The 576,716-nt window shown below is 43.8% G+C and overlaps 1 protein-coding gene and 1 pseudogene across 1 annotated transcript; both read left to right on the top strand.

Annotated features, from left to right (window-relative positions):
- Window positions 1-105,253: 105,253 nt before the first annotated feature.
- On the top strand, window positions 105,254-574,162 carry LOC126260540 (nascent polypeptide-associated complex subunit alpha, muscle-specific form-like). Its single transcript, XM_049957875.1, has 7 exons — window positions 105,254-105,557; window positions 494,019-497,233; window positions 505,852-507,870; window positions 526,359-526,481; window positions 535,362-535,488; window positions 547,231-547,418; window positions 571,628-574,162. Exons 1-7 carry the CDS (start codon window positions 105,254-105,256, stop codon window positions 571,805-571,807), a joined length of 6,156 nt encoding a protein of 2,051 aa, XP_049813832.1. The 3' UTR covers window positions 571,808-574,162.
- On the top strand, window positions 272,600-272,716 carry LOC126261358 (5S ribosomal RNA; annotated as a pseudogene).
- Window positions 574,163-576,716: the final 2,554 nt, after the last annotated feature.

Raw genomic sequence — 576,716 nt, 5'->3', positions numbered from 1 at the left:
AAAAAGAGTTTGGCGATGAAAAAGCATGAGTGATTCTAAATTCTGTCTGAACTCATAAACATCTGTGTCAGTATCTGCATACATAGTCTGCAAATCACTGTTCATGGAAGACAGTACTCGGCAGTTCAAAGTGGTTCAAATGGCTCCAAGCAATATGGGACTTAACATCTGATGTCATCAGTACCTTAGACTTAAAACTACTTAAACCTAACTAGCCTAAGGACATCACACACATCCATGCCCGAGGCAGGATTCGAACCTGCGACCGTAGCAGGAGCGCGGTTCCGGACTGAAGCGCCTAGAAGCGTTCGGCCACAGCGGCCGGCTACTCAACAGTGTATCATCTACATACATCTATACTCCGCAAGCCACGTTACTGCATGTGGTGGAGGATACGTTGTGTACCATTGTCACTTTCCCCTTTTCCTTTTCCAGTTGTGAATGGTGCATGGGAAGAACGATCGCTGGTAACCCTCCATGTGAGCTTGAATCTGATTTTACTTTCAAATCTTTTCGCGAGATATACATAGGTGGAAGCAATATATGGGTTCACTCTTCTAAGACAGGACAGCCAAGAATTTCGGATATGAGTAGTGTTCTTTCAAGCGTGTGTAGCTGTTTTGCCCAGTTGCACACTTTCCCCACCAACTTTCCACAGTGTCGGTGCTTGAGGAAGGGGAAGAGGGGGGGGGGGGGAAATTGCAGTCGCACTGCGTAAAACTTGATTTCGTGTTTATTAAGAACACATATCACAATCGAACAAATTTTCAGTATTATTTGATTATTTTTGGCACCCTGAAGACAATATAATTTTTATCTGGTACTAGCTGTCGGTATACCGATAGTCACAATTTCACAGATTTTTCGCATTAAGCTTTCCACGTAATCGTGACTTATTTAGTTTGATAACCAGAAAAAGCCTTTCACTCACATATTTTTGTCGAAATATTTTATCACGTTTGCAACCCCATTTTGGAGGCGTGGAAACGCTTCCTGGGGAAAGCAACTTGGACTTCCAGGACAGTTTTAACGTAATAGAATTTATATTGTAAACTGGAATCACATTGAAGGCCAAGCAGTTCCATCTGGACATGCAAAGTACCACTTTCAACTGAAATGGCGAACGGTCTCGAAAACAGCTCTAAAACAGTGTCCACAAAACATTTATCCTTGTAATTCTTTCAAGGCCACAATGAACTCTTCAAAACTCACGTTTTCTTTAAGTCCGGCGAGCTTAGGAAAATAGATGGCGTTTTTTTTGTCAGAATTTGTCCCTCGCCAAATTCGCTTTTCTTTTTAAATGTATCCCCATCAAACCAGAAAGAATATTTTCGTCGCCTTCCAAATGTACGAATATTCGTGTGGGCAGCGTGCAGTGGCGTCCAATCAAAATGTGAGATCCGCGATCCATTCTGGATGTTCTAATTTTGGTTCTTGATTTTCCTTCGTAAATTCAATAATAGCGGATTTTAAATCGAAAAATCGTTCCAGGCATGTCCCTTAATTTAAGCAACATACTTTGCAGCAATATATAGGTTTTCCATATTCTTCGTTCAGTTCGATCGAGAAGTGTTGTAACTGACAGTGGAATAACGCGTGAGACTTCACAACATTTGCTGTTCATGCCACCAGTTTGATCACGTGCTCCATGCTTCAAAATTTAGAACAAAGTGCTTCTTGATGTACAGAACAATGAATCCCGTCTGTCGATCATTGTTATTTTTTGCTCTTTCAGTGGAAACTATATCTTTAAGTTCTTTCTGCACGGTGTTGTAATGTCTTTTGATAGAAAATTTGTGGTACCTATCTTATATGACTGCATAATAGACACTGAGAATTCTCATTCTTCTCTTCTGGTCTTCCCATCCATTTTTAAAGGCGTGCGACGATAGATTGCTATTCTGCTCTTTTTCTGAAAACAGCCACTGGACCTGTGAAGTTTTTTTATGCCATGAACAAACAGCGAAGGTAAATTACGCTGGCACTACCATTCTACCGAAATTAATATCTTGCCGACCGAAAAACGCCGTACCACAATTCTAAATGAAATGTGGCGCTGTTACAATGTGCTTCTGAGAAGTACCGAGCAGAGCCGAAAGAGGCGAGTCTCGGTCCACACGCGTGCAGCTCATAGCGTTTGCATGGCAGTTTTGCACGACGTGGCCGGCCTTCTTCTAAGAACATCTGGTTTCGGAACTTCAACAGTAAATCATATCGTGATGCAGAACTACCCTCTTACGATACCTTGTAGCGCCCGCCGCTGGAGTTGGCTGAATATGTCTGACACTTTGGGGCTTACTACATGAACCTGTAACCAAAGATACTGCTCTCCTTTTAATCTTCTCTACTTCGTCTGTCAATACTGTCTGCTACGGATCACAGACTGATGAGCAGTATTCAAGTATTGGTCGAAAGTGCGTTTTGTAAGCTACGTCCTTTGTGGGTGCATTACATTTCTTTAGGATTCTTCCAATGGATGTCAGTCTGATATCTGCCTTACATGACATTAGTTTTATGTGGTCGTTCCACTTTTAAGTCGCTTTGTACGCAAATTCCTAGATATTTTATGGGTGTGACTGCTTCCTGTGACTGTTCTGCAATTGTGTGTAATTTTAGCTACAGTTTCCTAGCTTCATCTATAAAAAGCCACAGGGAACTTCAGACGTTAGTCACTAGCTCATTTATATAAAGAATCTTTTTTTTTTTTAAAAAAAAGGAGTTCAGAATATTTTGAGAGTTAGATGTAACCATTTAAAAAAGGGAAAAAAGGCAACAGCAAGAAAAGAGATTCTGAAAAAGAGAAATTTCTTAACGTCGAATACAAGGTATCGCTGGAGGAATTGTGAGTATTCAGGGGTATGACAGGAACGATCATTCGAAGCAAAAAAAGTCTATGTGCATGCCTTAAGAGTTCTGAGCACATACTCACTTCAGTACCGTGAAACACAGCTCTTCTGCTGCATGCTCTTTGCTTTCCATATTTTGGGAAAAGATAGTATGGACCAAAACAAGAAAAAAACTCTACTAAACATGAGCTCCAAAATGCCTAACTTAAGAGCCATAAGCACTTGTTCATTTTTGCTATTGTCACATTTCTTCAAACAAATGCCCATAGCTTTTAACGTATGCAATTTAGAGTCCATTTTTATTGGCCTTTTTTTATTGTTTTTGTCCATGCTACCTCCTCCCAAAATATGACAAGCAAATGGCTTAGTAATATACGAGGTGTGATTGGAAAGTTTTAGGAATGGATCCACTACTGCTTACTGGTTTGGCGGACAGGTATACAGAGGGTGGGGAGTGAGTCATTGCCTTGTCCTTGAACGCCCTCTGACTGGAAACTGCGTTTCCTTTATTCAGTTTGTTGTGGCAGCTCGCTGAGTGCGGGTCTATTAGGGCTTGTTGCCAGATTCTGTCTGTGTGAAAATGGACGATTTTGTGTGAAATTCTGTTTTAAAACCTGGAAATCAGCTTCTGGGATTTATGAACTATTAAAAACAGCTTTTGGAGATAATTGTATGAGCCAGTCAAATGTTTTTGTCTGGTTCAACAGGTTTAAAAATGGCCGCGAATCATTTGAAGATGAACAAGGTCCGGCCGTCCTTCCTCCTCAAAAACGAATGAAAATGTTGTGAAAGTTCGCGACTTAGAGCGCTCTGATTGTAGACTTACAATTTGGCAGATGGCTGATGAACTTAGTTTAAGTTTCTATGCAGTTCAGTCAATTTTAACTGAAGATCTGGATATGCGTCGAGTGTCCGCAAAATTCATTCGAAAAGTGTTGTCAAGTGATCAGAGACAATACTGACTTGAAGTGTGCCAAGAACTGATTAATTGGACTAAAACTGACCCAGATTTGTTAAATCGGGTAATTACAGGTGACGAATCGTGGGTCTATGGATGAGATTCTGAAATCAAAGTGCAGTTTTCGTAGTGGAGTACTCCAGGTTCACCACGATCGAAAAAATCACGGCAAAGTCGGTCGAAGGTGAAGACAAGGTTGGTGATTTTTTTCGATTCTACCGGTATTGTGCATTATGAGTTTAACCCCGGAGGACAGACAATTAACCAGGAATACTACAAATGTGTACTTGAGCGTTTGCGTCAAAAGATGCGGAAGAAAAGGCCTGCATTGTGGAAAGACAGGAGTTGGGTGCTACACCATGACAATGCTCCAGCTCATCGTGCCTTCTCTGTCGTTGAATTTTTGACCAAATTCAAAAATTCCTGTGCTTCCATAACCGCCATATTCCCCTGATTTGGCTCCTGCGGACTTCTAAGTAAAGTGCCCTCCGCCACACACTGTTGGGTGGCTTGCGGAGTATAAATGTAGATGTAGATGTACCTGTTTCCTAAACTGAAATTTGCACTGAAAGGGAAGCGATTTGACTTGATGGTGACATCCTTAACACACTTCAGGAAAAAAATTTCCAGGAATGTTTCCAAAAGTGGAGTCGGTGAGTTCAGTCAGAAGGGGACTATTTTGAAGGAGATGCATCACTGTAGCATGTAAGTACCACCATTCTACAATTACAAGATTGTGTGCTATAATCGTCCTAATATTTTCTCTGCAGTCACTATGGGAGCAATATGTAGGGGGCTGAAGGATGTGTCTAGGAAAAAAAAAGTACCGTTCGAACAGACCTTGGAGGCCCAACGGCACCGACCGGCCGCCGAGTCATCCTCAGCTGATAGGCGTCACTGAAGGCGGATATGGAGGGCCATGTTGACAGCACACCGCTCTCCCATACCTCTACTTCTCAGTGCGGTAGCTCTTCGATTGCCCTCACAAGGGCTGAGTACACCTTGCTTTCCAACAGCACTCGGCAGATACGGACAGTGACCCACCCAACTGATAGCCAAGGCCGAATTTGTCCAGGTTCCCCACTTTCACGGGATAACTGACGTGTGTCTTCAAGTGCCCACTATTTCAGGGTTTCCAGTATTTCCGTGACGCCCTCCCATGTGTCAGACAAACCTGCAATTATGGGTGTCCGCAGAAATTTATTCAAGAGGGGGAAATTTCCAAAGCTTCCCATTTTGATAAACTGATTAGTTCTTTGAGAATGTGCCGTTCTCCAAGAAATTTGACAGGAAGCACACAAAGCTTATGGTGCTTTAAACGTTTCATAGTTATCATGTCAATATTTTTTTTGAAGATAGATTACTGCTACGCCTTAAAAGTAAGCACATTGCCTTATATCCAGACTACATATTTTCTCATTATTGATACGAACGTGGATGTAGGACACCTTCGAAAGCAACCATCAAATTACTCTGTGGAACCAACTTTTAACAGTCTAGGCCTCAACCAAAATGATATTAGTCTCGCTGGTTTTGCAGGCTATTGTGTACACATGGCAACTAGACTACAATAGATGTAACTCTATGGCTGGATGTTGTGGAGCATTACACCAGATATTCGAGGGTTTCCCGGAAAGTAATGCTCCGCATTTTTTTTTCACAAACGAAAGCAATGTATGTATCATTTGAAGTCTCCTGAGTGATCGTGCCAAGTTTTCGTCACTTCCGACAGATAGTGTATCGACAGGACAGTTTCAAAATGGAGTCTGTAGGTGATGTACGTTAGAAGTAACGTGGCGTCATTGAATTTCTCACTGCAGAGAGAGAAACACTTGTGCAAAGTCTATGGATCATCTGCTGTCGACAGAAGTGCAGTTAGTTGCTGGGCACTGAGGGCGAGGGCATCAGAAGGCTGCTCGGCGGAGCTCCACAATTTGCAACGATCACGGAGACCATCCACGGCTGTCACACCTGACATGTTGCAGCGAGCTGATGATGTCACTCACGAGGAGAGATGCATTACGACTCGGCAGCTGCCGCTGCATCTGTTAATTAGCAAAGGCAGCGTGGATGCAGCTCTCCGCATTCTTGGATATTCGATTGGTACTGACAGGGCATACACACCCTTGTTTCACACTGATGGTAGGCCATAGAACGTGATGGAGATTCGTGGAAAAACAAGATGTGTAGATATAACACCATTCTTTTTTGTGTGTAATTCTCATTATGTTCAATAAAGATTTGTTGACGTAAAGATTTGTTGAAGAAAAAAAAAGCGGTTCATTATTTTCTGGGCAACCTTCGTAGTTTAAGGACCAACCTCCTTTTGCCTGGCATAGTGCAGCAGCTTGACGTGGCACCAACTCAACAAGTCATTGGAGTCCCCTGCGGAAATATTGAGCCATGCTGCCTCTTTAGCCATCCATCTTTGCGAAAGTGTTGCCAGTACAGGATTTTGTGCATGAACTCACCTCTCGATTACGTCCCATAAGTGGTCATTGGGATACATGTCGGGTAATCTGGGTGGCCAGACCATTAGACTAAATTGTCTGAGCCGGCCGCTGTGACCGAGCGGTTCTAGGCGCATCAGTCCGGAACCGCGCTACTGCTACGGTCGCAGATTCGAATCCTGCCTCGGGCATGGATGTGTGCGATGTCCTTAGATTAGTTAGGTTCAAGTAGTTCTAAGTTCTAGGCTACTGATGACCTCAGATGTTAAGTCCCATAGTGTTCATGGCCATTTGAACCATTTGAATTGTCTTTTCTTCAATCTGGTGACATGGCGCACAGTCATACATGAAAATTCTATCGTTGTTTGAACATGACGTCCATCAATGGCTGCAGATGGTCTCCATGTAGCCGAACACAACCATTTGTATTCAATGATCAGCTCAGTTGGACCAGCCCATTCCAAGTAAAATAGTCCAACCATTATGGAACCTGGAACCACCACCAGCTTGTGAAGTGCCTTGTTGACAGCTCGGGTCCATGACCATCAGCCCTTACCAATTGATATCGGGACTCACCTCACCAGGCCGCGGATTTCCAGTAGTCTAGGGTCCAATCGATTTGGTGACCAGTCCAGTAGAGGCGCAGCAGGCGATGTCGTCCTGTCAACAAAGACATTCGCGTCGGTCGTCTGCTGCCATAGCCCATTAACGCCAAATTTCGCCACACTGTCCTCACGGATACGTTCGTTGTACATCCCACATTGATTACCACGTTTATTTCGTACAGTGTTGCTTGTCTTTTGGCACTGACAATTCTGCACAAACACCGCTGCTCTCGGTCGTTAAGTGAATGCCGTCGGTCACTGTATTGTCCTTGGTGAGAGGCAGTGGCTGAAATTTGGTTTTCTCAGTACACTCTTGACATAGTGTATCTAGGAATATTGAATTCCCTAACCATTTCTGAAATGGAATGCCCCATGCGTCAAGCACCGCCTACCATTCCGCGTTCGAAGTCTGTTTATTCCCGCCGTGCGACCGTAATCACGTCGGAAACCTTTTCATATGAATCACTCGATTACAAATGACAGCTCTGCCAATGACTACTCTTTTATACTTTGTGTATGCGATACTACCGCTATCTGTATACTTGCATATCGCTATCCCATGACTTTTGTCAACTCAGCTAAGTCGCTTCTTTTGTAGACTGACTCTAGTTTCCCGGTGTCTTATCAACGAACCTGCCTTAACTGCGACTGAGCCTATGAGATCTTAGCATTTCATATGCCTACAAATTGTTACAACTAGGTATTTGTGTCAGCTGATTGATTCCAATTGCGGTTTACTGATGTTGTAATCATGGAATACACCCTCTCTCCGATTTGTGAAGAGCTTAATTTTTCAATTCCGGAAATTTGAAGCAAGCAGCCCATCTTTGCACCACGTTGAAATCTGTCAGGACCTGATGGCATGTTTATGCATATTTTGAGAACAGTACTTCATTATAGATAACTGTATCATCTAAAAAAAACCACTTGAGACTGATATTAATGTTGTCTGCTAGGTCATTAATATACATGGACAGCAAGGGTCGCACCACACTTGCTTGAAGTACTCTTACATGTGTTGCGAACTCTCCATCCAAAATAACAAGCTGTTTACTCCCACTGAAGAAGTCCTCATTACAGCCCCAAATTTCGCTTCATACCATATATGATTGTACTGTTATCGACCAGTAGGATCATATCGCAAAACCATCAGGTCAGTAAAGCGATTTAGTCGTTAGTCGTTCATTCGAGGCAAGTCGGTTGCAGACACTGACTATCTACACTGTGGGCTTATGAGGAGTGGTAGTCGAAGACAGCCTAATGACCTTGCCTACCGTATCTCGCCTGCCTGCTCAGAGCGCGAATGTGATTGGTCGTTTTAGTCAGCCAATGGTTTAGAACGCTAAATTAAGTATTTAATTAAGCTCTGAGGATGCGTTTAGAGTTGTTGAAAGTGTAATTAGAAAGCCGTAAATGTGAATAATGTCGTCAGTATAGCTGGTGGTGTGTATAAACATTTCAAGAGTAAATACACTGAAACGCCAAAGAAACTGGTATAGGCATGCGTATTCGAATAAAGACACACGTAAACAGGCAGGATACGGCACGGCGGCAGGCAACGACTATATAAGACTGCAAGTGTCTGGCGCAGTTGTTAGATCGGTTACTGCTGCCAGAATGGCAGGTTGTCAAGATTTAAGTAAGTTTGAACGTAGTGTTATAGTCGGCGCGCGAGCGATGGGAGGTAGCGATGAAGTGGTGATTTTCCTGTACGACCATTTCACTAGTGTACTTTGAATATCAGGAATCCGGTAAAACATCAAATCTCCGACATCGCTGCGACCGGTAAAAGATCCTGCAAGAACGGGACAAACGACGGTTGAAGAGAATGTTCAATGTGACAGAAGTGCAGCCCTTCCGAAAATTGCTACAGATTTCAGTTCTGGGCCATCATCAAGAGTCAGCGTGCGAACCATTCAACGAAACATCATCGATATGGGCTTTCGGAGCCAACGGCCCACTCGTGTACTCTTGATGACTGCACGACGAAAAGCATTACGCCTCGCCGTCAACACCGACATAGGACTGTTGATAACTGGAAACATGTTGTCTTGTCGGACGAGTCTCGTTTCAAATTGTATCGAGTGTATGGACGTGTACAGATATGGAGAGAACATCATGAATCCATGGACCGTGCATGTCAGCAGGGGACTGTTCATGCTGGTGGAGGCTCTGTAATGGTGTGGGGCGTGTGGGATTGGAGTGATATGGGATTCCTGATAAGTCTAGATACGACTCTGATAGGTGACAGGTACGTAAGCATCCTGTCTGATCACCTGCATCCATACATGTCCATTGTGCATGCCAACGGACAATTCCAGAAGGAGAATGCGACACCCCACATGTCCAGAATTGCTACAGAGTGGCACCAGGAACACTCTTCTGAGTTTAAACACTTCCGCGGGCCACCAAACTCCCGAGACATGAACATTGTTGAGCATATCTGGAGTTTCCTTGCAACTTGCTATTCAGAAGAGATCGTCGCCCCCTCGTACTCTTACGGACTTATGGACAGTGCTGCAGGATTCAAGGTGTCAATTCCCTGCCGCACTACTGCAGACATTAGCCGAGTCCATGCCACGTCGTGTTGCGCCACTTCTGCGTGCTCGCTGGGGTCCTACACGATATTAGACAGATGTACCAGTTTCTTTGGCTCTTCAGTGTATAAGTAATCAAAGTTATGCACCTGGCGCCAAGCCAAATAGGTGAATCATAGTTCGCTCTATACGCTCCAGTATGTTATTGCTTCTATTCACACCACGTTTCCTACGCTTCGTGACCATTTGCCACTTTGTGCGATATGTTATGTTTGCCTATCTTGACTGCTGGCTAACTTAATGCACGTGAGTTTTCATATATCGTATGATAAAATACAATAAAACCTAGGCTGAAATGCAAGAAGAACAAATAATTTATCGAACTAACTAAATGTTAAAAACTCCGACAAATTAGGAATAGGAAAAAATGTGAAACTTTAATGGCGACCACTCAAAACTTAGTTCTTCAAGTGGTCACTCTTATATACTCGTATGAAGGGCAGCTAAGAACTTGAGCTCATGAAACCCGCAAAACAAAGAAACGCCTTAGTGTCCTGTAACTACAATATCAGTGATTCAGAGTTGGGATGAGTTAACTCAGACAAGTAGCTGAGTGTAACAATTTATAGGGAAACGAAGTGGAATGATCACAGTGACTCACTAGTCATTGCTATAACAGGTGGTAGACTTCGGTTCATAGAATGCGAGGAAGATCCACTCAGTCTGCAAAGAAGGTTACCTACAAAATACTTGTGTAGTCCAGATTAGAATATTGGCCAAGTGTTTGGGATTAGTACGAATTAGTACGATGGCGGGTTAACAGAGAATACTGAACATATACGAGTACAAAGAAGAGCAGCATGAATGGTGACAGGTGTGCATGGCCCTCCGTAGAGAGTCATGGAGACACTCGAAGCTAGATGCTAACTACACCGTGAAAACCTTCTTACAAAGTTGTGTGAACCAGTATTAATTGAGGAATCTAAGAATATATTAAAACTCCCTGTGTATCGTCCCCAAAGACACCGCGAAAACAAAATTCGGATAATTACATCAAGCAATAAGGCGTCTAAATATCCCCCCCCCCCCCCCCCGCCCTCGTATGCGACGGGAACGAGAATGATTCATAATAACTGGTATGATGGAACGTACACTCTGCTATTTGCTTCACAGTGGTTTGATGAGCATAGTTCTAATTGCAGATTTAGAAGGTAGCTTGGGATCAGCCAGAATCACGCGTCTCAGCGGGGATTTCACAGTAAAATTTTCTTCGGATATGGCGATTGATTAGTACTTCGTGTTTGCATCGTTAATGCTTAGGGAGTATTGTCAATATCTTCCTACTATATTCAGATGATTCAGTGCGTGTCAGAGAGGTAATCCCCATCTCGTGAACTTAACAGGTAATGAAGATGGTTCTGTAATTCAGAAACCCGTGGACAAACACCCGTACTTATTCTATATGAAATAGAGGCGTGTTTTCACCTATTTGTATCCGCAGTGCACGTAATTTGGCAACACTACAGTAAAGCTAGGAAGCGTTATTGCTGTAGGATTCCGTGTTCCTTACAAAGGAACAAATGACCCATAGTGTCTCGATTTGAAAAGTGGTGTCCAAACAACTTTGTAGTGATACTTATTGGCTACTGAATAACATGTTACTGAAAATTAAACGAGATAATTTTACTGCATTGTTACGAGACAATTACGAAGCAGATTTAACTAAATACTTAGGGTTTATTGGTTGATTTGGGGAGGGGTTCAAACAGCGAGGACATCGGTCCTATTGGATTAGCGAAGGATGGGGAAGAAAGTCGGCCTTGCCCTTTCAAAGGAACCGTCCAGGCATTTGCCTGAAAGCGGTTTAGGGCAATAACGGAAAATTTAAATTAAGATGGCCGGACGCGCGTTTGAATCGTTGTCCTCCCGAATACGAGATAATATTACTGCATATTTAGGGATTACAGTTCCAAATAACTTAAGTTGGAACAATCACATAGATAATGTTGTGAGTAAAGCAAACCAAAGGCTACGATTTATTGGCAGAACATTGGCAAAAGCAACATGTCTACTACAATGCAGCAGGTCTACTACAGAGACTGCCTACACTATGCGTGTACGTCCTTTTCTGGAGTACTGCTGTGCCGTGTGGGATCCATTTCAGAGAGGTTGGACGGAGAACATCGAAAAAGTTCAAAGACGGTCAGCTCGTTTTGTACTATCGCGAAATAGGGGAGAGAGCGCCACGAATATGGTACCAGTAAGTGAACTGAGATGGTAATCATTAAAACAAAGGCGTTTTTCGTTGCGGCAGGAACTTCTAATGAAATTTCGATCACTAACATTTTCCTCAGAGTGTGAAAATATGTTGTTCGCGCCCACCTACATAGGGAGGAATGATCATTACAATAAGAGAAATCAGAGATTGCACAGGAATATTGAAGTGTTCGTTTTTCCCGCGCGCTGTTCGAGAGTGAAACGGTAGAGAAGCAGCTTGAAGGTGGTTCGATGAACCCTCTGTTAGGCACTTCATTGTTAATTGCAGAGTAATTATATAGATATAGATGAAATCATAGTATAGCATGGAAGTGATTGTGCATTGGATTACGGTGATGTCCAAAATACGAGGGCTATTCCGAAAGTAAGGTCCGATCGGTCACGAAATGGAAACGACGATGAATATCCGATAAAGCTTTGCACAGATGTGTTGGGTAGTGTCTCTAGTATAACCCCAGTTAGCATCACGTCGCTCTTCTCATTTCTGAGCTCGCAGTGAGTGCGTAAAGATGTCTAGAAAATAGTGTCTGCCGCCAAGTACGGGGGCCTGGTGAGAAATTTCCCCTGAAGCTATGCAGCTAACATTACATAACTGTCGTGCTGTTTCGTCTTCAAGACAATTCTCAGCCGCATTCTGCAGGGGCAATGAAGATGCTCCTGCATCGTTTTCAAATGGAAATGTGAGAGTACCCACAATACAGCCCGTAATTGTCTCCCTCTGAGTTTCAGCTCTGGTCACATGAACCGCTGGTTATGAAGACAACATTTCGGCACAAGACAACGAGCCGTAGGCGAGCGTAGAGAATTGGCGGAGAGCACTGGCGGCTGCCTTCTATAGCGAGGGTATGGGAAAGTTGGTACAACGCTACGATACACGTCTAAGTCGGGTCGGCGACTATGGAGATAAGTAGCTGCAAGGTGTATCTAACTGTTGCAAATAAAACATTTTTGATTTTTACCGTGGTTTCCATTTCGCGACCTATCGGACCTTACTTTCGGAATAGCCCTCGTATCTAAAAAAACAGCGATATCCTTATATAAAAAAAGACAGCTAACGTGGACACTGGCCGGAAATTAAAAAAGAAAGGATTATAATTCTTTGAGCTTTTTGACATGTCAGTCTTCGCTGTCTTTGGTACAGACAGGGCAGACGCAATTCAACAGCGAGAGTGTGCTGCCATCTGTCGGCACCCCTGCCGCTTACGCACAAGCACGTAGGCCCACACTCGCTTCCTCGGTTGCATCACTCCGTGCGTCAAAGGGACCAAGGGGAGAGGGCAGCTTCATTGGCCTGCTCGCGACACATTTATTCATCCTGCCGAACGGACAGCCAGTCTGACGCATTCTCTTATCGAAAGCCTGGTCGAAGCGGTGTCCAGGCGGGATTCACAGCGCCGACTCTCGCACGCTAACTACAACCGCAGTCACGTCTATGAGAACGAGACATTAAGGCCCGTTGTCATTCAGTAATTCGTCATATATGAGAAAGTCTTTAATTTGTTAGAAGTTTAAACGTATTTCCACTTATACTAACGATACTTTACAACTGTGATGTAATTCGTCCCTTCACCGGAACCGAAAGTTTATTTAAATATCACAAGTACTATTCGATGGCGCATACTGTTAACCTGTGCTGGATACTGACTCGGCACTTTCCGAAAAACAGTGTGTACTATTTTCTACTTTGAGAAAAGTTAATTCTGCGGACTGACAGGAATGCTTCCACATTGTATTGTGTTGTATAGAACTGGTGACCTAGATACGACGGAGAGGCTTCGTCCCCGCCGTAGCCCACAATGGTTTACAACCCCACTCACGCCACCGCCGCCCCACAACGAGCCCAGGGTTATTGTGCGGTTCGGCCCCCAGTGCCCCCCCCCCCCCCCCCCCCCCCGGAAACGTCACCAACCAGACGAGTGTAACCCCAATGTTTGCGTGGTAGAGTAATTATGGCGTACGTGTACGTAGAGAAAGTGTCTGCACAGCAATCGCCGCCATAGTATAACTGAGGCGGAATAAGGGGAACCAGCCTGCATTCGCCGAGGCAGATGGAAAACCGCCTTAAAAACCAGTGCTTCTAGGCGCTACAGTCTGGAACCGCGCGACCGCTACGGTCGCAGGTTCGAATCTTGTCTAGGGCATGTATGTGTGTGATGTCCTTAGATTAGATAGGTTTAAGTAGTTATAAATTCTAGGGGACTGATGCCCTCAGACGTTAAGTCCCATAGTGATCAGAGCCATTTGAACCATTTTTATCTTCTTGTCTAAACTATTTACCGTCCATGTTTCACTTCCATGCATGGCTACACTCCATACAAATACTTTCAGAAACGGCTTCCTGACACTTAAATCTATACTTGATGTTAACAAATTTCTCTTCGTTAGAAACGCTTTCCTTGCCATTGCCAGTCTACATTTTACATCCTCTCTACTTCGACCATCATCAGTTATTTTGCTCCCCAAATAGCAAAACTCATCTCCCACATTAAGTGTCTCATTTCATAATTTAATTCCCTCAGCATCGCCCGATTTAATTCGACTACATTCCTTTATCCTCGTTTTGCTTTTGTTGATGTTAATCTTATATCCTCCTTTCAAGACACTGTCCATTCCGTGCAACTGCTCTTCCAAGTCCTTTGCTGCCTGTGACAGAATTACAATGTCGTCGGCAAACCTCAAAGTTTTTATTTCTTCTCCATGGATTATAATTCCTACTCCAAATTTTTCTTTTGTTTCCTGTACTGCTTGCTCAATATACAGATTGAATAACATCGGGGAGAGGCTACAACCCTGTCTCACTCCCTTCCCGGCCACTGCTTCCCTTTCATACCCCTCGAGTCTTATAGCTGCCATCTGGTTTCTGTACAAATTATAAATAGCCTTTCGTTCCCTGTATTTTACCCCTGCCACCTTTAGAATCTGAAAGAGAGTATTCCAGACAACATTGTCAAAAGCTTTCTCTAAGTCTACAAATGCTAGAAACGTAGGTTTCCCTTTCCTTAATCTATTTTCTAGGATAAGTCGTAGGGTCAGTATTGCCTCACGTGTTCCAACATTTCTACGGAATCCAAACTGATCTTCCCCAAGGTCGGCTTCTACCGTGTTTCCATTCGTCTGTAAAGAATTCGTGTTAGTATTTTGCAGCCGTGACTTATTAAACTGATAGTTCGGTTATTTTCACATTTGTCAACACTTGCTTTCTTTGCGATTGGAATTATTATATTCTTCTTGATGTCTGAGGGTATTTCGCCTGTTTCATACATCTTGCTCACCAGGTGGTAGAGTTTTGTCAGGGCTGGCTCTCCCAAAATTATCAACAGTTCTAACAGAATGTTGTCTACTCCCGGGGCTTTGTTTCGACTTAGATCTTTCAGTTCCCTGCCAAACTCAACGTGCAGTATCATATCTCCCATTTCATCTTCATCTACGTCCTCTTCCATTTCCATAAAATTGTCCTCAAGAACATCGCCCTTGTATAGGCCCTCTATATACTGCTACCACCTTTCTGCTCTCCCTTCTTTGCTTGGAACTGGGTTGCCATCTGAGCTCCTGATATTTATGTAAGTGATTCTCTTTTCAGCAAAGGTCTCTTTAATTTTCCTGTAGGCAGTATCTATCTTACCTCTAGTGGTATATGCCTCTGCATCCTTACATTTGTCCTCTAGCCATCCTTGCTTAGCCATTTTGAACTTCCTGTCGATCTCATTTTCGAGACGTTTGTATTCCTTTTTGTCTGCTTCATTTAGTGCATTTTTATATTTTCTCATTTCGTCAATTAAATTCAATATATCTTCTGTTACCCAAGGATTTCTACTAGCCCTCGTCTTTTTACCTACTTGATCCTCTGCTGCCTTCACTATTTCATCTCTCAAAGCTACCCATTCTTCTTCTACTGTACTTCTTGCCCCCATTCTTGTCAATCGCTCCCTAATGCTCTCTCTGAAACTCTCTACAACCTCTAGTTCTGTCAGTTTATCCAGGTCCCATCTCCTTAAGTTCCCACCTTTTTGCAGTTTCTTCAGTTTTAATCTGCAGTTCATGACCAATAGATTGTGGTCAGAGTCCACATCTGCCCCTGGAAAGCTTCACAATTTAAAACCTGGTTCGTAAATCTCTGTCTTGCCATTATATATTCTATCTGAAACCTTTTAGTACCTCCAGGCCTCTTCCACGTATACATCCTTTCATGATTCTTGAACCAAGTGTTAGCTATGTTTAAGTTATGCTCTGTGCAAAATTCTACGAGGCGGCTTCCTCTTTCATTCCTTACCCCATTCCATATTTACCTACTACGTTTCCTTTTGTTCCTTTTCCTGCTACCGAATTCCAGTCACACACGACTATTAAATTTTCGTCTCCCTTCACTATCTGAGCCGGCCGGAGTGGCCGAGCGGTTCTAGGCGCTACAGTCTGGAACCGCGCGACCGCTACGGTGCAGGTTCGAATCCTGCCTCGGGCATGGATGTGTGTGATGTCCTTAGGTTAGTTAGGTTTAAGTAGTTCTAAGTTCTAGGGGACTGACGACCTCAGCAGTTAAGTCCCATAGTGCTCAGAGCCATTTGAACCATTTTTTTTCTCTATCTGAATAATTTCTTTTATCTCATCATACATTTCATCAATCTCTTCGTCATCTGCGGAGCTAGTTTGCATATAAACTTGTATTACTGTGGGAGGCGTGGGCGTCGTATCTATCTTGGCTACAATAATGCTGTCACTATGCTGTTTGCAGTAGTTGACACGCATTCCTATTTTTTTTATCCATTATTAAACTTAATCTCGCATTATCTCTATTTGATTTTGTATTTATAACCCTGTATTCACCTGACCAGAAGTCTTGTTCCTCCTGCCAGCGAACTTCACTAATTCCCACTATATCTAGCTTTAACCTATCCACTTCCCATTTTAAATTTTCTATCCTACCTGCCCGATTAAGGGATCTGACATTCCACGCTCCGATCCGTAGAACGCCAGTTTTCTTTCTCCTGATAACGACGTTCTACTGAGTAGTCCCCGCCCGGAGATCTGAATGGGGGACTATTTTACATTGCTTTCAGCCGTTCGCAGTACAAGCACAGCAAGGCAGTTTTGGTTAATGTTACAAGACCAGATCAGTCAATCATCCAGACTGTTGCCTCTGCAACTACTGAAAACGCTGCTGCCCATCTTCAGGAACCATACGTTTGTCTCTTAATAGATACCCCTCCCTTGTCGTTGCACCTACGGTACGGCTATGTGTATCGCCGAGGCACGCAAGCCTCCCCATCAACGGCAAGGTCCATGGTTCATGGGGGGAATACTGTACATACCTCGTATGTTCTTTGACAGTGTACAGTACAGGTAATGTATTCTTCATATCGAGTAACAACGCATTACGTCTAGTCTCAGACAGTTATCACAGCTAACTGCTCTTCTGCTGTACCATAAATACAGAACTTAGCTACAATGTTTTTTATGCCAATCACTTAATTACTCCAATGAAGCAAAACGACGCTTTTGAAATTGCTGGGTCCATTTACTGGCAGTTTCGTCTGAAACAACGCAGTGTCTAGGACTATCTCGTTAATTCTATATGAAACAGAGAGCAAAGGAACTGTGTGAATATATTGGACTGTGACTAATATAAATACATTAAAATATAATTTTATTTCTGTTCACCTGACTAGGTTCAGGGGGGAAAGACATGAATTTCGCCAGTTACGCAGGTCTTGAAGATTACTACTTTGAAATTTTCCTAATGAATGAAAGACTTCTTGAAAACCACAAAAACATCAGCTTGGTGTTATTAACATTATTGTTATTGTTACTGTGTTTATTTTTATGCCTCGTGTGGTACACATACGAACTGGTGCATATTCGCCATCCGTTTGTTTATTTATGTATACGGGTTTGAATCGTAGTGTACTACACTAGACTCTCGATAATCCGGCCCTCAGCAGTCCGGCCTCTCAGAAATCCGGAGCACATCAAAAAACCCGTGCACAACGAATTATCGTGTGTAACATTGCTTAGTTAAACAATGCTTTTATACTGTATTTGAAATTGTAGCTTTCTTTACAGTTCGGAATCATGTCTTCCAAAAGGAAACACGCTACGCTGGACCTCAAGCAGAAACTCGAAATTTTAGATAAGTTAAATCGAGGGTCTTCGCAGAAATCCATTGCTGATGAGTTCAGTGTTGGACGAGCAACTATTTATGACATCAAAAAGAAAGAAAATGTTATTCGACGGTACTCAACACAAATTGATAGTGAGTAGGGAAAACGGTAAGTTACGCGAAAGAGAGAGACTGAACAACTGGACGTAGCTGTTTATAGATGCTTCATACAACAACGCAGTAAAGGAGTTACAGTCAGTAGCCCGATTATATAGGAAAAAGTACCTGCATTTAACAAACAACTTGGCGGTAGTAACTTGTTTGCAGCGAGCGAAGGTTGGCTATCAAACTGGACAAAACGACATGGCATTTGGCAGCTGACAGTCACGGGGGAAAGTCACTCCGCTAACGATATGGATGGTGATGAGTTTGTAAGCAAGATACGCAAGATGTAACTTCTGATGCCTTATATAATGCTGATGAAACAGGACTCTTTTTCAAGATGCTTCCTTCAAAAACATTAGCCGCCAACAACGAGAAGGAAGTTCGTGGTTACAAGCAACAGAAAAAGCGCGTAACATTAATGGCGTATTGTAATGCAAATGGTAGTCATAAACTACCGCTTATGGTGATTGAAAAATCCCAGCATCCACGTTGTTTTCAACACACTGATATAAATACTCTACCAGTGCAGCAATACGCTCAGAAGAAAGCGTGGATGGACAGACAAATATTCTCTCGGTGGTTCCATGAAACGTTTGTACCAGCAGTGAGAAAAGAGCTAATGAAGAAAAAGCTTCCACTGAAAGCGATCCTTATAATTGACAATGCTCCCAGTTGTCCCTCAGATGTTTCTCTAAAGTCCGATGGTATATAAGCACCCTTTATCCCACCCAGTGAGGCAGCCCTTATTCATCCCATGGACCAGAGAATTTTGGAATCAATTAAACGTCATTATCGACGTTCACTTCTCGTCTCCTTGCTGAACGAAAGTGAAAACGACTCTATCGAGACTATGCCGAAGGCGTGGAAAGCAATTAACATACGTGATGTTGTTTCCCAAGCAGCCGAAGCATGGGATAACGTGGTGAGCGCTACCGTAATGAAGAGCTGGTGAAAATTGTGGCCATCCATTGACGCCGAGTTGGATCCAGTTGTGAGTGACACGATGAGCCAGTGAATTCGGAATTATCAGTTACTTTGTACACTGACATGTTCCACAACTTTCCAGGAGGAGAAGTGGCTGAATGAGGAAAACTGTGATACGGACCAAACTTTAACAGATGAAGAAGTAATCAAAAGTGTGCAAGAAATTAACGATGAAAGTGATGAAGAAGAGGACACAAGAGGAGAGAGCATGAAGATTTCTCACACTGCTGGTGCTGAAGCTGCCGCGGTCTTCCTGGAGTATACTATGAAACAACCAGATACATGTAGTACCGATGTAATGCTTGTAAAGCGATTGCGTGATAAAGCATGCCACAGTCGCGTACCATCATGGCGAAAGTTAAAAATTAGGGACATTCTAATGAATTCTCTGATTACTACTTTGTCTTGTGGTTTTGTTTCTGATGAAAGTCTTTGTGTGTGAATGCAGCTTGCCGCTAACTTGGTGTAATGTTTGTCTATACAGAAGTGTATCTGTCGTCTTTATCGTTCCTTCACTCTCACACCTGAATCAGTACAGTAAAGTCAGGGCTTCGTGTATTATGATTGGCTGATCCGTAAAAGGACAGACAAACAATTGTACTACTGGAGGATTCTAAGTAATTTCTAGAATTACATTCACTCTCTCTCTCTCTCTAATTTATCTGTGTACAATGCAAATATAAATTACTTGAGATCAGCCTGGTCGAATCTCTGGTAGAGCCCTTAGTCTTACTATTCAGCGGCTGTCTTGCTAGAAAAAATCTTTACATTTGTTATTATTATTAAGCGCTGCATTCAGTTGGGAAAATCGATCGTTTGAACCATTCGTTCAGTTTACGACAGATCTAATATTTCAGATGTGGACGAAGCCTTTTTGGACGATTTATAAAACTCATAGATTGCAGGTTCTCTTCGTCACAGCTGAAACTTCCCAATTAATTACAGGCCTAGACAATCATCAATGATTCATACAGAGAACTCATTCTTCATTCACTCTGTAATAAAATGGTCACAAACCTTATTTCTGATGAAAGAAGTATATTGAATCCTTGTTAATTACAGGTTCCGTTTCCGTGTATTTTAAGTCTCAGGAAATTTACCTTTTTACAGGTTTATCATTTCTTTATCTATCCCGCTATCGGCACAAATTTCCCTTGTTCGCTTTAGTGCGAAGAAGAGTGCCTAAACTTCTTTAGGAATCCAAAAATCCTCCCACCGATATTTCCGAAAACTGTTCCCTTCTCTCTCTCTCTCTCTATACTATAATCACCATGGAGCATACATATCTGTACCTCTGTTGTTCCAAAGAATAAACGTACTAGAAAAAATACCTTGGCGTCGACGAGCTGTCGGCGCATATCTTACTAGAAAATCTGATCAGATACTTTTCAAACGTAAATAAATGTGGATGATTTGATTGATCACTGTTAATTAGTGCGTGGTAGAGGGTAATTTTCCGTGGGGATATTACAACATGTTTCATAGTGAGTGATACCACTTTATAATTATGTACAGTATACACTCAGGGATTAAGTTTTCTTTGAAAATTAATGTATTTTTGGATTTTATAAAGTATATCCTCCACGTTTTAAAATTGGAACCCGCCAGGATAGCCGAGAGCGCTAACACGCTGCTTCCTGGACTCGGGTAGGCGCGCCGGCCCCGGGTCGAATCCACCCGGCGGATTAACGACAACGGCCGGTGTGCCGACCAGCCTGGATGTGGTTTTTAGGCGGTTTTTCACATCCCGCTAGGTGAATACCGGGCTGGTCCCCACGTCCCGCCTCAGTTACGCAACTCGCAGACATTTTAAACACATTCACACTATTTCACGATTTACACTAGACGCAGCCAGCTGGGGTACACTACTTGTGGCGGGCATCAGCGAGAAAACTTTTGAGAAGGATCGACATACGTATGGATGAATACAAGAAGGATAATTTGCACATCATGAGTAATCCTTCCTCTAGACATATATGCAGTTTCTAACTTTGCTATTTTACTTATTGTGTTAAATCTTTAACGTAAGCTTATATTTTCAGGAGATGGTGCCCTTCAGCTCTTATATATTCGAAAAATGTCATATTACCAGCTTGAGCTACTGGTAAAATACTTTATTTACATGACCCGTTTCAGTTGTCTGACCATCATCAGGTTCATAAAATTATTCACAGCGTCATGTTAGATGAAATATAAAATCGTTTCTGTGAGGTGATGAAACCATAAACAATACAATATTATCATATAGAAATATAAATTACGTCATCACTCTGTAAAAACTGGGCTAGGGAATGTACTCATTTATAGCAAAACTGTAATCGGCGTTAACGCTGCGAACAGATTCAGTCACCTCTGTGCGGCATCAATCTGTTCACAGCGTTAACGCAGATTACATTTTAACATGAATGAGTACATTCCCTAGTACAGTTTTTAGAGATTGACGACGTAATTTATATTACTATATGATGATATTGCATTATTTATGGTTTCATCACCCAACATGAGCGATTTTATGTTTCGTCTTACATGACGCTGTGAATAATTTTAATGAACCTGATGATGGTCAGAAAACTGAAACTTTTACCGGCAGGTCAAGGCGGTAATACATAAGATTATACCTCTTAATGAGCAGATCATGACAACATTTTAAATTTTTAAATTCGGTCAATAGTTGTGTGACTTATCGAAGATAAAATTTTTGTGGGCGCTGGAAGCCGTTATGTAAGCAATCTGCAACTGTCACCGGGTGATCTGTTTAGATGTGACCCCCCCCCCCCCCCTTCACAGTCTCGTGATCTCAATCCCAATACCCACAATTTTTTTAATACACAATCGTGTTTACCGTATTAGATGGACTTTATAAGATTTTACCAGGTTGGACTATTATGATCCATTATAAGACAAAGTTTTGTCTTCTCTATACTTTTACTTTTGATAATGACTCAGAGTTCACGCTTCCGTCGGCCGTCATAATTTAATTTATTATTTACTACAGAAATTGATTGGTAATAGTGATTGTTGCCGACTTACGTGGTGGGCGTTAGTCAAAATGATATTTATTTCAATTTTGATTTACAATTAAATGCTTTTGTGCAGTTGTCTATTTTACAGTATTAAACTTCAGTGGAAATTATTTGTTACGTTAATGACAAGAGTCACTGCATCTTAAAACATGAGCATATAAGTTGAACAATGGAATAAACTTTTCATATTAATTTCCTCGGCTAGTCAGTTCACTTTAAAGCAAAAAATCTTTAGTTATTAATTACAATTGCGGCCCACACACGCGCGAGAGTATTTTTTCTTACCTCCGTTAACCATTGCATTGTAGTCGGAGTCCTGGCTCTGGCTCTCGGCTGTTGTACTGAAAATAAGAATCTTAAAGCTACGTATTTTCTGCAACGTCGAGCGGCTGTGGAGAAAAATGTATCTTATGTTAATAGCGGGCAAGTTTATCGCTTCCGCTAATTTTTATAAGTTAATATCGCCACGTATTGGCGTCGTTGGCTGCATCGGCCGCTGCGATCGTTGCACTGTAAATTACTCGAATGCAGGTTAATTCAAGGAAGGTGGACATGAAATTGGGATCACCTCTTACAAATTACAAGTGAACAATAATATTAAATCAATATATTATCTGCTTGTTGTTGTTGTGGTCTTGAGTCCTGAGACTGGTTTGGAGCAGCTCTCCATTCTACTCTATCCTGTGCAAGCTTCTTCATCTCCCAGTACCTACTGCAACCTACATCCCTCTGAATCTGTTTAGTGTATTCATCTCTTGTTCTCCCTCTACGATTTTTACCCTCCACACTGCCCTCCAATACTAAATTCGTGATCCCTTGATGCCTCAGATCATGTCCTACCAACCGATCCCTTCTTCTAGTCAAGCTCTGCCACAAACTCCTCTTCTCCCCAATTCTATTCAATATCTCCTCATTAGTTATCTGATGTACCCATCTAACTTCAGCATTCTTCTGTAGCACCACATTTCGAAAGCTTCTATTCTCTTCTTGTCAAAACTATTTATCGTCCATGTTTCACTTCCATACAATGCTACACTCCATACAAATACACTCCTGGAAATTGAAATAAGAACACCGTGAATTCATTGTCCCAGGAAGGGGAAACTTTATTGACACATTCCTGGGGTCAGATACATCACATGATCACACTGACAGAACCACAGGCACATAGACACAGGCAACAGAGCATGCACAATGTCGGCACTAGTACAGTGTATATCCACCTTTCGCAGCAATGCAGGCTGCTATTCTCCCATGGAGACGATCGTAGAGATGCTGGATGTAGTCCTGTGGAACGGCTTGCCATGCCATTTCCACCTGGCGCCTCAGTTGGACCAGCGTTCGTGCTGGACGTGCAGACCGCGTGAGACGACGCTTCATCCAGTCCCAAACATGCTCAATGGGGGACAGATCCGGAGATCTTGCTAGCCAGGGTAGTTGACTTACACCTTCTAGAGCACGTTGGGTGGCACGGGATACATGCGGACGTGCCTTGTCCTGTTGGAACAGCAAGTTCCCTTGCCGGTCTAGGAATGGTAGAACGATGGGTTCGATGACGGTTTGGATGTACCGTGCACTATTCAGTGTCCCCTCGACGATCACCAGTGGTGTACGGCCAGTGTAGGAGATCGCTCCCCACACCATGATGCCGGGTGTTGGCCCTGTGTGCCTCGGTCGTATACAGTCCTGATTGTGGCGCTCACCTGCACGGCGCCAAACACGCATACGACCATCATTGGCACCAAGGCAGAAGCGACTCTCATCGCTGAAGACGACACGTCTCCATTCGTCCCTCCATTCACGCCTGTCGCGACACCACTGGAGGCGGGCTGCACGATGTTGGGGCGTGAGCGGAAGACGGCCTAACGGTGTGCGGGACCGTAGCCCAGCTTCATGGAGACGGTTGCGAATGGTCCTCGCCGATACCCCAGGAGCAACAGTGTCCCTAATTTGCTGGGAAGTGGCGGTGCGGTCCCCTACGGCACTGCGTAGGATCCTACGGTCTTGGCGTGCATCCGTGCGTCGCTGCGGTCCGGTCCCAGGTCGACGGGCACGTGCACCTTCCGCCGACCACTGGTGACAACATCGATGTACTGTGGAGACCTCACGCCCCACGTGTTGAGCAATTCGGCGGTACGTCCACCCGGCCTCCCGCATGCCCACTATACGCCCTCGCTCAAAGTCCGTCAACTGCACATACGGTTCACGTCCACGCTGTCGCGGCATGCTACCAGTGTTAAAGACTGCGATGGAGCTCCGTATGCCACGGCAAACTGGCTGACACTGACGGCGGCGGTGCACAAATGCTGCGCAGCTAGCGCCATTCGACGGCCAACACCGCGGTTCCTGGTGTGTTCGCTGTGCCGTGCGTGTGATCATTGCTTGTACAGCCCTCTCGCAGTGTCCGGAGCAAGTATGGTGGGTCTGACACACCGGTGTCAATGTGTTCTTTTTTCCATTTCCAGGAGTGTACTTTGAGGAACGACTTCTTGACACTCAAATCTATGCTCGATATTAACAAGTTTCTCTTCTTCAGAAACGCTTCCCTTGCCATTGCCAGTCTACATTTTGTATCGTCTCTACTTCGACCATCATCAGTTATTTTGCTCCCCAAATAGCAAGACTCCTTTACTACTTTAAGTGTCTCATTTCCTAATCTAATTCCCTCAGCATCACCCGACTTAATTCGAGTAAATTCCATTATCCTCGTTTTGCTTTTGTTGATGTTCATCTTATGTCCTTCTTGATCTGCTTAACTAGTACAAATATGCTTACATTTGCCAGCACTCGCAAGATGTCCGTCTACACGCAACCAAGACTATAGAAGAAGCGAAGACGACTAAAAAATTAATAAAAGAACGTATCTTGTCGTCTCTTTAGATCATTTTGTTATATTTCTTTGCCCTCGAAGCTTATAATACGGATACATGAGAAAAATACATGTTCGCCTGAGCGACTAGTGTCCGCTTATTATTCAATTTTTTAATGTCTCTTCTTTATAAATACTGTTTTTTAAGTCTTTTCTTAGTATTTCACTGGGGACGGTATAGAGTCTGTACCAGAAACTGCTATAAAGACCATATTTACATCCAGTGCGATTAAGGCAATTGTGAATTTAAAAATTCAAAATAATTCGTGTGGTATAATTGAAACTGCACTGGTTACCACACTGTTTAGAGCATATCATTATTAAATCCATATATCCACTGACAATGTCAAGTTTAATTACTATTGAATACAACTGGCACGATGTCGAACGAGATTTACGAGCGTTGGACTTCACAAACATTATTTTCTCCTGTATTTGTAAACGTTTCTGGGCAGAGAAGAGATCACAAGAAGCAGGGTTACAGAAAGCTTGTTCGTGTGGTGTAATTAAGGTCGATGGTTCCGTGCGGGCGTTGGGTGCTGCGAAGCAGCAGCACGCGCCAGAGGGCGTTCGATGTGCACGCTACCAAGGCGACGCGTCGACGCCGCCTGCTGAATTCGTCGATACCACGCGAATTTATTGACACGGTCGACTTACTGCGACATCGTCACTGTCCTACATAACTAACGATACGTATTTCGTTACGTACTGATGAGGCTAGGAGAGGTGGAAATATGCAAACACTGCATTCGAAGCCTACAGTTCTGGCACAGATCCAGGCGAAATATCTATTGGAAAATCTTCGGAAGCTCGATTCCTATGTTAAATCGACGAACGGATGCAATCTCGTGGATATGTCTAATGCTGGAACTAAAGACAGTACACAATATACTATTACCATCTCTACACATTAAGTGAAACCTAACGAAAAAGTTTCTGAAAACCTTACCCAAAGATGGAGAATCTTACAAATCTGTATTCGAGAAGTTTACTGATATATCAGAAACTATATTGAAATAAATAGTGTTTGTTGCACCCGACACTCCAAAAGTGATGCCTGATTCCAAGTTTGAATAAAAAGTAGCTGCGAGTGAGATACAGCAAAGGTTACCAATTACGAGGGTCGTTATTAAGTTCTTAGGTAACAAAAGGGGTCTACATCACATTTCTGTAGTAGCCAAAATTCTATAAAACTTCAAGAAGCTAGGCCGTTTGGAGGTCTTCAAATTTCAGTTTCTGAAAAGCCACCTGAAAATTTGGGAGGGGTCAGTGAAAGAGGGGGCGAGCGCTTTTGTTGAGAATTCAAAGCAATGCAGAGAAGGTATGAGGGCCACTGGATAACAATACGGTGGGATACAACTGGTGGTGACTTCACCGAGAATTACAAGAGGCAATTCGTTGGAGAAAAGACTACATTAATTGCTTTAATGAGGGGAGATAAAGAAAACAGAAGAAAGTGGACGCATGATTCCCACGTAGTAAAGAGAACGACGTGCAAAGTTGCTGGTGTCACGGAACGAAGAGTTTCCTCGATGCGGTGTTTGAGGTCCGCTTGCTGGTTGGATAGTGCATTGAGTTGTGCGTTCTGGGAAAGAGACATTCGTTTCAACAGCTCACGTAAACGAACATTGAGCCACAATAACATCCATCTGAACACAGCACATCATGTAAAGCATCTTGCATCCCGCACTGAAACTAACTAAGCCGCGCGGTATTAGCCGAGCGGTCTATGGCGCTGCAGTCATGGTCTGTGCGGTTGGTCCCGGCGGAGGTTCATGTCCTCCCTCGGGCATGCGTGTGTGTGTTTGTCCTTAGGATAATTTAGGGTTAAGTAATGTGTAAGCTTAGGGACTGTTGACCTTAGCAGTTAAGTCCCATAAGATTTCACACACAGTTGAACATTTGATTTGAAACTAACTTACATTGATACAAATTACATTTGAATTGATTTTTACGCATTGGTTTAAAAACATCAGCTAGATGATAGAAAGAACAATACTCCCTTTAAAAATTTTAATCTGTTGCTCTAACTCCCTGCAAAAATATGCAAACAATGTTCATAACTCCGCAGAAAGAGTACCGTTTCTTAAGTTTCGCCCTGGAATATCTTCGTCTGGAGGAGATTTGCCTTCAGTGATGAGTCTCGCTTCCAACTGAGCGACGATGACCAGCGGAGATGCTCCGCGGTATAGCCGCGTGGTTTTAGGCGCCTTGCACGGTTCGCGCCCTCCTCCCCCCCCCACCCCCTCCCACCCCGTCGAAGGTTCGAGTCCTCCCTCGGGCATGAGTGTGTGTGTTGTCCTTAGCGTAAGTTAGTTTGAGTTAGATCAAGTAGTGTGTAAGCCTAGGGACCGATGACCTTAGCAGTTTGGTCCCGTAGGCACTTACCACAAATTTCCAGTTTTACCAGCGAAGACGTGTCTGGAGAAGCACCGGAGGGCAGTGTGATACAGACCTGACTATCACTCGCCATACAGACTGACATCCAGGAGCCATGGACTGGGGTACCATTTCTTTTCATAGCTGGTCCCTTTTGGTTGTCAGCCGCGGCATCCTTAGAGCACAGCGGTTCGTCGTCGATATTCTGCGCCCCATTTTGTTGCCCATCATGACAAGTCATCGTGGGCTTACGTTTTAGCAAGGTAATGCCCACCTGCACACTGCAAGTTTCTCTTCGTGCTTGCCAAATCCTACCTTGACCAACAAGGTCGCCGGATCGCCCCTCAATTGCGAACTTTTGAAGCTTTATGGTCAGGGGCTTCCAACCACCACGGAATTGTGACCATCTGACGCACCAATTGGATAGGTTTTGGTACTCTGCCCCTGAGGAGGACATCCAATAACTCTATCAATGCCAAGCCGAATAACTGCATGCACAAGGGACAGAGGTGTACCAACGCGCCATCGACTTGCTCAATTTGTGAAGCTCTTTCTCGTGAGTAAATAATGCAATTTTTCTGAAATCATAGTCATTTGTTTGTCTGTATACGTACATCACATATATCGATTTCCGTCCCATTCTAATAATTCCTTTGCGGTGCGTCTTTTTCTTGTCTTACAAGGTGAGGCCACGACGTTTGGAACGCAGATTTACTGCAAACTTCGTACACTCGTAGTACTCCATAAGGACAACAAAATGTGTAAGCAGTAGCGCGTACTTATCAAGCGTTATTGAGAAAATCGCAAGATAATTTTGGTCGTCAAATATATACCTGCACGTGGCCACTTTTACCATGAAGCGGCGGCATCCGAGTGGTTGGCGTTCAAGCCCCGTAATCGCTGGATCGATGGATCAAGTCCTGTTCGTCAGTTTCTTTTTTTATTTTCAACACTGTCATTTTCTTTACTATTTATATTACAATTGATATAATGGGAAAACTACTTGTAATCGGCTGAACTTTTATAAAATTTACAATGTTATTTGGCTGCCTACAAATTTTTATTATCACAAATAATATAATATTCATAACTATCGACTAGTAAACGACCAAACGCATAAAGTGATACTGAAAAGTTTGAGAAATTCCTTATACCTGGAAGGAGCCCGAAACTACCTGTTACCTGCAAGTTTTGACCGGCACACACGGTTTTCGAAAGATGTACAATTAATCGTCGCTTTCGACATTACGAGTACAAGTTACAGGATGGTATTTTTCGTCAAAACATGGAAAACATAAAGTTATGAATATTATATTATTTGTGATAATAAAAATTTGTAGACTGCCAAATAACATTGTAAATTTAATAAAAGTTCATCCGATTACACGTAGTTTTCCCATTATATCAATTGTAATATAAATAGTAAAGAAAATGACAGTGTTGAAAATAAAGAAAGAAACTGACGAACAGGACTTGATCCATCGATCCAGCGATTACGGGGCTTGAACGCTAACCACTCGGCTGCCGCCGCTTCATGGTAAAAGTGGCCACGTGCAGGTATATATTTGACGACTAAAATTATCTTGCGATTTTCTCAATAACGCTTGAGAAGTACGCGCTACTGCTTACACATTTTGTTGTCCTCATGGAGTACTACGAGTGTATGAAGTTTGCAGTAAATCCGCTTCCAAACGTCGTGGCCTCCCCTTGTTAGAGTGTATTTCCAGATGAATACGGGAACACTTTATATTTAAATGAAATATTCAGCTACAATGTAAATGCATGTCGCAGAGGAACTTCATTACATGTGTTTTCGTTCAAGAAGACGTCAATATACGAGCACCCATCCATTTATTAGGTGCTGTAGGATACAGTGTGCAAGTCTATTTACATTGCACGAAACACACTTACAAGGAGTGATTCATTAATACAGACAGAACAGCTCCACGAGATTTAAGTGTTAAGGGGACCACACCCTGCCTATTTAACCCATGTTAATTTAGGCAAGTATTTGACCCATTTCTTATTTTTACTGTATGTTACATGATGCTAATAGAGTCAACTGTACTAAAATCAACTCTATCCATTTTATAGTTTTTAAGAAATACTTTTTTAAATTTATTAACAAAAAATATTAAGTTTTTTCTGCAGAAAATATTTTTTGTGAACTTCCTAATGGGGGAATATTAATGAATGTAGTAGCAGAGGTGGCTTTTTATGTTATGCAGAGTCTCTGAAAATTTCATTCATTTATCTATGATAGTTTCTGGTATAATGGGGCATGTGTACTGAAAATTTTAGTTTGCGGGAAATTGACTTTAAAGAAAAAACTTTTGAAATTTGTTACTTACAGTTAATTAAAACTGCCCTGCTGCATATGATGGCCCTTCTTTGGCTTCTAGCAGGTCTTCCAGCTTCTTTTTCACCTTTCTGGATGTTTGTTGTGCTTTCTTGGCCATATTAGATGCAGTCCTGTCTGCATCGGCTATCCTCATTTTATCGCGGTGTTGCAGCCCAGTGATCATATTTTCATGAGGATTAATTCCCAGCTTTTTCAGTACCCAACACTTTCCAATATTACCACAACTGAATGTAATAACAGCATCATGAACTCCTAGTTTCATTGTATGCATGTCTACAAATACAGTTCTAGGAAGGCGGTTCCAAATTATGCTGTTGATACTTTCATTTAGGTTCTGTGTCTGCCCATGCAGACATTTCCTTAGAAGGTCAGGATTAGCCAAGTCTCTGAAAATAGGTTAATTGCTGTAATAACAGCAGCAGGAAGAGAAAGCTGGTGAGAATAAGATTCTCTAGTTGCCTGAGCCCTATTATATTTGCACCACGAATTTTGTTCAAATGTGTGTGAAATCTTATGGGACTTAACTGCTGAGGTCATCAGTCCCTAAGCTTACACACTACTTAACCTAAATTATCCTAAAGACAAACACACACCCATGCCCGAGGGAGGACTCGAACCTCCGCCGGGACCACGAATTTTCTCCTGATGGACACAAGCTATCTAAACTTGTTTCCTCTAAATTGTCGTTTCTTGAAAATGCCTTTACGTTTCGTCATCTTCAATAAACATAACGCACGTAAACAAGCACTGCAAACGTAAGTATAACAACTACTCGCAATCACACTTGAACAAAACTAACCGCGTGTTTGAAAGCGTGTTGTTTACAAATAGCAGAAACAAAAGAATACCGACCATTGCATTCCAAGGATAGCCAACACACTCGGGAGTAAAACAAAAAATTCCAATGTAGGGGATATAAAGATCTAAAATATATGTAGAAAAGTAGGTGACAGAAAAATGGGCGTGGCACATAAACACACGTGGTAGGAAACTGCTCGAAAAATTTTTTTTCAGCAAAATCCTTTTCAGAGTACTTAAATAAAATCTTAATCTATCGAAATATGATGAAAATGGAAAATCGATTTTTTTCGATCTGAACCACGGTGTGGTCCCCTTAAGATAATGGGTTCAGTTTGTTTCGGTTTAGCTTTATGTTAGATCCTCCTTTCATTATTCTGTTGCTCCATGAGAAAGTACCTGGTCACGACAGGATGAAAAAAGTTAGTCATATCGCGTCGTTGTTCGTTTAAGGGGCACATTTCGTTTAAAGGGGAATGTTTCAGGGCGTTAAAACTGGGGTCGTAGTATCTTATGAAATCACAGGTTAAAGTTCAGTGTAGTGGAAATGTTTCACAACGTACAGAAGCTCACATTGCATAGTCACAGTAGTTACCAAACTGGACGTGGCATACAGATGGTTGTGGCATACAGATGGTTGTACATCACAAGCCAAGCATCATATAGAGAAGGGTCTGCTTGCAGAAGAAGGGATCTATGCGCCAAATGGCAGTACGCAATACGAGGACGAACGTGTAGCATTTGAGCTCGCTTCAGTGAAGGGAAGGAGCTTCGATTCAGTCAAGCAGCTGGCTTCACCAGATGCTGTCTCTTGTTCATCACTTCCAACCAATTCTTTTCCTAATGGTGCATGATCATGTGCCTCAGTACCAGAGCATTTGTTGATTGGGTCACTTAACATTGCGCAACAGCGTTTGCTGTGCAGGACTTCTTGGCTGTTTCAACTGACGATTCGTTGTCTCAAATTCATATCTGTTCTGGTATTTAACAGAATATCACCGCCTTACATGTATGTCCTGGGTGGTCTGGACCACTTTCTTTGTCGTGAACATGCGCAGGATGGCTTGAACCGTAAGCAAGGAGACGAAGGAAATAGGTAGTTCCCTGAAGTGGCCCTTCTTTGTCCTGGACGCATCTTCCGGGATCATTGCTTCGGGATCGCTAAGTAAGATTACATCTACATCTAAAATTACATTTATCCTTTGCAGACTACTGTGAAGTGCACGGCAAGTGTACTTCCCCTCGGACCACGGTACTTAAGTTCCTCTCGCGTATGGAACACGGCAACAATACTGGTAATTGCTTAAAAGCTTACGAGTACACTGGAATTAGTCTAATCTAATGGTAGTAATCCCTACGGGAGCGATACGTGGGGCACGTAGACTGTTCGTTTAACGCTGGACAACGATACTTTTTAAGTTGGTTTCCGCCAGCTGTTGGTATATATCTTCAGGCCTCCGCCAGTGCAGCTTTTTCAGCATTCTCGCGCCGCTCTGCCATGGGTCCAACAAACCTGGGACCATCTGCGCTGTCCATCTTTGTATACATGTAGTATCCCTTGTTACTTGTATTTAGCACGGGCTCCACACAGTTGAGATAATAATCTAGAATGGGTCGCAATAGGGTTTTGTAAACATTCCCTTTGAAGTCTGATTGCATTGTCTCTGTATTCTACCAATGAAACGAAGCCTATCATCTGTTTCATCTACGATTGAGCCTATATGATCGTTCCATTTCGTATCAGCACAAACTGTCACACTTGGTGTTTGTATGGGTTGACCCGTTAATATTGTAGTAACAGGATACCATTCGAAACTTCCTGGCAGATTAAAACTATGTGCCGGACCGAGACTCGAACTCGAGACTCCCGAGTTCGAGTCTCGGTCTGGCACACAGTTTTAATCTGCCAGGAAGTTTCATATCAGCGCACACTCCGCTGCAGAGTGAAAATCTCATTCAGGATATCATTTTTTTGCATTGTGTGAAGTGCACAATTTTATGTTTCTGAACATTCTTCACAGATCCTCTAACTACTACATTCGATGTGAAACTGTGGTGAGCGTGTAGCCAGTTTGGCTGACTACATACGCACCAACCAGCGATTTTCTGAGTGCTGATAACAAGAAGACATTCAGGAAGTATTCAGTACTGATATCCTACACTTTACTAATGTTGTGAAAATATAGTTAATGAGCAATATTTAGCCATCAAGAGGTTTGGTTCACTTTATAAATGACAATCGTCTACGTTCTGCATACCTGAAACTCATAAATAGAAGGAAAAGTTACATCCTGAAATGTTACTTTCTCTCCTTGATCTGCTGTCTTTACATTGATTTTATTTTGCAGTAGGACGTTATGGGGTCGTTCACTCTGCCTGCCACCCTCACGAACTTAAAAAAAAAAAACCTCTCCCAGTGATTTCACGCCTTCAAAACAATTAATGAGACCTCTACTCGTTGAATAATCATTCACACAAAATATAACAGTCAAATATTTGCACTGAAAAATCTTCATCGATGTCGGTGAGGGTACTGTGTTGCAAAGGATCATCAGGACAACGAAAACATAGACAAAAACAAAAAAAATTAACATATTTATAACATTTTCAATAATGAAAGATCGCCTGTTTCAGAGTAAGGAAGTCGAGCGAGGGAAGGTAAATGGACCACTTTTAATTAATCTAGTTTATTTCGTTGATGTAGAATATACAATATAATCTGGGGTCAATGGTACACATAAAAGTAGAATTTGTCGAAAGAATATTATAACAAGAAAAAGTTAGCTTGAAGGTAAAAGTCGGGGAACCTTAACTATCCACGAAATGATTGAAGAGTCATGAAATGGATGTGCAACACCTTTAAACTAATTATTAACGAAGACCCTTCACAAATTTATCTTCTTTGTTTGTTACCAAACCAGACAATTGAATGTGATTATTTGAATAACACAAATTATTATGGATAATACCCCACTTATTAAAACTGGTACAGCCCTACCTCAGGGAAGATCAGTTTGGATTCCGTAGAAATGTAGGAACACGCGAGACAATACTGACCCTACAACTTATCTTAGAAGCTAGGTTAAGGAAAAGCACCTGAGTTCATAGCATTTGTAGACTTCGAGAAAGCTTGTGACAACGTTAACTGAAATACTCTCTTCCAAATTCTGGAGATGGCAGGGGTAAAATATAGGGAGCGAAAGACTATTTACAATTTTCACAGGAACCAGAAGGCAGTTATAAGAGTCGAGGGGTAGGAAAGGGAAGCAATGGTTGAGACGGGAGAGAAACAGGGTTGTAGCCTATCCTCGATCTTATTCAATCTGTACATTGAACAAGCAGAAAGGAAACCAAAGAAAAATTTGGAGAAGGAATCAAAATCCAGAGAGAAGAAATAAAAACTTTGAGGTTTCCCGATTACATTGTAATTTTGTCAGAAACAGCAAAGGACTCAAGACAGTTGAACGGAATGGACAGTGTTTTCAAAGGAAGATATAAGATGAACATCAACAAAAGCAAAACGAGGATAATGGAATGTAGTCGAATTAAATCAGGCGATTCTGAGGGAATTAGATTAGGAAATGACACATTTAGAGCAGTAGATGAGTTTTGCTATTTGGGCAGAAAAATAACCGGAAATTGTCGAAATAGAGAGGATATAAAATGTGGACTGGTGATGGCAGGGAAAGCGTATCTGAAGAACAGAAGTTTGTTAACATCGAGTATAGATTTAAGTGTCAGGAAGTCTTTTCTCAAAGTATTTTTTTGGAGTGTAGCGATGTATGGATGTGAAACATGAACGATAAACAGTTTAGACAAGAGAAGCTTTTGAAATGTGGTGCTACAGAAGAATGCTGAAGAATGGATAGATCACGTAACTAATGAGGAGGTACTGAATAGAAATGAGGAGAAGTGGAATTTGTAGCACAACTTGATTATAAGTATGGATCGGTTGGTAGGACACGTTCTGAGGCATCAAGGGATCACCAATTTGGTACTGGAGGGAAGCGTGGAAGGTCAAAATCGTGGAGGGAGACCAAGAGATGAATACAGTAGGCAGATTCAGAAGGTTGTAGGTAGCAATAGTTACTCGGAGGTGAAGAGGCTTGCATAGGATAGAGCAGCTTGGAGAGCTGCATCAAACCAGTCTTTGGACTGAAGACCACAACAACAACAACCCCAATTATTTACGAGCAGTTGAAGCTAATAACAAGGAAGACTGTTAGTTCAAGTTCAGGTAGCGTTCCAATGGGTGGGCCTGAGCAGCTCACATGTGAAATTAAAGGAAACTGTTGAATACTAAATCCAACTCTGAATTAACAGAAATGCAACTCAAGTTGCGTTTTAATGAACACCCATGTGACACTTGCTCAAAAAGTAACCTATGCAAAGCTGCAGAACAGCATCTCGGCGATCTAAAATTGATCCTCACGGATCCACGCGCCGTTCTCCGCCCTCGCTAAAACTACAAACTCTCTCTCCAGAACACGTCCTTGAATGAAGAGTCTATCACGATTACATATGCCTGACAAACCAGGATTTCTCTTTCGAACACAAATGGCAGGTGAGAAACTGCTAAAATTCTTGAATAGCGCCCACTGTGTATTTCTTAGTAGTCTGAATGTTGGCGCACTGACTGCTACCTCGCTGTTCATTGGGTAAACCAACAATAGGAATGGGTGCTGCTGGAGATCCCAGAGTACGAAAAGTTCTTACGAAGTGGAAGCACGAAATGGCGGAGTCACGTACTTCAGTACCCTGCAGGGAGAGCAGCTTCGTCTCGCTTGCGAACACTTCCGAGACCCAGTGGAACTTCCTGATTTCAAAGGGCGCTCTCTGTGCTGCCGACAAACAAGAACGGTGAGTTCTTAGAATTTGACGGCCCTTGAGGAGCCTAGAGAAAGAGCCCTGTGTTCCCAAGTGACCAGCCCTCCCAGACACGACGCTGACTCGCCTGAGATGTTTCACTCAAGAGAAAACATTGTACTTGGCCCCAACAGTCACCACATGTGTCCATTCTCCCAGCACAGTTAAGAAAGCACACATATTTTTAGATAGAATAAAGATCGCGTAACTACACGCAACAGACCAGTTACGTTACAATCTGTGTCTGTGAGCAGACAGGAACTCCTAAGCACGTCGTATCGAGTGTAATCGATTTACATACATCATACATGGAGAGGTAGAGCTACTGAAAACTATTTGTGTTCATAACAAGTTTGGAAAAGGAGGATTATATGAGGTAATGACCACATAATCTGAAAAGGTGTCATAATGCAAACCGAAACTATATTTGGCAAGACAAGGTCCAGCCACAAGAAGAAACCAGGCTGTTCATTTTTGGAACACAACGTACGAGGAGCTTAGAGACAGAAGTGACGACTTTTTCTGCAGAACCTGACCATCATTTTGCAGGACAATGCTCAAGGACGTACAGTGCAAACTGTTTCTGATTCGTTCGACTGATGGGGCTGCTAAGTGCTATACCACATACTGCACTCACCTGACTTAAGCCCTCGTTAGTTCAACTCGATTTCTAAACATTTCATGGCATTCGCTTCAGAACTGCTACAAATTCGTCGGGCAATAGACCGCGCCGCTCGAACTGTCAACACAAATGGCACTGCTAAGGGTATCCTACGACTTCCACACATCTGGCAACGGGTTATACACAATGCTGGTGACTACTTTGAAGGCCAGTAAAACTTTGAAACACGTATCTTTTTTGTACGATCTGTAAATAAATAGTTGCCAGTATTAAAGTTCCAACCCTCGTATATAAAATCACAAATATTTGCTTGTATGCTTGCTGTTCAAGAACATAAAAGAATGATATTGTCTGTTTAGTTCCTCAGTATTAATCTGCTGTATTTATAAACAGCAGATAATAAGGGGAACATTGCACGTAAAAATATATCTGTCATTATTTTAAATTAGTACCGTATACAAGCTGTAATCAGTAAAGTGTAACAGGTGACATAATTTTCGCTGCTCTTATGGAGAACCTATTGCGCTTCACTCCAGGTCACCGCTCCCTAGGCGTTTCGGAAGTAAGTGCGAAATTTGAGAATGACGATGTCACATTCTGCAAACAGCCTATGAGAGCTGTGGGGAACGGAGACCCCTGATAGTGCCTCATGGTGGACACTGTGAGTGAACTAATACCAAGACGTTGTGCCCCACACAATGTGCAAGGTAACCATTGTAATGTACACTGATGAGCGAAAACATTATGACTTCCGCCAAACGCGAGGTTGGATGCAACCTGGTGGTTTTGCGGGCACGTGATGTAGTAACAAAAGTATTTAAGCGGAACAGACACGCACGGGGATCCCCCTGGCAGAGAATTGCTCTGCAAATGGGGAAATCCATTGAAATAAGCGAATTGTAGATAGGACAGATTATTATTACACAGAGCCTGTGAACGAGTATATCGAAAACGGCGAAGCTGTTCGAATGTTCACGTGCTACTGTCATGAGTATCATTGGAAAGAGATAGAACAGTGAAACTACCACTAGGCGCTAAATACACTCATGCTCATAAATTAAGGATAATGCTGATACATGGTGAAACAACGCCCTGGTGGGCGGTTTGCGGGTTTAAATCACCTTGGGGTATGACAATGCGATGCATTTGACCTGCGGTCGTCGCACGGTGGCGCTGGCAGAAGTACACATACCCGGAGGTGTTTTGGTGCATGTCAGAGTACGGTGCAGCGAGTAAGTGTGCGGACGTTTTCAGACGTGCTAATGGTGACTGTGTGTTGAAAATGGCTCAAAGAACACATATTTATGACGTCATGAGGGGTAGAATACTAGGGCGACTGGAGGCTGGTCAAACACAGCAGGTCGTAGCACGGGCCCTCCGTGTGCCGCAAAGTGCGATCTCAAGATAATGGCAACGATTCCAGCAGACAGGAAACGTGTCCAGGGCGCTACAGTACGGGACGTCCACTATGTACAACACCATAAGAAGACCGATATCTCACCATCAGTGCCCGCAGACCGCCACGGAGTACTGCAGGTAGCCTTGCTCGGGACCTTACCGCAGCCATTGGAACAGTTGTCTCCAGACACACAGTCTACAGGCGACTGAACAGACATGGTTTATTCGCCCAAGAACCTGCAAGGTGCATTCCACTAACCCCTGGTCAGAGGAGAGCCCGTAAAGCCTGGTGTCAAGAACACAGTACATGGTATTGGAACAGTGGGCCCAGGTTATGTTCACGGACGAGCCCAGATATAGTCTGAACAGCCATTCTCGACGGGTTTTCATCAGGCGTGAATCAGGAACCAAATACCAACCCCTGAATGTCCTTGAAAAGGACCTGTATTGAGGTCGTGGGGGGTCGGATTATGAATGGTGCACGTACACCACTGCATATCTTTCACAGAGAAACTGTAGCAGGTCAGGAGTATCGGGATGTCATTTTGCACCAGTATGTCCGCCTTTTCAGGGGTGCCGTGGGTCCCACCTTCCTCCTGATGGATGATAACGCACGGCCCCACCGAGCTGCCATCGTGGAGGTGTACCTTGAAACAGAAGATATCAGGCGAATGGAGTGGCCTGCCTCTTCTCCAGACCTAGCCCCATCGGTCGACGTATCGCTGCATGTCTTCAAACCCCTAAGACACTTCAGGAGCTCCGACAGGCACAGGTGCAAGAATGGGAGGTTATACCCCAGCAGCTGCTCGACCACCTGATCCAGAGTATGCCAACCCCTTTGTGCGGCCTGTGTACGTGAGCATGGTGATCATATCCCATATTGATGTCGGGGTCCATGTGCACGAAACATCGGCGTTTTGTTGCGCATGTGTTTCGGGACGGTTTTCTCAACTTACCACCAATGCCGTGGACTTACAGATCCGTGTCGTGTGTGTTCCCTATGTGACTATGCTATCAGCACCAGTTCTGTGTAGTGCCACGTTGTGTGGCACCACATTCTGCAATTATCCTTAATTTATGAGCATGAGTCATGAATGTAGTTTCAGTCCACGACACCTCTCGGAACGTGGGGTTGTCTTTTCTCTAAAAATAGATGGTGTACTGTGACATCTCTGCCGAAAGATCACAATGCTGGTACACGCACAAATTTTTCGGAGCACACAGTTCATAGTACATTGTTGAATATGGATCTCTGCAGTAGACCACCCCCACGTGATCACATGTTGACACAGCGACATCGACAATAACGATTGCAATGAGCACGGTACCTTCGGGATTCGACCGTCGATCAATGGAAATGTGTCAGCTCTTCTGGTGAATCACATTTTTTCTATACTTGGTCGATGGTCGTCTCTACAAACGCCGTCATCGAGGTGAACGACGCCTAGAAACGTGCAGCGTGCAAGACGCAGGCTGGTGGGAGCAGTACTCGTATTACGCTATGGGAGACAATCTCCTGCGCTTGCATGGGACCTGTGGTAGTAATCGGAGACACTCTGACAGCTGCGAACTGCCTGCGTCCCTTCCTGCTTGATGTCTTCCCCGGTGATGGCGATGTCATCTTTCAGCAGAATAATCGTCCGTGTCTCGGAGCCAGAACCGTGCTACAGTGGTTTGAGGAGCGTTATAGTGAACTCACGTTGATGTCTCGGCAGCCAAATTCGCCTGATGTAAATCGAATTGAACCCATCTGGGTCGCTATCGGGGGTAATAATGGCGTACGCAAATCAGCGACCAGTTATTTGCGCGAATTACATGACCTGTGCGTAGACATCTAACGCCACATAAATACACAAACCTGCCAACAAACTGTCGGATCCCTGATACGCAGAATCAGTGATGTATTTCGTTCTAAAGACGGACAAACAAGCTATTAAGCAAGTGGTCACAGTGTTTCGGCTCATCCGTGTATGTATGCCACTACAATGAAACACTAAAAAGCGATTATTGTGTAGAAAATAAGCGGTACATAATGATATGTTCAGCATCTGGCAACCTGCAGCGTGTGTCACCCAGAACCAGAGAACGAAAATTTACTCTGGTAAGACGGGGCTCACACCCAGATCAACTGATAGAATTAGGTTAATTTGAGACTTATAATTTAATCAGTTTTTATTGCTGGACTTCATTTCGCTATGTAATTAATGTAATTCCTTTTTCTCCTTTTCTCATAAATACAATTGTAGTAGCAGTTGTATGGTCTGCTTCCGTTTCTAGGTAGCAAACCAAAGATATGACAGCAAATAAATAAATTTAAAGATCTATATGTTTGCCATGTATTCTTTATTTTTTATCACTTTCGGTCATAACGAGCAACTTTACAGGAAGACGATATAAACCAAAACAAATTAACAGTGTGTACTTGGGCAAAACAAATAAGATGTCTAGCTGATCAAGATAAACATATGGAAGTACTTACAGAAACCGTACATTATATGGATATGCAATTCTACTTTCCATCGAACAAGTAGAAAACTATCAGTCGTAAAATGTTTCCATCGTTAAGGTAGTAAGACAAGGACTGACATCTGTTAGTATGAGTACCTCGAAGGACTTATGCGTATATGAGAAATCTAGGTACCCTGTCACGCAAATATTATCTTTTAGTAATCGATTTGTGTCATACGCAATGATATAATTATGTACCAACCTTCACTAAAATGAAGATTGTGAAGGTCTGTTAGCGAAAGAAGATAATATTTACTTTGAGTTTGCGTCGTTAACTGTATTACGACATACAGTAGCCATAAGTAATGTACATTGAAAAGTGTCTACGAAAGATCACCTCTTACATGTAATTATCTTATGTAGATACAAAAACAAGGGACCATCCAACTGCAGTCCAGAATGACATAGGTCATATGAACATTTCAAGTAACATTTACTGATATACAATTCCCTACAGAAAACTTCATGTGAAGAACTTCTTAACATGAAGCATTAAATTTGCTAATATAAAGCATCACAAATAATTGTCCTTTGTTGATATGACCACGTCGCAGTACTTATACATGGGAAAACTAAGTTATGCTGTATGTGGTTCTTTAAACATTTTATGACTCATGGTTTTCAACTTATCCAACGGAAAATTGAACCCCGTGCCCATCAAATTTACAGATTTTATAAGTACTTCCATATATTTACCTTTATCAATTTGACAGATTATTTGTTTTATCCTAGTGTACATTCTTCGTTTGTTTTGGTTGATATAGTGCTTCTGTGAAGATGGTCGATAAGACCGAAACCAGTATAAAATAAAGAATACATTTGTATGGCCGATAGCAAACATGTTATTCTTCAAATTCCTGACAGCTATATCGAGTGACCTCACACTCTTAAATAAATAAATGACTCACTGTCGCGCAACATTTACTCTGGCTGTTTGTAATTTACCCACTTTTCCATCTTGATGTACGATCTCTAATTCGCTTGTCACCACAAGCTGCCGCTTTCAAAAACGGGAGTGTTCAAAAAATCTCTCCACAGTGCCGTATGAATGTTCGCCTGCCTGGGTTACTTTCCTTCAAGTGGACTCTCCTAACATTCCATTGTTTCGTTTACCTCAGCCAGCGTCAGTAGTATCGTTGGTGTGTGTCGTTTCGTGTTGACGTGAACGTTTAAAGTTTAATTCCTTTGTTCGTTTGTTTCGTTTTTGTCACTGTCAAAATGCTAACCATTGAAGAACGTGTGTTTTTAGTCGAAGAAATGTTCAGAGCTGGCGGTAAATACACAGTTTCAGTTCGTCATACATTTAATTCAGTTTTCCCGGAGACAACATCCCCACATTGCGATACTGTGCGAGATTTGATTAACAAATTTCGAAGTACGGGTTCAGTGACAGATGCACCGAGAAGTGGTCGTCCTAGCGTTTTGTCTAAGGATAAACTACTCGATATTTCCGATAAAATGTCCATGAGTCCGAACAAGTCAGTAAGAAAACTCGCCCAAGAAATCGATGTTAGTGTCAGAACGCCCCACACAGCTGTAAGGAAAAAATTAGAACATTTCCCATTCAAAGTGACAGTCGTGTGAGAACTGAACAATACTGATCATGGCAAGAGACTGCATTATTGTCAATGGTTAAAAAATATCGTTCAACAAAATGGAAGGTATATTCTTAATGAAACGTTTTTCACTGATGAGGCGTGGTTTCATTTATCCGGATAAATGAACTCGCAAAATTCTCGTATGTGGAGCACTGCAAATCCATTGTGTATTCATGAGGAACCGCTTCATTGTGTGAAAACAGGAGTTTGGATTGTAATTTCTAGATTTCGACTTGTGGGTTCCATATTTTTCAACGAAACAACGCACAACGATAGTGCAGTAATATTCTGTACCCATTCATAGGAGAACTTGTGTTAAGTGAAATACCGAACGGTTATTTTCAACAAGACGGTGCAACCGCGCATACAGCTCGCGTTTCAGTGTCACTGCTTGCTGATGTTTTTGGTGATCGGATTATTTCACAGGGACTTTGGCCTCCACGATCGCCTGACCTAACACCACATTACTTTTTCTTCTGGGGTGCAGCGAAAGCAACTGTCTATAAAAACCGTCCAAAATCCACGATGAATAGAAAACTGCAATATCCACTTTCACTGCTTCTGTTACAGAAGAAACGTTACAGCTTGTGTTTGGAACCATGTTTGGACGAATTGAATTGTGTATTCAACAACAGGGGTGGGGGGCACTTTCAACATGTAATGTGAAAATTTGTAAGTATAAATGAATATTCAATAAATTAATAACTTGTATTTCACTGTGTTTCATTTCGGTACATTCATTGCGGCATACGGCACGCGCGGCTAACAACCATACGGCACTGCGGAGAAACTTTTTGAACACCCCGTATTTCCTGCATGTATTTTAGTCATGTGCATTAGCTCTTCAGTACCTTAGATGGCTTTGATTTTTATTAGCAAGTGGCTCATTTAAATGTAACCGTTTCGATATGTAATGAATGGTTTACACACAATGTACTGGCATGTATACATGTGAATTAGAACTTCCGCAGTACGGAAGATATCTGACCCGTGCCAACCCTTCCCTCCTCTTCTTACAACCACTTCCTACTGCATTTCTGTATATTTTCCGGGAAAGCAATTGTTACTCACTCTTGCACGTCTCCTTATGTAATTTAAACGTTGTGCTGCTTCCACGAATATATAGATCATTTAAAGATCAGCTGAACGTTAAAAATATTAAACAGCAACGTGTTACTTATAAACATATTTTCCCGCAAATGAATTGCCATTTTCCTCCAAGTGGGCAGTTACTTGACGCATTACCTTAAGTACAAGCACGATACTTCAACAACCAGTTGCACTTATACCGTTCAGTCATGTAGTATTTGAATTGTTCCTATTACTGGGTCCGATTCAGTAGCCCAAACAACTCAAAGTCGCTTGGAGATAAGTCGGATGTGGGAAGATGAAGTCTCGTGAGATTCACTCAATGTACTGCAGGATAAGCGTACTATGTGTGGCTCAAGGTCATGGAGAAGCAGAGTGTTATGAACTGATATTTAGAGTTGTTAATTGAGTAATAAATTTTCGTGTCGTCCAGCAGACTGCATTCGGCGTCATTTGTGGCCAGAAAACTAGCTATCAATCGAGTTTTGCTCCAATTCTGCGTTAGCTTCCTACTTCTGCTCCAATTAATGGTCATATACCAGTTATGGGACGTGTAGAGATGCGCCCAAGTCTCCCCTCAGGTCCGGAATGCCCTCTCCTGCTTTCCCAAAGTGTTTCACAAGCTGCCAACAATTAATTTATTGTCATTAAATTATATCTTATTAAGTATATACATTATTAACTACGCATTCGTGGACACCCGTATCACCAGCCTCTCCCAATGGAGTGAGAGTTAAAACTCTGTGTGTGTGTGTGTGTGTGTGTGTGTGTGTGTGAGAGAGAGAGAGAGAGAGAGAGAGAGAGAGAGAGAGAGTGGTGATATACACAATCTTAATCTTCAAAGTTCGGAGAAGTATTAAATTTTCCTTACTATTCAGTGAAATGTGCAATCTATCGAAAGCAGGCAACTATATCATGAAACGTCACAGGAGTTTCGATGGCGCCTCCGCTCCAAGGAACTTTTGCCTCAAAAAGAAACAACCAACATCAAGTGTCAGCATACGCCGGCCGCTGTGGCCGAGCAGTTCTAGGTGTTTAAGTCCGGAACCGCGCTTCTGCTACGGTCGCAGGTTTGAATCCTGCCTCAGGCATGGATGTGTGTGATGTCCTTAGGTTAGTTAGAGAGACGCCCGCTAAACCCGTAGGGCAGAACAGGTGATTAGGATTGTGGAAAGGGCCAAATAAGGTGGCGGTTAGTTTCTCTTCAAAATTGTAATTTATTGTAATTTAATAACACATTTAAACCAAAACGGCACATAGCCGAACCTTTACAACTACGAGTTTCAAAATCCAGTTCTTTCACAGCTGAAGGCCTCCAAACAAGAAATCTTAAAAATCAACAAGATAAATTTCAAGTGACTGAAGACACGCAGTTAAAATTGCTAATTATATATCATAGCTAGGCTGAAAGCCTCAAGGCAAAAGTGGATAGAACAAACATAAACAAGGTGCAATACAAATGGCTAAAGGCCACAATTAAATTTCAGAATTTTAAAGTGTATTACCATAATCTTTTAAGGCAGAAGGCTGCAATGTTTTCGCTTAAGGAGAAATTTTAAGAATAAGGCTTTAAGCGGCTGAAGGCCCACAATTGATTTTTCGAAAATTCAAAATACCTTAAACCTTTAAGTTATAAGTGGCTGACAGTGCACTAAATGAAAAGATAACACAACAACAGTAACTTTCAGCAAAATATACACTTGCCAGAATTCAAACTTACTTATAGGGGCTGAAGGCCCTTGATTTACGTAAAACACAATAAACAATTTTTTTAAAGCATTGGCTTTATAACCAACAGCAAAGGACAGTATAAATAACGGCACTCAGACGCCTCCAAGGGGAGGGGGGGGGGGGCTGCCCTCAAAACATTAACGTTCACTTAGGTGAGGCAGGTGGTGGGCCCAACTACACTTGATCCGTCGGTAACCCGACCAAGAGACAGTTACGGACCGACCGATCAAACGACTTGCTAGCCACCAATCGTTACATGGAAACTCAAAGACCAAACTGTTATGGACGTGATTATCCACAATGAAATATGTATTAAGCTGTCAAAACTACACACAGTGTTGGACAGCGACAACAGGTGAGGAAAGGACACTGCCTGAAATTACGTTAGTGGCTAGGGCTGGTAACCAGAACATTAAGGGCCACAAGGCAGAATATTGAATTGTAGTGAACGACCGACCGACGATCCACCAAGACTGTGGCCCGGCTCAAGTGATGCGTGGCAGCAGTGGTCGAGCGAGCCATGTCGACGCAGACCTCACAGCTCCAACCCGACTGCACTAGTGCCGCCTTGCAACTCCCTGACTGGCAGGTCCAGACTGCGCTCCAAACGCGTTCCAACTGACTGGCAGCCCGAACTCGCGACCCGAAATGCTTACGACAGACAACGACCGGCAAGTAATAGCAGTCGAGCAAAGATACTACGAGAGGGGATATATTGATACGCGCTGCTAGCGCTGCTCATGGTCAGGCAAAGCAGCAACTCAGTGACACCAATCATTTAAATTAACGTAGTGAGGTGGAAGTACGTCAAAAACAGGGTGTAAAATACATGATGGCGCGAACATGAGCCACGCACGGCCCAGTTAGGTTTAAGTATTTCTAAGTCTAGGTGACTGATGACCTCAGTTGTTAAGTCCCATAGTGCTTAGTGCCATTTGAACCATTTGATTTGTCAGCATACGCTGTATACACTGATAAGCCAAAACATTATGACCACTGCCCACCACGACGTTGGATGCCACCATGTGGCATTGTGGGCACGTGACCCGGTAAAAAAAAGTAAGTGAGCGGAGCAGATATGGACGGGGGATCGCCCCAGCAAAGCTAAGAAAATCGGAAAATCCTTTGGGATGAGAGACTTTGACAAAGGGCAGCTTACAATTTTGCAGAGCCTGTGAACGAGTATCTCGAAACGGCGAAACTAGTCGAATGTTCATGTGCTACTGTCATCAGCATCATCGGAAAGAGGAAGAAGGACAGTGAAATTACCACTGGGCGCTAAATAGTTGGAAATCCACGACCCTTCACAGAACGTGGGGTTCGGAGGTTGTCTGGTCTCTGAAGTAGGATAGATGGTGATCTGTGACGTCTCTGCCGAAAGATCACAATGCTGGTACACGCACAAATTTTTCGGAGCACACAGTTCATAGGACATTGTTGAATATGGATCTCTGCAGTAGACCACCCCCACGTGTTCACATGTTGACACAGCGACATTATCAATAACGATTGCAATGAGCACGGTACCTTCGGGATTCGATCGTCGATCTATGGAAATGTGTCGGCTCTTAGGGTGAATCACATTTTTGCTACACTAGGTCGATGGTCGTCTCTACAAACGTCGTTATCGAGTTGAACGGCGGCTCGAAACGTGCAGCGCACCATAGATGCAGGCTGGTGGTAGCAATATTATGCTACGGGAGACATTCTCCTGAGTTTTCATGGGACCTGTGGTAGTAATCGGAGATATGCTGATAGCTGCAAACTGCCTGCATACCTTCATGCTTGCTGTCTTTCAGCAGGAGCATTATAGTGAACTCACGTTGGTGTATCGGCGACCAAATTCGTCTGATGTGAATCCTATGGAACCCATGTGGGTCGCTATCAGGCGAACGCAAATCAACGATCCGTTATTTATGAGAATTACATGACTTGCGCGTAGACATCTAATGCCACACACTTGCACAAAGCTACCAACAAACTGTCGGATCCCTGATACTCAGAATGAGTTATGTATTTCGTTACAAAGACAGACAAACACGCTACACACATCAAAAAAAGTTTTGCGTCACCTTGGGTCCGAGAGTTCCGGAATCTGTATAGATAATTGGAATAGAGATCAACATAAACATCATTTCAGCTCTTTTTATTGCTAAAGAAAACCACACATTGCATGTTGTACCACCAAACAGCGGGACCTTCAGAGGTCGTGCTCCAGATTGCTTTACACATCGGTGCCTCTAACAGTAGCACGTTCTCTTGCATTGATGCATGTCTGTATTCGTCGTGGCATACTATCCACAAGTTCATCAAGTCACTAGTGGCTCAGATTGTCCCACCCCTCAACGGCGATTCGGCGTAGATCCCTCAGAGTGGTTGGTGGGTCACGTCGTCCATAAACAGCCCTTTTAAATGTATCCCAGGCATGTTCAATAGGATTCATATCTGGAGAACATGCTGGCCACTCTAGTCGTGCGATGTCGTCATCCTGAAGGAAGTCATTCACAAGATGTGCACGATGGGGGCGCGAAATGTCGTCTATGAAGACGAATGCCTCGCCTATATGCTGCCGATATGGTTGCACTATCGGTCGGAGGATGGCACTCACGTATTGTACATCCGTTACGGCGACTTCCATGACCACCAGCGGCGTACGTCGGCCCCACATAATGCCAACCCAAAACAGCAGGGAACCTCCACCTTGCTGCACTCGTTGGACAGTGTTTCTAAGGCGTTCATCCCGACCAGGTTGCCTCCAAACGCGTCTCCGGCGATCGTCTGGTAGAAGGCATATGCGACACTCAATCCTGATGCCAATCCTGAGCGGTGCTTTCGGCATGTTGTTGGGCCCATCTGTACCGCGCTGCATGGGGCTGTGGTTGCAAAGACAGACCTCGTCATGGACTCCGGGAGTAAAAATTGCACATCAAGCAGCCTATTGCACACAGTTTGAGTCGCAACACGGCGTCCTGAGGCTGCACGAAAAGCATTATTCAACATGGTGTCGTTGCTGTCAGGGTTCCTCCGAACCATGATCCGTAAGTAGCGGTCATCCACTGCAGTAGTAGCCCTTAGCGGCCTGAGTGAGGCATGTCATCGACAGTTCCTGTCTCTCTGTATCTCCTCCATGTCCGAACAACATCGCTTTGGTTTACTCCGAAACGCCTGGACACTTTCCATGTTGAGAGCCCTTCCTGGCACAAAGTAACAATGCGGACTCGATCGAACCTCGGTAATGATCGCCTAGGCATGGTTGAACTACAGACAACCATGAGCCGTGTACTTCCTTCCTGGTGGAATGACTGGAACGATCAGCTGTCGGGCCCCGTCCGTCTAATAGGCGCTGTTCATGCTTGGTTGTTTACATATTTGGGCGGGTTTAGTGACATGTCTGAGCAGTCAAATGGACTGTGTCTGTGATACATATCCACAGTCAACGTCTATCTTCACGAGTTCTGGGAACCGGGGTCATGCAAAAGGTTTTTTGATTTGTGTATTAAGTAGGTGCTCATAATGTTTGTGTATTAAGTAGGTGCTCATAATGTTTTGCCCTGTTTCAAAAACAGGGGACGTAATTTCGGATGTGTGTTCCTCTTGTTCTGACAGTAAAAAAAGTTCCTTACAGCAAGTATCCGGAAATGATTGGTTTCCAAGTTACGTCTTTACAAACGGTGATAGTCAACGTTATTCTTCCCGCAGGTAATTGATTTTACAGATGTTCAACATGTCACCTCCTGCTTGAATAGAGGCCTCACATCGATGTCTAATATCCTCGCGAAAATGGCACTAAATTCCAGGAGCACTGCGTATGTTTTCACAGCCTGCTACAATTCGATTCCGAAGTGATTCCGTGTCAAGCACCGGAGACGAATATAATTCTGATTTTAAGTGGCCTTACAAGTGGAAATCGATAGGGTTCAAATCAGGTGAATGTGGGCACCACGCAGTTGGGCCACCTTTACCCATTCATGAATCAGGGAACATTCGATTCAAGTAATCTGTTGGTAACACGGCCTGCACACGTTGCAAATGATAATTATATAACTGTTGCTCTCGCAACAGTCTCCAGATAGTTGTATGAGGAACATTCACTTGGAACGCTAACCTTCGTGTGCTGATAGGAACTGTGCGCACGGGATACAGAATCTCCTTCTCGACATCTGGAGTTGTCGAAATCAGGAGATTTAAAATGCACTTGAGTACACAGACGGCGATGGAGACGTTCATATGTCTTCCAATTCGGACGTCTTCGCTGTCGGTACATCTCACAAACGTCGTGCCAGCGCTGCATTGCCATCCGCCTAGCCGTACGTGAAGAGTGATGCTGCCAACTCCTGATTTGAGTATATGTCACGAATACCTTCGTCCCGGAATTAAATGTCCTGTTTAAATATCTTCTGTCACAGCAACTACCTGTTGGAAGTTAAACGTTCAAGCAAATATCACTGTCTTGGCCATAACTTGGAAACCAAGCATTGGCGTGGGTATTTTAAAATTTTTACATATGGCGAATAAGGGCCTAAAATTAGTTCCTCTCTTTTTGAAAAATTCTGTATGATTTTACACTTTTATTGAACAATTTAATTTTTTAAATCAAACGACTGTTGTTTTGGGGGGAGAAGCACCTCTGATCTATTCTCAGAATTTGATCTAATCTCAGATGCTTTGACGCCTTCTTTACTGGGGAATCGTGCCCAGTAGTTGCAGCAGTCTCTTATGTGGGTGTGGTGCTTCAGGCATGAGACCAGCAATCCCTGGTGGATGCAGACGTCGCTCCCAGACTCTTATTTTTAAAGCCCTTTCTGACTACGAGAAGGGGCCCAGAACCTTCACTCCTTATTTCCTTAAAAGTACGATTTTTGTTTAAATGAGTGTCATATACCCTGACGGAAAAAAATCGAAACACCAAGTACGAGTTGTGCGAATCAAACGGAAATCGATAGGCGTGTTTCTACATCTGGTAGGTAATATCTATTCAAATTTCGCGCCATCCGCGTAAGTGTGGCGCTAGTGGCGCCACTATGAAGATGCAAAATGGCTCTGATGGTTCAAATGGCTCTGAGCACTATGGGCATCAGTCCCCTAGACTTAGAACTACTTAAAACCTAACTAACCCAAGGACAGTGCACATATCCATGCCCGAGACAGGATTCTAACCTGCGACCGTAGCAGCAGTGCGGTTCCGGGCTGAAGCGTCTAGAACCGCTCGGCCATAACAGCCGGCTGTGAAGATGCAGATCAGGTTGTAACGGTTGTGAGCCCTATCTTTGAGATTGAACTTAGTGAGTTGATGGTAGTCAACAATGCCTTTGAGGCGACAAAAATGCCATTAACAACACCTCACTGAGTTTGAACGCGGTTGTACCGGGTGTTATAATTAAACTTTCCCTATTTAACACGTTAAACACGGAACTAACTACCGCACGAGCAGCAAACTTGGTAGCATTAATTTCAAGACCATGGGGAAGAGAAATAATGCAGTATCAATTCAACTGAAACACTTTTAATGTGCTGCTATGGTACATCATACCATTACATACCAGTAAAAAGAGGCTCAATATGGCACCCAGAAGAGTCTGAAAGAGCAGGATTGCATTCTGCATAGCACAACGAAGCATGTTCGTAGGTATGCTGCCTACCCCTCTTGATATGCTGCGCCTCAGATCAGCTCTTGTGTGAATGTTCCACTGGTAAACCCTGCCTTCAGGTAGCCCCACAGCCAGAAATCACAGGGAGTGAGATCAGGTGATTGTGCCGGCCAAGCATTTGGAAACGATTGGCTGATAATTCGATCGTTTCCAGATGTGTTTCGGAGCTGGTGAACTTCACGAGCGATGTGCGTTGGCGCCCCATCTTGCTGAAAACTGCTGACTTCAGTGCGTCTCTCTCCTGTAGACCAGTATGACATGCTGGTGAAGTATATCGCAGAAACGTTGGCCAGTAACACTGCACGTCTTTGGTCCTTGAGCACCAACCTGCTCAAAAAATAATAGGCCAATGGTGAACTTAGCCATGAAGCCACACCATACAATGACACGCTCACCGTACAGAGGAACTTCATGCACAGTGACTGGAGGTGAAGATCCCACACTCGACTATTCTGTGAGTTCACCTCACCCGTCAGAGAAAAACGAGCTTAATCTGTTCGTTGGATGGTCTAGGGCCAGCCCTTGTCAACTTCAATCCTTGCGGGAAAGAGGAGAGCGAAGTCAACACGTCGTTGTGCGACCTGTGGTGCAAGCTGCTGTACGATATGGATCGTGTACGGATACCATTTGAGAATGGTTCGAAGCACCTTCCATACAATGGACGACGGGATGTTCAACTGTCGTGACACAGCACGCTCACAGCCTGACGATCGGGAATTTCGCGCAGCGATTTTATGAACCACCTGTGGTGCAACCGGTCGTCGGCCTTTTCCCGGAGCGACACCCAGTTCTCCAGTTGATTCGAACTTCTTCATCATGCTCCGCACAGCAAGTGGGGAAAGAGGACCCTTCCGTAATCCTTTCGGCGGGCGATATCCCCATATTCTCGAAGTGCTGCTGTGGCATTACTGTTGTTTTGATAAAAGAGCTTCACCAGTAATGCCCTGCTTCTTTTGTCCAAGCACATGTTGACACATCAACAAGTGCGCTGCGATTGGTCAGCTGTGTGAGACTATGAATCACGACGGCTGATCACGTCAGCTGATGGCGCTGTGATGCATGGAAATAATGCACCCCTACTCTGGACATTAATGCTACTAAGTTTGGTACGCGTACGGTAATTAGTTTCCGTGTTATAACATGTTGAATAGGGAAAGTTTAACTTTAATCACCCGTATAATAGGGCTACGAGAAACTGGATGTTCCTTCTACGGTACTGCAGGAAGACTTGGCAGGATTGTGGCCACAGTACGTGATTGCTGGCAGCGGTGGTCACGAGAGCTCCGGATGGGCTCGTGGCAGTACCGAGAGGGAAGACCATCGCGTAGGGCTTATGGCTCCGGAGTATCGTACTGCATCTGCAGCAACAATCTGAGCAGCAGTTGGCACCACAGTGGCACAACAAATAGGTAGCATCACGGATAGCTCGGAGACAGACACCTTGTAGCGTGCATTCCACTGAGCCCAAACCACCGCTATTTGCGACTTCAGTAGTGTCAAGTGAGAGCTCAATGGAAGGCACGGTGGAGGCTGGTTCTGCCTCGGTGCCAGTGATGACCGTGCTATCGTTAGGGGGAGACCATTTGAGGGCTTGCGACCAACCTATCTGCGTGCTAGAAACAGTGGACCTACACCTGGAGTTATGGTCTGGGGTGCGATTTCGTATGGTAGCAGTAGCCTCTCGTGATTATCCCACGCACCCTAAAATTGTGCGTGAGTCTGGCGATTCGAGCCATTGTGTTGCCATTCATGAAGAGCATTTTTGTGGTGCTGGGTGTTTTCCAACAGGATAAAGCTCGCCCATATACCGCTGTTGTAACCCAACATGCTCTACAGAGTGTCGACAAGTTGCCTTGGCCTACTCGATTTCCATATCTGTCTCCAATCGAACACATATGGGATATCATCGGAGGGCAAGTCCAGCGTCATACACAACCTGCATTAATGGACGCTGTATTGATTGACCAAGTGCAACAGTCCATCCCACAACATGACATCCAGCACCTGCACAACGCAACGCATGCACGTTTGCATGCTTGCATTCAACTTTTTGGCGGCTACATAGGTTATTAATTTACCAGCATTTCATATTTACAACAATTTATCTTACCCTTGCATTAACCTGTGATCTTGCAATGTTAGTCACTTAAATATGTTACCTAGACAACTATATTGCCGAAATTTCAGTACTCTACATTAATTATTTTTTGGGTTTGCAACTTTTTCCGTCAGTGTATTTAAGTAATACGTTCTTGAATTATCTAGACAAGAACATTTGGGAAACGTAAGTCTTCCTTTGTCTGAAGCTTGATGGGTGTCTTATCGCCTCTCTAACTTTAGTTTGCTGAGCATATCCGTAACGCACTCGACCCGAGCAAATAAACCCAACACGCAAACAATCTTTGAACTTCTCGCTTTCGTCAATCATACAGACTGGACATAGAGCTAAGAAGGACAAGCAATGCTTGAGGGTCTGTCACACACAGCTATTCAGATAAAATACCACACTCAGGACTCGACTATCAGTCTTGTAACGAGATTCTTACTTTAAAATTCGTTCATTTGATGTTGTATTATATCAAGGTCACTTGTGAATACGTCTCAGAACAAATTTTCTGGCCCTAACGCTATGCCCGAACAGTTTCGGCTCTATTGAAGAAAGAAAAAAGAATAAAAAGGGAACGAAGGAAGGAAGATTATTGTGTAACGTCCCGTCGATACCAACATCATTATTGACGGAGCACAAGCTGAGTTTAAGGAATGATGGGGAAGGAAATCTACCGTGCCCTTCTAAAGGAACCATCCCGGCATTTGCCATAAGTGATGTAGAGAAATCACGGAAAACCTAAATTAGGTCGAGCAGACGGGGCATTTGAACCGCCGTCCTTCCGAATTCGAATTCAGTGTACAAGGGTTAAGAGGAAGGAAGATTAAGGTTAATAAAAACATAGATAAAGAAATCATTAGAAATAGTATACTACAAGGATAGGGAAAACAATCGACTGTAAGGCTGAAACTTTCTGGCAGACTAAAACTTTATGCTGGACCAGGACTAGAAACCGAGACCGTTGCATTTCGCATGCAAATACTCTACCAACGACTTGCCCGCTAAAAACAAAGCTCCCGGTCCGGCATGCAGTTTTAATCTGCCAGAAAGTTTGTCAGCGCATACTCCGCTGCGGAGTGAAAAATTCGTTCTGGACTATAACATTTTCAATCATCCTGAGACTCGCCTTCATAGATTTAGAGAAACTTCGGAAAATCTCTACCTGGATGGCGAGATGGGGATTTGAACTGCAACCTTTTATATCTATATCTACATTCGTACTTTGCAAACCACTATGAAGTAGGTGGTAGAGGATTCTTGGCATTGTGCCACATGTTGTGGTTTCTTCCTGTTCTAGTCGCGTACGGAGCGTGGAAAGAATGACTGTCCAAACGCCTTTGTGTGGACTGTAATTAATCTAATCTTGCCTTCACAGTCTCTACTGGATCAGGAGGCTGAAGTACGTTTCTAGATTCTACACTTCATACTGGTTCCAGAAATTTATAAGACTTTACGTGATAATCTGTGTCCATCTTGAAGCGTCTGGCAATGTAGATTTTTAAGCATTTACGTGGGGCTCTCCCGTGATTCAAACAAACCTGTGACCATTTGTTCTGCCTTTCTTTGTATGCATTCAGTATCCCCTGTTAGTCCTTTCCAGTATGAGTCCTACGCAGAAGAGCGTTCTGTAGAATCGCTGCCTTTTTCCAGTCTGCTGCCAATGAACCGAAATCTGCCATCTGCTTTACCTACGATTGAAAAAAAATGGTTCAAATGGCTCTGAGCACTATGGGACTCAACTGCTGAGGTCATTAGTCCCCTAGAACTTAGAACTAGTTAAACCTAACTAACCTAAGGACATCATCACAAACATCCATGCCCGAGGCAGGATTCGAACCTGCAACCGTAGCGGTCTTGCGGTTCCAGACTGCAGCGCCTTTAACCGCACGGCCACTTCGGCCGGCCCTACGATTGAGGCTATGGGATCTTTGCATTCCATTTCACTACAAAGTGTTACACTCCTGTAACTGTGTGGGATGACAGAATCCAGTTATGACTGTTACTGTAGTCACAGGATACTACGTTTTTTAATTTTTTGAAATGCATTATTTTACAGTTCTGAATGTTTAGGCAAGTTGCTTATCTCTGTACCACTCTGTAATTTTATAGAGATCTAACTGAATATTTCAAACAATGGACAATCCAGGATGGAATAATAACAACATTATGAAAAGGATAGATTACTACTCACCATATAGTGGAGATGACGAGTCGCAGACAGGCACAAAAGAAAGCCTCGGCAGCCAGAGACAGTCGTCATTTGCGTGTGAGTTGCGTTTGCGTGAATGTGTCTGTGTATATTGTCTAATTGAGAAAAAGATCTTTTGGCCGAAAGCTTACTTGTTCAGCAGTCGTTTTCGTTGTGCCTGTCTGCGACTCAACATATCCACTATATGGTGAGTAGTAATATTTCCTTTTCATAATATACATTAAAGGTATTCGCAATTGCGAATATGTATAACCATCAGTTGTATAATGGAATGATAACAGTGAAAATTTCGGCCGGACTCGGACTCGAATCTGGATTTCCCGCTTATCGCGAGCGGACGCCTTACCATTTTTTAAATATAATTTTGTTCGTTGTTGTTCGTGACATTTGTTCGGGACGGATGCCCCATGACTCGCGGGCAGGCCCAAACATCCATATGACGTGAACCAAGCATCTACAACATCTACTTGTACATCCATTATGTACATTTTACTTGAAAGTCTCTAGCCTGGTGTTGGCGGATAAATACGATATTCCAAGGAATATGTTATTCTGAATTACGACTGGAAGTAATTCGAAATAACACATGCATCGCAATATCGTATTGCTTTCATAATATTGCCGTAACTGAATATTTTTCCAGATTTTATCAGACCGTAATGCACTACAGATCACTCGATTCCTTACAAAAATTCTGAATGCATTGTTAATATTGTCTGCCACGTTATTAATATATATCATCAGCAGCAGTAGCCCCACATACTTCCCTGGGCACACCTGAAGTTACTTATACATCTGTCGATGGCTCTCCCTCCAAACTGACACGTTTCGTCCTCCCTGCCAAGAAATACTCAGTCCAGTCACATCTTCGTTGTACTGCCGGTGAAGCTGAAGTAATGCATCAAGATCACAAGTTGAGCAATATTAAGACACACATTTCAGTAATAAAACATATACTGAGCAAAGGATGCCTAAGTGACAACCGTTTTTAACTTACACTATGTGATCAAAAGTATCCGGACACCCCCAAAAACATACTTTTTTCATATTAGGTGCATTGTGCTGCCACCCACTGCTAGGTACTCCATTGCAGCGACCTCAGTAGTCGTTAGATATCGTAACAGTGCAGAATGGTGCGCTCCGCGGAACTCACTGACTTCGAACGTGGTCAGGTGATTGGGTGTCACTTGTGTCATACGTCTGTACGCGAGATTTCCACACTCCTAAACATCCCTGGGTCCACTGTTTCCGATGTGATAGTGAAGTGGAAACGTGAAGGGACACGTACAACACAAAAGCGTACAGGCTGACGTCGTCTGTTGACTGACAGAGACCGCCGGCAGTTGAAGAGGGTCGTAATGTGTAACACGCAGACATCTATCCAGACCATCACACAGGAATTCCAAACTGCATCATGATCCACTGCAAGTACTATAACAGTTAGGCGGCAGGTAAGTAAACTTGGATTTCATGGTCGAGCAAGCCACACATCACGCCGGTAAATGCCAAACGAGGCCTCACTTGGTGTATGAAGTGTAATCATTGGCCGATCGAACAATGGAAAAACGTTGTTTGGAGGACGAATCACGGTACACAGTCTGGCGATCCGATGGCAGGGTGTGGGTATAGCGAATGTACGGTGAACGTCATCTGCCAGCGTGTGTAGTGCCAACAGTAAAATTCGGAGGCGGTGGTGTTATGGTGCGATCATGTTTTGAAAGAGGGGGCTTGCACCCCTTGTTGTTTTGCGTGGCACTATCACAACATGTTTTAAGCGCCTTCTTGTCTCCCACTGTTGAAGAGCAGTTCGCGGATGGTGATTGCATCTTTCAACACGATCGAGCACCTGTTCATAATGCACAGCCTACGGCGGAGTGGTTACACGACAATAACATCCCTGTAATGGGCTGGCCTGCACAGAGTCCTGACCTGAATCCTATAGAACACCTTTGGGATGTTTTGGAACGCCGACTTCGTGCTAGGCCTCACCGACCGACACCGATACCTCTCCTCAGTGCAGCAGTCTGTGAAGAATGGAATGCCATTCTCCAAGAAACCTTCCAACACCTGACTGAACGTACGGCTGCGAGGGTGGGTGCTGTTATCAAGGCTAAAGGTGGGCCAACACCATATTGAATTCCAGCATTACTGATGGAGGGCGCCACGAACTTGTGAGTCTTTTCAGCCAGATGTCCGGATACTTTTTATCACATAAAAGCAGAATATGTACAATAGCAGAATATGTAAGTTGAAAGTGGTTTAGACAATTGATCAGGTATATGTATTTCAGGCCGCTGATGGTGCCTTAATAAACTGCAGCGAACACGTCCAGTGAAACAAAAATTTGGCTTTATTCAGTGGCGTATAGGCCGTCCCGGTCTGCATAAACATAAACTGATCTCGAGCGGTATCAGTTTCTGTTCAGGTTGAAAGATATTGTGGCAGAGTGGCCAGATTGGAGAGTAACTCCCGTTTGTCGTGCCCTGATACAAAAATTACAATTCAAAATTAAGTATTTGCGTGTTCCTTTTTCTCCCCGTGGTCATACCACTGCCTGACTAAGCTTCAAATATGTGTGTACCATGCCCCGACTGAGTTCCACATGTACCGTTTTTAGCCGGATCCTTAGTATTGCGTATGCTCTTCGGCTCTTATCTGTCCCTTCTCTCCTCTCCATGAACACGTATGCCACCGCTAGCTGTAGCTAGTTATCTGTGTACGATTCAGAGATGCTCTAGAATTTGTCTGGACGACTGATCTTCGGAAAATATGTCTCAGAGCCATAACTGATGGTTGTGTCTATCTCCTATGTCCCAAGTCTCACGCACAGTTATGTTGTTGACGCAATACAGAGATCCCCAGATACTTTCAGGAGCTCATCAGCCTGTCCCTGCCGTACTGTTATCCTGTTCTTCACAGGAGGGACGTGGCACGTTTGCGTTCCGGCTACAGTGGTCGCGGGCAAAAGACTGGACTTTGATATTTTATATCACGCAAAATAGCAGTCTAGATTCGACAGAGCCTGAGTAACTAACTTGTACATTATTCATTGGTGTCTAATCTACTGCTAAGTTTATACACATTGTGTAAATTTGTCTCGTGGCTGTATGTGCGAGATAATAAAATTTTAGGCACAGACTTTTATGTATTACACATTATTACACATGCATTACACATTATAAAGTTATCTGTTGAAAGACTCCCACTACAACAGATTTTAACCTGTCAATCGGTTTACATGTCCAAAGCATTCCTCTTTATATGAAACCTGATGCGTAAGTGAGTAAAGCTCAATCTGGCTAACCTAGTGGCATGGACTTCATCATAGCGCAACGGAATAATTGAAAGCGGATTTAACATAAGCTAAACTAAAGAAGTTATCCTTACAGCAAATCCCATGTAGCTATTCGCTATCTGCGTATGTGAATTACGCCTTATACGCATATTTCATTCAATGTAAATGTATAGCTACTCTCTATCCCTCAACACCAAGTAAACTGAAAAGATCTAAGCTATTGTGATAGCAAAATATCGAATTCTACATCACTGCAACCATGTGGCCTGGAGTTCTACTGCAACATGAACTTACATTGATAGCTGAAAATTTCGCCTCCAAATAATATGAAAGTAGCATCACTGATAGCCCGCCCGGTTAGGCGAGCGGTCTAATGCACGGCTTTCTGGAGCCTGAAGGAGCGCCTGGCCCCCGGCACGAATCTGCCCGGCGGTCTTGTGTCGAGGTAAGGTGAGCCGGACAGTCTGTGGATGGTTTTTAGGCGGTTTTCCATCTGCCTCGGCGAATGCGGGCTGGTTCCCCTTATTCTGCCTCAGTTACACTATGTCGGCGCTTGATGCGCAAACAAGTTATCCACGTACGCGTACACCACCATTACTCTACCACGCAAACATAGGGGTTACAATCGTCTGGTGTGAGACGTTCCGTAGGGGGGGGGGGGGGGGGGGAGGGATCCTCCACCGGGAGCCGTGCCGCACAGTAACCCTGGGTTCGGTGTGGAGCAGCAGCGGAAGGGTGAAGTGGACTGCGGTAGTCGTCGTGGGGTTGCGGACCACTGGGGCTGCGGCGGGGACAGAGCCTCCCCGTCGTTTCTAGGTCCCCGGTTAACATACAACATACAACAACCATCACTGATGAACGTAGTTTATTCTCTCTCTCTATGCTTTAAATGTAATGAAAACGAAACACAAAACTTTCGAAAAAGTAGTTCTTAACACGAGTGAGGATTTGAATAAACATCAGAAGAGTGAAAAAACACCATCGTAAAAATCCCGAATGATATGAATACCGAATATATATGTGTATTGTGCAGAAAATGAATACAAAATCTCATGTCTTACATACACAAGTTCTTCAACGGACCACGTGACTTTATGTTGTTGTCGTCTTCAGTCCAGAGACTGGTTTGATGCAGCTCCCCATGCTACTCTATCCTGTGCAAGCTTCTTAATTTCCGAGTAACTACTGTGACGTACATCCTTCTGAATCTCCTTAGTGTATTCATGCCTTGGTCTCCCTCTACGATTTTTACCCTCCGCGGTTCCCTCCGATACTAAATTGGTGATCCCTTGATGCCCCAGAACGTGTCCTACCAACGGATCCCTTCTTCTAGTCAAGTTGTGCCACAAACTTCTCTTCTCCCCAATTCTGTTCAGTACCTCCTCATTAATTACGTGATCTACCCATTTAATCTTCAGTATTCTTCTGTAGCACCACATTTCGAAAGCTTCTATTCTCTTCTAGTCTAAACTATTTATCATCCATGTTTTACTTCCATACATGGCTACACTCGACACAAATACTTCCTAACCCTTAAATCTATACTCGATGTTAAAAATTTCTCTTCTTCAGAAACACTTTCCTCGCTACTGCCAGTCTTCATTTTATATCCTCTCTATTTCCACAATCCTCAGTTATTTTGCTCTCCAAATAGCAAAACTCACATATTACTTTAAGTGCCTCATTTCCTAATCTAATTCCCTCAGCATCACCTGATTTAATTCGACTACATTCCACTATGCTCGTTTTACTTTTGTTGATATTCGTCTTAATCCTCCTTTCCAGACACTGTCCATTCCGTTCAACAGCTCTTCCAGGTCCTTTGCTGTGTCTGACAGAATTACAATGTCATCGGCGAACCTCAAAGCTTTTATTTCTTCTCCATGGATTTTAATTCCTACCAAATTTTTCTTTTGTTTCCTTTCCTGCTTGCTCAATATACAGATTGAAAAACGTCGGGGACAGGCTACAACACTGTCTCACTACCTTCTCAACCACTGCTTCCCTTTCGTGCCCCTCGACTCTTATAATTGCCCTTTGGTTTCTGTACAAATTGTAACTAGCCTTTTTCTCCCTGTGTTTTACCCCTGCCGATTTTAGAATTTGAAAGAGAGTATTCCAATCAACATCGTCAAAAGCTGTCTCTAAGTCTACAAATGCTAGAAACGTAGGTTTCCCTTTCGTTAATCTTTCTTCTAAGATAGGTCGTAGGGTCAGTATTGCCTCAGGTGTTCCAACAGTTCTGCGGAATCCAAACTCATCTTCCCCGAGGTCGGCTTCTACCAGTTTGTCCATCCGTCTGTAAAGAATACGTGTTAGTATTTTGCATCCATGACTTATTAAACTCATAGTTCAGTAATTTTAACACCTGACCCATGACTTATTAAACTAACAGTTCGGCAGTTTTAACACCTGTCAATACTTTCTTTCTTTGGGATTGGAATTATTATATACTTCTTGAAGTCTGAGGGTATTTCGCCTGTCTCATACATCTTGCTCAACAGATGGTAGAGTTTTGTCAGGCCTGTTTCTCCCAAGGCTATCAGTAGTTCTAATGGAATGTTGTCTACTCCCGGCGCCTTGTTTCGACTTAGATCTTTCAGTGCTCTTTCAAACTCTTCACGCAGTATTATATCTCCCATTTCATCTTCATCTACGTCCTATTCCATCTCCATAATGTTACCCTCAAGTACATCGCCCTTGCATAGACCCCCTATACGCTCCTTCCACTTTTCTGCCTTCTCTTGTTTGGTTAGAATTGGTTTTCCATCTGAGTTCTTGATATTCAACAAGTGGCTCTCTTTTCTCCAAAGGTCTATTTAACTTTCCTGTAGGCAGTATCTATCTTATCCCTAGTGATATATGCCTCTACATCCTTACATTTGTCCTGTAGCCATCCCTGCTTAGCCATTTTGCAAGTCCTGTCGATCTCATTTTTGAGACGTTTGTATTCCTTTTCGCCTGCTTCATTTGCTGCATTTTTACATTTTCCCCTTTCATCAATTAAATTCAATATCTCTTCTGTTAACCAAGGATTTCTACAAGCCCTCGTCTTTTAACCTACTTGAGCCTCTGCTGCCTTCACTATTTCATCTCCCAAAGCTACCCATTCCTCTACTACTGAATTTCCTTTCCACGTTCTTGTCAATCGTTTCCTAATGCTCTATCTGAAACTCTCTACAACCTCTGGTTCCTTCAGTTTATCCAGGTCCCACCTCCTTAAATTCCCACCTTTTCGCAGTTTCTTCGGCCAACGGCCTTACCGCAGAGTAACAAAGGTTTCTGTCAGATCACCGAAATTAAGCGCTGTCGGGCTGAGCTAGCACTTGGATGGATGCCCATCCGGTCTACTGAGCTCTGTTGGCAAGCGGGGTGCACTCAGCCTTTGTGAGGCAAACTGAGGAGCTACTTGATTAAGAAGTAGCTGCTCCGGACTCGGAAACTGACATATGACCGGGAGAGCGGTCTGCTGACCACATGCCCCTCCACATCCGCATTCGGTGACGCTGTGGGCTGATGATGACACGGCGGCTGGTTGGTGCCGCTGGGTCCGCCAGGGCCTGTGGAAGAAGTTTATGTTTATGCAGTTTTTTCAGTTGTAAACTACAGTTTATAACCAATAGATTGTGGTCAGAGTCTACATCGGCCCCTGGAAATGTCTTACAATTTAAAACCTGATTCCTAACTCTCTGTCTTACCATTATGTAATCCATCTGAAACCTTCCAGTGTCTCTAGGTCTATGCCACATATACTACCTTCTTTCATGATTCTTATACCAAGTGTTAGCTATCATTAAGTTATGCTCTGTGCAAAATTCTACCAGGCTGCTTCTAGTTTCATTCCTTACCCCCATTCCATATTCACTTAATACTTTTCCTTCTCTTCCTTTCCCTACTATCGAATTCCAGTCCCCATGGCTATTAAATTTTCGTCTCCCTCCACTATCTGAATATTTCTTCAATCTCTTCATCATCTGCGGATCTAGTTGGCATATAAACTTGTACAACTGTGGTAGGCGTGGGTTTCGTGTCTATCTTTGCTATAATAATGCGTTCACTATGCTGTTCGTAGTAGCTTAGCCGCACTCCTATTTTCCTATTCATTATTAAACCTACTACTGCATTACCCCTATTTGATTTTGTGTTTATAACCCTGTATTCACCTGACCAAAAGTCTTCTTCCTCTTGCCACCGAACTTCAGTAATTCCCACTATATTTAACTTGAACCTACCCATTTCCTTTTTAAATTTTCTTGCCTACCTGCGCGATTAAGGGATCTGACATTCCATGCTCCGATCCATAGAACGCCAGTTTTATTTCTCCTGCTAACGACGTTCTCCGGGGTAGTCCCCGCCCATAGATCCGAATGGGGGACTATTTTACCTCTGGAATACTTTCCCCAAGAGGACGCCATAATCATTTAACCACACAGTAAAGATGCATGCCCTCGGGAAAAATTACGGCTGTAGTTTTTGCTTGCTTGCAGCCTTCGCAGTACCAGCACAGCAAGGCTGTTTTGGTTAGTGTTCTAAGGCCAGATCAGTCAATCATCCAGACTGTTGCCCCTGCAGCTACTGAATATGCTGCTGCCCTTCTTCAGGAACCACACGTTTGTCTGGCCTCTCAACAGACACCCCTCCATTGTGGTTGCACCTACGGTACGGCTATCTGTATCGTTGAGGCACGCAAGCCTCCCTACCAACGGCAAGGTCTATGGTTCATGGGAGAAAGACGTGGTTTTATATGACCATACATTTACAAAAGGGAACGTAAGTAATCCAGTACTCATATCAAGCCCCGTAATGTTATCTAATGGAGCATTTCTCAAACTTTTTTCTTTGTGGCTCCTTCCGAAACAAAAATTATTTTAACTCCCTCCGCCCTATTTTGCCTTCCTTCCTCAGCACTTCTCATTCTTGGCACAAAACAGCCCACAATATCTATTTACTTTTAATTACCGTGACTATAATTTTTAATAATAATAATAATAATAATAATAATAATTAGGGAGTGTCATTCGAACAGAGGTAAACTTTCTTTAATTATCATATATTTGTGTTATACAAGGTGGTCAAGATGATAAATACAAGTAATTTATGAACAACGACGGCAATGAATACAGATACTGGAATTGAGCTAATATGTGTACTTCACTACATTTTCTTTTCTTAATTAAAATTTAACTGAATTTAACTGTTCCCATGTGCAGTGCTTTTAATTCATTAAAAACCTTTTAATATTTGAATGATCATGACGTACAAATAACGATAGAACAATATGCAACAGTTAAATGACAATTTAAAAATGTTATATTCAAACTGGTCATAAAAAAAAAAAAAAAAAAACAAGAGTAAAAATGCCCGTGCTTCAAAATACGGGAATTTTCTGACATTTGTACATTTAGTGTGCTGTGTGTGCTTCTTCATACGAAGAAAGAAGATCCAGTCCTTGAAACAGCTACTCAGATCGCGTTCCAGCTGCAGTCGGGACCGATGTTCGTCTTGATTAATGTCAGTAATGCGAAGAGTAGTAACACGTCCACTTCCTCTCTTGTTAAATTGGGATATTCATTCCAGTCTGCACCCGAAAATGTTCAAGGGGCTTAGATTTAAATTTATTTCGAAGTGTTCTATCAACTGAGAATTCTTATTATCTCCTTCTGTTCTACTGTTGACAATTCTCTGTTATGGTCGTATTGATCGGATTATGGATCCAGTCGGATTCAGGTGAAAGTTCTGGAAGTTTATACTCGAATTTTTGACGAAGGGTTTCGAGAAGTAATACGCCAACTCTATTACACCTACATTCAACTCATTTTCCTCCACGAAATCATTCAGACAAGAAAACATCTTGCAGTTATCCTTCTCCTTCTGTCCAAGTTATCTCGTAAACGCAAGCACTTTCTTGCTTAGAAATACGATATTACTGTTTAGTCTTTGAAATTATACGTTAAGATCGTTCACATTCTAAAAAACGTCGGTCAAGTAGTATAAAATTAGTAGTACAATATTAGAAGCAATTTTTGATCCAGAAACTAAACCACAACTCTGGGCCCGAAGGTCAGTTGCTGAAGACAAATTTCGTCCCTCAGCTCCACAACGCGACGAAAACAACCAATGTACCCCCAAGCACAATACAAGCGAATCATCAATAGAGCCCATCTCTTCGCAAAGAACTGAAAATAGCCTACTGTTTGAAGATCCTGCTTTCCGCAAGTTTACAGCACTGATTGCATCGTTCAGTATTTCATTGAATTACGGTTGCACTACTTTAGAAGTCAATGCCTTTCTGTGTATCCTGAAATGTGCGAATTTTGCAGAAGAACAAACAGCACACTCACATGCCGTAAACCACTTTTTAGTCCCAGTACGTGCTGCCATCTCTTCGGTATATACACTAATACAATTTGATCATGACAGATTTTTGCTAGCAAAAAAGGTATTGATAAGAAAGGGAATATCATCGCCTGTAGATCTCCTTCCAGAGACTTACAAAACAAAATGTCCTCTTGCATTTCATTCTCGTAACAGCAGCGTACAAAAACAAAAAACAAGAAACCCTCAGCTGCCGACAGGTGTTGTTGATATACCTCGATGTGGCTCAGATGGATAGAGCGTCTGCTATGTAAGCAGGAGATCCCGGGTTCGAGTCCCGGTCGGGGCACACATTTTCAGCTGTCCACATCGAGGTACATCAACAACACCTGTCGGCAGCTGAGGGTTTCAGTTAGTCATCATTTATTCCAGGGAAAAACTGCACGGTCAACAACAGTAATCTGTTCTTTCGAGAACAGTTACTGTCTTCATATATATAGTTAAAGGCTACCCAGTTATTGACCTTCGTCTGTGCGAATGCACACAGGTTGCCCAAACTCTTACGGGAATCGCCAAAGCGTGCTCGAGTAACGAGTGAATGGGCAAATGTCTATAAGGTACATTACATATGTAGAATTGTGGACAGTTGGGAAGGTGAGTCTCACGGGAAGCGTGCAAGGGATAAGTCCCTGCAGTCGCGCTATTCATGTGTGTCCTCGGTGGCTCAGATGGATAGAGCGTCTGCCATGTAAGCAGGAGATCCCAGGTTCGAGTCCCGGTCGGGGTACACATTTTCAGCTGTCCACATCGAAGTGTATCAACAACACCTGTCGGCAGCTGAGGGTTTCAGTTAGTCACCATTTAATGTACTGAAGTTAAAATTAAAAAAAATGTTTTATTTATTCATAAGGTAATAAACATATAATAGAACTACTACAGTACTTAGCCGGCCGCTGTGGCCGAGCGGTTCTAGGCGCTTCACTCCGGAACCACTAGGCTACTACGGTCGCAGGTTCGAATCCTGTCTCGGGCATGGATGTGTGTGCTGTCCTTAGGTTAGTTAGGTTTAATTAGTTCTAAGTCTAGGGGACTAATGACATTCGATGTTAAGTCCCATAGTGCTTAGAGCCATTTGAACTACAATACTTATTTACAATGAACACATTACTGAATTTAAATGGTGCAGAAGTTAGATTGTACTCACAAAATTAGTTGTCTCTACTGAGAAATTCATCAATGGCATAGAAGGAGTTTGCCACCAATAAATCCTTTACGCTTCTCTCAAACTGAATTTCATTGGTTGTTAAGCTTCTTATGGTTGCTGGTAAGTTATTGAAAATGTATGTTCCTGAATTATACACACATCTTTGTACAAGAGTAAGTGACTTTAAATCGTTATGAAGATTATTCTTATTTCTAGTAATGATTCCATGAATTGAGCTGTTGGTTTGAAAAAGTGATATATTTTTCATGACATATTTCATTAAGGAATAAATATTTTGGGAAGCAGTAGTTAGTATCACTAGTTCCCTAAACAGGGTTCTGCAGGATGTTCTTGAGTGCATAGCACATATAACTCTTATTGCACGTTTTTGTGCCCAGAAAACTTTAGCTTGGCTTGATGAGTTATCCCAATAAATAATCCTATATGACATCATGGAATGAAAGTAAGCCCAGTATGCCAGCTTTTTCATTTTTATGTCCCCTATGTCTGACGCAATTCGCATTGCAAATAGAGATTTGTTAAGATGCTTCAGCACTTCTGTGGTATGCTCCTCCTAGTTAAATTTATTATCAAGCTGTAATCCCAAGAATTTAACACCGTCCACTTCTTGTATCTGCTTGTCATTGTATGTTAGGCATATACTCGTGGGACAACCATTACAAGTTCTGAACTGCATGTAGTGTGTTTTTTTCAAAGTTTAGTGACAAAGAATTGGCTAGGAACCAGTGATAAATGTCCACAAATATTTTATTAGACGATCTTTCTCGGACTATACTTGATTTGTTATTTATTGCAATGTTTGGATCATCGGCAAACAAAACAAACTTGGCATCTGGCAATGTTGCTGATGAAATGTCCTAGATATACACAAGAAAAAGTACTGCCCCTAAGATGGAACCTTGTGAGACCCCACATGTAATTAGTTCCTAGTTGGATGATGTCTGGTAGCTTAATACATGTCTCTCTCCTAATAACACCATTTGTTTCCTGCAAGAGAAGTAAGATTTCGACCATTTTACAGCATTTCCTGTTACACCATAACATTCTAATTTACTTAAAAGGATTTTGCGATTTACACAGTCAAATGCCTTTGACAGATCACAAAATATACCAGTTGCCTGCAATTTTTTGTCTAACGAATTAAGTACATTTTCACTGCAACAGTAGATAGATTCTCTATATCAGAACCCTTTAGAGATCCGAACTGCAACTTTGACAGTATGTTATTTGTGATAAGATTTTTATGAAGTCTACTGTACATTACCTTTTCTAAAATTTTTGAGCATGCTGGCAAAAGTGAAATTAGATGCAAATTTGACACTATTTCTTTATCTCCCATCTTAAACAGTGGCTTAACTTCAGTATATTCCAACCATTCAGGAAATGTTCCACTGATAAACAACTGGTTACATATACGGCTTAATATCTTACTTAACTCATAATCGCATTCTTTAATTAACTTTGTTGATATTTCATCACACCCACTAGATGTTTTTAATTTTAATGATTTTATGATGGACGTTACTTCTGCTGGGGTAGTGAGGGTCAAATTCATATTATGGAAGTTACTTGACATGCCTGGTCTGAGGTATCCCAAGGCAGCATCTACAGAAACTGGCAACCCCATCTTTTCAGCAACAGTTATAAAATGTTTGTTAAAAAGTTCTGCAACAATGTGTCACCAATGTATCATTCACTCTCAATGCTATTTGCCCCTCTTCATGTCTGGTTCTACTGGTCTCCTACTTCACTATATCCCATATTGTCTTTATTTTGTTATCTGATATGACTGTCTTTTCCTTGAAATATATATGCTTTGATGTCTGTTTTACAGTCCTTAATATTTTGCAGTATTTCTTGTAATGTGCTATGGCATCAACATCAGAACTGTTTCGGTTTGAAAGATACAGTTTTCTTTCTCTTTTACAAGATACTCTATTCCTTGAGTAATCTATGGCTTCTTTATAGACTTTGCTCTAAACTTGGTTAGTTTTGTGGGGAAACAGTGTTGAAATAAGGTAAGCAGTTTATTAGCAAAAGTGTTATATTTTTCATTCATGCCTTGAGCACTGTAAACATCAGTCCAGTGAATGTCTCTGAGGAGTGTCCTAAAATAATCAATGTTTGAATTATTTTTTACTCTCTTGAGTTCAGAGTTAACGGATTTTTATATCCTGTTCAGTATTAACATTTAACAAAAGGAACTGTATGTCATGGTGTGAGAGGCCATTGACTATTGGTTTTGTAATATAATTTTGTTCATTGGACTTTTCTATAAAGATATTACCAATGGCTGTTAGTGAGCAATTGGCTACCTTAGTTGGGAACTTTACAGTGGAAATTAAGTTGAATGATAGTGTTACTAACTCAGATAAATTCTTATTCGGAGAGTCTTTAAGGAAATCTACATTGAAGTCACCAGCGACCGCTATTTCTTTGTTTTTGGTTGTTAAATGGTCCAGTACAGCTTCAGCTTCAAGGTGGTTTAGGTATGAAGGACTTTTTTTTTGAAATTCTACTTCTGTTGCACATGCTTCCATATGCTATTCTAGGCAAAATTTATGAATGTCTATCTTCTTAAATTTATGACAGTTCCAGATGAATGTGGCAACTCCTCCTTTGTCCATTTCTGCTCTATAAAAGTGAGATGCTAAACTAAATCCTTTAGCACTCAAAAGTTCTATGCCAGTGGTCACATGATGTTCAGAGAGGCAGATTATGTCAGCTGGATTTGAGGACTCTAATTCATCTATGCAGATAATTAATTCATTAATTTTATTTTTCAGTCCCCGAATATTTTGATGCAATAAAGATAGCTGACATTTCACACTGACTGAGTTAAAACTGGGTAGAGTTGAAACTTATGCTGATTGTTAAAAATTCTTAACCAACAGCTGTTTATGCTGATGTAATAAGCTAGAATTTTTTTTTCGGTCTGTTTCTCAAACTGAAGGTTTGTCTCAATCCTAGCCTCTCTTAAAACTTGGTTTCTTTCTTTCCTCCCTACCCTAAAAAAGGGTCTTTTCTGAACCCTATAACCAGTGGTATTTTGTCACTCATGACAGTGCCTCTCCTCTTTAACTTTCCTGCTATTTTTCCAGCCAGTTTACCCTTCCCTTTCCTGTTGAGATGAAGACATGCCTAGTATGATCCCACCTATTGACAGAATCATCAGGAACCACACCAATGTGTGACCCTGCACCCAACATAAGCAGCAGTTCCAACTCCAAATTAACTCTCCTGACAGAAGAGTTCAAATGAGGTCGGTCATGATGCCCAAGAACAGATACAAACTCAACACTAGTATGCTTCAATGTTGATGCAATCTTTGCCAGATGTCACTCTATACTGTACCCAGGATCTCTATCAATACTATTACCTGGCCCACCCACTATAACCACGGTGTCTACCTTAGTGAAATCTTTACAAAGTGATCCTAAATCCTCTGTCACCTGCTCCAGACCAGCACTAGGTTTAAAAAATTTAGTGACCTGGTGTTCTGAACCTAGTGCATCATGCAAAATTTTGCCAACACCTTTTCCATGGGAGCTACCTAACAACAACACTTTCTTTCTCTTTACTGATTTCCCTACATTCTTACTTTTAAATTTGCTGCTGTCTACACCGGCAACTGCTTGAGGCTCACCGGCTTCTAACTGAAGCAACAGTTTAAATCTATTTTCCACATTCACGACGAAGCTATCAGACGAAGTTATAGGCCTGTTCCTCCTGTTACCTGTTGCCTCTTCCCATCTCTCTTTACCCTTCTCCCTCCTCAACCTGTCAAGATCTCTCCTGGCCTTGTCTAACTCAGCCTGAAGGGTGGCAATCTTCCCCTCCTGTTCTAGCATCTGTCTATCTCTACTACATATCCTACAAAATCACTGATGAGTCTCATTTACTTCCCATACTCCCACGCCACTACAGTCATCCACGTGGAAAACACTGCAGCACCTGTCACACCAAAGCCGCGACCTAATAATTCTACGGCAAGTCAAGCACTTTTCACTCATGATAAACGTAATATTTTATTAAGAATAAGTCAGTTAAATTACAGATAAACACGAAAATATGATTCCACAAATTTGGCCTATACGCAACTGTGTGTAAACAAAAGCAACAGTGATAAATGGTTTTTGAGGAATCTGACATTTCCTTTTAGCTGTTGTTCGTGACCCTTAAAAAAGTTCAATGGGTTTGCTTACGTGGTCTGGATGCTTTGTCTGCATGTGTCTCTTAAGTTTTATAAGCTTCAAGCTATCGTTAGCTAAAACCTCCAAACAAAGAACACATAATCTTTCCTCATTATTTAAAAGAATGCTTCTAATCGCCAATGTCAGATAGTCAACTTGATATTTATCACTTTGGTTGTGCCTTTAGAACTAACTGTGCTGGTGGGAAGAGAGGAAGATGCGAAAGAAGAATGTATTTTAATCAAATTCGAATTTTTTTCCTTATTAGAACCTTATTCTTTCAGAGGAGAAGAGACATTCGATGAATCACTTCCACTGGATCCCTTCTTACCATGCGGGTCAGCCATTTATCCCTGGGAAGGAAGGAACTTTTATCACTTTAAATCCGGTTAACAACTTCCACTGAACACGCACGAGAATTCAACTTGTAGCTGTCTCACTATGTTTGAGCTGACTTCGGAAGTCTGGCTGCAATAGGGTGGACAGTCAAAATAGCTCTGAATAGTGACCTATTCTTATAGTCAGTATTGCAAGGAAGTGGTGGTCTCAATGTCAAGCGGCTTATTGTGATTTGTGGTCGCTAAATGTTTGATAAGTAGTTAACCTAGGGGGTGCTCGGTGTCAGGGGCTGTGTGGTGACTTTTCTCTCCATTCCTGCTGGCAGGATCTACCGATCAGTTCTTGTGAAATAATGCAGCAAATTAACGACAGGACAACTTCCTTACTTCTTTAATGGAAATGAGAATCTGACGCTTACAGTATCTGTTCATTGGACGTCTTTTTCTAAGATAATATGAAATATAAATATTTCATTGAAAGCCAGTGCCTCTCTCTATTAGTCTCTGCGGCTGATCTAATGAATACATTAAATGTATTCGCAGTTGCGAATATGGACAACCATCTGCTGTAAAATGAAAATTTGTTCGGGATCGGGACTCCAGCCCGGATTTCCCGCATATCGCGAGCGGTCGCCTTACCATTTGCATGCATGCATGTCCGAAGGATCATTGCATGGTAATTCTGAATAATACAGGCACTGCAATGTCGTATTTATCCGCCGACACCAGACAAGCGACATTCAAGAAAAGTGTCTCCTCTGTACGGAAATGTACGTAATGGATGTACGAGTACAAGTTGTAGACACATGGTTAACGACATGTAGAAGTTTGGGAATGTCCATGTGTCGGATAGCTAAAGGATAAGGCGACCGCTCGCGATAATCGGGCAATTTGGATTCGAGTCCCATTCCAGCACAAATTTTCATTATCGTCATTCCATTATACAGCTGCTGGTTGCCCTATTCGCAACTGCGAATATCTTTCATGTACTTCAGGACAGCTGTAGTCGCCTTATTGCTTCGTAATAACACAGGCACTGCAATATCGTATCGTAAGGGATTTACTGAATGGATAAACAATGCGATAAGCAACTTACAGACTCAGCTGGCTGAATAGAAATTGGATATTGGTTTCCAGATGTTCTAACGTAAACCTGGACTCCAACAAAAAAGCTGTGTCTAAGCCATGTCTCCTCAATATCTTTTCTTCCAGGAGTGCTAGTTCGAATGGTTCGAATGGCTCTGAGCACTATGGGACTTAACATCTGTGGTCATCAGTCCCCTAGAACTTAGAACTACTTAAACCTAACTAACCTAAGGACATCACACACATCCATGCCCGAGGCAGGTTTCGAACCTGCGACCGTAGCGGTCACGCGGTTCCAGACTGAAGCGCCTAGAACCGCACGGCCGCACCGGCCGGCACGAGTGCTAGTCCCACAAGGTATATAGGAGAGAGCTTCTGCGAAGTTTGTAAGATATGAGAAGAGGTACTGTCAGAAGTACATCTGTGACGGCATGTAGCGCATCATTTCTGGATAGCTCAGTCAGTAGAGCACTAGCCTGCGAAAGATAAAGGTCCCACTTTTGAGTCCCGGTCCGGCACACAGTTTTGATCTGCCAGGAAATTCAACTTTCACAACCTTTCGACTGGCTTAATGCTGTAATATTCGACCATTATTCTTGCCTATGTAAAATATTGCTAGTTAATTCTTTGGTGGGAGGAACTTTCGGCCTGTAGTGGGGACTTTTCATAGCTGTTAGTTTCTTATTGAACAAATATACTGCTTAACATTGTCCGACTGCCCCAGCGACCCATATTGAGTTTTAGCCCTAGTATCTGTCCCGTGGGAAAAACGCGCAACGGAAATGTAAGTACTAAACTTCAGATCGACGGATCAGAGTTTACACTTCACTGAATATTTCCTAGTAACCATCTCTTAAAGGGTTCGTGGGGTTGGAGATCACAGCAGCAGGCGAAGTGGACACATGATGTATACATAAATCGAATAGTGACCAATTAAGGAACAAGTTCAGTTCCATCTGAATCTCAGTAAATTGTTTAGCAGAAGTATCACTCGCGAGAATTCCGCTTGTGTTAACGTGCCACAGCAATGCCTCTGTGACGTGCATGGCGTCGTCGCTGGCGGCGTAGTGTACCAGCGTATCGCAGTTTGAAGGCGATTGATATTGACTTGGCTGGGCAGTTTAATAAACAGCAATTGATTGGAGGTCCAAATGTTTTTCGTGGACTGCATCTGAACTTCACTTGTGATGTTGAGGCTGTGTTTGGAGGTAGTACATGGCTCACACTGGCTGTTGTATGGGGCAACCAAGCAGATTATGGTGGCCTTGAAGCTTTTCCAGATGCTAACATTTTGGCTTGGAAGACGTGGAGTATTGCTGAGACTACAGGACTGTTGGCTAAACAGCCTTATGGTACGCTTGTTCCAAGCATGCCATTTGTTTTGACTACTAGAAGGAAGAAGAAGTTAAATGCTGATGAGTACCTGTTTATATGGGCGAAAGTTAATTAACCGTCGTAGAGAAACCTAGCTCAAAATTGAACTAACTCCCATTCACATTCACCGTTCAAGTGCTTACAGACACAGCACATCATACTTACTTGACTACAGAACTGCGAGTGACTAACCCTGTATAAAATCCAGCCTACCGCCCCTCGGCGTACAGACATCGAACAAACTTCGAAGGGCTGAATTGACCAATCACCGAGACGAATTTGCTAGTGGTAGTAGATATGTCGTCCAATAAGAAGGCAGGAGAGACAATGTTTCGCTCCTTCGTCTTAAAATTCTTCACTCTGTTCATGGTCCAAAATTGGAAGACGGCGTGCCTTTTGCACGTTGCCGCACGTTTGAAACACCTGGGGACGAGCGTGGTGACTCACTGGCGCCGCGGGACGGCTTCGATGATTATATTCAAACCGCCTGCCCCAGGCTTCTACTGCAAAGTTAGAGCAAGAGCTCCCACTTGAATTCACCTGGTCGTATGCACGTGTAATTACACACACACTCACTCAATCCAACTATCATCTACGTTTAGGGTAGGTGGTTACAGGTTCGAAGTGCGCTGAATATCAGACGTAAAAATAGGCATAAAATGCACTCAGTTTTGGTTCCTAGCGTGATCATCCTCCTGGCACGTAAATATGAGAAAACACAGATAGAGAAAAGATTCGCCGCCGACTTGGTCAAACCATATAATTATAAAACCACAAAATTGTATGAAAGGCAGAGTGATGGCCCTCTTTCAGCTGTCCTTTCCCTTTCTTGTGCTGCTGTTCTCACTTTTGTGTAGTCAATACACTCAATATTCTGTTTTTTCATGTTCTAATCATGGGGCAGCTTGTATTACTGTATGTGTCCTATCTGTTGCTCCTAGCACCAGATTAACTATTTCTGAATGCCTTTGCTGGGGTACCATTAAATTTTCCCTCCTTCTATGGAGAGTCTTCCATTCATTTCTGTCCTCATCTATTCTGCTCTGTACTACTTCATTTCTTTTCAGTATTGTTCGACAGCATCGTATTCCAAATTCTTCCAGTTTCTTCTTATTCGGATATCCAATTTTCCACGTTTCACTTCCACACAGTGCTATGTTCCAGACGTACACATATAGGATCACATGAAATGTATACGCAATTGCGAATAGTGACAACCATCAGCTGTTGAATGCAATGACGACTACGAAAATTTGTGTCGAAACTGGACGCGAACCAGAGTTTCCCGCTTATCGCGAGCGGTCGCTGTGCCATTTGGCTATCCGTGTACGACACAGGGCCATGCACAAACTTCCATATGTCGTCAACCATGCGTCTACGACCTGTATTCGTACATCCATTATGTATATTCCCGTACAGGGGAGACATTTAACATAAAAGTCGCTTGCCCGGTGTCGGCAGAGAAATACGATATTGCAATATCGTATATACATGATCGTCTTCCTCATTTGCATGCCGCTGCATGCTATGAATAGAGCTCTTCTACTGAAGAAAGTCTGCGCCATTCTACATCTGTTATCTTTCTTGTTAGTAATAGTCTGTGTAATTTTGCTTACTTGATAACGGAATTGTCCTTTCACTTCTTTCACCTCTGAATCATTCCCGATTTTGATTTTAAGCGATTCGTTTTCCCTCCTTTCTAGTACTCTTCATCAGCTTGGTCTTTGCTATGTTTATAATGACTCCAAAATCCGTTCTAAGTATGTTTGTTCTATTCAACAGGTCTAAGCTTTCACTCGGCCATTGGGCTACATCGTCTGCGTTAGCATCTATTCTAGTTTAACCTCTGTTCCTCTTAGTTAGTTTGTTAGTTATTTATTCCTCCACAGATCATTTACAAAATGATATCAGACATGTCATTCAGACATGTCATCTTAATTGAAAAAGGAAACAGCTTTTAAAAACGTAACTAAATCATGTATCTCTACAAATTAATAAATTAAAGTGTCCCCCCCCCCCCCACACACACACATTTTTCTGTCTGTATATTGAGGCTAATCTCAGGAAGTACTGTTGGGGTGTCTATACGGTTTTCACTAATAGACAGACTGATTCGCGAGGAAGATTTGTGTGTATAATTGTCACACCATTCAGGTCGTCCGGTCGTAGATATTTAGTACTATCCGCTAGTACAATAGTTATATTTGCTGTAGGTCTAGAGTAACATGTTTTGTTGTTCAATGTGAACACGCACCTCCCCTCCCCCCCCCTCCACACACACACACATATATACTCACATACGCACACACACATACATATTAAAAGATGCCCATTGTCCTTTCTACGAGGATTAGTCAAATGAAAACCTTAAATATTTTTTAAAATATTGTTTATTGTGCAGAAGTGGTACAAAGCTGTATCACTTTTCAACATAATCCCCCCCACGTGCAATGCAAGTCCTCCAGCGCTTACAAAGTGCATAACTTCCTTTAGAAAAAAATTCTTTTGGTAGTCCGCGCAACCACTCATGCACTGCGTGGCGTACCTCTTCATCACAACGGAACTTCTTTCCTCCCATCGCGTCTTTGAGTGGTCCAAGCATATGGAAATGACTTGGGACAAGCTTGAGAGGTGGCATGAGCCCCCTCTCATATTTCTATCTTACGATTCTCCTCTCTAGTTGCATGCGGTGGAGGGTTGCTTTTCCTTAACACGCGTACTTCCCACGCAGCGTCTCTCGTCACCCGGGTGGGCCGGTGACAGGCGGGCTCTGTGGAACTGGAGAGAGTTAAGCCGACGTGTGTGAGGCAGTCGAGTGAATGCTTTTCAGACGCCGACATTGTCAAGAGACACGCCCGCTGGGGTGTGAAGTAGCGGCTGGGCTAGAGGTTCCGTTACTTCAGAGAAACTTTGCGAAAACACTTTCTGGCGGGCTACCAGCGAGGCGTGGGAATGACTTGTGTACCCACGCAGTTGTGGCGGGAAAATTCCCGCACTTTCTGCAAAATCAGCACAGAAATTGGCGCCAAGAATCTCCATTGGTGGAATGGTAGTGCTCCGGCAATGGAGTGGAATTTCCGCCGGTTTTCGAGTTGCTGATTGGAACGTAACCACGGCCACTGTCGTGGGGGCGGGAATGTTCGGTGTTCGGCCTGTACGGGTGCTCTGGGTAGTCGGCGGTCGCCTTTCGGTCGAGGACGTCGGAGCAACCAGCCCTCGCCTGCGGTACGCCAGATCGTGTTCTGGGAGATAAGAAGACTGTTGGTAATGTACGTCCGCAGCACCGGCAGATAGGGATTTTCCTAGGTGATAATCAGAGCTCAGCAGAGCGCGCCTGTTCATCCTTTTCTAACTTTGTTCAGTTTCGAGTAGCAGCAATTACTATTGGGTTAGCTGTGTGTCTCTCTTGAGATTTGAGTGGAAAGGAATTGGCTCCACATACCACTTCGTCTTAAACCTCACGATCTAAGTTAGGGACAACTTCACCTTTACTGTGTTTGTATGAATCTCCAATTTTAGCCAATTTGATGTTTTATATTTCCTGTGTCTCTTTTACTATTCTGCGTTTAATCTTAATAAATCATATTGTTATTTTGGACAGAACTTTCTTTCTGTTAATCAATAGAGCAACCCTATCATTCCTCACTATGCTAATGAAACCTTTGTTTATTTAACTTATTTATCAAATTAAATTATTGCAGGTGCCAAACTCTCTTCTACTCCACTAGCAGGGTTGATTAGAGTCAGTTCGCGTATTTGTTTTATCCTTGTGCAACAGCAAAAGTCGGAGTTAGAATAGGGGGGGCTTAGAGCATGATTTACACATGTGGATTCTAGTAGAATTTAGTGATAAATACACTACTAGCCCCGGCACCTCGCATAATATGGCGACCCTGCCAGGATCTTTCCTGTGAATCTCTGATAAACAAACAGGATTCTTAGTAGGAACATTCAATTTTTTTTCTCTCTAATTTTTTTTAATGATTAATACCCAAGTTTTTTTTTTGGTAGTTCCGCGTTTAGTTTTAAGTAGCGGCGCATGACTACAGTTTTTGTTTTCAGTGTATATATTTTTTGTTCATTGTTTTTTTTGTGTTTCGCTGATGTGGTGTCTGTACCGCATCGCACTTTGTCGGATTTGTGTGCGGTTTCTGTACCACATCAAATTGTGTTTGTGATTACAGCGTTGGAACAGCGTTGTTGAAATTTTATGTTTATGTGTAAAAAATATATGGAGTAGATTAATTTTATTGTGCATTTTAGATGAATTTGTTTTTATGAATGATAACGAGAAGTAAGGCACGACTATTATCGGGCGAAGCTAAAACAAAAGAGGATAGCATAATGGATAAGGGGCAGTTTACTGACGGGAATAGGTTCGGAGATGAGATGGGCACATTTTTAGCAGGACAGGACGCCAGGGGCATTGATGAGGAAGGTGATTTGGACGCGATCTCAGAGCAGCGTTGCGGCCGTGATTATGATAGTGAAGTAGAGGATGAAACAGAGACAGGCACACAGGTCGAGACGGTAGCAGAAGTTTATAGTCAAACGAACGAGTGCAGACAGAGGCCAGCTCGGTCACGTCAGAGCTCTAGCGCCCAGGTGTCCAGAGTTACATCGCCCATGTTTGAAGAGGATCAAGAAGATGACGTAAACCCAATACTGAGCTTCCTACGATCAATGAAAGAAGAAGCTGACGAAAAGCGTAAGAAGCAGGAAGAAGCTGACGAACAGCGTAAGAGGGAGAAGGAAGAAGAGGAGAAACAACGTAAGAAGGAGAAGGAAGAAGCTGACGAACAGCGTAAGAAGGACACGGAGGCAATAATTTCGCATATAGGGGAAATTCGTGGGGAATTACTAACAATAAAGAAAGAATGTGGAGAAGCAAAACAATTGTCAATGGTAGCACAAAAAGTAGCAGGCCTAGCCCAAACGGCAGCAACAGGGGCAATGAAAATCGCAAAAGTAACTTCTCAACTTGTAGGTCGCTTGCGACGTGCGACACAAGCCCACTCAAAATCCCTAGCGTTCTTAAAAACCCAAGGTAATATTGCGGTTACCAACATCACGAAACGAATGAAAGAAGTAGAGAGTCGGATAGCGAAACTAGAGCGAAACGGGCACACGAGCACTGCGCGTTCGGATACCAATGATGGAGTACACAGAAGTGTGTCTCCGAGGAAAAGCCCGCCGTGCTCTAGCCCAGTGACAGAGGGCGGAACTAACAATGCACACGCAGAAACACCTAGTAATAGCTCCAATAATTGTAGCCCACTTAGGAGAGTGAATTCTGAGTGTCACCGCCACTGTGATACAGAGGTAGCACATCACAGTTATCAGCAAGATAGATCAGGACACTCAGCAGACGTGCAAGTATCGGAAACGAGTGACAACACCAGTGCGAGGATCGGACAGGATTTTGATCACAATCACTTCCTGTCGATACTAAAATTCCAAAAGTTCAGAGATAATGGAGGGTCGATGCATCCGAAGAGCTGGGTGACGCAGTTTACTAATTCATTACCGTCATCATGGCCAACCCACGCAAAATTAGAATTCATGTGTGGACACATCGAGGGCCAAGCCGCGGAAAAGATGCGGGGTGTGGCAGCGACGTGTCGGACCTATCAGGAATTTGTTGATGCATTCCTGCGGACCTACTGGTCAAAGGAAACGCAAGACAGGATTAAAGAGGAAATAATATTTTGTCCTGAACTGGAAGTGTCCGGGCATAAGAACGCAACCAAATTTTTTGATGATTTACTCAAGAAGAATCAGTTTTTAGATAGTCCATATAGCAACGGAGAAATCATTAAATTTTGCTTTTCCAAATTGCCTATTAGGTATCAACAGACACTTGTCGGGAAGTGTGGATCGGACATAGAAGCATTCAAGAGTCTATTGCGCGAACTCGAAGTAGTCTTCGATAAACAAGACGCAAAGGACAGGAAGAAGGCGCAAAATAACAAATACCACGGGCCAGCAAGGGAAGACGACAACAGATCGCAAAATCGCACTCGTCAGTTAGGAAACCAGGGTTACGGAAATCAAGGTTACGCTACTCAAGGTTATGGAAACCAGAGACACGGAAACCAGAACGTCAGGAAACAGGGTCAATCTAGACAAGGAATCTGGGACAGGAGAAATAACGTACGGCAAAGCGACCGTAATTGGAGAGAGCGAAATCAAGGACAACAGGAGAACCAGGAGATTGAAATTAGACCTGCAAATCCTAATGCACGTCAGAGGAGGGGGAGTCTAACAAGGGATTGGCGCTAGTCCATAGGATTCCACCACATCTCTCACACAAAGAAGTTCGTGGAATAATAGTAGTTTAAGTGGTGTACATAGTAGAATAAGCAAATATATGAACCTTTCTGTGGGGAACAATAATTGTTACATTAATAGATTAAGATTGCTAAAGTATTAACACGCTGCGTTGTCTTGCATAAGAATTTACTGCTGCTATCCTCTTTTTGTTTATGTTTGCGATCTCCAATGTCGATGGAGTAGGAGACACTACCTTTTCATGAGCAATGTTTTTGTCCTTTCCTATCTGGTGTCCATGTTAAGGGATAAGGATGAGTGACGAGACGTCGCACAAACGGGCGCATACAAGAACGTGCTCTTAGAAGCGTTCTGAGAGGTCGTGATACGCTCCATAGCGGCCACAACCAGTTCGTGAGACGTTCATACCAATGCTTGCAGGCACGCGTCAGTGCACTGCACGATTGTGGTATATTGCGCGATTTCGAGGGTGAATATGGGCAGTATAGTTTTTGCAGAGTTGCGCCGGTATCGTTGTCTTGCAAGTCGGGGTGAACCTGTGAGCATTTGACTCTAATGGTGCCCTAGACGAGAGAAATGAGGGCATAAAAGCCTACCATGCTAATGTGCTGGTTGGGGATTTAGCGTGCTGCTCGTTTTTGTCACAGATGAATCACCAAGGAATTGTACTTGGATATTCGTGACATACTGTGTAGCTGGCGTGTGTTGGGTGTCTGAATCCTCAACAGGAACCAGTCCTGGCTTGGTCATATTACATTGCTTCTGGAAAGGTGTACTTCGATCGCGAAAACCGCTTCACATAGAGAAGGAAGTTGCAACTATAAATTTATTGTCGTGTATAGCCATGGCTAACCCAGTCTCTGGAGTTTCAGTGAGGCGTAATGAAAACTCGGAGGTCATGTCGTACGGCGCGCACATCACTGTCGTCAATAGCGGCGAGCAGCAAGACATCTCAGCGTAACAGGAACTATGTAAGGGTATTGTATAAGGTAAATAAAAAAAAAATAAATAAATAAATAAATAAATAAATAAAATAAAATAAATAAATAAATAAATAAAAGGGAAAGTACGATACTAGGATAAGTTAAACTGTAGGATTTAACAATAACTAGATTAATATTGTGGGGGTTTTCTACCACAAGTGTGGCGCGCGCCTGTTGAGTTGCTATTTTTCAGGTCACCAAACCACAGACCCGAGATGGAGGGACGACGGGCGAGCGAAAGTAGCGTAGTTGCATGTTCTTTATAGCACAGTAAAACTTAGACCTGCATAACAACATAATTTAATTAAAAGACGTAGAATGTAGATCGTTGGGATATGGTAGTTAATTCTTGAAGCATGTCTACTGTCGATCTATATAATTAATAGTAATATTAGTGCGGGCCCGCACATTTAGTTGTTCATCCATTACAAAGCATCAGTTATCACACACCATGTACATACTGAGATCGGTCTCTACACATATATCAAAATAAATTATTTCCATGTCTAGATTAGATGTTATAATGATTGCCATAGATTAATAACTATAAAAGTAAAATAAGAGTGTCTGAAATGACAGACCATCAATGTTTCATTATGTAAATTTATTATAACATAGAAGGTCATGGGAAAAAGTTAGGCATAAGACTTTTGTAAGAATTGTACAGATGACGAGGAACGTGGCAATGCAGAGGCCAGCCAGCGCAAAAACAAGAGGTCTTCGGCTACCTGCTAGAGGGCGAGCGTCCCGTCCTACACGCTGACAGTCACCCGGCTGCCTACCTGAGGGATTACACGGGACCCTCGCCCCGCCACAAGCGAAAGTGGGGCTGGCCGTTGACCCTGACACGCGACAGCCTGCTAGCTCTCCGGACGCGGCAGCCGCTTGGAGGGATTCCCTGCGGCAGACCACGTTGTCGTGAGTACACGAAGAACATCACATATCGTGTCAGAACCTGCGCCTCATGTGCCTCAGGACAGAAAGGGACGCTCTATACTCACCTGTTTGGGTTTTTACAACTCACTAGCATTGGCCGATCTGCATACACAAAGCAGTATCATGCCACACTAACAAATGTATGGTCTCATGTCTTACTTCTCCTCTCTATTAGAGAGCAGTTTTTAACAATAGTCGCTCCTAGTTCGATCCTGTATGGATGACCTCACACACTTGTGGAGTCACTCCACGTGCCATCATCCCTCGTCGAACTGCAATATTGGGAAACATAAAGTTCTGTCCAGCGAGAGAAGAGACCTAGACTAGTGATGTATCCCAACGAGTAGACCTCAGAGACAATTAATCGACGTGAGGAGAGCCTATCACTGTGTCTTCCTACCATACGGCCGTGATCATATGCGTGGGTCTGACTACAATCTCAACAGCGTACTGCAGACACTCCAGAACTCCCTATTGCTGTTGCCACAACGTAGCAACTACAACCGACGTTTAGCCTTATGTGATGTCAGTACAGTGGAATCAGTGAAGTGCCACGGATATTTCTAACAATGTGATTTAGTGCCTCATTCTCAGCACAGTCGTGAACTTTGTGCAATGTGCACGCACAATTTGATGCCCCATGAACCTTGTTTTTTTTGTTTTTCTTAAATTTCTTTCTCTTATGTTGTTTCTGTAATGTATGTTATACCTTGTATGCGTTTGTGTTTTACACTGTAATTCTTATTACAGATTACTGTATTGTTCTCCACATCATGTTTTTTTTGTATTTTGTGTTTATTGTTGTGTGTATGCTAACAGTGTGCCTGAAGTCCCCATAAACTGAAGCAGATACCACCACTGTCATTGTGAATGGACCATCAGTTCAGGGAACATTTTGTAAAGGTTATTCTTGCTGCAGGGAGACAGAATGAATCGGAGGTTGTAACTAGATTCTGAAAACTCACAAAGAGATTGTTAACTTAAATATTATCATGTGTGAGTGAGGTCAGGTTAGTTTAATGATTAAAATTGTTGTAACATCTTGGGCATTTAATTGCGGAGCACTCCAACTCTGATTGTAAAGAATAAACTGCTCCATATTTGGCTCAGATGCCCGGGCCATGTTTAGAGCGTGAATGTCTGCGTGAATCGGTGTTTGGAAGGGGCTCCCTGGGTATGGATGTGTGATGTGAGTGTTAGTGTTCCATATTAAGAAGGTGAAGTTGGCTACATCATAAATAATCCTCCCTCTATGAGTTGCATTTTTCAGTTGCAATGATCTTTTTTATAGAGTGCGGTATGTGGAGTCACTTTGTAAGATTGTTCTTGGGCGATTGACTCACTACCTTGCTCCTAAGTGAGCCAACCGCTCACCAATTACAATCTAAAATGGCGTAGGGGCAATGAGAGGTGGCATGAGCCCCCTCTCATATTTCTATCTTACGATTCTCCTCTCTAGTTGCATGCGGTGGAGGGTTGCTTTTCCTTAACACGCGTACTTCCCACGCAGCGTCTCTCGTCACCCGGGTGGGCCGGTGACAGGCGGGCTCTGTGGAACTGGAGAGAGTTAAGCCGACGTGTGTGAGGCAGTCGAGTGAATGCTTTTCAGACGCCGACATTGTCAAGAGACACGCCCGCTGGGGTGTGAAGTAGCGGCTGGGCTAGAGGTTCCGTTACTTCAGAGAAACTTTGCGAAAACACTTTCTGGCGGGCTACCAGCGAGGCGTGGGAATGACTTGTGTACCCACGCAGTTGTGGCGGGAAAATTCCCGCACTTTCTGCAAAATCAGCACAGAAATTGGCGCCAAGAATCTCCATTGGTGGAATGGTAGTGCTCCGGCAATGGAGTGGAATTTCCGCCGGTTTTCGAGTTGCTGATTGGAACGTAACCACGGCCACTGTCGTGGGGGCGGGAATGTTCGGTGTTCGGCCTGTACGGGTGCTCTGGGTAGTCGGCGGTCGCCTTTCGGTCGAGGACGTCGGAGCAACCAGCCCTCGCCTGCGGTACGCCAGATCGTGTTCTGGGAGATAAGAAGACTGTTGGTAATGTACGTCCGCAGCACCGGCAGATAGGGATTTTCCTAGGTGATAATCAGAGCTCAGCAGAGCGCGCCTGTTCATCCTTTTCTAACTTTGTTCAGTTTCGAGTAGCAGCAATTACTATTGGGTTAGCTGTGTGTCTCTCTTGAGATTTGAGTGGAAAGGAATTGGCTCCACATACCACTTCGTCTTAAACCTCACGATCTAAGTTAGGGACAACTTCACCTTTACTGTGTTTGTATGAATCTCCAATTTTAGCCAATTTGATGTTTTATATTTCCTGTGTCTCTTTTACTATTCTGCGTTTAATCTTAATAAATCATATTGTTATTTTGGACAGAACTTTCTTTCTGTTAATCAATAGAGCAACCCTATCATTCCTCACTATGCTAATGAAACCTTTGTTTATTTAACTTATTTATCAAATTAAATTATTGCAGGTGCCAAACTCTCTTCTACTCCACTAGCAGGGTTGATTAGAGTCAGTTCGCGTATTTGTTTTATCCTTGTGCAACAGCAAAAGTCGGAGTTAGAATAGGGGGGGCTTAGAGCATGATTTACACATGTGGATTCTAGTAGAATTTAGTGATAAATACACTACTAGCCCCGGCACCTCGCAAGCTCTGGTGAGTATGGTGGATGAGGAAGACACTCAAAATGCAGGTTGGTGGAAGTGAACCCAGGTTTCGTCCCCAGTAACGATTCTTGCAGGGAAGCCATCACCTTCTCGTTCAAACCGCCGAAGAAGTTCTTCACAAGCATCCACACGTCGTTCTCTCATTTCAGGAGTCAGCTGCCGTGGCACCCATCTTGCAGACACTTTGTGGAACTGGAGCACATCGTGCACAATGTGGTGTGCTGATCCATGACTAATCTGTAAACATGCTGCAGTGTCATTCAGTGTCAGTCGGCGGTTTTCCTTCACTATAGCTTCAACTGCTGCAATGTTCTGTGGAGTCACAACTCGTTGTGCCTGACCTGGACGAGGAGCATCTTCCACCGAAGTGACACCATTTGCGAACTTGCTACTCCATTCGTAGACTTGCTGCTGTGACAAACATGCATCACCGTACTGAATCTTCATTCGTCGATGAATTTCAATAGGTTTCACACCTTCACTACGCAAAAACCGAATAACAGGACGCTGTTCTTACCTGGTGCAAGTCGCAAGTGGGGCGGCCATCTTTATACTGATACTGCGACGGTATGTGTGCATCTGCACTATGCTGCCACCTACAGGCCATTCTGCACTCTGTTTGTAGCACGCTTACAAGCTTACAGGATAACAGAGCGAAATTTCGATTTGTTATTACAAATTTTATGTTTTCATTTGACTCACCTTCGTGTAAGGGGCGATTAAAGTTTCTGTTTGAGGGCCTTGATACAGCGTATATGCTAAGCAGCATGACTCCGATGCTGGTAGGTAAGCACCGATTTGTAGGTAAGGGATTAATGTGGCATTCATGTCTATACGACGTTTGTGCGGTAAATGCGGAATCGTGATCTATGGCGACGGTATTACCAAAGTCGTCCAAACAGGACAAACAGGACAGTGTTGTTATGAAAAGAAAAATTTGGAGTATGTTTCAAAATCCTTGGAGAAGAAATAAAAACTTTGAGGTTCGCCGATGACATTGTGATTCTGTCAGAGACAGCAAGGGACTTGGAAGAGCAGTTGAACGGAATGGATAGTGTCTTGAAAGGAGGATATAAGATGAACATCAACAAAAGCAAAACGAGGATAATGGAATGTAGTCGAATTAAGTCGGGTGATGCTGAGGGAATCACATTAGGAAATGAGACACTTAAAGTAGTAAAGGAGTTTTGCTATTTGGGGAGCAAAATAACTGATGATGGTGAGAAGTACAGAGGATATAAAATGTAGACTGGCAATGGCAAGGAAAGCGTTTCTGAAGAAGAGAAATTTGTTAACATCGAGTATAGACGTAAGCGTCAGGAAGTCGTTTCTGAAAGTATTTGTATGGAGTGTAGCCATGTATGGAAGTGAAACATGGACGATAAATAGTTTGGACAAGAAGAGAATAGAAGCTTTTGAGATGTGGCGCTACAAAGAATGCTGAAGATTAGATGGGTAGATCACATAACTAATGAGGAGGTACTGAATAGGATTGGGGAGAGGAGAGTTTGTGGCACAACTTGACTAGAAGAAGGGGTCGGTTGGTAGGACATGTTCTGAGGCATAAAGGGATTACCAATTTAGTATTGGAGGGCAGCGCGGAGGGTAAAAATCGAAGAGTAGACCAAGAGATGAATACACCAAACAGATTTAGAAGGATGTAGGTTGCAGTAGGTACTGGGAGATGAAGAAGCTCGCACAGGATAGAGTAGCATGGAGAGCTGCATCAAACCAACCTCAGGACTGAAGACCACAACAACATGCTTTCCTTGGCTGCCGATGGACAAACACCGTGGAGATCCTTCGTAGAATGAAGAATATGCATGGTGCAGCTTGTCTGTAGGAAACCACCATTGTGGAATGGTGCGCCAAGTTCCGTGCTGGTCGCGGTTCGATGCAAGACGCCAGTCGATCTGGGAGACCAGCCTCATCCATTATGGACAAGCGGGAGACACTCGAGCACGCGCCCGCTAATCCTAATCTCTCCTCATGCGGTTATCATGTCTTCGGTTCCTTAAGCAAGGCTTTGAAGGGTCGACGGTTCTTGTCGGATGAGGATGTGTTGCAGGCTGTTAGGCACCTCTTAACGCCGCAGGAAACGGTGTTTTACCAAACGGGTATCTTCAACCTGGTGCATCGGTGGGAGGATTGCCTTAACGGTCTTGGTGATTTTGCCTGATTGGCATATCGATTCTGGACTGTACGACCTTCGAACGGAAACTTTCTGATCACCATTTACATAACGTTTACTTTACACATTGTTGCTATCTGTCGCCTGATTACTGCCTGATTCCGTATTTTGATCTTATTAGAATACGGGATACATCTTTCGTCGTATACCAAGGACTTTGTAATGAGCTTCTTATAATGCACAACCAATGCATTTCTATTTGCAAGTTCGACTAAGTGCAGTGTCATATGAAGTCATTTAGAGAATTTAATGAATTTGGCCCAATGATTTATCTGCAATGCGCAACGGAATCCTACCAAGCAACTTTGGCACGTTTGATCAGGAAATGAATTACATTCATCATTTAAAAATACATATCTGAAGCCGGACAGCTATTGTCAGTAATCACAGGAGGTGGAAAGGAGTGGCGGAATGCATGTAGGGGAAATCACTAACGAACTACATTCCATGAAAGAGGACGTTTACTATCAGCAAGGTGTTTTCTCCTCGATTTTAGCAATCCTTAAACAAAGCAAAGTTGTCTTTATAATATGATACCTTACGAGGGTCCGGGTTCTTAAGAAATTCTCTTGACATTGTTCTCTCAGCAAAGGATCGTGTTATCAAAAGGATGGGACACAGGTGCTCTTGTCAATACAATGGAAGTTAAACGCTTTTTACAGATGGGAAAGAAAATCACTAGAAGATAAGTTAACCGTATCAAAGGAAATTGAAATCTGTTGCTATCAAACCTGGTTTGAGACCATTGATTCTACTCAAGAAATTCTGGAGAAAATCTTAATGTGGATGGATAATGAAATCAAAGTCATACTTCCAAAAACTGAGTAGAAACCGATATACGCAAATATTAGTCACGTAACTCTCTTGGAAACTGGATTAAATTACTGTAGAGATCAGCTGTATTATGAGATAAAACGACAGACCGGAATTTCACCCAAAATGTTTTATACCTACTGCGTTTGAAAGCAGCACGAATTTCTCATTACACAATCAGACCCCGACTAACTAACTCAGAAAATTTCTAAAACTTCGCACATGCTGTGCTCTAGAGCAACATCCCTGCGTGTTAGAGGAGGACAGACAATCGTCAAGAAACACACCGCAGCGCCAGCCTCTTTGTCCGATCGGGTGGCTGCTCTAAGTGTAAGCGCCCATTGCTCAAGACTCCCGCCAGTTGACAATACAAAATTTGAACGAGAGTTCGGTGGAAGTTTCCACAGCTTCCGCTTTGGCCTACCTGACCAATTGCAAGATGTAGTTTTTTTAAAAAGAGCAGGACGAACAGTTGTCTGCGTCCCAGTCACGCCACAAGCGACCATTGAAAACTAAATTCAACGGACGTTCCGACGCCTCTACACTGAGAACCAAGGAAGCTATTCTATGATCGTATGCGCACTTCCAATCATCCACACATTATGTATCACTGAGCTGTATATGGTAACGATTATAGGTAAGAGGTATCATGGGATGATGATATGAAACAAAAAAGAAATAAAATCAATAAAAATGGTTTCCTGCACAACGCTTCTTCCAAGCATGACTATTATCTTAAGCAAGTAACAGAAAAACAATTTGCTGGTAGCAAAGTTAATCATTAAAAGGACTAATTTCATGAAAAATGGCAGATACAGACGCCTTTCAAATTACACACACACATACACAAATTACACACACACACATACACACACACACACACACACACACAGATGCACAGCTTCGGCTGGCGTCAGAATCTTGATGATATTTCTGCCATTCTATTGAATTCTTTGTGATGTCATCTTGACTTGTCTGAAAAATTTCAAATCACAGCTCAGCACAAATTTCCTTTAAATTTCTGTGTTGCTCCATCTATGTACAAGTCTAATAACAGCTGCAGCCCTAACTTACACACAATTTAACACGAATATGTTTTTATTGGCGTTTTATTATTACCATTTGGGTTTTGTAGAAATTGTAGAATATTCACCTGTTTCTGTACTTCTGTCTCTGTCTTTTAAGGATTATAAACATCCCACTTCACCTTACTTTGTCCAAGACTTACTCAGGGTCCACAAGTGACAGAAGATATTCTGATTTTTCTTCATTCTGCGTCCCATTTCCAAGCGCAATGTCAAAATTATATCACGAGTACTTTTGCCTTCCCGAAACTAACCTGATCTTCGTCCAGCATATAATAAATTTTTCTTCCTGTTCTTCTATCTGTTATCTATCTTCCTTGAACCTTATGAAGCAAAGTACGCATTGACAGTGGTGCTGCAAACGGCGCTGCTGCGATGTTGATGCCGATTCTAACCGCTAGTGGGCGAGAATGCTGCACGTGGCCTCAGCTGGTAACACATGGAAAGCCGGCTCCATAATTAGCGGCGTTCCCGTCAGCGGGATGGCCCTGGACGTGCGTCAGCACGAGACTGATGCTCCACTGACTAGGCCCTTATTTTAGGGAGTGTTCATTTCCCCTCGCGTTGCCATATCCGCCGCTGCTTGTCCTGAGATTAACATGGGTGTATCGACAGTAGTTTTCACTTATTTGTTTTATTTACTTTCCGATGGACTGTGACCGCGGTTTTCTCTTACTTATCTTACTTTTTTCGCAACAGAACTCTATTTCTATAGCACTTGACGCTAGAGTATGCCATAGCTTGACAAGAAAGCATCAGAAATATCAAATGAAGATAATAGTAGTGGTAAACTTTCATCACAGAAATTAAATTCACTTAACAAAGCTTTTTAATGACTAATAAATGAAGCATACTCGCCACTTCAATCGTCAAGTAATTATGAAAAAAGGTAGTGGGATTTGATTCGAAATAATGTAGACTAATTGCCCTGTTGCGAATATCTGAGCAGATATGAAGTGTTTTAACTTTCGATATTCTTCAACTTAGTTATACAGTACTCCCCAAAGACCTTTTTTAATTCGAGCGACATCGCTTCTTCACTTAGCGTTGAAGTTTCTTCAACCTAAAATACACAGTATGGTTGTATTGTATGGAACCAGGGACCTAGAAACGACGGTGAGGCTTCATCCCCACTGTAGCCCTCAGTGGTTCACAGCCCCACAACAGCTACAACAGTCCACTCACCTACCACCGCCCCACACAGAACCCAGGGTTATTGTGCGGTTCGGCCCCCAGTGCCCCCTCCCCCCCCCCCCCCTCCACCCCCCCTCAGGAACGTCTCACACCAGACGTGAGTAGCCCCAATGTTTGCGTGGTAGAATAATTATGGCGTACGCGTACGTGGAGAAAGTGTTTGCGCAGCAATCGCCGACATAGGGTAACTGAGGCGGAATAAGGGGAACCAACCGCTACGGTCGCAGGTTCGAATCCTGCCTCGGGCATGGATGTTTGTGATGTCCTTAGGTTAGTTAGGTTTAACTAGTTCTAAGTTCTAGGGGACTAATGACCTCAGCAGTTGAGTCCCATAGTGCTCAGAGCCATTAAGGGGAACCAGCACGCATTCGCCGAGGCAGATAACCGTCTTAAAAACCATCCACAGACTGGCCGGCACACCGGACCTCGACACCAATCCGGATCGCACGGCTAACCGGGCGCACCCACAGTATGGTTAGTTGAATAGATACCTTTGATTCATGATACCTTCCTATAACTCAAATAAAACGAGAAAAAGAGATGACCGAACAAACATATTTGAGTAGAAACAATTCTTTTATTAATATTTAGAAATATTTTTAGCAGGCCCCCAGTCATTTACTTCTAGCGTGTACTTCTTAAGAGGTTTCAGAAAACACCACTTTTGCCCTCTAAATGCAAAACATACACGTAACTGGTTGTGCACTAAATGTCTTAGATCTAGATTTCAACATAGTACTATACAGGCAGTGTAACTAGGCGCTTCTGTCGAGGGATGCTGGGAACCGAGAAATCGGTATATTCCCGTTTCATTCACTTCCAGCAGAAGCCAGCATGAAATATCAAGCTGCAATACACGTACAGTAATAATTTTTGTTTTTCGTATGGCAAATTGTTACGATCTAGTCATATTTTGTCGCTAAGCATCTAGGACGATAAGGTGCGATTTTGGCTAGTGTAAAGTGGGCTAGAAGGGGAGGCTAGAGACACATCAAAAGTGGCCCATCGAGTAAGTATCAGGTTACCAGTCTCGGCAAAGTCCAAGGCTCGATTTCCAGTTGGTTCTAGGATTTCGTCTTTCACGTGTGGAAATGATTTGCAAACATGAAAAAGTCAATGTTGCACTGTAGTTTGGAGTCCATGTTAAACTATAGGTCCCTTTTTAACTGCCCAGATAGGTCAGGTCAAAGGTCGAAAGAGAAAGACATACCGCCTCCAGTAGGACTATGCTAAGTGAAAACTTGTGGTGTTCACACAAATTTTCGAACTGGGTACGGTTTTGCTTTGCTAAGCTTTAAAATTCGGATGCACATGTCTCTAATTCAAGTTATGAGATTATGATTGGTTTTGGATGTTGAAGGACTGTAAGGAAGAGGGATCTGATGTCCTGGGTTAGTAACCAAACCTCATGACAGTGTCTGATGAGTTAAGAGCATATGCCACCGTTAACGGTGAATTGTCACTGAGATGGGAACGTTAATCTGAGCGGTTCCCTTGGTGCTATGTAAGCTGCACGCCAGTACTAGCTTTCGCCCACTCCTACCTCTCACGTCGTCAATAGCAACACTAATATGGCACTAAATCTCTACACGTAAGCACGGTCGGACGGACAGACGGGTACACTTAAGGCACAACACTTACACTTCACGAAGGGAAGGTGCCATTACTTGCGGAAAGGAAGTATGTCCCAGGTAAGCGATCGAACAACCCCTCGGTAATATCCCAGGCAACAGTGCACTCCGTATTTACTTTTTACCACACTGCCTAACAGAAAGACACTGAGACGATTGTTGCCTGTTGTTGTTGAGGTCTTCAGTTCAGAGGCTGGCCTGACGCAGCTCTCCAGGCTAGTGTTCCCGTGCAAGTTTCTTCAGTTTTACGTAACTGCTGCCACATACATCGATCTGAACCCTCTTCCTGTATTCAAGCCTTGATTTCCAGCTACAACTACCAAATGGAGAATTCCGTGATGCCTCAGGACGTGTACTATCAAACGATCCCTATCATTAACAAATTTGTGCCATATAAACTCTAAGACAAGGTAAAAGAGACAGAAAAAAGACGCACCACGAGGGAGTTATCCGAATGGGACGGAAATTGATAGATGTGATGCACATTTGCAGACAAACAGGCGATTACAATTTCAGAAAAACTGGATATTTATTCCAGAGAATAAAAAAACAAATGGAGCAAGTCAATAACGCATTTGTCCACCTCTGGCATTCATGTTATCAGTTATTCGGCTTGGCACTTACTGATAGAGTTGTTGGATATTCAACTGAGGGATATAGTGTCAAATTCTGTCCAAGTGGCGCGTTAGATCATCAAAATCTCTGCCCGAAATGTTCCAGATGTTGTCAATTGGGGAGAGATCCGGCGAACAAAGACACGCAGCAGAAACTCTACACGTGTGCGGGCGGGCACTATCTTGATGAAATGTAAGCCTAGGATGGCTTGCCACGAACGGCAACAAAACGGGGAGCAGTATATCGTCGACATACCCCTGTGCCGCGGATGACAACCAAAGGAGTGTCGCTAACAATAGAAATGACACCCGAAACCATCACTGCTGGCTGTCGCGCCATATGGCAAGCGACAGTCAGGTTGATATCCCACTGTTGTCTTGGGCTTCAACAGACACGCCAACGGCCTGGAAGCTTATTCGCTGGAGTAGAACCATCTTCAGTGAAGAGTCCCTCTTGGACTGGAGTCCTGATGACCAGTGAAGAGGTGTCGGGAAATGCCTCGGAACCTGACTGTCTCCCACCAAACGACCAGACAACCAGGTGTGACTGTCTGGGGTGCCATTTGTTTTCATAGCAGGACTTTGTTTCTCATCCGCGGCACCCTTACAGCACAGCGGTACGTAGACAATGTTCTACGCCCCGTTTTGTTGCCCTTCGTGGCAAGACATCATGGGCTTACATTTCAGGAAGATAGTGCCCGCCCGCACACGTGTAGAGTTTCTGTTGCATGTCTTCGTTCTTGTCTAATCCTACATTGAGCAGCAAGGTCGCCGGATCTCTCCCCATCCGCGGCACCCTTACAGCACAGCGGTACGTAGACAATGTTCTACGCCCCGTTTTGTTGCCCTTCGTGGCAAGACATCATGGGCTTACATTTCAGGAAGATAGTGCCCGCCCGCACACGTGTAGAGTTTCTGTTGCATGTCTTCGTTCTTGTCTAATCCTACATTGAGCAGCAAGGTCGCCGGATCTCTCCCCAGTTGAGGACGTTCGGAACATTATCGGCGGGGCTCTGCAACCAGCTCTGGATTGTTACTATATAACGCACCAATTAGACTAAATCTGGCACGATATCTCTAAGGAGGACATCAACAACTTTGTCAATCAATGCCAAGGCGAATAACTACTCGCATATGAGCCAGAGATGGAGCAATGTGCTTCTAACTTGCTCAATTTGTGAAGCTCTTTCTCTTGAGTAAATCACCCAATTCTTCTAAAACTGTAATCATATGTTTGTTTGTACAGGTACATCACAGCTATGGATTTCGTCTCATTCGGACAATTCCTTCGTGGAGCATCGTTTCTTTCTTTTTTTTTTTTTCTTAGGGTGTTTTTCTTTTCTCCCCTACTTGGTTCAGTACCTCCTCATTAGCTGTTCGATATGTTCACCTATTCTTCAACAGTATTCTGTAGCACAACGTTTGAAAAATTGCAGTCTAGCCAGATAACTTAATAAATTAATAAATTATTGCACCTTTCCACAAATGATTTTTTTGCTGTTACCAGTACAATTTTACACTGAAGCGCCAAAGAATCTGGTACATGCATGTGTATTCAAATACAGAGATTTGTAAACAGATAGAATACGGCGCTGCGGTCGGCAACGCCTATGCAAGACAACAAGTCTCTGGTACAGTTGTCAGATCGGTTACTGCTGCTACAATGGCGGGTTATCAAGATTTAAGTGAGTTTGAACGTGGTGTTACAGGTGGCGCACGAGCAATGGGCCACAGCGTGTCCGAGGAAGCGATGAAGTGGGGATTGTCCCGTACGACCACTTCACGAGTGTGCCGTGAATATCAGGAATCCGCTAAAACTTCAAATCTTCGACATCGCTGCTGCCGTAAAAATATTCTGCAAAAACGACTGAAGAGAATCGTTCAGCGTGACAGAAGTGCAACCCTTCCGCAAATTGCTGCAGATTTCAATGCTGGGCCGTCAACAAGTGTCAACGTGCGAACCATTCAACGAAAGATCATCTATATGGGCTTTCGGAGCCGAAGGCCCACTCGGGTACCCTTGATGACAACACGAAACAAAGCTTTACGCCTCGCGTGGGCGCGTCAAAACCGACACTGGACTGTTGATGACTGAAAACATCTGCCTGGTCGGATGAGTCTCGTTTCAAACTGTATGTCGGAAGAGGACTGCCGGCCGCTGTGCCCGATCGGTTCTAGGCGCTTCAGTCCGAAATCGCGCTGCTACTACGGTCGCATGTTCCAATCCTGCCTCGGGCTTGGGTGTGTGTGATGTCCTTAGGTTAGTTAGGTTTAAGTAGTTCTAAGTCTAGGGGACTGATGACTTCAGATGTTGTCCCACGGTGCTTACAGCCATATGAATCATCAAAAGAGGACTGCTAAAGCTGGTGGAGGCTCTGTAATGGTGTGGGACGTGTGCAGTTGGAGTTATATGGGACTCCTGATACGTCTAGATATGACTCTTACACGTACGTAAGCATCCTGTCTGATAACCTGCATCCATTCATGTCCATTGTGCATTCCGACGGACTTGTGCAATTTCAACAGGACAATGCGACACCCCAAAAGGCCAGAATTGCTACAGAGTGGCTCCAGGCACACTCATCTGAGTTTAAACACTTCCGCTGCCCACAAGACTCCCCAGACGTGAATATTATTGAGCATATGTGGGATGCCTTGCAACGTGCTGTTCAGAAGAAATCTCCATCCCCTCGTACTCTTACGGATTTATGGACAGCACTGTAGGATTCTTGTTGTCAGTTATATCCAGCACTACTTCAGACATTAGTCGAGTCCATACCGCGTACGGCAATTATGCGGGTTCACGGGGGCCCTATGCGAGATTACGCAGGTGTACTAGTTTCTTTAACACTTCAGTGTAACTACTGGCCATTGAAAGTGTTACACCACGAAGATGACGTGCTACAGACGCGAAATTTAACCGATAGGAAGAAGATGTTGTGATATGCAAATATGCAAATGATTAGCTTTTCAGAATATTCACACAAGGTTGGCGTCGGTGGCGACACTACAACGTGCTGACATGAGGAAAGTTTCCAACCGATTTCTCATACACAAACATCAGTTGACCGGCGTTGCCTGGTGAAACATTGTTGTGATGCCTCGTCTAAGGAGGACAAATGCGTACCATCATGTTTCCGACTTAGATAAAGGTCGGATTGTAGCCTATCGCGATTGCGGTTTATCGTATCGCGACATTGCTGCTCGTGTTGGTCGAGATCCAATGACTGTTAGCAGAATATGCAATCAGTGGGTTCAGGAAGGTAATATAGAACGCCGTGTTTGATCCCAACGGCCTCATATCACTAGCAGTCGAGATGACAGGCATCTTATCCGCACGGCTCTAACGGATCGTGCAGCCACGTCCCGATCCCTGAGTCAACAGATGGGGACGTTTCCAAGACAACAACCATCTGCACGAACAGTTCGACGACGTTGGCAGCAGCATGGACTATCAGCTCGGAGACCATGGCTGCGGCTACCCTTCACGCTGCATCACAGACAGGAGCGCCTGCGATGGCGTACTCAACGACGAACCTGGGTGCACGAATGGTAAAACGTTATTTTTTCGGATGAATCCAGGTTCTGTTTACAGCATCATGATGGTCGCATCCGCGTTTGGCAACATCGCGGTGAACGCACATTGAAAGCGTGTGTTTGTCATCGCCATACTGGAGTACCACCCGGCGTGATAGTATAGGGTGCCATTGGTTACACGTCTCGGTCACCTCTTGTTCGCATTGACGACCCTTTGAACAGTGGACGCTACATTTCAGATGTGTTACGACCCGTGGCTCTATCCTTCATTCGATCCCTGCGAAACCCTACATTTCAGCAGGATAATGCACGACTGCATGTTGCAGGTCCTGTACGGGCCTTTCTGGATACAGAAAATGTTCGACTGCGGCCCTGGCCAGCACATTCTCCAAATCTCTCACCAATTGAAAACGTCTGGTCAATGGAGACCGAGCAACTGGCTCGTCACAATACGCCAGTCACTATCCTTGATGAACTGTGGTATCGTGTTGAAGCTGCATGGGTAGCTGTACCTGTACATGCCATCCAAGCTCTGTTTGACTCAATGCCCAGGCGTATCAAGGCCGTTATTACGGCCAGAGGTGTTTGTTCTGGGTACTGATTTCTCAGGATCTATGCACCCAAATTGCGTGAAAATATGATCACATGTCAGTTCTAGTATATCATATTTGTCCAATGAATACCCGTTTATCATCTGTATTTCTTCTTGGTGTAGCAATTTTAATGACCAGTAGTTTATATCCTCTCTACTTCAGCCATTATCAGTTATTTTGGGCCCAAACAGGAAAACTCATATACCATTTTTAGTGCCTGATTTCCTAATCAGATTCCGTCAGCGTCTCCTGATTGAATTCGACTACATTCCATTACCCTTATTTTTCTTTGGTTGACGTTCATCTTATAACGTAATTCAAGAGATTATCAGTTTCGTCCAAAAGTCATTTGCTGTATCCAAGAGAACTACAATGTTATCGGCAAACGTTAGAGTTATAATTTCGGCTCCTTGAACTCTCTCTTCCTAAAGTTTCCTTGGTTTTCTTTACTTCTCGTTCCATGTACAGATTGAATAACACTGTGGACTGCCTACACCATGTCTCAATCCCTTCTCAACTGTTGAATCCTTTTCATGGTCTTCGACTCTTATAACTGCTGCCTAGTTTCTGTATAAGTTGTAGATAATCTTTCGCTCCCTCTGTTTTATCTCTGCTGTCTTAAGAATTTCAAAATGTGCAGTAGGGTTAACATCGTCAAATGTTTTAGCTAAATCTACAAGTTCTGTAAATGCAGGTTTGCCTTTTTTCAACCTATCTTCTAAGTAATGGAAAACAGATAGGGGAATGCTGGGCCGGCCAGTGTGGCCGAGCGGTTCTAGGCGCTACAGTCTGGAGGCGCGCGACCGCTACGGTCGCAGGTTCGAATCCTGCCTTGGGCATGGATGTTTGTGATATCCTTAGGTTAGTTAGGTTTAAGTAGTAAGTTCTAGGGGACTGATGACCTCAGAAGTTAAGTCCCATAGTGCTCACAGCCTTTTGAACCATTTAGGGGAATGCTGGCTAAAGTGCACACATTAAGGAAAATATTCTTTTTCTCTGGCACCAAGTCATAGATAAACATATGAGATGAATCTGTGTAGATGATATCCTTTCTGTAACTATGAAATAACTGCACTGTTATACAAATACGCCCTTTGTAGTACAAAAGTGAGCTTAGATTAAGTCTGCAAAATGACAATTTGCTCGGAAGAGAGGCCAAAGCGGACAGAGACAGAGGAAAGGACAAATATGACTCAGATGAAGTGGAATCTGGTTTTCTAATGCTTACGTTTGTATGTCTATTCCTAAACTGTGCCACCCAATCCTTGCTTATCATTTTCTTCTTTTTGTTGAGAGGATGTGGTAGATTATTCTGCTCAGCAACCTGATATGTCAAGTGATGTAAATCAGTTACTGCTACGCCGTAATACCTTCACTCCCTGTCAAAAATATAGCCAAAATTTCTTCCGCTTGCTCTTGGTTGAATATACATCTGAAGTTGCCAAGAATCTTCCAGTCTTAACATCATGGTTTTTTTTTAAGAACTCTTAAGTGCATTTCTTGAGACACTGAATACTTTAGCTGCTGTAACAAACGAAACTTTTTTCTTTTGTTACAGTAAACAATGCCTGTTGTAACGATTCTTTCAAAATTTGATGGTATCTTAACACACACCCGCAATAAGAGAACACAGCTTTTCACCAAGTTGTTAATACACTAATGCCTTAGTATATTTAATTTATGAAATAAGAAATACTTTTGGTTTATTATCAATTCCGTTGGCTTGAAATAAGGTAAATAAATCAGAAAATATATATTCGGCAAAGTGGCCGGGCGACTGGATGCTACGCCCAGCTGGACACTATTACGCTGAATGTTGTCTCAATACGAGGTTCCATAACCGAGATAATTAAAAAACAATTGGTTTCTAAGACTAAAATGCGACATTTTATCAGAATTTTAGGGATTAACTGTTGCAATATGTTGTGGTGTTATTGTTGTTATCTTCAGTCCAAAGACTGATTTGACGCAGCTCTCAACGCTACTCTAACCTGTGCAACCCCCTTCATCTCCAAATAACTACTGAAACTTACATTCTTCTGAATCTGCATACTGCGTTCATCTATTGGTCTCTGCCGGCCGGGGTGGCAGAGCGGTTCTAGGCGTTACAGTCTGGGACCGCGCGACCACTACAGTCGCAGGTTCGAATCCTACCTCGGGCATGGATGTGTGTGATGTCCTTCGGTTAGTTAGGTTTAAGTAGTTCTAAGTTCTAGGGGACTGATGACGTCAGATGTTAAGTTCCATAGTGCTCAGAGCCATTTGAACCATTTGAACTCCAGTTCATATCTTTGAGGAAAGTCCTACAAGAATCAGTTTTGGCTTACTGACTACCCTCTTGATTTTATATGAAATACATTTTATATCCTCTTCAGCACTAACATTTAACCAAAGGAAATGCAGGTCATGGTCTGAGAAGCCATTCACTATTGGTTTTATGTTTTGTTCATTAGACCTTTCTATAGAGATACTGTCAATGGCTGTTTGTGAGCAATATTAGCTACTCTAGCGGGGAAGTTTATAATAGGAATTAATTCGAATGAAGATGTTACTGACTATGATAAGTTATAACGGCGGGAGTTTTCAGAAAATCTACATTACAATCACCAGAATCTCTATGCATTTGTTTTTTGTTGTTAAATAGGTCACTAGATCTTCAGGGTGATTAATGAACGGATCAATGTGCTCGGTATACACCTACTATTATGAAAGATTTGTTATGAAATTCTGCTCTAGGCAAAATTTATGAATGTCTGTGATCTTCAGTTTATGACAGTTCCTGATGAAGGTGCCAACTCTCACTTTTCCATTTCTGCTCTACAGAAGGTGAGATGCTAAACTGCATCCTACAACACTCAGTACATCTATACCAGTGTTTACATTATGTTCAGAGAGGCAGATTATATCAACTGCTTATGATGATCGTCGGCCGCTGTGGTCTAGCGGTTCTAGGCGCTCAGTCCGGAGCCGCGCGACTGCTACGGTCGCAGGTTCGAATCCTGCCTCGGGCATGGATGTGTGTAATGTCCTTAGGTTGGTTAGGTTTAAGTAGTTCTAAGTTCTAGGGGACTGATGAGCATAGATGTTAAGTCCCATAGTGCTCAGAGCCATTTGAACCATTTTTGCTTATGATGATCCTAATTCATCAGTGGACATAGGTAGTTCATTAATGTCACTTGATAGTCCTCGAATATTTTCAAGCTGGCACTTCACTGACTGAGATAAAAATGAGTGGAAATAAAATTTCTGCTGATTGCTGAAAATTTTTAACCATCCTGTTAGAATTATAATGCTTGGTTTCTTCCACAAACTGAAGGTTTGTTTCAATCCTAACATCTCTTAAAACTTGCTTTCTTTCTGTCCTCCACACCCTAAAAAAGGTTCTGTTTCTGAACCATGTAACCGCTAATATTTCATCACTTATGAGAGTGCCTCCCAACACCTACCCTTACATTTCGTGCTGTTAGCCTAGCCAGCTTACCCTTCCCTTTCCCATTGAGATGAAGGCCATGCCTAGTAAACCCCATCTACTGACAGAATCAGCAGCACCTGACGCAAGCAGCTGTTCCAAGTCACCTGACAAAAGACTTCAAATGAGGTCGATCATGGCGTCTGAGAGCAGAGGCAAACTCAACATCAGTGTCCCAAAGGTGATGCAGTCTTTGTCAGGTCACACTCTACACTGTATCCAGTATCTCTGTGAGTACTATTACCTGGCCCACCCGCTATAACCATGGTGTCTTTCTTGGTGGAGTCTTTGCAAAATTATCCTAAATCCTGTATTACCTGCTCCAGACTAGCACTGGGTTTAAAGAATTGGTGATCTGGTAATCTGGTTCTAGTTCATTATCCTAAAGTTGGTCAACAGCTCTAGTATGAGAACTAATTAACAACAAAAGTTTCTTTCTCTTCACTGACTTCCCCACATTCTTACTTCTCAATTTATTGCTGAAAGTTTGTTGTGCTCTGTCTACCCCAGAGGGTCATCAGTTTCTAACTGAAGCAACAGGTGAAACCTGTTTATCAGATTCAACACAAGGCTGTTAGATGAAGTACTAAGCCTGTTTCTTTTATTGCCTGTTGCTACTTCGCACGCCTCTTTACCCTTCTCCCTCCTTAACCTCTCGTGATATTTCCTAGTCTTGTTTCATTCAACATGAAGGGCAGAAATTTTCGTCTCCCACTCCACTATTTTCCTATCTCTACTATATATTCTACAAAACCACTGAAGGGCCTCATTTACTTCCCCAATTTCCACACCTCTTCAGTCACTCCAGTTGGAAAAAAGTACTGCACCCACCACACGAAACTACGCAACTAACAATTTTGTGAAGTGTCAGGCACTTTACGCTTGTGATAAAAATAATACTTTAGTAAGAATAGGTCAAATTACCGATAAACAATGAAACAACTTCACAAAAATTAGGCCTATATGCAACTGAATGTAAACAAACAACTAGTGCAAAGTTTCGGATTCAAACAATTTAAAATTTAAGCTACATTTCGGAAACATGAATTAAGTAATGAAGGATACGCTCAATATAAATTGCTGGAAAGAAAAAAAAGGACAGATAAGATTATCTACGTTTACAATGTCTAACAAAAAGAAAAAAAAAAACCAGTTGTACGATCTTCTCGCGTTTTCTGGAATATTACATAAAGAAAAATGAAACCTTTAGTAGCAAGCTTGCATAGAGCTTCCAACTTCCTGTGAAGATTGAAGTCAGTAATGAAGGGTCACATAAACAGTCTGTTACCAATCCTACACCTTCTACAGGACTCCAAAGCATCTAATGTGCTCTTTTTTATAATAATATTTTGTAGGGTGAGCTTATGTAGGATTAGAAATGATAAACTAATCATCGCAGCATTGGTGTAGCAAATTGGCTACATTACACTGTGCAACCTAATTAAAGGATCACTTTTTCGAAACACCGTAGTTATTTCCTATTGCGACGTGTAAGTTTGAAATTCGACCTATCTCTGTAATGGGACAAAAGCACTGCGCCCTGCGATTTCAGCCTCGAGCGGTGCGACGAGATTACTGGGCGCCTGTAGGTAGGCAACACCTCAACGTTATGCCATGCCTACTAGCAGGCGGCCAGGACTTTCTCACGGGTTTTCCTTGTGCAGGTATATTTTGAAAGTGCTCAACAAACGTGACCAGGTGGAAGTGAGGATCTTGACGAACTGGGGGGAGGGGGGGAGGGTCTTAGAGAGACCATCTGCCGTTCTATTCAGGAATGGGCCAATGTCACACGCTTCCGTGATGGTGTCGTAGGAGGGTGCGAGACAGGAGGGCTGAAAAAGCATGAGCACCCTTTGCTGCTTCGGATGGCGTTCAAATTTCGTCGATTGGTTTTGAAAGGCCTCTTTTTGGTTCCATGCACTGTACATCAGAGCAAAAATTTCAGTCGCACTGCACCCCAAAGGGGTGGGATCACGGTCAATGAGGTGCCTAGCCATGTCTTTAGACAAGGTCTAAAGCGTCCGTGGGGTGTCAGAAGTGTCAAAAATTGTCAAGAACGTCGTCCTGTTGCTCATTGCAGCACGAATTCTCGTTTTCGATCGCAAAATGTGGGGGAATCAACGCCTCAAGGGAGGGAGTGGTCTCATTGACGCCATTTCTGCCACCTACTATGGTCTTTTCGTGTTTATTCTGAGCGGCGGTGTGTCTGAAACGTTTTTCTCGGCCACACTGTGTGATCTCAACGCTTGGCGTCGCGGTTATAGCCTCCATCATGTATTCATCAAAAAAAAAAAAGGTGAAATGTGGGTAAGAGGGGATGTGAAATGTCTACGGTGGCGTTCGGCAGAACTATGGTGAAATGGGATGCCAACGGACGTCATTAACCGACCTTACACCTGACACGAGCTTTTGAGCTCTGACGTTCTTTTCGCATGTGTCGACACGTTGCTGTCTGAAGCATCGCCGAGCCCGAGAGTGATGTCGCAGGGAGTCACGCTTTTGCATCATAACAGAGGAAGGCTGCAGGCACCTTTGAACCAAATCTGAAACTCACACAGTGCGATGGGAGACAGTTACGGGGTTACGAAAATGTTATCCTTTAATTTTGTTGCACAGTGTATTTACACTGAAATGAGTACACATGTAAAATGCACAACGTCGACTGTCGAATCATCAGGGCAGTTTGCCAAGTGAATGTGTAAAGCGCTATCATGACCACTGATCACGTTTTGGGAGGCGTTATCTGACCTCATGGTAGCCATATTTCCTACAAAACAGTGGGTAATGTATGGTAATTAGTTTATGACTATCAACTCTGTGTGTTTTGTCTTGTTTGCCTTATTAAAAATCATGTATCATCAATAGAACTAAATGTTTCGTAGCCCTTAAGATGAACAACCCAGCTTACATAACCTGCCTTAGGGATCAGATGATGTACGTTGGGTTGTTCATCTTAAGACCCATGCAACACTTTCCCTGCCCTGGGGTTCACATGATGTAAGTTGGGTTGTTCATCCTAGGGACCATGAAGCGTTTTCCCAGTCAGTTCTTATTTGCCCACAGTTTACATGTTCATAATGACATTGCTTCCCCCTACTTATACCTCCCGAGGAGATCAACCATCAATCAAAAAAAAGTAAGGAATAGATAAGGTAGACAGATCTTAGAGAGACGGGTATACACAGAAATGGATAAAATTAAACGTAGAACACCTTTCTCGACATTGTGTCCTTTGACGAGTAGAGCTAAAGTACAAACAGAGACGAGCAATCTCGAACTCATGCAAAAGCCGAGTGGGAGTGTTAAAAGTAGAAGACACGAAAGACAAAGTTTGTATTAAGGACAGCATAAGGAAGAGTTGTAGCTTGTCACTAGTGTCCTCTTCCAACATCGGTGTCGAAAGAGCAGCGACGAGTATCAACAGAAATATCGTAAGAGGAATAAAAGATCAATTGCAACAGATGTAAATACTAAGGTTCGCAGCGACATAGACATTCTCGCCAAAGTGGGGAACACTTAAAGCAAACCTGTTGAAGGAATGTACAGTATTCTTAGCAGAGAATATGGGTTGAGTACAAACGAAGCTGAAGCGAAGGTTATGATGAGTTAGATAAAAGGGAATAGCGACTTTCTTACCGTCAAAGCTGGGAATGACGCAGAAGTATAAAAACCAGGGTTGAGAAAAGCCCGGGTGTTTTCACAAAAAGCCCAACTCAGTCGGTTGAAGTGGTTCTTATGGGATTTATTGTTTTTTAGTTTTTTATCGACAATTAACTATTTTAGTGTCAAAAATCTAATGATTAATTTATTCAAAACACTAACCCATTCTTAAAACTAATCTATTCTAAATCGTAATAGAACTCTCTGAAGGAGTCCATGCTAACATTACAAAAATCTTGCATAATGTTGTAATTTAGAACGATACCACACGTCTTCTCCAACTACACACATCAAAAAAAGTTTTGCATTACCCCGGTTCCCAGAACTCCTGAAGATAGACGTTGGATATTGTATCACAGATACAGTCCCTTTCACTGTTCAGAGATGTCACTAAACCCGTCCAAAGATGTAAACAGCCATGCATGAGCAGCGCCTATTAGACGGAGGGTGTCCGACAGCCGATCAGTTCCAGTCATTCCGCCAGGAAGGACGTACACGGGTCGTGTTGTCTGTAGTTCAACTATGCCTACACGGTCAATACCGAGGTTTGATCGCGTCTGCATTGTTACTTTGTGCCAGGAAGGGCTCTCAACAAGGAAGTGTCCAGGCGTCTCCGAATGAACCAAAGCGATGTTGTTCGGAGGTGGAGGAGATACAGAGAGACGGGAACTGTCGATGACATGCCTCGCTCAGGCTGCCCAAGGGCCACTACTGTGGTGGATGACCGCTACCTACGGATTACGGCTCGGAGCAACCCCAACGGCAACGCCACCATGTTGAGTAATGCTTTTCGTGCAGCCACAGGACATCATGTTACGTCTCAAACTGTGCACAATAGGCTGCATGATGCGCAACTTCACTCCCGACGTCCATGGCGAGGTCCATCTTTACAACCACGACACCATGCTGCGCGGTACAGATGGGCCCAACGTGCCGAATGGTATCACGTTGTCTTCACCGCTGAGTGTCGCATATGCCTTCAACCAGACAATCGTTGGAGACGCGTTTGGAGGCAACCTGGTCAGGTTGAACGCCTTAGACACACTGTCCAGCGAGTGCAGAAAGGTGGAGGTTCCCTGCTGTTTTGGGTTGGCATTATGTGGGGCCGACGTACGCCGCTGGTGGTCATGGAAGTCGCCGTAACGGCTGTACAATACATGAATGCCATCCTCCGACCGATAGTGCAACCATATCGGCAGCATATTGGCGAGGCATTCGTCTTCATGGACGACAATCCGCGGCCCCATCCTGCACATCTTGTGAATGATTTCCTTCAGGATAACGACATCACACGACTAGAGTGGCCAGCATGTTCTCCAGACATGAACCCTATCGAACATGCCTGATATAGATTGAAAAGGGCTGTTTATGGAAGATGTGACCCACCAACGTTTCTGACGGAGCCACTCCGAATCGCCGCTGAGGAGTGGTACAATCTGGTCCAACAGCGCCTTGATGAACTTGTGGATAGTATGCCACGACGAATACAGGCATGCATCAGTGTAAGAGGACGTACTACTGGGTATTAGAGGTACCAATGTGTACAGCAATCTGGACCACCATCTTTGAAGGTCTAGCTGTATGGTGGTGCAACATGCAATGTGTGGTTTTCATGAGCAATAAAAAGGGCGGAAATGATGTTTAGGTTGACTTCTGTTCCAATTTTCTGTACAGGTTCCGGAATTCTCGGGACCGAGGCGATGGAAACTTTTTTTGATGTGTGTATTAGAATTTTATAGAGTCCTGGACTTTCAAGCAGACAACACAAATATTGCACAACCTGTCGCGCTATGGATCGATCTTTTAGGAAGTCCTGATACGGAGCCCAAGAAGAACGCAATAGAAAACGAAAGGAACAAACACTGTCTTGGTAATATGTTTCACTGCCTTGGTAATATGTTAGATCCAAGATTCAGACGAAGAAACTGTTGAACAAGAAGAAATGGCGGAAACTGGTTCATAGAGCTGTATCCAGAGTGTTCTGCAAGTGTCACGTCTTTCAGGACCGCTTATTATGTCTTCTCGTGAAATTGTAACACATTTCCATCCAAACAAATGACGGAAGCTAATAGCGCCTAAAATAGCAATAAAAAAATAAAAAAAGAGAGAATTTATTACTTTTGGGAAAAGCCTCATTTCTCTCTCTGCGAGCACTGGATCCACTGAAAGAATTTTGGCTTGTCTGATCTAAATTATGATATGGTTTAAGATAGAAAATAGCCGAAAAATTAGTGAAGATCTTTAAATTCCTGCACGCTTCCAAGAAGGACTAAATTGTACTTTACAGTCACTACATCAAGTTAAAGTTTTTTTCAGGAAGTTAAATGTTGTTTAACTGTGTTTCTTACGTTGTTAGAAAAGTTAAAACACAAAATAAATAAAATAAATTCTTGTGACAGTAAATAGTTGCCTTTAACAGATACTATAGCTCGTTTTAATCTCTGTAAGTTTAACTAGGTAATATTTTGGACGTTAATTAAATTTTAATCATTAAATTTAGTTGGGTTTTATTCGGTCTTTTGGCAATTTTTTAAATTTCTTAGCCCTTACGGTTTCTTTTGGTTTGGTTAAGTTACAAACTCCCTGATAAAAAGTGAAAGACGTATAGAAAATAAATTATGCAAGATGACTGCAAAAATGAAGATGTCTGAAGTACAATGGTTGAGGCAAATAAAGGTCTCTTCAGTAAAAGAGGGGTACTGGTATACAAAAGTGACTTGGTATTACCGAACAATTTTCTGAAAGTATACTGTAGTATAAGGAATGTGGAAGTGCAGTGTGAAGTATGAGAACTGAGGAGTAGAAAAGAGAGGAAGTATTTTAAAAGTGATCTTATCGAGGAATGTTAAAATAAAATTGAAACGTAAGAAACGAAATGAAGAGGTACTGGGAATAACACTCAAGGGAAGCAGTCTATGGGAACTCTTACCAGCAGAAAGGGAAACAATGTAGAGAAGTGTTAAAATAACGTTTTAAGAAGTCTAAATTTCAAGAACATCCCCTGCCCCACCAGAAGGTCGCTGTATCAGAACCTCTAATTTTGTAAACCAAGCACTATCGTTTAGCATTTTCGTCAAATTTTGTAAGCTGGTCAGATGCTTGATTACTAAGATTGCTATCACTGTAACTACAGTACAGAACTGTGATTAATGCAATAAAAAAAAAAAAGCAAAGTAAAACTGTACAGCCTATGTATAAACAAGTGTAAATATGAACTTCGAAATTAATGTAATAATTCAGGTATAAGCTGAAGGCATGGTATCTGCCATTTAGACTCTGAAAGTTTTTATTGTCGCTATTTTTTATTTATTTCATATACGACCTGCACCCTAGAAGGCATGTTTCACTGTAATTATTGTGATTGTTAATCATTGTTTGTACATTGTTTACTGCGTAGCTGCGAATCCTAAAACTAGAGAATAAGGCTGGATAAATTAAAAGATTCGTATGAAACGTAATGTTTAAAAGGCAACAGAAAGTAATGGGATTCAACCACAGAGTCCGATAAACAACTTCATAGCCACTGCGAGCAGCAAAAGAGTTCCAATTTACGGTCTCCAAATAATTAGAGGGTACCCGCTCTCCAGCTTAACGTTTTGGAGTTTCCGATTTGCGTTGCATTGTTTCGCCATGATTGGCGTCGATACTAGAGCGTCAGCAGCGCTCCGTGCGGCCGCCGGCGCGAACTACGGTGGCTCGCAGAGAGGGGGCGTGGCGGCAGCCGCGGTGGTGGGGAGTCAGCGGCGCGGAGCTCAGTCGGTGTGCAAACGGGCTACCAGCCGGCAGCGAGTGCGTGAGTGCGTGTGTGTCGTGCCGGGGCACCTAGTGAGACCAGGCTGGCGATGTGAACACGTCTCTTTACGGACAGTCGCCGGCAACGACATGGGCTGCGTTCAGTCCTACTTCAGAAAGGGTTCGTATGATGTCTACGAAGGTAGCGTATCAACTCTCAGGAAATTCAGGGTTTTGCGCAGTCCGGTCGCATCTCTTTTTTTCCCTGCATGCAGTGTATTTCTAGCCACTTATTTTTTTGTACAGTTTTTCTTTTTGTAGTGCCGACCTTGCTGCACGCACAAATACCGTTCACAACACTTTCGACAGTCCTCGGCTCGAGCTCTGTGTAGTCCACAGTCTCTAGAGCACGCGTGTGTTACTTGCGAAGAATAATGCCGCGCCTTACGGACTTGTTTGATGAAAAACCTATCACTGAATTGGGTCGCACGTGCCCTTGTAACAGTGCAGTTAACGTAACGGGGAACACTGACAGACAAAAATACTTATTGGCATTTGATAGTGTACGATTAGAAGGTATAGGCTCACAATAATACCTAAGGATCTCAAATCTACAGAGTTTAACAATGTCTTTACTTATCTATCGCGCAGCAGTTTCATATCGTGCTCTGTTGACAACGGTATTCAGGTTTAATTGTTTCAAACGCGATGAAGCAATCGTATATTAATGAGGCACGTTTATTATATTAGTTTATTTTCCGCACTGCTCGAACACAATAAATTTTACCACAGAAATTTTTGTACTGAGAAGTGCGCATCTAAATATTTGACGTGAACTGTGAATGAAATGAGAGAAATAGTTACAGGTACGTAGCGGCAAAGAGCCTGTGAATAATATGAAATTGTGCCATGCAAAGTACGAGCGTATGGAGGATCGACCGCTAAAGTAGAAATTGTTGTAGAACTTGACTCCACACGCAATCTGCTGATACGTGAGATGGGTACAGCTAGGTTAGAGGAAGGCGATTTGTTGGAAAATTGAAAGTACCTTTTCTAAAAAGAGCCGAGATCACATCGTTGCTCTGTTAGGAATGAGTAGTAATTCCTTAATTCCGAAGATATGGTTTAGAAGCTATAGCATGATAAATGTTACATTCGATGTTGTGACTGGTTTAGTCTTTTCTAAAGCACGATTTCTCATGTATCTGAAGTCGATTTGTTTATATAAGTAGCGTCATTACGCTAATAGCGTCTATATACGTTACTCGGTGACATTACTTGCTTGCCTAGCCACGTCTTTATCCCGAACGGAAGGAAACAGGTAGTCATAGAAATGCTGGCATAAGTTTTTGCTCCACCCCGGTATTTTTTTTTTTTACCCTGTGATTGGTCCACCTTTCCTACATTGTATACGGCATCTTTAAATTACCACTATGCCTCATTACTATGGGAAGATAAGGATAGAATCACTCCGTATTATAGCTCGTTTAATATATGTTATCTAGATAAACTTGGAAGTCGTGTTTCTTCTCCAGCTACAGCATAATGCGAAGTTATGACTTGGCTCCAAATTCTCTTTGCTTGTTAGGAGGAATCACTAGTTGTGTCTAGTGGCAAGTATACGAACAAGGAGGAAAATATGGTTAGGGAGATCTGGTTGGGTAACTATTAATACAGACTAGAATACAATGGTATTTTACATATTTCGGCGTTCACGTAAAAGAATGGAACTGTCCGAATGCAGAAATTGTATTAGAAACGCTGAAAAAGAGAGGCACATACTGTACGCTCTCAGCCACGGGGTCGGTGCCATGCGGTAACCTTTCGGGCAACTGAAATTATAGAATGTTTTCTTTCTGTTGCATATTGGAACATAAACCAAAATATGTATCACAGCCGGGGCATAATATGCTCCTGTTTAAAATAGTTTTCGGGAAGATTTTGGTGTAACATTGTTAAACTGTGACTACGTGAACTTAGAATGATTTCGAAAATACACATTAAAGGTAACTCGACATTATCGAGAGTGTATCCAGTAATAACACAGGATGGATCATAATTAATAGCGGAAACTGACACAGATGAAAGTATACGACAATAGAAGTAGAAACGTCCCAGTAAACATGGGTCCGAAAGCTAGCCATTTGCGAAATAACAACATATGTGTGGCTACTAGCCGCTTCTGACTTCAGTATTAAATCTTACGTTACTTTTTACAAACGTATTTAAAATGTAAACTTGTCTATTAAGTTTCCGCCGGCCGCGGTGGTCTCGCGGTTCTAGGCGCGCAGTCCGGAACCGTGCGACTGCTACGGTCGCAGGTTAGAATCCTGCCTCGGGCATGGATGTGTGTGATGTCCTTAGGTCAGTTAGGTTTAAGTAGTTCTAAGTTCTAGGGGACTGATGACCACAGCAGTTGAGTCCCATAGTGCTCAGAGCCATTTGAACCATTATTAAGTTTCCATATAATTGGGCTCAAATTCGACTCGTGATTGGAGAATATGGCAGATGCATGATGGGCCCCGGCAAGATGATGAGAGACGACTTCTATCGCGTCAATGTGGTCCAAGATGGATAGGTCGACCAGTACCTATACCGCGGCTTCCAAGATCATCTGACCTGATACAAGTGGGTTGTTCTATCTGAGATCATCTCAGAAGTGAAGTATACGAAACTCCCGTTGACGCAGTTGAAGGACTGGAGCAGTCTTATAAAGTACGTGGAAGAATTCGTAACTAACTGCAGAAGTGAGTGCAGTATTGTATCCAAGTGGAAAGACGACCGGTGGAACCCCTCCTTTTGTGTACAGAGGTAATATGTTGAATCGATGTTTCTTTTTAAGGCAGACCACCGGCGAAATTTGGTCACAATTAGAGGGGGCTCAATCGAAAAGTGGTTAACTGAAATAATTTACACTAACTAGGACAATGAGGTCGCAACCCACAATCTTGATTACATCGTGAAAGAATGTTTTGCAGACTCATATACACAGGAATGTTTTTGCTTTTACTATCGTATATTTTCACCTGTGGCAGTATTCACAATTAATCATGGTACACACTGAAAATCTAGTTCGAGACTTGGCACCTGAAATATTCCATTGGTAGAGTCAGTACGGAGTATTTCCAACGAAAGAGCTCTGCATAAATAGCACACATCTGTTTATTCTAGAAGGTGGGTAGCTTCAGTGACGAACACATGGTGTATATTCAGCAAAATTTGTACTGAAATTAGCTGCAGAATATATTCCAATCATGTTCCACAACCTTCCGCATAAAACCTATAAAGCGACATTAACGACTGTCATCTGATTGTAATTTGGGCTCTCAACAGCAGTACTGAAGGAAGAAAGATTGGGGTTTAACGTCGCACAGGTGACGAGATCATTACAGAGGGAGTACCGGCTAGGGGAAGGAAAACGGTCGCACCCTTTTCAAGGCAAGCATCTCGGCTTACATGTCTTACAAGTGACAGAGCTTTGAACTATAAAACTTGTAAATTTTGCAATACTAGCCTTTCACTCATAGATTCACCACATATGCGTTCAACACATATTGAACACACCTCCTCCTCCTACCCCCAGCCCCCCCTCTGAGCCACCTCTTCCCCCCTCTGTCTGTCCACCTCATCTTCCCACTTCTATCTGTCGATCTCCTCCTCCTCATTCTCTCTGTCTCTTCATCTCCTCCTCTCCCTCTTTTTGTACATTTCCCCCAACCCCTGTTTGTGATTATGTCTTCCTCCCCCTTCCCTCCAACCATATCTTCCTCCCTCCCTCTCTTTCCATCTATACCTACCCTCTCTTCCTTTTGCAGCTATCGACCAGCCCTCGACACCTTCCACCTGCCTCAGGCATCTCTCCCTCTCTTAGTCAATTCCCTTCTCCACCTCGTTATGTCTCTCTCCACCTCCATGCATCTCAACCTGTGCCCAGCCATGCTCATCAGCTCGTGTAGCGACTGCAGTACAGTTCAATAATGCAGGCCAATACTACACTCACAACATGCCTGTCACACAGGGCAGATTTCACATCACAGTCTTGAAAATCATTGATTTGCAACTGACTTACAGCCCAACATACAAAGCAGGTTGGTAAATCAGGCCGATACTAATTTAGCACAACATGCCTATCATATAGGGCTGACTGCATGTTGGAGCCCATCAAAAACCATTTCTTGCTCCTGATATACAGGCTGCCCTGCAGAGCAGGTTTATTTGACAGGCTGACACTGTTCCTGCACAACATACCTGTCATACAGGGCAACCTGTACTCCGGGGCCAGGAAAAAAAACGCACTTTTGCCCATATCTACGCTACTATTGGAATTTGCAGGTTATAGCCTCCACAATACTGATGTTTGTTAGGCCTTCTGTTTCTTTTCCAAATTTGATTAAAATCAGCCTAGGGGTTTGGGAGGAGAGGAGATCCCAGACATAACCTCTGCATTATATATATATATATATATATATATATATATATATATATATATATATATATATATATATATCAGCATACACCAAATATATTCACACATGTATGCTTGCAAGGTGCCACGTAACTTCCCTGTCACAAACAAATACAGTAATGTAGAAGTATGATAATCTACTTGATGAAGATGGCATGACCATCCAAATGCATAGTGGTATTAAAATAAGATAAACGTAGAAGTGACTGAAGCATTTTACCTATTGTAATTCTATGAATCTAATCAGTCACAAACTTTAACGAGAACTCTATTAGTGACAACGAGTTTGCATCTGGCAATGTTGCTTACATTAGAACCTTCATTCCAGTTCGTTACATGTCTCCACATAGCTAAGCAGAGATGCTGTGCCCGACCTACTTAAACCAGTTAACAAACTCAAAAAGAAATTTTAAGATTTAAATGCTAAGTACCGGTATTAGAAATTATATGTAGATGGCTGTGTGGGTAAATACTTAAAGGCCAATAAAGACATTAAAAAAATGACCTACAGGAGTCCGCCAAGTCTTGTCTGTGGTATACAGATGGAATTCGGAGGAGATTACAAATCTTATGATTTTTATAAACGTGTCTCCACTCTCAAGTGTCTATATATTTGATTCCAGTTCTTCAGTATGAATCTTTGTCATGAAGTGACCAGTTTGCTTTTCTTAAGAGTTGAATCTAAACTGCATTTAAATTACGTAGCTGCTCATGTAAAGTATGTAGCCTCCATTTGAGAAACGACATCTGGGTGTGTAATCTTTTGGGGATAAACTGCGAAACAAAATTATATGTGCATGACTGCAAACTTCCCGAGACTTAACAGTGTGATGGCTCTTGTTGTCGTTCATTTACGAAGTCAGAAGGGGAGCGTTCGAATTACGGTATACTACGTGAAGCTGCTCTGTCGACAGCGATCACAACAGAAACGACAAGTATAGTAACTGGAGGGTAACACTCAGTAGTGAGTCATAAACGGGCCTTCATTTCGGAGAGAAGAGACATCACCGAACTATTTCACGCTAGAGAAACCTTGAGAGAGGTAACATGTTCACTCGACTTCCGGCGCTTGACTCTTATGCTCTGCAATTCTATTTCACCGAGTAAGAAGCTTAACGGTTGAGACATTGGAGTTGCATTCCAGAGGATGGCTGTTACAATCCCAACCGGCCATTCAGGTGTAGGTTTTCTGTAGTTTTCCTAAATATCTTACAGCAAATGCCGTGACTGTTCCTTCGAAAAGAGCACGGCCAATTTTCTCTCCCATTCTTCAAGCTGTTTTATAAATTGACATCGAATGAGACACTAACCACCATTAAAACATAACGTAATTTTGAAATGAAATTAAAACTGATTTGAGACTGCTTGTTTAATAGAAAGCTTGTGAAATTCCTATAATAACAAGGAGAGGACCGCAGTGGTGGAGTCGACTTTTTGAAATCATCAATACAGTGATGTAGGTAAAGGTCCTAGGTATCACACCCAGCAGCTATTCAGCTTGGTGTGCTCTTGTTTGCGAGTAATCGACTAAATAAAATCAGAGTTTCGCGTGATGTTCCGCAGCTTTATAAAAGGGATGTTTAACAGACTGGTTGTGCAAGTGTAGCGGTAAAGGACAGGCCTCACATGCAAAATGTTGTGGGTTCGAATCTTGTTAGGTGCTTCAAAACTTTTAAATATTTATCGAAATGACTCTGAGCATTATTTTCATTCAATTAATTGGGTTAATTGTAATTTTTTGGTTGCTATTATTTTGTCACATCATTTAATCACCGTATTAACTTTTTCGTTTGCTCTCATTTTTTCTTTCTGTCATTCGTTGTCCACTTGCAATTTTTATGCATGTGAATTTAATTATTTTCATTTATGTGTCATAATACTTGGTTATAAAATGAAAGACGACATAATCTATTTATAATGACTGTGCCGTGGTGTCAAAAACATGTTTTTTGTTACAATATTTACATTTTTTTTGGATGGTAATCGTCGTACGAGCATTTAAAACATAAATCGCTATTGCACTGTGGACAAAGTAACGCGGATAGAAATTTAAATGAAAGAAGGAATTGTAAATAAAATGAAATTCTAGCAAAATGAGAAACTAGAATAATGAATGCAGTAACATGAACTAAAACAAGATGATAAAACGGAAGAAATTAAGTCGATGTTCATACATAAAAATAACTAAAATAACATGAACATCGATTCCAAGTGGAAAATGAATGGTAGGAAGAAAAATGAGAGCAGATGAAAAAGTTAATATGGTGATTAAAATGATGTGAGAAAGGAATAGAAATAAAAAAGTCCATTTAACCCAATTAATTGAATAAAAATAAAGACCATAATCATTTTGATGAAAAATTTAAAATAAAAAAATTCAAAGAGTCTATCAAGATTCAAACCCACAACATTCTGCTTGTGAGGCCTGTACCTTAACCACAATGCTGCACAACCATTTGTTACATATTCCTTTTGCAGTACTTTAGAGCAACACGTGACATTCCGAAATTTTTTTCGTCCATTACTCGCAAACGAGGGACCACCAGGTTGAATGGCTGCAACGTGTGATAGACGTTTTAACAAGTCAGTCTCACCACTGGAGACCTTTCCATGTGTGTTAATTTAGCGAAATATTAGCAGTGAGAGTTTCTTCTCTTTGTCCACTCTGTTAGGATTTTTAATACCCTTGATACTTATGTTTGTTATTTTAATGATTCTATACGGAGGTGATATCCTTAGTTTCCTCATTTAATTGAGGTTCCATAGAACTAGCAGCGCTTCTAGTGGGCGATTAGCCCTAGTTTAAGAATACCTCATTGCTGGACAAACGAGAACAATTATCAATTCAGAAATAATGTGATTAGTAATCACAGCTTGGAATGCGGTCTGTAACGGTATATACTGAGAAAATTTCTTATCTGTAACGCTGATACACCAACGTTAATCATGCCTTCCCGGCGTATCCATTAGTAATTGTGAAGCTATAGCATACGAGGGTAATTTTTTTTATTTTCGAGATCCGATCGATCGCGAAATGGAAACCATTAGGGTTTAACGACCTACTGCTCCAGTTGACTGGGTACCCATGGGTAGATTAGTCTCTTTAATCTTTTGAAAATCTAGAATTTGTTTATTTACACTTACTTTTCCTTCGTTGCATAAGCACATTTAATAAAAAATTGGCAGCTATGAGAAGATTTACCGCAGTTATCATGCGCCACAATCTCTAGTCTTGGCAATGCCCTAAATCCAGCGAGGACGGGAGTCCATAAGTTTCTTCAGATATTTCGTATCAGACTAGAGCCTGAGTCCCAGACACTTCCTAGGGGATGAAAATTGGATGATTTAGCATGCCAGTCAAGATTAGTGTTCTGTAAAGCAGTACAGTATGTGTGAAGCCCTGTGAATATGGCTGGTGTTATCTTTGCAGATTTAAGTGTCCAAACACAGTCACCATGAAGGTGTAGAAGAAAGAGCGACACTTGGTCACCAAGAATGTAGAAATAAACATACGGATTGATGGGCCCCAAGGGAGCCCATAAGTTTCTTGGGGCATTTCATATGAGATTAAAGCTTGAGTCCCACACATTTTCTATGGGATGAATATTGGGTGATTTAGCGTAACGGTCAAGGTTAGTGTTCTGTCAAAGCAGTACAGTATGTGTGAAGCCCTGTTAATACGGCTATTGTTATCTTGGAAGACTGAAGTGTCCAAACACAGGCATCATGAAGGTGTAGCAGAAAGAGCAACACTTGGTCGCCAAGAATGTACAAATAAACATAAGGATTGATAGTCCCGAAGTCTTGGTAGCCCCAGAATATCACAGAAGCATTCCGGCATCTACATCTACAAAGATACTCCGCAAGCCACCGTACGGTGCGTGGCGGAGGGTGCCCTCCTGCTGTTCCACTCGCAAATAAAGCGAGGGAAAAACGACTGTCTGTACGCCCTTTATCTTCCTGGTCCTTACGCGCGATGTATGTTGGTGGGAGCAGAATCGTTCGACAGTCAGCTTCAAGTGCCAGTTCTGTAGATTTTCTCAATAGTGTTTTCCGAAAAGAACGCCGCCTTCCTTCTAGGGATTCCCATTTCAGTTCCCGAAGGATCTCCGTAACACTCATGTGCTGTTCAAATCTGCCGGTAACAAATCTAGCCGCCCGCCTCTGAATTGCTCCGATGTCTTCCTTCAATCCTACCTGATGTTGTTGTTGTTGTGGTCTTCAGTCCTGAGGTTGGTCTGATGCAGCTCTCCATGCTACTCTATCCTGTGCAAGCTTCTTCATCTCCCAGTACTTACTGCAACCTACATCGTTCTGAATCTGCTTAGTGTATTCATCTCTTGGTCTCCCTCTACGATTTTTACCCTCCACGCTGCCCTCCAATGCTAAATTTGTGATTCCTTGATGCCTCAAAACATGTCCTACCAACTGATCCCTTCTTCTAGTCAAGTTGTGCCACAAACTTCTCTTCTCCCCAATCCTATTCAATACCTCCTCATTAGTTACGTGATCTACCCACCTTATCTTCAGCATTCTTCTGTAGCACCACATTTCGAAAGCTTCTATTCTCTTCTTGTCCAAACTATTTATCGTCCATGTTTCACTTCCATACATGGCTACACTCCATACAAATACATTCAGAAAGGACTTCCTGACACTTAAATCTATACTCGATGTTAACAAATTTCTCTTCTTCAGAAACGATTTCCTTGCCATTGGCAGTCTACATTTTATATCCTCTCTACTTCGACCATCATCAGTTATTTTACTCCCTAAATAGCAAAACTCCTTTACTACTTTAAGTGTCTCATTTCCTAATCTAATTCCCTCAGCATCACCCGATTTATTTTGACTGTATTCCATTATCCTCGTTTTGCTTTTGTTGATGTTAATCTTATACCCTCCTTTCAAGACACTGTCCATTCCGTTCAACTGTTCTTCCAAGTCCTTTGCTGTCTCTGACAGAATTACAATGTCATCGGCGAACCTCAAAGTTTTTACTTCTTCTCCATGAATTTTAATACCTACTCCGAATTTTTCTTTTGTTTCATCCTACCTGATAAGGATGCCAAACAGTTAAGCAGTACTCAGGAGTAGATCGCACCAGCGTCCTATATGTGGTCACCTTTACAAGTGACCCACTCGTTCCTAAGATTCTGCCAATAAATCGAAGTCGACTATTTGCCTTTCCTACCACAGTTTTCACTTGCTAGTTCCACCTAATATTGCTTTCCAGCGTTACGCCCAGAGATTAAACGACTTCACTGTTTCAAGCAGGACATTAGTAATACGGTATCCGAACATTACAGGCTTATTATTCCTACTCATTGACTTACATTTTTCCACATTTAGGGCTAGCTGCCATTCATCACACCAGCTGGAACTTTTGTTTAAGTCGTCTTGTATCTTCCTGCTGTCACTCAACTTCGACACCTTACCGTACACCACGGTATCATCCGCAAACAATCGCAGATTGCTTCCCATCCTGTCCGCCAAATCATTTATGTATATAAAGTACAAAACGGTCCTATTACACTTCCTTTGGGCAATCCAGACGATACGCTTATCTCTGATGAACGCTCGCCGTCGAGGACAACATGCTGGGTTCTATTATTCAAGAAGTCTTCGAGCCGCTCGTATATCTGAGAACTTATTCCACATGCTCGAGCTACTCCCTCCAGTCACTTTTCTACCCTACTTGGCATAGGCAGAACTCAGTTTATGATCACTCTCAGTGGCGGTGATGGAGAGACCAGAAACAAACAGGCGGTTCCTATGGTTGACAACGGCGGAATTAACGAAGTGAAAGGCTAGCCAGAAGCAAACTGCAGGGCATAGCTTAACTCATCGAAAGTCTGCGCAAACAGTCCAGGCAGCGATCTGAGTCGAATAAAGGTAAACGTTAGCAAGATCAATCACTCTGCTCCGTAAGGTACACATGTTGTGCAGGGGGGCGATTTGCATGGTTGGAAATGAACACTCTTCGTACGCCGCGATCACAGTACAGAAACTTTTATTGTTCCAATATGATTGGTTTCAACAGTGTTATGCTGCCTTCAGCTGATCTAAGGGGAAAACATGAAAATAATGAGGTGGGGGGGGGGGGGGGAGGTGTGAGACTACAATTAAATTCACCTTTTACATAAAATACGAAATTTCATGTATCTTATGGAACTTGTTATAAAAGTGCCATGTTTCAATACATGAAGTCAAGGCACAAAAGGCACCCCACAAGTATATCTTGATAAAAAAAACAGTTGATAAAATGCACACAGTTGATAACATCCTCGTACCATCCAAGCATATCGCCGTCGAACAATACACTTCCAAGCTTGCCACACAGCACTACGCTGCAAGCTGCTTGTTAACAAAGAGGCGGCAGGCTCACAACGAAGTTCTTTATCTGGCCTTTGGACACCGTATGAAGTAAAAGCTAAATGATCAGAAGCTGTGGTTAGAGGGAGTGAATACCGGTGCACCAGAAATAGAGGTGGGTTTTTAGAGTACCCAATATAACAATTAGGAATGCTATCTGACAATGCATTTAAAATTACTTTAGGTTTACGCTCCATATAAAATCTATAGTTAATACATACTATTTGCTTGTTGGAAAGTGAGGAAAGTACAGTAATAATCAACACTTCTTTAGAAGAAAATTGAAAGATAACCTATCTGTTTAATTACTAAAGCAACGTAGGGACTGATGACCTTAGCAGTTAAGTTCCATAAGATTTCACACACATTTTTGAACTAAAGCAGCGTGACGTAAACATAAAACCACACTAGTGCGAGCGCGAATGCCAAGTGAGACAGACGTGGATGGGTCCCGCGAAGTATCATTCATCAAAAGGGTTAGCGTAAGCAAAAACACGGGGGGCTGGACTTATTGCAAATGTCATTTAATTCACATGCAAGCCTTATTGAGTGCGAGATGTCTATCACAGAGTCATCGAAATTATGTATATTATAGAAAGTGATGTAGACAGCTACAATACATATGAATGGCCCCTAACAGTGCGTTCGTGAGTAGGTCATGACAGCGCGTGAAGGAGATTTGTAATCCTTTGTGTGTGTCAGAAACTACTATAAACGGGGGCATTTAAGCAAATAGCAATGACGAAAATCAAGTAGATGAGCTGAGTCCTAGGTCCATATTTAGTTTTACGGTTCACAGATAAGATGGGCTCTATTGTATCCGCGACCCCTCATGTTAATATGATGATAAAGCTTCAGACTGCTGCACTAACGATGACATAATTGGCTGTCGTATGAGATACCCTTTAAGTGCTGGACGCAAAGTATATCTTCGTTATACAATGAGACGTTTACGCGTGGGGTAGCATACCTATACGTTTTAGGGGTAATGACGTGATACACGTAGACCGTTCTGTTATAAGCGCCTACATGTCTGTATATACACCTTTACATATAAACTAACGAACTTAGTAACCTACAATCTCTTCCACTGGCTTACCTAAACTTACAATACACCATCAAAAATACTAAAAAAAAAATATGGTCAACTGACACTAACTAGTCATTAACAAGGTGATCTGGGTATCTTTTTTTATTTTTGTAAATCTGCATATTTTCTAGTACATTAAGCTTTTTACCAAACTATCTTGGGGGAATACGTCCGCGCATCTAAGCACAGTATCAAAATTCCACATAAAGCTCTCAAATTTAAAAAGCGTAGTATGTTCGAAAACATATAAATTTACAGAAATATAAAGAGCTATCGAGGCCACCTTCTTATCGGGCGATTAGAGACAGCTGACCACAATATTTTTACTATTTTTGATTATGTATTGTAAGTTTAGGTAAGGTAATGGAAAAGATTTCAGATTACTAAGTTCGTTGGTTTATATGTAAAATTGTATGTACAGACATACAGGCGCTTATAACAGAACAGCCTACGTGTATCATGTCATTACCTCTGAACTGTGTACGTATGCTATCAGACTTAACGTCTCATTGTATAACGAAAATATACTTTGCATCCGGCACTTAACGGGCATCTCATACGACAGCCAGTTACTATGTCACCGTTAGTGCAGCAGTCTGAAGCGTATCATCATATTAACATGATTATGTTTGGTTTTTGGGGCGCTCAACTGCGCGGTCGTCAGCGCCCGTACGAAGTTCCAATTTTTACGCAGTCCAATCTAGCCATTGTTACTAGTGATGATGATGATGATGACGACGAAATGATAAGGACAACACCAACACCCAGTCCCTGGGCAGAGAAAATCCTCAACCCAGTCAGGAACCGAACCCGGGACCCCGTGATCCAGAGGTAGCAACGCTGGTCACTAGACCTTCATAGTGCCATGAGGGATTGCGGATACAATAAAGTCCATCTTATCTCTGAATTATAGTACTAAATATGGACCTAGGACTCAGCTTCTTGATTTAAGTCATTGCTATTTGCTTAAATGCCCCCCTGACACACAGCAAGGGTTACATATCTCCTTCACGCGCTGTCATGACCTATTCACACACGCACTGTTACGACCCATTCATACCTTTAATTGAATTGTAGCTGTCTGCATCACTTTTTATAGTATACATCAGTTCGATGAATCTTTAATAGACACCTCGCTCTCAATAAGGCTTGCATCTGAATTAAATGGCTCTTGAAGTAAGTCTAGTCCTTCGTGCTTTTGCGTACGCTGACCCTTTTTTATGAGTGATACTTTGCGGGACCCCTCCTCGTCTGTCCGCCTTGGCATTCTCGTTCACGCCACTGGTTTTACGTTACGCTGCTTTATTAATTAAAGACATAGGTCATTTTTAAAAGGTTATTAAACAAATTTTTGATTTTTACTCTAATTTCCTCACTTTACAACAAGCAAAAAATACGTAATGACAATTGATTTTTCATGGACAATAAGCTATGGTAATATTAAATGCATGGTCAATTAGCATTTCGAATTGTTATTCGGGCGCTGTGAAAAATCTACCTTTATTTCTGGTGCACCGCTATTCACTGCCTTTATCCGTAGTTTGTGATCATTAAGCTTGTACTACATACGGTATACGAAGGCGAGATAAGAAACTTTGTAGCGTATCTGCCGCCTCTGTGTTAACACTCCGCCCGCAGCGTAGTGCTGTGTGGCAAGCTATGTACTGTTCGACAGCGATAGGCATGGATGCTACGAGGATATTATCAACTGCGTGCATTTTATCAACTGTGTGTTTTTTTATCAAGGTGTACATGTGGAATGCCTTTTGTGCTTTGGCTTCATAACATAACTAAACATGACATTTTTATAACAAATTCCATAAAGTACGTGAAATTTTGTATTTTGTGTTATGGATTAATTTAACTGTAGTCTGTCCCCCGCCCCTCTCCCTCATTTTTTTCATATTTTCCCCTTAGATCAGATGATGGCAGCATAAGAACGTTGAAACCGGTCAACATGGAACAATAAAAGCTTCCGTATTGCAATCGCGGCGTACCAAGTGTGTTCTTCGTTTTCAGTTACTCTAGAAGCGTACCACTGGCCTCAGAGAACAGCGCAAACTGCCGCAAAAATGCGTACCAGCGGTGCAGGGTGACAATTATTGAACTAGATGAAAAAAAAAGTAAATTAGCTACAAACTACTGCTTGCACACACTTTATTCAGTACCTAACGTCACTACAGATACTCAGATGTAGGTTGACATGTTCGATATGCCTGCTATATTAGCAGAATTCTGCATGACCCGCCGAAGTGTCGAATCATCGATGCTGTCGATGACCTCGAATGGTTCAAATGGCTCTGAGCACTATGGGACTTGGAGGTCATCAGTGCCCTAGAACTTAGAGCTAATTAAACCTAACTAACCTAAGGACATCACACACATCCATGCCCGAGGCAGGATTCGAACCAGCGACCGTAGCAGTCACGCGGTTCCGGACTGAAGCGCCTAGAACCGCTCGGCCACCGCGGCCGGCGATGACCTCCTGAATGGTTGTTTTCAGTTCAGCAATGGTTTTGGGGTTGTTGCTGTACACCTTGTCTTCAATATAGCCCCACAACAAGGAGTCGCATGTGTTCAGACACGGAGAATATGGCGGCCAACCGACGCCAATGCCAGTGGCTTCTGCGATCTCAGAGCCTGATTGCGGTCGCCAAAGTGCTTCTCCAGGACATCAAACAGTCTCCTGCTTCGATGGCGTCGAAGTCCGTCTTGTATGAACCACATCTGTCGCAATCAGGGCCACTTCGGACAATGGGGATCAAATCATCTTCCAAAACCTTCACGTACAGATCGGTAGTCACCGAGCCATCAAGGAACATCGCACCGATTATTCTGTGACTGGTTATTGCACACCACACAATCACCCGTTGATAGTGAAGAGACTTCTCGATCGTGAAATGCGGATTCTCTGTCCCCTAAATGCGCCAATTTTTCTTATTGACGAATACATCCAAATGAAAGAGGGCATTGTCACTAAACCAATGTGCATACTAATTCCCATCATGTCTCGCGGTCAACCGTGCAGTTTGAACGTCCTAACGCAAACCATTCAGAAGTTATGACGATTTTATTTCATATAATTTAATAATTGTCGCCTGTATTTACGGAAACCGTCGCGTCAGCAGTAGAGCCCACGACAAATGCCTATTGTGGGGCCTCTGCTGTAACACGCTTCAGCCGTGGTATGAAGCCCAAATATCCCTCACCTTTCCTCCACGACGATACGCGGGCTGGTTGGGTAATCCCAATCACTGTCGTATACGAACTGCCTCATTCGGCTGTCGGTGCACGAGACACATTGTATAATTTGAATAGAGTCATAATCGTCACTTGGATCACACTCCGCCTCCGGTCAACTGCTGGTCAGTTTCTGCCTTATTAGTGCCATTAATGTGCAGCTTTATGTGGCACTGTGAGCTTCGGCTTTTGTTCAAGTTCCAAATCCAGACGTCCACTGCGTGCCATTCCCTTCACAGGGTTTGCTTTCCAATTAGTTGAAATGGACCTGCAACCACTTACGGTGCATGGCACTTGTCCCTGATCTCTGACCGTTAGGATATTTTTACGGCCACTGTTGTTACGCTGTTTTACAATGATGCGAATGCTACGCCGTTCCTTGTGCACGTGTTGAGCCGCCCGCGTTGTTACAATTTCGATGACGCTGTTGTCAATGGACACACCCAAAACACGATAGTGCTTTACGCACACGCACACTCATCCACCCACCCATCCGCACACCCACACCCGCACACCCACCCATCCGCCCACCCACACCCGCCACGCGCGCGCGCGCACACACACACACACACACACACACACACACACACCACACACACACACACCAATACACTGCCATGTCTTGGGCAGATCACGTGCCCTCGTCGTACCAGTTATACACCATTTACAGTGCTCGAAAGTGACCACTGTGTTCTTTTAAAGAGATGTGTAATAATTTGTCCGGTGAGCTTGTCTTTGCTCCATAGTCGATCATATCATTTTCCAACCACCGTGTGTATCAAGAACTCTGCGAAGACAATTGTCCGTCCCGCTACGACCAATCTCGGCACATAGAGGCATAACAAAGAGATGACGGTGAAGGGAAAATGTACCAACTTGATGTAAAGAACCCTAATCCGTAACTGACCGACTCGAGAGGTATAAGCGAAAACCTACTCAGGTTCCGCTCTAACCTTGCGCAACGCTCAAACTAACCCTGGTCATGAAATACAGAATTCCGCTCAGTACTCCCCTATGCCCTCAGATAATTCCCCTTGTTGATGGGCCAGTAGCTGTGCAAGTAATTTGATAACATAGAGATCAAAAATCCTAAGACTACGGTGCAGTAACAATGAATTCAATTTTGCCGCAAAAATTTTACAACCTGCTATATTTACAGCAGTTATTCAAAATAGTCACCAAGCTTTAACGGCATCGTCGCACAAAGTTCTGTCACACCTGTTCTAGTATCTGGTGTCGCCTGAACAATGTCGCAGGCAGTAAAAACTCTTTGCAGCAGATCTTCTTCAGTTCGACATGCATCTCGTACAGAAGACTTTTCACATGGCCTCACAGAAGAAATCAAGCGAGGTGAGATCAGCTGAACGTGCTGGCCACAAAACAGGACCTCCTCTTCCTATCCAGTTTCCAAGGAACGTCTGTTACAGGTGTTCACAAATCCTCAGACCAAGTGATGTGGAGCTCCATCACGTTGAAACCACATACATTGACGAATAACAAGTGGGAATGTTCCGGCAAGAGTACAGGTATATGTATTCCACTCTCATAAGTATCGGAAGGATGTTCTCTTATATCTTTAGATTCGGTCGTTTTTGGACCAGGGTCGCTTACCTCAAATCATTCCTGAAACTTTGTAAGATCATCACGGAATCACCCTCTACGTATGTCTGTAGCAGACCAGCGAAAAATGGTCTGCTGCACGACAAACGGAACGATGAAAGGCTTGGACTATACGGGTAACACCATTCGGAGTAAGGATACATTCATTACCCCTCTTCATCTACATCTACATCTACATGATTACACCGCAATTCACATTTAAGTGCTTGGCAGAGGGTTCATCTAACCACAATTATACTATCTCTCTACCATTCCACTCCCGAACAGCGCGCGGGAAAAACGAACTCCTAGACCTTTCTGTTCGAGCTCTGATTTATTTTATTTTGATTATCATTCCTAACTATGTAGGTTGGGCTCAACAAAATATTTTCCCATTCAGAAGAGAAAGTTGGTGACTGAAATTTCGTAAATAGATCTCGCCGCGACGAAAGACGTCTATGCTTTAATCCCAACTCGCGTATCATATCTGCCATACTCTCTCCCCTATTACGTGATAATACAAAACGAGCTGCCCTTTTTTGCACCCTTTCGATGTCCTCCGTCAATCCCACCTGGTAAGGATCCCACACCGCGCAGCAATATTCTAACAGAGGACGAACGAGTGTAGTGTAAGCTGTCTCTTTAGTGGACTTGTTGCATCTTCTAAGTGTCCAGCCAATGAAACGCAACCTTTAGCTTGCCTTCCCCACAATATTATCTATGTGGTCTTTCCAACTGAAGTTGTTCGTAATTTTAACACCCAGGTACTTAGTTGAATTGACAGCCTTGAGAATTGTACTATTTATCGAGTAATCGAATTCCAACAGATTTCTTTTCAAACTCATGTGGATCACCTCACACTTTTCGTTATTTAGCGTCAACTGCTACCTGCCACACCATGCAGCAATCTTTTCTAAATCGCTTTGCAACTGATACTGGTCTTCGGATGACCTTACTAGACGGTAAATTACAGCATCATCTGCGAACAACCTAAGAGAACTGCTCAGATTGTCACACAGGTCATTTATATAGATCAGGAACAGCAGAGGTCCCAGGACGCTTCCCTGGGGAACATCTGATGTCACTTCAGTTTTACTCGATGATTTGCCGTCTATTACTACGAACTGCGACCTTCCTGACAGGAAATCACGAATCCAGTCGCACAACCTTGACGATACCCCAAAAGGCCCGCAGCTTGATTAGAAGTCGCTTGTGAGGAACGGTGTCAAAAGCTTTCCGGAAATGTAGAAATACGGAATCAACTTGAGATCCCCTGTCGATAGTGGCCATTACTTCGTGCGAATAAAGAGCTAGCTGCGTTGCACAAGAACGATGTTTTCTGAAACCATGCTGATTACGTATCAATAGATCGTTCCCTTCGAGGTGATTCATAATGTTTGAATACAGTATATGCTCCAAAACCCTACTGCAAACCGACGTCAATGATATAGGTCTGTAGTTCGATGGATTACTCCTACTACCCTCCTTAAACAGTGGTGCGACCTGCGCAATTTTCCAATCTGTAGGTACAGATCTATCGGTGAGCGAGCGGTTGTATATGATTGCTAAATAGGGAGCTATTGTATCAGCGTAATCTGAAAGGAACCTAATCGGTATACAATGTGGACCTGAAGACTTGCCCGTATCAAGCGATTTGAGTTGCTTCGCAACCCTTTTAAGGTATCTACTTCTAAGAAACTCATGCTTGCAGCTGTTCGTGTTTCAAATTCTGGAATATTCCATTCGTCTTCCCTGGTGAAGGAATTTCGAAAAACTGCGTTCAATAACTCCGCTTTAGCCCTCGTCGAGTCTACGAACGAGGAAGGAAATAGGTTGGCTAATACTGTTCCAAAGTACGCTCCGCCGTGCACTACATTGTGGCTTGCAGAATGTATACGGCGGATAGCGGCACGGAGGGCCGGTAGGGTTGCACGGAGATGTCGGCTGTGGGCCGGTTCGCGCGTCCGGAAATCAATGCGGTGCGTGAGTGCGTGTGCCCATTATCGATCACGCGGGCAGCAGTGCCGACCCGCCGGCATTTCGCCGCTGCCGCTGCCGCCGACGTTGGCCCGGACATCCATCAGCCCGCCGCGGCGACAGCGCTCCCCTGCCTGAGCTCATCTGTTTCAGAAGCTGCGGACACTGATTCCACCACACGTTCACACACTGGTGAGCAAAATATTACGACCACTGCACACCGTGAGATCGAATGCTGCCTGGTGGCGGGGCGGACACTTGTCACGGTGAGGAAAGTCCACAGGGTCTCTCAAACTTTCTGGGTCAGATTGAAACAGATGATAGTGGGTCCACAACAGAATATTTTGACATAGGGAACCACTGCTCGGAAATGCATTTTTGTTGTATTATGGACATATACAGCATACACTGCATAACAGCGTAGGTCGTACTAGTTGTTCAAAGCGACGACCAGTCTCATTGCATTTATCGCAACGGCGCGTGTCGTTCTGGCGCACTCTAACAAAGATTCCGTGTGTCTGTTGTGTTTGCATTGTTCACGGATGAGGCCTCATCCACCTCTGACGGTGTTTCCAACTGTCGCAACAGCCATGTCTGTCGTGAGAACAATCCACACACCACCTACATTCGTGGGCACCAGAAGAGATTCTCTGCCAACGCATGAGCGGTCATTGTCCAGGATAATCTAACGGGACCTTATTTGCTGCCTTCCCATTTGACCGGGCCACGTTACCTGGTGTTCCTGCGAGATTCACTGCCGCAATTTTTGGAGGCAGTACTCCCTGTTGTCTGCAAAGTGATGTGGCTTCAACACGACAATGCACCAGCCCACTTCGATGTTAATGTCAGCGAGCACGTGGACAACACATGCCCTCATCGTTGAACTAGTCCCAGTGTTCTATGGCCAGTCCGATCGCTGGATCTTACAGCTGTGGACCTTCGCCTCTGGGGTTCTGTCAACTCCCATAGAAATGGATGAAGACCTGCTAGCTAGGATCCAAGCTGTCTGTCTCCTGGTACAACAGAGATCAGGTATCTTTAAGAGAATTTCATGTGGTGTTGCCATGTGTACATTGAGACTGGTGGTCCTCATTTTGAACAATTGCTATGAGCTACGTTGTTGTTATGCGATGTATGCTGCGCATGTCCGTAACACAATAAATATGCATTTCCAACCATTGGTTCCCTGTCTCAATATAATCACTTGGGGACCCATTATCACCTGTTTCAGTACGACCCAAAAAGTTTGAGACACTTTGTATAAGTGGTTCAGAGACGAACGAGGCATTGTTTTGGAAAGGATACGGATCGCAAATGGAGAAATCCTTTGAGAAAAGGCAGATTGTTGTGACCCAAGGGACGAGCATCCCGAAAATGGTGAAGCTAGTCGTCTGTTCGCGCAGTACTTTTGTGACGTATTATGGAAAGTAACTGAAGGATGGTGAAGCCACGAGTAGGCAACTAGGTTTTGAACGTCGAAGCCTGTTCACTAAACTAGTAGGTCTGAGGGCTGCTCGCTCTGTAAAGAAGGATAGGCCGCGATCTGTAACAGATCTGACGGCAAAGTACAGTGCTAGTGGAAGAACAAGTGTTCTGGAGAAGAGTGTTCAGTACACACGGTGCTCCGCGGCAGACGACCCCTATGTCTTTCCATGTTGACCAAGGATATTGTCAGTTACGACTGCATTGTGAACGAGGTCTTCGAGATTGGACAAATAGACGGATGTTGTTGTTACACCATGTCAAAGATCGTGTCTGGATATGCTGTTATCCAGGCGAACGACTGCTCCATACCTGCACTGTACCACTGACGCCGACCACTGGTGGCGGTATTAGCCCATCTAAACAGGCCTTGAAGGTCAAACGGTACCGACCGACCGCCGTGTCATCCACAGACCACATGCATCATTGAATACAGATAACAAGGGGCATGCAGTCAGCACACCGCTATCCCAGCCGTTCCCATTTTGCGTGACTGAAGCCTCTACTTCTCAATCAAGCAGGTCCTCAACTGGCCTCACAAGGGTTGAGTAGACCTAGCTTGCCGACAACGGTCGGCAGATTCAGACATGCTAGCCAAATGCTAGTCAAGCCTGACAGCGCTTAACTTCGGTGATCTCACAGGAACCATTGTGACCACAGCACTAAGACAGTTGGCTAGCAGTATTACGCCAAGGGGAAAATTCACCTAGGCTTCCATGGAGCCTGTGGTAGTAATCGAAGGAACGACAGCCTCTGTTGATTACGTGAGCACTGTTGTGGACCACCTACATCCCTTCATAAATGATGTCTTCTCTGACAGTGAAGGCATATTCCAGCATGACAGTCAAATCACGTTTATCTCTTAGCCACTAAAATAGACTAGTCTGAACCCGACGGATTACGGCTGGGACGCTATCGGGCGCCAGGTCAACGTCCAGAACCACCGGCCCATAATTTATTGGGTCTGTGTGACAGGTGTGTAAACATCTGGTACCACGTACCGCAGGAAACTTTCCAAGGACTTGTCTAATCCACGTCAAACAAAATCGTCGCTGTTTTGCGCTCCAGACGCAGACGACATGGCATTAAGCCATAATTCTTTGAGTCGGCATTGTGTATCTAGGCGGAGTCTTTACAGATTGGGAGGGAGCGTGAGTCGCCACAGCGGTACAGCCTCTTCCCGGCAGATACTAAGGTGAGAGCTTGGTAATGAAAGGCAGACTTGAGAGAAATCGTGATACTTTTCCTAACTTGATTAATTGTACAAGGTGGTAGCCAGCCAAGGAAGATTTAGGGAGTTGGTCTAAAAGAATTGATTTGAAAGGCCTCAGTCAATTCTTACACGTTTTCTCCCGGAGTATCTTCGGCTGTGCATATGTGACACGAGCTGCCTGTCTTTCAGAACTGAAGCAGTTCTGTCCGTGTAAAGCTGCTGACAAGAGGTACCTTGAACCCTCTGCTGAAATCGCTAGCGAATTCACGCCATCGGTTTAGCCAATAGCTTGCGTTGGAGGCAGGTTAGGTGGGTAGACAATGGAGGGGTCTCCAGGGCAGAACACAGTCGCTTCTCTCTTGTGATCGATACCTCAAGTAGGACCGACATCTTTCTTGGAAGGCAGAGCCGCTTGGTCTGCGCCCCATGACCGGCCACCAGCAGAACTTAACATGAACCGCCTATCCTCCTGTTGCCCACTTTATTTAGGCTGTTCGACCTTCTGTCCTACATATAGTACCTTCCTACCCTAGGCGGGTCCGCGTATTCCGTACATTGAAATATATTCTCTTTATTTGACTTAATTTCCTATTCTGTCATTTAAAATCAGCTCTAGAAGCCCACCTGATAAGTCCTGACCGCTCGACCAACCTTTACGCTGTCGGCAGAAGAGGAACGCAACAACTTCCCTTTCCTCGCATTTCTACGTAACACTATTATTTGTTCCTGATTGGTAAATTGATTTGCATTGTCACATAGTCCCTTATGAATATACGCAAATAAATATACCTTAATTGTTCCCGTATGCCACCGTCTGTCACTGCTAACTCATATACCTCTCCTCCGGTTACAGCTCCCAAACTGCCAGCCCTCACTCACGCACTTCCTGGCACTCAACTACTTAGCAATAGATATTTTACTCTGCAGTGGGGTGCGTCTGCACTGGACAGTCGGTTAGAGCATGACTCGCAAAAGGCAATGTTGCATGTTCGAGTCCGAGTCTGGAACACAGTTAATCTGCCAAAAAATTTCAGAGTGGCGCACTCTCCACTGCAAACTAAAAGCTTAATTCTGGAAGTATTTCGGATCTGTTGCAACTTTTACAAGAACTACTGAATGATTCACTTGTGACCCGCCATTTTAGCCGAGAGCGCTAATGTGCTGCTTCCTGGACTCGGGTAGGCGCGCCGGCCCCGGATCGAATCCGCCTGGCTGCTTAACGACGGAGGTCGGTGTGCCGGCCAGCCTGGGTGTGGTTTATGGGCGGTTTTCCACATCCCACTAGATGAATAGCTGGCTAGTCCCCACGTCCCGCCTCAGTTACACGGCTCGCAGACATCTGAACGCATTCGCACTATTCCATGGATTCCTCTAGACGCAGACAGTTGGGGTACACTAATTCCGTTCCGGGGGGTACGGGGTGGCGGCAGGAAGGGCATCCAGCCACCCCTTCCATTACCATTGCCAAATCCGATTAACCATGTCGACCCTGCGTCAGTGCGAGAAAAAGACACAAGCAAAAGAAATAGAAGAAAAGACTAAATGATTCACTTGTCCCCTAGGGTGAGATTTTTGGATTAACAAAAATAAAATGGGATTGATTTTGTGAACAGCAGTTGGAAGTACAATTCTAAATATCGCGAAAAAATTGCAATCATTAAAAAGTATCATTAGTAGTCACTTATCCAATACGCTAAGGCGTTGTGCGTTGTGCCTTGTGAGCACGGTCTTCGTGTGTCTTTGGCGAATTCTTTATGAGATATTGGACAATATTTAGTTAGTCAATATTCTAGGATATGTTAGGAGCCCTCAGGAAACTGTCCGAAGTGAAACTGATGTAACGCGAACAATCGAAGGCTGAATGAAAAAACAATGGATTTCTCTTTGTACGTAATTGATTCCTAAACAAAAAACTGAAAAGACATGTCGATACCACAGAATTATCCTGCTCACTTCATCTCCGCACACTTTATTAAGGACGTTCTAGCTGCCATACAGGAAATTTGAAATTTGTGGTAAGTTCCTATGCCACCAAACTGTGAGATCATCGGTCCCTAGGCTTACACACTACTTACTCTAACTTAAACTAACTTACGCTAAGGACAACACACACACACCCATGCCCGAGGGAGGTCTCGAATTTCCGACGGGGGTAGTCGCGCGAACCGTGGCAAGGCGCCCTTAGACCACGCGACTACCACGCGCGGCATACAGGAAACTCAAGTAGTTTTTACAAGCTGATTCTTGCAAAGAAGTAAAACAGCTGCTAGCCATTGAGTAGTCCGCAGCTCGTGGTCGTGCGGTAGCGTTCTCGCTTCCCGCGCCCGGGTTCCCGGGTTCGAAACCCGGCGGGGTCAGGGATTTTCTCTGCCTCGTGCTGACTGGGTGATGTGTGATGTCCTTAGGTTAGTTAGGTTTAAGTAGTTCCAAGTTCTAGGAGACTGATGACCATAGATGTTAAGTCCCATAGTGCTCAGAGCCATTGAGTATAAAGTTATTTATTTTCACAAACAGCGGCGTTACGGCATTCGAACCAACAGATTCATTTTCCGACGACGCTTCACGTTTATATTACACTTTTTGATGTTTACATTACTTCCAGGCTGTTTTTCCAAAAAAAGTAATAAAAGCTTGAATAGCCGTCTGAAGATGAACCTCTCGGTTTCAAACCAGTAATAATGCAATTTACGTAAAGAAATACCATTTTAACAGCGGCTGGTTGCTCTATTCTTTTTTGCAATAATCACCTAGTATCTGGCATACAACCACGTTCTGAAAAATGCCAGATTTCGCCTAAACAACAGGAAGAAAGTTTTCGTTCCTGTTACCTTGAATCCCAAGTCACTCTGTTTTATTTGTGATAATACAAGTACAGAAATACAGCATTACGTTTTTAACTGGTAGAACTGTAATCAACAAAATACACTTCTTATCTCTTTTAAATTCTGGAACTCCTGAGGAAAGCGCAACTTGTCACAAAGACCAGACGCCAACTACTAAAACTTTGTTGAAGGAACTTCTCCATGGTTTTGCATCTGGATCAAGTCTAGGGACATGCAAAAGAGTACCTAGAACACAACAGTACTGAACATGCGCTTTCTTAAATGGTACTTAGAACGTATTCCAGTTCCACTACTCAAATTCAGTCATAGAATTACTGTGTAGTTACGAATTCTACAATGTGCTTCGCGAGGTAGCCTAACAACGTAGGCGAATCGGGTCGTAAGCGATTTCGGTCGGAGGTGTGTCGTTTGGTTCAAATGGCTCTGAGCACTATGGGACTTAATTTCTGAGGTCATCAGTCCCCTAGAACTTAGAAATACTTAAACCTAACTAACCTAAGGACAGCACATACACCCATTCTCGAGGCAGGATTCGAGCCTGCGACCGTAGCCGTCGCGCGGTTCCGGACTGTAGCGCCTAGAACCGCTCGGCCATCCCGGCCGGCTGTGTCGTTTGTATTAAAATAATATGACCCGTTGGTTATGTGGGTAAGAGTTAAACTACGATCGAGTAGGGTTCAATCCTCGGGTGGGCCTAGGATTTTTTCTGTCACATACTGCATTACGTACAAGTTATCCTAGATTCCGTGTGCTCATAAATTGTGGATCCCTCTGTAAATGGATGGAGAAGTAAGTTCTGTAGTCTGAGTACATCAAGATCATAACCATTCTAGCAGAACCATGCCTAGTATGGCACTAAGGTGTTGTAACCAACCGTAGAGCTGAGGACAGATTCTCCTAAGAAGGAAACCAGCCTTTGTGTAATTGAAATGTGATAGATATCGATAGATGACCGAATCCCTACAGCTTTAATGATATAGCTTCACAAAAGTTTCAAGTTCGTGATGTTTTTATCCGTGGAGATAGCGAAACAGTTATGGATTTTTTTAAGGGATAAACAGAAACACTTCTTTCATCGGCATTTAAAATCACAGGAACATGGATTAAAAAGCTTGTTAACACGTGCAGAGGGTTATTTTCATTTGCAAAAGAAAAGAAACCGGTCACAGACTACCAGAACAGCGTAGTTTCACCTCTATTGCAGCGTAAACACGGAATAATGATGCGGAAACTATGCACAGCAGTCGAGACAGTGCAGTATAACCACTATTCGGATGTGAACATTGCATAACAGATCTCATACTGCAGCATGGGGCTTCAGGCATATGCACCTTGATGCAAAATACTTTTATTTGGACTTTAAAGTGGCGTTTGTCACAAGTTTCTACTGTAATTCTACTGTTTTTTCTTGAAGTCTATCAAAGATTTGCCGCTAAAAGTGAAACAGTTTTGAAAGAAGTACCAGTTTCCAGATGACACATGTGCGACATTTGTGGAATTTTGTGTAAATAATTTAGGAAATATGTTAGTGAGTCGCATCAGCTCGTGCTTTATTGAGAACAGATTGTCGGTCGACTGAAACTAATAGATGTTTACAGTTTGTGACACAGAACTCTCGGTGAAGCGACATTTTGTTATCACAGGTTTATAAAATAACAAGTGAAGCCAAAAATTTGAAGTCACTGATATACCACAATTTGTTTACTTTGTTTATTTTGGCTTTATGGTCTTGTGGAATTACACATGGGGCAGAGCTGTCCACTCACAAAGACGGTATAGTCTTAGTGCTGAAAAAGTTGACCAGAAATGTTTTTTGGTGTGACTACGCGAACTTCGGGCAAAAAGTTGTTCACATTTTTCGTAGTTGTAACTCTGCTATTCCTGTAATCCTTTCTGTGGTGGAGTGGGGGCTGTTGATAATATGGGCTCGGTCATGCAATTTGAACTGTAGCATTTGCTTATTTAACACTAAAGCTGAAGGTCCTTTTTGCTATACCCTTCCAATGGAACGAAGAATTGCAAACAACGAGCCCCAGACTTTCAAATCCAATCGGAAAGGCTTCGTTGTGTCAATAAGTTACTGCAGTATTTTAGTCTTTCTCGCGGTGTTTTATTATTTTATATACATGGAGGAGCCATAAGTCACGAAGGGGTTATGACTGTGAATAATTTTTTTAATTTATCACTTATTATCCAATTATATTTCACAGTCTTAGAGAGGGAGACTGACCACCCTGTCAGAATCTGAAACAAAAGAAATGAGAAAAAGAATAAATAAGAAGTTATTCCCATTTACAACGCCTTCGTGCCTTTGGACCACCTTTTACCATCGTAAACGTCTTTTCTATGTTTTTTATCAGCTTCGCATGAACTACGAATGTAGTAACTTGCTACAAGATAGTTCCATGGACTCATACGTGTTTCGATCTAGTTTTATCGACGTTAGTGGATTACTTTTAAAAATGTATACACTAAATATATAGGGAAACTGTAGTGCTGCATGAATTATTTCATTATTGAGTGTATGCTGTGTGCTGAAATACGTCAGACCCTTTATTTTCTCACGTATTGCCTCATCTATCTTTTACCAACTGACAAGATTAATTATTGGTGGTACAAAAAGCCGTCTGCAATGAGACACTTCTTGTAACCAGGAATCGAAAGTATGGGGCTTTTTCAAGTGAAAGTTAAAGCAAAATAGTGTTTCCATTCCTTCATATTTTTTAATATTTGTCAGAAATAAAAACACTTAATTACAGAGTCAGTTGTTTTGTTTGACAAGGAGCGGTCAAGATAATATTTAAAATGATGTATGGATTTTCGCATACAGTCTACCTTTGCGGAAATATTCGCTAGTTACGTTAACTTCCTGTACCTAAGAGCCGTTAGTTTATACTGAAAAATTACGATACAACATTCTTGTTAAATTTTATTTGTTTTAGTACGCCGGCCGTTGTGGCCGAGCTGTTCTAGGCGCTTCAGTACGGAAACGCGCTGCTGCTAGGGTCGCAGGTTCGAATCCTGCCTCGAGCATGGATGTGTGTGATGTCCTTAGGTTAGTTAGGTTTCAGTAGTTCTAAGTCTAGGGGACTGATGACCTCAGATGTTAAGTCCCATAGTGCTTAGAGCTTTAGTAAATAAAAAGTTACCTAGTGTTAACTGGAGGTCGTAATTCGCGTTCCACTGCATAGTATCATTTATCGCAGCCCTTATTTCCATGCTATCAGTCTTTTGTAAAATACTCGAAACTCTGCTGTAAGTGGGTGTACACTGAGTGAGGCGTCTAATTTTTTCAGGTCAAATTACTTTCGACGCGCTGAAGACATTTGAAATGTGCTTCACATAGACGAATAGTGACCAAGGTCTCATGGAAACAAATAGTAATGCTAGCATCCAGTATGCTGCAGTAGCTGTGGGTCAGCAACTTCTGTTAATCAGGACAATGACAAACCAGTACAAAATGCCAGATTTCGATTTTTTAATTCAGTCGATGACTAGTTTCGGGCCGAGACCTATTTTGAAATCATCGTAACCATTTTTGACTATGTTACGATAATTTGAAAATGGGTCTTGGCCCGAAACTAGTCATCGAGTGATTAAAAAAAGAAAAATTTGAAACTTTCGACTGGTTCGTTGTTGTACCACATAGTAATACATTGTCATAACTTCATTAATAACTGAGTTACAGGCATAAACTTAAATAAAAAAATGAAGTATACCTTTTGACCTCAGAATGGCAGATCTAGCTGAGACAATTTCAGTGATGTAACTCTTTTGTGTATTTAAGAAAAATTTACGGAGTAAAAATATATTGAACTAACTGCGCCCCAGGGAGTTACCCACGGTTAAACAGTTATTTGTAAAGAAATGTTAATGCCGAAAGTCACTATCCACACTCATGCGCTATCCAGAAATTATCTCTTGGACGTACTGAGGCGCGAACCACTTGCGGCCAGCAAACCGCGCGACATCGAAAAAAAAACATCAAATCTTGAGGCGATGGCGAATACAAGTCACTCACAACTCACTCGTTTACTTAAGAGGAGGTTTAATTCATCGTCATACGGCTTTCATGCTTTCAATTAGAACATTATACAAAAATGCACCACTTATTCTGGTGCGTTTTTTTATAATGTTCTAATTGAAAGCATGAAAGCCGTCTGACGATGAACTGTAATGATTCGAAAACGGCAATGGTACCTTTTTAATAAAGGAACTTAAATTAAATTTTTGACTGATTGATGTCTCTACACCAATACAAGCAGTTTGTTTCTCCTCGGGAACTCCCAGTAGCGCAGTGCGACGTGTCACACAGCTCGCAATGTACGTGCGTGGTTCGAAGAGCTCCTGGCCGATTTTACCGTATTCCTCTGGCCACCAGACTCCCCGGATTCTGGATTTAAATCCAATCGAGAATCTCTGGAACCACCTCGATCGGCTGTTCGCGCCATGGATTCTCAACCGAGAAACTTAGCGCAGCTGACAACAGCCTGGAGTCGGCACGGTTCCACATCCCTGTTGGTACCTTCCAGAACCTCACTGACTCTTCCTGCAAGTCCCGCGCTGCAAAAGGTGGTTATTCAGGCTTCTGACTGGATGGTGTATGGTTTATTGGTTTTAGGTCACAATCCCTCGTTTCATTTATTTCATGTGTTATTGTAACGCACGATTTTTTACCGGCGTGCAAAATAATATAGCATAAATTATGAAAAATCGGAAGAAATGATTTGATTTTCTTGAAGCAAATTCAAATAATTCTGTCGCAAATCTTCATAATGTTATTTCGTTATTTGTTGAACATTGTGGATTGTAGAAATGTTAATTGTCTCATACACTGAAACTACAAAGAAACTGGCACTCGTGTTCAAATACAGAGATATGTAAACAGGCAGAACACGGCGCTGCGGTCAGCAGCGTCTATATAAGGCAAGTGCCTGGCGCAGTTGTTAGATCGGAGCCGGCCGCTGTGACCGAGCGGTTCTAGGCGCTTCAGTCCGGAAACGAGCTGCTGCTGCGGTCGCAGGTTCGAATCCTGCCTCGGGCATGGATGCGTGTGATGTCCTTAGGTTAGTTAGGTTTAAGTAGTTGTAAGTCTAGGGGACTGATGACCTCAGATGATAAGTCTCATAGTGCTTAGAGCCATTTGAACCATTTGTTAGACCGGTTACTGTTGCTACAATTACAGGTTATCAAGATTTAAGTGAGTTTGAACGTGGTGTTATAGTCGGCTCACGAGCGATGGGACACAGCATCTCCGATATAGCGATGAAGTGGGGATTGTTCCGTACGACCATTTCAAGATTCATCGTGTCAGTTCCCTCCAGCACTACTTCAGACTTTAGTCGAGTCCATGCCACGTCGTGTTGCGGCACTTCTGCGGGCTCGAGGGAGCCCTTCAAGATGTTAGGCAGGTGTAGCACTTTCTTTGGTTCATCAGTGTATTAGTACCAGCTGAATGACTTTCAGCGAAATAATGCTGTCTTTGATACGAATCATTTTTAAACCTTTGTCAAGCATAACGCACAAGCAAGTTGCCTAGGAGCGTGGCGTAAACTTTTGGATGGTGGACCATTCAATGGTCGCAAAAAGCACAAAAATCCCTATACTCAATGTATTTTTACTCCGTTATATCTTGTAAATTCAAATGGCTCTAAGCACTATGGGACAACATCTGAGGTCATCAGTCCCCTAGACTTAGAACTACTTAAACCTAACTAACCTAAGGACATCGCACACATCCATGATCGAGGCAGGATTCGAACCTGCGTCCGTATCAGCCGCGTGGTTCCGTACTGAAGCGCCTAGAACCGCTCGGCCACAACGGCTCGCTATATCTTGTAAGCTTTACAAAAATGTTATACCACTGAATTTGTCTTATCGAAACTGCTATTCTGTCGGAAAAAAAATAGCGTAGTTCCATTTAACGAAAACAAAGTTTGATATGTGTGTCTCGCTTATTAACGAAGCGGTGAGAATGCATTGCTGTTGTTTCATGTGTTCCTGCCGCGGTTCTTCAAGGTGAAAACAGATTACAAATATCTTCAACGGGTCAGAAACAGTTTTAGGTAAAAACGTTAGGCGCGCCACTCTGTACAGTACAGTTTATTTAGGGCTTCTTAGGTAGTTTACACAATGGAATTAAGAGATCTGCTCTCCAAAATACCTTGACTGAAGGAGGCTAGTGAAGCAAGTGAATAACGAATGCGCAGACGGCATGCAAAGCTCGTTTAAGCCAGTGCAACAGTGCTGTTTAGAAACGGTAACGGCTAACTGCCGTGGCGACGTAAGAGGCACCGTAGCAAAGGGGAAATTACGGCTCTTAAGCAACGCTCGGCGGTGTTAAGGCCCGCGATGCAATTCCGAGGAAGTGATTTATTTCCTACAGCTGCTGTCTGACCCTTGGCATCAGGCATTGTCTCGCCGAGTGGTCTACGGTCCTTGGACGGCACTTAGCGAATGTGGCATTCAGACACAATCTTAAATTTGGCTGCTACTGTATCTCAGTTTAAGAGTTCGCCGTGTGCCGCACCATTGTTTAAGGCTCTGCTCGGGCACTATACTTTTCTAAAGGCGCAGTTCTTTAGTTTGGCTCTCGTAGTTGTTGGGACAAGGGAGATGCACTAACAGCTGAAGCACAGTGACATTTCTTGCAATGTCTTATAACTTAGGTAATGGTTAAACTTGTATTTTGTTTGATTTCTTACCGCCACATAGCTTTGTACATGTACAACACTGAAGATACTTGCGCAACAGTGCGAACGTAACAGTATGTGCCGTGTGTGTTTGGAATCAAGCAAGTTCATTTCAATTGCCATAGACTCAGGTGACAGAAGTCATGAGATAACGATAAAACACATATATAGATGGCGGTACCAAGGCATAAATAAGGCAATAAAAGGGCAGTGCATTGGCAGAACTGTCATTTGTACTCAGGAGATTCATGTGAAAAGGTTTCCGATGTGATTATGGCTGCACTGTGGGAATTAAAAGACTTTGAACGCGGAAACGTAGCTGGACCTAGACACCTGGTGCGTTCCATTTTGGAAGTCGTTAGGCAGTTCATTATTCCGACATCCACAGTGTCAAGAGTGTGCCGAGAATACCGAATTTCAGGCATTATCTCTCACTCACCACGGAAAACGCAGTGCCGACGGCTTTCGCTTAACGACAGGGAGCAGCGGTGTTTGCGTAGAGATGTTAATGCTGATAGACAAGCAACGCTGCGTGAAATAACCGCAGAAATCAATGTGGGACGTACGAGGAACGTATCTGTGGGGACATTGCGCCAAAATTTGGCGTTAATGGGCTGGGGCAGCAGACGACCGATGCGAGTGCCTTTGCTAATACCACGACATGGCCTACGCCGTCTGCCCTGGTCTCGTGACCAAATCGGTTGGATTATAGACGACTGGGAAACCTTGGCCTGGTCAGATGAGACCCGATTCCAGTTGGAAAGAGATGATGGTAGGGTTCGAGTGTGGCGCAGACGTGAAGAAGCTATGCCCCTCCCCCCCCCCCCCACCCCCGTTATCAACAAACCATGGTGCAAGCTAGTAGTGGCTTTATCATTGACTGTAAATAGTCATGTTCGGCTACTTGGAGACCATTTGAAGCCATTCATGGACTTGATGTTCCCAAACAACGATCCAGTTTTTATGAATGACAATGCGCCATGTTCGCGATTGGTTTGAAGTACATTCAGGGCATTTCTAGCAGATGATTTGACCACCCAGATCGCTCGACACGAATACCATTGAGCATTTATGAGACATAATCGAGGGCTCAATTCGTGCACAAAATCCTGCACAGGCAACACTTTCACAATTGTGGACGGCTATAGAGGTGCAAGGCTCAATACTCCTGCAGTGGACTCACAGTGACTTGTTGGGTCCGTACCACGTCGAGTTGCTGGACTATGCCTGACAAAAGGAGCTCGACACGATATTAGGACATATGCCATGACTTCTGCAACTTCAGTGTACTTGCTGTTGAAAACGGTTACAGTCGATTTATGTTTCATCCTCCGTCTCCCATTCAGTACAGCTCGGTTCTGCCTCGGGTCTGTTTCTTTGGACGTTAAGAGTGATAAAGGTCAGTACGGATAACCATTATGAAGAGACAGTCAATTTGCAACTCATGTAGGGGATCACTGAATGCAATGAAAGAGGATTATTGTTTAATGTCCCATTGACAATGAGGTCATTAGGGCGGAGCGCAAGTTCTGAGTGAGAAGGGACGGCGAAGGAATTCTGCCGTGCCCTTTTCAAAGGAATGATCGCGGCATTTGCCTTAGATGATTTAGGGAAATTGCGGAAAAACGCAGTGCTCCCGAACACGAGCCCAGTGTGAACGCAGTCGAAGAGCGGTACATAGGCGCTATGCCGAGCTGTTCCCGCAGCGGCAAGAGCCACGTCACATTAGTTTTGCATCTGTCTGACGCTTGTTGCATCACTATGTTTTATGTTTTTTTTGTTTTGCTTGAAGACCCGCATTGACGCTCGCCGAGACACTGAAGAGCGTTTATCTGTCATCGGAGTATTCAGAACAAAATTCATTTGTTTAATATGAGTGGTGCAAATTACTGAATTGATCGGTAAATGAAATGTTAGTAGCTATGAACCAATGCCTTTATTTGACTTGTTCCGGGAGATACCAGCAATCATATGATCGTCTAGGTATTCAGATGCATGTAACTGATACAATGCTATACCGATGTAAAAGAAAGGATAGCTACGCCAGGGTAAAAAAAAAGCGGGAGATACCCGCAATCATAAGATCGTCTAGGTATTCAGATGCATGTAACTGATACAATGCTATACCGATGTAAAAAAAAAAAGGATAGCTACGCCAGGGTAAAAAAAAGCGAATGAAAAACAGAAACCGAAAAAACTGTCGTAATTTCCCAAAAGTGTACTGCAAGCAACTGTGCTTTTTTTTTTTTTTTTTTTTTTTTTTTAATGGCTCTGAGCACTATGGGACTTAACTTTCAAGGTCACGCTGGCCGGCGGGACTTAACATCTGAGGTCATCAGTCCCCTAGACTTAGAGGTATTTAAACCTAACCAACCAAAGACATCACAGACATCCAGGCCCGAGGCAAGATTCGAACCTGCGACCGCAGCAGTTGCGCGGTTCCAGACTGAAGCGCCTAGAACCGCTCGGCCCCAGGGACAGCATCTCCAATGTAGCTATGAAGTGGAGATTTCCTCGTACTTCCTTTTCACAAATGTACTGTTAATACCAGGAAATCCGGTAAAACATCAAATCTCCGATATCACTGCGGCCGGAAAAAGAACCTACAAGAACGGGACTAATGTCGACTGAAGAGAAGCGTTCAGCGTGACAGAAGTGCATGCCTGCCGAAAATTGATGCAGATTTCAATGCTGGGCCATCAACAAGTGTCAGCGTGCGAACGATTGAACGATACATCTTCGATATGGGCTTTCGGAACCGAAGGCCACTCGTGTACCCTTGATCATAGCACGACACAAATCTGTACGCCTCGCCCATACCTGTCAACACCGACATGAATGGAAACATGTTGCCTGGTCGGACGAGTCTCATTTCAAATTTTATCGAGCGGATGGACGTTTACGTGTATGGAGACAACCTCATGAATCCATGGACCCTGCATGTCAGCAGGGGACTGTTCAAGCTGGTGGAGGCTCTGTAATGATGTGGGGCGTGTGCAGTTGGAGTGATGTGCGACCCCTGATACGTCTAGATACGACTCTGATAGCTGACACGTACGTAAGCATCCTGTCTGATCACCTGCATCCATTCACGTCCAATGTGCATTTCGACGGACTTGGGCAATTCCAGCAGGACAACGATACTCTTGATCACATGTTAATAAAAGACTGAAGAGTGGCTGCATGGTAGTTACCGGCACCCTACGCACCCCCTCCCCCTCTCCCCCAATGAATGTTGTAAATTAGCCTAAAAAAAGGAATACATTCACAGGAGTAGGTAGCGTTTCCTAGAGCAGCGCTCAGAGTATGGCGTGATCCTCGGGAGGTTTTAGGCACTTAGAGGCGGCCGGTGGAGTGTGGCGTTTGGTCGGCGAGTCCAGTGGGAATATAAGGAGTGTGTGCGCGGGGCGCTCGCCGGCAGATATCGAGCGGTGACCCCGGCGGCGCTGACACGCCACGCCGCCTCCACACAGGACAACACAACACAACAGGTGTCGCCGCAACAGCGCGGCCGCGGGCACGCGCGCCCTCCCAAATGTAATTGGATGCGGCTGGCCTCGCCCTGAGCCCGTCTGCTGCACGGAATACACCGCCCACTCTGCCGTCGGTCGTTCCGTTTCCCTTCGCAAGTTACACTGGTTCCAAAATTATTCACGGTATAATCATACAAAATGTCAACAGATGTCCGTACAATGGTGTTCTGCGCGGAAAAAGGCATTCCAATTAACGGATAACCACGTCAACGATGAAGTCAGGGAACCTATCTACATCTACATGATTACTCCGCAATTCACATTTAAGTGCTTGGCAGAGGGTTCATCTAACCACAATCATACTATCTCTCTACCATTTCACTCCCGAACAGCGCGCGGGAAAAACGAACACCTAAACCTTTCTGTTCGAGCTCTGATTTCTCTTATTTTATTTTGATGTTCATTCCTACCTATGTAGGTTGGGCTGAACAAAATATTTTCGCATTCAGAAGAGAAAGTTGGTGACTGAAATTTCGTAAATAGATCTCGCCGCGACGAAAGACGTCTTTGCTTTAATCCCAACTCGCGTATCATATCTGCCATACTCTCTCCCCTATTACGTGATAATACAAAACGAGCTGCCCTTTTTTGCACCGTTTCGGTGTCCTTCGTCAATACCACCTGGTAAGGATCCCACACCGCGCAGCAATATTCTAACAGAGGACGAACGAGTGTAGTGTAAGCTATCTCTTTAGTGGACTTGTTGCATCTTCTAAGTGTCCTGCCAATGAAACGCAACCTTTGGTTCGCCTTCCCCACAATATTATCTATGTGGTCTTTCCAACTGAAGTTGTTCGTAATTTTAACACCCAGGTACTTAGTTGAATTGACAGCCTTGAGAATTGTACTATTTATCGAGTAATCGAATTCCGACAGATTTCTTTTCAAACTCTTGTGGATCACCTCACACTTTTCGTTATTTAGCGTCAACTGCCACCTGCCACACCATACAGCAATTTCTAAATCGCTTTGCAACTGATACTGGTCTTCGGATGACCTTACTAGACGGTAAATTACAGCATCATCTGCGAAAAACCTAAGAGAACTGCTCAGCTTGTCACACAGGTCATTTATATAGATCAGGAACAGCAGAGGTCCCAGGACGCTTCCCTGGGGAACACCTGATATCACTTCAGTTTTACTCGATGATTTGCCGTCTATTACTACGAACTGCGACCTTCCTGACAGGAAATCACGAATCCAGTCGCACAACTGTGACGATACCCCAAAAGGCCCGCAGCTTGATTAGAAGTCGCTTGTGAGGAACGGTGTCAAAAGCTTTCCGGAAATGTAGAAATACGGAATCAACTTGAGATCCCCTGTCGATAGTGGCCATTACTTCGTGCGAATAAAGAGCTAGCTGCGTTGCACAAGAACGATGTTTTCTGAAACCATGCCGATTACGTATCAATAGATCGTTCCCTTCGACGTGATTCATAATGTTTGAATACAGCATATGCTCCAAAACCCTACTGCAAACCGACGTCAATGATATAGGTCTATAGTTCGATGGATTACTCCTACTACCCTTCTTAAACTGTGGTGCGACCTGCGCTATTTTCCAATCTGTAGGTACAGATCTATCGGTGAGCGAGCGGTTGTATATGATTGCTAAGTATGGAGCTATTGTATCAGCATAATCTGAAAGGAACCTAATCGGTATCAAACGGGGTATTGTTTGCTGGGTAGTCCCACATCAACAATCGCTGTGTATATACTCACAGACGGTGCACTATGACACAAAGAAGACGCCTACCAGATTCTCTGCGGTGGAGGGCCGTAAGAAGAATGGAAGCAGTACAGTTCCTAACTGATGCGGTCCGATGGCTTAATGTGAATATCTCCGTTGTTTGTTGGATGTGGCGACAAAGAGTAGAGAGCGAAACGGTGTCCCGGAGACCAGGGCAGAGCCGCCTACGTGTGATATCGAAAAGAGAGGACTGTCATTTGGCCCTAAGGGCACGACGGAACCGACTTAGTACTGCATGGCAACTGGCATCTGACGTCGCGGTATCCACTGGACGTGTTGTATCGATACAATCGGTGTACATAAGGCTTTGACAGATTAGCCTTTATTGTCGGAGACCTTCTGTAAATGTACCTCTGATGCGTCTTCACAGAAGCGAACGACTAGAGTAGAGTCGTCAACACTCCACCTGGACCGTCGAACAGTGGGCCAATGTTCTTTTCGCAGATGAGTCCCGATTTGGTCTGGAGTGTGATTCGCGACGCATTCACATCTGGGGGGAACTTAGAACACGATTTCGGGATACGAACATAGTGGAAAGAGACCAACAACGAGGAGGATCCTGTACGGTTGAATGGGCCAACTGGTGTCAGGTATCGCGGCGAGTTCTTGGGACCTCATGTGCTGCTGTGGGCCCAGACTTCGTATTGGTGGACGGTAATGACAACGTTTTGGGGCAAAATAAACGCAACCTTGAAAAATTTCCGCTTGTTGCTTTAATTTTGAATACCAGTGTACATCGCGGCGAGGTTTCCAGCAAATGACAGTAATCTGGTGGGCAAGTAACTGTGTTGTAAGATAATACTCTTAACTTCCGTATCTACGTCTACATTAACATTCATACTCTGCAAACCACCGTGGAAAACATGGCAGAAGGTGCTTTCCACAGTAACGGCTTTTTCACTTTTCAGTCACGTATGGAGCCCGGGAAAAATGATTGCTCAGACGCCTCTGTACTCGCCGAAGTTAGTCTGATCATGTTTTCGCAATCTCTCCGGGGGAGATTGTGCTATATTCCTAGATTCATCATTTTAGATTGGTTCCAGAAACTTTCTAAGTAGATTTTAACAGGATAGATTGCGTCTACCTTCAAGCGTCTGTCAGTTCATTTCTTTCAGAATCTTCGTGGTGCTCTCTTATGGCTCCAGCAAACCTGTGATTATTCGTACAGAACTTTGCATACATACAACATCTCTTGTTAGAGCTATTTGGTGTGGGTCTCGCACATATGAGCAATATTCTAGGATGGATAGCACGAGTGTTTTGTAATCAATCTCCTTTATAGACTGACTGCATTTCCCTGTTATTCTACACTACTGGCCATTAAAATTGCTACACCAAGAAGAAATGCTGATGATGAACGGGTATTCATTGGACAAATATATTATACTAGAACTGACATGTGATTACATTTTCACGCAATTTGGGTGCATAGATCCTGAGAAATCAGTACCCAGAACAATTACCTCTGGCCGTAATAACGGCCTTGATACGTCTGGGCATTAAGTCAAACACAGCTTGGATAGCGTGCACAGGTACAGCTGCCCATGGAGCTTCACACGATACCACAGTTCATCAAGGGTAGTGACTGGCGTATTGTGACGAGCCAGTTGCTCGGCCACCATTGTCCAGACGTTTTCAATTGGTCAGGGATCTGGAGAATGTGCTGGTCAGGTCAGCAGTCGAACATTTTCTGTATCCAGAAAGGCCCGTACAGGACCTACAACATGCGGTCATGCATTATCCTGCTGAAATGTAGGGTTTCACAGGCATCGAATGAAGGGTAGAGCCACGGGTCGTAACACATCTGAAATGTAACGTCCACTGTTCAAAGTGCCGTCAATGCGAACAAGATGTGACCGAGAGGTGTAACCAATGGCACGCCATACCATCACGCTGGGTGATACCGGAGTATGGCGATGACGAACACAGGCTTCCAATGTGCGTTCACCGCGATGTCGCCAAACACGGATGCGACCATCATGATGCTGTAAACAGAACCTGGATTCATACGAAAAAATTATGTTTTGCAATTCGTGCACCCTGGTTTGTCGTTGAGTGCACCATCGCAGGCGCTCGTGTCTGTGGTGCAGCGTTAAGGGTAGCCGCAGCCATGGTCTCCGAGCTGATAGTCCATGCTGCTGCAAACGTCGTCGAACTGTTCGTGCAGATGGTTGTTGTCTTGCAAACGTCCCCATCTGTTGACTCAGGCATCGAGACGTGGCTGCACGATCCGTTACAGCCATGCGGATAAGATGCCTGTCATCTCGATTGCTAGATATACGAGGCCTTCGGGATCCAGGATGTCGTTCCGTATTACCCTCCTGTACCCACCGATTCCATATTCTGCTAACAGTCATTGGATCTCGACCAACGGGAGCAGCAATGTCGCGATAGGATAAACCGCAATCGCGATAGGCTACAATCCGACCTTCATCAAAATCGGAAACGTGATGGTACTCATGTCTCCTCCTTACACGAGGCATCACAACAACGTTTCACCAGGCAACGCCGTTCAACTGCTATTTGTGTATGAGAAATCGGTTGGAAACTTTCCTCATGTCAGCACGTTGTAGGTGTCGCCACCGACGCCAACCTTGTGTGAATGCTCTGAAAAGCTAATCATTTGCATATCACAACATCTTCTTCCTGTCGGTTAAATTTCGCGTCTGTAGCACGTCATCTTCGTGGTGTAGCAATTTTAAAGGCCAGTAGTGTATTTAAAATCTTCAATGGTACAGCGGTCAGCTTTAACAATTGCAAAAACATATATGTCATTTTAAATTTAAAAAAATCTGCTGTGTAAATGGCCTGGGTTAGGGTGCAGTGTCTGACGGGCGAGGGTACGAAATAAAAGCAAAGAAAAAAAGTGCGTGGAGGTCAATTCTCACACGAAAGTAATATTTAAATTTATGTTCTCACGGCGCTCAGGGCGACCCCAATAAACTGGCACGTAGACGTCATTGATGGACCCACTTAGCCAGTTAGCCGCTTAAAGTGATCTCAGCAGCCAATAAGGAGGGCGTCCTTTCATGGAGGCATGCTCGTGATACGGCCTGAAAGAAGAGGCCTGCGAGGCGGATGCCGCCACATGTGAGCGTGCGTCTGCGACTTAACGGGCTGGTCAGGGCCGAGAAGACCAGAACACACGTCCCTGCAATGCGAACCACAGGTGCTCTGCGCTACAAACGGCACGTGCGGAAAGCGGTACAATTCTCTAATGTCTTACTGACGACGGGAACGTGTGTTCGGTCTACAATGAAACCTATACACCCTGAGGTGACAGTAGTCATTGGTTAGCGATATGCACATATACAGATGGCGGTAGCATCGCGAATACAAGGTATAAAAGAGTAGTGCATTGGCGGAGCAGTCATTTGTACTCTGGTGCTTCATATGAGAAGGTTTCCGACCCGATCGATCGGGAAGCATCAGACTTTGAACGAGGAATGGTGGTTGGAGCTAGATGGATCGGACGTTTCTTTTCGGAAATCGTTACAGAATTCAAGTTAGAGTTGTCAGTGCTAACAGACAAGCAAATAACCACAGAATCAATGTGGGTCTTGAAATTTAATGCTAGTGGGCTATGGCAGCAGACGACCGACGCGAGTGCCTTTGCTACCAGCACCATATTGCCTGGCTCATGACTCTGTCAGTTAGATGCTGGACGCCTGGAAAACGGCGTCCTGGTCAGATGAGTCCCGATTTCAGATGGTAATAGCTGATGTTAGGTTCAAATGGCTCTGAACACTATGGGACTTAACATCTGAGGTCATCAGTCCCCTAGAACTTAGAACTACTTAAACCTAACTAACCTAAGGACGTCACACACATCCATGCCCGAGGCAGGATTCGAACCTGCGACTGTAGCGGTCGCGCAGCTGATGTTAGGGTTCGAGCGTGACGACACCGTGCGAAGCAATGGACCGTGCACTATGCAAGCTGGTTATGGCCCCATAATGGTGTGGGCTGTCTTTACGTGGAATGGACAGGGTCCTCTGGTCCAAATAAACCGATGATTGACTGGAAATGGTTATGTTCCGTTACTTGGAGACCATTTGCAGCCATTCATGGACTTCATGTTCCCAAACAACTATGGCGGGCCACAATTGTTCGCGATTGGTTTGAAGAACATTCTGGACAGTTCAAGAGAATAGTTTGGCCACCCAGGTCGCTCAACAGGAATCCTATCGAACATTTATAGGGCGCAATAGACAGCTCAGTTCGTGCACCAAATCCTGCACCGGCAATACTTTTACAATTATGGATGGCTGTAGAGGGAGCATGGCTCAATGTTTCTGCAGCGGACTTCCAACGACTTGTTGAGTCCACGTCACTTCGAGATGCTGTATTATGCCGCCAAAGGAGTTCCGGCACGATATTAGGTGGTATCCCATGACTTGTGTCACATCAGTGAAGTGAACTGTTCATCTGCTTCACTTATTGTTTGTTGTTTTATCGTTCCAGCATCGGAATATTTGTAGACAGCATCTCAGAGGACAATTATCCCCCCAAGATACACGTATCACTGTAACAAAGTCCATAACCATGCGCCTATGAGGCACGTGTTCTCTCAATCTGCTACTGTCACTCTTCAAATATAACTCAATCAATAAATGTACTATGAATCAAAGGGATCTTGAAATAAAACAGTTGTGAATATCACTGAGTTTATCCTGTCATGAGTTCATGAAAAAGATCCCTAGTTGGTTCAAAACCACTCAGCTTACATGAACACACAAGCGCGCGAGCGCGCGCGCACACACACACACACACACACACTGTGCACATTTTCACTTGATCTGGCCATTGGCCTTTTAATTATGTACGGTCGCCGTAAACAAAAATATACTATTCCATACCGCTCATAAATAATCGCAAAATAAATATTTAGTTCCCTTATTTGGGCGGCAGAGGCCGCGCCCCAACTCGTGGATAACGTCGGAAGTTCCGTGAGTTTTCCGCGGATAATGCTGTTGTACGCAGAGATGTCGCAATGCAAACCAAACTGAAGACTGTAATTTATTGACAGAATACTTACGAAATGTAATATGTCTACTAAAGAAACTGCTTACACTACGCTTGTCCGCCCTCTTCTGGAACATTTCATTGCGGTGTGGAATCCACATCAGGAGGACATCGAAAAACCTCGAAGAAGGACAGCTCGTTTTGTATCATCGCGGAATAGGGAGAGAGTGCGACGGATACGATACACAAACTCTGGTGGCAGTCGTTAAAACGAAGGCGTTTTTCGCTGCGGTGGGACATTCTCATGAAATTTCAATCACGAAAATATTTTGTTGACGCCCACCTACATAGGAAGAAATCATCATCGTTATAAAATAAGAGAAATGAATGTTTACACAGAAAGATTTAAACGTTATTTTTTTTCTCGCGCGCTGTTCGAGAGTGGAGCGGTGGAGAAATAGCTCGAAGGTAGCTCGATAAACTCCCTGGCAGGCACTTAATGTGGATTGCAGAATAATCATGTAGATGTATACGTAGATGTAGAAAATTGCTTCGAAACGCAGGAAGACCTGCAGAGTATCGACACATGGTGCAGTTATTGGCAGCTGACTTTCACCATAAACAAATGTAATGTATTACGCATAAAAAGATTGAAAGGTCATTATTGTGGGATTACATGACTGCAGAACACTCACTGGAAACATTTACATCTATAAAATACGGGCGTCTACGAATATGCCTACGTAGCCATTTCAAATGGAACTACCACGGAAAACTAATCGCAAGTAAAGAAGATGCCAGAGTCAGATTTATTGGAGGAATCCTCGGGAAAGGTGTCCACCTACAAAGGAGATAGCTTAAAAAGCCCTCGTTCGACCAAGAACTGAGTATTGCTCGTCAATCTGCGATCTTTACGTGATAGGATTAATAGAGAAAACGGAGAAGATCCAAAGAAGAGTAGTGACTTTCGTTAGTGGTGCATTTAGTAAGCGCGAAAGCGTCACGAAGTGCTCAGCCAACTATTGTCACAGACGCTGCAACAGACACTTTCTGCAGTACGGTGTGGTATACTTTTAAAGTTCCAGAAGAGTACGTTCCTAGAACGATGGTTCAAAAATGGTTCAAATGGCTCTGAGCACTATGGGACTCAACTGCTGAGGTCATTAGTCCCCTAGAACTTAGAACTAGTTAAACCTAACTAACCTAAGGACATCACACACATCCATGCCCGAGGCAGGATTCGAACCTGCGACCGTAGTGGTCTCGCGGTTCCAGACTGCAGCGCCAGAACCGCGCGGCCACTTCGGCCGGCCCTAGAACGATAAACCAATATTTTGCTTTCTCATACGTATATCTCGCCAAAATACCATGAATGTAAAATTAATGAGATTCGAGTTCACACGGACGCCTACTTGCAATAATTCTTCTCGCGAACCATTCGTGGTTGTAACAGGAAAAGGGCGAAGTGACAGAGGTACTCGAAGTACCCTCTGCCACACACCGTAAGGTGGCTCGAGGAGTATACACGGAAGAGCCAAAGAAACTGGTACACCTGCCTAATGTCTAGGGCCTTCGGGGGCGTGCAAAAGTGCCGCAACACGATCTGGAAGTAGTACTGGAGGGAACTGACACTATAAATCGTGCAGGGATGTACATAAATCCGTAAGAGTACGGGGGGGGGGGGGGGGGTGTTGTTTTGTTACTCGATACAACAATAGAAGAACAATACTACTCCACAAAAAAAGAGTGAGAAACGTGGTGAACAGTGTGAGGAAGGCCAGAACACAAAGTTGTGATTATATGGCAGTAATAAAAGTGACAGGGCGACCTCAAGACCAGACGTGAGGAAACGCAGATCAGCAAATCGTTAAGTAATTACTTTTTTACAAAAAAATATCGACGTGAACTCTTTAATAATCTAAAACTAACAAAACTGTATCGTTTTAGATCCCACTGATGATGCCTTAGAAAAGGAAAAATCTCGACGTGAACTCTTTAATAATCTAAAACTAACAAAACTGTATCGTTTTAGATCCCACTGATGATGCCTTAGAAAAGGAAAAGGCGAAACGCGTATGGGATAAATAAAGTAACTAGAAGCAGGAAAAGGCAGTTTTATTTACTAAACATCTTTTTACATTTCTCTTACACGCAACTCGGAGCGTAAATCTTCGCGAGCAGCTCATGAGTGAATTCCGAGTCGAATTTCAGCGACCGCACTAGACTGCTGGGGTGAGTAACGTTGTGGAATGAGGCCCTCTCTCCCCCACGCGTTGCTGGCAAGCGACCCTCTGAACTGGAAAGCTACGTCACCGACACGCGGCTGCCGAGTGAGTGCGAAAGCATTGTCATTAACACGCGGGTCGCTGAAGAGGATGCAAAATGACGAACTTGCTGTCAGCTGCCGCCTGTTATCTGTCCGTAACATGCTACGGGTTAGTTTACTGCGTCGTTACGCTGTACCTTTGTTTAATATCAGGCGCAGCTGGGGAGCCGCTCCAAAAGACATATTAAAGTATATTTTTCAGTAGTGAATTCCTGGATTCAAGTTTCCAGGACGCGTTTCCAGTATTTTCCAGATGAATTTAAATAACGACAGTCAAAGTTCATCATGTTGTTGTTGTTGTTGTTGTTGTTCAGTCCTGAGACTGGTTTGATGGAGCTCTCCATGCTACTCTATCCTGTGCAAGCTTCTTCATCTCCCAGTACCTACTGCAACCTACATCCTTCTGAATCTGCTTATTCATCTCTTGGTCTCCCTCTACGATTTTTACCCTCCACGCTGCCCTCCAATACTAAATTGGTGATCCCTTGATGCCTCAGAACATGTCTTACCAACCCTTCCTCTAGTCAAGTTGTGCCACAAACTTCTCTTCTCCCCAATCCTATTCAATACTTCCTCATTAGTTACGTGATCTACCCACCTAATCTTCAGCATTCTTCTGTAGCACCAAATTTCGAAAGCTTCTATTCTCTTCTTGTCCAAACTATTTATCGTCCATGTTTCACTTCCATACAAGGCTACACTCCATACAAATACTTTCAGAAACGACTTCCTGACACTAAATCTATACTCGATGTTAACAAATTTCTCTTCTTCAGAAACGCTTTCCTTGCCATTGCCAGTCTACATTTTATATCCTCTCTACTTCGACCATCATGAGTTATTTTGCTCCTCAAATAGCAAAACTTCTTTACTACTTTAAGTGTATCATTCCCTAACCTAATTCCCTCAGCATCACCCGACTTAATTCGACTACATTCCATTATCCCCGTTTTGCTTTTGTTGATGTTCATCTTATATCCTTCTTTCAAGAGACTGTCCATTCCGTTCAACCGCTCTTCCAGGTCCTTTGCTGTCTCTGACAGAATTACAATGTCATCGGCGAACCTCAAAGTTTTTATTTCTTCTCCATGGATTTTAATACCTACTCCGAATTTTTCTTTTGTTTCCTTCACTGCTTGCTCAATATACAGTTCATCATATTTATTGACATTGTCGACGTTCGACACGAGCGATCTGTCGAAATATTTTTATACGTTAAGGATTAAAAATCACCGAAGTCAAATGGCAGATGAATTTTATTGTGATTTATTAGTTTCAGCTACACATGAGTCGTCTTCAGGACTAAGGTACTGTAACGGTAAAGATCAGTAACTGACACATTTAATCACAAATACTGATTAAAGGTGTCAGGGACTGAGCTTCAGCGTTATAACCCTTTAGATCTGTTGATCGTTCGGAAGATGGTTCGTGTGTAGCTGAAACTAGTAATCACAATAATATTTTTTGCAATCTTGACTTGAAAGATTTTTAATCCTTAATATAAAGAATGAAATAAAAAACAAAGTTTTTGAAATTTTTGATTTGGAGCTATGATTTTCGAACAGTTTGTAGCTAGTCTTCAGGCTGCGCCTTGAAAGGCCTGATACCTCCATCTAACAGTGGTTTAGCGGCGTGGCTTCAACAGATACAGCTCTCATGTACCTCTCGAAATCGTTGTTCGTTCATCGTAAGTGCGTCCTATCAAGCACCATATGATTTTGACTTTCCAACACTTACAATGAAAAGGAGGCAACAGAGCGGCTGACCCTTAACTATCGAATCAGTGTCTGTATATATCTTTAATGCTTTGATGCATCATCAAGGAAAGCCTGCAGGAAAGGCACCCTAAGTTTGTAAATATTTCGCGGAAATTCACTAGAATACAGTGACATAATACAAGGGTTGCCCAGAAAATAAATGCACCGCAATTTTCTCTTCAACAATTCTTTATTGAACATAATGCGAATTACACACAGGAAAGAATCGTGTTTAACTGCACATCCTATTTTTCCACGTACTCTCCATCCCACTCTATGGCCTTCCTCCAGGGCGAAACAAAGGCGTGTATGCCCTGTCTGTACCAATCCCTGTCCTGAAGGCGGAGCCAGTGCTTCACAGTGTGAATCACTTCCCCATCGTCCTCAAAATGTCTGCCACTAATGGCATCCTTTAATGGCCCAAACAAGTGGAAGCCCGACGAGGCTAGGTCAGGGCTGTCAGGTGTGGCAGCCGTGGATGGTCTGCCCGACCGATGCAAATCGTGGAGCTCCGCCAAACCGCCTTCTGATGACCACAACCTGCGTGCCCAGAGACTAACTGTTCTTCTGTCGACAGCAGATAATCCATAGACTTTGCACAAGCGTTTGTTAATGTTCCCCACAGCTTTTTTCTCTGCAGTGAAAAATTCAATGACGGTACGTTGCTTGTAAGGTACGACGGAAACTTGGCGCGTTCACTCAGGTGACTTCCGATAATACATACGTGACGTTTCGCATTCGTAGCATTGTTTTCGGCTGAAGAAAAACAAAATGCGGTGGTTTACTTTCTGGGCAACCCTCGTAGTATCACCTAGCGAGAATATCGTAAGTGGTTAGACTAGCCGGAGGCAGTCAACCTCGACCCTACTGTCCAGTTTCCTGGAGGTCCTGCTTTCACGGTGGGCAGTTGGCATTTTAAGAACATTTTCATTAGGTTTTCAGAAAACTGACGTAAAGTATTTGGTAAATAATTACTGTTACAAGCTTTAACTTGTTGTAATTCTGTTTTATAAATGTCGTAAAGTAAAGTTACTTCCCTAGTTTTTAAATCACCATTACTGAGGGACCGGTGGGTGATTAGAAAATTTAACTAGTAACAGAGATATAAAAGTGGGCGGCAGCTAAAAAAGGTTGATTCTCCTGTTTTTGTGGTCTTCAGTCCTGCGACTGGTTTGATGCAGCTCTCCATGCTACTCTATCCTGTGCAAGCTTCTTCATCTCCCAGTACCTACTGCAACCTACATCCTTCTGAATCTGCTTAGTGTATTCATCTCTCGGTCTCCCTCCACGATTTTTACCCTCCACGCTGCCCTCCAATGCTAAATTTGTGATCCCTTGATGCCTCAAAACATGTCCTACCAACCGATCCCTTCTTCTAGTCAAGTTGTGCCACAAACTTCTCTTCTCCCCAATCCTATTCAATACCTCCTCATTAGTTACGTGATCTACCCACCTTATCTTCAGCATTCTTCTGTAGCACCACATTTCGAAAGCTTCTATTCTCTTCTTGTCCAAACTGGTTATCGTCCATGTTTCACTTCCATACATGGCTACACTCCATACAAATACTTTCAGAAACGACTTCCTGACACTTAAATCTATACTCGATGTTAACAAATTTCTCTTCTTCAGAAACGATTTCCTTGCCATTGCCAGTCTACATTTTATATCCTCTCTACTTCGACCATCATCAGTTATTTTACTCCCTAAATAGCAAAACTCCTTTACTACTTTAAGTGTCTCATTTCCTAATCTAATCCCCTCAGCATCACCCGATTTAATTTGACTACATTCCATTATCCTCGTTTTGCTTTTGTTGATGTTCATCTTATATCCTCCTTTCAAGACACTGTCCATTCCGTTCAACTGCTCTAACAAGTCCTTTGCTGTCTCTGACAGAATTACAATGTCATCGGCGAACCTCAAAGTTTTTACTTCTTCTCCATGAATTTTAATACCTACTCCGAATTTTTCTTTTGTTTCCTTTACTGCTTGCTCAATGTACAGATTGAATAACATCGGGGAGAGGCTACAACCCTGTCTCACTCCTTTCCCAACCACTGCTTCCCTTTCATGCCCCTCGACTCTTACAACTGCCATCTGGTTTCTGTACAAATTGTAAATAGCCTTTCGCTCCCTGTATTTTACCCCTGCCAAATTCAGAATTTGAAAGAGAGTATTCCAGTTAACGTTGTCAAAAGCTTTCTCTGAGTCTACAAATGCTAGAAACGTAGGTTTGCCTTTTCTTAATCTTTCTTCTAAGATAAATCGTAAGGTTAGTATTGCCTCACGTGTTCCAACATTTCTACGGAATCCAAACTGATCTTCCCCGAGGTCCGCTTCTACCAGTTTTTCCATTCGTCTGTAAACAATTCGCGTTAGTGTTTTGCAGCTGTGACTTATTAAACTGATAGTTCGGTAATTTTCACATCTGTCAACACCTGCTTTCTTTGGTATTGGAATTATTATATTCTTCTTGAAGTCTGTGGGTATTTCGCCTGTCTCATACATCTTGCTCACCAGATGGTAGAGTTTTGTCATGACTGGCTCTCCCAAGGCCATCAGTAGTTCTAATGGAATGTTGTCTACTCCCGGGGCCTTGTTTCGACTCAGGTCTTTCAGTGCTCTGTCAAACTCTCCACGCAGTATCTTATCTCCCATTTCATCTTCATCTACATCCTCTTCCATTTCCATAATACTGTCCTCAAGTACATCGCCCTTGTATAAACCCTCTATATACTCCTTCCACCTTTCTGCCTTCCCTTCTTTGCTTAGAACTGGGTTGCCATCTGAGCTCTTGATATTCATACAAGCGGTTCTCTTCTCTCCAAAGGTCTCTTTAATTTTCCTGTAGGCAGTATCTATCTTACCCCTAGTGAGACAAGCCTCTACATCCTTACATTTGTCCTCTAGCCATCCCTGCTTAGCCATTTTACACTTTCTGTCGATCTCATTTTTGAGACGTTTGTATTCCGTTTTGCCTGCGTCATTTACTGCATTTTTATATTTTCTCCTTTCATCAATTAAATTCAATATTTCTTCTGTTACCCAAGGATTTCTATTAGCCCTCGTGATTTTACCTACTTGATCCTCTGCTGCCTTCACTACTTCATCCCTCAGAGCTACCCATTCTTCTTCTACTGTATTTCTTTCCCCCATTCCTGTCAATTGTTCCCTTATGCTCTCCCTGAAACTCTCTACAACCTCTGGTTCTTTCAGTTTATCCAGGTCCCATCTCCTTAAATTCCCACCTTTTTGCAGTTTCTTCAGTTTCAATCTGCAGTTCATAACCAATAGATTGTGGTCAGAATCCACATCTGCCCCTGGAAATGTCTTACAATTTAAAACCTGGTTCCTAAATCTCTGTCTTACCATTATATAATCTATCTGATACCTTTTAGTATCTCCAGGATTCTTCCAGGTATACAACCTTCTTTTATGATTCTTGAACCAAGTGTTAGCTATGATTAAGTTATGCTCTGTGCAAAATTCTACAAGGCGGCTTCCTCTTTCATTTCTTCCCACCCCATGCATATTCACCTACTATGTTTCCTTCTCTCCCTTTTCCTACTGACGAATTCCAGTCACCCATGACTATTAAATTTTCGTCTCCCTTCACTACCTGAATAATTTCTTTTATCTCATCATACATTTCATCTATTTCTTCATCATCTGCAGAGCTAGTTGGCATATAAACTTGTACTACTGTAGTAGGCATGGGATTTGTATCTATCTTGGCCACAATAATGCGTTCACTATGCTGTTTGTAGTAGCTAACACGCACTCCTATTTTTTTTTATTCATTATTAAACCTACTCCTGCATTACCCCTATTTGATTTTGTATTTATAACCCTGTAATCACCTGACCAAAAGTCTTGTTCCTCCTGCCACCGAACTTCACTAATTCCCACTATATCTAACTTTAACCTATCCATTTCCCTTTTTAAATTTTCTAACCTACCTGCCCGATTAAGGGATCTGACATTCCACGCTCCGATCCGTAGAATGCCAGTTTTCTTTCTCCTGATAACGACGTCCTCTTGAGTAGTCCCCGCCCGGAGATCCGAATGGGGGACTATTTTACCTCCGGAATATTTTACCCAAGAGGACGCCATCATCATTTAATCATACAGTAAAGCTGCATGTCCTCGGGAAAAATTACGGCTGTAGTTTCCCCTTGCTTTCAGCCGTTCGCAGTACCAGCACAGCAAGGCCGTTTTAGTTAATGTTACAAGGCCAGATCAGTCAATCATCCAGACTGTTGCCCCTGCAACTACTGAAAAGGCTGCTGCCCCTCTTCAGGAACCACACGTTTGTCTGGCCTCTCAACAGATACCCCTCCGTTGTGGTTGCACCTACTGTACGGCCATCTGTATCGCTGAGGCACGCAAGCCTCCCCACCAACGGCAAGGTCCATGGTTCGTGGGGGAAGTGGATTAGACAAAATATGAGCGCGAAACATGTCCATTATCTTTAGTTACTACAAGTTACCTAGTTTGCTGACCACTTTTGCGGCGTAAAGTGTATTAAATCCAAGTTCATTCTTGTGAGTGAATTGTGTCCGAGTTTACATCAGTTTTATTTTCTCACGAATAACTATAGCAGGCTGCGAGTCTAAAAGCAACAAAATATGAATTCAGTGTGCAGTTATTTATGCAAAAATTAAGCACATGAGCTTCGAGTGAAAGTGAAGGAACATCGTTTCTCCCAAACGCGATCTAAACATCAATCAAGATCAAAAACAATGCAATCCCGTTAAAACTGTATACCCTTGCCTGGACCTAGCTCCCTGTATTTTACGCCTGCCACATTCAAGAAATGAAATGTTTTCTATAAACCTGCAAATGCCAGAAACATAAGAGTTTATTCAACCTATTTTCTACGATACGTCACAGGGTATGTATTGCCTCACATGTGCCTATATTTCTCTGGAATCCAAACTGAGCTTCATAAAGGTCGGCTTCTACCAATTTTTTCAATATTTTGTAAATAATTTCTGTCGGTATTTTGCAACCACAAACTTTTAAACAAATGGTTTTCCATATCAAGCTTTTATTTATACTACATTGTTTACTCACCTGGTCCTTACCTCATAAAATACTATGCATGTCATTGCGAAATTCTCACGCTACTCAAACTAATGATATTTTAAATTTAGCTAGCTGTTGACGGATGCATTTCTCCTCGTACATTTTTTATGGATACAGTTTTTTGTGCTACGTGCATGGCCGGAGCGTAGTGCAATACCCATTCACAGGGTGGAAATGAATTTACTAGGTGTGCTATAGTTGAGGCAGATTGAGAATTAGCTGTCCACTAAAGGGAGAGAACAATTGCAGGAGGCGATTTTCCTAGTGGTTGTTAACTGGTAAACACGCTGGACCTACGTTTGACCCCGTGAACATTTGACCTTTACGTTCAGGAAAGGGCAGAGTGCAATCGGTGACCCCGTGGGTGTTCAGCAGATTCAGAGATATTCTAACTCGTCGGCATCGTTGAGTATGCACTGATGAGTCAAAATAATATGACCACCTGGTTAATAGCTTGTTTGTCGGTCTTTGGAACGAAATACAGCACTGATTTTGCTTATTAGTAATCCGACAGTAAGTTGATAGGTTTGCGGAGGTATGTGGAATTAGATGTCTACCCACGGCTCGTGTAATTCGCGTAAATAACGGGCCGCTAATTTGCGTACGCGGTGATGGCGCCCGATAGCGACCCAAATGCGTTCCACGGGATTTACATGAAGCGAATTTGGTCACCTAATCATCAACTGTGATGCTCCTCGAGCCACTGCAGCACTGTTCTGGTTCCGAGAGCCGCGCCGGATTAGCCGAGCGGTCTCAGGCGCTGCAGTCGTGGACTGTGCGGCTGGTCCCGGCGGAGGTTCAAGCCCTCCCTCGGGCATGGGTGTGTGTGTTTGTTCTTAGGATAATTTAGGTTGTGTGTAAGCTTAGGGACTGACGACCTTAGCAGTTATGTCCCATAGGATTTCACCCACATTTGAACATTTGGTTCCAAGACACGGACAATCACACTGGTGAAACATGACATCGCCATCAGGCAAGACATGAAACGTAAAGGGGTGCAGGTGGCTCGCCGCAGTCAGCTTGCCTTCGATTACTACCGCAGGTCCCATGCAAGCGCAGGAGAATGTCTCCTGAAGTATAGCACTGCTCTCACCAGCCTGCGTCAGTGCCGCGCTGCACGCTTCGGGCTGCCGTTCACCTCTATGACGGCGTTTGTGAAGACGACCATCGACCTAGTGTAGCAAAAATGTGATTCACCCAACGACACGTTTCCGTTTATCGACGGTCGAATCTCGATAATCTGTAACACCCCACCCGTCACAAAAAATGGTTCAGATGGCTCTGAGAACTATGGGACTTAACTTCTGAGATCATCAGTCCCCTAGAACTTAGAACTACTTAAACCTAACTAACCTAAGGACATCACACACATCCATGCCGGAGGCAGGATTCGAACCTGCGACCGTAGCAGTCGCGCGGTTCCAGACTGTAGCGCCTAGAACCGCTCGGCCACCCCGGCCGGCCCCACCCGTCACTTATCTGGTTTTGGTGTGTGTTCACCCCAGGTAATTGACTAACAGATCAACAGAGAGTGCAAAACTGCCGCAATATCGGATAACGCAAAGAAAGTAATAAGGCCCTGTGACTCCTGATTCAACTGCGGTGGCAGTGTTGACATTAATTGATTCAGAATTGATTCCTTTTAATTAAAAAGGGGTGCACATTGATGTTATATTCAGCTATTGAACACCAGATACAAATGTTGAACATAAAATTAATTAAGAAAGTGACTTGGGATTTCAACTACTTGATTGAAAACAGATGCAGTCGATTAGCACAGATTTATTTTAACTCTCGATCTTCAATCATCACATTACATGACTCTCCTAACAGGCAGTGGTAATAAATTGCATTTGCGTGGAGTAAAGCGCGATAAACCAAATTAATTCCTATCGACTGACCCAGGCGTAATGCGGAGTGCGAGAAGAATTCTACAATACACGGCCCATGAAACCCTCATGGAAACTTTGCCGTCGTGATCCAACAAATTAATCAGTGGCCTGAGCGGGCGCAATATCACCGAATTCAGCGTGGCGGGGCGTCGTCGTTATCTAGATGTCGGCCGACCTCGTAGTGCTGCAAGGCTGCGCTCGTCTATTTACTGCTTGCTATCTTGCTCAGTACATAGCTGAACGAAAACTTTCTATCTCCAAGCTCAATCGTTCCGTTTGCTAGTCCTAAACTGCAGAGATGCTCACTCTCTCTCAGGCAAGCTGAGTAAAGAACGCCACGTCCGCGCTCTAGGGAAGCTGGGAACGGAAGACCACTACGGGGACTTCTCCCAGTCCGCTCTTCGCCTAGGTTTCCCCTCCAGCAAAATCACTTACGCCAATCAAGTCGCGTTAATTATGCGTCGCTTTCAAGCGCCGACCAATGCCTGCTCTGGGAAGTGAACAATTTCCCACAAAATTTCCCTTCCTCTCAACTTCTGCTATTTAGCTCCTCCCAGGCCACCAATGAAGGTTAGCGTCTGCACAAAACACCAATTTTTCCGAAATTCTGAATCCCAGGAGAGTACTTCAGATTCCTCGGTCCTTCGTTCCCATCAGAGGCCGGCGTATTTCATTCTGTCGCTCTTCACCTGATTTACTTCAGACTCTGCGGACCGTGAATTCAGTGTGAAGTTGCTATAGTCACGAACACGCATATTTTGGCCTCTGTTGACTGCTCCACCGTAGCTTTGCGCGACTTTCTCGCATGTTTAAGTGAAAACAGGACGACAGACATTTATCAACAGGCGTACATGTTCTCCGTCTCCTTCCCGGTACACCAGCATGGAGTCAACCACCCACTCACTCACACTCATCTTAAGGCAGGTGGAGGCCGCGCCCCATTACTGCTTCCTCAGAGCTTGAGCCGCCCTAGTGGTGGTGGTTAGTGTTTAACGTCCCGTCGACAACGAGGTCATTAGAGACGGAGCGCAAGCTCGGGTTAGGGAAGGATTGGGAAGGAAATCGGCCGTGCCCTTTCAAAGGAACCATCCCGGCATTTGCCTGAAACGATTTAGGGAAATCACGGAAAACCTAAATCAGGATGGCCGGAGACGGGATTGAACCGTCATCCTCCCGAATGCGAGTCCAGTGTGCTAACCACTGCGCCACCTCGCTCGGTGAGCCGCCCTAAGCTACCTATTGTCGCTTCCCTTCGCCGCTCCCAGCCGGCCTCGGTCAACTCTTGAACACTTCCCTGGGATAAACTAGCCTCCAGTAAATCGACACGTTTCCACAAAGTTTTCATTTCGTGTGAATTACTTCAAAACCATCACCCGACATTAATTATTCCTATACATCCATACTATACCCTCTACAATATGCATTGTGCCTTGTCAATCGTTTTTGTTCAGCCCTACTGTTCGCTCAACGTGAGTTAGGTGACCTTTCATTACTTCATCTAAGGGGCATAGTTCTTGCCATCTTACAAATCCTGTGCCCACTGCAATCGTCACTGACGGTGTCTTTGGGTCAAGATGTGAACACATGGGGGTGGTCTGGTGCGCAGCTCCATTTTCAACAATGTATGATGAATGGTGTGCTATGAAACATTTGTGCGTGCACCAGCATTGTACTCTGACGGTAGAGATGCCACAGACCACCCCCTGTACTGCATTGCAGAGCAGACAAACCTCCGAACCCCACTTTTGAGAAGAGTCGTGGTCGACCAGTCATTTAGCACCTAAGGGTAGTTTCACTGTCCTTCCGCCGCTTTCTGTAGATGCTCTCGACAGTAGCACGTGGACATTCGAACAGCTTCGCCGTTTCCGAGATACTCGTTCACAGGCTCTGCGCAATAAAAATCTGCCCTTCGTGAAAGTCGCTCATCTCTACCGATTTCCCCATTTGCAGCCTATATCTTCGCTAGGGCGATCCTCCGTCCGTGACTGCTCCGCTTAATACACTACTGGCCATAAAAATTGCTACACCAAGAAGAAATGCAGATGATAAACGGGTATTCATTGGACAAATATATTATACTAGAACTGACATGTGATTACATTTTCACGCAATTTGGGTACGTGGATCCTGAGAAATCAGTACCCAGAACAACCAGCACTGGCCGTAATAACGGCCTTGATACGCCTGGGCATTGAGTCAAACAGAGCTTGGATGGCGTGTACAGGTACAGCTTCCCATGCAGCTTCAACACGATACCACAGTTTATCAAGAGTAGTGACTGGCCTATTGTGACGAGCCAGTTGCTCGGCCACCATTGACCAGACGTTTTCAATTGGTGAGAGATCTGGAGAATGTGCTGGCACAGGGCAGCAGTCGAACATTTTCTGTATCCAGAAAGACCCGTATAGGACCTGCAACAGGCGGTCGTGCATTATCCAGCTGAAATGTAGGGTTTCGCAGGGATCAAATGAAGGGTAGAGCCACAGGTCGTAACACATATGAAATGTAACTTCCACTGTTCAAAGTGCCGTCAGTGCGAAGAAGAGGTGACCGAGACGTGTATCCAATGGCACCACATACCATCACGCCTGGCGATACGCCAGTATAGCTATGACGAATACACGCTTCCAATGTGCGGTCACCGCGATGTCGCCAAACACGGATGCGACCATCATGATGATGTAAACAGAACGTGGATTCATCCGAAAAAACGACGTTTTGCCATTCGTGCACCCAGGTTCGTCGTTGAGTACACCATCGCATGCGCTCCTGTCTGCCATGCATCGTCAAGGGTAACCGCAGCCATGGTCTCCGAGCTGATAGTCCTTGCTGCTGCAAACGTCGTCGAACTGTTCGTGCAGATGGTTGTTGTCTTGCAAACGTCCCCATCTGTTGACTCATGGATCGAGGCGTGGCTGCACGATCTGTTACAACCATGCGGATAAGATGCCTGTCATCTCGACTGCTAGTGATACGAGGCCGTCGGGATCCAGGATGTCGTTCCGTATTACCCTCCTGAATCCACCGATTCCATGTTCTGCTAACAGTCTTTGGATCTCGACCAACGGGAGCAGCAATGTCGCGATAGGATAAACCGCAATCGCGATAGACTACAATCCGACCTTTATCAAAGTCGGAAACGTGATGGTACGCATTTCTCCTCCTTACACGAGGCATCTTCAACGTTTCACCAGGCAACGCCGTTCAACTGCTATTTGTGTATGAGAAATCGGTTGGAAACTTTCCTCATGTCAGCACGTTGTAGGAGTCGCCACCGGCGCCAATCTTGTGTGAATGCTCTGAAAAGATAATCACTTGCATATCACAGCATCTTCTTCCTGTCGGTTAAATTTCGCGTCTGTAGCACGTCATCTTCGTGGTGCAGCAATTTTAATGGCCAGTACTTTTGTACTTTTGTTACGGCATCACGTGCCCGCAACGTACGAGTCGGCAACCAACGCCGCTGTGGGCAGTGGTCATAATGTTTTGGCTTGTCAGTGTAACTCAAAACGTGAGGGAGAGATAACAGAAATGGTCAAGAAGTGTGTCTGAAGCTGGAATCGGTGGAAAATTTACGTAGACGTAGATATTTCAGCGAATATTCTCTAGATATACTGAGCGCAGCTGATGCTTGTAAACTGTTAGGCTGAAACTCACAGTGTGACGTCCGTCTCGACCATCTAGCTGATCTCGTTGTCAGAGGTGATCCAGTCTAATACCGTCTCCTGTCCGCCTGATTAGCTGGGTGGTAACGTGGTTGCCTCCCACGCAAGCGGGCCCGGGTTCGATTCCCGGCCGGGTTGCAGATTTCCTCCGCCCGTGGACTGGGTGTTGTGTTGTACTCATCATCATTTCATCCTCATCATCGGCGTACAAGTCGCCCAATGTGGCGTCGAATGAAATAAGACTTGCACTTGGCGGCCGAACTTCCCCGAATGGGGCCTCCCGTCCAACGATGCCATGTGCTCATTTTCATTTTTTTTTTTACCGTCTCCTATCGTGTATTTCATTGTTAGGATTTCGGCCACCAACCCTAAGAACGGTTTCCAGCTTTTGACATTCCTGTCGCTTTCCAGAAGCTGCTTTCTTCATATTAGGTAGTTGCTTCAGTCCACATCAATAACGCCTTGTCTTATTTAGTCAGTTTAGGCCTACGACTAGGATCCTTCCATTCCGCTATCCCTTCAACTTCAGTTTTTACCAACAACACATGTCGTAATATATGCGTCATTCTATCTCCACGCAGTTTTAGAATTCAATGGCCGATATTGCCGGGCAGGCTCACAAAATCGACCAAACCGACTCCTGAATAGAGAGCACTTTATTTGACACATAACATTCGTGCAGACCATCTCCAAAATTCCATCTCAATTGCGGTCAATCTTTTCATTATCTGGGATTTAACTATCCACACTTCTGATCCAAATGTTATAATGCTTCTAATTTGTGTTCTGAAGAATCTTTTGTTTGCTTTCCTTTCTAATCTATTGGTGTGATAAAATTCCGTGTAATGTTCCAGTAGTGAACTTACGAGAATTTATTCGTGAGTTAATTTCCTTATCTTGTTTAACACCTTGTGTGATTTGTCCTCCTAGATATTTGTACTCTTCAATATGCTAGCCGGCCGGAGTGGCCATGCGGTTCTAGGCGCTACAGTCTGGAACCGCGTGACCGCTACGGTCGCAGGTTCGAATCCTGCCTCGGGCATGGATGTGTGTGATGTCCTTAGGTTAGTTAGGCTTAAGTAGTTCTAAGTTCTAGGGGACTGATGACCACAGCAGTTAAGTCCCATAGTGCTCAGAGCCAATATGCTTAGTCGTCCCTATATCCTCTTTCAGTGTCAAATCTTGACACCTATTATCTGCTGTTACCATGTGTTTTGTATTACTCATGATGACCTCTACTAATTTTCTGGTGATATACTGAATGTCTTCTTCATCTTGTGCCAAAAGCACACCAAACTGCTGAGTGTTGTGTACATAGTTCCGCGTAGTCAGCGCGTACACAACTTTCCCAATAGAGCGCGCCCCGCTAAGCACAACAGCGCAGACGCAGCGCTCATCCGCCTCCGCACTACGAGATGGCGCTGTCTTAGAGACGGACCAAATTCTGCTTCCGCCGATCCGCGTATTAATATGTCACTCAGCCAATGAGATTGCTGCTAACGTAGAACCTTTTCTCCTCGCGGATCACACTCGCGCAGTGATACCTGAACGCGCGAGGTATTATAACGAGTGTACAGACCTCCGATTAGTCAGTCTGCATTTGTCTGCACCTGTCTGTACCAGTCTGCATTAGTCTGTAGTCAAGTTTCAGTCTGCGCCTAATAAGATTATCATAGTCCTGTACATAGCCATGAAGAGAAATGTATAGACAGTTTGTCAAGTATCAGAGATATGTGAGAATAAGATTAACGTACCAAGACCAAATGAACTTCAGATTGTCAATTGTAAACAGCATCCAGAATCAAGTTACGTAATGTCTATATTTGTTATTATTTTAATAAATGTGTGTGAAAATTAATCAAGTTCTGTTTTGCAAGTGGCATTTCTGTCTGTCCTCTGACCTAACGGCAGAAGATAAACACGCCACGATAAGGCCACGAGACGTATTGCTGACTCTCGCCTACTTCGTTAGAGCGACAAGTCAAATAATCTTCGGTGTTGTGTGCTGTCCTTAGGTTAGTTAGGTTTAATTAGTTCGAAGTTCTAGGGGACTGATGACCATAGATGTTAAGTCCCATAGTGCTCAGAGCCATTTGAACCATTTTTTTTCAAATAATCTGATGGTGTGTGTACCGAAGGACTTACAGTTCGCACACCACACGGAGGTCATCGGTCCCTAATCTTACACACTATTTAATCTAATTTAAACTAACTTACGCTAATGACTACACCTCTGCCGGGGGGGGGGGGGGGAGGGGGGAGGGGGGAAGCCGCGCGGATCGTGACAAGACAAGACGCCTGAGACCGCGCGGCGGGGATAGTGGGGCATGAGGTTATTGTGCTGTTTTCTAGACGGTGGAGTCTATTTTAGTGACAAGTAGCTATGGAAGGGTAGGTGCGACAGTCATTTTGACTTGATTTACAGTGCGACTTGTTGGTTGGTTGGTTGATTCGGAGGGAGTGGACCAATCGGTCCCATTGGTTTAGGGAAGGCTGGGGAAGGAAGTCAGCAGTGCCCTTTCAAATGAACCATCCCGGCATTTATCTGAAGCGACTTAGGGAAATCACGGAAAATCTAAATCAGGATGGCCGGACGCGGGTCTGAACCGTCGTCCTTTCGAATGCGAGTTCAGTCTGCTAAAAATTTAAAAAATATGTTAACTACAGTACAGAACACAAGCTGTTGGCATAACTGAAGTCAATAGAAAGCAGACGATGAAGAATCTCAATGTCGTATCATTAGTCTATCAGATAGGAGATGGGTTACCACACAAATTTGACAAAGAAACATGTCTAGCTGTGCAGGATTGGGTTATAGGATTTACTACTAGGAATCCTATGCTGTCCGTTTGCAAGACAGAAAATACATCTGCTGCACGAACGATAGGTATTAAGCACTAAGCATTAAAAATGACTGCGCATTTTTCAAAATGGCATTTAAATATTTTCTTAACATTAACGATATTTTTGAACATTACATATTCCTCAGTGTACATTGTTTAAGTATTTGTTTTAAGATGATGTGTGTAATAATTTCAACGTTTATTCGTTAATTTCGCAAAAATTTCCTTGTCCCATTCTGCCCGTAGGTGGGACAAAAAGGGAAATACGCGTTTCTTTGAAAAAAAATTGTAAAAAATACGTAACGTACAGTATTAAGCTATTTGAAAGTAAGCTACGTTATTGGTTAAAAACAGTCTTGGTTGCAATTTTTAGTTTTTTATTTTTCAACGACGCGTTTCGCCTTATTTAGGCATCTTCAGGTTATCTTTGCAAGATGAACGCGGGAAGCATCAAGAGCTGCACAGCGCGTTCCCGTTCACAGGAGCGAGTAACAGAATTAGATGGGGGCTCAGGTAGGTAATACTGCGCAAGGTAATACTGCAAGGTGATTTTTTATATCTTTAAGAATTGTTTTCTTGCGCGAGTTCCTCCTATATGTCTACTACTACGTATAATTTACTGAGGTTCCCACGCTCTTACCACTGTGCTTCAATTGCAGACGACGCAGTCCAGTATGGTATCTTCTAAGTTTTACTTGTGGCGTAAATGTGATACTGAATCACTTTCATCAGAGGCCTCTCCATGAAGCAAAAATCTGACATGTATGATTTGGCCTTCGACGTTTGGGAACACTCTGGAAAGTGAAATTTCACGTTCGACGTCACAAACCTCGACCAGCTCCATGACCACGTTCGCTTTCACGCCCCGTGTGAGGACGGCTTTAACGGTACGAACGTGGTCCCGGGAGCCAGCCCGCCCTGGCGGCCACGGTGGGGAAAGCGGCTGTCTGGATGCAGCGCACGGCCGGCCGCCGGCGCGACGCTTACCTCACTGAGTCGCCCCTGCCCCCTCCCTCTCATACCGGCGCATTGTTTGTTATGGGCCGCGGCTGGCGCGCATACCGAACACGTGATTAGCGTGGATGCCGGACGCCGAGGCGCGCGCTTCCGACGCCTCGCTCGCATCTTTGAGGGCGTCTCGTCCCCGGACGAGATCGCGTCTGCAGCCACTCCGATTTTGCTCGGCCAACGTCAAGTACGGCTGTGAAGCCTCATTCCACTGGCAGCTGTAGAGTGCGGAACATAAATGGAATTTAACAACTGTAACGAATGATTGAGGAAGGTATTCGGAAGAGATCAATTTTTTTTTTAAATTTTGGGTGTTTAATTAGTAATTAATGCGACTTCATACGATAATCTTGCGGCAATTGAAAGGATTGAAACATAGACAAGCTATATCAGTGAGCTTCTGAGTGAGAAGCTTATGACCACCGCCCGGCGAGACATCGACTGCCGGCCGGTGAACTTATGGACAAGTGACGCGGTGAGGGAAGTACCGGGTGGCTATAATTAAACTTTCCATATTTAACACGCTATAGCGCGGAAACTAATTACCGTACGAGTACCAAACTTGGTACCATTAATGTGCAGAGAATGGGGTGCATGATTTCCATGCGTCATAGCGCCACCGCCCAGTTCCAACTATGGCCGTCAGGTGCCATGATTAGTTATGGTGATTCACAGTCTCACACACATGACCAGTCGCAGTGCACTTGTTGACGTGTCAACATGAACTTGGAAAAGAGGAATAGGGCATTATTGGTGAAGCTCTATTATTAAAACAACGGTAATGCTGCAGCTGCACTTCGAGAATATCGCCGGCTGATAGGATTACAGAAGGGTCCTCTTTCTCCACCTGCTGTACTGAGCATGATGAAGAAGTCCAAATCAACTGGAGAACAGGGCGTCGCTCCGGAAAGAGGCCGACGATCGGTTGCACCGCAGGTGGTTGACGAAATCGCTGTTGCTATGGCAACAACGCTGCACGCAATCCCGATTGACAGGCAGCGCGCATGCTTTGTCACGACAGTTGAACATTCCGTGGTCCATCATTGTATGGAAGGTGCTTGGAATCATTCTCAAATGGTGTCCGTACACGATCCATATCGTACAGCAGCTTGTACCACAGAACGCAAACGACGTGTTGACTTCGTTCTCCACTTTCTCGGAAGGATTGAAGCTGATGATGGCTGGCCGTGCACTATCGTATGGACTCTCTGACGGAGTGACGTGAACACACAGAATCGCCGAGTGTGGCGATCTTCACCTTCTGTCACTGTGCATGAAGTTCCTTTGCACGGTGACAGTGTCACCTTATGGTGTGGCTTCACTGTTACGTTCATTACTGACCCATTCTCTTTTGAACAGGTTGGCGCTTAAGTTACGTGCAGTGTGACTGGACAGTGTTACTTCTCAGCCATACAGGAGAGAGACGCATTGATAATTTTTCATGCAAGATGGGGCCTCAGCGCCTGGAAACGATAGTGGCGTGCCACAGGGGAATGTTATGGGACCATTGCTTTTCACAATATATATAAATGACCTAGTAGATAGTGTCGGAAGTTCCACGCGGCTTTTCGCGGATGATGCTGTAGTATACAGAGAAGTTGCAGCATTAGAAAATTGCAGCAAATGCAGGAAGATCTGCAGCGGATAGGCACTTGGTGCAGGGAGTGGCAAATGACCCTTAACATAGACAAATGTAATGTATTGCGAATACAGCGTTACGGAGATGTTTAGCAAACTCAAGTGGCAGACTGCAAGAGAGGCGCTCTACATCGCGGTGTAACTTGCTGTCCAGGTTTCGAGAGGGTGTGTTTCTGGATGGGGTATCGAATATATTGCTTCCCCCTACTTATACCTCTCGAGGAGATCACGAATGTAAAATTAGAGAGATTCGAGCGCGCACGGAGGCTTTCCGGCAGTCGTTGTTCCCGCGAACCATACGCGACTGGAACAGGAAAGGGAGGTAATGACAGTGGCACGTAAGATGCCCTCCGCCAAACACCGTTGGGTGGCTTGCGGAGTATAAATGTAGATGTAGATGTAGACCGTTTCCAAATGCTTGGCCTGCACGATCACTTTCTCTCGCTCTCGGTTATTTCTGATTGTGGGGCAATCTGAAGGAGAGATTTTACCAGGGGAACATTCCCACATGTGCTGGTCTGAAGCGTACGCTATGGATATGCTGCAGAACGCAATCGTGCGCTTTCAGACTCTTCTAGACACAGCTGGGCGCCATATTGAGCCCTTTTTGTAGCAGTAATGGTATCGATGTGTAATGGTATGATGTACCGTAACAGCACATGAAAAGTGTTTGAACTGAATTGAGTCTGCATTGACAAACAAGTGGCCACGAAAGCCTTAACAATTTTGTATGACTGCATTATTTCTCTTCCTCATGTCCTTGACATTAATGCTGCAAGTTTGGTATTCGTACGGTAATTAGTTTCTGTGTTATAACTTGTGAAATAGGGAAAGTTTAATTATAACCAACCGACATAAGGGGCGATTAAACAGTTTCCGTTTGAGGGCCTTGCTGCAGCGTGTATGAACCGTGGCGGGGTGTATAAGATCCGAATCGTAGACAAGATATTAGTGTGGCATTCGTGTCTTTCCGACATGCGTGCGGTAAACGCGGAAACGTGAACTATGGTGTCGTTATTACCGAGTACATCCAAACAGAATCAACGTGTTGTTCTTCTTCTCGTGGCTGCTGAAGTATAAATACCAGTAAACATGCATCGGATGGTGACAAATGTACACTGATGAGCCAAAACATTATGACCATCAGCTTAATAGCTTATTTGTATGCCTTTGGAATTAAATACTTCACTAGTTCTGCGTATCAACGATCTGACAATTTTTTCGTAGGTTTGTGAAGGTATGTGGGTTTGGATATGTACGCACAGGTCATGTAATTCGCGAAAATAACGGGCCGCTGATTTACGTACGCGGTACCCGAAACGATCCACATGCGTTCCATCAGGCGAATTTGGTCGCCGAGACATCAACATGAGTTCACTATAATGCTTCTCAAACCACTGTAGCACGGTTCTGGCACCGAGACACAGACGATTATTCTGCTGAAAGATGACATCGGGGACAATATCAAGCGTGAAGGATTTCAGGTGGTTCGCATCTCTCAGCGTGCCTTCGATTGCTACCACAGGTTCCATGGGAGAATGTCTCCCGTATTATGACACTGCTCCCACCAGCCTGCGTCCGTGGCACGCTGCACGTTCCGAGCCGTTCATCTCGATTAAGGCGTTTGTGAAGACGAACATCAACCTAGTGCAACGAAAATGTGATCCACCAGAAGAGCGGACACGTTTCCATCGATCGACGGTCGAATCCCGATGGTCCCGTGCCCAGTGCAATCGTAACTGACGATGTCCTTAGGTCAACATTTGAACACATAGGGGTGGTCTGCTGCGGAGCTCCATGTTCAACAATGTACCATGAACGGTGTGCTCTGAAACAGTCTTGCGTGCACCAGCATTATGCCCTTTCGGCAGATATGCCGAAGATCACCTTCTGTCTGAGCAGGCAAGCATTCCAAAGCAATGCTCTGTGAAGAGTAATGGACGTCCAACCATTTAGCGCTTATAGAAAGTTTCACTGCTCTTCTACCTCATTCCGTAGACGTTCACGACAGTAGCATGTGAACATTCGACCAGATTCGCCGTTTTCGAGGTACTCATTCACATGCTCTGCGTAATAACAATCTTCACTTTGTCAAAGTCGCTTATCTCGATGGATTTCCGCCATATGCAGCCCATATATTCGCTAGGGTGATCCCCTGTCCGTGTCTGCTCCGCTTTCATACTTTTATAACCGCTTCACGCGTGCGCAACGCCACGAGGAGGCATCCAACGTCGCGGTGGGCAGTGGTCGTACTGTTTTTGGTTTATCATTGTATATCAAGGAGCATGTTTGTCGAAAACCACCGTTGTGGAATGATGCGCCAAGTCCGCTCTAAAGTTGATTCAACATAAAACGACGATCTATCTGGTACGCCAGCTTCAGCCGTTATTGACTCCAGCGCGAGACGCTCGGTCACCTGCCCTATAGCCCTGATCTCTCCACATGCAATTATCACGCCATCGGTCCGTTAAAGGCCTTGAACAGTCGACGATTCCTGGCAGGCGAGGATGTGTAACAGGCAGTTACGGAATTTTTCACTGAGCAGCACTCAGTGTTTTACCAAACGGGCGTCTTCAACCTCAATGCTCACGGCAATTTTGCCTGAGTGACATACCGATTCTGGAGTGTATGACCTTAGAACGGAAACTTTATGACGTAGACGAAGGACAGACTATTGTGGCTCGGCGCCTGGGAACGAACATCTCAGAAATGACGAAGCTCGTCCTCTGTCCGTCTGCTACTTTCGTGAACATTTACGGAATGTGGTTGAGGGATGGCGAAACCTCGAGTATGGAAACAAAGAAAGTTAAGTTCCCGTCGACATTGATGTCATTGGGGACAGAGGATAAGCTGAGTAATAGGCAGCTACGGATTTTTTCACTTAGCAGCACACGGTGTTTTACCAAATGGGGAGGCTGCAGACAGAAACCGGCCGTGCTCATGCAAAGGAACCATCCAGGAATTTACCTGGATAGGTCTAGGAAAATTACGGGAAACCTAAATGTGGACGGTCGGACGCGGATTTGAACCACCGTGCTGCCAAGTGAGAGTCCACTGTGCTAACCAATGCGCCATCTAGCTCCGTAAACAACGAGTATGCTGTAAGATGTTGGACGTTTACGCCACGTCACAAAACGTGCAGGTCGAAGGCTTGCCCGCTCTGTAAAGCTGGATAGACAACGACCTTTGACAGCTGACGACGGAGTACACTGCTGTCGGAGACACAAGTGTTTTGAACACACCATTCAGCGCACGTTGTAGACCACGTGCTCCCGCAGCTGACGACCCCTAAGTGTTCCCATGTTGACGCAAGAGTGTCGTCAATTACGACTGCTATGGGCACGGGATCATCGCGATTCGACCGTCGATCAATCGCCTGATCGGACGATCACGTTCTTTGTTACACCAGGTCGATGGTCATGTTTGGATACGAGTACGCTGTCATCCAGGCGAGCGGCTGCTCGAAATATACAACGCACCTTGGACACAGGCTAGTGGGGGCGTATTACGCTATGGGGGACATTCACCTGGCTTTCCATGAGACCTGTGGCAGTAATCGAGGGCACCATGACAGCTGTGGACAACGTGAATATAATTGCGGACCATCTGCATCCCTCCATATTTGATGTGTTTCCCGACTGCGTTGTATCTTCCAGCCTGCGTCACACAGCCAGGAGCGCGCCATGTTGGTTTGAGGAGCATGAAATTGAAGTCAAGTTGATGTCTTGGGCACCAAATTGGCGTGATCTGAGCTTGATGAAGTAGACCTAGTACGCTATCGGCCGTCAGTCAAGGGCTCACGAATATCACCTGACCTGTGCATGGACATCTGATTTCTGATGCCTCCGGAAACCTACCAATGACATGTCGACTCCATGCCACGCAAAATCGCTACTGTATTGCGTTCTAAAGGTGGACCAACACGCTATTAAACTGGTCGTTGTAATGTTTTCATTCGTTCGCTGAAGTCCCTCCGCAGCCGCTTTAGATATATGCTCAACTACAGATTCATCCTCGCTGGACGTATAGAAAGAAACAAGGGTGTCACCTCCTGCTATTCAGCAGTTGTGTTGGTATCGGGACACGTTGGAGAGGAGAAGTGCTTACGCCATTCCTCCACTCCTCTGATCTGGCTCGTCTGAGCAATTTTACCCCATTTGAAAAATTTGGCTCATTTTGCTGCGTTTCGTTTCAACTCATGCTGATTCGGGCCACGCGTGTTCTGCGGATGTCATTTATCCCAGCACAGGATTGGACACTATTCCTTGACGTTCCAAAATGATAGAACCCGTCGTAGGTACTAAATCGGAAAGGTTTCCGATTCACAACGCTTGTACTCCGCTGGCCACACTCCGGTGTGTGCATGCCAGGCCTTGGCCGCCACGTTCGAATCCTCAGGAGATAATACTCTCGCTCGTTGCCAGTTCCGTTTCCCTCGTAATTTTGTCTGCGCAAGGTTTTGTTAAAGACTGATCGATGCTGTTTCCGACACTTGATTCAACTGCTGTGCGTGCGTATTTATTCTCCGATACTAAAGCAGTATTTATTATTGATGTCTGCTGTAATGTCTATAACTGTTAAATATTCTTCACGCAGGCACTTATTTAAGGAGTTCGGGATATTCACATCACCTTCACAATACATATATTCGCTTATGAAACTTATTATTATTAATAACCCAACCCAATTCAAAAATGATAGCGAAGTGCATAGCTAGAACACTAGAAGAAAGGATGATCTTCACTGATCTGGGTTAAATCTGACTTTGGCACAGAAAGTGGTGAAGTACGCTGCCACAAAAGTCTTTGGTCATTTACGAAATAGCATTATAAGTCACAGATAGCCAAACAAAATTTAAAAACAAATTAAAAGAATTACTGAACGAAACCCCTTGATGTAGATATGAAGCAGTAATTGTAAAAAAGAAAGAAAAAAATGATATATCTCGTGTAAAGAAACCTCTCTTTCAACTGATACGTTCGATATCATTACGAAATGTCGTATTCAAGACTTACGGAAAAAGTACAATATTAATGTAATGTAGGTAACTGTCCACGGTATTCTCTACACTTAACTGCAGCGTTTCCATCGCTAAACCCGTACGCGAATGCCATAGCGGCAAATTCATCATTTTTTATTCGTAAAAAAAAACACTCGATAAATAAACCCACAACAACTGGAGTACAAACATTCGAAATGAAAACTTGTCTCTGCGACCAGCTTTACCTCTGTAACCCATAAAAAATGTTATATGGGATGTTTTATTCGAACTAGACTGAACTCCTTCCCCCCAAAATATTTACCATCCATCCTGAAACACCGTTTACAGGCAGAAATTTTATGATCGCACACAAAAGGACTCATTTGAAACGCCATATAACGAAAACTACTCCTCAAAACGTAGCGACATTTTTCTCGGCGAGATGTACTGACACAACACAAGCAAAACGCCGTTGATTCCAGCGCCGCCCGTGTACCAGGCCGCGGTAGGCGCTCAGCCACTCGCTGTCGCGTCCTTGCCTTCACACTTCATAGCGCTCGCTTTCCCTACGTTTTGCCTGATTTCCAGCGGAGAAGGATTTGTTTCAGATTCAGGCATTACTCCGTCGTAGTTCCAGACAAGCCATGATGCCCCGCCTGAGAACATTATCACCATCCCTCGTAGTCTGCTTCCGCTAAACGGTTAGGTACAGCAGCAATTTGCACGTCGTATGTAGAGCGAAAGAACTATTCTTACAAACAGTGAAACCGAACACAACGAACGAAATTTCAGAGTTCAGTTACAGAGCAATACTGTAATTGTGATTTATTCTGTTTGTTATTCTAATTTCCTTTGTTTATCTGAAGCTACTACACAATAGTGAAGGAGCTTATAATATGGAACCACCGAAACGTACAACACAAAACACAGGTTTTAAAATGCTCTGACTTGGGCGCCGTTCCTGGTGGAAACAGCTCAGCATAGCGTCGGTTTACCGCTCTTCCACTGCATTCAGCGAATCCACACATGATGTGCATATCGGCCAAGTCTTCAGTAAGCCTGTTCATCAATTTTGACGGACAACTAACATTGCGGGAAAAACAAACCTGAGACAGAGACAAGCAGTTCTGAATGCAAGCTCAAGGACGAAGAGTAAAGCGGGCATTTAGCAACTAACCAACTTCGCACTGCCGTGATGATGAGCCGGCCGCTGTGGCCGAGCGGTTCTAGGCGCTTCAGTCCGGAACCGCGCTGCTGCTACGGTCGCAGGTTCGAATCCTGCCTCGGGCATGGATGTGTGTGATGTCGTTAGATTAGTTAGGTTTAAGTAGTTCTAAGTCTAGGGGACTGATGACCTCAGATGTTAAGTCCCTTAGTGCTTAGAGCCATTTGAACCATTTTTTTGTGATGATGATGGTTGGTTTTCTGGGGCGCTCAACTGCGCGGTCATCAGCACCCATACACATTCCCATTGTCTACACAGTCCAATCTAGCAACTCTCATGAATGATGATGGAATGATGAGGACAACACAAACACCCAGTTCCCGGGAAGAGGAAATCCCCAACCCGGCCGGGAATCGAACTCGGAACCCCGTGATCCAGAGGTAGCAACGCTAACCGCTAGACCACGAGCTACGGACTCGCACCGCTGTGTGGAAATTTTCAGAGCAATACAGCTACAAAGACAAATGGCGGTTACGCTCAAAAGATGGCGCTCAGCATTATGGGACTTAAACATCGGAGGTCATCAGTCCCCTAGAACTTAGAACTACTTAAACATAACTAACCTGAGGATATCACACACATCCGTGCCCGAGGCAGGATTCGAACCTGCGACCGTAGCGGTCGCGCGGTTCCAGAATGAAGCGCCTGGAACCGCTCGGTCACATCGGTCGACCGCTCAAAAGTAACAGAGTTACCACGTAACGAGTCACTGCAGACCGCAGGTCCCTTTATATCAAAAGAATACTGAAAAAGTGTTCTTAACAAAATGCGCAACTCTGGTAGATTTTAGGTTCATCCTGTAAGTTATTTCCTTTAATGCTGCCTGCTGCTGCAGGGAGCTTTCCCAATGTGAAAATTACAATGATAGCAAGTAGGGTAACACGTCTTAGACCATTTGCCTTTAATACCTGAAATACACTGATCAGCCAAAACATTACGATCACTGCTCTCCACGACGTTGGATGTCGCCTGGTGGCGTGACGGTAACAAAAGTATGTAAGCGGAACAGACATAAGGGCTGCAAATGGGGAAATCCATTGAGATAACCGATTTTGACAAAGGGCAGATTATTATTATTATCATCATTATTACGCAGAGATTGTGAACGAGCATCTCGAAAACTGCGTTGCTGGTCGAATGTTCATGTGCTATTGTCGTGAGCGTCTACGGAAAGAGGTAGAAAGACAGTGAAACTATCACAATTTGCTGAATGGTGTTCGGAGGCTTGTCTGCTTTGTAAAATGGGATAGATGGTAATCTGTGGCATCCCTGCCAAAAGAGCACAATTCTGGTGCAGACACAAGTATTTCGGAGCACACCGTTCGTTGTATGTTGTTGAACATGAAACTCCGCAGCAGACCACCACTACATGTTCACATGTTGACATTACGACATCGTCAATTACGACTGCAGTGGGCACGAGACCATCGGGATTCGACCTTCGACCAATGGAAACTTGTCTGCTCTTCTGGTGAATCATATTTTTGCTACATTAGGTCGATGGTCGTCTCCAAAAACGCCGTCACCGATGTTAACGGCCGTTCGAAACGTGCACCGCGCCACGGGCGAAGTGGAAGCAGTATTACATTACGGGACACATCCTCCTGCGCTTGCATGGGACCTGTGGTAGTAATCGATGACACGCTGACGGCTGCGAACCATCTGCATCCCTTCATGCTTGATATCTTCCCCGACGGCGTTCTCGTCTCCCAGCAGTATAACTGTCCGTGTCTCGGAGCCAGAACCGTGATAGAGTGGTTAGAGTGCTACAGTTAACTCACATTGATGACTCGGCGACCAAATTCTCCTCATGTAAATCTTACAGACCCATCTGGGTAGCTATCGGACGTCATCACCGCGTACGCAAGTCAGCGGTCAGTAATTTACGTGAATTACTTGACCTGAGCGTGGACATCTAATACCACATACCTCCACAAACCTAGAACAAACTGGGATTCCTTATACGCAGAATCAGTGATGTATTTCGTTCCAAAGACGGAGAAACAAGCTATTAAGCAGGTGGTCGTACTGTTTTGGTTCGTCAGTGTACGCCGGGAACTACCGAAGAAGAGCGTGATGTTCGTTAAAAGCCATAGAAAGATCATTTGTCTGCGATGTAGTAAAAATAAATAACTAAATAAATAAATAAATAGTTCCAGTTTCGAAGGTGATAAGAAAAAACGGGTTCCAGAATGTCGTGCACCATCTGGAAACACAGTACTTACCTCAATACTCAGATCATTGACACTTTTGATACGTCGCTGGTCTGAGGAGCAGAGGTGAGTTTGTAGGCAGCTCGGAACAAATGATAAACGTTGCTTTTGCTAATATGCTGTTGTCCGAGCTGTCCACGTTTAAATTTCAATCAGGGGCCGGCCGAAGTGGCCGTGCGGTTAAAGGCGCTGCAGTCTGGAACCGCAAGACCGCTACGGTCGCAGGTTCGAATCCTGCCTCGGGCATGGATGTTTGTGATGTCCTTAGGTTAGTTAGGTTTAACTAGTTCTAAGTTCTAGGGGACTAATGACCTCAGCAGTTGAGTCCCATAGTGCTCAGAGCCTTTTGAACCATTTTTTCAATCAGGGAGGAAACATATCTTCTCTACGAAGTGCCCGATCGATTGGCTCACTCAAAATTTTGCCACATAATGTGCCTGAAGTTAGCTGCGATTCATCCTGTGTTTAATTTATTATGGGGGAAAGCTTCCCGGATTTCCTTTTGAAAATTATTATTTTCGTTTCATGCTGTTTTACTATGTTATTTCTACGTTTCTTGTCTGCACTTCATGTCTCTGGATGGTTTAAGGAATATGGAGACCTCCTAAAAATAATCTTTTCACATTGTGTGACTGAAGTAAAGAGGGAAAAGAAACATTAACGTGAATAATTGTATTGAAAATTACCACCTTCAATCAGACAGGAGTAATCGCCTTTGCTTGAACACCATAACTAAACTACAAAGTATTTGCTTAGCATAAACGTAGATGCATTTACCAGGAGTAGAATAGTAAGCGACGTATTTTTAGTAACAGAAAAGCAGTAGTTAATAATAGAAAAACAGTAGTCTAATTGATGCAAGGCCCGTTGTATTAGAAATGGAAAGCTAGCCGTTGAAAACTAAGTAGTATGTAACTACACTTTACCAACCGTAGCGTATGTTAGAACTGGCATATTGAAAGTAGTAACGATGTAGGGTACTTTAGATACGTACTCGTAAAATAAAATCACGTAATTATGTACTTTACTCGTACTGTATCCAGAATTTTATAATGCTTATAGAATTGTTTAGTTCTGAATGTTAAGTGTCACAATATTTACACACTGAAATTTCTGAAAGGTGCTAGTATTATTTTTATGTTTATAGTAAATTTGTTTATTTCCACTTTCCAGAAGGTATCTTTTATTAGTTTTTAGTAAGGTTATAAATAAGATTACTGCATAAGAATTTATAGCTGTAGGGAAATACGTTGTATACAAGACCTTAACCTGTCTGGTAATCTGCTGCAGTAATGCAACGTACCGGAGCTGAACGACAAATACTGTCGTAGGAAGGAATGACATTGCATATAGCAGATACGCTTCCTTTTCTGTACAGTCTGATGGCGTAAATTCTAAAATTAAGTCATTTTCTAAATATAATTTAAGTTATATGTTTCATTTGAAGCGACATACCTTTTTTGGCAAACTGATGCAAGTGTTTCAGTAATTTAAAGGTGAGAATGAGACTCAAGGTAAGATACACAAAGGCTCCGTACACCACATGTCGAGAATTGGAAGATTTATGAAAACTAAGGAGTCTGGTTGATTTTACAAAACTGACAATAGTTTTAGTCAATTTCATGACAAGTAATAATAATCTTACACTTAATAGAGTGCAAAAGTTCTAAGAAACTAATCTATGTTATTCATTTAAAGATTATTTGCAAGAGTAAAATACGAACAATTTTCTGTTTATACTTGTGTTACAATATTTAATGTTCGACGAAATACCTGTAAATTCACTAACTGACAGAAGGAGTGAAACACTTAAGTAGAAATATAGCAGTAGCAAAATATTTGGTGTATGCATGATAAAAATTGAATGTTCTTAATGTCATAGCAGTTCACCACTGGTTTACGTGGTATAGAGTTCGCTGCTTGTAACACTAGCCTATTTAGAAGATGCAGGTAGTGCAGATCACATTAATAATGATATCGCGTACATTTGGGCTCCGTATTTGCCAGACCACTCGAAATTCCGGTATTCGAGAGGTGTTTACGGTAACCAGCACAAATTCATTTGAATGAGCATGCAGTAGTGTTTCATGTTGAAAATGGTGTGGTGGATAGTTCACTAAAACATAGGCTGGCAAAGTTCACCAATTTTGTGCTGTTGACGCATTGCACTTCGTGAAGACAGCCGTATTAGACTAGATGATGCAGCTGATGTTTCGTGACAGTCTAATAATGTCTGCGGTCGATGAAATCAGTAACACCTGTAGTAAAACAAATCAGTTGAGGAATTAAAACATGGAAACGTTTACATTTATTATTACATCATCAGTACAAATATGAATCTTAATGTTGATTACACTTGATTGAGTAATTCGGCATGAATTGGGGGGGGGGGGGGTCAGGATGAGTAGTCGTCTGAACACACAATGGAGTTAGTTTTGCATGAAGCCAATTGCAGCAGAAATGAGGTTGGTGCGATGCGTCAATCATCCCTCATTGTTTATGTGGCGGCAGGTTGACAGCCAGTAGGTATCATCTTCTACGTTCTTTGGCTTTGTGGCAACGCCGTGGGCTGTTTAATCGTTCCATCCTGGCTGGCTTAATCCCTCAGGCGCCGATACGGTATTCCTGGGCTTGTGCTTTCGATGACTATTGTCTGCAGCAATTGTCTCGCAGAAGATGCTTTAGTATAATATTTGGAGGCCGAGGTCACACAACGAAGTGCAATCGGATGCTTGAAGATCCAAATATCGGATCATAAGGAGGTCCATTCTACTCTGAATAGAAAATGAATATGTCACAAAAGAACAAAGACATCGCAATGAAAGCAGCAATCTGACTCAAACCCAGACTGAGTCGATAATAGGGCGGCATGTCTTCAGAAGGCAAACGGACTGTCTCTTCTGATTCCTCCGATTGCCTGCTCACCATCTTATCACTGTGAACTGACTTTCTCTTCTGCTCACATTGCTCACTGACTGACCGGTTGATCATCTGACTGACGGACTAGTCATCACGTGACTGATCCTTAGCTACTCTTTCCTCACAATTTTTATTACTAGTCTGCCTCATTCTGTCCTTCAGGAGGTTGAATTTTCCATCTCATCGTATCAGTCACTGGTTTACCCAATTTGCGATCCCACCAAATGACCAACTGGCACTGCGTAACTGTGCTTCCAAGTCTTTGTACAGGGTGAAAATTTTCGGGCTTGCAGTGGCTGGCATATAACACAAGAACTCTCGCCTCATTCTGTACATCATTGTGGCAGTTGCCATTGCTGGCTGCAATATCCTCAGTGAATTGTACATCGCTAAGTATTGCTCCAAGTGTTTGTCTGCATTCCTGGCCTGTCAAGAAAGCAGCCACCAAACAACAAACCCTCTTGTTTGGAGTAGGAACATTTGTGCTTTGCTCCAATGTCTCCAGGTGCTGGTGACTGGGGATATCCCTCCAGCAGTCTGTTAGACTTTACACAGAGCAACCCATCGCAAATGAGACAACACTTCAGTTAAGCCGTTACTGTCTAGAATTTGGTAAAGTTTCACATATCCATTACGTCTTCAGCGTCCCTCACATCGTCAGCGCCTGACAGGGAAACATTACACATCGTTATCGATAATTTAGGAATCATTGAAAGCTGAATGAACCTATGTTACAAGTTTGGTGTCCCTTGGCACTTCTATTTTGACTCAGTCTCTTTTTAAGTGTGGTGTCAACAGTCTAAGAAATTCAGCCCGCAATTCAGAAGGAAGAACAGAGATTAACCTGTTGTCGATTTTACTAGAGAGGGCAGCACAACTGCCATCACGCTGCACATTTAAATGAGTCATGCTCCGCACTAAATCATAACGAATGGCACAGCAGAACATTTTGTGGAACAAATCAGAATAAAATTCATGCCCTTGTCGAACAGTGACAACTGGGATTATTGTAGGCACACTTTAGTTATGGAACCACATGTTTGCGGTCAGTTCGTTTCACTGATACTCTAAACATTGTGAAATTTTGGCGCCTCTTTAGATTTCTCCGAAGTTTGCTATTGGAAATTTTACATCAAGATAATAGTCGACTCCAAATTGTAGTTGTGACTGGCAATTTTCAAAGTCCCAACACTTCACACTGAGTTGCGTGTGCACAGTACCTATCGCAGGGAGAACATGGTGGGAAAAACTGGTACGGCGGATGATTCTGCGGCCACGTCCGGCAAACTACATTGCTAGGTTTCGAGCGCAACTCCTCACGATGACACACTGCACGTCTAAGCCACAATGCATCTTACATTCCAGCTAGTGTGACTGCTAGGAGATTTAGCATTAGGATCTTTTCCTAGCTATGTCACTCTTTTTAGTTGTGTATTTTGTAAGGATTGCATGTATTCTAGAGGGTGATTCATTTCTTTTGTCCAATGTTGTGCATTGCAGATATTTTCTATAATTCAGCTCAAATTTGTAGAATGTTCAGCCCTTTATCCGAGGCGGCATTATATGTGATTACTGAAGCATAAAATTAATGTGTAATGTCACAGAACTGCTGTTTTATTTTCGAACGGAGGTTTGAAGTGGTAAATTTCGTTGCAAATTCTTTTTAGGCGAATACTGGTCTGTGTACGTGATCTGCGTTACAGACGAGGATTGCGAAAGATGTTCAGGACGTAGTTTTGTCATAGAGTCATTCCTGGATCAAGCTCTCCTGGTTTTCTCCCTGTATTAGGTTTGACTGAGAACTCAGAATGCGGTAAGCAACAAGGAAAAAAAACCGTAAAGTAATTTCTTTTCTCTAATGTGCAATAGATGGAGGAAATACCTGCTTAACTATTATTCACAGTTTCACCCGAAATGTGTCGGAACATATTTAGTATAGCTGCTAAAACTGTATATTCGTGTATTATCATACAGGTTTTCTTCGACAAGGATGTTTGCGATTAGCGGACTCATTAAATATTTTATCCATAGGTACGTCGATAGCTGTTTGCACGTTACATGCTGTTTTACAGAATGTAATTCACAGATCAATGAACTGATATTATATCGATATCAATTTTTAACAATTAAAAAATCAGAAGATCGCAGTAGAAAAATCATAATAGCATAAAATTTTGCTTTTTATTATGTCTTCAGATGATGATGAACTACATTTTAATGGGTTTGAATACAAACTGAAATATCAATGTCTAAATTTCAAGGTTCCCCTTATTCGGACCATGGTAAGATCATGTAGTTACTTATCTGTGAATATAGCGTTTTAGGAAACTGTCCGATACGTCAAGTCGAAAGGTTTGCGCCGTTAATTGTATCATTGCCCTGTATACCAACATTTGTAGAGATGAAATTACTGAAGAGTTTCTCTCCCCTCATATTCCCGCACGTGAATGCCTCGTTTGTTCTGTGGACATAGAAATGTTCCTTGTAACGTAGCGATGCTACAGTATTGTGTGGGGAATTTAAACTTGACGTCTCAGAACATCACTAATAATTTGCAGTGACATTCTGCCCCTTCGTAAGCTCCACTGTATCAGAAAGCATGGTCCAACAAGTTAGGGAAATTTATTAAGCCTTATGGAAAGATCAAATCCGATTCCATCTTTACGTTCGCAGTTTAATTACATTTTACTATTATTTATATTCATATTGTCATAAGGATGAAGGTCACATTACATTATGACCAGCGGTCTTTTCCCATCACTGGCAAAATTTTTCTGGTCATTTGATTTTACTGTAGTGCCCCTCCGTTGTCTTGCACCTGATATTATTTAATTGCGCATGGCCCATTGATTACTTCGACGGACTTTGCCTGTACGGCTGGAAATAATGCAATAAAATATAACCACGAGATTAAAGTCTCGTAGCGACTCTTCTAAAAGAGCGACCTCTCACGTTTATCGAAATATTGTACACAGAACTGCTGTGGATCAAAGGACAACCTTTCGATCCCAAAAACATAGCTGAACAGCAGTATTGTGATTTTGATAGTCACGGAGAGTTTACCATCATATTGCAGTGTGGTTACTAGGTTGTCCAAATGAGTTTTGTATTTGAGCAAATTTTTGCATACTACTTGTGGGAAACACAAATCATTGTAGATTCGTGTTATGAGAAGAACGTCAAAGTTACATATACACATGTTTAAAGCAGACCGTAATTTTCGCAAGAACACTCAAATGAATAAAAACACTTGTTGTCAACGACAAATAGCACGCTCTACTTACAGAGTAGCAGGCAAAAAGGAATAACAAACGTCTCAAAAATGAGATCGACAGGAAGTGCAAAATGGCTAAGCAGGCATGGCTAGAGGACAAATGTAAGGATGTAGAGGCTTGTCTCACTAGGGGTAAGATAGATACTGCCTACAGGAAAATTAAAGAGACCTTTGGAGAGAAGAGAACCACTTGTATGAATATCAAGAGCTCAGATGGCAACCCAGTTCTAAGCAAAGAAGGGAAAGCAGAAAGGTGGAAGGAGTATATAGAGGGTTTATACAAGGGCGATGTACTTGAGGACAATATTATGGAAATGGAAGAGGATGTAAATGAAGATGAAATGGGAGATAAGATACTGCGTGAAGAGTTTGACAGAGCACTGAAAGACCTGAGTCGAAACAAGGCCCCGGGAGTAGACAACATTCCATTAGAACTACTGATGGCCTTGGGAGAGCCAGTCTTGACAGATGCGAAAATTACCGAACTATCAGTTTAATAAGTCATGGCTGCAAAATACTAACGCGAATTCTTTACAGACGAATGGAAAAACTGGTAGAAGCGGACCTCGGGGAAGATCAGTTTGGATTCCGTAGAAATGTTGGAACACGTGAGGCAATACTAACCTTACGACTTATCTTAGAAGAAAGATTAAGAAAAGGCAAACCTACGTTTCTAGCATTTGTAGACTTAGAGAAAGCTTTTGACACCATTAACTGGAATACTCTCTTTCAAATTCTGAAGGTGGCAGGTGTAAAATACAGGGAGCGAAAGGCTATTTACAATTTGTACAGAAACCAGATGGCAGTTATAAGAGTCGAGGGGCATGAAAGGGAAGCAGTGGTTGGGAAAGGAGTGAGACAGGGTTGTAGCCTATCCCCGATGTTATTCAATCTGTATATTGAGCAAGCAGTAAAGGAAACAAAAGAAAAATTCGGAGTAGGTATTAAAATTCATGGAGAAGAAGTAAAAACTTTGAGGTTCGCCGATGACATTGTAATTCTGTCAGAGACAGCAAAAGACTTGGAAGAGCAGTTGAACGGAATGGATAGTGTCTTGAAAGGAGGATATAAGATGAACATCAACAAAAGCAAAACGAGGATAATGGAATGTAGTCAAATTAAATCGGGTGATGCTGAGGGGATTAGATTAGGAAATGAGACACTTAAAGTAGTAAAGGAGTTTTGCTATTTGGGGAGCAAAATAACTGATGATGGTCGAAGTAGAGAGGATATAAAATGTAGACTGGCAATGGCAAGGAAATCGTTTCTGAAGAAGAGAAATTTGTTAACATCGAGTATAGATTTAAGTGTCAGGAAGTCGTTTCTGAAAGTATTTGTATGGAGTGTAGCCACGTATGGATGTGAAACATGGACGATAACCAGTTTGGACAAGAAGAGAATAGAAACTTTCGAAATGTGGTGCTACAGAAGAATGCTGAAGATAAGGTGGGTAGATCACATAACTAATGAGGAGGTGTTGAATAGGATTGGGGAGAAGAGAAGTTTGTGGCACAACTTGACTAGAAGAAGGGATCGGTTGGTAGGACATGTTTTGAGGCATCAAGGGATCACAAATTTAGCATTGGAGGGCAGCGTGGAGGGTAAAAATCGTAGAGGGAGACCAAGAGATCAATACAGTAAGCAGATTCAGAAGGATGTAGGTAGCAGTAGGTACTGGGAGATGAAGAAGCTTGCACAGGATAGAGTAGCATGGAGAGCTGCATCAAACCAGTCTCAGGACTGAAGACCACTACAAGACTTACAGAGTACTTTCATAACGAGCGTACTGTGCGAAGAAAAGCGAAGCTGATAAAAACTTGTTAAAAATACATCTATCAGCTAAGTCTATTAATACTATATTTTCAAAACCCTGAAAATGTACATAAACTTCTGCCGGTATTTCACAGAAGGCAAACTGTAATGTACAGGGTGACAATTATATGAAAAAATATAAATGAGTTACAAACTGGGGTGTGAACGTCACTACAGGTACTCAGATTTAGATTGCCATGTTCGATATGCCTGCCATCATTGGCGATGATGTGGTGCACACGAATAGCCAAGTCCTGCATGGCCCACTCAAGTGTCGGAACGTCGATGCTGGCGAGGACCTCTTCAAAGGCTGTTTTAAGCTCAGCAATGGCCTTGGGGTTATTTCTGGGCACCTTGTCTTCAATGGAGCCCCACAAAAGGAGTCGCATGTATTCATATCCGGAGAATTTGGCGGAAAATTGAGGCCCATGCCAGTGGCCTCCGGATACCCCAGAGCCAGAAAGCGGTCCCCAAAGTGCTCCTCCAGGACATGAAACACTCTCGTGCTTCGATGGTGTCGAGCTTCGTCTTGCATGAAACAGATCTTATCGGAATGAGGGCCACTTCGGATAATGGGGATGAAATCATCTTGCAAAACTTTCATGTACCTTTTGGTAGTCACCGTGCCATCAAGGAATATCACACAGATTATTCTGTGATTGGACGTTGCATACCACACATTCACCCGTTGAGGGTGAAGAGACTTCTCGATCGCGAAATGCGGATTCTCAGTGCCCCAAATGGGTCAGTTTTGCTTATTGACGAACCCACCCAAATGGAAGTCGGCTTCGTCGCTAAACGAAACCATGCATGTGCATACTAATTCCCATCATGGCCTCGGCCAGGCGTACAGTTTGAAAGTCTAACGCAAACCGTTCAGAGGTTATGGCGATTTTATTTCATATAGTTCAATAATTGTCACCCTGCGCATTATTTAGGCTCACGTACAGACCAAAAGCCAAAATACGTAAGATGTTTGCATTGAGACATGTTCCTTTCCTTGTACCTCCGGTTTGTTGTACGAAAAAAAAACAGCCGGAAACGACGCATGTGCTGACCATTATCTCAAAACTCTAAAGGTAACGTAGTTATATCAGTTTATTCCCATTTATTACGACCGTTTTATCAGTAAATAAACAGCTATTCAGACTTCCTTTGCACTCGCCGCCATATTGCGATTCTAAAGTGCCGGCTTCAGCGGTAGCAGTGATACTGTGTACGGTACTGCCAGTCTGTGGTGGCGCAAGGACTCAGTAGCGGAAGCGGGGACTCATCCTTCACCGAGCCGGCCCCACGACACATCTCCTATCTAACACTGTCCTTCTACAAGTCCTCTTGTCCGATCTCGAAAACTGCTGGCTTTTCTTCGCTGGCTGGCCTCAGAGAACCTGCTGCGCTGTTTTTTCCCATGTTGCCAACCCAATTTGTCTTGTAAGCGCCTTCCTCCCTCAGGAACGACGGAAGATTTTTTTCTCTGTGGAGTTTCCTGATAAGGTCGATTTTCCACGAGGCCTGTGCCTGTCATTACCTTCGCTTCTTCGCAGTGTTTCAATGACTCGCACCCATTTCCTTCGCAAATGTCAGCCCTTTTCCGAAATTTCCCCACACGCAACCGAGGGCCACGAGTCGCAATCTGTTTGCCATGCATTTTCACCGTTTTCTCCCGCTCTCAACCCATTCACTGTTTTAAAACTGTGTGTCTAAAAAATTAACATTGTCTAGCTAGTACACGTCCAGCTGTGTGATAACGGATCAAAGTATTCGTGTCACTAGAGTCTAGCCGGCCGCTGTGGCCGAGCGGTTCCAGGCGCTTCAGTCCGGAACCGCGCGACCGCTACGGTCGCAGGTTCGAATCCTGCCTCGGGCATGGATGTGTGTGAGGTCCTTAGATTAGTTAGGTTTAAGTAGTTTAAGTTCTAGGGGACTTATGACCTCACAAGGAGACGGCACGACCGTGGGGTCGGAGATTTGTCTGAAATTTTGTGTGGTGAAAGAGGACACCTCACGTGGTTAAAGTATTAGGACGCACTACTCGGAAAATCCCGGGAAAAATCGATCCAAAGTTTCTTAGGTGCCATATGAGTAGAAAATGTTAGTGAATTGCCGAGCCGCCGGCTGTCCTAGATGTTTAGGGCTCGGACCATTAGGCCAGAGGTCTCGGGTTCCACTCCTCCTCTGGCACTTTTTTTCCTTCTGTTTCATTTTCTTTTGTTATTCCACCAATTATTCAGAAAGTTTCCCAAACCTACATTACCTTTAACAAATCAGTTACATTATTGAATAAAAATTATTTTCTTTATGTCCAACAACACAATTTATGGCGGTGGGTTTTCCATTTTTCATTGTAAAGTATATGAGGAAAAAACATTGGGTTTTCAATCAGAATAACAAAGTCGATTGTGAAACATTCATTTTTTATACATATAATAATAATAAACAAGAACTGCAGTGGTAATTCTCGTAAAAACAAAGAAAGCAATAATTTTTGCGGCATCTTGCGCAACATATAAAAGCGGATTTTTTACAATCACAGGGCGTTTGCAATAAATCTGTACAAAAACATACCCCATTAACATTTACGAAAATGTTTTGAGTTCCTGATAATTTTGAGGCAAACCAGGAATATTGAATCATGTCTCGGAATATTGGTGACAATAATCGATGGTGAATTATAGAATGAATTTTTATACAATCTTCCCGGGAATTAATTTCACGATTCTCCTGTAACAATGCGCTGCAATTTTGCAAGCAACAGAAGAAAAAAAAAGTGCGGGAGCAGGAATCGAACCCGAGACCTCTGGCGTAAGGGTCCGAGAGCTAACCCTGTAGACCAAACGGCGACTCGGGAAAGGACTAACATTTTATACTCATACGGCACCTAAAAAACTTTGGATCGATTTTTCTCGGGATTTTCCGCGTAGTGCGTCCTAATATTTTAACCACGTGAGGTGTTAGGGGTCCTCTTTCACCACACAAAATTTCGGACAAATCCCCGACCCCACGGTCGTGCCGTCTCCTTGTCAGATGTTAAGTCCCATAGTGCTCAGAGCCATTTGAACCATTTGAGCCACTAGAGTCTAATGCCCTCGTCATTGTTGGGGCCTTAAGCCCCAAGCTTCATTTCCACCTGCTGCTACCTGGAGACCCATTCGCAGTGCACGCAGTCCTTTGCAGCGGGAGGGAGACGCCCGTGCCTATAGCAGTCGCTTGCGCCATCCTACTGCCGCGGCCACAGGAGCGCGCGGTTAAAAATACACGCCACGCTGCGTCTCCCGCGCTACGCTTATTGGCAGCGCGATGGCTGCCGGTCGAAGCTCGAAAGCACTTGACGCAGGCTTCCTTCCCTTTCTGTTAGGCCACTTAGAAGTGCCTCTTGAGCCCTCACATTGTTGTCACCTCTTCCTACTTGTGACGTCCACACCACATAGCTCATTACCTAACATGCGTATCGTGCTTTGGAGCAATAGCACTTTATGCCTACTGAGAAGCTCTCTTTAGATATTTCGCCTTCAGACTTGCGGGTTAATGTTTGCTTCTAGACTTTCGTAGCTGGAGACAATTTCCATAGAATTCTTCTGGGTTTTAGACTGCGTCATTCTAAATAGAGTATGAGGAAAGACTTGCTCTTCTTCTAACATCAGCCTACCGTAATTTTATGGGGGAACGAAGCGTCCCTAGTGATTGGACAAAAGCGCAGGTTATTCCCGTTTTCGAGAGGGATCGTCCGAAAGATGTACAAAGCTGCTGGCCTTTATCGTTGATGTCAGTCTCTTGTAGAATTTTAGAAAACGTTTTTGCCCGGGCGTTAGGACCTTTCTGGAGATCAGAAATCTGCCCTGTAGGAATCCACACGGATTTATAAAACAACAATCATCTGAAATGTAGCCCGCTTTGTTCGTCCATGAATCGCAGTTGGTAGGAAATGCCTGCGCCCAGGTTGATTCCGTGTTTCTTGTCTCCCGGTAGGCGTTCAGTACTCTTACACTTTGTTACCTAACTAACAAATACGACCGTACGGAATATCAGACCAGTTTTCTGTTCGGATTGAAGAGTTTATAGAAACTAAAACAAAGCAAATTGTGCCTTACAGAGAAAAAACTTCAGACGTAAAAGTAACTTTTGACGATCCACCAGGGAAGCGTTATACTATCCTCACTTTTCACAGTATATGTAAATGACCTAGAGAATAGCGTCGGAAGTTCCATGAGGCTTTTCGCAGCTGATACAGAGTGGCCACTACGCTAGAAAATTATAACGAAATATAGAGAGACCCGCAGACAATCGACGCTTCGTGTAGGAATTGGCAGTTGATTCACAAGATAAACAAATGTGACGTATTTCGCGAGAATAGGGGGAAAGACCAATTATTGTAGGATTGCCCGATTGTCGAGAAAGGATTGAAAACAGTCACATCTATAAAATGTATGGGAGCATGCGTACGGAGCGATTTACATTTTCTTTCGCCCAAGAAGGCGGCAGCTTACAAAATACCCTCTTGACCGATACCTGAATATTGTTTGTCAGTCTGGGACTAGTACCAGGAAGACTTGATAAAGGAAATGCTGGAGATCCAAAGAAGAGCAACGCGTTTCGTCACAGGTTCGTTTAGTCACCTCGGAAGCGTCACGAGAATGCCCATCTAACTTCAGTAACAGAGAAGCGTTGCGCATCACGATTTGGTACAATAGTTCGTGAAACGACCACGAGTGTAAAATTAGTGAAAATCCAACTCCCATTTAGACTTACCAACAATCGTGCTACCTGCGTACCATAGTGGTCCAGAAAGTACTACCTGCCACACTCCATAAGATGACTTACCAAATGTAGATGTGGATGTAAATTTTATAAAATACACCAACGCTTATTACATTTGTTGCTGTTATTGTGGTCTTCAGTCCAGAGATTGGTTTGATGCAGCTCACCATGCTACTGTATCCTGTGCAACGTTCTTCATCTCCAAGTATCTACTGCAACCGACATCCTTCTGAATCTGCTTAGTGCATTCATCTCTTGGTCTCTCTCTAAGATTTTTACCCTCCAAGCTACCTTCCAGTGCTAAATTGGTAATCCCTTGATGCCTCAGAACATGTCCCTACCAACCGATCCCTTCTTATAGTCAAGTTGTGCCACAAATTTCTCTTCTCCCCAATTCTATTCACTACCTCCCCATTGGTTACATGATCAGCATTCTTCTGTAGCACCGCATTTCGGAACCCGGCAAGAGGTTAAAATTCACGCCGATCCCAAATGTCAGTCCTTTGTCGTAACCAATTCGAAATATCAAGAAAATCGGCGAGTTGTTTCCCCCTTATAACACGTGAAGCACGTCCAAGAAGTGCGCACTTGTCTCCTCTTTTGAGAAGGATATGCTACAGTTCATAGAATTTGTGGGAAAATGAATGTTACACCAAAAGTTTTACTGTACTGAGTTGTTGACAATACGATGCAGAGTAGCCACAAAACTAGTCATAGATAGCGACAGTACATTCAGAAATGAAATATTGACTGTTTGATTGTATAAAAACGCATCTGACTCATTAAAGAACTTTTTTGTCTCAATAGTAAAAAGGCAGACGCTATATTTTTTCGCGAAGAGACTCTTCTGCATCAGTGTTACCAACTCTCTCGTCAATAACTGCCATCTACTTTTTAATAATTGATAGCTTCGTTTAGTTTTTCGCCAGAGAAACGAAAGTTTCTCCACACAATGGAACGGCCAACTTAATTGATTTGCTTTAATACACTAGCATCTCGTTGAGAGAAACACGTATAATTTCACACGGAAAGGCATTAAAGGATTGTCACAAGCTGTTACAAATTACGTGTGTCGTCTAGTTCTCCTCTAAATAAGCTGAATGCCTCTTGGCGCACAGAATACCTACATTTGTCCTGCTGCTGATATAAGGACAAGAAACTATAGTCCGTTAGCGTTATCCCTCTCTAAACAGTGGCTTTCGAGAGACCGGCTATCACGAAGAGACGCGTTCCTTTGATGTTAGTACAATGATATGTCTCGGCAGACGACTACCTAGCATCCCCTACTGCTGTGTATGAAAGTTACGATTCCTTTTCGTCTGGTGTACCTGCCTGCTGCGTGAGAGTGGGTGTAAAACGAAATTCGCCTTGCGCCTTGTAAATAAGGGACCGTGTGTGATAGAGGAAGTAAAGCAAGTTTGCCTATTCTTGTTTTCCTTCTAAGAACGGTTCATATTTATCGAAGTTGAATTATTTCGATTCAGATGAGGATTGTAAGCACTCTAATATCAGCCGTCGCGTAAGAGTGGCTTTAGTTTAGTTTTATCGATTCTGGAAATGGGAAAGTCAAACGAGAAAGTATATACCATGTAGCATTGCAGGTATTGGACTGGATGTGTTCTCCATTGGAGTACATTCACAATTGTTTTGCAGTTCATGTAAAATTCCCAAAACAGCTGTTGTTTATCAAAAATACTTTTATTGATTTGTTTCATTTACTTGCGATCTACAAAGGGAATACATTTACTATGTAAGATTTGTGAAGAGTACGATTTCACAATTTCAGAAAAGAAGAAAAAAGTCAATGGCTTTTGAAGGAAATCATCCTGTACGGACAGAAGTTGTGATTAACAATAGAATAACAGAAAACGTCAAACGTTTTAACTGTTTAGGTTGCGACGTCTCAATGACTATGGCGAAGACTTTGAGAAGAAATGAGCAAAGTTTGGGAATATATGTGGAACAATAAACCGATGTCTAAAAATTAAAACAAGGAAAGGGACATGATTGAAATTTTGTAAGGCAATGCCAAATCCAATGCTTATTTATGGAAGTGAATTGTGGTTTGTACAGAAATTCGAGTACAAGTAGCAGAGATAAGATTTCTGAGAGCAGTAAATGGATGCTCAAGAGTTGACAAATTTCTAAATTCATAAATTGGGAAAGAAATGAATATATTTAATGTTCGCAATAAAATACAAGAAAATAGGAGAAACGGGAATGACAATTTTGAAAGAATGTCTGAAGCAAGATCACTTTTTCGGATAAGAATATTTACGCAAGTTGGAAGAAGAAGTTAAGGAAGGACGAGGAAGTGATGGGTACCGTAACAGGTAAAACAAAAAGACAGACCTAATGCTTGAACTGAAGTGACTGACTTGTTTGCTGCAAGAAATTTACGGCCTAATGTGGATGAAGCATATATCCTATTAGCGACCAACTTAGAATCGTAGTTGCAATAATCAAATCATTTACAATTACAGTATTTTATCATGATTTTTATATACAAGGGGATTAAAAGTACAATAATAATATGAAGAACAACGATTTTAGTTGTTGTCTGTGCAATTTGTTAGCTCTTAATCTAAAATATATAAACTATGTTGAAAACTGAAGTAGGTAGTAAGACAATAGAAAATTATATATAGTTTTCTTAAGCGTTAGACCTACGCCAGATATGGAAGCAGCACTGATTTTTTTCCTGTCATGTAATCAGTGATGTGTGTGTACCTGTTTCTGTTGGCGAACCTAAGGACACCTGACGATGGGGATATGAGATCCATACCCATAATATCAGCGCTAAAACTTCACCAGAATCAACAGCTTCTACAGCCCGTTGATGAGTACACGGGCCTCTTTAAACTAAATCGCGGGTGGTAACAATAACAGTTACTTTCCTCGAAATAAAGAACGAGAGAGGTGCCGTGGTGATTAAACTAGTTGACTCCCTTTTTAGAACCCAGGATACAAATGTCCGTCTGGCCATGCTGCGTTATAGACTTTTAATACGAAAATTGCTCCAAAAATTGCCATAAAATTTCCCCTGGTTAGACCCGTACCACGGGTCAGCCTAGGGGTTTAGACATCCGAAATACGAAACATCCTAGCACATGAAAATTGTGTGTCGGACCGGGACTCGAACTCGGGACCTTTGCCTTTCGTGGGCAAGTGCTCTACCATCTGAGCTACGCAAGCACGACTCACGACCCGTCCTCACAGATTTAATTCCGCCAATACCTCGTCTCCTACCTACCAAACTTCACAGAAGCTCTCCTGCGAGGCATGCAGAACTAGTACTCCTGAGATGGTAGAGCACTTGCCCGTAAAAGGCAAAGGTCCCGAGTTCGAGTCTCGGTCCGACAGACAGTTTTCATGTGCTAGGAAGTTTCATATCAGCGCACACTCTGCTGCAAAGTGAAAATTTCATCCTAAATACGGCCCTCCATACAGCTATAGACATCCGAAGACCGTGCTGGAACGCCTTCAGTGGGCTGCAGCTCTCGTAGCGGGCGCCTCTCGGCCTGCGTGTCACGGCGTGCCTGCGTTATCTGGTGCGTGGATGGGTGGGCGCCCGACCTCAGCCACGATCCCGTCACGCGTCCAGCTAGCGACCCTGGTCGATAGGTCACTGGGGCCGTCCACTGCCCCAAATATCAAGCCGCGCCTTGCGTGCAGCCGTGCACGCCTGCTGCGCCCACCGCACGCGTGCTGTGCCTCATCGACAATACTTGAAGTAGTGGAGTAAGAACGATATCAATGGATTTACTGACCTACTGTATCATCGTATTTCAATATAGAAGGAGCATCAAAAAGATTCATCCAATTCCACAACACTATCTACACTACTGCCCATTAAAATTGCTAAACCACGAAGTTGACGTGCTATAGACGCGAAATTTAACCGACAGGAAGGAGATGCTGTGATATGCAAATGATTAGCTTTTCAGAGCATTCACACAAGGTTGGCGGCGGTGGCGACACCTAAAACGTGCTAACATGAGGAAAGCTTACAACCGATTTCTCATACACAAACAGCAGTTGACCACCGTTGCCTGGTGAAACGTTGTTGTGATGCCTCGTGTAAGGAGGAGAAATGCGTATCATCGCGTTTCCGACTTTGATAAAGGTCGGATTGTAGCCTATCGCGATTGCGGTTTATCGTGTCGCGAAATTGCTGCTCGCGTTGGTCGAGATCCAATGACTGTTAGCAGAATATGAAATCAGTGCGTTCAGGAGGGTAATACGGAACGCCGTGCTGGGCCCCAACGGCCTCGTATCACTAGCAGTCGAGATGACAGGCATCTTATCCGCATGGCTGTAACGGATCGTGCAACTACGTCTCCATCCCTGAGTCAACAGATGGGGACGTTTGCAAGACAACAACCATCTGCACGAACAGTTCGACGACGTTTGCAAGACAACAACCATCTGCACGAACAGTTTGCAGCAGCATGGAATATCAGCAGCATGGAATATCAGCTCGGAGACCATGGCTGCGGTTACCCTTGACGCTGCATCACAGACAGGAGCGCCTGCGATGGTGTACTCAACGACGAACCTGGGTGCACGAATGGCAAAACGTCATTTTTTCGGATCAATCCAGGTTCTGTTTACAGCATCATGATGGTCGCATTCGTGTTTGGCGACATCGCGGTGAACGCACATTGCAAACGTGTATTCGTCATCGCCATACTGGCGGATCACCGGGCGTGAAGGTATGGTGTGCCATTGGCTACACGTCTCGGTCACCACTTGTTCGCACTGACGGCGCTTTGAACAGTGGACGTTACATTTCAGATGTGTTACGACCCGTGGCTCTACCCTTCATTCGATCCCTGCGACACCCTACATTTCAGCAGGATAACGCACGATCGCATGTTGTAGGTCCTGTACGGGCCTTTATGGATGCAGAAAATGTTCGACTGCTGCCCTGGCCAGCACATTCTCCAGATCCCTGACCAATTGAAAACATCTGGTCAATGGTGGCCGAGCAACTGGCTCGTCACAATACTCTTGATGAACTGCGGTATCGTGTTGAAGCTGCATGGGCAACTGTACCTGTACACGCTATCCAAGCTGTGTTTGACACAATGCCCAGGCGTGTCAAGGCTGTTATTATGGTCAGAGGTGATTGTTTTGGGTACTGATTTCTCAGGATCTATTTACCCAAATTGCGTGAAAATGTAATCACATATCAGTTCTAGTGTAATATATTTGTCCAATGAGTACCCGTTTATCATCTGAATTTCTTCTTGGTGTAGCAATTCTAATGGCCAGTAGTGTAAGATACCTGAGGGTGTGGCACGTTACTAAGCCTTCAACAGATTCAAAAACAGTAATTTCACTGATTTAATGTATATACAAAAAAAGGAAGGTGCCACCAGATGGTGGTTGCGCATATCGTCGTCCGCAGTACGGACGTCTCAGCGCGGTAACACAGCCAGAGATTCGTACCGAGTTCGGCGTGAAGCTGACATATAAGGGAAATTAACCACCACCGAAAATTTTTAAATGTTCGTAGGGCCAATGTTCGTAGGGCCAATGTACCACAACGTAGGGGTATCTGTTGGGAGGCCAGACAAACATGTGGTTCCTGAAGAGGGGCAGCAGCCTTTTCAGTAGTTGCAGGGGCAACAGTCTGGATGACTGACTGATCTGGCCTTGTAACATTAACCAAAACGGCCTTGCTGTGCTGGTACTGCGAACGGCTGAAAGCAAGGGGAAACTACAGCCGTAATTTTTCCCGAGGACATGCAGCTTTACTGTATGATTAAATGATGATGGCGTCCTCTTGGGTAAAATATTCCGGAGGTAAAATAGTCCCCCATTCGGATCTCCGGGCGGGGACTACACAAGAGGACGTCGTTATCAGGAGAAAGAAAACTGGCATTCTACGGATCGGAGCGTGGAATGTCAGATCCCTTAATCGGGCAGGTAGGTTAGAAAATTTAAAAAGGGAAATGGATAGGTTAAAGTTAGATATAGTGGGAATTAGTGAAGTTCGGTGGCAGGAGGAACAAGATTTTTGGTCAGGTGATTACAGGGTTATAAATACAAAATCAAATAGGGGTAATGCAGGAGTAGGTTTAATAATGAATAAAAAAATAGGAGTGCGGGTTAGCTACTACAAACAGCATAGTGAACGCATTATTGTGGCCAAGATAGACACAAAGCCCATGCCTACTACAGTAGTACAAGTTTATATGCCAACTAGCTCTGCAGATGATGAAGAAATTGATGAAATGTATGACGAGATAAAAGAAATTATTCAGGTAGTGAAGGGAGACGAAAATTTAATAGTCATGGGTGACTGGAATTCGTCACTAGGAAAAGGAAGAGAAGGAAACATAGTAGGTGAATATGGATTGGGGGGAAGAAATGAAAGAGGAAGCCGCCTTGTAGAATTTTGCACAGAGCATAACTTAATCATAGCTAACACTTGGTTCAAGAATCATAAAAGAAGGTTGTATACCTGGAAGAATCCTGGAGATACTAATAGGTATCAGATAGATTATATAATGGTAACACAGAGATTTAGGAACCAGGTTTTAAATTTCCAGGGGCAGATGTGGATTCTGACCACAATCTATTGGTTATGAACTGCAGATTGAAACTGAAGAAACTGCAAAAAGGTGGGAATTTAAGGAGATGGGACCTGGATAAACTGAAAGAACCAGAGGTTGTAGAGAGTTTCAGGGAGAGCATAAGGGAACAATTGACAGGAATGGGGGAAAGAAATACAGTAGAAGAAGAATGGGTAGCTCTGAGGGATGAAGTAGTGAAGGCAGCAGAGGATCAAGTAGGTAAAAAGACGAGGGCTAATAGAAATCCTTGGGTAACAGAAGAAATATTGAATTTAATTGATGAAAGGAGAAAATATAAAAATGCAGTAAATGATGCAGGCAAAAGGGAATACAAACGTCTCAAAAATGAGATCGACAGAAAGTGCAAAATGGCTAAGCAGGTATGGCTAGGGGACAAATGTAAGGATGTAGAGGCTTGTCTCACTAGGGGTAAGATAGATACTGCCTACAGGAAAATTAAAGAGACCTTTGGAGAGAAGAGAACCACTTGTATGAATATCAAGAGCTCAGATGGCAACCCAGTTCTAAGCAAAGAAGGGAAGGCAGAAAGGTGGAAGGAGTATATAGAGGGTTTATACAAGGACGACGTACTTGAGGACAGTATTATGGAAATGGAAGAGGATGTAAATGAAGATGAAATGGGAGATAAGATACTGCGTGAAGAGTTTGACAGAGCACTTAAAGACCTGAGTCGAAACAAGGCCCCGGGAGTAGACAACATTCCATTAGAACTACTGATGGCCTTGGGAGAGCCAGTCATGACAAAACTCTACCATCTGGTGAGCAAGATGTATGAGACAGGCGAAATACCCACAGACTTCAAGAAGAATATAATAATTCCAATACCAAAGAAAGCAGGTGTTGACAGATGTGAAAATTACCGAACTATCAGTTTAATAAGCCACAGCTGCAAAATACTAACACGAATTCTTTACAGACGAATGGAAAAACTGGTAGAAGCGGACCTCGGCGAAGATCAGTTTGGATTCCGTAGAAATGTTGGAACACGTGAGGCAATACTAACCTTACGACTTATCTTAGAAGAAAGATTAAGAAAAGGCAAACCTACGTTTCTAGCATTTGTAGACTTAGAGAAAGCTTTTGACTACGTTAACTGGAATACTCTCTTTCAAATTCTGAAGGTGGCAGGGGTAAAATACAGGGAGCGAAAGGCTATTTACAATTTGTACAGAAACCAGATGGCAGTTATAAGAGTCGAGGGGCATGAAAGGGAAGCAGTGGTTGGGAAAGGAGTGAGACAGGGTTGTAGCCTCTCCCCGATGTTATTCAATCTGTATATTGAGCAAGCAGTAAAGGAAACAAAAGAAAAATTCGGAGTAGGTATTAAAATTCATGGAGAAGAATTAAAAACTTTGAGGTTCGCCGATGACATTGTAATTCTGTCAGAGACAGCAAAGGACTTGGAACAGCAGTTGAACGGAATGGACAGTGTCTTGAAAGGAGGATATAAGATGAACATCAACAAAAGCAAAACGAGGATAATGGAATGTAGTCAAATTAAATCGGGTGATGCTGAGGGAATTAGATTAGGAAATGAGACACTTAAAGTAGTAAAGGAGTTTTGCTATTTAGGGAGTAAAATAACTGATGATGGTCGAAGTAGAGAGGATATAAAATGTAGACTGGCAATGGGAAGGAAAGCGTTTCTGAAGAAGAGAAATTTGTTAACATCGAGTATTGATTTAAGTGTCAGGAAGTCGTTTCTGAAAGTATTTGTATGGAGTGTAGCCATGTATGGAAGTGAAACATGGACGATAACCAGTTTGGACAAGAAGAGAATAGAAGCTTTCGAAAGGTGGTGCTACAGAAGAATGCTGAAGATAAGGTGGGCAGATCACGTAACTAATGAGGAGGTGTTGAATAGGATTGGGGAGAAGAGAAGTTTGTGGCACAACTTGACTAGAAGAAGGGATCGGTTGGTAGGACATGTTTTGAGGCATCAAGGGATCACAAATTTAGCATTGGAGGGCAGCGTGGAGGGTAAAAATCGTAGAGGGAGACCAAGAGATCAATACACTAAGCAGATTCAGAAGGATGTAGGTTGCAGTAGGTACTGGGAGATGAAGAAGCTTGCACAGGATAGAGTAGCATGGAGAGCTGCATCAAACCAGTCTCAGGACTGAAGACCACAACAACAACAGGGCCAATGTCCGAAGGGCCTAGGTCGCACAACGACGTCATTGTTAGCAGACGAATAACTGACTTATTCTCTGCATAGCTTGCGTGAAAATCCTGTAAGACACGTATAAAATGGCCGGTCCTAGTATCTCAGAGACATATAGTATAAGACGCAATGAAAAGTAATGGCTGAACACGAAAAGTGTTCGGTCATTAAAGTCCACTAACAATGTGCCATCGGAAAGCTGCTATCCTCTGAAAACACATAGTACAAATTAAAAATCATATAAAAGGGACATGGTTTTTGTTAGAAATAAAAGGCAGATCAACTTTAACCTCACACCACATTAAGAAAACCTAATTACCATTTACATAATAATCTTTACAATCGACACAGTATTTTACCACAGCGAGACAACGAAAGACAAAACTCATAAGAGATAACAAAACATGCGAAGTACAAAAATGTTAGACAAACTAAATTAGCCCAGCGATTAGATATGAGATTTTAGGAGTCGATACACTCACGTAAATGCGTAAATTTAAACTAAGAGCACAGGTGGATCGTTTACAGAGGTATTTCACAAACAGCTCAAACATGTAAAATAGGATGAAATAAAAAATAATAATCAGGAATTATGCTCCACTTAATGTCTGAGGAGTTTTGAAGCCGCCATTTTGGGTAGATTTTTTTAAAAATCTGGACTCATTTATTATCTGGGGCATTAGCTATCTGTAAAAATGTAACCATAATTGTATGTCTGAATTTTAAATGTGCTACAACTGCGGTTTTTCAGAACTGTTCATTTGGAACATAATGCCAAAATGTGGACTACTTATTTTGTATTTCAAAAATTGAATATATTTTCTCAGTAATTCAAAACGCAATGAAAAATTTATTTACAAAGAAGAGCAATGAACTCAGTTTAATGATATTAATTTCAGACTGTGGTAGAAAAATCAAATATTAATTTTCACAGATCGATTCACATTATTATAAATTTCAAGCTGTGGCAAACAAAGTTGGCTCAAATAAAATGTTCGTGGTCTTCTTTCGGCAAACCCACGCATTACTCTTGAACATAATTAGCACACACTGTGCACAGTTCCGTGTCCTTGACCTTATCTTCCGTACACACTGAGTGGTATCAACCAGTTTGGGTTCATAGTTTTTTTTTTCCTTTTAGCCTCTGGACCATGACGATTTTATTCCTTGCTGATATTGGTGAACTTGGTGTTGACCTGTGCAAACAACTGTTTCTTCAAGTGCATCTGACGTGACTTGATAACTGATTCGCAGTTTCTGTTTTTTTTCTTTTTTTTTCCACCTTCAAAGGTGTGGAGAAGAATTTAGTAAATGAACCTTGATCACACGACTTCCCTGGCGAATAATGTGTCAGTTGTAGAGACATCGTGGAAATATGTTCAGTAATGACATTGGTAGGTTCTACATCTAAAACATTGCTCTCAGACGAAATGTTGCAGCCACTTGGCCGGTGGGAGTGGCTGAGCGGTTTTAGGCGCTACAGTCTGGAACCGCGCGACCGCTACGATCGTTGGTTGGAATCCTGCCTCGGGCATGGAAGTGTGTGATGTCCTTAGGTTAGTTAGGTTTAAGTAGTTCTAAGTTTTAGGGTACTGATGACCTCAGAAGTTAAGTCCCATAGTGCTCAGAGACATTTGAACCATTTGCAGCCACTTATGGAGTCTGTTTAAGAGATTGAAACCGATCGACGACGTTTTGAACGCTTCTCGTTTGGAATCCGTTTGTGAGAAGTGCTTGAAGGAACTGAAACCCATGGTCGTGAGTTGCCAAAATCTAGGTTAATCTGAGGAGTTCCTTGGTCGTAAGGCCGCTCCGTTCGAAAACTGGGCGCATATATCTCTTCTGTGACGTCTGAGCCGGCCGCGGTGGCCTTGTGGTTCTAGGCGCTCCAGTCCGGAGCCGCGCTGATGCTACGGTCGCAGGTTCGAATCCTGCCTCGGGCATGGGTGTGTGTGATGTTCTTAGGTTAGTTAGGTTTAAGTAGTTCTAAGTTCTAGGGGACTAATGACCACAGCAGTTGAGTCCCATAGTGCTCAGAGCCATTTGAACCATTTGTGACGTCTGAAGGATTGAAGGCGTATATACCCGTTGCGCTGAAGCCACGCTTAATGTTTGCCGCTATTGAAAATCTGCAAGGCAGAAACCCTACTATTGCATTCGTTCTGAATTATTATTAATGCATTTGTGATGTGGTCCACCTGGCTGTAGCAATGTTGGTGAGATGACCTGCCAGGCAATGCATAGGCTGTATAAACATTCAGGGTATTTCTTATAAAAATCATCATAACGTCGTTGACATTTAATGTACACAAAAAATCACTCTCTTACTACATTCAACGTATTGAGTGATGAGATATCAACAATCAAACCAATGAAATATTGCTGTCAGGTAAGAAAATGGATGCTACGAACAGTGAAGAAAAATAACATCGCAGAATCTGGCTTCTTTTTCTCGAGCAAATGGCGGCTTCCAGCCTAGGCCACAACGTCCGCCACTCCACCGGTCGACCTAATTGACTCTTAGGATCTTCCTGCACTTCACTCGCATCTACCGGATGCTACGCTTACTAAGCTTACAATGAAAAATGTGCCATAATGCCAACTTACCATAACACCGTCAGGCACCTTACATGAATAAGAATAGACACTAGGGGCGGATTTCAGCTTAAGCGTCGAAACAAAATGGGGCAGTGTCATGGCGGCTGCAGTGTAACACGTGTTAAGTTCGGCTCGCGAAATTTAGTCGAATTCGAAGGTGTTCTCGCAGGTGGTGTTGTCTAGTACAAGTGGAAATCGTGTAAACAACAGTGTTCTGTGCAGTAGTGCTATTTTTTTTTCTGTGCTCCGCCAATATCTTCGAGAAAATGGTAAACAGAAGAGTGAACAACAGCGCGTCCAGCAGCGGGGAAGCAGCAGGTGCGGCGGGCCCGCTCTTGGCGGAAGGTGCGGCCGCGGCTCCCAGCATAGCGGAGCTGGTCCGCTCTGAGGTAAACGCTGCGCTTCGCGATAAAAACAATCTCGATCTGATAGCAGGCACTATATCAGACACTGTAACGGCAGCAGTATTGGCCAAAATGCGTGAAACTGTTGAGGCCAATACTGCCGAAATTACAGCACTAAAAAAGTCTGTGTCTGAATACGAGAAAAAGGCACGAGAGTTGGAAGTGAAACTGTCTGCCGCAACTGACGAACTAGAACAGTACCAAAGGCGAAATAGTCTACGACTGTTTGGAGTAGTAGAAAATAAAGAAGAAGACACGGACAACCTGCTTATACAGGTTGCGCGTGAAAAATTAGGCGTAGAAGTGACCAAGGCAGACATTGACAGGAGCCATCGGGTGGGACGAAAACTACCAGGTGCCACCAAACCTCGTCCAATAATAATTAAATTTATCTCGTACCGAAAAAGGGCAGAGATCTTTACCCAGAACAAGAAGTTAGCAAGGACAGGGCTTACAATAAGGGAAGATCTGACACACGAACGGCTAAAGCTTTTAAACAGTGCCATATCCCATTTCGGTATTCAGAATGTGTGGACTCAGGATGGCAGAGTAATCATTAAGACGGCAGCTGGAAAGAAGACAGTCACAAACATGACAGAACTGAATAGTATTAAGTGAAGCTACTCGAGCCAAAAGTGCAAACTTAACACCATTTGCAAATTGTAACAGCCCTATACTCAGATATAGTCTTGTAATTTTATTAATTTTTTAATTATACCCATATTTGTACCTTCAACTAATTGTTTTTGTAACTGTATTAACTTTTCACTATTTTTTTGTGTCTGTAGCTCTAACCATTACTTAATTTTAGTTACTGCTAATACTTTTTTCATTTTCTCAGTTTATTCTCTTCCGTTCTGAATTAGTTCTATTGCAATTATTAGTCTCTCCTTTAGTTCATTAATCACCCATCTCTTCGGTTTAAATTGTTCATAACAAAAATCACTATCAGTATCACTTTAGCAAATTTCAATCTAATTGTAGCTTCCTACGATAATCACTACCAGCATCACTTTAGTAAATTTCAATTTAATTCTAGCTTCCTACGATAATCTATTAATTATTAAGCTTACTTCTCTCTGCTGGCAGCATCGGCCTCTTAAATCACTCCCTTTTCCCTTATTTCCACCCTAAGCTGTTTCAAATACGCTAATTACATTTCTCCTCGTACGACAGAGGATACACAGTGACACACAGCCGTCACTGTTTTGGTCATATTCTCCTTGCACCGAATACCACTAATCCATTTTCTATACTCCCGCAACCTCAGGAAATCTCTAGCAGTCGCCTTTCTTTCGGCACTCGCGGTGTCACACACAGGGCGCGCAAAATCTCGGACACCCCTGTGTTATGTCACTTGGCGGAAGCAGCGGCCAGTGCCCCTCGCGGCAGGTAGTGCCTAACAAAGGGACAAACCAGTCTGCCACCCTACTTCAGGCTGCTCAGCGGAACGCGTCAGAGCTTTTAGCAGCTCACTGCAACATCCAGTCTTTACCTGCACATTACGAAGAACTTAGCCTCCTCTTCAACCAACTAAACTACCACGTAATCCTCTTATCCGAAACGTGGTTGAAACCACACATATCCTCTGCATCTATTCATCTCCCAGGGTACACATTTCTTAGGGCAGACAGATCAAAAAAGCGAGGTGGCGGCGTCGGCGCGTATATACGAACAGATCTCAAAGCGAAAGTCTTATGTACGTCAAATCCTGCTGAAGAAAAAGAGGCTGAATTCATGTTCATTGAAATAAATATACAAAGTCGGAAATTCTTGACTGGCGTCGTGTACAAGCCGCCAAAAATAAGCTCAATGAGTTCCTTCCAGTCGGAATTACATTCACTTCAGTGTCAATACGAACATGTCATCGTAATGGGTGACTTGAACATAGACCTGCTAAGAGACACTCCCTCCGCAATAAACCTAAGAAGACTGTTTAGTTGCAATAGCATGAACATTCTTCCATTACAACCTACACACCATACGGCGCACAGTCATACTCTTATAGACGTAATCGCAACGAAACAGACTGACAAAGTAAGAGATGTTGGTCAAACATCGGCCCCTGGCCTCTCAGCACATGATGTAATATTCCTGGCCTACTCTGTGCAGCCCCCAAGGATCAAATCGCGTTACATAACTTGTAGGAACATGAAACGTATTGACCTTGACGCTCTAACAGCCGATTGCTCAGAAATCTCATGGCATCAAATAACCAGAAAACCCACAATCGACGGCAAAATTAATGAACTTGGTGATAAACTCACTGCCCTCTATGACAAACATGCACCTGTGCGCACAATCCGTGTAAGAAAATCTCCTGCTCCATGGCTGACAGCTGAATTACGTCAAATGATGACTAATAGGGATGCTGCCCACAGGCGTTTCAAGGCAGATCCGAAACCCGAGCGTTTCGAAGAATATAGGAAGCTACGGAACAGAGTGAAACAATGCATTCGCAATGCTAAAATCAGGCACGCTCGCTCCCTTGTATGCAGCGATCTGACGCCCACGACTCTATGGAAGAATCTCCGTAGCTTGGGGGTCGGAAAGGCAAAATCGGAAACCACTTTTCATGTGTCAGCTAACGAATTAAATGAATTCTTCTCTGCACCTCTGAATACCAGCACAGCTGATAATTACCGTCCACAAGAATCCCTAAACAGGATAACTAACAACGATACCTTCCATCTAAAACATGTAACAACAAATACGGCAAGAAAAGCAATAATGAGAATCTCTTCTGATGCAATAGGCAACGACAGTATCGGTATAACCATGATTAAGAATGTTGCCGATATCTTAGTGCCTGTCTTAACTGACATATTTAATTTTTCCCTCGTGAACGGAATATATCCCACTGCATGGAAAAGAAGCCTAATTCGACCCATCCCTAAGATCGAAAACCCGCAACTGCCTAGTGATTACCGACCAATTAGCATACTGCCTGCTGTTTCCAAAGCACTTGAATATATTGTTCATGACCAAATCACTGAACACTTGCATGAATTCAGCCTATATGACAAATTTCAATCCGGTTTCCGTAAACATCACAGCACAAACACTGCTCTAATTAAAGTAACTGATGACCTGAAATATGCCATCGACAATCGAAAGGCAACAATATTGACGCTACTGGACTTCAGCAAAGCTTTTGACACTGTTAACTTTGACATAATGCTCAGAAAAATGCAACAGCTTAATTTCTCTGAAAGTGCAATGAGATGGTTTGAAAGCTACTTAAAAGACAGACAGCAATGTGTTGTCTGCGTAAATGAAAAATCTTCCTGGAAACATGTTTCCTCGGGAGTGCCACAAGGATCAGTCTTAGGACCACTTTTGTTTTCTTTATATGTCAACGATATTTCATCGGTTCTGTCCTCCTGTAAATATCATTTCTATGCCGACGACCTCCAGCTCTACCTAAGCGTCAGACCTGAAGATGTAAACACTGCAATCGCTCAGATGAACGATGATCTGTCTTTAGTAGTGACATGGGCGAAAAACCTGGGGCTTAAACTAAATGCAAAAAAGACGCAAGTAATCTTAATAGCCCATCAGAAATTAATAAGTTCAGATTTCCGCGAACGGCTACCTCCTATTCTGCTCGACGGTACTCCAATACCATATCAGAAAACAGTGAAGAACTTGGGTGTAACTTTGGATGAGCATCTCAACTGGGCGGAGAATACAGTCGCAGTGTGCCGAAAGACGTCTGCTTGTCTCTATGCTCTCAAAAAGTTTCGGAACATATTTCCACAGGACTTGAAACGCCAGCTCGTGCAAGCACTCGTTCTACCGAACCTCCACTATTGTGATGTGATTCAGCAAGGCATGAGCAGTGAAAACAAAAGACGGCTAGAGCTAACCATGAATGCCAGTGTGCGTTACACCTGCAACATTCGCCAATACGATCATGTTAGTGCTTCATACTCCCAGCTAGGGTGGCTGCGGCCGGACAAATTGCGCGACTACCACACTCTATGTCTACTCCACCGACTCCTCGAGGCGCAAACACCCCAGTACCTTGCTTCAGAGATTAAAAACCTGTCATGTCATCACAATCGAAACACGAGGTCACTCTTATTTGGTATCCTAACTGTGCCCACTCACAAAACAAAAACTTTTGCAAACTCCTTCTCAGTTGCCGCTGTCCGCCTCTGGAACAAACTGCCCCTTACCTTGCGCAAAATTCAATCTCCTGCTGCTTTTAAGAAGAAGTTGAAGCATTTCCTACTATCATCCTCATAAAGTTCTCCACAAAATTAATGTACAAGGACAATCCCCTCATCTGTCAAATAGCAAAGCTAGCGTCTCCTATGTTGCTCCTGAGATGCCTTCCTCTTCATCTATCTCTATTAGCCACGCAATATTCTTTTCCTTTATATTTCCTTAATTATGTTTCATCATGTCTCCCTATTCTTCTCCTCCCTTCACCATGAGTCTCCCTCATACTCCCTGCTGCCAGCACTCCTATCTCAAATCTGTCTGTTCAATAATGTCTAATTATAACAGTACTTGTGATCTAAGATTATAAACTCTATATGTATGTATTTTTCCAGGTGTACCTTTCAAATTGTTTATTTCACTTTTTGTACTAGATGTAGTTTAACATGCCTACTAAAACATATGAATGTAAAATAAGTATAATGCCTGGTTAGATGTAAGAGAGGGCCTGATGGCCCTAATCTTGCCAGGTTAAATAAATCAATAAATAAATAAAAATAAATAAATAAATATCTCGGCGCCATTTGTAAGTTGCCGCTACATGTGGTCTCGGGTAGGCTGTTTGCCTGGTGCTACTCGCTCATTCGAGTCGTGACGGCGGTAACATTGCGAAAAGGCATTCCGCGTTCTCCATTTCAATATGTGCAGTTCAGTTACAAGCTGTGTGGCCTGATTTTCCTCAAAAGTGTACTGAACCTCCCTACATCGGTACGGATATCGCCGTGCACCAATGGCTTCAAAGGTCGCCTAATGTCACGCTATGTGATTTTTTTTTCGATGGTTTTGTGAAACTGCAACAGCAGAGAACATTGGCTCACTCGCTCGTTCATTGTCTAATGCGAGTCGAATCGACTTAGAAATTGCGAGAACGTGCCGTAAATTTCTTGGTATTTCTTGGTATCTGCTTTGTTAAGAACGTTTACGACTGTATTACGTGTGCTGAAGATTGATATAGCAGTCATCAATTATTGTAGATGGTTTTGGTCTTAATAATGAAAATTTCTGGGAGCTTCGAGTAAACAGTGAATTTACAAATGATTCCCAGTACCAAAGCAGATAGTCAACTTAGAAAAAGTTGGTAGATATGCTAATGCGTTAATGCGGAACCCATTTACCCTGGAAAAGGAATTAGTTCCGTTTGTGGCCACCAGGTGCAAATCTGGTGCTGAGTACCGTTTGTATGAGAATATGTCATTTGTCGAGCCATAACGTGAGTGAACAGTATGGGTACTGAGAAGAGAGGCCATGCGCTGTTAGTTATTATTATTATTATTATTATTATTTATCGTATGGCAATACACATGCAATGTACAGCGATATTTATACATAACAAAAGGAATGTACAAGAGTTATGGTCACTAATTATATCACAAACTAATTTCGAAAGAGTCTATCCAATCCAGTGCTGTTGGCGAGGCGTTGATTATGTCGTTCCAGCCTCCACTGAAACATCTATTAGAACATTCCTCTACAATGTGTTCAACAGACTGTTATACAGCTGCATAGTTGCACAACGGTGAGTCTGAGAGTCCCAATATGTACATGAACGACTTAGTTCTTCCATATCCACATCGGATTTTGTTGAGCACATACCAGCTTCTTCTGGTAGTTGGAAGCCTGGTATGCATGCAGGGTTTTCGAGGCCACGGCGAAGTATGCTAGTGTCGTTTTTCCATGTCTCCTTACACGCATCTTCAGTCTTGAATGCTTCAGGTTCTCGAGCTGTCCAGAATGGTTTTCTTTATTTGAGACGCGTGTAGGGTGGATTGAGCAGTATTTCCTGTGCGGGTAGCCTTTTGGAAAGCTTTACGTTATTAATCTTTTCTCGTTCGCGGGCCGCTGCTTCTTGTCGTCTCAAATGGGGGTGGGGGGCGACGCTACTGAGAGCAGACAGTGAAGGTAGTGTAGTTGATCTCAGGGTGCCCGTTACAATTCTCATGGTGTCATTCAGCTGAACGTCAACCTTACCGGCATGCACGCTCCTGTACCAGACAGGTGCGCAATATTCAGCCACAGGATATACAAGGGATAAGGCCGCTGTACGGAGAGTGGCAGCTTGTACACCCCAGGAAGTTCCAGCTAGTTTCCGGTTAACGTTGCTCCTGGTCCTTAACTTTTCTGCTAGTGATGTGTGGTGAGTCCTGTAAGTAAGTGATCGGTCCAGTGTGATTACAAGATAATTAGGATGAGGTTTTTAACTGATTTGTTACGGAAGGTGACATTTCAAAAATGGTTCAAATGGCTCTGAGCACTATGGGACTCAACATCTGAGGTCATCAGTCCCTTGAACTTAGAACTACTTAAACCTAACTAACCTAAGGACATCACACACATCCATGCCCGAGGCAGGATTCGAACCTGCGACCGTAGCAGTCGCACGGTTCCGGACTGCGCGCCTAGAACCGCGAGACCACCGCGGCCGGCCTTAGGTTAGTTAGGTTTAAGTAGTTCTAAGTTCTAGGTGACTGATGACCTCAGATGTTGAGTCCCATGGTGCTCAGAGCCATTTGAACCATTTTGAACAGAGTCAGATCTGCACCTGCTGGCCAAAATCGGAACTAATGTTTTCCCAGCGCATTAGAATATCTAGCAAGTTTCAGCCCACACTGGACCTCTGAGCAGCTGCACTTTAATTATAACTACCCGGTACTTAACGAAGATTTTGTGTATGGGATACAGATGCAGCAGCTACACAACTTGAGAATATGCAGCAGTCTCAAAAAAACGTAGGCTTCTCCCCAAGTCCTTTTTCTCAACGAGTGACACTCTGTTGAGGCTAAGAAGGGCACCACAATAAATATTTGCAGAAGAAGTCCTCTATAAATACGTTTTTAGATAACCCACTTTCTCAGAGTAACGCAAAAGTTTATCCACTACGAGTCGAACTAAAATTAGAGAGGGAAGCTGAGACGGCGACGCAGAGTTTACTCTGGTCGACCCGCAGCGGCCCCATTTGCCCCAGCCTTCGCGAGTAATGGAGTGTCTCGGAGGGGCCATTCGTAACGTAGACAGAAGTGCAGCGTTTTATTGTCTGCGTCTTGGCGGCTGCGAGGTCACCTCGCGGCCACTCCGGCGGCTTTTACACAGCAGAACGGCGGGTAATGGGCGCGGGTTAGAAACGACCACGAGCCCTGCCACACCGATGAAGCCGCCCACGCTGGTGCGAGGCACACGAAAACGAAACGGGGAAAGGGGGTGTAGAGTTTAGCGAACTGTCAGCGCCGTCTGGGTATAACGTTTCGGTAAATCTTAGATTCTACAATTATTTACAGAATTGCAACAAGTGATTCTAACGATAGAACAGAAAAGTGTGCAATACACGACTATAACCTTATTCGGTAATCTTACTTATCAGGAAAAAATTACACACTAACGCACGCGTCTTCATGACAAACCAATGTCAGACTGCATACAGACAACAAAGCGCCAACGAAAGACCACCGAAAAACACTATAAACAGTAAACACACGCAACGTTTAAGAAAAGTACGGTGAACGTCAACTGCTTTGGTGTATGCAGGGCAACGAGCTATATTTCCAGAACCACACATATGAGATTCTGTTTTCAACAAAACGTAAATAGAATCAAATAGTAATACAGTCTTACGAAACTTACACTGCAAAAACTTATTTAGTACCTATCAGTAAGAGCATAAAGAATAAACTGTAATATAATAGGATATCTGGAAACATTGTGTAACATATTTATTATACACATACAACAATCATATATTAAACGTCGCTGAAGATGCTTAGTAAATAAAAGGATTCGAAACGCGTATGGCATAAAAACAAACAACCTTTTATTTCCAGAATGAGATTTCCACTCTGCAGCGGAGTGTGCGCTGATATGAAACTTCCTGGCAGATTAAAACTGTGTGCCGGACCGAGACTCGAACTCGGGACTGGCAGAAGTAGAGCTGTGAGGACGCGGCGTGAGTCATGCTTGGGTAGCTCAGTTGGTAGAGCACTTGCCCGCGAAAGGCAAAGGTCACGAGTTCGAGTCTCGGTCCGGCACACAGTTTTAATCTGCCAGGAAGTTTCAACCTTTTATTTATTTGCTTGTACGGGCCACAGCTCCAACAAGCTAATAATAATGATATAGAAGCAACTAAGGAACGACAAAAAACATAAAAATGGCGATAAACTATAGTGTATTGCAAAGAAAAAGGAGTGAACGATATAAACTGATATGCTGTAACTAGTACGTACATAAATTGTGTTGTGAAGATGATAATAACAATAATAATAATAATAATAATAATAATAATTATTATTATTATTATTGAATTTACAATACTAAACCAAACTCCGTCGAAACAGGTCTCGGAAGATCCAACGGTACTGACAGCGCTCATATGAGCGCTGTTGGCAGGCTAGGTGCACTCAGCCTTTATATACACTATATATATCTCCAGTAAACCATATATTACTGTGCAACTTTGAACATGGCTGACGTTTGCAGCAATCGTATACACAAATTTGAAAAATATGTAAAAATCTGCCAACCGGTTGCATAAGTTTTCTATATACCTTGACCAGGTTTCGTCACCTCTAAGGATGACTTCATCAGAAGGTAAGGTAATTACCTGTGTTTACGCTACGGTCGCAGGTTCGAATCCTGCCTCGGGCATGGATGTGAATGATGTCCTTAGGTTAGTTAGGTTTAAGTAGTTCTAAGTTCTAGGGGACTGATGACCTCAGAAGTTAAGTCCCATAGTGCTCAGAGCCATTTGAACCATTTTTTACCTGTGTTTAGGATCTTCTTTCTGATGTCTTTGTACTTTGAGACAGCCGTTGTTACATGGGCGGGTAAGAAGCGTACAACTTTGAACATGGCGCCATTTCGGCGACTTGCGTATCCCCAAACCAACCCAGTATCCACCGAGTACAGTTTAAGGTGGAGTCTGAATAACGAATGTTTCTGGCGACTCCCTACTTGACTGAGACATAAAGGCTAGTTTAAAACGCAAGAAGTGGAAAGAAAAGTGACAATTCTCGTCATGGGCGGGAGTCAAAAGAAAGTAAGCATCATAACATTCCCAACAGCAAGCAGTGATGCTTCATAAATCTTGCGCCCAGCCGGATAAACTTAATCTTCCCCACCAATGGGGCGGCGTCCCTATTTTTGGTGCCGATCATTTATTGGAACATTATGTGAGTCGTTGTAGTCATTTACCATCTTTCTTAGGACTCATAAACGTTACCCAGTCACATCTGGTGCCAACGGGAGTGGGCCAGCCGTCTTCCCAATGTGCAATATTGCGACATGCATAAACCGAGTAAATTATCGTCTTTAAATGTTCGGTCCCACGAGTCATCTCATTCCTGGGACACCCCAGCTGTCGGCCGGATTGTGAACTAAGTTTCCTAAATAGTTGGCGAATTAAGTTCTGTACTTCATATGACAACGCTTGAGCTCAAGTTGTTCTAGAAGTTATATCAAATCATCCATCACAGACAATACATTGTGGGGAAACATGTATTGCGTCGCATGTGCAGCCGTCCATCGACCGTATACTTATCATGTTTGGGAAAGAACATTGTGTCGTTAAAAAAGTGCATTCGATGTGATTTCTGTATCGGTGGTGCATCGAAGTGCCAATACTCTGTGCGTCAGCATCCAGACATCCCTCGCCGCGTCACACTCTATCTTCTTCCGTGTCCAACAAACCACATGTTATGCAAAGGCGAAAGTCGACCAAACGAATGGCGTAAAACCGGTCGCGTGTGACAATTCTACGGTCGATAGAGCTGCCGTCGACAGTACGAGTAGTGGCGTATGCACGGCATGTCAGATATGCTTCCAGTCTCTCGTTGAATGATTATTTTCCATGACTTTCAAATGGTTCCAATGTCTCTGAGCACTATGGGACTTAGCTGCTCAGGTCATCAGTCCCCTACAACTTAGAACTACTTAAACCTAACTAACCTAAGGTCGTCCCACACATCCATGCCTGAGGCAGGATTCGAACCTGCGACCGTAGCGGTCGCGCGGTTCCAGACTGTAGCGCCTAGAACCACTCGGCCTCCCCGGCCGGTCTCCATGACTTTGCGGCCGTAATGACTCATCAGGTAGCGATAAATCTCCAGAGTCGTGGGTGTTCTCATGGAAGATTCTTCCGGGCCAATAGAACTGCCCGTGCAAGTAAAGGCGAGATGTTGCCCAACGCTATGAGAGGTTCGAACGGCGGCGGAAGAAGTTCTTCTATCAGAGGTGACGTAGTGGTGTGTTTCCCAAAGCCTTTAAGATGATGTTGAGCCCACCGCTCCGGAATGGTAGGGTTAACGTCTCATACTTGATCTTAAATAACATCCCAGTGTGACTTAATATTCAAAGGCAGCCGTGTGACGGTCCGCGATACCCTTCGGTATTGTTAGGACCTGCGCTAAATGTGGCAGTCGTGATGCGAGGGGAAAGGTGGTGTACGCTACACGATGGACCACGTCGAGGGCTCTCAACGAATTGTTGCGTACAGACAATCGAACACTGTGAAGCAGCCGCCAATTACTCGCCGCCGCTGACCGCCTCGAAGAACGAGTAAATGTGATCCATAGGTACTGCAGTATTTCCACCGTCTGAAACGGTCCTGAGACGTCTTTCAGACCTCGTTCCATTGTGTAATATTCGCGGTACTACCTGCCGCTATACCACTGAGATGCCCTACAGCCTGACACATTTCACGTCCTGAGCCGGCGAGTAGTATCAAATCGTCCACACAGGCACGACAAATGTATGAGGTCTCATGTAGCGTTGTTCCAATGAGAGAGCGTCGCATAACGTGCATCAACGGATCGAGTGCTATCGCAGAAAAAACAGAGTTGAAAGCGGGCGCCCTTGTCGAACCGAGCTATTAATGTGAATTGAGCACGCTTCCTGACCATTTGCCATTGCCTTTGATGTAGCACGTCGGATCCGGCTCGTAACTATGGAGATGAAGATCGGTGGAAACAGTATTCGGATCATAACTGACGATAAAACGTCGGGTTTCACCCTGTCGAAGGCGCGATCATAGTCCACCGATATTAGAACTGCTCGATTTCGACTCGTTTCCGAAAGGGCTATGATGTCACTGTATTCACATACAGCCGAGTGGATGTTGCTTCGCACCCCTAAGCAAGCCTGATCAGGGAAGATAGTCCTCGATATCGCCAGTTTAGGACGAGACGCTAGTAGTCGTGCAAAGATTCTGTAGTCATTGTTTAGCATAGTAAGCGGCCGATATTGATTTGCGCTGTGATTCGCCTCCGATTTTGGAACGGGAAGAATAAAACCCGTCACGAAGTCCGGCGGCATGCCTGTCAGGGCGCATCAACTCATTGTACATGGGCACCCATTATGGCACCATCATTTCCGCGAATTCCCGATAAAATTCCGACGTTATCCCATCCGACTCTGGGGATTTATGTGCCACCCCCTTCTTGAGTGACCCCATTATCTCATCTTCTATGAGTGGTTCCGTCATTACAGCCCTATCTATCTCCGTCAGTATCGTTGGCAACTGTTGAAACATGTCTTCCTCCACCCGATGGCCTGTCGGTACACCGTCAAAGAGGCACCGGAAATGCTCCAAAGTTCCAGCCACAATGTCCTTTTGTGTCGTCAGTTGACGACCCTCTGTGTCAAGGAGACTGTGACCAATGGTTGACGGTAACATTTGTGTTCTCGCGACACATGATGCATAGAGGTGTGTTCCCTAGGGATGTTGTCTAGACACCTTGCCCGGATTGGAATGCCTATCAGTCGACGTCGCGTGATCGATAGGATGCGTGCTTCGACATGATGAACTTCTGCATGATAAGTCATGAAGCATTATGTAATAATAATAAAGAGTGTCCTTTATCCATTTCGTCTTATCTCGACCTTGTGATATAAGAGCGCTTCGTATCATCGGCGTAGCACATATTAATCACTAGTGAAGTATCGCTGGAATGAGGCGTTGAAATGTTGCCCATTCCTTCACGACTCGCTGACGACATTTGGGGTGTGCCAACAATGACGACTTGAGCTTCCATGTGCCGTGGCTTCTCCACACATTTTGTTGAGGGAGGGACATGTTACACAGATAAGCTAAATGGTCAGTAAAGGTAGGGGCCATCCTTCAGCATCGACCACGCTATCCCATAGGCCAGCATATCGAATAACTAGTAATAAAGGTGTTGTTTCCAGGGCTCTCCGATCACATATCAGTAATAAAGGTATATCCTTCGCGATTCCTATACACCCTGTGCCATGTGTTGGATAATTCCATTTCCAGGCATATCGCTTGTTGTTCACGACAGGTATTGTAAGGTGGAGTTTGATTCTTTGAGCTAATACACAGCTGAAGTCTCCACACACCAGTAAATGATCGGATCGAATCAGCCGGAAAATGAAGGCACAGTCTCTACTAAAAAATGTTGCGCACTTGTGCGTCTGTTTTCTTACCGGTTGGGGCGTAAGCGTTTATAGTGCAGATACCATGAAACGTCACCGCCAGCCTCGTGCCCATGGTATGCAAGACAGGTCGCGAACAGGGATCTCTCTCAGCCAAATATCGCAGATCCACTATCGTTGTCCAATTTCGGCGTGGTATATGGGATGGTTAACCATGTACTTTGTGGAACGCAGCAGTGCAGATCTCCTGCACCATCAGTAAATTCACATCTGACGCGTACAGTATGTCCCAGAAAAGCTGTTGTTTCGCAGGTGATGTAATAGTATTAACGCTCAATATCTCTATTTTGTGTCCCTGGACCCGAGTATTCGTCATCCTCACAGAATGGTGAACTGTCGAAAATCTACGAAGTTGGCTCATTACATGTCCTTAGAAGGTCGTCCATCCAACGTCTTCCTGCAGTATTAGTTGTCCTGAACTGTAGAACAGGGAAGCGAGTCTCCACGAAGGCGGGGAGCCACATCGGTGATTTCTCAGTTCTTCTCAGCCCAGTTTGTAGGAGTGATGGTCTCTACTACGCCGGTGGCTGTACTGGTATGTAGTGTTAGTAAATATTCCGTAGTATCATCCTCCGCTGCTGAAGGGTCGACAGGCGCCAGACAGGAAGCATCGTTGGAACGACACGACATCTTTTCACTATCCGAATGCACTTGTTCAGCGATATAAGGCAGTTGGTGTATAAGTAAGTCCTCACGTATCTCGGGATAAGGAAGGGGAGATTCTGCAGAGTCGAGGCGGCGCTTCTTGTGACCCTGACCTCGATCTCAGGTGCTGTCGGACCCTGTAGTTCCTGTTGCATCGCCACTGCCACCAGCATCCATTGCCCCTTCATTTCAGTTTCCGTGCCTTGTTTTGAGTGGTCGCCCTCATGATCCATCACCTGCAACGTTTGGGGCTTGGCTGGAGTAGGAGCCATCCCATCGTCATTGTCATCATCTGCGGTGTTGGTTCAAGAGTACGCTCTGGTCTCAGCGTCACCTCCCCGTGAATGTGGGGTGGTCTGAGGTCATCAGTCCCCTAGTTTCTGCAGGACAGTTACACTATTCTCTTCTTCATACACTCACATAGATGTTCTTAACCACTACTCGCAGTGCATGTACGGGATTGGCCATCATAAATGACAGTGGCTCTACAACTGCCTATATTTAAGTTTGAGGGCACATGTTTTGTAAGGACGAATCGCGCCTGTCGAGTACCGCTGAGCACTGGGTACATGTTAAAACTTGCTCAACGTTCGGTGTACGCCGTATGGCTGGAGTAACTCAGTTATCAAGGGTCAAATGCTTCGAAGGGCAGGTCGGAGATTCGAATGCTCAGACCCAAATGAGACCCTAACACGTCGCTAATATGACCATCAGAGTGTAATCCTCGTTTGGCGACTTCTGTAGTCCTGTCACATGCTGTGTCGTACACCGTCTTGACATAAACAGTGCTGTTCACGATTGATAAATGAATTCTATGAGATCCATGTAATTAATATACACCCCATCCCTTAAGAAATGTTCTATTTCCAATGCTCTAGGTCTTGCGTACTCGTTAGAGAGCGCGAACTGTAGCGTGCCATTGCTATTGATTCAACAAATAACAAACGCGGGTGCCGGTGGTGTCAACACAGAACAGCAGATCCGTTTACAGTGTTTACCGTCCACCTAAACCAAGAACTCCTGTACACGCCGTAGAAGGCATCTTGTAGGAGACTCGAGAGTAGCCCAAAGCAGGTACAACATTTCTCCATTGCAATGCCTAAGATTCCATAGCAGCTGTAGTGTCTGATAACGTTTCGTAGCTGCTCATTTCAACAGTAACTTGAAATATTCCACGTAGCTGAAGGAGAGGAAACAAATGAATACTTGATGTAATTTTGTCATATGATGACATAGTTGGAGACCGTGGCTGTTATTTGAAGACAAATGTTGATGGTGCTGAGACAGCAACCAGCCACAAATTTATTTTAAGTTCCTTTATTCAAAAGGTACTGTTACCGGTTTCGAATAATTACAATTCATCGTCAGACGGCTTTCATGCTTTCATTAGAACATGTGGTGCATTTTTCACTGATTAGTTGTCCTAAAATATAAATAATACATAATTAAAAGCACGTCACACAGATGGCTACGTTACAGATTTGCATTGGGATGTGACTCACGTGAAATGCCGGTTTGGTGTGCTTGTTTTCATAGTTTTCATCCAGTAGACGGTGTTCGTTATTTTCGCCACATTCCCATCATTGCACACATAAACTTGTATAATTGAGCGCTTCAGATTTGTCACTGAATACATTTCCACCACATTCCTACCGTTGCTCACGTATATTTGTATCATTGAGCACTTCATATTAGTCAAAGAAGAGGCTTCTAACATACATCGCATGTTTTGATAGATACAAAGTGTTTACAAACATGTGAGTGTCAAAGATGCTATGATATATCGTAACATTATAAATATGCCCCATGTTTGTAAAAATATCATATCTTCACTTACGTAACTGAAACGCCTTTTACACCAGTACAGAGAGACATTGATTTTGTGAATATTAGAGCGAATACTGCTACACTAATCATAAAGACGTCCCATGTCAAAGTATTTTTAAATTATACAGTGAGAGACTTTTTTTATCGCTGGTATATATATATATATATATATATATATATATATATATATATATATATATATATATATATATATATATAATTAAAAAAACTTTGACATGGAAAATTTGTATAGATGGAATCCACAAGCTTGCTATACCGATTTAATAGGTCGAATATCTCTGGTTTTAGGACACACTTCATCTCCGCAAGTTGACCCAGATAGCCATATTCTGTGAACCTTAGCAACTGCTTACTTCGAACTGATATATTTCCGTCCAGCGTCCAATCATTCATCATGTTCTTGATTTTCCGATAATTCATTTTTAGTCTAACATCAGAGCAGACTAATGCAAGTTCGCTAACCAATATTTGAAGTTCTTGCATACTATTTGCAAACGGAGCAATATTATCAGCAAACCTTGCGTTATTTAATCTCTTTCCCAGAACTTTGATTCCCCATTTTTTTCCAATTCAGTTTAGACTTTGCTTTTTCTAGGACAGCTGAAAAAATTTTGGAGGTGTAGAGTCACCTTCTATTACACCATTTTCAAAGGGAAATTCGTTAGTTTCATCAACAACATTCACTAACGTTGTGCGTTCTCGCTTCCCACGCCCGGGTTCCCGGTTCGATTCCCGGCGGGGTCAGAGATTTTCTCTGCCTCGTGATGACTGGGTGTTGTGTGCTGTCCTTAGGTTAGTTACGTTTAAGTAGTTCTAAGTTCTAGGGGACTAATGACCATAGATGTTAAGTCCCATAGTGCTCAGAGCCATTTGAAACATTTTTATCACTAACGTTGTGGCGTTTTTGTATATATCATATAAGACATTAGTGTAAATCTATTCTATTTAGGATATACTGGGTGTCTCAAATCTTTCGGGCCAAACTGAAACAGGCGATAGTGGGCCCACAACCGATTATACTGAGATAGGGAAACAATAGTCGGAAATGTGTATTTTTGGTATTATGGACATACACAGCGTACACCGCGTAACAACTACGTAGCTCACAGTAATAGTTCAAAGTGACGACTGCCAGTTTCAGTGTATGCATGACAACGGCACATGATGTTCGGCCGCACTCTCTTAAAGATACCTGGTGTCTGTTGTACCAGAAGACAGACAGCCTGGACCATAGCAAGCAGGTCTTCATCCGTTCCTACGGAGGTTTGATACAGCAACGTCTTGACGTAACCCCCAGAGGAAAAAGTTCGGAGGTGTGAGATCCGGCTGTCGCGCTGGCCATGGGACAGGATATCCCTTTCCAATCCATCGACGAGGGTATGTGTTGTTCAAGCGCTCACGGACATTACGAAGTGGGCTGGCACTCCATCATGTTGAAACCACATTCCTTCGTGGACAACCGGCCGGTGTGACCGAGCGGTTCTAGGCGCTTCAGTCTGGAACCGCGCTACCGCTACGGACGCAGATTCGAATCCTGCCTCGGGCATGGATGTGTGATGTCCTTAGGTTAGTTAGGTTTAATTAGTTCTAAGTTCTAGGGGACTGATGACCTTAGATGCTAAGTCCCATAGTGCTCAGAGCCATTTGAACCTTCGTGGACAACAAGGGGAACAGTCGCTAAGAACTGTTGCAGCACATCTCGCAGAAATACTAGATAACGTGGACCAGTCGAACGGAGAGGCAGAAAATAAGGTCGTATTATGTGATCTCGAACAGTGCTTACCCATACGTTGATAGAGACTCCTTGCTGTTTGCCACCGATATGGGTGGCGTGGCCATTGCTCTCGCTTCAGACATAGAAGATGCAGCTGTTGAAAACATCGTCAGGGGTGAAAGAAGCCACATCGTGAACAATAAAAACTAAACGAATTTCGGCATTACAGCACTGCAGTACATAGTCCATTGACAGAAGTGAATCCGGAGCTCAAAATCCGTTGGTCTCAGTGCTTGCACACGTTCTACATCTACTCATCTACATCTACATCCATACTCCGCAAGCCACCTGACGGTGTGTGGTGGAGGGTACCTTGAGTACCTCTATCGGTTCTCCCTTCTATTCCAGTCTCGTATTGTTCGTGGAAAGAAGGTTTGTCGGTATGCCTCTGTGTGGGCTCTAATCTCTCTGATTTTATCCTCATGGTCTCTTCGCGAGATATACGTAGGAGGGAGCAATATACTGCTTGACTCTTCGGTGAAGGTATGTTCTCGAAACTTCAACCAAAGCCCGTACCGAGCTGCTGAGCGTCTCTCCTGCAGAGTCTTCCACTGGAGTTTATCTATCATCTCCGTAACGCTTTCGCGAACCAAATGATCCTGTAACGAAGCGCGCTGCTCTCCGTTTGATCTTCTCTATCTCTTCTATCAACCCTATCTGTTACGTATCCCACACTGCTGAGCAGTATTCAAGCAGTGGGCGAACAAGCGTACTGTAACCTACTTTCTTTGTTTTCGGATTGCATTTCCTTAGGATTCTTCCACTTAATCTCAGTCTGGCATCTGCTTCACCGACGATCAACTTTAATGATCATTCCATTTTAAATCACTGCTAATGCGTACGCCCAGATAATTTATGGAATTAACTGCTTCCAGTTGCTGACCTGTTATATTGTAGCTAAATGATAAGGGATCTTTCTTTCTATGTATTCGCAGCACGTTACACTTGTCTACATTGAGATTCAATTGCCATTCCCTGCACCATGCGTCAATTCGCTGCAGATCCTCCTGCATTTCAGTACAATTTTCCATTGTTACAACCTCTCGATATACCACAGCATCATCCCCAAAAAGCCTCAGTGAACTTCCGATGTCATCCACAAGGTCATTTATGTATATTGTGAATAGCAACGGTCCTACGACACTCCCCTGTGGCGCACCTGAAATCACTCTTACTTCGGAAGACTTCTCTCCATTGAGAATGACATGCCGCGTTCTGTTATCTAGGAACTCTTGAATCCGATCACACAATTGGTCTGATAGTCCATATACTCTTACTTTGTTCATTAAACGACTGTGGGGAACTGTATCGAACGCCTTGCGGAAGTCAAGAAACACGGCATCTACCTGTGAACCCGTGTCTATGGCCCTCTGAGTCTCGTGGACGAATAGAGCGAGCTGGGTTTCACACGACCGTCTTTTTCGAAACCCATGCTGATTCCTACAGAGTAGATTTCTAGTCTCCAGAAAAGTCATTATACTCGAACATAATACGTGTTCCAAAATTCTACAACTGATCGACGTTAGAGATATAGGTCTATAGTTCTGCACATCTGTTCGACGTCCCTTCTTGAAAACTGGGATGACGTGTGCCCTTTTCCAATCCTTTGGAACGCTACGCTCTTCTAGAGACCTACGGTACACCGCTGCAAGAAGGGGGGGCAAGTTCCTTCGCGTACTCTGTGTAAAATCGAACTGGTATCCCATCAGGTCCAGCGGCCTTTCTTCTTTTGAGCGATTTTAATTGTTTCTCTATCCCTCTATTTCGATATTTTGTCATCTGTGCGACAATCTAGAGAAGGAACTACAGTGCAGTCTTCCTCTGTGAAACAGATTTGGAAAAAGACATTTAGTATTTCGGCCTTTAGTCTGTCATCCTCTGTTTCAGTACCATTTTGGTCACAGAGTGTCTGGACATTTTGTTTTGATCCACCTACCGCTTTGACATAAGACCAAAATTTCTTAGGATTTTCTGCCAAGTCAGTACATACAACTTTACTTTCGAACTTTCTACCAGTACTCAGCACACTGTGTCCTTCGAAGTGTGTGTTCCAAGGGCAAGTTGACGGGTGGTCGGCCACATGATGCACCTGTTATGTCGATTCCCTAAGGTCTCGACACAATGAGTGGCTAGGTGCACGCGAAACTAACGCAGACGGGCGTAAATTCTGAAACAGGAGACTGGATGAAAACTATAAAGAAAAGAAGAGAGATTTTAATATACTTAACTTTAATGTAGTCTTGTTCTTGTTGAAATACATCTCTTGCATAGTAGTAAGCAATTAGCAATGATACACATGGCGCCTTGCTAGGTAGTAGCGATGGACTAGCTGAAGGCTATTTAATCTGTCTCTCGGCAAATGAGAGGAATACTTGGTAGGTCTAGTCGCAAGCTATGTCGTCCGTACAACTGGGACGAGGTCATGTCCGTGTCTTGTGACTTGCCATGTGGTGGCGCTAGGTTTGCGATTACACAGTGGCGACACGCGGGTCCGACATGTACTACAGGACCGCGGCCGATTTAAGTTACCACCTAGCAAGTGTGGTGTCTAGCGGTGACACCACATTCCTCCCCCGCAAATCGGCGAACGGTCGTGAGATAAGGCTTCCGCCCGCCGTGGGGAGGACCCCATGTTGACGTATGCGAAGAGGTGGGGAGCCTAACAACAGGCGAGGCTGTGCCACCCGCACCCGGCCATTCGGTCCGAGGGGAGCTAGGAAACGCCTGCAAACCTAGTCCAGGGTGCACGTCAACCTGAGGTGTATGCGCACGTAAGGAGACAGAAGGGTCGACCTCCATGTGGTCGGAGCACCCGACGGGCGAAGACGACATCTGGTCCGGAGCGGGCAAGAGGTCCATGGCGGAGGACGGCTGGTCACGGGAAGCAAGCGGCGGCGCGTGACCCAGGGAGGCGCGAGGCGGCTGCAGCGAAGCGTCCGCTGCTGGCGGCGCCGGCGGCGGCTGCGGCGGCGCGACGCCATGAGGCAAAATGGAAGGCAGCGTCGGTAACACCTGGGGATGAGGCGAGCCAGTAGATGGGTCCCCAGGGCGCTGACCTGACGGCGCCGTCGCTGAAAGCAGACGGGGAGCGGCAGAACCCAGGCGACGACAGAGGCGCAGCTGATTGAGATGCCGACGCACCTCACCAGAGGCCCCCAATACCAAATACATCGCGCGGCCGAGGCAGCGAAGAATGCGCCCTGCGAGCCAACGCTGTGAACCGCGATAGTTGCGATAATAGACAACGTCGCCAGGAGCAAAAGCAGGAGACTGCCGCAGCACAGGAACCTGATGTGGCGGATGCAGCAAAGACATCAAAGTTCGATGAGAACGACCATGAAGCAACTCAGCCGGCGAGCGACCATCGCGAGGCTGAGAGCGATATGAAGACAAAAAGAGCAACAAAGCGTCCTCCCGAGAATGCGACTCTTTCAACTTCAACATCTGTGACTTGAAAGTCCGGACCAATCGTTCAGCGGCACCGTTTGACTGAGGCGAAAACGGCGCGGATGTCAGATGTTGAAGACCATTGGCCTTGCAGAACGACTGAAATTCTGCGGACAGGAATTGCGGGCCATTGTCGGAAACAAGAGTCTGCGGAAGACCTTCAATGCAAAAGATAGCAGACAAGGCTTGGATGGTGGCAGAAGACGTCGTGGAAGACATCCGGACAACAAAAGGAAAATTACTGAAAGCATCGACCACAACCAACCATCGAGCATTCCAGAATGGACCAGCAAAATCGATGTGCAAGCGTTGCCAAGGGGAAGTGGCTTTCGGCCATGCAAAGAATTTCCGCGGCGGTGCGGATTGTTGTTCTGCACACGCCACGCAAGAGGAGCACATATTCGTAATCGCAGCATCGATTCCGAACCAAGTACAGGGCTGTCGAGCAAGTTGTTTCGTTCGCACTATACCCCAATGTCCTTGGTGAAGAAGCCGTAAGACAGAGGACTGTAACGAACGTGGGACTACGACTCGGGATTGATCATTATCGGAACGCAACAACAAAACACCACGTCGGACAAAAAGTCTCTCCTTGTGAGCAAAAAAACGGCGAACCAAAGGATCCTCGATCCGTGACTTGGACAAGGGCCATTGCGTAGCAACAAAACGCAAAACGGGAGCAAGGACAGGGTCAGCAGCTGTGGCTGTAGCTACACGACGAAAATCAATCGGAAACGATTCGACCACGTCATCGGTTTCCGAATCAAGGAACATGCAAGCAAGTTCGGAAGAATCGAATGCTTTATCCTCAGCAACAGGCAAACGGGACAACGCATCAGCGTTTCCGTGCTTAGCAGTGGACCGATACAAGATATCGTAGCGGTACTGCGAGAGAAAAAGTGACCAGCGAATGAATTTCTGCGCTGTACGTGGAGGTACAGGCTTGTTCGGATGAAAAAGCGATGTCAAAGGTTTGTGGTCCGTGATGATTGTAAAGTGACGACCATACAAAAAGTCGTGAAACTTTGTTACACCAAACACAAGAGCCAAAGCTTCCTTCTCTATTTGTGAATAATTTCTTTGCGCAGAGGAGAGCAATTTGGACGCAAAGGCAATAGGGCGATCATGCGAGCCATCTTTGTGCGCAAGCACAACACCGATCCCGAAATCCGATGCATCTACCATCAACAAAAGGGGTTTTCGGGGATCGAATGGCGTAAGGCAAGTATTTGAAAGTAACGCCGATTTCAACTGGCGAAAGGCGCGTTCGCATTCCGTCGTCCAGACGAACGGAACACCTTTACTGCGTAAGCGATGAAGCGGAGCTGAAATGGAAGAAGCATTGCGCACAAACCTATGATAATAATTTACCTTACCCAGCACACTCTGTAGCTGTTTTAAGTTCTGCGGTGACGGCAAGTCCTGAATGGCACGAAGGTGCTCTGGACTCGGATGTATACCTTGGGCGTTAAGGACATGGCCCAGGTACGGTAAGTCACGAGCAAAAAACACACATTTGTCCTTCCTCAAGCGAAGACCATTCTGACGCAAGACCTGAAATAATGTCCGGAGATTCTGCAAATGTTCGGCTTCTGTCTTTCCTGCGAGCACAATATCGTCCAGATAGTTCGCAGCCGTAGGGACCGACGCACAAATAGTTTGTAAATATTGCTGAAATAAAGCAGGGGCGGATGCACACCCGAATGGCAGTCGTTTGAAGCGATACAGGCCAAGATGCGTGTTTACCACTAAGACGCGCTGGGATTCTTCGTCCACAGGTATTTGCAAGTACGCATCTGCTAGGTCCAATTTTGAAAAATATTTTCCCGGGCACAGTTTGTCAAAAAGATCTTCCGGGCGGGGCAAAGGAAAAGTAGCAGTCACAAGTTGTGGATTCACAGTTGCCTTGAAGTCCACGCAAAGTCTCAATTTTCCGGAAGGTTTGGGCAAAATTACTAAGGGTGAGGCCCAGAGAGAAGCCTGCACACGTTCAATTACACCTTGAGATTCTAAATCGGCCAATGTTCTTGCGACCTCATCACGCAATGCGTGGGGAACATTGCGCGCTCTGAAAAATTTCGGTTGCGCGTTGTCTTTCAGTTCCAAATGCGCTTCATAGTTCTTAGCGCAACCAAGGCCCGGTGCAAAAATGTCTGCAAATTCTTCACAAAGACTAGAAACACTGGCGGAAGGCACAGTCTGATTCACTGATAGGACCTGATTCACTATAGACAAATTAAACAATTGAAACAAATCTAAACCAAACAAGTTCACGGCACTAGAGGAACGAAGAACATAAAATGACACAAGTTTTGTCTGTCCCTTGTATGTGGCAATAAGGCTGCACTGTCCTAACACAGGTATATGCTGTCCTGAGTAACTAGTTAACGTAACATTTGCGGCACGCAATGGCGGGGCGCCCAGTTGTTTGTACGTGTCGTGATTGAGCAATGAAACTGCAGCTCCGGTATCGAGCTGGAATGGTATCACTTTTCCTGCAAAGTCTAAGTCCACAAAAAGTTTATTGTCTTGTTGACGACAAGAGCGACTGTCTCGTGCAATTTGAACTGATACAGGTCCAGAAGCACTTGCAACTTTACGGGATTTCCGGCGACGTCGACGCACACTTTGTGTGGGACGAACACAGTCACTGTTAGCTAAAGTGTCACTGGACGGGTGGGAATGTACTACATGGATGTCCATGGGCGAAGGTCCACGAGCCTGATTGTCCTGGGTTCGATTCCTGCGCGAAGCAAAGGGCCTGGAATTTGTGTTATTGTCTGATCTTAACTTTTTCTGGCAAACACTTTGTACATGTCCTTTCTTTTGACAGTAAAAGCAAATAGCTTGGCGTGACGGGCAATTTTCACGCGAATGTCTAGTCGCACACCGCGGGCAAGATTTCACTGCATTTGCTTGCTTACGCGGCGCACGTGGTTGCAAGCTAGGCTGCCGCTGCGAAGTCGGGCGCGAGGGCCGCTTAGCGTCCCGTGCAGCGGGCCGGGCGGGCCGATTAATGTGACACACTGCTGGCGAAGGTTCAAATGATTCCTGAGCAAAGTCAAGTGTGTCTTGCCTGTCCAAAATGTCTATCACTTGTTGCAGGGAGGGATTAACTAGTTTCAAAATCTGTTCCCGTATGCGAACATCAGAAACGTTCTGTGCAATTGCATCACGCACCATAGTATCTGAATATGGGAGGCCACATTCACAGGCAAACGCGCAGTCTCTAGTAAGTCCTTGCAAAGTTGCTACCCACTCCCTATTAGTCTGACCGGCCGTACGTTTTGTACGAAAAAACGTATACCGTTTTGCAACAACATTAACTGTTTCTTTGAAATAGGCATCTAAAGCCGACAAAATTTCCTCGTAGGTCAGAGTTGCTACGTCGCGTCGGGGAAACAATTTCACTATCACCCGGTAGGTAGACACACCGACACAAGAAAGCAAAAACGGCTGCCGCTCTTTACCTTGAATTCCATAAGCAGTGAGGTGGAAGTTGAACTGATCGGCCCACTCAGTCCAGCTTTCGGTTGTGGCCTCAAAGGGCCTAAATGGCGGTGCGACAGCGTTGTGTGGCTGCGGTAGCGAAGAAGCGGCTGCCGCCGCATCGGTTTGCAGCGCACGTTGACCCTGGACGAGCTGTCCAAGGGCTTCCAATAACGCCTGCGTCTGCTGATTCTGCAAGCGAAAAAATTCGGACAGTACATCTGGAGAATGCGGCGAAGCCATGACACAAGCAAATTAGAGCAAGTATAACACAAAGACTGCAACGTGGGCGCGGCATCCCATCCTCGTCGCCAAAATATTGTTATGTCGATTCCCTAAGGTCTCGACACAATGAGTGGCTAGGTGCACGCGAAACTAACGCAGACGGGCGTAAATTCTGAAACAGGAGACTGGATGAAAACTATAAAGAAAAGAAGAGAGATTTTAATATACTTAACTTTAATGTAGTCTTGTTCTTGTTGAAATACATCTCTTGCATAGTAGTAAGCAATTAGCAATGATACACATGGCGCCTTGCTAGGTAGTAGCGATGGACTAGCTGAAGGCTATTTAATCTGTCTCTCGGCAAATGAGAGGAATACTTGGTAGGTCTAGTCGCAAGCTATGTCGTCCGTACAACTGGGACGAGGTCATGTCCGTGTCTTGTGACTTGCCATGTGGTGGCGCTAGGTTTGCGATTACACAGTGGCGACACGCGGGTCCGACATGTACTACAGGACCGCGGCCGATTTAAGTTACCACCTAGCAAGTGTGGTGTCTAGCGGTGACACCACAGCACCATCTCCCCAGTAGTGTTCGGACTGACTTTGGCGGGAACCTTGGCCGGCTCTCTGTAGCGTGAACGACCGAGCCTCTTGTAAGTTGGCATCCACGGACATAAACTTCTCTCAGTTACAATGACGGCTGTTGGGAAAGCGCTCTCCGTACATTCGTGCTGCCTTACGGGCACTGCATCCGGTCGCACCGTACATTAAATGCTTGTCTGCCAACTCTCGTGACGAGTAACGTTGCATCTTTGACTAAGCATCATGCACTGTACACAGTAACATACCTCGCCATGGACACATCGAAAGTTGTCTGATGAAATTGACAGCTGACAACGGGGGTAGTGGTGTTTGTGCTGCACAGGTTAATGCGCTGGTACAATGCACAGGTTAATGCGCCGCGCAGGTTAATGCGTCTTTTTTTTCGATATAGTTCGTTGCGTTTAGTCAAGGCGGACGTCACGACATCTGTTCAAGTTGATCGTTGATTCCTTGGCTCAGTTTTTTTTATTACAGACAGCACGCAGCCCTCTGACCGAACACGCTGAGCTACCGTGCCAGCTTAACATTTTGTTCTTTATTAAATGATGACTGACTGTAAACCTCAGCTGCCGACAGGTGTTGTTGATATACCTCGATGTGGACAGCTGAAAATGTGTGCCCCGACCGGGACTCGAGCCCGGGATATCCTGCCTACATGGCAGACGCTCTATCCATCTGAGCCACCGAGGACACAGATGAATAGCGCAACTGCAGGGACGTATCCCTTGCACGCTTCCCGTAAGACTCACATTCCCAACTGTCCACAATTCTACATGTGTATTGTACCTTATAGACATTTGCCCACCCACTCATTACTCGCGCATGCTTTGGCGATTCCCGTAAGAGTTTAGGGAACCTGTGCGCATCCGCACAGACGAAGGTCAATGGCTGGGTAGCCTTTAACTATATATATATATATATATATATATATATATATATATATATATATATATATATATATATATATATACGAAGACAGTAACTTGTTCTCGAAAGAACAGTTACTGTTGATGACCGTGCAGCTTTCCCCTGGAATAAATGATGACTAACTGAAAACCTCAGCTGCCGACAGGTGTTGTTGATATGCCTCGATGTGGACAGCCTTGAAATGTGTGCCCCGACCGGGACTCGAACCCGGGATCTCCTGCTTACATGGCAGACGCTCTGCACGGTCATCAACAGTAACTGTTCTTTCGAGAACAAGTTACTGTCTTCGTATATATATATATATATATATATATATATATATATATATATATATATATATATATATATTGTTCGTGGAATTTGTTCAGGGCGGACGTCCGATGACACCCGTGCAGTTTGTTCTTTCATCCGTTCGCTCAGTTTTTTTATTATAAAGAGTAGCTAACGCTCTGACCGAACACGCTGAGCTACCGTGCCGGCGTGCGTCGGTCGCCACGTGGCACACATGCTATGAGGTAAGTTGTGTATAGTATGTCTATCTGTTGATCAGGGGTATACGCTGTGTATCACCATTTGCCTGTCCGCCCCCGGGAGCTGAGTGGTCAGCGCGACAGAATGTCAGTCCTAAGGGCCCGGGTTCGATTCCCGGCTGGGTCGGAGATTTTCTCCGCTCAGGGACTAGGTGTTGTCCTCATCATCATGATTTCATCCCCATCGATGCGCAAGTCGCCGAAGTGGTGTCAAATCGAAAGACTTGCACCCGGCGAACGGTCTACCCGACGGGAGGCCCTAGTCACACGACATTTACATTTATTTACCAGCTGCCTGTTCCAGTGTACAACAGACACCCGGGACCTTTGCGAGAGTGCGACAGAACGGCGTGCGCTCTTCCAATGCGTGCCCTGAGACTGGCGTTCGTCGTTTCGAACAGTTACTATGAGGTATGTTGCTGTTACGCGGTGTACGCTGTGTATGTCCATAACACAGTAAACATGCATTCCCGACCGATGGTTCCCACTCTCAGTAAAATCGGCTGTGGACCCACTAATACCTGTTTCAGTTTGAGCCAAAAGGCTTGAGACACGCCGTAGAAACATAAAGAGATGTTTAATCAGAATCTAAAAAAGAAAGAAACTTTCAATGGTTTCTTATTGCACTATCCTGAATATCGAGAAAAAGCGATCAAAAATTTGCCCGTGATATCGTCGTCAGTCATACTGACGCAATAGAGCTATACTTAACAATAATATAGAAACGCTCTCTCGAGGAAAGATCCGTACCGAAAGAATGGAAAGTTGCACAGGTCACACCAATATCCAAGAATGGCAACAGGAGTAATCCACTAAATTACAGGTCCACATGATTAACGTCTATTTGTAGCATGATTTTGGACAATATGTGGTGTTCGAACACTATGAATTACTTTGAAGAGAACGGTCTACTGACACGCCGTCAACACTGATTTAGAAAACACCGTTCTTGTGAAGCACAACTAGCTCTTTACTGACGCGAAGTGTTGAGTGTTATCGCCAAGGTATTTCAAATTGGTTCCGCATTTCTAGATTTCCAGAGGCTTTTCACGCCTTGTCTCACAAGCGGCTTGTAATCAAATTGAGTGCTTATGGAATATCGTCTTAGTTGTGCAACTGGATTCGTGATTTCTTGTCAGAGAGATGATTCAAATGGCTCTGAGCACTATGGGACTCAACTGCTGTGGTCATAAGTCCCCTAGAACTTAGAACTAATCAAACCCAACTAACCTAAGGACATCACACACATCCATGCCCGAGGCAGGATTCGAACCTGCGACCGTAGCGGTCGTGTGGTTCCAGACTGTAGCGCCTTTAACCGCTCGGCCACTCCGGCCGGCTCTTGTCAGAGAGGTCACAGTTCGTAGTAATTGACGGAAAGTCATCGAGTAAAACAGAAGTGATTTCTGGCGTTCCTCGAGGTAGTGTTATAGGAGCTCTGCTGTTCCTTATCTACATAAACGATTTAGGAGACAACCTGAGCAGCCATCTTAGGTTGTTTTCAGATGATGCTGTCTTTTATTCTCTTGTAATGTCTTCAGAAGATCAAAACAAATTGTAAAACAATTTAGGAAAGATATCTGTGTAGTGTGAAAATTGGGAATTGACTCCTAAATTTCGGTTACACTATAAATCAATCAAATCTAAACACCGTAAATTCAATTAAATACTTAGGAGTTACAATTACAAACAATTCAAATTGGAAAGAACACGTAGTTAGCGTTGTGGGGGACTGCGTTTCATTAACAGAACAGTCAGAAAATGTAACAGATCTACTGAAGGAAATGCCTACAGTACGCTTGCCCGTCCTCTTTTGGAGTACCGCTGCGCAATGTGGGGTCCTACCAGATAGGATTAACGAAGTACATCGAGAAAGTTTAAAGAAGGGCAGCACGTTTTGTGTTATCGCGAAATAATAGAGAGAGTGTCACGGACGTGATGCAGCATTTAGGGTACACATCATTAAAACAAGGACGTTCCTCGTTGCGGAGGGATCTCACGAAATTTCAGTCACCAACTTGCTCCTGCGAATGTGAAAATATTTTATTGACACCTACGTACATACGGAGAAACGATCATCAGAATAAAATAAGGGAAATCAGGGTCGGCACGGAAAGACACAAGTGTTCGTTTTTTCCGCGCGCCGTTCGACAGTGGAATAAGAGAGAATTATTGTGAATACGATATTGTTCAAAATGGCTCTGAGCACTATGGGACTCAACATCTTAGGTCATAAGTCCCCTAGAACTTAGAACTACTTAAACCTAACTAACCTAAGGACATCACACACACCCATGCCCGAGGCAGGATTCGAACATGCGATCGTAGCATACGATATTGTAGTGCCTGATTTGTTCTGAATTAAGAAGCAAAGTTCCTTCGGACACTCATGCATCGTAATTCAGAATAACACGGGCACTACAATATCGTATTTATCAACCGATACCGGGCAAGCGACTTTCAAGTAAAATGGTTCGGTATTGGTTGAAAACAGTCTTGGTTGCAGCTTTAGTTTTTTTATTTTTTAACTACGCGTTTCACTTTAATTAGGCAACTTGAGCCCCATCTTATTCTATTACTCGCTCCTGTGAGTGGGAACGCGTTATGCAGGCCTTGGAGTCACTCACGTCCATCTAGAAAGTTTTTACTGAGTTTAACGAAGGCGACGTTAGCCTGATGTTTTCGACGATGCCCTTTGGCTACACTACCTAAAGGATCGTTCTAAGAAATACCAAATTAAGATCAACCTGAAGATGCCTAAATAAGGTGAAACGCATAGTTGATAAATAAAAAACTAAAATTGCAACCGAGACTGTTTTCAACCAATACTGTTAAGCACTGGTTTGCTGTATGCCACAGATGGATTGGAAGACTTTCTAAAATGGTTCGCCTGTACAGGACTATACGTAATGGATGTACAAGTACAGGTTGTGTAGGCATTGTTGACGACATATGGAAATTTGGATCTGGCCGTGTTTGGTGCACGAAGAGCTAAATGGTAAGGTGAGAGCTCGCGATTTAGCGGGAAATCTGGGTTCGAGTCCCGGTCCGACACAAGTTTTCATTGTCGTCATTCCATTCTACAGCTGATGACCTCCATATTCGCTATTGCGAATACATTTATTACGTAAAATTATTGTGAAGGTGGTTCGATGAACCCTCTGCGATGTACTTAAGTGTGATGTGCAGAGTATCCAAGTAGATTGCAGATGTAGAAGTTAAGCGCCTTGTAATATTTCTGGCTTATTCAGCCATCATATTAGGCTCCAGGAAGCTATTCCCAGGGCAGTGGAGATGAAAGAAGCATAGAGATGACGCGATTTGGGATGAGGTACCGGTGACAGATGTTAGATTCGGTATCATTCCCGTGAGAAAGCCCGCCTGCATGAAGCTGCTGCTCTGTGATAGGCTGCTGTGTTCGGCGGTAGGGCGCCAAAACGTTAAACTTTAGTTGCTATTATTAATTAAACCTGTCATCCAAAGTACTTCATTTTTTTAAATAAACATCTCTCAACAGCCAGATATCAATCAGTCGTTTCAAAATTATTAAAATCAAAGTATTACTAAAACAAAAGACTGACGATATTACTGCCGATGCACTTCGGTGGCGTTCGGGTCACGCCTTGCTGGCTTGGCGCGCGAAGTGTCTCGGGCAGTCCGGCTCTCCAGTTCTGACCGTTCCTGTAGACAGACATGTTGTCTGTTATAGCAGTATTTGTTTCATGCAATTTTATCTACTACAGTTCCGACCGTCGCTAGGTACAGACATGTTGTCTGTAATAGTAGTATTTGATTCATGTAATGTTATTCTCCATTTCTGACGGTTGCAGTAGACAGACATGTTGTCTGTGGCAGGATGTATTTCATGTTATTTTAGCCAGATATAATGACTGTGGAAAGATATGTTCAATACGTTGTGATCAAGAATAGTTTCTCGTGTCTATACGAGGGCTATGCCGAAAGTTTTTAGCAGCCCGTAAACCGTAAGGCGGAGAACAATGGGGCTGTTTTCATTCGAAAGAGCGATGTTTTTCGACCTTGGGACGTGCGTGCGCAGCCCCTGGCTGGCGGTGGTCCCCCCACAGCATGGTAAGAAAGCACAGGCAGTGCAGAGTCAGAGACGGTGCAGGATGGAGCTGTCGCGCCACGACTTTCACACCACGATTTTTTACGATTATAATAAGGGTTTAAGTGCCGAAGAATGCCATTCTTCTTTGCTGCGTGTTTTTGTGAAGCTTCCCCTTCTAGGGCCACAGTTGGAAATTGGTTTCGTGAGTTTTCGAGGGGTCGGCGGTCCATTGAAGATGAACCTCGTCCCGGTCGGCCAGCAACAGCTGTGTCTCCTAAAAACATTGATGCTGTGAAGAAAATGATCAAAGAAGATCCACATCTTACTTTTTGCGACATTGAAGGGACCCTAAATATTGGATCAACAGCAGCACAGACCATCGTTCATAGTCACTTAGACCTTACTAAGAGATGTGCCCGTTGGGTACCACATTCCCTGACAGAAAGCCAAAAGGTGTCGAGAGTGGACTGGTGTCGTTTCACGCTCAAAAAATTCAATGGAGGGAAGTTCCAAGACACCTACGAATCGTCACAGGTGATGAAACATGGGTCTACCGTTATGACCCTGAAACGAAGAGACAGTCTTCTGTGTGGCGCTTTCAAGGGAGGAACCACCCACAAAAGTTCGACATAGTCGGAGCTCTCGAAAAAAGAGGGTGGCAACATTTTTCACAAAAATCGGGCATCTCACCTCTTTGATCTTGGACACACGCCGTACAGTCAATGCTGAATGGTAGGTGAACGATTGTCTTTCAAAAGTCATCGCCACATGGAAGTCACAAGTCCAAGAGTGGGCACCTTCTGCTGCATCATGACAATGCATCTGCGCACAGGGCTGCCAGAACGATGGACTTTCTGAAGAAGGAAAAAGTGCGAGTGTTACCCCATCCCCCCTATTCACCTGACCTGGCCCCCTGTGACTTCTTTCTGTTCCCTAAAACTAAGAAAAAAATTCGAGGGCAGCGGTTTTCATGATATGAAGAGGCCATTGCAACATACGAGAGTGCACTAAGTGTCATCCCAAAAGAAGCTTGGACTGACACATTTTCTAAGTGGTTTCAGAGAATGGAAAAATTTATACATGCTAATGGAGCGTATTTTGAAAAGTTGTAAACGTTTTCTTGCAAATAATTTTTTTCACATATTCTGCTAAAAACTTTCGGCATATCCCTCGTATCAATAAAAACGCGAGTGGCATCCCAAATGAGTTATAGTTCATTCGTAGCAGCAGTTCCTTGCGAAGTTAATTACAGCCCCAAGAAAAAGAATCCACGACCTGCGTGCTGTTTTCTGCGCAGGGGACATTATCATCATGAAGACAGCAGGTTAGTGAAGTGTACAAGAACTTACGTATTCCACACAGGGCAGTGGAAACAACTAGGCACCTCGCGTGTACTGCATGCACAGTACAAATGTGCTCAGTGACACGTCATCTGCAGAAATGCGGAGGAGGTAAAGAAGGATGAAAGTATTAACTCTATCTCAGTTTTATGCTTTTTTTCTTGCCGTAGCCTGTGAGTTGGCGGTGGCTGTATGTATGGGTGTGAAGGTGAGCTGAGCGTAATCGGCTTTGAGGTGCGTGACGTCCGCGTCCCTAGTCGGCGTTTACCTATAGGCAGGCGGCTGGCGGCGGGCGGCGCGTGCATTAGCCATGAGCCAGGCGGGCCCGCGAGCGCCAACAAGTGTCGCCCGCTCTGGAGCTGGAGCTGGAGCTGGAGCACCCTCGTGGGCGCGCTCTCCAGCCTCCGGCCTGCCCACTGGTGACCCCCAATTAACCGCCCCGCCGCTTTTCGTTACTCCCAAACGCCGCGAGCAAAAAAGCCAGTTCACTTAGTGAACCAACCTAATTGACTACTCTTCCTAAAATATTCATGCCCCTAACAGGATTTCCGCTGCCAGCGCGATAAACTCCTCCTCTCCCGGTAAAACGCGCGTCACAACTGTTTAAAAACGCTTACAGGTTACGTTATTTTGAGGAGGCGATGATTTAAAAGTTCTAGAAATTTTTCGGAAAATTGTGGTTTGCACAAAGCTGTATTGTCACACTGTTAAACAACCAGTTTCGATCAGAAGCGGACAGTCCTAAGGTATCTAAATACCACAAAAAAGAGAAAAATTAGGCACAGTGAGTAGTTACGAAAACAATCGTAATGTACTAATCACCGTTCATGAGTTATTGTGTTACTTACATTGTGACATCGTAATGGCTCAAATGGCTCTGAGCACTATGGGACTTAACTTCTGGGCCGGCCGGGGTGGCCGAGCGGTTCTAGGCGCTACAGTCTGGAACCGCGCGACCGCTATGGTCGCAGGTTTGAATCCTGCCTCGGGCATGGATGTGTGTGATGTCCTTAGGTTAGTTAGGTTTAAGTAGTTCTAAGTTCTAGGAGACTGATGACCTCAGAAGTTAAGTGGCATAGTGCTCAGAGCCATTTGAGCTATTTGATTTGTTTACTAGGAGGAAGGTTGATGGTGCATTGGGACATCGCGTCGTCATAGACCCTAGACGTTTCTCAGCTCAGTATGCCCATCTCGAAGGCACCTTTCACCAGACTGATTGTTCTGGAAGACAGATCAGACGTGCGTTGCACTATCAACAAGCCATGAATCGGGTGAGTGATTAAAATAACGAGGAGGCATCAAGCTCTACGCCCTTTTTGCCTTAGGCAGGTAGTGTTTCGAACAGCACTGGTCTTAACACCGTGTGAAATGTATTTTTCGATTAACATCTAAAATTAAGGCGTCTTTAGAGTCTGTAAAAGCTGATTTTGGTTCAGGTAAGGCGAGTGTCTACCGTATCCCTTGCTGTTGTGACGTGGTATGTGATCAGATCATCACAACCATGGAGGACCAGTGTATTCAGCAGACGTGTCAGACACATTTACAACAGTGGAGCAAATCTGCTATTGCAGAACATTGCCTTCGTGCGGTCATCCCATGGAATATAACAACACAGAGATCCTGGCGTCACTTCGAGCTGTTGGGATAGTGTAATTATGGAAGCAGTTGAGATTAAATTAACAAGTTACCTTATAAATAAAGGCAAAGGTTTGTGCATAAATTCTGCTTGGAACCCTGCTCTCTCCATGCTACTTGCTCACCCGTTGGTAATTAATATTCACTACCGGTAACTTCTGACTTTGGTTATCTTTACGATATTGCAGCGCCTGTGTTATTCAGATTACGAGGCAATGTTCGTTCAGACATGCAACATCGTATTTATACGCCGAAAGGAAAGGCAAACCTACGTTTCTAGCATTTGTAGACTTAGAGAAAGCTTTTGACAATGTTGACTGGAATACTCTCTTTCAAATTCTGAAGGTGTAAAGGGTAAAATACAGGGAACGAAAGACTATTTGCAATTTGTACAGAAACCAGTTGGCAGTTATAAGAGTCGAGGGGCATGAAAGGAAAGCAGTGGTTGGTAAGGGAGTGAGACAGGGCTGTAGCCTCTCCCCGATGTTATTCAATCTGTATATTGAGTAAGCAGTAAGGGAAACAAAAGAAAAATTCGGAGTAGGAATTAAAATCCATGGAGAAGAAATAAAAACTTTGAGGTTCGCCGATGACATTGTAATTCTGTCAGAGACAGCAAAGCACCTGGAAGAGCCGCTGAATGGAATGGACAGTGTCTTGAAAGGAGGATATAAGATGAACGTCAACAAAAGCAAAACGAGGATAATGGAATGTAGTCGAATTAAATCGGGTGATGTTGCGGGAATTAAATTAGGAAATGAGACACTTAAAGTAGTAAATGTGTTTTGCTATTTGGGGAGCAAAATAACTGATGATGGTCGAAGTAGAGAGGATATAAAATGTAGACTGGCAATGGCAAGGAAAGCGTTTCTGAAGAAGAGAAATTTGTTAACATCGAGTATAGATTTAAGTATTATGAAGTCGTTTCTGAAAGTATTTGTATGGAGTGTAGCCATGTATGGAAGTGAAACGTCAACCATAAATAGTTAAGACAATAAGAGAACAGAAGCTTTGAAACGTGGTGCTACAGTAGAATGCTGAAGATTAGATGGGTAGATCAAATAACTAATGAGGAGGTATTGAATAGAATTGGAGAGAAGAGAAATTTGCAGCACAACTTGACTCGAAGAAGGGATCGGTTGTTAGGGCATATTCTGAGGCATGAAGGGATCACTAATGTAGTATTGGAGGGCAGCGTGGAGGGTAAAAATCGTAGAGGGAGACCAAGAGATGAATACACTAAACAGATTCAGAAGGATGTAGGTTGCCGTAGGTACTGGGAGATGAAGAAGCTTGCACAGGATAGAGTAGCATGGAGAGCTGCATCATACCAGTCTCTGGACTGAAGACCACAACAACAACAACGCCGACACCAGACTAGCGACTTTCAACTAAAATGTCTCCCACGAACGGGAATATACATAATGAATGTACGAGTGTAGATCGTAGAGACATGGTTGACCACATACGAACGTTTGTGTCTGGCTGTGAGTCATGCTCGGATAGTAAGGCTACTGCTCGCGTTAAGTGGGAAGTCTGGGTTCGAGGCACTGTCGTCAGCTGACGGTTGGCCATAGCTGCGATTATATTTCATGTTAGTCATCTTTGGTCGAGTGAAGGTGGTGGGGTTTACTCTGTGTGTGTGTTTGAGGGTGAGTGGGTGGGTGGATTTAGGTGTCTGTCTGTGTCTAACGCGAAAATCACCGCGACAGATTCGAATTATAAAATGATTCTTTTGTCGACATTACATTACGTAAAATGGATCACAACGCGAAACTTTCGTACCTTTATTTCCTCGAAAACAGCCCATTATGGTAATATCAAGTTTCTTAGAGATCGGATATCGTTACAGATCGTTACGCACTGTCTTACACTCGTTGAGTATGGAGGTCGTCACGTTACGCGAGATCTGCGCGGAACAGCGCACGCACTGATAAACGACGCAATTAACCCAACTCCTTTACGCGGCGTGCCGTCGACAAATTAGTGCTGCCGCGAAATTGGCTGGCTTCAAATTGCCTCCGGCAGTGTACGGAGGTTGCCGTTATACGAATAACTACCCTCTCCTCCAACGTTCCGTTAAATTACGTCGAATAAAACAGGAGCCACCTGAGAAAACGGCCTCATTTAGTGGAGCAAAACTGTCACAAGAGAGAACGACGATCGCTCGGCACTTACTCCGCTGTGGGGGCAGTTTGTTGCCAATGTCGCAAAACTTCCTGACGACGTCGTCTACTGTTACTAAAAAGTACTCGAAAAGCGTCATTCCGGAACAAATACCTTGTTGTGTAAGAGTCGTGATTGCAAAGGTAGAGGTTATTCGTTTCTAGGAGAATGTGTATTTCTGGCGTTAGGGAATATGCTTTCAATTTCTGTATAGTTTAAGCTACGAAAGAAACCAGGAAAAATTTGGAAATGAAGTTAAAGTTCAAATGGTTCAAATGGCTCTGAGCACTATGGGACTTAACATCTATGGTCATCAGTCCCCTAGAACTTAGAACTACTTAAACCTAACTAACCTAAGGACAGCACACAACACCCAGCCATCACGAGGCAGAGAAAATCCCTGACCCCGCCGGGAATCGAACCCGGGAACCCGGGCGTGGGAAGCGAGAACGCTACCGCACGACCACGAGATGCGGGCTGTTAAAGTTCAGGGGGAAGAAATTAAAACTTTGAGGTTTTCGCCGATGACATTGTATCTTGTCAGAGACGTGAAAATCATTTGAACGGAATGGGGGCATCTTGAAAACAGGTTATAGAAAACAAAATATGTAAAACGAGGGCAATGGATTGTAGTGGAATCAAATCAGGGGATGCTGTGGGAATTAAATTAGGAATTGAGACACTAAAGGTAACGGAGACGTTAAGCTAATAAGGTATCAAAGTAAGTAACGATGGTTAAAGTAGAGAGAATATAAAATACTAAACAGCAGGAGCAGCATTTTCGAAAAAGAGCAAATTGTTAACAGTTATTATAAATTCAAATGTGAGGAAATCTTTTCCTGTGTATGTGTGTTTGTGTGTGTAGTGAAAGCTGTAGAGGGAGGTCAAGGCATGAATATAGTAAGGAGGTTCAAATTATCGCACTCCGGCTAGTACGGTGACACGACTAAAAATTCAATATTTGAGAAAAATTGACTTAAAGATTCTGTAAAACCGACACTGAAATAACATGATCTTTCTTTAATTTTTGGCAGGAAATTTCTTTGTATTCTATATAACAGTAATGTGGACATGTACTTCTGTTCTCATCAAATGTGAGGTGTATCATATAATTATCAATTAGTTCTTCGAGTTGTGTCACTTTTGTTGCTTTTTAAAAAAATGTTTCGTTTTCTTAAGAGCTTTCATGTAACACTTTTGCCTTTGTACTTAAAGTAATGTCGTAAGACATCCGAATATCCATCAGCCAAATTAGTACTTAAGTTAGAGAGAAAAAGAAAAACAAGGAAAAATTGTTTTATTAGAAAAATGAAAAATGCAAAATTATAATTTATGAACCTTGATATAATTTAATAAGGAACAGCAATTAGGTACAATTTAAGGAACACAAATTACGAAAACATAGAATCATATGTGGGCTTATGCAATGTAGGAATACATTTCACCGAGAAAAGGGATTCAATATGAACTTTCTTTATAGCAGAAATGTTCAGTTGTTTTCTCCTGGTACTGTTGACAGTGATCTACGCATATTCATATTGTTCGTATGTGGTTTTCATAAGAAGAATGCCTAACTCAATCTTCTGCATTTTGAGTATTTGTGTCACGTTGTGCACATCACTTACTCCATTTCTTTTTACTATCGTCATTTTGGTGCATCGAGGCATCTATATCATTGATTGTTACAATGCCTGTGTTTGTACAGTGTCTGTATCTTACATACAACGTCCTTCAGACATTCATACATGTGTGAAGGAACAATCACTGTTTTGGCGATTGCAACTGTTTTACATATTACGAAATTTCTTAATATTTACAACAGCTGTAATCGTCAAAACAGCGTCTCTTCCTTCAGACATGCATGAACATCTGAAGGACGTTGTAACCAGTGATATTAAAAATTACATTCAACTTATCTTATACGTCCTTCAGACATTCATACATGTGTGAAGGAACAATCACTGTTTTGGCGATTGCAACTGTTTTACATATTACGAAATTTCTTAATATTTACAACAGATGTAATCGTCAAAACAGCGTCTCTTCCTTCAGACATGCATGAACATCTGAAGGACGTTGTAACCAGTGATATTAAAAATTACATTCAACTTATCTTATACTTTAGACGTACGACAACTGAGAACATGCAGCTCTTCTTGAATGACCTATGTGCACCCGTCAGTAGTAATGCTGAGACGCCACTGTTCTTCCCGTGGGGAACCATGAGGTGGTCTACAAAAAAAGCTGACAACAACATTCAAGAGAACAAATTGCAAGATAGAAGTGTGATGTTCTTCGTGCACGTTGGGGCACTTCACACTATTTTGTAGTGAGACATTTGTCTTGCTGGTGCGCGATATGTAGGTTGAGGATTACAAGGATAGAGTAGCATGGAGAGCTGCATCAAACCGGTCTTCGGACTGAAGACTACACATGAAAAGGAGCCACATATAGTTTTATATTAGAGGTACGGAGAGGAACGGTATACAACTTGTTTGTAACTTCCCTTGCAAACTCATAGCAGATAGCAGACAGCAGACACACAGGATGCGGCATAGAGAATCGAACGAAATGTATACTATTTGCGAAAGCTGAAACACAATGTGTGATAATAAATATTACGTCTGTACGTTCCGCTTTTATTTTGGTACTGGTCATCGTTACCAGATTAGGTAGTTGTTTAGAAAATAGTCAAAATGTGTGTGAAACCTTATGAGACTTAACTGCTAAGGTCATCAGCCCATAAGCTTACACACTACTTAACCTGAATTATCCTAAGGACAAACACACACACCCATGCCCGAGGGAGGACTCGAACCTCCGCCGGGATCAGCATCACAGTCCTTGACTGCAGCGCCTTAGACCTACAAAATAGTCACTTTGACTTACTATGGCAGCACGGTATTTTGATACACCTTGTTTTAAGTGCTTTTTTATGTAACACAGCAACGGCCTGTCTCTAGACATGGGATCGTAGTCAAGTAGAGCTCTCTACGTACCCTACGGACGTGTATGGGGATGTTAGTTTGGACAGGACACAGTGAAAGTGAAGAGGGAACAGACGGCTGTGACCGACAGTTCGTCTGTCGTGTCAGGTTGTGTGCTGCGATTAAAATACGCAATATAGTTTTATGAATTTATGTTGTACTCGTCGTATGATGAAACGGACGCAGTAAAACCACCTTACACTGCTGGTCATCTTGCAGCTAACATTAACTGTTACTTGTCTCTTCCAAGTAGAGTTTTGTTATTGTTTTTAACCAAATATGTTTGCGCCAATTGTTTCAGACGTCTTCAGTGGTCTACAAAGAAAAGAAAAAGAAATTATTGTTTTCAGCGACATAGTGTTTTATTGCTGCACTTTCAGGCTAACTTAATATTCACGTTATGTAGACGGAGCCCTTACTTACATGTCTCCCATGTTGTATAAGAATTTCTGGATTCAAAGTTTCTTGACGAACATTCACTTAACTGCATGTCACAATCCTGCTGTTCACGACTCCTGTCCTTGCTCCTAGGTTAGTTGAGGGATCATCGAAACTCTAAAGGGCTGCAGTGGAGTAGGCTAACGTGATGGGGAGGGATGCATGGTGATATGGTAGCGGGAGCACTCGTTCGAGGCTAATTTTTGTGTGTATGTTGTGTTCCTTTCAGACAAATATTTTTATTTTACAATTTATTTTTTTCATTTTCTTGTAAGTTGTGAACCAGTAGAAATATTGTTGCTCCATACATTTTATATCATGTCTCCACATGAAATACTCTTCCTGGACAGCGATAATGCTTTTCATTCTGTTACTACGGCGTATGACTGCCAAATATGCTTTTATTCCTGTGTTACGACGCTTTTCTTGTGTTAAGTCCAAATTCAAATGGCTCTGAGCACTATGGGACTTAACTTCTGAGGTCTCAGTCCCCTAGAACTTAGAACTACTTAAACCTAACTAACTTAAGGACATCACACACATCCATGCCCGAGGCAGGATTCGAACCTGCGACCACAGCGGTCGCGTTGTTCCAGACTGTAGCGCCTAGAACCGCTCGGCCCTAGTGTTAAGTGTTACCCATACTTTGAATGGTTACACCCACTTGTCAGTGCTCTCATGTGTGCTTTGTACCTAATATTAAAACTTCTGCCAGTCATGCCAATACATTTGGAGCTGCAATTACACTTAAATTCATAGATCTAAGAACTGTTACATTTACCTTACTTATCTCTCGCTATTTTTGGCGTCTTTTGAGTCGTAATATTTTGGTTAACGAAATTAATTCGGAAATTTCGAATACGATTATACACCAGCTTTACAAATGATTAGTGACAGATGAAAATTTATGACGGACCGTGACTCGAACCTGGATTTCCTGTTTAACGCGAGCGATCGGCTCAGTCAGATCTGCTCTCAGTTCACGCCTCCTGAGCCAACCCAGACTTCCATATGGTCAATAGATCACACAGACACTGAACAATACAGACATTGCCAATTTGTTTTAAAGACTATTTTAACTATGTGTTTCTGAAAGATGTTGGTAATTCTGTGTGTGAATGTTGTCATGTTTATGGTCTGCGTCTTTCTGATCGTGTTGTGCGATAAGTTTTTGAATGTGAGGGTGTATTGTGTTTTTTTCTGTTGTCTGTTTGTATCTTCTTTTTAATGTTTCTGCGTCGCTTATGCTCTATTTTTCTGGTGCATCCATAGCTTTGCTTTGTTATTAGATCTTACTTTGTGTTCCTTGATAGGTACCTTTGAAGTTCTTCTAAATAGTCTGATATGTTTGATGGCTCCCAGCTTTTGAGAAAGTGGGTGGTTTGATATCTTGTGTATTACCATGTCTCTAGCTGCTTCTTTTTGTGAAGCTATAGAAACTGTGGCTTTTGTGATTTTGACGTCGAGGTAGTGTATTAATTCTTCTGTTCCCTTAGTGAATTGAAAAACGTTTGGTTAAAAACAGTAATGAAAATACCAGTGGACAAGACGAGAAATACATTGCTTGGTAAAAAAAGAAAAAATGAAGCACCGAGACGTGTGGGGGGAAACGAAACTTCACGGTTTGAGAGAGCGTGTGATGTTGTCTCAGTGATTGCAAAATCGAGCCACATTTTCAAAGAACTTGGCAAAATGAATCCACTTATCAATATGAGTTGCACCCCCTCTGGTCTATTCGCAGGCATTGATTCGTTTGTGAAGGATGTCATCAAGCCGTTGTAGCCTCTCCAGAAGCAAGTTGGCCCACAGCTGTTGTAAATGGTCCTTGATATCCTGGCACTGGGATTTTTAATCGATAACAGATCTGGACATCTTGCTAGCCGCTAAAGTACCTCCAACAACACGCTGACAGTCCATAGAGACACGAACCATGTGTAGACGAGACGAGAACTGTGTTGTTGAAAAATAGCACCACGAGAGTCAAACACATGAGGGCACAGGGCGTTCGTGAAGTATCAAATGGTTCAAATGGCTCTGAGCACTATGGGACTTAACTTCTGAGGTCATCAGTCCCCTACACTTAGAACTATTTAAACCTTACTAACCTAAGGACATCACACACATCCGTGCCCGAGGCAGGATTCGATCCTGCGACCGTAGCAGTCGCGCGGTTCCAGACTGTAGCGCCTAGAACCGCTCGACCACTCCGGCCGGCCGTGAAGTATCGCTGTACCGTCTGAGTGCCATTAATACCAGCCATGAACTGGAGTCATACCCAATGACACCCCAAACTGCGGCGCCAGGAATAGCACCGCCGTGCCTCTGCAGAATATTGGAGAATGGGACTTCTCTCCAAGTCGTCGCCATATTCGACCAACGATGGTAATCTGGAGTTGCACAAAATCGTGATTCGTTGCTGAACACAATACGAAGCTATTCATCAGCAGTCCACGCCTCGCAGTCACAGCATCACTCGAAGCAGGTGTTAACGGCAGCCTATGTGTGGGAAGTTAATTCCATAATTCGGGGTCTGCTAGTGAGCAACCAATGGGTCCTTTCCGTGTTCTCAGGTGGTGGAGGCGGGTGTGAAGGGGTTATGAAGTTGCGATGTACTTGGTTCACAATATGTCGACCATTCCTTGTTATGGTCGGGCATGTTCGTCAGGAACGTAGACAAGTATGCCTGCCCTGACGTTCCCAGGCATTGCAATATTCGGCCACTGTCACATCCCAATATCCGTCATATCTGGACATTGCACGATTCGACTAGCCGGCCAAATGGAGATTCACAATGAAGTCTCTTTCAAAGTTTGTCAGTTGCTGATAACGCTGTCTCATACGAGTACGCGGCATCTCTGTGTCCTTCACAATATTCACGCCTCTTCAGATGGTGTTCACGCCTCTTGTATACCATACTAGGCCTGGTAACAACAGTAAAATCGAACAACAATAATGGATTCTTGTGGCCGTTCTACCTGTCAAACTACTCGAAACAGGTATAGTTTGTAAAAGGAAGGGCTATGGTTACATCAAAAATGGAATTCGTACAAGATGAAAGAACGGCACTGATGTCGGTGGTAAATCTGCGAGGCTGCAAGGTAATGCTTACTGGACTGGGAGACAATGCTGGTAGTGAACGCTCGGCCAGTGAAGAAAAACTGTTATTAAATGACATTTACGCAAGGATGAAATAAAAAATTTAACTGAGGACGAGATACGGTCTGATGAAGGCACACAGCAGTAGAACGGAACACATTTTACCTCAATAGTTGCGTGGAGGCGTCGGTGGTCCGCCTGTGAAGACAATTACGAGTGGCCATCGTAATCTCAGGCGGTCATACTGTCGCAGCTGCCGTACATCAGTACCACGGATTTATTATCCGACTGACCGGTTGCATTACATTGATTCCTGGTGTCTGTACGACTCAGTTAGCTATCTCCACGTGCACCTAAACTGTAGGACTATGGGGTCTGGACTGATTGTAGTAACGAAAACACCTGTAGCCTGCAGATGTGTCCGAATGAGTGAGAGCTCTTGCTTGGGGGGGGGGGGGGGAGGGCTACTTAACACTTCGTATTTCGTCATAGTGTGCACGTGAACGAATTTAGGCTTAGCTACAAAGCAAGCAGCATTGTAGAAGCAAATGAAGAAGAATGTCTGCAAATATTAACAGTTCTGCGTCCGCTTGCTTAGCTGAGTGGACGGTTCAACGATTAACTCGGTGTCATTGGACGTCCGCCCCAAACAAATGCAACGAGTAACAACGAACAAAATGACAAAAAAGTGGTAACACGTTTGCCTACCAAGCAGCGGGCTCGGGTTCGGTTCCTGGTCGGGTTGGAGATTTTCTCCTCTAGTGGGGTGGGTGTTGTGTTGTTCTCGTCATCATTTCATCATCATTACCTAGACGCAAGTCGCCCAATGTGGTGCCGCCTGAAATAAAAGTTGAACGCGACGGCCGAACTCCCCCGGAAGGGGCCTGCCCGCCGTCAATGCCACACCATCATTTCATTTCATTTCAACAGTTCTGCGTCAGGTCCCTTCTCAGTAGAGTACAGATTACGCTTTTGTGAGCGGGTCCGGCTGAGGTGGGAAAACGCGCTCCCAGTACGCCGTGCTACGAGGCACGCAAATCACGCAGTGCGTTCTCCCGCAGAGGAAATCCTTCATTGGCCTCTCGCATGGGGAACGGGCACCGCGCTCGTGCAGCCTTCTGCGGCCAGAACGGGACACGCAAAACTCATTCCATTATATTCTCAGTTTTGATTTTCTGCCTGGACAGCTGGAGAAACGCGGTATGCGTGGAAGCCATATAAACAGACTTGTGCTTTTGATCCTCTTTGAGACAATTCTTTTTACTTCCTTGGATTCTGTTTTCAATTTCTTGGTTCGCGAGCAATAATCAGAGATTTTATGTTTTGGCTATTTTTTAACTTTCGTTTGGGGTACATGCTACGAACGCAGCAACTGAGTAAGGCCATGCAGAGAATATACTTTCTGATAACTGGCTACAAATACATTAATTTTAGATTATTGACGAGAAAAGCTGTAAAAATGCAAATGTCGTCTGAAATAAAATTACTGGCTAATCTTCTGGTTATAAATAACAGCATCTGGTCCCTCCTGTTTTGTAACAAAACATAACGTACTTGTACAACAGATCAGGGATTTCATACAATCATGACGCAAGACGAAAGCGTAGACTCCGCAACGGAATTCCTAAATATACAATTCTGCAGGCTTTCGTGGCCGTTGCCACTCTAGGTAAAATCTTCTGTGTTATTAGGCCACGTCATATTTCTACTAAAATGTTCGACGTTTCGACCCCTCTGCTGGGATCTTCCTCAGGATCTTCTGGTGTCTGGTGTTCTAGCAGTGTGGACACCAGAAGATCCTGAGGAAGATCCCAGGAGAGGGTGTCTTGTGTTCTAGCAGTGTGGACACCAGAAGATCCTGAGGAAGATCCCAGCAGAGGTGTCGAAACGTTGATCATTTTAGTAGAAATAAGACGCGGCCTAGTAACCGAGAAGGTTTTAACTACAGAATTCCGAAATTCGCTCAGTCATCCCGGTATGCCTTCGCGAAAAAGATTGTGAATAACGTTATACAAGCGGAAATATAACCCGGGAAAGAAAACGGCAAATCATTATTCATACCACAAGTTCCACTCATTTCAACTATCTTACGATACAGCTTTAAAAGGCTCAAATTTCTGGTAATATTAACGTACAGTATTAGTATCAGTAAAGCACAAGGGCAAGCTTTTCATTGTTGCACAGTGAATTCGAAAGAATCGTGTTTCTCGCATGGACAGCTATACACGAAGTATTCGCGTGTTGGACAACGATGAAACTTAATCATCTTTGTACCCGAAAGCAAAACATCAAATGTAGAAAGTAAGAATATAATTTGAATAAGTTAGCTGCTATTTAAATTGAGGGCCTGAGAGTAAAAGATACACAAGTGCTTACTTAAGCAAACTGAGTGAAGGACTGTCAAAGTTAAATGGCTGTTTATAACTTATGTGGGCTACTGTCGAAAATCAGAAGTTCTTTTCATAGTTGTAGGTATGGTTCGAGATTGTAGTGCTTCTGCATTATTTTTTATAATATGTTAAAAATGCCTATACTCCTTACATCTTAAAACTTATTAGGGTAAAACAGGTACAAGTGCAAAAACATTTTCTTTAGTGTGCTTTATTCTGAAGATTTTTTGGTACAACGCACATCATACTCGTATTATAATACGTGTTCGTTATAAGACAGGGGTAATTAATGCAGAACTAATATAACAAGCTGAAAAACAATAGGTAAATAGCAAATAAAATAAAAATACCAAAACAAAAACATATTGGTATGATTCCAGCACGCACAAATTAAATGAGTCACTTCCTATAATCGTCTCACAGTAAGTACCTCAATATAGAATCATAATCACTTCCTTGTGTGGTATCTGTTGAAGAACGTCCTTCCTGGGGCAGCACTCCTCATTCTCCACCTTTGTGTTGTGGATTTTTCAGCGTTCGTGTCCTCTGCTTTGACCACATCCTCTTCCTTCTCCACTCTCTCATCTTACACCCATGGTAATTGCTATCTGGGAATATATTTTCGTAGAACTCATGATAAGTTGAAAGGATGTAGTTCTGTATTTCGTGAAGATGTTTCCACTATTAAAATTTTATTTCGTACTCGTCTTGATGCAAAAGCTGCTGAAGAGGTGTTTATGTGCGACGAATATTGTGCCTCCTAAAATCTGCTTCAATTAATTCAAAATCAGGTTTTAGTGATTATTTGAACTGCATTGTTTGAGAGTTTCCTTTGCTGATTCTAATCCTATTAATATTCCTAAACTGTATTTTGTTTCCTTGAGTGACTTCAGCAACTTTGTCCTTTACTGTGGCATCCATGGCTTTAACTGCAAGAAAGTTACTGTTTTTTCTTATTTCCACTACGGAAACTTTAGGTTGACTTCCATCACTGCTTCCATTCTGTCTCTGGGAACAAATACATATTTCGAAGATTTCTTTGCATCAGCATGTTCCATGTACATATGGCCAGACTGATGGAACTTCTGATATTGTGTTAATATGCTGATTTTTGCCTCATTATATACATCCAGCATTTCAAAACAGGGCGTGTTTAAACATACGTCAAAAATTACTGTAACTAATCTTAAAAGCACTGAAGCAATAAACATCAACAAAAGCAAAACAAGATAATGGAATGTAGTCGAATTAAATCAGGTGATTCTGAGGGTATTAGATTAGGAAACAAGACACTTAAAGTAGTGGATGAGTTTTGTGATTTGGGCAGCAAAATAACTAACGATGACCAAAGAAGGGAGGATATAAAAGGTGAATATCGAATATAGATTTAAGTGTTACGAAGTCTTTTCTGAAGGTATTTGTCAGGAATGTATCCATGTATGGAAGCGAAACATGGACGATAAACTGTTTAGACAAAAAAAGAGTTAGAGCTTTCGAAATAAGAGCTGCAGAAGAATGCTGAAGATTATGTAGGTCGATTACGTAGCTGATGAGCAGGTACTGAATAGAACTGGGGAGATAAGAAATTTGAGGTACAACTTGACCAAAAGAAGGGATCGGCTGATAGGACACATCAACGGATCACCAGTTTAGTATTTGAAGGAAATGCGGGAGGGGGGGGGGGGGGGGTGGCTAAAAATCGTAGAGAGAGACCAAGAGATGAATACAGATTCAGAAGGATGTAGACTGCAGTAGTTACTCGGAGATGAAGAGGCTTGCACAGGATAGAGTAGCATGGAGAGATGCGTCAAACCAGTTTCGGACTGAAGACCGTCAACACGATCTTAAAAGCATAAACCTTGGGCTATTGCACTAATTTAAAAGAAAAAAAGTACCTGAAGCTTCATTAAAGATAGCAGCAATTCTCCTTCCGTGCGCCATTTCACTTGCCCTAGTTGTAATCTAAATACCGTCCAGGTATTGGCTTAGAGCATAAATTTTATCATCACAGAGTGCAGACGTATGCAATAAATCTCCTGCACTTCTTTTAGTCAGAAGAGATCATCACATTAGCTTGCCAAATGTGTGCTCAGATCATTTGCTTGTGTGAAGTGTCACTTGCACCACTTGTACTCTCAGCCCCTCTAATGTACTTTTTTTTTCAAATAAAAACCGAATGGAAAGAAGACAAAGACATGCATGTCCTTTTAAGCTAGAGTGAATTAAAAAATAAAACCAGTATCGCTCAATCTGAGGAATCAATTATGTCAGACAACACAAAATTACGGTTGCCTGCCTCCTCAAAACTATCGAGAACGGCGCAAATGCTAAAACAGAAGACAACTGTTGCAACGAGAGGCTTGGCTTTTAGAACACGACATGTTGTGGCATTATGTTAGAAATGGATGGTGGGCTACTATATGAGACTGTAGAGACACAACGGGGTGCCCTGAATATTGGTTCACAGCAAGTGAAAACGTTAACGTTCCGGGTAGACGCGTCTCCTCGGGCTGTATATAGAAACGCGCACACGTGAGCCTGAGGTAAGGAGCACCACACGCACACACACACACACACACACACACACACACACACACACACAGGAGGTGGCAGCCATAACAAACACTCCCTCCGGAATTAGACGCCCGCTGCCCTCTCGACACTCAGGCCTTGGTCTCGGATTCATACTGACGATGCTGTCGCGCGTTACAGCAAAGCAATAAGTACTGTCGACGACACGTGTCCTCCTCCGTACGTTGAGCGCAACAATATCACTCGGTTTGTTTCGTGTTGAAAGTTTCCTTATAGTCAGTCGTCCGGAGCTTTCGTAGCGTCTATAGTCGGTGAAATGAATGAATAGTACTGGCTGTTCACGCCCACCAGAGGCAATGTTGCCGAATGTTTTGTACGACCCCCGGGTGTCTACGATTTGCGTGTCCTAGCGGCAGAAAAAAAAAAACACCTAACAACATGCAGGTCGTAACTGTACACGCAAATTTATTTACAGTGACGATTGCTGATGTACGGATTCGAAGAACTCAAAAAACTTATTCAGTATCCAGTACGCTGAAAGATCTTGAAGTTATTTGCTACAACTTTAGTACAGAATTGCTAGTTACAAGGTGTGTGAAAAAGTAATGAGTCTGATAACACTACGCGTGATATGTCTGTGATGTTCGGTTTGAGTAGACCGGTTTGCTCATCCCTTCCAGATGCTCTGTCCGAGTTTCAGCTCTGTAGAAGCACTACATGATTTTTGAGAGCACCATCAGTGACGTTGTGTTTTTGTTGTGTGTTACGAAACTGGAACAGTGGAATTTAGAAGAACGTTATGCCATCAAGTTTTGTGTTAAGCTTGGGGAATCCGCGATTGTGACATTTGAAATACAGGCCTACGGGGAAATTCGTTATGAAGAACACAAGTTTTATACTGGCACAAATCTTGTTTGGAAGGCCGAGAACACGATGGAGACGAATCTCGCTCTGGGAGACCAACTTCAAAAGTCGACGAGAACGTTGAACGTTTACGTGCTCTTGTGAGATTGTTCCTTCAGGACAAGCTGCCAATTAAGTGTTTCTAAAGATGTCCTTGAGAGGCTTAGGGAAGCGGTGAATCGAGTGAGACCGGACATTGCAGGCAAGTGGATACCGCATCATGGCAACGCCCCATGCCACACGACCTCTTCGGTCACGGACGTTTTGAGCTCAAAAGGCATTCCTGTTTTTCCACAGCCCCCCTATGCACCTTATCTGAGTCCTTGTGACTTTGTTTTCTTTTGCTGGAATTGAAAAAAGTCTTCAAATGACATCGCTTTGGGGGTCTGCAGAACAATCAAAAGAATGTGACTGACATGTAGAAAATGCCACCAGTTGAAGCCTTCCAGCGCTGCTACCAAGACTGGGAACAAAGATTCCGCCGGTGTTCAGCTACCGAAGGGAACTGCCTTGAAAGAACAATATTGTTACCTGAAAAGAAAAAAAAAATCAGTCTCCTTACTTTTCTCACACACCTTGTATTTTGATATTATTGTAGTTTATTCGTAGTTTTTATTTTCATTGTAAAATATTTCCCTTATTGCCTACCTACGGGCAACAGAAGAATCTGTCAACATATTAACAGTTATAATGTGATAAAAGTGTGATGATCTGTCGATGACACTCTTTCAAATTCCTGACAGTGTTGCGTTTATGATAACGGAAAAAGCTCCATTCACGACGTTGTCAGCGTCTGATTCAGAATCATCTTCTTCTGCACTGTCCGAACTATCACAGCTCACTCTCTGCCTTTAAAAACACCGTCTTTTGCAGCAAGACGAATGGTTTAGATAGTGTCAGATATTCCTCTCTCTTACGGCAGTTATACACTGAAGAACCAGAGAAACTGGTACTACTGCTTAATACCCACGAGCACGCAGAAGTGCAGCAACACGATGTGGCGTGGACTCTGAAATAGTTCTGGAGGGAATTGACACCATGAATCCTGCAGTGCTGTTCATAAATCCGCAAGAGTACGAGGGGGTGCAGATATCTTCTGAACAGCACATTGCAAGGCATCACAGATATGCTCAATAATGATCATGTCCGGAAGTGGTTAAAGTCAGAAGAGTGTTCCTGGAGACACTCTGTTGCAATTCTGGACGTGTCGGGTGTGGCAGTGTCCTCTTGGAATTGCTCAAGTCTGTCGGAATGCACAATCTACACGAATCGATGCATGTGATCAGACAGGGTTCTTACGCACGTGTCACCTGTCAGAGTCGTATCTATACGTATCGTGGGTCCCGTATCACTCCAACTGCACACACCCCACACCTTTACAGAGCCTCCACCAGCTTGAACAGTCCCCTGGTGACACGCAAGGTCCATGGATTCGTCAGGTTGTCTCCATCCCCGTACACGTCCATCCACTCGATACAATTTGAAACTAGATTCGTCCGACCAGGCAACATGTTACCAGCCATCAATAGTCGAATATCGGTGCTGACGGGCCTAGCCAAGACGTAAATCATTATGTCGTGCAGTCGTCGAGGGTACACGAGTGGGCCTTCGGCTTCGAAAGCCCATATCGATTATGTTTCATTGAATGGTTCGCACGCTGACTCTTGTTGATGACCCAGCACTGAAATCTGCAGCAATTTGCGGAAGGGTTCCACTTCTGGCACGTTGATCGATTTTCTAATATTCACGGTACACTCGTGAAATGGTCGCACGGGAAAATCCCCACTTCATCGCTACCCCGGAGATGCTGCGTCCCACCGCTCGTGCGCCGACTATAACACCACGTTCAAAGCATTATTAAATCTTGATAACCTGCCATTGTAGCAACAGTAACCGATCTAACAACTGCGCAAGAGACTTGTTGTCTTATATAGACGATGCCGACCGCAGCGCCGTTTTCTACATGTTTACATATCTCAGTATTTGAATACGCATGCCTATACCAGTTTCTTTGGCATTTCATTGTATATAGTATATGTCGACGAATTGCGACCTCCTGGAAATTGTCTAAATCTGTCACATGTTTCTAACATTAGTTGTCCAGTCTCATCACAATATGCGTTAAACTTTAATTTCGTACTCGTTACACGTGTGTTTTTTGCTTGTTTCCAAACTTGTTACAGTCCCATTTACAAGCCGAACAAGAGGAAATAAGAGTTCACCGTCATTCTCCTTTCTTTCTTAAAGTAACTCCTCGCCGAACACACAAATTCGGAGGCCTATCTGCTTTTTTTCTCCGCTTTGCTTTATGTGTTGGACTGCCACATTTCGTTGCATTGGCACAGCTCTTTGCGCTGGACATGGTTTGAGAGAAAACGATACTGAATAAACAGTAAAAACATCAAAAATTTAACGAATTACAACCGATGTTTAAATTTAAAGAACGTCACGATTACCATGGAGAACTGCTCATAAAATTTCTTTTTTTTAACAACCAGTTTCTATCCACCGACCATCAGGTTTATAAAAGCATTTACAACAAATGGCTCTGAGCACTATGGGATTTAACATCTGTGGTCATCAGTCCCCTAGAACTTAGAACTACTTAAACCTAACTAACCTAAGGACATCACACACATCCATGCCCGAGGCAGGATTCGAACCCGCGACCGTAGCGGCCACGCGGTTCCAGACTGCAGCGCCTAGAACCGCACGGCCACACCGGCCGGCCATTTACAACATCATAAAACAATTGGCGTTGGATAATAAAATAAAATCCATGAATTCTTTAGTGTTGTCGCATAGTAATACTTTGTATAAATTACATCGTCAGTCATAAAATGTGTCAGCAACGCGTCAACAACCAGCATTAGAGCATTAGCTGTTAAACTGCGATCAGCTGTGAAGTCGACAGTATATAGAATGCCTCCATTTCTTGCGCTAATGCCGACTATTGGTATGTTACTGTCTGGCACAGTTTATGATTGAGAATGGAATTTATATTATTATGTGATTACAATGAAGAATTCATGGACTTTATTATCTGACGCCAATGGTTTTATAAGGCCTAACATGATGTTGTATATGCTTTTATGAACCTGTGGACTGAAACTGATTGTTAAAAAAAGAAATTTTATCAGCAGCTCTTGGCGAAATTGTGACGTTCTTTGGATATTTACGAGCTGTGCGGCACTTACTCCTGAAAATAACTTTAAGTTTAAACTAATTACATCCTATAAAATCACTGTTACTTTTACCGCTACTGAGGTGTCAGTACCAAGCATTAGTCTCCCAGACGGTAGCAAAGATACACTCGCGGTCGTTTCCAGAATGCACGCAGTGTTAGCGCCGTTCTGAAACTGCGAGTTGGCGCACAGTTGCAAGGGAGCAACCTCCAGATGCGTAAGTATTATCCAGAAAGTTCAAATAACATGCAGCATTCAAGCAATCTGATAAGATATGTGGTTCAGTACGGTAATCTCCAAGAACTCCTGCCCAAATATTGACGCAGAACCTCACCTGGTGACTTCCCTTACAGGTAGTGTGTGGATTTCCAAACAGCTTGTGGCAGCAGAACATTTATTTCACATTTATTGTTATACACCGAGGGCACAAAAATCACGGGATACGCCCTAATACCGTTCCGGACTCTACGTGGCACGGACTCTTAAGAGTCGTTGGAAGTCCGCTGCAGAAATATAGAGCCATGATGCATCTACAGCCGTCCATAATTGCGAAAGCATCGGTGGAGGATTTTGTGTACGTACTGACACCACGATTATGTGCCATAAATGTTCGATGGGATTTATATCACTGGAACTGTCCAGAATGTTCTTCAAACCAACCACGAAGAATTGTAGCCCGCTCACATAGCACAATGTCATCCTTTAACTTCCATCGTTATTTGGGTACATGAAGTCCACGAATGGCTGCAAATTGTGTCCGAATAGCCGAACATGATGAGGGCCCAGCCTATTCCACGTAAACACAGAACACGCAATTAAGGAGCCACACCAGGTTGCAGAATGCTTTATTGACAACTTGGGTCCATGGCTTCGTGGAGTCTGCGCTACACTAGAATCCTACGATCAGGTGCTACCAACTGAAGCTGGACCTCAACTGACCAGGCCACAGTATTCCAGTAGCCTAGGGTCTAACGGATATGTTCACTAGCCCAAGAGAGGCGCTGTAAGCGATGTCGTGCTGTTAGCAAAGGCACTCGCGTCGGCCGTCTGCTGCCATAGCCCATGAACGCCCCATTTCGCCGCGCTGTCCCTAACGGATGCGTTCGCCATACTTCCCACATTGATTTCTGAGGTTATTTCACGCAGTGTTGCTTGTCTGTTTGCACTGAAAACTCTTCGCAAACGCCGCTGCTCTCTGTCGTTAAGTGAAGGCCGCCGGCCACTGCGTCGTCCTTTGTTAGAGGTAATGGCAGAAATAAGGTATTCTCGGCGCACTCTTGACACTGCGAATCTTCCCTAACAATTTCGGAAACGGAGTGTCCCATGCGTCAAGCTCCAGCTCCCATTCCGCGATCGACGCCTATTAATTTCCGTCGTGCGGCCGTAATCACGTCGGAAACCTTTTCACATGAATCGTCTGAGTAGAAAAGACAGCTCCGCCAATGCACTTCCTTTCAATACCTTGTGTACACTGCACTGCCGCCATCTGTATACGTGCGTATTGCTACCTCTTGGCTTTTTGTCACTTCAGTGTAATATGGCTATGTTTTCAACTTGCAGCTCATAAAATGCAACTTTAGAAATATGATTATGTTTTGTTACGGCAACGATGGTTCACATTACTTACCTATGGCAGTGAAGGTATACCTTTACTAGCGGTAGTGCGCTATACCTAATGAATGCGTATTCTTTGGTAAAACTGGATTCAATAATCTACTTTCACTAAGGCGGTCAGTTATGGTTCAAATGGCTCTGAGCACTATGGGACTTAACTTCTGAGGTCATCAGTCCCCTAGAACTTAGAACTACTTAAACCTAACTAACCTAAGGACATCCCGCGGTTCCGGCCTGCAGCGCCTATAACCGCACAGCCACCGCGGCCGGCTGGGTCAGTTATGATGCATCATCACTCGTGATGATATACCTTCCCTGAAATTTCCACTATAACATGTGTACCAATGACACTTACAGTCTTATTTTCAGCGTCAGACTGGAAATAAAGACCCAATGGCCATTAAAATTGCTACACCAAGAAGAAATGCACATGATAAACGAGTATTCATTGGACAGATATATTATACTAGAACTGACGTGTGATTACATTTTCACGCCATTTGGGTGCATACATACTGAGAAATCAGTACCCAGAAAAACCACCTCTGGCCGTAATAACGGCCTTGATACGCCTGGGCATTGAGTCAAACAGAGCTTGGATGGCGTGTACAAGAACAACTGCCCATGCATCTTCAACACGATACCACAGTTCATCAAGAGTAGTGACTGGCGTATTGTGAAGAGTCAGTTGCTCGGCCACCATTGACCAGACGTTTTCAATTGGTGAGAGATCTGGAGAATGTGCTGGCCAGGGCAGCAGTCGAACATTTTCTGTATCCAGAAAGGCCCGTACAGGACCTACAACACTATCCTACTGAAATGTTGGGTTTCGCAGGGATCGAATGAAGGGTAGAGCCACGGGTCGTAACACATCTGAAATGTAACGTCCACTGTTCAAAGTGCCATCAACGCGAACAAGAGGTGACCGAGACGTGTAACCAATGGCACCCTATACCATCACGCCGGGTGATACGCCAGTATGGTGATGACGAATACACGCTTCCAATGTGCATTCACCGCGATGTCGCCAGACACGGGTGCGACCATCATGATGCTGTAAACAGAACCTGGATTCATCCGAAAAAATGAAGTTTTGCCATTCGTGCACCCAGGTTGGTCGTTGAGTACGCCATCGCAGGCGCTCCTGTCTGTGAAGCAGCGTCAAGGGTAACCGCAGCCACGGTCTCCGAGCTGATAGTCCATGCTGCTCCAAACGTCGTCGAACTGTTCGTGCAGATGGTTGTTGTCTTGCAAACGTCTCCATCTGTTGACTCAGGGATCGAGACGTGGCTGCACGGCGCGTTAGAGCCATGCGGATAAGTAGCCTGTCATCTCGACTGCTAGTGATACGAGGCCGTCGGGATCCAGCACGGCGTTCCGTATTACCCTCCTGAACGCACCGATTGCATATTCTGCTAACAGTCATTGGATCGACCAACGCGAGCAGCAATGTCGCGATACGATAAACCGCAATCGCGATAGGCTACAAACCGACCTTTATCTAAGTCGGAAACGTGATGGTATGCATTTTTCCTCCTTACACGAGGCATCACAACGTTTCACCAGGCAACGCCGGTCAACTGCTGTTTGTGTATGGGAAATCGGTTGGAAACTTTCCTCATGTCAGCACGTTGTAGGTGTCGCCACCGGCGCCAACCTTGTGTGAATGCTCTGAAAAGCTAATCATCTGCATATCACAGCATCTTCTTCCTGTCGGTTAAATTTCGCGTCTGTAGCACGTCATCTTCGTGGTGTAGCAGTTTTAATGGCCAGTAGTGTATTTCCGTTTGAGAAGCATCGCTGTTTTGTTACGAAGCGTACGTAAGAAACGCCGCACTCAGCTTCCTGCCAGCCCTGTGCTCCAAGATTTCTGCCCGTGATTACAGAGAGCGCAGCTGGCCGAGATGGGAACCCCAGCCCGCGTGGCCTTTGGCGCGCCACTGCTAGGTCGGCGCCTTTTCTTGTGCCGGCAGCTCTCTGGCAAATGAAGGCGGGGCCCGCGCCGGCGCGGCTGTGAGAACGAGCCGGCCCGCTGCCGGCTGCGCCCCCGCGGTGCCCCTACGTCTGCCCCTGCCTCTGCCCCTGCCCTGGGCGCGACACGAGGGCCCTCGAGCCGGCGCGAATTACAGGGGGAGCCGGCGGAACCGTCAGATGCGCAAACTGAGAGGCCGCCCCGCGCTCGTTATGGGCGCGATTCCGCCATTGGCCCTCTCACCAGCGGCCAAGCAGCGGTTCGCTCATTGCGACGCCTACCGCACGTACCCCTCCCTATAGCAGCCAACTGGAGAAGTAGTGAAATCCCACCAGTGTCCGTTGCGCGTCTCTTTTTCCTGCCGTTTTCGCCAACTAGCGACCACGTCACAATTTCAGTTCCTCCTCAGGGTCGCCTTTAAGCTCAGCCTGAAACCTAGGGGCCCACACCGGAAAGGAGCGCACAAAACAAAAATTTAAAATGATAATAAAAAATGTGTCATGTTATGTTCGCCAAACGTACTTGGCGTCAAGCGTAAGTAGGTGGCAGGAAGAGAACTCTTCTACCATCAGTAGTAGTTGCTGTTGTGAGAAGGCTAGCTTCCTCGCAGCAACTATGCAGCCTCGTCACAGGGCCAAAGAGTTTTAGGTAGAATACGGCAAAAATCATAGTTACACAGATTACCAACAACTGACAATTATTTATTAGAGGGTAAGACAGAAAGAACGCCCCTTTCCTTTACGACAACAGAACTGGCAAAGTTGTCTAACCCGGAAATTCATATAGTGATGATGAACTTTTACCGTATACAGTTAAATTATAAATCTTAGATGTTGCGTTATTGCCTTTGAATCCGAAAAGTTCTAAAAAATGTTATGTTTGCGAATTACTTATCCCAAAATTTCTGCTAGCGGGGTGCGCCCCCCAAGATCAGGTTAGGGGTACTCTTCTGTTTTCGTCCAATATTCTTCCACCTTTTCACCATGTCTCCGCTGTAACATATAAAAAAATAAAAACTTTAGAGTTACAGTATTTACACGCCATGAAATATTAATCTGTACAGCTCGTCGAGTGGGATGTGGGCAGGATGGAAGAGATAGTTGTCAGGGGCGACTGAAACTCATAAGTGCAATGAAAATAACGTATGCTTTATTGTAATTTCAAAGAAGGATGGAGCTATACTCCTGTCTCATCGGCGACCGAAATAGGTGGCACAAACTACAAGGCATTACAAAGTAACAGTCATATCTCCAGGGCGAGTGCAGAATAGTGGAGGGACATACGAAGATGCTATTTACAACGCACATCGGGGGTGGGAGGGGTTGCAATCCATCTGAGGCCGTCTGCCCTGTATGAGAATACAGGAGAGCGTGAGTCAGAAGCGTCTTTTTGCAGGAAGATGCGGGACGAGGAGGAGATTAGTGTTTAGCCTCCCGTCGACAACGATGTTATTAGAGACGGAGCACAAACTCGGATTAGGGAAAGATGGGGAAGGAAATCGGCCGTGCCCTTTCACAGGAACCATCCCGGCATTTGCCTGAAGCGATTTAGGGAAATCACGGAAACCTATATCAGGATGGCTGGACGCAGGTTTCAACCGTCGTCCTCCCGAATGCGAGTCCAGTGTGCGCCATCTCGCTCGGTGGCAGATGCGGAAGGCAGTCATACTACTTTTTTCCACACCTCCTGACTGGTTATTGAAACTATTACTAAACTTTTGCCCGCATCTCGTGGTCGTGCGGTAGCGTTCTCGCTTCCCACGCCCGGGTTCCCGGGTTCGATTCCCGGCGGGGTCAGAGATTTTCTCTGCCTCGTGATGGCTGGGTGTTGTGTACTGTCCTTAGGTTAGTTAGGTTTAAGTAGTTCTAAGTTCTAGGGGACTTATGACCACAGCAGTTGAGTCCCATAGTGCTCAGAGCCATTTGAACTAAACTTTTAAAGAACACACTGTAAGTAATTTTTAATAATTTGTTCGCTTCTATGCCTAGTACTTTGCCTTACCATAACTTCCAAGAACAACTGAAAAGCATTCGTCCTAAAATTTGTGAAATACACGTAGCTTGCAGCTTATCTGAGACTACGATAGCAACAAGCTCTCACGAGTTTGACAACACGACAATTTACACGATACAAAAACGTAGTGTGCACTCACCATTATCAATTTTCACTCAGATTAGGACTGTGAACAGGTGTCTCCAGACTACGGCTACACAAGCGTGTAAATGAGCGCAATTCTGCTTCGTTCAGTCGTATCTGCCTACTTTGGCAAAGTCAGTCCTTCCGTTATTCCCACTTGTTGCTGGAACTGCGCATCCACGCCAGGTATGTGAGTGGTGAGGAGTGGTTCCTTATAGAAACGAAGCCACCTGCCTGCAGGGCTGCCAGGAGGAAACAAGGGGATGTTTCAGCACGGCATCTGGCAAAGGTGGACGGCGCGGAGGGGAGGCTCCAACAAAGGGGATCACGTTGTCCTCCCTCTAGCAAGCCCAAAAGAGGAAGCCGGTGCTCCTGTTCCTCTGCTTTCAGTTTCGAGGGAAGCCGCCTCCGTAGCCGAGTTCGCCAACGAATGCTAGTACGTTGGTGCTCGACCGGCAGAAAGCACGTTAGAACCTTGAAGGTTGTTTGTGCAAGTAATTACCAACAGTAGGTCTTGGTAGACGAGCGAACGAGAAGCAGACAAGGTATATGAAAGAAAAAGGAGGTAAGCCATTTCGGCCCCTGTCTAGCGAAAAATTCCCAACCTCCCTTTCCGCATATTGACGTCACTTTGAGGACTGTCGTGACTGTGCATTCGGCGCACTATGAAAGTCTGGCGGAATATGGAAGTCCTGGTGTCCATTTAAAGAAAATAACTCATTTTGTGTCAATCATGAGCAAGGGTTACCCTAATTGCGCCATGGCACAACGCATTAATACTGTTCGAAAGACTACGTCATTTATCATGATTTGGAAAAGGGGAGCACTTGCAACGTGAATGGGTAATTCGATACGAACGCTCGGACAAAGTCAACGTGAATACCGCACATATGTGTTGAGTTCATTTTCGGCATGAAGATTATGAACGAGATTTCAGAACCGAACTTCTAGGGTTACCTTCCATAAAGAAGCTACTACCAACATCAATGTCCAGCATAAACATTCCAAACTGACATGGGGAAGAAATTACAGAAGGCAGCGACGCAAGCGAAAAAGTGAGAAGCCAGTACATAAATAACACTCAAAATAGTTATAACTCAGAAACTACCTTAAAATAAATTCATTCGCATAAATTTAATGCTTTGTTGCACGCGGTACTGGATTACTCTACGACACTGAATCATTCGCTATATTGCGAAGGAAATAAATAAATTATGTTGCTGAGGTTTATTAGATATAGCTCCTGGATGCTACACCTTCATTTCTCATTGAAATAGCCCTTATTCTTTTCGTATTCTCAAGATGCCTTAACTATTTCAGTGTAAGAATGTAGTACAACTTTCGAGCGAATTCTCATTAAAAAAAAATTCGCGTGAACTAGGATATTATAGTAGCTGTGTTAAGGATACTCGTTGTAGAGCGTAGTGGATAAAGCAGTTGCCTGACGAGCTGAGGATTGTGAGTTCGAATCGTATCGACTACCTGAGATTTTATTTTTAATCTTATCGAAATAAGCTATTGCAGCGAATTATGGGATTGAAATTTTATTTCTTTTGTCTGTTATTTAATAAAGAGAAATTAATGTAGTTGTATAGTACCTAGTAAGTAATGTAAGGAAAAATAAAAGTAGATTCATTCCTTAGAAGACTGGAAGTCGTGCATAACGCTGCAAAGCAAGAAGTTTGCAAAAACGAGCTTTGGCGGCTTTAGTAACCGTCACCGACAAAAAGGAAGTCCATCAGACCATAACGACAGATCCCGTTCATAAGCGCACTGAAACAGTGAACAAGGATTTAGAAGTAAGGGAACTGAGGGCCGAGGCTGAACTTCTAAGAAACTAAATGCACAGAAAGTGACAGCACAAGAAAATTTCATTTAGCCTTACGACGTAAAACAAATGCTTTTCGCCGTGTTCTTTCGTTAAATTGGGTAAGAAGGTCATCTGACGTGAAAGAAAAAAAGCAAACTACACAAAAATGTAAGAACTGCGTTATCAGAATATTTTACACCGGCGCAAATACGATGTCTGTTGAACGAAAAGGATAAAGTGGAATTCAGAGGACTTTGCCGTGCACTGACTTAAAAAAGATGGGTATTGCTAATAGTCCATGCTTATTTGCGAAAGCAAAACATGCCTTTGCCGTGAAGTACAACACTTCAGAAACAGGTGAAGGAATTTAAATGCAGGCTAGATATTCTCGAAGATCTGCTGTGTTAATCGAAGGCTAAGTTATACAATTTTTCAACCCATTACAGACTAGAAGTTTTGACATTTGACGAAGTGAATGTTGATGGTCGCATGTGTTACGACTAGTCGGAGCACACAGTAATCGATCCTCATTCCAGTTTTCAAATCTGCATGATCCGTGGGATGTGTAAGCAGTGGAAGCAACCACTTTATTATGGTTTCAACAATTGTGATTAGTATTTTGCTTCAGAACATCATTAAGGCAAATGAGGGATCAGGAATATATGTAGTAGCTGTGACATGTTAGATGGGTCGAAAAAAATATATAAAAGTTTATAAAAATTGTGTGTTTATACAGATAAAACGTATTTTGAACTCTTCAACGTCCCTAAGCTTCCTTACTAGTGAGCTCTGTGTAAATGATGTTTATGTATCACCAATACGAAAACTACCAGATGTTGTAAATGCTGAAGAGAAATTATTAACAGATTTGGTGCTCTGCGCTGTGGCCGAGCAGTTCTAGGCGCTTCAGTCCGGAACCGCGCGACTGCTACGGTCGCAGGTTCGAATCCTGCGTCGGGCATGGATGTGTGTGATGTCCTTAGGTTAGTTGGGTTTACTTAGTTCTAAGTCTAGGGGACTGATGACCTCGGATGTTAAGTCCCATAGAGCCTAGAGCCATTTGAACCATTTTTTTGCAAACGTACATTCTCAGAAATTTCTTCCTCAAATTAAGGCCTGTGTTTCTAGTAGACTTCTCTTGATCATGAATGCCCTTTTGGTCAGTGGTAGTCTGCCTTTTATGTCCTCCTTGCTCCGTCCATCGTGGGTCATTTGCTGTCTTGGTCTCATTCCGTTAAAATAGCTTTTCGGTATCAGTTATTCAAATTGATAAGCACATGTAAACTCTTTTCTCCCCTCCCCCTCCGCCCCCCTAGTCATTGTTCCCTCAGCTGTTTTTTACATGCGTAACAATACGGGACATTAGTCCGCTTGATTATTTCAGAAACGAAAGTCGGGACGGTCGCATTGTACGGTAAGCGAACAGTCACACCTACTTTAATCACGGTGTTGCAGCCCTCATATGAGTTTTTTATGATCTGAGCATACGTCTAGGCAATAAGTATAAAAAAATAAAAATTAGTTTCGGTTATTATTTCTTTAATTTATAAAGAAAATACCGTTTCACAAGATCTGCGTCGAGTTTCTCATTCAGAAATCTTAGCTGAATGCTAATTGTGTGTGAGACGATCTCGTTTATACTTATTATCAGAAGGAGAAGCTTCTACCAGCGCCGGTCGGAATTCGACAGCTGCATTAAAGAGGTTCAAGCTGACGTATGGCGCAGTAGGTAATCGGAGATGGAGAGACCATAAACTCAATAACATTCCACGGATGGGCGGAAGACGAGTTCTACCGTAGCTGTAAGCGGTCGTTAAGCAAGGACACGATACGGACATCAAGTGGCGTAGAAGCTGCTGCGTTTCGTGGAACCAAAGCGGCCCGCGCTGTTTGCAAATAACGCCGTCGCCCGCTTTCGGCAAGCGGCATTCCCCGGGCGTGGTGCGGTGTCGGTGGAAGGACGGGAGCCGCCCCGGCGAGGTGACGACAAAGACAGCAGGCGAGCCTTTCAAAGAAACCGAACGCACCGCTCCCCACACGCACCGCGCTTCGCTTCCGGCCCATTGAGTCGCGACAACAGCCAGCCTCTTCCCAGAAGCTGAGCCAACTGCCAGCTATGCCCGCTATGCAGCTCTGCTCTGCTGCTGCCGCCTATATTTGGAATACCAGGTTGCGTAAATATTACGCAGCATGTCAGTCCACTTTCTACATAAACTGTAGGCAGTTTCAGATGTTGGGTTTTTCCGTCTTAGGCTTACTGAAATTAAAATGGTATTTTTAACCAGACGCATTTCGCTTTTTATTTATAAAGCATCTTCTGTGGTCAACTGGAAGTATGAGTACATAACACGTCTCTGTATTTTGGTATTTATAGATGAAAAACAGTATTTCTGTACAATTTTATTCACAGCGTTTTTTTTTGCATCTTGTTTATGTTGTTGTTGTTGTGGTCTTCAGTCCTGCGACTGGTTTGATGCAGCTCTCCATGCTACTCTCTCCTGCACAAGCCTGTTCATCTCCCAGTACCTACTGCAGCCTACATCCTTCTGAATCTGCTTAGTGTATTCATCTCTTGGTCTCCCTCTACGATTTTTGCCTTCCACGCTGCCCTCCAATACTAAATTGGTGACCCCTTGATGCCTCAGAACATGCCTCAGAACATGTCTTCTAGTCAAGTTGTGCCACAAACTCCTCTTCTCCCAATCCTATTCAATACTTCCTCATTAGTTATGTGATCTACCCATCTAATCTTCAGCATTCTTCTGTAGCACCACATTTCGAAATCTTCTATTCTCTTCTTGTCCAAACTATTTATCGTCCATGTTTCACTTCCATACATGGCTACACTCCATACAAATACTTTCAGAAACGACTTCCTGACACTTAAATCAATACTCGATGTTAACAAATTTCTCTTCTTCAGAAACGCTTTCCCTGCCATTGCCAGTCTACATTTTATATCCTCTCTACTTCGACCATCATCAGTTATTTTGCTCCCCAAATAGCAAAACTCCTTTACTACTTTAAGTGTCTCATTTCCTAATCTAATTCCCGCAGCATCACCCGACTTAATACGACTACATTCCATTATCCTCGTTTTGATTTTGTTGATGTTCATCTTATACCCTCCTTTCAAGACAGTGTCCATTCCGTTCAACTGCTCTTCCAAGTCCTTTGCTGTCTCTGACAGAATTACAATGTCATCGGCGAACCTCAAAGTTTTTATTTCTTCTCCATGTATTTTAATACCTACTCCGAACCTTTCTTTCGTTTTCTTTACACCTTGTTTATATATTCTGCAAACCACGGCGTTTTCCTTCGTCCTTTACGTCGATTTCAGTGAAATGAAACTGGGCTGCTGATTCACTTTTGACAATTTTTCTTCTGTTTTGAACCCACTTCTTCTTACGCTACATTGGTATTTTTTGCACTTCACCTCACTTTTGTAAAACTTCGGAAGAGAAATAGCACTATAACATCGCTTGTTCCGTACTAAGCACAGTGTTCACGTTTAACCATTCGTTTTCTGCGTACGCTATGAGTGCTTCCAACCCTGAATGCAAGCTTTTTTCGTAATCATGTGAGTATGAGGGAGATTAGATTGCGGGTGTGTGTGTGTGTGTGTGGGTAAATTAGTGAAGATATGTTAACTGTTCAGCAGAGATGTGAGCAGAGGGGGATGCGGCGTCACGCCTCTTTTTAAATACGTTAGAACACTAGTATGTGCTATAATAACGGAAACTTTCGATCATATGTGGAAAGTACTAGATACTGACATGAACAGACTTCATTTCCAGAGGGGCGCCACAGCAAAAATTTGAATTAACTCAAAGAATTGTTTTGATTAGCTTTCTGCAAGTTCGGAGGTTGAGAGAGGTGAAGATTCAGTTTTGTGCGTCTGAGACATTCATAAATCTCCCTGGCTTTTCCCAAATTGCACCAACTGCCTAATATCTCTGCTGGCAACTCTCAGTATATCGTCGGCGCCTGACTAATTTTCATTGACCTTCTAAAATTCTCAATGAAATTCGGTGCTCAAATTAGTCATCATATGACAACGACGGAATGAAGTAAATTCGTTCAAATCTTTATCGTATTCCAACGCATCAATATTCTTGACTGGGAAACATGTCAACTTTTGAAGTTATCGATGTATATATTCAGATTAGAAGTCATACACTAACACAGATGTGTGTGAATTCCTAAGGGACCAAACTACTGAGGTCATCGGTCCCTACTCTTACAAACTACTTAACACAACCTAAACTAACTTACGCTAAGGACAACACACGCCAATACCCGAGGGAGGACTCGCACCTGCGACGGGAGGAGCCGCGCGAACCGTGGCAAGCCGCTTTACACCGTGCGGCTATCCACGCGGCACGTGTGTTACGTACACGACTGGTAATGCTCTTGTGCTTGTGCTACCTTTGCACATGGATTCTGAAGATGGAAGTAATTCCGAAACGTGTCATGCATACTTTGCAATCCATGAAACCATTCTTCGCCTACTGTATGACATTTTATGCAACACAGCCAGCTTAACAAGAGACTTACGCATATTTAATAGAAGGGTCGCTAGCCTCCTATTTGATTTTATGTCACTTTTTTTTTTTGTTTACAGCAGGGTTGTCCAAACCGCGGTCCGCATACAGCCCTAAGCGAATATCATTGCGGCCCAAGAAGTGAGCACTATTACGCGATTGGTAAAGGAAAAAAATCCGTAAATTCCGTTTACGTATGTAAAGTAATGATAAATTGAATATATTCAATTTGAAACTTCCTCCACACGATGCTATTCTATCATTGGTCCATCCTGTTCTTAACATTGCCGCCCGTGCGATACTTGAAACCCCAGAGTCTCTTTCTAATAACAGGTCAATCCGTCAGACGCGCTTGTCTGTTATCTTACGGCTACTGCAGTTGCAACTGTGAAACTACAGATTTAGAGACGTATAATGAAATTAACTTACGAAAATACAGGGATGTTCTGGGTTATTTTTGACACTTATGATAAAGAATCTGTTTTCCCGTGGTTCTGGTAACTACGAGTTTGTAAAAGCTAGAAATCTTCATGTGGCTTGCAATTACTACCAATGTTTGCTATCTGACAGAACCGTAATTCTGTAAGTACCGTAAGTCAAATTGCGAGGTGTCGGGGCTAGCAGTGTATTTACCACTAAATTCTTCGAGAATCTTCATATATAAATGATGCTCTAAGCCCCCCCTATCCTAACTCCGATTTTTGCTGTTGCACATGGATTAAAAAGAAACGCGAACCGACTGTAATCGACCCTGCAAGTGGAGTAGAAAGGAGTTTGGCACCTGCAATAATTTAGTTTGATAGACATTAATTAAATAAAGGAAAGTTTCAATAACGTAGTGAGAAATGAAAGGGTTGCTCTACCGATTAACAGAATGAAAGTTCTGTCCAAAATAACAATATGATTTATTATGACTAAACTCAAAATAATAAACAAAACACATGAAACATTTACAATACATCAAATTGGCTCAAATTGGATACTCAAATAAATGCTGTGAAGGTGAAGTTGTCCCTAAACTAGATTGTGACATTTATGACGAAGTGGTATGTGGAGCCAATTCCTTGCAACTCAAATCTTAAGAGAAAACACACAGCCAACCCAACATTGATTGCTGCTACCCAAGACAGAACAAAGTTAGAAAAAGACGAACAGGCGCGCTCTGCTGAGCTCTGATTATCACCTAGGAAAATCCCTATCCGCCAGTGCTGCGGACATACATTACCAAACTGTCTTCTTAACAGCCAGAACACGATCTGGCGTACCGGAGGCGATGGCTGGTTGCTTCGATGTCCCATCGTGGTGATGATAATGTCGCGAGTATAGCCCGAAACAAATTATCCTGGTTTGGTTGTTCCAGACTAAAGACTTCCTAGCAATACAAATGCGCCTCTGAGGGAGACGAAGAAGGCTCGCCACACAATCACTGACGGTACAGTGATTGATTTTAACAAGCGAAGTCACACTGTAACTCCGATACAGTCAACTTTAGCCAAAACTGCTCAAGACAGACAACATAGGCCGCTTGTACGCAGAACGCTCAATTGCCAACTGTACTCGGAAAGTTACGTTGAAGTCGAAACTTCAGCAACTTCGTCAAACAGTTACAATTAAATAAAAGTATATTAGATAGACAATGGAAGGCAGGCTGTCCAGAGCAGCGAGAGCTCAGTCTTGTAACCTACTCCGACCGAAAGGCAAGAGCTGACTCCTCAAGAGCACCCGTACAGGCCGAACACAGAACATTCCCGCCCCCACGACAGTGGCCGTGGTTAAACGTTCCAATCAGCAACTCGAAAACCGGCGTAAAATTCCACTCTATTGCCGGAGCACTACCATTCCACCAATGGAGATTCTTGGCTCCAATTTCTGCGCTGATTTTGCTACGTCACGGAGCTATGCCCTGAGCAAGCCAATCACAGTTACTATTTTGCAGAAAGCGCGGGAATTTTCGCGCCACAACTGCCTGGGTACACAAGCCATTCCCACGCCTCGCTGGTAGTCCGCCAGAAAGTGTTTTCGCTAAGTTTCTGCGAAGTAACGGGACCTCTAGCCCAGCCGCTACTTCAGGCCCTTGCTGGCGTGTCTTTTGACAATGTCGGCGTCTGGAAAGCATTCACTCGACTCCCTCACACCCGTCGGCTTAACCCTTTCAAGATCAGCAGTGCCCGCCTGTCACCAGACCACCCGGGTGACGAGAGACGCTGCGTGGGAAGTCCGTGTGTGAAGGAATAGCGACTTTTCACCGGATGCAATTAGAGAGGAAAATTGTAAGATAGAAATATGAGAGGGGGCTCATGCCACCTCTAAAAATGTCACATTAACTGTATGACTTGTAATTAGTTATGAATAAAATTGTTAATGAAATCTCATATATAACAAGTCAAATCAATTCCATCTTGCTTTTTCTAAGAATGTGGAATCATAAATTAATAAATTTTAAACTACTTAAATGCGTTAACTATATACCTCCGACCAACCCTTTTTTTCACTTCTTAGCGGGTATTGTTAGTGTTAAGTTTATGCGCTGCCCAGAAATACTCATCTTCCAAGGCAGTCCAGGTAAGGTAAAAAGTTGGACACCGCCGGTTTACAGGGAGCTGATGTCCAGTCACTGGGCACGTTTCAAGAAGACGATTTGTCCAACAGAGTTTGGACGTAAGTGGGCAATGCCTAACTAATTTACTTGTCACTCAAGCGTCTATGTTGTACATCCTATCTCCCCCTACAAAATATCTGAGAATTTTCGGAGATATTTCCTGAGTATTTTACACACATCAAAAAAAGTTTCGCATCACCTCGGCCCGAGAATTCCTGAACCTGTACAGCAAACTGGAATAGAGATCAACATAAACATAATTTCCGCCCTTTTTATTGCTCATGAAAACCACACATTGCATGTTGTACCACCACACAGCGACACCTTCAGATGTGGTGGTTCAGACTGCTAAAGACACTGGTACCTCTAACACCCAGCAGCATGTCCTCATTGATGCATGCCTATATTAGTCGTGGCATACTATCCACAAGATCATCAAGGCTCTGTTGGTCCAGATTGTCCCACTCCTCAATGGCGATTTGGCGTAGATCCCTCAGAGTGATTGGTGCGTCACATCGTCCATAAGCAGCCCTTTTCAATTTATCCCAGGCATGTTCGATAGGGTTAATGTCTGGAGAACATGCTGGCCAATCTAGTCGACCGATGTCGTCATCCTGAAGAAAGTCATTCACAAGATGTGGACGATGGGGGCGCAAATTGTAGTGCATAAAGACGAATGCATCGCCAATATGCTGCCGATATGGCTGCAGTATCGGTCGGAGGATGGCATTCACGTATCGTGCAGCAGTTACGGCGCCTTCTGTGACCACCAGCGGAGTACGTCGGCCCCGTATTATGCCACCCCAAAACAGTGGGGAACTTCCACCTTGCTGCACTCTCTGGACAGTGTTTCTAAGGCGTTCAGCCTGACCGGGCTGCCTGCAAACACGTCCCCGACGATTGTCTGCTTGGAGGCATATGCGACACTCATCGGTTAGGAGAACGTGATGCGGTCCATTCGGCATGTTGTTGGGCCCATTTGTACCGCGCTGCATGAAGTCGTGGTTGCAAAGATGGACCTCGCCATGGACATGGGGAGTGAAGTTGCGCATCATGCAGCCTATTGCGCACACTTTGAGTCGTAACACGACGTCCTGTGGCTGCACGAAAAGCATTATTCAACATGGTGGCGTTGCTGTCAGGGTGGCGTTGCTGTCAGGGTTCCTCTGAGCCATAATCCGTAGGTAGCGGTCATATACTGCAGTAATAACCCTTGGGTGGCCTGAGCGAGGCATGTCGTCGACAGTTCCTGTCTCTCTGTATCTCCTCCATGTCCGAATAACATCGCTTTGGTTCACTCCGAGACGCCTGAACACTTCCCTTGTTGAGAGCCCTTCCTGGCACAAAGTAACAATGAGGACGCGATCGAGCCGTGGTATTGACCGTCTAGACATGGATGAACTACAGACAACACAGGGATGTAGACACTTGTGAGAAGCGACACTTGTGAGAAACTGGAATGTGGCGACACTTGTGAGAAATCCGGGATGGTGAGGGACCGGTACAGGGTGTGTCGCAAATTCTGCACCACTACCTACTCGGCCACTACCTGCTGCCGCTTGGTGTGACTGAGCGCTCGGCTTGTGCCTGCCCGGGCAGCTGCCAATGGGCAATCACACTCCTCCAGTGCAGCCAGATTGCATTATTTCAGAATTTTTTTGGGCAAGTCAAATTAGAAATCGGAGCTGATTTTGCTCCCTCGATATATTGTTAACCATTAGTTGCAGCACATTATGCATAAGGCCTTTTTCATTGGAATTTTTGTTCTGATTAATCTGACATGGGGCATAATTTTCGCTCAACCTCATTCTAGAGAAACTATAGAAACAGAAAATGTTTTCCATCTTTCAACCCCTCACCCAAAATCTGATATGATAGGAGTGCAACCTTTTACCATATGTTAAGAGGAGCCAACTAAAGAATTTGGTTCTTGGTAGAAACTTTTTTCTTTAATTATTTCGAAATAAACCTCAATTTTCCCATACCACGCAGGGAAGTGTACTGAGGTCTAATGTGAGTCCTGCTAGCAATTAGCGTTAAGGAATGCAATTTATGTACTGAAACAAGATGTATTCATCGTCCACTCAAACAGACATTGTTTCTAACATTCTCTACACAAAAATGCTGATTGTGATTGTTAGAAAAGCTATGACTTTTCAGACTTGATTAGTGAATCTTTTACAATGTGCAAGAGACATTTAGCCGACTTTGTGTCGTTTCCAAGGAACACCACGAGAAGGTAGTCTCTCTTCGTCCTCCATTATATTTATTTACAATATTTACAGGATGATCATTTATTTACAATTTTTACAATAGGGCCATCGGCGTGAACTGAACCCCTTTTCAATATTTACAAGTGTTGCTGTAGGTTCAGCCATTTCCTTTTCATTGTAATTTCTGTGCATAAGCCACGCAAGTAAGAAATGATTTTATATTGCCGTCAACTTGGAGTCTTGTAATGGCCTTAAAAACTATCTCATCTGCCTTAATTGCGGACTTCTTTCTTCTTTTCCCAACTAGATTTAAAACTAGTCGGAGAACTGGTGCCCATGGTATTCTGCGTCCACTCTGAGAATTTTTACTAAGGAGTAAAAATTTGGATGAACCTTTGAAATTAATGTATTTATCCTCCGATTCCATCCTTCTGAAATATTGTTGGTGTGGTGACACCTTCCTGCGCAGTTCCATATATCCCTTGGTATGTCTTCATTATCCAGCCATTGTTCAACAAAATAGTCGTAAAAATCCTGCAGTTTCTCATTATGTGGCGTGCTCTCCTGAATGCATAGCCACCCATCATCTAACATGTCCAGAGGAATGTGAGCCAAAGGGGAACACAATCTTATGTGAAAACGAATTTCCTCGTCTTCCTTGTAGGCAGAAACAAGGCCGCAATTCTGCACTTGCCTCCACAAATACTGATTGAAGTGGTAGTTGCAGGCATTAAACTTTGCATCAGGAAACACATAATGATTGGATGATTGCAGCTTCAAAATCCATCATGATAGCTATAGGATTCCATCCAGGTACGTTGCTCTTGACAGCTGTAAGAAAGCGATCGTACGTTTCTCAATTTTTTTTGGATAGCAAGGCGTACACGGTTGGAACTGTGTTTGTTTCCTCCTCAGAACTAGAAATATCGGCATGATCAGTAAATAACTGTCCAAACTGCTTGCTGGAGCTTTTGAACGTTCCATCGACAAAGAACGAATTGCAGTCTGTTAAACAGGATTTTCCCCTTTCGCTGGCGAACACCAATATCATATCATTTGGTCCTGTTCGTCATCTGCAAGTAAAAATTTGCTCCAATCATTCATTAGCAAATGATGTTCTTGCAGAAATATTCCTGCAGCATCGGTCGGATCTTGTGTAGATCACATGCTTTTTTGCCTGATGCGTTGCAGCGATCGTTTTGCACTCCTGTGTGACGGCAGTGATTTGCGATGTTGTATCCTTGATTGAACAGCGGCCCTACTTCTTCGGTGTAAACAGAAGAAGTTGAAGCGTTCGTTTCTTTTGCACGTCTTTTGGCGTTTGCCACGTGTTTACAACAGTAGTACTGAACTGCGGTGAGCTACCTGTTTGGTGTCCATAGCAGTACTGAACTGCTGTTGTGTGTACTGAACTGCTGTTTGGTGTCCCTGTAGACCCGTTCGGCCGGGTCTCGTCACAAATGACGCTCCTCACTACTGTCGCTCCTCACAAGTGTCCCAAACCCACAACACGAGCTATGTACCTCCTTCCTGGTGGAATGACTGGAATTAATCGGCTGTCGGACCCTCCACTATCTAATAGGCGCTGCTCATGAATGATTGCTTACATCTTTGGGCGGGTTTAGTGACATCTCTGAACAGTGAAAGGGACTCTGTCTGTGATACAATATCCACAGCAACGTCTGTCTTCAGTAGTTCTGGGAACCAGGGTAATGCAAAACTTTTTTTGATGTATGCATTATAAGTAACTTGTTGTATCCAGCAGCTTGTTACAGAGTAATAACGTAATTATCATTTATTCGATTTCTTACCCCGATTACCATTTATTAAAACTTTTAACGCTCTTTATCGCACCAAAACAAAATAATTACAACTTCTTGATTACCGGTTTCGATTGACTGACAACCATTGTCAGATCTTGATTACTAAGGAATTAGTACCTAAATACAATGTTGTCCATATCATCTCTGAAAAGCATAACTCGTCTATAGTAAAAATTTCGCGCAAATGGCTGTTAAGGTATAAAACTATATTTGACGAGCTTGATTTTAACATACAGCATCGTAAGGATGGAGTGACAATCCACTACAGGGTCTGTTGAAACTTCTTTCCAATTTGATGAGGGAATACATCCAAGCTAGAGGCAAGCGACCATTCAGATTTGGCACAACTTTGAAATATAGAAAGGTCTTCATCGCAGTCTTTATTAAGCATTATGCGTTCCAAAATTTTATCATCAGGTTGAAGCTGTGGAATGAAGTATCCAAGAAAATTAGCGATGGGAAGTACAGTATGTACATAAGTAAGCGCCTATGTATTCCAGTATATAGAAATTTCAATTAGTATCGTTCTTACATTAAAATAAAACTTTAATAAAAAGCTCACGAAAGTGAGGACATAGACTGAATACAAAACAAATCTCAACTCATGTAATCACATTTGACAGTGCCGTTGTGTATTCGGATAGAACCAGTGCCAAACTGAGTGTGGCGATTAAGCTGTCAAAGAGGGAAGCGAAGGCCAGTAAGTTTGTTAAGGAAGAAAGCCGAATTATCATCATTCATGCCGATAGGGAGGACGGTTTTGTACCGAATGCCTACGCAAGTTTTAAACATAACCATAAAACAGGGGACTGTCCAACGAGATGGACTTCTCAAATTATAAAAATTTGCTCAAGTAGAGATTAATACCTCATCTACTGCCTCATACAGTCGACGTTGTAGGTAACGCCCCTTGTCACAATAAACAACTGACTCGTGCTCCAACATCAACTCCACGAGATGATGTCCTGGTTAACAGAAAAGGGAATTCCTTTCCACAAAGACATACTGAGATCCCAGTTGTACTCACTGGTCAAAATCTACAAACCATGTCGCATCACTTATAGAATAGACTATTTTAACCGAACATGATCATGCTGCGTTACGACTTCTTCCACACCACCCAGAATCGAAGCCTGTAGGGCTGATATGGGCAAGAGCCAAGAGCGGCGTTACTGAAGGTGATGTGATATTCAGAACGGACGCGTTATTAACGCTTATAGATGAAAAAGGTGCTTCCGTCAAGAAGTATACAGTAATTACAATTCCAAAAAAAGCAGGTGTGACATTTGTGAATATTACCGAACTATTAGTTTAATAAGTCATGGTTGCAAAATACTAACACAAATGTTTTATAAAAGGGCGGAAAAGCAGGTAGAAGCTGACCTCGGGCTAGATCTGTTTGGATTCTGGGGAGATGTAGGAACACCTGAGGCAATACTAACCCTATGACTTATCTTTGAACATAGGTTAAGGAAAACCAAACCTACGTTTACAGTATTTGTACACCTAGAGAAAACTTTTGACAATGCCGGCTGGAGTACTCTTTTTGAAATTCTGAAGGTAATAGATGTAAAACACAGGGAGAAGAATGGTACTTACAACTTGTACAGACACCAGACAGCAGTTATGAGAGTCGAGGGGCATGAAAAGGAAGCGGTGAATGGAAAGGGAGGAGTGGAGGGGTTGTACCCTATCGCCAGTGTTATTCAAATTGTACGTTGTGGAAGAATAAAGGAAACCGAAGCAAAATTTGGAGTAAGAATTAAAGTTTAAGAATAAGAATAAAAACTTTGATGTTTGCCGATGACATTGTAATTCTGTCACAGACAGCAAAAGACTTGAAGAGCAGCTGAACGGAATCGACAGTGTCTTCAAAGGAGGATACAAGATAAGCATGAACAAAAGCAAAACAAGGATAATGGAATGTAGTCGAATTAAATCATGCCATGCTGCAGAAATAATATTAGGAAATGAGACACTTAAAGTAGTAAAGGAGTTTTGCTATTTGGGGAGAAAAATAACTGATGATGGTCGAAGTAGAGAGGATATAAAATGTAGACTGGCAATGGCAAGGAAACCGTTTCTGAAGAAGAGAAATTTGTTAACATCGAGTATAGATTTAAGTGTCAGGAAGTCGTTTCTGAAAGTATTTGTATGGAGTGTGGCCATGTATGGAAGTGAAACATGGACGATAAACAGTCTGGACAAGAAGGGAATGGAAGCTTTTGAAATGTAGTGCTACAGAAGAATGCTGAGGGTTGGATGGGTAGATGACGTAAGTAATGAGGAGCTTCTGAATAAAACTGGGGACAAAATAAATTTCTGGCACAACCCGCATAGAAGAAGGGATAGGTTGGCAGGACACTTTCTGAGACATCAAGATATCACCATTTTAGTACTGGAGGGAAGTGTGGGGTGTAAGAATCGTAGAGGGAGACTAAGAAATGAATACAGTAAGAACATTCAGAAGGATGTAAGTTGCAGTAGTTATTCGGAGACGAAGAGGCTCGCTCAGGATAGAGTAACATGGAGAGCTGCATCAGACCACTCTTCGGATTGAAGACAAAAACAACACAAAACTGGAACAAACGCTATGAGCATGTAAATAAAATTGAAGAGTAGTATATTTCATGTTAAGGTTTTCTGGAGCAAGAGTTGGAGATTATAATAAATATTTGAAATGGTGCAGGCTCTAGTAGTGATAGTCTTAGTGATGGAAGCAGTACTGATTCCGAAAGTGGAGATAAAAGTGAATCAGTTGACACTGACAATGGAAGTGAAACGGACGCGGCTACTGAATACCAAGAAAAACGGGGTGGAGCATTTTCTAAATATGTTTTGCGTGTGGAAATAATGACAGTGAAATGTCCATAGCATTGTGTCAGACAATGAAGTGAATTGTTTGTAATGTGCTATTCTGTGGAATTATTCCAAAGATCTGTATAAGGCTTAAGTGTGAAGCCACTACTTATGACCAAATGTACGTTCCTCATGGCTATGCTTATACAATAAACCCGCTTATATTTTTTTGTGTATGCTCGTACCGCCTTCTAGCCCCTTTGCTCGTCCGCTGGTGTGCAATACCTCTTCCCCTCACCTCTGTTTGCATGAAGTGTACCGTTAGTGGATAGAACTTTGTTTGCAAACGAAATACACACAGCGCATAACGTAGGCATTTGCAATGATGTTCAGATATTTATACTAAGATGTTGGCGGGCAAGAAATTAAACGTAAAGCTGTTTCTCTGTGGCAACGGCCTTGCCGCAGTGGATACACCGGTTCCCGTGCGATCACCGAAGTTAAGCGCTGTCGGGCGTGGCCGGCACTTGGATGGGTGACCATCCAGCCGCCATGCGCTGTTGTCATTATTCGAGGTGCTCTCAGCCTCGTGATGCCAATTGAGGAGCTACTCGACCGAATAGTAGCGACTCCGGTCAAAGAAAACTATCATAACGCCCGGGAGAGCGGTGTGATGACCACACGCCCCTCCTATCCGCATCCTCAACTGAGGATGACACGGCGGTCGGATGGTCCCGATGGGCCACTTGTGGCCTGAAGACGGAGTGTCTGTTTCTCTGTAACGTGCCGTCAGGGACGACGAGTTTCTTATACCAAAATACTGGCGAACATATCTGAACAACCTCCGATATTTTGTCAGTGGAGTTCGGGATCACCTTGTGCGCAGGCAATATTGCAAATTTGTAGCGCTACAATAGTACAGCTTATATCTAATGACACACCCGTGCGCCAGTAACGTAGTGAAAAATTCCACGCAAGTGTGATGTCTCCGTAAAAGTTTCCAGCGTTATTAAGGGACTGACTGGCGCAGTGGACTGGGGCAAATTTGCCCAGGATAAACGCTCTCCGCCGTGATGGATGAGTCGCTGCCAGCAGCAGACTCTGACCCTCGGCTGCCCTCGTTAAGCACGCTGATCGTTCGGCGCTGGATCCGACATCACAATTCACATCGCGCGGCCGTGACCATCGGTTAAGAAGCACTTGCAATAACGAAACAAGTAAAACAGTTTGTTTCATTGCATATTTCTACTAGATGTGAAAATGCGGTACTACTTAACGATTGCACAACGAAACAGCAGTTCTGCTATGAAAACGCTGTCTACGTCGTAATGTCAGAATCTGCCGACATGTTCTCAGTGTGATGCATGGCAAAGACGAGCTTTAGACGCACATTATGTGCGCCGAAGCAGACACAACAGTCTGCTATACTGGACCACTTGATGTGTCACGCCGCGAAAGCCTCCCACACGGGTTGCGAGATCTCGTCTAGTACGTTGGCGAATAAAAGTTGTTCATATCGTTAGTATGGAAAACTTTCTCTTCTTGAGCGGCTTTCAAAGCATCAGTCCGATACATATCAGACTGGTAGAAGATCCTGTTACTTCGGTTCCTCTCAGCGGCATAATCAATAATAAAAGGACGCCTAGGGTCTCTGGGATGCACCAGCGAGCATTTTGTTACAAGTCCGCAGTTCGTGGTCTCGCGGTCGCGTTCTTGCTTCTTGAGCCGGGGTCCCGGGTTCGATTCCCGGCGGGGTCAGGGATTTTCATCTGCCTCGAGATGACTGGGTGTTTGCGTTGTCCTCATCATTTCATCCTCATTCATGAAAGTCGCGAGCTTGGACTGAGCGAAGGTTGGGAATTCGTAAAGTCGCTGATAACCGCGCAATTGAGCGCCCCACAAACCAAACGTCATCATCATTTTGTTACAGACGTTAGACACATTTCATTAGAGACAAAGTGTTTGCTGACGCTTCCCGGCGGCGCTAGGTATCTTTTATTATTAGTTATGGCCCGCACGACCGCTACGGTCGCAGGTTCGAATCCTGCCTCGGGCATGGATGTGTGTGATGTCCTTAGGTTAGTTAGGTTTAAGTAGTTCTAAGTTCTAGGGGACTTATGACCACAGCAGTTGAGTCCCATAGTGCTCAGAGCCATTTGAACCAGTTATGGCCCTGAGAGGCGGCAGGGCGTAGACACCCTGCGGTGTTTGTATGCAATCAATGTTGCCTATAATGGAATCCTGATCTACGTGTAAGGGGACAGGTCAAGAAAATTAAAGTTCCTCGGTCATTTCTAAAATAACTGTCTGTACTTAGAGATACTCATTCTTAAGGTTTTTCTTGTTCTCTTTCTCTCTCTCTCTCTCTCTCTCTCACACACACACACACACACACACACGGCGATCAGCCAAAACATTATGACCATTGGCCAACGCGGCGTTGGATGCCCCCAGATGGCGTTGCGGGCACATGGTGCGGTAACAAAAATATGCAAGTAGAGCAGACACGGACGGGGGATCACCCTAGCGAAGATACGTTCTTCAAACGAGGAAATCAATTGTGATAAGCGACTTTGACAAAGGGAAGGTTGTTATTATTATGGAGAGCCGGTGAACGAGTATCTCGAAAATGGCACAGCTGGTCGAATGTTCATTTGCTACTGTCGTGAGCATCTACGGAGAGAGGTAGGACGGTGAAACTACCATTAGGCGCTAAATGGTTGGACGTCCACGGCTCTTCAAAGAACGTGGGGTTCGGTAATCTGTGGCATCTCTCCCGAAAGAGCACAATCCTGCTGGACGTACAAGGGGGTTTTGGAGCACACTGTTCATCGTACATTACTGAACATTGAGCTCCGCTGCAGACCACTTCTACATGTTCACATGTTGGCCTAACGACGTCGTAAATAACGATGACATTGGGGACGGGACCCTCGGGATTCGACCGTCGATCAATTGAAACGTGTCGTCTCTTCGGGTGCATCATATGTTTGCTACACTAGGTCGATGGTCATCTCCGCAAACGCCGTCATCGAGGTGAATGGCGGCTCGAAACGTGCAGAGCGCCACGGACGCAGGCTGGTGGGAGCAGTATTATGCTGTGGGAGACTGCCTCCTGCGCTTGCACAGGAGCTTTGGTAGTAATCGAAGACACGCTGACAGCTGCGAGCCACCTGCATCCCTTCATGCTCGATGTCTTCCCCAACGGGGATGTCATCTGTCAGCAGTATAATTGTCAGTGTTTCGGAGCCAGAACCGTTGACATTGTAGTGAACACACGTTGATGTCTCGGCTACTAAATTCGCCTAATTACGGAACGCATGTGTGTCGCTATCGGGTGCCATCGCCACGTACGCAAATCAGCGACCCTTATTTACGCGAATTACCTGTGCGTAGACATCTGATGCCACATACCTCCACAAACCTACTAACAAACAGTCACATCTCCGATACACAGAATCGGTGATCTCCTAAAGATCGTCAGGCGCATTTTCTTTAGAGTTTCGGCTGATACCTGCAATTTCATTTTTCCACTGTCTGTCTGGAATCAGTCCAAATAATTACTGCTCATTATGTCCTTCATGCGATACCCATTGTCAACAGAAATCGCCGGTTTTTTCCCCATTACAGACAAAATGATTTTTAAATCGTAATTTTACTTTCCCGTTCGATAGAGCTTTCACAAAGTAGTCTAGTTCATCTAGTCTGATATTGGTACTATCGGTATTTATCGAGGAGGGATCCGCCAGGTTAGCCGAGAGCGCTAGTGTGAAAACGTTCGCACTATATCATGGCTTAAACTAGACGCAGTCAGCTGGGGTACGCTAATTCCATCCCGGGGGGTTCGGGGTGGCGACAGGAATGCCATCTGGCCACCCTCTGACACTAACATTGCCTCATCCATAGTAACAGGGCAGACCCCGCGTTGTGGTGGAACAAAGGCCCAAGGAAATGGTGATAATGGATGATATTTATTAAGCATTCGCTTACCCACACTTACTCGAATCGTTTCCCAAATTCAACAAATCCTGTACCTTCTCATTTACATAGAACATCTCCGTAAATCGTGTTGTTGTGGTCTTCAGTCCAGAGAATGATTTGATGCTGCTCTCCATGCTACTCCGTCCTGCGCAAGCCTCTTCATCTACGAGTAACTACTGAAACCTACAGCCTTCCGAATCTGCTTAGTGTATTCATCTCTTGGTCTCCCTCTACGATTTTTACCATCCACGCCTCCCTCCAGTAATAAATTGGTGATCGCTTGCTGACTCAGAACATGTCCTACCAACCGATCCCTTCTTCTAGTCAAGTTGTGCCACGAATTCCTCTTCTCCCTCTTTCTATTCAGTATTTCCTCATTAGTTACGTGATCTACCCATCTAATCTTCAGCATTCTTCAGCAGCACCACGTTTCGAAAGCTTCTATTCCCTTCTTGTCTAAACTATTTATCGTCCATATTTCACTTCGATACGAAGCTATACTCCATACAAATACTTTCAGACAGGGCTTTCTGAAAGATACATCTATACTCGATGTTAACAAATTTCTCTTTTTCAGAAACGCTTTCCTTGCCATAGCCAGTCTAAATCTTATATCCTCTCTACTTCGACATCATCAGTGATTTTGCTTCCCGGATAGCAAAACTACTTTAAGTAGTTTTATTTCGTTTGCATTCCATTATCCTCGTTTTGTTTTTGTAGATGTTCATCTTCTATCCCCCTTTCGACACACTCTTCATTCCGCTGAACTACTCTTTCAGGCCCTTTGCTGTCTCTGACAGAATTACAGTGTTGTCGGCAAATCTCGAAGTTTTTATTTCTTCTCCAAATTTTTCTTTTGTTTCCTTTACTGCTTGCTCAATATACAGATTGAATAACATCGGGGGTAGGCTACAACCCTGTTTCACTCCCTTTTCAATCACTGCTTCTCATTCGTATCCCTCGGCTCTTACAACTGCCATTTGGTTCCTGTACAAACTGTAAATAGCCTTTCGCTCTCTGTATTTTACCCCTTCCACCTTCAGAATTTGAAAGAGAGTGTTTCAGTCATACAAATGCTAGAAATATAGGTTTATCTTTCTGTAACATATCTTTTAAGATATATCGTATACATCGCGTAAACCTGACTTCAATAACCCTATAATATTACTGATTTCAGTGATTGGCACTCACTGTTAATTTCCAACGATGTCCACTGCTTAACAGTTGCTATGGAACAACTGACACTTGCTAAAGAACAATCGCCAATTGCTGTGGAACAAACAACAGTTACTACGCAATACCCGACAAATGACAGTAAAGGAAATTTAGAAGGCTGGACGTGTTAACTGCACCAAAGTCTGCGCACGAACGCTCTGTATGCGTTCGACAGTTCATGTACTACGGTGTTTGACGAAGCCTGCTGTGGAACCGATTAGTGCGACATTTCGATTGATACGGCAACATGTATACATTATTTGAGTGCCTACGATCGTGAACGAGCAATAGGACGGCTTGACGTCTGTTAAAGTGTCACTACTGTGGTCACAGTAATGGGTGTGTCCAAAAGTGTCATCTCCCGATTAGAAAAGGCCGCTGAAGGTGAAAATGCTATGCGAACACGTGCCAGTGGTCGTAGACCGGTCACCACTCAGAAAGAGAATCGATATGTAGCCCCAGTGACGAAAAGGAACAGGCATCTCACTCCTAGATAGAACTCTGCAGCCCTTACAACAGCTACGTGTACTAGAGTCTCTGTCGGAACCACTTTTCGGCGATGAAATCAGGCTGGTTTGTATGCCCATTTCAACCAGATCACCGTGGAGGAGGAATTCGTTGGCGTTAGGAGTATGTTGGTTGGGGTCAGGAACAGTGGTTCAGAGTGATGCTCTCCGACGAATTCCGCTTCACTGTGGCAAGTGAATGTCCACCGTTTAGCTTGGAGAGATATAGGGGAACACGTTACACACCACAGAATGTTCATGTACGTAATGGGTATGGCCTAGGCGTTGTGGTGTGGGCATGCATTGAGTTTTCAGGCAGATTATTTTGAATCACTTACGCCTGTTTATTGTTGCAGTAGATTCCAACTTCCTGTTTTTGAACGATAAAGCCTACTCACATAAGACCGCCGAGGTGTCGGGCACATTGGAAACTGAAGATATTGAACCTTTGGAGTATCCTGCGTACTCCCCGGACATAAACCCTATAGAGTATGCCTGGGATGCTCTTGGTAGACGTGTTTCTCAGCGAACACCCCCTTCCACAACCGTGCAAGAACTGAATACCGCCTGGAGAGAGGAAAGACAGAATATATCGCAAGGACTTCTCAACAGTTTGGTAGGCAGCAGGAAAAACAGGTGTAGAATGTGCATTAGTGCACGAGACGGGCATATTCCTTTCTGAGAGTCCGATATCAGCCTTTTGTAGGAAGTCTGACCTGTGTGAAGCATGAACATTATTTATGTTTGTTGTCTTGTTTTCCCACGTGGTGAAAACTGTACCATTTTTCGTTATGAATATACCATTCCATCTCTATCATGTACGTACTGCATTTCATGTTGCCGTCATTGAGAATCACTATTCGTATTCAATAATGTCTCTGTTCCTTAGCGACTGTCAGGCAGTGTATAAACTGAGAGTATCATAATTAATAGCGAAAACTGAAGCGCCTAAAATTATACCACGTTAAAAGTAAAAACTTTTTAGTAAACTTGTATCCACAAACGAGCTGTTTGTCTTACTTATTAGAAATGTATTAAATGTAAACTTTTCGATTATATCCCCGCCCATGACCTGTGGTTGGGGACTGTTATACATGCGTCACGAGCGCAACGGCACGTTTTGCTGCTGACGTAAAACGACATCTAATGCACCAATATGGTCCATGACGGATAGGTCGAAAACGTCCTGCGCCTTGGCATCCAGGACCACCCGACCTCAGTCCTCAAGAGTATCTTGTCTGGGCTGATCTTGAAAGAACTGTACAGTACTAACGTCGACACGGTTGGATTACTAGAACAGTGAATTGTACAGATTTAGGAGGAGAGGCAGGGCGTTTGCAAGAATGCTTAATTCACAGCACGGACGAGAGCAGCATTGCATCCAAATGCGAAGACGGCAAGCGCGACACGCCCTGTATCAAGTGCAAGTGAACGATAAATTGTAACTTGTAACATTTTTTCTTAAGCTAGACCATGGATGTAATTTGAGTCCAATTAAATGAGGATTTAATCGACAAGTTTATATTTCAGATACATTTGTTCTGACTAGTACAATACTCCATACTATTGTGAGCAAGTGACTCGGACCCACACATTCACAATCATCTTTCAAACAGCTCATCTGTGGGCTCACGTTTACTTTTTGCTTATTTCATCGTCAGTAAATTTTCGCTACTAACTGTGATATATACACTATATAGGGTGTCTCTACTAAGAGCTTTTGGGCACGTTTTCCCTAGTGTTTTGGCAGGTATTTGCAATTTCGTTTTGAATTGTGTAGCTGGAGCGAGCCCTAACAAATATTGCTCATTACGTTTTCCACGTGACGCCTAGTGTCGACGAAAATCGTCGGTTTCTTTCATGTTACAAACAAAATTATTTTTAAAGCGGAATTTTACAAGTCCATTCGATAGAATGATCCCAAATTACTCTAGTATTTCTTCCATATGTTTTAACAGGGACAATAAAACACGAAGAATAAAAAGTACTGCGGCAGCGAAAACACCGCCCTGGCCCGTGCAGACTGCTACCACAAAGCATGCACCGCTATTGAATCGCTGCTGGATTCCTGGTCGTGCTTCGTGTTTTACTGTTTGTTTGTGGTGGTAAGTCCGTATGGGACAATTGTTGAGGTCGCCGGTCCCTAGGCTTACACATTACTTAATCTAACTTAAAACTAACTTACGCTAAGGACAACACACACACACACACCCATGCCCGAGGGAGGATTGGAACATTCGACGGGGGGGAGCCGCGCGGGGTTCAAAGGGTCGGAGTGACGGAAGGAAATTGTGCGGAGTGGTTATCCATGCGACACTGGCGTAGTAGAGGATGGTAGGGATGAAAGTTTTGCAGTTTGGTTAGTTAGTAGGTCAGTTTATGGTCTAGGAACACTCCGAATAGAGTTTGCTTCCAGTTTGTACTTCTTTGCACTGCGAGCAACGGTAAGCACGTTCCTCTGGACGCACAGGCGAGGGTGAAAGCAATTTAAGCGGCGCTCCCCTCCTGTCGCGGTAGAACGTCCGGCGGCAGAAGCAGCAAGCAGTTGCCAGAGGAGACGTAAACACAATCCCGCGGCAGACACAGAAACAGCCGCGTCTTTGGCTCGCCCCGCGCCTGTTTACATTCTTCCGGGCGGGGATCCATCAGACGCTGTTTATCTGGCTCCTGACTACTGCTGCGTGTGCTTTCGACCTCCGAGACTGAACACAGTTAACTGCGGTGGCTTCTCGGTCCCATCCACAAGGACTTACTGGAGTACTCACACGTTTAGAGGCACTGTCAGGAAACAGCTTTTTGTCATCGTTACAGGCCGTCGTCTCCCAATCGTATCTGGAGGAACGTGTCCACCTCTGAGGCCGAACTATCGTTATAACTCTCACATCATGGACGTTGGTTAAAATGCTGCAATCAAAGAACAGCAGCAGCTCGTCAGGTTCATCGCTCGCACTTACGAGACTTTGAAAAGTTTAGTTATACGACGACGTTTAAGCGTACAATAGAGGTTTACTGAGCTGCGTCAGCAGTCTTGTCGTTCATATTTAAGTACTTTTGCGTCATGTTTAAATGTTAATATTTAAAGGCCACTATATTTCTGCGTTCGGGAGAAAATGGATGCAGTCACTCATCATATCAGATAAAACAATCAGTCAGCAACCAGGAAATATCAAGTTAGTACGTTGCAACACCGCCTATTGCATTGAAAATATTCTCAATTCGGTGAGAAAGAAAGGCCGCTAGCTTCCTCACATATGCTGTATCGAACTTAAGCTTCAATTTCAGATATTTTCTGAAGCATTAAGATTAGGCGATTCAGCGGGCAAATCCATTTGCGATAGATTGCAATGAATGTTGAGCAAACTAAGAACGTACGAAGGGCCGTCAATAAGTAATGCAACACATTATTTCTGAAAGCAGGATGGTTTTATTCAGAATTCCAATACACCATGTTATTGCCCACTCTTTTGGCTACAAAACGCTATTTTTCAACATAATCTCCGTTCAATGCGACATTCTTACCCTGACCGGGTGGGCCTGTCTTGCAGCATCATACACGCGCTGTTTCCTGCAAAGTGCATCCTTCATTGTGTCAAACAGATCGGAGTGGGTAGGTATGAGATCTATGAGATCGGGGCTGTAGGTAGACGATCAAGAACATTCCAATGAAGTTCTGTGAGCTGCTCTCGGTTGCGCAGACTTGTGTGAGGCCTCAAGTTGGCAGAGAGAAGGAGAAGTTCGCTTGTGTTTTTGTGGCGACGAACACGCTAAAGTCGTTTCTTGAATTTCCTGAGGGTATCCCAGTGCACTTCAGAGTTGACCGTTGCACCATGAGGGAAGACATCAAACGGAATAACCCCTTCAGAGTCCCAAAAGACCATCGCCTTGACATTACTGGCTGCGGGACCGGCTTTGAACATTTTTTTTTTTCGGAGGAGAGGTGGTGTGGCGCCATTCCATAGATTGTCGTTTTATTTTCGGTTCGAAGTAAAGTGTTTCATCTCCTGTGGCGAAGTTCGAGAAAAAATTGTCACTATCAGCCTCGTAACACGTCAGCAATTCCGCACAAATGGTCCTTCGTTTTCTTTATGGCCTTCTCTTAGGCCGCGGGGAACCTGCTGGCACACAGCTTTGACTATCCAACTGCTGGAAGAGAGTGTCAGCACTATCAGTAGAGACGTCAAGTTTCGGAGAGAAGTGTTTGCTTGTGATCCGTGTATCACATGGAATGAGAGTGTCCGCACGTTCCAACAATGCAGGAGTCACAGCTGTGTGCGGCCCGCCGACACACGGGAGATCGCACGGGTTTGGCCGATCTTGTTACGATGATGACAGATGCCTCGCAAATGATTCACAGTGGTTTTGTTCAATGTTAGGTTCCCGTAGATATTCTGCAAGCGCCTATGAAAATCTGCGGTGCTCCGGTTTTCCGCCAAAAGACAGTGACAGCTCTCTGTTCGGAACGAATGACTGTTACACACGTCATTTTGAAGGCTACATATAGCGCTTCACCTATCGAAACTTCATCAAACTATAGGGGCTGAATCGGGTATATTTCACGATGTCCCACAACAAATTCCGCATTTTTTTCAAGCAAAACTGACAGAGAAAAAAAGTGTTGCATTACTTATTGAACACTCCTCGTGTATGTGCAGCGCTTTAAATCGGACAATGTCATCTTAAAAGACAGGAGCGTCCACAGTATACTTATCACGAAGGTGTAGAAGAAAAGTCAACACTTTGACTACTGGGAATGTTGAAATAAGCATCCCAGTTTATGTTCGCGGTAACATGAAAGAGCGGGACCGAGTTATGTTACGGAAAAAAACCTCGAAAACCTCACACATCCTCTCCCGGCGAGAGCTACAGTAAATAATTTGAAACGAGGTAAAATTGCCACTCGTCGGACATTACCTCTTCCCGTCATCCCATCAGCGCTCTCCAGTTTCTGAGTTGTTTGGCCCGCTGGAGACGTGCAGATTTGTGTGCTGCTGTGAGCAATGGCCTTTTGACAGGAAGAAGAGTCCAAATGTCCACTGCATGGAGATTACTTCGCAGTGATCTCTCGCGAACTGTTTGAAATGGACTTTCATACACTGTCAGCGGCAATGCTGTCGTGTTTGAGACCGATTTTTTTATAACCATTTTTTTTATAACAAGTTTCTTTCGGCTGTCATTTTCGCGGCATCTGTGTATAAATTGAAGTACTCTGGAAGAAAAATTCCTTTTGCATGTTGCATCTTAACTTTTTATTTTACTTATGCACTCAGACGTGGTTGCCTTTTGCACAATTGTTCTTTAGTGGGTGTCTTGCAATATTACACGATTTTATCACTTTCATACACTGACGTGACATAAATCATGGGATGCGTCGTAATATCGAATGGGACCTCCTTTTGCCCTGCATGGTGCAGTAACTTGACGTGGCATGGCCTTAACAAGTCGTTTGAAGTCCCCTGCAGAAATAATGAGCCATGCTGTCTCTGTAGCTCTGACAGCTCCGCCAATGCGCTGCCCTTTTTCACCCTGTGTACGCGATACTACCGCCATCTGTATATTTGCATATCGCTATCCCATGATTTCTGTCACCTCAGTGTGTGTATGTTACGGATTTAAAACGGATCATGCAAGTTTTTATAATAAAACGGAAAGGCACTTAGAGCTCAGCGCTTAATTCATTATTTGTAAAGCAAGCAGCTCTCTCTTATGTGTTCAACTGCTTGAAAACTTGCAGTTTTTCTTGCGGTCACTTTGTTTTCGAAACATAGTACTACTACAAAGCCATTTTTTTGTGCCTAGACTGCTACTTGTTTTTGTAAGAGTTGACAACTTTCTTAGTTTCACCTTTCCATTGTATTTGTCTGACTGTACGTCTTTCGTGTGTGTGTGTGTGTGTGTGTGTGTGTGTGTGTGTGTGTGTGTGTAAAACCTACTATAATATCCTTCATGACCAGGCTATCAAATGACATTTTCCAGCAGGATAATGCAAGACTGGCTTGCCCGCTCCACTTACTTGTCACGCGTGGAGCATGCCCCCGATATGGTAGGAAGGTGTGTCCTTTCATACCATCTTCCGCCAGTAATCTTCATGAAGTGGTACAGCATGAGATTCAGGCGTGGCAATGAAGTCCTCAAGGTGACAGTATTCGGATGCTGTTTGCTTCCATCCCACAACGAACACAAGAGCGTATTCGTGTTCTTAAGGGCCACATATACTTAAGTTGATGATGCGCATCAGTTCTGATTAGAATGAAAGATTAATCATTCAATACCAGTTATATGAAAAACATCTCCAAAAAGTTTGATAAATAGCGGCTGGTGTATCATTGTTAACACTATTTCCGTCAGTGTAGATTGGTTATTATGGAAACAGTTTACGCACACAGAGATTCTGTTTCACTGTGGTTCAGCAACTGTACACCTTCTATATTCCACATCACTATTGCTACTGGAATAATCGTAGCTGTTCATATGCGCATGGACACTTGCGATCACTTCGAAACTTTTTTCAAATAATTTCTGAGGTCCCGTTACTAACACGGTAAAAACAGAACCCTTACAGAATCATTCGGCTGTCCGCCTGTCCGTCAGTCCGATAGTCGCCTTTTACTGCCCCTTTTTCTCAGTACCGGGTAGAGGTAACAAGTTGAAATTTGCATCAAACACTAAGGCCTACTGTCCCTTGGGGATGTAAAAAAATTCAGCTTCTATTTCAATGCAGTCAAAAGATACTGCCATGTATGTCACACATTTTGATACTCGCAAATTTACTCGTCAAAACCTATAGCGTATTTTCCGTTGACCTGGAATCATGAAATTTGTCGAGAAGCAAGGTTTCACAGTACTAGTACAGGAAAAAAAAATCCGAAAATTATTAATTTTTGATTCTATCGCGTAAAATAATATTTGCTTTGGCGTTTGTTTTCATATGTCTGCCTGTCCTTCTGTTAAGAGCCTTTTTTCTCAGGAACTGGTGAATGTATCAAGTTGAAATTTATGTCAAACACTAAGGTCCACGGTCCTTTGGCGGTGTAAAAAATTTAAGCTTCTAAGTCAATGCAGTCAGAAGGTACGGTCATATATGTCACATATTTTGGTACTCGCAAACTCGGTTTGTAGGGAACCCTCAGAGCGCTACTCCCTGTCCTGTCGCACTTGTCCTGCTTTTTTAAAATGAGTGTGGTTAGGTAAGTAAGAAAGAAGAAACGTATTGCTAATTTTTAAAGCGTAAAAAGGAAAGAAAAGAACGGTTTCATCGACCTGGGAAGAAAATCGTACGCTATTTTTCCGTTTAATTGGAACTGCAATTTATTTCCTCACAGAATTCAGTGAGATGGCGAATAAAGGTCGGATGCTGACCACCGTCAGTTTCCAGCAGTTTGCAATTTAGGGAGCCAATTATACCGACAAAGGTAGGTGAGTAATGGACCAGAACCCATTAGCGAATCTACTCTGGCCTGTACAAGAGCGAAAGATACCACTCACCCCTCCTGGGGAAGGGCGGCGGAGGGGGTGGGGTTGGGGGTAGGGGTAGTGGTGTTGCGGGGAACGGGGGTAGTTATTTTCGCCACCTGCAAACAATGTTGCGGGTCAAGGCGTCGGCACAGGGAAGGCTTCACCTTCTGTTATGAACCGCAAACGGACCGTTTGCGTTTACTCACTTCGAGGAAATTATTTCAGCCGTTTCAACACGAGCGTTATGGGAACCTCGCACCTGCGTCTAAAAGAGGAAGCAAAAAGAATAAAAAATTTAAAAATGCCTAGAAAAATTCTGAAAAGTCTAAGGAAAGTATGTATTTACTAGTTCCGAATCGTAACCTATTTCTTCTAGCTTTCTAGGAAATTGAAACTTAAATTTGTCATGTTATATGTATTTCTTTTATGGTTGCGAGTATCTTACGAATTTTATGAAAAATACACTTTCCTACTTAGTCACGTATTAAGGACGATTTTTAGTTTGGAACGACGCCTTAACGGCAGCAACACGTGAATCTCCTTATTAAATATTGTTTTGTACATCTAAATTTACTGTAAGTCCAATGTTTTTGTTGTTATTGTGTGTGCCCATGAGGTCAGGTAGGACACCGAAAGGTGTCCCCGTTTGTTATATTAATTCCCGTCCCGTCGACATCGAGGTCCTTATGAGCTCGGATGTGCCCCAATCTATACACGTAAAGCGCAGAAAGCATATTTCTGGTTGGTAGAATGGGGATTCGAACCGACTGCGAGTCAAGTGTCTTAACCACTACGCTACCTGGCTCGCTGTTTATTTATTTAGCTAGGCCAGTTTTGTACATTAGTTAAGCCCATGTATGTCAGTAATTCTAGACACGAGAGAAAAGTTCGCAAATTAAAGGACATCACGAGTGGCAGGGGAAGGAGAAATAGTCTTTGAACACCGCGACGAAGGCATACGTGCACTGCATGTGTGTTGTGTCGGAAACGGAAGACGTATGACAAAGCGCATAGCTTCTCGTCCTTGATGGAAATCTTGCGCACTGTGTATCTGCAACAGACACGCGTGATCTGCTTTTTTATTAAGTGCACCTGTGTTTCATAGTGCGTTCTATTGTGTATTTCCATGCGTCATGTTTGTCGATTCTGTAGACAGTGAAGCGATCACGATCCAGTCCACAGTGTACTAAAGTAGATGTAACTTCAGTTCTTCTGTTCGTAAGGAGCAAGTTTTTGTTGTTTTGCAATTCTGTAGACACTACATTTTGTAGTATTCTATTTTTGAATACACAGTCAGCGTGAAGTAAAATCATTTTATTACAAGATAATACAATTCAACTAACTCCCGCAAAGCAACTGAGAAACTCCCAAATATGCTTCACAGTTAGAGGAATGGCCACAGAAATGCTTTGTCCATGTACGAACTAAATTTCTCGAACTTGCGTGTGGCTCGTCGGCTGTCAGGAAACAAAGCGTTGTGGCCAGTCTTACCCACACATATATTGCATTACGCATAAGTGTTACCTTACATGCAGGTAACATGGGGGATTGTAAGAATATACTATACTATAATTAACTGTAGTATAATTAACATACGTTCTTTGGAGGCGAATGAGTAAATATTACGCATGAAATTATCTTTCTTGCATTTCGACTTCCTTACGATAAAAAAGAAGCAAACCATAAGAAAGAAAGAAATTAATTATACTGCGTCAAATTTCACAAGAGAACAATGAGAAAAAAGAGAAAAAGTGCGAATTGTGACTAACGTACACTGCCGTTAGGGAAAATTGCAACACTCAGGAAAAATAACCCAAATTAGTCCAAAAATGAATGATACGGGGAACAGTCTACCTCTTTTCCTTTTCTTATTTCATTTCCGTCGCCCCTACATGGAAGGGGCGTTATGTTCGGCAGCTCCCTTTGTGCTATTCAGCCCAGTAGGCTTCCTTCCCTTCATCCAAAACAAAACGAGAACAACACCGGAAGGAAGGACACATCACAGCCACCCACGCCGCGCGGGATTAGCCGAGCGGTCTTAGATGCTGCAGTCATGGACTGTGCGGCTGGTCCCGGCGGAGGTTCGAGTCGTCCCTCGGGCATGGGTGTGTATGTTTGTCGTTAGGGTAATTTAGGTTAAGTAGTGTGTAAGCTTAGGGACTGATGACCTTAGCAGTTAAGTCCCATAAGGTTTCACACACATTTTTGAATAGTCACCCACACGATACAGGCTCACACTTCTCACTTTATGACATTTCCAAGGAAACCATCTTCACTAGGACCTTGCCAAGAACGGCGATGCAGGATTCCTCTATCCGTTCCCCTGCGCTCATTCCCTGTATGTGGGACTACTTTGACTTGACATGCATAAAGACTCCCAAAAGTCCAACGAAGGTCTTGCAAGCGATGCGCTTTGTGCGCTAATTATGCTTCCACAGGATACTTGAAATTTGGAACCGATTCTGACGAATGATGGCCGACAGCGTAGTCGAGCGGTATCGGATCTTTACGTGTATATTTACGCGAAATACATTTAGTTCATTTCTGCATTTAGTAATAAGTTTCTAGTTAGGTTTCTAACTATATCACCTGTTTGTGTACATCTTCATTGCGTGCGAACAGCCTTATGAAGGTACAGACATCACCTGCTGCGTCATTTACATACAGGCTGACATCTGATATGAGCAGATAAATCAAACGACCTAAAATACTGCTGAAAGATCCCTGGACAAACGATAGAGGTAGAGAGTTTATGCTAGTTGCTCGTTCGTTGGTAATTAATATTCACTATCGATAACTTCTATTGTTGGTAATCTTTGGTTGTTTGGTGACCCTACGTAAAGAGCCAAAGAAACTGGTACACCTGCTTTAATATCTTGTACGGGCCCCGCGAGCACGCAGAAATACCGCAACACGACGTTGCATGTAGTCGACTAATGTCCGAAATAGTGCTGGAGGGATGCTGACGCCACGAATCCTGCAAGGCTCTCCATAAATCCGTGAGAGTACGAGGGGGTGGAGATCTCTTCTGAACAGCACGTTGTAAAGTATCCCAGATATGCTCAATAACGTTCACTTTCTGGGAATTTGGTCGGCAGCGGAATTGTATAAACTCAGAAGAGTGTTCCTGGAGCCACTCTGGAACAATTCTGGAGGTGTGGAGTCTCGCATTGTCCTGCTGCAATTGCCCAAGTCCGTCGGAATGCGCAATGGACAGGAATGGATGCACGTGATCAGACAGGATGCTTAAGGATGTGCCACCTGTCAGGAGTCGTATCTAGACGTATCAGGGGTCCCATATCACTCCCTACACCATTACAGAGCCTCCACCATCTTGAACAGTTCCTTGCTGACATGTAGGGTCCATGGATTCATGAGCTGGCCTCCATACCCGCACACGTCCATCCGCTCGATACAATTTGAAACGAGACTAGTCCTACCAAGCAACTTGTTTCCAGTCATCAATAGTGTTGATGGTCCCATGCGAGGCGTAAAGCTTTGTGTCGTGCAGTCATCAAAGGTATATGAGTGGGCCTTCGGTTCCGAAAGTCCATATCGTTGATGTTTCGTTGAATGGTTCGCACGCTGACACTTCTTGATAGCCCAGAATTGAAATCTGGAGCAATTTGCGGAAGGTTTGCACTTCTGTCACATTGAACGATTCTCTTCAGTCGTTGATGATACCGTTCTTGCAGGATCTTTTTCCGGCAGCAGCGATGTCGGAGATTTGATCTTTTACCGGATTCCTGATATTCACGGTACACTCGCGAAATGGTCGTACGGGGAAATCCCCTCTTCATCGCTACGTCGAAGATGTCGTGTCCCATCACTCGTGCGCCGACTATACCACCACTTTCAGACTCACTTAAATCTTGATAACCTGTCATTGTAGAAGCAGTAACCGATCTAACAACTGCGCCAGACACTTGTTGTCTTATATAGACGTTGCCGATCGCAGCGACGTTTTCTGCCTTTTTACATATCTATGTATTTGAATACGGATGCCTATACCAGTTTCTTTGGCACTTCAGTGTATTTACGGTATGTGTGTGTTACCTTTTTGTACAGGGATAGTTTGAAAACATCTCGGAATGGAACAGAAATACTCACTGAAACTTTTTTATTTTTCAACGTGGTATTCTTGCACACTAGCGCTCTTGATTCAGCGATATTCCAATGCCGTGATCCCAGCTCGAAAATTAGATTCCTCGTGCCTGCAAAATACTGGTCTACTTCGGCTGTCTCTTCTTCGTTCGTAGAGAGTTTCCTTCCATCGACGAAAGATTTGAGCTTGGGAAAGAGATGGAAGTCTTATGGAGTCAAATCAAGCGAATAACGCGGGTGTGACATCAATTCCGGTCATACATTTAGTTGATGTATTTTTGCCATGGCAACGACACTTGCGTGTGGGTGGCCATTGCCTTGATAAAAGATGACTTCTTTCCTCTTCAAACATGGTATAGCGTATCTTTGCCGTAGTTGGTCCAGGAAGTTAGCGTGGAATTGTCTAATTGTTTGGCCAGTGGGAAGATAATCCCTTTCGCCCCATGAACTTTGCTGTCGGCTGTATTGCCTTTACTTTATCTAGTGGTGGTAAATGAAGTGTTCTTTTGTCTCTGAGGTACGTCAGCGCGCCCAAGTTTCATCTGTGGTCACAAAACAGTGTAAAAAAAATCTTGTTGGTTGCTTTTAAAACTGGACAAAAATTTCCATTCCTATGCGTTTCTGATCCTGTGTTAAAATTTGCGGCACCCAGCTAGCAGATAATTTGTTCACATCCTGTTCCATGGTTAACATGCGATATGCCCATTCAGATGACATCCCTAAAACTTCAGCAATTTCTTACACTTTCAGTGGGCGATCTGCCGTGACCCTTCTAGGCATTTTTGCAATAGCCGGCCGCGGTGTTCTAGCGGTTCTAGGCGCTCAGTCCGGAACCGCGCGACTGCTGCGGTCGCAGATTCGAATCCTGCCTCGGGCATGGACGTGTGTGATGTTAGGTTTAAGTAGTACTAAGTTCTAGGGGACTGATGACCACAGATGTTAAGTCCCATAGTGCTCAGAGCCATTTCAACCATTTTTTTGCAATAATTTCCGGGGTAATCATACATCATGGCCGAGCACTATGCGGATCTTCATCTATCTTGTGCCGCCAAAATTTTAACACGTTTGTCGCCTTGCCAACAGTTGAATATGAAGGGGCAGTGTCCCCCTGTGTGTCCCGAAAATCGACATCAATTTTCTTTGGTTTCATAAGTTTCTTTACAAAGCACTTAATCACTGCTCGAAACTCTATTTTCTCCGTCTTCACTAATCACTAAACGAGAACTGCAGTGAGACGTCCGCATCAGAAATCTCTATTCAGAAACGTGTTTTCTCATAAAGGATGAATCGTCTTACCAAGGTTTGAAGTTCCTCTATTCGTTTTTTCGTGTTTGTGATTTGGGGCTGTTTTGAAAATCCACCTTACGCAAACACTATTTATTTCTTTCAATTTACCCAGACTTCTGTGGCTGAAACATTATTTCTGAAAATTGTATTTGCTGGTGAAATTGTGTTTTATAGATGCGTTTTAGTGCCCCTGTTTTGTCAGTTTTAACAGCATGTTATTTTTTCCGTCCTGTTCAGATCTCTTGTTGATATGTATTTCTACTGCTATTGAGTACACTGTTTCTACACTGATATTTATGAAATTTCGTTCACAACTTTACTTCACGCTATTTATACCTCTAAACGAGAACGGAAACAGAAGAGTCTCTTTACATCACGTTTTGTGGACAATACGTGTGAAGCTGTGAGCGATATTTTATGAATAACAGTGTGGAAACAGTGTACTCAATAGGAGTAAAAAGAGATATTCACCAGAGATAGGTGACAGTACGCACGAAAACCCATCCAAAATAACGCAGTTTCGCTAGCAATGTAGTTTTCACAAATAAAATTTAACCTATAGAAAATAACACATACGCGTCGAAATAATGTCTGCATAAGGAGGATTTTCAAAACACCTCAAATCATGAAAGGTGATCCATTACTGGAAAACTTCGTCTAGAGAGCCTATATAGGGAGAGAGTGGCCAACCGGACGATACGGCGGCCATTTTTCTGCCAAAGTGCGGGCGGGACTTTTGAATGGCCAGTAGTGGAGTAGTGGAGTACACACTCACCGAATCAAAAGTACAAGACAATATGGCGAAATCATTCGTTAAGTGCCTTTCTTTACAGCTATAATATACTCATAGTAGACTACTATGTACAGAACAGGAAAATTTGATATAGTGTCTGTAAAAATTATTCGTTACTTGCATTTATCTCTTTTAAAGTTCGTTTACTAGACATATTGCAATGAAAGTAACGTAAATAAAAAAAATATAGTGTATAGCATTTGTTTTGTATCGGAAGTGCATAAGATTTAACGTACCTGTATTACGTCAGATGAATAAAAGTCGTAAGCAGTTGTTTACTTTTGACATGCAAAAAGTGTGGGACGTATTAGTACTTCTTGTCACGTCTTCATACTTTTTGCATGTCACAAGTAAACAACTGCTTACGACTTCCTTTCATATATATATATGCGTTTATCATACACAAGAGCGTGCTCAGCTCCATCAAGGAAGTTACTCCCGTAAATAATAGGATAATGACGATGCGCTTACAATGTGCCAACAAAACATACACAATGGTTAATGTTCATGCTCCCACAAACGGAGACAACAAGAAAAACCCCATAGAAACAGAAAAGTTCTGGGAAAATTTGGAGAATATAATGGCCAGGATTCCAAAAGATGATACAAAAGTTCTACTCGGCGATTTTAATGCCCAAATGGGTAGAGAGAAAATCCACCAAAAAACCGTAGGCAAATATCCTGCACATAAATTTACCAATAAAAATGGTACAAGGCTCGTCGAACTATGTAAGCAGAATAACCTGAAGATAATGTCAACATCTCTAAGAAAATGTCCAAGAAAACAAAAGAGATGGAGATCTCCTATACAACAAATTGGCGAGTTTCAAATAGATCATGTGGCGATTTCATACCCAGTACAAAAAGAAATTTACGACGTCCAAGTACGCAGAGGAGCAAACATTGATTCAGACCATTACCTAACTAGAATTAAAATCAAGTTTACAGCACGAAGAAGTCATCAGAAGAAAACAGAAATACAGAAATATGACACCAAGAAGATTAAAGAATCTAAAGTAAAAGAAGAATGGGAGAAGGAAAAGGCAAACACATGGGAAGAATTTCATTCTAAAATCACGCGAATAGCTAAGGAAACTATTCCCTTGAAAAAGATATTCAAACACCCGTGGTGGGATTCGGACTGTGAAAATGCATTGGAAAGGAGGAAAAAGGCATTTCAAGAATATAACAGTAAAAAATCACAAGAAAGTCTACATTTATTTAACGAGGTTAGAAAACAGGTTTCAAAATCTATTAGGCAAGCAAAAAGGAAGTACACAAAGGCACAACTGGATGCCATAGAAGAAAATTTCCAAAACTATAATACAAGAGACTTCTACAGAACTTTCGCAGATAAAATACGAGGATATATCCCTCAAAATTTATGTTTCAGAAAACCAGATGGTAAATTAGCCCTAACAAACCAGGAAAACTGTCAAGTATTGGCTCAATATTTTTCTAACCTACTAAATTGCCCAGAACCTAGTTTAAGGTTTCCCAAAGAAATCTGTGCCAACGCTCAACCGGATTCATTACCACCAACACAGGAAGAAATCAAATGTCACATTAAAAACTTAAAAAATAATAGTACATTTGGCGAAGATGGCATTGTTGCAGAGCTATTAAAAAACCTAGGACCAAAGACGTAGCAAGAGCTCACAAAAATAATAACAAAAATATGGGAAACAGAAAAATTACCAGAGGAGTGGAAATGTGCCCTTATTCACCCGTTACATAAAAAAGGAGACAGAACAAATGTCAATAACTACAGGGGAATCTCACTTTTACAAGTCACCTACAAAATTCTCTCAACATGCCTGCTGAAAAGAACACAAGAGTAGCTGGAATGCCAAATTGGTGATTATCAAGCAGGCTTCCGCCCCGGTCGCTCATGCATAGAACAAATATTTAATTTAAAGACAATATTAAAACACAAAGCAATTAGAAATGCCCCCATAATTTGTACATTTGTAGATTTTAAGAAAGCCTATGACTCAATTGACCGGCAATCTTTGTTTAACATTTTAGAGGAACTTGGACTTGACTCCAAAACACTAAGGCTTATCAAAGAATCACTGACAGACACTGTATCTAAAGTTAAATTCAGGGGAGAAATCTCTGAACCTTTTCTCATAAAAACTGGAGTACGTCAAGGTGACGGGCTATCTCCACTTTTGTTTAATATAGTCCTGGATAAAGTCATTAAGGAATGGGAAAAAGAATTAAAAAATCAATCCTACTGGAAACCAATCCATCTTGGTAGAACCAAAGACAACGTGGAGATATCTTGTTTAGCATTCGCGGACGATTTGGCCATACTTGCAGACGATGAAGAAATCGCCACCAAACAAATAGAGATCCTTAAGGAATGCGCGGATAAAGTAGGTTTACAAATTTCGTTTCAAAAAACAGAATTTTTCTGTACAAAATTCCATATACACTTGAACACACAATATGGAAAAATAAATAGCGTAAAACATTTTAAATACCTAGGTGAAATTTTGGAGCCAACCGGAGGAGAGAAAGTTGCACAGAAGATCAGACAACAGAAAATGAAGAGAGCATATGGTATGACACACGAAATATACAATAAAAAATGCATCTCCTCGAACACAAAAATCAGACACTACTGCGCAGTAATTAAGCCAGCAGCACTATATGCTAGTGAAACGCTCACACTCCACACAAAATGCGATTTAGAAAAAATACTAAAAGAAGAACGAAAAATTATGAGAAAGATTTTAGGTTCAAAATTAACAGAAGAAGGATACCGGATATAATCAAGAAGAACCACAGAAACTATATCAAACCTGGCAGCAGACATAAGAAGGCGAAGATTAAAATTTTATGGACATGTCACTAGACTTCCCCCCACACGACTCACCAACAGAATTCTCACTTACATAGAAAAAGTCAAATCAACAACACCATGGATTAGCCAAGTAAAATTAGATTTACAAAAAGCAAATATTGAACTTAAAGATGTCAAAGATAGAAAAACTTTTAGAAATAAGGTGGAAAAGTGGAATGTATTGTCGGAGAAGGAAGCACTAAAGAGACCAGGAACAAAATGGACAGAAGAAAGAAAAAGAAAACATGGAGAACGAATGAAAGAAGTATGGAAGAAACGACGTCAGAAAGCTTTGCGTGATCCTTCTGGGTCCATTCGCGATAAGTAAGTAAGTATATATATATATGCTGAATACCTCTCCTAGATAACAAACGAAAAAGATTACAAAAACAGGTAATGTTAAATGTAGGCTGCTGTAATAACGACCAAATATAACAAGAAAACTACCATATCCCTTCTAGCCCACAGTAAGTAGGCCTATTAAAAACTGTCTTCAAGAGTACCTACAATTATTTACTACGAATAATGTTTCAGCGACCACGACAACTGCGGAAAAACTAAATGCAGCACAACCTGGCATCGTTTACGAAACGTCTGCAGAACGAATTACAGATGTCAAAAACAATACTGTACAATTACTAACGTGTTTACTTCAAACATGTAGGCCTACCGACTTCATCACAAAACGCTTCATTATTTCAACTCGTATTTAAGATCGCAAACGCTTATTACGTACTAAAAACAATATACAACTAAATCGAACATGCATGAACGAATTACAGATGTCAAAAACAATACTGTACAATTACTAACGTGTTTACTTCAAACAATTTCAACTCGTATTTAAGATCGCAAACGCTTATTACGTACTAAAAACAATATACAACTAAATCGAACATGCATGCACAACGCATAACAAGTCTCTCAATAATTCAAATACCTTTTAATCGTTTCCAAAAGTCCCCTGAACTTCACTTCCACTTGAAAGCACGGCGAATATAGGAAGCGCGGGAGACGTTTGGCAGAAAAATGGCGCCAAAGCTAATCAACCAATCACGGGCAACTTCACCTACGGCCACTCTCTCTGTATACAGGCTCTCTAACCTCGTCACGCTAGATCTGACATCTGGTGGTGATCCGCGAACTTTTCAAACTAGACTGGTATCTGCTGAATTGCCGGCCGCGGTGGTCTAGCGGTTCTAGGCGCTCAGTCCGGAACCGCGTGACTGCTACGGTCGCAGGTTCGAATCCTGCCTCGGGCATGGATGTGTGTGATGTCCTTAGGTTAGTTAGGTTTAAGTAGTTCTACGTTCTAGGGGACTGATGACCACAGATGTTAAGTCTCATAGTGCTCAGAGCCATTTTTATCTGCTGAATTAATGGTCTTGGTCGACGTGGCCCCTGCACATCTAGAGTTTAAATTGACTTTCACAGCGCCTCTCTCGTTCCATTTTTTCGTTCAAAATGGCAGGGGTTCTCTTTCTTCATCCCAGCCCCACATCGGTTCGGATATTACGTGTGCAAGTAATTTTGTTCGCATGTTTACCGATCTAGATCCTGCAAATTTCCCAAACTTTAACGAACGTTATCCCGTGATGGTTTCTCACGTGGTTCACAAGGATGCCACCTGTTTGTGGCGTAGTACTGGCGTGATGTGGCAGCTCCTGGTGGCGGCAGCTGGCCGGCACGGGCTGCGGAACGCCTCAGCCAGCGCCCTTGGCGGGTATTTCCAACGCTACCTCCTGCCGGGCAGGCCGTGCTCCCTAAAATAGACCGCCTGCCCGCGCTACACACCTGGACCGCCTCAGCTGCTGCAGGAAATGCCGCAGCTGGAGAACAAACCGCCTCACACCATACGTCTTCAGAAATTTCGCGTGATGTACTCGTAGGTACATATTGCATTATCCCATGATTTGGACTGCATTCGTCCTGTCTAAGAGAGTGGCACGATAGCCATTTTTGTTGTGGTGTTCAGTCCAAGTTAAACGGTCTGTTGATCATGAACTTGACGCCACCACCTCTTGCCGGCCGAAAAAAGTTGGTGAAACTTCGTTCTACCTTTCAGTACACTGTTGTCATGAATTACACTACTGGACTGCTGTCGTTGTTTTTGTTGTTGTGATCTTCAATCCAAAGACTGGTTTGATGCTGCTCTCCACGCTACTCTATCCTGCGCAAACCTCTTCATGTACGAATAACTACTACTACCGACGACCTTCTGAATCTGCTTACTGTATTCATCTCTAACGATTTTTACCCCCCACCCCCCACTCTTCCCTCCAGTACTAAATCAGTGATCCCTTGATATCTCAGTATGTGTTCTATCAACCGATTCCTTCTTTTAGTCAAATTGTGCCACAAATTTCTTGTCTCCATAATTCTATTCAGTAACACCTTATTAATTACGTGACCTATCCGCTAATCTTCAGCGTTTTTCCGTAGCAACACATTTCAAAAGCTTCTATTCTCTTCTTGTCCAAACTGTTTATCGCCTATGTGTCATTTCCTTACATGGCTCCAATCCAGACAAATGCCTTCTAGGAAAGACTTGCTAACACGGTAGATTTCACCAAATTTCTCCTCCTCAGAAACGCTTTCCTTGACATTACCAATCTACATTTTATATCCTCTCTACTTCGACCATATCAGTTACACTCCTGGAAATGGAAAAAAGAACACATTGACACCGGTGTGTCAGACCCACCATACTTGCTCCGGACACTGCGAGAGGGCTGTACAAGCAATGATCACACGCACGGCACAGCGGACACACCAGGAACCGCGGTGTTGGCCGTCGAATGGCGCTAGCTGCGCAGCATTTGTGCACCGCCGCCGTCAGTGTCAGCCAGTTTGCCGTGGCATACGGAGCTCCATCGCAGTCTTTAACACTGGTAGCATGCCGCGACAGCGTGGACGTGAACCGTATGTGCAGTTGACGGACTTTGAGCGAGGGCGTATAGTGGGCATGCGGGAGGCCGGGTGGACGTACCGCCGAATTGCTCAACACGTGGGGCGTGAGGTCTCCACAGTACATCGATGTTGTCGCCAGTGGTCGGCGGAAGGTGCACGTGCCCGTCGACCTGGGACCGGACCGCAGCGACGCACGGATGCACGCCAAGACCGTAGGATCCTACGCAGTGCCGTAGGGGACCGCACCGCCACTTCCCAGCAAATTAGGGACACTGTTGCTCCTGGGGTATCTGCGAGGACCATTCGCAACCGTCTCCATGAAGCTGGGCTACGGTCCCGCTCACCGTTAGGCCGTCTTCCGCTCACGCCCCAACATCGTGCAGCCCGCCTCCAGTGGTGTCGCGACAGGCGTGAATGGAGGGACGAATGGAGACGTGTCGTCTTCAGCGATGAGAGTCGCTTCTGCCTTGGTGCCAATGATGGTCGTATGCGTGTTTGGCGCCGTGCAGGTGAGCGCCACAATCAGGACTGCATACGACCGAGGCACACAGGGCCAACACCCGGCATCATGGTGTGGGGAGCGATCTCCTACACTGGCCGTACACCACTGGTGATCGTCGAGGGGACACTGAATAGTGCACGGTACATCCAAACCGTCATCGAACCCATCGTTCTACCATTCCTAGACCGGCAAGGGAACTTGCTGTTCCAACAGGACAATGCACGTCCGCATGTATCCCGTGCCACCCAACGTGCTCTAGAAGGTGTAAGTCAACTACCCTGGCCAGCAAGATCTCCGGATCTGTCCCCCATTGAGCATGTTTGGGACTGGATGAAGCGTCGTCTCACGCGGTCTGCACGTCCAGCACGAACGCTGGTCCAACTGAGGCGCCAGGTGGAAATGGCATGGCAAGCCGTTCCACAGGACTACATCCAGCATCTCTACGATTGTCTCCATGGGAGAATAGCAGCCTGCATTGCTGCGAAAGGTGGATATACACTGTACTAGTGCCGACATTGTGCATGCTCTGTTGCCTGTGTCTATGTGCCTGTAGTTCTGTCAGTGTGATCATGTGATGTATCTGACCCCAGGAATGTGTCAATAAAGTTTCCCCTTCCTGGGACAATGAATTCACGGTGTTCTTATTTCAATTTCCAGGAGTGTATTTTGCTGCCCAAATAGCAAAACTTATCTACTACTTTAAGTGTCTCGTTTCCTAATCTAACTCCCTCAGCATCACCTGATTTAATTCGGCTACATTGCATTATCCTTGTTTTCCTTTTGTTCATGTGCATCTTATAGCCTCCTTTCGACACACTGTCCATTCCGTTCAACGGCTCTTCCAAGTACATTGTAGTCTCTGACAGAATTGTTGGACTATATATCACAATAACACGCAGTAATATTTGCGGCGCTATAGATGTTGTCATATTAATATGGTACACTTCAGGGAATCGGAATAGGACGTGTTGTACGGTCCGACATTGATTCCTCCGGTAACATTTATTTCCCTATTCTCATTAACGATTATGGTTCTCGAACAACTACGCATACGAAGTGTTGTCAGATTCAATTCCGTCCTTGATGCGAACAGAACTGAGTAAAATACTACACGCGTTTATTATCACATGCAGCGATATCCGTGTTTACATCGAAAGATCAATTTAATATGTGCCATTTTTATCTAAATTTCCGAAATTACATTCCAATGGAATGTACACTGCGTCTCCTCCTTTCTTTCATGTTCTGGTGTACAGCAAAGTAAGGGGAATTGCCTCTCTTTTATCATGTGGTACGGCATAGGCACTGTTCTAGCTAAACTGTTCAGTCAAGCTGCAGTCGCGAGGCTTATCACTTTCGACGTAATACTGTCTACGAACGAATCGAGTGTATACGTCTTGCCTAAAAAGAATCGTTTCAGTTCTCTGTGCCTGCGACCTCCCTCGTGGCTGAACCTCTACATACACGACATATTCTTTTCATTTACATCAATGGCCATTCAAATTCTAACAACGGGAAGGATTGTAGTAGGATGTAGTAGAAAGAATGCATGATTAATTTTCTAGGTGATTTAATGTTATGTTTGTTCAGTAGAAGAGATGTGTTTTACATTAGCGAAGATGAAAAAGTGCTCGTAGTTTTTAAGATACGCACTTTAGGGCCCATGTTTACTGGAGATTTTTTTTCTTGTTTTAGTCCATTCTACCGCTTCTCAATATTTGAAAAGCAAAGAACTTGCAGTAAAAGAGATTTGTTTTAGGGTATCTAAGATGAAGAAGTGCTCATAGTTCTTAAGGTATGCATTTTAAAGTCCGTGTTTCGAATGAGAGTTCCTGTCATATCTCTGAATACTGACCATTCCTCCTGGAACACCCTGACGTCTCAGGCAGCAACCATCGATTTAATACGGCTGGGCATCGATTCAAACTGAGACTGGATGACAGTACAAGTAGATCATTCTACGCTGCTTCAGCCACATGCCAGAGTGCATGTATTCATGTCTCGCGAATGGCGGTGCCTCAGTCTCTCGTCAGTCCTCGAACAGATCTATTCAGTGGACGAGAGCTGTGCAGAGCGTGCTGGAGAGGGTAATAATCCAACGTCACGGAGACCTCGTGGAGGGGCTACGGCCTCCGGCCTTGACACGTCAGGTAAGTAGCGGCTGTTGTGCAGATTAGTGACAATTAGAACCAGACGTAACCGTACACCGAAAGGCACCCCACGCCATCACGCGACCTGCTGGGCCAGAATGACGACGACGTTAGCTGTCTGGCAATGTTTGTTCACCTCGGAGCCTCTACAGACGAATGAGTCTATCGTGACGACGACGTTAGCTCTCTGGCAATGTTTGTTCACCTCTACAGACGAATGAGTCTATCGTGACGACGACGTTAGCTCTCTGGCAATGTTTGTTCACCTCTACAGACGAATGAGTCTATCGTGTTGCTGTACGCAGAGACGGGACTCGTCCGAAAAAACGACATACTGCCACTCCCGTGTCCAATTTCGTCGTTGCGGGTACCAACATCGGCGCCCCTCTCTCTGCTACCACGTCAAGGGAAGTTGCAACAATGGTCTCTATGTTGACAGTCCACAGTGCTCCAGCCGTCGTCGCTATGTCCATGGTCTGCTGCAACAGCCCATTTCGTGACTCATGAGACGATCCAGCACGGCCGGGTGAACAATATGTCTGTCCTCTCCAACACTAGTGGCGCACATCAGTTGATATCCTGAACGGAGTTCTGTATGGCCGTCCTCAACCCATAAATTCCATATTCGCTTGGCGGCTGACGGTCTTCGGATCAGGACCATCGTGAGTAGCAATATGGCGACACGGTAAACCACCACGGTCGATTTCTGAATGAGAAATCAGCTGCATAGTCTGTCGTTATATACAGGATGGGCGTAAATAAGTACCTATTGTAAATACGCAACAACCAATAAATAGTAATACTTTTTTTCTAAAAACGTTTACCATTTTTCTCTTTACATTGACAGAAATTGGTCTTCATGGATAAACGCCTGTCAGTCACGAGTGGTCTTGGATAGCTCTCATATGAAGTACGGCGGTCTGCGAAGCTGGTACAGAGATGGTAGCGGACTGTGCGTGGGCCTCACACTATTTTGCATCCGAGATACATCAGGAATTGCCATACAAAACTAGTGGCTACGGGGATCGTGGTTGACGCTGAAGGGAGTGGTCATCCCAAGACATCTACGTCAGAGGAAAATGTGCGATTGGTGTGGAAAACACACAAAGTCCCGAAAATTCGACTCCTGAAAGTGGTCTAGCATGGTACAAGTTTCGAAATGTCGTTAAAAAGGAGTTGGTACTTCGTTCGTGCATGCCGCATTACTGCCGGTAACTGTCTGCAAAAAGTTGTGACCTATGGATAGAGACGTCAGGCTAGACTGGATCAGAAACGTCTCTAGTTATTTTCAAACATAATCTGGAGCGATAAATCTGTGATTCACTTGCGAGTATACTTAGCTATAATTCGGATTGCTGGGCAAAAGATTTTCCAGCTCTCAGTGTTGAGAAAATACGTCATCCTAAGGTGGCCGTATGGTATTGCATGACATGAAACCAACTTATCGGTGTCTTCCTTCTTTGGAGTGTGATGAACTCAGACTGGTACCTAGCAGTTCTGATAAATCAGGTTTGGACAATTGCGGCCCTCACGACGCTATCAACGATCTCATCCTTATGAAGGATGGTGGTCAGCAACATTCTGCAGTCCGTGTGCAAATGACTCGACAGTCGTTTACCAGGATGTTGACAGGTCTCTACGTTCCTCACCAGTGGCCAGCATGAAGCCCTGATCTCACTCCGTGTGCTGCCTTCTTGTGGGAATGGCCGAAAGAGGGAGATTATAGAACCAAATCACGTATGCGTGACGATTTGGAATGTCATCCACTGTGTTCTCACTGATGAATCACAAAAGTTCCTGTTGTAATATTAATAACAGCGTATGTCTTAATGATCAGTTGCAAGTCTTTCGACGGGGCGCCACTTCGGTGACTTGCGAGTCCCTAATGTACCCCAGTTCTCCAACCCAAGGAAGCGGATCTACAGGTTGACGTGGACGCCTGGCATCGGTGAAACGTGATGGCTGTATCAAAGATGGACAGAAAATGCTCGTGGTTTGAACAGCTATCGATCCCGCGATCTGGAAGCTCCCTGGTACACTCTTTATTGCTAGACCACCAGGCCAGACTGCAGCTACAATTTAAGGTGGTTGGGAACTGGTAAGGTCTGGGCTTGGTAAGCAGGGCACATGGGCTGCTGGAGTGGAATGCAGACCCCGTTTGAGGATACAAAAATTTATTTTCACCGCGTTAATTAAAACAGAGCACTGGTAACAACACAATGATTAATTAGTATTTGCAAATTGCGGTGATCTGCACTGATTATTCAATTATATAATGAGAGTAGTTCAAAACAATTTTAACGAAAAAACAGCCTTATGGCCTCAACCTTAAATTAATAAAAAATCTCTCTACACAACTATAATCTTCACATAACCACAGAAACATAACTACAGATTTGAGCTCACTAGTCAGTTATTAGGCCTTATGAATATGAAAAATAATAATTTGTAAAAGCTATTAGGTTTCAAAAAAAGTACTCAAATAGCAAGATCTCATGAATACGTCAATTAATCATTACGAAAAACATTCGGCAATATGATATGATAGCCTGAAAGGTCTACACAGCAATCAGCACATTCTCGACGTTTGGCGTTCACATCGGCCGCGCGTCTGAATTCCGTGCTCGAGAGCTCAAGTAACAACAGGCAGGAAGGCCTGCGCACACCAATAACGGCTTCTGGAACACACAAACCCAGTATTAATACCCAGTTCACTAAAATAATAAAACCAACAGCAAAGCGCTGGGTAGCGACAAATGCAGAAAAGATGTTACACGTTACAGTGTGACAACCGCAGTTACTATTAAAGCAATAGTTCATTAAAGAATCTCCAATGACGTGAAATTTCACTTGATAAATTTATAAACCACAACTAATTCAAGGCGTTAATGACTAGACAATCCGCACACAAACTTAAATACCAAAGTTCCGTTTAACGGCGCAAAATTATTATAGTTGACAACAACAAGGAAGTTGGCAATTCCAATTTAAATTGGCGGCTCAAGTTTTATACAGAGAATAAACTATGATTCATAAAAAATGCCTCTGAGCACTATGCGACATAACTTCTGAGGTCATCAGTCGCCTAGAACTTAGAACTAATTAAACCTAACTAACCTAAGGACATCACACACATCCATGCCCGAGGCAGGATTCGAACCTGCGACCGTAGCGGTCGCTCGGCTCCAGACTGTAGCGCCTAGAACCGCAGGCCACTCCGGCCGGCCGATGATTCATAAAATTGACCACTTAACGTATTAACAATAATAATAAAAAAGGAATCGCTGAATATCGGCCACACTTGTAATGCAACAGAACCAGGGTACAGCGTAGTTATATGCACTTGCAATACGAAGTATTCCGGACCCACGCCCAAGTGGTTTATGAAATAACTAACGAAAATCAAAGTGGCTACACGGAGCAGTGACATCAAGAAGTTCCAGCAGAAAATAGCTCACCATTTAAAGTTAGTGCAGGAGCTCGCCGTTAACATGCACGCGCAAGTGTTTCGGAGCACACCATTCCTCGTACATTGTTGAGTCGGAGCTCCACAGCAGACCACCCGTATGTACTCACATGTTGACCCGACGACATCAATTACGATGGCAGTTGGCGCAGGACCATCGATATTCGACCGTCGATCAATGGAAACGCATCGGCTCTTCGGGTTCATCACATTTTTTGCTACACTATTCCAAAAATTCAAATGGCTCTGAGCACTATGGGACTTAACATCTGATGTCATCAGTCCCCTAGACTTAGAACTACTTAAACCTAACTAACCTAAGGACATCACACACATCCACGCCCGAGGCAGGATTCGAACCTGCGACCGTGGCAGCAGCGCGGTTCCGGACTGAAGCGCCTAGAACCGCTCGGCCACCGCGGCCGGCTACGCTATTTCGGTGGTCGTCTCCACAAATGCCGTCATCGAGGTGAACGGTGGCTCGAAATGCGCAGCGCGCCTCGGACGCAGGCTGGTGGGAGCAGTGTTATGCTATGGGACCTGTGATAGTAATCGAAGACACGCTGACAGCTGCGAACCATCTGCATCCCTTGATTCTCGATGTCTTGCGCGACGGCGATGTCATCTTTCAGTATAATTGTCAGTGTCTCGGAGCCAAAACCGCGCTAAAAGGGTTTGAGCAGCGTTATAGTGAACTCATGTTGATTTCCCGGCGACCAAATGTAAATCCTTTGGAACCCATCTGGGCTGCTATCGGGCGCCATCACGTCGTACGCAAATCAGTGGCCAGTTATTTGCGCGAATTACATGATCTGTGCGTAGACATCTAATGCCACGTGCCTCCACAAACCTACCAAAAAACTGTCGGATCTCTGATATGCAGAATCAGTGATGAATTTCGTCCCAAAGGCGGACACACAAGCTATTAAGCAGGTGGTTATAATGTTTTGACTCATCAGTGTATTGTTGACTTCAGTGAATAGGCCTATAATTATGTGTATCATTCCGACACCACTTATCGAAAAGGGGAATGATCTTTGGTTTCTTTCTATTCGCACAGTAGCTGGTAGCTTTGCGCTCCAGCGATTTGACGTGTGCAGGGGCAGAGCAGGTGGTGACGTAGTGATTTCACGGCGCGCCGCACAGCCGGCTGCAAACCGCAGTCCGCAGACAGTGGCTGGGAAGGCAGATAACGCCCTGTCAGCAGCTGGGCCGCGCCGACAATGCGGCAACGCCATAAAGCCGAGCCCAGCTGACACCTGCGACCCGCGCAACGTCACGCCGGGCTGTGACGTAGGAACGGTGGTTATCGCTCAAACAAACCCTTTTTGGTTATAGCGAATTTGTTCATCTCCAGTTTAAACTGACTGTTGAAACCGCTCAAAATAACAGTTTTCAGTAATAACCGGTTTCCAGTTTCTCGTTGCTGTCATTTCCATTAATAAAGGAAGTCTCCGAACAAAGACTGAAAAATTCTAAGACTATCACAGAATTTTGAATTATATGATTCAAGATATGTAGAATTAAAATATCAATTAAAATAGGAAACAAAAAGAAAACTTCGATCATCTACCATTCGCTGCTTTTCTCAAAAAATCGCCAGTATTCTCCTACTGATTCTAATTTTCTGAAGCTCTGCTCGAAAATCATGTTGTAATCGAGGACCGTACCATTACTTCGTCATTATGATCAGTCAGTGCTAATGGTTTAAAACTCAGCTTTGAGGACTCATTGTTTCGTTTTAAGCTGTCCGATTCCAAGGAATACTATATAGACACAGGCAGCATATCAGCTACTTTATGTATTCATTCTAAGGTATCGGTGGAAAATATCGGGTTTTTACTCTGCTCCCACAAAAAAAAAAAAGAAAAAAAAAAAAGAGGATGGCTGCGTCTGGGTAGTAAAGGACACCAGGTACCTTATTGTCTGAGCAATGCAGAACCGACTCATACTCCATGTGAGTGCTCTCAGTTTATAACTGTCAGCATTAGTATTAAAATAGTACTGACCGCTTTTCCTGTGTTGGGTAATTAGCCAATATTGCGTAGCTGTGGAAGATTTACGAATAAATATTAGTAGTTTTTTACAAAGTTTTATTAAAAACCGTAAGCTTTAGCACCGCTGCAATGACAAATTGATATACCGGTGCCGCAAGGGATTAGCCGAGCGGTCTCAGGCGCTGCAGTCATGGACTGTGCGGCTGGTCCCGGCGCAGGTTCAAGTCTTCCCTCGGGCATGGGTGTGTGTGTTTGTCCTTAGGATACTTTAGGTTAAGTAGTGTGCAAGCTTAGAGACTGATGACCTTAGCAGTTAAGTCCCATCAGATTTCACACACATTTGAACATTTTTTTGATATACCGCTTGTTAGCCAGTTATTCGTAAAAAATAAAAATAAAAATTGTTATAACCAAGACCAAACAAATACCGAAAAATACCGGGTATTCGTAAGTGAAATGCCCGTATCGGTTTCAATCAGTTTTTCTTTCCCATTCCTGCTGCAAGGTGTCGCCTCTCCTCTCTTATCAGCGACTCAGCACAAATGCCGGCTATCGAACAACAGAACTGAATCAGTGAGCGTGAGATAGTAATAGCAGCCACAGCTATGAACATGCTACACTGCTCTACACTGAAGTTGCAGCACCATGAAGACGGAGTGTAACCAACATCAAATTGGCATGGCATGTACCACGTCTTTCGATATGCAAACAACTAGCATTTCAGCGCAACCGCATAAAGTACATAGCAGCTATAATGTGCCAACAGAGACTGCAGTTTCGAGTCCTGTCACAGTCGCCAGTTTATAATATGCCTACGTATTAAGCAGGTAAAACAATAGATATTATAATTTCCTGAACTGACTAGTGACAGAGAGCAAACAAGGAAAACAATTCATTCATGAATGGTTGTAAAAGGTAATCTCTGAAATTAATCACGAGGCAGCAGGTTCTGAGCGTATATTGTCTCTAGAAATTGCGTTTCCAGATGAGAATCTGCAAATTCATAGCACACTATCAACTGTCTGAAAAAGCTTGCCATTACTGAGCATTTAAAATCTTTCTTTGATGTCATAAATAATGTTAGGAGGGAAGCAGTGTAATGAGAGCGTAGGACACAACGTTAACACATTCACACTTTAGTTCTATTTAAATACATGTATCTCGGTAATTGGAAGGTCACGTAGGCAACTAGAATAGAAGTGAAATTTAAAATGAAGACAAAAAGGTTTCATAATATTAGGATTATTCGGAAAGCGAGGTCCGTCGGCCGCGAAATGGAAACCAGAATGAAAATAAAAACCGTTTTATTTGCAACAGATAGCTATACCTTCCAGCTACTTCTCTACATAGTCACCGCTCCGACTGAGACATTTGACGTAGCGTTGTACCAGCTTTATAATACCCTCGTCACAGAATGCACCCGCGTGTACTTTCTGCCAATTCTCTACGCTGATCTGCAGCTTTCTGTCTGTGCCAAATGTTGTCTTCGTAGACAGTGTTTCATGTGATCAGAGATGAAGATCAGAGGGAGCCAAGTCCGGGCTGTACGGTGCAGTCGTGCGGCCGAGAACTGTAATGCAGAAGGAAATGCATGACAGTTACGTTGTGCCAGCCTGCCCGGTTGGCCGTGCGTCTAACGCACGGCTTGCCGGGCGGGAAGGAGCGCCTGGTCCCCGGCACGAATCCGCCCGGCGCATTTTGTGGATGGTTTTTAGGCGGTTTTCTATCTTCCTCGGCGAATGCGGGCTGGTTCCCCTTATTCCGCCTCAGTAACACTACGTCGGCGATTGCTGCGCAAACGAGTTCTCAACGTACGCGTACACCACCATTACTCTACCACGTAAACATAGGGGTTACACTCGTCTGGTGGAGACGTTACCTGGGGGGTCCACTAGGGGCCGAACCGCACAATAACCCTGGGTTCGGTGTGGGGCAGTGGAGGTGTGAAGGCCGGCCGGTGTGGCCGTGCGGTTCTAGGCGCTTCAGTCTGGAACCGAGTGACCGCTACGGTCGCAGGTTCGAATCCTGCCTCGGGCATGGATGTGTGTGATGCCCTTAGGTTAATTAGGTTTAAGTAGTTTTAAGTTCTAGGGGACTGATGACCACAGGTGTTAAGCCCCATAGTGCTCGGAGCCATTTGAACCATTTTTGGAGGTGTGAAGTGGACTGCGGTAGTCGTCGTGGACGGGGACCGAGCCTCTCCGTCGTTTCTAGGTCCCCGGTTAACTACATACGTTGTGCAGGCTGCATGAAATCAGGCGAAATCTCTGACAGGCAATCATAGTTGGCGAGAGACACTATTTTCTAGGCATCTTAACGTGCTCTCTGTGCACCCAGAACTGAAACGAGCGACGTGACGCGATCGAAGGGCTTCATCGGATTTTCACTGTGGTTTCCATGTCGTGGCCGATCAGGCCTCCCCCCCCCCCCCCCCGAATAGCCCTCGTATTTTTAAACAATCAGCGAATCATGTCGTAAGAGCAAAGCAATATATATTTAGCGCTTCTAGCTCCTATGCAAGGCTACTTTATCTCCGGCAATGGCTCAGTGCAACTGGAATTAATGACATTGCACGCCATCTACTTTATATACAGTGTAGCCGGGAAGTAAGTTCCCATTGTAAATGGCTAATATTTCCCAAAATAATTCTTCTATTTTATCGAAACCAGGTTTAGTATGATCAGCAGAATGGCAGAAATTGTTTTTACTGCGCTAATTCCTCATAGGCACCAGCATTTTCCACCGATTGCTCCAAGCATTTCGTATTGTCCCTGAGCCGTGACTTCCTGCGATGCTCTTGGCAGGATAGTTTCTGTGACGAAGTTACGCGCTTTGCAGCGTCCTGGTTGATTAGCGCCCTCTATTTAGGACGGCCGCGGCTCGCGAGGGAGAGACTCGGTCCAGACAGTGACGGAGACTCTGTCGGGGTTGTGACGGAGACTCTGTTGGCGGCAGTGAGAGAGGCAAGACAGCGCACGGAGCATCGCGAGTAGTCAGTCGGCGCTTGGCGTAGGGCAAGAATGCACGGTGTTGACATTGCGGTGAGCGGAACTGGAGTGCGGAGACAGTCATCGGTCAACATAGGCTCTGTTTAAGAGTCGTGTCTATGTCGAATCCTGCGGAGAGCACTGTGCTGTTTCGGCAGCGATGCCACAGATCACCATCTATCCTACTTTACAGAACAGACAAGCCTCCGAATCCCACGTTCTGTGAAGAGACGTGGACATCCAACCTTTTAGCAATTATTCGAAAACAGTCTTAATCGCATTTATTATTATTACACCGCCAACCGGTTTCAACCCGACGTAGGGGTCATCTTCTGGGCGTTTACACCATTGGTCGACTGCTGAGGTGTCACTCCTGTCTACATAACGGCAGGAAACTAGTCATTCTATGGTTGATTATCCCTCTGAGAGGCGGCAGGGCGTGGCCATTCTGCAGTGTACATGTGCTGTGTGTGTCGGCTATAATCCATTCATCTGCTCTGCGTGTCGCCCTGTAGCAGAGCGCTGCACCTACTCTGAGAAGTTGTATCACAACAAGAACTGCAATTGAGGACGTGTGTTGCGTGCAGTTCGTTACTTCCTGTCCACCCACACACCTGTGTCGCTGCTTCAGCCGGAACAATTGTGTGTTGATGGTCACAACGCATCGTACAACAGACCAGTCATGAGCGCATATTCCTCGGACGAACTGACAGATATGAATTTGCTGTACGGTGAAGTCGGGTTGTGAACGCTTAGCAACGTGTCTGTACTACGAACGCTTTCCCAACAGATGACAGTTACATCACTCATTGTTCGAGAAGCTACATCAGCAATGCATTAGTACTGAGCGTTCCACGCATGGCATGAAGTCCTAAGCATAAGAGGTGTTAATACTCTACAATTTGAAGGGGAAGTGCTGGACAGAGGTGAAGCGGTCTACAAGCACACGAGCCATCGGAAGAGATATGGGAGTCACTCACATCTCTATGCGGAGAGAGCTCCATCAGCACTTACTACATCCTTTCAGCTTGTAAGAAGTATAGGCCCTTCGGCCAGCTGACTTCAACCAATACTGTATGTGCTTGTCGTAGTGCTTTATGCCACAATAAATTGCTGGGCCAGAGTTTGCATCGTGTGTCTTGTTTACAGATGAAGCGTTCTTTATGAGAGACAGCTGTGTAAATCCGCACAACAGCCACGTGCAGGCGAAAGAAAATCCGATGCGGCCCAACAACTGTGGCTACACATCGCCAGTAACAGTATGGGGTGACGTAGTCAGCGATGATGTTATTGACCCCTTTATTCTCTCAGCTCTGGGCAGCCAGATGTATATCAGCTTTCAGGCAAATGATCTACCAGAGCTGCTAGATGATGTTCCGCTGAAAGTTGGGGGCGAAAAAGTGGTTTCAGCACGATGGTGCACCTCCACATATTGACCACCGTGTGCGTCAGCACCTCATTGATGCGTTTGGTGTGAACTGGATTGGGAGAGGTGACACTGTGCCGTGGCCTCCACGATCACGCGACCTCAAGCTAGTCGACTTCTTCCTGTGGGATCGTATCAAACGTAACGTGTCTACTATGCCTGCAGAACACCGCAGCATTCTCATCGAACAAATACAGGCAGTATGTAATGCCGCTGAAACCACTCCTGGAATCTTCCAGAGAGGCCATCAGGCAATGCATTGGCGCAGCAATGCATTACATCAGCGCGGAGCTCGCCACTTTGAACACCTGCTTTGCCGTCATGTACGTACATTTTAATGTAACAAGATCCCCGTGGACTGGACTGAACGTTTTGTAAATCTATGTGACACTTTCTTTGCCTTACTATATTCGTCTCTGAATGTACCTATTTCTAGGCGCTACAGTCTGGAACCGCGCGACCGCTACGGTCGCAGGTTCGAATCCTGCCTCGGGCATGGATGTGTGTGATGTCCTTAGGTTAGTTAGGTTTAAGTAGTTCTAAGTTCTATGGGACTGATGACCTCCGAAGTTAAGTCCCATAGTGCTCAGAGCCATTTGAACCATTTTTTGTACTTATTTCCTTAAATGTGCGGCAGCAAACAGCAGGGGATACATTAGCCGCGATAGACTTTAAATTATCTTCTGTTTTTGCTGTTTTTATTTTGTCCTAGAGCGGCGCTTGTTTTAAAGACGGGTTTTCTCCGTGTGTTTTCCTGGCGACCATAGTGAAAAGTGCGTAACTACTCTGAGAAGATGTGGATTGTCGTGATGAAACTGTACTGTCTTTCATTGTTTAAAATGCGGGAGGTGCCTGGCCTTGTTTAGAAATTAATCGTTGAGAAAATGTTACCCGAGTATTTTTGGAGATTTGCCTTACATTGTAGGAAAAGTCACTTCCGTCGCAGCAGAGGCTACGGACCAAATTTAGCACACAGGAGCATAGCGGAAAGAAGCAGTTGTGAAGGAAGAAAATTACGAAGGCATCCCGTAAGAATACGCGAGCTGTCGATATCGAATTCGCCGGCCCTGAGACGAAGTGATTTCATCGAAAAAGGCACGGTGTACTAACTGGGCTTTACAGGGTGTACTAACTGGGTTTTACGCATCTGCACTCCAGTAAATTGATAGAGAGATTTCCAACTAGAAAGCCATAATAATGAATGCTCTAAGCGAAGAAAGATATTTTAGAAGCGGATTGACCTTCAAAGGTATAAAAAATTATAAAAAGATGCCTACTGGCGCCGGAAAGTGTTAGCAAACATTTTATCTCAAAAAAATAAAATTGTACCCCATGACGTGATCTATCACCTCTATACGTTTGTCTCAAGGACTTTAAAACACCTTGTATGTAAAAATCTGTTAGATTAATTTAGAGGACCAGTGTTTGTTATACAAGCCTCTTGCTGCCCCCGTCGCATATCTAACGTAGTTTTCCGAGCATAAAGAGTACGTTAATGTTGGTGCGAAGAACTGTCTGCCACGCAGTGTACAGCGGCCTTCGAAGTACGCGGTCGGATGCATTATAATGTGCTCTTCCGTTGTGACGTGTGCAATGCAGGCATTGACGCAATGCTTACAGCGTGGGTGCTGAACGTTCAGAAACGATGAAATGCATGACGCGGCACGGGGGTATCGATGTGACATGCGATAACTTCTCCATGGAAAAGCATGTGGCACCACATGTCAACAAGCAAGTTAGTAAGTAGAGATCCTTATCACCGTAGGATGCGTGTAACTTCCAGAGAAGTCTGCATTCCCAACCACATATCTGCAATTAAAAGCATGCTAAGATTTTCATAAACTGACATTTCTCAACATTTTATTATATTAAGTGGAATAAACAAGGCGCGTTATTGATGGTTTTTTATTTCTCAACATTTTATTATATTAAGTGGAATAAACGAGACCCGTTATTGATGGCTTTGTAATGTGTGTTTTCATAGGAAAAGGGAATACGGTACTTCAAAATCAGAAAGACGCATTCAAGTGTGACACCTACTCGATCCTGCCTCTGACTTACAAAGTGGTTCAAAATGGTTCTGAGCACTATGGGTCATCAGTCCCCTAGAACTTAGAACTACTTAAACCTAACGAACCTAAGGAGATCACACAATACCCAGTCATCACGAGGCAGAGAAAATCCCTGACCCCGCCGGGAATCGAACCCGGGAACCCGGGCGCGGGAAGCGAGAACGCTACCGCACGACCACGAGCTGCGGACTACAAAGTGGTCCCTCATAACATTGTTCCATGTTCCACAGCACGTTCAGAACTACCGGCATGCTTGAGTTTGACCTACACATTGTAAAGTGGCAGATGAGTTCGATACTGGACTCGGATTCGAAGGGGATGGAGTTCATATCCATATCCAGCAGTGCGAAATTAGATTCCCTGTGGTTTTTCTACTTAATTTCTCTTATAGTGACATTGCCTTCCTCCGTTGTTATGCAGATTAGTTAGTACTCTGTCTCAAATCGCACGATATCAACCATGCATTAAGCTATAATCCATTCGTTATGTCGGTGCGTGTGTGGAAGAGAAAGAGAGAGAGAGAAAGAGAAAGAGAAAGAGAAAATATTTATTCGCTCGGAAGCTAGCTCTGAAGACACTGCACGATCAATGTTGATGGCGCTCTGTGTCCACACTGACGTATGATGGAAGGCTTCACTGTACTTTTTCGTCCCAACAAACAAAATTTCGTGCAACCTTGTCGTATATACGCCACGACCACAGCTTTGCGATGATCTACTCCTGGTTCACGAAATGTTTCAGTAAAGCTAAATTAACACGCCAAAGATCCGCCTCAGTTGCGAAAAGTTGCTGGTCTTTACCCAGGTTTCAGCTGGAGTAATCTAGCCTTCTTCAGAAGTATAAAATAAACTAATACATGTCAGAATAAGGCACGGTCAAACATAAAAAGCTAAAGTACCGTCGTACCATGTGAAGCTACGTTACTTAGCTGAGGAACAGCCCCGGCCCCACTTCATGGAAAGCGGTCGGTTAGCCGCGGACGCTGCGTTGGAACTAACTGTGGCATCACAGATGTGTACTGAGCGAGACGGCGGATCACACGCATGCGCGCACGGAAAGTCAAAAGTGCCTGCTATTGGCTGTCTTTATGTTATGTACTGGGAATTTACCTATAATGTTAAATCGTAAATTTGTGAGAGAACAAGGCACTAGGTAGATTGAATGCCGATGAGCGTTAACTATAAACCGAGACCTTATTAACTGACAAGAAATTTACTTAGACGTTAAGTTCAGCTTGTTAGATTGAAAACCCCAAATGATCACCGCTAAGTTATATGGTTCCGCACGATCTCATGCGGGGGATGAACAAGGTTATGTGTACGTAACGCGAGAACTTCTCAGGGTTAAGAGAAGGTGGAGATAAAATAATTTCCATTATACATGGAGTAATACGTCGATTTGATAACGCGAAATTTGACTAACGTTATGTTATGGCACTACATTACTAAGCATTTATGATGAACTGGGTGTGTAAAGCTTGGGTCATCATTTATGACTTTATGCACAGATGGTCAACGTCGTGTTTAGGAAACTTGTAGTAACTTAACAAAAAATACACTGACTATAAATATAATGTGTACGACCGTCTACTACATGTAGTCACAAGGGTGGCGTGGAATATAACTGTTAATGGAAAAGATTAATTATTAGTTAGTAGTGGGTGCAGGACCCCTATGCATTTAAATAGGTTATGCCACCCTAATTGGCAACGGCCTTGCCACAGTGGATACACCGGTTCCCGTGAGATCACCGAAGTTAAGCGCTGTCGGGCGTGGCCGGCGCTTGGATGGGTCACCATCCCGCCGCCACGTGCTGTTGCCATTTTTCGGGGTGCACTCAGCCTCGTGATGCCAATTGAGGAGCTACTCGACCGAATAGTAGCGGCTCCGGTCAAAGACAACCGTCATAACGACCGGGAGAGCGGTGTGCTGACCCCATGCCCCTCCTATCCGCATCCTCACCTGAGGATGATACGGCGGTCGGATGGTCCCGATGGGTCGCTTGCGGCCTGTAGACGGAGTTAGTTAGTATGCCACCCTAATTGCCGATATGCACACTCTAGTGTGTCAGATATTACCTACATGGTGGCGCACGAAATGTGTTACCAATTGTTTCATTTACAATTTACGACGCACATTAGATATCCCGCTGGGATCTCTACAGCAGTACCGGGAGAGCTTGGAAAAACAAATGAATTTTGACGTGTAATTCACAATACTGCCGCTAGGAGTCCAGTAAGCAGCAATGGCTGACAATGGAAGACTGACGACACAGCAACGATCGGCAATTGGGCTACTTTTTCATGAAGCGAAGAGGCGCTTTCGACAACAGTTTAACACACAATGGGTCCTTTGCAAGACGACCATCCACAGGTTGTACGATAAATTTGTACAGGAAGGAACAGTATTGGAAGCGAAGCGACCTCGGCCTAAGCCTGTTTGTTCGCCGGAGAATATTGAAGCGGTACGAGTTGCTGTACAGAGAAGTCCCGGGAAATCGTGTAGAAAGGCAGCAGTGCAACTGGGAATATCCAGACGCTCCGTTCAACGGATTCTTAAAAGTGACCTCCTTATGCACCCATACAAGATGACCTGTGCACAGAAGCTCACTGAAGAACACAAGCAGCAGAGACTACTGTTTGCTCAGTGGGCGGAGGATAGGGAAGAACGTTTGGTTTTCAGACGAGGCGCATTTTCATGTAGACAGTGTGGCTAACAAACAAAATGTACGCTTTTGGGCCGTTGAAAACCCACAAGTGCTTCATGAACGACAACTTATGCTCCGAGGATTACAGCGTGGGCAGCAATTTCCAGTCACGGACTTATTGGACCCTTTTTCTTTGAAGAAACTGTGAACAGCGAGCGTTATTTGAGCATGCTTCGCAATATCTTCATTCCACAGCTTCTTGCTACTGCCTTGCCCTTCAACACGCAGTGTTTCATGCAAGATGGAGCAAGGCCACATACTGCAAACACTGTGTTGGAGTTTTTACACGAGCATTTCGACATGCGGATCATTTCACTCAGGTTTCCAGGTCTCTTCAATGACGGACAAAATTGGCCCCCCAATAGTCCAGACCTCAATCCATGTGACTTTTTTCTTTGGGGGTACCTAAAGGAAAATTTTTTTCCCGAAACGTCCACGTGATTTAATGGAGCTCAGAAGACTTATTCTTCAAGCTTGCAGTGAAATTACGGAAGACATGTGCCGCAGGGTAATCACTAACTTCAGTGTTCGTTTGAAGGAAGCTAGGAAACGAAATGGTGGATATATTGAGCATGTGCTGAGTTAGAACAAATCTCCATGGACGGCTCTTCATTGTAGTATGTTCCTTTCAGATTGTATTGACAATAAAGTTTATATTCAAAAACAAAATGGTAACACATTTCGTGCGCCACCCTGTATTTAGGAAATTGCCTATAAGGCTATTAGCTATTTAGGATGAGGACTATTGTGAGTGTGGTGGAATTCTCACATAGACTACCAAGAAATAAGGACCTAATATTTAAAGTAGGTTGTGTCAGGGCGTACAGTGCCACTGCCACCACATTTATATACTGTTGACCGACAAAGGTCAAGCTAATAATATGAACATGAGCTGTATTCTTCCCTTTTGAACCGGAACATAAATTAGGGATATGGTCTAATAGTGAGCAAAGTAAAAATGTCTCAATTAGGTTCAAATGGTTCAAATGGCTCTGAGCACTATGGGACTCAACTGCTGTGGTTATCAGTCCCCTAGAACTTAGAACTACTTAAACCTAACTAACCTAAGGACATCACACACATCCATGCCCGAGGCAGGATTCGAACCTGCGACCGTAGCAGACCCACGGTTCCGGACTGCGCGCCTAGAACCGCGAGACCACCGCGGCCGGCCAATTAGGTTAATAGCATAATTCAGAACCTAATATTTACATTAGGGCGTGACTGGGCATACAACGCCCCTGTCATCACACTTACGTACTATTGACCTTCAGAGGTCAAGCATTTACAAAAGTAGTGTGTGACGGGGCATGTTAAAAATTTTCAGTAAAGGCTACCATCTGATGGCGAGACTGAAGTGATCTGAAAGCCAGCACGAGAAGCCAATAAATATTTGAAGGCAATTAATCACGGCTAGTTGCTTTCCCTGAACGAATCATAGTCTGTTTTATCACAGTCGCAGAGCTGGACAAGATCCAGAAGGAACGAGTGAAAAATCCGTTTTGCTAGCGGTATCTAGGCACACCGATGGAAAGCACTTGTCAATATTGACAATTCTCTTGACGTTACAGGGCGGCAGGAGCGTGTTGCATTACGTTGTGTGTGTGTGTTTGTCTGTGAGTGTGTAAGCAACGGCTGCTGCTGCTGTGACGATTGTTCTACCGCCCGGGCACCGGCACACAAAGCGGGAGGGTGGGCATTTTGTTCCCCCTAGCCCGTGCCGGCGATAACGCACAGAAAAGACTCTTTCTGTGAACTTGCAGCATCGCTGCGCACGGTGCCGTATCGTATCGAAACTCGGTTTCTGGGAAGCGTCGAGGGCGAGCTCCTCCCGGAAGCGGCGAGAAGAAGAACGAGCTTAGTACCTGACGTGGAAACGTAACGCAGCACGACGCCAGCTTCTGGATGTGGCATTTTTATGTAGCTGTATGCGTGTGATCGCCCTTCCTGTATTCTTTTCCTTTTTTTGTCTCTCCTGTTTTTCTTTTTAGCCCAGCAGTCTCATGAGTGATTTCTTGTGGTTTGTTCTGCGCCTGTCTGTGTGCCACATTCGTCGACAGTAATCTCTTAACAGATTCTTTTCGTGTTCTTGCCCTACAATGTCTAACAAGGAAACATCACTAACTTGACCTAATATTTTAAGAAGAAAAAAGCTCAATAGCAAGATATCAGTCACAAAAATAGATACAGAACAAGAACTTGAGCCATAATTTTGACAGTATGGACTTAAACCTTCCGAAAGTACAGCTTCCAAGTTTTCGCGCGCACCATCTGTTTGGCGCTCGCTCCTCGTCACTGCAGTCAGACAACGCCCAAGAACGAAGTACTGAACAGTGAAGAGAGTAAGAGGTTTTTAAAATACTATTTTGACATTGATGACATGCTCTTTTCATTGTGGAACAAGTGCGCGGTTTCTAACTATTAGCTGGTGCCAGAGATTTTCTTTGACTCTTTTTATGTTGCGATCGACAAATGCAGAGTAAATAAAATGAATAAGTGTGCCATGAAAGAAGTAGCATTACACTATTCAACTAACACCGATGTTGTGCGATATTTTATTTGCATTTTAAAGCTTGCGCCGCTAAAGTTCAGCAGATTTGCAGGAGATGCAATATTCAACGTGATTAAATAGTAAATCGAAAATCATTAATGTCATTTCATAATAATTCTCCAGTTGCTTTGGTTTATTCATTTTTATTTTGAGGCGTAAAAAAACTGCAGAATGTCGGTACGAAAATATTGTTAAAGTGATATTTAATTTACATGTGGGTGAGGTTGACAAATTTCTTGTTTGTATTACTTTCTATTTTTCGCGTAAAACCACGTTTTCTTGAACAAGATTTCAAAACACGTTAGGCACATATGTTCACTTTTCCCCTCGTCTTCTCTAGCCATCAACCTCCAGCTGACAGGAGAGTTCTGTTTGTCAGTCTAGTGTACACTCTGACACCAGAAAACGACTCACCACGAAGGAATTATCCGACTGCGACGGAAATCGATAGACTGATGTAGCCGACCGCTGTGGCCGAGTGGTTCTAGGCGCTTCAGTCCGGAGCCGCGCTGCTGCTGCGGTCGCAGGTTCGAATCCTGCCTCGGGCATGGTTGTGTGTGATGTCCTTAGGTTACCTAGGTTTAAGTAGTTCTAACTCTAGGGGACTGATGACCTCAGATGTTAAGTCCCATAGTGCTTAGAGCCATTTGAACCAAGATTGATCTACATGCACGGACAAACATATGATTACATTTTCAGAAAAATTGGATGATTTTTTCAAAGGAAAAAGATTCACAAACTGAGCTAGTCAATAGCACGATGTCAACCTCTGGCCCTTACGTAAACCATTATTTGGCTTGGCATTGATTGATGCAGTTGTTGGAAATTCTACTGAGGGATGTCGTGCCAAATTCTGTACGACTGTCGCTTTAGACAGTCGAAATCCAGAGGTGGTTGGAGGGCCCTGCCCATAATGCTGCAAACTTTCTCAACAGAGGAGATGTTCGGCGACCTTGCTGGCCAAGGTAGGGTTTGGAAAACACGAAGTAAAGCAGTAGAAACTTTCGCCGTGTGCGGACGGGCATTATCGTGCTGAAAAATATGTCCAGGATGGCTTGCCATGAAAGGCAACAAAATGGGCGTAGAATGTCGTTGACAGCTGCGCGGAGTGGCCGCGCGGTTTGAGGCGCCATGTCACGGACCCCGCGGTCCCTTCTGCCGGAAATTCGAGTCCTCCCTCGGGCATGGGTGTGTGTTGTTCTTAGCATAAGTTAGTTTAAGCAGTGTGTAAGTCTAGGGACCGATGACCCTAGCAGTTTGGTCCCTTACGAATTCACACACATTTGAACACACACACACACACACGCACACACACACACACACACACACACACAATGTCGTTGACATATCACCGTGCTGTAAGGGTGTCTCGGACGACAAGCAAAGAGGTCCTGTTTCGAAATGAAGTGATATCTCAAACCATCGTCGCTGGTTCTTGGGCCGTATGGCGGGCGACACCGCTGTCCAGGCCGTATCCAGAGACGTCTTTGCTGGCCATTGAGGCTCACTTCGAAATGGGACTCACCACTGAAGACAATTTTACCTGAGTCAATGAGCTTCCAGAGAGAATGTGCTTCACACCACTGCAGACGGGATCGTTGGTGTACAAAGGTTAATGGTATTGTATTGTATGTTAACTCGGGGCCTAAAAACGACGGAGAGGCTCCGTCCCCGTCGCAGCCGCAGTGGTCCACAACCCCACCACGACTACCGCAGTCCACTTCACCCCTCCGCCGCCCCATACCGAACCACTCTTTCAGAGTTATTGTGCGGTGGACGCCCCCCCCCCCCCCCACCTTCCCCTCCAGAGAATGTCTCACACCTGACGAGTGTAACCCCTATGTTTGCGTGGTAGAATAATGGTGATGTACGCGTACGTGGAGAGCTGGTTTGCGCAGCAATCGCCGACATAGTGTAGCTGAGGCGGAATAAGAGGAACCAGCCCGCATTCGCTGAGGCAGATGGAAAACCGCCTAAAAACCATCCACATTTTGGCCGGCTCACGGGACCTCGACACCACGCTGCCGGCGGATTCGTGCCGGGGACCAGGCGCTCCTTCCCAATCCGGAAAGGCGTGCGTTAGACCGCACGGCTAACCGGGCGGGCTAAGGTTAATGATAGTCGGCGCGAAGGGCGCCGTGAGCTCAGTCCGTTTCCGTGAGCGGTGCTTGTGGTCACTGAAGCACCAGTTGCACGTCGGATCGACGTTAATGATGAATCGTGCTCTCTGAGTGCCTTTGACGATTACTCGTTCCTCACGTTCTGTCGTCTCTCTAGGTCGACCGCTTCTTTCTTTGTGTTCGGCCGTGGTTCACCCATTCCTGCCAACATTGCCGAATTGCGACATCGCTTCTGTTCAAATGTCGAGATATTCCATGATTACGCCAAGCGGCTTCTTAGAACCCAGCTACACGTCCTCTCCCAAACGCTGACATCTGTGTATATTGTTCACGTGCCTGTCCATGAGGCATATATAGTGCCCAACTGAGTACACGGAATGAAATTCGCAAAAGACGTTATGCCTGCTATCGAAAGGTCTCCTTTTTACTATCCCTGCCAGTTCCGCGGTGAAACTGCGCTGCAGCGTCACACATTCATCCATTGGCCTCGAAAGATTATAATTTTGCATTTTCCGTTGATAACTGTACGAATATAATTTTCTTTGTTCTTAAGAGTGTATAATACTTTCACTCTCGGGCATTAAGCAGCTGAAGTTGAACGGAGAGAGTGACAAATAACCGGTGACCGCGATAGCTTAAACGCAGTACTTCCAGAAGGGCATAACTGTGCACTACCAGAATTATGGTCCAGATTTTCTCGGACAATCGAATGACTGGACTCACATCTTGCATGTGTACCTTTTTCTCCTTAAAATGTGAGCTTAAGCCGTTGTTGTTTTCTTGTTAGTTGTACCCTTACTTCTGCCACGATTCTCAACTTTGACCACCATTTTTAACTCGTACGACGAAGAAACAGTAAAAGAAGGCAATGAACAGTTTGGATGAGGAAAGAAAGGTTGGTAGCGCTTGTGACCGGATTGGTACAGTCCCTTCGTCCGTACTTAGCAGCTTCCAACGCGACACCTGAAGCCACACTGGCGGCCTCTGTCCGGATGCACGCCCTCTTGGCGATGTGCGGCATGCTCCACAGATTACGCGATGTATGACTCCGCGGATTTAATCGGAGAACTTTACTGACGGACCCGGATTAAAGCTCTACTCTGGTACACTAGCAAATCAGTCTAAACAAGAGTCGCCAGCCTCGCTTTGACCCGTGTTACAGGATTAATCTTTTCCCGCTCGTCCAGTGTTAATTATGGGAGCACTATACCAGAGCAACCACTTCCAGAAGCTTCCGACCACAGGACAGGAGTACGTACTCTGTTAACAGTTCCTGCAACTGCTGCAACTGTTTCATAGCAACTTCTGCCGACGATCTCTGCATAACATCAATAAGGGAAAAGTGACAAAAATATCATTGCCATTTTCCACGGGAACAAAAATAAATTATTGGCTTCTATTAAATCACGCCAAGTCCGTCTAGTGCAGTAAATCGCCATCGCCCATGTAGCTATTGGTCCTGCTATGAGTTGTAAGGGCCGTGCCCACGGCGCGCGCTCACGCTCACTTAAAGACAAACTCGCCTAGAAAGGCAGAAAGTGCCTAAGCAGAATTACACGCTGGATCACAGGAACGCACCTTCGCGTCCTTCTAGAGTTCCCGTACTGGAGAAAATAATTTGGTTCATCACTCAGAATCACAAACTACTGACTTCAGAAACTTACTTCACAATAGCCTGCGCCCCAGTGGGCACACGACACTGTCACCACCACACTCGAGAGGGCTGCTGGTCATTTCTTAATTTCGCAAACTCCCAAAACGCTGCACAAAATTATTTAACAACTACGCATTTCAGATGATCAGTTTCCTGCTCCCGCTTATAGACGTAAAATAAAATATTACTTCCCATCCAGACTTTCAGAAGTTTCTCTGCAATTGGTGTTGGAAAACACCGGGTGTCAGGATAAAATCTCTCGTTCTTGAGACCAGCTTAGTCGAATCTAACCTCCACCATTTGGGAGGATTAGAGAAAGACTGGCCCATCATTTTCAGGCTGAACAGTAACCCTATTCCCCCTGCAACTGGAAAGTGGCCTTGGCGACCACCTTATAACGAATAGGAGCAGCACCACGCGCCGTCAGTAAATGATATTTTATAGGATGTAAGGAAGACTTAGATGACGACTGAATGGAAACTAAGCACATAATATAGTTTAAGGACAAACCAGTCTAAGATGCAGGCGGTGAAGAATAGTACGAGAATAAAGAGTTGCTTTACTTGACGATTAGGTACGACAGGAGACTGTGTCTTCTACATGAAAGAAGAGATAAACTTGGAGTGAATTTTAAGTTATGCGTACAACTACAATTCTTTTATTTTCAGAAAGACCACGAGACTAAGCTGTATCTTTAGCATGGTTACTCATACAATCTTAGGGTCTCTTTACAATTAAGTTAGGATGAAAGTTTTCATTTACCTCTCATCAACTTTAAATATGCCATGCACTGGACGACCAACGTCCAGATGATGGTCAAACTCCTCGCTTTGCGAGTATGTTTGCAGTTACCTTTTTCATTGCTGTTCCTTTGTGTCGTCACAATCACCCGCAGTCGTTGAAACGGGCGCACGTAGACAAAGTCTATCACAGATGACCCCAAAAAAGGTGTTACCGTGAGATCAAACGGCCTCTGAATGCAATCGTGCTATACGAGATCTGAATGCCCTTTCGCTGTAGATGTTGCAGTGCCGTACTCTCGTCTAGAATCACGCCGCACGGTTGACCTGTTGAAACGGAGAACGCAAAACGGCTTTTATGCTGTGTTATCGTGTTCCCGACTCAATGCACATTGGTTAATGAACGAGCGAGTCAGACGCACCATGGAAACTACTTAAATGAGCAAATTATATCTGGCACCACAGTAAACTTTTAATTTCCACGTGCAAGTTAAAATCAGAACTTTCTATTTTCATTGATGTAGAACATACGAGAAGAGACCGATATCCAACGCGTTCAGATAAAGTGCGGTATAAAAATAAAAACTTTGTTTTCGCCTGAGAACTCAACGACATTAATTTGACCGCTGGAACAGGACGTCATACAAGTATCTAAGGCTCATTGTCGCCGTGAACTGCTCTCTTCAATAGTAAACTCAGAGGTGTAAACAAATGTTCTTGAAATCTGTGTATCTGAAGGCCTTGAAAGGCGTCAATCAAGTCCCCCCCCCCCCCTCTCTCTCTCTCTCTCTCTCTCTCTCTCTTTTTCAATTTCGGCAGTGTATCTTTTCTCTGCCTGCATTTTTTCATATTTTCCATGCCAGCGAGGAAGCTAACTTTGGGAGCCTAAACTGAGTGTGTTTATTCTCACCTTAATTACAACGAATTGTCAGCACAACGTGTACCTACCTGCCCCAAACATGGATGATCGCTCGTTTTCTGTGAATGCATGCAACTAGGCAAATTGAGGTTGAGGCTCTTGGTGTAGCTTTTCAGTAGCAGGTTGGTAAGGTGGCTGAGCGTTATTTTTGAAGCCAGCTCCGGTGGTGACAGACTACCTTGACACTTTGTCGCCACATGCGGCTGCGCGTCCTTAGTCGTTCTGCACACAGGTGGTCCTTCTGAATCCAAGCGCTGGGACACTTGTCTTCAAAATTTCAGCCGTTGAACGGAGCGGAAAATTTTAAGCCGAGTGAAGGAGGCGTTCGTCTCCTGTCTTCTGACTGCAGAAGATGCCTCTGGTCTTACACTGCCCCCACCCCCCTCCACCACCCAAGTTTGTCACTCACTGTGCGCGGAGCTCAGGCAGTTTGAATCGCACTTACCGGGATCCGGAGGAGTCGAGCCGTAGCTACTTTGTGGTCTACCACCTTGCGAAACACCATCGCATTGCGTACGAAAACCACATAAGCTGCATCGCATGAGTGCTGCACGATATTTGGGCTAAATAATCCTCGAGTATTAAAAACCTATTGTTCTTGCACTTACAACACGTAAAATAGACTTTTGTGTAACTTTTATCTCACAATTTTGTGAGTTTTAACAGCGAAAAATTAACAAGTAAATTTTGTTGCTCTCTGTTCTCTCATGTTTCTCTTTTCTCCATTTTCTCCCCCCTCTGTTGGAAGCATTAAGTTTGATAGCATTGTAAACGTAGTTAGTTGTTTCATAACTTGTTCAGATCTCTGTTCCTTTCATTGCCCTGACAGGAACTGTTAACTTACTAATGTTAAAGAATGCGGTTGGCATAAGAGGGCGAGGTGATATTAACATTTCACGTGGTGCGCATGCGCTGTTGCTTAGGTGGTTTTTATAAGCCAATTGGAGGTTGTTTCGCAGCTTGATAGATGACTGGTGTGTAATATTAAACTGTTCGTATCGACTTCCCCTACACTACTGCGGTGCGTTGTAAACAGTTATCGTTTACACCCTGTATAAAATGTACCACACACACACACTACACTGGCAGACATGATGACTCTACGAACCGTCTTATTAGACCGCTGTGCAGCGACGACTGCGGTGCCTACAGTACGGCACGCTAGATGTCACTGCCGATCAGCAGTTCACATGAATTGTATGTTAGCCATTTACTGAATAAACGAACGCTCAAAACCGTTCCAATAGGAATTAATAATAAATTTAATAAAAGTGCGGTCAACAGAGCGCTAGCATATTAAAATTACAAAGAGGAGGGAACCTTTATATAACTTACGTAATAAATACTGCAACACAGGTTTTAAACAAATAACATTCCATTGTGAAATAAAATCAGTCTGAAGTAAAAGTCCTGATACACAGTCGGCATACGAACATACACAAAATGAACATCTTGCCACTACGAGCCCCTGACACGAATACTTCTCTTACATTCTAGGAAAATGCATCAGAGACATTGTGCGTGATAACGAAGAAGTGCCAATTAATACAAAATGCTACAGCCAAACGTGAGTGAGGGTTCTAACCAGACCGAGCGTAAAATAATATTACATCCTCTGGCAAACAGTAAAAGACAGCCACTTACATTAATGAATGATAGGATTCAGATGCTACTGTTAGGCAGGACACATTTAGCATAACTGTCTTAACTTAGTAACTGTTGATAAAATTCATCATATCACACCGCGACAAGAAAAGTGACACAACTAAAGAAAGCTATGCTTGAGAAAAATCGAGTCAAAGAATTCCATTAAACATGGACTGAATCAGTAATAGGGATGTGTACTTCGGTTCACGCCGAATGTGAGGTATTATCAGGTAATTACTGTTGTTCAAATGTGTGTGAAATCTTATGGGACTTAACTGCTAAGGTCATCAGTCCCTAAGCTTACACACTACTTAACCTAAATTATCCTAAGGCCAAACACACACACCCATGCCCGAGGGAGGACTCGAACCTCCTCCGGAATCAGGTAATTATTAATTAGTTCTTTGAATTGTCTCACTTTTCTTAAAACTTTGTTTTTGTTATGAGCCCTCTTGTAACACTTCTTCCACTTTTTCGCTTCAAATAATATATACGTATATACACTCCTGGAAATTGAAATAAGAACACCGTGAATTCATTGTCCCAGGAAGGGGAAACTTTATTGACACATTCCTGGGGTCAGATACATCACATGATCACACTGACAGAACCACAGGCACATAGACACAGGCAACAGAGCATGCACAATGTCGGCACTAGTACAGTGTATATCCACCTTTCGCAGCAATGCAGGCTGCTATTCTCCCATGGAGACGATCGTAGAGATGCTGGATGTAGTCCTGTGGAACGGCTTGCCATGCCATTTCCACCTGGCGCCTCAGTTGGACCAGCGTTCGTGCTGGACGTGCAGACCGCGTGAGACGACGCTTCATCCAGTCCCAAACATGCTCAATGGGGGATCCGGAGATCTTGCTGGCCAGGGTAGTTGACTTACACCTTCTAGAGCACGTTGGGTGGCACGGGATACATGCGGACGTGCATTGTCCTGTTGGAACAGCATGTTCCCTTGCCGGTCTAGGAATGGCAGAACGATGGGTTCGATGACGGTTTGGATGTACCGTGCACTATTCAGTGTCCCCTCGACGATCACCAGTGGTGTACGGCCAGTGTAGGAGATCGCTCCCCACACCATGATGCCGGGTGTTGGCCCTGTGTGCCTCGGTCGTATGCAGTCCTGATTGTGGCGCTCACCTGCACGGCGCCAAACACGCATACGACCATCATTGGCACCAAGGCAGAAGCGACTCTCATCGCTGAAGACGACACGTCTCCATTCGTCCCTCCATTCACGCCTGTCGCGACACCACTGGAGGCGGGCTGCACGATGTTGGGGCGTGAGCGGAAGACGGCCTAACGGTGTGCGGGACCGTAGCCCAGCTTCATGGAGACGGTTGCGAATGGTCCTCGCCGATACCCCAGGAGCAACAGTGTCCCTAATTTGCTGGGAAGTGGCGGTGCGGTCCCCTACGGCACTACGTAGGATCCTACGGTCTTGGCGTGCATCCGTGCGTCGCTGCAGTCTGGTCCCAGGTCGACGGGCACGTGCACCTTCCGCCGACCACTGGCGACAACATCGATGTACTGTGGAGACCTCACGCCCCACGTGTTGAGCAATTCGGCGGTACGTCCACCCGGCCTCCCGCATGCCCACTATACGCCCTCGCTCAAAGTCCGTCAACTGCACATACGGTTCACGTCCACGCTGTCGCGGCATGCTACCAGTGTTAAAGACTGCGATGGAGCTCCGTATGCCACGGCAAACTGGCTGACACTGACGGCGGCGGTGCACAAATGCTGCGCAGCTAGCGCCATTCGACGGCCAACACCGCGGTTCCTGGTGTGTCCGCTGTGCCGTGCGTGTGATCATTGCTTGTACAGCCCTCTCGCAGTGTCCGGAGCAAGTATGGTGGGTCTGACACACCGGTGTCAATGTGTTCTTTTTTCCATTTCCAGGAGTGTATTTTACTTACTATAATATAATACAACATTGGAGTCTCCGTCAGGGAAAATTAGTACTGAAATTAGAATTAAAATGGAAAACAAGTTGAAACTGTTGTACTAGAAAAATACAAAATGCGGAATTGTAATTTATGAAAATTGATACCATTTAATAAGGAATATCATTTAGGTACAATCTGAGCAACACAATTTACGAAAGCACATGATCGTAAATGGCTCAAATAATGTATGAATACTTTTCGCAGAGAAAATTCCTTGAATATGAACCTTATTTATAACATAAAATTGCATCAGGTTACCTTCCATTAGGAACGTGGGTGCACTCAACGACTGTGACATGACTTTCAATTGATAGAGCACAGCAATCAATATCAGTAGTCATTACTCAGTAGGCTTGAAAGAACTGTGACGACGCCCGAACAACGTACTAGAACATGCGTTGATATATGAAATGGTGCATTGATAATGGCTAGGCACTGGTCGAAATCTAGATTTGCCGAATAAAACCTGCAAGAAAAGGACGACTGATTGCTGTGCTCTATCATTCGAAAGAAAATTCCACTTTTTCCTTGTACGTTGCAATCCTCGAAGTTTCTTAATATTTACAAGAGCAGCAATCGTCAAAACAGTGTCTGTTTCTTCAGACACGCATGTAAGATACATACATTGTATAAACACAGAAATTGTAATAATCAATTATATTAAAAATTACACTACTGGCCATTAAAATTGCTACACCACGAAGATGATGTGCTACAGACGCGAAATTTAATCGACAGGAAGAAGATGCTGTGATATACAAATTATTACCTTTTCAGAGCATTCACACAAGGTTGGCGCCGGTGGCGACACCTACAACGTGCTGACATGAGGAAAGTTTCCAACCGATTTCTCATACACAAACAGCAGTTGACCGCCGTTGCCTGGTGAAACGTTGTTATGATGCCTCGTGTAAGGAGGAGAAATGCGTACCATCACGTTTCCGACTTTGATAAAGGTCGGATTGTAGACTACCGCGAATGCGGTTTATCGTATCGCGACATTGCTGCTCGCGTTGGTCGAGATCCAATGACTGTTAGCAGAATATGGAATCGGTGGGTTCAGGAGCGTAATACGGAACGCCGTGCTGGATTCCAACGGCCTCGTATCACTAGCAGTCGAGATGACAGGCATCTCATACGCACGGCTGTAACAGATCGTGCAGCCACGTCTCGATCCCTGAGTCAACAGATGCGGACGTTTGCAAGACAACAACCATCTGCACGAACAGTTCGATGATTGCAGCAGCAGGGACTATCAGCTCGGAGACCATGGCTGCGGTTACCCTTGACCCTGCATCACAGGGTGTACTCAACGACGAAGCTGGGTGCACGAATGGCAAAACGTCATTTTTTCGGATGAATCCAGGTTCTGGTTACAGCATCACGATGGTCGCATCCGCGTTTGGCGTCATCGCGGTGAACACACATTGGAAGCGTGTTTTCGTCATCGCCATACTGGCGTATCACCCGGCGTGATGGTATGGGGTGCCATTGATTACACGTCTAGGTCACCTCTTGTTCGCATTGACGGCACTTTGAACAGTGGACGTTACATTTCAGATGTCTTACGACCCGTGGCTGTACCCTTCATTCGATCCTTGTGAGACCCTGCATTTCAGCAGGATAATGAACGACCGCATGTTGCAGGTCCTGTACGGGCCTTTCTGGATACAGAAAATGTTAGGCTACTGCCCTAGCCAGCACATTCACCAGATCTCTCACCAATTGAAAACGTCTGGTCAATGGTGGCCGAGCAACTGGCTCGTCACAATACGCCAGTCACTACTCTTGATGAACTGTGGTTCATGGGCAGCTGTACCTATACACGCCGTCCAAGCTCTGTTTGACTCAATGCCCAGGCGTATCAAGGTCGTTATTACGGCCAGAGGTGGTTGTTCTGGGTACTGATTTCTCAGGATCTATGCACCCAAATTGCGTGAAAATGTAATCACATGTCAGTTCTAGTATAATTTATTTGTCCAATGAATAACCGTTTATCATCTGCATTTCTTCTTGAGTGGCAATTTTAATGGCCAGTAGTGTACATTCAACTTACCTCGTACATGGAAAGTGTCACAGCTAAGAATGTGCCGCTCTTAATGAACGACCCAAGCGTATCTCGCAGTAGCAAAGACAAAGTGGCGCATCATGAAACTAACACAACCACCCCGAACTGAACAAATTGCGAGATAGAGATGCGACGTTTTCCGTGCACGTTGAGGCATTTCGCATGATTTTCCATTGACAAACTAAAAATTGCCGTTTTCTGACTTGTGTCACTTTTCTTGCCGTGGTGCGATTTGCAGATTGAAGCTCGTACGTAGGCTTTTGAAACACGCTGTACTTTTACGGTATATTGATAATTTTTACTTATGGACCGTCTGACAGCAACTGAATAAAACACAATTTTAGTGCCATACGCGTTTCGCCTTTATTTTCTGCAAGGCATCATCAGTGGCCTGGAATATGTACATATGTTAGCTATTTTATTTACATTTTTGTCACTGTGCCTATAGGTTATAAACAGTTCTGGTGGTTGCTATTTCCTATTAAGTAGTAATGTTTTGAACTGTACTTACAGGTTGCGTGGACAATTTCTTACATATTAAGCTCCTGTTGCATTTTTGGTGTTGTTCTTCTTTTTATAAACTCCAATTTGCGATTTTTTCCACATTCCACAGCACTATGCACTGAACGCTTGTTTTAATGCAATGTTTTGGTTTCTGTTGCCGACTGTCAAATGTATTTGCCAAAGATCGAAACTTATGAGTGTAATTATTAAAGTATCTCTGGTCTGTTCGTGTATGCATTTGTGTGTGCGTTTGTGTATGTGTGTGTGTGTGTGTTTTGGTGTGATATTAATTTTACTTTTTTTTGTGCTCTGTGTGTGTGTTTGTTTGTGTGCGTGTGTGTGTGTGTGTGTGTGTGTGTGTGTGTGTGTGTGTTTTGGTGTGAGATATATTTTTTGATGCTGTGTGTGTGTGTGTGTGTGTGTCTGTATTTTGGTGTGGTATAATGTGTGTGTGTGTGTGTGTGTGTGTGTTCAGATGGTGTGGGGAAGAGTTTTCTTGTTTTATGTTATCATTTCCTTTATTAAGTGTAGTAGGGAGCCTGTGCTGATGTGTGTTTGTTCATTCATCACATGTTTGTTTTCTGCTATGGCTTTCTGGATGTGGAAGTTTTCTTGTGTTTGTATAAGATGTTTCTCATGGTTGCTTATTCTCATTATTTTCATTTCTTGTTCCATGTTTGTAGGATGATGGTTGTAGTGTTTTAAATGCTCTGCAAATGTGGAATGGTTTGTTTCATACTTCCAACATCTGATATGTTCTTTGTATCTTGTTTCAAAATTCCTGCATGTCATGCCTATGTATACTGCATCACAACTTTGACATTCAAGTTTATATATTCCTGATTGTTGGAATTTGTCCCTCTTGGTAGCTGGCTGGCTTAGGTGTGATTGAAGGGTTTGCCCAGGCTTATATGCTATTTTGAAGCCCTGTGTCTTTAGGATGTTTGCAACTCTGTGTGTTAGTTTATGTGTGTAGGTCATGGTGTACCATCTGGCTCTTTTCTGTGTGGTGTTGTCATTGTGTGTGTTTGTTGAGTGTGTTTGTAAATTGAAGGCTGTACTTTATTTGTGTTGATGACGCTCCATTCTGTATAACATATAGGACGGATGTGAGTGTCAGCGCGGGAAAAGCCCAAAGAGTCTTCACGGTTGCGCGAAGCATCCTTTAATGACCGCGATAGTAAAATTGCAGAAACTCTCGCTTGTGTAGAGGCTTGTTGACAGTCTTTCTTCTCACGCAAACCATCCGCTAACAGAACAGGAAGGTTGGCTGGGGAGTGGCATACCATTTAGCCTCCTCTGCGCCCTGAGCTGTCGTTCTATAAGAGTGCGTACTTTGCACGAGTAATCGCGAGCTGTGGCTGGTGCTAGAGTCGCCTCGCCGTTAACAGCTGTGGCGCGGCACGCCGGTGGAAAAGCAACAGCGAACTGCGCGGCGGGTGGCGGGTGGCGGCACTGCAAGGCGAGAGAGCGGCGCTCGCGCTTCCCGGCGTCCGCGCCTCTCAACAGCGAGTCATTACGGGCTGAGCGCGCGCAGTTCTTCCTGCTCGGAATGCGCGCCTCTCGAGCACCGCGGCACTAGCAGCAGTGCTTTGTGGCGAGGCGGTACGCGCGCAGAAAGCCGTCTAAACTCCTCTGCCGCGAACAGCAGCTCGGTCACTGAGGAAGCGGGCTTGTCGTCTTACCATCTGTTTGTTTTCTTATCTTAGGCGATAAAAGAGAGGCTGCCAAGTACGCTGCAGTCCTAATTTATACCTCACGTTCAGTAAGCGCCTTTAGTGAATAGGTATGACATTTGCAGATGGCTGTTAAACAATGCTTTTTATTTCGCTATTTATAACGTATCTCGACTGGAAAGAGAGAAGGTTAATAAATGAGTAGTTACTTGCATAAAGTGTGACTGAGGATACTGTTCTGAACAACATTATATCAGTATTTGCGTCATTTGCCTACTGATAATTATAGTCGTTACAGTCGGCTTTCAGCCGTGATACCGTGCGGACGGGCTCGGCGCGCCGGGCAGTGCTCCGCAGGTGTTGTTGTTTACCCGCTAGCGCGCGGTCGCGTCGTTGTATTGCCGTATAGTACCTGTACCGACCCGACATGGCGTTCTCATATCGAAAAGCTACAATCAAACTAACGTTCAACGCATCGTACACGAGACCGAAGGCCCATGAAATTGAACGGTTTCTACGAGACATCATGCACATAGAACCACAAGAACTGATAGGAATTCATCTGTCTATTGTAACCAGCACAGTGTACCTCAAACTGATTGACGAAGCGGCCTGCGACAGATTACTCCAACGATCTACAAACGGCTTTCGCTTCTGTCACGCGGACGGTAATGTGAGCGTGGTAGGAGTTGACCATGCTGGTCTGGGGGTGCGTACCGTGCGCATCTTTGAACTACCGTTCGAAGTTCCTGCCGACCTAGTCGTTGATGCGCTGCGGCCATACGGCACAGTTCTGAGCCACACAGAGGAGAAATGGAACACATTCGAAACGTACCCTGTCCTTAACGGGGTACGACAAGTGCGCATAGAACTTAAGAAGCACGTTCCATCATATGTTTTCGTTGGTGGCTGCCGCGCAATTGTTATATATGATGGACAACCGAGGACCTGCTCGGGCTGCGGCCAGGAGGGCCATGTTAGAACTGAGTGTCTGCAGCGCCGCCTCGTTCAGGTGCCCCGCAATGAACTTCCGCAACGATCCACTATGACCTCTCTCCCGCTCACATATGTGGAGGCGGCACGACATGATGTGATGGATGATCAACACCTGCTACCTCCTAAAGCCGCTGCCAGCTCCGTTGGAGAGTCAGCGCCGTCGACGACGCCGCAACCCAACGGTGCAGATGTTCCTACAACCTCTGCCCACCGCAGCGTCGTGGGCACCCAGCCACCGTCACTGTCGGGATCGGACACAGGGATTCCTAGCGACCGAGACTGTGTCGAGCCCCGCCCTCCAGTGGATGTCGAATCTCGGACCCGCAAGCAAAAATCACCCAAGCGACACAAGAAGAGGCGATTGTCAGCTGACGAACAGGACAGGGATGTGAAGCCGGCAGAAGACATCGACTTCGTTGACTCGTCCACAATTGCAACGGACTCCAGTGGCATCATTCACCAGAAGGTGCCTGAAGACAAGGAACACTCTCCTAACTCTGGTGGCCCAGAAACCGAGGCGCATTACGTCGACTCCCAAAATGTGGGCTCCTGTGAAAGCGACCAGCCCCCAAAGACTTCACAATCGTCTCTTGGTGATTGGGCAGACGATATGGAGGCAGATGATGCACAGAAAACATCGATATCTCCACCAGAGCCCATGGCTGACATTGAGCCCGGAGGGCTCTGCCAGTCAGGGACTCATACGGCACAGTAATGCACAGCATGCAGATGGATGGCTGTGTGGTGTGTGAGATCACTGTGGGCTTGCACCGGCACACTGCCTCCGCCACTTGATATGTCTCAGTCATACCGTGTGGGAACAGTCAATGTAAATGGTGTCCACTCCACTGTCAAGACCCGCATGTTACACGACATGATCAGTGCGGCAGACTTGGACATTGCCCTCCTCCAGGAGGTCCGTCCCGAGCTGCGTTTAGACCTATATGGCTACACCACGTACAGCCTACCCGTAGGTGATGGCGCAGGAGGAACGGCCATCCTTCTCCGAGATGGCATAGACGCGACGGACGCGACGTACTTGCCGAACGGGCGAGGCATCGCACTCACACTTGGCGCAGTCCGCCTCATTAACGTCTACGCTCCCTCCGGTAATTCGCACCGTGGTGACAGGCAGGTCTTCTATTCGGAGGAGGTAGCCCCACTTTTTCAAGGCAATATGGACCATTACATAGTGGGCGGCGATTTTAACAGTGTTCTGCGGCCCGAGGACCAGATACCGCATTACGTCCCATGTCCAGCTCTACAAGCATTGATACGTGACCTCGCGCTCCACGACACATGGCTCGTACATCATGGGACCCAGAGTGGATATACGCACTTTACCAGCCATTCTGCCAGCCGTCTGGACCGGATATACGTCTCGCGTGCCCTCCGCACAGCAACCCGTGATGCAGAACTCTGGCCGACGGCCTTCACGGACCATCTCGCGTACATCTGCACTGTCACCTTGCCCCGGCAACTCACAAGACGCAGCAGGGGCCCGTGGACGCTGAACGTCTCCCTCCTTCGCGAGGAAGCGTGTCGGCTAGCAGTCACTGACACGTGGCGTCGATGTATCAGGCGCCTGCCCATGTATGCTTCCACGTTGCTGTGGTGGCTGGGATGTGTCAAACCTGCACTCCGAAAGACCTTGATGGCCTACGGGCGTGACAGATCGAACTGGCAAAGGGCAACATCGGAATTTTACTATACAGCGTTACGTGAGCTGGCGACGCAACCGCCGTCTCCCGAACGTCAGATGTCCGTACAACGCATCAAAGCTCGTCTACTTCGCATCAGGACAGAACAGCTAGAAGGTGTCCGCATCCGTGCGCGAGTGCAAGACTGTATCCCCAACGAAACAGCGTCAGTGTATCACATTGTGCGCGAGAGGCGCCACCGCAAACGTCATCTCATTACGGCGGTAAACACGGAGGAGGGCGGCCGCGCAGTGACACAAACGGACATCGCGCACACGTTCGCCAGACACTATGGGACCTTGTACATGGAAGATCCGCGAAATGTACGTGATTATGACGAGCTGTTGCACGATTTTCCCGCCCCTCGGGACGTGGCACCCGATGATAGTCTGCTGTTGCCCATAACACCCGACGAGCTGACATCGGCCTTGGCACGTGGAGCACCGAACAAGTCGCCTGGACCGGACGGCTTACCCCTGGAATTCTACCGCACTTTTTACCACCTTATGGGTGACAAGTGGCTCCAAATGTTTCAAGACCTGCTCCGCCCTGATTTCACTGTCCCCACAGAATTCACAGAAGGCATCTTGATCCCAGTACCGAAACCGAATGGTGGTTGTAGGTGGCAGGATTTTCGCCCACTCACACTCCTCAACAACGACTACAAGATCTTCGCCCGTATCCTCCGCGCGCGTCTCCACACCGCTATCGGGAATGCCATCCACACCGATCAGACATGTTTAGGTGGTGTCAGCAACATTCATACGGCGTTAGGAGCATACCGCGACGTTATTGCTTTGACGGCGGCCTGCAAAATACGAGGCGCCCTTGTCGCCGTAGATTTTGACCACGCATTCGACCGAGTCGACCACGGCTTCTTACGCGCAGTTTTGCAACACATGGGCCTCTCTCCGGAGTCTGCACAGGTGGTCCTTCGACTGGTCCACGGAGCGCGCTCCCGCATGATGGTCAACGGTTATCAGTCTGGTCACATTGTTGTTGGACGGTCAGTGCGACAAGGGTGCCCCCTGTCGGGTATATTATTTGCTGCAGCGCTTGAACCAGCTTTACATGGTCTACGGCAGCGATTAACTGGTATCTCCTTGCGGGACGTGACCTTTCGTTGTGGTGCATTCGCCGATGACGTGGTGTTCCTGGCCAGATCAGAGGATGAAATGCATATGGCGCTACAGTGGCTACGCCAGTACGGGGCGGTCGCTGGGAGTGTCATCAACGTGAAGAAGACAAAATACATGGATGTCGGACGGGGGCTTTCCCACACAACGGCGGTGCCCTTTGACAAGGTGCCCGTACTCAAGTGTTTAGGAGTGCAATTCTATAGCAATGTCCGCCGCACGGCGGCGGCTACGTACCGTCGGCTCCTACACCAGACACGTGCTCTGCTGCAGGACAACAAACTGCGTCGCTTGGATATGCTCCTCAGAACACGTTATGTCAACACCTATCTTGTCTCAAAACTGAACTATTTTGCGCATATCCTTCCCTTGACAGCTACGATGGCCGACAGATTTCAAGCAGCATATGGACATTTCGTAAGCACCGGTCTGGTTTTTAAAGTCCGATACGCCACCCTGACACTGCCGCAGCGGGCGGGCGGCATCGGTTTAATTAATGTATATAACCGTGCGCGATCGCTTTATATCAACACTATGCGTCGCCAGTGGACCTCTGCCCACGCCACTCTGACGGGCACCCTGATTGCGGAAGTGGCGCCACACTCTCTGCATCCCCCGGTTTCTGTAGGACACATTTCATCGGCACTCACCCACATCAGAGAGTTCTTGATTGACTTTAGCTACTTACGGTCAGAACTCCCGACGACACGGAAGCCCAGCACAAAAGACTATTATCGCCTCTATCAACAGCAGCAACCTGTAAATACGGTCACCCACAGACAGCCTGAAGTCGCCTGGAACACTGTGTGGCGAGCGGTACACACGCCTTTTCTACCTACGACGGTGCGTTCATTGTGGTACGTGGTTGTGAATGGGAAGTTCGCTACTCGTCAGAGGCTACATTCCATACATCTGACGGACGACCCCTTGTGTCCGACATGCTCAGTCGCTGACTCGGATGCACACCGTCTGACGTGTGCCGCGACCAGCGAATGCTGGCTACTGACGCAGCGCATGCTGGCGTTACTCTTGCGGCGATTGCCGGAGTCTATCTCCCCTGATGACGTATTGCGCCCCGACGGCGTATACTTTCCATCAACCAGAACGAACGCCGTTAACTGGCTGAAAGGCATGGCCGTTTACTATATATTTTGCGATGCTCCCAAAGGCACACTCGACTTTTGGTCCCTATTGATGACGACACATGCGGCTTTCAGCCGCCACCCGAAGTACAGAACTCGTTTCGCTAATTATTTAGGTTCATTATTTGCGGATCCTCCTGCTCACTGGGGCGTTCCGGGTATGAGACGCTGAAAATGAAGAAGAATCCTGGAGCATATTGATCCTCTACGGACGGAATAGGGGGGAACCCCTCCCAACAGACGAGAAGACGACCCGGACGCTCGGCTACGGCAGTTGTAGGATCTTTCTTTGTAATGAAACAAAATAAATCTATAATACAAAAATAAATGTTATACAAATTAAAGAAATAAATAAATAAAACAACATCGACAAACCCAGTACATCCTCTTCCTTATCCTTCGATCCTCGAACTCGAACACGTTGCTTGGGCGTGGCGGCGGGATGGCCAGGCTTCGGGTGTCGACCCCTGCCCTACCCGTCGTCCTGCTCCTGCAGCGGTTCATTAGATAAAAAAAAAAAAAAAAAAAAAAAAAAAAAAGTGGCCGTGCGGTTAAAGGCGCTGCAGTCTGGAACCGCAAGACCGCTACGGTCGCAGGTTCGAATCCTGCCTCGGGCATGGATGTTTTTGATGTCCTTAGGTTAGTTAGGTTTAACTAGTTCTAAGTTCTAGGGGACTAATGACCTCAGCAGTTGAGTCCCATAGTGCTCAGAGCCACAAGTCTCATGTTTTTAGGTTGGTTAGTATCTCCTAGTGCATGTGGCAAGAGCAAGCTATTAATGCTTATTTTCTCCTGGGTACCTGGTCAGGTGCTGATGTACGGAAATGTGGACGCAAAAAAGTTAGTCTATACTGACAGGCGTAGTCCACTTATTTGTGCAGTACGAGCGTGCAGAAAAAGTCAGGTCGTAAAGTTTGCAACATGCTTGCGGGAAGATTGACACAGAGAAAAAAACATCCAACATACTGATGTGTGTACTTATATATCTGCACTTATTCCCGTTAGACCATGTATGCTGCCGGCCGGAGTGACCGAGCGGTTCTAGGCGCTACAGTCTGGAACCGCGCGACAGCTACGGCCGCAGGTTCGAATCCTGCCTCGGGCATGGATGTGTGTGATGTCCTTAGGTTAGTTAGGTTTAAGTAGTTCTAAGTTCTAGGGGACTTATGACCTCAGCAGTTGAGTCCCATAGTGCTCAGAGCCATTTGAACCATGTATGCTACTGAATGCACCTGCAAAATTATATGAGTGTATGACACATAGTTCAAGAGATATGATGGCTATGGCTACGGCTATGGGCCAGTGCCCGAGGGAGACTTGGGACGCATCTCAAAAGTGTTAACCCACGTGAGGGATATGGTTAAAGTTTAACGCTTTGAGATCAAGGACGTAATTATAAATGAAGTAATAGTTCACGGAACCCCGCTGAGGGGTCAGAAAATTTTCTACAGCGTACTGAAAAAATTAATTGCTCTGTGCCGTTAGTATTCATTCCAATTGTTCTCCACCATGTAGAATACTGATCCTACATTATTTATAGAGTTGTAAAACTACCTTAGGCTACTATACGATAAGTGTATTGCATACCTATCGGGCGTTACCTCATAACGATCGCTTTCTTTGGGTGTGCAGTCCATGTCTTTCTAGATTTCCCTAAAAACCGGAAGCGGTGAATTCTCTAGAAACTGAGTGACGATATATAAAGGGCTGGGTAACCTATGGAACATTTTTGTTCTACATAGTTATCCTACTGTCTGTTACTTAAAGGTAAACAGTAGCTGCAGCAAAAATGAAATTGTCAATGTTAATTCAAGTTTTGTTCGAAAACAGCCGATCTGTAACGTGAAACAGAGAGATATTGTAGTAAAAATAAACAAAATACATATAGCACTAGAAAACGCAATTTATTCAACAAAAAGGCAAAATAAAAAATCCTCAAAACAGAGATATATCAAACATCGATTGAATAATTCGTCAAATTTATATAAAACATTTCATTTACTGAAAAACAACTTTCCCATTTATGAATAATAACAGCAAACTGTTGCCTTTGATCATGATGAAGAACATTCTATTGAATACAAAATAACAACAATAATTATATATATTTTTATATTTGTGCATGTAATCTGTACTTGCATCAAAATGATTACTTTGATTACATAAAAACGCAGAAGTTACACGATCAACTGATTTTTATTACTTGTGAAATACAATTTATATTCTGTTAAGATATAAAATACACAATGGACTAACACTGAATGATGTGCGGTTCTAATGTTGAGCAAAACAAACAAAAAGACAAACAAAGAGAAGTCATCGGGTCCCAGTTTCCCTCTTACACATTCATTTATGTTTCTTTCCTTGTCAATGCTACCGGTACTACGGGTAATCCTGTCATTTACTACTTCATTTACGTACTTACTAAAACTATCGAACCGTAGTTTTGGTAAAGCGCTGTTGTATTGTTTGGGTGTGAGCATCTGTAGAACTTGAAGAGAGGGATTAAAAGATTTAGGTTAGTTCAGAGCTAATGTCGGATCAATGCGCATAGTAAGTAGAACTGCGGAGCAGCCACAAGTCCCATACAACTTCCCTCTATTACCGGTTGCGACCGTCAGACGCTAGCATCTTCAGAAATTTACTAGCCAACTGGCACACGCGAAGTCTGACGTCGGCGCTGTACATAGCCAGACACATTTAACGTATGGCCGTTGGCTGCTAAGTCTCTGAAGATACTAGCGTCTGACGAGCAAAGCTGGTAATAAAGGAAAGTTGTTTGCGGCTTGTGGCTGCTCCACGAATTTACTTCTTACGGTCGCTGTCCCCCCTGCAGGCGATGCCTTCGCTAGCTAAATGCGCAGCTAACTTGCTCGAAGACTTGAGGTAATCGCAGTCCGTACACTGGTGCTTGTGTGGTGCCGACACATGTAAACATCTAAGCGTAATTCGAACTTCTGTATATTTATGGACACACTAAGTGAGGCAGGGTGTTTGGAGAGAAACAATATTTACCTAGTTGTGTTTACGCGGGCAACTGTTCACAGGATGATTCACGTGGTAACTGATTACATTTTAGCTATGAAGGTGAGTAGAACCAAGGGTAGAAACGAAATCTTCCGGCTTCTTTCAGTGTCGCGAGAAAACTGTACAAGTCGAGCACTTGATTAAAATTAGAGAGTTTACTATCAAAAACAGTCTTGATCACAATTTATTTATTACGGTGACCGGTTTTGACCACTATTGTGGTCATCTTCAGACCAATGAGTAAGAATCTCCTTCTGGTGGTAAATCACTACTAGTAGTGATTTTCTGGTGGTAAATCACTACTAGTAGTGATTTAGCACCACAAGGAGGTTCTTACTCATTGGTCTGGAGATTACCACAGTAGTGGTCGAAAGCGGTCACTGTAATAAATAAATTGTGATCAAGACTGTTTTTGATAGTAAATATTTGTAACACAATGTTCACTGTTCACTCCCACAATGTATTCAAAAATTTGAGAGGTTTTGTAACCGTCGCAGAACAGTATAGGATGCATTAGCATTACTGCTCTTCCTCTCCCTGTTGCGAGCATAGGTACATCATGGAAGAGGTCTTAACAAGTAAAAGATGTTCAGTAGCAGAGAGCCGTACGACTTGACGTCGAGTCATGAACAAAGCGTGTAGTCTGTGAGGTTTGTAATCACAGATTTTTTCGGACCTTCAATTTGTTAGAAGGCCGTAGTGCGAGGGGTGTTCAATAAAAACTGCAATCATTGTTTTTTTCTGAAAGCGGGTTGGTTTTATACAGGATTCCAATACACCATGTTAATTCCTCACTCTTTTGGCTACAAAACCCTATTTTACAACGTAAACTCCGTTCAGTGCGACGGCCGTACTCCACCTTACGGGGAAGGCCTACCTTGCTGCATCAATAACCTCCTTATTTTCACGCACTGTTCCTCGCAGAGTGCATCCTTCATTGGACCAAATACGAGGGCGGTTCAGAAAGTAACCTCCGATTGGTCACAGTGCGGGTTGTGGGGGGAGTAGCAACGCCATCTGTGCGTTTACGCACTCAACAGGTCAGTCGGCATCAAGCCGTGGTCGAGTGAACGTCGTACCTGCGCTAGTTTAGTTTTTGTGGCAGTTTGAAATGTGTGCTGTAATAGAAAACCCCGCCAAATGTGAAGTGCGTGCTGTCATAAGGTTTTTTACAGCCAAAGGATATTCTGCAGCAGCTATTCATCGTGAGCTTTGTGCCGTGTACGGACCAAGAGTTATGAGTGAAGGAGTTGTCCGTGAATGGGTACGTTTATTTAAAAGTGGACGAGAAAACGTTCATGATGAAGAGAGGAGTGATAGACCATCATTTGTGACTGACGAACTCGTTCAGACAGTTGATGCAAAAGTTCGTGAAAATCGACGTTTCTCAATGTCGGAGTTGTCTACTGGTTTTCCACAGATTTCTAAGACTCTCTTGTACGAGATAGTGACAGCAAGATTGGGTTACCTTAAGTTCTGTGCACGATGGGTGCCCAAAATTCTTACCGACCACCACAAAACTCAAAGAATGGCCTCTGCATTAGACTTTCTGTCACGTTATGAGGACGAAGGAGAACCATTGTTAAACAGAATCGTGACCGGTGACGAAACCTGGATTAAGTACGTGAACCCTGAGACAAAAGAACAATCAAAGATGTGGGCACATTCAAATTCGCCTACCAAACCAAGAAAAGCCTCGCAAGATTTTTCTGCCAGAAAACTGATGGCAACGGTGTTTTGGGATGCCAAAGGGGTGTTGTTGGTTGAATTCATGGAACGTGGTACGACCATTAATCAAGACGTGTACTGTGAAACAATAAAAAAGTTACGACGGGCTATACAGAACAAACGCCGTGGTATGCTGACTTCCGGTATCGTTTTTTTGCACGATAACGCCCGTCCTCACTCTGCTCGCAGAACAACGGCCCTTCTTGAGTCCTTCAAGTGGGACGTTATCAACCATCCACCTTACAGCCCAGACCTGGCGCCAAGTGACTATCACCTCTTCATGCATTTGAAGAAATGGCTCGGGTCACAGCGGTTTGATGACGACGAAGAGCTCAAAGATGCAGTCACAGGCTGGCTCCAGGCACAAGCGGGTGATTTTTATGCAGAAGGAATTTCAAAGCTTGTGAAGAGATACGATAAGTGCCTCAATCGCTATGGAGACTATGTAGAAAAATAGTGCAAAGATGTAGTTGTAAGATGTATATATTAAAATATTTTTATTTAACTTGGTGTAAATTTTAAATCAACCGGAGGTTACTTTCTGAACGGCCCTCGTAATAAGTCGGAAGGTGCTAGATCCGAGCTCTGGATGAAGAAGAACTGTCCAGTGAAGTTTTATAGCCGGCCGGATGGCCGAGCGGTTCTAGGCGCTTCAGTCTGAAACCGCGCGACCGCTACGGTCGCAGGTTCGAATCCTGCCTCGGGCTTGGATGTGTGTGATGTCCTTAGGTTAGTTAGGTTTAAGTAGTTCTAAGTTCTAGGGGACTGATGATCTCAGCTGTTAAGTCCCATAGCGCTCAGAGCCATTTGAACCATTTAAAGTTTTATAAGTTCTTCTCGGGTGCGCAGGCTTGTGCAGCGAGGGATTTGATTGTGGTCCGTCGATCATCTGGACTGAAAGTGCCCGCACGTTCCAACACCGCAGGAGTCACGGCTATGTGCGACCTGCCGGCAAGAAGGGGATCAGGCAAGTTCACGCGAACCTTTCTGCGATGATGACATACGCCTCGCCCAACGACTCACGGTGCTTTTGTTCACTGCCAAGTCTGTGTAGATATTGTGCAAGCTTCTATGAATATCCGCGATGCTCTGATGTTCCGCGTTCTGCTTGGAAAGCACCTTCGTTACAGACACCATTTTGAAAGCTTGGTGTAGCACTGCAACCTATCGGAAATTCGTGAAGCTGTAGGGACTGAAGCCGGTGTATTCCACAATGCCCCACAACCAACTCTGCATTTTTTCAACCGAAACTGGCCGAAAAAAAAGTGTTGCATTGCTTATTGAACGGCCCTCTTAAGTGTTCTAAGCAACGTAAGGGTGTAGAAATCATTCAACACGTGAGAAATAGATGGCATTTTTGTTTATTTTCCAAGTAAAATAAAGAGTAATGCTAAATCTGATACTATAGCTGTATCCCTTACACTTTTTTCCTTAAGAAATCATTTTTGTTTCCACATCGGACGCTTCCTGTATCTGCAGCACCAGGTGGAAGGCTTCCTTCAAAAATGGTTCAAATGGCTATGAGCACTATGGGACTTAACATCTGAGGTCATCAGTCCCCTAGAACTTAGAACTACTTAAACCTAACTAACCTAAGGACATCACACACATCCATGCCCGAGGCAGGATTCGAACCTGCGACCGTAGCAGTCGCGCGGTTCCGTACTGCGCGCCTAGAACCGCTAGACCACCGCGGCCGGCGGAAGGCTTCCTTCCAGCAGGAACAGTGGTCATTGGCGGGAATTCCCAAAGCCCTCCTACTAGATCTGTAACAAAATAATTTTGTATAAGTTGTTTTCATATTTTTCTATCATATAATACATAGGATAATTGAAAAATATTACGTCGTAACAAAATGGTGACTTTTTGAAACGTATGTCAGTTTCTTCGCCCACGAAATCGAGACAGAAGCGTGCACCGAAAACAGACATTTGAAGATGTCACAAAACGGCTAGGTCCTCTGATAGAAAATTCGGTTTAGAATGGCGGCACCAAATTCGGATCAAAATCGTACGTACCGTTCTCAAATTATGTTTCCTGCCAATTTGAAAAACACGGTTTCGAGAAAAGCACGTTTAAAGTTTTGGGTTACATCTTTTGTAGTTAAAAATGCCTCTAGTCAGCAATATTTGCATCATACAGAAATCCTTCCACATCCAAAAGAAGGTCCGCCTCCTTGCTGTTCGTAGCCATGGTGGTGGTGCCGGCCTCTTTGGCAGCTACGGTACTGTTACCTGCTGCTCTTCTCGCTCGATAGGTTGGTTCGATCTCGAGTTCGATCACGTTCAATATAATGCCTGTTAGGCCTCTGGTGAAATTACATGTCGACTGATAAAATCTTCTCGGGTTGACAGCCGAGTCAATGTGTTGTTCTCCAGCAACGTTTCAGCAAGTTTCTTACTTGCCATTTTTAGGCAAGGCTTCGCCTGAAGATGGCAAGTAGGAAATTTTTCTGAAACGTTGCTGGAGAACAACACATTGACTCGGCTGTCAACCCGAGAAGATTTTATCATCGAGATTCGCCGAGAAAGCCTGCAGTCTCATACATGTCGACTGTTTTTTTTCCCGCGATGAATGGTTTTCGGAGACACTTTTTCACAAATCAACATTGTAGTTCGAGAAAGGGGTTTCTAGTGAACTTGGGATGAACAATGCATTGAAGTAGATATCCTAGAGAACGTTTTAAGCAACAAAAAAAAGCTGTTTCTTGAAGTTCTCGAAGAGGACATCTCAGCTTAAGAATATAATCTTCACGCAGACGGGCACTCGTGTTTACCTATATTGTTAAATTTCGGTGTTTCCGTTAGCTTTTAAGCCTTTGTCCAATACCAGATCTGTGAATGTCCAGCACGTAGCCGTACACACAAGCAAATCGAGTACACATAGACTGTAAACCGGCTAACTCTGCTTCGTTTAAGCAGATATCGTTGCAGTGATTCATGGAATCTACATCCGCATTTACATCTATATCCGTACTCTGCAAACCACCTTAAGGTATGTGGCGGAGGGTACTTCCCACCCTTTCCTGCTCCAGTTGCGAATCTGCCCAGAAAGCATAATGGTTGGTAACCTCCATGTCAGCTCCAGTCTTTCTGATTTCTGGGAACGTACGCTCTCGAAATGTTAACGGTAAGCAGCAGCGTGATGCAGATTATCTCTCTTGGAGAGTCCATCACTGAAGTTGGATGAGCATCAACTTGCGCTGACTAAACGAAACCGTGACGAAGAGTGCTGCTCTTCTTTTTATCTCAAATGGATTTAACCAACCAACTAGATAAGTAACTAATACCACCACTTTCTGTGCGTACAATACCTCTATTGGCGTTTGTCTAGCGCCATTACGGCCGTATACACACCATAAAGGATGGTACGGCCACCTCACTTTGTGATGGCTAACGGACACCGCCATAACAGTTCTACAGCAAAAGCTGCATATTTACAAAGTTAACATCGGCTCAAAATGAAATAATTAAACTCCCAGAATCGGTTAATCAGTTGGAGAACTAACCAATTGACGTATAGCCGTCTCAACCATCCATCTCAAGGGCGACACCTCGGCGAATGGCAGATGTAGAAATTCTCCTCGGTTCTCGACTGGTAGCATCAGAATTTTCAGTTGTGTACTGAACTGCCGACACTAAATGCTTACACTGTGGAGATGTTCGCACCTGTTTTCTAATGGTTCAAATGGCTCTGAGCACTATGGGACTTAACATCTATGGTCATCAGTCCCCTAGAACTTAGAACTACTTAAACCTAACTAACCTAAGGACATCACACAACACCCAGTCATTACGAGGCAGAGAAAATCCCTGACCCCGCCAGGAATCGACACGGGAACCCGGGCGCGGGAAGCGAGAACGCTACCGCACGACCACGAGCTGCGGACCCTGTTTTCTAAATCAATGCCAGTTGATTTCATGCTGTTGTTTATTGTACTGGAAGACCGACGATGGACGTAACTGTTTTTTTTAGGAACCATGGAATTCAGGCGGGAGGTCTACATAAACGCAATAAATACTAAGTGTAATGAACAGCTGATTCCATTGACATTCTGTGCGAGACCGTTACATACAATATCAGACCAGAAGTACCTGAACACAAGTGTGTTATAAGGGTAAATAAAACTGCACAAAAAGAATGCATGAAGACGTATCAAATACACAGGAAAAGTAGTGATTTAAGGAAATGCAGATACTTCGCTACGGCTTTTTGCAACGAATTGCAGAGGCTATTATGGAAGCCTGAGGTCGATTAGCGAGTGTACCGATACTCACTGCTGTGTGCTAAACGACGCCACCAGCAATGCAAAACTGAAGTACCAGTGTAACGACGCGGTGCTTTCTTCCTACTAACAATCACTCACTTGCAAATTGGTATTGCGGATTTCGGCCTGTGACGACTTTAGCTCCATAGTGGTTTCTGATATGGTTTTCGATTCACATTGTGACTCAACGTCCATGCCGAATGAGAGGTTCTGCGATAACCCTGCTAAAAAGAATTTTCGAACTGTGGTGTTCACAGTGCAACTTTGCTGGTCTACGTCATGATCACGTTATGGTGATACTGTCGTGTTCGACAGTATAAGTAGTAAGCGAAAACAGAGAGAGTGAAATTTTACTGTCGTGGAGGAAGGGTCATGTCGAACCACGGCGTAGCCAGAAAAAGCAAGAGTACAAGCGTTATTTAGGAGTCCTAGAGTTGTACAGCGCGGTCCATGTATGTCTAACCATCATTCGAAAAGAAAGACCGGTGGATCGACAGGAATTATAGTCAAATAGTGTCAGACGAGAGAAGGGAAAGACCTGTGTTACCAACATGGCGGCCATTTTGGAAGCCGCCATCCTGGATGGAACTCGTAATTTTCTTATGAAAACGGGGCCATGTGAAATAGCAAACAGACCGAGATTTGCACGATAAAAAGAAAAGTGTCTTTCATTTGAGCATAACTCTACTCATTGTCGAGTCATGTTGCATTTCGTACAGAACTAGCAAAATGTTGGTGATAACTTAGAAAGGCTCGACATGTTGTCCAGTACGTCGTATGGTTATTGTCATTAGCCTCAGCCATTGCTCACGCATTTTAACCAACACACGTCCTGGAATTCGAGCACGAGCATCAGAAATCCGCTCCCTGATGTGAGGCGTGCAAGGTATCTGGAATTCACCACCTTCACACGTCCCCACAAATATAAATCTGACTTAAATGCGGATAACGTGGGAACCACTCCACTAGATCTTTACGACCTATCTATCTCAAAGTAGACTGGATATGCAAGTACTCCTCGACAGCTAGTCCTTATAGAGCTAGTGCACCATCGTGCTGAAAGGGAAATATTCAGTCTTCAGACAGAAGAGACGGCAGCACACCTTAGTCTGTTAACTGCAGGTAACGCGGCGAGTTCTGCGCTCTGGACTCCAACTGAGTGGTTATGTTGCTTATTCCGTAGACAATTCCGATCGTCCAGCTTTCTGTTTGTATGAGATAGAGTCAGTTTCTCGGAATTTCATGAAAAGTTTCATCACCACGCTGTAAGTAACGATGGCTGGTCTATCTGCGTGGCGTAGGTTGACATTTTCTGCGATAACGGAGGTACTTATCTCTCCTCATATGTGGACCTTCTCAGCGCTTTCGGCTTCTGTTTACGTCGTTAGTTTTCCCGTCACCTGTAGAAAAAAAACATCAGTCCTAAATCGAGAATGAGTAAACTTAGGCTCAAATAATTTTTCTCATGTTATTCTGTATCTGCTGAGTCACGCGACCTTATTTCGATACGAATATTAAGAGTTGCGTCTAATATGGTGACTTCTAACATGGCCGCAATGTTCGTAACATAGCCCCATAAGTTTTACCCATCTCGCATCTCATACTACCTCCATTTAAATTTATGGTTTTGTTTTAGAAGCGTGGACCTACACCTAGGACCCAATGCAATAGGGTCCGCAAGGGCGGGGGGAAATCTGAGAATTAAAGAAGTCCACCAGTTATTGTACAGGATTCCATAAATCTGCAGGTCTAGACTAACAAACAGCACTATGAAAAATCCTAAAAAAAACTTCAGTTTCTACACTTTGAGGAGTATTAATGCGAGAGTCTCTCCTGATTATTTTGCTGTTTCATATTCTTGAAAGGGTACGACCGATTTTCTTCCCCATCCTTGACATAATCCGAACTCGTGCTCTGCCTCTACTGACCTCGATGTCGACGGTACATTAAGCCCAATCTTCCCTCCTTTCCTTTCTTCTATGTCATATTTTTAATTGTAAGTGAGAACAGAATATTATTGGTATATGACTAAAATATGTACTTAGCACATACTGAAGAAATGTCCTTACGATCTCGGTATGAAAGTAATGTACGTAAACAACATTGAGCATCTCATCAGTTAAATAAAGAAAGAGTCAATTTCAGAATGTTGCCCCCTCTTAGATAAATTTCTGCAGACGCCGATGGCCCATCCTATACAGGATGTTACAAAAATGTAAGGCGAAACTTTCAGGAAACATTCCTCACACATAAAGAAAGAAAATATGTTATGTGGACACGTGTCCGGAAACGCTTACTTTCCATGTTAGAGCTCATTTTATTACTTCTCTTCAAATCACATTAATCATGGAATGGAAACACACAGCAACAGAACGTACCAGCGTGACTTCAAACACTTTGTTACAGGAAATGTTCAAAACGTACTCCGTTAGCGAGGATACATGCATCCACCCTCCGTCGCATGGAATCCCTGATGCGCTGATGCAGCCCTGGAGAAAGGCGTATTGTATCACAGCCGTCCACTATACGAGCACGAAGAATCTCTACATTTGGTACCGGGGTTGCGTAGACAAGAGCTTTCAAATGCCCCCATAAATAAAAGTCAAGAGGGTTGAGGTCAGGAGAGCGTGGAGGCCATGGAATTGGTCCGCCTCTACCAATCCATCGGTCACCGAATCTGTTGTTGAGAAGCGTACGAACACTTCGACTGAAATGTGCAGGAGCTCCATCGTGCATGAACCACATGTTGTGTCGTACTTGTAAAGGCACATGTTCTAGCAGCACAGGTAGAGTATACCGTATGAATTCATGATAACGTGCTCCATTGAGCGTAGATGGAAGAACATGGGGCCCGATCAAGACATCACCAACAATGCCTGCCCAAACGTTCACAGAAAATCTGTGTTGATGACGTGATTGCACAATTGCGTGCGGATTCTCGTCAGCCCACACATGCTGATTGTGAAAATTTACAATTTGATCACGTTGGAATGAAGCCTCATCCGTAAAGAGAACATTTGCACTGAAATGAGGATTGACACATTGTTGGATGAACCATTCGCACAAGTGTACCCGTGGAGGCCAATCAGCTGCTGATAGTGCCTGCACACGCTGTACATGGTACGGAAAAAACAGGTTCTCCCGTAGCACTCTCCACACAGTGACGTGGTCAGCGCTACCTTGTACAGCAGCAACTTCTCTGACGCTGACATTAGGGTTATCGTCAACTGCACGAAGAATTGCCTCGTCCATTGCAGGTGTCCTCGTCGTTGTACGTCTTCCCCAGTCGCGAGTCATAGGCTGGAATGTTGCGTGCTCCCTAAGACGCCGATCAATTGCTTCGAACGTCTTCCTGTCGGGACACCTTCGTTCTGGAAATCTGTCTCGATTCAAACGTACCGCGCCACGGCTATTGCGCCGTGCTAATCCATACATCAAATGGGCATCTGCCAACTCCGCATTTGTAAACATTGCACTGACTGCAAAACCACGTTCGTGATGAACACTAACCTGTTGATGTTACGTACTGATGTGCTTGATGCTAGTACTGTAGAGCAATGAGTCGCATGTCAACACAAGCACCGAAGTCAACATTACCTTCCTTCAATTAGGCCAACTGGCGGTGAATCGAGGAAGTACAGTACATATTGACGAAACTAAAATGAGCTCTAACATGGAAATTAAGCGTTTCCGGACACATGTCCACATAACATCTTTTCTTTATTTGTGTGTGAGGAATGTTTCCTGAAAGTTTGGCCGTACCTTTTTGTAACACCCTGTATACTGGAGCGCACGGAAGACGCCGGCTGTCCTGGTACCCAGAGCACACGGTCCAGCGCCACCAGATGGAGGCAGCTGGAGGCTGCTGTCTCGGGGGAGGGCGCCTTGGGGCCTATGTGACCCCGTGACTCTCTCCCTCCCCTCCCCTTCCCCCAGACGCGCCAGCAATATCTTGCCTCGCTAAATCACATTTGCAGCCCTTATCGACCTCGGTGGCGTCGCCTTCGCCCTCCGTTTGGCATTCCGCCGGCGACGGCCTTCTGGGGGAGCTGCCCGTTGGACTGCAAAGTAGTTACCTCCCACCCGTATTGTCTTGGATTCCTGCCACTAATATTATTTTGGATCTCCAACGTAAGTCTAGATGACATTCGTACTTTGAAACTCACCCCCCCCCCCCCCTCTTTTCAGAACCGCGGAGTGATAACCGGCAGTTGCAAAGCAAGAGACGAAACTGTCGAAGTTTCCGACTTTATGTCAGTTCAGACACCGCTCGACCCCATTGCTTGTCCCTGGCGCTCTTTCAATCTTCTGGTGCTATGCAGAAGGCAATAAGAAAACGCATTATGTTTTTCTAGGCGTTCAAAATACATTGAATTCAAAGCTGCGCTAACAGGTGGTAGATCAAATACGCAAACGAGCGTATGAAATTATCTTTGACTTAGGTATCATGTACTACAGATTCCATGCATCTCATTACCAGGTACAAGACTTTTAATTCGGCATCATTTAGATAGTCTGCATGTGTGACAGTTTTATGGATCAAAGACTCTAAACCTCTGACTGTATTTTATCGATGACTGTGGGGAGTCGGGCAACCAGGGTTCGGCTCTGGTGGCCGAGGAGGCGGGGGCAGAAGGGAGGATCTTTTTGTTACTCTCTTTGTCTCTCCGCCCCACCTCAAACACAACTTGCCGTCATTCTCTCCGCCCCCCCCCCTTTTAGGTGCGACAGGTGACTCCGATTTTTATAACATAAACAATAAAAAAACATTGTCTGATTGGTTTCATGCCGTCGGCCACGAATTCATCACCTGTGCCAATCTTTTCATGTCCAAGTAGCAGCTGTAACCTACGTCCTCAATTATTTGGTGGATGTATTCCGATCTTTGTTTTCCTGTAAAGTTTCTTACCCTCTACAGCTTCCTCTAGCATTCTCTGACGACTTGACAGACGTCCTGTCATCCTGTCCCCTTCTTCTTGTCAGGCACTTACGGAACTACATCACGAAAGCCCCAAAAGCTACTTTAATGCGTATTTATTTTTTTCGACAACTGGTCTAGATCAGTCGACGATTTTCAAATCACGGACATGTAATATGACATAAAAATTAAAAAAAAAAAAAAAAGAAAAATGAACCCGCAGCCCCCAAAATCTCAGATGAGATATATTCTCTCTAATTTGCGCGTTATGTTTTAGTCTGAAAACATTTGGTACGACTTACTTCTCCTTCCTGTTTCACTTGTACCTTGGTGCCTTGTGTGTCTGCACGTACAGCAGAAGATGATGCTCTTGTACAAGTTAGACTAATTAAATTTGTTTTAAACATGAATTAACGTCGTGTAACATTAATATTTCCTGTCCTAACTTATTTTTCAATTTATTTTACAGAATCGGGGACTAAAAGGGCGATGGAGTGACTAACACGGTGACGCTATTATTAATGGGCAGCCATTGATGCAGCGTTAAATGCATACTTCATTGTCAATAAAAGAACCAGTGCTTTTTCCAGAATTTGGTTTTCGAAATGCCTTCCATTCAAAGGAACATTGCTCTTCTGCACTAATAATAACTTTTAAATACATAATTTTCTCTCCACGGTCATGCATCTATCTATCAAAGCGGGGCAACAATTAGATGCATAAACTCGTTCCCGTCATCAGTATAACTAGATCTTCCCTACTTGATAATCATATGAAACAAATATCATTTCACCATTTACCTAAGATGTTGCAGGAAAGTACCCTGGGGTCCGTTACATAATTGTTATCGGTGGCAGCAACTGTCACTTACCCATGACTGTATTTTCTTATACATTTTTCTGTTAGGCACGAAGCTCTCAATTTAACAGTCGATTCCATTTTGTTAGAAATTTTTTCTTTTTATTCACAGTCTGCATTTTATATCCTCTCTACTTCGGCCATTATCAGATAATACTCTGTCGAAACAGCCGAACTAATCTACTACCTTTAGTATCTCGTTTCCTAATCTAACTCCTTTAGCATCGCCTGATTTAATTCATCCCATTACCTTTGTATTTATTCTGTTGATCTTCTTAGTATAATCTCTTTTCAACACACTATCCGTTCCGTTCAGCTTCTGTTCTTAGTCCTGATCCATCTCTGATAAAATTACAATGTCTTTGGCAAGCCTCAGACTTTCAGTTTCTTTTTCGCGCAGTTTAATGATCAATCCACCACTGCCGGTCCCAAGTCCGGGGCCTCATTTCGCAAGTGACGAGGAAGGAGGAGGGGGAGGAGTAACACCTCGTTAGAAAAAACCTGGGTCCATCTGGCTCCGGATGGTAGCACCCTGTAAGGGCCCCTGCCTAGGGTTACTAGGTGAAACCTGGTCAACGGTCTCAAAGGCGGAAGAGGAAGTTCAGATTCCCAACGGCGGAGAGAGCGGAAGAACTACCTCCAGGACTCACAATCTTGGTTGTACATTTTGTGGCCTTTGGGCCACACCCAAAATAACTTTCATCAGTCATGGAAGTGTGTGATGTAAACTATTTTACCCCAGGTGGACGATCCACCGTACGCCAGTACGTCAGCAGACATTCGGATTCTGGGGAGTCTGCAACATTGCACAAAGACAAGTCGGGGTGTCTTGGAATCTCATCCAAATTTCAATATAGGCAATCAACGTACCTAGCAACTTTCAATGCAAACTCATTGTTGAAAACAGGAAAACTAAAACATCTAACAGATACGCTAAAGAACCACAACATACTCATAACAGCCATTCAAGAAACACGATACATGGATACAGATACCTTCGATTCCGAAGGTTTTAGGATATTCAAAGGGAAAGTGGGACCGAGAGTAATGAAACATGTACCACATCTTGGGACAGCCTTTGTAATCAACAAACAAATCTTGAACTCAATAGTTGGCTTTGATTCCCAATCAGAAAGAATCTCAAGTCTTACATTCACAAGCACAAACAAAATCTACACAATTATCAATGCACATGCCCCTATAAACGAGGATAACAGGAAAAACAAAGAAAACGTGGAGGCCTCTTGGAATCATCTAGATGACATTATTCAGAAAATTCCAGATAAAAACATCATCATTCTTCTTGGAGATTTTAATGCACAGATTGGTAAAGAAAAAAGATATAAGAAAATAGTTGGAAACTATCCTGCACACAAGAGAACAAACAGAAATGGTGTGAGACTAATAGAACTTTGTCAAGCACACAATTTAATTCTTAAATCCACAGCTTTCAAGAAACTACCACGAAGACAAAAGACATGGGTATCCCCAAATCCTAGCCTTGGGGAATTTCAACTTGATCATGTGGCAATCAAAAAGATTTCTAGCAAAGAAATCATGAACGTCTGGGTACTCAGGGGTGCAAACTTGGATTAAGACCATTACCTTTCTAAAATTAAGTTCAAAGTCATCCCAAACAGGAAACGCAATATGAAACAAATTAAGGGCCGGAAGTATAGCACAGAAAAGATATTAAAATCAGATGAATTCACAAAAGCAACAGAAACCATTCAGACACAAAGCCGGGGGGGGGGGGGGGGGGGGAATTATCAAGGAAAACCTCATTACTACAGCTGAACGGATAGCACCTAACGAAAAAAGTAAAAAAACATGCCTGGTGGTCGCTGGAATGTGATGCCCTCATTGAAACAAGAAAACAGGCATGGAAAAATTGGCAATCACAGAAAACAGAAGAAAGTAGACTGAATTTCATTACAGTTAGAAAACTGGTAGATAAAAATATAAAAAGGATTAAGAAGACACATGAAAACAAAACTCTCCTCCAAATTGACGAAGAATTTGCTAAAAACAACACAAGGAGCTTTTACAGAACTTTCAAACAAAGGTTATTAAGATGCAAAGCACCCACCCTCCAATTTCGAGATGTAAATGGGACCATCGCTCACAACAACACGGAAAACTGCAAAATACTAGCAGGCTACTTTGAGAAACTCTTGAATTGTGAACCCATCCGTGAAAAATTTGAATCCATTCCAAACAACCGTGAGAAGCCGGATTCAGAACCACCGACGACTGAAGAACTACAGAAGGTCATTTCAGAACTTAAAAACAACAAGGCGTCCGGAGAAAATCAAATAGTGGCCGAACTATGGAAAAAAGCTGACAAAAATGCAGTTACATCCCTAAAGTGTGTTTTCGATCAAATCTGGAAAGAAGAAGAGATCCCCGCAGAATGGAGAACAGCTCTCATCCACCCTATCCACAAGAAAGGTTTGAAGACAGACCCCAACAATTACAGAGGAATATCACTGCTGGATATAACGTACAATATTCTTTGTAAAGTCCTTTTGAACAGCGCAGAGCCGCAAATCGGGGAATACCAGGGAGGTTTTAGAAAGGGTAGATCATGTTCGGAACAAATACTAAACCTCAAAAACATTATGGCATACCAAAAATCAAGGGCAAAGACATACGTAATCTCCTTCATTGATTTCAAAAAAGCATATGATTCGATTGATAGAGAATCTCTGTTATCAGTCCTGGAAGAAATGGGTTTGGATAAGAAAACAACTAATATTATAAAAGCGACCCTTACAAATACATTTTCGAAAGTTAAATTTATGGGCGAACTATCGGAACCCTTTGAAATAAAAACGGGAGTGCGACAGGGCGATGGGCTCTCACCGTTGCTGTTCAATTGTGCGCTTGAGAAAGCAGTCAGGGAATGGAACACAAATATTAAGAGTGGTATAAGACTGGGTTGCAAAAAGAAGAACCTTAAAGTAAATTGCATTGCTTTTGCAGATGATATGGCCCTGTTTGCTGAAACAATGGAAGAAGCACGGGAGCAAATCCTTGAACTAAAGAAACAAGCACCTAAAATTGGTCTTCACATCTCCTCTGAAAAAACTAAGATATTGACAAACATCAAGCACTCATGTAAATACCTCAAAGTTCAAGAACAGAAGATTGAAATAGTAAAAGAATTCAAATATCTCGGAGAATGGATTACTTGGAATGCTGGGGAAAGCAAAGCAATGGAATCCAGAAAAAATAAACTTGAATTGGCCTTCCAACTAACAAAAAATACATACAACAAAAAGTCCCTTTCATGGGGATCCAAAATTACACATTACAAGACAGTGATTAAGCCAGAAGCACTGTATGCAGCAGAAACACTTGACATGAATTTCAAAGGCCAAATGGAGAAACTTGAGGTAAAGGAAAGAAAAATTTTAAGAAAAATCATTGGGCCAAAATTTCAAGACAATAAGATTATATACATCAAAAATGAAACTCTGTACAAGAAAATTGAAAAACTTTCAGATTCTATGCGAAAAAGGAGAATAGATTTTTATGGTCATCTTCTCAGAATGAATTCCAACAGATTAACTAAACAAATCTTTGACTTCTTCCGTAACCGAAAAACGAAGCCCAACTGGTTTAAAGAAACTGAGAAAGACCTAGTGGAATTAAATATTTCAGAAAATTCACTTATTGATCGAACTGCTAAATTAATTACTAAAGATGAAAACATAAGGTTCCAAGACAAATCCACACAAAAGTCCAAATCCTTCCTCTCGGAAGAAGAGAGGAGAAGAAGATCAGAAAGAATGAAGAAATACTGGGCCCTAAGAAAAGAACAACGCACAAAGAAATGATTGATCCAGCGTACCCCAAAGAGGGTGAAACTAAAGAAGAAGAAGAAGAAGATCAATGTACATTGATACCTTCAGAATTTCAAAGAGTGTAGTCCAATCAATTATGATCTGTCGTGGTGGGCTTACGACATAAATCGAATGTATGTTCAGACTTTTCGTTCGAAATTTTTAGATTTAACGATAGTGAATTCATAATAAAACAGCATGTAGGAACGGTTTTAGTTTTGACTAGCACTATAAGAGTTGTTGTTGTTGTGGTCTTCAGTCTTAAGATTTGTTTGATGCAGCTCTCGATGCTAGTCTGTCGTGTGCATCTCTGTATAGCTGCTACAACCTGCGTCCATTTGCACCTGCTCTCTGTGTTCGATCTTTGGTTGCTCTCTACAATTTTTGTCCCCCACACTTTCCTCCATTACCAAACTGACAATTCCTTGATGCCTCAGATTGTACCCTGATGACCGGTCCCTTCTTTTAGTAAAGTTGTGCCATAAATTTCATTTCTCCCCAGTTCGACGCAGTATCTCTTCAATAGTTACGCGACCGTTCAAGGCACTTTAAAAAAACCGTATGTTTCGTGAACAGTAATGACACAATAACACCCTGTCGCACCTCAAGATTCTTGTTTCTTTTCTTTTTTTCTTTTTTTTTTTTTATCCTCAATATTCTGACTGGTTTGGTGCAGCCAGCCACGAATTCCTCTTCTGTGCCAAACTTTTCATCTCAGAATAACATTTGAACATTTGCATCCAACGTCCAATGTAATTTGTTGCATACATTTCAATCCCCGTCTTCCGCTACAGTTTTTATCCTCTACAGGTCCCTCTAGCACAATGGAAATGATTCCCTTATTTATTAACACATCCTGTGCCTCCGTCTTGTCAGTGTTTTCCACCCCATTTCTTATCAGTCCACTCGATTTTCAACTTCTTTTTATAGCATCAATTTCAAACTTTCGATCCTGCTGTTATCCAGTCTTCACAATCCGTCTTTCTCTACCATATAATGATCTGCTCCACACGTACATCGTAAGAAATTTATCCCTCGAATTGAGGCCAGTGTTTCATAATAGTAGACTAATTTTACCTAGTCTGCTATTTTGCGTGATCCTTGTACCAAGGAATGCCCTCTGTGCGAGTCCTAGTCTGCTTTTTACGTGATCCTTCTTTATGTTTTGTCTTGCTTCGAAATTAGCAGAATTCTTTCACTTTGTGTACTTCGTGGGCTCCAGTACTGGTGTTAAATTCATCGCTAATCTCATTTCAGCTACTTCTCATTACTTTCGTCTTTCTTCGGTCTGTTCTCAATTTATAGCCCGTGCTCATTACACTGTTCATTCCATTCAACAGATCGTGTAATTCTTACTCACTTTCCGTGGGAATAGCGCTGTCATCAGCAAAACTTATCATTGATATGTTTTCACAATAAATTTTAATCTCGTTGCTTAACCTTTCTTTTATTTCCGTCATTACTTCTTTGGGGTATAGGTCAAACAGTAGCGGCGAAAGACTGCATCCCTGGCTTACCCATTTTGATCCGAGTACTTTGTTTCTTGGTTTTCCAGTCTTATTGTTCTCTCTGCTGTTAGGAGGCAGTGTCCACAGCTCGTGGTTTGGTAGTGTCGACAAGGTAGATCAGCATGTTCGGTCAAGAGAGTTGCTTCCCTCCGGAACAAAAAAAAAAACTGATATCGAGCCAACAAGACAGTGGGGCTTTATAATTTTTTATGGTAACGGTATGTGAAGTTTAAAAATCAAATATCAATCCACTAAGGGGTCAACTCTCAAAAATTTTCGAGAAAATCGATTCTCAAGTTTTCCGAGTGCCTTTAATACCTCAAAGTAAATTTTTTGGTTTTTCTTTTTGTTTTTGCGACCGTCAGATAGGATCAGTGGTAGAATGCTCGCCTGACACGTAGAGGCCCTGGGTTCTATTCCCAGCGGATGCAATTTTTTAAACTAAGGAATATGATCTGTGAAAAATTCCTTGACGCGTAAAATACGTACAGATGGAAAAAAATTAATAGCGCACGAAACTGGTAATCGCTGCTTCGACTCTCGTTTTAGTCATTATTTTCCTTCTATTTTTTTTTCTTTCAGTAGAACGTATACGTGATTTTCGAGGCCTATGAGGAAATCGATTGCGAAATGGAAACCAAAATGTTTTACTTGCAACAGTTAGCAATACCTTGGAGCTACTTGTCCACATGATCGCAGTTCCGACTTAGGTTTTTCTCGTAGCTTTGAACAATCTTCCAAGTACCCTCATCATTGAAGACAGCTGCCTCTGCTTTCCGCCAAATGTCTACACTGGTCTGCAGCTCGTTGTCTGTGCCAAAATGTTGTCTTCATAGCCAGTGGTTCATGTAAGCAGGGGTGAAAGCCAGGGTGAGCCAAGTCCAAGCTGTATGGTAGGCGATCAAAGACTTTCCATCTAAAGCGCTAGAGGAGCAACTTCATTGCCCCTACAGTGTCCTACTGACAATCGTAATGAAGAAGGAAATGCTTGACAGTTACGTTATGCGGGCTGCATGAATTCAGGCGAAATGTTTCGGCAGACACGCATACTTGGCAAGAGACACTATTTTCTAGGCACATTTACATGTTCACTGTGCGCTAAGCACTCAAAAGAGCGACGTGGTCCCATCGACGGGCATACAAGAGACACTGCCCAACCCATTTGTACAAAACTTCACTGGATGTTCACTATCATTTCCATATCGCACTGAATCGCACCTTACTTTCCGAATAGCCCTCGTAAATACAAAACTCACCTAACATATGCTAATTAACACATTAAATTGCCTTTTCATGAAAAATGCAATTCTTGATATTACTAGTTGTGTGTTACACACAAAATCCCAGTTTTCATTGCAAATATATATCTTTTATGAAAGATAATTAATAAAGACTATTTAAATTTAAAAAATCACTAATTTTTTTCGTCTTTATGTATTTTACCGTACGATTTAAAGCCGGTAGGCGTGTTTCTATATCTGAAAGATGATGCTATTCTAATAGCGTAGGAGTGGCGCTAATATCGCCACCATGAGAATACAAATCAGGTTTGCTTTAAATACATGCTGCACGATCTTGAGCGTTAGTTAGCTTTGAGATTGGACGTGGTGAGCTGATGTTATTCAAGAATTCTTTTAAGGCGACAAGGACGCCATTCTCAGCACTTCACTGAGCCTGAACGAGGTCTAGTAATAGGACTACAATAAGCTGGATGTTCCTTCTGCGGTACTGCAGGAAGTCTTGGCAGGAATGCAGCTACTGTAGGCCTGCACGATCGCTGGCAGCGGTGGTCACGAGAATGTACGATCGCAAGAAGTCCCGGTTCCGGACGGCCACGTGGCACTACCGAGAGGGAAGACCATCGCGTTTGGAGTGGGGCTCTGGCGCTTTGTAGTACATCTGCAATAGCAATGCGAGCAGCCAATTGGCACCATAGTGGCACAATGAACTGCAGGGGAGTCGGTTACTTCAAGGACAGCTCTGAGACAGACGCCCTGACCCCAAATCACCATCATTTGTGACTTCAGTGGTGTCATGTGAGAATCCCTGAGGGGAGTCGGTTACTTCAAGGACAGCGCTGAGACAGATACCCTGCAGTGTGCATTCCACTGACCCCAAATCACCACCATTTGTGACTTCAGTGGAGTCAAGTGAGGTCTCATTGGAGGGCAGGGTGGAGGTCGGTGTGTTTTCTGATGGAAATGGAAATGAGCGTATGGCGTCAGTGGCCGGGAGTTCCCAGTCGGGAAGTTCGGCCGTCAAGTACAAGTCTTATTGAGGGCGACTCCACATTGGGCGACCTGTTCGTCGACAATGGGGATGAAATGATGATAAGGACAGCACAACACCCAGTTCCCGAGGGGAGAAAATCTCCATCCCCAGCCGGGAATCGAACCCTGGCCCCCGTTTGTGGCAATCCAATGCGGTGACCATACAGCTAATGGGGCGGACTGCGTTTTCTGATGAAAACTGGTTATGCCTCGGTGCCAGTTGTGGCCGTTCGTTGATTAGTAGGAGGTCAGGCGAGGGCCTGCCCAACATTTCTGCCTGATAAACACACTGGATCTTGGAGTTATGGTCTGGGATACGATTTCCTATGACAACAGGACTGCAAATCTGTACGTCAGTCTGGTGATTCGACCTGTTGTGCTGCCATTCATGAACAGCATTCCAGGGGGTGTTCTCCAACAGGATAACGCTCGCCCATATACTACTGTTGTAGCCCAGCAAGCACTACAGAGTGTCGATATGTTGCCTTGGCCTGCTCGATCATCAAATCTGTCTCCAGTCGAGCACGTGTAGGCCATCACCGGTCGACAACACCAGCGCCATCCACAACCAATATTAGCCATCCTTCTATCTACCGACCGAGTCAAACAGGCACGGAACTCCATGTCACAAACTGACGTCCGGCACTTGTACAGCGCAATGCATGCTTGCATTCAACACTCTGGTCGCTACACTGGTTATTAATGTACCAGCATTTCGTATTTGTAATGGATTACCTCGCAATGTTAACCACTTATACATGTTACTTAGGCAAATATATTCCCGAAATACCAACTGATACGTGTTACAAACCGGACACAATAGGAAGGACCAGGCCCCTTTGCTTTTTTCTTTTATCACTCGTTTATAACATCAGAGAAATACACATTTTAAGACAAAATTTAACTACATGAAATATTGCTCTCAGTAAAGGTTAACATAAGCAGTGACAAAACTTAGTTCTCTTAAGGGATTCTACTGGCAACAAATTTTAAGGAGGCAATGTAAGGTTTATATCAATTCAGCTCAAACACGTAATTAGTGATTGAATCGCGACACAGACACTTTAACAATTTCGGCAACAAATAAATAGCGTGAATTTGTACTCACAGTAACCAACTAATCAACAGCCTTGCCATTGAATAAGTAGTAGGCCATTTGGAACGAATTAGCAACACCCAGCAACTAGGGGAGTTAATACCAACAGTCCTTAAATGTCTTGCTCTCCATTAAATAAACAAACTTACAGTAATTAAATGAATAACAAATCAAACATACTACGCTCCACTCAAACTCTTCAGTGGAAGCCAAGCCAGAATGAAGACTCCATTAACTGACTAGCAATGAAGTCACATTAAAGCTCATCTCTGTGCTCCCAGACATACACGGGGCAAACTTAAGATTCTGAAGGGAGCACATCATTAAAACCGGTAGTGGAGCTAAATCGTGCCACTGAAAATTAAGGTACTAGACCGGGGCACAAGGTGGTATACAATGAGGTTGCCTTAGTGCTATAATGCGCTCCAAAATATTAATTCAGATGACCAATTCAAAATTAAGTACACATAAACCAGCATTAATTAACGAGGAGTGGCACCATGTCGCTCGAAGGAATGACAACACTTAATTGAAAAGACGGATGCCGGAGGCGGCAGTAACATCAAACACCTTCTCCTTGTTTTAACCAGGAGTCACTTCCCGCTATACAAGTAAACATTTAACCAAGCGCAAGGAAGCAACCCCAAAGAGAAAAGTCAAATAAAACCCCCAAAAGATTATAAAGGACAGGGAACCCCCAACTATTTAAATTTAAAAGAATTAGCTCTTACCAAAGGCAGTGTAAACGCAAAGGCCACACTTAAGAGGCCACCAAAATTGGTTACAAAAAGTCTTATACATTTGCTACTTTTCTTTAAAAGAAACGCAAGGCTGCTTAACTTCTGCTAGACGTCCGGTATGGCTCGTGTAGGATACACCAGGCAGCAACCCAAGCTAGGCGGTCGCAAGGCACGGCGAGCAAAATCAGGAGAGCAGACAGGCAGGCAGCCAACACATATCCTCCATCCTGAACCGGCAGACCGCGTACAACCAAGTCCAGATATACGTGGTTGCTTCCCACCTCGTATCTCGCGGGGTCTCAGCAGGTAGCCCGAGCAAACGTCAACTGCCACCCGCCCCGCGAATGCGGAAAACAACAAGGCAAGCAAAGGTAAGAAACATCGAAGGATTGATAATGGACATGCAAGAGACTGGCGCGCCAGTAACGAGCGCCACGGCTCACCAACACTATACATTAATTATTTTTTGGTGTTGCGATTTTTTTCCGTCAGTGTAGAAAGACTTGCACCAGGTGGTCGAAAAGCCACAGACAAGCTCTTCCGGTCATACCATCGATTCATCTGAGTAGGCTGTGGGTGACTTGTATTCCTCCCGAAGTGCGTGTGAGGCGAGCCAGCGGCGGGTGCGCAGCAGCGGCGTGACCCAGAGAGGTGTCTAGCGTGTGACCCCGCCTCCGCCACCGCCCCTGCCGCCGCCGCCGCCACCGCCGCCGCCTGTGTTTGCCGTGATCGATCAGGGCGGGCGCCGGCCGCGCTGCCTGCTTGCTTGCCCTCCTAATTGCTGCCCCCAACTTGGCGCCCGCTGCGCCGCTATTGAGTTACGCAGTTCTCGTCACGGTCGGCTGCTCAACATGACACTGAAACTCTCGAGGTCACAGTGGAAAAAGTTGCTCAGCTTATTATCCTCGCTAAATGTAAACGCTCTTAGGCGTGGAACACTATGCTCGGTTTGTTCAGCTAACTAATTATAGACACTGTTAGGCGTAGGACAGAATCTGCGGCAAACTTAATCCCTCAACCAACCGCGACAGTAACACACTTTTGGACTCCATTTTTATAAAGTTCTGTAGCATTCTACGTCGTCATCATCATCATCATCTTCTTCTTTTTCTTCACTTCACTTTATGGCGTACATTTACAGCCTGTTGCTCGGTCGTCTTAGAGCTCTCTCTCGTGTTGTTTTATTATTGATTACATAGGTAATTGTTCCACAGGTCAGATTCATTAAATGTTATAATGTGGAACGTGTCAACAGAAAAAATATAGAATACATATATACTAATAAAAAATAAATAAAATATTTATGCTGTCCATAATTAAGTTACTGCCTTTAAAAATTGAGCAGGTGCCAGTAGGACCCACTCTCTGTGGGTGTAACTGTGATACTGAAAAGATATCAGTACCGGGAATTCCAAGATTTCTAGAGTGTGTTAATTTTAATTCCGAGGTCTGGTAAAAAATGACGAAAGAAATATTTTTCGTGTGATATAATTAAAAATTAGCAATTTTCTGATTTTATTCCTTCGCCTCTGCAGTGAAACCTTGCTTCTTCCCAAACTTCATGTTTTTAGGTCAACGGGAAGTACCATATAGCGTGATTTCTTAAGAGCGTGCAAAAACGTAACAGGACGTAGAGAATCTCCACTGAGCAATTTGACATAGGGAACCTGGGGTCGGAGAAGCCAGGTTAAGGAGATAATAAGAATAAAATCACAGTACTATGTACTTTTCTATTTACACACAATGAACCTACAATTTGTTCTGTATCTTACAAATCTTACAAATTTCCTTCCTTTGTTTTTATTGTATTTGTTACAGACTCCTTAGCTATATCTTATACTGGATATATGTTTTGAATGAAATATCTCACTTGAATAGACAAAACATAATCGCTTCCTGTTGTAAAACTTTCGACATTTCAGCTTTTCTTGTCTGAGTACCTCAAACTCTGTTCACCAGTGGATTTCACTTTCCTATTGATTCTAAAGTTTTTATTAAGTAGGAGTGTTTGGTAGCTTTGATTGGATATTACTTTTACATTATTCTCTATCTTCAGTACCACTATCCTACATCTCTAGCAGCACTTTTAATTAATTTACTTTCTCAGCACTAGATACGGCGCTAGTACGCTGGTCTCTGCAGTCAGCTACAAGCTAACTGGCCCCAAGTTGACGTTGACGGACGCACCTGTTTGGTGGAGAACATGCTCTTCCATATGAAGGGCGAACTGTGGAACCCGAGTAGGGGGTCAACAGACCCTTTCTCCATCTCTCCGGAATTGCGAAGTAAATGTCTACCCGAGAAATTAACTTATTCCTGTTTTTAAGATCGGGAATTGTGTAGAAATGACCTCGAATCTCTGTCTGTTAGAGATTTTCTGCTGTTTTTCGTACACGAAGGATACTCTATGCATAAAGAATTTAAGGTCACGCTAGACATTAGTTCTCCACTGAGGTTGATGCTCTGCCATCGTGGGATGATGATGATGATGATGATGAGTCCCATACTTCTTTACAGAGCGTAGGGGAGCGACGCGGGAGACCCACGCCGCCTTACTAGGCAAGGTTATAGTGGAGGTGGTTTGCCATTGCCTTCCTCCGACCGTAATGGGGATGAATAATGATGATGACAACACAACAACACCCAGTCATCTCGAGGCAGGAAAAATCCCTGACCCCGCCGGGAATCGAACCCAAGACCTCGTGCTCGGGAGGCGAGAACGCTACCGTGAGACCACGAGCTGCGGACCAATAATCCATGGTTTTTTCATTTACCTGTCCCTGGTTTTAAAAGGAACTCCTCCGGCAAAATGAACATCAAGAGAAGTACTTCTGGCTGGCGAGGACTTGCTGTTGTGCCCACTGACAGAAATGCACATAATCCGGGAATTCATCACTATGCAGTTCTTGGTATAGGTGTACATGATAAGGAATTGCTAAATCATTAAAATGCGATGTACAGTGGTTTTAGGAATGCGAATCTCCTGTTCAAGCTTTTGTTTACTCACGTTTGGAATAATTGCAACAGTAACTTCACTGGCTTCGTCTGTGCGAGTTCTACGACGATTGCATTGCTTTGGGTCGAGACTTCCAGTTTCGTGAAGCGTCACATCAAGACGAAAAAACATCCGTCGGGAAGATTGGCTCTTGTCAGCATCTCTCTTTCTGTCTCCCTCCCTCACTCCCTCTCTCCCCCTCTCTGCCCCCCTTCTCCCCCTTCTCTCTCTCGCCCCCCCCTCCCCCCTGTGCAGCATTAGGCCTGTCTTCAACCACTGTAAGAGAAAAGTTAATGATTGTGCAGTTTATAATCAAGTAGGCCTTAACCGTACACACTATGCTAGTACTGTCCCAGCTAATTCAAGTTCTTTATGCAGGTTGTTCGGAAAAGTCCCGTTACAAACTTCTAAGATTTGTAGAGGGGAGTGGGTAGGTAATATTTTAAACTGGAAGCCCTGTCCAGAAACGTACCATTTCCGTGCTACAGCCGTTTGAAAACATCGTGGTAATGCGACAACTTCCACAAGTAATTAACTACGCATGATCCAATACGTCTCTTGTTTTACACTTAGATTTATTAATAGCCGAAGAAATTGCTCGTGTACTCGTTGACGTGTTTTCTTCAACGTAATGAAATACGGCCTCTTGCAGTTCGAGTGTGCGGCGTCTCCTTGGAGCACCACAGTTGCGCCTGCTAACGGTGAAGAAGCCCTTTTCTTGAAGCCGCTGAGTAATAGTGGCGAAAAGGGTGTGCGATAGAGTCGGACATTATGGGGAGCGATCTTGATATAGGTGACAAGCAGCAATTCCATTACCGTGAGCTTCGCCATTCAGAAGGATCGTGTCGGTGTATTCTGCAGACGTGTACTCAGCCAGGTTGCTCTAACATTCAGAGACACGTGAATCTGGCTCGAACCAGGTCAGAGAAGTAGGACAGATTCAAATGACATCATCCGATTCGATGTGAGCACCTTCTACCATGACTAGCTACACTGCTGCACACCTACCCACCAAAGATGTTTTCCAACGGCTGTAGCACGGAAACTATACGTTCTGGACATGGATTTCTGTTCAAAATGTTATGTACCCACTCCCCTCTCCAAGTCGTCTAAATCTATTACGGGGTTTCCGAACACGCTATATATGAGTAGCTTTTGTACCTTCTTTTCGATCGTGTAAATTGTACGCAAAAAGTTTTCAACAGATGACGGCTGAAGGAATTACCTATATGTACTTTCCTTGTGTTTGCATTTGTTTACTGTCAACCCTAGGAAGTGAACGAGTTACATTACCCCAGGTACCTCCAGTGTGTGCCAATATAGGAGATACAAAGCCAATTTTGTGTTTCTTTTTTAACCTCAGACCACTAAAGGGAGGTAAATGTTACGTTGCTACTAAACCATCATTAATTTTACTACTCCAAATTTTATACAAAGAAAGACATAAATTGTAGGTTATGCACAAGTTAATTACAGTTATTAAATCTCCAGTGGTATTTTACATACAAAATGCACTGTTTTAAACTATATACTGACAATTTGATTGGTCAGTATGTTATGGAAAATGAAGTCAACATTTATGCTACTTAGTAGTTACAAATTACACTAAAGCGCCAAAGACATTGGTATAGGCACGTGTATTCAAATACAGAGATATGTAAACAGGCACAATACGGCGCTGCCGTCGGCAACGCCTATATAAGGCACCAAGTGTCTGGGCCAGTTGTTAGATCGGTTACTGCTGCTACAAAGACAGGTTAAGTGAGTTTGAACGTGCTGTTATAGTCGGCGCACGAGCGATGGGACACAGAATCTCAGATGTAGCGATGAAGTGGGGATTTTCCCGTACTACTATTTCACGAGTGTACCGTGAATATCAGGAATCCGGTAAAACATCAAATCTCGGACATCGCTAAGGGCGGAAAAAGACTCTGCAAGAACGGGGCCAACAACTACTGAAGAGAATCATTCAACGTGACAGAAGTGCAGCCCTTCCGCAAACTGCTGCAGATTTTAATGCTGGGCTATCAACAAGTGCCAGCGGGCAAACCATTCAACGAAACATCATCGATATGGGCTTTCGGAGCTGAAGGCCGTCTCGTGTACCCTGATAGCTGCACGATACAAAGCTTTACGCCTCGCCTGGGCCCGTCAACACCGATATTGGACTGTTGATGACTGCAAACATGTTGCCTGGTCGGACGAGTCTCGTTTTAAATTGTATCGAGCGGATGAACGTGTACGGGTATGGAGACAACCTCATAAATCCATGGGCCCTGGATGTCAACACGGGACTATTCAGGCTGGCGAAGGCTCTGTAATGCTGTGGGATGTGTGCAGTTGGAGTGATATGGGACCCCTGATACGTCTCGATACGACCCTGACAGGTGACACGTAAGTAAGCATCCTGTCTGATCATCTGCATCCACTCATGTCCATTGTGCGTTCCTACGGACTTGAGCAGCTTCAGCAGGAGAATGTGGCACCCCACACGTTCAGAATTGCTGCAGAGTGGCTCCAGGAACATTCTTCTGAGTTTAAACACTTCCGTTGGCTACCAGACTCCCCAGACATGAAAATGGGATGCCTTGCAACGTGCTGTTCAGAAGAGATCTCCACCCTGTAGTACTTTTATAGATTTATGGACAGCCCTGCAGTATGTAATGTGTCAATTCTTTCCAGTGCTACTTCAGATATTAATCGAGTCCATGCCACGTCATGTTGCGGCACTTCTGCGTACTCGCGACACCCTACTCGGTATTAGGCAGGTGCACCAGTTTCTTTGGCTCCAAGAGTATTTTATACACAAAATGAGTAGCTTTCTTCCGTCTTTAGTCAGGAATTCTTCGTTCTATTCCTCATTTGCTTCGTCAACGTCTGGGTCTACATCACTGTCATCTGTACACACTACCTGATCTTCTTGAAGAGTATCTTCCTCTTCAGTAAATTCTCCATTGTCTGGTTTTTTCCGCTTTTTGTAGTAAATGATCTAGTGTCAAAATGAAACTCGCCGTCACCTATACTGTACTAACTAAACCGAGCGAGGTCGTGCTGTGGTTAGCACAAAAGACTCGCATTCGGGAGGACGACAGTTCAAACCCTCGTCGGGCATCCTGATTTAGGTTTTCCGTGATTTCCCTAAATCGCTTCAGGATAATGACGGGATGGTTCCTTTGAAAAGGTATGGCTGACTTTCTTCCCCATCCTTCCCTAGACCGCTGTTTGGTTCACTCCCCCAAACCAGCCAACCAACAACAACAACTGTGCTAACTGCAGTAGAAGAAGACTAGTGTAGCACTGAAGAGCCCCGAAGTGATATAAGCCAAAACTCTTCTAACTGTAAATGCTTTCTATTTCACGTATGATGCCACACCGAGATAAATTCTAGACTATTAAACGAGAATACCGACTATTAGAAAAGACATTAAATGTATTCACAATTGCAAATGTGGACAACCATCGGCTGCAGAATGGAATTACACTAAAAATTTGAGGCGGACCAGACTCGAACCTGCATTTCCAGCTCATCGTGAGTGGTCGCCTACCAATTTGAGTAGCATTACACGACTCAGGGCCAGATCCAAACCTCCATTTGTCATCAACCATGCGTCCATAGCCTGTACTCGTACATCTATTATGTATATTCCCGTACAGGCGAGACATTTAACATGAAAGTTGCTTGCTCGATGTCGGCGGATAAATAGAGTATTTCAGTGCCTGTGTTATTCTGAATTACGATGCAATCATGTCCAAAAGAACTTTGCATCGAAACTCAGAACAATACAGGCACTGAAATATCGTATTTATCCGCCAACACCGCGGAAGCGACTTTCAAGTAAAATGTCTCACCTGTACGGGAATATACATAATGGATGTACGAGTACAGGCTGTGGACGCATGGATGATGACAAATGGAGGTTTGGGTCTGGCCCTGAGTCGTGGATCAGTAGCCAAATTGTAAGGCGACCGTTCGCGATAAACTGGACATCCAGGTTCGAGTCCCGGTCCGTCACAGATTTTCATTGTCGCCACTTCATTTTACAGTTGATAGTTGTTCATATTCGCAATTGCGAAAATATTTAATTATTTCATATCGGCTGTAGTAGCCGCAGTGCCTGTTCCTTTGGACGTGCATGTATATCTCAAGGAACTTTGCATCGTAATTCAGAATAACACAGCCACTGCAACATCATATCAGAAATCAGGCACACCATTGCTAAACATACTTCATATTTACGAGAAGAACACCATTACTAGCAAACAACTGCAGTCAGGCAATAAATAATTTTGTTTAGTTGACAACTACGTTTTCCATGAAGTATTCAACAGCACGTCTAGCTAATGTGTCAATGTTGGCCGGAACCACGAAGAGAAACCTCGTAAATTTTACGAGGGTTTAATAATCTAGGGAATAATGTTATTTTTACGTGAGCGGCTCACTGACACTTTTTTTGTACAGCTCTTGAGGAGTAAAGATGGATTACTAAATAAAAAGTATAGAATGATATTGAAGAAAACGCATGCAAGTTCAAATCTTCATCACGAGCAAAGTAATAAGAAAGGCTATCTTGTTGGTTAACATCGCCACGGCAGCTGAATAACCTTTGCTTGAAGTATTATTTATTTTGCTTCCGGCCAAAAACGTTATTAGACGCGATAAAGGTAAACGGGACAACCTGTATAGAGTATGTCTGCAAGTATAAGGACAATGAAACATTTATTTACGAGAATAGTAGTATAAGGTAAAAGTTCGTTGTTAAAATCAGAATTCCTTAATTTCTTTGAAGTGCTTGACAGAGAGTACTTAGCGTGGTATCACAGGTTGTGGTTTCTCCCGTTCCAGCCGCGTGGGAAGAACGCCTGCTTGAATAATTCTGTGTGTGCTGTATTAGTCTACTCTTGTCTTCACAATCCGTACGAGAGTGATACGTAAGTATCCGAAGAATGTGTCTGCATTGTTCACTTAATACTGGTTCTTGAAATTTTTTAAGTAGGTTTTCTCGGAACAATTTGCGTTAGTATTAGAGTATCTGACAATCCAGCATTTTCAACATTTCCGTGACGCCCTCTGAAGCATCTGCGCTAGCAGAATAGAAATGCGGAAAACACGAGTCCGAAAACAATTTATTGGACTCACCAAAACGAACAACAGACTCGACCCCAACTGTGGATCGTCACAAGTATAAAAGAAGAAATAATAATAGAAAAGACCCTATCTTGACGGGGAGATATCACAGTAAAACAATTCTACAACGTCAACATGTTTGTCGACTGTAGCAAGTCCATTTGCAAGAGATAGGCCAGCTAAAAGAGGCGCCTGGCCGTGGCTGTGGGCGTGGCAGCTCTGTATACTTCCGAGCGGTGCGTCCAACTGCCCTTCGCCGGCAGTGCGCCATCCTACAAATCCCGTTTGGCGGATGTATCTGCCGGAACTATTTGTGATCAGTGCCTGGCGTATCAAAGTAGTTCCTGGGCTAGCTGCAACCTCTGGTGAAGCTGTTCTGCAGGCTTCGTGAGCGGGTAGCGGTCCTTGCTGGTCGTTGGTGGAGACCTAGTGTTGTGTTGTGTTGTGGCCGCCGGTAAATATTTACGTTGACAACACAGGCGACATAGATTTTCCTGGTGCATACTCACCCTGTGATGGAGGCATCCCGCGTTGGTTAGACGTAGAGTGGGATGCCGATACAGTAGGCGCTATGATGCGTGAAGTGGGCGGCCACAACACTTTCACATGGCCCAGACAAAACTGTGACCTTTCGTGCGGCCCTGCTTTGCGCGAGGGGAAATCAATAGTAAACAAATTTTTTTCCTCGACCAATCTCGGTTGAAACAATTCGGAATTTGTTGCGGGACTTTGTGGAACATTCCCAATGCAGTCCCTACAGTATACGTGGCCTTCAAAATGGTGTCTGTAACGAAGGTGCGTTTCAAACAGCGGGCTGTCATTGTGTTTCTTTTGGCGGAAAGCCAGAGCACTGCAGATATTCATAGAAGCTTGCAGAATGTCTATGAAGACCTGGCTGTGAACAAAAACATGGCGAATTGGTGGCCGAGGTGTATGTCATCAAATCAAGGTTGCTCATACCACTCCAATCTTCTGCATGCCAGCCGATCGTACACAGCTATGACTCCTGAAGTATTGGAATGTGTGGACACTCTCATTCGAGGTGATCGACGGATCACAATCCAACACATCGTTACTCAGCTGGATGTCTCTGCTGGTAGTGCTGACATATTCGTCCGCCAATTGGGGTACTCAATGGCGTGTGTTTCGTGGGTTCATCGCTGCCTAACAGAAGACCATAAAGAGCAACGAAGGACCATCTGTGCGGAACTGCTTGCGCATCACGAGGAAGATCGTTTTTTGTCGAATCGGAAACAAAACGGAAATCCATTGAGTGGCGCCACATCACCTTTCCTCTGAAGAAAAAGTTCAAAGCCGCACCCTCAACCGGTAAAATCATGACGACGGACTTCGGGAACTCTAAAGGTTTTATTCTGATGTCCTCCCTCTTGGTGCAGCTATCAACTATGAGGTGTATTGTGCTACACTCAGGAAACCCCTAAAAAAATGCACACGAACTTCTCCACGAAAATTCTAGGCCTCACAAAAGTGGATGATGGGGAGGTTATTGATGCAGCAAGACGTTGGCTCCGACGTCTACCTGTAGACTGGTACCATGCGTGCATACGGGCCCTTCCAGTAAGGTGGTGTAAGGCCGTTGCACTGACAATGACAGGAGGTTAAGTTGAAAAATAGGGTTTCATAGCGAAAAGTGTGGGGAATAATATTGGGCATTGAAAGCCTGAGTCGAACCAATCTGCCTACAAAACAAAGTGTTACATTATTTATTGAACGCTTCTCTTACATGTTCAGTATCCCCCCCTGTTAGTCCTATCGCATATGGGTCCCACACAGTTGAGAAATGTAAGACATGATGACAAGTGATTTGTAAGCTGTCTCCTTTGTAAGCTGACTACATTTTCCAAACATCCTGCCAATGAACTGTAGTAGTCTACCACCTGCGTTACCTACGACTGAGCCTATGTGAGCATTCCATTGCACTACATATCTATACAAATTGTCATACCCAGATATTTGTAAGAGTTGTGACTCATTGATGTCGTAGCCATAGGATACAACGTTTTCTTTTGTCTTGTGAAGTGCTCGGTATTACATTGGTTGGTTGGTTGGTTTTTGGGAAGGAGACCAGACGGCGTGGTCATCGGTCTCATCGGATTAGGGAAAGATTGGGAAGGAAGGCGGCCGTGCCCTTTCAGAGGAACTATCCCGGCATTTGCCTGGAGTGATTTAGGGAAATCACGGAAAACCTAAATCAGGATGGCCGGACGCGGGATTGAACCGTCGTCCTCCCGAATACGAGTCCAGTGTCTAACCACTGCGCCACCCCGCTCGGTTCGGTATTACAGTTCTGAGACAGTCGCCACTCTCTGTACTACTTTGCTACTTTGAAATCTTTTATTTTTTTATTTATTTTACTTTTTTAGAAATTTGCAGAAAGTTAAGACACGTTCCTAGAACCACTCCGCAACGAGCTAGTACATAAAAAAATTAGGCAAACATATCTTAAAAACTTCCAGAAGTTTTGTGATAGCGTTCGTATCCACCCTGAAAAACGTATTGCAGTTGTATATTATGTAAACTGTGCCAAATTTAATTTTTTTAAGGTGTTGGTAGTAATAGACATACGGCCGGGAGAGCGGTGCGCTGACCACGTGCCCCTCCATATCCGTATCCAGTGACGCCTATAGGCTGAGGATGACACGGCGCCCGGTCGGTACCGTCGGGCCTTCATGGCGTGTTCGGGAGGAGTTTTTAGTTTTAGTTGGTAGTAATAACACATTAATCAGACGTATTTGTGCTTGGAATTGTGTTTCGAGGTAATGAGTGCATTTGCCTCGAAGCAACGATGTGCGATACAGACAGTGTATTCCACGTCTTTTTCGCCTGCGCGGTTCGTCGCTCTTTTCCATCGGCAACCGGCGCTTCCGATAATCAATTACGCTGGAGTGCCGCAGCTGACGCTGAAGCTGGTCGGCACCTGTTACGCAGAGCGCAGAGCGCCTGATGCTAAACGGATTCTGCAAAAGTGCTCCTGTTGCTGACAGCAGAAATTTGCTACGTCGACGTCGAGCAGCAAATTTCGGAATATCGATCATGACAGCGCTGGACCTATTGTTCAGTTAGCACCGTCAGCTAAGAGCATTATCTGGGTAATGCGGGCACAACACGCGAAGTTTCATTCACAAGTAATAGCTTGGGTAAACCTTAGTTTCGTGACGCTTACGTTTACGTCAATGAACAGGAAAGCACTCTAGAAAAACAAAGTATTACAGATTAGAAGATACTTATTCTTTCCCTTTCTGCTCTCTTCCTTTCCCGTTCACTTCCTTTTCTTGCATAAATCTAACCGTAGGCCAAAGTGGCAATAAAATGCTATACACTAGTTCCTCTCAACTATTCTTGCTACCTCCCCCCCCCGCCCCCCCCCCCCATCAAAACCATCATGCTTTTGAGCTGAAGTCGGGAAATAAAGGAGAAAATTTTGCTTTCGACTAGTTACAAGCAAATCTCTTCCTGCGGTAATGTATTTTAATGATCTTCTTGTGGAGTAAATCTGATGTCGATGACATGTTTCCTTTTGTTCGGACTTGGCGACACACCGGTGCGCTAACTTTTGGACTCAAAATTGTGCACTACTATTAAAATCCCGAGAGAGTACGCTCCAAGAAGAGGCAGGCACTGTATTGCTTCCTCCTACATTTATCTCGTTAAATGAACAAGGCAGAAAAGCCTGAGAAAATGTAGCGCAGTCAGAGGCTGAAGCTCTTCCTACGCACCGTTCGCGAAAGGAACAGGAAGCAGGGGGAGGGGGAGGAGGATGGTAGTGATACTAGAAGAACTCTCCGTCCGTAAAGAATTGGAAGTGAGCACTAAATCACCTGCTTCTTAAGAAGTCACATACAGACAATTTTCTTTCAGATGGCTATAAAATCATCTTTAAAGCCCTACTTCATTCGTTAAAAAACAGAGGACAAAACTGCAGAACATCAGGCATGATTTAGAGAAAGTAGATCATGTGCAGAAGTTAAGATATCCTCGAAATCGCGAAATTAAATAAACAACACTCATATTTCATAGTTTAAAACATGGCTAACAGCAGCAACCGTAGATAAACTTACAATAAATGGTGCAGAAAGTTTATTGTAATAAGCCTTGAGGAGGGTTCAGTACCACTCAGGGTAAAAAAAAAAAGTCGCCTTACGTTAAAATTATGAGCATATATTATGAGCTAAAACGGTCAAGTCAAGAAGTATATTATATGCTCACAATTTTAACATAATTTTACTTTATTCCCTCTGAAAAAGATACGTTAGTGATATTGAAACCTGCTCAAGGGTTGTTATAATAAACTTTTTCAAGCGATTTACTGTGAAAATCATTTATTGAATACTAATATTTGTTGATTTCAAGTAAAGGATACGATTCAGTGGATAGACAATATTCTACGTACTAGACAATTCGGAGTACTCAAAAACAGAGGCAAAAAAGGAACTGATAAAACACAAACCGATACAACACAAAAAGCTAAATTTTTGTAAGAACTTCCTGAACTGTTCGAAATCAAGACAGGGTACAGGGAATCGTAAATTTAATAATGGACCGAAGTGTGTGTGTAAGGTGTGCTAATATGCTGTACAGTGGTATTCAAAATATTGTCCCTCGACTACAGATGTTGTCGATGAATAACGGCCGACATGGTGAGAATTTGTTATGAAGAAGATCATCTTCGCTAAAAACCAATTGTTTTGCTAATTATTGCTTTTGTATCATATGATGCATCTTTATTTGGTTATTTTGTGCACTTTTTTTTGTTTTCAAGAAAACGTATCATTTCAAGCATGTGTGTCAATTTGTAATTCTGTTCAAAAATGGCTCTGAGCACTATGGAACTTCACTTCTGAGGTCATCAGTCCCCTAGAACTTAGAACTACTTAAACTTAACTAACCTAAGGAAATCACACACATCCATGCCCGAGGCAGGATTCGAACCTGCGACCGTAGCGGTCGCAAAGGTTCCAGACTGTAGCGCCTAGAACCGATCGTCCACAACGGCCGGCTATAATTCTGTCAGAGATGGGATACGACCTGGCAGATCAGTAGAACGTAGTGGATATTGACTTTGAAACAGATCAGATTCATACCAAGAAAAGTTTAAAATGAGCCGGCCGGTGTGGCCGAGCTGTTCTAGGCGTTTCAGTCTGGAACCACTCGACCACTACGGTCGCAGGTTCGAATCCTGTCTCGGGCATGGATGTGTGTGATGTCCTTAGGTTAGTTAGGTTTAAGTAGTTCTTAGTTCTAGGGGACTGATGGCCTCAGATGTTAATTCCCATAGTGCTCAGAGCCACTTGAACCATTTTTGTTTAAAGTGACACAAAGGTCTGTTAACATTTGAGAAGGCACTAATTCACGGAATAATGTGGGTAGAGAGGTAAAAATTGACACACGTGGCTGAAATGACATGAGGTTTTATTGGAACCAAAAACGAGTGCAAAAACTGGACAGCAGATGGTGTTGGACAGCAACACGTCAGTGACGCTGCATGAAAATGGTGTATAAAACTGGACTACCGAAAAGAGTAAAACTGTCGTGGAAACCTCGCTGCATGACCAGAAAGTCACCGTGTGGTGTGAATTTACCGCATCACTCGTGATAGGACGCTTTTTCTTCGAAGAAATGTGGGGTGCTGCTTTTCAGACTGTCAGCGTGACGTGTACGAGGTGCTCCGATTGTTACAGAATCGCGTCATTCGTAACCTGGCTGATAAACATCTGCTGGAGTATGAAGGATGGAGCTTTTCTCCATATTGATACATACGTGAATGATCTCTAGCGCACATCATTTCGTGGGGACAGCGTGCAGCGCCGCCACGTCCGTCATACTTGGCCTTCTAGGTCCTCAGACCTCTGTAGTGTGATTATTGTGAGGTTATCTGAAGTCGCAAGTGAACCACGATCGTTCAGCCTCATTTGGGATGCTAAAGGACAACATCCAACGGCTATTTCTCACCATACCTGCTAAAATGCTGTACAGTGGTATTCAAAACATTGCCCATCGACTACAGATGTTGTCGATGAATAACGGCCGACATGGTGAGAATTTGTTATGAAGAACATCATCTTCGCTAAAAACCAATTGTTTTGCTAATTATTACTTTTGTATCGTATGATGCACCATTATGAGGTTATTTTGTGCACTTTTTTTGTTTTCAAGAAAACTCCGTATCATTTCAAGCATTTGTGTCAATTTTTACCTCTCTACCTACATTATTCCATGAAATATTGAATTTTTAAAGGTTAACTAACTTTTGGTCCACCCAGTAAAACATGAGTAATGGAATATAGTTGAATAAACTTACGTAATTCTGGCGTAATTAGATTAGGAAATGAGACACAAAAGTAGTACATTAGTTTAGCTACATAAAAATCTAACTGACTGCATATGGCCGAAATAGAGAGGATATGAAGTACTGACCGGCAAAGGCACGAAAATCATTACTGAAAAACAGAAATTTGTGAAGGTCGAATAAAAAACTTAAGTGTCAGGAAGTCGCTGCTGAAGGTGTTTGTTGGAGTGTAGAAGTGTATGGAAATAAACTTGGGATATAAACACGCAAGAAAACAGAAGCTCTTGAAATGTGGAGCCACGAGAGAATGCAGAATATTCGATGGATAGATCAAATAACTAATGAGGAGGTACTCAGTCTAACTGGGAATGAGCCGCACCTTTTTCCTACATTGAGATATTTAAAGAAAAGTTTCTCAATAAGCGATATTACGAAACATTGCGAAGAATATAAAAATTCGGAAATTCAATAATCGCTTCCAGAATGCATGTCCCAGTGATGGGGGGGTAAATTTGTCTTTTTAGAGGGACTGAAGCGTGCAATCCAGTTGGTCAATCTGAAGTTTAGGTATTTAGTAACATTAGATCAATGTAATTTAATATGGGGCCAGAGAGTGTGTTGGCAGACGTCATTGTTCGATGCAGCATGATCGATCAATCGAGAACAATTCTCACTCAGGAAGTTACGTAAGGTAATGGAAATGCTCGGCAAATTAATCTCAGGGGAGTTTACTCTTCGTTCAACTAAAAGTTAGTGAGAGAACACGAATGGTGTTCGGTCGTTCCATTATCGAACAGTCCACCTCCAACTCTTCGCATTTGGCCTCTAAAAATGACCTCTCATAAAAACATAGTAAAAATTACTTTCATAACAAGAAGATAAGGAAAACGATTAATCTTTTAAATAATTAACACTATCCCGTACAACAAATGGCGTGATTATTAGCCAGCAAACAAAGACAACAAAACTTACGTCTAACCTATGAGAGCTCAGACAGAACGTACAAACGTAATGGTATGATAACTGAAGCTCAATCTCTTCATTTGGTAGCAGCGATATACAGAATTCCAGAAGTTTCGTCGCGAATAAAAGTGCTTTCTATGATTGCAAGAAAAAGGTTTCTCTGATCTTGTACTAATGCCAAAACATTATGACCACTGCCCATCGCGACTTGGATGCCACCTGATGGTATTGGGAGCACGTGACACGGTAACAAAAGAAAGTAAGCGGAGCACAAATGGACGGAGGATATGAGCTGCAAATGGGGAAATCCACTGAGAAAAGTGACTTTGACAAAGAACATATTATTATTACGCAGTGTCTGTGATTTCGAAAACGGCGAAGCTAGCTGATTCTTCACCTGCCTCTGTCATGAGCATCTGCGGAAAGAGGTAAAAAGAGGGGAGGACTGTGAAACTACCATTAGGCGCTAAGTGATTGGTCGTCCACAACTCTTCACAGAACATGGGGTTCGGATGCTTGTCTGTTCGGAAAAGTAGGATAGACGGTGATATGTGGCATATCTGCAAAAAGAGCACGATGCTGATGCACGTACAAGTCTTTCGGAGCACACCTTTCATAGTACGTTGTTGAATATGAAGCTCTGCAGCAGACCACACCTACGTGTTCACATGTTGATCCAACTACATGGTCAGTTACGATTGCAGGGGACACGAGACCATCTTGATTAGATCATCGGCCGATGGAAACGTGTCGGCTCTTCGGGTGAATCACATTTTTGCTATGCTAGGTTCAAATGGCTCTGAGCACTATGGGACTTAACTGCTGAGGCCATCAGTCCCCTAGAACTTAGAACTACTTAAACCTAACTTAACCTAAGAACATCACACACATCTATGCCTGAGGCAGGATTCGAACCTGCGACCGTAGCGGTCGCGCGGTTCCAGACTGTAGCGCCTAGAACCGCTCGTCCACTCCGGCCGGCTACCCTAGGTTGATGATCGTCTCCACAAACAACGTCATCGAGGTGAATGGCGGCTCAAAACGTGCGGCGCGTCACGGACGCAGGCGGGGGGGATTGTTATGCTATGGGAGACATTCTCCTGCGCCTTTGTGGGATCTGTGGTAGTAATCGAAGATACGCTGACAGCTGCGAACCACCTGCATCTCTTCGTGCTTGTGTCTTCTCCGACGGCGATGTCATGTTTCAGTCGTATAACTGTCCGCGTCTTGGATCCAGACCCTACAGTGCTTAGAGGAGCATTATAGTGACCTCAGGTGATGTCTTGGCGACGAAATTGCAAATTGGCCTGATGTAAATCCTATGGAACCCATCTGGGTCGTTATCGGGCGCCATACCCGTGTATGCAAATGAGCGTCCCGTTATTTACGCGAATTACATGACCTGTGCATAAACAGCTAATGACTCATACCTAGAAAAACCTACCTACAAACTGTCGGTTCCCTGATACGCAGAATTAGTGATGTATTTCGTTGCAAAGATCGACAAACAAGCTATTAATCAGGTGGTCATAATGCTCTGGATCGGCAGTGTATAAGGAAATCCTTTACAGAATACACTTTGAGAATCCTTTCTTTATCCTCAGGGTGCATTTTAAACAACATTACAGGAGGAAAAGAAATTTGTAGTACAATGTTGGTTTACAGCACAAATCCTGAGGCATCGAGAAATCACCAGTTTGGTGATGGATGGAAGGGAAATGGGGAGGAGAGGGTAAAAATTGTAGAAACAGACCAAGACTTGACTACAGTAGGCAGATTATAGTGGTTTTAGGCTGCAATAGGTATGCAGAGACGAAGAGACCTGTACAGGAAAGACTCGAGTGGAGAACTGGATCAGACTTTATTCAAACTGAAGGCACAGCTACATCAAGTAGGAGTGACAGAGGTTCGCCGAAGAAACTGAGATCCACGCTGCTACGAACACGACAGGTCGGTGCAGCCAACAGAAAACTTCAATAAAGATGCACAAGGAGCTTCAACTGGAATCTTTCGATGAAAGGCGGTGTTATTACTGTGAAATCCTAATGAATGATTTTAGAAAACCGGTATTGAAGATTATCTAAGCAACAATTCTACATCTTCAAAGTAGTCATACATTTCCCATAGGTGTGGTGATACCACAATAATAATTCACAGCGACCGCTACCGTCGCAGGTTCGAATCCTGCTCGGGCATGGATTTGTGTGATGTCCTTAGGTTACTTAGGTTTAAGTAGTTCTAAGTCCTAGGGGACTGATGACCTGAGATGTTAAGTCCCATGGTGCTCCGAGCCATTTGAATAATTTTTGGATAATTCACTAACTAGTTTGCCGAGAAGCTTACCCAACAAAATTTAACATAGACAAACGAAGGTTCAAAGCAACGGATGAAGATAAATGGGGGGAAAAGAAGGAAAAACATTTAAATGTGTGTATCGTTCATTTTTCTGTCCTCAGTTGCATATTTTTGCAGTATGGCTAGTATCGATCTTCCTCGGCCCTCTTTAGGTGTAGACATGAAGGGTTGCTGACGTAACTGTAAGATCTGAAGATGATGCAGGGAGATCGAAACTAGCCATACAGTGAAAATATGCAACTGCGACTGGGAAACAAACCATAGATACCTTAAAAAAAATACAAGTACTGAATTCTCTATCGAGGAATATGTCGGCTATACTGAGCGGAAATGTGCTAAATAAGTTTCAAATGCCATTCTCAGTTGCGCACAATGAATAAAAAAAGATCCAAACATGCGAATACACTTAACAGGTAGACTTGAAAAAGCGGAAGCAACTGCAGACGAGAAATGAAGAAGCTCATGACCGTAGTTTCAGAACTTCTTACCGATGCAGGTTTTACAGCTGTGCTATTTCTCAGTGGCTGTAGAAGTAGGGATAATACCCCACACACTTTTTGTTACTTAACAATTTGCGTACTCTCAATAACGAGATCATTAGAGAAAGTAAGTTAATCCGCGTTAAGTTTTTAGAGGCGACGCTTGCGGCTTAAAGGGAGTAAGGAAAGCGCTTTTGAGTGCTGAGGGTCGCCAATTCTTTCACCGAGTAGCGCAAGCGCGGCACGAGAGGCTCACGACACACAGGCTACAGGCGGAGGGGAGAGGTTGTGAATCGGCCATAGACGCGCGTGCAAATTGGCAGAATTTAGAACAGGAGAGAGAAAGAAAGCGTGGCGTGACACGCAATCGGGAAGGGGAGGGCGTGGGGGCGGTAGGAGCGAGAGAGCGGTACAAGTAACGAGCGTGGTGCAACCGTTAATGGAGGCGCCATTGAGTGGGTGGCAGTGGAGTAGGGTAGAGTAAAGGGCGGGCAGGCGGGCAGCGTACGGCGGCCCGCGGGCGCCCCGGGCCCGGACAGATCAATACAGCATCCCTGGCAGCTCCAAGGGCGTGGCGGGTTGCCTAGCGACGGTCGTCGACACTGCTGAAGGTCGACCACTCACCTGGCCGCCCACGCGCTCGTACACGGGGTGGCTCGGCGCCTCTGACTGTCCGGAATGCTCAGTGGGAAGGTCGTAACTCAAAACACACACACTGGTGCTTCTGACAAAAGTGCTCTTACGGTGTCAGAGGCTTCTTCATTGCACTTTGCTGTAGGTCACTTTTTTTTTATTTTCTGGTTTTTGGTTCGTGCCCATATAGCCGGGTCCGGAAGTAAGGACAACACGACACCCAATCCCCGAGTGAAAAAAAAATGAAAATATCCAAAGCAGGCGGAATTCGAATCTGGGATCCCTTTGGTTAGCAATCCGCCACGTGGATCGCGCAGCTACCGTGGCGAACTTGGTAAGGGTTCGCATGATGAATGATAGGAAGTCAACAGCGCGAATCGCGAGTCGGACTTTGATAACCAATTGTTACACTTGGCAGCGGGAGTGATGTTGTTGTTGTTGGCTCAAATGGCTCTTAGCACTATGGGACTTAACATCCGTGGTTATCAGTCCCCTAGAACTTAGAACTACTTAAACCTAACTAACCTAGGGACGTCACACACATCCATGCCCGAGGCAGGATTCGAACCTGCGACCGTAGCAGTCGTGCGGTTCCGGACTGAGCGCCTAGAACCAGGAGACCACCACGGCCGGCTGTTGTTGTTGTTGTGATCTTCAGTCCTGAGACTGGTTTGATGCAGCTCTCCATGCTACTCTATCCTGTGCGAGGTTCTTCATCTCCCAGTACCTACTGCAGCCTGCATCCTTCTGAATCTGCTTAGTGCATTCATCTCTTGGTCTCCCTCTACGATTTTTACCCTCCACGCTGCCCTCCAATGCTAAATTTGTGATCCCTTGATGCCTCAGAACGTGTCCTACCAACCGGTCCCTTCTTCTTGTCAAGTTGTGCCACAAACTCCTCTTCTCCCCTATTCTATTCAATACCTCCTCATTAGTTATGTGATCTATCCATCTAATCTTCAGCATTCTTCTGTAGCACCACATTTCGAAAGCTTCTATTCTATTCTTGTCTAAACTATTTATCGTCCATGATTCACTTCCATACATGGCTACACTCCATACAAATACTTTCAGAAACGACTTCCTGACACTTAAATCAATACTCGATGTTAACAAATTTCTCTTCTTCAGAAACGCTTTCCTTGCCATTGCCATTGCCATTTTATATCCTCTCTACTTCGACCATCATCAGTTATTTTGCTCCCCAAATAGCAAGACTCCTTTGCTACTTTAAGCGTCTCATTTCCTAACGTAATTCCCTCAGCATCACCTGACTTAATTCGACTACATTCCATTATCCTCGTTTTGCTTTTGTTGATGTTCATCTTATACCCTCCTTTCAAGACACTGTCCATTCCGTTCGACTGCTCTTACAAGTCCTTCGCTGTCTCTGACAGAATTACAATGTCATCGGCGGACCTCAAAGTTTTTATTTCTTCTCCATGGATTTTAATACCTACTCCGAATTTTCTTTTGTTTCCTTTACTGCTTGCTCAATATACACATTGAATAGCATCGGGGAGAGGCTACAACCCTGTCTCACTCCCTTCCCAACCACTGCTTCCCTTTCATGTCCCTCGACTCTTATAACTGCCATCTGGTTTCTGTACAAATTGTAAATAGCCTTTCGCTCCCTGTATTTTACCCCTGCCACCTTCAGAATTTAAAAGAGAGTATTCCAGTCAGCATCGTCAAAAGCTTTCAAAAAATGGTTCAAATGGCTCTGAGCACTGTGGGACTTAACATCTGTGGTCATCAGTCCCCTAGAACTTAGAACTACTTAAACCTAACTAACCTAAGGACATCACACACATCCATGCCCGAGGCAGGATTCGAACCTGCGACCGTAGCAGTCGCGCGGTTCCGGACTGAGCGCCTAGAACCGCTAGACCACCGGGGCCGGCTGTCAAAAGCTTTCTCTACGTCTACGATGCCAGAAAAGTAGGTTTGCCTTTCCTTAATCTACCTTCTAAGATAAGTCGTAGGGTCACTATTTCCTCACGTGTTCCAACATTTCTACGGAATCCAAACTGATCTTCCCCGAGGTCGGCTTCTATCAGTTTCTCCATTCGTCTGTAAAGAATTCGCGTTAGTATTTTGCAGCTGTGACTTATTAAACTGATAGTTCGGTAATTTTCACATCTGTCAACACCTGCTTTCTTTGGGATTGGAATTATTATATTCTGCTTGAAGTCTGAGGGAATTTCGCCTGTCTCATACATCTTGCTCACCAGATGGTGGAGTCTTGTCAGGACTGGCTCCGAAGAAAAAAACATTTGTGAAAGCCAAGATTTTAAGGTTGACTAATTCATTGGGTACCATATAGTACTACCAGATTCTACGGACAACGATAATGAATTCCCAACAGCAGCACGCTACGGAAGAGTCGCGGACGCCGTAAGTGTGCCGGCCGCGGTGGTCTAGCGGTTCTGGCGCTGCAGTCCGGAACCGAGGGACTGCTACGGTCGCAGGTTCGAATCCTGCCTCGTGCATGGGTGTGTGTGATGACCTTAGGTTAGTTAGGTTTAAGTAGTTCTAAGTTCTAGGGGACTTATGACCTAAGATGTTGAGTCCCATAGTGCTCAGAGCCATTTGAACGCCGTAAGTGCACTTTGGCCAGACTTCTCACTTCACTCTGGACATTACATTCTGTTTCACACATTGCAGCTGCAAGGGATGGACAAAAATATTGAAACACCGTAAACACAATACATTATCGTGTTTAATACAGTGTTGGCATTCAATTTTCAGTGTTGAAATAAACACCCTTGAATATGTTTACAGTAACCTGAGAGAGCCAAGTCACGGTACTGAAAACACCCAACACAAAAAAAGCAGGTCTTTACAGTGTAACCGGAGCCCTAATGATGAAGATGTGACTTAGAGATTTATATTTGCGAAGTAGAAACGCTTTTGATACAACTCTACACAGATTTTATCATGATCTTTCCTAAACTACGTCTTGTTAAATATGCACGTCAGCTCTAGTAATTTTAGATTCACTTCCTGAATAGATACAGTCTCGTTATTGGTAATTATGACGTAATTTATAGTACATTTCAACAAAATAAACGTAACGTAGCACCCCTTTTTCTACCAGTTACTGTCACTGCTTTTTTTGGAATTTTTCCACGCAGCGTGTCGTCGTAAGAGGTAGGTTCACGCCAAAATATGACTTGGATGATTACAGGTACTAAGTAACATTACAAATTAGTAAAGCTGGTTTTGTTTCTGAAACAAGAAAATGGAACGCATCATATGTGACTTTCAATGATCTCTTGTGCATCTCCGATTCAGATCTCTCATTTTAAGTTATCAGAATTTGGTGTAAATGAAAGCAGATGGTTGAGCAAATGGACGTTGTGGATAAAGTACTCGCACTGATGTTCATACAGCCATATGCGTTACGCACATTGCTGCCTTTTGCTTCTTCCGTGGTGCATATTTCTATAACGAGGGCGTGGCAGCAGAGAAATAGCATGTATAGCCTGAGTGGACCATCACGCAACTCCATTGCTTCCAGTTACGTCAGGTGCAAACTAGTGTGTTCTGCCCAAAACTCAAAATTCTTCGTTCCTGTTTATCACTTCACCTTCCACCACGCCACCTGGACTCACACTTTGTTACTTTTGTTAATTCTAAGAAAGCAACACTTCTCTGCATTCGCGGCTAAACCATAGAAAATGCTACAACAAAGCATCATTACAGTATCTGATGAAGGATTAATTTTGGCTTGTACTTTGGCGTTTCCATCAACTTTACAGCCTCTGTGTGCAGCGGCGATGCTTTCTTATCGTTACATGTCGTTGCCCTGTGTAAATCTGAAATGTTTCCATTCGAGAGGAGCAGTGAAGGCACTCTCTCAGCTGAGGAATGTTGTGTGTTTAAGTGAGCTCGTGGTTAAATGACCCCCACAGTTTCTTCATTTTTCCAGTCTTGTGTTTACAGTTAAATGACTATAGAGTAGCGTGCATATAAAACTTCTCTGATAACACCCACTGTCACTGTACTCAGTTGAACACTTGACTACGCACAAGAACATATGCCCGTCACTTTCCAACACAATGGTATCGTATAAACGAGTCTGGGCTTGCTCATCATCTGTCATCTAGAAATTCTTTTCATCTTTAACGTAAAGAATAGGCAATTTCGAATCTTAGTTACACTCCAGATTACTCACTGTCTCAATACAACCGGAATAATACGGATTTGCACTTTATTCTGATCGTACATGTAGAAGAGAAGTTAGTTACAGTGTTGGTTCTATTGTTAATTACGTCTGTACGGAAAACATTCTAGACTGATAAAAAAAACTACTATGAAAATAAAAAAATGTGTCTGTTTTCTGTACAAAAACACTTCTCTAGTCTTGCAACCAACAGATCTGGTTTATCGTTGTTCAAAGAAATTGTAAAATTGTCTTGAAACATTACATTTACACGCTTGGATTCAATGCGTTGAATGGTTAGGGTCGTTGTGGACGTCTGATCCTTGACCTTCATTTTGGCTTTTAAATTTGAAGAATACTTTGCTGCAGCTAACTCGAGAGATTCGAGGCAACCTTATGAATCTATTTTAGCCAATAACTGTTTAATTTTTTTTTGGTGGGATCTGAAATTTACAACCTTCTCTCACACCGGCCTGATTTAGCTTCACTGATCAGGATGGTAAAAAACATGCGTATATTAAGGGAATTTTCATTCACAAAGCAGGCTTATCACATTCACACAATTCAATACTGTTCTATCCTGATTAAATTGAGCTTAACTTAAATTCCATAAGGCAGTGAAGCAATTTCGAAGTCTCAGTGCGACGAAAATTGTCAGCCGATCTCCTGAAAACATTTGTAATAATTATTAACTTTCGGTGATCACATGGGGAAGACCGGAGATCTGCTGGTAAGACCGTGTTAGCCCATTTATTGAAAGTAATAAACTGGATATCTTGAGCGTACAAAACGGCAGGTTCGTCCACTGTAAATTAGACGTTCCCCACTGATCCCGTGCAACACAGCGTAGTAAGCAGACACTGTCAATAATAAACAGTTAAAAAATACGCGAACACACTTACTTTGGTTTAGATCATGTATTAAATTCCTTCTCATACAGAATATCATCAAGATGGCGACTAGCTCAACAATACATACATGTACATCTTCATTCTTTCACGGCTAATCGGCAAGATCTCAATCCTTCTTTTCATAAGAGAAAAACATAGCAGAGAAGCTATTCCATGGAGTAAATGCACGCTCCAAGGAATAATAGGGCATGAAACTACTTTGCATTGATAATTATCGTATATTAAAGTTTAGGAATCGGTAAGATAAGAAGAGATATTTCGAGATATGTATTGAGTTATATAATTTATAAAATTTCTGAAAATATAGCGGAGAGACCGCTGCAAGAGACATTACAACTGCGACGTGACGATTTCCGTGTGTGCTCGCCCGTTGCTCTACAAAATAAATCAGGCACTGGAACGCTAAAGTCCGGGTGTTACACACTGACCGCGCATCAGCAATCAGTTCATTGACAGTCTGTCCATTCAGTACGAATCTGATGTGCTCTACACGTCGGAATAACAAAACAGAAAATGGAAGGCATCGTCATCCACACGGCGATAATGCGACTGACAATGTCTTTCTGGGAACAGGGAAATCAGAACCATTTTATAAAGACCTATTTGTATTTGTTAGTCGGTTTTAATTTAATTTAGAAATTCAAATATAATTTTAACGTACTTGTGTCACTGGAACATAGGACGGTGATCTTAAAAATACGATATACATATATCTCTAAGATTTGCTGTGCTGATGTGATGAACGAATGTGAGGTCTAGACTTGTGTCAATGAATTTTGTTGAAGGGCACGTGTATCAGATATGCGATCCAAGTGAAATTTATCTTTCGCAAATACACTGAAATCTGACTCGGAAGCTCCGCTCAAAAAATATCATCTTACAAGAGTTTAGAAGTTTAGGAGCGATGGAATGTAATGGAGGTCGTGATCCGTTTTACCAGAACTTGACACAACAACGTACTGACTCTTTTTTGTGTCGCATCTGTATACAGATATACAAATCGCAAGATAAACGTGAAATTATGCTTGTTCAAGGTAGCAGTCACTTCTGTCAGACACTCGTCATTCAAATCCTCTGACCCGCAGTTGTATTTAGCTTTGGATGTCTTAGTAACTTCATCGTCAGTACATTTGAGTATCTCTTTAACATTTATTGTCCAGAAAATGCCAGTGTTAATGCTTCAACGTTCAGGAAACAAGCGCGGGGAGAGCTGGTGGAAGTAAAAAACAGTCATACAGTGGTTTACGAATTACTTTGGCGTGATGCATCTACGTGAATTAGACACAAATTTCTGTGTCAGTTTACCTCTTGTCATGGATGACAATCCATAAAACATAAGCTGTGACATTTTGCTAAGACTCTAAGCTATTAAACAGTGTATGAATATTGACTGGAATAATAGAGCATAGAAAAAGTAATTTTCGTAGTACAAACTACAAATGTCGTTCAGTAATTAAGCAGACAGATAGCTGTAAAATATAAATAGTCATTAAATCAGCACAATTTCTGTCCGTTTTTCAGTGTAACCACAGCAAGTTTCATACAGTTTTTCAATCTTCTTATGAGTGTTTTTATCGCCTCGGTAAGGAATTATTTGCTTTGACGTCGTTGCCAATTTCGTACGTTTTCCGTTACCTATTTGTTGCCTTTGAGGCTAATGCCATCCAAAACACTTTTGTCACCGGACTAAACAGAAAAATCTGAAGTGGCAAGGCCGGAGCTGTAAGGAGGATGAGGTAGGAGTTCTTAACCCATTTTGCCAATACCGTCCACCGCCAATTGAGCCATATGAGGTCGAGAGTTGTCTTCAATAAGGAGCACGCCTGCCATCCGAGGCATCACCGCTTCAGCGCAGGTTTGACTTTTTCTCATTCACGCCTGAGATGTTTAGACTGTTGATACTGCGTTAGTCCTCCAAGAATCACAGAAAATATGATCACGAGATCTCCAAACGGCGGTTAACATAACCTGACCGGTCGATAGTTGCTTTTCCAGTTTCTTTCAGAAAGGCGATTCAGAGTGTTTCCACTGGTTGTTTTGGTGCTTGGAATCTGGCTCAAAATGATGTATCCAATGTTTTTTTAATTTTTTAAATTTCAATTTACAGGCCTTCAATTCGTGCTCATTCGGCCACCTCAATAACGGAAAGACGATGAGACAGTGTATTGGTTGTCAGTTACGACGATTTAAAAGTAAAAACACAAGACATCCAACCTGGCCGGGAGTCGAATCCGAGCCCATTCAGTTAGCCCTCTGCCGCGCTAATCCTGCAGTTACCGAAGCGGACATGTCTAAGTTTCATCGGGCTAAAATTCTGTCAAACAGTGCGTAATTTTTGCTGTTGAAACGATTTTTGTAATCAGTGTAACTGCGATTTCCCTGGTCTTTGTACCGGCTGGTGTGGCCGAGCAGTTCTAGGCGCTACAGTCTGGAAACGCGCGATTGCTACGGTCGCAGGTTCGAATCCTGCCTCGGGCATAGATGTGTGTGATGTCCTTAGGTTAGTTAGGTTTAAGTAGTTCTAAGTTCTAGGGGACTGACGACCTCAGATGTTAAGTCCCATAGTGCTCAGAACCATTTGAGCCTGCTCTTTGTGATGAACGATAAGCTCTCAGGGAACCAACCTTGCACAAATCTTTCGTTAATTCAGTTTGGTGTGAGTGATCTAACGAGTTAATGTTTTCAACATTAAGTCATAGGTCTTCTTGGATAAGTGAACCAAGACGAGCTTTCAACACCGGCTCGGTACTGCTACTGGACGCCCGGAATTTCGCTCATCGGTTACGCTTTCGGACCACTTTTAAACTTTTACACCTACGCGTAATAACTCTCAAGGTTCATGGAACTACTGCCGTGTTTTTGGTTCATCCTAGTGTATATTTATGACGGTTATACGCTTTCCGGAGGTAAAAATCGGATCAAAGAACGCTGTTCTTCGAAAGTACTTTTTCGAGTGGGTATGCCATAGTAACCGTTGGATTCGAAAAACACAGTCTGATGCCCAACTTTTAAGGTAGCAGGAAGCGAACCCTCTACCACAGAAATCTAATCGCTGTGTAAGGTGGCCTGCTTGCGTGCTGGTAGCAGATTTCTTCACAGGGCATTCTATCGAAAACACACGCAATATAGGGAACACAGATGAAACAAGGAATATACGTTTATTGAAAGAAATTATACTGAATGTTAAATTCAGCGTTGAGTGACGGGTGATCCTTGGCACTTTAGCTACTTTAGCTGATGGTTCGCACGCTATCTAAGGTAACACATTTTGAGAACTATGTAATCTATAGAAGACCATATGATCTACCATATATAACAGTTTATAACTCTCTGATTGGACTACAAAATAGACACTCAGCGGTTACTCCGATCATTCGTTCATAACAGATGGCTGTAGAGGCGGTAACTTGTGACTGGCGTCGGCTGCAACTGTAAGCAACTGTTGCTGTGCGACCTGGCCGAGTGTGGCTGTGCGTCCACATTTATCCGCAAAGGGCGGAATGATGTCCATCTGTGTTCTATTTTGCTGAAGAGGAAATTACTTACCGGTATCAGCGCCGTCTTTGGCGATTGACATTTCTAGCGGCGGATGGAGCGGCCTCTTAGAAGGTCGTGGACCTCGTTAGAAGATCTCGTGACGGAAGGGTAAATAGGCTTCAACTTGAGCGCCATCTTCGCTGCGGCAGATGGGAACTGAGCGACGTCTCCGGTGGATAGTGCCCGGATGATGGCGTCCTCTGTAGATTCCGTGGTGTGCCCTGTGAGGTTATGTTTATGTAAATATTGATCGAATAAATGACTAACACTCTTCATAAAATTATCCGCCCCCGGTAGCCGAGGAACACCCGAGAAAGTTGTCATCAAAGTCAAGAAAATAGCCGGTCGTAGTGGCCGAGCGGTTCTAGGCGCTACAGTCTGGAACCGCGCGGCCGCTACGGTCGCAGGTTCGAATCCTGCCTCGGGCATGGATGTGTGTAATGTCCTTAGGTTAGTTAGGTTTAAGTAGTTCTAAGTTCTAGGGGACTGATGACCTCAGCAGTTAAGTCCCATATTCTCAGAGTCATTTGAACCGTTTTCAAGAAAATATACCAAAACTTAATGGACTTCCAGACCATGAACATCATAGAACAAAAATACGTCGGTAACTCTTGGCATGATATCTGGAGGAATATACACCATCCGCATTTACCAACAACAGTGCTGTCATTGTGGTATTATTTTGTGAATGGGAAATTTCCAACGAACTTCAGACTACATTCCATTCATCTGGCTGATTCCCTTTTGTGTATCACTTGCAACCTGACTGACACAGGTGAACATCAATTTGTCTGCGGAAATGCAAATAACATATGTTTGTCAAATGTTTCAAATGGCTCTGAGCATTATGGGACTTAACATTTGAGGTCATCAGTCCCCTAGAACTTAGATCTACTTAAACCTACTAACCTAAGGACATCCATGCCCGAGGCAGGATTCGAACCTGCGACCGTAGCGGTCGCGCGGTTCCAGACTGAAGCGCCTAGAACCACTCGGCCACTTCGGCCGGCTATAGTTGTGAATCAGAAAAAAATGAGTAACTATGCAGACAAAACCGCCGTATTTGATAACGCCAACGTGCCTTTTAAACCCGGAAGAAGAACTATATCCCGCCTCGAAGAACAATGGCGTCAACTGGTAGAAGGGACACGCGGTATTTTACCTACTGTCCAGTAAAGAAAGGAGCGTAGGAGATTTTTGACGTACATCTCCGACCATCATCACAAGCTACTACGCATCAACAATTACTATGATAAATACGCCAACTTCCTCAGAAGAACCGTCATGTGAACTCCATTTTCGATGATGCGATTCAGAACATGGAGAATCGAGAGACAATTTGATCTTTGAAAAACACATAAGATCAAATGACGAACATCACTCTCTGTCTAGACTTTGATTTCTTCTAAAATGTCAAGGAACCTGTAATTTCTTTTAGTTTGTTTTATTACTTTTAAATGTTAGTGGAAAATTATGTACTACTGTAGAATGTTACGACCAATAAATTGAAAAAAAAAAAAGCGGTCAGCGCGACAGAATGTCAATCCTAAGGGCCCGGTTGGGTCGGAGATTTTTCTCCGCTGACGGACTGGGTGTTGTGTTGTCGTAATCATCATCATTTCATCCCCATCGACGCGCAAGTCGCCGAAGTGGCGTCAAATCGAAAGACTTGCACCCGGCGAACGATATGCCCGACGGGAGGCACTAGTCACACGACATTTTTTTTCATAAAATTTCCAGCAAACAAAAACGTTCAATTCCTTGTTTGAGGCGTTGTCTTCACTATGTTTGTCTGTTAAATTATTCAGTAACTATCGTATGCGGACATGTGCGCCTAAGAGGGAGTCGCTGCCACGTAAAGAAATTACTCTAGATGTAAATTTTATTATAAAAAAGTCGGACAGGTGGGAGTAGGGCCCGCGCTCTGAGGGTTCCGTAGAACCTTAATTATGTACATAGATAATAGCACTAATAATAATAATAATAATAATAATAATAATTATTATTATTTCGTGTGGCTTAATTGCCTGTTGCAACTCTTTCTATTGGACGCCACTCCGGTGATCTGTGTGTTCCTAATCTACCGCAGTTATCCGACTGAGGACAGGGGATCTACAGTTTACCATGGAATCTGAACCACACGTTATTTTTGCGACTCCACACATTATTGAGACGTGAAGGTTACATTAAAACTTAGACTGAAAATCAGTCGTCTGACCGAGATACGATCCCGTAACCTCTCAGTTTCCCGGCTCACGCTTTACAGTAAGATCAGCGGGACCGTCATGTACAGGGTGACAATTATTGAACTATATGAAATCAAATCGTCAAGACTCCCGAACGGTTTGCGTTAGGATGTTCAAACTGCACGGTTAGCCGCGGGACATGATGGGAATTAGTAAGCGCTTGCCTGGTTTGGTTTAGTCCACTCTTATTTGGATGGGTTCGTCAATAAGCAAAACAGGCGCATTTGGGGGACTGAGAATCCGCATTTCGCGATTGCGGTCCGATATTCCTTGATGGCACGGTAACTATCGAACGGTACGTGAAGGTTTTGGAAGATTATTTCATCTCCATTATACAAAGTGACCCTGATTTCAATAATATGTGCTTCATGCAAGACGGAGCTCGACCCCCATCGAAGCAGGAGGGTGTTTGATGTCCTGGAGGAGCACTCTGGGGACAGCATTCTGGCTCTGGGGTACTCAGAGGCCACTGGCATGGGCCTCTATTGGCCACCACCTTCTCCGGATCTGAGCACATGCGACTCCTTTTTGTGGGGCTATAGTAAAGGCAAGGTGAACAGCAGTAACCTCAAAACCGTTGCTGTGATGAAAACAGCCATTCAGGAAGTCATCGACAGCATCGATGTTCCGACACTTCAGTGGGCCATGTATAATTTCGCTATTCGTCTGCGCTACATCATCGCCAATGATGGTAGGCATATCGCACATGTCATAACCTAAATCCGAATAACTGTAGTAACGTTTACATGCTGAACAAAGTGTGTGCACTCCCGGTAGTTAATAACTAACTTACTTCCTTCTCTATCACCTACAGGTTTTGATGAGTGAGTTCGCGGGTATCGGAATATGTGACATAAATGGCCATATCTTTTAACTGTATTGACTTAGAACTTAAATTTTTCACACCCGTATGGTACCGTTGAGCTTAGTATGTGGCATTAATTTCAACTTGATACTTCTCGTTCCTGATAAAAAGGGGTCTTAACAGTCGGATAGAGAGACGGACAACAGATTTTCCTCTAAGGTTCAAATGGCTCGGAGCACTATGGGACTTAACTTCTGAGGCCATCAGTCCCCTAGAACTTAGAACTACTTAAACCTAACTAACCTAAGGACATCACACACATCCATGCCCGAGGCAGGATTCGAACCTGCGACCGTAGCGGTCGCGCGGTTCCAGACTGCAGAGTCTAGAACCGCTCGGCCACCCCGGCCGGTTGATCCTCTAAGGGTTCCGTTTTTACCGAGTGAAGTAGGGAACCATAAAATGAGCATTGTCCTCATTTTTGATACTTCGCCCGTTGGCCTTATTTTGTAGCTTGGTAGTCTCCACTGGGCAGACTGACACATATTTTAATTTTTTCGGAAGTGACGTATGTATAAAAAGTCTCTTGTTGCTAGTAGTAACTTTCAAAAATGGTTCAAATGGCTCTGAGCACTATGGGACTTAACATCTATGGTCATCAGTCCCCTAGAACTTAGAACTACTTAAACCTAACTACCCTAAGGACATTACACAACACCCAGTCATCACGAGGCAGAGAAAATCCCTGACCCCGCCGGGAATCGAACCCGGGAAACCGGGCGCGGGAAGCGAGAACGCTACCGCACGACCACGAGCTGCGGACAGTAACTTTCTCAAGACATATCTCACTCTCCAGTACCGCAATGATAAGGTACTGGACTCGCATTTGGCAGGACGGCGATTCACAGCTTCTTCTTGTCATCCGTTCTGTGGTTTCCATAAAGCGCTTAAGGCAGGGAAGTTTCCGTTAAAACAGGACCACCTTCTTCCACATCTTTCCCAAGTCCGAGTTTGTGCATCGTCTTAGAGATATCGATCGAACGTAAAACCCTTACAATGCTTCCTTTCCTTGAGGTGGTTGTACTTCGGTAAAGTCGTCCTGCACTTATCATCTTTGAGTAATCAATGGCCTTGAAGTTGTTTGTACTGTGGAAATGCTAGTAGCCGAACAATGTAGTCATCGTACGCATGTCGCAGGGGGTCGTATGCTCCTGATGCACTTCATCTCTGCACGTTACCGTGTTTGTAGTATCGTGACAATGTACAACAAGAACTCAACGTTCTGTTCTCATTATTCGTGGAGTAACAGGAAGACACTAACATACATATGACCCATATTGAGGGAAGATCTATGTAAAAAAAAGTCTCTGCACCATTTATTTACTTATTGTGATATTCACATAGGTATATTCGTAGATCGATTGATAAGATAAGAAAGCGCCGAGAAGACTTACGTTTGATAAAAATTGGAAAGATGAAGGGGTAGGATGATAGAATGTGTGTTGAAACATCAAAGAATAACTTCATTTGTACTTGTAAGGGGTAAAAAATTTAGGCTGAGATGGTGTTTGCAGAAGACGGGTCGTCTCAAACTATTCAGAAAACGGATAAAAAAATCAACCTGCTTCCTTAAAATTCAAGAAGACGGCACTGCCCGTGCAGACGTTGTATAGGACCGTTTGTCACGAGTAGTTCCCCAGCAGAAAGTCAAGAGGTGGGTAATGCCGAGGATCTATGGCAGACTGCTTGTGTTGCTGGCGCTGTTGTGCAACCGCGCTGCGAGCAGAAGTGGACTCCGCTGCTCGCAACGGTCGGATTCCTTGCCAGTCCGATATAAATAGTCCATCTATATAAGCTCGAAGGCATAGTTTGAGGAGTATCCAGAACACCATGTGCGTCGTTCAGTGAGGTGGTCACAATTGTCGCCAAAGCGATGTATGTTGGGAACAGGTCGACATTTAATCGCTTTCGTGACGTCTTCGAAGTTCAGTAGGTGCATTGTCCAGCAAATATTCAGGAAACGAGAAATCTCACCTGCATATATGTCCTTTGATAATGTAGGGATATGGAGAGGGAACAGATATTATCAGAAGTAAAATGGACAGCGATCGCCAAAAGTACGCTGTGTTCACTAAAGGCAAAATTAATGCAGTGGAGGTATCAGTAACTCTATATGGTTGTCCATAGACGATTTAGTTTTCTAGAGACATTTTCTGCTGAAAAAATGGTTATGAAACTGAAAGAAACAGAGGTCAAGAATAAGGCGTGATATTGGCTGTGTCCTTTTCCCCAGCAGAGATTCAGGAAAAACACGCCAGTTCTCGAGACAGAGTCCAGTGCCGTAACCCTTACGACACTTGGTATGATTTTGAAATTCAGGAATGTTTACGGAATATTAGCAGCCTACTTCGTCCAGTAGGTTCGAAGCAGCTGTAATACACAGGCACTGGCAGCGGATAGGGAATATTCTTTTTTAGTTTTTCCAAACAAATTATTTATTCTCTTAGGATTCTGACCAAGCTCTTCGAAGAAAACCATGTCTCCCATACGTCCTGACTGATAGTGTCGTTTCCTTTTTTCCTAGTTTCTTTTCCAGCATTGTATTCACATTCAAGGTAATATTTCTACACATTCTTTCAAAACGCCATCATTTTCTGTTTACAACTCTTTGTTCAAACCAAAGAACAACAGTTCGAGAGTGTACGTGGAATTATTAGGAACGAAGGTTTAGAAGGCCAGAAAAACACTAGACTTTGTAACGTACCCTCTCTCTGTTATTGTTTTTTTGTTATTGTTGTTGTAGAGATATGAAATTATTGTAGCGATTTGCTTAGTCAGCCGTACTTCGGAATTTTTTGACATTAAATGGAGCCTGAAACTTGCGTAATAAATACTTCGCGTGAAGTGCGATTTGCGGCATAAAAAAAAATTAATTGCGGAGATGCAATCCACAGAATATTAACAGAAAAACTTTAGAAAAATGCGCACGACTGAATAGACACATTCAGAGGGTACGTACATTCGCGTACGAGTGGTTGCGATCTGATGAGAAAGACCTATCTTAATTTTTTTGGTGTAAAATAATTACGTCGTAACACACTCGGAGATTGCGAACGTACAATCAGGGTAGAGGCACGTACTTTCTATCATTCCCCGTGGCCTGGGTAAAAGAATTGCAATTATTTCAATTTAAGAATATTTCTTTTTCAATCGGACTCCTATTTTTATACGAAAAGGAAGATTGCAGGTTCTGAATGTCTCGGCAAAAACACATCGAATTTAATCTTAGCGGCCACCAAAGGAAAGTAGTGAGCACAATCACGTGAGCAGTGCCGTCGTAAAGATCGTCGCCTCCATCTAAAATTCGGGATTTAGGCTTGATCTTGACAGAAATTATAAAACACATTTTTCATCATTTAACACCTTCATTTAACATACACATAAACATGAAACTATACAGTACGTCTTTACGCCAGCACATCAGAACAAAAAGGGTAGTTAATTCTAGAAGTAATAAAAGAATCTCGAAATTAGTCCTTTGTCTCTCAATGATAAAAAATTTTTAGAGTATGACAGTCGAACAAATTTTCTTCTTGTAGCTTTGAGATTAAATTACAACATTTTTTAGTTCCTTTTCAACTTACAAATGAAATCTGGCATCGTCACGGTGCATATACAGGGAACTAGATGCTTTGGATTGTCATATAAATACGTCTTTCATCGCAAGAGATTTTATTGTCTTTGACAGCTATGTTCGATCATTAATGACCATCTTGAGATATGTATAGAATTAATAGAACTGTACGGGTCAAGCACAATCTCTGTCTCTCGGCTTCGTCATTTTCTTTCAAATTTTCTGACGCTTTCATTCTTGACAGAATTTTGATTTTTTTCTGCAATCCTATTAACGCAGACTGATCTGAAGATAATCATTACTGATTAAACTCGTATCAAATAAAATAAAAAGTCTTCAATGGGTGGTATAAATAGTGTAATTTCGAAAGCTGACAGATTCTGAATGAATAGTACGTTACTGACCTTTAGACCAAGTATAAGAACGATCGAATCAAAGCTCCTTATTTTTGCATTTTGCATGCTATAGGAGCTGACCTGGTGACATAATTCCAATTTGGGTGTGTCCGGAAGAATTTCATCGCAGGTGGGACAAGGCCCAGGCCGGAGCATTAGAGATAATAGCTGGAGAAGCTGTCCCTCTCGGCGGGTGGCCGGTGTGAAGGCAGCTAAGGGCCGACCAGCACGCCACCTCAGGGCTCTTGCGCCGATAAGGTCGAAGCGAGGGCGCTTGTCTGACCTTCCGGTCGCGATGAAGCCAGATGCGGACCGTCACTCCAATTTTGGGCGTGCAGTGGAAGGCACGTGCCTCGCGTGAACGTAAGGTCAGAATGAAAGTGTATCCGAGATATAAATATAGTTAATGGAGGAGGGAAACGTGGAGCGGTTGGACGCTTGGTACAGGGATTGCCAGTTGACGCTCAACATTAACAAGTGTAACATATAGTGCATTATGAGATTTTCACTCTGCAGCGGAGTGTGCGCTGATATGAAACTTCCTGACAGATTAAAACTGTGTGCCCGACCGAGACTCGAACTCGGAACCTTTACCTTTCGCGGGCAAGTGCTCTACCATCTGAGCTACCGAAGCACGACTCACGCCCGGTCCTCACAGCTTTACTTCTGCCAGTATCTCGTCTCCTACCTTCCAAACTTTACAGAAGCTCTCCTGCGAACCTTGCAGAACTAGCACTCCTGAAAGAAAGGATACTGCGGAGACATGGCTTAGCCACAGCCTGGGGGATGTATCCAGAATGAGCTTTTCACTCTGCAGCGGAGTGTGCGCTGATATGAAACTTCCTGACAGATTAAAACTGTGTGCCCGACCGAGACTCGAACTCGGGACCTTTACCTTTCGCGGGCAAGTGCTCTACCATCTGAGCTACCGAAGCACGACTCACGCCCGGTCCTCACAGCTTTACTTCTGCCAGTATCTCGTCTCCTACCTTCCAAACTTTACAGAAGCTCTCCTGCGAACCTTGCAGAACTAGCACTCCTGAAAGAAAGGATACTGCGGAGACATGGCTTAGCCACAGCCTGGGGGATGTATCCAGAATGAGATTTTCACTCTGCAGAGGAGTGTGCGCTGATATGAAACTTCCTGGCAGATTGAAACTGTGTGCCCGACCGAGGCTCGAACTCGGGACTAGTTCGAGTCTCGGTCGGGCACACAGTTTTAATCTGCCAGGATCTTTTATAGTGCATTAATAAGCACAAAGACAAATGGCTGCACAAAAGCAGAACAATCAATGGAAGGAGCGATATCCATAAAATATTCGAGTCTCGGTCGGGCACACAGTTTTAATCTGCCAGGATCTTTTATAGTGCATTAATCAGCACAAAGACACATGGCTGCACAAAAGCAGAACAATCAATGGAAGGAGCGATATCCATAAAATATATAGGAGTTCGCGCAGGGAGCGATTTAAAGTGAAAGGCCTACATAAAAATGACTGCAAGTAAGGCAGATGCCAGACATATTCACTGAAATAACCCTGAGGGAGCACAGTCTAGCGACAGAGGAGACAGTCTGCAAAATCATCGTTCGACCAATACTTTTATTGTTCCTCAATCCGGGATCTTTACCAAGAAAGTAGAGAAGATCCAAAGAAGAGCGGCGCGTTTCGTCACAGGCTCATTTAGTAAGCGCGAAAACCTCACAGAGATGTTCAGCCAACTCCAGTGGCAGACACTAAAAGAGACGCGTTCTGCATGACGGTGTGATTAATATTAAAATCCAGCGAGCGTACTTTTCTAGGAATATCAACCAATACATTGTGTCCTCATAAGTATACGTGGCGAAAGAATCGTTAAGGTAAAATTACAGAAATTTGATCTGAGGCGGAGGCTTACCAACAATCGATTTTCTCGCCGACCATCGTGACTGCAACAGAAAAGGGGAGAACGGACGGTGGAACACAAATTACCCCTGCCACACCCCGTAAGGTGGCTTGTAGAGTGTAGATGTAAATGTAGAGGCAGAGAAATATTTTTTAATGGTGTCATTTCGGGTATTCAGCGTAGTTGCTGATTCCATTTCATGTACAATGTTTCGACGGCCGACCAGGTCGTCTTCTTCGGCTGCTGTAAGCTGTTTTATGTGTACTTACTGTCTGGACTCCAGCTGACGATCCTCGGGCTTTGGTCATCCTGTGAGATGGATAACCTAATGTGGGTGACTATTCACTGTTCTCCTGTTCGCATAAACATTTTAAACATTCACTCAGTTTGTTCATACGGAATGACTGTCTCCTTGTTATGTGTTCAGTTACCTCCATTGCTATGGCTCATTGCTATGGCTCATTGGCTCTCGTTAACCGATGTTTATAAAATTGCATAGGATACTTAAAACTCGATATCACAGTCAAGTCTACGTGCAGTAGAAACATAGCAGACAAAGCAAAGCTTGTTTCGATTTAACAATCAGTATGCTGATACTAGTATTGTCAGTCACCTGTAACATCTTCTGTGCGTGTTGCTGTCACTCTTTTGCTGTCGGTCGACGAAATACATTACAATAAGAGATACTGCGACACTTTGATGTTAAAAAATGACAGCATCAAAATTATTTTAAAGAATTACAAAGATGTTTGCTGGAACACAGAGTGATGTGCATTCTTAATTTTTACATGTTTTCTATTTTAAAAGTATTAAATTGAAGTTAGTGAAGTGACATGAGTTCTTGAGCTCTGCTTTCGTTCTTTTACTTTTGGCTATGGATGAATAATTCCATTTGCTTGAAAATGTCCATTTTCCAGCTTGTCTCTAACGTATGCAGTACTTAAAATCTTTATGTATTGTAACACAGTGTGCTGTTTCCTCTACATAAACAAAGTGAGTGAATATTTAAAAGATTTATGTGGACAGTTCCTCATATTACGTTATCCTCATCTCCCTCCTCAGGTTGATTACAGCATCTACATCTGCATGATTACTCTGCAGTTTACAATTAAGTGGCTAGCAAAGGATTAATCGAACCACCTTCAATCTATTTCTATACCGTTCCGAGCAGCGCACGGGAAAAACGAACACTTAAATATATCCGTGCGAACTTTATTTATCCTATTTCATTATGATCCCTATGTAGGTGGGCGCCAAGAAAATGTTTCAACACTCTTAGGAGAAAGTTGGTGATTGAAATTTCATGAGAAGATCTTAGCGCTATGAAAAGCGTCTTTGTTTTAATGGTTGCCACCCCAATTCGCGTATCATATCTGTGGCACTGTCTCCCCTATTTCGCGATAATACAAAACGGTCCTTCCTTTACTTTTTCGTTGGTCTCCGTCCGTCTTACCTGGTGAGGATCGAAGAACGCACAGTAGTTCTTTAACAGAGGAAGGACAAGCGTAGTGCAAGCAGTCTCTATAGTAGATCTGTTGCGTCTTCTAAGTGTCCTGCCTGTAAAACACTATCTTTGGTTTGCCTTTCCAACGACATTGTCTATGTGATCGTTCCAGTTTAAGTTGTTCGTAAATGTCGTCCCTAAGTATTTAGATGAATTAACAAATGGTTCGAATGGCTCTGAACACGATGAGACTTAACATCTGTGGCCATCAGTCCCCTAGAACTTAGAACTACTTAAACCTAACTAACCTAAGGACATCACACACATCCATGTCCGAGGCAGGATTCGAACCTGCGACCGTAGCGGTCGCGCGGTTCCAGACTGTAGCGCCTAGAACCGCACGGCCACACCGGCCGACTTGAATTAACAGCTCTTAACTTTGTGTGCTTTTTCCTGTAACCTGAATTTAGCAGATTCGTTTAGGTACTCATGTGTATGACTTCACACTAGACATTATTTAGAGTCGATTGCCGCCTTTTGCGTCATAAAGGTATCTTGTCTAAATCGGCTTGCTATTTTTTTTAATCGTCTGATGACTTTATAAGACGGTGAATGACAGCATCATATGCAAACACTCTTAAGAGGGCCGCTTAGATTGTCTCCCAAATCGTTTATATAGATCGGGAACAGCAGAGGGGCTGTAGCACTTCCTTGGGGAAAGTCAGATATTACTTCTGTTTTGCTTGATGACTTTCCGTCAGTTACTACGAACTCCGACCTTTCTCACAGGAAATCACGAATCCAATTGCACAACAGAGACGATTCGCCTTAGGCACGAAATTTGATTAGATGTCGAGTGTGAGGACCGGTGTCAAAAGCCTTCTGGAAATCAATTTGAGATCCCCTGGCGCGAGGCCACGTAAGGGGCTGCCATTTCCGAAGGCTTTATTCTGCTCGAGGTTGCAGCACAGGCAACAGTGTTGAATATAGGAACGGAGCCGTACCACGCCCCTGGACTGTACATCACCTGCAACGCCAGCGGCGTATAGTATAAAAGCTGGTCAAGAATCTTAATTCGACATCAGGCTCAATGGGAATAAATAATGAAGCTGTCACTGGAACTACCCAAACGAATCTCCTTACGTTTCTTGTGTGTTTTTTTTTCATGCCGTATGTCCTTTAGTATTGATGGTACTGGTACATTTGCTCATGGTTATGGATGGATTATTTTGGCTGTGGTCAGATGTGTTCCTGCTTCCTTGGCTGGACTTGAGACTTTTAATGAAAGAGATGTTACAGTGCACACGACATGGCTAGGCTGTACACAACAATTTTAATATCTTTGAATAGTTTTGTTAAATGTTTTTGTATTGCCATTGGAGCCTGAATATTTGTTTATTGGTATGTTTGTGTGCTGTCCATATAACAATAAGTTTTCGGACATTGTCATAGATTTTAGTTCATGTATACAAAGGTTTAGATAACATACATAAGTACACACATTGATGTAAATAGTGAAGCTCGGAAATTATTATTATTATTATTATTATTATTTTGCAAAAACAACTTCTGCTATATACACTGTTTTACAAAGGGATATTACAACTTCTAATATTTTATTGAATAACAGCTTTTCTCTATACAGAAATGCTTAACTTTATTCTTTCAAGTGTTTAAATTAGCTGTCCTGAGGTCAGATGGCAGTCATAAAAGATGGTTTCTATGGTATGTGGACTACGGTCTGCACCCTTTTTTACTTGCAATTCTGTGAAGGTTTTCCCTTCCCCGTGTATTGTACCTATGTACTTTACTATCTGTTACATTATATTCTGGATATTGTTTCACAAACATTATTGCCTGAGTAGAGTATATGGTCAGTATTTTATATTTTCTGAAGATTTCTCTACAAGACTCTCTCCTGTTTACCTTGGCTAATACTCTTACTGCCTTTTTTTGTCGTTTTAAGTACCTGTCTGTATAGAGAGCTGGCGGTCCACAGGATATCTCATAACCACACTGAAGATGTAGATGTATCACTCCGTATTTGTCTCAAGCTACACTATTGGCCATTAAAATTGCTACACCGAGAAGAAATGCAGATGATAAACGGGTATTCATTGGACAAATATATTATACTAGAACTGACATGTGATTACATTTTCAGGCAATTTGGGTGCATAGATCCTGAGAAATCAGTTCCCAGAACAACCACCTCTGGCCGTAATAACGGCCTTGGTACGCCTGGGGATTGAGTCAAACAGAGATTGGATGGCGTGTACAGGTACAGCTACCCATGCAGTTTCAACACGATACCACACTTCATCAAGAGTAGTGACTGGCGTATTGTGACGAGCCAGTTGCTCGGCCACCATTGACAAGACGTTTTCAATTGGTGAGAGATCTGGAGAATGTGCTGGCTAGGGCAGCAGTCGAACATTTTTTGTATCCAGAAAGTCCCGTACAGGACCTGCAACAAGCGGTCGTGCATTATCCTGCTGGAATGTAGGGTTTCGCAGGGATCGGTTGAAGGAGAGAGCCACGGGTCGTAACACATCTGAAATGTAACGTCCACTGTTCAAAGTGCCGTCAATGCGAACAAGATGTGACCGAGAGGTGTAACCAATGACACGCCATACCATCACGCTGGGTGATACGCGAGTATGGCGATGACGAACACAGGCTTCCAATGTGCGTTCACCGCGATGTCGCCAAACACGGATGCGACCATCATGATGCTGTAAACAGAACGCGGATTCATCCGAAAAAATGACGTTTCGCCATTCGTGCATCCAGGTTCCTCGTTGAGTACACCATCGCAGGCGCTCCTGTCTGTGATGCAGCGTCAGGGGTAACCGCAGCCATGGTCTCCGAGCTGATAGTCCATGCTGCTGCAAACGTCGTCGAACTGTTCGTGCAGATGGTGGTCGTCTTGCAAACGTCACCATCTGTTGACTCAGGGATCGAGACGTGGCTGCACGATCCGTTACAGCCATGCGGATAAGATGCCTGTCATCTCGACTGCTAGTGATACGAGGCCGTCGGGATCCAGGATGTCGTTCCGTATTACCCTCCTGAATCCACCGATTCCATGTTCTGCTAACAGTCTTTGGATCTCGACCAACGGGAGCAGCAATGTCGCGATACGATAAACCACAATCGCGATAGACTACAATCCGACCTTTATCAAAGTCGGAAACGTGATGGTACGCATTTCTCCTCCTTACACGAGGCATCACAACAACGTTTCACCAGGCAACGCCGGTCAACTGCTGTTTGTGTATGAGAAATCGGTTGGAAACTTTCGTCATGTCAGCACGTTGTAGATGTCGCCACCGGCGCCAACCTTGTGTGAATGCTCTGAAAAGCTAATCATTTGCATATCACAGCATCTTCTTCCTGTCGGTTAAATTTCGCGTCTGTAGCACGTCATCTTCGTGGTGTAGCAATTTTAATGGCCAGTAGTGTATTACGGTTCAGGAAGGCTGAGACCCTTTTTAGCAGATACCCATTTGTACTGGTTTTCTTACAAATATACTCCTGGAAATTGAAATAAGAACACCGTGAATTCATTGTCCCAGGAAGGGGAAACTTTATTGACACATTCCTGGGGTCAGATACATCACATGATCACACTGACAGAACCACAGGCACATAGACACAGGCAACAGAGCATGCACAATGTCGGCACTAGTACAGTGTATATCCACCTTTCGCAGCAATGCACGCTTCTATTCTCCCATGGAGACGATCGTAGAGATGCTGGATGTAGTCCTGTGGAACGGCTTGCCATGCCATTTCCACCTGGCGCCTCAGTTGGACCAGCGTTCGTGCTGGACGTGCAGACCGCGTGAGACGACGCTTCATCCAGTCCCAAACATGCTCAATGGGGGACAGATCCGGAGATCTTGCTGGCCAGAGTAGTTGACTTACACCTTCTAGAGCACGTTGGGTGGCACGGGATACATGCGGACGTGCATTGTCCTGTTGGAACAGCAAGTTCCCTTGCCGGTCTAGGAATGGTAGAACGATGGGTTCGATGACGGTTTGGATGTACCGTGCACTATTCAGTGTCCCCTCGACGATCACCAGTGGTGTACGGCCAGTGTAGGAGATCGCTCCCCACACCATGATGCCGGGTGTTGGCCCTGTGTGCCTCGGTCGTATGCAGTCCTGATTGTGGCGCTCACCTGCACGGCGCCAAACACGCATACGACCATCATTGGCACCAAGGCAGAAGCGACTCTCATCGCTGAAGACGACACGTCTCCATTCGTCCCTCCATTCACGCCTGTCGCGACACCACTGGAGGCGGGCTGCACGATGTTGGGGCGTGAGCGGAAGACGGCCTAACGGTGTGCGGGACCGTAGCCCAGCTTCATGGAGACGGTTGCGAATGGTCCTCGCCGATACCCCAGGAGCAACAGTGTCCCTAATTTGCTGGGAAGTGGCGGTGCGGTCCCCTACGGCACTGCGTAGGATCCTACGGTCTTGGCGTGCATCCGTGCGTCGCTGCGGTCCGGTCCCAGGTCGACGGGCACGTGCACCTTCCGCCGACCACTGGCGACAACATCGATGTACTGTGGAGACCTCACGCCCCACGTGTTGAGCAATTCGGCGGTACGTCCACCCGGCCTCCCGCATGCCCACTATACGCCCTCGCTCAAAGTCCGTCAACTGCACATACGGTTCACGTCCACGCTGTCGCGGCATGCTACCAGTGTTAAAGACTGCGATGGAGCTCCGTATGCCACGGCAAACTGGCTGACACTGACGGCGGCGGTGCACAAATGCTGCGCAGCTAGCGCCATTCGACGGCCAACACCGCGGTTCCTGGTGTGTCCGCTGTGCCGTGCGTGTGATCATTGCTTGTACAGCCCTCTCGCAGTGTCCGGAGCAAGTATGGTGGGTCTGACACACCGGTGTCAATGTGTTCTTTTTTCCATTTCCAGGAGTGTATGTTCTATATTCTCTTTCCATTATACAGGTGTTCATCAACAATTATGCACAAAAAATTGTGTTTGTTTGTGCAGCTAAGGACCAATGGAGGAGTAAATAGAGTTCTGTTTAAAGTTCTGATTATAACGAAGCATGAATTGCATTGTCACTGTCTTCTCCCTATTTACGAGTAGCTTATGATGAAAGATGTAGTTTGTACCTCGAAAAGTGCTGCTGCGTTAAATAATTTTAGTAGTCAACAAAGTTTGCGACCCTTAGCGGTCCCTGAGGAACTTTTTCGTGTGGGTGTGGATGTAGACGCTCTAGCCTGGTCCTGGCCTTAGGCACGGCTCTACAGCCCCGGGCTTCGGGCGTCCATCTAGAGCTCGCACGGTCTCCCTCCTGCCACCGTCAGAGGCAGCGTGCAGCGCGTCGCGTGGGCGGCTGGCAGCGCCGACGTGTCCGTGGACGCCGTCCAAATGCGCAGCCTCCGCCACCTGCCGCCGCAGCCGCAGCCGCAGCACCCCCGCTGTCACCGCGATATCCGTCCCTCTGCGGGCGCGGCTTTGCGGCTGACAGCGGTTCCACTACGGCGTTGACGAGGCTTTGCTCTGGACAGTTTGCAGCAGTCCGCATCTCCCGCTTCTTCCCTACGATTTATGTTGAGCGGCCGTAGGCGTCAGACTAAGATTGAGGTCACCGCTTGGTGCCTCTGTGCTTTTATTTTATTTATTTATTTATTGTTGCGTAGGACCAAATTAAGGAGTCAATACATGAAATTATAACACGATAGTAGAAACAGATAAAATGAAATATAAAAAACATATTCAGGCGACAAGTCGTAAGTTTAAATAAAGAAAATCAACAATGTAACACTGGAATTTGCTTAATTTTTTAGCTCTTCCAGGAGCTCCTCGACAGATTAGAAGGAGTGAGCCATGAGGAAACTCTTCAGTTTAGACTTAAAAGAGTTTGGGCTACTGCTAAGATTTTTGAGTACTTGTGGTAGCTTATTGAAAATGGATGCAGCAGAATACTGCACTCCTTTCTGCACAAGAGTCAAGGAAGTGCATTCCACATGCAGATTTGATTTCTGCCTAGTATTAACTGAGTGAAAGCTGCTAACTCTTGGGAATAGGCTAATATTGCTAACAACAAACGACATTAAAGAAAATATATACTGTGAGGACAATGTCAGAATTCCCAGACTATTGAATAGGGGTTGACAAGAGGTTCTCGAACTTACACCACATATAGCTCGAACAGCCCGTTTTTGAGCCAAAAATACCCTTTTTGAATCAGAAGAATTACCCCAAAAAATAATACCATACGACTTAAGCGTATGAAAATATGCGAAGTAGACTACTTTTCGTGTTGAACTGTCACTTATTTCAGATACTGTTCTAATGGTAAATAAAGCAGCATTTTGTTTCTGAACAAGATCCTGGACATGGGCTTTCCACAACTGCTTACTATATATCCGAACGCCTAGGAACTTGAACTGTTCCGTCTCGCTTATAATATGCCCATTCTGTCTAATCAAAATATCGGTTCTTGTTGAATTGTGAGTTAGAAACTGTAAAAACTGAGTCTTACTGTGATGTAGCATCAAATTATTTTCCACAAGCCACGAACTTATTTCATGAACTACATTATTTGATACTGTTGCAATATTACACACAAGATCCTTCACTACCAAGCTGGTGTCATCAGCAAACAGAAATATTTTTGAATCACCTGTAATACTAGAAGGCGTATCATATATATAAATGATATGCTGTTAGTAACGTTGGCCATCAGGCTGTCGTCTTCCAGACGGTAGACACCCGCTGCGTTGCTAGTCCTCGGTCACTCTCACCTTCTTAAAGCTGTCAGCACACGGACCGTGATTTCGAAAGTTAACGTTGAGCGTGCCAAGTTCAACGTGCTCCTGAACGCTCAGAAACGATGCGACTTGTGCATACGGTACGTATGCCTCGACGTGATATACACGATAGCAGCGCGCTCCAGTGGCATTTGTCGGCTGCACGTGTTTGTTTACAAAACCGACGGGCGTAAAATTCCTACTTACAAGGGAACCTCCCCATCGCACCCCCCTCAGATTTAGTTACAATTTGGCACAGTGGATAGGCCTTGAAAAACTGAACACAGATCAATCGAGAAAACAGGAAGAAGTTGTGTGGAACTATGAAAAAAATAAGCAAAATATACAAACTGAGTAGGCCATGCGCAAGATAAGCAACATCAAGGATAATGTGAGCTCAGCAGCGCCGTGGTCCCGTGGTTAGCGTGAGCAGCTGCGGAGTGAGAAGTCCTTGGTTCAAGTCTTCCCTCGAGTGAAAAGTTTACTTTCTTTATTTTCGCAAAGTTATGATCTGTCAGTTCGTTCATTGACGTCTCTGTTCACTGTAATAAGTTTAGTGTCTGTGTTTTGCGACCGCACTGCAAAACCGTGCGATTAGTAGACGAAAGGACGTGCCTCTCCAATGGGAACCGAAAACATCTGATCGCAAGGTCATACGTCAACCGATTCCTCCACAGGAAAACACGTCTGATATATTCTATACGACACTGGTGACGGCTTGCGCGTCACATGACAGGAATATGCTGTCGACCCACCTAACTTGTACACTTCGCGAATGGGTAAACAGATTCTTCTACCTTGCCCGATTTAGGTTTTCTTGTGGATGTGATAATCACTCCCAAAAAATCACATAAACTGCAACAAATGAATGCAACAGTTTCACAGTCGTTAGCAGGAATACTCTCTTGTCCGTGCGCTGCAGTCGACTGACGTCGTGTGTTTCGATGTTTGTTTAGGTGTAGCGTCCCCATACTAAGGCTAAGGCGCAGTTACCTCACATCGGACGGACGGACGGACAGATAATAATTGTCTGAAAATAAAAAATTAAACTTCTCACTCGGGGGAAGACTTGAACCAAGGACCTCTCGTTCCACAGTTGCTCACGCTAACCACGGGACTACGGCGCATCTGACTCATACTATCCTTGATGTTGCCTATGTTGCATATGGACTACTCAGTTTGTGTATTTTGCTTATTTTTTTCATAGTTCCACACAACTTCTTCCTGTTTTCTCGATTGATCTGTGTTCAGTTTTTCAAGGCCTATCCACTGTGCCAACTTATAACTAAATCTGAGGGGGGTGCGATGGGGAGGTTCCCTTGTTAATTCTATTGAAACGCACGTGTCTTCCTTTGTCCATATGCCATTTTGTTCTGTCTGCAGTATACACAAATAAAAACTTCAACTGGATTGAACATTTTGTAAGATGATACAAGTATAGCTATCAGACAAGAATTAACTGGTGAAATTATAAACGATGTTTTTCAGAAAATCAATAAGTGGTTCTCTGCAAATGGGCTCTCATTAAACTTTGACAAAGCACAGGATATACAGTTCCACACAGTAAATGGAATGACACCATTAATAAATATAGACATCGATCAGAAATCGGTAGCTAAGGCAACTGGTTCAACTGGCTCTGAGCACTATGGGACTCAACTGCTGTGGTTATAAGTCCCCTAGAACTTAGAACTACTTAAACCTAACTAACCTAAGGACAGCACACAACACCCAGCCATCACGAGGCAGAGAAAATCCCTGACCCCGCCGGGAATCGAACCCGGGAACCCGGGCGTGGGAAGCGAGAACGCTACCGCACGACCACGAGATGCGGGCAGCTAAGGCAGAATATTCAAAATTTCTAGGTGTTTGCACTGACGAGGGGTCGAACTGGAAAAAAACGCACTGAAGACCTGCTCAAACGTTTGAGTTCAGCTACTTATGCTATTAGGGTCATTGCAAATTTTGGTGATTTACATCTCAGCACATTAGCTTACCAAGCCTATTTTCATTCTCTGCTTTTGTATGGCATCATATTCTGGGGTAACTCATCATTGAGTAAAAGAGTGTTCATTGCACAAAAGCGTGTAATCAGAATAATTGCTGGAGATCATCCAAGATCATCCTGCAAATACTTACTTGAAGAGCTAGAGATCTTCACTGTAGCCTCACAATATATATATATATATATATATATATATATATATATATATATATATTCACTTATGAAATTTGTTATTAACAATCCGAACGAATTCAGAAGTAATAGCAGTGTACATGGCTACAACACTAGGAGAAAGGATGATCTTCACTAGTCAACGTTAAATCCAACTTTGGCTCAGAAGGGGGTAAATTATGGTGCCACAAAAGTCTTTGGTCACTTACCTAATAGCATCAACAAAAGTCTGCAAGATAGCTATATAGCATTTTACAGGAAATTAAAAGAATTTCTTAATGGCAACTCGTTCTACTCATTAGATGAATTTTTTGATATATTAACTGGATAATTTCCCCAACCCCCACAAAAAAAATTAAAAATATTTGTGTCATGTAATATTTTGTGTAATGTAATATCTTGCATGGACACCTTTTATTAACCTGACACGTTCCACATCATTATGAAGTGTCGTATTCATGATCTATGGAACAAGTACAAATCTAATCTAATCTAATCCAAGGCAAAGAGGAAAGTAGCATGTTCAGTCAGTGAGGTCTTCGACGTGTACACTGAAGCGCCAAAGAAACTGGTATAGCCATGCGTATGCAAATATAGAGATATGTAAACATGCAGAATACGGCACTGCGGTCGGCAACGTCTATATAAGACAAGTGTCTGGTGCAGTTGTTACTTCGGTTATTGATGCTACGATGGTAGGTTTGAACGTGGTGTTATAGTCGGCGCACGAGCGGTGGGACACAGCATCTCCGAGGTAGCGATGAAGTAGGGGTTTTCCCGTACGACCATTCCACGAGTGTACCGTGAATATCAGAAATCCGGTAAAACATCAAATCTCCGATATCGCTGTGGCCGGAAAAATATCCTGCAAGAACGGGACAAAATAAAACTGAAGAGGATCGCTCAACGTTACAGAAGTGCTACACCCCCCTCCCCGCCCCCCGCCACCCCCCAAATTGCTGCAGATTTCAATGCTTGGCCATCAACGAGTGTTAGCGTGCGTAATATTTATTGAAACAGTCTGATCACCTGCATCCATTCATGTCCGTTGTGCATACTGGGACAGCGTTGTTAGAGAGGCCATCGAAATTCGCACCAATGACGACCTCATAAACCGTGACTGTGGCTATAATCTTAGCAAGGCTTGGGAACCAGCGATTGGGTTAATCAAGAGTAAATCGAGCAAATGTATAGTTGTGACGACCACGGCGGACAGAGCCATCACACCGACGTCATCTCAGACGCCGTCGCAATCTGTTCCACCGCGCGACCGTGGCGCGGGGCGCGGACGGCGGAGTGAGCGCGCCGCGGGCGGAGGGTATTTAAATCGGCCGCCGCCGCGACCGAACCCAGTTCCCCCTGAGCAGCCATAGTGTACGGATCTCCGTGCCGGCACGTTCACAGGAGCTCAGTCCGTCAGTTCACCTGATGATGGCGACATGTATGATCGCCGAAATATAGTGCCCGTTGGACACTGTAGACCGGCAGTACACCCGTGGATATTTTGATTATCAAATACGCCGGGAGAAACTCAAGAATCAGTTCTAGTAGCTGCCTACCAGAGATAGTATCGCCAAACTTGTGCTTCGTTTGATTTCCTCAAACCGAACAAACATAGCTTTCGCTCACCTAGCTTAAATTTATCACTTCCGAAAAAGGGAAGTATTAAATAGTAAAGAGTATTTGAGCAAGTGGCAACTCAAGGACCCCCAGATCTGCTTGAATTTGCGGGCACAACGACCTGATTGGCTAACTCCAGTGCTAAATAAATCGGAAACGGCGGAACGTATCGAATTTTTTTCTTAACAATTATTTTACAGCACGGTCTTCCCTGTAACATTCTTACGCACTTCTTAGACTGTTTCTGACCACCATGTATACTAATCGCAAACATAGTATCACGTCGCTCAGCTTAGAAGACGTGGCTTACAAAACACTTGTTGGGCCTCTTGTTGAACATTGATGATGTCAGAGACCCGAACCAAATTGGATTAACGGAAGAGAGAGATACAGCGAAGAGCGGGGGTTTTGTCACGGTATCGTTTAGTCAACGCGAACGCCCTAGGTAGACGCGAATACTACAAGAAGGGTGTTCTGCATCACGAGAGATTTTTCTATTTGAATTCCGAGAGAGTATGTTTCTGGAGGAGTCCGGCAACATATTGCTTCGTCCCACGTAAAGTAGAAAGTAACTGCTTTGAACACCGCAGTGCTTTGCTGGGCATGATCCTGCTGGAGTTGGTACGGAATTCTGTTGCTTCCTGCTACCTTTGAATTGAATTACCTTGGCGGTTATGTAGAGATCTGGATTCAGAATCACGGTGTAACGTGGCAGTTTCTACATCAACGAACATTCCCAGAAGTGAGAGGTGTGATAAGTGACAGGTAAGAATCATAGGATCGATCGAGCATCAGACGCAAGTTTTGGATTTGTAATCTGGCTTTACCATGGAGTCGCCGAGCCACATCTCGGAAAAATGAGCACAACGATAAAATCCGAGAAAACGGAGCTACTACGAACCTTTGCCGGCAATCATTCGTCTCTCGCGCCATTTAGGAACGGAACAGGGAAGGAGTATCAGATAGTGGTACCAGCAATGCCCTCCACCACACACCATCAGATGGCTTGTGGAGTGAAGTTATTGAATCTCGTCTCATCAGAAATGAGAGATCGTCTCACAAGATATTGGGAGATATTTTTTTTACCATCTAAGAACGGCGTTGTATTTTTCCACTGTACTGAAAGTTACGAGTAACTGACAATCCGCATAAGCGTAGGTTTTCGTGGCCATTGTTGCAGTCAATAAAATTCTTCTTCGTCTGTGACCGCATTGTCAACGCGTAGAACTTCCTACGTCTCGGCCATTATTGTAAGCCGCCTTCCTAAGGGAAAAAAGAGACCACCCCGAGGATGGTGACTTGCAATAGTAGCCGAAACTTCGGAAAGTTTTACACGTTAACAATACTGTCACAGGCCTAGAAGAATTTTAGAAACTGACAATCTCCTTAGCCTTAAATTTACGGTGAATGAATGTTGCACTTGAGCGAAAAAAGGAAGACTCGGCGTGTCTGCCGGCAGTAGCGTGAGCTGGGCCAGTGTTTACGTTACGCTGGAGATGGCGCTGTAACCGGGTAACCCAGCTCCCGTCGTTCTCCGGGGCCTCTCGTCACGGAGCGGCAGTTGCGGAAACTGGTTGGCAGTTCCCTCTGTTGCTGCGCTGGAGCACGAGTCATTGGGGTTGGGGGCCAAGAGAATTCCAGAGCGAAAATTGTCTTACCGTTCGCTCACAGCATTCCGATTATAGTACACAAAGTATCATAACGATCAAAGAATACAAAATTCGAAACAAAAACGTTATCGCAAAAATGGGTCCATAAACAAGCCATTTGTGAAATAATTACGAATCTGTGGCTACAAGCCGCCACTTGAAAGATATCTACTAACTGCTAGGCTTTAACTTCAGTGCATAGCAGCTATGACTCCGGTTCTAATGCCCTGAAAGTATTCCCTTTCTTCTACAAAATTACGACCTATGAATGAACAACAACGCAATCACAGCACTATAAATGAAATTAGGTGGTAAGAACACTTTTGTGGTGTAATGGAATATGTGACGGAATCTTTAACGTGTGTTACAGTAAGGCAAAATTATAACCAAGATGTTCAACCATTCTGACACAACCTGTAAGTGTAGTCGCCTCTTGCCTTGTAGACAAAACGTGTGCAATGCATATGTGAACTGCTCCTTGTCATTGCCTAATACCTAATAACAAGAAGCCTGAATCGGAAAAGAGCGAACACTCACGACTGCATCTCTAAGTTCTCTGCAGCTCAACCCATCTTTTATTGGCAGAAAGTTGCATGCAAAGCTGAAAATATGCTTTCTCCTGGAAGCAGTTTACGGTACTATAAAATGTGATGAAGGCAGCACTTTTCCAACAAATAGTACTCGAACCGGCTACTGACGTGGCTAAAGGATAAACGAGGATATGGAGACTGGACATAAAAGTTGTAAGATTGATAAATGATTTCAGGAGGATAACAACTAACGAGAAACTTGAGGTTAATTCCAGTTTTTATTCAATGAATAAGCGTGAAGGTTCGCGAACAATAGATACGTATGTTCACCAAGGTACCACGTGGAAATACAATACCGTATATTCTCAAAGACAGAAAATTTATCCCATATGCCTTCAAGTCCCCGTAGTACTATTTATTGGATGAGGAAGTAATGCGTAAAGCGATTAATAAGTGCAGATGCCTCGAACAAAAATAGATACTAATCTTATTTATGGATTCTTCCGTCACTTCTTGGTAGTCAGTTCCATATTTAAGGTTCAATAACAAGTAAACTATTTTAGTCGTACTGTTTTGTGTTTATTTATAACTACTTTTCATCGTATTAGGCCATTTTGAGGAAACAATTGACTAGCGTCTGCAAGGGACACTAGTTCTTAGGTAACCAAACATACTAAGAAAAGATACAATCCACTTGTACAGAATGTTGTGCACCAGACCTGTGTTTCAACGTTGGAAATTCCATTTCTTAAAGTATATTTTACAACGTTAAAAAACAAGTTTCATGCATAATATTCTGTGCAAGGGGATTGTATCTTTGGCCATAATGTTTGGTTACCTAAGAACTAGTATTTGCACACACTAGCCATGTGTTTCCTGAAGACGGCCCAGTAAGCCGGAAACTAGTCAGAGGTAAACAAAAATAAGTAGAAAAAATAGTTAACTTTTTATGCAACCTTAAACAGATACTAATCTTTACTATATGAGACAAAGACGTGTACAATACGAAGCCCTAATTTTGCTCACATTGAGAACACACCTGCAAAGCTGAAACATCTTGTAATACTGAATTATGTCAATGAAACGCTGTCAAGAAATGCTCTCGGCAGAAATTCTGAACACTACAGTTTAAAAATGCCCATCCCAACAACATACAAGACAATTACGTCTGAACTTCACAAATCGAACGATATTACCTCATGCAGAGAGTGACCACGGGACGAAACAAAGACCAGGAGTAAGGGACAGCGTTTAAACTATACTGCGCAACACAATTAAAGGATCACTTTTCGAAACCCAGCAATTGTTTAGCACTGCGACGTAGAAATTTGAAATTTGACTCAAAGGTGCTTCCAGCCTTCCTCTTTAACTTGCGGGCTCGACGACGCTGCAGACGGCATGGTATTGACACATGCGAAGGCAAGGCCACAGCTCAGAAGTTGATGTGAGATGTAAGGTGGGTTAATGATGTCACATTGGCACCACATTTCACCACAGTTCTGCCCAATGTGACCTCGTCGCACGATGCAGATATCGTCGCACATCCTCTTCCCCATATTTTGTCCCTCCTAATGACGCCTACGCGGTGGAGGTTAGAACAGCGACGCCCAGCATTGAAATTACGGGGTTTTCTTAGCGGTGGCAGAGGGAAAAAATTCAGACACCGTTCTGCTCTGAATCGACACGAAAAGGCGTTAATAGGTGGCAGAAAGAGCATCGATGGAACCACTCCTTTCCTTGAGGCGTTGATTTCCGCACATCTCGCGGTCGAAAACAACAGTTCGCAGTGCGATGGTCGACAGCAATGTTCGGCACTGCTGATACCCCCGCGAACGCTTCAACCCTCCTCTAAGGACGTCTTGGGCCAGCAACTCCAATGGATGCGATCACACCCCTTTGGAGTACAGTGCGACCGCAGTGATTGCTCTGGTGTACAGTGTAGAGCCACTAGGGACTTTTCAAAACCATTCGATGAAATCTGAACGCGATCAGCCTTCTGGCTTCACATACTTTTGTGGAGTGGTCACGGTGAGCTGCGACATTGACACATGTGTGAATAAAATATCGAAGGGTCCCTCTAAGACTCCCAGTTCGGCACCAGTGTCAACTGGTGGACTTTTGTTGCACATTTTAAAAATGTACACTATGTGATCAAAAGTATCCAGACACCCCCAAAAACATACGTTTTTCATATTAGGTGCATTGTGCTGCCACCTACTGCCATGTACTCTTTATCAGCGACCTCAGTAGACATCGTGAGAGTGCAGAATGGGGCCCTCCGCGGAACTCACTGGGTTCTTACGTCTGTACGCGACATTTCCACACTCCTAAACATCCCTAGGTCCACTGTTTCCGATGTGATAGTGAAGTGGAAACGAGAAGGTACACGTGCAGCACAAAAGCGTACAGGCCCACCTTGTCTTTTACTGACAGAGACCGCCGACAGTTGAAGAGGTCGTAATGTGTAATGGGCAGATATCTATCCAGACCATCACACAGGACGAATCACGGTACACAATGTGGCGATCCGGTGGCAGGGTGTGGGTATGGCGAATCCCCGGTGGACGACATCTGCCAGCGTGTGTAGTGCCTACAGTAAAATTCGGAGGCGGTTGTGTTATGGTGTGGTTATGTTTTTCATGGAGGGGGCTTGAGGTTTTCGTGGCACTATCACAGCACAGGTCTACATTGATGTTTTAAGTACCTTCTTGCTTCCCACTGTTGAAGAGCAATTCGGGGATGGCGATTGCATCTTCCAACACGATCGAGCACCTGTTCATAACGCAGGGCCCGTGGCGGAGTGGTTACATGAGAATAGCAACCCTGTAATGGACTGGTCTGCACAGAGTCCTGACCTGAATCCTATAGAACACCTTTGGGATGGTTTGGAACGCCGACTTCGTGCCAGGCCTCACTGGCCGACATCGATACCTCTCCTCAGTGCAGCACTCCGTGAAGAATGGGCTGCCATTCCCCAAGAAACCTTCCAGCAAACTGCGAGAGTGGAAGTTGTCATCAAGGCTAAGGGTGGACCAACACCATATTGATTTCCAGCATCACTGATGGAGGGCGCCACAAACTTGTAAGTCATTTTCAGCCAAGTGTCCGGATACTTTTGATCACATACTGTACCTGTACATAGAAAATCCCTGACGAAAGTTTAGGCGCCTGCTAGTAGGCATGCAGAATCAGAGGGGAAGGGGTTTCGTGGAGGTGAGTGCCTGCTGGCGCCTAGGATTCTCGTGAGGATTGGGGCTATGTACAGGATGTGTAAGGGCTTCCCAGCGAAGCTTCTGCAGCATAGTCGAAACAAAAGGTACGCCACCTCCGGAAAAGTCATGATAACCTTTTTCTTTGAGTGCAGTGACCCACTGTTCTTTAATTTCCTGGGACATGGCATCACAATTAACACATAGCGGTACGTGACCACTTTGGAAAACCTGAAGCTCACGGTCGTCCAAACGCCCAGGAATGTTGACGGACGGCAATATTCTGTTGCAGGATAATGCCCGCTCACATGTTGCCAAGTTGTACCATTCTGAAGTTCCACTGGGAAGCCCTTACATATCCTCCATACAGTCCCAATCCCTCCCCATGCGATCCGTTAATCTTTTGGAGCGCTGAAGAAAGACATTCGTGGCCATAGATTTGTTACGAACGAAGAGGTGCATGCCTGGGTATAATCATGGTTCCTTAGGAAATCGCAAACATTGTTCAATGAAGGCACTGACCTTGTGTCACAGTGGCATAAATGAATTGACAAATATGGCGATTACTTTTGAAATAATACATATTTTACTTATTTTTTTCATTTGACCGGTCCTCACACATGTTTCCTCTAATAAAAGTTGTGTGAAATTTTGGAGGTATATTTGGTTTCCGTAGAAGCCCTCTCTGGTGTCTGAAAATGGGACCATGCTCGAAACTAACTGCGATAACATAAATAATTTATTGAAAAAGTGTGGCTAGTTACAGTATTTTCTTTAGTGAGTACGCAGACAGCCGAGGTGCTGACAAATTATCACGAAAAAAAAGGGATACAGCTACTCACGAAGTCGTAGCAGCACAGTTACCCGTAACTCACACTTACGCGTACACACGAGTCGCAAAGCATAATTGCGACCAGTATTTTTAAACAGTGCCTGCCAGCTGCAATAGTGCACTGCTCCTGCTTCATTTCACATTTGAATGCGCTGTTCTGTGCAATGGAGCGCAAAGTAACATTAGAAATATTGTAAATTTAATTAACGCGTATATTTAATTATCTCGTTTGCGAAATTTAAATTTAGTATGCTTTGCTAGTAGTTACTGAATTTCGGCATTGTTCAGGGGCTATCTGTTGCTCTAGGTAAAATAATTTATACAAACATAGATATTTGTTTTTAACTTAGTAATTCGTACAGTACTCAAAATTTAGTACGAATGATGCGAGTGGTCGGGTTCATAGTGTAAAACTAATTTCTGTAAATAGTACGAGATCGACACATTGGCGTCACGAGGTTGCCACGCAATCGTGAGGCTTAGCTCCTCTCATATACAAGTCCATCTCCGTCCGGCTCGACCACTTTCTCAAAAAAATTATCGATTCTAGGTGTCGATCGCAGCACACGGCTCAAACCAGCTTCGAGGACTGCTCATGAGGAGCGCTACTACACTGTTTTCCCCCCACGAGCGTATCAGTAGTGCTCAACATTACGCGTGCGACCAGAACTTCCGATTTTTTTTTTTTAAATCGGCAGTACTGTTTGACCATTTCTAGGATATCAAAATTTATACTTAGTTTTCAGTCTTTTTACTTTGGTACATTATCAGCATTTATAAGGACACTAGTTTAATGCCCACTGCTTCGCCCGCGTAGACGGTATGTTCTGCACAGTTTTTTGTTTTTTTTTTGTTTTCTGTAATCGAATTTGTTTGTTTTCACGCCCATTGTTCATGTGCAAATCCACATACTGTGCAAAATGCTAGTGGTGAAATTTTCACAGAAACTTTCATCCCCTAAAAGGTATTTCTTTGTCTCTAACCGAGTAGCCAAATATCAGTTTTGATACATTCTGCTTTAAAAATGTTTTAATATAACGAAATATTTCATAAAAATTTTTATCTTTTATTCACCCCCTTAAGAGTTGAATTTCCAAAAACACTGAAACGTGTAATCTTTTTAAATTTACAACTGAGAAGTCAAACCTCAATTTTCATAACTGTAGTTTTAAAAATCTTTAATAGTTCTTTAACAACGATTTATTTTTAAAAACTCGACCCATTATTTCACCCCCTTAGGGGATGAATTTCCAAAATTGTTGTAACACGTATTTTTTAAATTCTGATCGAGGATCCAGATACCAATATTCATAGTTCTAGATTCAAAACTGCCTTAATAGCGACATATTTCCAAAAAACCTTTCATTCCGTATTTTATCCCCTTAAGGGTTGGTACTTCGAAAAATCCCTTCTTAAACCATGCCTACAGTATAACATCAACACCTTTCCAAATTTTATGTTTCTATCCTTAACGGTTTGGGCTGTACGATGATGACTCAATGAATCAGGCAGGACATTTCACTTTATATACAGACATTACCAGTAGTTCATTGTCTAGAATCAACTAAACAATCTGAATCAGACGACCTTTGACATTAAGATATTAGCAAGCATGAGGAATATCACATACAGGTCATGTCTGATAAATTTAGAACACGGTACAAAAAATATGAAGATAACATTAAAATACGTCTGTAACTGCTGTGTTTCACGATCTTGGAAATATGGCTCCAGTGGGTTAGTCACTCTTCCACTTCTCTCAGTAAACTACGAGGGGTTGCGATACAGTTCTTATTATCAACTCGAAAAAGTAAAGTTGCGTATTTAATTTTTTATTTCTTTGCAAGTAAATGACATATCTCCAGTCTCCGTGCAAAATGAAATCCCGGCGCCACAATATAGTAACGCCACTATAGACGCCGAAACAAAATGGCACAGCACATTAATAAAAAAGAGTGTCGTGCAGCAATTTGTTTTCCGCATCTGAAGGGGGGCTACGCTGCAAGAATACGTGCTGCACCAATTATGTCCATCATATGTCACAGTCGTTAGGGGGCACAGACGTTTTCTTCCGAGACTCCGCCCAGTAACTTCTTCCTTTTCTACATCACCATCTACACTCTGCGAATGACGCATGGAGTGCAGGAAGAATGATTGTTTAAGGAGAACTCCACCCAAAAATTTAATTTTTCTTTAACTTTTCCGATTTTAAAATCATGTACATCACGTAAAGATGTAGCAATACCCAAGCTTTGAACTCCAGAACTATACTGGTTTTTGCGTTTTGAATTTTTAATATGATTTTTAATTATGGTTTTGAAAAACAATTTTTGCTACTCAGACCTCAATTTTCAGATTCCAGATTTTTTAATGTTCAACAGTTCTATGCATTCATTTTATGTGAAGTGTTATTTATTTACTTTCAGCACTTTTTTACAGTTTCAAATTTAAATTTTCTTTAATTATCAGTACATAAGTTGATAATAAAATAGACAAATAACATTTTAGATTATATTAATGCATAGAAGTATTGAAATACTTCAAGAATGCTTCCTGCAAAAAGCTCATTGACATTGGTTAACATTTAATATAAAAAAGTTGGGACTGAAGTTAGAAAAACAGATATATGGGAAAGCGGATTTTTCAACTTTATTAACAAGTGAATGCTAGTACAGAACATATAGCCAATAAAATTCACCAGCACCTTACCTTTCCCCTTCCTGCTCCTATAAAAGCTTCTTGTTCTTGTAATTTTAAGACTAGGGTCGCCTTTTTCTCGAATTTTTGTAAGATCTTGTAGACTGCTCGATCTGTCGTTGATATCTAGATAAGTCTGGGAGGGAGATAAAGGAGTGATGGCACTCCTGCTTTTTTCGATCATCAAATATCCCTCTGTTGAAGAAACCAGTGCGTGCCAGGGACTTCCAAAATGACTACGTGGTAGTTTTAGAGGTGGAATGATTCCTGAATAACCAAAATGCCGGCTTCTACAACTAAGGTCTCCATTCTTGTGAAAAATGTGTCGTAATAAAGGATGAATACGTTGAGAAAGATTAAAAGCATCGTCAGATTTCATCGCCACTGTTTGGTTATTTCGAAGAGGTAACGAAAACGTTATGACCATCACTCGTTCTTTGAATATACGTGAGGAAGCAGAAAACAGTGACTGTGGAACGGCAAAAGCACTTGTAATAGAATGTAAGCTTTCTGGTTATGCGCTCGAGCACTGTGAACGGAGGAAGGCCAAAATAAAATAAATACCTAATTAAATGACGCAGGATCACATCAGGCATTAAAAAACAACTTATATACATGGGGGATACTGCGTTGTCCGTGGTAATGCCTCAGGTTTGGTACTCCCAGCAAACTCTCAACTGTGGATTTCGGATTAGTGAAATCCCTAACGATTTCCGAAATGGAATGTCCCATGCGTCTAACACCAACTACCATTCCGCGTTCAGAGTCTGTTAATTGCCGTCGTGCGGCCAAAATCATGTCGGAAAGCTTTCCACGTGAATCACCTGAATTCATATGACAGCTCCGCCAATGCATTGCCCTTTCATACCTTGTGTACGCGATACCACCGCCACCTGTATATGAGCATATCTCTATCCCGTGACGGTTGTCACGTCAGTTTATTTTAATGAATAACCTGTAGACTGCACCATGTTTGCTTCATATTGAGACCTAGGTCCTGTATAAGTGCTATGGTCGATAATAGATTGTAGCAATGATGCTTGGACGATAGTAACTTCAGTAAAACATACTGTCATGATTTTGATGTAAATAACAATTTTCTAAGTGTTAATTTGATCATTCCATTCTTCATATTAGCAGCTGAATTTTAATTGTAATTCCCTCATAATTTTTCAACGTATCAAAGCGTGTCTCTTAAAAGACTGTTCTATTTCACGCTTTTTACGCTTCTTTGTCAATTTTTTAAGAGCACTTTCTGTCGCCAGTTGCACATATGTACAGATGGATATTTTTATAATAATTATTACGCAACGATATTTCTTACCCATTACTGCACGAATAAAAATAAATGTGCTATTTATGTTGTCCTTTTATCCGTGTCCTGATGGTTAACTGTGTTGTTCTGTGTTTAGCTCCTTGATACTATTAACCTGAGAATTACTTACACTCTCACAATGTTTTCTAATTTGCTTATTCACTGTAATAGCATGGTCGTATTGTCGTTGTTGTTGTGTGACTCTGTGCTAATAACATTTGTGACGTTTTGTGTTTTTCTTATTCATGCTGTGCCAACATGAACATATAGGAGTTTAAATCTGTTAACTAGTGAAACATGTGGGAAGAATTTAGTAGGGGGGGGGGCATACGGAGGGAATCCAAAGAGTGTTTGTATTATACTGCTGCATGTTTGTCTTTTTGTGTGTCTGTCTAACTGAACGTTTGTTGTATAAATTTCGTTACTGTTTAAGGGTCTTTTCTATTAGTTTTTGAGCTTGCCAAGTATTTTGACAGTGCTAACAAATGTAGCATGTAATGTTTAAAATGTTCAGGTTTTAGGTTGCAGAAGATTTTTTTGTGGAAATAAAGGCAAAACACTTTTTGCCTAAAAGAAAAAAGTTACTCTATCGAATTCATGGAAGCTGATATACATATCCATATTTTCAGTTTTGCATCCAAAAGAGTTACTAATGCACCTTGATACCGTAATATCAGTATACCGAAATTATATTTACTCCATTAAGTTTTTTCTGCTTCTAATGAGCAATTTTGCACACAAATACGTCCATGCGTTGGTAGAAAACCGGCTTCTATGCCGGTTAAAACATTCCTCATAAGAATGAAAGCAGAAACGAGACCTTACAACAAACTACGACGTCTTTTCAAATACTTTTAAGTAGTTCGCATAAGCTGTTAGATTTGCCTGAAATTCCTGATCGAGACGAGAGAAATGGCTCTGAGAACTATGGGACTCAACTTCTGAGGTCATTAGTCCCCTAGAACTTAGAACTAGTTAAACCTAACTAACCTAAGGACATCACACACATCCATGCCTGAGGCAGGATTCGAACCTCCGACCGTAGCGGTCCCGCGGTTCCAGACTGCAGCGCCTAGAACCGCATGGCCACTCCGGCCGGCGAGACGAGAGAGTTTGCGTGTCTGATCACTGTTCCAAACGTCTCGCTAAGAACATTACCACAAGAGGAACAGTATTTGGCAAATAAACGTCTAAAACATGAAAAAAGTCAGGTGTGATAGTGGGGTAGGTAGTATGAGTCTAAGCTGCGATCTCTGTGCTAATGCCTTTGGTAAAACGACAATCTATGGAGAATGTGATTGGTGTATTATACACCACTTTTTGTTTCTGTTAGACGTGATCGAGGAACTTGACTAGTTCCGGCAATGTGCTGGCCATGTGTATGCAGGTCTCGAAAGCTGTGTTTGCCACATGATGCCTATGACGTATTGATTCTGAAAGTGAACAGTGTGTGAGCGAAACTGATGACGATTGTAATCATATTCTTTCATTGTATTTATAATGTAGACAATTATTTCTATATAATTACTCTGCAGTTCACACCTAAGTGTTTGCCAGAAGCCGGCCGAAGTGGCCGTGCGGTTAAAGGCGCTGCAGTCTGGAACCGCAAGACCGCTACGGTCGCAGGTTCGAATCCTGCCTCGGGCATGGATGTTTGTGATGTCCTTAGGTTAGTTAGGTTTAACTAGTTCTAAGTTCTAGGGGACTAATGACCTCAGCAGTTGAGTCCCATAGTGCTCAGAGCCATTTGAACCATTTTTTTGTTTGCCAGAGCGTCATAGTCACGTCCATACTATTTCTCGACCATTCAGTGCTTGAATACCAGGGAGATATATTGACATAAATCTTTTCATGCGAGCTCTGATTTATCTTATTTTATTACGATGATTATTTCTCCCTAAGTAGATGGGAGGCAATAAAATATTTTGACATTCTGAGGAGAACGTTGGTGAAATATTGTGAAAAGACTCGCCGCAACGAAAAACGCCTTTGTTTCCTTGATTGCCACGACGTGTAACTTACTACACCTGTGACACTATCACGCCTATTTCGCGATAATACAAAACGAACTGCCCTTCTTTGAGCTTTTTCGATGTTCTCCGCCAAATCTATCCGGTAAGATCCCATAGCCCACAGTAGTATTCCAACAGAGGACGACAAGCGTTGTGCAGGCAGTCTCTTTAGTGGATCTGTCACATCTTCTGAGTGTTCTGCAAATAAAACGCAGTATCTGGTTCCCCTTCCCCACAACATTATTTATGTGATCATTCCAATTTAAGTTGTTCATAACTTTTATTCCTGGGTGTTTAGTTGAATTGACAGCCTTCATATTTTTGTGATTTATCGTGTAACCGAAATTTAACGGATTTCTTTAAGTACTCATGTGGATGACCTCACGATTTTCATTATTTAGGGTCAACTGGCACATTTGCACATACAGATAAAAGCAAACTTCAGTCGCTGACATCTTCCGGCCTTCTGTGATGCTTTCGTTTCTTATACCTTAATCTCGCGTTTATAAATGACGACACTTTCATTATTCCAGGCTGCAATAACTTATAAACGTCCACTGTACCTACAACATAGGCTGATACCTCCGACCTCAGTGACACAAACGAAAAACAATCTCCTCCACCACCAGAATTGCGACTAAAAAACGAACTAATTTTCAGATGTGATGTGAAATTCAAAAAATACCTTCAGTGAAAGACGATATCACGGAGTCTTGCTGAGAATCGATAAAATCTTCGCCGAGGACAAGAAAATCTATCGTCCTTACTTTTTTCTCTAGACTCAGAAATATAGATGTGGTGGCTTATTCTTATAGAAATATATGGGGCTATTCATTTTTTCTTTGTTAAGGACGATTTCAGTTTACTGATGTGCAGCAAAATCTAGTGTTTTTAGAGCGTATTTGAGTGGAATTGATTTCACGAGGGAGACGTGAAGTCAAAGCAAGTCTGATTTGACAGATTCCGCTTAGCTCTTGTATGTTCGGAATTTTTCAAAATCATTTGATGAATTCTTTTTATATTGGTCAAAAAGAGAACTGTATTTTTTTTTCAATGTCTGACTAAGGCTCAGGAAAAATGGCATCGTATACAAATCAGTGACACGTACTAATAGCGACAGAAGCTTTAGCGAAAACAAATTCTGATACAGATTATTGCGTGTTCACTTCACAGATCGGCGCATCCGAAAATAATTTTCTGGAAAACCAAAGATCGTGCCGTGCGATTAGCTAATGGCTTTGGGTTTTACTAAAGAGACTCTTTTCTAGCCGAAGGATTATTCTTTGCTCTGATATTTTCAAACTGTCAGCAATAAGTACAGGGACCGAAAGGTTATTTACAACTTGTGCAAAAATCGGACTACAGTTATAACATTCGAACGGCACGAAAATGAATCAGCAGTTGGCAAGGAAATGAGACAGGATTGTAGCCTCATCTCGATGCTACTTAATCTGTGTATTGGTAGGCAGTAAGGAAACCGAGAAATAATTTGGAAAGGAAATTACAGTCAGGGAGAAGACATGATAACTTTGAGGCTTGCCAACGACATTGCACGAGGGCTATTCGGAAAGTAAAGAAAGATCGATTGCGAAATGGAAAGCACGGTGAAAATCAAAACTATTTTATTTGCAACAGTTAGCTACACCTCACAGCTACGTCTCTATATAGTTGCCGCTCGACTTAACATTGTACTAACTTTCCAGTACCCTTGTCGTAGAAGGCAGTCGCCTGTGCTTTGCGACAATTTTCTACTCTGGATTGCAGCTCGTTGTCTGTGTCAAAATTTTGTTTTCATAGCCAACGGTTCATTTGAGCAGAGATGAAAATCAGAGGGAGAAAAGTCCGGGCTGTATGGCGGGTGGTCAAACACTGGCTTGGCTGTATACACTATTTTCTAGGCATTTTTATGGGCTCACTATGCTCTCAGAACTCAGAAGAGCGGCGTGATGCTATCTACAAGCATACTAGAGATACTGCCCAACACACCTCTGCAAAGCTTCAGTGGATTTTCACTGTGGTTCACATTTCACGACCGATCGTTCCTTACTTTCCGAACAGACCTCGTATAGTTCTGTCAGGAATAGCAATTGACTTGGAAGATCAGTTGAACGAAGTTGATAGCGTCTTGAAAAGAGGCTATAAGATGATCAACAAAACTAAAATAAGGAAAATGGAATGTAGTAAAATTAAATCAGATGATTCCGAGGGAGTTAGATTAACAAATAAGACGCTAAAAGGAGTACATGAGTTTTGCTGTTTCGGCTACAAAATTACTGATGATGCCAAAATGCGAGGAAGTCTTTTCTGAAGATATTTTTTGGAGTAAAGATGGACGATAAATAATTCATACAAGAAGAGAACAGAAGCTTTTGAAATGTGATGCTACAGAAGGACGCTGAGGATTTGAAATCCTGTGACATCAAGGAATCGTCAGTTTGGCGACGGAGGAAAGTGTGGGAAATGAAAACTGTTGATGGAGACCAAGGTAAGCAGATTCAAATGGATGTAGTTTGCGCTAGAGATGCTGGAGTGAAAAGATTTGCAAAGGATAGACTAGCGTGGAGAGCTGCGCAAACTAGATTTCGGAGTGAAGGCAACAAAAACAACAAATAAAACACAATGAAAGGGCAAAATAATTGATTCACCTATCAAGGAGTTCTTTAGAATTAAATACCTAAAACAGGAAGAAAGTCTGTAGCTCTTGGTCTTGCGGTCCCCCAATCACGAGGTCCCGTGTTCGATCCCGGCGGGATCAGGGATTTTCACCTGTTTCGAGATGACTGGGTGTTTGTGTTGTCCTCATCATTTCGTCACCATTCATGAAAGTGGCAAGATTGGACTGAGCAAAGGTTAGGAATTTGTACTTGCGCTGATAACTGCGCAGTTGTGCGCCCCACAAACCAAACATCGTCATCATCACAGGAAGAAAAACTCCTCGTCGTCTCAGAATATAGGTCCTCTCGAGGTATTGTTCGCACAATCACAAACAGTCACTGCCCATGTGTGGGAAAACTACACTCAGACTTCAAAGTATTACTCGACCACACTGTTATTACAGTTGGAGTGATGTCGCTTCGATCGGCTTATCGTGAGTTTTTATGGGGATAGTACTGCAACTGCACAGCTGTCTCGAAATCATTCACAGTGCTATGCGCCCGCATCTCGTGGTCGTGCGGTAGCGTTCTCGCTTCCCACGCCCGGGTTCCCGGGTTCGATTCCCGGCGGGGTCAGGGATTTTCTCTGCCTCGTGATGGCTGGGTGTTGTGTGCTGTCCTTAGGTTAGTTAGGTTTAAGTAGTTCTAAGTTCTAGGGGACTTATGACCACAACAGTTGAGTCCCATAGTGCTCAGAGCCATTTGAACCATTTTTTTGCTATGCGCTTCCCTTAGTCACTACAATATCTGTTTATTGTAACGTCACCGCGTGTTTCCGATAACGGCCACGGGAGGCCAAGTGCAATAACATCGTGGTCGAGTAGCGCAGTGAGAAATGCTGTGTCGGTGTAGTGGCGGAGTTTCTGCTATGAGAACTAGACGACGCCTGAGACGCTGAGTCGGGCCGGGCGCACGTCCCCGCCGTCCTTGGCGAGCGCCGGTGCGGCCTTGAGGCCTCTGCCAAATACAGCAACGGCGGACGCTAGCCAGCACCTGACCGGCATGGCCAGCTGCGTCGTCCACATGTCTGTAGCGGTGAGAAGGAGCAAGGGGGAGGGGGGCAGTGTGGCACCTAGCGCTACTGTTTTATTTTCCATCAGTTTTCCGATTGGTTTGGTACCGCCCGCCACGAATTCCTCTCTCTCGCCAACCTCGTCATCTCAGAGTGACACTTCCCCCCCTCCCCCCCGCCGTCTTCCCCCCTACCCACAAAGCCCTCGATCCTTTGTTGGGCATATTCCAATCTTCGTCTTCCGCTATAGTTTTTAGCTATTTACGGCTCCTTGTAGTATCATGGTAGTTATTCTTTGATCTCTTAACATATTTCACTTCATACCGTCCCCCCCCCCCCCCATGAACCATGGACCTTGCCGTTGGTGGGGAGGCTTGCGTGCCTCAGCGATACAGATGGCCGTACCGTAGATGCAACCACAACGGAGGGGTACCTGTTGTGAGGCCAGACAAACATGTGGTTCCTGAAGAGGGGCAGCAGCCTTTTCAGTAGTTGCAGGGGCAACAGTCTGGATGATTGACTGATCTGGCCTTGTAACATTAACCAAAACGGCCTTGCTGTGCTGGTACTGCGAACGGCTGAAAGCAAGGGGAAACTACAGCCGTAATTTTTCCCGAGGACATGCAGCTTTACTGTATGATTAAATGATGATGGCGTCCTCTTGGGTAAAATATTCCGGAGGTAAAATAGTCCCCCATTCGGATCTCCGGGCGGGGACTACTCAAGAGGACGTCGTTATCAGGAGAAAGAAAACTGGCGTTCTACGGATCGGAGCGTGGAATGTCAGATCTCTTAATCGGGCAGGTAGGTTAGAAAATTTAAAAAGGGAAATGGATAGGTTAAAGTTAGATATAGTGGGAATTAGTGAAGTTCGGTGGCAGGAGGAACAAGACTTTTGTTCAGGTGATTACAGGGTTATAAATACAAAATCAAATAGGGGTAATGCAGGAGTAGGTTTAATAATGAATAAAAAAATAGGACTGCGGGTTAGCTACTACAAACAGCATAGTGAACGCATTATTGTGTCCAAGATAGACACGAAGCCCATGCCTACTACAGTAGTACAAGTTTATATGCCAACTAGCTCTGCAGATGATGAAGAAATTGATGAAATGTATGACGAGATAAAAGAAATTATTCAGGTAGTGAAGGGGGACGAAAATTTAATAGTCATGGGTGACTGGAATTCGTCAGTAGGAAAAGGGAGAGAAGGAAACATAGTAGGTGAATATGGATTGGGGGGAAGAAATGAAAGAGGAAGCCGCCTTGTAGAATTTTGCACAGAGCATAACTTAATCATAGCTAACACTTGGTTCAAGAATCATAAAAGAAGGCTGTATACCTGGAAGAATCCTGGAGATACTAAAAGGTATCAGATAGATTATATAATGGTAAGACAGAGATTTAGGAACCAGGTTTTAAATTGTAAGACATTTCCAGGGGCAAATGTGGATTCTGACCACAATCTATTGGTTATGAACTGCAGATTGAAACTGAAGAAACTGCAAAAAGGTGGGACTTTAAGGAGATGGGGCCTGGATAAACTGAAAGAACCAGAGGTTGTAGAAAGTTTCAGGGAGAGCATAAGGGAACAATTGACAGGAATGGGGGAAAGAAATACAGTAGAAGAAGAATGGGTAGATCTGAGGGATGAAGTAGTGAAGGCAGCAGAGGATCAAGTAGGTAAAAAGACGAGGGCTAGTAGAAATCCTTGGGTAACAGAAGAAATATTGAATTTAATTGATGAAAGGAGAAAATATAAAAATGCAGTAAATGAAGCAGGCAAAAAGGAATACAAAAATGAGATCGACAGGAAGTGCAAAATGGCTAAGCAGGGATGGCTAGAGGACAAATGTAAGGATGTAGAGGCTTGTCTCACTAGGGGTAAGATAGATACTGCCTACAGGAAAATTAAAGAGACCTTTGGAGAGAAGAGAACCACTTGTATGAATATCAAGAGCTCAGATGGCAACCCGGTTCTAAGCAAAGAAGGGAAGGCAGAAAGGTGGAAGGAGTATATAGAGGGTCTATACAAGGGCGATGTACTTGAGGACAATATTATGGAAATGGAAGAGGATGTAGATGAAGACGAAATGGGAGATAAGATACTGCGTGAAGAGTTTGCCAGAGCACTGAAAGACCTGAGTCGAAACAAGGCCCCGGGAGTAGACAACATTCCATTAGAACTACTGATGGCCTTGGGAGAGCCAGTCCTGACAAAACTCTACCATCTGGTGAGCAAGATGTATGAGACAGGCGAAATACCCTCAGACTTCAAGAAGAATATAATAATTCCGATCCCAAAGAAAGCAGGTGTTGACAGGTGTGAAAATTACGAACTATCAGTTTAATAAGTCACAGCTGCAAAATACTAACGCGAATTCTTTACAGACGAATGGAAAAACTGGTAGAAGCGGACCTCGGGGAAGATCAGTTTGGATTTCGTAGAAATGTTGGAACACGTGAGACAATACTAACCTTACGACTTATCTTAGAAGAAAGATTAAGAAAAGGCAAACCTACGTTTCTAGCATTTGTAGACTTAGAGAAAGCTTTTGACAATGTTAACTGGAATACTCTCTTTCAAATTCTGAAGGTGGCAGGGGTAAAATACAGGGAGCGAAAGGCTATTTACAATTTCTACAGAAACCAGATGGCAGTTATAAGAGTCGAGGGACATGAAAGGGAAGCAGTGGTTGGGAAGGGAGTGAGACAGGGTTGTAGCCTCTCCCCGATGTTATTCAATCTGTATATTGAACAAGCAGTAAAGGAAACAAAAGAAAAATTCGGAGTAGGTATTAAAATTCATGGAGAAGAAGTAAAACTTTGAGGTTCGCCGATGACATTGTAATTCTGTCAGAGACAGCAAAGGACTTGGAAGAGCAGTTGAACGGAATGGACAGTGTCTTGAAAGGAGGATATAAGATGAACATAAACAAAAGCAAAACGAGGATAATGGAATGTAGTCAAATTAAATCGGGTGATGCTGAGGGAATTAGATTAGGAAATGAGACACTTAAAGTAGTAAAGCAGTTTTGCTATTTAGGGAGTAAAATAACTGATGATGGTCGAAGTAGAGAGGATATAAAATGTAGACTGGCAATGGCAAGGAAATCGTTTCTGAAGAAGAGAAATTTGTTAACATCGAGTATAGATTTAAGTGTGAGGAAGTCGTTTCTGAAAGTATTTGTATGGAGTGTAGCCATGTATGGAAGTGAAACATGGACGATAACTAGTGTGGACAAGAAGAGAATAGAAGCTTTCGAAATGTGGTGCTGCAGAAGAATGCTGAAGATAAGGTGGATAGATCACGTAACTAATGAGGAGGTATTGAATAGAATTGGGGAGAAGAGGAGTTTGTGGCACAACTTGACGAGAAGAAGGGATCGGTTGGTAGGACATGTTCTGAGGCATCAAGGGATCACAAATTTAGCATTGGAGGGCAGCGTGGAGGGTAAAAATCGTAGAGGGAGACCAAGAGATGAATACACTAAGCAGATTCAGAAGGATGTAGGTTGCAGTAGGTACTGGGAGATGAAGAAGCTTGCACAGGATAGAGTAGCATGGAGAGGTGCATCAAACCAGTCTCAGGACTGAAGACCACAGCAACAACAACATCCGTCCCTTCTTCTTATCAGTGCCTTCCACAAGTTCCCTCCCTCGAGGTTCCTGCGGAGTACAGCCCCATTTCTTAGGGTTCCGTACCTCAACCGGTAAACACGGAACTCTTATGCAATGAAGCGCCAAAGAAACTGGTATAGGCATCCGTATTCGGATACAGAGATATGTAAACAGGCAGAATACGGCGCTGCGTTCGGCAATGCCTATACAGGGTGTTACAAAAGGTACGGCCAAACTTTCAGGAAACATTCCTCACACACAAATAAAGAAAAGATGTTATGTGGACATGTGTCCGGAAACGCTTAATTTCCATGTTAGAGCTCATTTTGGTTTCGTCAGTATGTACTGTACTTCCTCGATTCACCGCCAGTTGGCCCAATTGAAGGAAGGTAATGTTGACTTCGGTGCTTGACATGCGACTCATTGCTCTACAGTACTAGCATCAAGGACGTCAGTATGTAGCACCAACAGGTTAGTGTTCATCACGAACGTGGTTTTGCAGTCAGTGCAATGTTTACAAATACGGAGTTGGCAGATGCCCATTTGATGTATGGATTAGCACGGGGCAATAGCCGTGGAGCGGTACATTTGTATCGAGACAGATTTCCAGAACAAAGTTGTCCCGACAGGAAGACGTTCGGAGCAATTGATCGGCGTCTTAGGGAGCACGGAACATTCCAGCCTATGACTCGCGACTGGGGAAGACCTAGAACGACGAGGACACCTGCAATGGACGAGGCAATTCTTCGTGCAGTTGACGATAACCCTAATGTCAGCGTCAGATAAGTTGCTGCTGTACAAGGTAACGTTGACCACGTCACTGTATGGAGAGTGCTACGGGAGAACCAGTTGTTTCCGTACCATGTACAGCGTGTGCAGACACTATCAGCAGCTGATTGGCCTCCGCGGGTACACTTCTGCGAATGGTTCATCCAACAATGTGTCAATCCTCATTTCAGTGCAAATGTTCTCTTTACGGATGAGGCTTCATTCCAACGTGATCAAATTGTAAATTTTCACAATCAACATGTGTGGACTGACGAGAATCCGCACGCAATTGTGCAATCACGTCATCAACACAGATTTTCTGTGAACGTTTGGGCAGGCATTGTTGGTGATGTCTTGATTGGGCCCCATGTTCTTCCACCTACCCTCAATGGAGCACGTTATCATGATTTCATACGGGATACTCTACCTGTGCTGCTAGAACATGTGCCTTTACGACACAACATGTGGTTGATGTACGATAGAGCTCCTGCACATTTCAGTCGAAGTGTTCGTACGCTTCTCAACAACAGATTCGGTGACCGATGGATTGGTAGAGGCGGACCAATTCCATGGCCTCCACGCTCTCCTGACGTCAACCCTCTTGACTTTCATTTATGGGGGCATTTGAAAGCTCTTGTCTACGCAACCCCGGTACCAAATGTAGAGATTCTTCGTGCTCGTATAGTGGACGGCTGTGATACAATACGCCTTTCTCCAGGGCTGCATCAGCGCATCAGGGATTCCATGTGACGGAGGGTGGATGCATGTATCCTCGCTAACGGAGTACATTTTGAACATTTCCTGTAACAAAGTGTTTGAAGTCACGCTGGTACGTCCTGTTGCTGTGTGTTTCCATTCCATGATTAATGTGATTTGAAGAGAAGTAATAAAATGAGCTCTAACATGGAAAGTAAGCGTTTCCGGACACGTGTCCACATAACATATTTTCTTTCTTTATGCGTGAGGAATGTTTCCTGAAAGTTTGGCCGTACCTTTTTGTAACACCCTGTATAAGACAACAAGTGTCTGGCGCAGTTGTTAGATCGGTTGCTACTGCTACAATGGCAGGTCATCCAGATTTTAGTGAGTCTGAACGCGGTGTTGTATTCGGCGCACCAGCGATGGGACACAGCATCTCCGAGGTGGCGATGAAGTGGGAATTTTCCGGTACGACCATTTCACGAGTTTACTGTGAGTATCAGGAATCCGCTGATACATCAAATCTCCGACATCACTGCTGCCAGAAAAAGATCCTGTAAGAAAGACCAACGACGACTGAAGAGAAGCGTTCAGCGTGACAGAAGAGCAACCCTTTCGCAAATTGCTGCAGATTTCAGTGCTAGGCCATTAACAAGCGTCAGCGTGCGAGCCACTCAGCGAAACATCATCGATATGAGCTTTCGGAGCCGAAGGCCCACTCGTATACGCTTGACGACTGCGCAACACAAAGTTTTAAACCTCGCTCGGGCCCGTCAACACCGACATTGGACAGTTGATGACTGGTAACATGTTGCCTGGTTAGACGATTCTCGTTTCAAATTGTAGCGAGCGGATGGACATGTACGGGTATGGAGACAACCTCATGAATCCATGGACCCTGCATATCAACAGGGGACTGTTCAAGGTGGTGGAGGCTCCCTAATGGTGTGGGACGTGTGCAGTTGCAGTGATATGGGACCCCTGATACGTCTAGATACGACTCTGACAGGTGACACATACGTAATCGTCCTGTCTGATCATCTGTATCCATTGATGTCCACTGTGCATTCCGACGGAGTTGGGCAATTCCAGCAGGACAATGCGACATAGCACATGTCCAGAAGTGCTAGAGAGTGGAGCATTCTTCTGAGTTTAAACACTTCCGCTGGCTACCAGGCTCTCAGACATGAAAATTGTTGAGCATATCTGGGATGCCTCGTAACGTCTTGTTCAGAAGAGATCTCCACCCCCTCGTACTCTTACGGATTCATGGACAGCCCTGCAGCATTCATGGTGTCAATTCCCTCCAGCGCTACTTCAGACATTAGTCGAGTCCATGCCACGCCGTGTTGCCGTACTTCTGCGTGCACGCTTGGGCCCTACACGATATTAGGCATGTGTACCAGTTTCTTTGGCTCTTCAGTGTTGGATCGCTTTGTTGCCGGCTGTTAAATTTTATTATCTTATCAGGTCACCTAAGTTTCAACATCATCGTATAGCACCACATCTCAAATGTTACGACTCTCTTCCGATTTTCTCCACAGTCTATGATTCTCTTCTGTTAAGTGCTGTGCTCCAAATATACGTTCTCAGCAATTTTTTCCTCAGTTTAAGGCCGATATTTGATACTAATAGACTTATTTTAGGCAGAAATGTCCTCTTGGGCTCAGCTAGTGTGCTTTTTATGTCTTCTTTGCTTTGTCCATCATGTGTTATAATGCTTCCAAGGTAGGAAAATTTCTTCTCTTCATCTATTCCGTGGTCACCTATTTTGATGTTAAGTCTATCGCTCTTCTCATTTTTTGCTGCTTCTCATTACTTTCGACTTCCTTCGATTTTCTCTCAGTCCATATCCTTTTCTCACTAGACTGTTCATTCCATTCAGCGTATACTGTAATTCTTCTTCACTCTTACTGAGGATAGCTGTCACCAATGTGCTTTGTCATTGTAATTCTTTCACCCTGAACTTTGATCCCACTCTTCAACCTTTCTTTCATTTGCGTCATTGCTTCTTCGATGTTTAGACTGAACAGTAGAGGTGAAAGCCGCGCGGGATTAGCCGAGCGGTCTCGGGCGCTGCAGTCATGGACTGTGCGGCTGGTTCCGGCGGAGGTTCGAGTCCTCCTTCCGGCATGCGTGTGTGTGTTTGTCCTTAGGATAATTTAGGTTAAGTAGTGTGTAAGCTTAGGGAATGATGACCTTAGCAGTTAAGTCACATAAGATTTTAAAAACAAAAAATGGATTTCTGTTCTTATTTTTCCCCTCTTGGTTCTTGTACATATTGTATTTTACCCTCTTTCTCTAAAGCTAAACCTATTTTCGTGAGAAGTTTCAACACCTTACACCATTTTACATACGCTATACGCCTCACACCACGCGCTCCTGCAAATAGCGTTTCTGCGTCCATTCTGCGCTTACAGCGGTATGAAGCGCAGGCGCCATCGGGGAATCCATTAGGCATTAACGAAGCGATCGCCGCCGCTATCCAGCGTTCATTTAGCCGCGAAGCCTCACCCCGTATGTCTGATAGGCGCATTTCTGCTCCCTGCAGTATGAAGTGTAACGCCGGTCGCTGAAAAGCACGCTGCGGCAGCCCTACCGCGGGCCATCCCATACCGTACAGACAGGTTTACTATTTTGTGAGCTCTTCATATAATCAAAACGTTGTTCCCCAGACGCGAAAGTATGCGTGTTTTCAATGCCCACACTACGTTTTGTTTATCATGTTCAAGCATCTATCGTTCTTGACCATGCGAGGTGGCTCAGTCACAAGACACAGGACTTCATTCGAAACGGATGTTGTTCAGCTCTCCTTGTGGCTATCCAGATTTAGATTTTTTTCGTGGTTTCCCTAAATTGGAAAGGACACGACTGATTTCCTTCCCTGTTACTCTCTAACGTGAGCTTGCGTCTGTCTACAGATACTTCGCCGATGGGATACGTTTCTGTGAAGTAGTCGGTACACATTTTTAATGGTTGCTCGTATTCTAAGTAAGAATGACTGTATCTCGTCTCGTCCAACTGAATGTTATTTTTCTTCAAAACTTAATACGTTCTACGAGTGGATTCTTGCAAAGAAGAAAGAAGCGGCCAGCCACTGTTAATAAGACTATTTATCTATAAACAAAAGCTAAAAGAATGCCGTTGCCGGTTTCGAACAGACAAGTTCATCTTTAGACGGCCATTCACGTTTGGATTATATTTGTTGTTTACGTTACTTACCGGGTGTTTTTTTCCCCCTAATGGCGAAAATTCCTTGGTGTGATGGTGGTGCCGCAGAGCAAAAAACGATGTGAGAAACGGACTATTTAACTGTGACTGTACCTAATAACAAATGGAAACATAGAAACCAATCCTTAAGCTAAAACTCTTTTAGTTTTAAATTACTCACCTCGAAATTCCCGTCTCATTACGGTGAATGTTGATTGCTTGTGTTCACGAAATGCTGAAAATTCTATGGAGCGCTTTTTTGACGTACGAATACACACACAGTGCACAGCACCAACTGCACGCTGAATAGATTTTCCCACGTGGAAGACTGTTTACAAAGGTGGCGATATCACAGATAAAATAGTGCGAAAGAATTCTCTCTGAGGTGTTATGATATTTATACTGATGTGACAGCAGAATACTTGCATACGATTTAGAATTAACGAGAAGTAGTTACAAATCAAATAAATAAAGAGACCTATTTGTTAGAAAATGTTATACAACATTAGGTAAATATTATCGTACACAAAACGAAACAAAAAAAACGATAAGAAACAATTGTACCAAAATAAATATTATTAGTAGGAAGTTTAAACTAACTGTTGTATTAATGTTTGGCTAGGTAGGCTGTTATACGGGATGATTCTGTAATGATGTTACAATCTTTCAGGCATGATAGAGAGTGTTACAATCTTTCAGGGATGATGGAGAATGGTAAATGTATGAATTTGAGGCAAGGAAGCCTGGTCCGGAAACGAACGACTCGAGAGTTATAAGCGGGTATTGTTCTGATGCGTCTGACAATGGAACACATGTAACGGTACTGTCGCTGCTAAGACTGTAGTTTAGGCAACTTTCAGAGGGTATAATATGAACCAAAAGAAGAGAATATTTCCAGTAAATGTGGGATCTAAAATGAATGCCTTAATAGTTATGAGCATTTGTTCATATTCGCTAATATGAGACATATCTTTTCCACTGAAAAGTCCCCGTAGCTCTTAAGGTATGCATTTTAGAGCCCATATTTACTGGAAATTTTTCTTTTGTTTTGGTCCATACTACATCCTCCAAAAATATGGAAATCAAAGAGTTTGTAACAGAAGAGATGTGTTTCACTGTATAGAAGATGAACAAGTACTCAGAGCTCTTAAGGTATGCATTTTAAAGCCAATGTTTACTGGAAATTTTTTCTTGTTTTGGTCGATACTTCCGTTTCTGAAAGTTTTCCATCCAACAGTCTTAGCAACAACAGTACCCGTACATGTATTCCACTGTCAGAGATATCAGACCGATTTTCAATTGTAACTTGCGATTCAGTTGTTTCTGCACCCGGACCCCTTCGCAACAATTGCAATAATTACCTTTCCCCATCACCCCAGAAAGTTTGTAGCATCATTACGTAATTAACCTGTATTGTAGTGTAGTATGTCGTATCCGGTTCGTGTTTTCGTGTCGTTATTGCAAAAGGGAGTAGTGCTTAATTGTGTTCCAAACTGAAAAGCAGGTGAATAAAATTTTGTAGAAAGGCTGCATTTGCTAACTTAGTCTGTTCATTGAGGGCGTGATACGGTGATTTGCTTTTATGTACCTGCATTTCTGCCTCTTTGAGTAGATTAACGAAACTAACTTTCTCGCATTGGTGCAATACCTACCTGGATGTGGTCCTCGGTGCTTTTTACTGCATGTCTATTGAGAGTTGTGAGCACTGCAAATGTGGATTTTGGTATGTAGTCCAAACGTGCGGCATCTACATTGTCTTTGAATCGAGTCTCAAGACTTACGCTAATTGGTCCTATATAGTAGCGGTATGATTGTTTCGTTTTCGTTGAGAGTGTTCTGTACCTTAATAGGTAAAAAACGAACATTTATAGGTTTACTTTGTAGCCCGTCTGTCTGTCTGTCCGTCTGTTACGACCCATTTTTCTCAGTGACGGATAGAAGTATCAAGGTGAAATTTATGCCATATACTGAGGACTACGATTCCTTGGCGGTGTAAGACATTTAAATTACACTGTAGGAAATATTACAACCAACAATAGTTTTTTTTTTTAAATGATTTTGTTGTACCGTTACCAGTTTCGGGCCTGAGCCCATCGTCAGACTGTAGCGTTGGCTTCTTTGCAAGTTCTACGTTCGGATCCTAAAATATAACAAAGTTTTTATGTTTACATAGTTTACTAAAGGTTTTAGATTTGCATCCTATAATATATGTTTTTATGATAAGATAGTTTTACGCTTATATACGCTGTATACATTGTACTTACTCGAGTAAGTTTTGTTATATTTTAGGAGGCAAATGTAAAACCCTTTGTAAACTATGCAATCATAAAAACTTTCCTGTATTTTGAGACACAAGAGTAAAATTTGTACCGAAGTCAGTGCTACCGTCTCACCATGGGCTCAGGGCTTTCCCAAGTAACGGTGCAATAAAATCATTTTAAAAGAAACTTGTGGCTTGCTGCAGTATTTCCTGCAGTATAATTTGTGAAAACAGTTGTGTTCTCTAACCAAAATGGATAAAATAAAACATTTAAACTTTTGAGTCAATGCAACCAAAGTATATGGTCATTTAGATCACATATTTTGACATTCTTAAACTAACTTATCAAAACTATAGATGAACTATGTATATCGTCATTAAGCTTGATCTGAACCCTCAGAGCGCGTGTACTATTCGCACACGTACAGTTTTTGTTCCTCTTGGTACTACGTACATGAAGTTGAGGATGTAGACCAATGATGTTTCTGAACCTCAGCAACTGAAAAGATTTACACTGAAGCTCCAAAAAACTAGTATAGGCATGCGTTTTCAAATACAGATATATGTAAACAGGTAGAATACGGCCCTAGTCGGCAACGCCTTTATAAGACAAGTGTCTGGCGTAGTTGTTAGATCGGTTACTGCTGCTACATTCGTGGTTTATAAAGATTTGAATGAGTCTGAAGGTGGCGTTATAGCTGGCGTACGAGCGATGGGACGCAGCATCTCCGAGGTAGCGAGGAAGTAGGGATTTTCCCGTACGGACATTTCAGGAGTGTGACAGAAGTGCAACCCTTCCGCAAATTTCTGCAGATTTCAATGCTGGGCGATCAACAAGTGTCAGCGTGCGAACCATCCAACGAAACATCATCGATATGCGCTTCCGGAGCCGAAGGCCTGTCAGTAGGCTGTTTAGGTTTTTGTGTTGGTAACGCCATGTAGCGCTCTATATGAAAATTACTGACTGTGCTGTGTGCAGTCTGTGGCTCGTTTGTATTGTTGGAATATTTGCTATTGTAGTGTTGGGCAGTTGGATGTGAACAGCGCGTAGCGTTGTGCAGTTGGAGGTGAGCCGCCAGTAGTGGTGAATGTGGGGAGAGATATGGCGGAGTTTTGAGAGCGGATGGTCTGGACGTGTGTCCATCAGAGACAGTAAATTTGTAAGACTGGATGTCATGAACTGGTATATATATTATGACTTTTGAACACTATTAAGGTAAATACATTGTTTGTTCTCTATCAAAATCTTTCATTTGCTAACTACGCCTATCAGTAGTTAGTGACTTCAGTAATTAGACTCTTTTATTTAGCTGTCAGTATTGGCAGTCGCTGTATTGCAGTAGTTTGAGTAACGAAGATTTTTGTGAGGTAAGTGAGTCATGAAGGGCATAGGTTATTGTTAGTCAGGGCTATTCTTTTGTAGGGATTATTGAAAGTCAGATTGTGTCGCGCTAAAATATTGTGTGTCAGTTTAGTTTTGATCATAACAGGTAAAGAGCGAAATGACTGAGTACGTTCAGTTCTGCTCAGCTGTTTGAAAATCAAATAATGTAAGAGGTTTCTCAGCACAGTCATTCATAATTTTTTCTAAGGGGACGTTTCATATGGATCCTGACAGGGTCTTCATATGAAACGTCCCCCTAGAAAAAATTATGAATGACTGTGCTGATAAACCTCTTACATTATTTAATTTTCAAACAGCTGAGCAGAACTGAACGTACTCAGACATTTCGCTCTTTACCTATTCGGATCAACACTAAACTGACACACAATATTTTTAGCGCAACGCAATCTGACTTTCACAAATCCCTACAAAGGAATTACCGACTAACATGAATCACTTACCTCACAAAAATCTTCGTTACTCCAACTACTGCAATACAGCGAGCGCCAATACTGACAGCTAAATAAAAGAGTCTAATTACTGAAGTCACTAACTACTGATAGGCATAGTTAGCAAATGAAAGATTTTGCTAGAGCACAAACAATGTATTTACCTTAATAGTGTTCAAAAGTCATAATATATATATATATATATATATATATATATATATATATATATATATATATATATATATATATATATATATCAGTTCATGACATCCAGTCTTACAAATTTTCTGTCTCTGATGGACACACGTCCAGATCATCCGCTCTCAAAACTCCGCCATATCTCTCCACACATCCACCACTGCTGGCGGCTCACCTCCAGCTGTGCAACGCTACGCGCTGTTCACATCCAGCTCCCCAACACTACAATAGCAAATATTCCAACAATACAAACGAGCCACAGACTGCACACAGCACAGTCAGTGATTTTCATATAGACCGCTACATGGCGTTACCAGCATAAAAACCTAAACAGCCTACTTACAGGCCCAGTCGTACATCCTTGATGACAACACCACACTCAGATTTACGCGTCGCCTGGGACCTTCAACAACGACGTTGATGACTGGAAACATGTTGCCTGGTCGGACGAGTCTCGTTTCAGTTGTATCGAGCAGATGGAAGTGTAGGGTTATGGAAACAACCTCATGAATCCATGGACGCTGCGTGTCACCAGGTTATTGTTCAGGCTGGTGGAGGCTCTGTAATGGTGTGGTGCGTGTGCAGTTGGAGTGATATGGGACCACTGATACGTGTGGAAACGACTCTGACATCTGACACGTACTACGTAAGCATCCTGCCTGATCACCTGCAGCCATTCATGTCCATTGCGCATTCCAATGGTCTTGGGCAATTCGAGCAGGACAATGCGACACCTCACAGGTCCAGAGTTGCTACAGAGTGGCTCCAGCGTTGGTACAGAGTGGCTCCAGGAAAACTGTTCTGAGTTTAAACACTTCCGTTGACGACCAAACTCCCCAGATATGAACATTATTGAGCATATCTGGGATGCCTTGCAACGTGCTGTTCAGAAGAGATCTCCACCCGCTCGCACTCTTACGGATTTAAGCACAGCCTGCAGGATTCGTGGAGTCAATTGGCTCCAGCACTACTTCAGACATTAGTCGAGTCTATGCCACGTCGTGTTGCGGCACTTCTGCGTGCTCGCGGAGGCCCTTCACGATATTAGGCAGGTGTACCAGTTTCTTTGGCTCTTCAGTGTATAATATCGAATGCAAACTGTTACTAGAAAGTAGACAATGAAGCTCACCAATGCAGTAAAGATGACTTTATACGAAGCTTTGTATTGCTTGGAACTGAAACTATGCTGCCAAAAGTGTTAAAAGCGCAACAGAATTACCGGTACCTTGTGCATCGTGATCATTGGGTATTACTTTATTTCGCAACGCCTGTTTGGCTCTACACAAGGCATCGTGCTTCTAAAACTTTTGATAGACGTTGACAAACAAGTGTCGCGACGAGAGGGGGAGTCGGAGTGCCGACATTCCTGGCCTTATCTCACCTCTCCCACGCGAGCGGAGGCCGGCCCACGTTTACAAACACGGCGAGCCCCGGCACGGGCGTGACGTGCCCAGAATATCGCCGCCCGCTCCCCTCCCGTACACAGCGCCGGCCGCAGTCGCCTAGGCCGTGTTGTAAAAACGCGTCACCCAGCGTTGCATCACCTCTCACGCTTCCTGTTCATCTACATACACTGATGATTCCTTTTCTCAGAATACATACTGCGAACTATGGATGAAGGACAGCCGGCGGATTCCATATTTCTAGATTTCCGACAGGATTTGACACGGTATCACACTGCAGACTGTAAACGGATGTACGAGCATACGGAGTAGTTCCCAGATATGTGAGTGGCTCGATAGCTTCTTATGTAATAGATCCCACCATGTTGTCCTAGACGGCGGATGTTTATCAGAGACAAGGATACCGTCAGGCGTGCCCCAAGGAAGTGTGATAGGACCAGTACTATTTTCTACATACATAAATGATCTGGCGGACAGGGTGGGCAGCAATATGCGTTGATTTCTGATGATGCTGTTTACAACACGCGTTGATTTCTGATGATGCTGTTTACAACACCCTTATTGGCACTGTAGTGAGAAGGAAGTACTTCTCTGGGCGGTGTCACTAACCTGGTATCTTGCTGCTTCGGTAAGTCCCTCGAAAGGTGCTCTGAGCACTATGGGACTTAACTTCTCGGGTCATCAGCCCCCTAGAACTTAGAACTACTTAAACCTAACTAACCTAAGGACATCACACACATCCATGCCCGAGGCAGGATTCGAACCTGCGACAGTAGCGCTTAGAACCGCTCGGCCACCCCGGCCCGCTAAGTCCCTCGTCGTCGCACAGTAGTAGCGCTCAGTCGCCAGGTTCCGTGTAGGTGGTGATCCTGCTGAAGTGGAGTGTTTAGGGATGCCAGTTGTTAATCGTCAACAACGTTTGAACTGTACTTGTTTTAATACAGAAATTGCTTTGTCACACACGTCAAAGAATCAATATTTGCAATGTGGCGGCTCTGGATTACGCCGTTATATTCGACCCTTTACACAGATTAACACAGTTTTCTGACTTTACATAAGGATAGATACTGCCCACGACACGGGGCGTTCTTATAACTAATAACATCACTTTACATCTAGTTTAACATCTGAAGTATGTACTCGCGACCATTCTTTTAGAGCCGCCCCTGTTACTCGACCGAGCGTTTGCGTGGCTCCTCGCGACTAACTCGCCCTGTCTTCCCGAAGGACAAGGGAGAACCCCCCTTTCTCCCTCAGCCAGTAGGGACATTTCTCTCGTTTCATATATATATATAAACCTTCAACCAATGGCCGTTCAGATCGCTGTTGCTAGGCGGATCTGACGTCACGTTTGCGGACATTGTGACGGAAGTTTGTCTCGGAACACTGTCTCAGATTGTAAGATCCTACACTTTCCCTACTAAGGTTGCACAACATTGCCTCCTATGATTTCCTCACTAATGCTCCTTGCTGACACTTAATTGTTAAATGTACATGTAGCCTGGCTGCTACTGAGCATTCCCGATCGCATAAATATGCATAATGCTTGGCTTAAACCCGCGAAGGGAATGCACATATGCATTACATGTTCATGGGAAGGTTGCATGGGGGCTTAATTAATTTTTATTATGCAAATATTTTTAATTTTTAGTAGCTGTCCGTCCGATTACGCAGTCTCGTAACCGGTTGGCCCTGACCAGTATCAGTACGCAATCTGACTGCATAGAATAACAACAAAGAATGAAACAAAACTTCCGTTAACACAATTAATTAATTAAGTCCCCAGCAACTATAAAACCTACGAAACAACAAAACACAAATGTAACTGTTCTGTGTGTGGAAGTGTGATTCAACGTACACATCTGGCACGGTTCTTCCTCAATAAGACAAGGTATTTTAAATACCATTTACACTGAATTAATTAAATAAAACTGAAATACTATACTTGCACATAGAAACCAGAATTACACTCTAATACATGAACACAAGCCAGATGCTTTGTTGACTGAACCTGTGACCAAGAGGCATTATTGTTTAGGACATTTGAAATAAAAATAAAAAAAAAATTATTACCTTCATATACACTCCTGGAAATTGAAATAAGAACACCGTGAATTCATTGTCCCAGGAAGGGGAAACTTTATTGACACATTCCTGGGGTCAGATACATCACATGATCACACTGACAGAACCACAGGCACATAGACACAGGCAACAGAGCATGCACAATGTCGGCACTAGTACAGTGTATATCCACCTTTCGCAGCAATGCAGGCTGCTATTCTCCCATGGAGACGATCGTAGAGATGCTGGATGTAGTCTTGTGGAAGGGCTTGCCATGCCATTTCCACCTGGCGCCTCAGTTGGACCAGCGTTCGTGCTGGACGTGCAGACCGCGTGAGACGACGCTTCATCCAGTCCCAAACATGCTCAATGGGGGACAGATCCGGAGATCTTGCTGGCCAGGGTAGTTGACTTACACCTTCTAGAGCACGTTGGGTGGCACGGGATACATACGGACGTGCATTGTCCTGTTGGAACAGCAAGTTCCCTTGCCGGTCTAGGAATGGTAGAACGATGGGTTCGATGACGGTTTGGATGTACCGTGCACTATTCAGTGTCCCCTCGACGATCACCAGTGGTGTACGGCCAGTGTAGGAGATCGCTCCCCACACCATGATGCCGGGTGTTGGCCCTGTGTGCCTCGGTCGTATGCAGTCCTGATTGTGGCGCTCACCTGCACGGCGCCAAACACGCATACGACCATCATTGGCACCAAGGCAGAAGCGACTCTCATCGCTGAAGACGACACGTCTCCATTCGTCCCTCCATTCACGCCTGTCGCGACACCACTGGAGGCGGGCTGCACGATGTTGGGGCGTGAGCGGAAGACGGCCTAACGGTGTGCGGGACCGTAGCCCAGCTTCATGGAGACGGTTGCGAATGGTCCTCGCCGATACCCCAGGAGCAACAGTGTCCCTAATTTGCTGGGAAGTGGCGGTGCGGTCCCCCACGGCACTGCGTAGGATCCTACGGTCTTGGCGTGCATCCGTGCGTCGCTGCGGTCCGGTCCCAGGTCGACGGGCACGTACACCTTCCGCCGACCACTGGCGACAACATCGATGTACTGTGGAGACCTCACGCCCCACGTGTTGAGCAATTCGGCGGTACGTCCACCCGGTCTCCCGCATGCCCACAATACGCCCTCGCTCAAAGACCGTCAACTGCACATACGGTTCACGTCCACGCTGTCGCGGCATGCTACCAGTGTTAAAGACTGCGACGGAGCTCCGTATGCCACGGCAAACTGGCTGACACTGACGGCGGCGGTGCACAAATGCTGCGCAGCTAGCGCCATTCGACGGCCAACACCGCGGTTCCTGGTGTGTCCGCTGTGCCGTGCGTGTGATCATTGCTTGTACAGCCCTCTCGCAGTGTCCGGAGCAAGTATGGTGGGTCTGACACACCGGTGTCAATGTGTTCTTTTTTCCATTTCCAGGAGTGTATATTGACGCAACATACACTCTGATCATTACAACATCCGCAATCGAACAGCATCGGCTGTCTAGCCCATCAAAACAACTGCATAGAACATGCTCACATCTAGTCACGGCTACATCAGAACTCCTACTGCCCATTTCTCAATAAGTACTCTCCATGACGACTACACGACAAGCACTCTCCACTACCACATCTCAACAAGCACTGCCAGTGGAGGCGGCTGAATAATACTCTTTGGCGCAATCTCTGGCGCTGTGACTCAGTGTAGCCACCTTTCATATGCCCCTCCTCCCCGGGCTAGAATTTGATGGTATTTTTGCCAGCATTGGTGGTGAAAATACCACCAAATTCGTCCAAAAAATACAGACAAAAATTAAAAAGTAATATTAATAAGTAAATATCACATAACTAAATAAATTTTGGCTTTGCACTGACCCTTCAATAACCTAATATATAAAATACAGTAAGGAATACAAATGCTTGGATACATATGATTTTACATAATAGTTTACACAAGAATCATGTGGTTAAACAATTCAATCAATAGCGTCAGCAATGATGAATAGGTGCAGGTAAGAGTCTCATAACATTTCATAAACAGTAAACACACAAAAAATCAGTTTATACAAATATTCACATAAAATCATTTCAATAGTTCAATAAACAGGTAGCACTTCTCAGAGTAGTTGACAGTTCCAGCAGTAGCACCCAGCAATGGTCAACAGGTGCAAATAGCAGTCTCATAACATTTCATCAGTAGTTTTTAAACAGCTCCAACATGGCACCCAAAAATGGCGAGCAGGCGCAGACACCAACGAGTGACATCATTTCAGTAGAAGCAGTTCCATCAGTGGCACCCAGTAATGTTGAACAGGTGCAGACACCAACAAGTGACATTATGTCAGTAGAAACAGTTCCATCAGTGGCACCCAGCAATGTTGAGGGGGTGCAGACAGCAACAAGTGACATCATTTCAGTAGAAGCAGTTCCATCAGTGGCACCCAGTAATGTTCAACAGGTGCAGACACCAACAAGTGACATTATGTCAGTAGAAGCAGTTCCATTAGTGGCACCCAGTAATGTTGAACAGGAGCAGGTAACAGTCCATAATATTCACTATCACTAATCAGACAGTTCATCAGCAGTAATTAAACATTTCCAAGTGGCACTCACCATGTTGAATAAGTGCAGGTAACAGACCATATTATTCACTATCACTAATCAGACAGTTCATCAGAGTTTATCAGCAGAAATTAAACATTTCCAAGTGGCACCCATCATTTTGAACAAGTGCAGGTAACAGTCCATAATATTCACTATCACTAATTAGACAGTTCGTCAGAGTTCATCAGCAGATATTAAACATTTCTAAGTGGCACCCATTAATGTTGAACAGGTGCAGGCATGAACAACAGTTTGAATGCACACACAATTGCTTTTACAAAATTATCAGCAATGCTCTCACACTAAACATAAAAATAATAATAAACACACAAATGATATCAGATAACTGTCATATTAACTATTACAAATACACAAATAACAGTAAACCTATAATATTTGTGGGTGTCAGTGCAAGCCACAACAAACAAGTAAAATAATATTTAGGAGATAGGTCGGTACCAATTATTTGGTATTAGGAAAGGAAAACACACAAAACACACTCACTCATCTTTCATCCACATTAAGTGCTACTGTGTAATTGAATAGTGTTAACTGTGTAAATGCAATTCTGTCAAAATTTGATGTTCAACATGTGTATCAAGTAGTAGTGACAGCAGTGTATAACAGTCAATAATAATTAGTCAACGTCATAGTCATCATGTCAAGACCAATGTTTGCCAAGCCAAATCAAAATGTACGGTTTCTGAACAACTGTCAGTGTGCCAAGATATGCAAATGATTCCTCTCTCCAAAAAAAAAGTATATACTGCTTAGTGATTTAGCAAAGTGTGCGTGTAGACAATCTTCCTTCCACTTGAGTGTTCTAGTCTGCCATCTTCATCCTCCTTGTTCCATATAAACCAAAAAAAAAAAAAAAAACTATGCTCCTCACTTACTTTACCTCTTATCCACCAAAACTCCAATAATCATCAGCATCACATAGTCTTAATACTTCAATAATACCTCTTACGTCGATACATATAAACCTTATCATCAATATCATTTACCTTACCTCTTGTCCACCAAAACTCCAATAATCATCAACTTCACACAATCTCAATACCTCAATAATACCTCTTCAATACGTCGACACATATAAACCTTATCGCCAACATCATTTCACTTCCATAACAACTCTTTCCTCTAGTCAGTCTCCTCGAACAAGTATAGATAAAATCCTAGTGCAAACTTCAATTCATCATCCCATACAATCCGAAGACACAATGCCCACACACAACCTCTGTGTAATCCATCTGACCCAAATCTTCTACTCATTATGAATTATAAAATACATTTTGGTTACCTTGTCCGTCATTAAATAAGAGAAATGCATACATGACCTCTAACAGCATTTAGTTTGAATAACTTCCAGTAAGTAAGTACGAGTACGGAGTGTGAATGATCGTAATAGTTCACAGTGTGTACACCACTTCAAGAATCATAGCAAAACAGAAGCAAACATGTGGAGTATTTCGTGTGTCAAGTGTCACTTGCTATTTCAATTGCTCACTAGTATTGGTATGTCATGTCGTTAGCTTCCTTCCTATTAGCATAAATTTATACGGCTTCCATAAAACCTCCAGCTCATGTGACTTCAATGAAGTTTCTTGCACCAATGTCGTTCATAGAATTATAGCAGTTCATTTTCTCATCTTAAAAATATACGGCACTGAGCGTAAGCAAAACATGCAATAGCGAGTAAATATACCAGTAGAGAACAGAATGTCAACAAGTGGATGCAGCACAGTCCCTATAACGAGGCTCTGCCAAGCGAACAATCTATAATTAATATCACAGTGTAACCTAAACTCTATGTTCGTACACAGTATATCAGCATTTCTATGTACCAAATTAAAGAGAAGTTATGATAACTAAACAGAAATGTGTAAATATGCAATCCATACGCAATCAGCAAATATGTATCTTACATAATAAATAGGTCATTAGCATCATATCAACATAAGCAAATAAATGTTCATATGTAATCTTAATAAGTAAACATGAAGGCGCAAGCAGATAAATCACAAAGTATAACTTACATACATAACCATATCAGCACAATTAATTAGGTGACAATTGTAATTTAAATAAATAAGCACAGCAGGCACATAATAAAAAAATATGACGTCAGTGAAAAAGCATAGCAGCCAAGCGATGCATAATATACATAAGTAACAACCCTGTTCATTAATCAATCATTGTCAAAATCAGTTAACACAAAGTATAAATCACGTAATCGCGAGCAGCAAATTACGTCTAAAGTATGTACCTAAGTGGAAATACTGTATGTTACCTGAAAAATAAACTCAATTAATAGTTACCTTTTTAGTTTATTAGTTTCTTCTTCGAAATTATATTCTTCCTGAAAAGTCCTCTTAACGTCGGACACACGAATTTACCTGAAGTTCTTAAATATTTTATTCAACCGTATCCTGAAAAATACTGAACGTTAATAACATAATTTATCAAGTCACTATAGCTTTATACTGAATTGAGAGAAATTAGACTGAGTATTTGTTTACGGCTGTCAGTGCATTCGCACTGAGCGCTCGATCAGCTGTAGGTACGCGTGACGTAAGAAGTAATTGTTTGCGGTCAACGACTGCCTTGTGCGGCGCGCAGACTTGACTGTTGCTTTGAGTATGCGCCGCCGCCAGAACACGGCGCGGTATCCTTGCATTCTCCGCATGTTTACTTATAACTGTTAGTTTCTCTAAAGTATGTCATTCCACAAAAATTTTAACGTTCGATATATGATGTATTCCTTTAGAGCGCCGAGATTTAAGAGTTTCTACTTCGACAGTGTTATCATGAACAATTTTGCGAATCCTATATGGACCGTTATAAAGCAGAAAAAATTTGCGACACAAGCCTTTTCCTTTGTGAGACAAACGGTGAGACTTAATTAACACTTTTTGACCAACTGACAAGGTTTTTAAACGACCAGGACGTTTAGCTGATTTCTCTCTTCTAGCAGCCGCAGATGCAATATTTTGTAAAGCCAGGTTGACAACTTCAGAATGCCGCAGTTTTCGTGAAGGCGGAAAAGGAATGATTTGAGAAATGCGATTTGTCGGTGCTTTATTTTTTAATATCAATATAGGTGGTAAAGAAGTTGAATCATTAGGGAGTTCATTCAGAATGTTTTGAAAAATATGAAGATACTGATTCCAAGTTCTGTGATTCTGATGACAATAAAGTCGACACAATTTATTGATTTCCTTCATCCATCTCTCTGAAGCGTTAGATTGAGGGTGAAAAAGTGAAATGAAAATTGGTTTAATATTACGACGCCGTAGAGTATGAAGCCAAATTTTAGAGCGAAACTGTGATCCATTATCTGATATAACCTTATCAACATGACCCACTTCTTTAAGAAAATGTTTGATGAAAGCATTAGATACTGAACGAGCTGTTGCTTTGCGTAAAGTTGTAAAACACACATATTTTGATGTCAATTCCACTGCTACCAAAATATACGCAAAACCATTAGTAGAACGAACCACTGGACCGAACAAATCGACTGCAGCCATGTCCTTTAATTTCGCTGGAATGATAGGAAACAACGGTGCTCTGTGAGAAATAGTTGGCGGCTTAGCTTTTTGACATAATTTGCATTTGGCAAGAACAGATCGAATACGTTTTTCCATATTACTGAAATAGCAATTTTCTCGTAATTTATGAAAGCATTTTCTGGGACCAAAGTGTGCATAACTGAAATGTGTGTACCAAATCAATTTATTAACCCACTCATCAGGAATGCAAACTAACCAAACAGAGTTGTCAACCGATTTTCGTTTAAAAAGAATATCATTGCGAAGTAAATAATACTGTCTAATCGCTACGCTTTCCTTTCTCCTCCACTTCTCCTTAATGTCCTTCCAGATTGGATCCTTGTTTTGCTCCTTAGCGATGTCCTGGAGCGAAGGCGAAATAAAATTCTCAAACGCAACACCTTGAATATACATCAAACAATAATTGTTTTCTTTGCAGTCCTCTTCAGCACTTTGTTTCAAACCCATAGGTGCACGTGATAAAGCATCAGCAATAATATTTGAAGAACCCTGTATGTAAACAATACTAAAATCAAATTCCTGTAGATACAACGCCCATCGTGACAATCTTCCATGTGTTAATTTTGCTGACATAAGAAATTCCAGATCTCGGTGATCGGTGTAAACCTTAGTATGTCTGCCATACAAAAATATGCGAAATTTTGTGAAAGCCCAAACAACAGCCAAAGCTTCAAGTTCCGTAATCGAATAATTCTTTTCTGATTTAGAGAGAACACGACTTCCAAATGCAATAGTCTTCTGTACTACAACGCCGTTTTCTTCTATCTCTTGAAATAAGTGTGCACCTAGGCCTTTGTATGATGAGTCCGTTGCCAAACAAAAATCTTTAGATAAATCCGGATGTGAAAGAAGTGAGGCAGCAACTAAAGCATCACGAAGTTGTTCAAATTCTGATTGAGCTTCCTCATCCCAACAGCAATTAGAATTTTTTCCAGATAGTCCACATAAACGAGGTGTGGCCAAATCGTCCAATCTAACAAAGCGTCTAAGAAAATTACAGACACCAAGGAAACTACGAACATCACGTTTTGTAGTAGGAACAGCATAATTACGAATAGCGTCTAGTTTTTCTGGATCAGGAAGAATACCTTCTGTAGAAATAATATGACCAAGAAATTTCACCTGAGAACGACCAAATTCTGGTTTTTCCAAGTTCACTGTAATGCCAACGTTTGCAAAAATACGTAATAATGAATCCAAAATTTTGTTGTGCTCACTCCAAGAACGTTTAGCAATAAGAATATCGTCAACATATGAAGTAATATTGTTACGAAGATAAACAGGTAAAATTTCGTTTAAACTACGAATGAATGCTGCTGAAGATACAGTAAGTCCAAACGGTAATTTCCGAAATTGACAACAGTTACCAAAGGCTAAAAAGGCAGTGTATTTTGTACAATCCGGGTGGAATTCTATTTGCCATAAACTTGCGCGCATATCAATCGTGGATAAAACTTTAATTCCATGGAAATGTTGAAGAAGTTCATCTAAATTTTGTGGACGGTCAGTTTCAGGAATGATGATATTATTTATCTGTCTGGAATCCAGAACCAAACGAATTGACCCATCCTTCTTAAGAACGACGTGTAATGGGCTGGTATAAGGACTGATTGCTGGCTCAATAATGCCTTGATATAACGTGTATTTAAGTTCACTCTTAATCTTGTCTCTGTAAGCCAAAGGAATAGCGTACGTTTTCCCCCGAAATGGTGTGTGTTCTTTTACTTTAAATAAATATTGTAAGCCTTTTATAGTTCCTGTGTGATGGCTAAATACTGTAGCATGTGAAGTCAAAATTTGGTGCCGTTCTTCTCTTGCAACGTCATCTGGCACTTCGGCTTTCTTAACCTTTTCATTAATTAATTCTTCACTATTAGTTATATCATCCATCGCGTCTCTGTATCTATTGTCATTGTCATGAATGAACATATTGTCGTCATAATGCTCATCGAAAACATCAGAAGTAAGAAACCTTAAACATTTTGTGTCTGATTCAGATTTTGTTAAACACTCGAAAAATTTCAAACTTTTCGGCATTCCGGCAACAGTCAAATTCACACTTCCTTCTTTAAAGTTTAAAATTGCCTTATGTGCGTTAAGAAACTCCATACCTAATATAATTTGTGTACTGAGTAATGGAACAATAATAAAATTAGCAGAAAATTCGTATCCTTGACAAATGAAATTTAAGTTGGTCTGTTGTTTCACCTTCCACACTTTTTCCAGAAATAGCGCCTCGAATTGTAGTTTTAGAAACAGGTAACACAGGACAAGCAATAGTTCTTACACATATACGAAAAACTGATTCACTAATGACATTCAATGGGCTCCCAGAATCTAAAACTGCAGTGAACTTATTCTTACCCAAACATACTTCAATAACAGGATGTAAAAATGCGTCTACATTATGTTCCTTTTCGTCTAGCAAAATGTCTCTCATGTCTTCCAGGCGTACGTAGTGTAAAGTCGTAGTGTCATTACTTTCTGAACCGTCTATATTGCTGCCAGAAGCCGAAGCTACAAGTCATTGTCGATTGTTTGCGTCACGTCTTTGATTATTCGCGTCATTTCGCGGATCAATTTCTACGATTTGCACTTGTCCCTCTGAATTTCTGTCACGCGGAGGATGCCAATTAGGTCCCTCCTGTCTGTTACATGTAAATTCTTGGTTGTGTCTGTTATTAAAATTTCTGTTTTCCTGGCTATCTGCACGACTACTTCTTGTGTAATTTCGACTGTCACTTCTGAAATTATTGTTATATCTACTACCCTGGTTATTTCTGTAGTAAGAATTTCTATTATTGTATGAATAATTTCTGTCTTGATGACCCCGATTACTGTTTCTGTATGATTGATCATTCCGGTAGGAATTTCTGTTATTATAATTGTCTGTGTAATTTCTGTTAGAACGTCTGTTATTGTCATAAGGCTGGTATCTATTGTCCTGTCTGTTTCGTCTGTCATTCTCAAAATTACCCATATAACGTCCGTTCCGATCATTATCCCTTCTCTCTGAAAATCTATTGTGATTACCGTTACTGAAAAAATTACAAGTAGTCCCGTCATCGTTGTCATACTCAAGATCTTGTAGCAAAGTCTTAAAAGTCTCAATGTCGTCTTTACATCTTCCGGCTAAAGCAATTTGTCTTATGGATTGTGGCAGCTTAGTTAAACAAATGCGAATTAATTCAGTCGGGCTATAAGGGCTGGAAAGGAACTGATTCTTTCGAATCATGTCTTCAATGTATTCTTCCGGCGTGCGGAACTCAGACTGTTTAAAATTACGCTGCATAATAAGACTATGTTTGACTCTGTCTTGCGTGTTTTCGGACCAATATGCCGATAGAAATGCATGATAAAAATCATTTAAATTATTACAATCTCTAATAAGTGCGCGCATCCGCGTCGCCGGTTCTTTTTCTAAATAACCACACATAAATTCCAGTTTGTGACTTAGTGGCCAGTTTGGTGGAAGTGCGTACATAAATTGATCTAACCATGAACATGGATGTATGTCGTTCTTAGAATTGCGAAAGATCTTAAATTTCCGAACAGTTAAGAAGTGTTTATAGTCAAAGTTTTCTCCTCGTGGCGACAAAGACCTACCGCGTCTGTCCCAGTTTGAATGTCGATTATTGTCAAGTTCGCGCGCCTGGCGCTCTCTTGTTGCATCTCGTAAATGAAATACATTATCATCTTCAAAACCCGCTGCTATCGGTGATTCCAAATTTCTTCTGCTGTCTTTTCCAACGATTTCGCTTTCAATATGTTTGACTTGCTTTCGTAATGTCTCAAATTCCCTTTTAACGCGATCATTAAATTTTCCCTGATTTTCAACATGCTTATTTATGTTCTGGTACTCTTTGGTTTCTGCAAATGGCAATGGATCTGTATCATCTGAATCTCTGTCCCCATTTAAACTAAGACTTGTCAATTTATCTGCAATCTCCTCAACTCTTTCCGATAAGTCTGCTATTTGTTCTTTCTGTTTATTTACGTCTTCCGTAAGTGTCGCGACTCGGGTTTCGGTATTGACACATTTAGTAGTTAACTGTCCATACTGTTGTGTTAGGTTATTTATTCTGTCATTTGGTACGGATTCCTCGATTCTTTCAAGTATTTCTTCCTTATCATGTGCACGTTGTAAATTTAACTCTGAAAACTTTTGTACTATCACGCGATCTCTTTCTTCCTGTTCTCTATCCTGTTCCTTTTGCCTGATTTCTATTGAAATTAATCTATTATTGTGAGCATTCAAAATCGGTTGTACTTATTCTCTAATTTCTTTCTTTAATTCATCTTTCATGTTTTTGAAACATGTCCCTATCCATGAGTCTAACCGTGTTTCCATTGTTCCCATATCAGTTTCTAACCGTGTTGCCAAAGTTCCCATCTCTGTTTTTAATTCAGATCCTAACTGCGATTCCAATGAGTCTAACCATGTTTCCATTGTTCCCATCCGTGGTCCCAAATTTAATATAGCACCCATCAACTGCTCCATTTTAACTGGTTCGAAATTCTTTTCGCCTCTAACATTTCCCGCAAAACCAGCTTCCTTCGTCATAGCTGTAAAGCTATCTGTGTTCGATACAATTCCAGAATCTTCTGTCGTTAATCTCATATTCTGAAAATTTTTTGATTGTGAAAAGTTTTGAAATGGTTCCGGACTATTTTCCCGACTTATTAAATTGTTTTCAACTTCATTATTCATCATACTGTTCTCCTGTGTTGGCGAGTTCGCCATGTCAACAATTTCGTCATTCTGACTATCCATCATTTTTGCCTTTTTCATCGATCACGTAATCATTTACAAAACATACAAAACTCGTCACTATACGAAAATTACACACAATGACACTTTATCTCCAACAATACCATTCACACGAAATGCTTCCCTCAAACACGATTAACGAACAATTGAAATCTTCATAATTGCACAAAATTGTCAAACGCGAATACAAGACATCAAAAATTAAATTCTGCAAAAATACCATTAGAAGAATGACAAGACAACTACAAACGTTCAGTTACCAAATCTACACATGCAATATAGACTACAACTACTAAACTACAAATTACTTCAACAATACTACTGTCTGCTATTTTTACTATCAGAAGAATTCCAAGGGACGATCCTGGCAGGGTCGCCACGTGCATGGGGGCTTAATTAATTTTTATTATGCAAATGTTTTTAATTTTTAGTAGCTGTCGGTCCGATTACACAGTCTCGTAACTGGTTGGCCCTGACCAGTATCAGTACGCAATCTGACTGCACAGAATAACAACAAAGAATGAAACAAAACTTCCGTTAACACAATTAATTAATTAAGTCCCCAGCAACTATAAAACCTACGAAACAACAAAACACAAATGTAACTGTTCTGTGTGTGGAAGTGTGATTCAACGTACACATCTGGCACGGTTCTTCCTCAATAAGACAAGGTATTTTAAATACAATTTACACTGAATTAATTAAATAAAACTGAAATACTATACTTGCACATAGAAACCAGAATTACACTCTAATACATGAACACAAGCCAGATGCTTTGTTGACTGAACCTGTGACCAAGAGGCATTATTGTTTAAGACATTTGAAATAAAAATAAAACAAATTTATTACCTTCATATATATTGACGCAACATACACTCTGATCATTACAACATCCGCAATCGAACAGCATCGGCTGTCTAGCCCATCAGAACAACTGCATACAACATGCTCACATCTAGTCACGGCTACATCAGAACTCCTACTGCCCACTTCTCAATAAGTGCTCTCCACGACGACTTCACGACAAGCACTCTCCACTACCACATCTCAACAAGCACTGCCAGTGGAGGCGGCTGAATAATACTCTTTGGCGCAATCTCTGGCGCTGTGACTCAGTGTAGCCACCTTTCAAGGTGTCGAAGTTGACCTGACTGTAAGAGGATACAAGATGACTTAGACTTGGTGTGATGAATGGCACCTGGCTCTGAATGTAGAAAAATGTAAATTAATGGGGATGAGTAGGAAAGACAAACCCATAATACTTGGATATAACATTAACAATGTACTGCTTTACACAGTCAAATCGTTTAAAATATTTGGGAGTAACGTTGCAAAGCGGTTTGAGATGGAACGAGCATGTGAGGATTGTGGTAGGGAAGTCGAATGATCGTCTTCGGTTTGTTGAGAGAATCTTGGGAAAGTGTGGTTCATATGAAAATGAGACTGCATCTAGGACTCTAGTGCGACCTATTCTTTAGTACTGCTCAAGTCTTTGCTATCCACACTAGGCCGGATTAAAGGAAGTCATTGAAGTAGTTCAGAGGCGGGCTGCTAGATTTGTTAGCGGTAGGTTCGAACAAAGCGCAAGTGTTACGGAGATGCTTCGGGAACTCAAATGGGAGTCCCTGGAGAGAAGGCGAAGTTCTTTTCGTGTAACACTGTTGAGAAAATTTGTAGAGCCGGCATGTGAGGCTGACTGCAAAACGATTCTACTCCCGACAACATACATTTCCCCTAACGACCACGGAGATCAGGTACGATAAATTAGGACTCATTCTGCGAGTAGAACAGCGAAGGAAACTACTAGTCGAGGTACAGGGTGCCCTCCACCACTCATCGTACGTCTTTTTCAGATATGATCAAGTGATGGCGATCACCTTTAAATATGACTGACTGAAGTTCGTACAATTCTGCATGCTTCTTCTACCGGTTAAAACATTTTTGCAACTCGTTTTCTTAGAGACTGCGCTGGAGTTCCACATTTTCTTTATCCTAGAATGTTTCAGTAGCATGTCTGTAGGTAGCTTCTCGGCCACATCCGCTGACCTGACCGATGTTAATGCAACTTGTCATTGCTCAAAAGGTACAATTTTGTCCGAAAAAAAGTTCACGCCGAAAAAGCTACGGTATTCGCTCTGAAGTGCGTTATAGCTCTCTGAGGAACTCCTTGTAGCATCACTGGCACTGGCTTACACCTCACTCAATCTGTTCTGCTTGACTAGTCTTATTGTGTTGGCTCCTAACAATATCTATATTCCTCAAGACTAAGTGCTGCTGAGCCGTCCAGATTTTCTACAGCCATTAATTATTCTTCGGTCTCGTAAACTGACATACGACAGAGAGGGCGCTGTGCTGATCACATGTCCCTCCATATCCGCGTAAAGTGACGCGTGTGGGTTAAGGATGACACGACTGCCGGTCAGTAACTATTGGGTCTTCCGAGATCTGTTCGGACGGAGGTTCATTTACTTAATTTTTCTTGTGGTTGCATGAGCCCCTGCGAGCCTCCGTGAGCGCTGTGTGGTCGTGTGGGGCGAGGTAGCGGGCAGTCGCTGCACGTATAAGAACTCTGAATCATTTACAGTTGCGGTAGTCTCGTGTGTCCCGACGGGACACGTTACCTGACCGTAGCATCGGCCAAGCCAGGCGGGTGGATCTCCAGGGATGTGCGGGGAACTCCGCTTCTTCAGGTAGCTTGAAGATATGTTCCAAATGTAGCATGGGAACAAAAAAGTGACAGAGGTGAAAAGTATATATTGATGGCGCAGGAATGACGTCAGAGCTCTAGAAACGAAACAATTGCAACCAACGGGATTATATTATACTTAATTTTCTACTTCGTGGAAACCATTATGCGAAAAATTAAAATACATTTGACACAGTTTTCTGTTGCAGTCATTGTTTTCTAATTATTAGGTTGGTGCATAAGTTCTTAGCGTTTTTTTTTTTTTTTTTTTTTTTTTTTTGCATCGGTTCCGACACATTCGTCAGTATAAGAGTGACAACAACGGAGGCAGCCTGATACGTTTGTACCGTGTATGGGGATAATGTCATTCGCCAGAGCACGACCTCAAAATGGGTTTACCGTTTTAAGGAGAATCGTTTTGAGATTAGTGACTCCCCACACTCAGAAAGACCTTCGGGGTTTGACGAAGATCATTTAAACCCATTAATCCACAGAGACGTCAGTGTACTCTAGAACTGGCAGATGTGATGAACTGCGATCATTCGACCGTAGTGCAACATTTGCATGCAAAGAGGAAGGTTCAAAATTGGGTGTCTGGGTACCACTTGCGTTAAACCAAAATCACAAAAATCAGTCGATGGCCATGTGTGCATCTCTGCTTGCTCCTCGTAAATTGTATCCTGAACAACACCGACTGTTCCTATCCTGTGCCGTTATTGGTGACGAGAAATGATGTCATAATGTCGACATAAGGAAAAGAAAGGAACGCTTGAGCCCAGACAAAGCAGCAACTCCCCGTACTAAAACCTGCGCGCATCCACAAAAGATAATGTTATGCATCTGGTGGAACAACGACTGTGTGGTGTACTACGAACTGCTTGCCCGAGTTGTAACCGTCACTACTGACATGTATTGTCAGTAACTGGGTCGTCTTGCAGACGCAGTCCAAGAACAACAACAACCAGGAAGGCTGCGTGAAATGATGCTACTCCACAGCACCTGTAGCTCGTATTCTGCTCGACTGACAAAAACATTATACAGGGATTGGGTCGTTTCCTTACGTCCTCAGATTCTCGCTGTTTCCGCTCTCTATCGAACAACCTTGAACGAACTTCCTTTCCGGATGAAAATGCCCTCTGAACATTGCTCGACGAGATCATCGCCTTAAAACCACTTGATTTTTGCAGCTACTGAATCGAGAAGTTAGCCCAGCGTTGCCAGACTGTTGTAAATGGTGAAGGAGAATAAATTATTGGTGAGTCAAGTTTGCTATGTGTATCTGTTATGGTTATTAAACCCATGGATTCACGAACCCGATACGTCAGCGCTAAACGTTTCGGCAACGCGCTATCATCTTCAGTGCCTTAGTCTTGCCTTACATTGATGTTTCATATGTTGAAAAGAGGCCAATATGTACAGTCAATATACATATTATATTACTTGTATTTGCAGGAGGTATTTAAATTGTTATAAGGTCGTCCAACTACCTGTACTTCATATGGACATTTATGTCTGTTACGTACATTTACAAGGTCTTTAAACACACACACACACACACACACACACACACACACACACACAAACACACAAGGCCATACCATTCGAATGTCATTTTGTAAGTAGGCTGTTTAGGTTTTTATGTTGGTAACGCCATGTAGCGCTCTATATGAAAATCACCGACTGTGCTGTGTGCAGCCTGTGGCTGGTTTGCATTGTTGGAATTTGCTATTTGGATATCATGAACGGATATATATATTATGACTTTTGAACACTATTAAGGTAAATACATTGTTTGTTCTTTATCAAAATCTTTCATTTGCTAACTATGCCTATCAGTAGTTAGAATCTTTTATTCAGCTGGCAGTATTGGCGCAAGCTGTATTGCAGTAGTTTGAGTAAAGAGGATTTTTGTGAGGTAAGTCATTCATGAAAGGTATAGGTTATTGTTAGTCGGGGCCATTCTTTTGTAGGGATTTTTGAAAGTCAGATTGCGTTGCGCTAAAAAATATTGTGTGTCAGTTTAAGCACAGTCATTTATAATTTTTCTAAGGGGACGTTTCAATTTTAACGAAAAGGAGTGACCACTTTGAAGCCTACGAACTAATTTTAAATCTCTGTAATGCTAATAATCTACTGCTTTAGGGCTCAGTGCTTTATAACAGTGATTAAAGTCGGTCAGTTATTTGCACTTCGAAATTTCGTAAAGCATCTTGATAGTGCTCAAGAAATTTATCATAATCGGCTAGAAGTCTGTAGCCAAGCATAGGTTGCCTTTTGTTCTGCAGTTCGTGGTGCTCTGTTTGGCGTTCTTTGTGAGACAAGATTACTGGAAAGAAAGGCGATCTCGCAGGCGGAACGACATTTTTTTGAAGGAGAGTGCTGCGTTATTTAAAAGCGTTCAACTGCTTTCGGATGAAACAATATTTCTTTTCCCCTTCATTTCAGTTGACGAGATGTGACTTCAAATGACCGTATGAAACAGGGTCTTCTGTTATCGCTCACATAAACGGAACGAGGGATTAAAAGGCTAATTTACTGTATCGTGGAGCAAGGGTCACGTTGACCGATAAAACTTCGACAACGTTACAATTTACTGTACAACATGGGCGTCAGTTGACATTGATATTGTTGGCAATTCCACTGAATTTTCTACATAAGTCATAGATACTTGTCGGGTTGTCTAGTGATTACGTGTTTCTTCTAATTTTGATTAATAAAAACACAAGCTTGTAAAAAACAAGATAACTGAGTTTGTCCGCTAAAACTATTGTTCGGCTGTATTAACTATTGAATAACGAAGGAAGTTGATGGATGTATGATTTAAAGGCATGCTCATCAAATGAACTGCGCTAACTTAACATACGTACATTCGTATGGAGCCTCTGTGAGATGAATGAAATTCTGCGCCTGCACGCGATCGATACCGCACGCAGTAGGATTTGCGTAAAAATCCACTTCATCATTTGGAACTTACCGGTAATTGTATGTGGTCGCATCAGACGCTCTCTTACCTGGCTGGAGAACTGGACAGAAATATTCTTGCAGTGTTAATAATTGCGTTAAAAAGGTCGATCGTAATAAGACATTAAATGTCATGGATATTTGTGTTAGTGATTTTTTTATTTTGTGGTGTACTAGTATGTAGGGCGTATGAAGATTAAAATTTATGTCTGGAAAAGGGAAAATATTTCAAAGAACACTATTAGCAGTTTGTAATTTTGCAATCAGAGTGGTATTTGACAAAGTGTTTCAAGTGTTAGGCTTTGACGCCTATAACGAATCATTTTGTGGAAACCGCGAGTTATCTTTATTGACAGTTCGGCGGGATAATATTACAGAAGAGATGACTGTGTGCTCGCTTTACAGTTTAATGATATTAAAAGCTCGCATTGCAGCTGTGACTGTTATTGGATTTGAGGTTCACGAAAACTGCTAAATGGTTAGATAGTAAAAACTTCTATAACACTTGGTTTATCGTACCGTCTGAGAGAGAGAACGTGCTGGATTCGATTTAGTTCGTCTAATCCGCTTCACAAACTAACAAATGCTGTTGTTTTAAAATTAATAGCAAAAGTTTTTCCGTAGAACTATTTTTCGACCTATTTTTAGATCAGGCAATACGTATACGAAACACATGCTTCACGCTGTTTGCGTTGTTTAACGTATTTAAAATAAACATGTCATGAAGAAGAGAACATTCTGGTTTACCTTTCATATAAAAGGTAAAACAGACCATGCGATCAGGGAACAGAGTTCATTCCAAAAATTGTTATTACTGTTATTGTGAGCTGTATGATCTTACCTAATATCGAGACATGAATGTTGTGTATTATCAGAATGCACATTAAAATAGTCACAAAACGTCCTTAATGTTAAGTCAGACTCAGGCACCGAATAATCTCCCCCTTTTTTTTCATCTTAGTACTTAGTGTTATACAGGACTACGATGAATGATTCATTCGTTTTCAAAGTTCTATATTTTCCAAAGTATTATATGTACACGTATGACTAATGCATGAATACAACCATAGACTCACGAAATTTGCATTTTTTTATCCACAGATGTTCTATGAGAGCCGCTCTGGTCATACGGCACACGTCCAGCGATAGCCAGGTTCGTTTCATACCTTATGTAGCAGCAGCCAGTCATTGGTCATAACTCCAGCCTTGAAGCTGGAGAAAGACGTTAGGTCAGGCGACCTGGACCGACGGAGCAGAGGCACAACAACTACATCACTTCGTCGTCTAGGTAGCGACGAACACAGTTGTTCCAATGAGAAGAAGATGAAATTCTCGGAATCAGCAGTCAGTTGTGGAAACAATCAAAACTGCAACATATCAAGTTATGAAGTTCCCCTCACAGCCTTCTCAAAGGAGAAAAACGGCCCGTACAGCTTCGACTGTGACACTGCACAGAAAATATTATTTCACGAATCTCGTTCATGCGCTACAATTTCGTGAGGATTTTCAGTGCGCTCTTCAAATAGCGGTTCTTTTCCACAATTTTTTCTGAATACTCGCTGTACAGTATAACAGGCAAATATCTCACATGTTCCAACACACAAAAACTCATTTTTTGCTTTATCGCCATTTTGTCAAGGCACTGCGCTTGGCACGTTCGCTATTCTATTCATGCCTCATTCATATCTGAACATGTAAAATACTGGAAAATACAGATGTCTGAAAACGAATGAATCATTTATAGTAGCCTATACTGGTAAGTAATAATACAGTGCAATCAAATAAACACGCTATACAGCTTATTACTAGTTTCACACAATACTGCATACTAACTTCCTGGCAGATTAAAACTGTGTGCTAGGCCAGGACTCAAAGCAAAAGTCTTGCCTTTAGCGAATATACTGTTAGCTAGTGAGCTATTCAGGCGTAGTTCAGAGCTTTACTTCCACCTGTTCCTCTCTGCTACTTTCCAAACTTCGCAGAAGTAGATCCCTCGAACAAAAACCTGTGCTCAGCAGAAAGCACAATTCACACCTGTCTACAAGAAGAGTAGCAGAAGTGATCCACAAAACTACCGTCCAGTATCCCTGACTTACATTTGTTGTAGAATCTTATATTATGAGCTCGCCGGCCGGAGTGGCCGAGCGGTTCTAGGTGCTAGTCTGGAGCCGCGCGACCGCTACGGTAGCAGGTTCGAATCCTACCTCGGGCATGGGTGTGTGTGATGTCCTTAGGTTAGTTAGGTTTAAGTACTTCTAAGTTCTAGGGGACTGATGACCTCAGAAGTTAAGTCCAATAGTGCTCAGAGCCATTTGCACCATTATGAGCTCAAACATAATGAGGTATCTCGAACAGAACGGTCTTCTCCACCTCAGCCAGTGTGGATTTCGAAACCACAGATCATGTGAAACTCAACTCGCAATTTTTTCACTTCACATCCTGAAAGCCATGCAGGTAGGTGCAGTATTTCTTGATTTACAAAAAGCATTTGACTCAGTACTACACCTACGCTTATTATCAGAAGGACGATCGTATAGGGTATCAGACTAAATATGTGATAGGACTGAGGATTTTTTGGTAGGGAGGACGCAGGGTGTTATCTTGGTTGGAGAATAATCGACAGATGTGAAAGTAGTTTCGGGTGTACCCCAGGGAAGCGCGTTAGGACCCTTGCTGTTCGAGGGTATTGACGATCCAATGGACTATAGTAAGAGTAACCTCACTCTTTTCGGAGATGAAGCAGTTATCTCCAAGGAAATACAGTCTGAACAAAGCTGTACAAATATTCAGTCAGACATTGATAAGTTCTCAACGTTTGCAGTGATCGGCAGCTTGCTTTAAATGTTCAAAAATGCGAAATTGCGCACTTCATAAAAAAAAACTTACAAGTAGAGGACGCCTACCCTCATCGCCGAATACGTCCAAATTTTTGGTACATCTAGGGCTTGACGTGACAAGAAAGTGCCCCAAGTGGAAACTCCAGATGGCAAAGCGTTTGGGAAATAAAAGGAATTTTGATACGGATCTATCACCATGTGCACCTTATGGTTTGTCCCTGTGAGAGCGTGCTTACCAAGTGGCGGTTGGCTCATCGCCGGCACAGTAGCTCAGAGTGTTCGGTCAGAAGGCTGCGTGCTCTCTGTAATAAAAAAACTGCGTCTAGGAATCAACGATCAACTTGAACGGATTTCTTGTGACGTCCTCCCAGATGAAACGCAACGAACTATATCGAAAAAAAAAAGCGGGAAGAGAGCGGATTCGCATTGAAAAGGTCGCAGGTTCGACTCTGCCTGGTGGTCAATATTTTTGTGCTCCTTGGCAATGCGTACGCTCCCGACATCACAATTAACCGCAACATCATATAGGTTATTTTATTAATTTATATAAGCAAAAAATGTATAGGCATAGGATGAAATGCGGGGCAGCAGACATTGAAAGAGGGACTGTTGTCAACGCGTACACGGGAACGTCGTGTATGTAAATCGATACTTCCATTCTTTTGCAATTGATCAATTATATGTACCGGGGTGATGTTCAACAAAGAAACAGGGGAAGCAATAATTTTCACCGCATCTTACGCACGTTGTAAACGCCGCCTTTTTGCAGTGACATGGTTTTTTTTAATGTCTCCATAGAAAAACAAACTTGATTGACATTCTGAAAAGAGCTTCTTTCATCGCACACTGTAGCAACGAACCAGGCGTAACGCAGCATGTCGCTGAATACGTGAGAGGATAGCTGGTGACGTATAATAGAATGTAGTTCGATGCAAGCTTCTTGGGAAGTGATTTCTTCTTCTTTCGCGATGAGGTAAGTGCAGTTTTGAAATTTTTTATTAAATTTTTTACCTGACGATAAAAATATACATTGCAGGGTTGCACTAGTGGCGTACATTTGGGGGAATTACTTATACTTTGATACTGCACGTTGGCAATCCGTCTTCATCTTGGAAGAGTTCGTCGTATATTTGTGGATTTGTTTATCCTTCCCACTAGTCCATCAACAAAAGACATTTATTCTCTTGCACGTAGGGCTTCATCACATCAGCTAAATATTTTTTGTACAAATCTATTGTCAGTTTACTGAATTTTGAAGCAGCACAAAAATATTTGCTGATGGGGGGCGGGGGAGTCGAACCCGTGATCATTTCAATACGAATCCGTTATCTTACCGCAGAGCCAAACAGTGCTTCCTGAAAACCTTCTCACGGAGATAATTGATAAGGTAGACATGATGCTGGCCGCTGTGGCCGAGCGATTCTAGGCGCTTCACACCGAAACCGCGCTGCTGCTACGGTCGCAGGTTTGAATCCTGCTTCGGGCATGGATGTGTGTGATGTCCTTAGGTTAGATTTAAGTACTAAGTTCTAGGGGAATGATGACCTCAGACGTTAAGTCCCATAGTGCTCAGAGCCATTTGAACCATTTGTAGACATGATGATAGATCCGTATCAAAATTCCTTTTATTTCATAAACGCTTGGCCATCTGAAGTTCCCGCTTGGGGCACTTTCATGTCTCACCACGCCCTACATGTACCATTAATTTGGACGAATTCGGCGATGACGAGTAGGCTTCCTCTCCTTGTTAGTATCCTATGAATATAACATTAGTGAATCACTGTTGGAATCTGTACTCTCATACAAATACTTAGGTTTAACACTTAGTAGTGACACGAAGTGGAACGATCACATAGGCTCACTCGTGGGTAAAGCAAGTAGCAGACTTTGAATTATTTGTAGAATACTAGGGAAATGTAATCTGTCTGCAAAGGAGCATCAGCTTAGGTCTGAAGATGGTACACTGAAGCGCCGAAACTGGTAGCCGTACAATAAATGACATCTGAAGGACGGCTTTGGGTGTTTCGTTATCTCACATAAGTGAACGGGCGAAGTCCTACCGGACCTGTAATCACAAGAATGGACATACAAAAAAGAGAAATTAGCGCTGGCATGGGAGGCATATAGACAGGTTTTCCCTCCGTCGAGGTGCGAAAGGATCAGGTAAGAGAATAACTAGTAGTGGTACAACGTACCATTCTCCATGCACCGTATGGCGGATTGCGGAGGATGTAGTGAGGTACGTTCAATAGTTAATGCAACACATTTTTTTCTCGGCCAGTTTCGGTTGAAAAAAAGTGGAATTTATTGTGGGGTATTGTGGAATATTCCTGCTTCAGCCCCTGCACTTTCACGAATTTCAGATAGATCGTGGTGTCTGTAACAAAGATGCGTTCCAAGCAGAGAGGTGTCATTGAGTTTCTTTTGGTGGCGCATCACTGTTATTCATAGGCGCTTGCAGAATTTCTACGGAGATCTGGCAGTGAACAAAGGCACGGTGAGTCGTTGGGCGAGGCGTCTGCCATCATAGCAATAAGGTCGCGCAGACTTGTCCGATGACCCGCGTGCGGAACCTCCGCACACAGCTGCAACTTCTGCAGTACTGAAACGCGTGGACACTCTCATCCGAGTGATGGTGGATCACAGTCAAACACCTTTCTGTTCGGATGGACGTCTCTGTTGGTTGTGCTGACAGTTGGAGAACACAAAGCTTTGTGGCCGTTGGGTTCCTCGCCACCTAACAGAAGACCATAAAGAGCAACGAAGGACCATCCGTGCGGAATTCCTTGCACATTATGGGGACGACAGTGACAGTTTTTGTCGAACATTATCACAAGCGATGGAACATGCTTTCTTCATTTCGAACCAGAAACAAAACAGCTATCCATCGAGTGACCCCAAAGCACCTACCCTCCGAAGAAAAAATTCAGAGTCGTACTCGGTCTTCTGGGATTCTGAAGGGGTTATTCTATGTGACGTCCTCCCTCATCGTGCAGCGATCAAGTCTGAAGTGCATTGTGCTACCTCAGGAAATGTAAGAAACGATTTGTCCGTTGCCACAAAAATGCAAACAAGCTGGTCTTTTTCCATGACAACGCAAGACCTCACCCGAGAGGTGCTCACAAAATTCATTGGACTGTTCCTCTTCGTCCATGTGTAGCCTGAATCTCGCATCTTCCAAATTCCGTCTGTTTGACCCAATACAGGATGCAATCCGCGGGAAACAGCACGTGGATGATGGGGAAGTTATTGACACATCATGACGTCGGCTCCGACGTCGACCAGCAGAGTGTATCTCTACTTCGCCATGATCTGAGAGCATACTGGCACACAGGCCGCCCAAGTGAAGTGGCTTAAGGCCGCCGCATTGAAGGAACAGTATGTCGGAAAAATGGGGTTTTGTAGCCAAAAGAGTCGAGAATTATATGGTGTACTATAAACCTGAATAAAACCAATCTCCTTTCAGAAAAAGAAGTGTTGCAATACTTCCTGAATGCCCCTCGTGTATTGTTTTCTGACCGTAGGCCCCTAATTCGTGTAGACACTTGTGGTTGTGCGGGAATCGAACAATCCTCAACGATGCAGATAAGTTACTATATATTTTTCTTGTTTCGTCAGCTGTGCGAGCTCACGTCCCAAAGATGTTCGGGCTCACATGCGGTTCCTCTTAGTCGAAATGTCTTGGCTCAGACTCGTCTAGGGATTGAACCGTTTGTGTCGCATTACACGTCCTAAATTAGACACTTGTGACCCTTTGGTTAAATTATCTGTCTGATGGCAAGTTTGCGAAATTGTATGAAACAAAGTTAAAGTAACACATAATAACAGTAATAATAATATCGGGAACTAAATTAACGACCCATAAATGATGTAGGCCACACAGTTGCCATTTGGTTAGAGTAATGTTTATTCAGAAGTGGTCGTATTTAGAATTACTATTACACTCGAGCGCATATCCATTTGACACAGTTCGACCATTCACAATCTCATCGCGAAACACAAGTCCAGTACTCCACCTCGATATTTACACGAAAAGTTAGAGCTCACTCCAGGCGCGTGGCTGCTCACCACTCAGAGACTGAGTCCCGCTATACCACACAACGCGAAATTTTCTAAGTCGTTTCAGTTCCTAGCTGCCTAAAGATCGACTGTCCGCTTTCGTGTTTCAATCCGAACTGTATCCTTTGGTGTTTCCAGCCTAACTGTCTGCTTTCGCGTCTGCGCCGGCACTGCTCCTCTGTCCGTCCTCGCTCAACTGAGCAGGGCAGTTCCCTTACCTGAAGCCGTCCATCTGATTGGCTACAGCTTATTCGACGTTACTTGACATTTTAACACATTTAAATAATCAAAGCACGACCACTTTCACGTTCTAAATAAAGTAACAATAATATCCACTGTTAAATTCTTTTACATAAAACCAATACAATTTTCTTCTTAACTTTGAATGTCACAGCCAGTAGTCTTGCACCAATGTGCCTTCTGATAAATAAGTAAAGAACAAAAGTAACTATTATGCACTAAATTTCACAGCAAATATTCTATTGCCTAATGATTCAATAAGGTGTCATGCTGTCATCGTTCATTATGATTTGTGTGGAGGAAAAGATGAGCTGATGCTTAACTGAAAATACTGATAATTTAAGTTTACTATATCTTTTAAACAAATAAAGTTACAGAGTTGATGTTAACAACATTTGTCATTTTAATGATGCGCTTCTATACGACATGTCGATCGTTAAGATCGGCCAAAGCGTTCACAGCTTAGCATTCAGGTCTTTGTTACAAAACTTGTTAATTTCTTATTAACAGCAAATCCTAAACTATTATAGATATGATCAATATTCAAGTTTTATTGGAATCACCGTGAAATTTTATGAAGGATGGTAGATTAAAATTACTGTGGCTTCATTCCTTGCATTACTACAAAATTAAATAGTTTCCATAAATGTTTCCCTTTATAGCCAATCTTAGGTCCGTCATATTTAATACTGCTATGTCTCCTTGGCCACAAACGGCTTCTATTGGGTTTCACTATGATGTGGGTTCTCGTCTGTCTCACTCGCACACTACAGCGCTTAGGCCTCAATAGACAATAGACGTCTGTGAGTTTCCCCATCCAGTGGCGAATCTGCGCTTCACACCGTCCTGAACGACAGGGTTCATTTCACAATTCCTGAAGGCTTGACTCTTTCGGCCATATACTTAAATAAGAGCGAAATGCTTGTTAACTCACAGTTGACGAGGTTATGCTTAGTGTGACGTGAATGGACTCTAGAATGACATATGTCCATGGTTTTTCAAGTGAAAATTGAAAAAGGAAACAAAGTAGAGAATAACGTTCCGTCAACGTTGATATGGTTAGAAACAGATTGCTATGGAACTAAAAGCAAATGGACAATCGTTTGTGGTTTTGCTGAAATGTCGTAGTCAACGACTGAATAACTGTTTCAGTTGTCGTTCCACACAAAAAAGAAGCAATTGGTGTCAGTGTGTCAGCAAATGAGGCTGTGCTTTACCAGACTGACTCGTTTGTGGCCAGTGGTCCAGATCCGGAGTCACAAGAAACTCATGATGAAATCTTGGTCCACTTACACAGATTAGTTTGTCTGCGTTCGGGATCGCATCCCGGTCAAATTTTGAGCTGGGCGTCCACAAGGATGGCGTGAGCTCTTTGTTAATCTGTGACGTCCCCGCCAGATGTTGGCGCAGTAAACTACGCAGAGTACACACTAGGCTGGCAGCCAGCCATGCATACCGCCATCTGCACTCCGCACAGCTCCGTCAAGGAGACGTTCTGTTTACCCTCGCAGCAGCACTTCTGTCTCTGGCAGGCGCTTCGCTATTGCTGTTTACTCTTGAATAACGATTTAGTGGTTTTCGGGCCCATAACTCAGCGAGATTGGAGCACTTCGCTCAACCAGCAGTCCCATCGACAATGATACGCCAACTACAGACGCGAAAAATAGGGTCTTTTGTAGCCATTTATTGCACCTTGTGCTTCATCGAAGTGACAAAAAAGCGAGTTGAAAAAAGAGAGATGAGGTTATTTTGCTAAAATCCCATTGACGTCGGTGTTATTTGCGTTCGATCTCAGATCAAATGTCATCAGTCTATAACCATGCCCATCTACAAAAATACTATGTGAGTTTTGCCTCTGTGCTCTTAACTGTTTTACACAAAGCTACATACATATTCTGTGCAGCAGGTGTGGGGCGCACTTGATATCTTTGCATCAGATATATTCTGAAATTATTGCCATAACGTACGATATGTATCGTACAGCATATTTCAGATGTCACACTAGCAGCCTTAAGAAAGATACGACTTGCTAGGATGCCACACTAATGTCATAATATGGGGAAATAAACTTTAAATTACATCCTCTCTGTATGAAATAGGATCTGGTTTCTTTCCATTCCCAGCTGCCCACCGCTTCGCCCGCAGTTGGAATAAAATAAAATGGCTCCAAGCACTATTGGACTTAACATCTGAGGTCACCAGTCTCCTAGACTTAGAACTACTTATACCTAACTAACCTAAGGAAGTATTCAATGAACTGTGGACAAGGCCCGACCAACAGGCATTACATGCATTAACCAAAAATGATAGTGCATTGAGAATGGCTAGTTTCTAGCTGAAATCTAGATCTGCCAATAAAAATTCCAAAGGACGACTGATAGCTGAAATCTATTATTTACAAATAAAATTTATTAATTTTTAGTGTGTTTGAATGAAGTTCGGTGTAGCTAGATTCGATCAAAAACACTCTCCAATTATGATGATAAAATAGTCTCGTATTGATAGCCGAGTCAATGCGTCGTTCTCGGGCAACGTTTAAGCAAGTTTCTTACTTGTCATCTTCAGGCGAAGACTCGGCTGCCAATCGGAGAAGATTTTATCATCGAGATTCACCGAGAAAGCCTGCATACTGACAGGAGTGTCTGCGATGGTCTACTCAACGACGAACCTGGGTGCACGAATGGCAAAACGTCATTTTTTCGGATGAATCCAGGTTCTGTTCACAGCATCATGAGGTCGCATCCGTGTTTGGCGACATCGCGGTGAACGCACATTGGAAGCGTGTATTCGTCATCGCCATACTGGCGTATCACCTGGCGTGATGGTATGGGGTGCCATTGGTAACACGTCTCGGTCACCTCTTGTTCGCATTGACGGCACTTTGAACAGTGGACGTTACATTTCAGATGTGTTACGACCCGTGGCTCTAACCTTCAACCGATCCCCGCGAAACCCTACATTTCAGCAGGATAATGCACGACGGCATGTTGCAGGCCCTGTACTGGCTTTTCTGGATACAGAAAATGTTCGACTGCTACCCTGGCCAGCACATTCTTCAGATCTCTCACCAATTGAAAACGTCTGGTCAATGGTGGCCGAGCAACTGGCTCGTCACAATACGCCAGTAATTACTCTTGATGAACTGTGGTATCGTGTTGAAGCTGCATGGGCAGCTGTACCTGTACACGCCATCCAAGCTCTGTTTGACTCAATGCCCAGGCGTATCAAGGCCGTTATTACGGCCAGAGGTGGTTGTTCTGGGTACTGATTTCTCAGGATCTATGCACCCAAATTGCGTGAAAAGGTAATCACATGTCAGTTCTAGTATAATATATTTGTCCAATGAATACCCGTTGATCAAGTGCATTTCTTCTTAGTGTAGCAGTTTTAATGGCCAGTAGTGTATGTACACTGACGGAAAGAAATCCGAACTTCAAGAGGGAGTTGTACCACATAAATTTTGGTAGGCGTGTTTCTACATCTGAATGATGACGTTTGTCGAAATGTCGCCCCAGTCGGTTAAGAGTGGCGCAACTAGCGCCACCATCCGAACAGTCGTGAGCGTTAGTTACCTTTGAGTTTGGACATGTTAGTCAAGACTGCCTTTAAGACGACGAAGATGCCATTATCAGTGGCTCACCTAGTTTGAACTAGGTCGTGTAGTAGGGCTACGAGAAGCTGGATGTACCTTCCACGATACTGCAGAAAGAAAATGGCTCTGAGCACTATGGGACGTAACATCTATGGTCATCAGTCCCCTAGAACTTAGAACTACTTAAACCTAACTAACCTAAGGACATCACACAACACCCAGTCATCACGAGGCAGAGAAAATGCCACTGCAGAAAGAACTGGCAGGAATGTAGCCACTGTACAGATTGCTGGCAGCGGTATAACGGGAAGGTATGACCACGAGAAGACCTGGCTCCGCACTCTTACGTAAAATTACCCGTTGGGAAGACTATTGTGTTCGGTACGTGGCAATGGCCCATCATACATCGTTTGCAACAGCAATATGAGCAGCAGTTGGCACGACAGTGGCAAATCGAGCTCTTACAAATCGGTTACTTGAAGAATAGCTCCGAACTAGGCGCCTTGCATTCCGCTGACTCTAAACCGGCTACACTTGCTACATCAGTGGCGTCAAGCAAGAGCTGACTGAGGCGCGGAGGTCTGTTGTGTTTTCTGATGAAAGCCGGTTCTGTCTCGGTGCCAGTGATGGCCATGTATTGGTCAGAAGGAGGCCACGTGGCGTCTGCAGCCAACCTGTCTGCGGCCTAGACACACTGGACCTCCACCTGGAGTTACGTTCTGGGGTGCGATTTCGTATGACAGCAGGAGCACTCTCAATGTTACCCGGCGCACCCTGACTGCAAATTTGTACATCAGTTTGGTCATGCAATCTGTAGTGTCACCATTCATCACAGGTATTTCAGGATGTGTTTTCCAACAGGATAACGACAGCCTACATGTCACTGTTGTAGCCAACCAAGCTCTATAGAGAGCCTTGGACTGCTCGATCACCGAATCTGTCTCCAATCGAACACATATGGGGCATCATCGGATGACAACTCCACCTTCATCCTTTCACAAATAAAATGTGGTTGGTGATGTGTGGTGTGGCCCTCAGCTACGTACCTCCGACTCAGAGTTGAAATATTAAAGTTTTGGCTGATTTCGTTGTCTAGGGGCTGGGATACGTAGTTGCCGCATTACAGGTCAAATACTACTGAGTCTACGGTATACAATATACGCATGAATCGAATGGTCGAAGATTCCTATCACTCCGCAATTGCGAATTTAGAACGTAACACAGACGTTTATAAATGAAAGATGGCAATTAAAGCCGGCAGGGATGGCCGAGAGGTTCTAGGCGCTACAGTCTGAAGCCGCGCGACAGCCACGGTCGCAGGTTCGAATCTTGTCTAGGGCATGTATGTGTGTGATGTCTTTAGGTTAGTTAGGTTTAAGTAGTTCTAAGCTCTAGGGGGCTGATGACCTCAGAAGTTAAGTCCCATAGTGCTCAGAGCCATTTTATTTGGCAATTAAATAAAATCTGAAAATACTTTCTTAACGACTTTAAATGAAAAGTACAGCAGTAGAAGTACTTTTGAGAATGTGGTATATTTCTGCGAAACACTTATTGGTGTCGATGGTCTAGCAATTAAATAAAATACAAGTTGAATAACAGGGAAACCATAGATTCCTACTTCACATATTTAGTTATGAACAACAACGTAGCTTGCGAGATATTCACTTCCAAACGCGTACTACATCTTCACTGCAGAAGCCACGGAAATCTCACAAGTACACAAGTCGGCACTACGAAATGTTTCTGTCTCCCGCGACCACGCGCAAACCACTCCACACTTTCAAGTCTCTGCCGCGACCGTGTGTCCCTCGCGCCGTACTGTCCCAGCTCCCCGTGTCCTCTGCCATACCGTCTCTCGCGCCGCACCCTTCCGAACTCCCGATTCACGAGCGTTGTGATTGGCTAGAGCGCTCGTGCCTTGTCTCCAAGCCAACGCACACTCACGAGCATTTTCGAAATACTGGATATACATTTAAATAACTTGAAATTAAATAAATATTCCTACGGCTGGACCATAAACACGCTCTAACACACATTATTAAATACCTAAACAAATTAAATAAACATATATCAAAGGAATAGCAACAAAAGGTAGGCCATTAGCCTAATGTCTCCGTGCTTTCTAAACACAGTAATTATTTAACCAATTTCTTCATGAATAGTATATATCTGATATAAACAAAGACATAGACGAATAAATATATTTATAAGCATGCTGCTACCGTTTTTTCGTGACACTGTGGAGTACTTATGGCCTGACGCGATCGATAGTAATCGGCCACATTGACCTCCAATAATTCATGTACTATTCAAGTTGCATGCCTGTAGTTCATACCAGTTTAGGTTTATACCGATAGCTTTCTAATGACATGTCGATCGACGAAATGGGATGAAGCGTTTAAAGTTTGCAAATTCGTTGCTGGGTGTTACTAGCATAATTTATCATCAGATCCTAAGCTTTAAACTAACAAAGATATTGAAAATCTGATTACACCATCAGAATCATTGTGCAAATAATGGTAATGTACATGTTTCCTTTTGAGGTATCATGATTCATCTGGTTACTATTAATTTCTATACAAACTGTGAAATGTCTGCCATTAAGGTTTCACAAAGTCCGCCGTCTTTGGCTCTCCCAGTGTGTCTCCTTCATCAACACAGCATCACCATGGAATTCCCAGCCACGCGGGTGGACCGGCCGTTGTGTGGCATCACGCGGTTGCTAAGCCAACGTTCGGAACCACGTGGTTGCTGCCGGCTCGCGACCTGCCTAAAGACCCCAGCTCGGCCACGCCAATTCCGAACTTAGAATATTTTCAGGACGCCACAACTCGCCTGTTGCCTCACAATCCACAAACAGCATTAACCGTCCTTGTATTGACCAATCAAGCGCAACAGGTGTGGAATGCCATCCCACAAACTGACATTTGGCATTTGTGCAACACAGTTCATCCACGTTTGCGTGCTTGCATTCATCATTCTGGCGGTTACACCAGTTATTAATGTAGCAGCATTTCACATTTGCATTAGCTTATCTCGCTCTTGTCCGCAGCTCGTGGTCTCGCGGTAGCGTTCTCGCTTCCCGAGCACGGGGTCCCGGGTTCGATTCCTGGCGGGGTCATGGATTTTTCCTGCCTCGAGATGACTGGGCGTTGTTGTGTCGTCTTTATCATTATCATTCATCACCATTACGGTCGGAGGAAGGCAATGGCAAACCACCTCCACTAGGACCTTGCCAGTACGGCGGTGCTAGTCTTCCGTATCGCTCCCCTACGCTCTGTTTAAGAGTATGGGACTTCATTTCCATTTCCATCTCGCTCTTACAATAACCTGTGAACTTACAACGTTAATCACTTAAATATGTTACCTAGACAAATGTATTCCCGAAATTTTATTACTCTAAATTAACTCTTTCTTGATACTGAGATTTTCTTCCGTGGTGCGTCGTTTTCTTTGCCTTAGAGTGTAGTTGTCCCCTTTGGCGTTACAGCAGGTTACGAGTTTGGGCTGGATCTATAAGGACTACGAAATCGATATCATGCTACAACATTCCTTCAGTAGTTCATCATGTAACTCACTTAATGTGCTCAGATTTCAGTGGGAGCGTAAGAAATTACACAGTTGTTATAGGAATTTTTTGTTGTTTCGTTTATCGGGCACCAATCTTGTAACAAGTGGAGCTGAGTCCTTAAACTGTCAACTATTTGCTCGGATATGGCGACCATTGGGCTGAGCGTTGCGTCAGCCCCTGAGCAAAGCATTCCGTAATGCCAGAGCTGATAGCAGCGCAGAGCCAACAGAGGGGCAGCTCGCTGCTCGGTACACACAGGCCGACCGACGCTGAGTCGCGCGTGACTCAGGGCTGAGTGTGCGGCCTAAGAAGCAGCTGTGTTCGGCCTGGGGCTAGGTGGGCGCTGCTGAGACTGTCGCTGACTCAGCCAGTAGCAGCGGGAGGAACGGAAACTGCTAGAGGTAGGCGCGGGGAGGCGCCGGTGAGCGAAGCGACGCCTCGACACGTGACGACGGACGCGCCTTTCACTATAAATATATGGCCGCCGCCAGCTGCGGGTCGGCTATTTCCGGACTCCCCCGTTGTCAGGGCGGAGCCCCTGCTCTTACACTCAGCGTGCTTCCGTCATCGTTAACCGTGTGCCACATTGCTACAATCTTGTTGCAGTGGTCATTTCCCTCCCCCCCCCCCCCCCCCCACCAAAAAAAAAAAATCAGATTTTGGGAGCTGCTCGTATGGACCAAAACAAGACACAAATGTCGACTAAACATCAGCTGTAAAATAGACACCTTAAGAACTATGAGCCCTCGTTCATCTTCGCTACTGCCGGCCGGTGTGGGCCGTGCGGTTCTAGACGCTTCAGCCTGGAGCCGCGTGACCGCAACGGTCGCAGGTTCGAATCCTGTCTCGGGCATGGATGTGTGTGATGTCCTTAGGTTAGTTAGGTTTAAGTAGTTCTAAGTTCTAGGGGACTGATGACCACAGATGTTAAGTCCCATAGTGCTCAGAGCCATTTTTGAATCATCTTCGCTACTGACAAGGGAACCTCCCCATCGCACCCCCCTCAGATTTAGTTATAAGCTGACGCAGTGGATAGGCCTTGAAAAACTGAACACAGATCAATCGATAAAACAGGAAGAGGTTGTGTGGAACTATGAAAAAAATAAGCAAAATATACAAACTGAGTAGTCCATGCGCAAGATAGGCAACATCAAGTACAATGTGAGCTCAGGAGCGCCGTGGTCCCGTGGTTAGCGTGAGCAGCTGTCTTCCCTCGTGTGAAAAGTTTAATTTTTTATTTTCAGACAGTTATTATGTGTCCGTCCGTCCGTCCGATGCGAGTTAACTGCGCCGTAGTATGGGGACGCTACACCTAAACAAACATCGAAACACACGACGTCAGTCGACTACAGCGCACGGAAGAGAGAGTATTCCTGCTTACGAGGCTCCCTGGCTGTTCGCTATTTTGGACGAGAGTGCATTAAATACGTGAGATGTATTCCGTGGGCAATATGAATCCAGAAAATATAGCTCGCGACTTCAATAACAATCGCACGGTTTTGTGGTGCAGTCGCAAAACACAGACACTAAACTTATTACAGTGAACAGAGACGTCAATGAACGAACGAACAGATCATAATTTTGCGAAAATAAAGAAAGTAAACTTTTCACGCGAGGGAAGACTTGAACCAAGGACTTCTCGTTCCGCAGCTGCTCACGCTAACCACGGGACTACGGCGCTCCTGAGGTCACATAATCCTTGATGTTGCCTATCTTGCGCATGGACTACTCAGTTTGTATATTTTGCTTATTTTTTTCATAGTTACACACAACTGCTTCCTGTTTTATCGATTGATCTGTGTTCAGTTTTTCAAGGCCTATCCACTGTGCCAACTTATAACTAAATCTGAGGGGGGTGCGATGGGAGGTTCCCTTGTGAGAAACATGTCTCTTCCACTGCAAGCTCTTCGCTCGCTCTACAGATTCTTTTTTCTTCCTTTCCATCAGTTCTCTGTCTAGTTTGACCCGGCCTGTCACGAGCTCCTCTCCTGTGCTAACCTCTTCATCTCAGAATAGCTCTTTCTCCCTACGCTTATGCACTCTACAGCTCTCTCTAGTGTCATGACAGTTATTCCCTGACGTCTTAACACATTTCCTACCCTGTCCCATCTCCTTGTGAATATGATCCGTATGTTCCATTCTTCGCCTGTTCTGAAGAGAACCTCCTCATTCTTTACTTTATCAGTCCATCTAATTTTGAACATTCCGTTGTAGCACGGAGTCTCAAACGCTTCGATGCCTTTCTGTTCTGGTTTACCACTGTCCATAATTCACTATCATAAAGTGTTATGCTCCAGATGTACATTTCAGAAATTTATTCCTCAAATTAGGGCCTGTGTTTAGTACTAGGAGACATCTTTTGTCCAAAAATTCCCTGTTCGCCTGCGCCAGTAGGATTATGTACTCCTTGCTTCGTTCGTCATGAGTAATTTTTCTTCCAAGGTAGCAAAAGTCCTAATCTTTTTCTATTTTGCCATCGCTAGTTTTGATGTAAAGTTTCTCGCTATTCTCATTTCGGCTACTTCTCATTACTTTCGTATTCCTTCGGTTTACTGTAAATCCGTATCTCATTTTACTGTTTATTCCATTCATTACGTCTTGTAATTCTTCTTCATCTTCACTCAGCCTCGGGCATGGATGTGTGTGATGCCCTCGGTTAGTTAGATTTAACTAGTTCTAAGTTCTAGGAGACTGATGACCTCAGCAGTTAAGTCCCATAGTGCTCAGAGCCATTTGAAACATTTTTTTTTCACTGAAGATAGCGACACCGTCAGTGAATCTTATCAACGACTTGAACCTTACTTTTATTTCCATCACTCATTCTTCGAGATGTACATTGAAGTCTAGGGGCGAAAGTTTGCATCCCTGTCTTAGATCCTTAATCTGAACACCGCATTCTTTGTCTTCCAATCTTATTGTTCCCTCTTGGTTCTTGTACATATTGTACATTACTTGTCTTTTCCCGTAGCTTGCTCTTCTTTTTCCGAGGATTTCAAACTATTTTACCTACAGAACACAGTAAAGAAATAACACATTGCTCTGTTACTGCGAAACAGCAGAGATTCTAATATAATCTGCTTGCAATTACATACGACCTCCACTTGTGAGTAATGTGAGCTAACATCCCAAAGATGTTCGGGCTCACATGCGGTTCCTCTTCGTCGAATGCCTTGGCTCAAACTCGCTAGGGGTTGAACCGAACGTGTCGCATTACACACCCTAAATTAGACACTTGTGACCCGTTGGTTAAATTGTCTGGCTGTTGGCAAGTTTGCGAATTTATATGAACCAAATTTATATGAACCATTCAAAGTTAATATAACATATAGCAACAGTAATAGTAATATCAGGAGCTAAATTAACGACCCATAAATGATGTAGGCCACACAGTTGCGATTTGGTTAGAACAATGTTTATTTATAAAGCAAATTCATAGCTACAGTGGTCGTATTTAGAGTTACTGTTACACAGTTCCATCATTCACAGTCTCATCGCGAATTAGAAGTCCAATACTCCACCTCGTTAACTACGGGAAAAGTTAGAGTTCACATCAAGCGCATGGCTACTCACCACTCAGAGACTAAGTCCCACGATACCACACAACGCAAACTTTTCTAAGTCGTTTCACTTCCTAGCTGCCTAAATACCGACTTCCGCGTCTCAGTCCGAACTGTACTCTTTGGTGTCTCCAGCCGAACTGTCCGTCTTCGCGTCTGCACCAGCACTGTCCCTCTGCCCGTCCCCGGCCGCGTTTCCCGCGCGCCAAAATCCTCGCTCAAGTGACCAGGGCAGTTCCCTTTCCTGAAGCCGTACATCTGATTGACTACAGCTTATTCTACATTATTTTACATTTTAACATATTTAAATAGTCAAAGCTTGACCACTTTCACGTTCTAAATAAAGTAACAATAATATCCATTACATAATAAACGTTAAATTCTTTTACATAAAACCAATACAATTTCCTTCTTAGCTTTGAATGTCACGGCCAGTAGCCTTGCACAAATGTGCTTTCTGATAAACAAATAGAGAACAAAAGTAATTATTATGCATTAAACTTTACAACAAATATTCTATTGCCTAATGATTCAAAAAGGTGTCATGCTGTCATCGTTCAATGTATTCTGTGTGAAGGAAATGATGATCTGATGCTTAACTGAAAATACTGATAATTTAAATTTACTACATCTTTTAAACAAATAAAGTTACAGAGTTTATATTTACAACATTTGTCATTTTAATGATGCGTTTCCATACGAAATGTCGATCGTTAAGATCGACTAAAGCGTTCAGATTGTAGGGTTCAGGTCTTTGTTACAAATCTTGTGCATTTCACTTTAACAGTAAATCCTATATAGATATGATCAATATTCAAGTTTTATTGGGATCACAGTGAAAATTTATGAAGGATGATAGATTAAAATGACTGTTGCTTCATTCCCCGCATTACTTCAGAATTAAATAGTTTCCATAAATGTTTCCCTTTATGGCCGGGCCCGCCACATGTAACACTGCCATGTCTCCTCGGCCACAACCGCCTTCTACTGGGTTTCCCTATGACGTAGGTTCTCATCTGTTTCACACGCACACTACAGCGCTTAGGCCTCAATAGACGGTAGACGCCTGTGAGTTTCCCCATCTCGTGTTCAATCTGCGCCCTTTGTGGCACGCGGTCCTGGACGACAGGGTTCGTTTCATAGTTCCTGTACGCTGATTCTTTCGGCCATATATTTAAATGAGAGCGAAATGCTCGTTAATTCACAGAAAGTGCTCAATATGGTTATGCTCCTATCCGACGCGTTAGTGAATAGAGCACGCACTGAAAAACTCTAGGTTGGTCATGAATGCTCTAAAATAAAATAATGTCGGGTGGCGGGGGCCTCCCGGCGGGTAGACCTGACCGCCTGGTGCAAGTCGTTTGATGTGACGCCACTTCGGGGACTTTCGCGTCGATGAGGATGATGAAGATGACGCAGACACGCAGCCCCTGAGAGGAATAAATCTCCTCCCCAGCCGGGAATCGAACCCGGGTCCTTCGGCATGACAAGCCGATTCACTGCCCACTTTTTTTAAACTCATTTTGTTTGTTATGGCTCGTTGCATTTGTTCGGGGAGGACATTCAATGACATCCATTCAAATTCATCGTTGAATGCGCTCGCAGGCAGTGTTTGAACATCGTTAATGAGCCTTGCATACACCTTGGATTTCAAGAGATCAAAGTTCGGGGAACGAGCTGGCCAACATTGCACAGTAAATTCTGCGTGAGATGTTCTCAGACATTTCGGAGAAAATGGCCTGGTGCTCCATCACGCATGAACCATATCTGCAGCCGTTGTTGAAATGGTCTCTCCTCTTGGAGGACAGGCAATTTGTTTGGGTGAAATTGACTATATTGTGCACCAGCTAACCCTTTTGGTAATACTTAAGATTCTATTAGACTATCACCAATACTTCCTCCGCTGCACTTATTCAGAATTGTGAATACGGCTACAGTAACAACATAACAGGTGTTTACTGAAAGCTGTACCCATGGACAATAACAAAGGAATGTGTCTTCATTCGTTTACTCCATTCCGAACGTCGTTCGTAACAGCAAATAGCTTGAAGTAGAAGAAGGAGGAAGGAAGATTTAAGTTTAACGTCCCGTTGACAGCGTGGTCATTAGAGACAGAGCACGAGCTCAGATTACGAAAAGACGAGGAAGGACATCGGCCGTCCCCTTTTCATAAGAACGATCCCGGCATTTCTCTGGAGCCATTTGGGGAAATCATGGAAAACGTAGATCTGGATGGCTGAACGAGGATGTGAACCGTTGTCCTCCCGAATGCAAGTCTAGTGTACAAGCTACTGCACCACCTCCGTCGATTTGCTGTAGAAGAGATGCGTTTCACAGCAGCGGAAACTAACAAGTGCTGATAGCTCTCAAGGTATGCGGTTTAGAGCCCACGAAAATGAAATGAAATGATCGTGTGGCATTGTTGGCCGAGAGGCCCCGTTCGGGTTCAGCCGCCAAGAGCAAGTCTTATTTCAGTCGACGCCACACTGGGCGACTTGCGTGCCGATGATGAGGACAATACAATACCCAGTCCACGAGCGGAGAAAGTCTCCGACCCGGCCGGGATCGAACCTGGGCCCGCAGCGTAGGAGGCAAGCACGTTACCACTGAGCTAAGCAGGCGGACTTTAGAGCCCGTCTTCAGTGGACATTCTCGAAATATGGAATACTTTCTTTTAGCACCATGTACAAATTTCTTCATCAACAAAATGTAAATGGCTCTGAGCACTATGGGACTTAACATCTATGGTCATCAGTCCCCTAGAACTTAGAACTACTTAAACCTAACTAACCTAAGGACATCACATAACACCCAGTCATCACGAGGCAGAGAAAATCCCTGACCCCGCCGGGAATCGAACCCGGGAACCCGGGCGCGGGAAGCGAGAACGCTACCGCACAACAAAATGTATTTTGCCTTTCTGATACATCGGTATTAAGTTCCCCACACGGGCTACGCCCATATATAACAGACATAATCAGTAGCTTTCTGTAATTATTGTTGTTTGCTGTTGCTGCACGGCCTTCAGCCCGAACGGTGCTTTGATGTAGTTGTCCACGCTAATCCGTTCTGTCCACGCCTCTTCATCTAAGCACAGCTAATGCAACCTACACAAATTCGAGACTACTTGCCGCATTCAAGCCATAGTCTGCCTCTAAAGTTTTTGCCCTTCAGACTCCATTCCATTACCAAATTGAAAATTCTTTGATGCCTCAGGATACTTTCTAACAGTCGGTGTCTTCTTGTAGTCAAGTTGTACTATAAATTTCTTTTCTTCCAAATTCAGTACCTCATCATCAGCAGTTGTCCGGGCCCGGTAGCTGAGTGGTCAGCGTGACAGACTGTCACTCCTAAGGTCCCGGGTTCGATTCCCGGCTCGGTCGGAGATTTTCTCCGCTCAGGGACTGGGTGTTGTGTTGTCCTAATCATCATCATTTCATCCCCATCGACGCGCAAGTCGCCGAAGTGGCGTCAACTCGAAAGACCTGCACCAGGCGAACGGTCTACCCGACGGGAGGCCCTAGCCACACGACATTTCATTTCATCAGTAATTTGATCCACTCATCTAAACTTCAGCATTCTTCTGTAGCACCAAATTTCAAGAGCTGCGTTTCTCTTCTTGTCTGAACTATTTATCGTCCTCGTTTCTTTCCTATACAAATACTTTTGCAAAGGACTTGTTAACACATAAATTTGTTTTTCGATATTAACATTTTTTCTTATCTTTTTCAGAAATGTTTTAGTTGCTATTGGGTGGATGCATTTTATATCCTCTCTACTTCGGCCATCGTCAGTCTTTTTGTTGCTCAAATAGCAAAACTCATCGACATAGTGTCTCATTTCCTAACCTGTTTCCGTCCATGTCACCTAATTTAATTCGACTACATTCCCTTACCCTTGATTTAATTTTGTTGCTAATCTCTTCTCAAGATATCATCGAAATCATTCAACTGACCTTCCGAATTATTTGCCGTCTCTTATACAATTTCGTCATCGGAAAACGTCAATTTTTTTAAATTTCTTGTCCGTGATATTTAATTCCGTTTCTAATGTTCTCCTTAGTTTCCTTCACAGCTTGCTCATTGTACAGATTGAATAATATCGGGGGTATGCTACGTCTCATTCCCTTCTCAACTTCTGCTTTCCTTTTATGTCCTTAGACTACAGTGTTATAACGGCGCTCCGGTTTCTGTACAAATCATAGATAACCTTTAACTTCCTGTGCTCTATCACAGCTACCTTCCGAACGTCAAAGAGTATATTGGAGTCAACAAAGGCATATGCCTTCTCTAAACGTACAAACGCAGATAACATATTGCCGTTAACATAACACCGTTAACATATCCTTTTTTCCAGCAGTGTTAGTTCTGCAAAGGTTCGCAGGAGAGCTTCTGTGAAGTTTGGAAGGTAGGAGACGAGATGCTGGCAGAATTGCAGCTGTGAGGAGAGGACGTGAGTCGTGCTTGGGTAACTCAGACAGTAGAGCACTTCCCTGCGAAAGGCAAAGGTCCTGAGTTCTAGTCTCGATCCGGCACACAGTTTTAATCTGCCAGGAAGTTTCACCGTTAACATAGGTCTTCCTTCCTTTAATGTATCTTCTAAGGCAAATAGTAGAACCAGTATTGCCTCGCTTGTTCCTACCTTTTTCGGAACACAAACTGATTTTCCTAAAACTCATTAACATGTATGAAATCACAGACCTCCACAGGTACTCAAAGTCATCGCGTTTGCTAAGCTTTTGCACAGAGATCGTGTAGCAGAATGTACGCGGTTTGTCTGTGTCTCGGTAGTTCCAAGAGAGAACGCTCTGGTTGCCGGGAATCCCATTAGCTGCATTAGATTCCTTTTAAACAGACACACACACACACACACACACACACACACACACACACACACACGTCAATGAGTGTGCACTCAGATTGCGTGTGCTGGTACAGAGAGAGAATAGCTGTCATTACGAAGCGGCTGTAAAACAATTGACGTCAGCGCTGGACCGCAATTTTACTCGATCGCAAATGGCAGATCAGTGACAAGGGAGCGGCGTATTTACGTCATCTGCCGGAGACGCAATTGTGGAACGGGCAAGCGCATGCGATGCGCCGTGGTGCGTGGTGTTTATAGCATGTGACGGCGCTCACGTGGGATAGAGGAGCGGTCGGTCCCGCCTCGTGAAATGCACAATGAAGAGGCGAGGCGTGCAGCGCCTGGCCTTCCAGAGCGGCCCTCACTCCGAACTCTGAACCTCACTTGGTGTGCCGTATTACAGGAAACTAATGTAGCAGTTTGCGTCGCTAAATACCTGTATGGCACTGCTGCGTAAGACGAAAGATGACATACATTTCGTGAACTAACGCCCCGGTCGGACGACAGGGTGGTCCATTGATCGTGACCGGGCCAAATATCTCACGAAATAAGCGTCAAACGAAAAAACTACAAAGAACGAAACTTGTCTAGCTAGAAGGGGGAAACCAGATGGCGCTATGGTTAGCCCGCTAGATGGCGCAGCCATAGGTCAAACGGATATCAACTGCGTTTATTTTTAAATAGGAACGCCCATTTTTTATTACATATTCGTGTAGTGCGTAAAGAAATATGAATGTTTTAGTTGGACCACTTTTTTCGCTTTGTGATAGATGGCGCTGTAATAGTCACAACCGTATAAGTACGTGGTATCACGTAACATTCCGCCAGTGCGGACGGTATTTGCTTCGTGATACATTACCCGTGTTAAAATGGACGGTTTACCAACTGCGGTAAAGGATGATATCGTATTGATGTATGGCTATTGTGATCAAAATGCCCAACGGGCTTGTGCTATGTATGCTGCTCGATATTCTGGACGACATCATCCAAGTGTCCGGACCGTTCGCCGGATAGTTATGTTATTTAAGGAAACAGGAAGAGTTCAGTCAAACGTGAAACCTCAACCACGACCTGCAACAAATGATGATGCCCAAGTAGGTGTTTTAGCTGCTGTCGCGGCTAATCCGCACATCAGTAGCAGACAAACTGCGCGAGAATCGGGAATCTCAAAAACGTCGGTGTTGAGTCATCGATTGCACCCTACCATATTTCTATGCACCAGGAATTGCATGGAGACGACTTTGAACGTCGTGTACAGTTCTGCCACTGGGCACAAGAGAAATTACGGGACGATGACAGATTTTTTGCACGCGTTCTATTTAGCGACGAAGCGTCATTCGCCAACAGCGGTAACGTAAACGGGCATAATATGCGCTATTGGGCAACGGAAAATCCACGATGGCTGCGTCAAGTGGAACATCAGCGACCTGGGCGTGTTAATGTATGGTGCGGCATTATGGGAGGAAGGATAATTGGCCCCCATTTTATCGATGGCAATCTAAATGGTGCAATGTATGCTGATTTCCTACATAATGTTCTACCGATGTTACTACAAAATGTTTCACTGCATTACAGAATGGCGCTGCACTTCCAACATGATGGATGTCCGGCACATAGCTCGCGTGCGGTTGAAGTGGTATTGAATAGCATATTGCATGATAGGTGGATTGGTCTTCGAAGCACCATACCATGGCCTGCACGTTCACCGGATCTGACATCCCCGGATTTCTTTCTGTGGGGAAAGTTGAAGGATATTTCCTATCGTGATCCACTGACAACGCCTGTGAACATGCGTCAGCGCTTTGTCTATGCATGTGCGAACATTACGGTTCAAATGGCTCTGAGCACTATGGGACTTAACTACTGTGGTCATCAGTCCCCTAGAACTTAGAACTACTTAAACCTAACTAACCTAAAGACATCACACACATCCATGCCCGAGGCAGGATTCGAACCTGCGACCGTAGCAGTCGCGCGGTTCCGGACTGCGCGCCTAGAACCGCTAGACCACCGCGGCCGGCGAACATTACGGAAGGGGAACTAATCGCTGTTGAGAGGAATGTCGTTTACACGTATTGCCGAATGCATTGCGGTTGACGGACATCATTTTGAGCATTTATTGCATTAATGTGGTATTTACAGGTAATCACTCTGTAACAGCATACGTTCTCAGAAATGATAAGTTCCCAAAGGTACATGTATCACATTGGAACAACCGAAATAAAATGTTCAAACGTACCTACGTTCTGTATTTTAATTTAAAAAACCTACCTGTTGCCAACTGTTTGTCTAAAATTGTGGCCGTATGTTTGTGACTATTACAGCGCCATCTATAACAAAGTGAAAAAAGTGGTCCAAATAAAACATTCATATTTCCTTACGTACTACACGAATACGTAATAAAAAATATGGGTTCCTATTTAAAAAGACGCAGTTGATATCCGTTTAACCTATGACAGCGCCATCTAGCGGGCCAACCATAGCGCCATCTGATTTCCTCCTTCAAGCTAGTTAAGTTTCGTTCTTTGTAGTTTTTTCGTTTGACGCTTATTTCGTGAGATATTTGGCCCGGTCACGATCAATGGACCACCCTGTATAGGATAGTCAAATAAAACTAGACGGAAAAAAAGTAAGTAACCTGTTCATTGTTTCAAAAGTAACCGTCGTAACTGTTAATACATTCAATCCCACTGTGGGACAAGACGGCTAATGACGACATGATGCTAACAGAACCACGATTGTATCCAGAGGTGCACCTCTTCGTCCGAAGCAAATCGGCGGCTACGGAAGTCTTTGTTCGGGTTTCAAAAATGTAGAATTCACTCAGGGAGAGATCGGTACTGTGTGATGGATGTGTAGGGGCTTCCCAGCGAAACTTATACAGCGTACTCGAAACAATCTTGTTAACATGTGGGCGGGCATTATCCTGCAGCAGAATGATTCTATCCCTCAACATTCCTGTGAGTTTGGACCTGATGGTGCGCTTCAGTTTTGCATAATTCCAACATTGTGTCGGTATCAGGATCATCAACTCAATATATTTGTAATTTATTAATTAAGCTTTCCATCAGAGTTGCACATCATATTTTTATTAGTGACTAGTTTAGAACTTTTCGTTCATTCTCAAACCATTACCTATATTAGAAGATACAATGTCATAAACAAAAAATGAAATACAAACATTTTGTGTGCACAGATTACGCAATGTAAAAAACCTTTTGTGACTTACCTGCGTTTGTAGCGTTTCACTGAACATAACACACTTTTTTTTTACATCAGATCAATACATCGAATGCTATTCACTGTATTTGGGTTGTCTTTATACAATAATGTATCGAAAGGCTTCTTTATTGTTTAGACATAAAAATTTGACTGGCACTTTCAGTTGTTTGTTGTGTGTCCGTATGCTCTGTGTAATGTTTCAACCAAATACATAGATGCTGTATTGGTAAAAGTCCGAGATATCACGCTATTTTATAAATTTCTGGTAAATCGTAAGCTAATTGCCTTAGTGAATCATGAATCATTTTTAAAAACAGCAAAAAAATATTGTATTTAATTTCGGACTGTTAAGTCATCAATTTGTCTGGCTCCTTAATCTTCCGTTTATATATTTCCCATTTTTCAAGTATGTCTAACTTCATTCGCTTGGGTGACACGTGTAAAATTTTTGCACAGTCCACGTTCGCGCGTGGCACTGCGTTCCAGAAAATCAGTGAGCAGCGACTTGGACCGCAGTATTTTGCTGCAGGATAACGCCCACTTACGAATTGCCAAGATTGCTTAGAGTATGCTGCATAAATTTCGTTGCGGAATCCTTATACATCCTCCATACTGTCCTGATTTCTCCTCACATGACTTCCATATTTTTGGAGTCCTAAGGAAAGACATTCGGGGCCGTCAGTCAGCTTCGGAAGATGAAGTGCGCGCCTTGATACTATCATGGTTCCATTGGCAACAGCAAACGTTGTTCCATGAAGGCATTGACAGTCTTGTCGCACAGTGGGAGGAATGTATTAACAGTTTTGGCGACTGATTTTGAAATTATAAACAGTTTATTATTCCCATCTGTCTCGTTTTCATGTGGCTGCCCGTTGTATATTAGTAAACGGCTGACCCGGTGAATATTTCCAGTTAGGACTTGCGTATCTATCGGCTTCCAGGGGCAACTAACAATTTATTTTCAGTATTTCCTACAGTTATCGAGCGAATCCTAAAATTGAAAATGTCTTCATGATCTACTCGTTAAGAGCTATAATCTTACGTTCAACGTTTAACACAATATGTCAAGTGTTAAAGTTAGAAACAGTATGTCAGCCTTGAGACAGAGCGCGCAAATGCGCAGACCATATTAATCCAGCGATTCAGAATGAGAGCACTAAGCGAACTCAAGCGATCTTTAAGCATAATTTCAAACATGAAATTTTTTCTCTGACATAACCAAAAAACAGGACAAAAATTTATCGCTTATGACATTTCCGCTGTTCATGCAGCAAAGCTGTAGCGTTACATATGAAGTTTTAATTTGTTGCTTCTTTAAACTAACTCTATTCGCAGATCATTTTGCAGACAGAATCCACATATATGACTGAATCTATCTGAAAAATTATATGTAAAGATTTAGTGAGGTATGACATTTTATACACGGAAGAATCGAGGATAGGAATTTATTGCTTGGCTATAGGATAAACGTAAACAAATCTAGATCAATGCAGATGGACGAAATGGACGGGCAAGTAGGGACTTTGAAATACAACTCTAAAGCAAGTCGGCTTCTGCCGTCTTCGGGTAGCATCGCCGTCTCAGAACCGAGACGTGGTTCGATTCCCCGTATGGAGGTGGGTTTAAGATATCGCATTACTGTATACTTGTTGTGAAATGAGTCAACAGGGAAGCACTAGCTTTTTGTGTTATTAATTAATTTCATTCCCGAATATATAATTACAACAGGACTGTACACTAGATATGAAGCGAATTGTGATATGCTATTTTAAACCAACTACTCCGGTATTCGTGAGCGTGTAACCGGTAATTCTGATCTAGGTTTTTCAAGGTTTTTCTAAATTTCTTAAGGGAAATGATTTCTATTAAAAGACCATGGCCAACTGTCTGCGTCATCTTTGTCAACTGCTGGTATACAACGAGGTGAGAAATGTTAGGGGATACCTCCTAATATCGTATCGGATCTCCTTTTGGCCGGCGTGGTGCGGCAGTAGACGTGGCATCGACTCAAAAAGTCGTTAGAAGTCCCCTGCAGAAATAGTGAGCCATGCAACCACTATGGCCGTCCATGATTGCGAAAGTGTTGCAGGTGGGTGAGTTTGTGCACGAACTGACCTCTCGATAATGTCCGCTAGGATTCACGTCGGCGATCTGGGTGGCGAAACTATTCACTGGAACTGTCAAAAATGTTCTTCAAACCAAACGAAAACGATTGTGGCTAGGTGACTTGGAGCACTGTCACCCATAAAAATTCCGTCGTTGTTTAGGAATACGACATCCATGAACGTCTGGAAGTGGTCTCCAAGTATCCGAACATAATCACTTCCACTCAATGATCGGTTCATTCCATGTGAACATAACTCACACCATTCTGTAGCCACAATCAGCTTGCACATTGCCTTGGTGACAACTTGGGGCCATGTCTTCGTGAGATCTGTGCATTTGAATCCTACCATCAGCTCTTACAATTGGATGAGTCCCGAGACTCATCTGACCAGGCCACGATTTTTCCACTTGTCTAAGATCTGACTGATGAAGCCACGATCCCAGGAGAGACGCCGGCCGGTGTGGCCGAGCGGTTCTAGGCGCTTCAGTCTGGCACCGCGCACCGCTACGGTCGCAGGTTCGAATCCTGCCTCGGGCATGGATGTGTGTGATGTCCTTAGGTTATTTAGGTTTAAGTAGCTCTCAGTTCTCGGGGACTGATGACCTCAGATGTTAAGTCCCATAGTGCTCAGAGCCATTTGAACCAGGAGAGACGCTGCGGGCGATGTCGTGTTGTTAACAAAGGCACTAGTTTCGGTCGTCTGCTGCTATAGCCTATTAACGCGAATCGTCGCCCTATCCTAACGGAAACGTTCGTCGTACGCCTCACACTGATTTCTGTGGTTATTTCACGCAGTGTTCCTTGTCTGACCACTCCACCCCCACGCGCCCCGCTCTCGGTTGTTACGTGAAGGTCGTCGGCCACTGGGTTGTCCACGTTGAGAGAGAATGCTTGAAGTTTGGTATTCTCGGCACCTTCTTGACACTGTGGCTCTCGGAATATTGAATTCCGTAAGGATTTCCGAAGTGGAATGTCCCCTTCGTGTAGCTCCAACTACCATTACGCATTCAAAGTCTGTTAAATCCCTCGTGTAGCTACGATCACGTCGAGAACCTGAGTAAACGACATTCAAGTTTTGAGATATACTTTATGTGTCCGTTTCCGAGTAAGAATTCAACCGAAGCGGCAGCGCAATGACTAGGACCGAAGCTTCACACCATTGCGCCCCGTGATCAAAACCCGATAATTATTATTGTTGTTTTTCGTTTATCTACCTACGTCCATAGAAGATTACTACACGAATGTTTTCCATTGTATACTAAAATAGCGTTGTCCTTGTTCGTCTACTAGGTATTGGTGAATGAACTAAAAAGGAAAAGGCAATAAGGGAATGGAAAAATATCAAATTGTTTTTGGTGAAATTCGTGTGACATACCTTGGCCCATATCAGTTGCGACGCCAGTTTTCGGAAAAGTGATCCGTTATGCGTTGTTTGCCGCGAAATTATTCCAACAGGTGAAATCTTCATCAGTATAAGTGACGTTCCTTTGCCGAGTAAGATTCGTACGAAGAAATGTCGCAGTGCTCTTATTATTCGGATTTTCGATGTTCGAATGTTTCTATGATCCGTATCATCCAAGGGAATGCACCAAATTTTGCTGGAGAATAAACGGAAGAATAAAATACCGATATAAGAATTAAGAACTGATATAAGAGTGAAATATAAGAAAATGAGGTTTTAAAAAGATTGTAAACCCTGAAAATACCACAACAGATATATGCAATATAGGAAATGTATCACTCTTATTGTGAAACATTGCTGTAATCTTAGAATTAATGTAACGCCCTGTTATCCCATAACTTGATAAGAAACATTCGTGTAGTAAACTTTAAGGAAAATAAAATAAATGAAAACAATAACTGCGTTTCGACCAACGGACGCAAAAATGAGACCGTGACGCTATCCACGTCAGCTGATATTATAGCCCTCTAAAAGGTATCAAAGATGCGTCGAAACCTTTGACAGTCTTTTTCTCGGAAACGGCCGAGTGTCTAAGGATAAGCCGAGACACATGTTCGTCTACTCGACTCCTCTTCCACTGAGGTAAGTTTCTGGGAAATCGTGTTATGGCACTTGCCTTGTTCTCCTCGTGAGTATAAATTGGTAAAATTGGAAAAATCGTTAAAAGGCGTTGACGACGGAGGGTTAAATCGAAATGAGTGCATATATGGAGGCGCCGGACCTAGGCTGCAGTCTGTGAGCGTGGGACGTGTCCACACGGCTGACGGTGAGGCGCGCGCGGCGGCCAGAGTAATCGGTGCGCGACATCTGACGGGCCGCCGCCTGCGCCCATCAAAGGCGGCCGCCGCGGGGCGCAGTCGATGTCAGCATCGATTGCGGGCGGCACGTTCAAGAGCGGGGCCGCCCTGGCACAGCACAGCTGGCTGTGTTCTTGCCTGCTCCGCTTCCTCTCTGCACACAGAGCGAGGGCAGACCACAGCCGTGATGTAGGCACTAGACTCGTAGCCGGGACGGCTGGGACTCAAGTCCCCGTCTGGTCATACATATTAAGATATTTCGATGTTTACCTAAACCGCTTAAGACGAATGGTGGAGGTGTTTCTTTGAAGAGGAGGAGGCCAATTTGCTTACCCATCCTTATCCAAACGGAGCTGCTCCACATCGTCCGCCAGCTTAGCTGGGTGCTTGTCTCCCATGCAAGCGGGCCCGGGTTCGATTCTTGCCGGGTTGGAGATTTTCTCCGCTCGTGGACTGGGTGTTGTGTTGTCGTCATTATCATTTGATCCTCACCATCTTCACGCAAGTCGCCCAATGTGGCGTCGACTACAGTAAGACTTGCACTTGGCGACCGAACTTTCCCGGATGGGGTCTTCCAGCCAACAATGCCATACGGTCACTTCCATGCTCTAGTGGCCGAGCGGTTCTAGGCTCTACAGTCTGGAACCGCGCGACCGCCACGGTCGCTGGTTCGAATCCTGCCTCGGGCATCGATCTGTGTGATGTCCTTAGGTTAGTTCAAAAATGCTTCAAATGGCTCTGAGCACTATGGGACTCAACTGCTGAGGTTATTAGTCCCCTAGAACTTAGAACTAGTTAAACCTAACTAACCTAAGGACATCACAAACATCCATGCCCGAGGCAGGATTCGAACCTGCGACCGTAGCGGTCCTGCGGTTCCAGACTGCAGCGCCTTTAACCGCACGGCCACTTCGGCCGGCTAGGTTAGTTAGGTTTAAGTAGTTCTAAGTTCTAGGGGACTGATGACCTCAGCAGTTAAGGCCCATAGTGTTCAGAGCCATTTGAACCATTTTGAACCATGCTCTACATCGACATGCGTACGTACAGTGATGGACAAAAATGGCAACACTCAGAAGGAGTTGTACGACATATCCAAAAATTGGTAGAAGTGTTTCTGTGTATGAAAGGTGATGTACTTTCAAATTTCGCGACAGTCATATAAGAGTGGCGCTAGTAGCGCCGTGAGCGTTAGTTGCCTTTGAGACTGGACGTGGTAAATGAAATGAAATGAGCGTTTGACGTCATTGGCCGGGAGGCCCCTTACGGGGCAGGTCCGGCCGCCTTGGTGCAGATCTTACTACATTCGACGCCACATTGGGCGACCTGCGCGCCGGATGGGGATGAAATGACGATGAAAACAGCACAACACCCAGTCCGTTAGCGGAGAAAATCCCCGACCCATCGGGGAATCGATCCCAGGACCGTAGGATGGCAATCCGTCACGCTGACCACTCAGCTATCGGGGCGGACACTGGACGTGATGAGCTGATGTTGGTCAAGAATGTCTTTAAGGCGACAAAGACGTCTTTGTCAACATCTCAGTGAGTTTGAACGTGGTCATGTAATAGAACTACGAGGAGCTGAATGTTCCTTCTGCGATATTGCAGAAAGACTTGGCAAAAATGTATCAGCTGTCCATGACTGCTGGTACCGTGGTTACGGGCGCAAGAAGACCTGTCCCGGACGGCCACGTGGCACTGCCTAGAGGCCTACGGCACTATTGCATCGTACTGTATCTGCAGCAGGAATCTGAGCAGCAGTTGGCACCACAGTGACACAATGAATTGTTACAAATCGATTATTTGAAGAACAGCTCCGGGCCAGACGCCCTGTAGGGCGCATTCCACTGACTCCAAACCACTACCATTTGTGAATACAGTGGTGTCAAGCGAGCCCTCATTGGAGGACAGGTTGGAGGTATGTTGTGGTTTCTGGTGAAAGCTGGTTCTGGCTCGGTGCCAGTGATGGCCCAGTGTTGGTTAGAAGGAGGTCAGTTGAGCACCTGCAACTGACCTGTCTGCATGCTAGACACACTGGGCCTTCACCTGGGGTGAATCTGCTTCCTTCGGTGAAGAACACGACGCTCCATCCCATCTTATAAATGAGCCACTGACGGCGCCAGTGGAGCCGAGCACGTCGATGCCGTGGCGTGAGTCAAAGACGGGCTGGAGTTGTGCGTGCCGGTAGTCCCACTGCTAATAACTGGTTCGCAGCAGTTCGTGTTGACACGTCTGGGCTCACAAGCCCTCTTACCTGTGCTGTGATACTGTCCTCTTTCCAGGTGTACTAATTTTTACCGGGAGTATATTGTGTCCTTTTCAAAGGAAGCCATTGAATGGAGGCGTGACTGGCAAACCACGAAAACCCGACGTAATGAACTTATTGACAATCCAGCTATTAAAGTTCCAGGCTTTCATTATCCGAGGGCAGATGTGGGTACAGCATAATAGATTTCGGATTGGAGAAGGTGTGTGCAAATACAACTTGCAAAAGTTGTGCTTTTGCACTCACAGTATGTGTGGCTGTGATTATATTCAGAGAATGAGCCACAGTGTAAATGAGTGCTCTAACAGACGTTTGCCTTTTGGTATCAAGAGTCTGCGAGAAGCATCCAACGAGGCGCTCAATTGGAGTGAATCTTTCGACGTTCGTATGTAGTCTGGCCACTGAACGTTTATAAGAGGGTAGCTCAGAAAGTAATACACCGCATTTTTTTCTTCAACACTTCTTTATTGAAGATAATGAGAATTACACACAACAAATTAATGATGTTTTACATACCCTATGTTTCTACGTAATCTCCATCCTGTTCTATGGTCTTCTTCCAGCGCGAAACAAGGGCGTGTGTGCCTTTTCGGTACCAATCCTTGTTCTGGTGGCGGATCCAGTGCGCCACTGTGTAAATCACCTCCTCATCGTCCTCAAAATGTCTTTCACGAATGCGTCTGTCCTCGCGAATGACAACATTAGCTCGCTGCAACATGTCAGGTGTGACAGCTATGAAGCCGGCCGCGGTGGCCGTGCGGTTCTAGGCGCTGCAGTCCGGAACCGCGAGACTACTACGGTCGCAGGTTCGTATCCTGCCTCGGGCATTGATGTGTGTGATGTCCTTAGGTTAGTTAGGTTTAAGTAGTTCTAAGTTCTAGGGGACTGATGACCTCAGATGTTAAGTCCCATAGTGCTCAGAGCCATTTGAACCTTTTTTGACAACTATGGAAGTCTCCTCGACCGTTGTAAATCTTGGAGCTCCGCCGAACAGCCTTCTGATGGCCTCACCTGCAGTGTCCAGCGACTAAATGTACTTCTGTCGGCAGTAGGTGATTCATAAACTTTGCACAAGCGTTTGCGACTATTCACCACAGTTTCTTTCTCTGCAGTGAGAAATTCAATGACGGCACGTTGCTTGTAACTTACATCACCTACAGACGCCATTTTGAAACTGTACTGCAGCTACGATATCTGTCGGAAGTGACGGAAACTTGATCCGTTCACTCAGTAAACTTCAAATAATACACTCCTGGAAATGGAAAAAAGAACACATTGACACCGGTGTGTCAGACCCACCATACTTGCTCCGGACACTGCGAGAGGGCTGTACAAGCAACGATCACACGCACGGCACAGCGGACACACCAGGAACCGCGGTGTTGGCCGTCGAATGGCGCTAGCTGCGCAGCATTTGTGCACCGCCGCCGTCAGTGTCAGCCAGTTTGCCGTGGCATACGGAGCTCCATCGCAGTCTTTAACACTGGTAGCATGCCGCGACAGCGTGGACGTGAACCGTATGTGCAGTTGACGGACTTTGAGCGAGGGCGTATAGTGGGCATGCGGGAGGCCGGGTGGACTTACCGCCGAATTGCTCAACACGTGGGGCGTGAGGTCTCCACAGTACATCGATGTTGTCGCCAGCGGAAGGTGCACGTGCCCGTCGACCTGGGACCGGACCGCAGCGACGCACGGATGCACGCCAAGACCGTAGGATCCTACGCAGTGCCGTAGGGGACCGCACTGCCACTTCCCAGCAAATTAAGGACACTGTTGCTCCTGGGGTATTGGCGAGGACCATCTCAACCGTCTCCATGAAGCTGGGCTACGGTCCCGCACACCGTTAGGCCGTCTTCCGCTCACGCCCCAACATCGTGCAGCCCGCCTCCAGTGGTGTCGCGACAGGCGTGAATGGAGGGACGAATGGAGACATGTCGTCTTCAGCGATGAGAGTCGCTTCTGCCTTGGTGCCAATGATGGTCGTATGCGTGTTTGGCGCCGTGCAGGTGAGCGCCACAATCAGGACTGCATACGACCGAGGCACACAGGGCCAACACCCGGCATCATGGTGTGGGGAGCGATCTCCTACACTGGCCGTACACCACTGGTGATCGTCGAGGGGACACTGAATAGTGCACGGTACATCCAAACCGTCATCGAACCCATCGTTCTACCATTCCTAGACCGGCAAGGGAACTTGCTGTTCCAACAGGACAATGCACGTCCGCATGTATCCCGTGCCACCCAACGTGCTCTAGAAGGTGTAAGTCAACTACCCTGGCCAGCAAGATCTCCGGATCTGTCCCCCATTGAGCATGTTTGGGACTGGATGAAGCGTCGTCTCACGCGGTCTGCACGTCCAGCACGAACGCTGGTCCAACTGAGGCGCCAGGTGGAAATGGCATGGCAAGCCGTTCCACAGGACTACATCCAGCATCTCTACGATCGTCTCCATGGGAGAATAGCAGCCTGCATTGCTGCGAAAGGTGGATATACACTGTACTAGTGCCGACATTGTGCATGCTGTGTTGCCTGTGTCTATGTGCCTGTGGTTCTGTCAGTGTGATCATGTGATGTATCTGACCCCAGGAATGTGTCAATAAAGTTTCCCCTTCCTGGGACAATGAATTCACGGTGTTCTTATTTCAATTTCCAGGAGTGTATATACGTAACGTTTCGCATTCGTAGCATTACTTTCGGCTGAGAAAAAAAATGCGATGCATTACTTTCTGGGCAACCCCCGTACAATGTATTTCAAAAATACTATTAAGAACTTTGGGAACAAGTTCCTTACACACACACACACACACACACACACACACACACATACATACACACGCAAAAGTCGAAAATGAATGCTCTACGGACCTATGTTAATATTAAAATTTTTCCTTGTTTTGTTTTAAGGAACCTGTATCCAAAGTCCGTAAGAGTATTTCTGAGACATCCTGTATATTATAAATAGTTCCACATGTTGTTTAAGGAATACACCGCCATGTGATTGTATATTTCTGTATATTTCCTGTGTACAATCTAGAGTTCGACTTTCATGCCATTATTGAGTACAATACTAAGCACAAGTGTGTGAAAATAGGAAGACATAAAGTAAAAAAATTGAAAAAAATTAGATGCAAGCTGATATAAAATTATGAGACATGCACTTACATTTTAGACCAGTAGGGTATTTTACTGTGTACTGTGCAATATGACATATTATTTCGCGCCATTGTCGAGTACAATGCTAGAAGCAAAACATGCAAGTAATAGGCCATAAAGCAAAAAATATTAGATGTAAGTCGATATACAATACGAGAGATGCACTTCTTAGACCGTTAACAACATTCTGCTGTGTGCTGTGCAGATCACATATACACAATTCATCACATTTACTTAACATGATGTAAATGGAACAGAATCTACACTGATTGACATCACCTTCACAGTTACATCTTAAAGGCATATGCCAGTCTTGCGTTACCTCATTTGGGCTGATTTTCCCAGATACGATGTGCTTGTACGATGATGTGCTGCTTTCCTGCATGAAATTAATTTTGCACGTTTTGTAACATGTTAAGCAAATGTGATCTGTGTATATGTTATCCTACACAATACACAGCAAAATATTGGTAACGGTCTAAGAAGTAAATGCATCTCTCGTAACTCTATATCAGCTTACCATGTAATACTTTTTTTTTTTGCTCTATTGCCTATTATTTACATGTTTTGCTTTTAGCGTTGTACCCGATAATGGCGTGAAATAATGTCATCCTGCACAGTGCATAGTAAAATACGTTATTGTTATAAAATGTAAGAGCATATCCGTAATTTTATGCCAGCTTGAATCTAATATTTTTTAAATTTTGCAATTTTTTTACTTTGAGTCTTTTTATTGGCATATTCTTGCTTTCAACATTGAACTCGATGATGACGTGAAATCCGAAATCTAGGCCGAACACAGGAAATATACAGAACTATATAACCCTGTGGTGGTGTATTCTTTCCAAAAATAATGTAGGACTGTGACTCAGCCGCTTCGTCGTTCCAGATGTGTATTTACTTTTATTAAATATGTGTAGCAATTTTGTTACTATAATTGGTACACGCGGTATCAATAATTCCGGCGTTCGCCTTAAAAGATTTTGGGAGACTAACGGGAAAGCTAAATCTGGGTGCCCAGACAGGGGTCTGTCCAGTGTCTTACCCGCTATACCACAACACTCAGAGAGTTTGACACAGATTCGTTTAATAAGCAAGGCAGCGATACAGCAATGTTCGTTGGACTCTGGGCGCTATAGGAGAGGTGTAGAATCACTACGTGGTTTTTCTGTTAAAGATTCCGACAGGGTATGTTTCTCGAAGCGTCAACCAGCATACTACTTCCAATGACATATTTCTCGCGAAAAGACCATGAAGGTAAAATTAAAAAACATTGGTGCTCTAACAGAGACTTAGCGACAGTCTTTCTTTCCGTGCATTATTTGCGTGGACACGAAACGGAGGAAGTGGCAATCGAAAGCGAAGTAAGTCCCGCATACACGATAAAGTGGCTTATGCAGGATGGATGTAGATACCCTTGTAGATAACGATGTTGGCCGGTCGTAAATACTGACGGTTCATTGCTTCTTCCTGTTTCTAGCTTTCTAAAGAATATCGCAAACGAAAAAGCTATTTAGGCACAGATATCTGCGTTCCTTACTTTCAGTAGTACTCTAAATAAATTTGATTTTACGGATTATGTGCTTTGCAGAATATGTACAGCGAGCCGATTACTGTTTCAGCGCACAGCGCAGGTCTGTCGCCGTCTTCGACGCAGGGCTCAGATAAGCCGCCGCTCATCGGCAACTCCACCGACGAGGACGCACTGCTCGACAAAGACCTGGTCATCGTCGACGCCAACGAGGTGAAACTCGCCCAGCAGCAGGATGGCGAAGCTGAGAAGAAGCCGGAAGCCGAAAGGAAGAAGTCGGGAGCTAGCGACAGCGCGGCCAAGCCCGTAGTGGCAGAGAAGACAGACGAGACCAAGTCCAATGTGTCCAGCGCGGGAGCCAAGTCTCCGGCCAGGAGCGTCGAGCGGCCGGAGGACGTCATCACGGCGGCCCCCGCGCCGACGCCGGCTCCGGCGCCCGAGAAGGAGGGCGAGGGCGGCCCCAGACACGCCAGGAGGCCCTCGTCTTCCACCTCCAACGTCAGCCTCAGCAGCGCCACCGGGGCCGCGGCTGTTCAGCCCATAGCCTCCTTCCCGGAGACTCCCGAGCCTGCAAAGGCCGATAAAGCCGCTGCCAGCAAAGCTCCAGAGTTCCCCGCCAAGGCCGTAATATCTCCTACCGGCGTCGCTGCGGAAGTCAAGCGAGAGCGCCCGGCATCCTCTGAGAAGTCTCCCGTCGGGTCACCCGTGACGGCGTCGGTCGAGGTCAAACAGGAGTCCAAACCTGCTTCACCGACTACTCCCCCAGAGGCGAAGGAGACAACGAAAACCGATAGTCCGAGTGGAGAACACAAGCCGGTGTCTCCAGTCAGCGACGAGGATGCATCCACAGCACAGCAGGAAACTAAACAGGAGTCCGAACCTCCACAGTCACCCAGTGTGAAATCTCCAGAACTGGCTGCGGAAGTCGCATCAGAGTCACCTGCAGTAAAAGCCGAGGAAAAACCCGAGTCACCGACGACCGACGAAAATATGGCTCCGTCTAAATCTGATACACCCTCATCTGACGTCACTGAAGCGAAAGTAGCGATCCCAGAAGCACCTGCAGTCGTCGACAAAGAGGCTGCTGCTACTTCTGCAGTACCTGCACCAGATGAGCCAACGCCTGGACCGTCTACTGCCGAAATCAGTTCCGCAGAGCGCCCGACGTCAATACATGACATTCCCTCACCGTCTCCAGAGACTGGTGAGCTGCCCACTACCAGTGCCGTCACCCCGACCACCGTCCTAGTTACGCCATCAGCAGACGGTCCAGCTTCGCCGACTGCTGGCTCACCAGAAACGGGCGAGATACCGACGCCGACGGTCAGCATCACAGTATCGCCCGCACCTGACAGGACGCCGACATCTTCCGACGACGAGGAACCGATCGTTATTCCCACACGGCAGAGGGTGCGAAAAGAGCCCGCCGAAAGTCCGACGACGTCAGTGGATCAGGAACCTCCGTCTGCGGCTGCACACGACTCTGCCAAACAGCCTACTGACACGGAGAGTGTGGATGAAGTACTTCCCAGCTCCCCGAATAGAGGGCAGAGCGAGGCTACGACCGCGTCGATGGTGGAGAGCAGGCAAGACTCGCGCGCCGACACGCCTCATTCGGTGCTGGCCACGGCGGGCAGCGAACTGGAGGACTCCGCTGTAGACGAAGAAGTGCTGGGCGCTGCCGCTGCTAAGATACAGGCGGGCTTCCGAGGCTATAAGACGCGCCAGGAATTGAAAAATGGCGCGACTAGCGAGTCTCAGGAAGAGAAGCGATCTGACGAGCTTAAGGATCAGCCTAAGGAAAATGAGGCACCGGAAGAGCCGGCAGTGCTGGAAGCTGCAGCCACCAAGATACAGGCGACTATCAGAGGACATCAGACGAGACAAAAACTCAAGGAAGAAGGCATCGTTGCAACGAAAAATGACAGCGTCGTAATCGATGCCAATGTGGATGCTGACAAAGGAACGATACCGGAGTCTCTGATTGGTGACGAAGACAAAACCGCCCTCGAATCGGCAGCCACAACGATTCAGGCTACTTTCAGAGGGTACCAGACGAGACAGCAGGTAAAGCAGGAGAAACTGCAAGAAGCTGCGAAGGACGAACAAATACCTGGAGAAGCTGTGTCTACGGATCAAGTAGCGAAAGATCAGCAACCGGTAACTGAAGAAGTTAATGAGGCTGTCCTTTTGGACAGTGACCCCTCTGCTTTGGAATCGGCAGCCACCACCATTCAGGCAACTTTCAGGGGCTACAAAACACGACAAGAACTTGAGAAAGAAGGTAAGACGGAAGCTACAGAGGAAAGTGACAAAGCTAAGGCTGTCGTGCAAGAGAAAATCGAAATGGAGGAAAAGAAGCCGGAGGTTAAGGAACTGGAGGAGAAAAATGAAACTCCAAAGCCCGATTCCAAAGAAGAAACCGTCGAAGCGAAAGGGACCAACCTGGAAATTGGAGGAGAGAAGACTGATATTGAGGCGGAGAAAGATGTTAAGGACGTCAAAGTAGATGACGCGTCTGTTATCGAATCGGCTGCTACAACAATCCAAGCCGCGTTCAAAGGCTACCAGACGCGGCAGCAACTAAAGAAAGAGGAACTTATCGATGCCGCCAAGGACATCGCCGACGATGCAGCGGCAGCTGTCGTCTCGAAGGCCGGAGACGCCGTCCGAGACGCAGAGTCGCCAGTTCTCGAGTCGGCCGCCACTACCATCCAGGCTGCGTTCCGAGGCCATCATACGCGAAAGCAGTTGAAGAACAAGGGAGACGTCGACAGTAAGGAAGAGAGCAGTGCGCAGGTGGAGGATGAAGTTAGCACCGCGCGAGCGCCGGAAGTGTCCGGCGCTACGGACGAAGCGGCACTGCACGCTGCCGCAGCATCTATACAGGCGACGTTCAGAGGTTACAAGACGCGCCAGCAGCTCAAGAATGAGGGAGCAGGGGGAGAGCCCGGTGAAGCCACGCCGGAGCAGCCCAGCATCGAGCAGCAGCTGGCGGAGGCGTGCCAGGAGGCTGGCGCGAGTACGGCCGCGGCGGATCTGGAAGCGGCGGCGACGACCATCCAGGCCAACTTCCGCGGCTTCCGGACGCGCAAGGAGTTCCAACAGAGCCAGGCGTCCAACTCGGAGACGGGCGAGGCAGCGGTCCAGCCGCCGCCGGCTCCCCCACAGGAGGGCGCCGCCTACCACGAGAGGGTGCTGGACGCCGCCGCCACCACCATACAGGCAACCTTCAGGGGCTACCAGACCAGGCAGAAGGTCGCCAAGCCTGGAGACAAACCCGAGACAGCGGCAGACGCTAAGCAGGTACGTTGTAAGGGGGTTCACGTGCGTCAGCAACTTTTAAAGGCCTAGGACTTAATTATAAGATTAACTGAATTTTCCATCGGTGCTTAGCAGAGTGAGACAATAATATTAAACAGGAAAATATTTCAAAATGTTCTGCCACCAAACCGTTTCACAACACTAGCTTAGTTTCAAATGTTCCACTGATGAATGTACACTGAAGAGCCAAAGAAACTTGTATACCTGCCTAATATCGAATAGGGCCCACCCGAGCACCCAGAAGTGCCGAAATACGACATGGCATGGACTCGACTAATGTCTGAAGTAGTGCTGGAAGGAATTGACACCATGAATCCTGCAGGGCTGTCCATAAATCCGTAAGAGTACGAGCGGGTGGAAATCTCTTCTGAACAGCACGTTGCAAGGCATCCCAGATATGCTCAACAATGTTCATATCTGGGGAATCTGGTAGCCAGCGGAAGTATTTAAACTCAGAACAGTGTTCCTGGAGCCACTCTGTAGCAATCCCGCACGTGTGGGGTGTTGCATTGTCCTGCTGGAATTGCCCAAGTCCGTCGGAATATACAATGGACATGAATGGATGCATGTGACCAGACAGGATGGCTACAAACGTGTCATCTGTCAGAGTCGTATCTAGATGTATCGAGGGTCCCTTATCACTCCAACTGCACACGCCTCACACCATTACAGAGCCTCCACCAGCTTGAACAGTCACCAGCTGACATGGAGGGTCCATGGATTCATGAGGTTGTCTCCATTCCCGTACACGTCCCTCCGCTCGATACAGTTTGAAACGAGACTCGTCCGACCAGGTGACATGTTTCCAGTCTTCAAGACCAATCTATCTATATTCTAGAGGATTCAACTTCATTGCCGAACTATCCGTCACTTATGACACTGCTACTGCATGCTTCGAAACTTCCGCTGGATGTTTCAGTGTACTCCTCATCAGTATCTACTTCTGGCCACGAAAAAAAAAAAAAAAATCGTCCGAAGAACACCGTTTAAGTGACCAAGGCGTATTTACACACGTAAATTTAACAACTACCAAGTAACCGCATCCTAAATAGTCGTTTTATAAACCTACCTGCTGTAAAAGGCGGAGAGAACGCTGAAGTAGTTACGATGATGCCAGCAGAGTGCAGCACCAACTGTAAGATTTTTTTAGATGTTTGTATGTTTTACATGTTTATTTGTTCGCCTTACAGCATGTTTACCACGCAGCTGGCTTCTCAGTTGAATTTACATGTGTAATTTAATTAAATACATTCCCTTTTTAAGCCATTTATAAACTGATGATTCTCATTGCTTAATTTACATTATAGTACATCTCTTTACACACCTATGCAATTATATAAAAATAAATACACAATCTCTTCCATTATATATTTGCAGTTTCAATTTGCGCAAAGTATAATGTATTGTATAATATATTATATATGGTATATCTACATTTTATATTAATGAAAAAGTATAATGGAATTCTGTATGTGATTTGTGTAAGTACACAGCTGTGATACTCTTATTTATTAGTACTCAGGCTTTTTCCTCATTATACATGTCCTTCAAATTACTTTGTAGATACTGGTATTCTTCAACTGGCTAATGTACCTATCTTATTTTTATATTATACCCCTAACGCTACCTTAAGTTTATTTACTAATACATCTTCAGACTTAAGTTTTTTGTGCAGTTACAACCTTGACAATATTTTTGGTACTGTGTAAATGTAAGTTATATATGTTCTCGGAGTAAATTTCTGTTTATTTTCTTTGACGTGCATTAAGCAATTATACACGTGGAGACTTGGAAGTGTCATTATATTGCACTGACTGAAATGTTCCTTACGGGATTTTCTAGGACTCAGTCCTCGAATACATTTCATTACTTTTCTCTGCCATCTGAAACACAATTTATAGCCGATGAATTTCCTCATAACAGAGCCCCTTCCTGCAGCTGAAAGAAGTAACTAAGAACCAGTAAATTTTTATTCGTAGAATATCTTAATTTACAACAACAAAAAAAGTTGTGCATCACCTCGTTTCCGAGAGTTCCGCAACCTGTACAGAAAATTGGAATGGAGATCAACATAAACATAATTTCCGCCCTTTTTATTGCTCATGAGAAACACACATTGCATATTGTACCACCATACAGCGAGATCTTCAGAGGTGGTGGTCCAGATTTCTGTACCCACCAGTACCTATAATACCCATTAGCACGTCCTCTTGCATTGATGCATGCCTGTATTCGTCGTGGCATACTATCCACAAATTCATCAAGTCACTGTTGGTTCAGGCTGTCCCACTCCTCAATGGCAATAAGGCGGGTCACGTCGTCCATAAACAGCCCTTTCGAATCTATCCCAGACATGTTCGATAGGGTTCATGTCTGGAGAACATGCAGGCCATTATAGTCGAGCGATGTCGTTATCCTGAAGGAAGACACTCACAAGATGTGCACGATGGGGTCGCGAATTGTCGTCCATGAAGAGGAATGCCTCGCCAATATGCTGCCGATATGGTTGCACTATCGGTCGGAGGATGGCATTCACGTATCGTACAGCCGTTACGGCGCCTTCCATGACCACCAGCGGCGTACGTCGGCCCCACATAATGCCACCCCAAAACAGCATGGGACCTCCACCTTGCTGCACTCGATGGCTATTGTGTCTAAAATGTTCAGCTTGACCGGGTTGCCTACAAACACGTCTCCGACGATTGTCTGGTTGAAGGCATATGCGACACTCATCGGTGATGTCAATCCTGAGCGGTCCATTCGGCATGTTGTTGGGCCCATCTGTACCGCGCTGCATGGTGTCGTGGTTGCAAAGATGGACCTCGCCACGGACGTCGGGAGTGAAGCTGCGCATCGTGCAGCGTATTGCGCATAGTTTTAATCGTAACACGACGTTCTGGCATTGCTGTCATGATTCCTCCGACCATAATCCGTAGGTAGCGCTCATCCACGGCAGAAGTAGCTCTTGGGCGGCCCGAGCGAGGCATGCCATCGACATTTCCTGTCTCTCTTTATCTCCCCCATGTCCGAACAACATCGCTATGTTTCACTCCGAGACGCTTGGACACTTTCCTTGTTGAGAGCCCTTCCTGGCACAAAGTAACAATGCGGACGCGATCGAACCACGGTATTGACCGTCTACGCAAGGTTGGACTACAGACAACACGAACCGTGTACCTCCTTCCTGGTGGAATGACTGGAACTGATCGGCTGTCGGACCCCCTCCGTCTGATAGGCGCTGCTCATGCATAGCTGTTTACATCTTTGGGTGGGTTTAGTGACATCTCTGAACAGTCAAAGGGACTGTGTCTGTGACACAATATCCACAGTCAACGTCTATCTTGAGGAGTTCTGGGAACCGGGCTGATGCAAAACCTTTTTTTTGTGTGTGTATATGGCAAAAATCATCGGGCAAGTTTACTAGACAGATACAGCATGGACGTAAAAATGAATAAACGTAAGAAAATGATGAATTATTGTGAAATGAAGTTAATAAGTTTCGATTTACAATTTAATCACGCCATTCACGTTGAAGATTAGCGCATCTCCTGAAAATATACAGTGCGAACTTTAAAACCCGAAGAAAATAACGCACAACACCGATGTTAATAATTAAATAGCATTACGCTATTTCTTTAATGGCGCACTAATTCGTTTCATTCATTTACATTATGTTCGTGAATCGCAGTATACAAATTTTGACAGCAAAGAAAGCTAGAGGTTCCAAACCGCACACTTCGACTACTGGAGAAAGCATGTTGCCTATGTCAAAATAGTGTGGCACGAACATCTTACTCACTTCACGGTACAGTACTTCGCGCTCGGGCATTGAGCCACTGTATTGGGGCTCGCGAAAGTTCAAAATCTGTAATTTCAGAAGATTATAACTGTATGCAGTCAGAGTTATGCCCCAAATTTTCTCGCGGTGTCGATTGCTGGGGCTGGTATCCTGATAGTGTGCTTTTTTTTATCGTTATAATATGAGGTCAAGGTGGAGATTATTCCTTGTTAGTGCTCCATATTTTGTTGTCCATGATATAGTCCTCAGTATGCGGAGTTGCAGATATAATGTCAGCCAGTGTATGCAGTGTGTTGCATGTAACTTCACTGCGCACTGTGTTGTATATGGTGTCATGTGCAAGTTTGTGTATAAACCTGTTTGCACTAGCTTGTTGAACTGGCTACCCGTCATGCCGGTGTTCTCTCGGGTTCCAATTTGCACACATGTGCAGTTTGAGTTGTTCCTCAGCGTGAATCAGTGTTAAAAAAAATGGTTCAAATGGCTCTGAGCACTATCGGACTTAACTGCTGTGGTCATTAGTCCCCTAGAACTTAGAACTACTTAAACCTAACTAACCTAAGGACATCACACACAATCATGCCCGAGGCAGGATTCGAACCTGCGACCGTAGCGGTCCCGCAGCTCCAGACTGTAGCGCCCAGAACCGCACGGCCACTCCGGCCGGCCCAGTGTTCATTTTCAACCGCTCCAGTGTATTAGGGAATCGTCGTGAACACGGAACCCCTTATCATTAACCTCCCGTTGTTGTAGCCAAGTCTCCACTCGCCAGAGTTTAAGTTAGCGCTTGTTGTGTAGAGGAATTCCAGGGATATTCTCTATCCTGTCAAGTCTGCCAATTTTCAACCAGTATGATGCTGAACAATATCTGATATTTCTAATTTTATTTTATTTTAATTGCTGCAATTTACAAAGTACCTGCCACCTTGTTACCAAGACAGAACGTATTTTCACAATACGAAATTGTACATGTACGGAATGTGGGAATGTGAAACTTATCTGACTTCTTATTTGTAATAAGGTTTAACAGTATTGCACCGCTAAATGCGTTTGGACATAAAAGTAATTAGGAATTGCAAAGAAAAACTTTATCAAAGATTAATAACCAATTATGTCATCTTCATTACAGGTATTACTTTATTAAGCTTAATGAACAATTATATCATTTAAATTGCAGGTATTATACAAGAGGTTCCTACATACACTGACGGAAAAGTAGTCACAACACAAAGAAGGAGTTGTGCGAATAAATGAAAGTTGGTAGGCGTGTATCTGCATCTGAAAGATGATTTCCATTTTAATTTCACGCCAGTCGCATAGCAGTGGCACTCGTAGTGGTGAGTTGATGTTGGTCAAGAATGCCTTTAAGGCCACAAAAATGATATCATCAGCACCTCGCTGAGTTTGAACAAGGTCGTGTTATAGGGCTATGGGAAGCTGGATATTCTTTCTGCCCTAATGCAGAAGATCCTGACGCGAATGTAGCCACTGTACGTATTTGCTGGCAGCGGCGGTCACGCGAATGTACGGTCACAAGAAGACCGGGCTCCGGGCGGCCGAGTGGCACTATGAGAGGCAAGACTCTCGTGATCGTCGTGGGGTACTGGTGCATCTGCAGCAGCAATCTGAGCAGCAGTTGGCGCCATAGTGACGCAAGGAACTGTTACAAATCGGTTACTTCAAGGACAGCTCTGAACCAGGTGCCGTGTAGTGTGCATTGCACTGACCCCAAACCATCGCCATCTGCGTCTTCAGTGGCGTCAAGCGAGAGCTCATTGGAGGGCAGGGTGGAAATTTGTTGTATTTCGTGGTGACAGCTGGTTCTGCCTCGGTGCCAGTGATGGCAGTGAGTGGGTTAGAAGGAGGCCAGTTGAGGGCGTGCAACCAATCTCTCTGCGTCTACATCTACATCTGGAATCAGGTCTGTGGTCCGATTTCGTACGACAGCAGGAGCACTCTCGTGGTTATTCCATGCATCCTGACTATATCGATCTGGTGATTCGACCTGTTGTGCTGCCATTCATCAACAGCATTTCGAGGGGGGGGGCATTCTAACAGGATAACAGTCGCCCATATATCGCTGTTGTAACCTAATATACTCAACAGAGTGTCGAAATCTTGTCGTGGCCTACTCGATCACCTGGTCTGTCTCCAATCGAGCATATATGGAACATCATCGGACGGCGAATCCACCGTCATCCACAACCAGAATTAACTCTCCCTCTATCGACCGATCAACTGCAAGAGGCATGGAACTCCATCCCACAAACTGACATACGACACCTGGACAATATAATTCATAGACGTTAGCTTGCTTGTATTAAAAATTGTGGCGGTTACACCGGTTATTAATGTAACAGCATTTCACTTCTTTTTGTGGTTTTAGAGCGCACAACTACAGTGGTCATTAGCGCCCAGACTAAGTTATGAATGCACTGCGAGGCACAAGGTTAAAACAGCAACTAAAAAGGACAACACTAGAAAAGGCACATTAACAGGCAAGGGATTAAAAGAAAACAGCATAATCAAATGTCCTTAGACAGGTTTGTCAAGTGGATAAAACGAAGAACGCGAGCAGCTGCTCCTGGGTCATCCGCTAAAATGGCATCCAGAGTACATGGCGGGCCAAGATCAATGCGCAGTGTATTAAAATTCGGACAAAACGTTAAAATGTGGCGTACCGTCAGCAATTGCCCACATGGGCAGAACGGCGCCGGCGCAGCCGTCAGCAGATGGCGATGGCTGAACCGGCAGTGTCTAATTCGTAACCGGGCCAAAACGACCTCCTCCAGCCGAGAAGGGCGTGAAGAGGTCGTCCAAGCCGTGGAGAGAGGTTTCAAGGCCCGAAGCTTGTTTTCAGTAAGTGTAGCCCAATCGGCAAGCCACAGCGATGAAATGCGCTGACAAATGACCCTGCTAAAATCAGATGAAGGCACACAACATTTGGAATGAGTTACCTCACGCTTAGATTAACCTGTAATCTTGCAATGTTAATCACGTTAATATGTAACATAGACAAATGTATTCCCGAAATTTCATTGCTCTACATTAATTATTCTTTGATGTTGCCATATTCTCCATCAGTGTATATTAAAATATTTTATGACAGTTGATCCATTTCTGTATTCCTTACTTTTGTCTTGTCTTACATCTAGCTCTGTATATTAATCTTATTATCTTTATCTGTTTCAGCATCTGAGTCTATTTCTGTGTTTGTGTATGTGTCATTCTTACAAGGGAACCTCCCCATCGCATCCCCCTCAGATTTAGTTATAAGTTGGCACAGTGGATAGGCGTTGAAAAACTGAACACAGATCAATTGAGAAAACAGGAAGAAGTTGTGTGGAACTGTGAAAAAATAAGCAAAATATACAAACTGAGTAGTTCGTGGGAAGGTAGGACACTGGGAACGCGGGAGCGCCGTGGTCTCGTGGTAACGTGAGCAGCTGCGGAACGAAAGGTCCTTGGTTCAAATATTCCATCGAGTAAAAACTTTAATTTTTTATTTTCAGTTTATGTGACAAACTCTTATGTTTTCATCCCTTTTTTGGGAGTGATTATCACATCCACAAGAAAACATAAATCGGGCAAGGTAGAAGAATCTTTTTACCCATTCGCCAAGTGTACAAGTTAGGTGGGTCGACAACATATTCCTGTCATGTGACGCACATGTCGTCACCAGTGTCGTATAGAATATATCAGATGTGTTTTCCTGTGCAGGAATCGGTTGACCTATGACCTTGCGATTAAATGTTTTCGGTTCCGATTGGAGAGGCACGTCCTTTCGTCTACTAATCGCACGGTTTTGCGATGCGATCGCAAAACACAGACACTAAACTTATTACAGTGAACAGAGACGTCAATGAACGAACCGACAGATAATAACTATGCAAAAATAAAGAAAGTAAAATTTTCACTCGTGTGAAGACTTGAACCAAGGACCTCTCCTTCTGCAGCTGCTGACGCTGTCACGGGACCACGGCGCTTCTGAGCTGAGGTTCTCCTTGATGTTGCCTATGTAGCCCATGGACTACTCAGTTTGTATATTTTGCTTATTTTTTCACAGTTCCACACAACTTCTTCCTGTTTTCTCAATTGATCTGTGTTCAGTTTATCAAGGCCTATCCACTGTGCCAAGTCATAACTAAATCTGAGGGGGGTGCGATGGGGAGGTTCCCTTGTTAGTATTCTATTCCCGTGCTTTTGTGTTTGCCTGTTTTCGTGTATCTGATTGTTCTTATTTGTATACTTCGTGTCAGGTACGTGACGCATTATAGTTATGTCATCCAGTATGGGACAATCATTCAGTTGTCGTAGAGTTTACCCTGTGTTGTCATACTGAGTTTGGTGGTCGTATGTGTGGGAGTCTGTAACAGTGTAACATGGCATGTTCAGGAGTTCCTAGTTCTCCGCAGATGCATATGGGTGTTCGGCTGATATCAAAGTGTTGGAGGTATTCTGGTCACGGACCATGATCCGCGAGGAAAGGGACCGCGCGGCGTACGGGATCTATACGTTTCAGCCTCCTTCGTTTCTTAATATTTGGGAAGAAGGATTACACGCGACACCCCTTTTCTGACGAATCCCATTATGTCAACCAGATATCATTTCGTCTGCTGTTTAGTTGGCGCCTTTCTGTGATGTATTGTCCTATAATTTCAAATACTTCATCCCGTCTGCCTTTCTTCATCCAGCGTGCTGCTGCTCTTTGACTAGTTGTGATGTCATAGGGGCACACCTAATCTGATAATAATGTCGGCCGGTTGTATTCGTAGTACCAGTGCAGTTCAATTTTTGACAGGCTGTGCCGCAGTCGGACGCCGCCCCTGAGGAGGCGTGCGTGCCGCCGCTGGAGGACATGCTCAAGACCGCCCCCGCCGGCGGTGCGGCGCCACTGGAGACTGCCGCGTCGCTGTCGCGCGCCTCCACGCTGGAGGCCAGCGTGCCCCCGGTGGAAGACACTGTGGCGGCTGCTGCGACCGCCGGCAGGGAGGCGGCACTCGGCGCCCAGCCCCCGGAGGCCAGCGTGCCGCCCCCGGAGGACGCGCTGCCGCCCCAGCCGCAGCCGCCGCTCGGCACGCAGGCGTCGCTCGCCGAGAGCCTGCACGAGGCAGCCGTGCCGCCCCTGGAAGACCTGCTGGAGAAGTCCGCCCCCGCGCAGGCGCGCCCGCCCGCCTCTTTCTCCAGCCACGTCTCGCTCGCCGACAACGTGCCCGACACCGACACGGCGGACGTGCCCGACAGCGTCCAGAAACCGGCAGCGAATGTCGCCGTCGAAATGGCCGCGGAAATCAGCGCCGAATCCGAGAAGACGACGGAAGCGACCCCTCGGCCTCCGTCCTCTGGCGGTGCAGACGAGGCGGAGGCAGGTCCTTCTCGAAAGGTCGAGCCGGAAAATTCCGCTCCTTCGGAGGAACCAGATTCCCAGACAGATGGCGAGAAGCGCGACGCGAAAGTCGAAAGTTCCGAAACTGAACCGAAACCGAATGAAATGACAGCTGCCTTAGCTCCTCAGCCAACCTCCAGCGCAGTTTCTGATTCTGCGGACAGGACTGAACCATCCTCGTCCGACGGAACTGTTCAGGAGGCAACCACTAGAAAAGAAGCCTCGGCGAATATTGTGCCGTCTTTGGTCGCACAGGCAGAGAAGGAAGTTTCTAAACTCGCTATAGCGTCAGTCGAGGCACCCGTAGCGCAGAGTGACGTTGTAGAGCCTGAGGCAGATTCGAAGAAGGAGCCGTCGGTCGCTGCAGGGAGTTCAGAGAAAGGTGATGTGGGACAAGGCCAAAATGCGTCGGAAGCTGGTAACGAGGGTGTAAAGGAGGTCGAGGAAGAAGTGAAAGACGACAACGCTACTCGTAAAGAGGAACTGAAAACAGAAGTGCCTGTCGTGTCAGCTCGCCCTGAGCCAGTAGTTGATAAAGCGTCGAATGAAACGGAGAAAGGAGGTGACGGTTCGGAGAAGGTGCATGCAGAACCGACGCCATCCGAAGCAGTGCCAGTGGTGAAACCTCCCTCGCCGAAAGAGGCGACCGCACCGTCGAGTGCTGAACCTGCACTGGAGGATGCGCTACAGCCGAAAGCAGCTGAAGAAGTCACCCCACTAGTGGTCGCCGAAGCAGCAACCTCGCACGTGGGCGAAATAAGTAAGGACGAGACGGGCTCCGTGGAGAGCTTGCCGGAACCTCCGACGGCGCCCCTCTCCCCGAAGGAGAGGAGTTCTCCGCCGTCGGAGGCGGGAGAGCCGCTGTCCAGCGACGCGGCGCTGCCGTCACCCCCCCTCAGTAGCCAGGCGTCGCTGTCGGAGAGCTTACCGGCCGCCGCTTCGGCGCCGCCCCCGCTCGCTTCTGCTGCCGCTTCCACCGCGGCCGCCGCCGCCGCCGAAGACTCGCCGCTGACGAGCACCGCGACGCCGGAGCCGCCGTCCGAGGACGCGCTGCCGCCGCCCCCCGGCCAGGGCAGCAGCCGCTCCGACTCGGAGGCGACGCCGGTGCCGGAGGCGGCCGAGGCGGAGGCGGAGGCGGAGGCGGAGACGGCGTCCGTCGCCAGCGCGTCGGGCGCCCCCGCCGTCGCCGAGGACTCGCAGGCGTCGCTGCCGCCCCCGCCACCCCCGCAGGGTGCCGCTGGCGACAGCCCGCCGGACTCCACGTCGGTCGGGGCGGGCGCTGTGGACGGCGACAGCAGTCTGCCGCCGCCGCCCGACAACGACAACAACTCGCTGACTGACGTTTCCATGGTGACGGATACGGCGTCGGAGGCGGGAGACGCGCAGATTCCGCGCAGTCCAGAGACCGGCGAACAGAAGAAGAGGCCTTCTCAGGTAGGTTTCCTATTTGTGACACCTGGCATACGTACGGAACCACGCTATCCGTAACAATTCACTTAAAGTCTCTCTTCATAGAGATATAAAGAGGCAATACTGTAACTGAGGGTTATCGGGGCTTTGCGATTCTAACTGTCGGTTTTGGCCAAGAACGTGTTTGTAATGGCTGTGATGTTCATTTTGAACTGCACTTCTATGTAGAGCTATAATCAATTTTCATTTTCAGAATGATATTTTCACTCTGCAGCGGAGTGTGCGCTGATATGAAACTTCCAGGCAGATTAAAACTGTATGCCGGATCGAGACTCGAACTCAGTTGGTAGAGCACTTGCCCGCGAAAGGCAAAGGTTCCGAGTTCGAGTCTCGGTCCGGCACACAGTTTTAATCTGCCAGGAAGTTTCATATCAGAGCACACTCCGCTGCAGAGTGAAAATCTCATTCTGGAAACATCGCCCAGACTGTGGCTAAGCCATGTCTCTGCTATATCCTTTATTTCAGGAGTGCTAGTTCTGCATGGTTCGCAGAAGAGCTTCTGTAAAGTTTGGAAGGTAGGAGACGAGGTACTGGCAGAAGTAAAGCTGTGAGAACGGGGCGTGAGTCGTGCTTGGGTAGCTCAGTTGGTAGAGCACTTGCCCGCGAAAGGCAAAGGTCCCGAGTTCGAGTTTCGGTCCGGCACACAGTTTCAATTTTTATTTTCTTAATTTCTGCTACAAACGAAAAACATAGTACTGTTTCTCCCACTTCGGAGGGAATTATAATATTTGTTCGATTTATCAGCCTTTTTTACGATAAGTACATTTTTAAAATTCGTACGTCTACTATTTATCGCGGTCTCCGCTACAGCTCTATCACTTTTTTTACGGTATTTGATCGTATTCTCTCCGAACATTAGTTGAATTTCTTGTGTGATAAACGTTTCCATTTATTACTGATACATATTTATATTCGTAATCGCGTATCACAATCTCCACTTGAGCTATACAGGTTGGGTCACGTAAGACGTAACACTCCTTTTATTTCGTGAACAGTTCCATATATTGAAACGAGGTTTTCGGCTAATGATAGTATTTATTAAATACTTGTGCACATCGTCGGCCATAACACTTACATGTCGTGTCACTGCTTGTTTGGAAAAGCCGATTTCTTGAAAACTGCTAACGTTCGTGGGACACAAAAGTTCTGCAGCATCAATGAGACAATATTTTACAAACTGCCCTCCGGAAAACGGCTCCCTGGAATTTTAATATTTGCTCGTCGTGCACATTTTATGTGATTGGCATTCTGGATAATAGAAAATTGTACGTTGTTTAGTAAAATAAATACAAATGAAACACAACAAACGAAGAGTTCAAGGAGTAACAATTATCATGATTTACATTAAAAATCTGTTGCTGTGCTTCATCCATTTTCTTAGGCAGCCTTAATTTAGCATTCCGCTCTTCACTGTTCAATACAGTACACTTGTCTTTATAAATTGAATTGTAGTGTCTTTCAGTCGTGAACTTGCGCTGGCCACCTGTTATTCGGCGGGACAGCAAACACTGTGAGTTTTGACATACCGCTGTAAAGAATAATTGCCGTTTCCAGTTGTGTTTAAATGATAAAGAACAGAGATCTCCTACTGTTCGCTCTTTTGCAATACTCGCCATTTCCCAGTATGTCTCATGTAACGCTACAGTCATCAGAGGGAAGCTAGACTGGGTGTGCTTCGGTCCTCCTGGTACAGCGTGAACAAGGAAGCGGAACAATCGTCGCTCATTTGGTATACATGTCAAGTCACAGTCACAGATGCCGCTGTTCCGCTTTGCCCGCTGATTGACATGTGAGCACCTGTGCAGCTCTTCCGCAATTCTGCACCGTGTGCTTGTTTAGAGCATTATCCACACTAAACATTACGAGCTCCTCAGCATCCTATCAATTGCGGAAAACCTCGTTTCGATATCTGGAACCGTACAAGAAATAAGGGTTGTTAAATTGTTACGTCTTACGAGACTCCCTCGGTCTAGCTAAAGCGTATTTTCCGATACCAGCTTCAATTTCCTTGCGATACATACTTAATATTTTGTTAGTCTTATGTAATTCAAGGCATCAAAATGGCTCTAAGCACTATGGGACTTAACATTTGAGGTCATCAGTCCCCTAGACTTAGAACTAATTAAACCTAACTAACCTAAGGACATCACACACATCCATGCCCGAGACAGGATTCGAACCTGCCACCATAGCAGCAGCGCGGTTCCGGACTGAAGTGCCTAGAACCGCTCATCCACACTGGCCGGCAAACAAGGTATCCACTACGGCTGTACGTGCATTTTTATTATTATTTTATTTAATTTATTTTTTTAAGAAGGTGCCGTACACGAAACGTTTTCTTACCGATAAATTGTTGAAGTTCGTATTGTGATAAGTATTCCTATTTACTACTTATAGGGACGTGTATATTCATAACTGTGTATCGCAGTCTCCACTCGACCTATTGGCTAAAGTATATTTTCCGATACCATCGTCGAGTTATTTAAGATACACGGTGTTTTCTTATTGGGCCTCGTGATCTATACTGCGGCTGTAGAGCTGTTTTTATAATATTCGAATAGATTTCTCTACAACAAATAGTTTAAGTTCTTCTTGTCGAACCCTTTTATGGTGTACTACTCAGAAGTACAAATATTTGAAACGGCGTATCACATCACCATTTGAATCATATAGATAAAGTGTTTTTTCCTGATACCAGCCAAATTTATTGACGATTAATAATTTTTAGTTCGTACTGCGTGATGCTTTTTACAGCTGTAGGACCTGTTTTTACGAACTCTATGCGTTTTGTTACCAAGAATCGTATGTCTTATTTATACGTTTTGACCATAACAGTTGTAACTCGAACTATTTTTACCTGATGCACTAAATTATCGTAACCAAAACTGTCAGCTTGTTGTTTCCCTCGTTTGTTGCATACTCATTACGTCACAGGTCGAAGCTCGTTATCCCAAAACAGGTCTCAGTTGTAGACTAACCATCTTTAAGTAATCGATCCTAATGCAATTGCTATCGTAAAGTATAATGTGAGGCGTAACCAATAAGAATACACACCAAACAGCAAATTGTGAAGACGCTCAGAACGCGCCCAATGTACTACCAGTATGATACGTACACATCAAAAGACGCACAAGAGCATTATCTTACAAATTATGCTTTTATATTTACGAGTACTTTAGTTTATTCAGGTCCCCTTCAGAATAGTTCCTACAATTTTATTCGCTATGTGAATTCTTTCATGTGGTAAATATTGTTCAACTTCCGATGCGCTTTCAAACTTACGAATTACGCTTTGTGGTGTTCGTCTGCGAGTTTTCTCTTGCTGTGATGCACGATGTCACCAATCGGGCCGCAGAGCCACCCTTACTTAGTACGCGTAAATATTGTCAGTCGAATTTCTTCATTATGTTACTTGCGTTTCTCGCTTACTTTGTTGTTATAGTAATTTATATTTTATAGTGTACTAAATACGCAGCGTATGTTCGTAGTGGTGGAGGCCATTCGATTTTAAAGACGGTGGTAACCATTAAAATAGGTAGTCATATGTTTTATAACGACATCAGAAACTCTGTTTCGATAGAAAAGGAGTTTAAAAACACACTGAAACATTCGTCTCGGAACTTAACAAATTGAAACCATTCCTGCTCACTCTACTCGCTGCTATCATGGATCTGTTATCATAATCCAAACTAACAACAAACCCGGAATACAAATCAAATTCAAACATCAGTGGAAGTTTCTGTTTTACGGTAATTTACTAATATTTAGAAATGCGCAATGTGCTGGTGGCTTAATAGATAAGAGGTTAGCCGTCAGACAAAAAATTCCAATAGCAGTCGGTCTAAAGGTTATTTCTGTTACTCAATCTTCTTTCATCTCTGGCAATGATTTGCGTATGTGAAAAATGATGATTTGTCCGTGCTTCGAAACTCACGTTAAGATGTACGTCCCCCTACAATTGGCTAGTTAAATCAGTTCGCAGGCCGGAGAAAGGAAAAGGTGTACAACGTCCAACAGGGCCAAGCCGAATAAAGCACTGTGGCGTCGAAATCGTCCTCCTGGTTGAAGACACTATTACATTCCACAATGTTTGCGGATGTGAATAGAAACGTACAATACGGCAGATGAAGTCATTTTACAAGTTCGCACTTATTCCACGAGAGGCTGCCCATAATTTCGTTGCCTCGTAAATACCTACTTACCCTGACAAAGGCATTTAGAACGCTTAGCTGTCTGCCACTGGTTATTTAAAAGAAATACTGCAGTCGCTATCTGGAATTACGAGGACATCAAGTCGGAGTCTCGACATTGACTTCGTATCTGAGAAAAAAATCATAAATTAAATACTTCAAATGAAGAAGTATGTTAAACGGACTATACACACACGAATAACCAAACATGTGTTTACTTCACCCATATTCATACGAATACCCTTACGAACTCTGAAATATTTCTAGGTAGAAAGATAATGTGGAAATTGGCAGCCTTTTAGAAGGAACTGAAGTTAGGTACTTAACGTATCAGCTTGAAAGGAGCTACTAAAGATTGGCACTGGAGATATCGCGGAGGTGCTTTCGCATACTGAGTTTTATGAATGAGATTTGTAATCCGGTTTTGGCGACAGTTTGGTGGGCTGATTTATTACCAAATAGAGGAATTTCATGTTCGCGTAATCTGCCTATGGTTCTGTGCTTTACCACTTTTTATTTGGTACTGATTACGTCCTTTATAGTAAAAGAGTAAGCAATAGAGGAGCAAGTCCACACTTTCATGCTGACACTGAAGCTGAAGAGCGCTCAATGAACTAGAACTAGAGAAGCCAGTGAATCTGAATACAGAACTATAACATTCTACATTGTCATGAGTCTTCAGAATGCGTGGTAGCTTCATTGTCTTCGTTTCTATTACTACGCGATACTGTATCCATAATTACTGTCGTTTTTACTTTATTTGTTTTGTAATGTATCCAATTAATGCAGCGTTGTCTTCCCGTGAGGATGGAGTGGATTTTTCTCAGCTGGATACAAAAAAATAGGTATTTCTATGAATTGCGAACGAATGCGTTTTCTCGTTGCATGTTAATACCTTATTTCAAAGAATAAAAATGCTGCAGAATATTAGGGAAAACGCTTTTCGGTATAAACTGACGGCGAAATAGTGTGAAGTTGCACGTACATTTAGTGTGTCAGGACTGAAGCGTGCCATATTAATTTTGGCAAGCACACAAATATGCCTTGCGGTTTCAAAAGCTGACACAGTTTCAGAAGTGCGCAGTGCTACACATTCTATTTTTGACTACAAGCGTTTTCGTCTTGTAACAGCTATTTTCGGTTTGCGACTTATTTTCTTTTTGTGGAGTCGTCGTTAATACCTCTCTTGTAGACGATGGCTTGTCTTTCTGAATGCCAGAGTCATGTCGGAGCATAGCAACATGTGCTTCGTGCTTTCGAAATACCTTACCCCGCCCCCCCGTCAATCACTCAGTCACGAAGAGAGGGTGACATAGAGAGAGACTGCCAGCAAGTGTAGCTGTACTCATTAACATTTATGTTCCAGCGCATTGCCTCATCAGAGGAATAATATATAATACCTCCCCAGGCTCCCAGACGCGTCAAACTAAATCACTAGAGGGAACTTCCGGGAAGATTAAAACTGTGTGTCGGACCGAGACTCGAACTCGGGATATTTGCCTTTCGCCGGCAAGTGCTCTACCATCTGAGCTACCCAAGCACGACTCACGACCCGTCCTCACAGCTTCAATTCTGTACCAGTACCTCGTCTCCTCCTTTCCAGACTTCACAGAAGCTCTTCTGCTGAGTTCTAGTCTCGGTCCAGCACACAGTTTTAATCTGCCAGGAAATTTCGTATTGGCGCACACTCCGTTGTAGAGAGAAAATGTCGTTCTGGAAACATCTCCCAGGCTGTGGCTAAGCCATGTCTCCACAGTATCCTTTCTTCTAGGAGCGCTAGTTCTCCAATATTCGCAGAAGAGCTTCTGTGAAGTTTGGAAGGTAGGAGACGAGGTACTGGCAGAAATGAAGTTCTGAGGACGGGTCGTGAGTCAGACGCTGAATCTACCGCCTCTGGAGAAACGTTTCGTAACACACCGCAAAGCAGCGAATCCGCAACTTTTGACACAGAACATAGGGATCGCCGTACTGACAGTCTCGCATGAGGATACGGAGGAGTGTAATCCGCCGGCAACGCAAGGTGGCGGCCGCGATCCGTTGAAGCTCGCTGGAACTGATGCAGCAGACATGGAAGATAACTTCTATTAACACACAACTCTGAATCGAAGCCTGACAGAAATGTGTAGTAGCACTGATCTACAATCGTACAGTATAGCTACAGTTAACATTAACAGAACCACTAAAAAATCGAATGCCTACGTGATTTTACATGTGCTTTCGATATAGACGTAGTCATGTTGCAAGACGTGTGTACGGACAGAGTGGAACATATGGCAGGATACAAGGATATCCTCAATAGAGGACCTGAAAGCGGTGCTGCCACGTTAATCAAGGACGGGATTATACCTAGTGGTGTTTAAAAGTTAGCAAGTGGAAGAAGAATTTCTGTCGAAACAGACACAGCTCAGCTTATTAATACACTCCTGGAAATTGAAATAAGAGCACCGTGAATTCATTGTCCCAGGAAGGGGAAACTTTATTGACACATTCCTGGGGTCAGATACATCACATGATCACACTGACAGAACCACAGGCACATAGACACAGGCAACAGAGCATGCACAATGTCGGCACTAGTACAGTGTATATCCACCTTTCGCAGCAATGCAGGCTGCTATTCTCCCATGGAGACGATCGTAGAGATGCTGGATGTAGTCCTGTGGAACGGCTTGCCATGCCATTTCCACCTGGCGCCTCAGTTGGACCAGCGTTCGTGCTGGACGTGCAGACCGCGTGAGACGACGCTTCATCCAGTCCCAAACATGCTCAATGGGGGACAGATCCGGAGATCTTGCTGGCCAGGGTAGTTGACTTACACCTTCTAGAGCACGTTGGGTGGCACGGGATACATGCGGACGTGCATTGTCCTGTTGGAACAGCAAGTTCCCTTGCCGGTCTAGGAATGGTAGAACGATGGGTTCGATGACGGTTTGGATGTACCGTGCACTATTCAGTGTCCCCTCGACGATCACCAGTGGTGTACGGCCAGTGTAGGAGATCGCTCCCCACACCATGATGCCGGGTGTTGGCCCTGTGTGCCTCGGTCGTATGCAGTCCTGATTGTGGCGCTCATCTGCACGGCGCCAAACACGCATACGACCATCATTGGCACCAAGGCAGAAGCGACTCTCATCGCTGAAGACGACACGTCTCCATTCGTCCCTCCATTCACGCCTGTCGCGACACCACTGGAGGCGGGCTGCACGATGTTGGGGCGTGAGCGGAAGACGGCCTAACGGTGTGCGGGACCGTAGCCCAGCTTCATGGAGACGGTTGCGAATGGTCCTCGCCGATACCCCAGGAGCAACAGTGTTCTTAATTTGCTGGGAAGTGGCGGTGCGGTCCCCTACGGCACTGCGTAGGATCCTACGGTCTTGGCGTGCATCTGTGCGTCGCTGCGGTCCGGTCCCAGGTCGACGGGCACGTGCACCTTCCGCCGACCACTGGCGACAACATCGATGTACTGTGGAGACCTCACGCCCCACGTGTTGAGCAATTCGGCGGTACGTCCACCCGGCCTCCCGCATGCTCACTATACGCCCTCGCTCAAAGTCCGTCAACTGCACATACGGTTCACGTCCACGCTGTCGCGGCATGCTACCAGTGTTAAAGACTGCGATGGAGCTCCGTATGCCACGGCAAACTGGCTGACACTGACGGCGGCGGTGCACAAATGCTGCGCAGCTAGCGCCATTCGACGGCCAACACCGCGGTTCCTGGTGTGTCCGCTGTGCCGTGCGTGTGATCATTGCTTGTACAGCCCTCTCGCAGTGTCCGGAGCAAGTATGGTGGGTCTGACACACCGGTGTCAATGTGTTCTTTTTTCCATTTCCAGGAGTGTATTTACGCTCCGTCCGGTTCGAAAGCCAGACTGGATCGATCTACCTTCTTTCAGGAAAGTACAGTTGAGTTAATCACTCCCACGAACGAGAACATCGTCATTGCTGGTGACTTTAACTGCGTTCTTTCCGCCGGCGACCAAACGCCCAATTCTAACACATGGCTGCAACTGGGAGACTTAGTGAACCTCATCGACACCTGGCAAAACCAGCCAAGAGCGAACCCAGGGTTCACTTATATTACTAGCCATTCCATGAGTAGGATAGACCGCATCTACGCCTCTTGTCGCCTAAAATATAGTGTTCTCAGCGTTGAAACTTCTCCAGTGAGTTTTTATGACCATTTGGCAGTTGTGGCTACGATTAACATGCCCAGGCAAAGGACATTTCTGGGTAGGGGCGTCTGGAAATTCAATATCTCACACCTACAAGAAAGCTTTCAAATTTAAAAAGAAATAATAGAGAAGGAACACATAATAAATGACCTGAAAAACATCAGCAACCTGACGCTATTTCAATGAATAAAACATTGTGCTGAGCACGAACAACCCCCATAGACGCGACGTTGAGAAATGTGCTTAAGGAATATGCGCCCATACAGAACTAAAATGGAATGGTGGGTAACACATGCAAAACCTAAAATACGAACTTTACTCAAACGCTACGTTTTTGAAAAGAAACAGTGGGAAAGGCACTTCCTCCAGGTAGTTTCATAGGCCCTCTATTGTTACTGATCTATATTAACGACATAAGAGACAATAGACAATCTGAGTAGCCGTCTTAGATTGTTTGCAGATGATGCTGTCATTTACCGCCTTGTAAAGTAATCAGTCGATTAAAACGACTTAAAAAATGATTTAGATAATATATCTGTATGGTGCGAAAAGTGGCAGTTGACCCTGAATAAGGAGAAGTGCGAAGTTATTCACATGAGTGCTAAAAGAAATCAGTAAAATTTCGGTTACGCGATAAGTCACACAAATCTGAAGGCTGTAAATTCAACTAAATACGTAGGTATTACAATTACAAATAACCTAAATTGGAACGATCACATAGATAATATTGTGGGTAGAGCAAACCAAAGACTGCGATTCATTGGCAGAACACTTAGAAGGCGCAACAGGTCTACTAAAGAGACTGCTTACACCACGCTTGTCCGCCCTATTCTGGAGTATTGCCGTGTGGTGTGAGATCCGCATCAGATGGGACTGACGGATGACATCGGAAAAGTACACAGAAGGGCAGCTCGTTTTGTATTATCGCGAAATAGGGGAGATAGTGCCACAGTGCCAGAGATATGACACGTGAATTGGAGTGGCAATCATTAAAACAAAGGCGTTTTTCGTTGCGACCGGATCTTCTTATGAAATTTCAATCACCAATTTTCTCCTCCGATTGCGGAAACATTCTGTTGGCACCCACCTACATAGTGAGAAATGACCATCATGAAAAAATAAAAGAAATCAGGGCTCGCACAGAAAAATTTAAGTGCTCGTTTTTTTCCGCGTGCCGTTCGAGAGTGGAACGGTAGAGAGACAGCATGAAAGTGGTTCATTGAATCATCTGCCAGGCACTTTATTGTGAATAGCAGAGTAATCACGTAGATGTAGACATAGATGTAGATGGAAATTTACGTCGAGTGCGTAAGGGAACTATACGCAGATACCGCCAATGTATCACGTCACACCATGAGAATAAAACGGATCAAGGCCAAAATAACCGCTCTGAAATGCCAGCAAATAGAAGGAGTTAAAATAACATCGAGAGACAAAACGGCATTGAGAATGAAAAAACTGCGCTTTTCCACCTTCTGGCCGAATTCAATAGAGGACGCCGGCTGCACATAAGTTCTCTCCGAAATGATGATAGAATCCAACTTATCCACCAGCAGGACATCAAAAAGTTCGCCCATGATTATTTCACGAGACTGTATGTTGAAGGAGACACTGGCGACAATGACAACTGTGAGGCCTTTTTAAACTGCGTTGACCCGACTGTGACGGATGCAGAAAACGCAGAACTGGACGGTCATATCATTACAGAAGAACTGTCCGCAGCGTTGAAAGGAGCCCGAGGAATAAATACCCTGGACCCGATGGGTTACCCGTAGAGTTTTACCTAAAGTACTGGAATTTAATCGGTAGTACGCTGACTGGAGTGTTCGACGAACTACGTACGTCTACCACTATTCCCTGTGAGTTTTTAGAAGGGCTGATACTGTTGGTTCCTAAAAGTGGATGTATTAATGATCTGACAACCATGCGTCCTATATCGCTGCTAAACGCTGACTACAAGATAGTTGCTAGGGCACTGCTTCGTCGATTGAACACCATTGCTGGACGCCTCACCGGTCAATGTCAGTCGTGTGCCGTCCCAAGGAGGATGTAGAAGTAAATACCCTCGGAGTAGTGAAGCAACTTAAATCACTTAATAAAAGCAAGTCTTATGATCCAGACTGTGTACCAATTAGGTTCCTTTCGGAGTATGCTGATGTATTAGCTCCATACTTAACAATCATATACAACCGTTCGCTCGACGAAAGATCCACACCCAAAGACTGGAAAGGTGCACAGGTCATACCAATATTCAAGAAAGGTAGTAGGAGTAATCCACTGAATTACAGGCCCATATCGTTAACGTCGATATGCAGCAGGATTTTAGAACATATATTGTGTTCGAACATTATGAATTGCTTCGAAGAAAACGGTCTATTGACACACAGTCAACATGGGTTTAGAAAACATCGTTCCTGTGAAACACGACTAGCTCTTTATTCGCATGAAGTGTTGAGTGCTATTTACAAGGTACACTCCTGGAAATTGAAATAAGAACACCGTGAATTCATTGTCCCAGGAAGGGGAAACTTTATTGACACATTCCTGGGGTCAGATACATCACATGATCACACTGACAGAACCACAGGCACATAGACACAGGCAACGGAGCATGCACAATGTCGGCACTAGTACAGTGTATATCCACCTTTCGCAGCAATGCAGGCTGTTATTCTCCCATGGAGACGATCGTAGAGATGCTGGATGTAGTCCTGTGGAACGGCTTGCCATGCCATTTCCACCTGGCGCCTCAGTTGGACCAGCGTTCGTGCTGGACGTGCAGACCGCGTGAGACGACGCTTCATCCAGTCCCAAACATGCTCAATGGGGGACAGATCCGGAGATCTTGCTGGCCAGGGTAGTTGACTTACACCTTCTAGAGCATGTTGGGTGACACGGGATACATGCGGACGTGCATTGTCCTGTTGGAACAGCAAGTTCCCTTGCCGGTCTAGGAATGGTAGAACGATGGGTTCGATGACGGTTTGGATGTACCGTGCACTCTTCAGTGTCCCCTCGACGATCACCAGTGGTGTACGGCCAGTGTAGGAGATCGCTCCCCACACCATGATGCCGGGTGTTGGCCCTGTGTGCCTCGGTCGTATGCAGTCCTGATTGTGGCGCTCGCCTGCACGGCGCCAAACACGCATACGACCATCCTTGGCACCAAGGCAGAAGCGACTCTCATCGCTGAAGACGACACGTCTCCATTCGTCCCTCCATTCACGCCTGTCGCGACACCACTGGAGGCGGGCTGCACGATGTTGGGGCGTGAGCGGAAGACGGCCTAACGGTGTGCGGGACCGTAGCCCAGCTTCATGGAGACGGTTGCGAATGGTCCTCGCCGATACCCCAGGAGCAACAGTGTCCCTAATTTGCTGGGAAGTGGCGGTGCGGTCCCCTACGGCACTGCGTAGGATCCTACGGTCTTGGCGTGCATCTGTGCGTCGCTGCGGTCCGGTCCCAGGTCGACGGGCACGTGCACCTTCCGCCGACCACTGGCGACAACATCGATGTACTGTGGAGACCTCACGCCCCACGTGTTGAGCAATTCGGCGGTACGTCCACCCGGCCTCCCGCATGCCCACTATACGCCCTCGCTCAAAGTCCGTCGACTGCACATACGGTTCACGTCCACGCTGTCGCGGCATGCTACCAGTGTTAAAGACTGCGATGGAGCTCCGTATGCCACGGCAAACTGGCTGACACTGACGGCGGCGGTGCACAAATGCTGCGCAGCTAGCGCCATTCGACGGCCAACACCGCGGTTCCTGGTGTGTCCGCTGTGCCGTGCGTGTGATCATTGCTTGTACAGCCCTCTCGCAGTGTCCGGAGCAAGTATGGTGGGTCTGACACACCGGTGTCAATGTGTTCTTTTTTCCATTTCCAGGAGTGTATTTCAGATCGACTCCGTATTTCTGGATTTCCGGGAAGGCTTTTGACACTGTACCCACACAAGCGGCTCGTAGTGAAATTGCGTGCTTATGGAATATCGTCTCAGTTATGTGACTGGATTTGTGATTCCCTGTCAGAGAGGTCACAGTTCGTAGTAACTGACGGAAAGTTATCGAGTAAAACAGAAGTGATTTCTGGCGTTCCAAAAGGTAGTGTTATAGGCCCTTCGCTGTTCCTTATCTGTATAAACGATTTTGGAGACAATCTGATCAGCCATCTTCGGTTGTTTGCAGATGACGCTGTCTTTTATCGACTAATAAAGTCATCAGAAGATCAAAACAAACTGCAAAACGATCTAGAAAATACATCTGAATGGTGATAAAAGTGGCAGTTGACCCCAAATAACGAAAAGTGTGAGGTCATCCACATGAGTGCTAAAAGGAACTCGTTAAATTTCGGTTACACGATAAATCAGTCTAATCTAAAAGCCGTAAATTCCACTAAATACCTATGTATTACAATTCAAATGGCTCTGAGCACTATGCGACTCAACTTCTGAGGTCATCAGTCGCCTAGAACTTAGAACTAATTAAACCTAACTAACCTAAGGACATCACACACATCCATGCCCGAGGCAGGATTCGAACCTGCGACCGGAGCGGTCACGCGGTTCCAGACTGAAGCGCCTAGACCGCACGGCCACACCGGCCGGCGTATTACAATTACGAACAACTTAAATTGGAAGGAACACATAGAAAATGTTGTGGGGAAGGCTAACCAATGACTGCATTTTATTGGCAGGACACTTAGAAAATGTAACAGACCTACTAAGGAGACTGCCTACACTACGCTTGGCCGTCCTCTTTTAGAATACTGCTGTGCGGTGTGGAATTCTTACCAGATAAGACTGACGGAGTACATCGAAAAAGTTCACAGAAAAGCAGCACGTTTTTTATTATCGCGAAATATGAGAGAGGGTGTCATAGAAATGCTACAGGATTTGGGCTGGCCATCATTAAAAGAAAGGCGTTTTTCGTTGCGACGGAATCTTCTCACGAAATTCCAAACACTATCTTTCCCCTCCGAAAGCGAAAGTATTTTGTTGACGCCGACCTACATAGGGAGGAATGATCACCACGATAAAATAAGGGAAATCAGAGCTCGTACGGAAAGAGGTGTTCATTGTTTCCGCGTGTTATACGAGATTGGAATAACAGAGAATTATGAAGGTGGTTCGATGAACCCTCTGCCAGACACTTGAATGTGATTTACAGAGTATCCATGTAGATGTAGATGTAGACAATACAGCAAGCGCTGGAGGAATACCGGGATGTAACGGCTGTCGCCACGGCGTCCAACTGCAGAGTGGCCATCATGTCGCTAGACATGGACAATGCGTTTGACAGGGTCCGTCACACCTACCTGCTACGTGTCATGTCGAAAATGGGAATCAAGCATTCTTTCGTTCATATCATCAGGAGACTATACACTCAAGCACCTTCAAGAATTCTTGTCAATGGCCAATGCGCACTGAGAATTCCCATCCTAGCGTCGATATGACAAGACTGTCCGCTCTCGATGTTGCTGTTCTCGTTATCAATCGAGTTTCTTTTACGATCATTGCTTGTCAAGCTCCCTGGAATTGAAATTGGAGGCAACAAATTTGATTTAACACAGGCATTCTTATCCTAAATGGAAGAGGTGTATCTTCAAGGTTCTTTATATTCACATAACGTCTATGTTTCAATTTTCAGAATAATTTGTTTATTTATAAGTGCACGGCGCACGGTTAGTGCCTTTAGAACAATGTTTTGTGTTTTGGAGAAATATAAAGGCACATTTAGGCCTTAGGGAACAGGCATGCCCGAAACCACCATTTCTTTTTGAGTTAAATTCCTAAAAAAAAAGAAAGAAAGAAAAGACGGTAGAGCACTTGCCTGCGAAAGGCAAATGTCCCGAATCCGATTCTCGGTCCGGCACACAGTTTTAATCTGCCAGGAAGTTTCGTATCAGCATACACTCCGCTGCAGAGTGAAAATCTCGTTCTAAATCACTAGAGTTTTCAGCCGAGTTTTTCTCGGTCATTGTTATGTGATAATCGTTGACTACTGTGTGATGTTTTTGTATAAACTCCCATACAGGAAGTTGTTTTCGGTTATTTTTACATGTCACCTCCTTCCCACTCTTACCTTCTGCAGGGGTGCCTTCAGGGTCGTATCAAGTGGGTCGCGAAATAGGCCTCGCCAACAACGTATACACAAGAGGGAGCGCAAAAACTGACCGAAAAAAAGATATAAACGCTTCATAAAGGAACCAGGAGAGGTACATGAGTTGCTGTATCTCTCGAGTTCCAGTATTGTGCCTACGTTTCGTCGGTTTGAGACTATAAGCATGTGCTGTTGTCAGAATGAATTGTTTGAATTAGGGTGCTTGAAAGTATCTGAACGAATGATAAGTGGATTGAAAAGCATATTTCACGTAAACCACACCATTTCATCTGACTGTTTTGCTCAAAAAACGCTTTAACTGAAGCTCTGTATCTTTTCTTGAAAAATACGCAGATCACCTGGTGCGAAATATGGCAGAAATATTTACACAGCGGAGCTAATTAGCTGATTTGAAGTTCCAGGTGAACGAGCTGATGAAGAGCACTGACACGACTACTCATTTGAATATTTTGAAGGTGTTTTTCAAAGTAAACGGGTTAAGAGATGTTTATCCAAATATCGAAATAGCTTTGATGATATTTAGGGCGCTGCAAGTGACTGCAGCATCTTGTGAACTCAGTATCAGCACATTAAATATGGCAAACGACCTAAGGTAAAATTTGGGAGAGAGAAGACACATAAATTCAGCTATCTTGTCAAGAGAACGACATAGTTGGTGAACTCAAAGCATGGAAATACAAAGTAAAATTATAGCTAAAACACGATTACTAGAAAGGGATATTTTCCCAATTCTTAGTTATAACCCATTTTCTTTTATATTTCTCATACTTTATGTGCTATTAATAATTTGTGAGTTGCAAATAAAATACGTTCTTTATTATACATCATACTAAAATCAATGTAGAGTAGTTGATATGAACAACAGTGTACATAATTTTTCTTCCATTTTTTAAAAGATGACTATTCAATTTGTGATTCATTTAATACAATGATAGATTTAATTTATTATGTGAAATATTTTTAGCAGTGTAGTTCAATTAAGCAATATTTTTCAATAACGCTTCATTTTTATTCAAACCTACTTAGAGAATTATAAAATTTGCTAAATCTTCAAAGGAAAAGTTGCAAAAGGTACTTTTACAGAGGGGGTTGGGGCAGTGGGAGGGAGGGGGCGTAGCTTTGGCAGTTCTGGCAGCGGCACAGGATGACCTTGATGTGAGTCTAGATGCATTACTCCTACAGTAGTTTTTCCTTCATAGTAAGCCGTATGTCCATTAAGTTCGGATGAATGTTTTTCATGCATTGCCGGGCTATATTTACATGTGCTGCCCTTCCTTCCTCTACCCCCTAAGCTCATGACTAGACGTCTTAGGGACATGCTATCCCAAGGGAATGTTTTCGTATAGTAGGTCATATGTATACTAAGTCAGATGGCAACCGTTCCAAGCGTACGAGAGTTAAACTTTAAATGTCATCCCTTCTCCTACCATTACACCCCCCTCCCTCCCCCAAGGGGTTAAATGTTATAGGCGCTGTCGTCAAACAGCCCAGGAAACTGTGTGCTCGACGTAGGAAACTATGAGTTCGAATAAATGTAGTCAATTTTCGATTATTTTACATGACACTTTCTACACAGCCCACTTGTAAGGCTGCGAGGGGTGTACTACGTATACATATGTTTTGGACCGTAAGTCATACATGTTGCAGGTTTGCTTGAATTGCTAGAGACGTTTTAGATTCATGCTTGCATGTCACCACTTTCTCACAACCATCCCTCCAAAGAAGGATGATACAGTTTTTTTGCCCTGCTGAAACAGTCTCTTTGTGCCAAGTCAAATCTGTAAACACATCTATAGCCATACCCTACAAACTACTGTGAACTGCGTAGCTGAGCATACTTCCCAAAGTGCTACCTATTAGGGCATCATCCATTTCCATTCGCGTATGGAACGAGTGAAGAATAATTGTTTTAATGACTGGAGTGACATGTTGAAGACTGTAGTGTTTTCGTAGTTCCTCACTTAATTCCGTTATGCTCTCTAAATATTTCCAAGTAGTCTAATTTGCTAGGGGCTACACACCCTGAATCTGGGTTAGATTCCCGATACCGTTAAGGATTTTTGCTATGGTGGGAGGACTGGAACATGGTGCACTCAGCCTCGCTATGCCAACTGAGGAGCTACTTGGCGAGTAGTAGCGGTCCAGGGCACAAAAACTGATAACGGCTGGGGGAGCTGTATGCCGATCCCACACTCCTCCGTACCACGTCCAGTGATGCCATTGGCAGCGGATGACACGGCGGTGGGCCAGCCAGGACGGAGTTTCTGTTTACAAACACATGAGCAATATGGTAATACGGGGCGCCTGAGTTTTTTGTTAGCAGTCTCCTTTGTAAACTGAATGCAAATCCCGTCATTCTGCCAATGGAACGAAACCTATCATCTGTTTTACTTATGTGGCCTGTCCATTTCATATTCCCACAAATTGTTACGATCAGTTGTCCACCCCTGGTAGCTGAGTGGTCGCCGGCACGGTAGCTCAGCGTGTTCGGCCAGAGGGCTGCTTGCCCTCTGTAATAAAAAAACTGAGCAAAAGGAATCAACGATCAACTTGAACGGATGTCTTGTGACGTCCACCTAGACCAAACGCAACGAACTATATCGAACAAAATGAAAAGAAATAAAAAATAAAATTTTCAGCGCGACGGAATGTCATACCTAACGGCCCGGGTTCGATTCCCGGATGGGTCGGACATAGTCATAAGATATCACATTATTTCTTTTCGTGAGACCACAATTTTACATTTCTAAACATTTAAAGCAAGTTGACAATGTTTGCACCACTTTGAAATCTTATGAACTTATTGATAATCTGTGAAGATTATTCAGATTTCACTTCGTTATACATAACTGAATCATCTGCAAAAAGCTTGGAGTTTACCGTGTCATTAATATATAATATCAATAGCAAGAGTCCCAATACACTTCCCTGGAGCACACCAGGTGTTGCTTCTAAACATGTCGACGATTTCCCATTCTAGATAAGGCGTTTCACCCTCACAAATTTTGTTTCCTACCCTGGTTGGTTGTGGTCTTCAGTCCTGATACTGGTTTGATGCAGCTCTCCATGCTACTTTCTTCTGTGCAAGCTTCTTCATCTCCCAGTACGTACTGCAGCCTATTATAACAATCTGGCGTTTATAAAATTGAATTGTGTCAGTGGAGTTCCACATTTGCTACCCATATCGTCTCTAGAATGTTTCCCCATTCGTCTCCACTCCGCTTATAGACCCTTTTTCTTTATCTCGTTACGAGCCTGCAACTCTACAAACGGTCATTTAGTCTCACATTGGGCAGTGGTCAGTATGGTTTGGCTCGTCAGTGTAAGCAGTTAAAATGTTGGCTCGAGCAATTTTCCTTTTACCAACAGAGCTCCAAAGGAGGGCAGCTTATGCAGACTCAGGCTATAAGTGTGGCTAAGTGTGTGGTTGATTTTGTCAGGTGGAAGAGCTGGCTGAGTGTGTGGTTGTTCTGGACGAGCTGGTTAAGTGTGTGGTTGTTTTGGTCAGATAGAGGAGCTGGCTTAGTGTGTGGTTGGTTTGCTCAGGTGGAGGAGCTGGCTGAGTGTGTGGTTGTTCTGGACGAGCTGGTTAAGTGTGTGGTTGTTTAGGTCAGGTGGAGGAGCTGGCTAAGTGTGTGGTTGGTTTGCTCAGGTGGAGGAGCTGGCTGATTGTCTGGTTGTTCTGGACGAGCTGGTTAAGTGTGTGGTTGTTTAGGTCTGGTGGAGGAGTTGGCTAAATGTGTGGTTGTTTTGGTTAGGTGGAGGAGCTGGCTGATTGTCTGGTTGTTCTGGACGAGCTGGTTAAGTGTGTGGTTGTTTTGATCAGATAGAGGAGCTGGCTTAGTGTGTGGTTGTTTTGGTCAGGTGGAGGAGCTGTCTAAGTGTGTGGTTGTTTTGGTTAGGTGGAGGAGCTGGCTGATTGTCTGGTTGTTCTGGACGAGCTAAGTGTGTGGTTGTTTTGGTCAGATGGAGGAGCTGTCGGCGCTCCAGCGACCGCAGGAGTGCGCCGAGCTGCAGCACCAGCAGCGGGGAGCCGCGCCGCTGGAGAACTCTCCAGACGACCTCGCTGAACTGGAGGAGGAAGAATCCGTAAGAAACGACGCACTCGCTACTGCCTCCGATGCATTCTGAAAAATTTTAATTGCATAAGACGTTGTTGTAATTATATAAGATTTTCATATTACCTAGTAGGTTGTATGCCACTTTGTATCTTCTACTCCTCGTTAAACCTGAGTATTACATTCTAAGAATAGCGTCTCTGAAGGATGATTTGGATCACACCTCGATAGATCGTTCGCATACTTTCCGGAGTAGAAACCTGAGAATGTTCTTGCTTCATAGTTCGACCAAATTTTTTTGAAGATGAGTGTACTTTTCCTGCCAGTCCATTCCGTTTCAGTTGCAGCATGGAAGTAAGTTCACTCACAAACAGCGGCAGAATTGAATATATCTGCAGCCACTATGACTTTATTGTTCAAAAACAGAACCTCACCACGCGTTGTTGTTACTTTTAATTGGAAACGATTTACAGCCCCTTGGTACTAAATTCACCGCAGGTAAGAATTTTTCCTGCTTCAGAAATGAGTTACAGCAGCACAGCATATATGGCTGGACACCTTATCGCGTCTCAGCTGAATCGTGGTAAAGTTGTATCAATTCTTCCTGTTACCTAACGTGTCTGTCACCGCTAACGAAAATAGTCTTAACAGAAATTGGCGATGCTCGTCGCTAGATATGTAAATCAAGTCAACACAATCCGTGTTAGCGCGTGTGATATGCATATTTACGACAGCTTTTGTGATCAAGATGAAAAAAGTTTCTCCTAAGCGGCATTCCATAAAATGTCTGTTTGGTATTTCCTCGTTTTCAACTGTGTAATACGTCTAAGACTTTCCTTTTTTTTCAATCTTCGATCCAATTTTCGTAGGCTTCAAAATGTTATTTTTCTGAATTTACACTGACAGACGTGGCACACCACAGCAGGAAGCAGTGAAAACTGCACTTTACTTACACTGCAGTTAAATGTGCTGGGAAACGCATACTCCCAGTACTGTATTCAACGACAAAATACTAGCACTATCTCAAAGCTTCTCATAACTTATTCCTTGCATCAATTGCTGCTGAGAAATATGGCATGTGCTTGTCACTAATGTAAGCACCGGCCTTGCCGCAGTGGATACACCGATTCCCGTGAGATCAGCGAAGTTAAGCGCTGTCGGGCGTGGCCGGCACTTGGATGGGTGACCATCCAGCCGCCACGCGCTGTTGCCATTTTTCGGGGTGCACTCAGCCTCGTCATGCCAATTGAGGAGCTACTCGACCGAATAGTAGCGGCTCCGGTCAAAGAAAACCATCATAACGACTGGGAGAGCGGTGTGCTGACCACACGCCCCTCCTATCCGCATCCTCAACTGAGGATGACACGGCGGTCGGATGGTCCCGATGGGCCACTTGTGGCCTCAAGACGGAGTGCTCTCTCTCTCTTGTCACTAATACAACTGAAGTCGTAAAACCAAAAGAAAAACAAGAAGATAGAGTAACCATTGAACGGGTCGTGGATTGATTAAAAAGTGTAAATTTCCTAAATAATGTTGTTATTTGTATAACTATTAATCAATCGCTGACGTCACACAAAGGTCAAAAATAGGTAGGCATGTTTTATAATTTTTTCTGGAAGGGTCATCGCTTTAGTTCCTGAATATTAAACAACGAATCTCCGTTCTACACATTTCATATAGCTACCCAGTCACTACCTTCATTCATTCTTAAATCATAAATTGAGAAATAACGACATTTTTCTGTTTTTAAATCGTCATCAGTCTCCCAATTGTTTTTGACGCTGTCATCCACTTGTTTGTACTCATCACCTCATACAGCTACTCCCAAAGTCTTCAACGATGTGTTAAATATATCCCATGTTCTCCCTCCATTCCTGAGTTAACTGGTTCAGGATACTTTAGCTCTTGTCACTGCCATATGTCTAGTATTCTTACAAAAATTTTTGTTTTGGAAATTTTATTGCTTATTTTGCCAAAACTCCATGATCTGGTACTTTACGTTAATTTTCGACACCCTTGTGCTGGGCCACGCTACAGGTACAATTTACTATTCTCCGTCAAGATTTTTCTTCTGAACAGTTTCGTTCGCCAGGCTTCGAGAGTAATACGTTTTTCTTTCTGATGCTACTGTATGACATGAAAAATATTTCACTGACGAATGCACTCTTTCTATTTTCTTACGTTTTCCATGTTACGGCATCTTCTGTAATATTAGTTTGAAAGCAACGAAGTTCTGTTGTCGTTAGTTCAATTTTGATTTATAACATTTTGTCACTTTCTGACACACTTCGTTATGTGCTACTTTCATTATTTGTGTATCACCACCCAAATTCTGTCCTTACGAGTTTCTGCATTTCGTTAATTATGTTTTCTGGATCCTCCTTCCTCTCAGCCGCGAAGGCTGTATGATAAGCGAAGAACACATTGTTACCTCCTCCATTACTTTCCAGTTTTTTTTAAATCATAGCTTTTTCTACACTGAAGCGGCAAAGAAACAGGTATAGGCATACGTATTCAAAAACAGAGATACGGAAACAGGCAGAATACGGTGCTGCGGTCGGCGACGGCTATATAAGACAAGTGTCCGGGGCCGCAGCTCGTGGTCAGCCGGCACGGTAGCTCAGCGTTTTCGGTCAGAGTGATAGCAAACCTCTGTAATAAAAAAAAACTGAGTGAATGGATCAACGATGGAATTGAACGTGTGTCAGAAGACGTCCGCCCCGAAAAAATGAAACGTACGACAACGAAGAAATTGGGATAAAAAAAATGGTTGGATTTACTATCTCTGGATCACGGGGTTCCGGGTTCGACTTCCGGCCGGGTTGGGAATTTTATCTGCCCGGGGACTAGGTGTTTGTGTTGTCCTCCTCCTCCTCATCATCATTCGTGTCAGTGGCTACATTGGACTGTGAAAAAATGCTGCCCATTAACGGAGTACTTGGTATTTCTAATAAAACGGTTACTCTTATGATAAATGGAGGACATGACGTAGTTTAGCCATGTAGTTTAGCTGAAAGGTAGATGAATGTAGTGCAGGCTTTTGTTATTTTTTGATGATACGTAAACTCCTCCCTAAGACTTGCAGAGATAGATCTTAATGTAATGCATGGTTGAATAGAGTTTGCAATATAGTAATCAGTCAGGAAAACATGCCTTTTTTGATGCCTTTTTTGAAGACTTGATCACTAATGTATATTCATCAACACTGTGACACTCAGTCGCTATGTTCCTTGAGACATTGATGGCGGAGGGATGAAAGATTTACACTTGTTGACATCCGGAAAGCGTTCTGTGTCGGTCCGCATGATAATTAGCAAACAGAAAATATGGTGATGCATGCGATTGAAGTGAAGACTTGTTAGCAAAAAAATCTCAATACGTTGTCCTCAATGTGCAGACGCTCTGAGAAGTGAACTTATCGTCTTGGATCGTGATGGCACCGTAACTATTCAGGATATTTGTGAATGACGTAGTAGGTAACGTCAACAGATAATGGTTTCATTACTAGAAAAATTGCTGTGATATACAGATTTGTCTGCAGCCTCATAGACTAGCAGTTAATCCTCAGCATGCAGCGCACACAGAGAGACTATAAGATCCGATATTATTTGACTAAGCTATCGACTGGGATCTGTTAAAAATCGTCTCATATATGGAATGTTTTAGGATGGAACAACCAAACAACTTTTGCTGTTGGGAAGGCAGATTGCAGGTTTAGGTTTTAGCACAACAGAGTACAAAGATTAACAGCCTGGGGCGAAACGATACAATTGTAGGAAATCCGAAGACGTTCACTGTTTTGACTTGTTTGTTAGTACATATTTTATATTCTAAATCGTCTTAACAGCTTGTAAACACACTTGTCTCACAAAACGTTAGAGCCGGCGCTAAAGCCCATGCTTCCCTCCTCTCAGGGCCTCCAAAATGATCATTATCGTCAACTGACTACGGTGCCAACAGGTGCGGACCCTGGGTGCGGTTCTTGAGGGGGAGAGGGGGGGGGATGTGGCTGGGCGGAGGTGTGTCACAGATTGTTACTGTCTCTTCCACCCTCCCATACATTTTACGTACTACGGATGAAGACACTTTTAATAAAAATAAGCTGTTACAATAAAATGTAGAAGACGTTTCCATATAATAATAACTTGTTTACATTATCCCTTTGTACAATGCATTAGTATGGGTTCTGACACCCACACCTCCAGATGTCAGACACTCAGATCTGCACCAAACGTTGTATGTTCATAGAGTATCAACCAAAATTCCGATTTAGTTTGTACTATGTGCTGTTGTCGATCAGAACGGGTGTAAACGTTAATTAAAAGCAATACCAGAACAACCGAGGAGCATATCTATGTGTTATATTGTGTGCGGCTTCCGTCGGTGAGTTGATAGAGCCCTAGATCGCCTTACAAAGGGTCCGGTGTTCTGATCCTATAAACGACAATTTTTTACTCCCATTATGTGCTAAAGTGTTATATGGGACAACATTTTCCTGACATATAAAAAGACTTTTCGGAGTTTTTGTAGAAATGTTGTTTTGGCAGTCTGCTTTCGCTTCATTAGTTAATAGTAGCAAATCTATAGAGTACATCTGTATAGATAGGTGTGGTGTTCTGTCGGACATGTGCGACAGAACAGACACCACTAGTGATGAAGCAGCTAGAGCATCTGTAGCTTTACAAAATAAACATAAACAATTGGACAATAGAATAAAGAAATAATTGTATCACAAGTGCGGAACTACTAATAATAATAGTAATAATAATAATAATAATAATGAAAAGTGACTTCAGGTGGCAGCGCCCCGTACGTTACATGTATTATTTTGTTTATACTTACTACTGTTAGTTTTATTGTGTGTATTATTATTATTATTCTGTTCTGATTGTATATTCTGTGAAACTACAAATTTACTCTACTGATTTACTACTTTCAAAGAAAAAAAGCGAAAGCAGACTGCCAAGAGGACATTGCTGTAAACTCCAAACATGTCAGGAAAATGTTGTCCCGTATACCACTTTCACACATAATACGGAAAAAAATTACCATCAGTAGGATTTGAACACCGGAACCTTCATACAACGAGCTAGAGCTCTAACAACTCACGCACGACAACCACACATGGCGTAGATCACAGAGACGAATTTCCTGTGCCCCGTAGTTCTTGCGTTACTTTTAATGAATGTTTACACCTGTTATACTTGACGACAGCATATAGTACGAAGTTTTGGTTGATACACTATCGACATACAAAGTTTGGTACCGATCTGAGTGTATGACATCTGGAGATTTGGGTGTGAGAAGCAGTAGTTGAGAGAAATGCTGCAGCCGGCCGTTGGTGGCATAGCGGTTCTAGGCGCTTCAGTCTGGAACCGCGCGACTGCTACGGTCGCAGGTTCGAATCCTGCCTCGGGCATCGATGTGTGTCATGTCCTTAGGTTAGTTAGGTATTTTCATACGCTTATGTCGTATGGTATTATTTTTTGGGGCAATTCTTCTGATTCAAAAAGGGTATTTTTGGCTCAAAAACGGGCTGTTCGAGCTATATGTGGTGTAAGTTCGAGAACGTCTTGTCGACCCCTATTCAATAGTCTGGGACTTCTGACATTGCCCTCACAGTATATATTTTCTTTAATGTCGTTTGTTGTTTGCAATATTAGCCTATTCCCAAGAGTTAGCTGCTTTCACTCAGTTAATACTAGGCAGAAATTCAATCTGCATGTGGAATGGACTTCCTTGACTCTTGTGCAGAAAGGAGTGCAGTATTCTGCTGCATCCATTTTCAATAAGCTACCACAAGAACTCAAAAATCTTAGCAGTAGCCCAAACTCTTTTAAGTCTAAACTGAAGAGTTTCCTCATGACTCACTCCTTCTGTCACGGAGCTCCTGGAAGATCTAAAAAATTAAGCAAATTCCAGTGTTACATAGTTGATTTTTTTATTTAAACTTACTTGTCACCTGAATATGTTTTTTATATTTCATTTTATCTGTTTCTAATATCGTGTTATAATTTCATGTATTGACTTGTTCCATGACCATGGAGACTTCTCCTTAATTTGGTCCCACGGAACAATAAATAAATAAATAACTAGTTCTAAGTTCTAGGTGACTGATGACCTTAGATGTTAAGTCCCATAGTGCTCAGAGCCATTTGAACCATTTTAGAAATGCTGCATTTCATAATCATTCCCTCCCACACTTTTAACGTGCTACAGAAGCATACAGTTTTAATACACTACTGGCCATCAAAATTGCTATACCACGAAGATGACATGCTACAGACTTGAAATTTAACCGACAGGAAGAAGATGCTGTGATATGCAAATGATTAGCTTTTCAGAGCATTCACAAGAGGTTGGCGCCGGTGGCGACACCTACTAGGTGTTGACATGAGGAAAGTTACCAACAGATTTCTCATACACAAACAGCAGTTGACCGGCGTTGCCTCGTGAAACGTTGTTGTGATGCCTCGTGTAAGGAGGAAAAATGCGTACCATCACGTTTCCGATTTTGATGAAGGTCGGATTGTAGCCTATCGCAATTGCGGTTTATCGTATCGCGACATTGCTGCTCGCGTTGGTCGAGATCCAATGACTGTTAGCAGAATATGGAATTGGTGGATCCCAAAGGCTTCGTACCACTAGCAGTCGAGATGACAGGCATCTTATCCGCATGGCTGTAACGGATCGTGCAGCCACGTCTCGATCCCTGAGTCAACAGATGGGGACGTTTGCAAGACAACAACCATCTGCATGAACAGTTCGACGACGTTTGCAGCAGCATGGACTATCAGCTGGAAGACCATGGCTGCGGTTACCCTTGACGCTGCATCACAGACAGGAGCCCCTGCGATGGTGTACTCAACGAGGAACCTGGGTTCACGAATGGCAAAACGTCATTTTTTGGATGAAACCAGGTTCTGTTTACAGCATCATGATGGTCGCATCCGTGTTTGGCGACATCGCGGTGAACGCACATTGAAAGCGTGTATTCGTCATCGCCATACTGGCGTATCACCCGGCGTGATGGTATGGGGTGCCATTGGTTACACGTCTCGGTCACCTCTTTCTGGATACAGAAAATGTTCGACTGCTGCCCTGGCCAGCACATTCTCCAGATCTCTCACCAATTGAAAACGTCTGGTCAATGGTGACCGAGCAACTGGCTCGTCACAATACGCCAGTCACTACTCTTGATGAACTGTGGTATCGTGTTGAAGCTGCTGCACGCGTTGGTCGAGATCCAATGACTGTTAGCAGAATATGGAATCGGTGGATTCAGGAGGGTAATACGGAACGTCAGCTGGATGGGCAGCTGTACCTGTACACGCCATCCAAGCTCTGTTTGACTCAATGCCCAGGCGTTCCAAGGCCATTACTACGGCCAGAGGTGGTTGTTCTGGGTACTGATTTCTAGGGATCTATGCACCCAAATTGCGTGAAAATGTAATCACACGCCAGTTATAGTATAATATATTTGTCCAATGAATACCCGTTTATCATCTGCATTTCTTCTAGGTGTAGCAATTTTAATGGCCAGAAGTGTAATAAAATAGTGTTTGATTACAGTAAAACATTTTCATATGATAATAACTTGTTTCACTATGTTGTTGTTGTTGTTGTGGTCTTCAGTCCTGAGACTGGTTTGATGCAGCTCTCCATGCTACTCTATCCTGTGCAAGCTTCTTCATCTCCCAGTACATACTGCAACCTACATCCTTCTGAATCTGCTTAGTGTATTCATCTCTTGGTCTCCCTCTACGATTTTTACCCTCCACGCTGCCCTCCAATACTAAATTGGTGATCCCTTGATGCCTCAGAACATGTCCTACCAACCGATCCCGTCTTCTGGTCAAGTTGTGCCACAAACTTCTCTTCTCCCCTATCCTGTTCAGTACTTCCTCATTAGTTATGTGATCTACCCATCTAATCTTCAGCATTCTTCTGTATCACCACATTTCGAAAGCTTCTATCTCTTCTTGTCCAAACTATTTATCGTCCATGTTTCACTTCCATACATGGCTACACTCCATAGAAATACTTTCAGAAATGACTTCCTGACACTTAAATCTATACTCGATGTTAACAAATTTCTCTTCTTCAGAAACGCTTTCGTTGCCATTGACAGTTTCACTATACCTTTGTACATTACATTAGCATAACTTCTGAGTCACTGCAGTTCAGAGAAATACAGCACTTCATAACCATTTGTCCTAAAATTTCAGAAGTACCGAATGCCTGTCGAAATGTCCCCATTTTCAATTTGCTGTCCACACAAAATTAAATGAAATAATTTTATTTCATTCTCAAAAATAAATTGTATGTCTAGATAAGTTTTCAAAGAAATTTACGTCAAATGAAAACACTACCATGTAAGTCCTTGCGGTGGCATTAAGGACGTGTAGTCTGTTTTCAGTTTCCATCCAGGTCCGCTGCAACGTGCCCAGAGGGACGATACCGATGACTTCCACAATTCGAGTAGGAGGTCTTGAAGATCCCACACTGCAGTGGTGAACACCCTGTCATTCACGTAGCCCCAGAAAAACATCCAGTGATGCGATATCAGGAGCACGTTGATGTCAACTCTTACTGTTTACGGTCTTTTTTTCCTTAGTGTAGAGTCCGTCCCTTTCTGTGTAGCCTTACTTAACTTCCTGTGGTTTGCTGGTCCTGCCTGTGGAATCACGGGCAGTGTCGGATTTGCAATTGACAGGAAGCTGTGGTTTGCTGGTCCTGCCTGTGGACTCACGGGCAGTGTCGGATTTGCAATTGACAGGAAGGACAGGCTCATTCAGATGGGCGGGCCCTCATGCCAGTAACTGAAAAATATCCTATGAGAAACATAGCTAGTAATTTCTAGAACTGCTTGCTATTTTCGAGGGTGTGTCATGTGAGGCGTGTGTTGCAGGTGTCCTCGTCGTCGGTGGACAGTGCTGCCACCAAGATCCAGGCGGGCGTGCGCGGATTCCTGACGCGCCGCCACGTCCAGCGCATGCGCAGCACGCAGGCTCCGTCACCCGGTGCCGCCACAGCTGGTGAGTCAGTACGAACAGACGTCGTCCGACGGACGAAACTGGTGACCACTCTTTCTCAAAGTACACCTATATTGCAGTATCCAAAATAGACCTTTATCACAGTATCCATTGCTGGTATACACATAACTTACGCCAAGTGAGCATGGTTAATCTAAATTCCTTACCAAAATGATCTCATCGGTCACCTGTGCGGTTCACCTGGTACCTTGAAGTTAAACCCGATGCTTTGCCCTCTTCTCTTTTCCACTAATCAATCCAAGATGAATATTATATTCTCAAGAAGATTAGCTTCTGTGGAGGACGAAATGCGTCCAACTTGGACAACTGATTTTTACGTTTGTTTCTGTTATGGCGTAACAAGCTCGCTACGCCACACTGAGAAGGAAGCCGAAAGGTACGCGTACACACACGCCGACTGGCGTCAAGTCTGGAACAGGATACGTATTGAATACTATAAAGAAAATACGTAGCTTTGGAATATACTTAACTTTTAATGCTTCCTTTGGTACATCTATCTTGACTATACAAATGAGACTCGTAAGATACATGCACTGATACAATTGGCGCCTTGCTAAGTCGTAGCCATTAACTTAGCTGAAGGCTATTCTAACTGTCTCTCGGCAAATGAGAGCAAAGGCTTCGTCAGTATAGTCGCTAGCAACGTCGTCGTACAACTGGGGCGAGTTCTCGTACGTCTCTCGAGACATGCCGTGTGGTGGCGCTCGGTCTGCGATCACACAGTGGCGACACGCGGGTCCGACATGTACTAATGGACCGCGGCCGATTTGAGCTACCACCTAGCAAGTGTGGTGTCCGGCAGTGACACCACATTCCTCCCCCGCAAATCGGCGGACGGTCGTGTGATAAGACTTCCGCCCGCCGTGGGGAGGACCCCATGTTGACGTATGCGATGAGGTGGGGAGCCTAACAACAGGCGAGGCTGTGCCACCCGCACCCGGCCATTCGGTCTGAGGGGAGCTAGGAAACGCCTGAAAACCTAGTCCAGGGTGCACGTCAACATGCGGTGTATGCGCCCGTAATGAGACAGGAGGGGCCGAAGGGTCGACCTCCATTGCATTGGGGCTCCCGACGCGCGATGACGCCATGTGGTCCGGAGCGGGCAAGAGTTCCATGGCGGAGGACAGCTGGTCACGGGAAGCGATCGGCGGCGCGTGACCCAGGGAGGCGCTTGGCGGCTGCAGCGAAGCGTCCACTGCGGGCGGCGCCGGCGGGAGAACAGGCGGCGGCGGCGGCGCGTCGCCATGAGGCAAAATGGAAGGCAGCGTCGGTAACACCTGGGGATGAGGCGAGCCAGTAGATGGGTCCCCAGGGCGCTGACCGGACGGCACCGTCGCTGAAAGCAGACGGGGAGCGGCAGAACCCAGGCGACGACAGAGGCGCAGCTGATTGAGATGCCGACGCACCTCACCAGAGGCCCCCAAAACCAAATACATCGCGCGGCCGAGGCAGCGAAGAATGCGCCCTGCGAGCCAACGCCGTGAACCGCGATAGTTGCGATAGAAAACAACGTCGCCAGGAGCAAATGCAGTAGTCTGCCGCTGCACTGGAACCTGATGCGGCGGATGCAGCAAAGACATCAAGGTTCGATGAGGACGACCATGGAGCAACTCAGCCGGCGAGCGACCATCGCGGGGCTGAGAGCGATACGAAGACAAAAAGAGCAACAATGCGTCCTCCCTAGAATGCGACTCTTTCAACTTCAACATCTGTGACTTGAAAGTCCGGACCAACCGTTCAGCGGCACCGTTCGACTGAGGCGAAAACGGCGCGGATGTCAGATGTTGAATACCATTGGCCTTGCAGAATGACTGAAATTCTGCGGACATGAATTGTGGGCCATTGTCGGAAACAATAGTCTGGGGAAGACCTTCAATGCAAAAAATAGCGGACAACGCTTGGATGGTGGCATATGACGTCGTGGAAGACATCCGGACAACAAAAGGAAAATTACTGAAGGAATCCACCACAACCAACCATCGAGCATTCCAGAATGGACCAGCAAAATCGATGTGCAAGCGTTGCCAAGGGGAAGTGGCTTTCGGCCATTCAAAGAATTTCCGCGGTGGGGCGGATTGTTGTTCGGCACACGCCACGCAAGAAGAGCACATATTCGCAATCGCAGCATCGATTCCGAACCAAGTACAGTGCTGACGAGCAAGTTGTTTCGTACGCACTATACCCCAATGGCCTTGGTGAAGAATCCGTAAGACAGAGAACTGTAACGAACGTGGGACCACGACTCTGGATTGATCATTATCCGAACGCAACAACAAAACACCACGTCGTACAAAAAGTCTCTCCTTGTGAGCAAAAAATCGGCGAACCAACGGATCCAGGATCCGTGACTTTGACAAGGGCCATTGCGTAGCAACAAAACGCAAAACAGTAGCAAGGACAGGGTCAGCAGCTGTGGCTGTAGCGACACGACGAAAATCAATCGGAAACGATTCGACCACGTCATCGGTTTCCGAATCAATGAACATGCAAGCAAGTTTGGAAGAATAGAATGCTTTATCCTCAGCAACAGGCAAATGGGACAACGCATCAGCGTTTCCGTGCTTAGCAGTGGACCGATACAAGATATCGTAGCGGTACTGCGAGAGGAAAAGAGACCAGCGAATGAATTTCTGCGCTGTACGTGGAGGTACAAGCTTGTTCGGATGAAAAAGCGATGTCAAAGGTTTGTGGTCTGTGATGATGGTAAAGTGACGACCATACAAGAAATCATGGAACTTAGTAACACCAAACACGAGAGCTAAGGCTTCTTTCTCTATCTGGGAATAATTGCGTTGCGCAGACGAGAGCAATTTTGAAGCAAAGGCAATAGGACGATCATGCGATCCATCTTTGTGCGCAAGCACAGCACCGATCCCGAAATCCGATGCATCTACCATCAACAAAAGGGGTTTCTGGGGATCGAATGGCGTAAGGCAAGTATTTGAAAGCAACGCCGATTTCAACTGGCGAAAGGCGCGTTCGCATTCCGTCGTCCAGACGAACGGAACACCTTTACGGCGTAAGCGATGAAGCGGAGCTGAAATGGAAGAAGCGCGCGGCACAAATTCATGGTAATAGTTAATTTTTCCCAACACACTCTGTAGCTGCTTCAAATTCTGCGGCGAAGGCAAGTCTTGTATGGCACGGAGGTGCTCTGGACTCGGATGTATGCCTTGGGCATTAATGACATGTCCCAAATATGGTAAGTCACGAGCAAAAAACACACATTTGTCCTTCCTCAAGCGAAGACCATTTTGTCGCAAGACCTGAAATAACGTTCGTAGGTTGGCTAAATGTTCGGCTTCTGTCTTTCCGGAGATCACAATATCGTCCAGATAGTTCGCAGCAGTAGGGACCGACGCACAAACAGTTTGTAAATATTGCTGAAACAATGCAGGGGTGGATGCACACCCGAACGGCAGTCTTTTGAATCGGTACAATCCAAGATGCGTGTTAACCACCAATACGCGCTGGGATTCTGCGTCCACTGGTAGTTGCAAGTACGCATCTGCTAGGTCCAATTTCGAAAAGTATTTACCCGGGCACAGTTTATCAAAAAGATCTTCCGGGCGGGGCAAAGGAAAAGTTGCAGTCACAAGTTGTGGATTCACAGTTGCCTTGAAGTCCACGCAAAGTCTCAATTTTCCGGAAGGTTTTGGCAAAATTACTAAGGGTGAGGCCCAGAGAGAAGCCTGCACACGTTCAATTACACCTTGAGATTCCAAATCGTGTAATGTTCTTGCGACCTCATCACGCAATGCGTGGGGAACATTGCGCGCTCTGAAAAATTTCGGTTGCGCGTCCACTTTGAGTTCCAAATGTGCTTCATAGTTCTTAGCGCAACCAAGGCCCGGTGCAAAAATGTCTGCAAATTCTTCACAAAGACGAGAAACACTGGCTGAAGGCACAGTCTGATTCACTGATAGGACGTGATTGACTATAGACAAGTTAAACAATTGAAATAAATCTAAACCAAACACGTTCACTGCAGAAGAAGAACGAAGAACGTAAAATGACACAAGTTTTGTTTGTCCCTTGTATGTGGCAAGAAGGCTGCACTGTCCTAACACAGGTATCTGCTGTCCTAAGTAACTATTGAGCTGAACATTTGTGGCACGCAACGGAGGTTTGCCCAGTTGTTTGTACGTGTCTTGATTGAGCAATGAAACTGCAGCTCCGGTATCGAGCTGGAATGGTATCACTGTGCCTCCAAAGTCTAAGTCTACAAAAAGTTTATTGTCCGGCTGACGACAAGAGCGACTTTCACGTGCAATTTGAACTGATACAGGTACAGAAGCACTTGCGACTTTACGGGAGTTCCGGCGACGTCGACGCACACTTTTTGTGGGACGAACACAGTCACTGTTAGATAAAGTGGCACTGGACGGGGTGGAATTAATGACATGAATGTCCATGGGCGAAGGTCCACGAGCCTGATTGTCCCTGGTTCGATTCCGGCGCGAAGCAAAGGGCCTGGAATGGTTTTGATTGTCTGATCTTAGCGTTTTCTGGCAAACACTTTGAACATGTCCTTTCTTATGACAGTAAAAGCAAATAGCTTGGCGTGACGGGCAATCGTCACGCGAATGTCTAGTTGCACACCACGGGCATGATTTTAGAACTGCATTGGCATGCTTACGCGGCACACGTGTTTGCGAGCTAGGCTGCAGCTGCGCGGACGTGTGCGAAGGCCGGTTAGCGTCCCGTGCTGCGCGCCCGGCGGGCCGGTCAATGCGACACACTGCTGGCGAAGTTTCAAATGATTCCTGAGCAAAGTCAAGTGTGTCTTGCCTATCCAATATGTCTATCACTTGTTGAAGGGAGGGATTAACTAGTTTCAAAATCTGTTCCCGTATGCGAACATCAGAAACGTTCTGTGCTATTGCATCACGCACCATAGTATCTGAATACGGAAGTCCACATTCACATGCAAAATCACAATCCCTAGTAAGTCCTTGCAATGTTGCAACCCACTCCCTATTAGTCTGACCGGCCGTACGTTTTGTACGAAAGAACGTATACCTTTTTGCAATTACATTAACTGTTTCTTTGAAATAGGCATCTAAAGCAGACAAAAGTTCTTCTTGCTATGTCGCGTCGGGGAAACAATTTCACTATCACACGGTAGGTGGACACACCGACACAAGAAAGCAAAAGCGGCTGCCGCTCATTACCTTGAATTCTGTAGGCGGCTAGATGGAAGCCAAACTGTCGGGACCATTCAGTCCACGAATCTTGGGTTGAATCAAAATGACGGAAGGACGGTGCAACTGCTTGGTGTGGCTGCGGTAGCGATGAAGCGGCAGCGGCCGCATCGGGGTGCAGCGCACGTTGACCCTGGACGAGCTGTCCAAGGGCATCCAATAACGCCTGCGTCTGCTGATTCTGCAAGCGATAAAATTCGGACAGTACATCTGGAGAATGTGGCGAAGCCATGACACAAATAATTCAGAGCAAAGCAAATAGAAAGAACACGATTCTTTAATCCTCGTCGTCAATCTGTTGTGGCGTAACAAGCTCGCTACGCCACACTGAGAAGGAAGCCGAAAGGCACGCGTACACACACCGCCGACTGGCGTCAAGTCTGGAACAGGATACGTATTGAATACTATAAAGAAAATACGTAGCTTTGGAATATATTTAACTTTTAATGCTTCCTTTGGTACATCTATCTTGACTATACAAATGAGACTCGTAAGATACATGCACTGATACAATTGGCGCCTTGCTAAGTCGTAGCCATTAACTTAGCTGAAGGCTATTCTAACTGTCTCTCGGCAAATGAGAGCAAAGGCTTCGTCAGTATAGTCGCTAGCAACGTCGTCGTACAACTGGGGCGAGTTCTCGTACGTCTCTCGAGACCTGCCGTGTGGTGGTGCTCGGTCTGCGATCACACAGTGGCGACACGCGGGTCCGACATGTACTAATGGACCGCGGCCGATTTAAGCTACCACCTAGCAAGTGTGGTGTCCGGCAGTGACACCACAGTTTCCAGAGTAAAAACATCGTTCGACGTAATTTCTTGAATAGGAGTGAACTTTTTGTGGCTGTCCTCTATATTTCAGTTGAAGCTAGGAAGTGAGTTCGCTTATTCTCAATAATCCGTGCATCTAAAATCTCTGACTACATTACCTGAATAGAATCTCTTCCCATGTTGTTGTTAGCTTCAGTTGGAAAGGGTTTGTAGTTACTTCACACTAAATTCGCTGAATACAACGGATTTTCAGCCTAGAGCTAGTTCTAGAGACCAATCACTGCAGCACATAATTTTTTCAACGTGCTATCTTTTTTTCCTGGGCCCGTTGTGATTTTGGTGGGACCAAAATATTTCATTGTTGTGAAATGGGAAAGAATATCATTGGTAATTCATTGTTTATTAATTCCCTATTGTAAGTGCCCATATTTCTCTATTGGTATTGGAGTTTAGCCTCTTCAACAGTTTTTGCACCTTAGAGATCATTTACTTTTTATAGCATGCTCTCATTTACAATGATACTTTCAGTACTCAGTAAGAAACCGCTATTGATAAATTTCTTCTTCCGCTAGGTAATTTTTTTTTATTTTTCCATTGTAGGTAGTATTGATTTTACCAACATAATTTTTGTTTCTTCATTATCAACTCTTCAACCTTTTACTGCTCACTGCATTCTTTCATTTTATCTTCTAATTTTTACTTTCTTCCTTCTGTATTACTTACACAGTTTTATTTGTCTTTGACTACTACAAAGTTCTCCTAAATGTCATTATTCCAGACATTCCAGATTGGTTTGCATTCTATTTTTTGCAGGTTATTTTTTATCACTCTGACACACGATGTTGGTAATTTATTTTCTGAAAGCTATCTCAATATTTTTGCGTAAATTTAATCCGTAGTATATCTATAGAAGTATATGTAATGAAGAGTAGCCTAATTTTGTCACAGTACTTGACAGTCTCTCCATATAATTGTAAATATCTTGATTGATTATCACTTTCCAACCTCTTATTAGTGTTACCAACATTACATAACTTTTGATTTTTCACTTTCACTAATCTGTTCATCTTGCAGTTTACTCTTGAGCATCCATTTGTGTAGAGACGTAGTTTGTCTAATACAGATCAGTTTATTGATTTCAACTGGATGTTTGAATTTTTATATATTTTTCTGTTGAATTATCTCTCTCTGTATTTGGATGTGTATCTTATTTTTATAATGAATTTTGTATTTCCATTTGCTACTCTTAAGATATGTTTGATTGATTATTTTTCTCACGCATTTTAGCGTGCTTAATTTTCAGAAAGTGGTAGAAACATCTTCTGCAGTTATTACCTTGACATAACAGTTACAGATAACTCCTTTTGAACACGACGGATTGGCGCATCTAATTTCATTCTGAGCGATTCTTCCTAGTACTGATTTGATTAATTTATTTTGACCGTGCTTCATCCAACACACATATTTTGTTTATTTTTATAATGTTATTTGCAGATAAACAATTTTTTACCCTTGCAGTACGAGTATCTTGCTGCAAACTGATTTGTTATTCTACTGAAAAACCAGTCCGTCTTCTCTTTGGACTCCTAATGAAGATGATTTCAGAATGCTTGTTTTACAGATGTTGTTTCCTCACAGTCGATGTATTTCTGCGCTGTATTTGCTTCTAGTAGTCCCAATGTCATACCCAACAGTACCGTTCTCGCATAGTGTATAGTGAAACAAAGAGTCGTTGATATCCTATCTTTCCGGCCGCTGTGGACGAGCGCTTCTAGGCGCTTTAGTCCGGAATTACGCGGCTGCTACGATCGCAGGCTCGAATCCTGCCTCGAGCATGGATGTGTGTGATATCCTTAGGTTAGTTAGGTTTTCGTAGTTCTAAGTCAAGGAGACTGATGACCTCAGGTGGTAAGTCCCATAGTGCTTAGAGACGTTTGAACCATTTGATTTACTACCAGGACTAGCGTAATTTTCACGGCAGAAGATTGGATTCGAACGGTGGCACTAGTGTGTATTTTTTGGCTGCTGATTCATTCAACCCTTTAGATCGACACCTGACGGTGTAATTAACCAGAATAGCGCGTTCCACTGGCGTGCGTGCGCTGAGGCTGCCTGTCGTGCGGTATGCTCTGGCACCGCAGACAATGCTTCGGCCGACTGCCATGAGCCAGATCGTGCGATCACCCACAAATGTCAGATACCAGGGAGGCCCTGGTCTTCCGGGTTCAGTTTCTGACTTGGTATTTTCCTTTATCTAGTGTTAGAAAAAGCGAAGTGACTAAATAGTTCCAAAAGACACACAAGCGTGGGAATCCCAGGTAATATCCGTAACCTGTATGAATTATACGAGTTGAAAGTGGGTTATAGAGTTTGTGTGCTTAAAATTACACGTAATAAAAAATTAATAATGTGTTGGTGTCAACGCTCGTCGGTCATCTATTTCTTTTTTTTATTTTTTTCCCCACTTACCATACAGTTCCATTCATCCCCGTGCTAAAGTCTTAAGGTGAATCATGACGCTTATTCGAGTTGCTTTGTTTGTACAGATCCTCACATACGGGGGATAAATCGCTGACGCCTTAGACAATGGCTTCTCAATCTAGATGTGACTGTCAGTGGCAGCACGGCTGGTTTTCATAACTGTTGCTGCAAATTGTGTGAGGGGGAGACAGATTATATGAAATGACAGTGGTCTTAAATACAGCAGTAGAATAGATACGCCCTAAAATTTTATATCACAATGTCCACTTAATATTACATCATTCAGTTCAGAAATTAGAGATTTTAATAACGCGAATAATTATTTCACAAATAAATCAAAGTCAGCTGCTGGTGCAAAGTGTATTGTAGATATTACTATGATCTTCCCATGAATTTATACTTCCACAATACCACTTTCAAAATGCTGCTCACTGCAAAATCTTAGAGCATCAATGCTTTTAACTTCGTATCCCTTGTTAATATAAGTGAAAACGCCGCCTTAAACTTCACTTTTTAAGTCCTTACTGCACGTGAGCGTAGTGAAATGAACCAAAACAGTGCAACCACGCTTAATAACTAAAGTCTCGCAGCCATTAATCATACGGCCGCACATGACTGACTGTTTGCATGAGTTTCATCAGACTGTTTAGGAATTACGAGCGATCAGCGATCAGTTACTGCTATTTGCTCGCGCTAGAGATGCGCCGATGGTTTAAAACGATTCAGTAAGATCGTTAAAAAAAAAAAAGAGTAAAATCGTTTAGTAAAGGGTTTAAATGGAACAACTGTACAAACTGGAGAAAATGTAATATCGTAAACAAGAAATAATTCGTGAAATTTATGTTCTATATTTTAAACTCAGATTTTCCAGTTTTGTGAAGTAGCTGTCGCAAATAGAAAACTATTATTTAAATGGTTTGTTTACTTTAATCCGGACAACAGTTTAACATTCGGACAAGAATCCATAATTGTATAAACAAAAGATACTGGCATTTCGTCAGAATATGAATAGACATTGGAGCTAACCTGTTTCGAACTTTTGTTTGAATCCAGCCATGCGCGTATCATTTGCTTTCTCACGCAGCTGATGTTGGTGGTACATTTAAAATCCTGGAGGCGGAAGTTCACGAAGGTTGCTTTGTGCACGGTCCTCACCACTAGCTCAATAGAGACATGTGCAAGAGCTGTGCAATACTGGATTTGAAGTGGTTATAACTAAGCGGACTGTGCCATCCCCAGTTAATGGGAACGAATGTGACTTCTGAATTTTCTGCCTGCACGTGTCGGTAGCCAACGTCTGAAAGGCCTCATTCAAGTGTATCAAGCATAGATATCTCACAATTAGATTGTTCCTTCCGGGAGGAATGTCGCCAGTATTTGGATTATATTAGTGAAAGCGGCACAACTGTTGCCTACGTTGCTCAGGCAATACTTTCGTCAACTTCTTCGTCTATGACATTTACAGATGGAACGACAGACGATGGTTTAAACAACGATATATCAGTCAGCTTGGATTCCTCTGCAGATCACGACGTGCTCGCTGGTGTAGAAGGCGCAGGCTCAACGTTACTCCTTTACACTTCTGTTTGCGACTGCCTCTTTTCCCTTTTTGAGTTAGGTTGCGAGGAAACCATGCGTTTAACATATTGTGGACATATCTGACATTCACTGAGGTGCTGGTGCAGTCACGGCAGCTGTGAATGATGACAGAGCTTGTTGCAATATTTACATTTGACGTCTGCTTCTCCAACTATGGTTCGTGTTTCACACTGATTCGATATACTGCCACAAGGCCGCCTCGCTGCAGAAGGCTTGATAACTAAGATGACCACAAGACGACGAAGCGAGCTTCAGTATTGGAAAATCTTAACTGCCGGTTTAAGACGAAATTTTAAAACTTTGTTTTATATATATGAAGATAATGTCCGAAAGAACAGATACCATCTATATATGATTTGGCACGTATATATTTCTTAAACTAATAAACCTATACAGTGAATTTCATTTTTTGGTGATCGGGAAACTCAAAAAGCTTTTTTCGTACCTTTTCATAGGTGTTCAGTATGCCCCCCTTGAAATGCACGGCATATGTCTATGCAGTATTCAAACTGTTCCCACACTGCAGCGAGCATGTCTTCAGTTAAAGCTTCCACAGATGCTGTTGTGCGATGTCTCACTTGATTCGTTGTTGTTGGTAACAGAGGTACATAAACAGAACCTCTTATGAAGCCCCACAAGAAATAATCACGTACAAACAGGTCCGGTGACCTTGGAGGCCAGTAATGTAAGGCTGATTCATCTCGTACAGTGCGACCGATCCATCGCTCAGTAATCCTTTGACTGAAAAATTCCTACTCTTCCAGGTGACAGTGTGGCGGTACTCCACCCTGTTTGTAAATGAAGTCGTTCGAATCAGTCTCCAACTGTGGGAAAAGAAAGTTCTCAAGCATTTCGAGATGTGTGCTTCCTATAACAGTGTTCTCGGCTAAGATAAATGGATCATACACCCTTTCCAGTGAAACTGCACAAAACACATTAAATTTTGGAGAGTCCCTCTCATGTTCTACAACTTCACGTTGTTGTTCCGTACCCCATATTCTCACGTTATGACGGTTCACCTTTCCATTTAAATGGAATGTTGCCTCGTCTCCAAACACTAAGCGTGTAAGGAAATTTTCCCCCTCCATCTTGCCAAGAACAAAATTTCAGAACTCCACACGTTGTTGTTTGTCACCTTCACGAAGAGCTTGCTCTAGCTGAATTTTGTATGGTTTCATGTGTAAGTATCGACGCAATACACGCCAGACGGACATCAGGGGCATGTTGAGCTGTCGAGCTGCACTGTGGACGGATTTCTGCGGACACCGTGTGATACTATGGCAGATGCGTTCGATATCTGTGTCAGACATTCGGGGACGGCCCAGCGATTTGCCTTTACACAAACAACCTGTTTCTTGGAATTGTTCATGACACCGTCTAATGCTGCAGGAGGATCCACACCACACCTAGTACGAAAGTCACGCTGAACTGTTGTTACCGACCTGCTCTGCGAAAAACGTAGAACTCAAAACGCTTTCTGTTGTCCCGACACTATTTTTACTAGAACTGAAGTGGGTGCACACTGCTGCTCCCTAGAGGAAACCAGGTAAAACTCAAGACTTTGCTCTTTCCAACAGTACGTTCTTCACGTGCATATCTCAAATGACAATATAGTTACGATTTTTTTTAAAAAATCGGATGATTCTTTTTGATTCACCTTGTATTTCCAGGTACAATTGCGGCCGGCACGATGGGCATGTCGCTAGACAGCGCAATGCCGAAGGTGGCCTCGGCTGCAGCCAGCGCCGCGACGCGGTCTGCAGAAGTGCTGGAGGAGGACGGCGAGGTGTGGGACACGCTGAAGAAGGAGATGGACGACGCCGCCTCCACCATCCAGAGTGGCTTCCGCGGCTTCCAGGTGAGACGGTGCTCCCTCCCATCACCGTGCTTAAGTGTCCGCCTAACGTGCTGGCGCCAGTCTCTCTTCATTTATTTCTAGAGTTGACAATTTTCTAAACATTGTTCTCTGAAGTGTCGATATGGAGAAAACACACAATATTTCCACTAATCTCAGATGCTTACAGTTTTTTTGTAGGTTCGAGCTGTAAACTGAAGAGAAACGGTCAGACTATGACCTATTTTCATCCAGTAAATGAAACTGAAATTACATCAGTGTGGCGAAAAAACAAAATTCTGACTTTCATTCGCCCAATACAAAATTATGTTAGAGCGAGTGCAGTATATTTTCTACATTTTCTGTCAAAAACTTTCGCAATATGGTACAGGGTGACAATTATTGAGTATATGAAAAAAACGAAAATTAGTAACAAATTACGGCGTGCACACGCTTTATTCAACATTTAAACGTCACGACAGATATTCGGATTTATGTAAGGACATGTTCGATATGCCTGCCATCATTGACGGTGACGAATAGCGAAATTTTGCGTGACCCGCTGAAGTGTCGGAACTACGTTGCTGTCGATGACCTCCTAAATGGCAGTTTTCAGCTCAGCTATGGTTTTGGGGTTATTGCTGTGCACCTTGTCTTTCATAGAGCCCAACTAAAAGGAGTTGTATGTTTTCAGATCCGGAGAAAATAGAGGTCTGTCGAGGCCCATGCCACTGGCCTCTACATACCCCATAGTCAGTATGCGGTCCCCAAAGTGCTCCTCCAGGACATGAAAAACTCTCCTGCTTTGATGAGGTTGAGCTTCTTCTTGCATGAACCTCATGTTATCGTAATCAGCATCACTTTGGATAATAGGGATTAAATTATCTTCCAAAACCTTCACGTACCAAATGATTCAAATGGCTCTAAGCACTAAGGGGCTTAACATCTCAGGTCATGTCTCCTAGACTTAGAACTATGTAAACCTAACTAACCTAAGGACACCACAAACATCCATGCCCGAGGCAGGATTCGAACCTACGACCGTAGCAGCCGCGTGGCTCCGGACTGAAGCGCCTAGAACCGCTCGGCCACATAGGTCGGCCCTTCACGTACCGTTCGGTAATCACCTTGCCATCAAGGAATATCCGTGACTGGACACTGCACACCACTCAGTCACCCGAAGAGGGTGAAGAGACTTCTCGATCTCGACATGCAGATTCTCAGTCCCCCAAATGTCCCAATTTTGCTTATTGACGAACCCATCCAAATGAAAGTGGCCTTCGTCGCTAAACCAATGTGCATGCGCATACTAATTCCCATCATCTCCCGCGGCCAACCGTGCAGTTTGTGCGTCCTAATGCAAACCGTTCAGAACTTACGTTTTTATTTCATATAGCTCAGTAATTGCCACCCTGTACCTAAACTGTGTAAAACCTGTTTTAGTAATCATTGTCTTTACCAAAAGTTAATATATTTTATTGATTTTACCTGTTAATATGTCTGTCTTTTTCTTTTGGACACTAAAATTTAGCAATAAAAATGGACGTTATAATCAAACACGAGAAATTGGATAAAAGAGTAAGACTTTACTTGAAGAAGTAAACATAGCATTTTTTACAAATGCTGAGTAAACACTTATCACACTATTAATAAGAAGTTAACAATACTTCAGGTTTTGCATTATGTTAGATGACATCAAGCACACCATTCGTTTGCATTCGAAGTTGAATTCTCTTCGAGTGCAGTTCCAAATTAGCGATTGTTGCTATACGGCTCACTCTGTTGCCCGACATTCTTCTAGAGTTTTAGCTAAATAACGTGCAACTCAACGGAGGGAAAAGATGCAAAATGTTTCTAGTGGTATCCAGTTGCGCCAAGGACGTCTTTTTACAGATATTTCAAAAACGTTTCCTACTGTTTCCCGACTTTTCTAACAGCCGACATTCACATTTGTGCGTAACAGTAATCGGCCCTTCTTCCGATAAACAGCGCAGGCAGGCATTTTACACCGCACACATTTACATTATTCTAGAACGCCTTTTTACTTTTCTTTCGTGTAATCATCACATGCCTATTACCTTAATATTGCGCTTGAGTGACAGCTGACACCCCAAAAACCAAGCCGCTCGTAGCCTTTTCAGCCCGTTAGTTGAATTCCATCCTACATTATATTTGAGAATTAGCGTACTTGGTGCATGGATCAATCTTTTATACGGCGCGTAAAATCTCATATTAAATTCTCTGGTTATAAATTATTTTGTTTTGCATATCAGCGTTGTAATGGTTAAAATAAGACTGGAATCTTTACAATCATTTGGAAATGGTGGGTCAAATAGATGATTAATATTCCTCCATGCATCTTAAAACAGTAGATTAGTGACGAGATTTGGTTTCTGTTTTACTTCTGATTTCATGGATTTCATGGACCGAAGAACCAGGTACTCCACTTAACATTCCCTCCATGTATCTTAAAACAGTTTAGTGACTAGATTTACTTTTTATTTTACTTCTGGTTTCACGGACTAAAGAACCAGGTACCCCACTTAACATTCCATGTCACTATACATCATTGAAAACTGGCCTCAAGAGAAGCTCATTGGTAACCAGAGCAATATAATCCTGTGTGCAGTTACAGAAGAGCAGTTTATCCTTAGTAGCAACAGCTGAAGACGAAATTATAAATTGAGGAAGCATGGACTTGGGCGAAACGGGAAAAGAAGAGGCGAAGGATGCTGAAAATTTTGCGGAGTGATGAGCTAATAAATGCAGAGACTCTCTGCAGAATCTACAATGGAATGAAGATATGGAAAACCCTAAACACAGGAAGGAAGTGGCATTAGAATTTAAAGATTCCTCGACAACGAAGTCAAAAGAGACGGAGCACAAGCTCGGATTATTGAAGTTTGGGGAAGGAAATCGGCCAGATCTTTTTGAATGGATCATACCTGCATTTGCCTTAAGCAAAACACAGAAGACCGGATGGGGATTAGAACCATCGTACTCCGAATGAGAGCGCAGTTTGCTGACCACTGCGCCATCTCGCTCGATCTAAACATGAGGAGAAACATTTGTTACGATTTCAGGAAGTGTTCGCAGCATAGGATGGACTGGTGTGAGACCTCGTCAGTAACCATAGAGTGTTTACCCCTCGATGAACGAGATGACGATCTGGACACCACACCGGCTGCCCACTCCTGATACCACCGGAAAAAAATTGTCCCCTATCCCTTCTCCCTCTTTTTTTACAGGACGATTGGAGGCGTGTTTCGTTTTTGTTCGCCGCCGGAGCGTAAAGTGGTGGCAAAATTCCATGCTAGTTATCTTTAGGGTGACAGTGGCTCTGGCATTAATTATTGTTTTTGTTTGGAGATTAAATTGATTTTGGGGGTAGTATGGGTGTCAGAGACAAACCCCTGAAGATCTAGGAGAACAAATGTGGTTAGCGTCACAGTTTCTAGACAGGGGGATGCTGGGACCAGTTCCCAAAGGAATCAGAGATTTTATTCTCTTGGGAACTACACGTATGTGTTGCCCTAATAATTTCATTTCCTCTTATTCGCAAAGACGTAGGTCGCCGAAATGGTGCCAAACAGAAAGCTCTGCACCAGACGTCCAGCAATCCCAAATGGCGTTTTCCCGATCAACAATGTTATACCATCGTTTCATTTTCATTTCACCATAGGGAATAAAAACGGTAGTCCCTCGCGTCCGCTACAGATTAACGATAATTAACTCATGTGTGTCATCGCACCATTGTGTACCTTGAAAACTGAAGAGCGAATGACAGGCTCTAGTTTGAGTAGGTGCATGTTCATTATTGCTTGAATTAATCATGGATCGCACAAAAGTTGCTTCTGTAACGTGACGTCGCTCAGACATGACGGAAGATAAAACGATCTTCCACACAGTTACAGGTTATTAAAGTCCCTTTCTCAGAAACGATAAATTTGAAGATTCTTTCTACTTTTTTTTTTTTTTTTTAGATTCAACCTCGGAATGTATACTGTGGATCTTCAAGTGCTAAGTCTCCCAAAATTTCGTAATCATTTTCAGTTCAATTTTAGATCTTATTCTTCATTCACCGTTCTGCAATCAAATCTCTTCATTCCATCCAAACTTGGGTAGACATTATTTACATCACGCCCACTCTCATTTTGTAAAACGCTTTGTCGCTGTTGGCTAGTTAGTACCTACATGATGGTACACTGTAGCTTTCAGTTCTCGCACCGGCGAACACACACGAGCCATTAGCTGCAGAGCCGTATTTGCCTTGGGGTTACCCTAATCTTTATTATACAAAGCCGAGGAAAATTTGTTTATTCTTTATTACTGCTATAAATCTCCACAAGGCTACTGGGTATTCCCTTCACCCAGTGCTCCAGCTCGTGGTGAGAATACTGTAGCAGCGTGTTGGTTCCATTCAACAAATTTGCATCGCATTTATGTCTCAGCAAATCAACGATAATCATTCTGGATTAATTTTATAGTAGAAGAATCAGCGGTAAATTCTGATGTCACGTGAAAAGATTTAGAAAATTTTATAAAATTACTGGATTTAGACAGACAACTGTGTGCCTTTGCTGAAATAACACTGTCCTCAATCTGCTGCTAACTAGAGTGTGAAAAATTCATTAAAGAGATCGATAGTCTTTGAATATTGACGTGTGAAATAGTAGGACAGTAAAATGATCGTTCAGGTGCTACACAAACAGTCTGGAGTGGAGCACCAAATCAGAAATAGATCAAGCTCAGCCGTTTGTAGTATATAAGGAACAGATCTGTATAAACGTGTTGGTTTATCTCTACCTTCCAGACGCCTTCATGGAGTTAATTATAAGATTTTACAGCAATTTCAATTAAGATTGGGTAAGGATTTTTTACTATCCCTTACATTTTTCTGTCAATAGCCATAAAGATCTGAATTTGTTACCAGGTACTTTGATGTGTTATTATGATCTGTGACTAGGTGCTATCCACTCTGTATGTGTTTACAAAAATTGTAGACATCAGATGCAAAGTTTAATTAAAAAGGTATGAACACCGAAGTCAAATAATAAAAAAGAAATATGGTCATGAAAAACGGCAACTGAATATGAGTATAATGGAAGCAAAACGCACGTGTTGAGATTAAAAAGTGAATAATCTATTCATAAAGACAGGACATACATGAGGGAAATTTGATAAATAAAATATGTTGTCATTTTTTGATTCAAAAGGATCACTACATAGCACTTCAGTCATGGACTAACTAAAACGTTCAATAATGCATTTGCATGAGATTGAAAGAGTTCTGTTGTTAGAGATGTTATAGGTTGATTATTTTTCGAGCTTTTACACTGTAAGTGACACATTATTTGTGATAGAACTCTCTGTAACATCTCAAACTTTAATTATCAGTTACTGTATTACAATATTATTAATTTGTCAAAAAAGCTAACAGAACACCCTTGGTCTTTAATGAAAGATACCACGTAGTTTGCCTGAAATTATTTAGAAACACAAAAGTTATATAACTGCAACTTTCTAAGAAAGTAACCCATGTCTTCATAATTTTGCGTCTTTTATTTAACTTCATAATGGTTCATGGGCTACTGAATTACAATTCTACTGATCAAAAAGAAGATTTAAGAAGTTATACTGTAAAGCAAAATATAGGTGGGCAGTGTATGACATGTTGCTATTATAATTAAGAATATGACTATAAATAAAATGATATTCAAGGAAAAGTGGTTTCTGTAGAGAGAGTGCAGGTTTTTGAATGACATTCAAAAATATTAAGAAGAAAATGAATTAAAGTACTGTGCCTTCTTTTTAGGATCCATGCTCTTTGAACAGAGATTTACACAATGCCATAAGTATACTATGAAGTATTCTAGGTCACTTATGTGCTAAAAGCTCCCTCTCTGAGTGCAATCACTGCAGAATGAAACACTTAGGTATATCAAAAATGATTTTATGGGAAGTAACACACACCAATCAGAACACAGGTACTATTTGTAGACATTCGTATGCCAAATGTAGTCAGATTCTGAGCCTTAGTCAGTTATATAATTAATGACTGTAGATGTAGTATTAATAGAATGGTGATCAAAGTATGGATTTTGTTGTGTTTTAGTGTATCCAAGCAGAAGTCCATTTGCTGCAAATCTTTAGACAATTATAGTTTCATCATGGAAAATTACATACTTTTCGTGGCTTTTGTAGGACTTACCTGGAAGTTCTAAGCTATATGAAGAATAGATATGCATCAACTACAGTATCTCACTGCCTCCTTCACATAACATTCCTCTAATTAGAAATAAGCAATACATTTGATGACTCACTGTCAGCTAAAGAATTAAATTAACAGCTGTTTCATCTGTCAAGAAATTATATAAGTTGCAAGCTATTTTTCGTTTACTTGTCAAACTCAAATACCATAGCAGTTTCATGAAAACAATGGATTAATCTGTTTTGACCACTACGATTATTAGCTGATGCCTTGTACATTAATTTCTCACATATTTTTGAGATTGTTGATACTAATAGCATGATGCTAGTGTATTCTGTACCACATCTCCTTTCTATGTAAGTTATGTTTCATTACTAAATATTTAACGCAGTCTGAGGAATGATCTCCTTCAAACAATTGCTGATGTTTGATGCAATTTGAACAGAAAAATTCTAAGATCTGCTTATAGCTGCTTCAAGTTTCAATGGTTTTACAATTTTATTTGCCCCCTATTCTGATAGATTGGACTTTTCTTATTAGCTCTATTTTGATTTGTGTGATTGGATCCTTCATTCAGTTTGTCAAGATGAGGTTATTAATATTTCTAGAATCTACAATTTTATTTTTGGTGTTAGTGACTACTAACTCAAACATTGCACTGCTGACCAGGAATAACCACATCATACAGAATTATCTCTCTCATATTCATTGTTCTATTTCTACAGTATGTCTCCTTTGCACTGATAGTAATGTCACAACAGAGTAACAATGCATTGCACATGGAATCTGTTTATAACTTGAACCATGGTATAGCTTTAGTTTGATCCTTAATGCCTGTATGATTGAAATTACTTGGCGCTCAGTACTATAGGTCTTGCACTGGCACATTATTAAGAAACAATTTTAAAGAAAATACATAAACACCTGTAGGATAACATTACTTGAAAGTGAAATGTACATATCATGATATTTCAGGCTCTAAAGACAAATTATGATGAGTTCCCATTACTGACTTCAGTTCACCCAAAATTTAGGATTAATTTCACTTTCTAATAGTTGTTCCTGATTCTTCTAGGGAAATTACTTTTCCATCAATAAGAATCCTATATTCTACTAAATTTAGTCAATCTGATAGAGATGATTTTTATATTCATTCTGTGATTAGTGTCTTCACTGAATATTGTTTCTTATGTTATGATAAAAGTTCATCCCAGTTTTTAATGTACAATGCTCTTTTTCTAATATATTGTAAAATATTTCTCTCATTCTTACCTCTTAATTTATTCGTATAGTTCATGAATCGTATTTTTAATTTTTTACTTCTACATTATAATTTTTTATGAAATGACAAAAATTCTACTAATTTTTAATTTATAAACTTCTCTTTCTTTATTTTTAATATTGTGTTATAAAATCTTTCCCAACAATTTTAAGGAACTGTGTTTTTTTCTTTACATCAGGCTATGATTGTATACTTGTCTTTAATTCTATTTATTTTTCTTTCAGAATTTAAAACTTTTATTTTTGCCCCTGCAGCCCTAGACATGGTAGTAAAACAGCAATTTACCGCATTTTTGGTGCTATTACATACATTTTCGTTTTTGTGGAAAAATTACATTTATAGTGTATTTTGTTCACATATCTATATTTTTATAGGTAGGTACTAGCGAAACTTTTCTTCATGCTTTAGTCTTTTTTCAGGTATCTTGTGTAGTTCACTTTACTTAGTTTTCGCTTGGATAAAGAGAAAAGATTATTCATCTTCAATGAAGAAGTATTAAGGTATTAGGTTTCAACAAAAACAGTATGTAATGTTATCTATAAATTAATGATGATTATGGTATAATTAAAAAAGCAGTTGTGGTATTATGCTACATTATAGATATAATGTGGCGAATTTTGATGATATATGAAAGTAATAGCCACGTTTATAACTGCCTAATTATGACAAGAACTTTTATTACTCGGGCTGCATACATTTTTCTGTGGAATTAAAAAGAGACGTCGAAGAGAACTTCAATGACTTTTGTGGAACTTGAAGGAGACTACTGAAATTCTAATGGCTGACAGGCTGATCAACAGAGACAGTGGCTACACCCTAGGCAAAGCTTGAGACCCAGCGCTCAGCTAACTAAAACCATAGGTCGGCCAAGAGTCATTCCTCTCCATCTTTGGCGATGCCGTTCCCCGACCATTCCAGCCGACGCATCGTGCAACCGGGTAGTGCAAAGGGGTGGGGAGATATTGTAGCATAAAGGAGGCGAAAAGTAACGAAGACGGTCATTCTACAGGTATCGCTTGAAGATGACGCCACGGTAGGCTGTCGAAATATCGCGTTACATTGACGACTGGAGCCGGTTGGACACCTCAGAACAATAGAAACTAATATTAACAAGCTAATAGCGTCACGAATCACAGTCCAGCTGTCCGCAGGTCTCCAACAAAAGTCTGACCTACTGAAAACTTGTAATTGAGGCACAGTTCACATGTTCATTCCTGTGACTGTCGTATTGAGCACTAAAAATGTAGACAATGAATATTTATACATGCTATAAAGCGATTCCAGACAAACAATAATACATTTCCAGCAGCATAGGCCTGTGTTAAAGAGTATTTATTGCCTTCGGATGTCATCAGTCTTTCCTCGTAAACCTCTTGTTACTATTTTCTCCACAGATCAAACTCCAATGGTCTTAAGCCTTGTGAGTGTGGAGGCCATTTTGTGTTTCCCAAACGAGTGATCCAGCAATTTCCCTAAGTTTTGTTAAGGCCTGTAACCTAATGTGTGGTACGGGCTGGGGCATCCATTACATTGGTAACACGTGAACTGCTATGTCCAGGGCGATGCGTTCCAATAACTCAGGCAGCATATATGTTGGAACACGATCTGATCAAAGGTATCTGCCAACCCTACGTAATGTGGGATTGTCCAGCGGACTTCACGAGAGGAGTATCTGCCATTATAAAAAGTGGCGGGGAGTACTGTGTTGTCCGCAGGGAAGCAGAAACATCGCAATGGTTCGGGCAGGAGAGCTCATTGACTTCTAACGTGACTAGTCACTGGATGTCACCTAAGTGTCAAATCCATCAGAGACATTTCAACCCTGCTAAAGTGAACTAATCGACTACTGGTGATTGTGAAGTGCAAACACGAAGGAAAAACTTCAGACAAGGCTGACCTCAAATACTGACGTACAGGGACCATCGAATATTGTAGAAGGTGGTTGTAAAAAATCGCATGAAATCAGTGGAAAGAATCACTCATGAGATCCAAAGTGTTGTGTTGAACGAAAATAAAGTCGCCGGTACAACGATGGGTTCTTTGGTTTACTCTTGCGAGGGGGGGAGGGGGAGTGAGTGGCACTATAACACATAATATATTAGTTCATTTTATTACAGTATTGACCCGAAAGTTACGTAAATTTGTAGAATCCGTTTCCACAGGAACGTTCCGATTATTTACAACTGTCTCTGAGTATTAAAGTATCAATTGATACAGAGAAATTTGCAAGACTCTTCACTTCAAGTATAACTTACATACTATTCTCATTAAGTTCTGCCAAAGACATGTAATACTCTGGCGCCCAATCTAAGGCGATGCTGTCGTCTTGATCGGTGAATGATAACTGGGCTGATCGTTCCTCTGCTCAGCCATAAGTAGACCATCTAGAGTGGTGGCGTAGCGTAGTTCCAGGAGGCACTTCTACGCCGGAATTTCTCATTAGTCGGTACGGCATGCAGTGACTATCGTATTCGTAGCGAGTTGCCGACCTTGCTTTGACACACCATTCCTCCGACGATACCACACGAAGTCCTACCAGCAAGCACAATGACTGTGCGCAGGGAGTTAAAAATAATGGGGTACAGTGGTCAAGCTGCTCCTCATAAGCTGACGTTTCTGTAGCTAATCCTAAGCGACACTTGAGGTGGTGTAAAGACGCCACTGGGCAACATATTACTGAAAAGAGTTATTTAGAGTGACGAATACTCCATACTCTTATCAGACGGAAAGGTTTGTGTTTGGCGAATGCCTGGAGAATGTTGCGTGCCATCAAAGTAGTGCGTGCCATCAAAGTAGTGCTAACAGTGAAGTACGAAGGAGGTGGTGTTACGCTATGGGGTGTTTTTCGTGTTTAGAATGTTATCCCCTTATTGCGTTTAAGATGATTGTTTATATCACCGTGACAGTGCACCCTGCCTTAAAGTAGCATCTGTGAGGCAACAGCTTGTAGATAATCAGTCATGAAATGGACTGACCTACCAGGACCCCCGACTTGACCCCAAAGAAATACCTTTGTGACAAGTCAGAGCACTGACTTCGCTCCAGACCCCAGCGTCCAACATCAGTGTCTTTTCTGATTTTGGCTCTTGAGGGAGAATGAGTTGCCAGTTCCTCCACAGACATTCAGATACCTTATTGAGTGTGTCTGCAGTCGAGTAGAATGCACAGTGACGTAAAAACACCTTCGCATTAGGCATCTTATAGTCACCATTGTATGCACACTCACTTCAGGATTACGCCTACTTCCCCTGTGTTGCGAGAACGGGGTCGTGGTAGTGGTCAACATCTCTTGCAGTGTATGTAAGAAAGGTGATTTTTAATAGCGAACGGTGCTTCACAACAAAAAGCGTGAGCCTGTGTTTAAGGAAACGTTCCTTCGTAAAATGAAAATGGCTTATGCCCTATGTATGTATCTGGTGTTCCTCCGTTCCAGCTTAAGTCTATTATTATTTTAACTTGAGTTTCGTACAAGCAACTGTTTGCCCAATCGCATCCGACCTTCCTACTGTCATGAATACCAGGTATCGTAAATTAGTTGCAAGTATGTGTTGGAATTTGAATGAAGATCAGATAACAATCGCTGCAGTTAATTATTTCACTTAGATATATAAAACTGTTATGCCTTCACATGCATATTCTATACAGCAGTACCAGCTGACAGGTACTCTATGTATTTGTAATACCATAAAGGATGGTCTATTGTCTACGTATCAGCCTTTAGTATTACTCGAAATTATTTCTCTTGAATGGAAATGTCGTGTGGCTAGGGCCTCCCGTCGGGTAGACCGTTCGCTTGGTGCAGGTCTTTCGATTTGACGCCACTTCGGCGACCTGCGCGTCGATGGGGATGAAATGATGATGATTAGGACAACACAACACCCAGTCCCTGGGCGTAGAAAATTTTCGACCCAGCCGGGAATCGAATCCGGGCCCTTAGGATTGACAGTCTGTCACGCTGACCACTCAGCTACCGGGGCGGACATTTCTCTTGAATAATATCTGTGCTTGCCTATCAAGACTGATTTATCTCAAGGAAATAATTGATTATAAGTAAGAATCTCATTAACATTGATTTTTGGAACAACAGTTGTAATAAGAAGCTGCATCTACATGCACAGTTTATCCTTCAGTACATAGTTCACCTTCGTGTAACAAACGTACATCAAGCAGTCAATAAAATGTACAATTAACTTCAAATCCGATAACCACCTGTCATACACTGTTAATTAATTCTCAGCAGACCTTTTCTTTACTTACAATAGATTTTAACCTTTAAGTGCCAAGTTGCTCATAAAATTGCGCATATAGCGACAATTATAAAGCAGAGACATAAGTCACTCCAATGCCAGCGATGCAATTTTAGTCGACACTGTTTGTCTCTGCTTTGTTTTAAGGTAAAATAAATATTTTATTTTATTTCCTTTTCAGTACCTATTTTCTCAAAAATTTCTGTAAAGCATTTCATTAGATCTCAATCATCCGTATTTGTAACTTTTCCTTCTATAGCTAATTTCATTTAAGTATGAAATGCTTTTAAGTTTGTCTCTTTGAATTAATTTCAATAACCTTTTCCTGCAAGAACTCTAATTGTTGTGAGGTTAACTAATTACCTGCAAATAATAGTCGGGAACTCCTTTTTTCACGTTGCAGGGCTTTATTTTAACTTTTCCAGTACATCAGAAGCCGAAGGTACTGAACGAGTGCCAGCATATCTCCATTCCTCGATATAGCGACTTAATATTCTCAACAAAGTACAGACTAAAATCCTACGTGCCACCACGACTTTGGGCCCCGAAATTATACAATTTAAGCAAAATTTAAGTCTATTCAGGTGTTGGCAAATCTTTATCAGCTATTTTTCACCTAATTTAATAGTCAATTATCAGTTCAAATATCTAAGTAAAGACATATCTGTGACGTGCTTGTATGGATGAGTCCAATATTTCTGTTTATACTTGAGGGAAAGACTTTGGTAAGTTATCAGCAACTAACTCTATACGACCAATACATAGCTTCGTTCAGAAATTGGCTAGTGCCTGTTTAACCAAGAACATTGTCGCTTGAGTCACTATCGCTCAATGCAACCACAAATCCGTTCAGCATCCTAACGGGGCAACACACTGTCCTCTCAGTATGCATTAATCTCCAAATAAGGCAGCTAACACTCAGGATGCGCTAACCATACACACAGTTACAGCAGTACTCAGTCACCTCTGAGTTGCTGAACGGGAACACTAGGTAGAAAATATGGAACAATCCAGGTTAGCATCTCGTCATAAATACAGTAACATACCAAACTTAACACTAGATCTCAGTATAGTTCTCACTAGGAAATATTTCAATCATCCAAAACTAATAAAGCCCACTCTATACCCTTACATTGTCAGATCTCCCTAACTAGTCGTTCAACAGTTCACGGTGGGAGCCACTAAACTGTATTTTACTGAAACAAACTCGCAGAATTACAAAAAAATGGTTCAAATGGCTCTGAGCACTATGGGACTCAACATCTTAGGTCATAAGTCCCCTAGAACTTAGAACTACTTAAACCGAACTAACCTAAGGACATCACACACACCCATGCCCGAGGCAGGATTCGAACCTGCGACCGTAGCAGTCCCGCGGTTCCGGACTGCAGCGCCAGAACCGCACGGCCACAGCGGCCGGCGCAGAATTACACCAATCAAATATAAAGAGCGCTAATTACTCGGATCTTTAATTGCCACTGCAAGCTCTACTTCCTCGCGGAGAGTATTCGTACTACAGCTTCGGGCGCTGATGACCGCGCAGTTGAGCGCCTCACAAACCAAACATCATCATCATCGTACTACAGCTTATTGTGACTGTCAACACGTCGCTTACACTGAAAATGTCCTAGTGTGAACTTAGCTGTTGAGCTCGACTTCTCCCGAAGCCTCCCCCGACAGCTGACGCTGGACCACTCCTCAGGATAACTGCCTCTGGGCAAGGTCCATTTTGGAGCCAGAACCCAACCCAAGCGATACCATTACTTTTAACAATTAAGTTATTATTTTACATGGCCGTCGACTCTTCTTCTCGTTGATGGCTGCTTCTACCGTAGAATTCTTGCCGTTCGAGCTGTTACTGCTACCCACTACCGATGTAAGGTCCTAGATTTTTGTGCCATTAATCCCTTCTTTCGCATCAGGAAATAGCGGTCATGTTGGTCTAGCGGTAAAGTACGTAAAACGGAAACGGAAAGACAGCGGGATCGGATCCCAGCCGGACCACGGTATATTTCAGTACGCCTTTAAGCTTGCTCTCACCTCCCAGTGATGCGAAGATTCGTCAGGACCGACACGTATGTTCGGATTCCACGTTAGACTGTAGTTCTCTCTTTCCTGGTACGATTAAAAATGGCTCTGAGCACTATGCGACTTAACTTCTCAGGCCATCAGTCGCCTAGAACTTAGAACTAATTAAACCTAAGTAACCTAAGGACATCACACACATCCATGCCCGAGGCAGGATTCGAACCTGCGACCGTAGCGGTCGCTCGGTTCCAGACTGTAGCGCCTAGAACCGCACGGCCACTCCGGCCGGCCTGGTACGATTACTAGGGTAGGTTAGTGATATGCTAGTGATCAAACGGCGACCATGTGAAGGTTTACACTCAACCTTTGAGCCACATACAATTCTTATTATACCACTGGCAATGTAACTTGTGCGGAAAGTGCCGAATAGTAGCATGGTTCAGAATCCACGTTCAACTGTTAAACTTTACGTCCCACAGTTCATTGGTCGAAGGCAGACCAAAGCATGCACCGTTTCCTTCAGGAATTTTTAAATGACTTAAGTTTTCAAGGTACATGCGGGTTCTGCCTTATCGGACACATTTATCCATCGAAACGGTTGTGCCTCAGGGTTTCGTCCTGAGCGTCGTTCTCTTTGCTATCGCCATTAACGCTATTATGGCCTGTTTCCCGACGGGCATCTTCGGCTCCCTCTTCGTTGATGATTTTGCCATCTATTGCAATTCTCCGTGGACGTCTCTCCTTGAGCGGCGTCTTCGGCGATGTCTCGATTGTTTTTACTAATGGAACATCGCCAACGGCTTTCGCTTTTCCACTGACAAAACCGTTTGTATAAATTTCTGGCGGCGCAATTGGTTTCTCCCACCGTCTTTACATCTTGTGCCTGTTGCTCTTCCGTTAGCTGAAATTACGAAATTCCTAATTCCTGTGGCTCATGCTCGATAGGAAACTATGTTGGTCCTCCCATGTGTCTTATAGTCTGTCGGTAAACTGAAGAGCGAGCGAGCGAGTCCCCATTCTGCCAACCCAGCTACGTCACAAGGCGCTTCTACAGGCTGTTTCACAACGTAGTACCGGCCCTGCCGCGGCGCGCGCTTTAAATCTGTGGCGACGACGTGAACACATACGTCTCGGCTGCGTTCATTTCTAGTCCGGCCCCGGTAGCTGAGTGGTCAGCGTGACGGAATGTCAATCCTAAGGTCCCGGGTTCGATTCCCGGCTGGGTCGGAGATTTTCTCCGCTCAGGGACTGGGTGTTGTGTTGTCCTAATCATCATCATTTCATCCCCATCGACGCGCAGGTCGCCTAAGTGGCGTCAACTCGAAAGACCTGCACCAGGCGAACGGTCTACCCGACGGGAGGCCCTAGCCACACGACATTTCATTTCATTTCATGCGTTCATTTCTAGACAAATGTATTAAGACCATAATGAATACAAAAAACGATACCTTCTTCCGAAACACAACATTATAGAGTAAATAATATTAAGATAAGAATGGAAGTCAGGATTGTACTACAAACATACAACCGAATGCCTGTTCATTTGAATGTATTGTATGTTCCTCTATTGCTATTCGGTAAACGAACCCCATATAATGCATTCAATCTGTAGAATTTGAGGCTTGTTCTTACTTTGTGTTTAGCCGGCCGCGGTGGTCTAGCGGTTCTGGCGCTGCAGTCCGGAACCGCGGGACTACTGCGGTCGCAGGTTCGAATCCTGCCTCGGGCATGGGTGTGTGTGATGTCCTTAGGTTAGTTAGGTTTAAGTAGTTCTAAGTTCTAGGGGACTTATGACCTAAGATGTTGAGTCCCATAGTGCTCAGAGCCATTTGAACCATTTTACTTTGTGTTTCTACTAAAAGGCAGAAGTTTTCTTTGGACTGCATTGAAACTTAATTTTTGCAGCACGAAGAGTGTTTAAAAAGTAAGCAGAAATTTATAATTTTGCGTGTTGTATTAGTCCGATTTACACTACTTTTTGTCACTGTCTTCGTAAACATGTCTCGAAACTATGTGTACAATGTTATGCATATTGGGTATTTACTCTGTTGTTAGCTGTCAAAAAGGGTACATGTGTTTTGGTAGCATCAACGATTATTTGTTTTGTATAAAAATTGATTAGAGAATCTGTATTAAATTTTCCATTTCATTAAATTTTGTTATAGGAATGGAATTAAGTGTATGAAATTTTTACAAACGTTAAATATTGCTTTTGGTGAGCCTGTTATAAGTGAACCAAGGGAATACAAGTGGTATAAACATTTCAAAGCAGGCCTTAAAGGACAGCGGTTTTACAAGCATGGATGAGATTAAAAATGCACAGTTAAGAGACCTATAAACTACCCCGAAGACACAGTTCCTAAAGAATTTCGGGAATTGGAAAAATCACTGGCTATGTAATGGGAAATATTTTGAAGAGGATAGAATTGCTGTAGATTAACAAATAAATTTCTTACAAAAAAATCAAAATTAATGCGTGAACGCATCTCGTATGTCAAGCTTTTTGCTTAAAAGTCCAGAATCGATGTACATGTTTCGAAAAAAATTTCAGCAGTGTTTAGAATAGCTATTGCGTACAAATTACAAGCAATATGTCTCAGAATCATGTGAATAGTGACCGAGCTGGAGATTTAGTGTTCCATAAGCATCAAAGGTTTTACGTGATTTTGAAACTGTCTAACGATCGGTTTCCTCCCAAGATTATTAGTATTCCTTCGTGGCAATTCCACATAACCATGCGGCTTATTTTCGCGTTCCTTCCTTATGCGTCCTATTGGACGAGGCTGACGTTTGCATAAATTGCAGCCGTTCGAGTGTGACTGGTAATATTAGCCAACAGTTCTTTTTGGGTCGCCTCTTCAATACACGATGTAACAACGCTAGAGACGATCGAACGCTCGTTACTCCGCAAATACCTCCTCTTCCTCGTATTCTGCAAATTTTCTTGCAATGCTAGACGATTACCCATCACTTCCGGAAATCGAAGTATATCAGTAAGTATACAAAGTTTACTGTCACTAGCAACTAAGATCATACGAACAGAAACGACGTATATCACAGCACGCCGATCTACACCTCTAGACAGGTAACGGGCAACAGATTTTGGGTGCCCCTGGAGGCCGGTGGCAGCGTTCTTCCGGGAAAGGCCGCTTCCCCCACCAAAAGCGCTCCTCGCTCTTCAGTTTACAGACAGACTATACCTGGCCACCCTCTGTATGCGGTCCCTCAAATGTTCAGATGTGTGTGAATTCTTAAGGGACCAAACTGCTGAGGTCATCGGTCACTAGACTTACACACTACTTAAACTAACTTATCCTGAGAACAACACACACACCCAAGCCCGAGGGAGGACTCGAATCTCCGGTGGGAGGGGCCTCGCAGTCCGTGACATGGCGCCTGAAACCGCACGTCCACTTGCAGTCCCTCAGTGTCCTACGTGTCCTCAGAGGTATTTCTTGGCGAGCGGATCGGACCACCCTCCTCCTTTTCTATCAGTCCCTTGTCCGTTCGGCATTACACTATGCCTGTTTCGTTTATGCATCTGCACGTCCCCATTGGCGCCTTTTACACAAGCCCGGTTCAGATTATGTATGCCGAAGCAGACGAACTACTGCTGTCCTACCGCCGTGACTTTTTCCTCAGCAAATATGCGTGCCGTTTGTCTGCCATGCCTGACCACCCATCCTACGCCTCCTTTTTCGATGGCTCCGTTCATCGCCAGTATGGGGTGCGTCCCTCTTCTCTGTTAACTCCTGGAGTTCGCTTTCGGCTTTTGCTCTGGTAGCTTAACTTCACGCCACCTGGCATTTTCCCGATGGTTGTGAGCCCTTCACCACCTTGTCTTCGTGCGGCGGCCTGTGTGGACTTCATTCGCTTCCTAAGAACACTACTCCACCGTCGCTCTATCGACGTAAATTTTACGACCTTCTCTCGGAACCTTGCGATAGTACCTTTGTGTACGCTGATGCCTCTCGGACTGGCCATGGGGTCGGGTGTGCCTTCGTCGTTGGCATCGATGGTTTTCGGTATCGGCTTCCGGAAGACTGCTCAGTACTTACAGCAGAGCTCTTCGCCCTGTATCAGGCCACGCAGTACATCCGGCGACACTGGCTTTTCAATTGCGACATCTGCTTCGACTCTCTCAGTGCCCCTCAGAGTCTCAGTGTACTATTCACCGTCCATCCCTTTGTGCAACGGGTACAGGAGAACTGTCACTTACTCACTCTTGATGGAGCCTCTGTGATGTTTATGGGGGCCCTGGTCACGTCGATCTGACGGGAAACGAGGCCGCTGACGCTGCAGTCCTCGTACCTCGGTCCGCTACTTCTTCCACCCCTCCGATCATCTCTTAGTTGCCGTCTGTCAGCAGGTGGTATCACTTTGACATCATCATTGGCCCTCTCTTTATGGGAACAAGCTGCTGCGAATTAAGCCTCTCCCATCGGCTTGGAAGACTACCTCTCGGCCCTCTCGCCTAGTTTTAACTACGTTGCGTATTCTGCACTCTCCTTTTAGCCATCGCCATTTGTTAAGTGTTGTTCCCTCACCACTATGTGCCCATTGCCCTCAACCTCTGACGATTCACGATTTCCTTACGGACTCTCCTTTCTTTAACCACTTACGTTCTCATTTATGTTTGCCTTCTGAGTTACCGGCCGCTTTAGCGAACGACGTGCGGGCTGTCGACCGCGTTTTACTTTTTATCCGTCGTAGTAATATTGCGAAGGACACTTATTCTTTAGTTCGGGACCTCCGTTTCTCCATGGGGTATTTTATGGTCCTTTCTGCAAGTCCCTATTTTTACCTACCTTTCCTTCCGTCAATTGGGCTTAGCGAGTATCGTTTTTAACTCCTTTTTTCTCTTGGTGTTCTACGGTTCTGACATGCGCGCATATGAACCTATTTCGCTTTTGCGCCCTAAAGCAAAACAAAACAAACAAACAAACAAACCTCCGATAGACCCTTGCCTAGCAAAGGATTGTAGTGTCTAAACTGACTATCGGGTAGAGAACTGTTTTATCTGTAAGAGGGGAGTAAATATTTACTTTTGCAGTAGGTGTCTCTACGACGCTAAGGCAGATAACAAATATATAAAAATACGCTTTAGATTAAGAAGTAGCTGTCTTTGTCAGGTTAATATCAGTTTCTGCTTCTGGATCACTTGTATAATTTACTCATAATTTATCTCATCAACAATGTAACATCTGAGCAAACGAAGTTACCTTTTTTTCAAAATAGGTATGTAACTTTTACTGACATTTTATTTTATGAATTACACGTAAGCCAATCTAAATATGTAACTAATACAAAATTTAATTAATCGATTTCTGCTGCACCTGTAGCGTTGTTTTGCACAGTGGAATGAATGAGCATAACCTAAGTTGGAATAAGACAGTCAGCCAGTATTTGGATCACACTCGAGTTTTGGAATGATGCAGTGAAATTGTCATGATTTTCTTTTGTACTAGCTTTGAAACAGTTTGTTCCGTTCATCTTTAGGAATTCAGAACATTCGACCTAGTAGACACTATTTGACCAGAAGTATCCATACATCCCGATATAGTAAGTAATTGACCACTAGATGTCAGAAGAGGCGGACCCGCCAGTATAAAAGGGGGAGAGGAACACTGTGTTGTCAGTGGAGAATCAGTAACAACAGAATGGGTAGGATCAGGAGAGCTCAGTGACTTCGAACGTGGACTTGTCACTAGATACCACGTGGGTAACAAATCCAGCAGGGATATTTCTACCCGACGATTAGAAATGTGACTTAAGTGGAAACGCGAAGGAACAAACACAAGTAAGAAATCACTCGTGAGTTAGAAAGTACTGTAAGAAGTTCAGCTAGCACAATGAGTCAACGTAAGGAATTAAAAACAATGGGATACAGTAGTCGAGCAGCTCCTTACATGAGTTCGGTTGGGAAGCCATTCCGCACCCACCTTATTCACCTGATCATGCGCCACCAGCGGTTCACCTCAACCACTCTCTATTGAACAGCCTTCAAGGAACTTTCTTTCCGGACAAAAATGCGCTCATAACGTGTATCTATGAGTTCTTCGCCTCAAAGCAACGAGATTTCTACAGTCGCAGAATCGAGCTGTTAACCCGGCGTTGGCAGACAGTTGTAAGTAGTGGAGGAGATTACACAATGAAGCGCCAAAGAAATTTGTATAGGCATGCCTATTCAAATACACAGATACAACGTATGTAAACAGGCAGAATTCAACACTGCGATCGGCAACGCCTATGTAAAGCCAAGTGTCTGGCTCAGTTCTTAGGTCGGTTACTGCTGCTACAATAGCGGGTTATCAAGATTTAAGTGAGTTTGGACGTGGTGTTATAGTCGACGCACGAACGTTGGGACACAGCATCTCCGAGGTAGCGATGAAATGGGTAGTTTCCCGTTCGACCATTTCACGAATGCACCGCGAGTATCAGGAATCCAGTTAACTATTAACTCTCCGAAATCGCTGAGGCAAGAACGGGACCAACGGCAATTGAAGAGAATTTTTCAACGTGACAGAAGTGCAACCCTTCCGAAAATTGCTGCAGATTTCAGTGCTGGGCCATCAACAAGTGACAGCGTGCGAACCATTCAGCGATACATAATCGATATGAGCTTTCGGAGGCTAAGGCCCAATTGTGTACACTTCCTAACTGCAGGACACGTAGCTTTACGCCTCGCCTGGGCCCTTCGATACCGACATTGGAGACTCAACGACTGAAAACATGTTGCCTGGTCGGACGAGTCTCGTTTCAAATTGTATCGAGCGGATGGACGCATACGGGTATGGAGACAGCCTCATGAATCCATGGAACAACTCTGATAGGTGACACGTACGTAGGCATCCTGTCTGATCATCTGCATCTATTCATTTCCATTGTGCATTCCGTCGGACTTGGGCACTTCCAGCAGGACAATGCGACACGCCACACGTCCAGAATTGCTACATAGTGCCTCCAGGAACAATCTTTTGCGATTAAACACTTCCGCTGGCTACCAAACTCCCCAGGCATGAACAATATTGAGCATATCTGGAATGCCTTGTAATGAACGTGCTGTTCAGAAGAGATCTCCACCCGCTCGTACTCTTACGGATTTCTGGACAGCCCTGCTGGATTCATGGTGACAGTTCCCTCCAGCACTATTTCAGACATTAGTCGAGTACATGTTACGTCGTGTTGTGGTACTTTGCGTGCTCGCGGGGCCCTACACGATGTTAGGCACGTGTATCTGTTTCTATGGCTCTTCAGTGTATATTATTGATAATTAAAGTCTCTGTTGTGTTTATTAATCTTACGGGAAAACACTACGAACTTATGCTCCAAGCCAAAATAGGCAAGAAGCGTAGTACGAGGATCTATGTCGGCAAGGTCTAGAGCTGCATTTCGACACCCACTTCAGGCAGAAATCTACATCTACATCCATACTCCGCAAGCCACCTGACGGTGTGTGGCGGAGGGTACTTTGAGTACCTCTATCGGTTCTCCCTTCTATTTCAGTCTCGTATTGTTCGTGGAAAGAAAGACTGTCCGTATGCCTCAGTGTGGGCTCTAATCTCTCTGATTTTATCCTTATCGTCTCTTCGCGAGATATACGTAGGAGGGAGCAATATACTGCTTGACTCCTCGGTGAAGGTATGTTCTCGAAACTTCAACAAAAGCCCGTACCGAGTTACTGAGCGTCTCTCCTGCAAAGTCTTCCACTGAAGCTTATCTGTCATCTCCGTAACGCTTTCGCGATTAATAAATGATACTGTAACGAAGCGCGCTGCTCTCCGTTGGATCTTCTCTATCTCTTCTATCACCCCTATCTGGTACGGATCCCACACTGCTGAGAAATATTCAAGCTGAGGGCGAACAAGTGTACTGTAACCTACTTCCTTTGTTTTCGGATTGCATTTCCTTAGGATTCTTCCAATGAATCTCAGTCCGGCATCCGCTTTTCCGATGATCAACTTTATATGATCATTCCATTTTAAATCACTCCTAATGCCTACTCCCAGATAAGTTATGGAATTAACTGCTTCCAGTTACTGACCTGCTATATTGTAGCTATATGATAAAGGATCTTTCTTTCATTCGCAGCACATTACACTTGTCTACATTGAGATTCAATTGCCATTCCCTGCACCATGCGTCAATTCGTTGCTGATCCTCCTGCATTTCAGTACAATTTTCCATTGTTACAGCCTCTCGATATACCACAACACCATCCGCAAAAAGCCTCAGTGGACTTCCGATGTTACCCACAAGGTCATTTATGTATATTGTGAATAGCAACGGTCCTACGACACTCCCCTGCGGCACACCTGAAATCACTCTTACTTCGAAAGACTTCTCTCCATTGAGAATGACATGCTGCATTCTGTTATCTAGGAACTCTTCAATCCAATCACACAATTGGTCTGATAGTCCAAATGCTCTTACTTTGTTCATTAAACGACTGTGGGGAACTGTATCGAACGTCTTGCGAAAGTCAAGAAACACGGCATCTATCTCAATTACCGGCTCCATGGCCATTTTTCGGTCTTCACAGCTGAGCTATTTGCCCTCTATCAGGCTGTTCTTTACATCCGCCGCCGCACAATATATATAAATGACCTAGTAGATAGTGTCGGAAGTTCCATGCGGCTTTTCGCGGATGATGCTGTAGTATACAGAGAAGTTGCAGCATTAGAAAATTGTAGCGAAATGCAGGAAGATCTGCAGCGGACAGGCACTTGGTGCAGGGAGTGGCAACTGTCCCTTAACATAGACAAATGTAATGTATTGCGAATACATAGAAAGAAGGATCCTTTATTGTATGATTATATGATAGCGGAACAAACACTGGTAGCAGTTACATCTGTAAAATATCTGGGAGTATGCGTGCGGAACGATTTGAAGTGGAATGATCATATAAAATTAATTGTTGGTAAGGCGGGTACCAGGGTTGAGATTCATTGGGAGAATGCTTAGAAAATGTAGTCCATCAACAAAGGAGGTGGCTTACAAAACACTCGTTCGACCTATACTTGAGTATTGCTCATCAGTGTGGGACCCGTACCAGATCGGGTTGACGGAGGAGATAGAGAAGATCCAAAGAAGAGCGGCACGTTTCGTCACAGGGTTATTTGGTAACCGTGATAGTGTTACGGAGATGTTTAATAAACTCAAGTGGCAGACTCTGCAAGAGAGGCGCTCTGCATCGCGGTGTAGCTTGCTCGCCAGGTTTCGAGAGGGTGCGTTTCTGGATGAGGTATCGAATATATTGCTTCCCCCTACTTATACCTCCCGAGGAGTTCACGAATGTAAAATTAGAGAGATTAGAGCGCGCACGGAGGCCTTCAGACAGTCGTTCTTCCCGCGAACCATACGCGACTGGAACAGGAAAGGGAGGTAATGACAGTGGCACGTAAAGTGCCCTCCGCCACACACCGTTGGGTGGCTTGCGGAGTATAAATGTAGATGTAGATGCTTATGTCATCTGCTCTGATTCCCTGAGCGCCATCCAGAGCCTCAGTGATCCGTATCCGGTTCACCCATTCGTGCACCGGATCCAACGCTCTCTTCAGCAGCTGGCGGACGACAGTTCTCCGGTTACCTTTATGTGGGTTCGTGGCCATGTCGGTATCCCTGGGAACGAAGCTGCAGATGCCGCGGCCAAGGCTGCGGTCCTCCAACCTCGGACAGCTTCTTGTTGTGTGCCTTCATCTGATTTTAGCAGGGTCATTTGTCAGAGCATTTTATCGCTGTGGCATGCCGATTGGTCTAGACTTACTGACAACAAGCTTCGGGCCTTGAAACCTCTCCCTTCTCGGCGGGAGAAGGTCGTTTTGGCCCGGTTACGGATTGGACACTGCCGGTTCAGCTATCGCCATCTGCTGACGGCCGGGCCGGCGCCGTTCTGCCCATGTGGGCAATAGCTGACGGTACGCCACATTTTAACGTCCTGTCCGAATTTTAATACACTGCGCATTGATCTTGGCCTGCCATGTACTCTGGATGACATTTTAGCGGATGACCCAGGAGCAGCTGCTCGCGTTCTTCGTTATCATCCACTTGACAAACCTGTCTAAGGACATTTGATTATGCTCTTTTCTTTTAATACCTTGCCTGTTAATGTGCCTTTATAGTGTTGTCCTTTTTAGTTGTTATTTTAACCTTGTGCCTCGCAGTGCATTCATAACTTAGTCTGGGCGCTAATGACCACTGTAGTTGTGCGCCTTAAAAACACACAAAAAAAATGGGAACCCGTGTCTCTGGCCCTCTGAGTCTCGTGGACGAATAGCGCGAGCTGGGTTTCACACGATCGTCTTTTTCGAAACCCGTGCTGATTCCAACAGAGTAGATTTCTAATCTCACTGGCCGTCGCTCTGAAACGTTCTTATTTTTGCCTATGTCGATATGGGAGTGCCACCTTGTTTCCTCCCTTGTACTCCAGGTTGGGTGACTGAGGCTACTCGTTGCTGTGTTGCAGGCCCGCCAGAAGCTGACGCGCGCCGAGGCGGTGCGGGCGGCGAGCAGCGGCAGCAGCGGTAGCGGGGGCGGCTCGCTGGACCAGCCCACGCTGAGCCCCGGGCCCGGCTCCGGAGAGCTGCACGACTCGCTGGTGCTGCCGCCCCCACCGCCCCCGCCGCAGGAACAGGACAAGCAGTAGGCGTCCTGCGACAGCCTCCCGCTGGATAATGCTGCTGCACTCGCCGTCAACACTCAGATACGAGCACGCTGGCTTCTCTCCGCTGTCATCTGAAACATCTGTCGTTAACTACACGCGTCACGCAACAATTTCACAAATCGTCTGTTAACGCTGTGCACTATTTATGAATCGTTTGCATCTTTACTTCACAGATTAGCACTGACGAAATCTTGCGAAACGAAGAGGGAAGTGTTACTCTTGCTGTTACTGGTCTGTACCTGCTGCTGTCGCCTAGATCCCCCTTCCACGTTTCTATGACTCTCGTGGGAAGTCAGTTTATACTGTCCGGCTAACTACAGTTTAGGTGTGGACATCTGTCTCTTTACGTATGGCTGGAAGGAAATGTACAGTAAATATTAATAGAAGCAAGGATGCATTTGTTGCCGTAGAATTACCTAAATACCGTCGTTGATTTAAGCCTGAGCTAACATAGATGACTTCGGCCTTTTGCCCCGTCAGACGGAGACATCGACTGCGTAGTATTTACGAGAAAATTGCTGGTTAGCTTTTCTAGAAAGTATGTCATTCAAAATTGCAGGATAAAGTAGTCGAAAACTGCATGTTTGTGTTCACAAATGATTGATTAGGTTATTTTTCCGGCTTCTGTTTGTTTGGACATGGTATAAAACTTCAACAGTTCCTCTACTGGTCCATTCAACTCCTCATCAGCTCCAAATCCCCTACACAACGCAACAATGCTTAGTGCAAACAACAGCATTAAGTATTCCTTTTCAGATTGTGTTTTCTCTCGTCAGATTCCTTTTTTACGAACTGAAAGTCAGACTGACACAATCCTCCCTTATTCATTTTACAGCTAGGTCCTTTTTTTGAAGCGGAACAAGTAATCAGCTTTTAACGATACAAAGAAATAACTTAGACAACGATCCTTACCGTATTACTGACGTTAACTGGCGAGTCCCTAGTTTGTTGACAAGTAGTTCCTTAGAATCTTTGCGGTAGCAGCAAGCAACAAGACTGCAGCACGAATCTCTTCGCAGGACTCTGCTGCAGTCTCTCTGGAACTCAGGGACTGAGTATCAATTAGTCTTGCATTGGTTCCCTAACAAGCAACTGACGCTATTACTCCTCCAGAGCAAGTGGGGGAGGCAAACACTGCACAAGACGGTGCTGTCAGTAGTGGCAGCTGGAATCGCTGTAGGTGTTTCAAGCAAATACTGTTATTCGTTTAGTCACCGTCGTGCTGGGAACAATACATTCTCCTTTTCAGTGTTGGTGCTCTAGCTTAGCTCATCTATTATTGTGAAACGGGCCAAACTGCCTATATTGTTCACTACAATAATAATAATAATAATTATAATAAATCGATGTGATGTATCTAGAGCAATTAATTGATGTTTGTTAAATTTAAAATACCATAGATATAGTATTTTAACATTTTCCGAGCGAAAATCGCGTCCGAGAACGTTACCCAGTCTCTTTGTGAATAATATATATTTTTCAGAAAAATTATGACCTGCTGTACATACTTGCTGGTTAGCTGTCATACGACATATTTATTACAAGCCTTACTTGTAGGTGAGTGAAAGCAAAAAAGAAGCTGGTATGTGGCATTTTCAACTCGAGTTCAGCCTGGTATGAGTGTCGGTCATTAACAAGATAGTCAGAAATACATTTATTTTGGAAGTCGAAATCTTTTTTGCATTTTCTACCACACGAGAGTACATGTGTCTGTATCAGAATCTTGTATTCCTACACTCAAGCCCTACTCAAGACTTGTAACATCGAGTGAGCCGCCTCGTTAAAAAAAAAAAAAAATGGTTGATTCTGTAGACAAAGATGTTGGTGTAGTCTAGTTGTTTCTGAGTCTGGGATTTTGGAAGACGACTTCGCCTCCGGCGTTGGCCAGAATAGGAAGCATGAATGGATGCAAATACTGGATTTGCAGTGACTGAAGAATGAGGATCTAGTCGATCACAGGGCCTTAAACAACAAGTAGACTAGTATCCTATTTTACAGGAGTTTTGTACGTTTATAGTGTGTAGATAGAGTAAAGATCATATTATCACTCCGAAGTGTCTTGTAATTTCTCGTCTCTACACCTGAAAGATTGTGAAGAGAAGTGTAGGACTTGTTAGTAATGTTTCACTCTTTTATACATATTCCTTGTCAGTTTCTCCCTTTTGTGAAATCAGATGTTTGAAAATGTTAACTGCATGTCCTTGAATGTGCATATGTTTATTAAATTTGTGTTTTATTTCTATTGTTTATGAATAAGTCTATGTGTACACCTAAAATTTGGAAATACATATTATGTATACATTGGGCATTGAAAATAAAGACTAGTCAGTAAATGTTTCCACTTTTTATCCTTTGTCATTAAACTTGTTCCTTACATAACAGTGGAAGCTTATGCAATAAAACATTTGATCTTATTTACTTGTTCTTTTTTTTGTCATGTGTGACAGTATTACAAATACAGTAAACCAGTTTCAGAAGTCCATGGAACACAACTATTTTTGTAATTCTAAATTAAAGTAAAACAATCTCATGCAGTAACAGTCCACTCAGATCCGTAAACAAATATAATACTTCTTTACAAACAAACAGAGATCAAAAATGAAAAAACCCTATCAAAAAGATTTAAGAAGTTTATACTAATAAAGTTTTGTTACAACACTTCATAGTGCTGTTAGACTACCGAATTACCAACAGTTACAATATAGGAATAAGCATTGATTTCTTGTTGAAAGACCATGTTACTTTTACAACAGAAAATGGAAATAATAGCATGTACCCTGTAGCCAGTTTCTACAAAAGAAACAGTTTTTACCTGCAGGGAAAGATACTTTCACTGTTTTGAGTTTAACAAATAATTATACATACTTTATTCTGTGCACAAAATAATAACAAACGGTTTCAATTTCTTAATGATATAATGTAGCAATTGACGAAATTGGTGTCCTTTATTTTGAGCTTATTAAGGTGAGGCATGACAGATGTGCACCATATTTGATACTTAATGTTCTCACTGAATCTAAATTAATGAAAAGACGGATAGGTGGTGTCAGGTTAGCTGCAATCACAAAACACACTTTATTTCTTTACAGATTGTCTTTTCACTTTGAAGCTGTGTACTGATAATTTTTCTTTGCTGTTGTTTTATCTTCATTCTGAAGACAGGTTTGCTGCAATTCTCCATGATAGTCTATCCTCTGCAAGGCTCGTAATCTCTACATAAATGTCACAAGCAACATCCATTTGTGCCTGATTATTGTATTCAATCCTGGGACTCCTTCTGTAATATTCACCCCCCAAAACTTCCTTTTGTTACCAGATTGACGATTACTTGTAGCCTCAAGATGTATTCTGTCAACTGATCCCTTCTTTTGGTCAAGGTGTCTCATAAATTTTTTTACCCTCAATTGAATTTGGTACTTCTTCATTAGTTATCTGATCCACTCATCTAATCTTATGTAGCACCCCATTTCAAAAACTACTGCCAGTTCATTTTCTTTATAAGCTTTATGAATTTGTTGTGTAGGAACTGAACCTGCATCTTGTGGTAAGTTAATTGGCATTCTTAAATTATCCCATTAAATTCTAAAGTGTAATAAAGCTTTGTTTTTAAAAATTTGTGCATTTCTTGAGCAATATTGATTATAAATTGGATTGTGATGTTACATCAAAGAAGGCCACGTAGTAAGTCTTGTGAATCAAGTGCACTGATAATATTTATCACATAAGTAGCTCTGGCTTACTGTATTGCCTTTATACTTACAACAGCTTCTGTTGCATTTATAGTATGATCTTTTAAGTTTCAACCACGACAGATGTTATGTTGTAAAATTATGAAGTGACAAATGGTGCTAAGTCAGAGTAGATATCTGCTACTAGTGAGACACTTATTCCACTGAGATGCGATCACTCCCATAGTTTTGCAGAAGACTTTGTGTCACAAATGGAACCACAATGTAAAAAGAAATCTGATAATTTTCATCCTCGTGTCAAAAGGTACAATGAGGAATGCCACCGAAATACTTTGAACCAACCTAATTTCGCAATGGAATGGTGTCAAATGGACACTTCTTTTACTGTGATAAGTCCTGCTCACATCTTTCAACATTGATCAGAAGTACACATTAAGTATTACTTTCAAGAAGTTTCAAATTCTGTTTGCAATTCAATATTTTATGACTTTAAAAATAAACCCTTATGCACCTAAGCAAAGCTTTATCTCCATAACCACCCGCCTGTGGTACTGTATACATCTTCTGATGTGCCTCAGGGAGCTGGGCTGGGGTGGGTTTGAAAGTTTTGGAGGTTACGGAATGAGAAGGGGTTGAAGTCACAGCTTTCATTTCAGTTGTATTAAGACTCAGCTTTGGAATTGAAAAGATCTGGATATTGTTTCCTTGTTTCAGTGTCAGGGAGCCACCACTAATGTTCTGTCTATGTATTTTCATTGTCTCTATATATTAGCAGCTCAGTTCCCAAAAGGCTTCGTTATAGAACAAGTGGAACTTTTATTTATTTATTACTGTTGATGTCGTTCCCCCCTCTTGTGATTCTAAGGCAGGTCGTTATGCTCCATACATTTCACATTTCTTTCATTTTGAATATATAATATTAAACCGTGTAGCTAAATTATACAGCTATATTAACAGTAAAAAGCAGAACTGAAAGAAATCAAGAAGAGAGAAGTAAAGGTAAAAGGAAAACCCACAGCCACAGAATCCTCTAACCCCATTCCGTAACAATGGTAATCGGCTATCTTGGAATTGCTCGAGATTGCTGACCAGTTCGTTACATCTAAGATTATCCCTATATTAAACTACTGTCAACTTATCCTGCCGTTATAGAACTAATTGATGTTGACCCTCTGCACTCAGTTATTTACTTTTACGGTTCC

Source organism: Schistocerca nitens, chromosome 5, assembly GCF_023898315.1.
Source record: "Schistocerca nitens isolate TAMUIC-IGC-003100 chromosome 5, iqSchNite1.1, whole genome shotgun sequence".
Lineage (NCBI taxonomy): Eukaryota > Metazoa > Arthropoda > Insecta > Orthoptera > Acrididae > Schistocerca > Schistocerca nitens.
The sequence above is the reverse complement of the archived record's forward strand: the minus strand, read 5'-3'. Positions and strand labels throughout refer to the sequence as shown.

What these genes read in the sequence shown, in the direction of transcription:
- LOC126260540 (XM_049957875.1), top strand. Translation starts at nt 105,254, where the DNA reads ATGATTGGCGTCGATACTAGAGCGTCAGCAGCGCTCCGTGCGGCCGCC. An exon ending in AACTGGAGGAGGAAGAATCC is followed by an intron (nt 526,482 to 535,361) that starts GTAAGAAACGAC and finishes CGTGTGTTGCAG; the next exon opens with GTGTCCTCGTCGTCGGTGGA. An exon ending in GTGGCTTCCGCGGCTTCCAG is followed by an intron (nt 547,419 to 571,627) that starts GTGAGACGGTGC and finishes GCTGTGTTGCAG; the next exon opens with GCCCGCCAGAAGCTGACGCG.